A 576,716-nucleotide genomic window follows, 5' to 3' on the forward strand; every position below is an offset into this window, starting at 1 on the left:
AGTTCACTCACTCTTAGGAGAGTGAACTGGTCGCTTCAGGACCAGAATACAAGTCAGGAACCCCTGAAAAGCAGCAGAGTACAAAGAGCCAAAGGCTCACACAAAAATCTTTATCCAGTTAGGGAAAAAAAATTCCAGTGGTAAACGTATCCATTGTTAATCAATGGAGATCAACCTACAGAGGAGCATGCTCCCCCTAAAACACCTCACCGACAATTCTGGCTCTGTGAGAGTTCAGATCAGGAGGACACCTATAAGCTCTCTTAAAATATGAACTACTCTGTAGATGTGCCTTCAAACAAAGAAGATCGTGTTGTGAGTTCAGAATTTTCAGTACTTCACTGTACTATTCTTCACCAAGAAACAAATCTTAAATGTGTGTCTCAGCCACTGCAGTATTGACAGAGTGAAGATGGTAGAAATTAGTATTATCTGTGTATTTCTGGCACCTGAGCCTTACCATCTGCACTGTTTACCTGAAGAATACAAGTGCTTATTGAAAAGATTAAATTTAACTGGTTTAAAAGATTAAACCAGGATTCTAATATAAGTTATGGGTCTTGTTTCCCATCACTTCCTGGCTACTCTACTTTGCAGAATGAGTCACTTGACTCAGTCCTAGGCTCTTTCCATTTTTCTCAAATGTTAGAAAAGTATTTCATGGTCAGTGCTGCGGTGGTACTCAGGATCTATGAGTATCTGCCTACAGAATACTGAAAGGAAGAAATAATTCATCAATGCCACTAACTGCTATGTCTTGGTCTGTACCCAAATTTCTCATCCAAGTTTCTAAGAGTTCAGCCTAGGACTTGAGCAGAAACACCACTGATATGTTAAAAGAGAAAAAGAAATATTGGCTGCTGTAATTGTGTGTGTGAAAAATCAATACTGACTACAAGTAAGTATTTTGCAACATAAAATTCAGAATACATCTCTGGTTTAAAAAAAACCCAAAAGCTTGTAGTCAAACTGCAGAAATTCTCATGCTAAACATGTCCAGAGGCTTAAAAGTTGTACTGTTAAAATCCTCTGCATCTCACGGAATAAGTGTTTTTCCTAGGGTCCCAGATATACTAGCATAATGTGCAATCACAGATCACTGATTTGTTCTATTTATTGCCAACATTTGCCTCCCATGATGATGTTAAGAGCTGAAACACTATCCTACTTGTTATTTCAAATTATAAATTAGGATAGAAACAGGTTACAGCAAAGTCAGAAAGAGTTATTAGTTTTTCTATTTCTTTTTGTATAAACTTCTTCCTGTCTTGGATTTAAGCTTATCTCCATTTCTTACATTCTGTTGAAAGAGAAAAAACTTTAATAATAATTAATAATTTAATAATTAATGGAATATGAACGCCTATTATGAAAGCAGTGTAAGGTACACCATACTTTAGAGGAGTAGTAGACAATAGCTATCATAAATTAAGCTAGGTAAGGAACACTTTGTTTTGTTTTCTTATAATATACACAAAGATATTCAGCTAGAGATTTGTCATGAAAAATATTAAAAAGCCAAAATAGATTGCCTCTAGTTTTTAAAGGTCAGCTATGGGAACTATTGCCCACTAGGGAAAGGAACACAAACAAAGATGTTCTGAAGATCTGCTTTGGAGATTATTTTTTTTTACCTACTGAAATTAGCATAACACTGTGATAGAATTCTGAATCCTGCTGCTGAGATAAAATGAAATTTTCTACCTGCCTCAAGGGAAGAGATCTGTTCTTTGAAATGAACCTACCAATGCTAATAGCAGCCCATTATCCCAAACACAATAAAATGATTATGCAACTACTTCATTGAGGATTTCAGTCACTCACGATCCTTGAACATCCCACAAAAATTATTCCACCATATTGACTAGCCTGTATTAAGTTCCGTGGAGACTGAGACTAGATTCTATACATCATAGCTGATTTAGAAAATCATGAAACACTGGAATTGCAGGTAGATGATTTGAGCTGCATGTGTCCTACTAGATATTAGTTCTGTAAAATGTCTGCTGGTACCTCCAAGACCCGTAACTTCTTTAAAAAGCTGGTACTCAGTCTCATTGAAAACCAAGTTGAAATAATGCCAAAAGATAAACTATTAAAATCAAACTTTTTATTATAGTGGCCTGGTTTTACAAGGTCCAGAAAAAAATGAAAACTTCCTAGAAAAAAATAAAAATCAAGAAAAAAAAGAAAACAGTTTACTACAAATCACCATTCATCTCTATAGCCTAATGTGGAAAAAGTTTCTTTCAGATTGCTCTTTTTCAGGCATTGAAACCTCATGAAAATAAATGTCTAACTTCATAATTAAAATAAGGTTTTCCCTATGAGAAACAAGACACCCAACAACTATCTCACAAGCTGAAATCTGATCACTCTAATACAGCTTCCAAGAAGATGCTCAATGCATATAGTACAGTTAGTTATAACTCTCCACTGCTAAATTCATCTAAGGTTAATTCCAAAGGCTAATGCATTCTATTTGCCAAGAGCTAGCAGGGTGTTTAGTTATTGGAACAGTTGGAACAGTTATTGGTGAATAAGAAATTAAGGCTGGTGCAAAAATAGTACAGTTATATGAAAAGACTGTTTTGTCATCATCATTTTTCAGACTAATTCACTTTGAGAGCTGAATTCTTATACAAAATGTCCATATTAATTATAGAAGTTTTTCAACCTTCATCAGACTGTTACATTTTCTGTATTTAAAAGCAACTCTGACTTCAGTCACTGTAGTTCTCTCGGAATTTTAGATCTTACTAGAAACAGGATTATTGATCTACCATGACAACAAACTAGTCTATACTAAAAAACCTAAACAACCCACATTTCAAGTATATTTTCTTTTTTATTTATTTAGTCCATATATGTAATCTGCCTTTATCAGTAAAGAAAAAGGGATATATCACTAACTGCAGAACACCGAATTACTTTTTATTTGGTGCAGAAGGAATCATGGTCATGGGTGGAGAAGGAAGAAGGCAGGGCAAAAGAGTTCTCTTCTAGTCAGGGAGTTAGGGTGCTTCTGAGGAGCAGGCCAAGCAGCAAGATGGGGCTATGGCTCAAGGATGAAATGCAAAGAGTTTAATGCTGCCTCTTTGAAAATGCAGCCTTCCATAAAAAACATTCCCTCAAACCTGGGCAAGACCTGACTGAATCAGTTGCATCAAGAAGTTCATTCCTGGAGAACAAGTGCAGAGGCCTCTCTCCTGACAAGGAGAGAAGGTGATGACACCACACCAGGAATGCTCAAGATGTATCCAAAAGTGAATTTCATGCAAAGTGCATAAAATGCAACAGACCTATTCTTTCCTGGACAAATTGTAACTTACTTAAGAGTAGACTACAAGCATTTCAAAGCCAGGGACTATGGAGAGGATAGAAGAATATTTGCAATTTAATTCACCATTTGTATATGGGCACTAAAAATCATATCTCCACAGACTAAGAGCATGAATCTTGCTGGAGAAATGAAATTCCATTTAATATCCCAGAGATCTTAAAGGGTAATTACACAAAGAACCAAATGAAAGTATAGATATATGTATGGTGTCACTCTCCTGGAGGTGGTGAAATTGCTTTCACCCAAAATTCTTAACATGCTAAAGATTCTACTGCAGAGGTTTATCAACAAAAGGGGCATTTTGCATATATCTCCAAAGTCAGTGGACAACAACTCTATATGTCTTTCAGATTGTAATTGAACTGTCTAGAGTAATGAATGAAGCATAGAATAATGTGCATCCAGTTTGCCTTTGTTTATCCACACTGTCAGCCTGACTTTGGTTCACTTTTACAGACAGATTTCTCTGCTGATGTCCATATAGCTTCTTTCAAGTTTAACTTTCCAATGCTTAGCACTCCTTCAGGCACTAGACTCATTAGAGCTCTAGGCTAATAATTGAAGTGTTTTTCTTTCTGTCATTTTTCTGTGTAAATAAATAAATGGAAAAATTTAGAATGTCATGAATTACATTAATCATAATATACACAACTTTTCTCCTCACAGTAGCTTAATCTCCTCATTAAATTCAAACATGAAACATCAGCTAACAATTTTGCTTTGAACAACAATATTAACAAATTCTTAATACACAAGAAAAAGAGGGAAAACTGGCTTTTCTTTTCCATTCCAAAATACATCAAGCAAAATGTTTTTCATGCAATAAGTGATATACTACTGTGTGATTTATTCCACATAAGTACATAGTAAATTCAACCCTAAGTAAATATTTATTAACAATATTTTCAATTAACAAAGACATACAAATGTATGTTTACTCAGCATATTTCTGGAGCCCTAATTTGCCCTACATAAACAGAAATTCCAGTAAAACTGAAATATATGTCCATTTTATCCTTTGAATATGAACCAAATCTCAACAAAGTCAAGAGGAAGCATCTGTGGGTTTTCAGTAATTCTGCTCAAGTTTAATTGAGCTTGTAGAGATCTATTTGGGGCTTAGAGGGATAGAAGACTATCACTCCCACTCTAAAATGCATATGTTCCTAGAGCAATAAAAATTTTCTGCACATTCATAGTTCTAGTCTTCCAGACAAATATTATATTGTCTGGCAGGTTTTATGTACAAACATAAAGCAGCAGAGACAGTTTTATTGCATGAAAAACCTTACTGAGAAGACTAAGAATAGGCCAGGACTATTCTCTTCTCAGTAAATATCACCACTGGTGAACATCCAAGAGTTCTATTCTTGCAAACATTCATTTAAGGATTCTGCTTTGTAAGAATTTGAAAGATACATACCTAAAAGGGAAAAAACCCTAACCAGCCAAATAACACCTCCAAACCACAAACAACAGCAACAATAAAATCCCACAGTGTATCCTTTCCTTACAAAGCTTAGGTTATTGCCTAATTACTGATTTTGACAAACTTCAGTTGATAAAACTGAATGGGAAAATGTTTGCATGTGTCTATATATTTACATATCTATATTCATATCTATAAATTGGTTCTAGCTTGCACTTGATGACTGTCTGAGATCTAAATTCCCAATCTCTATTATTTCTTATTAAATATGGCATCTGAATGATTAAGTCATATTCTTTTTTTCTACAGAGCCAATCACATGGTTCTTCCTAACAGCATGGATTATAAAGTCAGTAAATAAAGTGTCTCTTTTGAATTTCTAAAGGAATCTGCCATCTCTCTAGATGTAAGCAGTCCTGTATCTCTCTGCATGTCCTGTATCAGCAGCCTCATTGATTAGGACAGGAATGCTTGGTGTTCATCAAATTCTGAGTGAGGTTCAGATTATTCACATTCTTCTGCAATTATATGATGAAGGGAAGGCAGCTCTAACAATGTTTTAACCTCTCACTGTCCCTAAGCAGAGCTACAGAATTTCAGACCGTTTTCCCTATTCATGCAGAAGTCCAAAAAAAGGAGTTCAACCCTAACACAGACATGTCATTAGATCAAAATTCCACAAGGAAAATTTTCCAGAGTGAATGGGCTGATTCCTAGGTGGCCTTATATAAAAAAATCTATAGTTTACACTATTGCTACAGGTCAAGGAGTCACTTTAACAATAAGGAGGTTGGGTGCCAAATTCACAGAAAATTGCCATGTACTTATCTGGCAGAAAAGGTCAGGGTGCATTTTAAAAGCATCTAACAAAGCAGCATAAGGTAACTCCTCTCTTAATCCTAGAACAAAAAAGGTATTTTATCTGACAAGTCACAGCCTGGTGTTACATGACCTATCTTAGACCATGCACTGAGTTCTATAATTTCTGAGTGCCTGTGGTTCATGATGACTGAAGAGCACACCTCGGATCTTGCCAGCTGCAGGAAAAACACAGAATCGAAGTAAGAACTTTTTAAAACAAAAATAAAAACAAGAACAACTTCCCACTTGAAGTAGACATCAATAAATAGAAAAATTCCCTAAATAAGAAATAATAGGACAAAACATGTAGAAAAGTATGCCATTGCCTGTGTAAAGGCACAGAAGAAATATTTAAAATTATCCAGAAGACTGAAAGGAGCTGGAGGATTTAGCTAGAGGATTTTAGCTGAACCCTGACATTTTATACCATGCATACTTAACAGGAAAGAAATAAAATATGAATAGGTGCCTGTAGGCACTACAAGGGCTAGAAATGAGACTGAATGCTTGTACACATATTCTACTAATGAGATAAATATAAACAACATTATCACTTCAACAAAGAAATGTCACACCTGATTAGGATGTTGAAAAAATAACTGGACTGGAAAGTGTTCATCTACTTTTGAGACACCTGTGATTGACAGGTGATGCTGAAATCTGGATGAAAAATCCCAAGAATGTTTCATGCTAATGATATGTTACATGACACTATTACCACTGACTACAAGCAAGCAGCAGGATTAGCAACTCAGCACAGTCCTAAGTATATTATGCTGCTAGAAATAACACCTTTGTGTAGTACAGTGACCTGATTCCTGGCTTTGCAGGAGCAGAAATACCACTCAAAATCAGCAAAAGGAAGTACAAAATGAAGGAGGGCAATAAGTGCAAAAGGAAACCTGAATGTGCCAGTGGGAAGGAGCTCAAAAATGTGCAACTGGAGTTGTTAAGAAGTTAGCAACCAACAGATATATTCTCTTATTCTCAACTCAATACAAAGTGTCCTTGGTCCTACAATTGGTCTCTGATAAAAATACTTGGGCAGCAGGTTCTTCTATAGCTGCCAACACATTAGATCCCTACCACATATTCCAAAGCAAGTTGTGGGTGAATCCGTGCATTCCTATCCTAGGATTCTTCAGTAAAATGGTCTGGTAACAATGTCCAGCAAGGTAAGAGTGTAAATTTAAATAGTTACAAAAGCAGCATTAATGGTTGCGACATGTGAACAAAATCAAAATTCAGTTTTGTGTCAGAAAAAAATCTATATTAGATCTCCACAAGAGTGTGGCACAACCACTGCCATTGGGTGCTCTGAGCAGCCTGTACTCAGCTAATAGACAGGCAATACAGAGTAAAAGTAGTAGAGACCCACATGCCGGGAGGATATAAGCACATCTGTGCTGTGCTTTTCACAAATGTGTGTGCCAAGGGATTGTGGAAAGTGGCTAAGGTTCACAGAAAGTTGGGATATCAACATCTCCAACAGTAGTCATCTGCAAACAGGGGAGACTGCACAATGGTGGGGTTGATGGTGGGGCAGGGATAGAACTTTCCAAGATTTAGTAGAGAAAGGTGTTTAGAAAATTGCACCTGTACTTAATTATTTGAAAATATCTATTGTTGTGGTTTACCTATTGCATTAGTAGTACTCATCCTGAAGATGCAGATTACTGACTTTTCATTAACTAGATGTCTAATAAAACACTAAACTGCCTCAGTCCTTATCTAAAATGTGTGTTGAGCAGTTTTTCTCACTGCAATGTGAGGCGCTCTCACTATCATTCTGACTCCATAGCACTTTTGAACGATTCTAAATGATTGCAAACAGGGACTCAGGCCAAGCTTTTTGGAGCAGCAGCAGAATCTTGTTCCAGACTTGCTGTTATCTTATTATGGGTCCTGAATTGCAAAGAACATAAGAGAATTTAAATAACTGTTTTCATTTCAGAGAACTGAGGAAAATGACTGAATCTTTACAAGCTGGCAAAATCAGTAAAAGCAAAAAGTTGGAAAAAACTGCAGCTCTTAATATACCTGACCCTGATATACCATCTTTGGCTATAAATGTCAAATCACAGTGCTATTAAATTTCATGGCTTTCTTTTAAGCATGGAACACTAAATAAATTGGGGATTGTTTAGTCTGCTATAAAACATCCTAATGCAATATCTAGGAGAATAGTTGTCATTATTTTTTGCTGTTTGCCTCAAAACCAAAGACCAGAAGACATAAATTCAGGAAATCAAGTGAATGAATAAATCAAGTCAGTCATTCTGCTCATTATTACAGAACTGGAATAAGTAATTTGCACTAGTCCTTCCCTTAATGCTCATATCTGCAACAGCATACAATTGGTATTTTTATAATTAGATAACTATGTTTTCTAAGAGCTGGTGAAAGTGTCAGAATGCAAAAAGTATGTTGACTAGCTGCTGTCAGCTCCAAGACTCAGCAGAGCGCTAATTATATATTGGAATATTAATTAAGTGCACTAAAGACAGTTATGGAACTTCTTATAACCTTCCGTAGACACATAAAAATAATTTTAATTGATAGCTTGAACTCTGTTATGAATTGACAATGGAACTTAAAGAAAAGTTTTGTCATTAACTTTATGTGCAACTGAGCTGTTCTGAGCTGTTTATTCAGACCAAGATTAATATTTAAAACAAAATGCATACTGGAGCAAAAACATCAGAGAAAAATAATATTTAATAAAGAAAAATCATCTGGGAATTTTTCTAGTGACTGAATTAAAAGGTGCACAATATTTTATCTATGGCTAATTGCTTGATACAACTCTAAAAAGTAGTTGAATGTAACAGATTTTTTGGAACAGAGCAAATACATTCCTTATCCTGAAGGACAGTGGACATAAAAAGAACAATTAAGAATAAAAAATGTTTAATTATATAAGGTTAAGTGTTTGTAAAACATTTGCATCATGACTAACTTAAACTTAAGGCTTCCTACAAAGCTATTTAAATCAGTGGGAAGATCCCTCTCAACTTCCACGAGCTCTGACTCAAGAGCTTTTACAGATTACATCATATTTTCTACAGCCTTGCTACTATACAAAACACACAAGAAGAGACAACAATAAACCACATCTTTTTTACTCACTACCATAACGTGAAGCAGTGATTTTCTGCTGCACCAACCTTTGGCTTATTCCATCTGTTCCATTATACCTGCAAATCTGGAACCAGCACAGGGATAAAGGCTTGCTTAGTCAAAAAACAGCAAGAGAAGAAGAAATATATGAAAGAGTTGGGCAAGAATAAAAAAATTAGTATACAGCCTAGATTCAAAATAGACCTGGACAGCAAGGGAATTTCCAGAAGACCTGACTGCACCTAATGATGGTGACAGCTTGAGCATGGGGAAAAGCTTACAAAATTCAGTCTGCTGATCCTTCTAAGACCTTTGTAACAGCAATCACTAACTTATGTTCCATTGTGCCCTACTTTTACACAACTACATTAAAAAATACAAATAATGTCATTTAATTGGTTTGGATTTGTTGCTGTTGTACTTTGGGGGTTAAATAACAAATTATCACTTCAGAGTACTAAAAGACCCCCTATTTTCTAACCAGATGATACTGAAAGTACCCTAATAGAAAAAAAGTCGTCTTATTCTCACAGTACCACATACAAAAAAAACCCACCAAACATTGTTTTGAGCAGGATTTAGAGATGACCAATTCTAACAGGCAGAATTGGAGCTGAAAGACAGGAAATGGCAAGGAATCTGTCTTTTCTTGTTCATATTCTTCCCTTATAACTCTAACATTGACTTCTAGAGACTGTCTAGAGCTATTTTCCCAAGAGATGATGTCACTAGGACAGAACAACATGATCAGATAAATGGTAGTGGCAAGTTGTTGGCATTGTTGTCAAAATCATTGTTTAAGTTTGTTTCCTCACACTCATCATTGCAGGAGCCTGTCCTGCAATCAATCAATCAGAATCAACAGGAACATACTTTTCCTGGAAGTTTTTAGTATGGAGTATCACACAGAAGGATTAAAGAGTATACTAAGTATTTTTGGATAATTTAGCTAAGGAGTAAGATGAAAAGAGAATGAGTAGGAAGGATGGTGAATTCCATCTCAACCTTTAGTACAGGCATGAACAGGCTGAGTTTGTATGACGAAACTGAATGCAACAGAAGGACTAGTTCTGTACATCACCTATTTTTTTCCTGAGTGTTAGGAAATCACCACTTGATCTGTCAAAGATCACAAGGCATTATCTAGAATTGAAAACAAACTGAAGCATAACATATCTTGGGAAGAGAAACACTGCTACACTAAGTTGTAAGTTGTTCTTACTCCGACATCCCCACAGAAGGAAAGTCAGAGCAGTTTCATAAGATGCTTTCAGATCATCATGTAGGTTCTCTTAAATCAATACAGAGGTTGTATATTTTGGACACTTCTCCCCATTTTTCTTTCCTTTTAGGAGATTATTGTTCTTTTGAGTCTACTCTTAGAATATTGATGTCAGAGGCACAAGGCTTATTCTCAAGGTGAAGAATCCCAGTTCTCTCTCTTGTTCCTCTCCTAGGGGAATAAATGAGGTCAGAGTCTCAGTGGAAATAGAACTCAGAGTTTGAAGAATATTCCTTCTGTTTAGCCAACATTATAGAAAATTATCTGACTGAGAGGGTAAATGAGACATGATTCCTTTTGACAATTTCCATTCTGACTCTCTCATGGTAAGCAAGCAATTAGTTTTCACAAATAAATTCACAACTTGCAATTTGTTGTCCTGATCATACAACCATTTCAGATGTCCGAAATTAATTTTCACCTGATGTAGTCCTCACAGTTAGTGAGACCATCCAAAGGGATAAAAATCTATCTTTAATACTTGATCTGCAGGTCTGGGATCTGTATCTGAAAGCACCCAAAACTGAAGAAAATTAAGTACTAAAGATTTGCTGCATTTGCTGCATATCTCTTAAACAACAGCATGGCAAATTGTGCTAACCACCTTCAAATTCTATTTGATAAAGAGAGAAATTCCAAATGAAATCTGTGAATATTCAGTTCAAAATTAGGGAGGATGTTAGAAAAGGATAACCCATAAGTGAGAGTCTAAAAAATAAAGTTTTCAAAAAACACCTTCAAATAGGAAAACCACAAACTGACCATCAGAGGGTTTATGATTAAATTTGCATAACAGACATCAGGGAATCCATTCTTTGTCTCATTCATACTGCAGGCTGACTAGCTGAGCAGCAGAGGTGGACAAATTCTGCTTATACACTTTCCTTACAAATCTTAACTTTCCTCCATTTCCTAACTTGAAAAAAAATACTGAAATATTCAGCTTTTTTGCTGATTTTGCTTCTTGATTGCAAGATATGTTGTTGAAGAAAAAATCTGATCATCCATTTCAAAGTCAGCCAAGAAATCAGGTCAGGAATGTACAAGTAGGGCTTGGGATGCTATAAATTTTCACAAGAAAAATGCATCTTCAACTATGCCTTGTTTAATATTATGGTTTATAATTGAATGTATCGTTGAACATTATTACTTCAAAGCACAGTGCTTTTAATGAAACTTTTTATTCTTTTAAGGATGAAGTGTTTTCTCAACAACAAAGGAAATGCTGCTGACAGATGTGTGTGCTAATTACAACAGACATCATCAACTGCAGAGACTCCACCTGACTGAGCAAGCAATATGCAAGTGTACAGAATTAATCACATCAAACAAAGAGGAATAATGGTGGACAGTAGATGCTGGAATATCAGTCCCATCAGCATGGCTCCTTAGACTACATTAATACTCTCAGCAAAACAAGAGAAAGTTTACAGGAGGTATCTGTGTATGACATCTGGAACAGATAGGTCCTTCAACTCTCACAATGAATTCAGAATCTACTTGCATTAAAAAAAAAAGCAGACAAGAAACAGACACACAGAAACAACAGTACAGAAAGAAGTCAGTCCTGGAGAAGGGAGTTTGCTGTTAATTTAGCAACGTTAAAGGGATAATAATAAAACGTCATTGGCAATGAGGTGACAGCAACATATATATTCCAAAGACAGTAAGATTAACAGATACAGTCAGCAAAGAAGAATTAAAGAAAAGGTTGGAACAAAATAAGTGAGATTCAGCTGAAACTCTCCTTGTAGTAAAAAAAACCTCTATGGCTAGCGGCTTTAGCCAACACTTACTGGTTTCCTCTATCCAGACACTTATTCTAATAAAATGCTAAAAAATGAAGTCACTTTAAAAAAACCTATTATATTTGGTATAAATTTTCCATAAATTTCAGAAGGTCTCAGATGAGGCCTGAAAGACTGACAAATGGAAAGCATGATATTTATATCTTGTTACTTTATAAAATTACTTTTGAAAAAGAAAAAAGATTTTTTTTTTTAATAAAAAGGCAATCCCATGTAAGCATAGCCAAGGAAAAAAAAAGTATATTTAATTATTTGCTCTGACTGTGTTCTGATGCTAGTTAAAGCAGTACAGCTGTTCTTTGTTCCTGCTAATCAGACTGTCTCTGACTGCAATCAGTTGTTCAATCTAATTTTACTCTTTTTATATCCAGGTCACACAGTTCAGTCTATCCAGACTCACAGAATCACAACTGCTGCACAGTTTTCCCACAAAGCAAAACTGGAGGATTAGCTAAATATTTCACCTTCAGAAAGAATGGGAATATCAATAGGTCTGTGTTTCCACATCTGGTTTAGCAGCAACAAACTTTCAAGTAACAGAAATTACTGAGATGGGATGAAAAATTCTGATTTTCACCTATGAAAACTCACTCTCCATCTTCTAACGGTGTGGCAGTGTCACTCTGTTGGTGTGGATTTTTCCTGCTATAATGGAACTCAATGAATGCAACCTTCAAACTTGTCCGTGAAAGTCTGGCAGGGATAAAGCAGATCTGTGCATCTGAGATTCACTGGGCTGCCCAGTGCAGAAGGACATCGCTGTGCCTAAAGCGGTTCAGACTGTCAATATGACATCACACTGCTGGACCAAACTACTATTGATTACCACCTGGTAGCAGAGCAATGTGCTCTGGGAACTCTTTGTGCAAGACACTGCCTTTTGCTAGTGAGGAATGCCTTCAAAAAGTGGGTTCACTTCTAGTTATTTGTTTGTAAAATAGTACATCTTATCTAGCCACAAAAAGTGAAAAATATTTTTTAGGAATCTTTCACACATATTGCACACTACAGAATGGTATGTACAGACTCATTTTTCTTAATTACTACCTGTGGCCCTTCTGTAAAATTAGTTTACAGAAACCTGCAAGCCCATAAATAAACTTACTTATCTGAAACTGGTTAAGTTTCAGATAACATGTGACAAAAGAATTACTTGCTGAGCTTAGGCAGCTGAATAGCAAACCTGGGAAGTGACACAAGCAGGATAACCCCTAAGAAAACAAAGAAAACCCTGATTCCTTATTTTTGGTAAGTGAAGGGAAACATCTGGACCTCAGAAGGTCATATGTAATAACCAGACTACACCAGGTTGACTAAGAATACTTCAAAGGAAGCAAATGTACACAATGTCTGTGTAGTATTTGATAATCATGTTTAATAGTTTATTTCAGCTGAGTATAAACTCATCAAAAATTCCAAGAAATACCACCCTTCCCATATGCTGGTGGCAGGGGGCACCTCATGATCTTGAAATAAATCTTTTGTAATTCTAACCTTGTGTCCTTTAGTTAAAAAACCATCCCAAACAGTTTTTTGCAACATGTATCAAACTTTTTTTTTAAAGTCTGTATTCTGCAACCTCTTCCCCTAGGTTGCCATGACTGTCATAACTTAAAGTGTAAGCAGTAATCACCATTTGCAAGTAGATGGCACATTATCACAGCATATTTATAAACAAAATGCACTTGAAACATATGTCTCAGTCACACAGTAAGACATCTGAGATAAGTCCTTACTGCAAATTAAATATAGCTTAGTTTTATGTAAGTTAGAGTACTAGTAGAGTAGATGTGCTTAGCATACTTAGTACACAAAGTGCTACTGCACATCTGTTACTGAGAAACTTACAAATGACACAATTCAAGCAATGAGCTAAAGGAATACAACTCTGCGTCCACTTTAAAGTAAAATCAAAATTAATTTCAGTAAAACAGAACATCCAGGAATGCATAATCAAAGAGATTACTTCCTATCACATTGCTTATCATCTTATCCAAAAGCTAGAAAACTTTGAAATTCTGTTGCTGCTTCTCCATAATGTGCATTCTGTTTCTGTTTCACCAAGCTTTTCCTACCTGGACACCCATGTGTACAAGAGTGATTACAAAGCTGATTTATCAATTATTTGAAGCAGAGGAAAGAAAGAGAAAGGTGAAAATATGTTGCAGCAGCCCTCTTGTTAGAGAGTAAAAATGAGCCGAGACACAGACTTCTTGTTTATCACAACGTGAAAGGGGTCCTGGTTTATTCCCCTTTACAGCTCAGCCATCCTGATTCCAGCTATTTACTGCCTCTGGCTGCAGCAAGCTCCTACTGTAGGTTTCCCTTGCAGCCTCTGACTGCTGGTTATTTCCTCCTAAACTATGACTGCAGGGTTTAGTTTGCAGACTCTGAATGCAGGTTTTTACCTGAGCAGATTCCAACAACAGGGCTCTAACTGCAGACCCAGACTGACCTCACAGCAGTGATTCTCTTCCCAGGATCCCTCTTCATGCTCATCACATCCATGATGATCCATTCCCCAGCTCACCTGCTCCCTTTGATCACACTTACCTTTATTGGATATAGCTGTCACTCATCAGGGGTGAGGCTGTATTGGGTAATTGGCACAGCTGTTACTTATCAGTGGCGAGGTCACCTGGATTCCCTTCTCCTACAATAATACATCAAAAATAACAAGAACCAATCTTATTTGCAGAATAGAATCACAGAGTTAAGGCTAGAAAAGGCCTTTAAGATTCTTGACTCCAATCATTAACCCAGCACTGCCTAGTCCACTACAATATAAAACAAAATTATTAATGTCAGAAGAGCCAAATACATGTGCTGGTGTCAAGGAACACCTCGGTACAAGAGTGAATGGTTTCACCTTTACAGCTTTCTTACAGCTTTCCTGGATACAGCCTTCTGTCTGATATTTTTTAAGCTTTGATTTAAACTGAATCTTGTAAGTTTAGGTTTATCTGACAGTGCATTAACTAATCACATAAGGCAAGAGTCTCTCCATCATCGCTAAAGATGACAATTATTGAACTTTTTTTTTCTCTATCCCTCCAAAAGAGGTTTTCATAAAACACCCAGAATAAGCAGGATTAGTCTGTCATTTGGCAGCTGTAATGAACACAGTCTCAGTGGTCCAGTTTGGACTATTTCCTATTTCAAATTTTTGCTTTAATAAGGGCTTTCAATGCAATATTAATGAAGGTGTAGAGAATAATTTCCTTGTTGAGCACCAATTAAGCCAGTGAAAGACCTTTACTGTCACCATATGTTTTGATAATTCCAGGATGGTGTGCATTCAAAACTGAAGTATCTGTGCCACAGATCACAGAGAGTTACTTATCATTGGATAAATAACATTTCAGATTTTTATTTAAATATTCTTCTGGATCTAGGATATTCTAGGCTAAAGGCATAAATTTCAGATCTGAAGTTATATAGATGATCCATCATAGAGATGGGATCCACAATCCTGTGAAAACACTGCACAATAAATATACCAGAAACATCTAATTAAGATGAAAAGTACTCAGACAATTCTGTAACTTGATGTAGAACACTTCAGTCATTGTATGGCAAGCTCATTACTCAGCTTGTGGTTTCCTGCATTCCACATAATTTGTTTTTTTATGACCTGGATCTTCAATATTTAATTATATTATTGTCATGTTCAGCTCCAGACACCAATCAAGCCGTAGGGAGCCACTCACAACCCCACTAGTGGGACTAGAGAGAGAATTGGAAGGGTAAAATCTGGAGATCTCATGGGTTGTGATGAAACAGTTTAACAGGAAAAGAAAAAGCCACACACACAAGCAAAGAAAAACAAGGAATTAATTCACCACTTTTCATGGACAGGCAGGTGTTCAGCCACCTCCAGGAGAGCAGGGCCCCATCACACACAAAAGTGACTAGGGAAGACAAACACCATCACTGTGAATGCCACCATCTTTCTTCTTCTTCCCCCAGCTTTACATATTGAGCAAGATGCCATATGTCATATATGTATATATACGTAAGCAGTAAAAACAGTAAAAGTTTGAAAGTGTGCTTTCTTCCTCTTCAGCTTATAATTTCCTTTTGAGGTTATATACATCCTAACATACAGAAGGATCACCATTAAATCTACCTAGCTGAAATGTACATTTATTTCCTGTTCAATCTAACTTCTAGCTATTTGCTTTGACATGGCTTTGGGCCATCTCCTTTGCACCTGTTATTTTCTCTCTGCACAACCTTCTTGCCCAGCCCAACTTCAGCAAATTTCTTTCTTTTGATAAATTAAGCAGCAAAAGCTACAAATTCCCCATTGTGAAACAATTTCTATGATCCTAAGAACATGTAATATTTATTATGGTATTCCATACTATTTTTAAAAAAATCCGTATTCAAATTTGGAAAAGAGAACCAGATAAAGTTTTCTATCACCAAAGCCATGCATAGAAGTAAGATCATTTCCCTCTTATTTTCTCTGCCTCTGTGTATCAGGTCTTTTTGACACTAGAGCATACGGGGGGAGGCTCAGACTTGTTTGTTCCTTTGGAATTCATAGATCCTTTCAGAATCATAGTTTCACGGTGTTTCATGCTTAGATACCAGAGCATTTCACATTGCAAAATTGTCTCTTTGAAGGAGATCTAGTTAAAAAGCTTCAGAGTGGTGTTTGTAACAAGAAATGAAGTATAGCAGAATAGATCATTGCCTCTCCTCTCTGTCATAATCAAAAACGTTATCCTGTCATCACTGGGTTTTGTGTTTCCTTTGCTCCTATTAAAGATAGCTCCACTGAAAAGGAGTGGATACAGCCAGGATGCTGACAAAGAAGGGATGCTTACCTTTTGTCTTGCACCATGTGGTGAAGAACACATGCAGTTCCAGATGGCACTAACAGAAAATGTGATTGGGCTACAGCTTACTAAATCCCTCTGCCCACTCCAATAAACATGCAACTGCTATAACAGTTGGTAAGCAAATAGTCTCCTTCTTCTGCAAATAAGCAACTGGGGAAACCTGAGTAACAGATTCAGTGAGCTATTTTATGATCACACATGCTGCTGGATCAAAGACTAAGCATGACCCTGCTGCACACCAATGAGCAAATAGTTACACCATAGAACCCTAACACCTTGCACCCTAAACATTTCTGTGATACTGTAAATCAGAACGAACATCACATAAAGACATCATGATCCTCACTCGGCCATTTGTACAGAAATATTGAGAAAGTGAAGATCATTTTTTCTGTTCTGCCAGAAGAGATTTCTTTTAACCTAACTCGCTTTGAATGGATGTGTATGTGTTCTAGAAAAGGTTAGTTCAGCAGTTTCCCTTGGGCTCTTGTTTCATTGCCTAACTGTCCTTAAAAGTTTAAGATACAAATGAACAACCTGTAATGAGCAGTTACTCTGCAGATGATAGAAGGTAGCACTGAAAGACAGAAATTTGTTATTTCCACTTGTAAATTTAACTGTAAAATTCTTTCAGTAAATCAGTTTTATTATAAAGGAAAATGACACACTACTGGTCTATTGCCTACAGCACTGATGATTAAAAAGAGTCTTCTGCCTGCTTCTACCTTATTCTGTAAAACAGAAAAGTGTAACCTCTTCATATATCAGTTTAGTCTGTCCTTAAAAGGGTGACACTGATGCTTACCACTTTTGCTCTTTCAGATCTCTTCAGATATTTATAAGAGCCTGCAGCATTGCAGCCTCCTCATGGGGTCCTGGCTGTCACGCAATGAAATTCCATAATTTCTGAAGTCCCCCTGGCTAGGACAAAAAGATTCCTGTGTTCAAAAGTGGCACTAAAACCCTGCCAAATCTGAAATGAGATTTAATAAGTGTATAGGCAGTGTTTGGTGAGGTACTAGAGAATGTGTTTAGTTCTAGAGAACATCTCCATGATGTGAAAAGTGTCTAATGAATCAAGAGCATTGCTAAAATATGTATTCACAAGAATAGAAGGGAAAAGACACAAGAAAATTTTTGCACATATTGTAATTTCTGCTTTTTTTGTACTGACATATGTTAAAGCCTCCTTAGTACTTGGTTGAAGTATGTGTTTGCTTGACCTCTGTCATCTCTTCCAATATTTAATAGGCTCTGGTTCCATCCCTCAGCAAAGTCTCCTGACTTCATCTGAAATTGTGGGCAAGCCACAGCCCCTTCATTTATGAGTAAATGAGTGTTTGGGGCACTGAGGCTGGACAAGGTCAGTTCTAGTACAGTTGGAAATAGAGCCCAGTTTTCCATTATGAAAAATGGTTTATTCTATTAGTTTTCCTACCTACTCCAAGGATGAACATCTTAGATTCTGTGTTTGGGATGAATAAAATAGAGCTATTACACTGAATTCAAAAAGGCAATAAAAAAAAGGAACAAATGAATGCACACGGTGGTCCAGATTCCTGATAGACTTTTAAATGTATTGTTTAAGAGAGATTTAGACCAAAAGTTTTGACAGTCTCATTTTCACCCTATATAATTTTCTTCACCAGGAAGAAAACAAAAAAGAAGGCAAAATCCAAAAATCCTGATATATGTTATAAGGAATATATGTAACCCAGGAAACCCAAAACTGTGCTTATTGATCTTTAAGCAGGCAGAAATGGAGCATTGAACTTCATAGAATGACTGTACAAAACAGGTTTAAATTCTGAAACTCCCAAATACTGGTTTTCTAATTTGGTTCATAAACTTGCAATTTAGGAATCCAAAACGTCTAGGAAGTGAACCAAGTTTAAAAAAAAAAAATCACAGTTAAGCAATCAATATATTAAAAATCCCAAACTTTCTTAAACAAGTCAAAATACTGCACTGGGAGCTGTAAGCATACTTACAGTTGGAAGTATGTCATACATGCAGGATCTCATAATTAGGGATTAATAAATACACCTGTCTTGAACTTGTTAGTCAGCAATGACAGCGAAGGAGAAAAATTTGGCTGTCATAGCCAAGCACGGCATGAGCTGAGCCACAAAAAAAGATGTTTAATGTGAACACAGGCTGTCTCTGGCAAGGTGTTTTCAGTAAAGATCTACAGTATTAATGGTATACAGTGTAAGGTATGGTCTAAAGCACATCTGTGCAAAATTCTCTTCACCCTTATTCAAAGTAGATGAAGTTCAAATAAAAGTGGCTCAGAGGAAATTCATTACTTAAAATCAAAGGAATTGTAATTCTACACTATAGAGCAGAACTGTTTGGGGAATTTGCTGTTGTATTATCTGTGTATACTCACAGAAATCAAACATCAATCAGGAAACTTTTAGGATGAAGTGTACAAAACACACTCAGTTGGGCATTAGTTAAGATCTAGACCACAAAGCAGCATGGTGCTAACAATCTCAGGAAAGAGAGGTGTAGATCAGAACACATCTGTTACCCAGGGTGTTCTAGGGAAATCAGAAAGGAACTTGGAAAGGGAAGATATAAGTGACCAGTTTCAACATGAAGGCAAATCCTTTTATGAAAGGGATTACATAATAAAATAATCTGCTGTGGAAGGTCGCATTGATACCCCAGATCCTTTCCAGTCTTATATTTTAAGAAAGGATGGTCTTGTGACTACTGCACTAGCCAGAAAGCTGTTTTATCCCAAATTTTCTGTATAACTTTGCTCAATACAAAAGATCTTATTTTTAAAACATCTGAACTCCTAAAACAGAACACTTTCTATAAGAAAGACGAGCAGGAGGTGCTCTAAAATTTCTTGGGTTACAGAAGTACAGCTGAAAATTCAGCATTTTTCCGTCTATGCTTTAAGTTCTTACTTGTACTGCAGAAATAATACCCTTGTTTCAGAGATGTAAAGCATCACCATGTGTTAGATATCACTGTGACCAGTTGAAATTGAAAATGCTGTCCTTTAGCAGTGCTAAAGCTTCTATGTGACCAAAAGAGAAATTTAAATCAATTATTGCTCCAGAGGAAAGAAAATCCAAAACAAAACACAGCTAAATGATAAATGAGAGTTTAGGTACCCTGACACAACCTTATAATCAGTGGAATGTCAAGACCTTCCCACACATCAAAACAAGCCTTGACCTGTGTGAATTAACTGGTAATTTAATCAAAGCAGTGCCCAAGCACATATTTAGGAGAGCCACTTGCTGTTTCTTCTTTGAGCCTCTGTGCCAAAACAGACAAAAAAATTAGGATTGCTATCCTAATTTCTCCACTGAGAGTTAAATCAGCAGATATTTCATAGAGGTTAAGAGAAAAATGTACCACAAAGAGTATTATTCTGCCTGTTCTCCATATTATTTATGTGAACATAAATAGCAGGCTTCCTAAAAAGCTCCCAAGGCTTAAAGAAATTAAATTTTGAGTGGTTCTGGTTCAGGTGATATCAGTATGCACTTGTTTTCTGACTTCCAAGGGGGTTGGTTAAGGAAGGAAAATAAAACTAATGACAACAACAAAAAAAGTCATGCTGGGATGTGGCTCAGTCATATAAAGCAGGTGTAACTGATTTCACACTGGACTCTTCCACCTAAGTGAGGGGGTGTTAAAGTAATATATTTAATGCTGTAACTTTGTAATACTAAAGATGCTTGTATTGTTAAACAGACTCTGGTGGTTAGAGAGGCATTTTGTAGCAGCTGTAGAAGAGAGAAAAATAAAACATTTTCTGGGTTTACTACCTGCTGTTGTCTATACTTCCTTTAGAATTTTTATCTAGTATAATATTAGCTAATGAAGAATATAATAATAATAAAGAATGTAATAATTTTCTGAAAAGATGTCTGAACCATAGAGATATAGACCAAGTCAAAGGTACACCCTATTAAGTACTATGCAGAGGCTTAATATATGCCTGGAGAAAAACAATTAAGCGATATGATTTGCCAAAGGAATTTTTTTTTGTTTTGTTTTGCTCCTAGAAGCAATTAAATGGATAGAAAAATGGGCAGAAAATCTAGCAGTATTAAAAATGTTTAGTTAGTTCAAATCAGACCTTACAGTAAAATAAGAAAAATACAAGTTTGTAACTATTTTAATCTTGCTTTTTATCCTCTTGGTTTTAGTCTGTTGGATTTTCCATAGAACTCCGATTCTGTGAGCTCTTTGTTTTCATTTTTTTGTCCTACCACTATAATGTCGACAGACATTTATGATTCCAGGAGAAAGGTGGACCATACTCTACTTTTACAGAGGAAAATAGGATCACAGGTCTCACATCACACAGCAGGCCAGTGGGAGAGCTAGAAATAGAATCCACATTCTGTAAGCCATAGTCTGCTACTTCATGTGGACTCTTAAAATACAATAGAGTATGGAAATGCTCACAAGCACAACTACAAGGAAAATAATTTGAGACCTTGACACAGACAGGGGAGGAAAAAACCCCATGCAGCAAGAATTAGGTAAAACAGCAGGAGTCTTCAGACAAAGCTGACAGCAAATTAGACACAAGCAGGCAAGAATATATGAGACTCTGATCTCATACTGAAACCAGTCTCAATAAGAAGTCTCTTGTTTTTTGTTATTATGGATCTCTTACAACTGCAGGTAGAAAAATGAGAGGAGGTTGGGAATGAAAAGAACATGACACTGTTAATAGAAGGAATTCAGCAACACACAGCTGAAATGATTGCTAATCTGAAGCCTAGATATGACAAAAATACTAAAAAACCAAGAATGTTTACATTAAATTAATAATTAAAAGCAAGCATAATGGCTATTTATAAAAATTAATATAAAGATTATATGAAAGAAGGAAATTATCAGTGTGATAATGAGGAAAAATGTGTCTAGGAGTAAAAGGATTAAATAAGATAAAGAATATTTAAGCATTTGTGTCAGAAACAGATTTCCAATGTTCAGCTCTCTTAGGCAGTGTAAGTCTCCCAAAGGAAGGAGTAGAGTTTCACTGCAGGAGTCTTTTAGCTAGAATATCAAATTAATTTTTAAATGGTCTTTCAAGATAACTAGAATATATACTCTATTTTTGCTGCCTCCTTAGGGTAATGACTGCTACAGTAGCATTTATATCTTTTTGCAGAACACATCCTGTAGATACAGCAAAATCATTTTCTCTCTTCACTGAGTAAGGGTATTAAATTACTCATAGATCCAAAGTGCAGAATCTCTTACAGTGAAAGACAGCAAAATGATAGTGAATGGGAAGGAGAACCAAACCTCTCAAACTGGGATATTCTACCTTAGCCACAGCTCCTTAGTATGTCTGTTCCTAGACACTGAGGTGCCATAGGGTTATAGCAGCGTTTTTCTCACTAGCTTTCAGCAATGGAGAATCGCAAATATTACAGGATCTCTCTCAGCATTTTCCCTATGGCTTCACTAAAAGCACTCAGATTGTTGTCAGGTGGGCTTTTAGCACAAAAGCAGCAAGGGCACACCAGCTAAATGCTCAGCTCTGCATTTCTGGTTCTGATCTGTGAGTAGAGGGTAGAGTGCCTCAAAAAGAAAACAACAAATGCAAAGTAGGTGACACTATATTCTGTGTGCATTTCAGGCACTCAGATTTTAAGAATAATTTATGCTCCATTCTCCTCCTAATCATTGAATAAATATGCTCATGTGTGGCTTTCTAACTCACCAGTCTTTCATTGGACCAGCTATGTAGATCACTTGTTATCACAGGTTGTAATAAAGTAACTCTGCTTGAATCACTGGCTTGTGGTAACTTTAAGCTCTGGAGATGCAGTTCCACAGTTGATACTCTTTGTGAAAAAACCAAAAAAACACTCCACAGTTTTAAGAAGGAATGCAGTAGATTTTGACATGATACCAAATTTTCCAGTGTGAGACCTTAGCCAGGGTTAGTGGGCTAGCCACATGCTTAAGTTATTTTTCTACTTAGGGAGTCTGAAGGTCCATAAAGCAACTTCAGGAAGAAAAACTCAAGTTCCCTACAGTACCAAGAGTTGCTATGGGCTGTCTTTTCTAGTCTTACCCAAGTTCACTTCAGAAAATATTACATCAGTTAAATGGAGTGATTCAAGGTTCTATTTACTTCATTTCTTTAAATCCTAACTAGACTTGCACTGCTATGATAGCTGCATTTTGGTATCCCCTGTGCATTCACATGTCATTCAGCTTTGCAAAACTAGGCACAGACAGCCCCGCATCACTCCTTTGGAAAACTTTCCAGTGAATTTCATTCTGATCATTAAATTAAAAGAAAAATTTATGCCCTCATACTCATGTAGTGAAAGATTAATAACAACTGCACCCCTGGATTACAGTTAATTTTAATATAATGAGCCATTTAAATTTTCCCCTTAATTGCCCCATATTTATACATCTATTGAAAGAAACAATCACTACAATAATTATTTTATGCATTCCATTACTCATAAATTTTATTATTCAGGAGTCATGAGATAGACTCACTTACAGAAGGCTAATTAACTAAAATGTTCCTTTTACAAAACTGTTTCTGACTTGTGGGCAGCTACCCAGAATGGAAATATTTACTGTAAGATTTCATTTAATTATATAATACAGTTAAGGCAGATATGGATGGCAGCTTGCCATGGACCACTATTATTCCATTACTTGTTTAGCTAACACACTTAAAGAGAATTAGGAGTGTAACTCAAGATACATGCATAGCTTCCCATTACTAACTGGTGGTGTTCCAAATCCTAAATTCCCATATCATTCTAGGCAGAGCAAACTGAATTTCTGCTACATCTTGCATTAGTTCTATCTTAAGCAGGACCAGAGGAGTTTGATTTTACTTCCAGGTATTCATAGAAAAATCTAATGATTTGCCAACACTTTTTCCATAGTAGCCTCTCTTTACCTGTAGCAAGATCACATATGCTTCTGTTACTATTAATATTACCTATTCTGATCTCCAGCTGTTTTGTGTTCTGGCTGCTGTCAGGAGGTAAACTCAGGATGGCTAAGAAGATTAGTCATGAGATATGGAGACTTTTAACAGGAGGCCACTGGGTTCTCCCCCTCCAATGACCTACAGAAAATAAGTTTTTCTCAGTTCAGACACCAGAGTACAAGCATTCTCATTGAGAAAAATAAATCAAAGTGCAACTCTTTGATTAGCCTCCATACTTGTAGGTTTCAGAAAGCAGAAGTTTTAGAAGCATAAATGCAATAATCTAATTTCCTCAAGTACTGATTTTGTCATTAAATGTTTAAGAATGTAAAAATGTTATTTTCAAAAAGATATTGTAGATATTTGCATGAATAGTGTACAAGAACTGACTACAAACTTGGCTGACAATCCATACAATCAAATGATTAATCCTTGTACAGATCAAGAGATCAATTTATAGGTATGGAACAGTGACTCTAAATGATGATGAGCAGACAGCTTCCTCTCAGACTCTCATTTTAAACAGACCAACAAATCTCACTCAGGTTTGGATTTTTTTCCCTCTCCTTTTTTTTTCAAGTTAATTATTCAAACCAAGGTAGTAATGAGAAAGTTGTACAATCTTTTTGGTATATAAGCAATCCACTTGATCATACATTTCTCTGAATGCTGAAACAAAGAAGCAAATAAGTTCTTTGATGGGCTCATGTTTTATACTGAAGGGGTAAATAGTGCCTGATAACTCAGAAAGGGAAAAACAGTTATTAAGGAAATTGTTTATATTCTGCTTTGAAAAAACTCTGAGCCAGTCACTGTTTATTATGCTGCTGAAAACATGCAATTCATCTCTGCTTACACTAACACTTGTCAAGACTGTGAAGGGTTAATATGTTATTTTTGTAGACAAGATATTTCTCTTCCATTTGATTGAGTTTTTCTAGCAAATATTTAGTAACAGGAAGATACAAGAAATAACTTTAAAGAACACTCCTAAAATATGAGACAGAGTATTCCTAGCTTATTTAAGGTAAGGATTCTTGTACTTCTGAATATCTTTTCTTCCTACATCCAGCAGAATCAAGGAGGTGGGAAATCAGAAAGAATGAGCCACCTAATTACAGGCTCTGGTTCTGAATCACTGCTAAACATCATGGGATGCTGTTTTTTTCCTCACTGCAATTTAAAATATTTTCCTTTTATACAAGAAACAATAGAAAAAACATGGGTTTTAAAATCAAGTAGCTGCCTTTTGTTCATTTTTGAATGTCAGCTGAAGCCAAGCATGGTCTAACAGCTCTAACACAGAAGAGAGGTCACATTTGTGACCTGCAACCAGATGGATAAAACAAGTGGTGAAGCAAGGCCAGTCCATATGACTGCACAGGATGATATCTGCAGTGTCTCATATCCCTTCCAAAACAGATTAAACAATGTGTTTGAAATCCTTTAAAATGTGTCTGCAAAGTGATACAGTTTTAGGTAAATGCAGTTAAAGAAGTTGGCAGCACCAATTCTACTCTGCAAGTAAACAGAGGAGGAAATGGAACCAGGGAGTCATTGGATCTGAAAAGAGATGATACCCTGACAGATTAAAGCTACTGCTCACCAAGCTAAGGGTTACATCATGCTTGCCTGATAGTCTTATCAGTTTCCTTGCTGGTGTTAAATCTACTACTCATGCTTGGGGCTTTGTTTGGTGATTGATTTAGGATTTTTTCTTCATATATGTTGGATACCCCTTTCTTTTACACTGACAGTCTTACTGCTGCATCACTAAGTTGAATGTTCACATAGTAGGAGCCTGCCTACATGTGGAATAATTTGACAAAACATCAGCATTTCCTTTCCCCTGCTGGAAAGTTCTCTTAATTTTACAATATCTCTTAATAAGTGCACTTGATATTCCTTAATAAGAGCATTCTTTCTTTTCTGGGTGGCATATTGATACACAGCAGGTTTCCCTTTTTTTTCCACTTTTTCTCAGTATGGTAACTTATATTATCTTAATGCATAATTGTTTTTCAGCTACTTCAAGCACATCCAAGACTCTTGAATATGTTTTGCAGTGACCCTCCCAATAAGCTTTCCATGTAGAAATCTGCTGCTAAACAGGAGACATTTTCCAAGGACTGAGAGAAGGGCAGCGATGAAAGAGTAATTCTCAGAGGGAAAACGATGACTGTATATAACTACTTTTCTAAAAAATAGATTAGGGTGGCAAGACGTGCAAAGAATATTCAGAGCAGAAGTAGTCTTATACTCTTCTTGCATCTCAGATGACAGCAGACAAATCTGTGCCTTCAGTCATCATTGAACAAGTACTCTGAATCTGTTTTGGATATAAAATCCCCAGAGAAGATTGCTGTTTCCCTTCACTGACTGGAGACATTGTACTGGAAGCAAACAAACAGCCTGCAATTCATAGCCAGCTGCAAAACCAGTTGGTAAAATTCCACATAGTCATATTCTTTTGAAGGTGAAGGCTCTGTTGTTTCAAGATTTTGATTTTTTTTTTTCCTGCTCTGCACTGTGTGCTCTCTTGAGGCAAATGAGTAGTGATCATCTCTGATCTAAAAAAACCAAGGTTACCCGAAGTATTTGTAACTATCTATCCAACACTGAAAATTGAAATAGGCAGAGATAGTTTAAATTCTTTACAGCTTTCAAACTCTTCTGTATGCCATTATTTCAGAATTCTTAAATATCAGCATACTTGAAAATTGACTGCTGACATGGTCTGTAAATCTCTTGCAGTGAGCAAAGAATATTTGTGCAGTGGAAACTGACAGTAAGAACAAAGGTCTGGTAAGGTCCTGTACAAAGAGTCTCCTAAGAAATGGGAAGAAAATTGTTTCAAGGCCCTGAAGGGAAACTGAGCTTGTACAGCAATCTACAGGGCTGTCTCATGAGAAGGACTAAGTCTGCCATGTAAACTGCCAGGTTTTACTTTATATTTCTAAATCTGAAGTCCCCAGCCCTGTTAAGCCATTCTTTGAAGCTAGAAGGGTACCAATTTAAACATGTTAACATGGGAACTCCAGGCTGCTAAGACAATCTATGAGCTGAAACTGTTTTGGTTTTGATCAGGTGCATATAAAAAATTACAGCTAAATATGTTGTTACATCAACTACTAGGAGGCGTCTACCACCAGAATAAAAAGCCTTTACAGTTACTGAAATTTTAAACACTTGGAAGTTTTCCACAAGGGAGTAACTTCCATGTTCACAGAACAAGTTACTTCATTTAAAAAGGCTGGTATCCACAGGAACCCTGTGTTCAACCATTGAATGCAATTTTTTAAACCCTCTCTCAAATCTGCACTCTATGAGAGGTAATAGAGTCAAAGCATATAGTTGTAGACACAGTGTTCACTGTCTCAGAAATATGACGAAGCCAAACATTCAACAACCATACAAGGGACAGCTGAGGGTACTTGGTCTGTTCAGCCTGGAGGAGGCTTAAGGAAGTGTCCTGGGTTGTAGTGTAGGATGTACACAAAGTATTTATTCTATCACCATCTTCATGAACTGTTGAAACCAGGTGGGGCAGTGTTTTCCCAAGCCCCTGCCTTTGGGGTGTCTTCTGTAATGGCCCATCAATGCCTTGCCCATGACTCACAGGTAACTCCCTCCAGGAGTTATCTCTGTTTAATGGGCCATCAAGGACCCACTTCACACTCATCATCCCATTGTGAGATGCTCTGCCCAGGGGAAGGAGCCAAGCATTCTCACCTGGATATAAGCTGGCATTTGGAACAGTACAAGCAGCCCTTACCTACTGGATTCCCAGAGGACCAGAGCTACCAGACCTTTCTACAGGATCACTGCTTCAGGAAGAGCACCTCACCTGGACTGCTTCCACCATCCTGCTCAGGTTGTATTCTGACTCTGTCAGTGATCCTTTGTGTTATTGCATTTATTTTATTTTTTTTTTAACCTTTTTACCTTTCTTCTTATTAAATTATATCTCTGACTTGGAGCCTCTCATTCGTTTTGCTTTCAAACCACAACAGGAAGACCTCACAATCTCCAGCTTCCTTGGAGAAGGGGAAGTGGAGCAGCAGGCACTGAGCTTTTCTCTCTGGTGACCAGTGACAGGACTCAAGGGAATGCCATGAAGCTGAGTCAGGGGAGGTTTAGCTTGGATATCAGGAGAAGATTCTTCATTCAGAGGATGGTTGGGCACTGGAACAGGCTCCCCAGGGATGCAGTCACAGCCCCAAACTCAGCAGACTTCAAGAAGCATTTGGACAACTCTCTCAGGCACAGGCTGTGACTCTTGGGGTATGCTGTGCAGGGGCAGGAGTTGGACTTGCATCCTTATAGGTCTCTTCCAGCGCAGGATATTCTGTGATTATTCTCTAATTTTCAGATAGCCCAGCATTTATAATAAAAGCTTTTTTTATATATATAATTTAAACCAAAAAGCAGAAATATTTTCATTTCTCAACTTGAAACTGCACACATACAACATCTGTTATATCTTGTAAAGATAAAAATTTCTGCTACAGATTTCAGCTGTTCAATTGTATTACCTATTGCAAAGTAATCACTACAACTAGTAGATTTAAAATTAAATAAAGCTGAGAAAAACAGTTGATTTAATACTTAGTGAGCTGAACAATTGAAGCTACCATTAAAATAGCCCTTCTTTTTGTTTATAGAAGTACAAAAGGTTCTTAAAACCTATTACATTTTTATGCATGTTGAAAGTAAGCTCTGTCAGTTGTGCAGAAAAACTTCTCTACAGACTTAGAAGCATGGAAATATGTGGATGTGTGGAAATGTGCAATGGTATGAGTAACTAATGTAGTGAAGAATCCATGTGAGTATCTTTCCCTTTGACAGGAGCAGAAATACCTATTTCTCTTTGTTATCAGCTTTAAATGAGTTTAAAATCTGCAGGCTTAAACAACTGTAAACAAAGACTCCCTCCATAACCTCCATAAGCTGAATCAAACTGTAACACATTCTAGGAATTAAAAGAAACTGTTCAAGTGAAAAACAGGTCAATCAGGGACCCTACAGGAACCAGCCTGAAGCAGGATTCTCAGGCTAGATATGACTGCCTTTAGGTTTCACTGATCCAGTTCTAGCCTGTACTTCTTTTCTTGACAGTATATCCATTACATTCATATCCCAACAATCCTCACTTTTGTTCCACATCCGTATCAGTCTCCCCATCCTCTCATTCACAAAGCTGCAGTAACAAAAGGCTGCCCGTTTTACCTATTCTGTTTATGTCCCCTGTGCCTTTTAGCCTAAGCAGTTGGTAGCTCCTTCACAATAGGAACCTCCCCCCAATTCTCTGCTTTGCCAAACACTCAGGTACTGGAGGGATTTGGCTGGAGGAGGAAGAAGCCCTATCACAGCTTTTGTTTCTTAAAAGAAGACATGGTGTGGATTCCTGTCTCATGTTCTGGCAACACAGCTGCTGCATCCTTCCATTTGTATTAGGGCTTTATCTCACATGGATGACTAATAGTGGACAGCTAATAGTGACAGCTAATAGTGACAACTGATCATCCCTCAAGTACTATGATAAAAAACACAGTTATGATTCCATATTAAATGACACTTTGACTCTGTGTTGTCAAATTTCACACAGGTGAAAGAAAGGAAGATTGCTGAAGCATGTCTAGAAAATGCTTCCTTCCCTACTGATGCCTATTCTCAGGCTACCATAAATATTGATTTGACCTAAGCTCATGTGAAGTATTGACTTTTTAAAATTGAAGTAACATCATCACTAAGATCATACAAATACCCTGACACTAAGCTTTCACTCAGAAATCCCAGAATGAGGATTGCATGAGAACCCAAATGAAAATTAACTGGAATGAGACATGTTCTTCTATAACTTGTTCTCTTATGGAAGAATACTACCTTGCTGTGTGGTTTGCTCTACTTGTTGCCTTCCAGCAACTCATTAAACTTTAGCTGACTAGTCTTCTGTAATCTGGGAAAAGAATTCTGCCCACAACAGCTTTCATGATTTCTACCCTCTGCCAATGCTCAGCTTTCCTTTCCCTGCTGACCACAATGGAGGGCAAAGTCTGCTCCCAGAAAAGCTTGGATGTAATTGGAGAAGTTCCCATCTGTGGCTTACACTTTCTTCACAGGCTTTCTTGCATATTACTATGACTGTACACACACAGACACATCTGTAGTACAGATACAGGGCATTACTACTCAACGAGTCCCCAAGGAGTACCTACAGACTAGATAAATAGGACTAGGAACCTTGTTAATTGCTGGAAAAAATAGGGACAAAGAGGTTTTGAGTTCACAATGATCCAAAGCCAAAGGCAAAACTGCCCTTTCTCTCAAGTGTCCTCCCTCCTCCAGGTTGCACTAACTACAAAAGAGGTGCTAATAAAGGAGTCTCAAAGCCTACCCTACACTTAAGAATAACACAAAAAATTCCACCACATCTAAAAGAATTATGAAATCTAAAAAAACATTTTTTGAATTCGGCTGTAGTCTTCACGACTTTGTTTTTCAAATTTTAAGTAAAAATAGCTATGTAAAATATCTTTCAGGAATTTGGAAGAAAATGGGGATTTGACACAATTTGAAATCTTTGTTCCTAACATAATTTTTTTTTTGCAATTTTGGCAGCAGCTTTCAGCACAGTAAATATTATAGGCTATTTTACCAATGACTTGAATTACTTTATCATCCAGAAGACACAGCAATATTGAAAATCCCATAGTATTGTATACTGTAGCAGCAAGAAAATTCCAACACTAGAAGGGGGTAGAATGGCAGAACAGGATTCTGGTCCAACGTACAAGATCAAGAATACAGCAGAATCTGTTCACTGACTCAAAACTTGCAGGTGCTGCTTCTGTGCCTGTTTCTAAGCTAAGCTCCTCCAAAGGCCCATTATTTAATTAACACACATGGCTTTGTAAGAATAAAAATCAGTGTGTGGCAGCTTGGAAGAAGAAGCTGGCTGAGATTTCAGGTTCTTTACAGCACATCCTGTTTGTATATATTATATCCAGAACCAGCACCTGATTTCACTTTAACAATCACAACAAAACCTCCACTTTAACTGAGGTCTAGCACATTTAATGAGAAATTTTATCAGTTTATGACTGAGATATATTCTTTCATGAGCTGCAGGACTGCACATTTTTCCAACACTTCCTAGAACAAATATACTGTAAAATCTAATCCTTCTGCAAAAACCACATAAGGTCTATGACACCCTCAAAGGTTGTACCCCGTTGTGATTATTTTATCACTTAAGAATATGAAACAAGTTTGTATTCAGGAGAGACTGTCTAGTTAAAAACAACATTGACAAGATCTCAAAAACAATGCCAAATATGAAATCAGTTTGCAGGTGTCATCCTTGTACAAAGATCCTTTCAAATTTTAGCTCATCCACAAATCATGGAACCAACGCAGATATACAGATTTTTCAGAACTGAAAAATGGCTTAGATACCTAAAGCAGGGGAAAAAAGAGAGACAGCAATGAAAATTAAGAATACACATATAAATATGCTTACTTGGTTTTTCACCAGACAATAGAAAAAATGCTGGAACTACCAGTAACAGATGGTTTTGGCTAATAAAATGTGATTGGGTTGCAGCTGCTTTGGTGATACTGAATTTGTTCACTCAAATTTTATTTGCAGATATAGTAGAAGTTTTATGTAGTACTGCCACCCTATTTCCGGCACATAAGATCATTACATAAAAATATTTTTTAAATTAGAAGCAAATATTTATAATTTGAGTCTATTTAACTCATTTCAATCTGGACTGGTGTTTAGTGGCTTCTCTGTAGCAAGGGGTCAATTGTACAGTATGTTTCTATGCTCCTGTTTCTTCATGATTACTACCACTGGTTTTCTTCAAGATTTAATTTGATTTCAGGAAATGTAGTCCCATTCCATTGTTAAAGAAATTCCTTACAAATTCACTTTCTGAATCAATTTGGCTCATGCAGCAAGAAACACATGATGTCAACATCAACCTATGGTTTTGAATCTGCCTCAAAGATAATTTTGATTTCTGATATTTTGCACTCCAACATATTCATGTGGTATTCATGGAAATACCAATAAACTGCTTAATAAAGAGCCATCTGAGGATTTGATTGAAACAGGTCATGAAATGTGAGTTTAATTTCATAAAAGGAATTGAACTGATTAACTTTTTATTATTTCTGAGGTCTTTTGTGTTCCATTTCTGTATTATGGCAATTGTCTCTTTTCATTCTCATTGTTTTATTAAGCACTGAGATATATGTGTGAGATACTGGCAGACATGAGAAAAAAAAAAAGCAATATATGAAATAATATATGCTAACACGCCATGATGCAGGAAACAATGCAATGCAGTTTCAGACTCAAAGCCAGCCTTTGGGTGAGAGGAGGTATAACATGTTTTGAGAAACACCTGGACTCACTGCAGGAAAAGTCTATTTCAAGGACATGTAGAAGCAATTCTGGAAAATTAAAGAAGCCCTAATCTGCACAAGGAAACTAATGCACTCAGCATACCAAAGCCCCACAATTAACCAGTATTTTAACATAAATTCTCAGACTATTTTAAGAAAGCTCTGATAATAATTCAATCCAGAGATGTATTTTGAAATACAGAAATATAATTTGACACCTAAACATGGTAATATGCAAACCACATCAAAAGCTTTCAATCCTCAGAGTAGGCCAGCAGAATGGAAAAAAAGAGGCACAGGAGCTCATACAAATTCTTACCTTTGTCTTCTTGAAATATGTACCTAAGATACATTTAAGACAACTGCTCTGCAGGAGCCTGAATTTTTGATAAAATGCAATGGAAAGAGTTAAGTATCTTGAAAGTCAGATTATGTTAGTAAGTTATAATGTTAGAGCTAAACAGTATTTCCTCACAGAACACTAGAAGTGGGGAGAAAAAAGCTTCCTTATATATGAAAGCTGTAAGGAGAAAGCAAGTTGATCACTTGGAGTTGCCATTTTATATTCTCCTTGCGTTTGAACAGAACTCCATTCTGAAGTTGGAATTGTCTGCAGAAACGCACCAGATAGCACAGCTGAGAAAAAGGCAGCAGGGTGAGAAGAAAAAACAGAGATCCCATCTGGATTATAGCTCAGAATTCAGCTCAATCAATCAGGGCTGCAAGGGATCTGCCAGGTGGAAATGAAGAGTAAATCCACAAGGGAAAACATCAAGAGAAATCTGATTTTGATTAAAATCTCTTCACATAAAGCAATTCCAGAGTTTCAGAGCTGAGCTCTGAAACAGAACTCTAAATTTCCTGGCTCAAACTACATTTTGTTCTTTTTTCCACATTCTTTTCTTCTACATTCAATATAAAGTGGCTGTATATTGGATTTAAAATAGTTTTGCAAGGAACCACAGTGGTCTGTGTAAGCCCTTTTCACCAATAAAAAAAAATAATCTCTATATTATCAATCCTGTTTTCAGCACAAATCCAAAACATATCCCCATACTAGCCACTGCGAAGAAAATTAAGTTTACCCAGCCAGAACCAGCATGGAGTTTAAAAAATGAAGAAAAGAAAAGTGAGAATGTTATGACCTAATGTGCAAATAATAAATTCTGAAATGGCTGAGGAAGCAAATGGTATTTCAGTGTGTTTAAAATCTATACACTATAAAAAGTAAATGCTAGAAGATGCTTCATAGTTGAAACACTTCAGATTATATGCATCTGGAAGAAAAACTGGAGACTTAAGTTTAGCTTAATTTTACAGCTAAATTAACTTATTTTAATGATATAAACAGCCAGCAAAATAATCATTTGTTTCAGGAGGATGTTAAATGCATGAACTAACTCATCACAAGTTCAAGCAAGAGCCATCATAAGTAACAAAGAAATTGTAAGAGCAGACGGGAGTGACAGAGGTGTAGGACTATGTTAGCAGCAAAGACCAACCTTGTCAAGATATCGAGCAGTGCTTTTGGGGACACTGATACAGATGTGCAGTATTCAAAAGAATGATTTTATCACCTTTGCGAGTTGTTTCCCTCACTCTACCACATACACAAAAAGTACTTGTATTAGCATGAATTTGTCCCAATGACAGCAACTTGCAAGTATCTCCTTGTGTTTTTCACCATCCAAGACAAGTAGTTCACTTTCACTACAGCCATGACTTTCTGTAATGGTTGGTGAAACACTGGAGTGGTCAGAAGTGGCAGCAAATGCATTTACACCGTGCTCAGCAGGAAATCAGAAAATTATTAGAAAAGTCAACAGACTTCGTAACTATTTTGTCCTATAATCACCAATATAGGCATTACAATGGAGCATTTTTCTACTTCTGTACTTGGAGGCCAAGTAGTCTCAGTAGTAGGAAACATTGAAGAACGATTATGCAAAGCTATTTTAAAAATTTGATTACATGTCTACAAAATAATTCTAGTTTGTCTGAATGGAATTTTGCAATAGAAATCGTTAAAGGAACGGTTTTCCAATTAAAAACAAATCTTTCCTGATCCCACTGAAACTAGGACTTCCAAATACAAGTCTGAAGTGGAAGTTATGCCATTGGGCAGGGCTAGCACAGAGTTAGCCTGAACAAACCCCTGAAAGACACTCTGAATATCAAGTCATCAACATCAACCCTTTCGGTCTATTTCTACTTCACAGCAATACTCGTTTATTAAGTAATTGCTGGAAACTCAACTTATATCTCCTATAAAATAAAATTTAAAAATCTTTCAAAGTTGCTCAATTATCTGACTAGTTCCTGAACATTAACTAGGAGTTCTGGTATAGAAAACAGTGATGTTTAGTAACATAGCATGGAGATAGGTCCAGCAAAAGCCCTTACAGGCTGGATGGAAAAGTTGCGCAGCTGCCTCTCTGTCATGCCTACATGCAACATTCCAGGGTGTTAATGAGAGAGGGAACAGCAGATTTCAGTTCTTTTATTACTCATCTGTCCTATTAGAAAGGAATCTGCCCCCAAAGGAGATTTCTGGGGATACAAGTTCATGGTACCATTTGAAGAAAACATAAATCAGATATTCTGCTTTTGAAATTGTCAAGAGTGCAGAGCACCTTAAGGGATCATTGACATATATTATTTACTATTTTAAAAGTATTATTTCCAGTTACCAAATACCAGTTAAAAACCTGTCGATTATACCTTCAGCAGCTTCACAATAGGTAAGTAACAAAGTAAATGGGTGGTCTGAACTGAGAAGAGAAAAATCTGTATTAGGACATGTATCTTTCTTTGGTGTTTAGAATACATTTCCTCTGTGACTGCAAATTTACTTGGATTCCCAAGCAGCTGACCTTTCTTTCTTCTGCAGTCTCACTAAATTGATTTCATATATCCTACCTTTTTAAATGAGTTAGCTGACCATTTTTCTCAAAGCAGTGCTATCATATTGTTTCTTCTTTGCCAAAGTCCTTTCAAAAATAAAATAGAACCAAAGAGAAGACAATATGTTCAGTATTGTGCCTTTCCATTTCCAGATATCCCTGGGGCAATGAGAAACCACTTAACAATGCAAGCTCTGCACGTAACTGTGGTGGTGATTAAACACTGCACAATACCTCACTCACAAATTTGGGTAAGGCATTACAGTATATATTAGAAGGAAATAAAGTCAGTTGAGATACAAGTTCTCAAATAATTATTCTGAGTTTAACTGGTGATCCTGAGCACCCTTTTTGTTTGTAGAATAAAGGACATAATCAGATATGGAAGGCATGATTGTAAAGCTTGACAAAACCTAGTGGAACAGGGTTAAAACCTCACAAAGAAAAGTAGTTCCCAAAATTATCTTAGGTAGGCTGTAACAAAACCCAAGGAAATTTCTCTCTACTTTTTTTGAAAAAGATAGTGCATTCTTTAGATTGTCACTTCCTCATGCAACAGCTGCATGTTTAGAGGATGACAGATCAAATCCTGCAGCTGGTGCCTAGCAGTGCACCAACACAGCAGCAAGGTAGAAGACTACTGTGTGAATTCTGAATTGCAAAACACCTTGATCAGTTCACTAATTCTGACTCAGACACGGTCAAAGTAGTCATTTGGGAAAAGTTAATAAGGTTGAATTGTAACTTTCACATTTGTGCAAGCAAGCAAGCAAGCGTCATTGTAAGTCTTGTCTAAAATGGAGGGAGAAAATGAAGACAGAAAGAAGTAAATGACATCTACACACCTTTGAATAGTTAATGCTAAGACACAATCATATCTAGGTACAAGAAAAATCAAACAATTTATAAAACCAATTAAATATTCCCTGACATCTCAAATTTATCTATGGCATACTGCAGCCTTTTGGGTAGTGTTTAGTGTCTGCACCAGCTCAGGCATAAAGAGCTGCAGCTGACAATAGTACAATACTGATCTCTTAGCAGTCATAGGATGAGGAGAGAGCTCCTTTCAGAATAATTTTTTTACCCTGAGAACATGTCCAAGGATTCCACATTACACACAGCCATACTTCCACAGCATACGCCATTTGTCTATCAGAGTAACCTGCAGCATCATCACTTTCATTTGGTCTCCTAAAAAATTCCACCTATTAAGCTCCACTGCTCTTGCACAGATGTTTGGCTGCTGTCTCATGCTGAGAAATGCTCTCCAAACACACTAACGCTGCATTGGCACATTACATAAATCAGGCTTCTCCTATCTATAGATACAACAGTGTTGTGCCTAGCTCACTGCACATAAACTACATCATTTACCATCTGTAATCTCCCAGCTATTTTGCATTGAATGTAGTCTAAGCAGGAAATTACCAGCAGGGACAGGTGCTTGTTTCACTCTCATAAGCCCTGCCCAGTACAGCGCTTGCCCCTGTTTTAAGACAGCTGCACTGTGCCTCTTTTATCCCTGCTCCTTACATTATGGATGAAACCCTCATTTATCCATATATTTCATGTTCAGACCAACTGTGGCTCAATTCCTTAAATTTAAAATAAACAGTATTATATTCTTCAGATTCAGGGGGGCTGTAATACAATTCACCTTCCCTTTAGTGTGCCATGTACCACCCATGCATGCTCTGATGTTAAAGCTTCTGGAGTGCCACTCCCAAACCTCAGTGATGCACAAAGCATTCCTCTGAGACAGAGCCCTTTGTTTCACATCACCTGCTCTCTCCTGCTGCTTTGTTTGCAATCTGCTACCAGGTCTCATACACAATTTCTTATAGATATTCGTGCCTAAAAGCTATTTGCAGTCTTTTCCTCATTTTGGAGGATAAAAATTTGCAGGATATTTTACAAAAGCAGATAGCATGGAAGATCATTTTTTTTTTTCAAGTGAAAAACAACCAAGCAAAGATAATAACTTTTTTCTAGTACCATAAAGAGAAAAAAAAAAACAACCCCAGAAACAGTAGTAAAGCTAAGAAATGTGAATGCAAGCAGTCAATTTGACTGCTCCGTGACCTGTGCAATGTTAAGCAAAGAATGGCTCTGGTTTTCAAAAGATGTTTGCTTTCTTATGCTAATAATTATACTAGTATCTAGTAGTATTTACTATAATTATGGGTAAATTACAGCTCAATATGAAGGTTCACAGCTATAAATAGTTTAGACTCAGCATGCCACAGAAATGTTAATACCAGTCTTTAGAACTAAGTTTTATTTTTACTAATATGGAGAAAGAAGTTAATTCCTTCTTGAAAGAATATATGGATGAACTTCACTGAACTCCAGTTCAGCATTCAGGCTTACAGTATAAATATGAAATACATTTATGAAGCACCCTGTGATGCTTCATAACTTGTTGGGAATTTTCTATTTCTGTTACAGATAAGAAAACTCAAATTCCATTGAAATTGTGCGTTTATGTCAGCTTTCACTGCCAACAAATAAACAAAATTACTCTAGAATATTTATATTGGGCAAAAATATTTTACAAAAAGGCATTTCAAATAAAGGTTTTGCTCAAGAACTGATGAGACTTCGCAGAGATATCCAACACTAGCATGCCTATTGACATGCCTGCCAGTGAGTACAGGGACAGGTAGATTTTTTCAGTTCTAATAAAAGATATGGTGAAAGAGCTTAATAAGGCAGGATCTATATGTTTGGGTATTATTTTGAGTTTTTCTGTAGTTATGCTTGTTAATAGAGATACAGAAGCACAAATCTGAGCAAGGATAGAGGTCTCCTGTCTAAAGTTGCTAATCTAGTTCAGATAATATAAACACTTAACTGGGCCAACAGTGTGACCTCTGTGGACAGAGATACAAACACATTTTTTTGTGAATATAAGATGCTTCTTTCCTTGCCTAATTTAGCCACCAGGTCTCTCCCTCCTGACTTCTACATTGCTGAGCTAGGAAAAGACTTCAGAAACTTAAGAAGATGCAGGACATCTGAGGCCTCTATATCTAACTCTGCCTTCTGGTAAACTACCCAATATGGCTCATTTTTTCACTTGATATCTAGTTAACATTGTTCTTGTTCATATCAAGCAAAAATTTTTGAGGCTTGTGATGGCAGCAGCCCTCTCGTTAGAGAGTAGAAATGAACCGAGACACAGACTTTTTATCTGAAAAGGGTCCTAGTTTATTCTTCTTTGCAGCTCAGCCATCCTGACTTCAACCATTCACTGACTCTGGCTGCAGCAAGCTCCTACTGTAGGTTTCCCTTGCAGCCTCTGACTACTGGTTATTTCCTGCTAAATCTTAGTTTGCATTATTAGTTTGCAGACTCTGAATGCAGACTTCCATCTAGCTAGACTATGACTGCAGGTTCCAGCAACAGGCTCTAACTGCAGACCCAGACTGACCTCACATCAGTGATTCTCTCTTCCCAGGATCCTTCTTCTTCATGTTCCTCATATTCATGATCCTCTATGGTGATCCCTTCACAAGCTCACCCACTCCCTTTTATCACACTTATCTTTTTTGGGTAAAACTGTCACTGATCAGGGGTGAGGCTGTATTGGGTAATTGACACAACTGTTACTTATCAGGGGCAAGGTCACCTGGATTCCCTTCTCCTAAAATGGCCAATAGATTACCTTGAGTTTAACACTGCTACATGAAGACTCTTCTCACTGCAGAACTAAAATTGCCATGAGTGAGAGAGGCAGGGGGAGAACTCAGACATCATTTCAATCTTCCTGTACCAAATGCTCAGCAACTGTATTTAAAATATGTTCTCAAGAGGGAATAAATACTTAGGATACAAATGAACAAAAGACTGAAAACACATGTTTAGTTAGGGGCACTTTTTAGTATCACAGAATCACATGCTTAAAACCCAACAAAGCACACACTGGAGAGTTTCACCTATAGATGTTCTCTACAGACAAAAGAAATAAAATCTGTCGCTCAGTGAGCCAGGGAAGGAGGGCTCAAGCTACGCTATACAACTCTTGAGAAACAAGCAGAGTCAAATGACTCTTTAAATGGTGATCTCATTCAATATCCCCACTTTCCAGATTTTTATAATGGTAAAAAAATCAATGTTCTGATTGATTTTCAACCATTTTTTCATTTTCATCTGTAAGCAAGTGGCATTAATAATGAACTGCTCTTGAGAAAGGCTTTGATTTATTAGTGGGCTATGTTGTTGTACAATTAAAGGCTTCACTTTTTCCCATACTTCCTAATCTATTATATTCTGGACAGTTCAAAATGTTTAATTTTCTAGATATGTAATTAACCCTTTTTTTTCTTTTTTTATTTAGGGGAATGCACATTTCATGTAATTCAAATAATCATGTAATTTTTATATTGCTATCTAGTTGCACTTAAGAAAAAGTTCCAGTTCAGAGCTGAATCTAAAGTAAGTAAGAAAACTATCAATGACCTCTTTTTCTGATCTCTCTAATTTTTTTCTTCCATGTGTTCCATGAGTTAGATTTACCTTTGCATTAGAAACATGGAAATAAAACAAGATTGTGGCTTGATGAAGCTGACAGGCACTGTTTCATTCCTTTACTCCATGAGCACCAGGCAGAAGTAAAGATATTGCAAAAGGGAAGTATCCATAACTATTCTCTCTCAAATAGGTTCATGCTGCTTTTGTCCCCAGTGGAACTTAAGCAATCTCACAGCAGCCTAAATTATGCTGCTGATCCTGAAAGTGATCTCAGCAGCGAGATACCTTTTTTACTGTGCCATAAAAGGAGGGTGGAGAGAAATACATTCAAAAACATGAGACAGCCTGGGGATTCTCTGTGCTGAAGAGATGTCTTACTGAACTGCTATTTTTAAATATTCTATTAGAAAAATTGGCACAAATTTGGAGGCTTAATGACTCAGTTGAAACTACTTATTGATAAGCAATGTGCATCTCTTAGCTCTCTGAGAATTATACTATACTTCTCATAGAGGATTCTTTAAACTGCACTTTAAACTGGTTTATTAATACCTCATTAGAATCTTATTAACCTCTTTAAAAAAAGTGTAAGAAACCAAAGAGCTCTTTTTTCATTTAATTTGAAACCATACTTGCATGACTGTGAGTAAAAGGAGAGAAAAGCAAAACAGGAAAAGCACTAACTAAGCCTTATGCCCAGCATCTCATCTCAGGAAGTACAAGTAAGAACAAGGCTGGTTACGATTGATTTCTTTAAAGGCTGTTTGGTACAAGCCACGTGCAGATACTGCTGATAATGTCACAAATTAATATGATGGGCTGTTATTTTTATGAAACCTGTAATGAAAATATTAACATACACACCAATGCTGTATGTCCTCTTCTCTACAAAAGAAGAAATAAAATAAAATTTAAAAGAATGTATGAAAGATCAACACAAAAAAAGAGGACAGCCTTACCATGTTTTGCGTTGAGGTCATCAATGGATTTTCTCTTTGGGTATCTATATTCTTTGGAAGCAAACAAAATCTTTGACAATGCATTTGCATTTAATATGTTTACTGAGTCTTTTCAGCAGCAGAACATAGTGTCACTTCTTACTTTTTAGAATCTTACTTTTTATACAAATGCAGGTCTCCTGGAAATCATAGAGGTGTTATCAATTTTTTTATGGGTCTTTATGTACACATGAATTTTATAAAGTGCTCCTTCAACTAAGGACTAACTTACTGATGTCAGTATTTAAAAAGAAATCTACATTTTTTTCCCTGAAATACGGTGCTGAATCTAGTTTTGGTCTACTCATTTCTTAAATGAGATTTTTTTGGTTGTTTTTCCCTTGCAGGTAACTTTTTAATCTGTGAGCTAAATTTTCAACAGAAGGTATTCAGAAAAAGTTCTGAGAAACTCTAGGAAAATTGTTAATTGATTGAAGAAAAAGTAACTGATGAGAAAGCACTATTCTGAATGAAAGATATAAGCTTTTTTTATTTCAACCCCTTGGCAGCAGAAAGCTGGTCTTGGTGCCTGTAGGATTTGACTTGGCTTTTAAGCACATAATCAAATTTTGACAGAGTCTTGTACATGTTCTTTTTTACCTCATGAACAAATCCTCACACAAAAAGCAATAGGGAGCATTGGAACAATTTTGCATTACTGTAGGTGTTGGAGGAAAAGGTTATAGAGGATATGAATGGGACAGAAATAATAAATACTTGTTATAAGCCCAGGGTAGCAAAGTTTCTTTACTCTAGCAAAGAATGTATCAGCACTCAGTTCATTAGAGTGCCTATCTCTATCCACATGGTTTGACTGGAAGCAATGGCAATAACCCAAGCCTGGTTTAAACCCGTGACTCTGTTTTTTAACAGACCTGTTACGTCATGGGTTAAGTTGGAAAAAAATTACTTGCATGGCCAGTGTTGTTCATTACCATGGACTACTGGTACTGTTTTTCTCAGTTTCAAAATAAAGGTTCTAGTGTTTCCAAATGACTCATTTATTTTCTTCTCTGAGTTTCTTGGCCACCCAAATTCAAACTTTAAAAGGACTAGATGTTAAGAGACTGTCTAACTCTCTGAGCATCTAGCTTATTTATAGATGATCAAGTTAGATTCCTAAATGCTGAACATAAAAAGCAGAGGAAATAACTTTTCATGTCATTTTCTCCTTAGACAAAAGATCTTATTAATCATTTCCCAGTTATTTTTGTTTTCTGTCCTCTCTCCTTTGGTCTGCTACTTCTGTATTTTTCTCCCATTCTTCCTTCTGTTACTCCTTAGACCATCAATTTATGCTTGGAATAACTTCCATTAAAACATAAAACATCCCACTTATATTCCTCCTACAGTATGTCTTAACAAAGCATAAATATTTCAAATTGTTTCAGTTCTAAAGTCCATATACAATAGAAGACTTCTTGGGAACTAGGAAATGGAATTTAGTTTATAACATTACAGGGAGAACAGTTGCTCCAATAGTTAATAAAACCCCCAGTTAAAGCAAGGGAATCTGGACGAAATGTGACCAATAGCAACAATTATCCAAGCTAAAGTAAGGAAGAGTGTTAATGCTGGACAGAAGTCATACTCATTCCTCACATGATGAGCACAAGGTGATGTGTAACACCAGGCATACAGAGAAAAAAAGGCAGAAAATAGGACAGAAAATAGAAGGCAGAAATAGGTGAAGCGACAAAAGAAGAAAAATGACAGAGGAAGGAGAACAGAAAAGCAGATAAAGCTGACAGATTACTTTCAGCATCAAAATAATGGATCGTGACACTTAAATTTATTTGCATTTGGTGGAGCATGTGCTCTCCAAGTATCTGATACTCAGAATATATCCTTGCAGTAACCTGGCCCTGTGCCCCACCTGCAACACCAGAGCACCTAGTGTACCCTTAGACTGCTGAAAGCCACACCTTCAGTCCCTTACAAATACAGATTCCTTTTCAGATTAAGCACAAATAATGCATCATTCAATTCTTCCTTTTTCCTTTCTGCATTTTTATTGCCACTAGAAGTGACAAACCTGAAGGGTCAATAGATAGGTAAAAATATATTTCTATTCAGTTCTTGACCTGACAATACCAAACACCAACATAGTTTATTTTTTAGCTGAACAATGAAAAAAAAATTTAAGAGAACAGTAACATAAAAAAAGTCCCACTTCTGAAATAATAAATCATTAAAATTGTTAAAGGAGTTGTTGGGGAAAAATTACTGTAATGATGTTTCTTTAAAATTTAGGTCCTCTTTCTGTAATAAACATGAGCATGCACTTACATAAAAAAAAGTCTGACTTGTAAATCCTTGAAAAGCAAATTTTCTTCAGTTTTTTAGCCAGCTTAATTTACCAATATATTTAAATATATTTTGTTGGGCAACAGTTAGTTGTACTGCTTATCTGTCTCTGTTCACATTGTTCTTTCCCGTTCCTTTTTCTTTTTAGGTAAACAAAAAGTGGTCCTTCAATGAATGCATTTTTATATTTTTTACACCAGTTGTGACTTTGTACCAGAAAAAAAAACCAAAAACAACCGTTTTTGTACACTCAGTGAACCATAACTCTCTATATGATAATTCAGAGTTAGTATAAGCATACTTTTTTTTTCTCCCACTGTGCCAAGAGCAAATGTTTGGAGCAATCAAGTTGAAGTCCGCATTTTCATATCAATCATGTCTAAACTTACCAAACACTTTGCTTTTAAACTTTTATTTAGCTGTTTGGCTTTGTACTTTGTACAAAAATTTACCAAAAAAATTTTAATACTCGATGGTACATGACAATGCACCATTGAGTATTACAATGGTACACATTTAATACACTGTGGTACCAGACCATCTTAATGTTTTTAATGGTACCATTTTACCATCTTAATGTTCTCTTCAGGGCATGGGACATTGTATGTATGGACACTACAATGGATGAGGTAATTTATTTAAATTAGCTCTATGTTTGCTATTAAACAAATTTGCAGGTCACAAATACGTTATTGGCTGGCAGGCCTTACTGTATTTTAGGATTAAATAACAGGTGAGGTCATATATCAGAATGTACTTACATATTTCAGTATTCTTGACAGTCTTTCTACTCATCCAACAGCTGTAGATTGACTTTGTGGTTATTGTTTTTCTTCATGGTGTGGTCATTTTCATGCTACTTTAGACAAAGATTTGGTTTAAATGAAGTTGGTAGGAATTTATTTAAAATATACTGATGTTCAACTTTCTCAAAGCAATTTATGCCAAATGTATTAGTCTTTTATATTTTTTAATCAAGACTTGTCAATGTTTTTAACATGCACTTTCCCTTCCCCACACAGTTCACAGGAAGCCAAACCAACTTCAAACTAAGCTTTTGTCCTTAAGCACAATTGGCATGTCCAGTCACAAAACTTCCCCTCTGGATGAGGCAGGCATTAACACACCATTATGTTTTCAGCTTATCAGACATCAGACTTCTAACAATGGCTCTGAATGTGTATTAGCACTGACAGAAAGCTCAGCCTTCCTCAGGCTGCCCATTTACCTCATGTCCTGTCCCATGGTAGAGGGAACACTTCTGCAGAGGCATTTGTGGCCCTCGATCTCACTCACTGCTCCTTCCATCCCAAACAAACCATAGGAATGAGTGGCTGGAAAGCAGAGGAGGAGCCCAAAAGAGCAGCTGGAACAGCATCTTTAGTGGCTGCCATTCCCCATTTATTTAGGGGTATTTAGGTGGTCCTGGGACTCGCGGCTCTCAGGGCACAAGGGGAAACTGTGGTCCTTCCTCCAAGTTGCATCCAGCTTTACATGGAATGTTGTAGTTTGATGCCTCAAAGCTCCTCCATCATAGGATCTCATATCCACTGTGCAGCCCACAGAGTGCAGATAATTCCAAGTCTCTCTAAGGGGGTTTAAAATTATCAACTTCCTGTGGGAAGTAGCTGTGAGAGTAAGACTGAATAGAAGTCAGGAAGGGGATGGCGATGGAAAATATCTGCAACAATAATAACAAAATTTCTGTGACTATTGCTCTCTGCCTTGCAACTTCCTGTGCTAGGTCATTAGCCCAAAGGAGAAGTTCAGATCACCTTGAAACTGGGATCAATTTTTTGCAGGTATGTGCAGCTGAGGGAAGACAAGCTCACCTGCAAGGTCTACAAAACCCCCACAATATGACCTATGCCATTTCTCTCTGGAAACATGAAAATTCATCCATGCTTCTAAGTTGTGAATCCATGTCTCTAACTCCAGGCAATGGAGGATAAAGATGTACCTTGGAGATCTGCAGATATCACATGATGGTACTCACTCGCCCCAGAAGGTTGTTGACAGGTTATGTTCATTAGTTTTCATATGAGTCACACTGTTACTAAATTGATAGAGCTACAGAAAAGCCTACCAGTGAACAAAAATAAATAAGAACATTTCTTTTCCCTAACTCACCATCTGCCACAAGCTTATGATACCTTCAAATCACTTCAGGTAGTGAAGGCATGTTTTCTGTAGACTAAACTCACTATTTGCTTGATTTTTCCTCAGAAAGTGCAAGCAATTACAAATCCATTAATAATCCAGTCCTGAAGAACCATCCTGTATTTGGTCCAGCTAACCACTTCTGTGATGTTCTCTAAAGACACTTAAAATCATTAATTCAACAGCTCCACGGAGTTGCTAAAAGAATATATACTTAGATATGAATACTACTGGTAGGTATTTTCTGAGTAGATTCTGAGAATGAATAGCATAACTACGTAAAGTCAAACCAAACCCAGGACAAACTCCAGCAGAGACCAAGAGCAGGGGACTCAGGAGCAGCAGAAGAAAAAAGCAACCCAAAACTTTATATCTCAACAGTGTTTCTACACTCTCCAGACACTTTCACCACAGGGATTACATATATCCTTGTAGTAACCATTAATAAATGCGCTTGCCCAATCCTGCTATGGAGGATTCCTCCACACAAACCTTTAAACCCAAAATAACTTCTACCTCAACAGCTCAGATACCCACTGCACTAAAGGTCACCTTTCATGTTTGGAAACATGTTTCTTTCCATGCCCTTAGTTTTTGTACACAAGTGATACATAATTACATAATGTTGACACACTGGTCATAATTTTTTACCATTGTTTTATTTAGCAATTTCCATGTGTTTTTCCTGATGCCCTTCCTCAAATCTTGCTATTGCATTGTTTCTGAGATGGGGGAAAGAGGGAAATGCCTTACAGGATTAGAGATGCATGCATACCATGGATGTGCATAATGTCAGAGACAGATTACTAAAAATTCCTAGTTTTCAATTTCCTCTTTTGACTGATAAGAGCATTAATCTGACATTGTCTTACAACTCTCAATCATAATTCCTAGATTTAATTCAGAACAAAAGTTAGCTCAGAGGCCATCTGAGCCATATGTGAAATTAGAAATTTTTGAATCACTTAGTATTCCCACTGGATTTTATCTGATGGGCCTACAAGGACTAGTTCAAGCAGGTGAAAACAAATAAAGGTGACCATAGTTCTAAAATCTAGATACCTAAGTTAAAAGAAACATAATTTGCAGCAATAGCAATGAAAATGGTGGTACTGTTGTATTCTGACATTGCAAATGCAGTTAATAACCCCACCACTGACATGCTTTCATAGGCTAACTGTTCTTCCTGACACAAAAGGGATCTAGAGTGTTCTGACTGATACAAGTTTCCCCTAAATAAGCTAATTTTTTTGCAATTACAGGGGAAAATAATGTGTCTTCCATGTATTTGATGTAAAACAAGAGATTTTATGCAACAGCAAGTTCTGGATTTACACTTGGAATGCATGGATTTATTTTAATTTTTTTTTTAAAATAACTCCACAAACCCACTATAGGTAAAGCATAAGAATAAAAGCAAAACATTTGCGGATTTTCATTTAATTTAAATGCAAATAAAATGTGTCTGGCCTTTCATTTCCAAGTTTGTTAAGCTGGAGCATGTGTGAAAAAATATTACAAGAGGTAAGTCTCAACAAGTCTGGTGTTTGGGCAATGAGCTGTTAATGATTTGACCAGTAAAAAACTAAATTAAACAAATTACAAACTGAAAAAGAAATGTGAATTTCCAGCTGCCTGTAAGCTGGATTTCATTGATTAGATTTGTTCTGACATAAATAAACAGGTTGAATCACTTTGCTGTAATATTAATCAAGATTTTATATTGGTTTTATTTAAATATTTAATCAGTAGGACGTAAGTAGATTTTCTTAGAATTATGTGAGTTACCATGAATCAGGAACTTAGTACTTTCACATTTGAGCTTTTATTCCTTCTTCATATGCAAGAAATTCATAATATATTTGCCCATATCTATCTACTTTATTGAACCTTTTTCATTAGTTTTTTTAGCTGTGATGTTCCTCATTCTCTTGAGTTTCAGCATGGGCAGTCAATTTTGCAGCAGCTTCTCCTTTTAGAAGTGTCAGTAATAGAAAATAAGGAAGTTAAAATTCTAGAATTATAGTCATTTTAAGCCAAACGTTTTCTTCCATTATACAAGCAGTAAATTTGGACCCAGAAAGTACCAAGATTGCCACTGCATTAAGGATTCCCACACTAGATAAATGATGGAAGTTTTTTCAGGTTTTTTCTGATTCCTGTGTCTGGACTTGTCTCAGCAGAACTTGACAGAGTCTGTCCTACCTTTACAGTAATATTACCCACAGTGGTAAATTGAATTGCTGGTAAATTGAATGTAACATTCACAGCCTGGGATGCTATGGGGTCGTAGTTTTGGCATGAACTTTATAAGTAGCAATTGCACTGTTGCTAGTTGCTGAGTTATCTCTGAGGTAGTTCATGGGCTCAAAAGTTAGCAGGTTTGGGGGTTTGGCTTTTTTGTTGGCCTTCAAGAGCAGGAAGAAGAATTATGTGACATGAACAAACTGCTTTCGATTGCCCGCAGGCTGTTACAGTTCACTGCATGTTGGCCAAATCTAGAACTAGGTACAGGACTGCAAATAATAAAATTTACAGGACCCAAAACATAACAGGTCAAGGATCTTGCATTAGTTCTGGTTCCTGAAAGGCCTGAAATAGCATGACAGTGTCTGTTATCAAAAGAATTAAGGCTAGTTCCCAAATAGTTACAAAGCTTTTAGTGGGAAATTTTAGGATTTGGGTCCTGCAACAGAAGGTTAAACTGAGGGGCAATACTGGCATGGGCATATGCTGGCAGCAATAATTCATAGGAATTCATAGGATTCCTTCATTCCATAGGATGCCCTGAAGAAACAAAGAGTTTAGCCCTTTTTACCACACCTAACACTCTCATCCTAAGAACAGCTCAAATGAACAGTATGGAAATCTGGACATCTACGTAACTTGTTGCTGTTTCTGAGCTGCCATTCAAGTCAAGTTTAGATTGCACTTGGAATTAGTAGAAAGATGATAAAGATTCAGTTTATTATTAGGTGAACAAAGACAACAAAGATGAGGGCTGACGCCAGCTGGGCAACTTCTCATGGATATTTCTGGAGAAGATACAAGATACTAGGCTAAGATGGATGGTAGGTTAACAGCTAGAATTTGAGTAACCAGTAGTGAGGGGCAAATCTGTTGTTATATTTTGACACAAGCTGTAGACTGCAGAAGTACGGTGATGTCAATCACAATTTGTTAGAAGTGGGTTCATTTAGGCCATGGTTTTAATGGATGCATGTATTCACAGACCCACTGATAGAACCACTTTTTACTTATTCTAGAACCTACTGCCTCATTGCAGCATGTGAATGTTTTTCAGATTCCACCAGAAGAGCAATCCTTTTGGTCCCTATGGTTGTGAATATCCACCCTACACCACAGCTAAACCTATATGCTGATCCAGCCTGCAACAAAACAGAAAAACTCTTGGCCAATTTTTTGCCAATTGTTATCTTACTGCTGGGGATTTTGCATGAACTGTGAATCAAACTAAAGCTTTCTTACCTCCTACTTCCATCCATAACTGAACTCTTAATACTCAACTCTAAACACAGTTTTCAGATTTGGTTTGTACCTTTGCTTTGGAGGATCTGGTAGGTTCTCCAGCCTAACCTTTACCTTATTCCCTTCTGTCTTGTCTTAGGCAAAGTCTTACCTCAAAACAAATAGTTTTATCGCATGAAATCACAGTAGCATTTCTCATTGTTTTCCTATCTATCTTGCAGGATTTAATGACTAGCCTTAACCTTATTCTCAGAATAAATCAGGAAGGAATTGTCTTGCTGGCTTCAGCATCTTTGTATCTTGCAGTATGCAGCCATAATCATAAATTCTTCAGATCCCACTGTTCTAACCCCCAGTCCTCGTCCCTGGACATAACCTACCATATACCTGCACCTGCAGACACAGAATTACCACTGCTGGAGAACCAACATTCTTTCAAAATACATTTACCCTTCAACTACTTGTTCAGCTCATGCTATCAGAACCACTTTGCGTTGTCTTACAGATGGAATTCAGGTTAAAAAAAAGTGCTGTCCTCAAACTGAAATGCTATCATCCTGAATACTACAGCATCTAACTAGGATATATTTATGCTCTGTACAGAAGAGTTCAAGGCAGTATCATGTAGAAATACTAGGTCTTGGCAAACTTAGATTTTCACTCTTAAAGACTGCAATTTCAGGCCATAAAAAGGTTATTTCTACATTATTGGGATACCTAAATCTAAGGTACATGACAGTACCTCTGAGCACATGAGTGTGAAGCCATTATCTTGCTTCCAGTCTTATGTACTGCCAGATCTTTTGTGCAGAAATGGGTCTCCTGAACACAGCAACAAAATAAGGCTGTGGTAACACTCAGATTTTATAGTAGCTTAGCAGCAGGAATGAAATTCTTTTCTGGCTTCCTGGCAAATCTTTTCCAAAGCACTTCATCTATCATGGTATGTGGATTTCTGCAGTGGAGACAACCAATACCCACTCATTAACTGCTCTGGTTTTTAAAACTAATTGAAGTACAGCTTGGAAAACACGGTGGATATGGCTTTGCTAGTGAGGTTTTAGGATTAGAAGAATTGATCAAAGGAGGGAGGCCTCAGCTTCTGTCTCTTCTTTGAAGAATATTCATGCATTGCATCCTGCAGCTTTTTCATATGTAAGCTGTTGGGACAAATGCCAGGACTCATATCTTCCCCTCATCAAGAGAAGTGTGAAGTTAGAGGACATGCACAAAATACTCCCTCCTACTCTTAAAAGAAGCCAGTGCACATCTTTCTTTACTAACAGCACTGGTAGTGGTATTTCTCAAAAATATTAGTAGATTTTCAATGAAATGCACCATGGAAAATTGATTAAACAGGGTGATGTTTGTAAGTTATCCTGTAAAATTCTAGCAAGACTGGGGAAGAGGAGAGTTATGGTTTGGGATCTAAAGTGAATTACAAGCTTCACTGAGGCTGGTGGTTGCTGTTAGCACTATCTGGCTCAGCTGGAGTAATCCAGTTCCATTCTCTAGTAAGAATAACAAGTTTAGTTTTGACACCTTCATTATCACTTTGACAGAACATGTTTTGACCAAGCACAATTTTTGAAGACAATCTTCTAGATTCATAACCAGTATGGCTTATATTAACCCTGGGGAGCTACAGCCCAAGTACCTTTGGCTGCATAACCAGTGCAGGGAAGAGCCTCCTATGTCTGTCAGGGGTGTAGTGATTACTTTTGCAAGGGTTCTGGGTCACTAATTGCAGCCTCTGCAGCTTGAAGGAAAAAGCCAGAAGCAACAATTGCAATGGTGACTAATTGAGAGCACAGACACGAGTTGTAGAGAGTAAGATACAAGAGATATGTCGATTTTAAAATAAAGCAGTTTCACACTGTGCGTGGAGAAACATGACTTTCTGCAAGTAAACAAGATTAGGCCAGGGACTACACCAGACATTAGAGTCTGCTTTTTAATTCTAGCAGAACAATTGAAGTTAATAGGTTTGAATTGTATGCTAAAATCAGGTACCATAGTCAAATATTTTCCAGATATATGATTTCTGCTTTTTAAACAAGTCAAATTAATCAAAACACTGAAAGAACAGAGGGGGAAAAAAACACCCAAATTAATGGCTGTCTGCATGTCTATTTCTTTTCCATCAATAAGAGCTCTGAAACTTGTGGCCTAGATACTATAAACATTATACTCAAGCTTAGGTCTGTCCACATGAACCACATTGAAGATGACATTTAAGAGAACAATATGGAAAATGACTGCAATACCAAAGTCAGGGAAACCCATTTATTTTCATACTTGTGTTTCTCCTCATGCAAAGAAAAGGAAAATACATGACACATTAGAATTTAATTGAGACAAACAGGCTTCCCAATCTTAGCAACGAAATATTTGAAATTATTATGGCAAGTTCCAGTTTGCTAATGGAGACATTTAAAAGCAGAAGATACGATTGTGTCCCCGATGTCAGGTCAAAAAAATCTGGTATAAACTTTGAGTGAACACAAGTGAGTTTCTCTCAAAAAGGGTTTTCCAGAAGATTAATTTCCAGACTTTGATGCTACAAATATCTGTATTTTTTTTTCACTTATGAGAATAAGCAGTTGAAGTTAATCTACTGAAATGAGATGCAATATGTGCTTAGAACTTTGCCTTGTTTGATAGGAGACTTGATATAATAATCCTAAGGAGTTTTTAATTAAAGGAATGGGAAGATACACTTTAACTGTGAAATAAAGAGATCATGTATTTCCTATCAGTGATTGAGGTTATGTGAGTAATGAATATAAAAATGGTTTATCAGCAACCGACAGTAAGAATTTGATCATTATATCTTAATGTATTGCAACAGAACAGGCAACTTATTAGATCTGTTTATATATATTATTCTTCCATTAGCAGAATAAGTGACTTAAATTGGATTTCTTTTATTTCAGAATTGAAAGGATAAAGAATAAGTCTGTCTAGCTTTTAGAATATTGTATTTGACCAAAAAAAAAAAAAAAAAAAAAAAAAAAAAAAAAAAAAAAAAAAAGAGAGATGTGCATAGCAGGAAAGGCAAATAAAAGCCATAGTGTTTATGAATCTAGAAGATTGTCTTCAAACATTGTGCTCAGTCAAAACATGTTCCACCTAAGTCATGACAAAGGCATAAGGAATAAGACCACTCTACAGGGCAATGGAAAACAACAATGTTCTAAGCAACAGGATTCTTCCAGTTAATTTAGGCATGAGACTAGAAAAAGATCCATATCCTACTAGAGATTTCTAGTCCATTTCCATTATTAAGTTGAAATAAAAAGAATAATGGATACACTGCCTTGGGCAAATGGAATTTATGTGTTTGACACAGAGTAATATCCACTGAGATCATGGTAAAAAGTCAAAACTTTCTCCTCCCATTTTTTGGCTTATGTTGAGAGACATGTATCCAGAGGATAGAGAACAAAACAGGGGCAATGCAAAACTGAATTCTGTTCCAAGCTCTCACACACATCTCCTATATGACTTTGGAGAACCCACACCATGTGCCTTTCATTCCCTTAAAAACATTGTGCTGGTTGTATGAGGTTAGATAGCAGTCCTTGAGAGACAAGGGCTTTTACTGTGTGTTTGTACAGCATAAGCGTGACAATGTCAGGGCTTAAATTAAAGTCTCTTGGTACAGCGAATAAATATGAGCACATTCAGCAAAAATAAGATAAACAACAAAAGATATTGCACATGACAGTAAAAAAAAAAACAAGGAAAATTGACTGGTTGGATTTGACACCATCTCAGTGTTAAAGGTAACACTGAGTAGAGGAACATAGTTTTTTTTTTGATTCTTGCAATTGAAACCAAAATAAAGCTAGAGGGCAAGTTTAGGATTTTTGTAAGACAAGTTCTGCCTTGCAAAACATAATTGGATCTGTTGCAGCAATTACTCTTAAGTGGAGACTCACAATTTTCCCTTTGATAATTATGTTGCAAGAGAAAGAGATTTGAATATCAATGCACCTAATTGTCCTTTCCCAGAAGTGAAAGTTCCCAGTAAGGCTGATTGAGGTATGAGTGAAAGCTGAAAACTCAGGGCAGGTGAGATATGGCAGTTCCAGCAGTTAGTAATGAGCTCCTCATCTTAGGTTTATTGCCTGGTTTATTGCAATGTCCTTTTAAAAACAATAGGAAAGTCACTCCTCAGAGAGCACAAAAAAAAAAGTTTTAGCTTCTTGAAGACAGCTGCATTGCATCAGAGGAGTAAACTTAGTCTTGTTTATGTCATTGGTAGTTGATGTCTCAGATTTCCTGTGCTCTAGTTAGCAAACACTTGAAGATATGAATCTGACCTTGGGTTTTCCGCTTGGAAAAAAATCTGTGAAATGAACAACAGATCTGAAGAGTTTGTGGCAAGCTGTACTGCTGAAGAGAAATAGCACATCATGCTGCAAAAGATAAATTTTCCAGAGTACTTAAGGTTTCTTGCTCATTTATAATCTCATTAGACTTCAGAAGATCTACCAAAGACATGAAAAACTGAAGTCAGGTTATTACTTCAGGGTGAAGTAAGTCTCCTAGCCCACAAGAATTGCCAGGGAGTGTTACTCACCACTGCTCAGAGTTCTAGGTGCCTGCTGGGACTCTCTAAGTAAAAAACCTAAATTACTAAAGCGTGGATGTAGATTTTTAACCATAGCAGCCTACATTGCAGCTTCTCCCAAATGGATCCCTAAAAGGTTCATTATCACCTCTCTTTTGCTCAGATTTGCAATAAGATGTTTGCAATATTTATCCTACAAAGACCGATCTTTTTCAAACAATGAACCATCCCAATAAAGGCAACATGTATATATCTGCTTTAAAACAAAACAGCAGAGGGACCTTTGCTTGTTGAAGATGTTCAAGGTCATGTTATCCATGCATCTATTTCCTTTACTGGAAGCACATAGATGTTGCCTAGGACCAATAGATGAGTGATCCCTGTGAGATTTAATAATGAAAATATGAGTTAGTAAAGAAGCACTTTCTCATTACTATATTCTTCAGATGTGTCTGTCTATTCAGATGTGTCTATTCAAATATTTTATAGGCACCACATATTTTTAGCTATTCTGATTACTGAGTGTATAGAATAACAGAACCAATATTCTGACCATACTGACATTCTGACCAACTGACTCCTCTTGTGAGGAGTGGCTGAGGGAGCTGGGATTGTTTAATCTAGAGAAAAGGACAATCAGAGGAGATCTTACTGTTCTCTACAGCTACCTGAGATTGTGGCAAGGTGGGTGTTTATCTCCCAGTTAGTAAGTGTCAGGAGGAGAGGAAATGGCCTCAAGTTGTGTAAGGGGAGTTTGAGATTGAAAAAAATTTTAGATTAGGAAAAATTTCTTCACTGAAAGAGTGGTCAAGCATTGGAACAGGCTGTCCAGGATGTGACTGAGTCGCCATCCTGAAAGTATTTTAAATGAGGTCAAGATGTGGTCCTTAGAGACATGCTTTAGTGATATTTAAACTTAAATATAAGTATATTTTAAACTATAACTAAATAATTTTAATTCCATCAGTAAGTAACCCAGAAAAATAGTCAACTGAAGGTACTGAAGCTAGGGGATCTTTTTTCTCTTATCTGGTTGATGGCCAGCTGAGAATTCTGTGAGTTCTAGAAGAGTCAGCAAAGGGAAGTTGCTTTACAGAAAAAGACCTGCAGGTGCTGGTGAACACCAAGTGGAACGTGAGCCAGCAATATGTCCTTGTGGCAAAGAAGGCTTGTCCTGGGCTACTTTAGAAGGAGGTCTGCCAGCAGGTTGATGAGCCTTCCCTCTGCACTGGTGAGGCCACAGCTGCAGTGCTGTGTCTGAGTCTGTGCTTCCTGGTACAACAGAAGTATGGAGTTACTCAATGAAAATCAAGCAGAGGGCAATAAAGATGGCTAAGAGACTGGAGAATCTCTCCTACAAGGAAAGGCTGAGTGAGCTGGAGCTCTTCAGCCTGGGAAGAGAAAGTTCAGGAAGGAACTCATCAGTACACACAAATACCTGAAGGGAGGATATAGAGAATATGGATCCAGGCTCTTCTCAGTACCATCCAGTGACAGAGCAAGAGTCAATGGAACAGAGGAGGTTTTTTCTGAACATCAGGAAACTCTTTACTATGCAGTTGACTGAGCACTGGCACAGGTTGCCCAAAGAGGTGGTAGAGTCTCCATCTTGGAGATATTCAAAAGCTGTCTATACACTGTCCTGGACAGACTTCTTTTGGTGTCTTTGCAGGGAGATTAAACAGTCCAGAGGTTCCTTCCAACTCAGCCCTTCTGTGATTTTGTGATCTGATTATGAGTGCTCTGAATCATTAATGCTGATGCTTGGTAATTCTTGGAACGCTGGTAAAATTCTATATAATAGAAGAAAATTTATACTATGACAATATTAAAAACATCTATTAGAAAATATCAGTCCTGACCAAATGTCTTTGTTTAGATAGATAGATATCTGCCAGGGAAGATTGGAGTCTCCCTTGGAATGTAAGCCCTCCCCTCCCCCTTTTCCAAATTATTATAAATTTGCAATTAAAAGGCTGTCAGGCAAAGATTTTGGGAATAGGTATAGCAGTTCTTTACTAGGGATATTAAAAAATACAAATGTTGTATTACAAAAGAATAAGCAAGAATAAGCAAACAAACAAACAAGAAAATCCTAGAAAACCCTGACAAAGTCAGAAATACAACCTGACTCCTTGTTGGTCAGGGCATTGGAAACAGTCCAAAGTCAGCCCTCCTGGAGTGGCAGATGTGGTCCTGTTGGAAGCCAGGGGTCCAGAGATGGGTCCAGCCTTCCTTTGGGAGTCCCGTGGGAACACTGGAGTGCCTGGTGACACTTGTGGCTCCTTTTTATCTTGGTGGAAATGGTTTGGCTCCTTCTCCCTGGGTGGAGCATCTCACAATAGGATGATGAATTGTATCCTGTCACTGGTGAGCTTTAATGGTCCATTAACAGAAGATATTCCCATGGGGGTAGTGGAAGAGTGAACAGAGATAAACACTACTCCATCTAGTTTTAACAGCTGGCTTGGGAGGCAGTGGAAGACTGAGCAGAGATAAGAAACAATGTCCCACCCAGTTTTTAACAACTGGCTTGTAATCAGAGAAGGCAGTTACCCCCCCACCCCGCCCCCTTCTGGAGTTACAACAGACAAAGAAAAATCTCCCCAACCAAGCTTTGGCCACCTCTTTGTTTTGGTCAAGGACTCTTAAGTATCCAACACTGAGTCTCCTTGGTAACTTATGGGGAAATTTTTTTTTAAAGTAAAAAAAGGAACAAACCTAACCCCAACACCAAGATACTAGAATAGCTAGAAATGAGTTGAAAAGTGAGGAATTAAATATGAGAGTGTAGTAACAGCTAAACATTATGCGTGCAAGCAGTGGATATTTTCATTGCCTTGTTTAATAACATTATATTTTGGGATGGAAACACACTCCACCCTAAAAAAAATTGATATCATAAATTGCTTTGTGACATTTCAATAATAATTAGAAAACCCAAACAACTTTGACAGAATTTCAATTACAGTTACATAATCTTTATGTTTAAGCCAGGATACATCAGTAGCATTTATAATTAATTTATTCAGGTTTTCATCCCTCAATCTGAATGGAAAAAAATAACCTATAAAATGACATATAAGATATAAGACTGGAGAGCTGGACACTAATGATTAGGACAGATTACTGACAAAAGTCATACCAGGTTAGTGGTAAAAAGTCAATAAGTGAGGGGGAAAAAAGGTAAGTAATCAAATCAACAACCCACACTCAGCAAGAGAGTATGGGACATTTTACTTACCAGACAGGAGATTGTGTGTTATGTCTTAAGATGACTTTATCCTACACTGTATGGTTAGATCAATATAAGCACACCATGAAACTCTTCCAGGCCAATATGGAAACAATCCCTGTAACAGCCTGGAGCTCAAGGCTGTGCAGGTTAAAACATTACTACTTTTTGTATCAATGCTAATGCCACTGAGACCATGTGTCTAGTTCTGCTAGCTAGAAGACTAGGAGAGAAATCACAGAAGATTTAGAGAAAATAAATCACAAGGATAACCAAGACGGGGAAAATGTTCCTTAAAATGGAGAGCTTTCAACTTCTGCCAAAAAAAGAGAGGAACTCTCTGCTTTACATGAGGGTGAAAATGTCACCATGTCTCTGAGATAATTGTATCTTTCAATCCAGTAAAGTCTAGTTGAACACTGGAACTTGCCTAAGTATAGCATCAACTACATTTAATTAGGTTTTATGTTTCTCTAATTCTCCAGCCCATTCTCTCAAGAAAAAAACTGCTTCTTAAGACCTCCCAGTGGCTGATGACTCACACAGCAAAAGAACTTTGTGCAGCAGAAACATAATATATGCAGATAGCTTTTTCAGTTATCTCAGAGAGCCCCTTTGGCTCATCTTACTAATTCAATGCACATATTTCAGACTGTATGCTTTGAATTACAACTTTATTTTCCCCTTCAGAATGAAACTATTCCTAATTATACAGTTAAAGTCCTAACATTTAGTGTCTCTAAATTGTTCATAGCTTTAAACTTCAGCAACCCCTCATGAATTTGTCTCAAACTACCACTTACCTATATTTTTTTGTGTTTCTGTTTCAATTGTTGTAGCAATGCTCAGGTTATGACTTCAGACAGAAAATATTCATGAGGATTTGCTGAATGCTAATAAGAGGATCTCTTTGACAGTAAATTTCTCTAGTATAACAAATGGGGAAGAAGATGCAGATAATAAAGAATGGTACTGCAGAAGAACCAGGCAAGTTTATGTCTTTTGCAATGTTCTTTAAAGCATCAGGCATTCAAACTGTAGATGACAGAAGCAGAGTAAGTTCTTTTGAGCAGAAAACAGTGAACAGCCCCATTAACAATGCTACAGTAATCCAACATTATACCTTTGAAATTAACAAAAGAAAGGACTACAGAGATTAAACAATTAGCCAAAATCAGTATACGATAAATGAGTAAAGCAAATATCACCCTGATTTAAAGTTGTTCAGCTAAATCCACCTAATATGAAGAGTCTCAGTAAGAATTAGATTCCTGATTTAGCCTTTGGCTCTATATCTGAATAAAGCTAGAGAGAAAGGTAAAAGGTCAACACCCTATCTCAAAAACTCAGAGTAAATTTGGTCACCATTTAATAAAGTCAAGTAAAATCTTTTAAAGTAAAATATTTATCCTAGGAATCCTGAAACTATAACCACACAAAAAGGATAATCCAAGTGTTTGAATCCATGGTCAGTAAACAAAAAACTCTAATTCATAACTGCAATCTCTCTTGATTAATATTCTTTAACAAAACCAGACACTGTTTTGACAGTTCCTCCAAATTCTTGCCATTTTGTCATCTCATTTTCTTCCTTCAGCATCCATCATGCATGGCTGGGTCTGACAGACAGGCTGGTGATAAATCCACAAATTTATTATGTCATCAGGGAAGTGGTTGAGTCACTGTCTCTGGAGGCATTTAAAAGATATGTAGATGTGGCACATAGGGACACGGTGTAGTGGTGGACTTGGCAGTGTTAGGTTTATAGTTTCACTCAATGATCTTAAAGGTCTTTTCCAACCTAAATGATTCTATCATCTTTCAAAAGTTGTACTTATCTACCTCAATGCAAAGCAAAGTAGATGACAATGTTCTTGTTGCATCGCACTTTTTAAATTTGCCTGCCATAGATATGCGAATATAGGCTTATGTAAATTTTCAAGTTACTATAGAAAATATATCAGTATGTATTCTTACTTAAAATATATCTGTTTGCTATCATCTTGTAAACAGAAATATGTCATTTGCGTGTGTCTCGAGCTATGAATGCATCTAATTTCTTCCTACCAGTGCTGTATATCACAGACAACTTCCAAGCTCATAAAGACCAACAAATTCATGTCAGTCCTTCATGTCAATCGTATTTGTAGGTTAACCATGAGTTTAATTTCTTTTCTATACAGATACTAAAACGCTGCTTTTAGCTGTTTGTATAGAGCCATTCAAAGGAAGATACTCATCCATAGTATATTCAGTCACTGGGAAATCTTATCAGCATTAGAAAGTCTGTATCTTGGAAAATTGGTATTTATAACTCTTACCGGGAAATCTGAGAAAAAAAAAAGTGCTGTATCATTTTATTTCAAATTATGGTACTGCTCTAGCATGATTTACTTTAACCATTATATGAGATATATGGTTTTCAAAAACCAAACAAGAAATAGAAGAAAGTTGAATATTTTGCATTTTGAAATCTTTTTATGATTTGGTGATATTTAATGCTTCCCATGTGGAGGTATAAACAGTTTTTAAAATATTGGTTCACTGTACGGTGAACACAAGTCCCTCAGTCTGGGGAAAATAATTGAACTCTATCATTTGAAATATCTGATATCTCTAAAATTTAAATATTTTCTCTGTATATACTGTCTTATAGAATTAGGTCAAATTCCAACAAAATTTTTGAAGTATAAGTCTGAGTAACTTTGTTGACTTCAGTCTGGAGACGTGGAAAGTTCTAGCACTTATACCTTTTTAAATGTTTTCTACTGTCATCAACATGGCAGCCTTCCCAACATTTGTATGGATGACAAAATTATAACCCCAGTTGCTTCCCCCAAAATGATATTGATCCACTTAATAGATTTTGGCACTGTGCCCAGAATTTTCTTTAATAAATAATTTTCCTACTCTCTAAAGATTTTTTGTCTTGAGTTTACAGTTTTTATAACAAGCCTCTTTGATTAAAAGCACTATTAAGTATGGTTAAGAATGAATGGAACCAAATTTAAGCAATTCATCATTTTCAATTCCACAAGCCAATATTGGTAAGTATAGAATAGCTCTGAATGTCTCTTGCTGAGATATGGGTAATTTTTCAAAGCATAATACCTGTCCAACCTGGAAAACAGCCACAGGATATGTAACAAAATTCCATTCCCTGGCATTTTTGTAGCTATCATACTTTATGAGTCTGCAGAGATTGTTGACTGTTCTCTGTGGAGTTTACTTCTTGCAGACTGTGAGTGGTAAGTTTACCCTGTCTTTCTCTGAATGACCTTGTTGTACTTGCATTCTTTTCACTAATACAGACTGGGGTTTTTGGGGTTTTTTTGCAGGTAGGTATTTCTGAACTCAAACACCAAATGGAGTCATAACTTTTAGGAACAAGTATTTGCATATTTAGGTGTGTGGTCTGCAAACTCATACAAGGAGAATTGCTATTCTTTCATCCTTGCTGTCTTGTGTAGAGTACCCAAGCCAAAAACATCTGTTCCATTCTGTGCCTGTGGGTATTGTCTGGTGTCAGGATTCAAACCTGAAGGATTCCTAAGAGATGGATAGACTAACAGACAGATAATTGTGTCTGTGGTGGGTTGATCCCCACTGACCATAACCCCAACCCTGTCACTTGCTCATTTCTCCCAGAGGACCAGGGGAGACAATCAAAAAAGACAGAAGTAAGATTAAAAACCCCAAAGGTCGAGATAAGGACAATGTAATAAGTGAAGGGAAAAAAAAAAAAAAACAAAACAAAACAAAACAAAACAAAACAAAAAAAAAAAAAAAAAAAAAAAAAAAAAAAAAAAAACAAAAAAAAAAAAAAAAAAAAAAAACCACCCAACAACAACAAAAAAACCCACAAAACAAACCAACAAGAAAACAAACACGAAAAATACTAAAACAGAAAACTACCCAAGTGATGCAAAAGCAATCACTCACCATTAGCACACTAATGCCCAGATAGTCACTAAGAAAAAGTTTTTCCAAAATAACTCCTCTCTATTTTGCTGCTTAGCATGATACTATATGGTCTAGAACATCCCTTTGGTCAGTTCAGGTTGGCTGCTCTGGAGCTGTGTCCCTTCCCAACCTCTTGTTCACCCTCAGCCTTCTCCACTGGGATCACAAAGTGAGAAAGAGAGAAGACTTCAGCACTGTAAAAAAAATCAGCAATAGCTAAACCACTGTTTTATTCAACCTTTTAAAATACAGTACCAAATAGGCTGGTGTGAAAAAAAAATTATCTCCTTCTCAGAAAAACCCAGAATTTCTTTTCAAGAAATGAGCAAGCACAGTCTTTCCTGAACAACCCTGAGGGCAGAATTTGTTTCATTCCACCTTCTACTGTGTATAGATTTTTTGGCTTTATACACTGAGGATATTTCACCGGCCAAAACCAGATGTGTTTTGGTGATATCCTGCTTAAGCACAGTCTTAATATCTCAATTTGTGAGAGTAATCAGTCAGAAAAATAAAGTAAGAATCTATAATATTAGAAAATAGAAAAAAAATGGAAAGAGTGGTCATTGAAAGGCTTGGCTGAAAAACATGATGTGCTACTCCCTGTACTGTCAATCTTTCTTTCCACTGAAGAACTGCAGCATAGTAGAGTCACACTCATCTGTAGACAGAACATGGCTAAGAGCAGCTGCTTCTTCCAAGAAAGTAGATGGGCAGGTTATCTTCTATTCTTGTAAATAAAACAAAGACAGTGAATGATTCATTGGCCCAGAATTCTAGCAGCTGGGGCTACAATCACTCTGACTAGCATCTCATCACTATTCACCTCTGGCTTCTACAAGGAGTTCAATTTTCAGTTCTTAGAGGCCGTGCTGCCACATGTCAGAGAGGTGTTTTTGTAGGACGAGACAAAATATGTCTTTTCCTGTTTCTCTGAGGTAGGAGCATCCGACAAAGCTTGCTGGACTGTGCTGACAGATAGTGAAGGGACAAAGGAAGTAAACCTAAAGCAGTGTTGTTCACACAATGTATTGAAAATGGCCTCTGGCACATGCTTTTCCTTGGACTCTTCCTAGGCATTGTCTCAGAGAGTGCTAGTTGTCACAAATCAAAATTATGTCAGGAGCTAAGCAGTGGGAAGGATAAACGATACCTTAATCTCATGTCTTAACCCAGATTGGTTTTGCACCAGAGACAAAGTCACAGGGTCTGAAAAAGACCTTTGGCACCCCAGCACACAAATGTGGGTTTCTCTTGCCACCTGAGATGCAGCTTTCCCAAACCACAGCTGCATGGCTAACAAACCACTGGCAAGAAAGTTTTTTATTGCTAGGGATGAAGAGTTACATTGCTACTGGCAACTCTTATTTTAGGAATGGACCTGAAATTAATTGTGGTTTTCAGATAAAGTAGCTTTCCCACTGTAGCATAAGTCAGATGGATGTAGTTTATGCTCAAACAAAAGCCAAGAGGCTTGTTAATCAAGAGAAGTACTGTGTCATGGATTTGGGAAACCACATGAACATCACTGTAAAGCACTGCCAAGTTGTGGCACAGGGTTGTCAGAACATCTGGCATTTATATTCTTTGATTTTGTCAGTGATGAAGCAATCATGAAGGTGCTATTGACAACCTCTGTTTTGCGACTTTCTCTCTTTCCCAGCTGTTAGCAAAAGCCTGTCTACAAACCATACAACTGCAAAGAAATTCAAATATGCTTTAAGCATTTGGTGCTCTTTGTAAGGCTGAAGGAAAAATTGGCACTTGATTCAGAAACACAATTCAAACATTGCAAATATTTTACAGAAGTGCAAGTTCACACCAAGATACCGTGTCTCCAAAAGTTATGGCATGCTAAAGTTCTCTACTGAAGTTATTTTTTCCCAGTTCACATAACGGGCCTCTCCTGAGCAACAGGGATCTAGGGTCAACGAAAATTAAGATGCTGTGTAAGATAACATCTAGGCCATGTGGTGGTTATAATGAGCAATTGATTGCTAATGCTTGTACTGTTTATGGGTTGTGAAATGCCTTGGGACATGTTTTAATGATATGTTAGAGGGTACTGAAACGCCTGTTGTGCTTATTTTAGACTCCTGGTGTGAAAGGACTGCCAATCTGCAAGGGTTAGAGTATGCTAAATTGATTTCAGAGATTGTGTTGGTAAAGGTCAATTCATTTAGCAAATATAATATCATTTAATTTTATCTTCAACCTTGCTTGTTAGGTTGTTTAATTAGTTCATGTAAATTGTGAGAGCTTTTGTGTGCATCTGCACATTTTAATAAAAACTTTTTCAGATCAGGGGTTTCCTCTTTCTTGCATTTAAAGCACTGAGAACATGTGCTTGAACATGGCAACTTAGGAAAATCTTGATGACAAGTAAATGCACTTCAATCACTAAACAAGCTTCAACTTGTAATTAAAAAATAAACGTGAAGGCATCTTTGGTAGAAAGAGAGGCAGATTTCCTGGTAGACAAGTACTGAATTCAGTAGAAGGGGAAATTCTGTGTTTTGCCAGGTGTGTTTAGCTATATTATTCTGCATCTCTTTCCCAGAACTGTATTTCTAGCATCACCCACCCCAAGGTGGTCACTCCCCATGATAAAAGAAGCTGGAAAAAACACAATCCAAGCACTAAATGTACTGGTACTTCAAAAATGCAGCAACAGGCTTAATGCATCATTGTCCAGTTGGGAATTGTTGCTGAACATCAGATGCTAGGAGCATTGTCAATCACATCTTCAAATTGCACAAATAGGAGGCTTTGTTGGACTGCTGGCTAATGTCTTTTGTCTTTCATGATTGTTCATTTGGCACTGTTACCCAAACCTATGAAAGCCCAGCTTAGTGAGATTGTATTATGAAGACTGATTGTTTTGTTACTGAAGCCAAAATTATGGTGCTTGGCCTATTCTCATCATCTGTTCACCAGAGATAAAGTATCCCTTTCTGAGCAATTATCTGCATAGGAACACATCCTTAGCTTTCTACAGTGGGTGTTACCTGGACATCAGAAATCAACAGGTCCCTGCTGGTACTCTGTAGGAAAGGCTTTCTAAAATGGCATCCATCATCCAGTAAGAAGAGGGACAGACACACAACCAAGAATCTGTAGGGATAATAAGGACTGAGGTTGTCTGTCCTTGAGGCAGTTACTTTCATCTTCTTGACAGTCTTACTGGAAGCTGAATGTGTACAGAAGTGAAAGTAAGAGACTGGCATATCTTGAGGAAAAAGCCTTGGTACAGAGCCTGAAACATCATTGCTACGTTATTGGCATATTTTAAGTGAAACTGAGGCTGTTCCTTAGAAAGTGACTTTGAGGAGAAAAATCACCTTATACAATTTTACAGATAAATTCTGCAGAGGGGTAACTAGTGGCTCCCAGGTCTCTGGCCCCCTTAGCTTGAATGGCTGAAGAGATGCGTGCAGTGAAAATCATTGTTTTTATAGAGAAAAACACTAACTCCTTTGATATGTAAATATTCATGGCTCTCTTTGCATTAAAGAATTTGAATTCCCTTCTGATTTGGTGAATTTTATTTTATCCACAGTTCCAATGTACAATGTGTACAGTTGGAATCAATTCACTTTATTTAAAAGCAAGGCATCTCTCCATCCTGCACCTCAGTCTAGTGTCAGTCTAGGCTCAGTCTAGGAGCCAATTCTGTACAGAAAGACCATCAGACCCCCAATATGCATTTGTGAGATTAACTTGTTGGTTTGGAACCAAGGAGAGGTAAAATGTCAATGGGGTTGCACTGCTACATAACTACTGTGAGGAAGAGCACAATGAGTACAGGTGTTGCTCTGTGTCTCACACTGTCGAGAGTACCTCAACTCAGATTTGATCCTCAGTTGCCTCATAGCTGCCTCTGTATTTAGCTTTGCAACTGTTTAATATCCCAGAGACAGAAAGGGGATGACTAATTCAAGAACCTTCTTTTATTAATGACCTCAGTATTTAATCAGCAGATGTTTATTTCATCCATCTTTCAGCTATTTAGAGACGTTCCTCTTGCTTATCTTTGAAGTTCCTTGTTTACTCATCATTGTGTGTGACAAGTTTAGACACACTATGCTAATTTAATTTTTTTTCAAGTCTATGGCATGAGAAGAGATCTGAAAGCTAATTTTCATTGTATTTTTATATTCTCATAGCTGAGAGATAATCAGCCAGATTCTTCCAGAAGCTCTGAAGCTTGTAGTACTCTCAGGATAAAAAAGATGAGCATGGTTACATCCCAGAGTATTCAGAGTCAGCAAATGGGCTACACCATGCACTCTGTACAGAGGTGCTGCAGGAGGCAGCCTGACAGCCCCTCCACTGCGATCTCCTGATGTGAATTGCCTTGTTAGAGGCTTCAAACTTGTCATGATATCACCAAACAGCACTGCACGCACACCAAGGCATCCTAATAAAGCTTATATTAAAGTGTCCCTGGGGGAATGAGAGCCTGCAGCTGATGGCTGAACTGCATTTATTTGGTGAGGAGTAATGAATTATTGCTGCTATGAAGCATAAATATTTTACAGGTGGTGATATTTGTTAAAAACAAGTGTTTGGAAGTTTTCAGGTAGCAAGGAGAGAGTTAATGTCAGGCTCTACAGTGTTGAAACACAAATCAGGTATTTCTTGATATAAATGGTAGAAAAACCTTAACTTTCCCCAGTGGAATGAATCTTATTGACAGTATGACTCTTCTGGGGTATCCATTATGCTCTAGGATGAAAATAGATCTGTTTTGTTTTTTAAATCTGGTTATCTGAAAACCAGGTATTTTTGCTTAGTGTAACAGATTACCCATTATGCAGATCACAGACAGATTTTAATAATGCTGACATCTGGAGTACGTTAATTAGACATATATCAGCAGTACCCTTATATCAGAACCACAACATTTGTTTAATTCTGTCTTGCACAGCAGTGGAATATGCATCAACACAGAAATATTTTTAAATTTTAGAAGAATGCATTCAAGCATTTATCTTCAGGGTATCAATCATTATCTGTGATTAATGACCAACTTGTAATAAACAGCTCAACGTAAAGACAAAATTAATGTTGCAGCCAAACATCAGCAGATAAAATTTGTCTGAACAGCTGTGTTTCTAAATCGACTGCCACATAATCCATGTGATACTATGAAGTAGATGTTTTGCTCAGAAGAGGACCAAGCGATACGTATGCTCTATTGTTAAACTGGAACTGGCCATCTGAGGTTTTCTTTTTCATGTTGACATCTAGCTGGTCTGCTGGTGAACCTATGCTGAAGTGTTTTCTCTGTAGATGACAGCTCAGACACTGGGCATTCCTCAAAGACAAAAAGAAACTCAAAATACAAAGTCTTCATTGCTTATATGACAGTTTAAATGGGATAAGCATGTTGATACAGAATATTGCCGTGGGGCTTTTTCCTAAGTAAACAGGGAGCAGATTACATGTGATTTCACAGTTATAGTTTCCCCAAGAATCAGACTAAGGAGAAAATAGCTAATGCAACTGAAGAACATGCATGATTTCTAAAACCCTACATTTGCCACTATTTCACTTTCCTTCTTCTCTGAACTTCAGCTAACATATTTGAACTCATTTTTGTTGGAAACAAAATTTTTTTAGGTATAAAAATGGAAATAAATTGGGTGATGTGATTGATACTAAGATTTTGGAAAACCATCTTCCAAATCTAAGAAATGTAAGTTTGTTCCCAGAGCTCCTAATTTATACAAATGCTACCATCAAGGAATAAACACAATAAAACACAGCAGACTCACATGATGGGAAATTTAGTAAGCTGGGCTACTGCCTAGAAATAAATTCTAGCAGCGCCTTGTTACAAGCTACTGCCCAAGCCACACAGAGCTTCTGTGAGTTGTTGACAGCAATGAAAATGAGGAAAAGTGTTGCATCAAGTAAGTCTGACATCAGAATAAGCCATCTTTTTCTCTCCAGTCTGAACCTTCTTTGAAGCATTTGGGTCACAGTTTCAGCACAGATGGTTTCCTCATATTAAATAGTCCATACCAGTGACATAATTTCATGGATTGCAAATTAAATAAGGAACGTTGTCAACAAAGCCTACACTGTAGAATGACAGAGTGTGTGAAAGATACTGCTGTGGCTGTGTTACCTGAAATAGGAAATGTCCATTTATTTCCTCACAGGTAGTAAAACTCTGTATGCTACTGTTGCACAAAGTTAATTTGTATGGCTTCAACTGCCAATCAATAATTTTTCCATTAACTTTGCAGTAATGAAAGGTACTGGAGTGAAACTATTGATATATTTGATCGCTAATTACAAAATAATAGTTTTGGAAAGGATTTTGGCTGACATTATTTATCACCTATGAGGAAGGTTTAGGTTGCCTGTATTTTAAGTTGCCTATAGAGGCAAAAGAAGCCTCTTAGCCTTTAGAGTTTTTCTTCATTGTGATTTTCATCTGTCTGGGTGTTCTCTTTATCCTCTATGATTTTTCTTTACTGATAAAGGTGTAGAATTTTATTATTTCACCAGAGTGAAAACATCTATTACCAACAAGTAATCAGAGCAAAATCATAAGTAGGTAATTTTTCAGATTCCTGAAAAGGGATCAGATGAATGTCTCTTAGAAGGGATCTAAGATTTGATCCTAAATTTCTTGACCAAATCTTCCACTGGCTTCAGAGAAATTTTGAGGAATATAAGAAAAATGGATGAACAGCCCAAAAAGACAGATTACCTTCATGTTGCCAGGGTTCCTCGTAGGCTAATCACAATTGACTTTTCTTTCTGGCTAATTTTGTCACACCAAACAGAACAAGAAGTGCCATCTAACTAAGACATACGTGTTCTTCATCCCAAGTAGAAGCAGTCTGTAAAACACAAACAAATCTTGACTCCTTCTCATGCTCAGATAGAGATGACAAGCAAGATTCACCTTAGGTTTCTTTTCCAGACGACAAAGGATAAACTCTCCATAGATCCAAAAAATATTGACACATGCCTCTGTTTACCCCTACCTGCACCATGAGGGCACCTCCATGTGATTTCCTTTTCTCATGAGTATATAAAATGAGAGAATCAGCCTCGGCAAGATTTAGCCCATCTTTAAAAAATCTCTGGTAAAAAGCCACTACCAATGGTGGCTGGTCCTACAGCTTTTCCTTGTTTCAAGAACTAGGACAGTCCTTTTAGCTCCTACCCAAAGATCACAGCAGAACATAGCTAATTCCTGAAGGTTAAAAATTCAAGACTATCCCAGACTTGGTAAAATCAAGTCATATTTCAGAATTAAGGAGAAGAATGAATCCAACTGCACCAACTGTAAAGGTCTTTTACCAAAATCAATTTCTGCAATGTGAAAGAAAAAGAATAGTTGTTGAATTAATAACCTTTTTTCCCCTGGATTTTATCTGAATTTCCACTTAATATATGCTATTGTAAATGCCCTGCATATTGTAAATGTCCTGCATCTCAGGACAAAAATACATAATACATAAAGGATAAAAGTAATGAGGGAATGGAAAGCCACTTAATTCATCTAAGATCAAGATCAGTTTTACTGCACAGTAGAATTCAAAATGAATCTGATGTGCTGAGCCTCCTGTGATTTTCCTGCTTCAGTACAGAACAGCTTTACCAAGAACAAAAATTATTTCTATACATTAGTAAGCTTCTCAACATGCCTGGCTTTTTCCAGTGAGCTGAGAAATTAGAATAAGTTGAGTGCTTATACTATTAATAAAAGAAATGCAACACGTTCTCCATAGATAGAAGGAGATCCTGTCCTCAATCCTATGTTTTTAATATGTATTTGCCCTCTGCTTTCTTTTGAGAATTCAGAATAGGAAATTACTTCTGATAATCAAAGCTCGCAGCAGTTTCAAATCCCCAAACCAAGCACTTTCTCAGTATACAAATACCAGACTCATGGGGTAAACAACAGCAGAAAATAGGTAAAGAGAAAAACAGTTATGAGCAAAAGAGAACATATAAGGTAATCTCTGCATGAAGGCAAAAAATCTTGGAAAAGAAAGCAACTGTACTGGAAATTGTTGAAAGAGAAGATGCTTCCCACAAACAAGAAAACAGATATCTGAAATGTGTTGCTAGTCACAGTGCTTTGCAGAAATTCATGTGCAATGTACCTATTTCTCTAAGCTGCAGAGGGTTTCTCAGCCAGCAAATGGTTTATTCATAAAAAATGGCAGGAGAAGGGACAGGGCAGGGGAAACGGCAGTAGTCAGGAATATGAGGCACTTATGGCTTAAAATACAGACAAATAAACACACAACAGAGCACACAAAAGAGTGCTCTGGGCTCTGACTCATTGCCTTTTCCAAATTTCAGAAAAAGACATCTAAAATAGCATCTGAAAGCACTTTATTGAGACACTGGAGGAAGCCTACCTTTCTCTACCTGCAAACTAAACCCCTTGTTTTCTGTTCTGTACAGATCACTTTTTTAGTCATTTAAGACTAGTGTTCCTAAGGTACCTTGCACGTACTTTTAAATATGAGGTCCTAGAAAACAAAAACTGCTTCAAAGAGGCACTGAAATGCACAGTCTGGCCTGACCTTCACCTGCTTCAAGCACAAAAGAGGTAAGAACATACAGATGGCAGTCAGACACACATCTTGATGTTTTTCTGTCCTCATCCCTGCCTTGAATACCAGTACATAAAAATCAAGTGTCTATATCTAATGTAACTGTATTATGCACAGAGAAAGATCCTCAGAAAAAGCATCCACACAACTCTAATCCTGTATGTCAGGACTTGTATACACTGGCATGTGTACATACACACATGCACACACAGGGCAATTAACTATGTCATTACTAGCTGGTTCCCATCTATAACTTGCTGTTTGTCCGTACATTTGCTCTAACTACAATCTGAAACTTTAGACCAATGTGCCATCTAGTGACAATGCAGATGATCCTGAAAACCAAACTCAGATTCTACCATTTTATCAGGCAGTGAAATAGAAATCACTGCCTTCTATCCCAGGAGCCCAATTCTCCTTGGAAGAGATTTGTGTTTGCTGGATTTTACTTGGTGCTGCAGGAGAATCTGCGGACTCTGTAATCATGAATTTCCATACAAACTTGCTTGTTTTGAAATAATGCTTAGCCTGCAACGGACAACTCTGCAACTCCTATTTCCAGCATTTCAACTTCTGTTAAATACTCATATTCTTAGGAAATCCTGCTTTATAGTCATCCATGAATCTCACAAGTATTCATGAGGGCATGCCAGATGTGCAGCCATGAAAGTTGTGTGCTTGCATCCCAGAAAGCAAATCATATCCTGGGCTGCATTCAAAGCAGTGTGGCCAGCAGGTTGAGGAAGAGGATTCTGCCACTCTGCTTTGGTGAGACCCCAGCTCTGGGGTTTTCAGCATAGCAAGAACATGGACCTGTTGGAGCAAGTCCAGAGGAGGACCAGCAAAATAATTAGAGAGATGGAGTACCTCTTAGATACAGGAAAGGCTGAGAGAATTAGTGTTTTCCAGCCTGAAGAAAAGAAGGCTCCAGGGAGACCTTATAGCAGCCTTTCAGTCTCTAAAAGTGTCTTAAAAGACAATAGGAGAGAGTTTTACATTGGCATGTAGTGACAGGACAAGGGGAGAATGGCCTTAAGATGAAGGAGAGTAAATTTAGGTTAGGTATTAGGAAGAAAATCTTCATTATGAGAGAGATAAGGCACTGGAACAGGTTGCCTAAAGAATTTGTGGGTGTCCCATCCCTGGAAGTGTTCAAGGCCAGGCCAGATGGGGCTTTGAGCAACCTGGTTTAGTAAATGTCCTTGGTGTCCCATGGCAGAAGCATTGGAACAAGATGATCTTTAAGGTCCCTTCCAACCTTAGCCATTCTACAATTCTGTGATTTTATGATTTTATATTAGAGTCCTTTCCTTTTCTTCTCCTTTTCCTGTCTGCAGTTAGAACAGCTTGATTAGTTTATAATGATGTTCATTTATATTTGAAAATGTCCAATTGCCAGGAAATCGGTGCAGGGAAAGCAGATGATGAAAGAGATTAAAATTTTATTCTGAAAAATACCTTTCATTTAAACATTAGCAAGAGGTGATCATTCAGCAGAGCAATACCATCATCTGCACTGCAACCATATCTGAAGGACAGTGAAAAGATACCAAAAAGTTGACAGAAGTCCATGAGTTTAGTTTAGCTGCTTTTTTTTTATTTTTTGCTTGCATAGGGACTTGTTTTACATATAATATTTATCAATATAGTTATATATGGGTTCTGCATATGTTCAACTTAAATACATGTCAATATATACATATGTATGTGTGTAACATGTGTACGTGTGTAAAAGTAATGTCTAAACAAAGATTAACGACTCACATGAATTCTTGAGTGGAGGTTGTTAATTGGTGAATGCAAGAGAGAGAGGCAGAACATAGCAGTGCCAGGTATGTATCAGTACAAGAGAGTTCATGTGGGTCAGAACTGGGATGACACCATACTGAACATTCTACCAACAGAGGAATTGACTAAAAGTCACTTCAGTCAAGAAAAGAAATTAACTGTTCTTGATCATAAGATAATCACTATTCAAACTTTTTAAAATTGAAGTTGCTCACTCAGCTACTACTAAAGCAGAACAAGATCAGAAGAGAAGCTGATCCAAGCTGGAAAGTACCTGAGAAGCTCAAAAAAGAAACAATTAACATGAGAAACAATTAACAGAGAAACAATTACCAGTCTGCTCTGGTAATAGAAGTGGCTGCTATCTCAGCAATGCAGTTGTCATTCTAGATGCTGTTTTGCCTAAAGAATAAATTCATTCATCTCAGTTAATGTCAAAGTCAGGATCAAGAGTGAAGATGTATAAAGAAATGACCATTATAATTGTTTCTACTGCTACAAAGGTTTTGAAGTGACCACTGAGTTTGGTTACCTCTAATTTTGGCATCCAAAGACTGGAGTTCACAGGACGTGCTTAGCCTTGTCATTTTTTGAAAATTTAATCATAGATCTACATAGCATGTTGGTTTTGGGGTTTTTTTTGTTACAGAGGGCAATGTACTGATCCACTCCACTTAATATGCTAGTTTTTGCCACAACCCAAATTTTGAATACACAAAAAAATTATCACATTTTTAAACACATTATCCTTTTACTAATATGTCCAGTACAACCAGCAAGATAATTTGCAGATCCACAAGTACTTCTAAAACAAAACTAAACAGTATCTTTTAAAAGTGAACCTGATGAATTGATGCATATCTAAGACAAACTTCATGGGCCAGACTAGGTGGGTTTGTTTGCTGTCTTTTGCTATCATTTCTCAGTTGATACCATCAAACTTAAACCCAAGGAGCAGAGCCCTGTTTGGGGTGACAAGTGATACCAGTTCCAAGCCTGCAGTCAAAAAGCAGTGGAGCAGAAGCAAAACTGCTCACTCGCAAGCTTTCATGAGTATAACATTCATAAAAGAAAAAAATATTGTTTCATCTTCTGAGCTGATGTTTCTAGATGGGGGATGTTTAGCAGTGAAGATACAGAAAGATATTTATAGTCTACAGAGGCCCAGTTTTCCCTTCCAAGGATGACTTGGAGCACTAAAAGGACACTGTATTTAGTCAGTCTCTAGCATGACTACTTAAGAATGCATACTTCAGTCACGGAATGCTGAGCTTTACAGACAGGGGCAGAAAAATAGGCAGAAATGGTCATGATAGCACAATCTTTGACAAATATGTGGTATACCATGATTTCCTGCAGGGCTGTGAAAGTCCAGGTCAGCATGAAATCCTCTGTCCCTGCTCTGGGACAATCTAGAGCAGACAGTCATAGCTCATGGTCTCAGCCAGACCTTTTGCCAGGACTCAGACACAAGGATGAACCAACCCCCTCCTCTCATCTGCTTCACCTCCTCTCAAGGTGTAATAGCATGGGACTGAGTGATAGCAGCAAGTTATTAAACCTGACAGGAGCAGCATGCAGGTGGAAATACCTCATCATACTTGGTATCTCTCCTGGAAAGGAATTAGACCTGTGAAAATGGGCAGCTGCAGGGGAACTTCAGACACCTCTGCAGCAAAGAGCAGTGAAAGAGCTGTACAACCTGCCATGCATCTTTATGTAGACAGACAATAGAGAAGGTCAGATTTGCATCTATCATTTCTGTTTCCCTTTGGGGAAACACCTTTTTTGACAGCACAGGTTCAAGCAGGAACATTATGTTAATATAATTGTAACATTTGCATTCCCAGTAAAGCTGTGGCTTGATTTGCAGTTTTTCAGTTTACAATGCTGCACAAGCTGAAGTAACGTGCTCCAAGAAGTGTCCCAAGACACCAAGGGACTCCTGAATCAGACTACAGGAGGTTAGTCAGATCCCACTCAGGTTCTCTCTCATGCTCTTACCCAAACCTGTGAAAATACCAGTGCTGTAAAGAAGGACAAGTAGACACCTTACTGAGTCCAGCTGGAGTCTAATGAAAAAAATTTGGAGTTATTGGCATGTCTGATGGACTTGGGGTAACTCTCTAATAGCAGCAAAAGGTAATAATAATGGCTACAGATTGAGCCAGGGCAAGTGCATTAGTAAGGATGAGGAAACATACGTGGAGGAGCCTAGATCCACTAGATCCCAGGATTTAGAAGAAGACAACATTGCATTCTGTGCATGTTGCTACATGAGCAGCAGCTTCAATGGCTTTTAAATCTAAGACCTGTTTTTAAGAATTTTGATGTCAATTTGAGCCAAGCAAGGCAATTTTGCAGTTTTAAAAAGCCCAGAACTATCCATATACCAATTACAAAACCAGGCTGAGTTGCTAACTGTATCAGGTTTGGTATTTATAAATAATTCTGCATTGATGGATATAGGACAAAGCACAGTTCAGCCATCTGCCACACAGCTGGATGGCTTGTGTCACATCCTGGCTGACAGGTGTAGCTTTCGTGAAATAAAGAAGAAGAAAAAAGGAGAGATGGGGAGTAGAGAAGAAACTAGTGTGGGGTCTTTCCTAGTTTATGTTGGCTTTTCTATCTTCCTCAACAATGTGAGATTTTAGCACCTCCCAGGTACTCACTTAGCTCATATTAGAGCTAGTATATCTAATATGTGTAAGACAGGTGTTGGGTTTTTTTGGAGTTCTTTGGTGATAAATAAGAGTCTGTACTGGAGAGATGCACACAGTGGAGGGGACAGAGACCTGACAGCAAACACCACAGTCTGCTGACTCCCTCATTTTAGTTAGAATTAGTGCTTAAGTTCTGGACATGTTTGTGTTGCAAGATAAGTGTAGAAATTCTGCCATCAGTGTACACATGTTGCCTATCTGATATTCTTACCCAAGACAACAGCACCTCAGTCTGCTACTTGGTGACGTGTGGAGGGTGAGCAGAAGAACTACTTATTTGGAATGGAGACAAAGAACTTTCTAGAAGAAATATTTGCTGAATATTCATAATAAATGGCATAGAAAGGGAAAACCAGAGCATCTTCACTTTGTTTCTGAGGCTTCTCTCTTGCTGAGCTGGGCATTATGGAGAAAGAAGAGAAGCAAAGTATCTGTGCCAGGAATCCCAACAACCTCTGTTTCAGAGTCCATCTGTGGTAAATAGCCACGATAACTTTACAAATGTTTGGAAAAGCCTCCGTGTGGCTGTGGGCTGACAGAGGTAACATTTTGACTTGACAGAGCATAGTGCAGGCACTCATTCTAGAATAATTGAGTTGATTTTCAGCAGTTCTCATTACCTGTATGCCTGGTAATGGAGTAAGTGTCACACAGATAAATGCAGCAGTGTGGACACTTGGTTTAAGTAGAGGAATGTAAATCAATATAAGACAAATCTTCCTAATCACTTTGCACTTCAGCTTTGAGCCACAACATACTCTCCAGAGATACACAGGAGTTAAAGCAAAAACAAAAAAATGAAGTTAGGAAATAGAAAAATTTCAAGTATTTAGATTTCAAAAATCTAAAATTATTATTTCATTTCACATATGAAAAATTACTTTATACATGACATCACATGTTTCCTTTTAACCACATATGCTATATTTAAAATGTCTCTCTTGAATAAAAATCTAAAGCTTTGAATCAAACAAGTGTGCTCAGCAGAAATGTGGTGAAACCATTTATTTTCCTGATGACAGTCATGTGTGAAATGAGTTTGATATGTTAAGTTTTTTCACAGCTAGCACAAGACTTCTTTCCTTCCTTAGTACCAAAAATACATATGTAGGCAAGGTTTGCAATCCCATTGCCCATTTAAAATTCTCATCAAAGCACATTGCAAAGATGCAGAGAATTACTTACAGGAAGTTTCTTCCAAAGATTACCTACTGGTGCCAAGCATTTCACAGTGAATTCCACCTATGACTAAAAAAACCCACAGAGAGAATTCATGGTTAAACCAAAATATTTCAAAAAAGATACATTGGAATAAAAGAGAAAAAGATAAAAATGACAGATATTCTGAAATCCAGAAAAAGAGAACAAAATCTTGAAATCTGAGAACTAAGTCTAACAAACGCTCTGGAAAGGAGATAGGATCAAAAGAAACATTTTTCAAAAAAACCACAGAAAAATTGGAAATGGAGCGATTACAACCAAATGGGCAGAAAAGAAATGAGGGGCAGCGGAAGGGACCAAAACCTGCCAATGTTACTCCCACTCAAATCCTGAAATCAGGGAAGAAATGTAAGTAAAGAGAGAGGAGAAGAATTTCAAGAAATGACATGTCAAAAAAAAAAAAAAAAAAAAAAATTCCGAAAAGAAGTGAAAACCATAAAAGTGAATGGGATGACAAGAAGTGCAGGGAAAGGGACCAAAACTTGCCTAATTAACCCTCATTGAAATCGCAAGATTTTGTCCTCTTTTTTGAAACTTACAATACATCAAACATTCTTTACAACATCTCTCATAATTTGTATGATCTCAAGGTCCTGGCACTAACTTAGTGTATATCATCATTGAATTAAATAAATAATAGTTATTGTGGAGCTGGCCATGACACTGAGAGTTTTTCAGTAAACTTCAGAGGCCTTCATTCATCAGCACCTTTTTATCCAGAAGTCTTTCATACCATTTTCATGGTGCTTCTCATGGTCGTCTCCACACAGCTCTCACTTTTTCCCTCCTTCTCTCTTCCTTCTGAACTGAACTCTCTATCAACCAACTCACTCTTTTATCACACCCACAGCTGTGAGGGCAAGGCTGTTCCCACTCTTTGGTAATTAACACAGCTGCAACATATTGGAGGCAAGATTGCCTTTAGCACTCTCTCTCTTCCCACACAAAACCAAGTAATGTTTTTGTCAATTCACCTTGCATGCCAAAATTTGCAGTCAGACACCAGTGATTTTTTAAAGTCAGCCAGTTGCACAGCTTCCCTCAATTACCTGTGTCTGAACTGCTCTATTTGGTCGTGCAGTTGAGACAGGAGAGCTGAAATTTAGGAGGAGCTATTACATATTGCACTGCAAATCAGAAGGTGGTTTAATGTCACTTGAGAAAAGCCATGCTGTAGTTTGAACTTTAATTTGATATCATTAACTGTGCACCATGACTAATGCTGAAATACTAAGGGCTGTTTCTCATGGACTCAAGTTTTCCCCCCAATGACCACTTTGGACACTGCACCATTCTTCAGATGAACATGAGAAATGCAAATGTTACAAAGGCAGATTTAATCCTTCAGTTATGTGATGGAAATATCTCAGGAGTTATAACGAAAAATCCCCATAGCTTTCTTACAAACCACTTTAATCACATTCTTTTCTCCAAGTTCAAGAAAATGTTATGAGATAGATGAGACAACGAGAAAGGTACCCTGTAGGGGATGACAGCACAGCACTCAAAACCAGAAACTTCCTTGTGTCACACTGTTCTGAAGTGTAAATGTGAATATCAGAAATCAAAGGCCACTACTATCAAGATTATTACATTAAATAGGAGAAAGATGTAACTGTCTTGGTTTCATTTCTATAAAGGCAAGGGGTTTCCCTTCAAGGTGAAGAAAAGCCCAACTGGGAGACTGACCAGATACTCTCTTCTCATATAAAAGGGTCTCTCATTCTTAAACCATTAGACCAGATAGTCCTGCTGACTAACCACCACATATTTAGGACCATTCTAGATGAGTTGAAAGGTGAAAGAAAAACCAGAACTTACATTTCAAAAGAAAATGGTGGAGGCAGAGCCAAAACACCAATAGCAAATGCTGGTGCTTCTTTCAGTGTCAAGGTAGGAGACGTTGCTTTACATGTTTTCCCTTCTCATTTCATTGACAATAAATATCCTACCTGCAGAGGACTTTTTTCAAGACTTTCAAGTTCAAATCCCCCCTTCTCCACCACTCTGAAGTGCACAGAAGCATGGAAACCTGCAGCACCAGGAGTTTTGCTATTGGACCTGGCTAGTGTTAGCCTGCCTTCCTCCTGCCCGTGGCAAAACCTGACCTTTGCTACAGCTATTCTTCCCTGAGTGAGCCAGACTTGCTTTAGCTCTCACTAGCTGGTTGTTTACAGGATCTGGCTGTCCACAGCTGCACTTAAACCAAGAAGAGTTGTTGCTCAGCCCTTGTAAGCATCTGGCAGTAGCAATAACAATAACATCATTATTTAAGCAGTTGATGCACAATCTCTTGCTGTGTTTCACTGCTGAGATTACATAGCACAAATCACTTATTTATAGCAGTTTATTAAAGCTATCTCAAGCTAATTTAAATTAATTTTGCTTGGTCACTTCTCATCTAATAGCTATTGTTCATCACTGTTCAGGTAACTCAAACTCCTAGAAGCAGTCAAATATGATGACTTATAATATTTTAAAGCTCAGTTATAGGTCACTGATGTAAATAATTATGCATGTTACTGAGAGCATGAAAAATCTGGAAACCATGATAAGTCCCAAATGCCATTTTGCAGCAAAGGGTTACCTTCTCAACATGCATTCAACTGCACTGCTCAGCACAGCTGCCATGTATTAATTCTTATTGATGGTGCCCTGGAAAACAGAGAGAATTAGGGAATAAGCACAGGCACAAAAATATCAAGCTGAAATACTGCTTTTGCTTCTTGTGCATTGTCTGTGGGATGGTGTTTCTCTGACTGCACCAATGTAATGGATGCTGTGAGAGAGGAAATGGTTTGAACAGCAGAAGCACTTCTCCTGAGGAGCTCTGTTGTGGGATTTCTTAAAAGTGACTGACTGGAGAAGCTCCCAACAACCAGAGAGACAGGGAGAAAAAAGGACAAATGTATCACATAGAGACAACCCACAAACAAATGAAATGTGTCAAATAAGTGAGGCTCATGGTGGCCAAATCTATAACAAGATTTGCTCACACACCAGATGACAAAAGGAAAACCCCTGAATGCTCATAATTGACTCAGACTCACAACAAAACAGTAAAAATTGGATATTTTTCGTCATGTCAAATGATAGAAAATGCACAAGGGGGTATCTAATGAACATGACACTCAAATGGCCTTTCCTGACCTTCTTCAGGACAAGGTGGCAGAAGCTGCTGCCTCACTGGGACAGACACTTTGTGGCTTCTGTTTGGTCTTCTGTGAATGGAATCAAGACCAGTGGATTTGTTCAACCTCTCAAGATGTCTCTGTCATTTGTTCATTTAATGTAGGAGAAAAAAACCTCAACTAATTCATTCAATTTTGCTTTAAACGTAGAGGCCAGCCTGGCAAGTGCACTCTGAGCTGTCATCATTTGACTGAAATTTGAGAGGCAGTGAACTTAGAGGATTTTTTGTACAGGATACAGGAATTCTTTGCTTGTTAAACAATTCCAAAATGCTTATTCTTGACAAGAGCTACTTTTCTGACTCCCCAGAAAAACTCAGGGATCACCATGGAGTTGGCAGACACACCCAGAATTTGAGGACTGCAGAATTAAGTTAAATCCATCTCTATTCTGCAGATAAGGATTTATTTATCTTCAACTTTGCTATTAGAAAGAACTCTTAGAAAACCCAGATGGAAATACATGATCCTGCTTTGCTCTTCAGAAAGCTGTTTGATAGTAAAACAAAAATAAATTAGTAATCTGTGTTAATCTAAGAAATGGTTTAAAACAACATAAAGAAAAACAGCCAAGAAAAGTTCTCATGAACCTTTTAAGACAGATTTTGCTTTTAGTCACAAGTTCCTCTCATTACAAAAGACAAGAATTACTAATTATGGTAGACCAAAGTAAAAATATAGGAGTCTGAGAAAGATACAGATTCAGCTATCAAATCTGGTCAAACTCTTTTAAATTCATTGTAATAAAGATGGGAAAATTTGCTGACGTACCTTGCAATGCAGCACTTCGCTGTGCACGCACCCTTCATCTGTTGTGCTGCCCTGGGTTGTAGTGTAGGATCTACACAAAATATTTATTCTATCACCATCTTCATGAACTGTTAAAACCAAGTGGGGCAGTGCTCTAGTGTTGGGCTCTCTTCTGTTAATGGCCCATCAACGCCTTGCCCATGACTCACAGGTAACTCCCTCCAGGAGTTATCTCTGTTTAATGGGCCATCAAGGACCCACTTCACACTCATCATCCCATTGTGAGATGCTCCACCCAGGGGGAGGAGCCAAGCAGTCTCACCTGGATATAATCTGGGATTTGGGACAGTACAAGCAGCTCTGACCCACTGGATTCCCAGAGGAGCAGAGCTACCAGACCTTTCTACAGGATCACTGCTTCAGGAAGAGCACCTCACCTGGACTGCTTCCACCATCCTGCTCAGGTTGTATTCTGACTGTCAGTGGTCCTTTGTGTTATTGCATTTATTTTATTTTATTTTTACCTTTTTACTTTTTTTCTTATTAAATTATATTTCTGACTTGGAGCCTCTCACTTGTTTTGCTTTCAAACCACGACATGTGCTTTGGCATAAAAAAGCAGCTGCTTGATATTCCTTCCAGCTTTACATCTGCCTCTTGAACGTATCTCTTCTACAGATAAACTGTGTCCACATCTGAACTGGCTCCTGGTGCTGTGCTCCATGCACCCAGCACATTGCTGTCCTACTCTTGCTGCCTTTATGGGTAATGTTGTGTACTCAGTGTGTGCTCCCTTCTTTGCTAAGGGTGCTAAGAGTGTTTGGAACTGAAGCAGCGGAGTGCAGAGTGTGGGAAGACGTGTCTCTGCCCACAGCAGGGGTTCTGGAACTTGCTAATTCTCTGATAAGCACGTGGATCTCCCTAGTGGGATGGACGCTGTGATGAGACTGTGAGAGCACTGAAAGGATCAAAAAGTCGTCTTCAAACAGGTCTCAATATGCTGAAAATCTTTTCAGTAAAGTGATATTCAGAGCTGGAATGACATAGTTAACCAGGCATGAGCCACAACTTTTTAAATAATTTTTGAGGGATAGAGATCAATCAATCTAATCCAGTTTTGTGTAGTCAGTGGAAACCTTTTTCTTTGCTCAGTTGTAATGTTAATATTAAGGATTTGATAGCCAGATTCTCAGCTTTATTTTGACTTGAATTCTCTGCAAAGCACAGGATCTTTTTGTAATCCTATTTTCTGGTGGAAATAAAAGAAGATTCTTTTTATTTTCTCTGTGTTAAATCTTGCTGGCCAAGTCAAGGGCAGCCAAAAACACAGGAGTTGATGAGAAACTATCAATCATGCAAGTAGTTCTAGAAACATGTTGCTCTTGAGGTGATCCCACTGGCTTTTAGCATAACACTGCAGTGCTGGTGGCTCTCCAAATCTCTTCACATCTGTTGTTACCTTCATAAACTCAGCTGGAGAATGAGGGGGACAGTCCAGAGAGCTACAACAGGAGCTTTAGTCCCTAAAAGCGCTGGGGCATGTTTGTCATGGCACTAACTGAGCAGGCAATTTTCAATCTGCATTAGTAATAGATTGTACAGCAGTCTTTCCATCTGGTAAAAGTTGGAAACTGTTCATTCATGCTTCACACAATTTTCTTCTGAATATCTGTCAGCAGGCCAAAAAAAAAAGGTACTCACAAAAAATAAGTGGTGGCCAAAGTTATTCTCTTTGCTATGCATGTGCTGACATATAAGGGATAAAAATAGTACAGTCATCCAGGTTCTCCAAAAGTCAAAGACAGATTCAGATACAGAAAGGTTTAAGCTTAGCCAGAATGATTCAAGTTAGAGTTCTGACATAAAAATGTCACTTAAAAAACAAGTTCAAAAAATGTGGAGAAACTTTGAAATGCAGAAGGATTTAAATTTGGGGAATAAAATTATTTTTGCCTGGACTACATATAAAGAGCAATCTCCATGAAGGGAATATTCAAGATACCTTTCCATTAATTTTTTCTCCAATTACTTCCCATAATTAAATTCTGACTGGTTGTTAGCACACTACTGGCTCAGTTAATAAGTCTTCTTGCCCAAAGTTCAGAGTCTGGCTTTTATTTAACAGTAAATGGTGGGGGGCATTGGGTTGAAAATCAAATATCAGCTTTCCAGTTCTCTTCCCTTTTTGACCCCAAGCAATTAATTGCATTTGGCTTCTCCATTTCTCAGTTTTGTTTGTGTATCTGGGCAAAAAACTGTTTGAGCCCATCCCCTGGTCTTCTTGATTTTCTGGATCAATTTACTAAACATTCGAGCTTCATCACACCTGACTGGTTCTGGCATCTCAGTGTAGCAATTGCCCTTTCCTCTCTTTCATGTTTTTGAAGCAGTTTGAGGGATTTCATAACCCCCCATAGGCATTTTCCTTCATTGCTTCAATCAACCCCATCTACATTTCACTTACCCTAAGAGGCAGCGTAAGCATTTACTGAAGCCTTCAAAGGCGTTTAAAATACAATGGACAAGATCAGCAGCCTCTTTTTATCTTATGTGGTAGACATAGAGGAAGTATTGCTTTCCAGACCCCTTGCTGACATTTCCCTCTCCTCCTGTGTCTCCTGGGAGCACTGGAAGGGCTGTCCCTGTCCCACAAGTGACACAGCCCAGCAGCTCTGGCTGCCCTGATGAGCGGCAGCGCTGACTTCTGCCAGCCTCCCTGCTCCAGAGTTAGGACATTAATGAGTTAGCAAAGCCCAACCAAAACCAGGACAGTGACCCCTGAGAGGCTGAAATGTTATGGTTAATGGCTCAGACATTGTTATGAAGTCTGCTACAAGAGACTGTATCAAACATGCATCCCGCTCTCTCCCCCAGGGAAGGGACCTTGGCATTCTCACCTGCCCTGAATGTAGATTAACCCACTGAACTCTATGTTTTGTGGAACCCTCAGCACCAAGAAGACCAGAAAAAGAGGATCAATGGGACACCATTGGGAGTCATGGAGTGGTGATATTCTCTACTTAATCTGTCTCTGCCACTCTCCTCTCCTCTCCTCTCCTCTCCTCTCCTCTCCTCTCCTCTCCTCTCCTCTCCTCTCCTCTCCTCTCCTCTCCTCTCCTCTCCTCTCCTCTCCTCTCCTCTCCTCTCCTCTCCTCTCCTCTCCTCTCCTCTCCTCTCCTCTCCTCTCCTCTCCTCTCCTCTCCTCTCCTCTCCTCTCCTCTCCTCTCCTCTCCTCTCCTCTCCTCTCCTCTCCTCTCCTCTCCTCTCCTCTCCTCTCCTCTCCTCTCCTCTCCTCTCCTCTCCTCTCCTCTCCTCTCCTCTCCTCTCCTCTCCTCTCCTCTCCTCCCCTCCCCTCCCCTCCCCTCCCCTCCCCTCCCCTCCCCTCCCCTCCCCTCCCCTCCCCTCCCCTCCCCTCCCCTCCCCTCCCCTCCCCTCCCCTCCCCTCCCCTCCCCTCCCCTCTCCTCTCCTCTCCTCTCCTCTCCTCTCCTCTCCTCTCCCTCGAGTCCTCCTGGGTAAGGAGAGTGTCTCCTCTGGACAGCCTGATTTTCCATACAGACAATCAACTTCTGAGAAGTCTCTGACACCTTGAATTTCTTTGCAGCATGACTCATTACTTGCTGAAACCCGGACTGGGAAAGTTGTTGCTGGATGTGCAGGTTTGCCTGAAAATTTGATAGAGGTTGGTCCAGTCAAAGCTTTACTTTCCTCCATTCTTTCTGTGAAACCTAAATTCTTTAAAAAATGTTTTATGGGAATTTTATTTCTCTTCATTTTATTTATTTGAGGAATTTCTGATCCTGATGGAAATGCATGTTGACGAGCTTTGAGTCCAGTGCATTATTTGTTGCAGCTTGGTTCAGCAGGAGTATCAGCTTTCCTTAGAAGCTCTGCTGCTACAAACAGCAGCACTGCTTGTTTTTATTATCCAGGCCAGTGCACTGGTTTCTATCAGAGAGAAAATCAGTAAGACAAATCTAGAATATCCCATGGTGAAATTATCTCACAGGATGCCAGAGTCAGAATGGGCCAGGGAGAACTTGACTCTCTTGAAATAACCACTCTCCCACCTCTGGTTTCTCCTTTGACAGCAATGCTAAACAAACTTGTACAGAATGCAGGATTAGCCACTTAGCTCTGTCCTTCCAGATCTCTGAGAAAATGAAAGCTTGCAATCCTTTAAGCACTAACTTTGTATAGCTTAATGGCAGCCATGATAAAGAAATTAGAAAATTTTTCAAAGGAAGGCAGATCTAATGGGCCATGTGGCCTTTCTCAAGAGCTAAAACTTAAATTCTTGGTAAAATGGCAGCTTAACTACAAAACTTTAGAGTCTTTAGATGTTTTTTTTTCTTCTTCCAGATGTATCCATGTGCTTGACAAGGTGTTTCATCATGTTTTCCTTTTTTTCTGATATGTTGATAGGACATTTAACATATACGAAGAAAACATGTCCAATCAATAACTGAGCCTCTAGACCACAATGTTTCTATAGAACCCTCTAGAAACACCTGGGGTCTGCAGCTGTGTCCTTCAGGGAAACTGCTTTATCACTATCTCTCAAATACTGCTGATACTTTTTGTACAACTGAACAAAAACCACTTGAGTAGATGCCTTTCACTCTGGGCTTCTGCAAACATTTAGAAATGTAATCCATACATTAGAAAACTAAAATAAATGGCTACATCAGTGCTTCTGCAGTGCTGCGAAAGTAGCAGCAAATCCAAGCCCCAGGTACCAGTGGCTGAATATGCCTATTGATACAATCTCTGTTAGTCCATTAAATCTTGAGAATAAAATAATTGGACTTTTTAAACATATGCACATAAACCAAGATAATTTGCATTGAGAATTAGAACACTTCAAGCACAGGCAGACCACATTAATTCAAATAAAACTGATATACATCATTGCATCCGGTGTAAAGAAACAGGGATTAACCTGAAAAAAAGGAACTTTCAGGACACATGGAAATTCTGAGATATGAGGGTTACAGCTCCATGGTTAACAGAAAGAAGATACTATCCCAAAATGCCAAGTTAGCTTCCTGCTGCAACCAGCTGCTGGGGAGGCTGCCAAGACCAGCTAATGCAGCTCACTGGGATAGGTACCCACATCTCAGCAGCTCCAAACACACCAGCAAGGGGCACTGGGGAAAGAGAAGAAGTGAGCAAAACTGACCTGGCTGGAAAGACACAGGGCTCTGGCTCTGTCACAGTGACTCAAAAGTTGGGGATAATTTTGATATTAAACATGGGCACCGTCAGATCAAGAGGCACATTTTTAGTACCACCAGGCTAGGCCAACACCAGTATGTTGTCACTTACTGAGATTTTGGTGATGCCAGAACCTTGTCTCACCAAGAGGGAGGAAACAAGATTTTTCTGAGTCCCTTTTCCCATCTGTAAGACCAGGATAAAATATTTCCTCATAGAAATTTCATAAGAGAATGAATGTTTGTGAAGTGCTTGAAAGGAGAAAAGCACCACTGGAAGGTAAAATCTTGTTACTGTTTCTTTGACTTCAATACTGCAGTGAAAGCCTGAAAGCAATATTGATGTTTGCAGAATTATCTGCACTAGTCCTCAGCACTGCCATCTGGGAGGCTCCAGAAAGTGCTAAGACCAGTTCATGGATCTGCAGTGGCTCTCCAAAACTCATTTAGTGTCAAGCTTTTCACTGTGTCTCCCTGGAGAAAATCCTTAATTAGAAATTCCATTCAGACATGCTTTTTAATCATACCTATTATTCTGTGGATTTTTTTCCTTCTATCCTATGCCTGCCGTTTTTTCACTTATTGCATTTTAAGCAGTAAGACAAGTTCCAGTGTGTTTCCTCATCTGGACAAATTTAAATATCAATGAAAAGAAATCATTGATGTCAGTCAGGATTAATTTTCCCTAGTAATTTTAAAATCATTGCTTTTGCAATGTCATGGTAAAGCTTATAACCAACTTATTTAAAAATACTTGTACTGGGGACAGCTTTTCTGAATTTTACATAACTGCATAGAAGTGAACACCAAAATGTAGTGATCTGGGTTTGCACTCAGATAAGCAAGTACAAAACTTTGGCTGCATGAACCTTTCCATTGTCTCCATGGAGACAGGCTCTGTCTGAATAAACTTGTAATTCACTGCTGGAGCTCTAAGGGACAAGTGCACAATTTAATTGACAGTTTTCTTCCAGTGACATAAAATCCATGTATTTTCCAAAGCAAATCACTTCATCATTAAAAGGGAAATGATGGATTTCTTTATTCATGTCACTTTTAACTTCGAAAATGCTTTTTACTCTCCTACAAGGAAAGGCTAAGAGAACTGGGATTGTTCATCCGGGAGAAGAGTATACTTCAGGATAACGTAACTGTAGCCTTTCAGTACCTGAAGTGAGCCTGCAGGAAAGATGGAGAGAGACTTTTTACAAGGACATATAGTGATAGGACTAAGGGAAGTGGCTTCAACCAGGAGAGAGTAGATTTAAAGAGAGTAGATTTTAGATTAAACAGGAAAATCATCTTTACTGTAAGTGTGGTGATGTACTATAACAAGTTGCACAGAGAAATTGTAAATGCCCCACCCCTGGAAGTGTTTAAGGTCAGGTTGGATGGGGCTTTGAGCAACCTGGTCTGGTTGCAGATTCCCTGCCCATTGAAACCAGGTCTTTAAGGTCCCTTCTATCCCAAGCCATTCTTTTATTCTCTGATTCCGTGGTAAAATACTTAAATTAGCCAAAGTTAGGAATATAAATACTCAAACACATTCTCAAAACTACAAGCAAAAAATGTTGCTTGCACCAAAGAGCAAACCCTGCTCATGCAGCTTGAAACACAGCTCTGAAGGTCTGTACGCCTGAGGCTCACGGTAGGGCTGAGATAAGCCACTGAGCTGTGTTTTCAATTTTGTGTTTGAACTTCTGCTGCCCCTGGAGTAATAACTTCAGTGAAGCCTCAGATGTGGCTTTCAATATGTTATATTGAAACATATTGTTTTTAAACCCGCAAAGGTGTTCAAGAGGATCTAAATTTGAGATGTGCACTTTATACACTTAGAAAATCAACTCAAGATATTACTAAAGCAACACTTTTACCTCAGACTTGTGATGGGAAGAAAGCAATTTATTAGGTGTTCAGAATAGTGCATAAATTGCATTTTAAAAAGTGGATTTTTCTTAACAACCATCTGCTCAGCTGCCCATCATACTGACAGCAGCAATCACATGAGGAGCCTGGTTTGTGTAAATTCCTTGCATGTAAGAAAACAAAAAGAAAGAATGGACATGATTGTGCAGCAAATTTTTTGTTAGCAGTTGAGTTCCTGAGTTTGCAGGTAACAAGATTACAATATTATACACCTGCACATCTTTAGTCAGTTACTGAAATTTTGTCTATGAAGTCCAAAAATTATTTCAGAAAAACATAAAACAAGCTACACTGGGGGATATGAATTTGTTTGGAGGGTTTTATTCCATTGTATGGAAAGTGCTGCCTATTGGTTCAGCCAGTTGGAGAACTATTCCAGCTATTCTGCAGAGTGAAAAATTACATGATTAGTGATGTGTGCAGTAACTCCCACATACTTCCAGCTGCCATCCCCTGCCAGGGAGCAGGGGGGCTGTAGGCTTTCTTGCACCTGAGACCCACCTTGGAGCAGGAAAAATATTTTCCTACACAGGTTCTTAACAGCTCTGGAAGTACGATTCTTGCAGACAAATTCTTATTTGCCTCCTGCATCTTACAATTCTCCTTTGTGCTAAAGCTGCCTTTAACCAACTGCATGGTTCTGTCACACCTACTGCCATGGGTGTGTTCCCTCCCCACTCCCCTTCACTTCTGTTCATCTCTGTCATTTGATTTCTTTCAAAAGCTCTTTTTAAAAGTTTGCTTAACTTTCTGCACTCCACTGAGTCTTCTAATCCAGTAACATCTGCTGAGAATATGGTATCCTTCCTGATAATTTATAAATCTTTTGCTATACTGGGAAATACCATTTATGACATTTTCTTCAATAGCTTTATTAGAGTATTTAATTTCTGAATACTTTTAAAACTTCCTGAATTATCGGCAGTCATTTCCCTCATCTCTCAACAAAATCAGTCATGGATAACCCAAACCACAACTCACGTCCACATCTGGTTTCTTTCCTCAATGAATTTTTCTCAACTTATAAATCACATTACCCCAGAAGTGATGCTGAAAATGAAATGTGAAGTCACCTGGTAACTTGTTAAGTTTATATATAATCCTCATTCTTTGTGCTTGGCTTCGTACAGGTCCATGTCTCCATACAGAGCTTAGAAATCTCATGTTGCCCATTTTTGTTTAAAACATTAATTTTAATAATAAAACTTTCTCTTAAGATCACAGTTTGGTTCAAAGATAATTCTGCTTCTGTTATTTCTTATAAAAATATTTATTTTAAAAAATCTTTAGATTTTTGATACTTCTAGCTATTCCATAGTAGCAGAAAGCCTCATCAACACATCTATTCATCTTCTGAAATAGGTCTAAAAATGCTAGTTCTAAGGAATTGATAGACAACAGCAGCAAACTTAGCAAGGACATGTTAATTGGCAAGTGGAAATGTAGGACTGCCCTTGAAAGGAACAAATCTCTTTATCCTCTCACTCCATCCCCAAGACCTTAGTGTTTGAATAATTTTGGCAAGTATTACTTGAAAATGTTGCCCTATATTGCCGTAAGAGTAATCAATAACTACCTGTTTTAATACAGCCTCCGCAGAGGGTGAATTTTCTAACACCCTCTCATTTTAAGAGCTCACCCCAGACATGAGGTAAAAACTGTTTCAAAAAATACTAACTGCTGGTGAAGCTGTCAGCGAGACAAGTTTTCACTGTTAACTGTGGTCTCATTGGAACAGGTAAAGATCTTTGACAACAGGCTTTCAGTTCTCTTATTCTGCTTTAAAGTATTTCCAGGGATGCATTATCCCATTTGTTTGCTAAATGCATTTTTCCTCCCAAAATATGTGACTATCGAGAAAAGAATCTAAAAAGGAAATGCCTTGCTCCCCCAGCCAGTGCTCTATTGGCTGTCATTGGCAGGAACAGCATTGACTGAGGCATACCAAGCTGAAAATAAAAATTGTTTTTACAAGTTACTGAGCTAGTGCAGCTGGAAATGCTCTTCAGCATTAGAGAGTTGTCCTTTGACAGTATTGCCAAGACAGATGTTGTCGGATGTATTTAAGATTTGGCAATCATGGCTGAACTACCAGGATTGTAACTCTGTCAGCATTTACGAATCTAGCTCTATTTCAAGTCATAGGTGACATTCTTATTCTCGAAAAACTCTGATTATTCACCAAGATGAAGTGAAACAACTTGTATGGTGAGTGGCCAAGTTTCTTCCTTGTAATTCTCTTCAGATACAAAAGACTCAGTGGTAAAAAATCTCCTTGGCAGGCAGCGAGTGGCCTCCTTTTACTGTACACACCATGTCATCGATGCTTCATGCACTCTTGCATGAAGGAACACCCTTGCTTTCATGGCTGCATGTCAAAGCAGTAATTGTAGATCCTTCCTATGCTTAAAATCTTCAATTTGAATTTAATTCAAACTAAAAATGCCTTCCAACAGGCATTGACTGGAAGTCAGTTTTTGGTATGAGGCAAAATGTTGTTCTCTTGTTCTCTTCTGAGATTGCAGTACCAGTTGCTTTGGTATAATGTACATGCTGTGGTGAAACACCAACTTACTGTTACCAGGTGAGGCACACAAATCATGCCCTTAGCTTTATTTGTCTGCTACAGCCAGATGTGAATGTCATTACAAGAAGCCGTTGGGTGTAGAATTCGAGCAGTGCATATAGCCAAGGGAGGAGCCACCAGTGCTGATGAGAAAAGGCTTGAATTCTGCTTTCCCTGTGTCCTGGCATGTCAGCACCACTTGGTGGTGTCTAAAGGGAGCACATGATTGGTGCCATCTGCCTGGATTTCCTAAATACTTCTGAATAACAACCCTGCATAACCTTGGCTACAAGTAGAGTAGTCCAATAAAAAAATCTATATGGGAAGAGTTACACTTCTGCTTAAACATCAGGGAGTCTGCAGATGAGAATACAAACCTGGAAGTGCATTCCTCTGTCCTCTGCAATGACAGAGGGATGCTGGCAACAAGTGAGGAAATGATAGCAGATAATGAAGCTGGAGGATATGAAGAAGTCCTGTGCAAGGGGAAAGCCCTTGTAACCTTCTCACAATTTTGACAGTACCAACCTGGCATCTCTGAAGAGCAGCCCCTGCAGAGCTGAGTGCTAGTGAGTGTTGTTACTGTGTGCCGTTAGTGCTGCCTTATTGCCAGCAGGCTGGGATATAAAGGAAAAATACATACACAGAAGCAAGATCAGAGCGGCTGATGCTGAGTCACAGCAAAGCTCAGCAACACCAAAATGCTTAACTTGGGAAGAAATTCTTGGAGCTTTTACTAAATTCAAGGTTTTGTTCCTGCATGAAGCCAGCTAAGAAAAAGCAATTTAGTGTCTTGCAGGAAAAGCATGCATAGAGTCAAACCTGGGACAAAAGAAAAAAAAGGCACCAGTCTGGAGCCAAATCAGCCATTTCAGTAAAGTTTTCCGATATGTGAAGCAGAGGGAAAACAGTCTGATAACCATCTACTGTTGCAGCTGGCAGGTGCATTAAAACTCACTTTCACTCTACAAAGGGAAACAGATCCACTGTTCGGTGACTGGAATGCTGGATTATTTTTGCCTCTAGCTTTGCACACAAAATCAATTGAAGTGTGGAAAAGAACCTGAGTATGGGAAAGTGAGCCAATACTGTCAGCACAGAATAAATGATACAGTGGTGGCAATGACAGAACTTCTTCTGGAGAGAAGATATTTATGAAAAAATGTAAGTTCCTATTTCAGTAAAAGTGAATTATTCTGCAGAAAGATTGTGTGAACTTCCCAGCTCTCAATTACATATTCACACATTTGTAAAGTTCCAGAAACACTTTATTTAAAAATGGAGTTGTAAATGCATATAACAAAATAACATACATAATAAATGTAACAAAAATAAATAAGGAGAACATGTCCATACAAAATAATAACATAGTAATGCAAAATGCTTATTTCACAACATAAAGGTAAAAACGCCTGAAATAACACAAACAGAATCTCGTATGAAGAGCCTGCACTTTTAATCCTTCCTAGCCATTTCCTACTTTCCACTTGAATCTGCAGAAAAATTATGTTCCCAAGCATTAAACAAAAGAAGGAATTATGGTGATGGTTTGGTACACTCAGTTTTCAACACCTAGCTCTAGTTTCCATTTATTTTTGCCCTTCTGCACCTTCAGAAAGTTTTCCTGTAGCCTCTGTAAACTAGTGTCATTCAGGCTCCCACAGTTAGCTGGAGTAGAGCATATTGAGTCATACATGAAGACTGTTTGCTTTTAATTTTTTTAAAGAAAATATGAAATCCATTATACAACAGATTAGTGGTTTTGTTTTTACATCTCTACAAAAAAAGTTTTTGCATCTTTATTAACTGGTCCAACTTTTACTGATTTCTGAAAGCCTGTACAATTTAAAAGTGTACAGAAAGTAGGTTTTTTAAAAACAAATCTCATATAGGATTATTGCTGAAATATTAAAGACCATTTCATAAAAGCTGCAAAACTGTATCTTTAACCTTAATATATAGAGACTGATGCAAACATAAGAAAATTCCAGTCTATTTGTTACATTTAACAGAAAAAACATTCCTCCAAATTACAGTGTTCTGGAAATACAAAGTAATTTACTTTATGTTTTTTATTATTTCCAAATGTTAAGTTACTGGGACAACTGATAAGGAAAATAGGCTTATATAGGAAACTTTAAATAGACTTGCTTTTCAGTGGTTTAAGCAAAATGTCCATGTTAGCAGTCGTCGTCCAGAATCCTTTTAAACATGTAAGACAGGGACAGTTTTACTAGCAAGACTACAGGAAAATATACAGAAGCAAATAAAATCATTTGCTTGGGAGTGCATCTATCGATAAGCAAATCATGACAACTCAATTTCCAAGTTCCCTAAAGAAAATTTTACATCTCATGATCATTCCAAATAAACAGTAATTTCTTCTGTAAGCTTATGTTGCATTTGGATTGGTGAGAGCCCATTTGCCTCAATATGCTTTAATATGTCCCACATTGCTATATGTTCAAATTTGTTTCCTAGTTAGTTTCAACAAAGATTTGGACAGAGATGAGATATGAAATACTTATACTTTCATTAACATCAGAAGGACTTTTAAAGAAGATCAAAAAGTGCCAAATAGTCTTTTCAGAAAGTGGATTTAAACACTGTAATGATAATACAAGGACAGTATTATCAGTTTTCTATGTACACCAAAACACTGCTTGCTGTCCAACGATATCGATATGTTCACCTACCACTCCCAGCAAATCTTAGTGCAAACATAATATGTGAACTTATTTGTAAACCCCAAGACAATTTACGCAGCAACAAGGTTACATAAACCACAGAACTGTTTGAGATTTTCCAGTATATGAGAATGAATGCTTTTTTCTGAAATCTGTCTTACTTTTGCAGTAATGTGTCATTGTAGTCAAAGATAATGTTTCCTATATAAATCATCTAATTCAGAATCAAACGTAACTGTTCAACAGTTCTATACAAGCTTTAGAGGAGGAAGTCTGTTCATCAGAGCAGCTTGGCAAAGAGATCTGGGGTTTTCAGTAAATGTTAGACTGCTTGCATGGCTTTTAAAAAGAAATAAATCTATTAAGGGAAAACTGCTGATATAATAATTTTTTTGCAAAGCACACAACCACAAAGGGCAAACCTGCCACAATCTGCTTTCCTACACTGGTATCTATGCATATCTTTATGATTTGAAAAGGATTTGTGTGACAATCAAAGCATCACAATTAAAGAAAAACTGGTTTAATAAAACAACCGCTGTTTGACCAAGACTTTTTTTTTTTTTTAATTATAAAAACAAACATTATAAGTTTTCCTTGATTTCTAAACATTCCACATGAAAGGTTTTTGTATCAAACACTGAGATGTCACTCACGCAGGGTGGCATCTTCTTCTTCCCCATCTGGGTTAAACCTGTTGAAATGTATGCTGAAATCTGCCTCGGATTCAGCATTTTCCAATTCAGCTGCCGCAGGGCCGGTGGTGGGACGGGCAGCCCGAGGCTCGGACTGGCAGTTTGCCTGTGCTGGCGCCCGGGGGCCTTGCGAAACAGGGCTGGACTTCGCCTTGGGCTGAGCTGGTAAGATGGGGCTGCCGAATCCCAAGTTGCTCAGAGCATCCAGGGTACCGTCAGGGTCAATCATGGCATTAATAGCTAAGCAATCAAGAAGAGATGAGGAGGATAGGGAAGAAGCCATAAAAAATATGATTTTTCTATTACTATAAAAATATGGAAATCCTTATCTCGCACTTTTATTTTTATGATGACAGATATGAATTTTTATGTATGCTGCCCATGAGAAAGAAATGGTGTATCCACCATAGATGTAAACTGATAAATATATTCAAAAGCAGTTACATATATTAAAACTTAAGATGAAATGAAACTGCACAAACTAAACATGAACTGATGTATGGACAGGAAACAGAGAAGATAAACCACCTGCGATTAGGTTATAGGGACTGAAGGATGGTTTTAATTTAAGTGACTTTTCCTCTTGTTGTTACCATTACATTATGCTTTGTTCCACACCCCGCCCCCCTCCAGAAAATAGCCATAGTTGCTGATTCCATGTTTGAATGAAATTTGTATAAAAGAGCAGTCATTTATCCACACAGAGAGGGAAAACTGAAGTACCTAGTACCATTTCATTTTATTATACTATTAACAGATTTGTCACATATATTTATATAATTATTTATATAATTATTTCCAAAATTGTACTAACATTCATTACTAATTTGTCTCTAAATGTGGTTAATGACTCTTCCTGAAACACTCTTTTAAAAAAAATTATTTGCTCTCAGATTAAATCTGAATACTATAGATAAAAAATATAGGAAATTTACAACTAACATAATGATGATAAGCATGGACCACTAATCTCATATAAAGAGGTATGATCACTCTTCTGCTTTTAAAAAAAACAGCCATGTTTGTTTATCAAATGTATCAGCAGTTATGTGATAATAAAGTACATAACTGATACTGTGAATAGATTTTAATAAATCACAGCAGCTTTGTTTCATTTTATATATACACACATATAGATATCCCATTTAAAACATTGAAGCAAGCAACCACAGAAGAGAAAAGTGAGAAAGGATTTGTACCTTGCAGCTGCTTCTCAACTCGTTTCAGTTCCTGTAAGATTGATGATATTTCCTAGAAAAGAAACAACCACGTTTCATTACCATAGAATTGGAAGAGGTCAGAAGAGCCCCTTAAGCTTTAAGTCCAGCTGTCCACCCAGCACTGCCACTGTACCTGTTATATCACTAAACCATCACCCAGTGCCAGATCCAGATACCTTCAGGGATGGTGACTCCACCACACCCCTGGGCAATCTGTTCCAATCTGACCGTTCCAATCTGACCATTCTAACAGTGAAAATCTGAATCTTCCCTATCCCATCTTAAGGCCATGATGGAAAAAATAAAGGAAATTTCCAGTATGGAAAAAGAGATTTAAATTACCTCTCAGGAGTGAACAATCCCCCTCCTAAACCTGTCCAACTGCATTATGCTATTTGGTGTCTCTCCTGGCACCAGGAACATCCCTGCTGGTGGTGGCCCAGCCATGGGCAGCAGTGCTGGAGTGCTATGTCCCACTCAGAAACCCAGAGCCCTCTGCACCGACTGCCTGCTACCATCCCCATGGCCTCATTCTGGCCCTTGCTCATCTGCCTGTCCACCTCTGCTCAAGCATAGACTCAGCACTCCTCTGCCTTATAGATTTTTCTCCACTGTGCTGCACCACTTGTTAACATAACCAGAGCCACAGTAATGCACTCAGAAACACAGCAATCATTAAATGTACCACATCTTCAGTTGCAGCATCACAGAATATCCTGAGCTGGAAGGAACCCAAAAGGATCACTGAGACCAACTCCTGCACAGGACACCCCGAGAATGTGCCTGAGAGCATTTTCCAAAGGGTTCTTGAACTCTGGCAGGCTTGCCAGAGTTGTGACCACTTCCCCGAGTAATTTCCCTGGTTACAGAATTAGCATATTTACATTAGTATAAATATGTAAATCCTGCAATTGAAGGATCCTACACAGAAGAATAGTGTTAACCCAGCTGCTGAGAAGAGCTGTCAGTGGTGTTCTAAAGCTGAGAATTTTCAAAGGCACTGATTTCAGAAAACCATTAATCCATTTCAGAAAGCTGTTCTGTACTAAGTAGTGTGATTTTCATGGGTGGCAAAGAGATTGATTATCTTTAAGAACTTATTGTCTTTAAGCAGATTTCACATCTGAGCTGGACATAAATGTTCCAAGGACAAACAAACATTACTTAAAACTGTCCTCTCAACTTTTACTGCTCTGTGGTAAAAAAAGGCATTGCATTTGAACAACATATTGCTCTGAAAACTAAGCAGAAACTTGAAAATCAGTGCATAGACGAGAAGCTCCCAAACAACCCATAAACTTTCAAGCAGTGTGAGATCCTTTAATAGATTGAAAAAAATTCAGTAAAATGGTGAACTTGGGAATAAATATACAGCTAACATTTTTCATTTTTAAAGAGTATCTTAAACCCCCATATTTAGGGGTTTTTAGACTATAAAACACTAAATTTGGATCTTATTCTGGACCGGGATAAGAGAAACTCCTTACATTATAGTATTTCTAAAGTTAGAAATTTCCCTGAGAAAATTGCTTAATTAGACTTTGAAAAACCTAACAAAAACTACCAGCAAATCTATTAAATTATAATACTGAGTTACTAATGATTGCTCTTGATAAATACACCATTCTGCAGAAATCACAGGCATGTCTTTTATATTTCCAGGAAAAATCAATCTGGAGTTTACTAACTGACGATGAGCTAACAGAGAAGTTCTAGCCTGTTCAATGCCAGAGGAAATGTATTCACATTTGAGCAGTTTTTGCTCCTACAAAAGAACCTGCCTCTGTAAACAGATATTTTTAACAGCAGACTCTGCAGATGGATAATGCAGCTCAGCTCTGCCTGCTGTCTCATGCAAGGATGTTTTGCAAACCCTAGCTCTGTGTTTAGAAGCAGAGGAGAAGTGTACTGAGACACAACCTGTGGTCTGTCCCCTCACACTGTCACACAGTCTGGTCTTGAAATGGCCTGAATACAGAATATGGTTTATGGTTTCTGAATGACAGAAACCATAAACCGTAGCTGATTTATGTAATTAGGCTATTACATAAAACAGCTGGAGTTCTAGTGGGCAACCTATGGTTACCACTTCCAGACAAAAGCAACATGATTATTTTTCACTGAAAAGTCCTTTTACTGCAATGTGTCTATGAATTATTTTCATCATATACATTAAAACACAACAATTCCTCTAAATATTAATAATCAGTATTAATACTGTTAGGTATTACATATTAAGTATTAACAATTAGTAGGTAAAGTAGTTTTAAAATTGTAAAACAACTTCATTCAAAAGTAATCTAACATTCAAACTAATGGTTGTTATCTTTTGTTAAATAAACATATGTATAAACAAACATATATGGTCTATGTATAGTTTGAATCTCTTTTACTGCATTTTTTATATGAAAATTCACCTGAATAATTACTTATTTCTTACTGAGACAGTAAGAATAAGTAATTACTGAAGATTAGGTTAATTCTTGAAACATACTTAGTGTCTAAATAAGGGCTTTTAAAGATCTTTGCCCTAACGTCACTGAAACCACCACTTTCCTCTACTGATTACTTAGCCATGGGATGAACAGCATAATCAGTCCCAGAAAAGGTAACTATTCTTACCATGCTTGATGTTTTCACAATAGGAACTTCACTTTCAGCTCGTAACTTGTTTTCAATTTCTTCCCAATTTCTGTCTTTGTCCTTAAATAATATTCTAGAAGAAAGAAATCCAACAGTATGTTTAAAATAAACTCACAAAATAAACTGAAAGATTAAATAACATAATAGGAGAAAACAGCATAAAGAGTACTAAATGAAAATAAAATATAAAATACTGAAACCTGGCAGAATCTACATAGTTTAAATTTCCAGGGAATCATACAGGCTTTCAGCAAAATCATTATTATTGACATTAAAATGGCAGTTTTGTAGCTAAATACTTGCTTATGGTATATATACCAGACACAGCTGGTTATTCCCTCCAGCACTTTTTTAATTTTTTAAAAAGCCAACACAATTTTTTAAAAGCCACAAAAGACACAATTTTTTAAAAGCCAACGATTTTACTGTAGTGAGAAAATTCCCCATTAATACTGCACTTTACAATAATTGCAAAACAAAAGATAAAGGAATTCAACTTTTATCTATAAGTTCTAGTAGTATGAGTATCACTCATATTACATGTTTAAAGAAGTCACTTCTAATTGTCAAACTCCAAAGCATACTGGGAGATTCCCATTTTTTCATGTTTTGCTTCCCTGCTTGATTTTTTTTTATTTTCATTGTCGTATAATAAACATATTTGAAATTTCTCCATTGGCGCAATCAGGAAAGAAAAGGAAAAAAACCTCAACAACGTGCAGACATTTAAGGTCTGTGAAGTGATACCATGATGACACAGAGGAGTCCAAATCCACTTTTTCTCTAATTGGTATTTCAGAGATAAAAGTTCAAAAATAGCTGCAGTAAAACTGCTAAGCAAACAAACAACACAATTTCAAATCATGGTCCAAGAGCAGTATTTTAAAAAAAAAAACCTATTCCTGTAACTAGGTCTCTAAGGAAATAATTTTTAAGTTGGAAGTTCATGACACAGTGAATGTCACAAAGACTAAGCATTTGAAAGAAAGCTGTGAGCCTTAGGACTGCATTTCTGTTCACCTTTCTTCAGTTATGTATATCCTATGGAGAATTTCATTCTCCATTATTATCCTGTTAAGAATATCTAATTTTGCAAAATATGTACCCTGTCTTATTTTATTAGTACACAGATGTCTGTAGTCAACTCATCCAGGAGCTGCTTTAACTCTTCTGTCTTTGAGGTCTTCATTCACTGCTGCTTTGGAACAAATTTATGTCAGAGGTTTCACTGTGAGGAAGTGATGCTTTGATGACACAATGTCATGGGATGGAGGCAAGTGACCACTTCTGCCAGACTTGTGTGTATTCATGTACAAACCATACAGGGAGTGAACATTAATACATACTTTTTTGGGGGGGAAGGAATAAATAAATTAAAAATAATCAGAACTGCAGTGAGGAAAGCATGAAACATTTTACAGCCTTAACTAGGGTCATCATCTTTTTCAAAAGTTCATCAGAGGTCTGGCAATTTTTTTTTATGTTCTGGAAGGGAGTAAAAAAGCTTGCAAAGCCATACAACCTGGATACCAGAAATTTCAAATACAATGGGAAATTTAGTATTTGCTTGTCATTGAGGAGTTCAAATATCCATTAAAAAAATGAAGAACATAAAGCAGAGACAATGAAGTCCTTTAGGGGATCATAATTTAAAGAAAAAAACCAACTTCTGGAAGTATTTGATTTAGCATACAATCTTATGCAGCTATACCTTCTTTAATATAATAGCATTTATATCACTCTGGAAATCAGCAGGAACATAGAAAATAAGGCTTTATTTAGCAGTAAACAGCACTAGAAAAAAAAAGCTATTGTGGTATTGTGTGATTTTTCATTTACCTTCTTGCCATGTTAAAATAGTTCTATCCTGATGTATGTGATTAGTGCCTTTGCTTCTCTATGTGGTGCTTTTAGAGCTAGAGTTCTTATTTCTAAAATTTAAAAGGTTCTCATTTCATTGGTCACTTTATTAAAAAAGAATGGAAAAAAATGAAAGCATTAATTAGAAATTTTGAAACTGTTATTATTTAAACTATAAAGTGGACAGCCAATTTGTTTTTACTATAAACTTAAGAAGCCTATTTCCTTTTTTACTTCATCTTTTTGAACACTTTGTTTAGCTGTTTTTTTTACTTCCTGGGGGGGTCATCATCTCTGTCTTCTTTGCTCTTCCTCTTTCTTTTCAAGTTAAAGGATATATTTATAAATGCCTGTTGCCTTCTTCTCTTGCTTCTTCCTACTTTCTGAGCCAAATCTTGATTGTGCTCAATCCTCAGTTTTCTTTTGGTGCACTTTGCAGGATGCACAGCAAACAGCAGAGGCCAGCAGGCAGTACCTCCACTGCTATGAGTGCTTTGCTGAGATTCTGCCTGACTGGAGAGGCACTTGCCTGCTACAGGCCAAGCCAATGACAATGCACTCACATTGCAGAGAACTGATAACACTGCAGATCTTCTCACCACAAAACCTGCTTACCTCTTCCCTTCACAACCTCTGAAAACTCCAGCAAGCTCATCGTAACACACAAAAGCACAAACACAGACTAGGTAGAGAATGGATGGAGAGCAGCCCTGGAGAGAAGGACTTGGGGGTACTGGTGGATGAGAGGCTGTACATGACCCAGCCATGGGCACTCACAGCCCAGAAACCAAATCCTATCCTGGGATGCATCAAACAGAGAGTGGCCAGCAGGGCAAGGGAGGGGATTCTGCCCCTCTGCTCTGCTTTGGTGAGACCCCGCCTGCGGTGCTGAATCCAGCTCTGGAGTTCAAAACAGAAGAAGGATATAGACCTGTTGGAGTGAGTCCAGAGAAGGGCCATGAAGATGATCAGAGGGCTGGAGCACCTCTCTTATGAAGACATTGTAACTATTCTGGGCAGAAATTTTAACTGGATTAATTCCAGAAAGAGGAATATCTGCTCACCAGTTGGCTGAACTCAGGAATTTCAAAGCAAAGCTAGGGTAAAAATCTGTAATAGTACTAGCTGCCTTGTATGTTCCCTAAAAAGGCAAAATTAAAGTGGCATTGTTTTTCTGATTCAAAATATTAATGAAATTATAAATAACATGGCATTATTCTAACCCATTCCGAGGAAAAGAAAGATTTGAACACAGCCCTGGGGAATATGCTAAATAATTCCTTATTAATGGAAGTTTCCTGCATTTTTATAGAAAAAAGCAATTCTCCTTTAAGTATGTATAAAGTATTTGTAGATATGCTTGTATTTATATCATACATGATCACAATATTACATTCATTAGCAGCTGACTTGCCTTTTAAGATCAGCAAATTAATCAGAAATGTATAAGACCTGAATCTAACATTACCCGTAAATCACACAAATATCCTTAGAATAGGATAATAGAAATGAGTTACAGGCTTTTACCGAACTCATTCTTCACTTGGTGATATTCTTCCTACTAGAAGTAGCAGGACTAGAAACGGAAGTTAGCCTACAGTTTTAACCAATTCATATAGATTATTATTTTTCTTCTTGATTTCTATGGTCAAATCTTTTTTGGTATTCCCATTAGAATACAATCATCAGATATGTTCATATTTTGCTGCTTTTACTGGTTACGTCACCCTATAGTGACATAAATTTATGTTGTTTAATCTGTCACTCATCTAATATTCCAGTATCTGACACTTCCAAAACAAACCAATCAATTACAGACCTAATATTTTTTTGCATTGAGAAAATTATGCATTGAATTTAGCCAAAAGACTTCCTGATTTTTAATGTTCTCTATTTTTAAGTTATTAACTGCACAAATACATGAAGAACGCATGAAATACACAATCCTGAATTGTATATCTGTATTAAAAATTTTCTTCTATTCTTGTCAACTAAAGTGGTCACCAACAGGTTGTACACTCACATATTCAAGTTAAATGGAACTGTCAGTAGAGTAACATGTTACTATTTCTAAAATGTCTACACTTTCTCTTAGCAACTATGGCATCTAATTAAGGAATCTAACTATTTAAGGAAAAATTTTCAATTAAAAATGACAGGTGGCTACATCTGTTGGTTTAGGAGTCAATAGGGATCACATCTCCAGAACAAGCCATTTTTCAGAAGGATTTACTGAAACAGCTCTCCTCTGTCCAATTTGTTTCTTTTTCCTAAAATTAAAAATCCCTACAACAGCTTGGCAAACCTACAGGACCAAATTTTACAGTTCAGCAACATTTTAACCTTATCTTTTAAGGAAGGGAGTTTCACAAGACTTGCATAGAGGTTGTGTAGATTTTGCAGAGTATTGCATATGTTGGAACAGCTCCTCTGCTGGATGTTGCTCTGTCCATGTAAAATTTCCTGATATTCCTCTTCATATAAAGTGAAATAAACAGAAGGAATAATGGAAAAAGTATTCATTCCAAATCTTTTGAATGCTAAAAAAATGCCATAGGTAAAGGTGCTTTTTTCAAAGACAAGTTTCTACTACGTACTTTTCCTCTGTGACTATTATCATAGTAAAAAAAGAGACATCTCTTTTTTACTGCTGGGAATGTTGTTGGGAACAGACATTTTCAGCAGTAACAACAATTTTTAACAACTCACCTGATTTTGCCAGCTGTTTTGTCTATGGATTGTCTTATCTTGCGAGAAAACTGGAAGACTGAGGACAACAGCAAACTGTCCCCCATAACCTGCAATAAGTTTTTAATAACAAGGATATTATTAGTTTAATAGTAACAGTTATAGTATCTTTAACTATAAAAAATCTTACATATGTTTTAGTTAGTATCATATACAATGATACTTGAAGATTTTGCCAATAAAATAATTCATAATTTTTTTCCAATACTCATGCCACCTGCTAGAGGTAGCAGAGACAGGACAATTTCTAGAATATTAAGTGGGGAGATAATTGTCAAAGCTTAAAATCGACACATTCTTAGAGAGAATCCTGTTGTGTGCTCACTTCATCTCTGCTCCAAGTCCTTCTGCGGGTAATTGTTGGGGGATCGAGGGCCTCTGTCAGCTGAGGTCTGGCATCACTAGGCCGACCATTCCCTTCCGGGGGTTTCGCATGCACTATTGGAGGGATTTTTCTAAAATTGAGACTTTCATCAAATACTCGGTCCACCAACTGCAGGATAAAAGAAAAATGAAGTTCATGAAATCTACTGGATACATCCAAAAGTCAGATTACTGGGGTTTTTTGTCCCGAAACAGTTTATAAGATGCCTATCAAATAATGATGATGATAATAATAATAATAATAATAATAATAGTAATAATAATAATTCTGTTGTCCTCTATAGTATAAAATGATTCATCTCTTAGGTAAGAGTATCTTGTACAAATGAACAAGATTTGTTTGTTTGTTTGTTTTTTTTAAATACTAGACATATATAGCAAATTTAGAGTACCCCACTGAAATTCTGCTTATGGGCAGGTAACATAATAGCTACCTATAAATTGGTACTGAATAATTTATTCCTTTGGATAATGGAACATATCTGTGGAATTAGGAGGATGACTACTCTGAGATTTAGGGTTTTTTTCCAAATTAGTCATAGCATTACAGAAGGACCTACACTACCTAAAGGAGATACTGCCACCTGCAGTCTGTACACAATGCACTGTATTTTTTGAAGAAGAAAATAATTATTTAATAATAATAAAAAAATGGAGTGATCTAATTGGATCCGAGAAAAAGAGCATTTTACTTCTTTAAAGTTTAGTCACAGTCTATGAGAATTAAACCTAAAATCTATGTGAGTGCATTTAAAATTTTTCTGAGTAGCCAGCTCACAGATTTCTTACTGCTGTTTATATCTTTTTTTCCACAGAAAAAGACAGTATTAAACTAAGTGTATTAACCAAAATTTATGCACACAGAAATGAATAAAACACATTTTGAGAGGAATACTATGAAGAAAAAAAATGCATTAAACACTTACAACACATTATTATGATGAATTGTAACAAGGCAGAAAGTGATGATTTAAATTCAGATTAACATGTTTACCAGCATTAGACCTGTGATGGTTACTAGAACACGTTAGTCAATATACTCATAGAATAGTACACCAGAGATAGGCAAAGAAAATAAGAATTATTAGAAGCATAAAGCAAACTTACTTCAAGGCAGTTTTTGACAATGTTATTAAGAAAGAAAATCTAAAGTTAATTGATGGTACTACCTAAGTATTTCAGTGTTCAGAAGATGAAAGCTTTACGTCACCTGTGGAAAGAGGGACTTTTTTGTTTTTAATAGCTAAGCAAAGTATTAAATGTATACATTTATATATAGTTGTGCATACACACTAGTATCTTTAAATGCACTTAGATACCATCCACTAGTATCTAAGGCTACAGACAAGCAAGAAACAAATTACTATCTTGTCCTATGTTTCGTGGAAAAAAAGAGACAGACAGATAGTATGCATCCTTTTGACAAGCTGTGTTCACAAAATAACTTCTGAGCAGTTTATTGAAATGTAAAGGAAATTTAAATCAAAAAAACCAATGTAGAGCTCATGCATACGGGTTGAGTGGAAGTAACTCAAAAGGCTATGCAAAATGCTAAAAGCAAAAGAAATAAAGAAAAGGAAGAACCTTATGCATTTCTCCATGAAGATCTCCTACCTCTTCTCTAGTGTCTATGGCAGAGCCAGGGGTGGTGGCAGCAGTGCTTACTGTGGTACTGGGGGCAGTGCCTGATGAAGTCACTGAATCTATCTCTCCTGCTACATCGTTGATTTCCCGTGCGATGAGAGCCAGATCTTGACTGATCCTAGTAATAAAGAGAGTGTTACATTCTCCCCTACAAATATTTTTGGGCCAGTAGAGCCCAATCTGCAGCCTTTGAGGTTGTAAGTTCTAGTTCCTGATAACCAAGCTATGAAAACATGCATGTCTTTCTAAAGAGAAAGATGATTTGTAGAACAATAAAAGTAAATTTTGAATGAAGCTTTTAATAGCATGCCTTTCTAGAGGAAGAAGGTGGAAGGTGATCTCAAAAGACAGAGTATCCTTGTTTTGTTCCTAGGATTCAGACAGATGTGTGCAATATGCAGTATCTCCAACACAGACGATGCATAGGAAATATGCTGAAAATACCACACAGATGAGCTGTGTAACATGGCAGTAAATCTGAAATGTTCAGAAAACAATTTGTACCTTATTTGTCTACTTGAAAAAACTGTTTTCAGGACTTCTGATTTTCTAGCAGCAGAGCACCTCAGATCAAGCTGCTTATGGGCCTGAAATTCCAGACCAATACCCTAAATCCTCAAATGTAGTCAAGACAAGTTTTTCAATGGCAAAAATAGAATATACCTTTAAAAAACCTGGATACGATAGTGTTACAAAAATACAGCTGAATTCTCAGCCAAAGATTCTTTTTCTTTTTTCTGATTCACTGCATCAAAAACAAAACTGTTTTGCTCTGGCTTGCTCTGCTTTTGCTACTCCTCCCCAGGACACCCAAAAAAAAGGAGGGAACAAGACAAAAAACCCCCACAAAGCAAAAGCTAAAAGCCCTTTCTAACTATGGAATCCTAATCTCCAGCTTGGATCACGGAGTTGGGAAGAGCAGACAGCCAAGTGATCCCCTTTCACACTTCTGCCTGACAGCACTGAAGGCACAGAAGCCGATGGTGACACCAAGGACTCGGAGAGGTGCAAGCCCTCGCCACTCAAGTGACACACCCTGGGCTCCACAGAGACTGATTGTTCAAGGCGAGCTTCCTTCTGCTCTTAATTTTCACTTTGTCTTGAAGTCAAAAACAATGGACACCACTGGCCCAGAGACAGCTTAAGACTAAGTGAACTGAATTTCAACTAGAAAGGCAAACATAACTAGAGAAATATCCAGCCAAATTCCAACACTGGATTTTATGGCTACTCATCAGCAATCTGCAGCGAAGTGCAACTCTGTGCAGCTTAGATACACCTATAATTGGAAGAAGGCTGTAGACAAATATTTGGCAATTTACAAATGCCATTGACGTCCAATATTCTTAGTAATAGAGATACTAAACCAGCTATTTCCTTTGTTTCATACAATCATCTAAATTTTTCCTTAAATAGAGAAGTTGCTACTATTCACATTTGATTTTCTGGGACAAATTCTGGTATTTAATGAGCAGTTGTGAAGAAAATAAAACCAGGAGATTTCAATTATCAGCAAATTTTCCAGAAGAGGAATGTCATAAACATCATAATCAAAAGTAGCATGAATTAACGAAAACTTAACTCTTCACAGAAATCAGCAATGCCTCAACACAACACAATCACCTCATTTGAGTTCTTACCACAAAATCAAAATTGCATTACGTGTCAGATTTCTATATAAAAATTAATTCAAATGAATCCTGGAAGTATCAGATTAAACAGTTCTAACATCAATGGCAAGCAACTTGGTTGATAATTGCCACAGTCAAATAGCATTTATGTGAACAAAATCTGGAATCATTTTCTATGTGACAGTAAGCTATAGTTCAGTATTCAATTATATTTCTGTATAAAAACAATATAGAGCACTAAACAAGAAGCATTGTGTAAAGATTATTAGAAACCAGCTGAGAGCTGACCCTGACTTATGAAGTTTTCAAGTAATTCTACATTAACTTTCAAAAGCAAAAAAATTTGCTTAAGTGTAAGGAGTATGTTTTGTGTAATCAGGGACAAGAGACTTAGGCTTTAGGTGCACACTATTTACTTCACTACAACTGTAGGCTGCCTTGCAGATCTCTACTGCTTCCTGCATCAGACCTAGCAATCATACAAAGCAAATCAATGCAGAGAGGCAAAAATAATAAACCTCAAATTCCCTAAATCCCTCAGCCCACTCCAGAAAATACTGCTTTAGGTTCACTCGGTGAGCAGACTTAAGCAGCAACACAGCTACATAGGGAACAGACTCAGTTTCCAACACATAGGAAAAGGTGAGAACACAGGGCTTGGTACAGAGAGAGCATGACCATCTTTTTCAAAATCCTAGAACTCTAGTTCTTATTTACCCGTAGTGAAAGAATGCCCACTGTTAGAAAAAAAAAAACACAAGGAAACAGGAATATGTCTAAGATATCTGTAATAGTGCTGAACTACTGGATTACTAAAAACATTTTTATGCTTAGTCTACTGTTACACTCCCTATACTGAGCCAGTGGATTTTGTACCAATACTTGAACATCCTTAAATAAAATATTGTGAAGCTCCTGTTGTTCCGAAGCTGCAAATTCCTTCCAGGTCAAAGTGGCTTTAAATCAAGTTTAGTTATTCCAGGAAATTTCTCTAAGCACCTCTTTCAAATTTTCACTTTTATTAACATCTGTAAATCGTGAAGTCTGTGAAAAGTGCAAACTGGGTCAGTCATGAAAGACCAGTTGGAACACAGTATGATGGTAACACTGATGCAATGACGTTTGCCATACAGTTTCTACACTATTTTCTGTTATGCATGTATTTTATCAAAGGCTTATCCTTACATCTGCCTAATCAGTTGTTCAACAGCAACAACAAAAATAAATCAACTAATTTTAATGAGAGCATATGACTATCTATTATTTTTTTAAAAACTCTGAAGAGAATTGAAGGGACCCTGAACATAGAGGCTGGATTGATGGCTGGGATGGAAAAAAAACCCAGGCAGGCAATAAAAGACCCCATGGTTAGCAAGGAAATAGGAGCAGAGACAAAAAGCATCTTATAGAGGACAGAAGTTAAAATTAAAGTTAGGGAGCAAAAATGTGAATCACTACAAAGATATGGAGACACAGAAAGGATGAACTAGTGACCTATAACAAATGCTCTCAGCAGAGGCTAAAATTGGTATTGGAAGCAGTGACAACACATGAAAGTAACCTGAAATTTCACAGATGCTGAATGCTACTTTTCTTTACCTTAAATAAGCTCATTTAATGCAGGTTGAGTGAAATCTCTACATAAACCTAAAAATTTGGCAGTACTGATCTGAGCCTCTCAACACTTCCACCGAAAATAAAGCTGGAGGTGTAGGAGAAGTACGCAGCCTTTAAAACCAATTTTAAAGCCAACACATCAATGTACAAAAGGGTAAGAATCCCAAGAGAAGAGAAAAACCTGCAAACCTAACCATCAAATGAGTTTTGACTGAATCATCAACTACTTTCAGTGTCAATCTCTCCTAAGTGAGCAAAACATACCAATAAGTTTCACTGAGGTAGAGGTTCAGCAGTACTATTTACCAGGAAGAACTAATATCCTATGGCTATCAATTCTTTTTCCCATATACACAGTCCTTCCTATAACCATCTCTAACTTTATACTTCTGAAACAAAAGAGATGTTCTGGGAAGATGATTTTGAAATGTTTGTTTCATTATTTATCGAGATACTATGAAACTCCCTGAGGTATTTTCTCTGTGCCTCTCAGGCCTCTACATCTTCCCTTTGCACAGATCACACTAGAAAAACAAATGTTGAAAAATATTACCAAGATCAGTAAAAAAAAAAAAAAATAATGAATCACACTAAGCCAAATACTTCCACAGTATTAAGAGAATACTCCACACTATCAAAATTACTCTTAAATGAAAACATATTTCTTGTTTAGGCTTCCCAATTAGAGTTCTGTGAAAATCTTTGGAACCTGAACACTGACATCTAAGTATTAAATAACATTTAGATGTTTTGTGCAAGCTCTCTGAAGTTTTCACTGCCTGGGTGTTGCATGATATGGGAATAACTGGTTACCAGAATGTGCAACTAACTTCTCCTTGGTTCACCTGAAGCAGAGTGGTACCAGCAATAAAAGAAGTATATGACATACTAATCTCACAGACTTGCAGCAAAAGAACTACTTTTTTGGTGAATACGCATGACTTAAATCAGAAAGTACCTAACATGAAACAATGTCTTGATAAATCAAAAGTTAAAATGAGAATATGGTTTCTCACATTCCAAAGTTTACTTTTTTTCTCTTTGTCACCTGGGATTGATCTGAAATTTTATCTCAATATCTAAAAGCCGTACAACATCACATACACTTCAGCTTCGGGAAATACACAAAGTACCCCTGCAAGTCCCAATAATGCAACTGAAAGTTCATCTTCTGGGATTTGGCTATCACAAATCAGAAGTTACTATCATTTTCCACTAAAAAGAGATGTGCTGCTAATGTGAGTGTTCTGTCTGCCAGTCTCTCATAAGAAGCTACCCATGCAGCGAGTGAAGAAAAGCAGTAAGTAGTGACACAGAAAATCCATCAGCTCTCTTTGCCCTCTGTGCGCACCTGTACAAGTGGTTAGATACAAACTCTGTTATTTTAGGGGCACTCCTTTCAAACCAACCTTGCTATCTCTTCCCGGTGGGCAGTCCAGTCACGAATGTAGTCTTCCTGCTCCTTTATCCTGTGCTTGAAAGTGTTGCTGCTTTGAGCTGCTGTCCCAGCGCTCTGCAGTCGCGTGGTTTTCAGGGCTGGAGAGGTACGTAGACGGGTATGTTTAGGGGAATTACGGTTTGATCCGAATTCATCTTCTGAGGTGGAAGCATAATCTGTAGGAAAGCGCCTCCATCTTGCACTTACTAAATTAGTTTAATTATTAAAAAAGAATTATTATGGCGTCTTTAATAAGAAAAAGCAGCATTATTTCAGTAACATCACAAAAATACACAGCTATTCATTATCCATCCCCAAGTACCTCACAAAAGGTTTATTTACTACATCTTTAAAAGAAAGCTACAGAATTTGTGTTAAATAAAAATATTGATTAATAAAAACATAAAACTAATGCTCTTTGTATAGTGATGAGTGAAGTTAAATGTAAAAGCCAGTGACCGTATATGAGCTCAGACAAACTGTATTACAAAACAAGGGCCCAATTCATTAACATTTAAGTATATAGTCAGAGTGCACTTTTTCTGCAGATTTTTTTCCCAAATTTCATTCAAGGTTTATGTGATACACACACACAAAAAAAGAAGAGATATGAAGGAAGGATGGAGCTGGCACCAAGCCTGGAATGCATGCTTACATAAGGAAACATGAAACTCCTAGGTGATGCATAGGTCTTTTCCAACCTTAATGCTTCTATGATTGTGTGTTTAGTACAGAAAAAGAATATGTAAAATGATTATTATGTTATGAAAACCTGCACCACATCCATAAGAAAAGCAGGCTCAGAGAAAGAAGTATATATTCTGACATGCAGCACATAATGCATTATACAGCCATGTTGCTGAGGACAGCCTGAATTACAGGAGAACTAAAACTAAGTAGGAGGCTCTTGTCCCCTTATGAGTTACTGAAGTCTAGAAAATGGATTTCAGATGTGCTGTCCTCAAACATTTCCAGCAGGCAGAGATATCACCAAGTGTAAAGAAATCCCCATCACCACAATCTGCTAAAATGTTGCAGGAGATTTAATACTCCAAATTCATTGACATTCATCAGGCTCTGTAAGCACTGCAGAAAATGAAATGTGTGTGATCACCTACTGGTGATTGAAAAATAATAGAACTGAATTATGCAAATTTTTTTTAGTATTAAAAAATGCAAGAACTAATAATGATTTCTCCTGACACATCAGAAAAACCAACATTACAAATGAAGTATACACCACTATGAATTTAAGTAACGAATAATGGAAGTAATTTTCGTGTTATGCAAAGATTATGGTATGTAGAATACGACATTGGTGCGTAAGCTTACATCCCTTCCCCCATATAAATAATGAAATTTCAATTGCTGAAAACAAAAATAAGCTTCTGTAATTTTTTCAGTTTAAATGTGGATTTCAAATTATGTCCAGTTCTACTTTTTAAAAAAATTTCTAACTGTATTGCATTGTATTGAATTGTCTCCTCAATCACTTTCTGATCTCTTTTTGGAGGTTTCGAAGTTTGATCTTAGGGAAGTAAAATATGAGCAGAAAAAGTACATTTTCCCACCAACAGCATGCAAGCAATGTGTGACCAAAGTCCAAAGAGATTTATGAGTTGGGCCCACATTTTTTCATCCATTTTTGTTTAAAATCTTTGTCCCAGTTCAAATTACATTCTTCAAAATAATCATAAAATTTATCTTAAAATCTCTGAAGTGAGATAGTTCAGCAACTCAGCACTGTACAATGAGCATATGTAATAATATATTTAAAAACTAAAAATTGAATGAGAAGTGAAATATCAGAAACAGATTTGATTTCTAGTACTCTACCACTGTAAGTTTCAACATCAGGGTCTGGGTCTGGGAGAAGCTTGGATTTCTCTGTGTACAAAATAGTGTTTTATCATGTTAATTCGATTTAAAACATTCAGATCAGAAGCATTTGCTTAAATGAAATATATTGATGAGATTAGTCTTAGGTCCTCGTTTCCACCCACACTTTTTTAGGAAAAGATTATACTTTCAATCAAAAATACTGAATTTTGTAAAGGCTTAAACATTTCAGAGATACTAACTGAAATGACATCAATAACAAACATTTGTAACATTACTTAGTATCATAAAAGACCTATTATTAACACCATTAAATTTCAAGGCCTTGAAATGTTGGGGTGTTACATATTATCAATGTGTTTCTCTTTAATATGAGGACAAAGTTATTGTAGCCCTAGCAGTAAAAATCTCAAAGTTGTGTAATTCATGACAAGCATATCCAAGCATGTTTCCCAGTTAGGTAGCTATACATATGCATATATATGCTTTTAATATTGTGTTTAAATTACGCAGGCCCAAAATGTCACTGTAGTTTATGTACATTTCTGAAAGCTGTTGTGCAGTTATCTCAGACACCAACGACTATGAATATCAGTATCACTACCTAGAAAAACCTCCAAAACCCTGACTAAAATAATCAGGATTCAAACCTAATTTAGTGACTACTCTGTGAGAAGTATAATAAGCTGGCAAGTTTGGTGATTTGGACAAAATACTCTCACTTCAAAGATCTGAGAATAAATTTTATTGAATATATTCCTTAAAAAAATTCTACTCTCATTGATGCATTTACTACTCAAGATGCATCCATTTCCAAGCTCCTACTACTAAAATGTACTTAGTAAGTGCTGTTTTTCCTCCATTATCAATTTCTTTTCTCCTCCAGTTACCTCAACATCTTTGATCAAACTATCTGCTGGCTATTTGCAGTGACAGCTAGGTCAGCAAGTCAGCAGAGCTGCCAAACACAACTGGCTGCTCAAGGTGTCTTCTGTTCTGACTCAATGCTTAATGTTACAGTTGCAGCTTAGCACTTTTGCAGGAGGTTTGATCCTGCTGTTTGTTGTGCGGAAGCACAGCTCCTTCTGTAACATCACCTTCAATTTTCCTCCATTTTTGTGAAAATAGGTCTTTGGTCTCCTCTGTTTTTATTGATCACACTCTACTGTTTGATGATGCAGTGCCTTGATCAGACCTTTCACTGCTCATCCTATTAAGTTACTAATTCTACTTCACTGTCTTCACAGTGGTTTTAGTTATCAAGCTTTCTACCACAGAAACACTCTGGTAATGACTTGAATCCTGACAGTTCTCACCCAAGATGTTCCATTTATCTCTTTGCCCCTTCATATAGAAGTAAGCAATACTTCACTGCATCAAGGATTAGATATGATTCTTGAAATTACAGACTTGCTGCTAGCTTTGACAATTTTAACCCTATCATGTTGCAATTAATCCACATGAAGTACAAAACAGTAAAAGAAGTCCAGAAACTATATCTTATTCTTGCTCTCTTTTTACAGGTATATATGTCTGAACACTGATTTGGAAAGTGCAGAAATAACTTTCTCTTTGTAGGCTGGATTTAAGAGGCTGCCAATGTTTACTGATCTGCAATGTGGTAGTGTTAACCGACCACTGATGAGATAACCCATGGGACATATTTAACATTTTGAGAGCAGCTAGTCCTCTGGTAAAGGAAACAAAACCCCAAACCCAATACTGGTATTAATCATTAATTTTCCAGTGTTTCTATATCCAGGGAGAGAAGAAAATCCATCCCTGTTACACCTTGATTAAATGTGCCTGAAGTAAAACATATTCAAACAGTTGAGGCACTTTAGGCAAGTACTTCATTAGTACTTTCCAAAAGTGCTAAAATTAATTGAATTATTGACTTTTCTAGAAACAAAATTAAATTGAGGAATTAAAAATGGCCTATATGTAGTTGGAGATGCATTTATACATGCACTCCTATATACACTATAAGATTATAACCCTTCCCATGCAATTCAGATTTTCCTAAAGTATAATCTAAATAAATCAGTAAAAAAATTTATAGCGTAATGTTACTGATACAGACAAAATTTAGAACTCTAAACCCTAAAAAGTAGTAATAATATTTTTTACTTATATAGTAACAAGACTTAATTGGTTTATTTAGCGATGATTTTGTTTTGAAAGTATCGGACTGCTTCAATAATTGCTTTCAGATTCTGGCCTTTACATTGACAGGTTTCTCTGTTGATATATATTAACTGATAAAGTTTTATAAGATAAAAGCTATTACTACTGTAGATTTTTCTAACAATGGTCTTTCAAAATAACCTAGAGTATTATCTTGGGGTATCCATGAGAAGATGACATCTTTTCTTTCTTGAAAACAAGTGTTTGAGACAAACTACAGTAAACTTTGACACGGGGAAATAAATATTTAGCAAAGACAACAAAGTGACAGACTAATAGAGTAAGAAGAGAAAGATACACTTGTTTCTCTTAACAGAAGCAGCAAATCACTTCAATGCAGAAACCTGGGAAAAGTTTAGGAAGCCTGTGGTACTTCACACAGACACAAACCTCAAAACTCTATATGAGTTTTGTGAAAAACAAAAGCAGTGAAGTGACAAACAACATCTGGGCTTTAACTTTTCAAAAATCTGTATTATCATAATGTGAACTAGTACCCATTATTAAAATAAAGTGTCTTAACTGACACTTCCCTTCCCTACTGTTGCCACCTTTCAGGCTGCATTGTCAATTCTAAATTTTGATTAAAATTGAAAACATGCTGCTTACAAGGAAAGATCAAGTTTTTATTGAAGTGTCACCTTTTTTGGGTACCTTTGTAGACACCTGTCACAGTATCAGAGTGAACTCTACAGTTCAGCAAACACCTCATTTGTACCTCAGCAAAAATTTCTATTAAGCTAATCAATGACACAGCCAAAAGTAACTCCCTGGGGAATACACAATGCTAAGAATCCTGACACAGTCCACTTATGATATACAAGCAACAGAAGGACAGCAGGAATGTGGGAAATTAAGTATCACAGCGGCTTAGATCAAGTCTGAATGGGATGTAGCAACATTTTGGTGCACTGCAACACTGGAAGCTACTCAATTTTATTCTGAGACTGTGGATTGACTGCAAATATGGTAAAGCTGGTAACGTGGCAATTCTAAAAGCAAGCAGACGTTTAGATACTCGTTTCACAAGGCAGTTCAGTTTTTTATAATTACCATGTTTTATTTTGATAGATTTAATACTGCTGTTGAAAAAACTAGCTTCCACACTGCTTGCACTAAGAATGTTAACTTCTAACAGAATAGTAGGTTAAAATTTGTAGATTGGAAGGGTTTTTCCTTCCAAATGTAAGACAAGGTAGAGTAACCACCACACCAAAGAAGATCAACATGACCTAGAAGTCATGATGAAATCATAAATTGCCACAATCTGGAACACAGAACGGGAAATAATCCAAGATAAGGCATACTCTTTAAAAGAAATTACTTTATGATATTTAGTTAGATAGTACATAGTTTTTCAATTCATTATTCAATGTTATTATTCTTATTTAAAAAATCCCTGCCTATTTACAAGCCAACCTTATAAATAAATACTATATCTTCTCTGTACTAAATAGTGTTGCTGACCTTCTGAACTTCAACTTCCATGGTTCAACTACCATGGAAGAGATCTTGGGTCCACTTTTGCACTAAAACAAATGATTGCTGATGCATTTGACTGTCCCGATTCAGTTCTGTTTTACTGGTTTCAAGATGAAAACATATCCAAAAAGTTAAAGGATTACAATTCCTTGTCTTTATAATTTTAAATGAGAAACCTCCACAAGATCTGCCATGGAAGCCTCTTACTCCAAAGAAAAAGACTGCATCAACTAAAACTCAATAGTTTCATAAGAGATCTTTCTTGAACAATTTCTTTAAAAAAGCCACATGTTAAAAACATTTAATATTGTACAAAATTATTTCAAATAATCTCACATACCTGAGGGAGAATTATGAGCCGAAGCCAAAGATTTGGATTTGGAATCCGAAAGTCGAGAAATGCTATTTGCTCGAGTTCTAGCAGAAACTTTAGCGCTGTCTCCTCCCGTGAGCAACCTTGAACCGCTTCTGATAATTGCCTCTGGGGTACGTGATGAGGCAGTGCTTCTGGTTATTGTTGCTTCAGAATCGCTGCGTGCTGACAAAGAGCCAAGTCGATTTCTGCGAGGCTGAGCGAGTAAGTCTATTCTGGAAATATTTCTCCTCCCTGATGGAGGTTTTGACGTAGAACTTGTAGTGGACACTTCAGATGCTACTGAAGCCTTATCGGCATCCGCGAGCTCGCTATCTGAGACTTCACCAAGGCGTGCTCTGCGCAGGAGAGAAGTCCTTGTGGGACGAGGTCTTGGAAGAGTGGTAGATTTACTAGACTGCCCAAGTCCAACTGGAGAGGCTTTTGATTTAGCGGACTTTCCTTCCATCTTGGAATGTACAAGGTCGTCTGCTGAGGCAAAAGGAACTCTTCCATGTGATTTGCCAGAGTAGGTTTCCTGGTCAGATGATAGGATATCAGAAATGGCAGAATGAGGTACGCTGGATGTTTGGTCATCATCTGTCAAATCTACTGATGGTTGTCTCATTCTTCCAGTGGATTGCACAGTTTTGCGAGCGTCAGCTCTAGACCCACCGTCTGAAGATCGACTCTTAGTTTTCTTTTCCATCTTTTCTCTGGCACTTGTAGAAGATTTTAAAACATCCTTTGAAGGCGAACCAGTGGAACATCTATCTTTATATAAGTTTGTAAAGCTCTTCCGCTTCTGTGTGGATTTTCTTTCAGTGTCACCAGTAACAAGACTGATTGTGCTGGCTGTATCAACATCTGATTCTGGTGATATGGAATTATCTCTGTTATAACTAGGAGTGTCAGGACCTTCATCGGTTTTATTTTCTTCACGCAATTTAGCTTCAAGGAACGCCATTACAGCTTCTGTATCTTTTAAAATGAGTGTTGTATCTATACTGGAATCAGTGTCCATGGAATCACTTCTGTCACGCAACCTGTTTGCAGATACTAAAGGCGCAGCAGAACCACTCTGCTTATTAATGTGAGGAATAAGTTCTATAGGTATATTTGTGCTAGGCTTATCTATAGTAAAGCTACCTTGCCTCACTAATGGTTTTGAAGATTCCTTTTTTTCTCCTCCAAGTACTTTAGGACTTTGTCCTCTAATGATTTCCTCATTTTTTCTTCTTTTTCCCTCAACATGTGCCAACTTAATTTCTGCTTTATCTGTAACATGTCCAGGAACATTGTCTTGATTATCCATAGTTTTGGGTGACATAATCTCCTCCCTACCTCTCTCAACCTGGTTTGCAGCAGATTTTGTAGAGGACAATTTTGATGGTGTCCAGTGTCCTTGCTCCTTTCTTTCTTGTTGTTGAATTTTTGCTAAAGCTTGTTTCACCACGGAAGTTTCTCTGCTGGTTTCAACTCTCTCTTTACTAGAAGAGCTGGGAAAAGAAAAAACTTTGTCTCCAGTAGCTTTGGGTGAAAGACCATTCATTGTTCTGCTTGACTTAGCATCCGAGGCACGAGCTGGAGTTTCTTTCTCCTGAAGTTCAGTGTCTTGCTTTTCACCTATTTCCGACCTCTGATGAGATACAGCTTTTGGTTTTGAGTTTTCATTCACTTTCTCCTCTATGGGAAGCTGTGGAAGTGTCCTCCTCTTTCGCTCACCTTGGCTTGTCATAGAAGCAGCTGAACCAGCACTTCTAACAGAAATACCAGACTCACTGATGTCTGTGTCTGAAAATGAAAGAGAAAAATATATTCAAGAAGACATTCAACAGCAAGGCAAGTGGAAAGTTTAAATGTTTAGAACTGCATAAGACTAATACAACATAAAACAGAACTGAAAATCATCAGTCCATCCAGCTGTTCTATGGCAAGATCAATTATATTTAGACAAGTAGAAAAACATTTAACAAACTCTTTTACCCAGCTGAGTCAAAGTTTTTGCAATCTCACAGTAGGTTAAAATAGGTAAGAAATTGCTGTTTTATCAATCAGCACACCATTATAACAGGAAGTGGAAAGCAAGTCTTACATTCTAAACACCTTTAGGATCAGACTTCAAAACTACAAAAACAGTAAGATCCTCCTTCTTCCTCCCTACTTGCCTGTTCCAAACTCAAGGTCTGTCTCATGGACAGACTACAGCCTCTCCCTGTGAGGCCTCGCCTCACTCAGCAAGAATCTGCAGTGCTGGGAGACACTTCTCAGCAATACTGAAAAGCCCCACTCGTGAACATAGAACTTACTATGGCTGAGAAAGAAGCAAAAAGATTGTTTTTATCTGAAACAAGACACTGCAGTATAAAAATGTATAGAAAACATATACAAAGCATCTAAAGAATGCTGTACTAGTGCTAAAGCACTTTCATTGAATTCACAGAATGAATGTGGCAGAAAAATTTCTTTGGCAGAAAAGCATGGTCATCCCATGGACTGCTGCAACTAATAACTGTTTTAGAAACCAAACTTTATTTTTCCACAGTGATAACGACCGTGCCCTCCTTGCCCATTTAACACACACAGTGCTGTCAGAAACAAGCCTTTTGTTACTCAAAGGTGATAGAAATTGCTCTATGAATTGCTCTGACTTTGAATATTTGGATAGAAAAATTCTTTCTGCAGTTCATTTGTCTGCTGTTGCAATATAATGTGACACTTAGTAACACACATCAGTCAATTCCCTTTTTGCCAGGAGAGATCTACAAACAACTGCTTTGCATACCCTGTTGGGACTTTCCTATCACAGCTTGCCACCAACACTGGTTGCTCCAGGAGTAAGAACTGGAATATAAGGTTTCTCTCTCTGCAAGAATTCTCTAAGCATTAAATTGAATATCAACAATCATGCTGTATGTATACCTGCTACTTTCTATCCATGCTCTTCAATATTTCTTTTCTCTTAGCAGTGTCAAAACTTTGATGAAGAATGCAAAAGGACTCACAGCTTTTTTTTTCCTATAATCTATGTTAAGACACTGATTTGAGAAACAGTAAGTACCTCTGAAATCTAAGCAAGGTTTTCTAATTCCAGGATTTTTTTTTTCTTGAAAATTATGAAACAAATTGAAGCTTTAATGAAAATCAATATGATTGTCATCTGTGGAGACTGACTTCTCTCAGACATGCCTACCAGATCAAATATTTTATACATATATAAGCACATAACTTGCTTCTTGGTGAATTTCAAACGAACTTTATTAAAAAAAACGCATGGAGTTGTTCAGCATCATATTTGGCTATATATGTGTTAAGAGTAGTTTAAATACTAAGATTTCTAAAGATGATACAGATATCTAAGTCAACAAAACACGTTGTGAATTGGTTTTTACACGTATATATTAAATTTTATTTTCATTACACTTTTGGTGCTTTGAATGCTTTATTTCCTCTTTAGTATTTTAGAACTCTTGCAGTATGGGTATGCACTATACCGTAGTTACTTCACTTTCTTACCTTAGTTCTTATGTTGGTAAAAAAAAGTCTTTACCTCCCCAAAGAAGATCCTAGTTAGTGCCTCATCTGAAAGTGACCATTTAAAACACTACAGAAATCAAAAGACCACCAAAGCTCCCAATTAGCCACCCAAAGGATCAGTCTCAATAGCAACGATTTTAAGTGTCCTGTATGTACACACCAATGCTTTCAAATGGTGCAAAATTTGCTCTTTATTTCCATTGTCCTGTGTGTATCAGATAATTTTATTTTTCCTCTTTGCATCTCTTTTGACTTTTAGTATCTTAGGCAAAGTTCAATGCTTATGAGAGGAGGAAAAGCTACAACAGAAGCCGTGGTCACTGGTAAGAATTGTTTCATGCAGTGGTACAGATATATGCATTATGCAACATCAAAAGCAAAACTTCTTTGTAAAACTTCTCTCAGTTATGATAAAAACCTCTAAAGTGAAATTGGCAGGAAGAAAAAAGCAGAAGACAAGTAACTTGTTTATAGTTAAGAGTGAAGATGTTAAAGAATAAATCATTTCAAAATCAGAAATGTGAAAAAATTAAACTATGGAGAGACATACCCTGAACATCTGGCACTCATAAGAAAGGAGATAAGGTTGTTCACTACTAAAGAGAAAGTTTCTGGGTTTTTCAAGAAATACAAAAGGTCTTCTGCATTTCCAAGATAAGGAAGGATGCTATGCTTCAGTAGAAGTGTCTCAGGTTGGACTGTTTAATAATCATTACACCAAAGTCCATTTAGACTAAGAAGGATGTAAGGGAAGAAACATACTATGCAGACCAACCCAAACTGTATTTAAGTGAAAGTTTCTTTAATATTAAACAGTTTATAAACCCTCCCATTTTAGTAACATGCAGTGTAATACTGGCACTCAACTGTCATGCAGACCCCACTACTGCTGAGCTTGTTTTTACACTGTTTCTGCTCAATGAAACAGAAGAATTTCATGTGAAAATGAGGCATTAAGAGTAAAAAGCTGATTAAGTACAGTACACAATCATTCTTTTCTCCCTTTCACCGGTTTTTCAGTATAAACTATGACAATAAGAGCAGTTTTTAATACCATTTTCTAATGGAGCAGGCACAGAGGACTCCAGTCTCATGTCATCTTGGTCATGACGTGTGTGATTAGCAGCCAAACTGGCCCACTGGGATACCCAACGTTTACTTCCAACGTTAGTAGAACCTTCCTAAGAAAAAAAAAAAAAAAAAAAAAAGGCAGAAGAAACATTATAATTGTTTGATAAAAAGCATGCCATCTTTCCAGATTTTTCCTGAATAGATATGTCAGACACTATTTTCCTGGAGGAAGTTGAAAAAAACCAGTTTACCTCAATAAATTTTAGAGTCTTCAGCTCTAGAAGGGCAAACAACAAACAAAATCTATGTAGCTGCTGAATCAGTACCAAATAAACAATAGTTTCTAGTACAGTGAACTTTTAAACATAAGAACCTATATAAAATATATCAAAATGTGCTAGTTCTAAGATCAGGTTATTTCAGTCCTCAGCTCAGAAGTGCAGGAAAAGTACATGGGGTGTGGGGGTGTGTTAAAAAATTAAAAATGTGCTTCAGGAAGACAAGGAAGTGACATTTTACCGGTTTAGAAGACCCTCTTGTCCAGATGAAATATTGTATTTACTTTATTACAGAAAGACTACCTTAAGGACTGAAAGAGTAAGATAACTTAAGATGGAAAGGAAAGGAAGCTCAGATTATTTGTTTGGCCTAAACAAAAAAAGAAACAAAGATTAGTTTTAAACCATCCTCCTGGGTAACAGTGAAGCCAATGTCATCAGTATTTTACAATTTTTTTGAACCTAAACCAAAAACGAAATTAATTTGGTTTCTTGATGGCAAGCTTTTTGAAATTTTGGAAGTTTTTAAAATGTAAGAAAAGCATAGAATTAAATAATGTGTTATTACAATATCTTTTTTCAAAACTTGATTTCTAAATATAGTGCAATGTTACTGTCTTATCAAATAGCTTAGACTCTCTCTTGCTTACATCTCCAAAAACACCACCAGCCTTGCTGCATCTTCAAATCTTCACACTCCTATTCAAAATGCTGATTTTTGCCTGATGCCTTGACTACTCTTGGATTCTAGTTTCTGACGAGGAAACAAAACTATATATTCTATAAAATTTATTTAGCAGAACTAGAATGGTGAACAATGTCACCTATTACATGACAACTTCTTTCAAATTAAAAGTCACTCAGACATTTGAAAAGTTTGAATTTATGATCTTGAATTTCTCTTGATTAATGTAAATGAGTGCAACATCATGAATCTCTTCCAGAATATCATGAATGTTATAAATCAGAGATGTAGCAGGTAATTTGCCTGAACTATTATACAAATATCCATATTTTGAATTAATTTTTTAGAATCAAAATGCTATAAAATTAAAGTCTAACAACACCAAAGGAAAGAAGTTTAATGTTTTTGTTATTTATGGGCATTTCTGAAGACAATGCCAGCTGCCAGTAGGAATACCCCAAAAAACACACAGTATTTTTTCAGTGACAGCTACCAAGCCCTCATTTTTCTTTTCTATCACTAATCTTTCTTTTCCTGTCTGTACTAGTGAACTTCTATCTAATAAAACTAATTATCGCCCAATCCAAACACGATAGATGTCCCAATCATCTTTGCAACAGAAAATTTCAACTAGTTCCTTCTGTACCACCTAACCAATTTCAGAGACACAGGTATGTGTCAGAAATCTAAATTCTACTTCACAATGGAGAAACACACTAAGATTTTGCAGATTAACTGTGGCAAAATGATATGATAAATTATTTTTCTCTGTATGTAATTACACTGCCAAAAATGGCTTCTACATAGCAGTGAATGTAAATGTGTGCTTTGCCAGCTCTCTGTGTATATAAGCACAAACAACAACAAAAATATGCAGTTTCTTTTCACAGAAGTTTAAGCACATCCAGAAGGTGTAAGGTTTATAAAAACATATCTAAAAAGGTCATGTTCAGTTATCCTAATGTTCTTCCTATAATCCATATCAATTTGGATCTTACAGGCTCGCAATTAAACAATCCTCCAAATCATCCCTTGAATACCAAAAGGAATTTTCCTGCCTTTCAGAAAAGCTGGGTTTACCTGTGAGATTTACCTGCTTTTTCTTATGCTTATCACACATAGCCATTAGGAGTAATAAATATTTGGAAAACGTACCAATGGATTTCCGTGGACTTATTTATTCAGCCTGAAGATTTAGGGCTTCAGGCTCCACATTTGAAAAAATCCACAGCGTACACACATTACACCTGAAAGCATCAGTTCTTGGTATTTCAGAGCAGAATAATAGGTGGGGTTTTAAAAATAAATTTCAACAAGGTGAATAAAATTAATATAAAAATTAAATGTGTTTTCAGACACATTACTCCAGTCAGTTCAAATTACAAGAAACATATTATTTCATCTTTTCATAAATTGCTCTCTTGAAAGCAGTTCTTCCCTCCTCTCTCTACCTGCTTCAGAACCATATGCCTCTGGGATGCTGATCATTTTACAGATTTTCATACATGATTTATTTACAGCCAATGTCTTCAAGTTATTCCTGGAACAACACTGACACCTATCTTACACAGTTCTTTTCCTCTTCTATTTTGGTTACTCTCTTTATAAATGAAAACGCAGCAATTGCATCCATCTCAGCTATTACTTTGCCAGACTAATTGAACAGCACCGATCTGTTCTTGTAAGATAAATCTCCATTCCTGTAACAATCTGAGTCGACTTTTTACCTTCCCTAGCCTTGGATCCACCCTTCTTGCCCAAGAAAGGTGACAGTTCTAGTGCTGTCATTACAGGGGAAGCTGCACAGTGGCAATAACATTTCCCTTTTCTGCTTTTCTGTACATTTCCTGCATGTTCAAGGGTCCTATTTGCCTATTCACAACCCTGTGATATTGATGATACATCAGCCTACATTTCAGTGTAGCATTTAAATTCAAAGAAAAAATAAGTATCAAACTTCAAGCTAAATGGATTGTTCTAAAGGGCAGGAAATTAAGAATAACTTAAGAGGACAAACAATAGGAAATATAGCCTCTAAATACTCCACTTTTAAGAAGCAATATAGCAAATATTTATATGAATGAAATTATTCAATATTCGGAATGTCAGTAGGATTATTTATGCAATCTTCAGAGGGAAAGACGTAAAAGTAGGCATTCAAAACAGCAAAAGAAACATTGTAGTCAATGGCATTGATGACCCTGCAGATGAAGAACCACGTTTCTAATTGATCTTTAGTCTTACAAAAAAAATCCCAAAAAATACCTCCAAACAACCCCCAAATCAACCAAAACCTGAAGCATATCAAACACAATGTTGATAAGTCATTATTTAAGAATGGTGTTTAGCACAGACAAATGACCACTGAAAATTAAATGGAAGTTGGATGGATAGATTATAGCCTAAATGCCTGCAGTATTTTTATTAACAAAACTCATAGGGTAAGAACAAATAATAACAACAATATTCTCTTTGTTCTCTATTTACTTAATTTTTGTTCTTTAATCACACTTACCTTGGTTGGCAAGTGGCAGCTTATAATATAGAAAATAAAAACATTTAAATATTTTAAATAGATGGATTTAGTATTTTCATTGCCTACATGTAATCATTGAAAAGGGCAAGAACCAGTGTATTCAGGCTCAGTCCAAGACACTCATTCTGCATTTTATTTTATTTATGACACAGACTATTCCAAAGTATTTAAAGATTATTGTATCAAAGAAAAAGCTGCGAACTTCTCTAACAAGAAAAGCATTTTCAAGCATTTTATTGATACTTCAAAAGCCTTGTAAAGCTAAGATATTTAAATTCAGAATAAGCTTTCAATCCCCAAAGTGATTCTACATGACCCTTTCCTGCCTTGGCAGTAGGGTTGGACTGCATGGTCTCCAGAGGTGTCTTCCAATCCTATCTATTCTGCGATTCTGTAAAAATGTTTTTATAAAATCTTTATTTTCCAGGCCATCTTTTCCATCTTCTTGAACAGAAATATCTTAGATTGTTATTCTTTGCTTTTTCTATGCCAATCATGTTCTGAATTCACCTCATTCTGCTAATCATGTACAGGAATAACTGTGATGGACAGCTGGATTAAGGCCCGCCCGCAATCTGAGTGGATGTAAAACTGGAACAGTGAGGTACCCTGACTTCACCTGACTATTTAGCCAAGATCTTCAGTAAAGTTTATAAACTTAGGATCTGCAGCTCAGTAATGCAATAAGTCTTCCAAACCCACAAGCACAAAAGTTTGTATATGAAAACAAGACCTCCATACATTTGCCTCTCCCTTTCTCCCCTGGTAATGAGACTTTAAATGGAACAATCTTCTCTCAGTGGTTATCTTCATGATTATTTTCCTATTATTTCCCTATAAAAGACACCTCTAATTTTCTGAATTAGTTTCCCTCTTACTTCTACATATCTATCAATCATTCAACTCCTACTTTAACTTTCTCTAGTAAGCTTTCTTTCACCTTCATCTTTCCTCAACTCTTCTTACATTAATCCTTGCTCTATCCGTGTAACTTATGTCAGTTTTGCTCCTTGACTTACCAAATAATTTTAATTTTTTCCCCCATCATCATGCCTTGTAATATTTTAAATTATGCTAATAACCTATTCTCTCCCACTATATAAAGACCTTTTAATGCAGCAAAGCAGTCATAGTAATAAAACAGCATAATTCTTGTAATTTCCACTGAAATCAAAGTGAGTTTTAGTATGTCATTGCTTGAAGGTTTCTTAAACCCGCTGATTGATTGCAGAAGTAGTCGCAGTCTTCTGGAAACAAAGCCTTTTATTTGCAAAGTTGACACCTGAAAAGCCCAATTATGTTCATAAAATAAATCATTATTATCAATAAATCAGTTCTTCTGCTTATGGAATTATAAAAGTGGAAAGATATCAATACTCTTGAAAACTGACAAGGCACAAAGGACCTGAGTGCTGCAAAAGGCATTAAAAAAAGAGAGAACATGGTTATAGATTTGTGCAAAGAAGCAAGGTGAAAAACCTTCCGTAGGATATGCCTATGCTGTGTGGCAATGTTTCTAAGCTGTAGCCTTAGAGAAACTAGTCAAAGGTACTAATCTAGACACAGTGACATACTTAGTGTCTCAAGGCTTCGCAGTGGCTAAAACACAACCATGAGAAAACACACCTCTAGGAGAAACAGATTCGTAGATACTAAAATCAATGTATTTGCATAGCAAACACACTAAATAATAGTTTAAGCTCTTGCTATCCTCCAAGAAAAATTGCTTATTTATAAAGTCTGCTAAATTATAGATACTTCAAAAACAGTTTGTCAAGGGAAATAGACATGTTAAGTTCTTCATTACTGTTACCAGTGGATTCTGCTCCATTGTGATCCTGTTCTGTTCCAGACACATCACAATGATATTAGAATGCCTCCCAAGATTTCAATATGAAATACGATCAATATCTTGCTTGTGTGAATATTCTAAGTCATATATGTAAAGCCAGGCATTTCCCTCTGTTTAATCTTTCACCAACTGATTAAGTTATACTGCATCTGAATCAACTAATGTAAGTGACTTGTCAAGAGCGACATCTCACTGGAGAACTTAAACCACAAATGTAAAAACCTAAAGTCCTCTGGCTTCAGAGAAAAAATCTGAGAAGTATTATCCACCATTTTTTTCCTAGATGACTTTGTATCATGCAAGTACACACGTTATTTCTGAATTTTAATACTGTTACTTGCTTTGGGCTATAAAACATAACCAGCTTTTCCTCAGTTCTGCTGAAGAGCTTACATGACAAACTTACATTATATACTGTGCTAAGTTATGTTGTTGCAATGAAACTTCTGCTACATTTCCAATACACTGGTGTCAGTGCACATAGAAAGGTAGCCAAGTTTTAAAACACCTCCACAAAGAATTATGCCTGTCCCTGACAGAGAAGCTTTGATAATGCAATAGGAGAAATAAAATACTTATAGATCTGAGTTAATCTTTTCCGCATAAGGTTTTGTTTCCTATATAACACTTACTGGTCAGTTCTTAGTGCTCTCTTTTTAGTGGAAGAAAAAAGAAGACCGTCAAAAATTAAATTCTACCTCTGTGTCAAGAAATCCAGTTGTACTCAGTGGTCTTTTTTCTTCCAGCACTACTGTAGCAGAATTTATAGCCCAATCTTTTACTAAATCTTTCTGGTTCTCGTTGATAACAGGCCTATTATAATCCTGGCTGTCATCCACTCCAAATACCTGAAAATGAAACAAACCATTACATTCATTAACCCAATACCATCCTGATACAATGTTCAATGTTAATGGATGGATGGTGGCATGCTGGATAGAGAGTGTAAATAGGTTTTAGTGTATTATGCTTATCTGTCATCTTAGTGCAATCTACAAATTAAATAGAAGAAAAATCTACAGCAATTAAAAAAAAAAGTGGAAGTCTATGTCAACATTGTGAAAATTCAAAGAACTGCTAGTTGGAATGATCAGATATGAAAAAATGACACTTTGATGAAAGGAACAGAAGATAAAAGCAAAATCATTGCAAAATGCATTTTACCAATTAAGGGAAAAACCCAATAACTAGAATCACCAAATTTTCAGATTTTTGCTATTATCTAATAAGAATAAGAAATACAAGTTCTTTCATTTGCTATTAATATGCTTATTGAACTATTTCTCTAATACAAACAAAATTTCAGTTTTTCAACAGAGACTTGGCACATGTTGAAAGTCCACCAGGTCTCATGAATCATGTAGACTCATCTCATCCAAGACGTGACTTGGCATAGTTCTTTTACTACTCTGTTTCCTAATGATGCTTATATTAATCTCTTCTGCTTATGCCAGAATAATTTTCCCATGACATTTTAAAAACATTGCTCAGAAAAAAATATTAGAAAAACATTATTACCAAGGCAATTTAGTAATAAGAACCTCAGCAGGAGAATCATCACACTGTTTGTCAAATTTCTCATGAGTCATAGAAAACAGGGAATATCAACTGCTTTCAGAATTGGTGTATAATCAAAGACATTTTAGAAAATATCTGTATCTTGGAAACATGTAATTTATAAAACTTGCAAATTTATGCCTAAGAAATAAATTCACTACTTTACTACTAGGGACTTAGACATTAAAAAATTACAGAATAAAATGAACCTCACACACACATTAAAACTAGTTGCCAAAAAATAACAGTTAACATCAAAAACTTTGTCATCTTCACAGATGTTATCCTCTTGTAACAAACACTACTAGCGCAGAATATGAAAAGTTGTACAGAATTCTTTTTTCTTCAAAAGTGTGCTGTAATTCAGTTTTGCACAGCAAATCTAGAGGAGTGGTTTATTACAATTCTGAACAAAGTTAGCGTCTTAATGGATTCACCACTAGATGGCCACAAACCATAATGTTGTCAGCTTCTGAGAAGCAGACAAAGGAAAAAAATAATAGTTAAGCACCCCGTCATTCAACTCCTTATGCTCTTCTAACTGTACAGGAAGACCTTGCTACAGCATTACTACATTTAGATCTGAGGAAATTTTCTCAAATGCACTGGATTTGTATTTTGCTTTCATGAGAAAAACCTGCTTTCCTGATGTCTTAAAATTCAGACAGTGCTCCCTGAATTTTCAATTTATACGTAAATCATATCTAGAGTCTCTAGATTAGAAGTTGCTTAACAGTATTTACAAAATTATTTTCTTTCTACAGAAATAGAGTGCTAAAACTTAATTTTTTGCTTTCATGGTATAATTTTTTTGTACAGCTGTAGCAATTTTTGAAGATAGAAACCAGTTACCATCCACTGACATCTTTCTTTGAATATATCATTATTCTGCAGAGACTTTCTTCTTTGTGTACCATAGATTCACTGATTACAGAATTTTACATGTTCCTTTAAATGAAACAAAACTCTGGTATTATCACATAGGCACCAGAAGGAAAATATGAATTCCACACTTCCATATCTAATTGGAACTACAGCAGCAAATTGCTGCCTGTAAATTGCTTCATTTTATCTGACAGTACATTAATTTACCATGTCAAATTTCTTTACTTGTACCAGAAATAACGCTTCTTTCAAGTCTTACCTTTCCTAGTACTGAACTCATGTTTAAGCAAATTTTATTCTTCTGCTATTAATAAAATTACTACAAAACCAAATTCGAATATTGCCTATTTCTTTCTTGAAAGGTATTATGGATATCACTAAGACTCAAGCAATAGCACTCTTAATGTTCCTTCTCTCTATCGAGTGGGGATATCAGAAGAGATAAGCAAAATATTTGGGGACAGTATTATTAGAAAGAAAATTAAAACATTTCTTCAATAAAAGTATATTTTTGTACTACAATGTCATTCTACATTTGATATGTGCATACCCCTGTCCTAAGTTCCATGGCTATACAACTGCAAAGCTCTTCTTCTCACAAGAAAGAAGAGATGTACGTAACTGTGATATAGCCCAAAGACTAAATTTCAGACTTGTGATATATAAAACCCTCTTGAAAAGACTGTTACTAACACATAATTAAGAATTCAAACACTAAAACTCTTCACAACATAAAACATCTCAAGTATTTGACAAATTGTAGATCATTACTTACATATCTGTCACACACTTGCAGAAAAGCAATACTATCAAAATTTCAGGATTAACCAATCCACATACTCCATATTTCTAATACTCTATATTTCAAATAATGAGTAGAAACAACCATGGAATAACCTGAATGTTTCTGCTGGAAACATTCTACCATCCAGAAAATGCAATTTGTACTTTCTGGACTGCTACAATATAGTATGTGTGCAAACAGTGGCCTGTTGTGACTGAAGCCTGAATGGAGAGAGACTTGTATCTTCCTACAAAGACTAGATGACGTTTTTCAAGGTTGCCAATTCTTTAGATATTTCTGTTCTTTAAATACCTTCATGACTGCACAGTCTTTTAAGGGAGGTCTAGGAGATAACTTAATCAAACCAAGAGAACTCTGAGGAAATGCTGATGACACAGCATTGCTGCATCTCTCATCTATTTAGACAAAAAACCTGAAGTTTCTTTCTGTAAAGCTTGGATTTGACAGAAGCAACTATGAAATGTATTTAGATTAACTGTGTTTTGGGGAAAAAAAAGATGAAGCTAAGTTCCACAATCAATACATATTTGGACATATTGAGCTGTCTGAAAAATGAGAAGCAAGCCTTTATTTTTGATAAAGGAGGTAAAATAATTCTGTGTATTCTGTGTGACTAAATATCACAATATCACAAATCACACATATCTACCACACAGCTGTCAGGTAAAAAAATGTTTCCTAAATCATTTACCCTTTTTTAATAGCACTGTAAACAACAAGGACTTTCACAATATTCTCATCTTGCATTTTTTGAGGGAATCTAGGGAATGAGGAGTAATATAAAAAGAATAAATAAAGAACAATTCCTAGAAATATAAAAAAACTCAAGAATACTAATGCATTTTTTTAAACAGGTGTAATTTAAAACTGAACTACCAGAGAAAAATATTTCCAAACTATCAGCTTCCTATAAGCAATCATTCCAGAAAGCTGTAAGTTTTTTGCCCTGCTTTGTCCTACTGTTTATTTTTCTGAAATTATATTTTAGCAGGAAGATTACATTGTTCCATCCTGACTGCTTCAAGTTTCATGGAGTTACAGAACAAAAGCCAGGATGAAAATTTTCACAGAAACCCTAAAAGTTGACTGACAGAGAAAAATCTAGACACCCCACCAATCTGCACCATTTCATGAGGTTCTTGCAGGCTCTATGCGACATGGCTGTAATGTTAGAACAGACACAAACATGGTGTAAACTGTGGTGAGTGGTGGTGTTTAAAAATAAATATTTTATTGTTATGAAGCCTGAAACAATTTCCATTGCAAATCAGGATATTTTAAGCGGCATAAGAATGACGACATGCTGTAGAAAGTCAAGACCCATGTACAAAATATTCTTGACATAATTTTGTTTAACCTGCATTCCAGCTGGCCTCTTAAACAAATGGATTAAGAGGTGATACAAGACAGACATTGCCTAACTGGGTAGCTCAGCAGGGGCCACCAAGATGGCCAAGACTAGAGCGTTTTACCTGTGGAGAGAGTCTGGGGAAGCTAGATTTGATCACTTTGGAGATGGGAAGGGTTTGGGATTGGGGTTGTCTAACAGCCCCCCTCCCAAGTACAATGGGGAGCATATCAAGATGACAGCAGGGCTCTTCACAGTGCTACACTGCAGGGGGACAAAGGACAACTCATGTAAGATGAGACAGGTTATGAAGAAAAGCTTTTTCACTCTGAGGACAGTCAAGCAAGCTTGCCTAGTCGCTGCCCATGTAGGGCATGCAGACCAAATGGATAAAGTCCTGGGCAACCTGGCTGACCTAAAAGCTTCTTTGAGCAGGGGGCTGGACTAGACACCTCCTTTCCAGGTCCTTTGCTGGGAAGGAGCTGTATGGTCCTTTCCATACAGCTTATGTGATTCTGTGTTCCATAATAATAGAGATCTTACATAGTAACAGCCTCTCAGGTCTCCTAGTGCAAAGAACTGAGAAAGCCCCAAGTATCTCAGAGCAGGGAAAAGGTGAGTTTCTGGCATGCATTTTTCAATTTCAAAGCAGTCCTCCAAAGATCTCCTATGATAATCCATTTACATTCTGCAGTTCACCCGGTAAAACAAAGGGATAAAACATCAGGCTAAAACTATAGCAAGTCTCAAAGCACTATCTTGTTACTTGCTGGAATGCAAACCTGCCCTGAAAAAATACAGAAGGAAAACACACAATAACTAATGGCGAAAATATTGTAGCTTAATGAGAATATTCACAAATATCATCACTTGATAGTAGCAGAAGTTTTTCCAATACTCTGAAAATATAACCTTATTTATATTAACCAGTAATTGTTAAAATTGTTTATCCAATCAAATCCAAGAATTAACAAAATCTATCTAACACAATAAAAGCAAGATGCAAATCTTGCAAAGGTTACTGGCATATTTTCGGAGACAGCCTGAGACCATGCCTTGGTCTCTTTGGCAAGGGCTAATTTTGTAGAAAGCAGAGCACTCCCTTTTGGCAGGTCATACACACTCCCCTGTGACAACAGCTCATGACTCAGAGTTCACCTGCTCGTCAGCACAGCTGCAACACAGCTCTAACACAAGCTAGCTTTAGTCATCAGGAATTGGTTTTGTTCACTCTCCTTTCTCCTGCCCCAAAGTAGATGAATTAATACTTTTTGTAGCACAGATGAACTGTACTAGAGGTGGACATAATGTCTTTAGAATTAACTATCTAGAAGATTCTTTAAAACCACAGAAGTCAATTTTATTTCTTGATATGTGCAATACTTTCAAGAAATTAAAATAAAAACTGGTCAGAGAAAAATAATGGCAACAGGAACCATTTTTTCTGAAGGAAGACAATAGTTTGCTAACGCCCTCCCCACACCCACAACCCTCACCTGATATTCTTATGTGCTTTTCATAAACTTTCACATAACTTACATGCTTTTTCCAGTTGTATGTCATTTAGATGCTTTTCAAAGTTCATAATATCTGGACTTTATACTTGCTTTACCTTTAGATTGTTTCATGAGGTAAGATCACAAAGCAGTTCTACAATATGATGATTATTCAGTACTTAATGACTACAGAGCTACTTCCTCATTCAAATCATTACTGAAGATACTGATATAAATGGAAAAAAGTATAACTTGAGGCTTCTAATAGACATGTTAACTCAGTTTTACAGCAGATTATGTATATTAGAATGAGAAAATCTGAAGAATCCTACCTAGTTTTAAAATTTTCAGTTTACAAAGTTTCCCCAGTAATCTTACTGCTGAAGTCTTAATGAAAGGGATATACAGAACTTACCAATATCATTAATACAATTAACAGAAAACCAACAAATAAATATTAAGTACTGTAGTTGCAATTCCTATTCATTAATGATGGTATTTGAAAAGTAAAATTATTTCAGCAACTCTTTTTCTATTCTTTCAGATCCTAACAACAGTCAGGGACATAATCTAGAAACATATTTTAAAAAGATCATGATTTGAATGCTATTAATTTCAGTGTAGGCAATCTATACAAAAGGAACAGAATAAAACCCAATGACAACAAAGACAAAAGGGAATTCAAAGATGAACAGTTAAAATAAAAACAAAGCAGAGCAATGGTAAGGAACAAGGGGCTACACTGTACAGGGCATTAAAGGAGGATCATAGCAAAATAAACCAGGAACAAATTATTTAATTTGAAATAAGGTATTTGACATTATGAAGTGATGGAAATTTAAACTATGATAGCAAGTGTGTTACATAACATTTTAGGGGAAAGGAAGATGATGAGCATATTTGTTTGCCATGGAAGTCAAAAGTAGATTTCAGAAACTGAGCTGTGAACTAAATGAGTCAGACCAGCAAAAATCAAATATGGGAAAAAAAAAAAGGGAAGAAGTACGGTTTTGGAAATACAAGCAGGATTTCAGGATTTGAGCACAGTTTGGGTGTACTAAAAAAGAAGAAATTGTAAATAAACCACAATCAGAGGATGATTGATTGATTGATGGCAAGAGAGGATTCCAGAGAGCAAGGAAATGGAAGACGCTTCAGATCATCTCGGCAGATCATCTTGGTAACACTGCATTTGGTGTTCAGACTGAGTTCCTGACAATTCTTCCACAGAAGGTAGTTCAGGCATTCATAATACACACTAAATTGATCTCTAAAAGTCAGTTATTGATCACAGAGGAAAGACAAAAGGCAAACATTTTTTCCCACCTTTCACAAAGGGAAATAAGAGTACAAGGCCTCAGCTCACTTCGTGTTTAGCTACTGCACAAACTGTGTTTAACCAAGCTGCTTCTGAGGAGTTTTACTTTAATAGTTTTTGCTTGTTCTTGGCAGTTATCCCGGCCATCCCAGGCAAACAGACTGTGCTCTGTGCAGGGCATGTCTCATGAATAGCCATGGATTTTCACAGAAGCTGTTTACGTCATTTTAACTCTGTATCAAAGATATAGGATCAGATGCAAGATGCTCTGGTATAAAAAAAAGCCTCATAAGCAAATGAAAAAGATCAACGTGCCAAGTCTAAGAGCTCACTAGACACCAGTTACATATTTACATGCATACATATTTTGTCCCTGTTCGCTACTGTGAATTCATTTTCTTTAGATTTCTAAATTAAAAAGGAAACAAGTTTAGAGGTTGTAAAGCTCGTTTCCTCAGAAGAAGAAAAGATTATAAACATCCTCTGAACTCTTGACAAAATTTATAAGCTCAGATGATTGGACAGGCTTCAAGTGGTCTATTACTGTTTCAGCACTGTACTCATAAAATAGTCATTCTGCAAACTGTAGGGCTCAAGGCATTTCTTTCAAAGGAACTGCTGAACCAATGGTAAAAGCAATTAAACCCAGAGAGTGTAAAAAGACAGGAGACCTGAAAGTGATTTTCTGAAAATAGATACATCTACGTCAGTTCCTGAAACAGTCATTGAAATATACTAATTTTTTTTTTCCTCTTAATTTACTACCTGCCCATCAATTCTTTCTAAGTAGTTTTTCCATTCATAATACTGAAAAAAATTGCCAAGAGCAGTTCCATAACATGTGTATTAATTCCACAACCAAAGGAATTATAACAATAATAATCTGTAAGATTATTGATAAATTTTTAACATTTGCAACATAGAAGACAAGATCTGGTATACAAATTTATGAACACTTAAAGCAACGACAATAAATCATTCAAAAGTAAACAGTCCTTCAAAAACACATTAGCCAATACAATAATGTGGCATGAACAGATATACCCTGGGAGTAAAAAGAATTAGGAGATTCCATTTTATAACAAACATCTTTCAGAACAGAGTCCCATTCATACCCATACTCAAAAAAAACCCCCAAAAAACAAACCCAAAAACACCCCAAACAAAAAAACCCACCCAAATATGTATCATCATGATTTAGAAAATAAAATCAGAAAATGCATTGTCTGCAGTGAATATCAATACAGTTTTCCTTCCAAAAAATTTAAAGAGGAAAGAAGAATCTCTCACAAGATTGTGTCAATAGAGTAAGATTTTATGTATACTCATTGCACAGTATATAATCAAATAAAATATAGGGTGATACACTGCACATTAAAAACAAGATCATTACCATTAGGGCCTGTCTATCTACGTAAATAAAAACTTTAAAACATCTAAATATGGCAATTGCATTGAAAAAAATATCATTACATGGCCACAGTAAGTCTTTCTGAAGGTGGCAGAAGGATGGATTGAGACTTGTTTTTGATACATTTTTTCAAGTCTTCTGTTTGGGAATCAGTATGAATCAGTTGAAAATTTACTCTGCTGATGAAAAAATCGATTATTTTTTAGGAAATTTAAATGAAAACAACATAGATCAAGTAAAAAATCCGGGGACCAAAGAAAATTATAAGCCAAATGTTTCCATATGCACGTGAACTGCTGTAACATTCCAGATTTCCTGGTTATCTCACGGGACTTGAAACACTCATAGAGCCTCAATTCCATTCCATCCCTTCCCTTCCCACACATGCATAGAAGAGCTTACATCTGCTATAGTAAGTTCTACAAAATCTTTCCATTTTTAAATATCCTAAAATGAAACTGGTTGAAGAAGAAAGACAGCAAAAAACTCTAGACAAAACAAACAGAAAAAGAGTCTTCAAGAAAATCCCCACAGAACTTGCAAAAAAACCCATTGAGTTGCTTTTTATTGACTGCAATATCCTCAATGTATTTAATATTCCAAACACATGCAGAATTATTTGCACATTCATTTATTAATATTTATTACTGGCAGTACATTGCTTTATTGAAAAAGGAAAGTTATTAGCATGATAATTTGGTCTCTTTATATCTACAAAAAAGGAAGATGAACTGCAGAACCATCGTTTTGAATTCTTTCATCCACTGGCAGACTTACCTTTTCTGTGGCCTATGAAGATTTCTAAAGTGATATGACTGCTGAGAACAACTTTCTTCTAATAAATTAGATTTATTTAAGAAACATAAAATGGATAGAAAATTTACAACTCAGAGATAAAAAGAAAGCAATTGCTAAGTGTCAACAGAAGAAAGCACTGAACCCATCTAAAGAGCATAAAGGCTGGACGTGAAGGAAAAACAAATCCTACAATAGTGCCCCATTTACTTGTGTATTTTATATGGTAAACTTAACACTGAAATTGTTCTAAGCTAAATCAAGATGCTAAATTTGTTTTATTTTGTATTTAGCTGTTAGTTACAACAACAAAACCATTATTCTGCTAGAAAAAGTTATGTCTTTCTAATGCTGTTTGTGTAGAGGATATTTTATGCCACATACGTTTAAGGTGGGTTTTGTGGTATATAAGAGCAGCTTGCTTTCTTGACACATTGACGAAATTGCTCTCAATGGCAACTTTAAAAAGAGCTCTACAAGTACAAAAAGAGATCCATCATCTATTTTTTCCTCATGTTATTAATATATTTATTTTCTAAACCTCAGCCTACTAACGAAGTCATACTTCTCTATGAATTTAATTGATATCTGAACACCTGGATGCAGAAATATCATTGGCTAATGAAGGGACTTTTAAGAAGCAAAGTTTACTGTTATTTTTCAAGTATTCTCTATAAATAAAGAACATTAAGACAAAATCATAAATTTCTACCTGCATCTTCTTTTAACGTTTACAACAGAAAACTATGTGCATATGTACTCATATTTCTTCATCTTAAAATAAAATCTTAAAAAAAAATCTTTGAAAGCAAATTTGAAAGTTGTATAAGACACAAGCCATAATGTATTTGAAAACTTGCACTTTAGGTAAGTAGCAGATATTCACCCCGAGAGAGTCACGACTGCCAGTATGTGATTATCTCTCTCTGTTAGGGAAAGAATCAAAATTAAAAAGCTTTTCTCTGTTACTTATGAAATGTTTTCCTCTTTCTTTCTGATAATGCATTTTTCTCACATTCTCTTCTCAAAAGTCAGGCTTTAAAATGGTTGAGAATAAAGGTTCTGTCATTTGCTATTCTACTCCTTTTCTGCTATAGTGACAATACGTTTTTCTTAGAGGCTGAAAGAGCGTCAGAGGAAGAACTGGATCCTCAGCAATTTAAATGAAATAAAGATGCTGAGTAAGCAGGACAGCATAGTTTCTGGCTTTTAAAAATCATTTCACACAAGCACTGATTCTTCTTGAGACTATTTTCTAGAATCTTTAGTAAAAGGCTACACTAACCAAAAATAGTACTTTTGAAGGAAGTAATATAGCTCAACATTAAGATTTTTACTCTTGTTTTCTCAGAATTACATAGAGGGATAGGTGTTTTCCTTTTTTTTTGTTCTGCGAATTATAATTTTGACTTCCTGCATGTTTCTCTTGGATTCGTAACGCAAAGAAGCATTAATAATCCCACATTGATTTTTTACAAGTTAATACTACTCCTGCATTTATGGTTTGCTCTCACATTCCTTTCCAGAGAAAAGAGAAGTAAGGCTAAGGCTGAGTCACACTTGGGAGTTATGTTTGGATATTTGGGCCATTCTCATTCTTTCCTCCAATAAAAGGGAAAAAATACCCAAACCCAAAGTACTTTATTTCATTGAAAATTCTTCAGGTAAACCACACACATATTTTAGCACCATTCTAATGTAAATTGCTACTGACAAGAATGCATTATTTGTGGAAATGTTTTAGAAAATGACCCTTGCTATTTGTAATGCATTTTATCCCAATCCTAGCAAATTAAACTCTTGAATTTCAATTACACTTTTGACCCAAGAGACACCCTTAAATTAAGAGTCAATTGAGCAGGCATAGTAACTACTCAGAAAAAGGACAGACTTGCCAACAATGAAAGAGTGGTTATACTGAAATAATTGATAAGACATATACCAATAATTCTCTTAAATCCTCAATAAAGAAGCACAGGAGTCCACAGGCTAACAAAAGTCCTCGTCTTATACTCCACATATCCCCTTTTGGCAAAGTAAGATTATTCAAAGCATTAGCAATTTAAAAGAGAAGAGGAGCAAAGTTGAGCTCAGCTGGAGGACAAAACTTTGGCTTCCATTTGGTTTAGATATTCTTTGTTGGCTGTTTTTCTGCACTTCATAAAAATATTATCAGACTACTTCATATTACCAAATGAAGTAAGACTTGCACAGCAGGGCTCTTTGAACTGGGTGTAAAATACAGGGTTCATAAGATTTCAACACAGATACTAAGTGAAATGATACAGAAGACCTTGAAGAAAAAACATCTCTGCTTTACTTCATAGTAAATCTTTAATACCTAGTGGTGACACCTTTAAAGTTAGCAGTAAGGGAAATTTATGATGCCCAAAAGCTTTTATATAACACTAAGATTATTAAGCACTACTTTACTATCATCCTTAAGGCTTCCATTCACTTTCTGTTCCTGAATCTCCTGTGTAGCAGGAGAGATTTGTTTCAAACAAAAAACTGACGTTAGATAATCTGAATGGGTACTGAAGGCCACAAAAATTTTGGAATTTTATCAAGACGCTCAGGCACATGGTGTGATTCTTGGAATGTCCCGTGTAGGGCCAAGGGTTTGACTCAATGATACTAATGGGTCCCTTCCAACTCAGCATATTCTATGATTATAAATATTAGACAGTACTAACATTTTTATCAAGTACATAAATTGTCTATTTTCAAATGTTATTACTTTGTGTTGTTTCTAAAAAAGCCCTGTTGAACTACTGTATTTAGCTAAAATTCAACTTACAAATTTTCTGATGCAATTTAGTTGAAGACTTATAATTTAAGAATAAAATGTAGAAATGTAGTTACTTAATATTTACTTGCTTCATTTGGAATGCTTTTAGTTCCCAGCTGTTTTCTGAATATTGATTCAAAGAAGTTAAAAACTTCCTTAACAGAATTCATAAGAGGTAAAACTATTATCTTTATTATCTTACTGAAGGTGACACCCTTTAATCCCTATCTCCAAATGCTCCATAAACATAATTTTTAAAATAAAAACATCTATAATAAAATGTCCCATTTCCCCACTACTTCAGAATTTTTTTTTCCAACATCAAACCAGTGAAGCTAGCTTGTCTTACAAAAAGCAGTTTTCAACACTAGCCAAAATTAATTCTAAATGTATTAATGCATTTGTTCAGCTCTGACAAGTTTTAGACATGCAAATGAATTCTTAGATAATTCTAAAACAAGTAAGAGATTAATTTCCTGTTAAATTAGGAAACCCTAGCCTAGAATTGGATGCAGGCATTCTACCATGACAGATTGTCTAGGAAAACACAACAAAACCAGAAAAAAATCCATTTTAAGTCATGTTAAGCAAAATGATTAAACATAGCTTCTGCTACCCGTATTTTCCTGTTGAATCCAAAGAACAGTTATTTAATAGTTTTTAAACTGCAAATAAAATTTGTATTGTTATTGATAGTTCTACTGCTACCAATAACCAAACTAGGAAATTTACACTGCTATCATATAAACACTTTTGGAAAATCAAAATATTTTTATACTTACACTTTGTAGCTGACACTGAAATTTAAGTTATTGTCAGTGAATAGACCTTTAAAATATTTATAGTAAACATTTGCAATCTATATCTAAATGATCATTTGGATGGAACCAATTTATCTAATGAAAACTAGAGATAATAGGCTTTCAAGAACTAATGAGTATTTCCACAGGGACGTAAACCACCCTTAATAAAATACCAGTTAAATGATTTTAAAAAAAAACTACCAAACTTTAAGTGAACAGCTGTATGAAACAAGAAGCAATGTTTAGCCAAATGCCTGCTGCTGCTCTAATGACATTCCATATTTCAACATTATAGACTGGTTTTTAAAACTTGTGTTATTGCAGCAGCTTTAAGCAGAACTGAAGTGGTAGACAGCTGCCCACACATCCCATAACAATTGTAACATCAGAATGCATTTCAGGTTTCTCACCTTGTCAATCATTTTGCGGGCTTCCACTTCTTCAGGATTGGGATTTTCCAACTCAATAGTGTAAGTACCTTTGTCACTCTGGTCATCCTCATTGTCCTTTTCAGTAGCAGCAGAAATATGTTGGCTCTTCAACTTTTTGTCTGTCTCCTGGTTCTGATTAGGCCTATGGCCAAGGCTTCCTGAACTCCTTAACAATGCAGCTTGTAAGGCAGGTATTGCAGCAGAGGCTTCTTCTGATTTCTGGCTTAGAAGTTTGGCATGTACTGCTCTGTGATGTGAAGAGCTAGCTTGCACAGGTGAAGTGACTTTCTCTCCTGATGCAGGTTTCACTCTTTCAGCTCGTGCATGAGATGTTGGAGATGGAGATTCTGGGCATAAAGCTCCTACATTCTGAGAAAATGAGTAAGAACGTCTCTTGCGAGGATGGTCTTCATCAAAAAACTCAATCATAAAGGCAGTCTGACTCAAACCAGCTTGCTCTTGCTGCTTTTCTGTGGAATGGACTTTCTGGTGTGACTTTTTCAGCTCTGTATGATGATGCCTTAAGTGCTCTTCAACTGCTGCCCGTTTACTGTAATGCCGGTGCGCACCAATGTTTTCTGAATCGCTTTGTGTGCCATCATCATGCTTATTCCCTACAAGCAAAGCAAAACAATATACATAGCACAGTGAAACAAAGAAAGACCCAAAAATAACAGACAAAAAAAAAAAAAAAAAAAAGACAAGTGGCAAACTAGGAAGGAAATTATTTCAGACTGGATTTCTGTTGAAACTCCAACAGCTTGCTGTACCTGGCTCTGCAAATTTGGTACAGTTCCTGGAAATGCAATCATCTTGCTACAAATCGAACAATAAAACATTTTAGAAGCTGATCAGTAACAGCAACGCATTTGAAGTATCCTTTCCCCAATATTCTCACCTGTGAATACTTATCAGTTACATACAAAAGCCAGCATTTTACCAGCTGTACTATAGTATGTTTTTGAATTATATTAATTCTGTTACAGAGCCAGTTGATTACAAATGACTACTGACACATTCCTGGCAGGGTTAAGGAGAAAAAGAAAATCTTCATAAAGTCCTTCCGACAGTGGAAAGAGAGCCATAGTTCATATTGCTGGATTCCGCTCTCATTTACAACAGTTTATCATGAGAAATGTCTACTAAAAATTGGATTGAATTCTTTATTACTCTTTCCAAGAAGAGCAATGAGTTTTTCCATAATTCACTCCACTCAGCATCTGATGTGTGCATGTGAAATGGCTGTTATTACTTATTCATTCCACAAACTACTCTGAGATCTATGAATAAGGATTACACATTTCATAAATCATACATACACCTACAAATCATACATACACCTACTTTGTAATGACACTTGAAAATGTACTGAAGGCTGGATATTTACACATAGTAAGTGTATTTACAGAGCAACCTCATGTACAAGGAAAGTGTCAATGTTCCAAAGTTCTAGCTGAGTACCTGGGAAGGAACAGTTTCATCCTCTTTGAACTCCTTTAGATCAAATTTTGCTCTTATATATATGTGTGTGTATATATATAATGTACTATTTCTGTATTTTTGATTCTCAAGAGGTTAGCTTCTTTAATGTTTTCTCATTTAAATAGTTAGGATATGCAGCTACTATTCAGTTAAATAGTAATTACATATTGGCTAATCTTACTTATCAGACTAATATCACTAAAAACACAGCTGAAATCCCAACTCACATTCCTGTTTTCTACTTGTTAGAATAGTGCTTACAAAAATGACATGATGATTCATATATTTCCAAATAATAATAAAGCAGTATCAACATCAAAATAAAAGTCATATAATCTAAGTTTAGCAGTGGGACTTTAGTACAGAATATTATAAGAAAAAGCTGAGGAGAAAAAAAAAGGTTTAAGTTTTGGGGTTTTTTTTAAATCAAACTTTCAAAGCACCTAGGTGTATTTACTACCTAAAAATACAACTAATGAATGAGAATACAAACAGGCCATAGAAGACTACAAAATTTGGATATTTATTATGGCCATATGCATCCTGTAACTTACACCTCTTTCAGATAAAAATTAATCAGACTTTGAGGAGTTTCTGCCAGAAAAAGTCTTATAAACAAAGTCTCTTCTATTTATCAAAGTGTCATGGCTAGTATCTTAAAGAAGATTCATGAATATAATACATTTACATGAAGGCCAAATAATGTGATTTACACCGGAAGATATAACATACTATTATTTTTATGCTAGCATATTAATCTAATTCTGCTTTCAGAATTTTATTTTTAGCTTAATTTGAAAGAGTCAGCCTTAGAAAGCAGACTTTTGATCAATAGAGCAAAGAAAGTTGTACTCGGTCCCAGCTGGTTTAGAACTAGATATGATATTGTTGCAGAGCCAAGGAAAATAAGAACTGTAGGGTTAACCTGCTGAAATTGAAAATGGAAAGTAAGAGAGACTTGAAAAAGTTCATCAGAAGTTTTCATTCTGAAAGTTTGAATGGTACTGGAATCTTCATCTGAACATTGAGACTATCTACTTCTTATTCTATTAAGTGACACTCAAGAGAAAGTACACTTATGTGTAACATTTGATTTAATTTCATTTGAAATGTCATTATCTGCAATAAATGAACATGTATGATCACCTGGAACTCCATTCAACAGCAGCACTCATATGAATACAATAGTCCACAAGCTGAATATAAAAATTGAAGATCTTCCTTTATTTATGATTTCTGACTCAAACTTGACTCCACCAAACATGAACCATTTAAAAAGAATGAGTGTATGACGTATTCTTTGCCATAAATGATTTTCTTAGAACACAAATATTCACATAAGATATGCTATTGAAAGGGTTGCTAAAAGCATAAACTGAATTTCAGAGCTTTGACTCTAAAATGCAATTCATGTTTTTAAAGCAATTCATGAGAAAAAGTGAGATATATAAAATTGAACTAAGGTTCAATTTTAAGGTTTCAGTATAAGGTTTGGGTTTTTTCATTTTCTTTTTCAAGATCAGTGTTTAAATATCTGATGTTTTCAGCCACACTAGAACATCTCCAATAAGCATATTGATTGTGAAATGATTCAGCATTTCATTTCTCATGCTCTTTGTAAGATTTAATTCAGCAATAAAATTTCCCAGCCCAAATTCTTGCACATGTGTGGAGTATCTGCCATTTCATCTAAACTCTGCAACAACTCAGGGATCCTCTGAGTGCATGCTGGTGAGGAATTGCTGCTTTCAGAATTAAGCATAGCTGGAATTATTCACTTTACCTTTCAGTCTCTTCAAGTACACTGGAACGTCGCTCTTAATACTTTTGGAATCCTCCTCCGTTGGTTCCCATATCATTCTCGGAGGATTGTTCTGTGCAAGCCAATCTGCTACTTTGCTCTCTGCAGCCATCATCACCGTCTGCAGCCCTGGCAGGTCCTGACCACTGGAGGATGAAGGTTTTTTCGACTTGTGACGCTGCTCCGATGTGAATTTTGTTACATGATCTTTGATCTTTACTTTTCCTGGAGTGTTGTCATCAAATTCAATGGTAAAGGAAGCGTGCCCCGAAGCTGCTGCGTGGGAGCTTTGGGTATCTTTTGTGGGAATTTCATGAATAGTGCTCTCTGCTACCTGTGAAGCTTGCTGGCATTCTTTAGTAGGGATTTCAAAATAACTGGGCTCCCTACAGAAAGGATAAAGTTCTTCAGTTGCAGATGCAGATCGCTCCTCAGATTGCTTGGCATCTGTGCTGCATCCTATTAGGAAAAATAAAAAAAAAACAGATTTCACAATACTTGGGAACTTCAGGCTCTTCAAGAAGTTTCTGAACTCCTGTAAATGCCACTTGAGTAATTTCTGGAATAAACAGTAAGACTGTGGAGTAGATTGAGCACCGTAGTTCTGGAGAAATACTTCCAGAATTACATATAAAAAGTATTAATGAAAAGGCAGTTTGAACTTCAGCTGTGGGAAGTGTAAAGTAGCAAAAAGCTCACTTAGAATTTGTCAAAGTGCATGCAAAATATTTTTAGAAGGTGTAAAGGTCAGATGAGTTATTTGAACATGGGAAATAGGTAAATCACAATGGCAAAATTGTTGAGATTATCATTATCGCAATTCCAAACTATTGGGAAAAACTTCAAATCAGGGTGCTCCCAAGACAAGTGTTAATAATCTTCCAACTCCTGCAGTGGATAGAAAACATAATTTTGTTTGGCCAAATTCTTCAGAGAAACAACTGACATATTAATGCAAGATAAACATTAATTCTGGCTTAAAACGTTAAACACCGCTATGCCCTGGAAAGTGTTTTGGAATGGAAATGAGATTCTGACTCAAAGAATCAAGCTAAATTCTACTGTCATGTCCTCTTATTTTACTTGTTGCCATAGTTCGTAGGTGAACAGAAAAAGTAACAATAGGTGGAAGCATGCAGAATGTTAGCCATGCTCTCACTGGCTAAAAAAAGCAGAAAGTAGAAAAAGCACAGGGTAGTAATTCCAGGTTCCACTGTATAGCCTAAATAAAGGCTAAAGCTTTCTGTGGTTGCAGCAAAGCTACCAATATGCCTTTAAGAAAATAAACCTTCTGATTGCATTTTATGAAAGACTCAGTCAGCCGAAATATCTGGTGCAGAGATGTGCTATAGAAGCTTGAGACCACAGCAGCAGAGGCAAACTACATTCCAGCAAAAGAATTCTGAATAGTTCCGAAGCAATTTATCATGGACCAGATTAAGATGTTTAAGATATCATTTCAGGTTGCCAAGTAAAGAATTAAGACTGCAACTAATTGATTTTAGGTACTGAAAAAAGCCACTCTATATCAGCTGAGGAAGTTAATATTTGTGTATGAAACTATTATGCAATAAGATAGCAATAGAGACATTTATACTGAAGTCAGGAATTTAAGGGGTAAAGGATGTAGGATGGAATAGTGCGCCTTTGCTGCTCCTCACAAACACATGCTTCTTGTGAGGATTTATGAAAAGGTTCAAAATTAAAAAAAAAGAAAAGATGGCAGTGTGATACAGAGAAATAAACTATTTAAGGGAAAGAATAATACCTGGAAAAGTATATAAAAAAAAAGGTGCTACTGAATGGAAACAAGAGCAATACACATACTTTATTATTGCCATGTTTGGTTATCCATTGGATATAATTATTCCAGCGCAGGTAACAAAGCAGTTTTAATTTATTTTTTTCTACCAGTAGCTGCTACAAACACAAAACATGTTCAAAATTCAGACAAGTTTTTCTATTGTGTTGTTGGATCCCAAGAATCCCCTAGCTAATGCTTTTCATTGCATTATCAGCTACCTTATGTCTAGTGGGGAGCTTTCTGGTACTAAAACAGCACCTCATTGCTCCCTTGCCTGGGAAATAGAATGCCTTTTTACAACCTTCCTGAAAACACTTGGCCAGCAGACATACAATACAGAATTAATTTATTTTACTGATGCAAATGTTATTAAAAATCTTCTCTGTTTATATAGAAAATGTACAGAAATGAAAAAAAAATCACATTTTGCAGTCCTAGATTTTAGGTAAACTACCAACACTCTCCATTTGTTTCATGCAGCTAACAAGCTGGAATGGATCAAGCTCTGGTTGGATCAAATCTAGAGCTTGGATCCTTACAATATGAAACACGGTCACCAAAAAGGAGAGCAATCCACCACACAGCCAATTTATAGACAACTTTCCCCACCCCCTCCACATGGTTCTACTCAGAATTTCAAGTCAACAACAACATGCAACTCCTGTAGCCAATAATTAAGCCAGTCAACACTTGTTAAAAGAAGATAACTGGCTAATACTCAGTTATGAGAAATATTTCTAATTTTGGTCAAGGCAGGAGCAATCTGCTGGCCAAATAACACACAGTATATTTCAGTAATTATGAAATAGCTGGTTTATTACCATCTTTTGAAAATAATAAGACTGTAGGCAAATTGCATCAGATGTACAGCAATGAGAGGATCTCTCACACTAGTTTTTCAGAATTGATGAAAGACTTCATAAAAAATATTTCTGTGTGAAACTTGTCTGCACCAAATTTAACATTTCAAATAAACTGTTTATACTATAATAATATGCACAGCATTTGATTCCAATATTTTTGATTAAACAGATGCTAGTATATAGTTTGAATCTAAATTAAGACAGAGTTTAATCAAAAGAAGCAAGAAACTGAACTACAACTAAATCCTAAATGTCACTAAACTGGAAAAAATTTTAACAATTATATAAATAAAATAATCCGAAGTAAAAGTTACTTTTAATTACTTAAAAATCCTATTTTCAGTCAGAAGTACTTGCATTTTTAGAAAAGTTAAATGCATCAGAATTGATTAGAGTAAGAAACAGAAAAATAGGAAGAAAAAATTAACAGATCCTGATGTGAACCATCCTTCAATATTTTTCTCACAGATTCTAAATGCAAGCCCTTACAGCTTTCTAAATATTACAAAGAGGGATCTATAAAACAGCCTTACCTTTGAAATCCTATTATAAAATGTCATCTGCCAAGATGAAGGAAATTACATATCAGACTAAGTACAACCACCTTTAAGAGAAAACCTTCAAGCAAATACTGAAGATAGCAGTTGTCACTGCTCTATAATTTTTAAAACAGAACAAGCACAGTCTATGTGTAGCAAAAAAGGCAATTGCAAGTGAGTTTTGGGAAAATAAAGGGACTAGGATGGGTAGGTTTGAATTTCAGTCTCTTCAGGGACTGAAGGGACTCCGTGACTGGCAAGACTAAAAGGAAAGAGGCAGAAAGAGTAACAGGATTGTCTGTAAAAAGGAAGATCTCTCTCTGTAAAGATCTGGAGCAACAAAAGACAACGGAGGAACTGTTTCTACAAGGCAAGCAAGGAAGCAATAATTGGCAGCTGCCACCCAGGTGTAGTGATACTATTACTGAAAGGATTCTAGGAGAGGCTAGGAGGGAAACTATGGGTTGTTTAAGAAACCACAGGCTTAACAAAAGATATCCTTACTAGGGTACATGTCTTGTGAGGAATGACTGGTGGAGCTGGGTTTGCTTAGTCTGGAGAAGAGGAAGCTTAAGTGGGATCTCATCACTCTCTACAATCACCTGGAAGAAGGCTGTAGTGAGGTGGGGCTGGTTTCCTCTACAGTGACAGGATCAGGGGAAATGGCCTTAAACTGAGATAAGGGAGATTCAGATTAGACACTAGAAAGATTTTTTTTTGATGGTCACCATCCCTGGAGGCATGCAAGAGGCATCTGGATGTGGCACTGGGTGATGTTTTAGTGGTTTACGGGTTACAGTGCTGGGTGGATAGTTCAACTGGATGATCTTAAAATATCTTCCAACCTCAGTTATTTCTTTTCTATCCTATCCTATCCTACCCAAATGTTGCATCAGAAATGCAACATTCACTTTGTGACATTAGCAGAATCGATTACACTTTCTAGAACTTTCTGGACTTTTAAAAGTCTTATTTCTCGAGTTACACACACAGGTAGTCAGAATCTCAACATTTTACTTGCTAACCTGGACGAGAAAAACCATAGGTGTCTGTGCCATTCAGATGTGCAAAAAACTGCCTCTGTATAATAATATACCATCATCTGCAATGACAGGAAATCTCAGAAAATATTTTGCACAATCTTCAGATTTTTAGTAATGCTCTTTTCTTTCCACCTTAAAAATACAATTTGAAGAATGAAACTTGTAAAAGAAAATTATCTGGAATTTACAAAGCACTTCCTGTAGAAAAATTCTGTAAACCTGAAACAATATATCTATTTGGAGTAGGTATAAGAAGCAGCCAAAATATCATATACAATACCCCCAAATATTTTTAATGTTAGCTCCATCTTTGGCACTGTGTAATGGTAAGCATAATAAAAGAAGCTGAATTTAGTGCTTTCAAATGCTTAATACAATTTTTAATTTTTCTTCCTGTTTCTTTTCATATTCCTATTTTTTATTTTCCACTTACAATTTAGGAGGTTTTTTTGCCTTTTTTTTAGCCGAAGTAAACTTTTCATTTTTTATTTAAAGATGAGATTTCAATAAATACATACAATGATTCATCTAGTATTGGATAGGAAGATCTTTGTCTTTTAATGCTTTCATAACCAGTCTTAAAAAAGAAATCAGATTTGCTCTTTCAAAATATAAGTACAAACCAGCACTGTATATAAATCCCCATCTCTCATAATAAATCATTTAACTACCTGAATTAAAGGAGTTTAAGTGAAAAAAGTACAAAACTAATCTTAAATATATTGCTGTGAAGGGTCTATAGAGTTCTGTAAGCTCCCCATGACATACTGTGCACATTTGCTGCAAGAGCTTTGCAAAGCAAGCCTTACAGAGCACTTGCACATATTTGATTAAAAAATTAATCAGAATTCTACAACAAACTTCTAGGAACTTAACTGCTGATACTGCTGATTAAGCATCACACATTACAATCTGTGTAAACTCCTGCACACACTGATTACACTTGTATTTTTCAACTGTCAGCCTGCTTTACCTGAAAATGACACTGTTTTCTAAGTGTAAGGAATGTTTAATCTGACATATTCTTACGCAATGTTGGAATTAAAATTCATGCCAAGTGGAAAGAATTACTTCAGATTTCTGAAGTCTTCCTAAAAACTTATTTCTGTCTTTTCTTAGGATTTCTGGTAAATGCATTAATGGCATAAAATTCTACAACTACTACTAAGATGAGCAGAGAATGCAGTTTTTGCTTTCCCAGGAAGCGAGAGTGTAACATATGGCAGTAATAATAATTACACACCCAATAAACCTGCCAATAACATGGACATTTAACAGCTGCAGCACAAAGTCACGCTGGAAGTGTACACACAACTGTTCATTTTAATAGAGACTAGTAGATCTATGGATCATTGAATTAGAGCATTACATATGTCTGAAAAACAAAAAAGGATCTTTCTTTTAAAAGTTTTTCAGGCTATTCTGCTCGGTTTGTAAATAATTTTTACTAGTGCATTTCTGTTGTGATAGAAATACAGTAACATTGAAATAATCTTATTAACTTGAGACTGTAAAGACTAATTGTCTATCGTTGGCTTAACAGAAATAAATCTCCCACTTCAATCTCCTCATTAAACCTTACCCCATCTCTTAGAATTCAAGTCTTCTTTTCTATTCAGTAAATAATCATGTAATAAATCATTAAAGCATGACACAGATTTTTAATAGGATTACTTTGGTAAAATGTTATCTGACTACTGATTTGAGTTAGTTTAAGAATTCACCTGTAATGTACTTACTTTTAGGCAGTTTATATTAAAAAGCATGTCCCAGATGAGTGTTTTAAACACTTAATACAATTTAACCCATGAAAGAATAATTAGCTGCACTAATCTTAAACATTTTTATTAGAGTTTGCTTATATTTGAAAAGTATCCAAATATGACAGTCTTCGGAAGTTTCCAATTTTCTTTCATACCAGTGTGTCTTTATATTGATTTCCTATTATTATATTCATCTATATTATAAAACCTAAGTGCTTGAGGAAAATACATAATAGCTTGTTGAAAAGAAGTTCACCTTTTCATAGAACATAACTGTAGGCCAAAGCAGCCCAAAAATCTTATGATTTTATAATTGCATGAAAACATTCAGAATGTCTTTTGCACAATTCTACACAGACACAGTGTTCTGAGACTGAGGAAGTGTCCATAGAAGCAAATATCAACTCTTATATGGTTTGTCTTCTCAGGCTCGCTGCCAACACTACCAAAAATTATCTACAAAGGTCAAAAACCAGACTAGTAGAATATACAATTAATGTCTACTCAGAGACAATGGGATCACGATAAATAAATCATTTGTCTAGACACAGGATTTTAATTCTACATCCTCACAAATTAAACGGTTTTGCAAAGAATGTCAGGTTTTGGATTTTTCTCAGCAGTGTCTTCCTTTCACATAAGCCTTTGTTAGTATGTGCTTTTTCAAACTGAATTCCTTTCCTGCAGATTTATGAGTCTTTCAGTTTGAGGAAATAAAAGCTATTCTTACACTCTTGTTAGATCAATACTATTCATAGGAGATACATTCATGGCTAAACAAAGCCAACAACATAAATAAAAGGGATTTGTAATATTAAAAAAAAAAAAAAAAGAAAAAAAGAAAAAAGGACAAAATGTTGTATTTGCAAAGAAGGCCTTGGCCCCAAATTTAGTTTTTGTATAGTATATATATGGGAAACAAACAAACTTAAATAATTTAGAAAATCTTAATCTATTTTCTCTATTCATCATTTACCTTATGATGACTTCACTAAAGCAAATCATGTAAAAAATATCCCCATTACTGAAGTTCAGCCTAGAACAAACTTTTTTTTGTCTACTACTGAAACAGATGGCATCTCCATGATTAGTTTGAGTGAAAGTTGAAATCTTATTTTTCCTGGAACTCAGGAACTAAGATAGAAGCTCTGATCACTTGCTGAAAAATCTGTTGATAAAATAAATACAAGAGCACATAAACCATTGGATGAAATTTGATGCTTCTGGAAAAGCAATTAAAAATAATAAAAAATAAGAACAAGCACAGTACTAGATATAAGCTGGCACCTTGTGTCACATCTTGTTAATGGCATGGCACTGCATCAAACCCACAGACTTTAGCATATTACTTTTCAATAATCCTATATTTAATGAGGGAAAACTAATTTAAATACTTTAATCTGGTTTCTTTATACTAGTCCAAATCTTAATAGACTTACTCTACTGTCAGAATGATGACAACTTTAGAATAATATGAAAAAGGTCATTAAAAAGACTATGGTAAAAAGTTTATTCCAAAGACCTAGTTTTCACTACACTGCAGTGTTCATTTAGTTTGATTTACAGATTTTTAGACTTCACTCCAGCTCCAGCAAAATATGATTCATGTTAACCAAGGCAGCGAATACTATGAAAGGAAAAGATAAACTCTGACCTCAATTAAAGTACTTTAAAAACCTGCAAACTTAAAACTGTTGGACCTTTAATGTGTGTCTAAAGGGCTAAACAAACATGGTTGAATTTTGTCCTAACTTGAATAAGTTTTAAGTTACTGTCTCTATTAGAATAGTAGTCACTTTATTTATATGCCTGACGACAGATATAAAAGCCTAATTATAGGTACTGAGATTGAAGTTCTGGCAATACATACTGTGTCTAGACAAGCTAACTAATAAAAAGGTCTGTATTACGGCGGAATAAACATTAGCAGTTTAACTTTAAACTACACAAATCTTTACTTCAAGAACTATGACGTCAATTCCCACTAATATGGAATTATTGAATTACAGAAGAGAATGTTAGTACAGATAACCTTTTATAGGTAAAAGTTAGACACTAATATAACACCACCATTTATTTTCAGAAACTATTTCAATAAAATATTCCTATGCATATAAAATGACAGATATGGATTGAACTGAAAAAAGACACATTGATTCAGATAATGTTATTTGTTATACTAACTGATAAAAAATTGTGCTATAAACTAGAAAACTGATACATTATATGTGAAACTGATCTCTGTAAATGCATAATTTCTCACAAGAATATATTCTTCAACTACCTTACCTTTTAATAGACTTTCATCTATGCAAACTGTGTACTTCCAAACAATATCTGTTTAGTTCCCTAGTTAAGAATACATGCAGTTCAGTAGAGAGAAAAAGAAACAAACAACCCAACAAAAATAAGACAATACACTTACCTGAAGCCCCCGTCTCAGGCATTTTTTCTTCATGCTTGCTATCTGGCTTACAACCACCTTTTTCATCAGCTTCATCTTCACCCCACCAGGCTGGCTGTCCATACAAAGGGGTCCCACGAGGCATGGCAGAAGTATCTATCAAGTCAGCCCAAAGCAGAGAAAATAACTTTTCTGTTTAGCTGTGATATTTAGGTTAAAATCACATGAAGATAAAGTAATTTGCTTGGATCATTTCTCCTGGAAGCTGAAGTGAAATGGTTGCATGCATTTGCCTAAATACAAAACAAACTTGGAGGCCAGACAACTGATCTGTGTTCTAAATATAAAAGCTTACTAATGACCTGATCAAAACTTCTGGCACAAATGCTTATGCAAATTCAGCTGGCATCTCTTATTGTTACCCTGATATATCTGTAAATATTATTTCTTCTTTCACTTTGAAGTCATCAAGATAGCTGTACATTCCTAAAAGCTGTTTGCTGCTATTTCTGTGAGCAGATTCTCATTCTTACCCACACTGACCTTTCAATGAAATCTGAACTCACTGCATGAAAAACTGATCAAATTTTGCAATGTTGCCAAGGTTCCAAATTGCTGACAGCTACTACAGAGTGCTGAAAGTTACCTTTTGTGTAAAACATTACTGGGCACAATCAATTTTAAAAGTTGGGGTTTTTTTAAAGGTATTAGTGCAACTAAAAGGGCTATACACATGGTTAAATATATTTAAATGCAAAAATTAAGTAAGAAAAAACCCCACTGATATAATTAAAATTTCTAACTTGATAAATTGGCTGGGTTTGATCTGACTTTCTGGAACAATACCTCACCCTACAGAGATTTAGCTACTCTAGTATCATACAGATGGTTCTAAATATATTTTAAAGAGTCTTTATATATTAAAAAAAATCTGTTAAAATCTATCTTAGGACCTTGTCTGTGACTTTACTCCTTAGGAGTATCAACATTTTTTTCAGTATTTTATACACTTGTATTTCAAAGACGATTTCATAGCCATGCCAAAAGTTTTAACATGATTTTGTGATATTAAGTACTTCCTTTTTACATAGCATTATGCCTTAGTCAATACTAAATTGTTTTTAAAAACTTGATGGTTACACAGAGAATTTGTGGATGCCCCATCCCTGAAGTGTTCCAGGACACGATGGATAAGGCTTTGAGCAACCTGGTCTGGTGAAAAGTGTCTCTGCTCATAGCAAGGGGGTGCAACCGAAGTGATGTTTAAGTTTTATTCCAACCCAAACCATTCTGTAATTCTCTTCCTGCGCACTGAATTAGCAATATGAACAGATAAGCATTTATATAGCAACAGTGAAAGAATCAATCCCCAAAAGCTTCTGAGAGTTGCACTCAAATATAAATCCCTATCCTTGACTGTTATTTTTGGAAGAGCGAGAAGAAAAATAGAAGATGAGGATAACCTCCCACTTTGTACCCCTCACATAAAGTACTTTGCTACTTTATGTACCCTTAACAAGATGCTGGATTAGACAACAAAACAAACAGGTTAATTAAGTACACCACAGAATCCTGTATGTGGGGAAGAGAATTCTTTGTAGTGAGTCTTCCAGAAGAATAGATGAAACCTAAACAAAACTGTAGAGCCTTGACCTAAGGAAATCAGACCTCAACAGTTCCATATTAAGGAAAGAACAATATTTGATCCCTTTTTCATTCCTTTATCCTTTCATTATCTCCACTACACTTCAGCAAGCCTCATGCTAAAGTTCATCACAGAATCACAGAACAGTTAGGGTTGGAAGGGACCTGCCATGAGCAGGAACACCTTTAGCCAGACCAGTTTGCTCAAAGCCTTGAACACTGCCAGGGGTGGGACATCCACGAACTCTCTGGACAACCTGTTCAAGTGGCTCATGACTCTCACAGTAAAAAAACTGCTTCCTAACTGCAATCAAACTCTCTCCTCCCTCAGTTTAAAACCATTCCACCTAGTCTTTTATCACTATCTGTCTGTGTAAAATATGCTGTCCCTCTTTTTACACCAGCTCCCTCTAGGTACTGAAAGGCTGCTATGAGGTCTCCCTGGAGCCTTTCCTTCTCTAGGCTGAACAGCTCCACCTCACAGCCTGTCTGCTCCAACCCTGTGCTCATTTTTTTGGCCCTTCTCTGGCCTCACTCCAATAGGTTCAAATCCCAGAGCTGGATGCAGTACAATCCACATGAATTTAAGACAACCACAGCAGAGCCACCATGACACATTAACTAAATGTGAACAATGGTGTAGAAACAAGCCTGAAACTACAGTATCCACAGAGCTTTAAACCACAATAGAACACTTAGGTTATATCCTGACACATCAAACAATGAATGCTAGGAACTACAAAACAAACAAATAAAACTCCCAGCCATTTAAGAAGGGAAAAAAAACCCAAACCAAGCAAAGGAAAAATAGTTCAGTTGGTAATGGTGATGGTAAAAAGTACAAACTGTTTCTGAAGAAATACTTTCACTTAAACTGCAAAAATAGAAATTTCCTGCCACAAATGCTGCAAGTTTGTGATTTGAGCAAAGAGACATGCAAAAAATCTTATAAATTCCGATTAAATCTCTCTTTAAAAGTTTTCTTAATGTGTGGATGTTACTATAAAAAAAGGTAGAAATAACCTGCCAAAAATATTATTTACACCTAAACTACTGTTAAATGCTCATATATGTGAAATTTTTACTATCTACAGAATTTCACAATCATCCTACTGAAGCAAATTAACATCCTTTCCAAGTTTTTGTGCTTCTGCAACAACAACAAAAAAAGAACCTTACCAACTGATCCAATTGATTTTTCTTCAGATTTCAGTGCTTCTGTAGTTTTGTGGTGCACTTCAGCTGTGGAGTCTGTTACTTTGGACTCTGAACTTTTGGAGCTGCTTTGTTTCGATCCTTCTGCCTCTGAAGATTTTTGGGATAACTGGAGTTGGCTTGTGAATTTTTCATGCTATATGACATTAAATAGAGAAAAAAATACAAACCCTCAAAGAGTGGGAAAAAAAGATTCTATGTGATAATAACTATACAATGATTTAAAAAATCCAGGAACTGCACATTGTTACCTTAAGTGCTTCTTCGGGGACTCTCATCTCCCCCCTGACCACAGTAAAAAGATTAGTATGTAGGAAATTATAAGGAAAATACTGAAAAACTCTCTGAATTCACAAGATTTTACAGAAAAGCAACAGTTTTGGAGCCTATTATGCCACTAGAATGGTGACAGCTTTCAAAATATGTCACTGTTAGGATATCATGCACTATCACACCCATCAAAGCAAATGAACTTGACTTTGTAAACAGAACATTGAGTGGATACCTTAGTGTTTTAATAATATAAGTAATTATTTTCATTCAGTACTTTACTATAATCTTATCTACTGGTATACAACTGCATATGACACAAATATTTATGTATTTGCGTCAAAGAAAAGTTGTACTTTTTAGCAACACAGAAGATACGCATTATGTTCTAAATCGTAATTGAAAGTTGAGGTTTCTTGCAGTGGGAGACAATGAAATGTACTTTACCAGTAGTTCACACCACAGCAGAATATCCTAAACTCTGAGATTTTTCTCTAATATAGGCATTTTTTGTAGCAATGAGAACACTTAACCAACCATACTTCTAACAAAACAAGTGTGTCCCAACACTGCATTTTTATGGCAAGGATATCATATCCAAATCTCAATTTATCTTCTAACTTCAGAGTGATGTATGTCTGTTCTGGAATCCTCACATCATTCACAAATGTCTGTAGAAACAAATGAGGGCAGAAAGAAATACCATTAAATTCCAAAACAATAAAATTAAACCATTTAAATAACTTTATAAGAAAGTCTTCAGCACCACAAATATTCTACTGGTGATTCACAATGAAACTGTAGGCTCAAATTGCCAGCTGTTTAACAAACTACGTCAAAAGCAAGATTAAACATCAGTTGATAAACAAGTTGCACACTGTAGGAAAAGGGTAAAAAAAGGAAGCCTGTCATTTCTTCTAAGTGCAGCTAACAAGCAATTTGTAAGTTCCCGTATGAAGCTATTTTGAGAATGAGGAGTTCCTTTAACACAACAATCTATTCTGAGGGTGAAAAATAAGTGCACCTGTAATAATAAGGGATTTATCCCATGACAATCAGTAAGGAAAATATGTAAACAATCTGTGAATAGACAGATTTGATGGACAAGTAAAATACCTTTTACTAACCAACAGAATAATTAACAAGAAAGCTACTAAACAATTAGAAGTTGCCCTCAAGGTTTGTGAAACTGTAGAAAAAAGAGCATGTAGCCATAATAAAGAGCCTTCTGAAGAGATTCTATCGTGTCATGTCTGCCCTAACGACAGTACACTGGCCTTGAAGAATTCCTTGCACGTTTAATCTTGTTAGCAATATTCATGGAAGTGTTGATTAATGTTCTCTTGAATTAGCACCTCCACTTACTACTTTTCTTGTGATTCTCTTTTTCAATCCCAATTAACTGCCAGAATTGATTAATCATCATATTTGTACAGCACTTAGCATTGGACATGAGAGTTCTGAGGCAACTTATTTCTAGTCATTGCCAAAGAACTTGAGGAAAACATGAACTAAGTTAGTGCATCTAAATAAAACCAAAAATCAGTGCTAAGAATTTAGTATATTGCAACCCTACAGGATCATCCTACTTCTAACTTAACACCTCTACAACCTCTATGTTTCTAAAGAAAGACAGTTGAAATATGACATTTTATAAGCACTCTGAAGTTGAAAAAGCTCGAAAATTAAATAAGTCAAAAATCTGAATATTTGAATGGTTGTGTTGCTCATGAGTCTAGTATTAAATGAACTGTGGTTAGAGAGAAACAATCTCCTTCCCCAGAATAGTAAGAAGATCTTCCATTTAATTTTCTTTTTCTAACAGAAAAGAATGTTTATTTCATTATTTAAATAATTGCTTACCTACTTCGCAGAAAATATCTTCCACAGGGAACAAGAATAAAAGGTACAACTATTTACCGATTTGTATACATGAAACTTTCAGAAATGTTTAAGGCATATTTATTTCACTTTAACACTTTGAGAGTCCCAGGAAAAACCTCTGTGAAGGCTGTCCTCAAGGCACTCTGAATTTTAGTGAACCACCAGAATTTAGGCCACTTTGCAGACATGTATGTATATATGTATGTACGCTTTGTTCCTCTCAGGTCTGAAATTCATGTGCATGCACAGTATACCCAATGCAGAGAACTTCAAAGGCTGTGTGTGCAGTCTACTGACAGCCTCATGTTCTTTACTGAAGTGATGGCACAAAATGACCAAGTCTTAGTTACTTTGCCACTGGAGCTTTAAAATTTCATCACATGCTTTTGGGATGCAAGACAAAGCTAGCTTGAAAAAACTAGTTACTATATAAATAAGGAATCCTTTGCCTCTTTAAATCATTCCATTCACATGATTTCTAAAGTTTATTCTTCAAATAGTGAGAGCCAACCGTCTTTAAGCCTTCATAAAGTTTGCTAAGCTTTTCACAATCCAGTCCTGAAACATCAGTGTGAAAGGACTTTGCTATCCTCTAAATACTCTTGAGAAGAATGTTATTCAACAGGGCTATGGACTGTTAATACTTCTGGTACGTTTTTGAGTTCACAAGTCAAAGGAGAAAGTACAGTTGAATTCTACTGATACTAGAAAAATAATAATTACATACTAGCAACTGCACACAGTTCCTTCAGAAAAGAGAAATTCCTTAATCTTTTTCATATAGAAAAAAATAGAAAAACAGGACTGTGCAGAATGAGTCACAACAGATTATCAGAAATAAAATTTTACTTCATGCAAAACTGATTAAAATTAACTTTTGCTTTTTTTCTCAAATCTGGATGTCCAGGATAAAAACTTCTAAACTTATTAAGTCCAGGAAAAAGACTCCTGTAACCTTTTCACTGAACTGAATGTGAATCAATCATACATATAAGAATACTCAGACATTAGGGAATCTGGTGTAATTACAGTTCAGCTTGTGAAATTATAACTCACCTAACACTCAAAACCAAAATACTGGTGTTAGCCACCTCCCCTAAACTCTGAACTATTGAGTGATTAAAATTACATCATAAATGGAGTAGTCCTTTATACTAAGAGAAGTATGTATCTGATCTCAAAAGAGATGAGACCAACTGGAGAGATGCAAAATAAATCTTTTGATGAACTATGGAAAATAAGAAAGAGTAGAAGCTGAAGGACTAGAAGAGGCACTTGGCTGCTGGGGAGGTGGTGTTCTCAGTGGAAACAGCAGCTAAACTAGAAGAATTATTACCTAGTTCACCATATGGTACTGAAGCATTGTTCTGCCACACAGAATTAAGTATGCTGTTACAAAAATCATGCGTTTTCTCCATTAACCTGAAACCAGGTAAGCAGAAGTATGAAAGAAAAGCACAGTGGGAAAGTGATAGTAAGAAAAACACCGTGAAGAAAAAGAGCAAGGACTGAACTCCTGAGACTTAATATTCCTTGTCCCAAAACACCGGGAAGAAAGAGTTCCTTTGATGTCTCTGAGTAAACAGCTCTAAAGTAACTGAAGCTTCACCTCAAACTTGAGAATGAATTAGACCAAGTGAAGCAAATCACTGAAAACTTTTTATCAGAGGCAAAAAGAAGGAGTTGAAAGCCTTTTAACATATATTTCTATTAAATTCCAGTTTTGTGACAAGGCAACAAAAATCTGAAGGCATGCCTACAGACTACAGGAGTTACAGAACTAGGGAATAAAATCAAATGTCTCAGCAAAAATATTCTATGTGCTGAACTTATTTTTCATCATTGCCTTGAAACAGCAGGCTGACTTTGAAAATACAGAGGTATATTAAATATTTAAGGACTAAAGTCCTTGTATGTCTAAAACAGTTCAAAGAATATAGCCCTTCAGTGGTTTCACGTGGGGTTGAGACTGACTCTTTGGAAGGCTGAGTTAGTTACCTTAAAATACAGAAAAGCTAATAGAGACAGTGACCGAGTTTTATTTTCAAGATCAAAAGGCAGTAACTTGAGAGTTCTTCTTCATCTTCTCTTTATTTAAGCACTTGACAAAACTATTCACTATCAGTAGCTTTCTAAGTATTATTCAAATACGCAGTCACAGATGAACTCATGATTTTATTTTGTACATATTCACAACAGAGCCAAACATTTAAAGTTATAAAATAACAACCGTAACTAGTGCAAATACACAGTTCATAAAGAACTACTATCTAAAAGGCTACAAAATTATGACAAAGTTACTAAGATTTTAATAATTTGCTGTAATATCCAAAGATTTATAAAAAGGGATGCAAATATGGTATTAAATAGATTTTCATATGACATGATTATTGCATAATTAATTTTTCTACATATGAAGCACAGTTTAACATTATTTTCTCTATGATAACAGGAGAAAAAGAAATAACATGTGAAATAAAATCCATACCATAATTGTACATTTTACAGACTGAAATACATTGGGGTTTTCAGACATTATATTCAAGTTCCTATTTTTTTTTTACAATCCTGAAATACATAAGTATAACATACTCCTTTTTATTGTTCTGAGCTTTTCCTACTGCCAAAGCCCTCTTACAACTGGAATTAACCACAACACTTTAAAAAACATGCAGTAGAAAACCCCTGCAAAAGCTACACTTTCCTTTTGAATGTTTCCCATTTCCAGTCTTGCATTAAAAAGGTATTATTAATGTACAATTAATAATGGCTCAAAGAAATCCTAAAACAAAGATACAGAACACTAAGTGGAGCTATCTGTATCTGATGTTAACTTACCCCATTCAAGCTGCCCAAATCCTTCACCAAGTGTTCATCTGTAGAGGCATCATAGTTGAGTACGGCATGTTGTTTGTCCACACTCCGTGACTAAAATGTATTAAAGAAAATAAAATAAGGTACTTGAAAACCACATGAAATTATTACGGCTATTTCTTAGAGCAGTGTGATTATTTTCTTTCTTATTTATTCAAATTATATAAAATATATAGTCCCACTTATGAAAAAGACAACCTGTAACCCAACTCCAGGTACCCATGGAGTACCTGGAGTACCCATATCAGAGTCCTAAAATTAATTCAAAATCATTATTTTCTTAATGTTTCCCTAAATATGATAGGTCAGATCCAGATATATCTTATCCCAAGAGTTTTTTTTTTTTTCAGTTCACTCTAGTATCACTGATGTTTAATCTAAGATAATCAACTTCACTTTATTTCTTACTCTCTCTCTCCTCCGTTAATTACATGCATCTTTCAAGACACGACGATGATCCCAGGGTGTTGCTGTTCTCTCTCAAACACACCATTTCCTGTCACGCATCTGGGATAATTACCAGTATACAAGCAGTCAAAGTGTTTCTCCTTGATCTCAGTTTCCTGAACCAATTAGCTATATCCTCTTCACTAAATGTCTGAGCAGCTCCTGAATTACTATTCCCATCAGTTCTGACTTTCTCAGTCCTTCCTTAAGCACTTCACTATGCATTTATTTATTTAATGAATTCTTTATTTCACATCCAAACATTACCACACATGAGAAACAATCCTTGCTACTATTTCATGCAAGAACAGCAGCTCCCAAGCAGCCAAGTCCCTCTTTCAGCACTCACTCCGGGCCAAGTGTTTGCAGCCTGAGGTGCTGATGGCAAGCAAGGGAGGTGGGGCTGGATGTCTCTCCTTCATGAACACATATGGTCAGCACCTGGACATCTCCAAGAGTTCCCAAGAGAATGGAGAGCTCATCTCTTCCATCAGCCCACACTCGATCTTATGTTTGCCAGTAATTCTGCTAGTGCACTGTCACAACACGACTGCATAGTAGCAAATTCCTTCCACCAGCATTCTACCTAATTTCAGGTTTGCATCTTCTATCCTTGCTACTCAACTCATTTTTTAGTATTGTATTGCACAGGGAACGGTACATTTCTGTCTGAGACTTTCATGACTTTGGTGTACCAGCATTTGTGGTCTGTCAGTTCTAGGAGTCCTGCAAGTGCACTGGCCAGTTCAAGGCATTAGTACATACAACTAGTACCCCTAAGGAAATGTTTTCTCCCATTGTAATCCCATAACTATCACCTCACTCGTTCTCCATTGCTTGAGACTTACTACTATTATTTCCCTCATTTTCAATTTTCTTTCTCATTCTTCCCTTCTATTTAATCTTACAACTGCTTTGCTTTCTCCTCAAAGAAGTGAGATCAGTGCTCTTCTGCTTATACTTACTATCTTAGACATTTTATTTTGCTCTGCTTTTTTGAGGGGTATAATGTGAGGGGGCAGGATATCAAAGTGGAGAATAAGGAAGAGACAGACAAATGAACAAGTTCCCTGTCAAAATAAGCTGCACTAATATATTACATCAGCTAAGTGCTTTTAATAGCAGATGAAGACACAGCAACATGGTTCATTTTCTACTAACCTAGTAACCTTTCAAGCGAAAAAAATCTCAATACAATGAAATTCATTGATGTGCATGTTCTGCTGAGCCTACAGTATCAAGGACAGATTACATTTTTCCACACTCAAGTGGAACCACTGCAGCAAGAATTACCCTATTTTTACCTAAGCTATTGAAAAAAAATGTTGAATTTCTCTCAATGTTGTTATTCAAATACATACCATATTACTAATAATTTATTTAATTATCTTTATGTGCTACATCCTATTAAAAAATAAGCTAAAACAGAAAGGACACAAAAAGATACTCAAAGCTTCATGATATGTGTCACATCACCTGAAATGCTAAGAATGATTACTCAAGTCTGTGGCTTTTACAGAAACACTTGAAATTCTGCAGAACATCACAGTTCTCAGATTCAGATTACTTGCATAGAAGTGGACTTTTAATTGAGTTCAGCTGATCTTTACAGGTGCAAAGACTGTGCAAATCTTTTGAATGCCTTTTTTCCTTTGGCTTTGTTATTGCAGCCTTCCATTCAAATTTAAAGGCGTTTAAAATTCCTTCTTGTAAGACTGTGGTGCCCTAGCTGGCAGCTAAAGGCCACACAGCTGCTCACTCACCCTCTGCTGCCTCAGCGGGATGTGGGATAGAACAGGAAGAGAAAAGGAAAGAACTCATGGGTCAAGTTTCAGCAGCAAAGAGGAAGAAGGAAGAAGAAGTAAAACAAATCAAGTTTTGAGAAGGCAATCACTTCCCACCTCCCACAAGCAGCCCAGTGCCCAGCCAGTCTTCAAGCAGTTGGGGATGTTCCCCAAAGCCCCTCCCTCAGTTTTGATTGCCAAGCACAACACGTTATTTGCTACAGAACATCCCTTTGGTCAGTTTGGGTCAGCTGTCCTGGTTGTGTTCCCTCTCCACATTTTGTGCAATCCCTCAGCCCAGTGTGTGTAGGAGGAGCTGAGCAGGAGAGAACGACTTGAAACTGCAGACACTGTCCAGCAACAGCCCAAAGAGTGGTGTGTTGTCAACAGGGTTTTGGTCACAAATCCAAAACATAGTACCATAATGGCTCCTATAAAAAAACCCCACCAACCAGCCAGGCCCAGTACAAAGATTTATAGATGACTGCAGAAATAAGAATCACACAATAACTGCAGTAAGAGCCATACAAACATAAAGAGGAAAGTTCCATCCTCGGTTAAAAAGAATTTGTAACTGGCATTATTTTAGATAGATACTCTTCAATTCAATCCAGACTACTAAGAAAATATTCAGAATGCAGAAAATAAATGCATTCTTCTCTGCAAATAATTCTGATATTGTGAATAATGTAGATTCTTTTTTTCTTGGAAACAATTTCTCCATCAACATTCAAAAAGATTTCTAACCATAAAGGTGAAAGAAGGGCAAAATGTAGTATCTATCCACAAGCAGGCTGATGCAATGGAGCAGTTATGAAAAAAAAAAGCAGATCAGTATTCCCAGATGTGAACAAAACCTCTTAGAACAACAGTGCTTACAGGTACAGATCTGAGGTCTATTAAGCATGAAACAGAGTCAAAATTCTTTTCATTAAAGCCTTTATAATATGTTTTCTGTCAAGCAATTATGAATAAAAGCATTAAATTCTGCTTTATTTCTCATGCATTGTCCACATGCGTTGCAATAAGAGAACAACCAAGTTGTCAAGAGTGGAAAGGAAGGTCTTGCACAAAGAGCTATACATACAGAACAAGAACACATTATTAGCTTCTCTTTTGGTGGGTTCCTCCCCCTGCAGCACTATGTGGTGTTACAGTCATGCTGGCAGCCAGACCTAACATAGCAGCAGGCTAAAAAGAACATTCTTGAAAATCACCAGGCCCTTTGATTTTTGTTCACTAACTCTGAAGTAAATATGCAACAAATAATGTTTGTAAATAACTCAAATCTATTCACAGTATTAATCAGAGGCAGCTACCTTTAAAGAAGAAGTTCTGTAATACAAAAGAATAAATGCTTCACTCTAAGGACTGATCTACTATGGATGGCATAGCAAAGAAAGGAGACACTCCCTTATTTACAGACAAGAATCCTCTAAAACAAGTTACTAGTAAAATAAAAGCATTTTTTGATTATAACCTACTGGGCAGGAACCAGTGGGGTGGGGCTTTTTGGTTGCTTTTTTGTTGTTGTTTCGTCTGTGTGCATGTTGTTTGTTTGGGATTTTTTAAACACTTCCCCCATAAATTACCAAGACGTCATCCTATCTGTTGTTAAAGAGAAATCAGGAGTATTTTCAAGTGCTTCCTAACATCACCAATCAATAAAATATTTGAGTGCCTTCTGAGACTGAGAGCCAAATGCAGTTTACTAGAGATACTACATTCTGAGTAATAAATGTAGGATTACATCTCTAAGCATTTCACTTGCATGTACGGTTCTAATTTGGCCAATAATGGCTGCATACACAACTTGTGGGAACAAAAACTCCACAACAAAATCTTTTACTTAACAGTAGGAAGGGTTGAGAATATTAGCTTTGAAGCTCAATCTTCTAAAGAGCTCTACAGTAAATGACAAAAATTTAAGAAACTCCCAAAATACTATCATTAGTCATTAAAAAAAAAAAAAATAGAAAAAGGCAGCCAAGAGGACTACAGCTTTGACAGGGCAAGATGCATGTAATATGGCTACATAACCACACAACTACACCCATCTAAGGGTTCCACAGAGTGATCCTCAAAGTTGAGGAAGTTACTGAAGGATCAAAGGAATCTGACTTGCATATTTTCAATTCTACTGAAACGGAGCCATTCAACTACCTTAGAGATAGAGAAATACTCTTCTCTACTAATTTCATTTTCCTTTGTACAACACAATCAGGGCACAATCAGGTGACAGAGTTACATCAAATCATGTGACTAAATTAGATTACAAGCTGCTGAAAAAAAAGGCTCCTTTCAAAACCATGCAGCTCTCCTAACATTATCACATTTTATGGAACACAGTCTACTTACTTTACTGCAAATCATATTGCAAAATTTATTTCATCTCCTATCCATGCATTCTGCATTTGACCTATATGAAGAAAATGTGGTTCTCTGTACTTAAGCAGTAACTGCATGATTGAGGGCCAATACATTTAAACTATTTTTTTCCTAAGGAGACAAAAGATTCTTCAAAACAGTTGCTCCCCTCCCCATCCGGGGAATTTATTTTTCAAAAGGAATGATTGAAGCTGGTGCATTAAGTTCACAATTTGAGCAGCTACACCTGGAAGGCTGAAGCAGTTACCTGTAACATCAGCTCACAGTCATCTCTCCCAACAAAAATCATTTCTCGTGGCAGCCTATGTCGGGTGCCTCCACTGCTCACCAAAAACCAGGATGTTAAGCTCATTTTCTGCTTAGCTGATAAATCCTTGGCAAAGCTACGTCATCCTGCAGCGAGAAAGAAAGAGAGACAGAGAAATTCATTTTAGTTATTTTTAGCTACAGTTTCTGCTCAGCGAACTCTGTGAGCAGAATATAAAAAGCCTCTGAAAATGCAGCATTCTCAATAGCATGTACTGAATCCAGCAATCACAGGAAACGACAGGCTTCAGATTTACATACTCTCAGGCTCTGTTCATGCAGCTAGGCAGATTTAATTGGAAACCTCCTGCTAAAGGAACAAGCAGCTAGCTAATGCCAAAGTTGTATGTCAAGTTGTCAGAAAGCTTTTAGCATTTGACCACGTAATACCAAGATAATTGCTACAATAATGCTTCATTATCACAACCAATAAACAATGTAGCAAACAGACACAAAAATACAGCAAGTAACTTGCATTTAGTGTGCATTTGGTTTTGCAAACAGAGCATAGCAAAATGAACAAATTAGAAGTTATCTGTAAGTATTAAATCCAAAAGTATTCCTACAAAACTTTACCTTTATTTATCAAAAAAAAAAAAGTCCAACTTCTTCCACAAAACAGAAGTAAAAACCCACAGCTATTTAAAATGTCATAAAACTGGATAAAATCTTTTACATAAAACTTCTTCACATAACATGATTTACTTCAAACTGGACAAAAATATGATTAAATTTCTCTTCAGAGTAATTCACTGGTTAACAGTTGAAAAAAGCTTTAGGAGTATTCCAAATGTCTCTTAAAGAAAATGCAAGCCAAAGCAATTATTTCACTCATTCATAACCACACTGTATTCATTAAAAGAGAAGCTAAAGAAAATCAAAAGCAACCAGCCAGCCTTTCTCTCAGTACCAAACAGCTGGCATTTCTCTTCTATTTATATGTCAATTAGTGAATTTCTGCAAGGTTAGCAAATATACTGAAAGTAGAAATAAGTCTGTAGTGGACTTGAGCATACTCTTGAATAATACCAAGAATTCAGTGAGGTCCTCAAAATGAGGGCTAACAAGGAAAAACTGAATAAAACGACAATGCAAGCACTATGGCATCAGACCAACTACCATCAAGGAGACACCACAAATTAGTAAAACATGCAAAGATAACTAAGTTCAAGTCAAAACTGAATGTGACATGGCAAAGCAGAGTTTTACAAAATAGTTAGTCAAAAGCATCCCTTGTCAGGTGGTAAAATGTACCAGCAGATCTGTCAATCCAGTTTAAAAAAAGTAATGCAATTCACATGGAAGAATTTAGAGTGACTTAATGTGCTAAAGAGTTACTGAATAAAGAAGTAAATATGTATTGCAATAGCATTGTATAGTAATACTTAGAATAAAATTATTTTTCCACAGCTGTATCACAACACATTCAAGTGAAACATATGTCCACTCAGTATCTGACTCAACAGAAGTAATACAGCATCTCTAACATATTTTATTCCTACAATCTAAAAAGATTAAAAATGACATCTGCGATAAGAACTCGCTAAAATAAAATTTAAAGTGATGGAGTTACTAAGTACATATTCTAATAATTAAAACAGATTATTCAGCACCTTTGAAGGAAATTAATGTTTGTATTTTAAATTTAATCTAGTTTAAAATGACAAGATAAACTGGGTCAATCAAATCAACATTTTTCCGTTCCCTTTAAGAGAGGAAAAGGAAGTATCATAAATGACCAGCCTATATTCCAGCTTTTAACAAGTAAATTAACTGGATGTTTGACAGCAAGCATGCTGTTCAATATCAAAGCTCCTCATTCTATTTATATTTTACTACCATTTACAATATCCCATCTGTTTATCATAATTACATTTGCACCATTTGGCCTTCCTGCTCTAATTGGAAATTCATATGAAAAACTCCAAGATGATACAGAAAAAAGTAAAAAAATTGTAAAAATTTCTTACTAAGAACTGTGTTGTAGTTTACACAGGTAGACTGACTGCAAAAGAAGAAAACTATTTTTATTTATAAGACAGACAAGTAGGTCAGCAACTAGAGTTAGGGGAAAAAAACCCAACACTCCAAACTTCCTACAAGTGATAAAGCCTGACAACAAACAGATTAAATTAAGCCATCTGAAATAATTTTAAAAAGTGTATTATACAAAGCAATCACTGCCACACAGCTTGGCGACACATTTGTAGTTAAAAGCCCATCACCAGTTCTATCAAACTTAATAATGTTGTTCTTCTGAAACAGTTGCTGTCTCAACTGCAAGAAACTATCAACCTAGATACATATTTTATTTTAAAGTATGCTTAAGAATAAACCAATGCCTTTGATCAGAGCTATGCTGGAATCTGCATAGCAAAACCGGCTGAAAACAGGATCCAGTAGCAACAGTTGTTTAATATCAGACCAAAAAAAGCGCATTCAAAATTGGATATGGAACTGCACTTATTAGTCACATAGACAGTATGTGAACAATTACACTGCACCCCAAAAACTTCATGAAAGTTTGCAATGTTTTGAATACACTGCTGTCTCAAGTACTCTGGCTGTAGTGTTCTGAACAATGCAAGGAGGAAAGGTGCTTCACTGCCTAGGAGATACCAAATTAAATTACTATATGACAGGTGCAAAATCATCACAAGAGGTGGCTCTTTACAGACTGTAAATTTAGGTCATGATAATTCTTGCATTGAAATGTCATGGATACTACAAGGTTACACAGGGTTCAAAAAGCAGGTTTTTTTCTTTCATGAATGCTTATAATCAATCCTGTTACATGCACTGATGCCACTTACAGCTCAGGAAGTACATGCACAGTGCATTTTGACAGGCTGGGAGGATGCACTAGTGAGGTTTCACTATCCTACACAAAACCCCCTCTTCCTTACCAGCCTTTCTTTATGAATGACAGGGTATTTTCTCAGGTGGACCTGTCTTATTCCAGTACAGACTACACTTTTCAGATGAAGTATTTACCAAAAATATTTCTGCCCTAGAAAAAAAGAATTTTAAATGCTTTAATGAAGCACTGGGTTTTATTAGCATTTCCTAAAATGGCAGTATTGTGTTGTAGTCTTTAACCAAACCAGCAAACATTTAATCAAGACTTGATCATTCAAAGCTTCATTCTAGATACCTGCAAACCAGAGGCTGAGACATCTATGGCAGCTGCAAAATATTTCCTTGTCTGCAGAAGAAATAGCATTTTATGGTGAAGGACTGCCTTTAAAAAGACAGTAACCAGTGTGTTGGAATGAACATGTGGGCAATAAGTCATTTGAAACAGATGATGCAGCAACAAGGAAATTGGCTGCATCATCCCTTTAAATATACTTCACTCCTAAGAAGATCCTGTATTATGCAGCCAAAAGATGGGTGTAACCAATTTTAAATGTCTAAAGAAACCCTGCCAAGATTAGTTTTGATAGTCATGTTATTGCAAATAAAAATCCTTAATAATCTGAAATTTGAGAATTTTGCAGTCTACATTTTTGTACTTGCCAGTAACTGAAAACAGCTCCAATTAAAGTTAGTGAACACTGAGCAAATCCTACAGAGAAAAAAAAGCTATGTTTAAAATTTAAATTAAATCTAATATATGTCTGAAATTCCAACTTTTAAGCACTGTAGTCCTCCACATTAAGACTGAAAACAATGCCATTTTAATGGTATACAATTATCCTATTACTGTGCAACAAATTCTACTTATAAATATTTTAAAATTACATTTAAAAAAGCCCTGCACCAAGTTGAGACACAGTACTGACAAGGCCAGAAGGCCTTTGTTGCCCATTATTTGCCCTTATAAGTTTTTGTAGAAAAAACTTATAAGGGCAAATAAAGTATTTAAAGTATTTGCTAGAACTAAGTTTACCTTCTCATACAGTTGCCTAGTAAATTTGGGAAAATTCCAGAAGAAATGACTGAAATATTTCTAAAACAAGGTTAGAGCAGAATATTCTATGCTACTACCTTTAAAAAATATTAGCTGTACCTTAAATATGGAAATTGGTATTGAAATGCGGCAGGAGGCACGAGTATCATTTGTACCTTGTATTATTGGCCTTGTACACATCCATCCAAATGGACAAAGACAAGCAAGAGGTTTTTGAAAATCTTCCTCGTGTATATCCATTCAACAAGGACAGAGATAAATTCTCTCAACACATATGTCTGCACAGAGGTAGTTAAATAAATTTGAGGAGCATGCTCTTTTAGTATTATAGTGCCAGTTAGAACCAAAAATAAGGCATGTTTTTCCCTTTCAACTCGTCCTACACTGAAATAAACATGAGGGGTAGAAGACACAGGAGAGAACATCACCACACAAGGACAAGACACCTGAAGCAGACCTAGACAGATTCTGGAAGCAGGACTCAAGAAAAGTAAATGTCAGAAGTAAGCCATGACAAGGGAGAAATCAGAAATGAGAGCAGTGATGGAGCCAGTAATGACTGGAGAAGACCGGAAGCTGAAGCTGGTAACCAAATCACAAAGAAATGCTGTCAGCAAACAACACCCACTGGAGAAGTGCCTCCCATGACTCCTTTATTGACTATTCAAGTAATAAAAATACCAGTGCCAGCAGTTCTAATTTTGACTGAAATGAAGAAATCTATGCCAAAGAAAGAAAAGACCGAACTAAAGGTAACTTTAACCCTGAGAAGATTACTGCATCCACATAATTGATACTAAAAAGTAATCTACAAAGAGAATTGATTTAAACCTAGGAAGGTATAAGTGATAAACAGCACAGTAATATTGTCTACTCTGTAAAACCTTCTGAAGTGGGGTAGTGTAACACACAAAGTGTTCTGTGGGTGATCATAATTAACCTACTTACATACATGCATTAGAAAACAACCTTTAACTACATCACCACATATTTTAATCAGGACTCCACCTTACTCAGGTTAAAATAAAGAGCTTAACAGTCAGTTAATCAGTGTTCTTTTTCTCCTCCTCATCATTTGATTAGCCTGTGCCTTATTTACTGCAGATCACAAAAAACCTTTCCTGAATTATTAACTTCGTCCTGACTTCATCTGCCACACTCAACACCACCACATAAGAAATTCATTAACACTTATGGTAAAACCTCCACAAGTGGTTGTAGAGAGGGTTTTGTGTAAATGGGGAGCTGTAGAGAGGTTTTTTTAATACTGAAATACCTTAGTCTTGAATATTTAAGTTCCAAACTCATCAGCATTTCATTTTAAAGTACCTAGGTTCACAGAATATACTGGTATTCAAATGGTCTCATTTATTTCTGTTACATCTCTGAATGCCTAATTCTTTAGCAAAGTAAACTTAAAGCCACACGTAAGGTGGCTAGAAAATTAAGATCACTTTTCCAAAGTAAAGCAAAGGGCTCATCTGCCATCATTGAGACTATAAAAACAAGAAAATAAGTCATGCTCTAGGATGGCTTCTAAATGTTCGGCCATGAAACTCATGAAACTATCCTTGGTGCTTTCGTAATTCTCTGCTGCCTTCACTGCATTGCTGTCATCCCAGAAAGGGAGACAGAGCCCTGCACAGACAACAGACTGAAACCATCATCATCAGTTCCTAGCGCTAGTACACCAAGGGCTTTTGGTAACAAAGAGGGTATCTTGTGCAGGAAAAAAACACAACGAAAACAGCAAACCCAAACGAAAAACAACAACAACAACAAAAAAACCCAACCCCCCACCCCACCCCCAAAAAAAATAAAAAAAGGAAAGTTGCAGGACTGAAGAACCTTCCATTGAGAGCTGGAATTCAATCTATAGAAGCTATATGTCATGTCACAGTAGTGTGTAATGTTGCTCCTCAAAACCCTTAAATAAAGAAATACCCATCTAAATTTAAATGGCTTAGGCTAATGATCAATAAAAATATGTTTTGAAGTATTTATGGACCTTTTGTTCACTCAAGTGTACTTGACAAGTGTTGTCCCTAAAGGTTAATCAAAATATTCCTTATAAAGGTTGTTAAATAAAAGGCAAAAGAAGCATAAATAAGGTAATTTATGCTTAAATCCATTGAAATTCTTCATCAAAATGAGAAGATGAACTCACATACTTAAGAAAAATGACCAAAATTTCCTAGATTTTCAGCAACTGAGCAAGCTGGTATTATTATTTTCAAATATTTCACGGTCTAGAAGATTCACCTGAACCATCCCTCTAGAAACATTCAAATGCAGCCCTCAACATGAAACTGTTGCCATTCTCAATGATATAAAGAAATATTGGTATTAGTTATAAAGTTCATTAAAATTTTATTGAATACTGGACAAGAGCGGAACAGGATGGTAAGCATAAAAATAGGTTAAGTGGAAGAAAACAGGTAACTCAAGTCAAAGAAAAGGGACTTATCCGTTCAACTTAACTTCCTTTCTTAAATGGGTAACAGAAGTGCAATTAGGACAACTGCCCTTATCACTAAACTAAAGTATCTCATAAAAATCTCAGTGCATCTTGGTCTGTTGGCTTCTCTCCTAAAATTACTAAGATGTAACTGACAGGGCCTGGAATGATACCCTTGAGTATTCTGCTTCTGAAGTATTTGACCTCAGCTCAAATATATGAATTTGGCCACAATTTCTTGAAAAACAGATTAAAAAATCATACTGAAGCCTTACACTATGTCTAAAAGATGTAATTTCCAGCATGGACTGAAAGATGTAGCCACGACAGAACTTTACAGTACAAAAGAAATACTGAGAGTAAAGAAACCTTCTTAATCGCTACTCTGAAATACATTCTCTTTTACCTTCTTTGCCCTCCATGCTTTCAGTCTTGTGGTTGATGTTCTTCCACAGAGAGATGGAGGAAAGAAGGCAAAATAAAAATATGTCAATCTCCTTGAATCTTATGTCTGAAAAATCCTCAGAATTTTTGTTTATAGACAGAGAATATCTGCTAGATCCACTATTATTAAAAAATATTTTTCTAAAGGCTATTTTAAGCTTCAAAATAAAAAAATAGTTAACTATAACTAACCGATGAGAAAAAAAATAAAAGAAGCAAGAAACTGCCTTTATAAAGCATCAGGACATCAAGCTCGGTCCTGTGCCTTACTTCTTTAATTAGAACAATCCTACATAGGTAGATATACACATTACCTGTACTGCCTACCATAAAAGACTAAAACAACAAGAGTTACAGAGTTGCACCAAATCTATAAGGCAACAGCAGTGTATTTCCCAGGCAGTATGTGACTAGGAGAGAAAGGAAAAAGGGATAGAGGAGAAGAAGAAGGAGGCAGGGAAGAAGAGACAGACAGCAACACCTTCAGCTTTAAAATGGTGCAACAGGAGGGTCAGGCTGGCCCCAGCACAGATGGGCTGCAGATTCCTCAGCAGCATTTGAGGGAAGAAGCATTTCTTCCTCATATTTCAACTAAAAGAAAAAAAGGCCTTCCAGCTGTGAATATTACTACGCTTACTTTATGCTTAAAGAGAGATTTTCCTCCTGTGTTCAAGGAGTTTGAGATCTCTACAGAAGGGATGCAGATACTCTTCTTGCCCTACAGGTCCCCCCATACACCTGATGGAATAAGGACAAGAAAGCAGCTCGGGAGGGTGTTGCCCTCAGTCCTGTAACACTGCTGCAGCTCTGGGACTGCACAAGCACCCTCTCCCTCTGGTCCAGGTCAGAATTAGATCCATGTCTGTTTTACTGCTGTGACACACAGGAATAGCTGTCAGAACAGCAACTGAAATAGACTTCTTTTGCTGCCAACAGTGCAGCTGCAGTCAAAGTTGCTTTGGGGTTTTGATTTTGAGGGACAGCGACTTAAAGATATTATCCTACTCTGTTTTTTACATAATAATGTAAAAAAAAAAAAAAAAATAAAAACATGAATCCTGAGATCATGCCCTTTGTTATTACACCAGTATCAACATACAAATACTGCAAAGGAATGTATGAAACATAAGGCTTACCTGATGGCTATCAGTCATTTGAGTGTCACAGTATACAAAAAGATCAGGACCAGTGACAACTACCTGCTGCTATTATTTCATGTGGGTACCAGTGATACAGCCAGGAGCAACCAGAGAAGTACCAAGGATTACAGAGCAGTGATGAAGCACTCTGGAACACAGGCAGTTTTCACATATATCTTCCCAGTCAAAAGGAATGGTTTGAAAGGCCCAGCTGAATCTGGAGAATCAATAAATGGCTACAGGAGTATGCCACACACAGAGGTTTGGCTACTTAGACCATGGGGCTCACTTTGAAAAACCTGGTCTGCTGGGGCACTGCTGGGGTTTATCCATCAGAGAAAGGGAAGAGTATCTTTGGACACAGGTTTGCCAAGCTGGTGAAGAGGCCTTTGAACTACTCTTGTCAGGAAGGCATCAGAGAGACATGGTAGGATGGCTCCTGTGACTGGAGTGGTGGAATGGAAAGATACAGGGTATTTAGGAATGACAGAAAAGGCAGAAAGGAAGGGGTATCACTCTTCATATCCGTAATCAGCTGGGGATGAATGAGGAGCTGACTGAGAGCTTATGGATCAGGATTAAAAGGAGGGCAGGGACAGGTGTCATTATAGTGGGTGTCTGCTTCACTTAACATGTAAGACTGAGCAGATAAGGCCCTTGATGACACTCCAGACAGGAGTGTCCTCACATTCACAAGTCCAGGTCCTCATGGAGGACTTCAACTGCCCCAGTTTCTGCTGGAGGGATAACACAGCAGGGTATAAGCACTGCAGGAAGTTCCTGGAAGGCGCTGATCACAACTTCATTCTGCAAGTGCTAGAGGAGCCAGCAAAGAGGGGACCTTGTTCTCACCAACAAGGAGGGTCTGGTGGAGAATATGAAGCTCAAGGACAACCTTGGCTGCAGTGACTCCATGGAGGAGTTTCAGTCCAAGCAAGGAGGATGGACAGAAAGCCCACTGTCCTGGACTTCAGGAAAGCAGACTTTCAGGGGTCTTCAGTCTTTTCCTTAGACTAGGATAGAGTCCTGAAGAGAAGAGAGGTTCAAGAAAGCTCATTAATATTCAAGGATCACATCTTCCAAGTTCAGAAGAGACACATCCCAACAGAGAGGAAGTTGGGCAGATTTGCCAGGAGGCCTGCAGAGATGAACAGTAGTTTCTGGACAAACTCAAACTTGCTCAAAAAAGAAGCCTACAGAGGACTGAAGCAAGGACAAGTAGCTTGGCAGAAATTCTGTATGAACAGTCACAGATTGGGCAAGAAAAGCTAGTGCACAAATAGAATAATCTGGCCAGTGATGCCCAGGGCAACAAGAAAAGTTTCTTTGGATATGTCAAGAAGAAAGAAATACTAGAGAAAATATGGGCCTGCTCCAGAAGGACAAGAGTGACCTAGTTACCTGGGATATGGAAAAGGCTGAGGCACTCAACCACTTTTTTGCCCTGCTCTTCACCAGCAAAAGCTCCAGCCACACTACCCAAGTCAAAGAATACAAAGGCAGAGACTGGGAGAAAGAAGAACCATCCAGGAGATCAGGGTCAAGACCACCTCAATAACCTGAAGATGCCCAAGTCTGTTGGACTGGATGAGACATATACGCGCAGAGAGAACTGCCTGGTGAAGGGGCTAAGCTACCCCCCTCCCCTCAAAAAAAAAAAAAAAAAGATTAAGAGATCAAATTGTATTAAGAACAGCAGACTGAAACAAAGTACTACTTGACAAAAAATAAAATACTGTGTTATCTTTACAGAGAATATTGGTAAACAAGCAATTCCTTAAAAGACTGACTAGAAAACTTTGCTTAGGACTGGTATTGTACATGAATACAGTTTTACACAACAATCATCAGCCTTTTTTTACATATATTGTTCTAATAGTAATGAGAAGGACCTAAAAATCTAACTTTTCCTTTTAAAACCTACTCTATTATTGGTCACTAGGATAAAGCTGTTAAGATTTAAAAGAATGATCCTGTTTTACTCTTTGATACCAGACAATAATGACATTTTGCATTTATTAAAGAAACAGCTCATTTCACATTGCTAATCTTTGCAATCAATAACAAAAAATCATTCTTGTGAATGTACTTCTCTGCAGCCTCCCCACACTGAACAGCAATACTTTTCAAAAGCTGCTTTCAATAAACAGCTAAAATAAGGCTAATAACTGCTTATAAGAGTAGCCTAATTTATGTTCAAACAATCAAGTGTTCATTTTTTGTCCATCTCTCTCACTCAGATCAAGGAATTGCATAAAAGAAATTATTTTAAAAATTCCCTATTTCACATGGTCAAAAGAGGTCATCTCTGGAGAGATTAGCATACTAAGTATGCTAATAAAATAGTACATCTGATAAGTAGCCTTTAGAAACGATTGTGGCAAGCTGGCCAGTGAAATCATAACCAAACCATCTTTGAGAAAAAGCTCCCTGTGATGAAAGCTACAGAAATTCTTCCTTTCCCTCTACTCCGTATCATACTACACTATTGCTGAGATAAGCAAACAGGAAAATAAAGAAAGAAACAAATACAAATCAGGCATTGCACTCAGGTAGAATGCAATCTTAAAAGAAGCAGTCAAGTCCTCCTCTTCTACTTCCTATTCTCAGTGCCTCCATCGTGGCATATTTCAAGTGATTCTCTGTGTGATGAGGTGGTTTTATTTGCACTGGCCAAGTGCTGACCACAGCCCTGAGCACTACTGAAAAAACAAACAGCATTTTGCAAATAAAACTGGACCTCTTCACTTCCCAAGGGTGGTGATTTCACTTTCCCCAAAATTGTGAAATATATGGGGTTTAGCTTGTGACTCAAGATACTTAGTAAGATTAAATTACATTCAAGACAATGCAAATTTTTTTCTTCCTTCATACTAGGAATTATTTATTTTGTGGGTATGAAGAAAAGTTTCTTTCCAAAGAAAAGCATGTATTGAAGTAGTTTTAATATCTGCTTTTCTCCTTTCAATTCCATTTTACTTCCTGACACAATGCATGAGCACACAGAACACGAAAGTGGAAGTGATGGAGGACAATTCTTGATATCAATGTTACTGATCTCCACATCCATCCATAGCAATATAGAAATATAACTTTAAAAAGGTATTCAATTATTATTCTTTGCTACATTGGCACTGTAACATGAAAACCATTTATCATGCTCCACACAAAATATTTGACACATTCTATCCTCTCCCTTAAGGAATGCTTTGGAGCTTTTTACAATTACCCTCAACAGCCAAGCCCACAGATGTATTTTTCTTGGAAATACACTGAGTTGTTTGTTCCAAAATCAGTAACACAAGCCCCACGTTAAAAAAAAAGAAAAGAAGTTGGATGAACTTATTTTACAAAGCAAGCAAAAGCTCAAACTTTTGCCTTAAAGTTGCAAGAGATGTTTCCTCTAGGCAATCTTCACTGTCTGAAGAGAGACAGAGTGTGTGTGCATGCACAAAGCATAAAAATAATTCTGTGCCGTAATTATGTTGAGGTACGTGGGTACTCTGTGAAGTAATTAACATCAGGACAAGCTTAAAATCAAAATGATTAAAAATTAGCATGGCAGCTCTGATGTAAAGAGATCAGATTTTTTTTCAGCATTTTTCAATATCAGACAAAAACATTAGACTCGATTTTTAGATATTTTCCTGATAGGAAGTCTTCTTCCTGGAGAGTCATATAAAAACTGAGAAGGACAAGGCTTAAAATGCCTTACATTTTAATTATTTGTTTGGTTCTTTAATCAGAAGCCAAATAGTCCAAAAGAAATCTAATCTTGCAGTTTGGAATATGGCATTTCTTTAATGTTTGTGTCCTCCTATGTCTCTCCTTCCCATGAAATGAAACTGAAAGGTACCAAATGTAACAAACACTTTCTCAATGTATGATCATATGAAAACAGCTCTCAAAACAACAATATTAGAAACTTAGCAAGACAGAACACAGGGTAAGACATTTGCACAAATGCTAAGAATACTCACTGTTTTAATGATCAACTCTACCCACTGCAAAGATTTTAAAGCAGCCTGTAATTAGTACCTGGTAAATGGCTTCCCCACAGAGAAGCTATTCCACATCTGCCTGTGGTGCCTACTCAGTCCTTTCTCATATGCAGGCAACAAACAGGAATACAGCTACTAGCACGATAAGTCTTAATTTCTTCTACTTTCTCTTATTTCCTAGATGTGATTAAAGTTATGAGTGAATTATGAAAATAAACTTTCAGAATTAACACATAGAGTGCATTTAGAGCTCTTTTTAGAATGTTTTTATGCAAGAACTTGTTTGAGCAGGTAGATTACAACCCCTCAACTAAATCACAATCAGAAGTCCTCACTGCTGAGTAAGCAGATTATTTTCATGTAGACTTTATAAGCTTTAACAATGACTGGGGAATTGATTCAGTACACTAGCATATATTTTGCAGAATGCTACAACAAAAATCTGATTAACTTCAGAACACTTGGAGATGATGGGAAAATGCTTTTACTAGTATCATGCTACAAATATTTTTAAAGGCTATTAAATAAATGCAAGTTTGTCTTTCAATGGACAGAAATCTGGAATTCAAGTCATTCTATGGGAGGAAATCTATACAGATTTTCCATTGTAAGTTCAGTGATTTTTTTGCCTTAAAAAAATTTAAAAAAAAAAAAAAAAAGAGGAAGAGATGTGAAAGGGAAGCTAAATGGGAAGAACTCCAAACTACACATACTTCTCCAGGCACCAAACCAAATAAGAGGAAGTGGTACTGTAACCCCATCCACAAAAAGGGATCGACTCATGCTTTTTGTATGTACTTTAGTGAACAAGTTTGAAGGCTTGAATGTTGATTACTTTAAGAACTACTCACAGTTACTATGGAAGTTACTAATTTTATGTCTCAAACGAAATGATTAGACTTCAAACTCAGTTAAGCTCAGATGCATAAAAAGCTATGTTAAGCAACACTGACCATGCTTCTTCAGTAGAGAAATAATCTACTGGTTTACCAAAAATTATTTTACAACATTTTAAGACGGAACTAAATATGGACAAGAGCATAAGAAGTTGATTAAGACAGATCATTATGATTTCCATTTTTAAAGGCTGGAACAATTCACATCCTGTGTTATTTAAATTATTCTGTGTTTCACAGAATCTTGGAACGGGTAAGGTTGGAAGGACTTAGAGTGGGTTGTGTGGTCAAACCAGCCGGCTCAAGCAGGGTCATCCTAGAGCACATTGCACAGGATTGTGCCCAGATAGTTCTTGAGTATCTCCAGTGATGGTGACTCCATAACCTCTCCAGGCAATCTGTTCCAGTGTGAGGTACCTGCACAGTGAAGAAGTTATTCCTCATGTTCAGGTAGAAGTTCCTCTGCATCAGGGTTTTTTAAAAATGTGTTCTCCTCCTACCACACAGTTAGCAATGAAAGCTCTTACTGAAACCATTTTTAGTTACCTGAGGAAATAAGGCTTAAGCAAACATTTTGTTTCCACCAATCGTTCCCTCCCAACAGGAAGCTTTAGAGAGCTGGAGATTTCAGAGCTACAAAGCTCCTAAAAGTTTGAGGAAAATAGAGAGCTGAGCAGAACAAGTTCAAAAGAACAAGTCCATTGTCCCACTAGAAACACTGTGCTACAAGTTTGACAATTCCAGCTCCTTACAGCCTGCTGGCTGACCTGTGCTCACATGGCTCCTTTGTGCTCTCACTGCCTTTGAAGGGCATTTGCCATTCTATTTATTTTCCCCACAGAATATTGTGGGGAACAGAACAAGTTGTTTTCCCCACACAACAAGAGTGAGCTCATGAGCATGTTGAGATTCAGTATAGTTCGGGATACAGGACACACCCCTAAGAAACCAGACATTACTTGTTCTCCTGCATATGTTTTTCTCTCTATTTTATCTTAAAAGGGTTGCTTTACTTCAAATCAAAGGCAAAGCACTTTCCCAATGATGCCAGAATTTCAGAAGGACTTTTTTTCCCTTTAGCCTTGAATGTACAAGCCATGTACTATTGCAAGCTAGAGGGAGGGAGAATAAAAATAAAAATGTTCCCTGTACCTGGTTCCCAAGATGAACAGGTTAAGGGCCACCCCATCCAGGCACAAAAGCATTTTTAATAAAATGAGTGCATTCTCATGGTGTTGCAAGATAAACACATAAGCACAATAATGGATTAAAGAGATGCTTCATTAATAATGGTCTAACTGTGTCCACCAATACATCTCTACAAGTTGAACTCTACAGTTAGAAAACAGCTGGTCTAGAATATACCAAGAACTATCAACTTGCAATCTTTTGTAGACAGAAAGGCAGCTGAAAAATAAAACAATACTAAATAATCATGACAAAACAATTATTCTTTATTATCTGTATTTTCATTCTAAGTAGTTTAAAAAAACCTCTATGAACAACAGAGCTCCAAAGACCAATTTTTATTCAAATTTTATCCTCAACTTCAAAGTGCTTTTCAGTTATTTTTGCAGGTTTGGTTAGAAAGAAAACACATTTTCAGATTCTGCACAGCTTTTAATATTTGGTAACGTTCCAGTGTATCCAGAATTTATGAGAGGGAAGCAGCCTGTGCCTAAGTTTTACCAGCTGAAATGGGGAAGATAGCTTAATTAAATTTAAAGATGTAAATACAGGAGCAGTAGGGGATGTGAAATTTATAGTGTGGCACCTCTTCCTTATTAGCAGCTCCTGCACACACACTTGCATTGCAGCAAATCTCAAGTAGCCTACTTTGTGTGCAGTCCCTTGTGCTCCCTGCATCTGCCATGGAATAGCAGTCACTATGCAAAATTAATATACACACTATGTAATTTAACAACACTAATACACAGATTAAGATACCCATCATAAGTTGTTTGCATGTCCAGAACTTCAATGTATTCACTTATTTTCAACCCTAGTGTTGAAGATTCAGTGGACAGGCAAAGGGGCAGCTTTAAGCTGCACCATAAAAATGTTAAAGTGAAGAAGTTGCAGTTCCATATTAGCTCAAGCCAGTTTCTCTGCTGTCAGGATCCCACCCCAGCCAAGTCAGGACTCCCCCTTTGCTGCAGCTGCTGGCCTCAGGTGCCTCTGCAGCTGAGCTGGGCTATTTCAATGTTCAACTTGCAGCAGAGTAACTCTTGTGCTCTTCTCCACCACCATAAACAAACGAGTGGTGCCCAGAAGCTACACACCACTGCTGGACCAAAGCAAAAGCAGTGAGGCTGTCCAGGTGGGGTGGGAGGAAAGGGAAGAACAGGACAAGGACAGCCAGTGACAAGCTCTGCTTAGGCTGCTCCGAGAACACAAGGCAATTATACCAAATCTCCCTAAACTTCACAGGACTCCTTATATTTAGACAAATCTATAGGAACTTGCTTACATCTCAAAGCTAGCTTTCATTTCTATTTCACTCACAGGTTTTGTATTTTCAGTATCTCTTGCCAGGCAATCATATTTGTAAGCTTTTCCTGTCTCATCTTTCCCAACAGTAAGGACTATAGTTCACAGAATGGCTTGGGTTGGAAGGGACCTCAAAGACCATCAATGGCCCTGTCATGGCCAGGGGCACATTCCACTACATCAGGTTGCTCAGGACCCCACCTGGCCTTGAACAGCTCCAGAGATGGGACATCCATCACTGCCCTGGGCAACCTGTTCAGTGTTTCACCATTATCCCTATTCAAATATAAAGTAGGTTTTCGTATTTATCCATTACAGATTAAAACTTTATACTTTGTAAAATGTTTCAGTGTGAAATTTTACTCTTTTTCACTTGCTCAACCATGTTTTATAATTCATCCATGGACTAAATCTTTAGTCTCTCACCTCATGATGCCCTAATGCAGTCAGTCTTCTAAATCTGTTTTAGATCAGTGACCCCTAATGTGAGTAAGTATACTGAGCAGAAAGAAGAATTCCTATGGAAATAACTATATAAATAAAACAATACATGGACATTATTGAATAAATTTTTTGAAGTCAATGGCATTGTCCCTCAAAAAACCACAATAGATAAAAATAGCAAGGCATAATGCTTTTCTTAGTTTAGGAATGAAACTGCACCAAGGGAAAGACTCACAAAATCCAAGAACTCAAGGATCTTAATCTCTTAAAATTAGTCTTGTCCCCCAGTGCTGTTTGAATTATTTCATTAACTATACTAACAAATAGTGGTAGGTTTTTTGATAATATTTATACTTTTTAATGAAATTAAAGGGTTCCATTTGCCTCAACTGGACAATGAATGGACTCATGACTTCCTGGTTCATTCCCATGTCTTGATGATTCAGCCTTTATTTTTATTGCCACATTTCAAAAGACTGCTACATTGTATAGTTTTCCAGACAACATCAAAAGGAATTCATCTTGTTAGACACTCAAGTAAATACCCAGCCATATTAACCAAAACAATTGAAAATGTTTTTTGTGTGGAGTACACAAATGAGGTAAGTAAAATTTGAGACCAAAAGCAACATCAGAAACTCTGGCAGAAAAAAATTCTCACTTCTCAACAAACTAGAACTCAAGGTCTGTTTTAAAACACTTCAGCTATGTGCAGGTATTGAAAGGTGACTGTTGCACAACTTAGCTCCTAGTTCCGTTACAAACAGTGACTCCTCAAAGCCAGTAACCAGGCAACATTTGAAACAAGCCACGGGCAATGACAATCCCCCAAGAGTTCAATACCAACCAGGCCCTGGAGTATCAGTCCGCCCTAAGGGGGAGGAAGGGGAGTGTTGCTATTTGCAGCTTCAACAACACCTAGCACACTTAACTTTGACAGCTGAAGTTGCCAATGAAGTGCACTGAAGCAAATGCTATCAGGCCACAAAAACGGAGAAAGGCAGGGTGTGTTTGTTTAGGGGATCCTAGAAAAAACACACATCCAGTATGCAAGACAAGTACATATTATTTAAAAGTTTCAAATGCTAGAGAAAGTAGTATTTATTTCAGGAAAATAGAAAAAGGCAATATTGGTTAATGACAAGCAATAAACTTCCGTTGTGTAGAAACAGATGCTGCCATACACAGACATCATCTGCAGCCCCTGAAGATGCATCTGCACCTAAGACCTGGGGTGGACAGAAACTTACCATGCTCAAGGAAGCCAAAAATAAAATTCAGAATGAGAAAAAGAGCCAACAAAACAAACAGAGTATAAAGATTCAGCACAAATGGTCAAACTATGATCATGAAAACAATGCAACATTTTCTGCAATGGCTACCTTATTTCAAATACTGTTATTGCCAAACTTAAAAAATAATTTAAAAAAGGTTTGTGATATATCTGAGCCTTCAACTGATTGATTCAATCTAAGTCCAAGCTTAAGTTCAATCTGGTATTTTTATTTTTTTTGTGTGAATGTATTTTTCCATTGCTCATTCTTGGTGGTTTTTTTTTTCTAGTTTTGTTTTGGTTTTGGGTAGGGTTTGTCTTTAAAATACTTACTCTTTTTCGTAATACTCCTGCTGACTATATCCCAACTATTCCTTTTCACTAATTCCAGTTCTGTGCCAGCAACATTATCTTTCTTACTGTTCTCCAACTAGGACAAAAACTGAAGAGAACAAAGCCACACAGTACTATCTACAGAACAAGAAGAAGAAAAAAAACCAAAAAACATAAGCATGTTCATCAGAAGCCTTGCTGCAGCTCCCCATAAAACAACTGGAGACAATTCTCTCCTCCAGGAATCTGTTTTCAGATGAAAAACACCCATATGCTTTCAATCTTTATTTCAGACCTTGAGGAGTTGGTGCTTCTTTCTGGAATGCCATGTAATATGTATCTGTAGGACTGACAGTGGGCATGCAATTGCACCTCTCAGAAGAGCACTCAGCAACAAAGAGCTGGGATAGGATTCCTTGAAATATATTAGGACTGGAGCTTGTCTAAAAAGAGATCACAAGGTGAATTTAAAAGCTGATTAATTAATATTTGATTAATTAAAAATATGCTAAAAAATGTGATGAAAATGCTTAAGAGTTGAAAGTAAAAACATTTATTTAAACCAACAGGCAGGAATTATGGCACACATAGAACTAAGTAATTCCACTAAGGCTGTGAAAGATTCAAGTCTACAATGACTTCATCAAAATAAAGGCTCTACCCAATTATCACTAATCTGGCCCAATAAAATAATCAGCATGATGTTTAAATTACTGTGAGAGCACGATGACTGAGCAACATGTAGAAGAAAAACAGTTTTTGAAAAAGGCCTTTTATTACGTTTATCAGCAAAAACTGTAATAGTAAAACAAACACAAAATGACCACCAAGGGCAATATTATCTGTAACATGAAAAAAATGTACAGGTTCCATAATTCTTATGTCAACAAGTTGCCATCATTCTTCAAAACTCTTTGCTAATGCAAAAGCTAAACAAGTAATTCTGGGTTCTCAGTGGCTCCTCAAAGGCTTCCTGACTAATTTCTGCTTAAAATTAAAGGAATATTTTTAATAGCCAGTGTCACAGTCAAAGCTAAAATTCAAGCTGTGTTTTTTGACTGGTGAATGACCTTAAGAAGTTGTTCCTACAAGAAGGGTTTCACCCTCATTTTACTTGACTAGACCCTCTGGAAACCAAGTACAATAAAAAGAAAACATGACCATTTAAAGGAAGAGAAGATGAATGACCAGAAGAGTAATCATCATTAATCTCACAAAACTGGGACAGCTTTTTGCAATTAAAAAAAATGTAGAAAACCAAGATTTTAATTATGTAACTAACTTCACATATTACTGAACATGAATAAAAAATGAGGTCATTTTTACTGAACTGCCTTTTCATGACTCAGTTGAAGAAATGAAGACCAAGTAGAAGGAACAATCCTTGAGAGAAACTACACCTGACTCAAAGTTTGAAGAAGAAAATAGATGGGAGGCTAGCAATCTTCAGCAGAAAGCAGGAAATATTACTTGCACCTTTTCCAACTCTCCCCTGCCACCAGGTTATATCTATACTTCAAGAAAAGATACTGGGTACAAGTCAGAAGAAAGGCCACCTATGTGGCCATTTTTAGGAAAATTACAAAGGAAAAAAAAACCAGAAGTAAAGCAATAGTATTATCATTAAATGTTTTCTTTTTAGTAAATAAAATTATGAAGTAGAGTAATTCCTGACATCAAGATTCCTGTGATGATACCGTTCCACAGGTCTAAATAATCAGGTAGGTCATAGTGTAGAGAGAAGAGAAGGTAGGATTAATGTGAGCAGGAAATGGGTATGTTCATAAGAAAACTGAAAAGGTATCATGACACTCTAACCTCCTGCATTTTTTTCCTAATTCTGAAATGCAATCCACTTTGGAAAGATGAATAAGACAAAATTGAAAAGGCTTTGGTTTTGAACACAGAACAGAATGCATATTTAGATGGCCAAGTGTTTGCAAATGAATAGAAAGATCATCAACAAAATTATTTGGGCATGTAATTTTGAAGGAAAAGTTGCAAGTACATCTGATTTAATGCACTGAGTTTATTACTACTTTCAGATCATAATGACTTGCTAATGGATTGATTACAAGTTTTTCATATACCACAGCTGAAGACTAACTAAATACCCCACGCACAAAGAAACATCTTGGAAATACCAGGGAGTGGCATCGCTTCTGTTATTATGTCTCTGAAAAGCTCAATAATTGCAGTTCTTCCTGGAAAGAAACAAAATGAGCAGAACCAGAATTTTATTTGTAATTAAGTCCAAAATGAGATCTGGAAAACGCATCACACAGACTTCAGAAGACTCAGCTATTTGAAAAGGACAACACCTTTTTAAGTTGCACTGACTAGATCAGAATATAAAACATTTTAGTTCAAAAGAATGGAAACAAGCAAACAGAGGACCCAATTACAAGAACACCAAACCTTGCAATAAAAGCAGCAGAACTAACCAAAAAAGCTAGACAGTAAGAGGGCTGCAGTTTTTGGATGTGAAGCAGCCCACTAGACCCACCAGTGAATGATGCTGAAGCTCTGAAAAGTGCCTAGCTAAGGAAAGGTCCAGTTTTTCAGTAACAGTTTTCCAGAGGAGAAAAAGAGAAGGAGAAACAAAGCTGACTGATTTGCTACATTCACGTGTGAAAAATGTATCACATTCTATTCAGGGAATAAAAAGGACAAACTATGTTTTAATCTGTTTTGAACTAAAACCCCACCATTTCTCTAAACCCTTACCTACTAGCATCTTCCTACAATTCACAAAACCCACACACTTCAAAACTAGTAAACAGGAGAGAAAAAACTATGAAAATACTTGAAAACTTACATCCCTAAATTCCATAAAGGAGAAGACACCAACATTAGCCTGGAACAAAAATCCTGCTTATCCTGGTACAAAGGCCACATTACTTAACAGAACTACTTGTCCTCCCTCTTTTTACATTTACTTTCCAGAGAAACTTTTTTTCCTTCCAGTGATAGGTTCTGACTGTTTAATCTGTGGTCATGAACATTTTACATATCAAAGACCTCAAATAAAGACTAACAGAACAAACACAGTATCTTAATTTTTTGTTTTCTTGCATTAATACATAACTCACCTCCTGTCTGACCACAGTAGCCTGCAGTGCAGGGGACAGGGTGACAGGGGACAGCCATATAGGATGGTAAAGTAGATGAAATGTATCTTTGCTACTGGAAAAATGAGTCTTCCTCTCTTCCTGGCTTGACACTGCTGTCCCTGTTCTGTGTACTTGCTCTGGCACTCATCTGACCACACAGTAAGATAATTCAATTTGCTAATCCAAGGGAGGAAGGGGAAAAAAAAAGAGTACAACAAAAAGAAAAGAAATAGTGTTCTCCTGGGTTAGTGGAGTGAATGAAGTCCTCACTACTTCGTAAACTACCAGAGTCACTGCAACAAAGCAGTGCAGCCATGCTGTACCAAACCCAAAGAAGAGGGAGTAACTGGGAACACTCCACACAGACCATTAAGACAGGAGAACGAGTAGTCATCCTCTTTAATATCCACCCTACTCCCTTACTTCTCCCCCACAATCTAAGAGCTGGCAGGATACACTTCAATTTTAGTGATGCACTGAGCACATTCCCAAACACAGGTCTCCCCATCTGAAATCTAATTACATCAACAATCTACTAACATATAATTGTGGCTTTTATTTGAAACCTCTAGGACAAGCTGGTTTTGACATATGATAAAAATTATACATACTAATTTAAAATATAAGGGTTTTTTGAAGGTCAAACACAATTTTAACTAAAAAGATCACTCTACCCACAAATACACCTGTAGAAAAAAAACAGCCTCCCAGATTTTTGGTGATAGAGTCAGAGGAACTAAACTACAAGACAGAACAAAGCATTTGCAATTTATTTTAGTATTTTAAAATATTTTTATGAATGTATAACTGTACAACAGACATACATGAAGTCGTTTAAACAACTCTCTTCCCACTCTTATTTGCCTGTATTATGTTACAGTTTAAATCACCTAATCACACACTACTTTTCCCCATGACACCTGCCCCATTCAATGCCCTAGCTGGACTGTGATCCAGAGAAACATCAGCATCGAGCACTGAAGGAAGCTGCTCTCAGTCGAGCTGTCCCTCGAAAAGGCATGGATACACACAAGGATCAATACTAGACCAGAGGACAGGCAGGTGTTTGGTGAGAGCATTACAAACCTAACAGACAATGAAAGGTCCCCCCAGAGGCTCAGTCAGTGCAGTGAGGATGTGCACCTTAGAGGAGATACACACACCTAACCCCAGCTCTTAGCTAGACAAAGCTCCCTCCCTCAGTCACAAACAACTTCCTGTTCTCAATTTGCAGTCCCTTGGTCACAACAGAATCAATTTTTACTACATTATGCATATTCTTCAAAGAGGGGGAAGTGCCATTGTGCCTTTTTACAATCTCACAAGTGCTAGAAACAGAGAATTTACTTGTAGAAAACCTCCTATCTGCATGGAGTCCATATCTGACGCCCCAGTTCTGAATTTTCTAAAGGAAAACCACAATTTCACAGCTTTTCTTTGCTTCCTAGCTAAAGTAAAAACAATCTGTTGTGTCACCGTTCCATTCTGCTTGCAAAGCTAAGAAAAGCAGTGCTAACATGGAAACTGTCCTGTTAGGAGACTCAAGGAGATACTATGGTATCAATCAATATACATTAAATACCTTCTCCCTGCAATGCCAAGAACTGGAAATGGTACCACAAAATCCATTTCTGCGACTACTCATGCCTTGGGTTTCATTCAGGCATTTGAGGAAGCTTACAAGCTCTCACCTACAACTGAACATAGACTCTTACAGTTCATTTTCATAACCTGAATCTTTTCTGGCTTGTATGTTATCACCAGAATTTTTAAGAAATTTTGCCTGTCAAGTCCATTACAGCAGATGAAACTCAATAGAGGAAGAACCCATTGTTTTTTTCAAAAGTCAGATTAGATATGGGAAATACCCATATGTCAAAACCACTCCCCAAACAATGCCCTGTCATGCCAAAATTTGGTAAAAACTCGTAAGTCAGAAGGCTTCTCCTCAAAAGAACTAAAGAAAGCATTTTAATCTGATCCATTACAAATAACTTCTAGATTCTTGAGATTTTGACAAAATTCTTTGGATCCCCAACTGCACTGCTCTCTCTATTCAGCCAGCCTTCCTAACCTCCATCAGACAAAGGAAAAAAATAAAGCCTACAAGAACAGAACATTTACATGAAGGTGAAAAAGTGTTTTAAAAAGTGATAATCAAAGAGCAAAGGGAGATTCTTTGCAGTGTTTATGCAAACAGAATTTAAAGTCGAGGAGCTTCCATATCAGCAGAGCTTAGCAAGACAGACTTCGCAGCATCTGGACATACAAGTAATTCCCAGAGGAAATTAATCATAGGAAATCACAGCATATGTAAACATGAATCCGTTCATTTTACAAAAACTGTCCCATTCCACATATCATTTTACAGGCACAAGCCCAGGGCCATGAGCGCTGTCACAACGCCTTGAATGGCATTCCAAAGGAGAAAAGATGATCATCGCAGTGCTAGAACAGGCTTTATTCTTTCAAAGTACCTAAATATTTTATGAGTACCTTTGCTTTCACAGGGAAGAAAATAATTTCCCCCAAGTGCAGATCAGTGGATGCTATCTAATCTCCTGTCACAAGAACGCAACCCTTATGTATCAGCATCCCATCTCCATCTCATTTTCCTGCATCGAGCCGGGAGCAGTGATGGGCTAATTGCGGGCTGGGGCTAAAGGATGGCAGGGAAGAGGCCCCGGCCCGGCCCGCCCCTCCCGCCGCTTCCTCCGCTCTCTGCGACGCCGCTCTCCGCTCCAAAATCGCCATCGGGTTTTTGTTACCGCAGTAACCCCTTCGTCCCCACGCCCGGCACACAAAGTGGGCCCGCGCTGCTCCTCCCCGCCGGCGACAAAAAACACCCCGATTTCATTTTTTTTTCTTTTTCCCAGGAGGCGCCTCGAAAAAAGGAAAAGCTCACAGGGACCTGAGTCCCTGTCGGGTGGAAATACGCAATATGAGAAAAGGCGAAACCCTCAGATTTTCTCGGTCACCCTCTCACGGAAGACATTATTTTAAGGGGGAAAACGCCGCATCCCAGACGAAGAGCGTCATTGATGTTTAAATCTGGAGAAACACGCCCCGGGGGCAGACAGTGAAAGAGGGTCACCCAAAAAAAAAAAAAAAAAAAAAAAAATTACACCTCTGGAAACGTCTCGGCTGGAATCGCGGAAATGCGCCCGGGGAGGGGAGGGGAGGCCGGGCAGCCCCGGGTTGGGTGGATGGATGGGTGGGAGGGTGGGAGGGTGTGTGTGCCGGGGCGGAGAGGGGCATCGAGGTGCAGCAGCACCAAAGGCCAGAGGCGGGATGCCCTCCGTGTCCCGCCCCAGGCGATGCCCGCTGGCACCGCCGATCCCCCCGCGCTGACCAGGGGAAAGGGAGGCGGGGGCGCCGAGGAAGCGACGGGCCCGACGGGGGAGGGGGAGCGGGCTGTGCCCGGACCGTGCTGCCGCCCCCTCCGCCGGCCGCCTCCTGACACAATAGGCGCCACCGCGGCCCCTCTCCCCGCCCGACCCGCTGCCCAGGGCGGCGGCGACGGCAGTAGCAGCATCCTCACTCACCCCTCCGAGGAGGCTCGCCGCGGCGGGGAGGGGCCGTGGCTGGCGGGCGCTCAGCGAGCCGGCATCCCGCGGGCTGCGGGGGCGAGGGCGGAGCGCGCGGTGTCCCTCCGGCAACGGCCCCGGCGTTATTCCCGGCACATAGCGGCGGGTAACGGCACCGCGCCACCGCGCCGCACTGCGCACGCGCCGGGGCCCGGCGGCGGCGGGGCCGCGCTGCGCCTGCGCCGCCCGGAGACAATAGCGCTGCCCGGGCTGCGGGCGCTCCCCGCGCGGGCGATGGCGGGAGGCGAACGGCGCTTCCCGCCCCGATCCGCCCCGGCCGTGACGGAACCGGCGCTGAGCCCGCTGCGGGCCCGAGGGCGTAGGCGGACGGGCCGTGCAGTGCGCAGGCGCGACTGCGGCCGCGATCCACAACAAAGGGGAGACGGGTTGCGGCGACCACCCTCCCTCCGTTGCCGGGGGTGGGCGGTGGGCGGGGACTGTGCCTCCGGCGGCGCCGTGCATGCCGGGACTTGTAGTCCCGGCGGCGGCATTCCCGCCCTCGGGAAGCGCGACGGACCCCTGCCGTTGCTAGTTTCAGCCACGGCGGCCGGCGACTACGGCTGGCCATCAGGAGCCGGAGGGATCACCGCAGGTGGCTCCTCCGAGACCCCAACGCGGGAGGGCAGAATTGGTGGAACTCCTATCCCCCAGTCTCCCCGCGGGGAGTCCCCGGGAGCCAGCGGCGTCCTGATGCGCGCGCCCCGCGGGGAGCGCGCCCTGGAGGAGTCCCTGGAGCGGTACCAGAGGCGCCTCCGAGGTGAGCGGGGTAAGGACGGGCCGCCCCCGGCTGTGCCCGCGCCCCGGCCGCAAACTGGGAAGGGTCGGCCGCAAACCGGGAAGTTGCCCCCAGTTCTCTCCACACCCGAGCGTGGGCGCCCTCCTTGCGCCTCCTCTCGGGCAGGGCCGCTGCCCCTTCGGGTGCGGTTTTGGTTCCTATGAGGGTTTTGGCCATCCTTGTACCATCGGATTCTAGTCGTGGTAAAGATCAGGGTACAAATGGGTTCTAATGAGAGTGGTTGTTTCCCATGTCATCGAGTGTTTTCATACTTGTCCATACTTTGTCCAAGGAGCGTGGAGTAGAGCCTGACAGCACCTCAGTCTGTCAGCCGTGACTGGGCTTTACCAGCCTTCACACTGCACTGGCCGGGCAAAGGCAATGGCCGGGTTCTGGAGAAAGCCATTGGATGGCTTGTAGGTATGCGAACCCCTTTTGGTTGGAAAACTTGTGTTCTGAGCACAGCACCCCCACACGGCCTGTTGGCATGTTTTGTTTCCTGTGCCATAGGAACCAACATTGGCAAAAAAACCCAACCAACCAACTAACCAAACAAACAAAAAAACCCGAAAGATTTTGAAATAGCTACTTGATACTCAGCAAGTTTTGGGGTTTTTTTTAACTCTCTTCTCAAAAGAGCATCGCTTCTTTACATTATCGATTGATTTCTTTTGTTCCAGAAGATAGAGGATTGATTTGAGGATTAATTTCTGTTTATTTTCCTGTAGAGGAGATGGACATGGTAATGCTACTTGACTCTTGCAGTTAACAGGTGTTGCAGAACAGTTCAGGTAACAGATATCAGAGCTGTGTGTAAGACTGTTAGAGCTGACCCTATCTAATGAATACACTGGGTGCATGTGTTCTCTTAATACAATTTACTTTCATTTTTTATCTTTTTATGACTAGTTCCCCTTACACTGGATCCATTATATTTATTAAATAATTTCATAACCTGAATTTCTGGTGAGCCTTTCCCTTTTACATCCTTGGAAACAAGAATTTTCTTTTCATACAATGCCAAGGTAGTTTTGATTTCATACATCCAGGCGTGCCTCTCAGTCAAGATAAATATGGTGATGCACAAACAGCCCAATACAGGGCAATAGAACCTAAGTTCCATTATATTTCTCAAAGAACTCTTTATTTCGCAGTGAGGTACAATTCTTAACTCCTTTGAGCTGTACAGAATTTTCCACATCATTACTACTAGTGTTAGGAATTCACTGTAGGACAAACAGGTTGTCATTACTCTCAAAGTTGTCAAATCCAATGCTTTACCTATTTCTCTCATATAGTTATACAGCTTGAGATTTTTATCCCCACTGAGATCATTCCTGTCATCAGGGTTCTGCAATTCTGGTGGCATGCTTTGGGCATTATTTGATGTTTTTGAAGTAACCTGCCTGTAATGCTTGATATTATCTGGATGCAGGCTGAGCTCATGGCAACAGGTTTTCACCACCCATGCTGGACACCAGAAGAATCACTTTACAGCCTTACTCAGTTTGATGGAAGGGTGGATACATTCTCAAAGAGTAACTGATTATTTCAGTGCAGCATCCTTTGTTGCAAAGGGAAATCCCTCAGAAAGACAGGGAGCCTGAGTGTTCAGTAAACTGAGTCTGGTGGCCAGAGGGCAGAAAGCTGGACCAAAAAAACCTGATTAAGACCTTACTGATCTTAGAGCCCAACAGAGAGGCTTTGATAAAATAACAAAGGTTCTATAATGTAGCTTTCCCTGACCTTGTATAGTGAAAGTTTTCTATGCTATATGTAGTACTAAGTTAAGAGAGTGGTATTTGTACAGTTGGGGTTATTAGGTTACTGTGTAAACTTTTGTATAATTGAGACCATATCAAATAAACCTTAAAAACTTGAGGAGATAATATTTCTAATAAAAAGTTCTTCTCAAGGGAGTAGAGGTATTTTGTAAAGGAGAATAAGTGGTTTGCTGCTGTATTCATATTAATAACTGAAAATTGACATGCATAATATGAATGTCTGATGGGCCTTCAATTACACCACTACCAAGAGCAGAACTTGATGTCTTCCTGTGACTTTCCCCTTTTCTCCTAACAGCAATAAATTGAGAGAACTATTTAGACTATTATTATTTTAGACCAATAGAAGACTATTTAGACTATTATTATTTTACTATCCAGTTCTTTGTTTCTAGCATATTTCTGGTTTCTTGAACAGAGAACTGTTAGCTTATTTTTTTATGTTGAATTTTCTGCCTCTTGAGTAAAGAGCACTGGCTCACTTGTTGGACCTGAGACAGTAAAGGAGCAGGAGCAAAGGAGGGACAAACCATCCTTTTTAGGAGCCTGATACACTTAGCTACCTCAAGTCTGTCTTAGGATATTGTGGAAATTACATTCTGTATTCCACTGCATTGCTGAGTGCAGTGTCCTACATAATTTCAGAGAATGGGGATGCAAACTCTAAGAGAAACAGATGAAAATATAAGACTTTTACAAAAAAAAGTTTCATTTTGAGGCTGTTTTATGTGGTTCCTAAAATAAAACAGGAGAGATGGTAATTCAAAGCCATCTTAGGAAAAATGAGTATGTGGCCTAGTTTCCATCACTACAAGTTAGCTGTGACACTGAAACAGATTAGAATTACACTCTAAGTGGTTTTTTTGCTTAGGCTTTTTATTTTTATTTGGCAGTTGTTTCTAGGTATTCTTCTGAACTTAAAATGTTCTTCTAAGGATGGAGAATCTGTCAAAAGGAACGGGGCAATGAGGTTTTCACACGTGAAGGTTTCTAGAACTTAGGAAAAGCTTTACGCTCTGCAGAAAGGGCTGGTTTAGGAACTCGTGACAGTGACTGCTGCAGCTCCAGAGAAGCCTGTGCTTTTAAAGATGATAGCATGGTTAAAGTTGTGCTGAAAACTACTTATTTCTCATATAATCCAAAGCAACAAAAGACACCAAGAAACCAAATCAGAACTATTTGTTATTTTGAAACAGCTGAGCATTTCACACATTTTGGGATGTTTTGAGGCCTGACTAATGAACATCCTGATACTGCTCATTGCTTCATGTAAAATCCTAGCAGCACAGATAGTGATAGATAGGATACCTTTAATCTGAAAACTGCCATATAGTGTGTTACTTCCACAGTAGTGTACCTGTGTTTGGCAGCCAATAAAGAACAGCTGAATGTCAGAATGGGAAGTAAAGTAAGTTCCAAGATGTGCTTAACACAAAAACCATATAACCAAAATCTCAGTTTCAGTATTTTTCAGCAGTTACTTGACTGAAGAGGTGTATTATATAATATTTTAGATTTGTAGCTGTAGATAGAAGCAAATGTTGATCCAATTTCCTTAATTGGACATAATCCTTCTGTTTTCACTAGTGTGTCTAACTGTTTTGCCAGTTACTGTTTCACAAAAATTCTACAGTGGTTTGGGTTTTTTAGGACCTAAAGAATCAGTTTAATTCCTTCTCTGATTTTTCTAAGGCTGTTTGCTGATTGGGAACCATGTGATATGAGAAAGTGATGCTGTTTGTTGAATTTATAGCCAGTAACTTCATGTTCTTGTAGACATTATTAGAACCGGACTGTCAGGTTTGGATGACAGACTTTGACAACTTTTTCATAGAGTTGCCATTTGTTTTCTTCAATTTATGCTGCTTAATGATTCTACCAACTGGAGTTATTTTCCATGTCTTTCAGGCAATTCTGTTGTTTTGGATGATTTGTTCTTTTGCTCCCAGAGTATTTTTTGTGGCATTTCCGAGTCCATGAATGAGGTAGCTTTGGTGCTTTCATTTAAAGGAGTACTCTTTAAAAAGAGTTCTGTGCAGTGCCTGAAAAAGCATCTCTGGTTTAGGCAATGCTTACTTGGTTCAATGCCTTCTGTGGTTTTTTCCTGTTTTGACTTCAATAGCAAATTGTTCTTACACTGATTTTATTTTTTTTAATGTATTGAGTTTGATCCATCAGATTTGTGTGTTAGCTTGTAGTTTTTCATAATCATCTCAGATCCTTTAAACACTGAAAACCAAAGAGCTTAGTAGTCCAATTTCAATTATATCCTCAGCTGTGGAAATAGCACTTCAGTGATGTTTTCTCATAGAACAGGAATACGTGTTTGGATTTTATTTGTGGAGTCTTGTTAAGATGTCAAAAAGAAAGATGCTGATTGATTTTGATATGCTAATCATAGTGCTGCATGTGAGCAGTTTTTTCAGTATGTTTTCACTGAGGCCATGTTTCTATGAAATGTACTATTACAGGAGTAGCTTAACTGAAAAAGTTAGATTGACTGGCGGAGCAAATTAAAATTTTTTTTTTTCTGAATTAATTAAAAATTAATTATGTTGTCTTTAAGCAAATGTTCTTTGTTGTCCTGTAGTTTGCGTCCACAGTGTTTTTCTAAATTTCTTTCATATTTAAAAATAATATTTTTACACTGTAAGAAGTAACAAACATAGTCTTTGCACTCACTGGCGCATTGTCTTTTATCCTAATGCCCCAAATTATGTTCCTTACTTTGGAAATACAAAATGCTGTAACGTACTTATTCCCTTTTAGGCATCCAGTTCAACTCCTGCTGAAGTGTTGGATCTTTTGTATCTGATGAATGTAAAGCCAACACCACTGGGACCTCCTAATTCCCAGTTTCCCAGTGGTGAGTGTTTTGCCTTATGACAGCAACATTAGTAATTTGGAAATAGGCAAGCTTTTAAGAAATTTGAGCAAATACTTGATGACGCTTTCCAGGATGTGGTAACGTTATTTCAGAGGCAGGAAAGCGTAGTAAAAAAAAAATTGGCATCAATATGCCATTGATAATGGTTTTAATGTGTTGCACTGCTACTGCCCTCTATGTTTATGGGAAAAGAGGACAGAGTGTAAGAAGATCTATGTTATCTTTGTGGATGAAATTTGAAGTTCAGTAGCTGTAATACTACAAAGAGAGAGAGAGAGAGAGAGAGAGAGAGAGAAATTCTGGGAAAACCATATATGTGGGCTTGGTTGTTTCTGGTTTGGTTTGTTTGGTTGATTGTCCCTTGGCTAGGGAGCGAATGCTGGTGCCCTGGGGTTCTCTGGCAGACATCTGCAGGGAATGGGGGAATGAAGGAACTTTACTGCTGTCAGATGACACACCACATGACAACTTAAATGACATTGAACACTTCTTGGCAACAAATGGTTGCAACATAGTTTGCTAAATGCCTAAACCATTGCATCAGTGAGATACTTCTGCCATTTCTCAATGAGCTCTTCTGCCCTCACAGCATCCTGGAATGCTCAAGAAAGGATGAAGAGCCTAAGTATGCCAAAAGTGAAACAGTTGACTTAAACCCTTCTTTTTGGAGTCATTGCCTTGTGAATGGTATTTGGGATTGTTTTACTAAATTATGAATGTTTAAAATATGCATTTTAGGTCTTCTTTTACATTAAATTCATTAAAGGATGGAGTAACCAGAAATGGCAGTGCGAGCCATAAGATGACCGGGCTTTAAAAATAAGTGCTGAGAGAAGATTAATAGATCAGAAATGGGTCAGGTTATTATTAAAAATTAGCATTGCTAAAAAGAGAGTGTCAATGGACTGAGGATATATTCTTAAAATAATGCTTTTTGGAGGTTATTTATATTTAATGAGCTGTTAGTAAATTACAACCAAGTAGAGAAGACTGAAAAAATGGTGAAAACTGTTAAAGTGGGGGAAAAAATCAATTTCCGAGGTTCAGTCAAGATGATGTGAACTTGAAAAACATAAAGTGAAGACAGAAATACTTATCTAGCTTTTGTTTTCTGACTTGAACTGCTATTTGCCTTTCTGTTTGGAAGAAAAGAGCTATTAAGGTTTTTACAGCAACCTATAATCTGGGGCATGTCTTCTGAATTCTACCTAGCAAATGCTGTGATTATTGTTTGAAGGATTTTTTTGCCACTGACAAGAAATGCATCGTATCAATTTAGAACTTACAAGCATGTAAAAATTAAGTAAGGACATCTGTTAGAAAGGTTACCATTTTTCTAATTGTAGCAGTTACTCCCATAGAAGATGTTTCCTTATAAACTTGGTTCACAAGAGTGAAATTGCTGCTCTGTGGGCATTTATACCTAAAAGAAGTAATAAGTGAGTTGTCTGAGGTCCAGTGGTGCAAACTAGATGTATCCTTATCTAAAACTAAGCCCATATTTTGTGATTTCCAATTCATATGTCATGTCTTAGCTGCAAATGTCTCAAATTTCTTTATTGGCATATTGGAAATGTTCAGCTTTATCACAGCAATGTGGCCTTTATGGTGGGTGTATATGATTTTTGTGAAGTCGGCTGAATCAAATAAAAAAAAAAAAAAAAAAAAGAAAGGAATATAAGGAAAAACTATATTGAACATTAGATAAGACCTTTACTGTAACACCTGTCAGTAAGTCAGTTCTTGAAAATATTTATATTTATCTGGATAGAGGTTTTCTGTTGTGTTTGTTTCATCTTTTTTCTAGAATAGTGTGTGTTGTTATTTATTTTTCACACTTAATCAGAAGTCATCAATCTTTATTAAATAACTGATTTATGGTGGCTTGGTTTGCTGAGTTATTACTTCATTTACTCAGGTATTGGTTTCATTGTGTGACAGCTTGCTTTCTAATAATGTGTGGTGGCATCACTAAAATGCAAAAATGTTTTTCTCGGTTTCCAGTCCTGCATATTGTAGAAAATGTAACATGAGCTTTAAGTTCATTGAACAGTATGGAAGGTGCATATGCTAGAAAATATTTTAGGGTCAAGTATATTAATACTTCTGCTCCTGCAGTATCGTAATGTATTGAGGGGCTAAGATGCTGTGTATAGCTCTGCTCAGAAAAATTAGGTTTTAGTAAATATTTTGCAAATATAATAGTTTTTTTTTGTCTGTTTGCATTAGATAATTGCTTCCAGTGCTGAGTTTAGGTCAAGCAGTCAAGCTAGACACATGCTGAATGCTTGTAGTACTCTCATGTTTTTTCCCATTAAAAATATCAGCCAGTAAATAATTTCTTTTACGTTGTTTATTGTGGCTAATGATGTGTTTGGGGTTTTTTTAGAACGTGCCAGTGAAAGCATCTCTGAACTGAAACATGCCTTGGCAAAAGGTGATGATGGCCCTGGATTTGACCAGTCCTCTGTGGATGAGGGCAGTGACAATGCAGACGGGGCCAGTGATGACTGTGGGAACGCAGCCAGTCAGGAACTGCAGCAGAGTCACGCAGGTAAGACTATTCTGAAAACAAATGGTTTAAACATTGTTAGAAATTATACTAATTTCAATGAAAAAAGTAATTATTTATTAGTTATAATGGTTTTATCTCTTTCTAGTTAACCAACTTAAAATTTTGTTGGAACACCAAGAAAGAATGGAAAGTGAAGAGTCTCCCTCAAGCAGGAAGAAGGCAAACCATGTATGTTTCTTCTGGTTTCAGTTGTGTTGTTTGAATAAATGCCATGCATGTTGATTTTATAGTATACAGAGAAAAAAAGAAACATTGAATAATTTTTACAGCCTTAAATACAGGAGTTTCTTGAGGCTATGACCAGAATTTGGTATCCTTATGACGATAATGGAAGAAAAAGGAATCTATAATACAGGGTTTAGACTACTCTCCTCTTTTTGTTGAGGGTGCAGCATGGTCATCCACCCTTTTTGTTTTGAAAACACTTGGGATAGACAATAAGGAAAAATTTCTGAAAAAGCAGCCTCTGTTTTCCTTTGACTGTACCTTAAGGATTCTCAATGTCCTTCTTATGCTTTATGCTTTTTCTTGAAAGAGTTAGAGGGGTTCATGCAAAAACAGGTTTTGTAGTTCTCTGCCAAAATGCAGTGGTCTCTGTCAAAGTTTGTTCATGCCTTTAAAAGGGCTTTTCAGATGCTGCTTCACTGAAGCAGAACTGCACCAAAGTATGTGCGTTGCACTGTTCAGTTACAGAACAGCTGCTGATTGCTCGAATCTCTACAGAAAAATATTTCAAAGGCATTGTTGCAGTTTTATCCTTTGATGGCCTACACTGAATATTTTTGGTTTATACTAAGCAAGACAAGCAGCTCTTTGCTGTCAAAGTTAACATCAGAGTAATCTGAAGCCTGTATTCCTACTGTGTCACTTTCAGCCTGCGTAATGAGCATAGTTCTGCTGTCCTGACGTTAAGGAATTTTATTTAAAAATGTGTTTGAGTGTTCTAAGATCCACGAGTTTAGTATGGTTGTCCTGCCAGGTATTTTGCCTCATAATGTCATGAGTTAGTGTTTTGTAGCTCAAGGGATTGATGCATCATTGGTTGACTTTGGCATGACATGAATCAGTATCAGTTTGTATTTAGCTTTGGAAGGGAGGGAAAGAATCTTTTATTCCATCTTTGGTGAAATTTTCTACTTACATTGGGAAGTTTTAGTACAGTGGAAAATTTAGAAAATGGAATGCTTTTATCTAAGATACTTGGGATAGTGCTTTCAGGGAGTGGGTCAAAGAATAGAGGAATGAACAGAGAAAAAATAGGAATTTCTGTATTGGTACAGCATTGTCCTGTTTCTTCCTCTTGAAGTTTCCAGTGAGAGACATTCTGTGAAGTGGTGGCTTTATTCTCTGCAGCTGTCCTCCATCTGCTTGAGGATATGAAAGTGTTTTGAAGGCAGACAATGTGTAAAGCTCAAAAAAATGCTGAACTGTGAAAGTGCACACACACCAAAAAAAAAAGCCCAAACCCTCATAAAACACAAACTTGTCTGTTGATTTACTGGACAGTGCAGAAATGCTTCTTGTATAAGAAGAAACCAATTTCCCAAAGGTTAAGGAAAGCATAGTTATATTATGAGTAACCTTAACCTTTTGCCTTCAGTGATGCTGAAATACCTGATGACTGCTGAATAGTAAATGACTGCAGGATCTATACCTAAGTATAACATTTCACAAAAACTATACTCTTCAGTAACCTTTGCCACATTTTATACATATAAGTAATATTATCACAACAAAATTCCCTTTTCTTGCCTATTGATTAAAATTGCAATAGACGTGGAATGAGTACATCCTTTCTTTGATTACACCCAGATGGTCGGGCAGAAATTTTCCTTTTCTCTACACTTCATCACCTGAGGTCAAGGCCCAGCAAGATTGCTTCATATAACAACTGCAGTTCTGCAGGCTGGGTTTTGGCTTACCTAGCTGCACCCAGCTCTGTTCCTGACGCTGCTGTTATAGCTGGAGATGTGATGGATTCCTGTTGTTTCCTGCCAGTTTATAGGGTAGCAAAGTTTCTCTAATTCCGTGGTTTAGATGCTTGAAATTTGAGGCATTCTGGAAAAGTACAAGGTGGGCCAGTTTTTTTATTATGTTGGCAAAACTGTTTGTCACCCTTTAGAATGCTGGTTTCTAAAGCTGCTACGCATTTATATGTTTAATTCTTTTCAGTTTTAAGTATTTGAATGTAAACAACATTTCTGAGACTCAGGCGTAATTGTTTGGTTATTCATACTGATCAGATGTGTCTTTCAGTTCTGATTTTAATATTTGGCCTAATTTAAATGCATGCTTCCCTGACCTCTGTTCTTTCACCCTGTTACATGTTATATTGTGAGAATGTTAATTAAAAAATCCCAAATCAATTTATAACAATTATGTTGTTAAGAAGGTAAAAAAAAATCAGAGGTCTTCTGTTCTTTTTGTGTTGGGAAAATACCTGCTACTTTCTTTTTAGTGAAAAATTCCTTAGCACTATTGTTTACATTACAATGGTGTTTCTCAGTTTTAACATTAGAACTGTTTTTCAGTTAAAAAATTTGAATAGAAATGGAGTTATTCCACATTTTCTAACACTGCTGTGGTATAATCTTGTCAGGGAGGCAGCTGGAGGTCTCAGCTACAAGGTGTTTATTATGCTTTCAGAGAAGAGGGGCAGATGAATAGGAGGCAGAGACACAGATGACTTACAAATATTATCAAGGCTATATTAGATATACTTTAACAAGTGTGGTTCATTTTTTCAAAAAAATTATGAAGTAATGAGGATTAAGAATTTAAATCAAGGTGAATTCTGAGTCAATAGAACATGGGCCTAATGTCTACTGAGCCAGGCAGAATGTGTTATAAATTTGGAATTCCTTTTCAGAATTCCTTCTCTAAAGGGATGTTTTTTCAGATGGTTCTGGATATCCTCCATTTGTCTCTGCAATCCTGGTTCCATGTATTTCAAGAGTGTCCATGCCTTTAAAACAGCCAATACTTATATTTGGTATAATTGGACTGTAAGTTATTTGTTGCTAGAAACTTTCACCTCATCCTAATTGAAGGATTTTACCTTTATAAGGATTGGACAAGGAATTTTAATGCATTATTGGCAGAACATGTAGATAAGATAACTAGTAGATGTAATAGCTAGCCATTAGTAGCTTGGTTTGCTTTTTTAAAATTTTGCTTTGTGGGTTGTTATTTTTTTTGTTGTTGTTGTTTGTTTGTTTGTTTGTGTTTGTTTTTCTTTTGGTTTGGTTTTTTGTTTTGGTTTGGGTTTTTTTGTTTTTGTTTTTTGTAATGGTGAATATTTCAAAAGTAATATTTAAAAACCAGGGTGTGGATTTCTAAATCGTCAATTTTTTTAGACTTCAGTTATATTTGAGAAGTATTTAATGGACTATTTTTGCACAAAAAGGTATGTTTCTGATCTAAAATCATAGGTGTTAGAATTACGTGACTTTCAAAAATAGGGATATGCATAAAGATCCTTGTTTTCCTTCAGACGTGTGAACTAGCGCTAGAAATGTATCTGTTGTTCCTCTGAGAAGACTCCACTGACAACTCTGTGTGCATTTTGAAGCCTTACCAGAAAACTGTAGGTTGTAGTCTGTGTGCAAACAACATCTTACTGCAATAATGGAAAATCAGAACATAACACATGCTGTTCTTTACTTCCTTCAGAAACCCCCAGAAGCTGTGCCTGCAGACTTACCAGCTCTTTCTGATCTCGTTCCTATAATCAATGATCAGTCACAGTACATTAACCATTTGGAAGCAGAAGTGAAGTTTTACAAGGTATCAGACAACATATTTAACCTACTCAAACCCTGTTCCCCCAGACGTGAAGAACTGCATTAAAAGCAGCTTACACTTAGACTTGAGATTCATTGCTTTAATGGCCAAAACGGAGCCAAGTGCAATTCCCTTACTCAGTAGATCCCTTACTCTGTGTCTTGGTATCTGGTTTTTAAGGGTCTTTAAAGACATTTTTATGTCCTAGCACAAATATAAATAAGCTTTTTTTAAAAGAAGATTTATGGAAATTTAAGCTGCAAAAATACAAAATCTGTCTTTTGAGTATTCTTAGTTTCTCTAAAAGGGTTGAAATATTTGAAAATATTAGTCTTGACTCTTGGTCTCAAGATGCGTTTCAAATACTGATGGCCATCTTATGGAGCCCTTTAAATACAATTCCTTTATCCTATAGGAGGAGTTGTGTGGGATGAAAGATCGAGAACAGACAGTTTTACTTGAAAATGAGGAACTCCATCAGAAGCTGAAATTCGTAACTGCAGAATACATGTTGAGAGAACAAACTCTTCTAGATGCCTCAGTAAGTTTTTATTTTTTGTTGCTTTAATCAGTGCTCAAGGATCTGGCCAGATTATTTTTATGGAAAGGTATACAAATGGTTGTCCGCAAATGGAATTTTAGTCAAAATTTAGTGAGAATTTGTAAACGTGGGTTTCCTTGGGTAGCATCATTATCGTAGGTTGCTAACCTAATTAACTTGTGTAGGGTTATTGTATTCCACAGAGAATTATAAGATTCAATAATTAAGTAAGTACATTTGTTTAAAAAGCCAGCCTACATAATCATAACCAAAACATTAATACTTTTATTTTAGGCAAATACTCAGAACTCCTGGCCTGTAGGTGGTAAAGACTGTAGCACACACCAGCCTGTCACCTCATCACCAGCACATAACAAAGATCAGGCTTTTGTTACAGCAGCTTCTGCACACGAAGTAAAATGGCCTGTAGAACTGGTTGGTATTACCTTTCTTCACAGAATTCTGTCTTTGCAAAACTGTTCAGTGTTGTTGTTGTTGTTGTTCCAGTTCTGATGATCAACTTGGTAACAGACAGAGGTAAAGTTTTAGTCGACTGAACCTTAATCTGAGCTCAAATTTTATTCTCTTAAAACTCATCTTCTCATTATACCCTAATTAATATTATTGTGCAGTTAGATACAGATGGCAGGTTGTATCTGCAGATGATGATTTCCTGGAGATAATTCTTGTTTAAACATGATGGCTTCACTGTACTTTGGAGACTCTTAGGAGTAACACAGTGCCCAAGCAGGTGGGAACTAGCTGGTGTAATTTATGTAGCCCTCCACACAAACGCTTTTCCTAATGAATTGTTCTGCTCCTAGAGCAGCACAGGCTCAGTAAGGTACAAAAGTAGCTTTGTACAATCTGCTTTTCCTTAGCTGAATTACACACCTTGTGCTTTTAAAGATACAGAGGAGTCCTAATAATTTAGAGCTGATGTCGCTTCCTGTACTTTTAGTTTCAGAAGATATTAATTTTCCTTTTGCTCTGGTAGTGTTAGGGGTAGTTTTGCTATCTTTTAGGAAAAAAAACTTGGCTAACTGAAAAGTTTTGGTATATTTTATCCATTTGCACTTTTGTACTCTGGAATTTATACGTTACTTTAGTTCTTTAATTATATGGGATTTGGGTTTTTTCAATAGAAAAATATAGTTTGAGGTTTTTTGTGCTATTATTTTAGAGCTGAAGACCTCAGTGGTCACTGATGCTTGCAGTTGTTTGGAAGCTATTTTTACAGGAATTACTCTTTTCTTCATCTGCCACATTTAAATTAGGAGAATCATGTTAATTGTAACTTCTTTCTAAGCGTCATAGTTAGCTAAATTTGTAGTGCTTTATCTGGTTTGTTATCACCATTGTATTTAACATGGATGTGGTTGATTCACATACCTAATTCTTGACCAGATAATCAGAGTAACTCACTGTATTATAAATAAATACCCTGTGTATTTGAAGTTCTTAATAATTATGTATTATTTGCAGTTTGTGGGTGAGCAAGAGCAAACTTGAGACATGATCATCAGTTTCTGTGAATCATTGTAGAGAACTGAGGAGTGAAGTTGGAATTGAAACAATTTACCATATGAGGATCTGGCAAAAAAACCTTATTTAGAAACAAAAAAAATGGGAGGGTTGTTCACTTTTTAGACTTCCAGAAATGTGAAATATTTAGGTTTCTCTGCCACTAGTATATCAACAGGCTTATGTCCTCAGGGGAAAAGAATGTGGGTAAAGTCTAGGTTTATTTGTAAAGACTGTTATGAAGAAAGCAAGACATATCTTTTCTCCCATCTTTTCTAAAGGAGAATCTAAAACTTCTTTATCAAGAAAAAGTCAATATCCTTGATGATCAAATACAGTCTCTAAGGTAAAGTGAATTTTTTGTCTTAAAATAATCCTTAATAAATTGTCACTGCATAACAGCAGGAACCACTCTTAATCTGAATTTAATGAAGAGAATGCCTGAATGTTGTGTCTCCTGATAGTGTCCCTGAAAACTGGTTTTCTATTAAGTTCTCTCAAATAAAAATGTAGTAAAATAGAATGTTAAAACATCTTATCTTTTTTACCCTCTTGCCCCTAAAAAAGGTCATGTAAATACACCTCTCAAAGAAAAAAGTTACAATTTCAACTTGTGTGACAGCTTCCATAATTAGCTACTTTCTGCCACTGTTTAATTATGTTTTTCCCTAAATAAATCATGGTTTCATATATTTGAAAATGCTAAACTGTTTTGTCTGTAAAAAAGAGTTATTGGTAGGGAGACAAGTTAAAAGAATGTTCTCTGCATTGGTGAAACCTGAAACGTGCAAAGCCAGTTGTCTTAGTGAATGTAAAGGAGGGTCTTTAATTTCAGCTGTATAATCCAATTTTTTCCCCCTTCTCCTCAAGTTTTATATTTACTCCAAAATAATTTTTGGAGGCTAAGCTTGTCTCAGAAGCTCTGCAAGTACATTATTCAGCCTCTTGATTTCTCCTAAGAGGCATGATCTTGCAAACAGGAAGTTCTGCAAAGCTAAATTTTATTTAAGTGAGAAATTATATCCCTTTCAGTGGAACTATCTTCCCTTTTAACTTCAAGGATGAATGTACACAGGACTTGCTGATTTCTGTCCAAGACTTTCCAACACTAGGTTTGCTGCACCAGGACTGTCTAAGCATCTATGCAGAGCAAATTCTGTTCAGGTTATAGTGGCTTTATATGTAATAGACCAAGTACTAAAATTGGAAAAAGTGCACAGAAGATTTTCCAGATGGAAATAAGAATGCATGCAGTGTATATATCATGTGCACAGTAAATCCGATGCAACCAGAATGTGTCAGACTTCCTATGTGTGTGCTGCCCAGATGGCCTGCATAACAAACCCAAAGCTTTGGATTCATTGCACAATTTGTCAAATTGATCTATATGTGCACAGTGTGCATTTGTCTGGAACTTCCTGATGAGAACATTCCTATTGCTTGCGATCTCCCCAGCCTGACACATGCTTGGAAATTCTGGCCGAGCACCTGGTAAAAATTTTGGAGACAAGTAAAAATCTTAGCCTGTTTTTCTGTACATGTGTTTGACCTCAAGTTGTGTATATTGCTGGATCTGAGTGAATGTGCTGATTACGTCTGGGTTCTTGTTTAGGGAGTAGAGAATAAATATGTAGTTAGTGATATTATTAATAAAAACAACAGAAAATTGTTAGGGTATTGAAATATTTATACAGCTGATAGTGGTTTTTGTTAATGAATATTATAATTTGTTCAGACAAAATGTAAGCCTACAGATTTTTTCTTTAATAATTTTCTGTTTAACTTCAATATTTTCTGATACTATGGAGGAAGAAACACAGTATTGTTTTGTCTATTAATAATTTTGATTGGGCAGTTCAACTGTTATTTCTCTGTTAAAGTCTTCCTTAGCCTATTGAAATGTGTAAAATAATGTTCATTACAGAGATTCTTACAGTTCTCTTTAGGTTACATTTGTAGTTATAAATTATACATGAATATGACTTGTAGATATATGTAATTTCACAAATAATATTTTTTTTATTTCTTCTTTCTAGAAAAGACCTTTCAGAATCTCAGAAGACATGCAAAGATTTGGAAGGAAGGCTGAAACACCAGAAGTCACTGTTTTCAGCCCGAAATTCCAGCCAGGTTGGTGGTCTGTGCCTGAACTGTGCCCAGCATGAGGCTGTTCTTGCACAGACTCACTGTAATGTTCATGTTCAGACCATTGAGAGGCTGATGAGGTAGGTTGTGGGGGTGTGTACTTTGTGAATGAAGTATGGCTGCTTCACTTTGTGAGGGAAGTGTGGCTGCTTGCATCAAACCATTTAAGTCTCAATGTCTCAGGTTACCTTCGTAGAGAGATGTGCATTTATGGAACAATATACTCCCAAGCTGGAGTCATAATGCTGAAGTCAGTGAATATAGGTCCCATCCACTTCAAAATCTACAATAGCTTTGCTACTTATTTCAAGTGGGAAAGAATTTTAGTTGTTATCATGTAATTATACCTTGGGCTGACCAGATAATGAGAATATTTACAGTCTGTCTCCTGCATTTTTTGTACAAACAAGTCTTTCACTCTGTCAGCACAGATATTGTGCAAGTCCCTGCATTTTGGTTGATTATTCCTTGCAAAAGTTCATTATACTTCCATAGCTGGAAGTTTTTTCTGGCTCTACTTTATTCTTCTTACATATAGGGAACTTTTCAGATGCATCAACAATAGGTTGTGTGCCTGGGGTAGGATATATTTCCTACCCCAAACACCTGTAGCAGTTCCTTCCTGACTACAATAAGACAGGGAAAAAAAGTTCCATTGGATAAAAACAAATTAAATTATTTGCTGCAGCCCTTTTTTTTAAATTCTTGCTTTTATTTCAATAATTCTAAAAATCACAGCTATACAGGCTGAATATATGTAATTCAGGGATCCCAACATTAAATTCTTTTTCTTAAGGAATTCTGCCAGTCAGTCATCTTCAAAAAAAATCTCCCTTTCTACTTGCTAGTAATAATGATAGGATACTCCAACTTTCTCAAAGTTTGTTTAACAGCCATCTATTTATTGTCAGATATCTGAACCTTAGAATTTCAGGCTATTAGAATGAGCCTGAGATGGAATCACTTAGAAGCAGGGAGACTGAAGGGACATAGAGCATATATGTACTCAGTCAAGTGGGCACTATTCCTCTGCCCTAGATGGTTAGTGCCAGGGTTTATGTATTTTTTTCTATTATCTAGTCCAAAAATTTTCTGGCAAAGCTCCCTTGCTGAGAAGTCATGTTTCAAAATCTGCTTTTATAACAAAAGTAATTATCTGTCACAGATGTTGGAGAATATGAACAAACTGTAAATCTTGTCCTCTTTGTAAATTCTTGTCCTCTTATATTACACTTAGCTTGAAATAAAAGATTTGAACTGGCCTCTTTATCTATCTTAAACCGTTATTTCATTTGGAGGTATAAAAAAATCTGAAAGCTGACCTCTCCTTGTGCAGTTTATTAAAAACAAGGGTAGGAATTTTCAAAGGAACTTTATCCAATTCAAAAACAAAATGAAATTTCAAAGTATGACTGCTAGGTCTCTGGCAAATACAAAAAAATGTGTTACCATTTCACACAACATTAAGAACACTGCAGTTTTCAGCCAGAATCTTGAGCTGCACCTAAACCACAGACAGTTAAACTTAATTTAAAAGCTTTTAACATTTGAAAATAATGAAAAGGTGAAGTTAAGTATTACAGTTCTGCCAACTCTGCTTTCCCATTTAGTACAGATTTTAGTGTCTTAGTTAACAGAAGTTGAGAAGAGTTGTAGAATCCAGGTGTCCTATTGTTTGACTTAGTTCCAGTTTGCAGTAAATGGATGTACATTATCATTTGATATACTTAGTGATTACTTTTGAACCTAACCTTTCCTTTTTATTATTTTTTCCCTCTTTTACATTTATTAATGATAGTGTAATTCTATATTGCCTTTTTTTTTTATTTGCATGGATGCCTGTTTTGTTACATCAACAGAATGTGCTTGGCTTCCATACATCAGTGACTTGAGATCTACAATCTTTACTGGCAGCTCCTCTAATGGTCCATCCTTCTGAAATGAAGGGGTGGTTGTCAAGCAAATAATATTTTCAGTATCTGCTAAGCTTGCAGCATGCTGTCTTTCCCTCATGAGTTTTAGTCTTGCTTTGCTTACCACCCTTAAGTCTTTCATCTGTTTATATTTTATATTTGGTATTCCTGGTGTTTGAGTGTTTTTTGTTTTTTTTTCTTACAAAAAGAAATAGAATAAGTATCTGAGTTGTTTTTTTTTTTTTTAATATGCAGAGAAAGAGATGACTTGATGGATGCACTTGTTTCAGTGAGACAAAGCATGAAAGAGATGCAGCAAAGAGAATCTAATGCTTGTAAGCAAGTTGAACATGCTGTGCAAATGGCAGAAGAGGCAAATTTTGAGAAAACAAAGGTAAATCCATCATGAGATTATAGCTTTTAGTGTTCAGATCTAATGCAAATCTTAATTAGTTTTCATGCTAATGAGAGAATACATGCATAAGATCTTTGTCATGTGTTGATATGATGTAGATTTAAACCAACTGCACCATGTGACTGTTTCTGAGCAGTAATATGAATTCTGTATTCAAGTTCTTAAATTCTCATCAATACTGTGAGGAGTGCTGCATTTCTTAATTGATGTAATTTCACAAGCTAGGTGATATAAATTGAGTTGTAGAATTTTCAAAGATATTCATTATATGTAAGAGGATAATTTTGACATCAAATTTCAGACCTCCTCTGGAAAGAATAGTTAAAATGGGTACAAACAATTCTTCTTTGCCTCATATGAGAGCAGTGCAAGAACTGATTGACTGTCAGAGCTCTTTGAAGATGAGAAGTCTTGTCTAATGCTACCTGCAGGAAGCTTCTGGTGTTATGTAAATAATAATGATAAAACCAGTTTTGATGTAATGCTTGTGTTAGCCCTAGTTCTGTAAACAATCAACCTATACTGACCTAAATTATTTCCTTGATAGTTAGTGACATCTACTGTACTATTAGTGAATTACTATGTAATTGAGAGAGGGATGCTTTGGTTTGGTTTTTGTAATTGAATGCAAACAAGATTGATATAATTGTTCTATTGATAAAATCGATCTTATTTATATAGTGCTCTAAGAGAAGTCTGTGCTTGTAGGCTTCTGTGAAGTGCTACCTGTTTGTCTACAAGGCTGAATAGTAGTCTGTGTTTTTTTCATGCTCCAAAACTGTTTTAATATGAAGGAACAGGATTTTTATTTTTTTTTTAACTTATACTGCATTAATTTTGCCTTTTTACAAGTACTGGTAAACCTCTGGTAAGTACAAACCATCCTTTTCTTTTTCCCAGACCTATTCTACTCTTAAGTGCTGTTTTTCTTGATAACAAGCATGGAATCCCATAGAACAGTCCACGTAACAAAAGTGAGAAGTTAATACATTAAGCTTTCAAATAATATAATTGCAATATCATCAGCCTGTTGACCTGAAGTCTAACCTCAGGTGCTCATCATTTAAAACCACCATTTCTTCTTGTCTTTTGGTTGTCTCTATAGTTTGTGGCCTCTTGCTTATTGCATGGAGCAGCAAAGAGATCTGTTATGTTTAAGTTCATATAGTTGAAGCAAAATCAGGAATACATTTTCAACACAAATGTCATAAAAGAATAATTGTTTGAACTGTGCATTGTGCAGTCAAAACAGTGAAGCTAACAAAATACACATTTCTTCTTGAAATGCAACTAATGCAACTACTTTCTTCTGGTGTAGCATTGATTTAGTTGTCTACCAAACTAGAGCAGTTTAATGCAGGCAGTTGTTTGCTGAAGTTGATGATTACTTCCTACAGAAAAGGATTCAATGCCATAACAGAGGGATGCTCTCACCATGACAGACTTGTCAGAAGGAAAGGGACCCTGAAGAGGGTCCCACAGAATTGCCATAAAATTAATGGAGACTGTTAAAACATTCTCTAAAAAAACATGGTTTAACTTGCTCCCCTTATGAACAGTCCAAAGACAAAAAAAAATGAATAAAAGAGATTGGCTTTAAGTGAAGGAAAAATAAGCAGTTAAAAAAAATTGAAAATAAAGGGTAAAAAGTTAGAATTCCTAATGGGAGGTTACTCTTGCTTCTTTGAAACAGAATATGCTGGACATCAGTGAAATGTTGAAGTTAAATCTAGTTTGCTTGTAGGCTAGCAAAGCTCCCTTTAGGGTGCTTTGAATACTTGGATTTACTTGTAATTGACTAGTGTATTTCTGATTTAAACTGATGTAACACTCAAATTCTACACTTTGGCAGAGATAACAGCAGCATTGTATAAATATCTTCTTTTTTCCCTAGCATTTTTAGAAGATAGTGAAGACAGTGTTTTGAGAGTGTTCTTGAACTTGTATTTCTTCATTTTTGATAGAGAACCCATCTATAACCCTGTGTTTTAGCACCTGAAATTAAGTAGTACTTTATGAGGTATTTAGTAGAATTAATTTTTGACAAACCTGAAACGTATTTGTCTAACTTTTTTTTGTATCTTTACTGACTGTTTTCAGGTTTTTTAGCATTCTGCGCTCAGTAATTCTCTTCAGGAGAAGACTAAGTGGAAGTGCATACATTTTATTAAATTTTCCTTCAGTTTTTTAGTTAGATAGTAACCAATGTATTTGCAAGGAGTCAAATACTGGAGGCTGATTCTAGCGATGTGTATTCAGGAATTTCAGATTTTAAATGTAAGGCAAATAATCTTAGTTTTAGAAGAGCAGCTATTTATTTGGAGAAATATGCAGAAAAATGCTTCCATCTTTGTCATGATTCCTAAAAGCAATTAAATTTCTCAGTTACAGTAGGGCATGTATATACCTACAAACATACACATCCATTTTCATTTTGTTAGCCCTACTCTAGATGCTAACACAATAGCATATGTATAAACATCATAATAACTGCATTTAAAAAAAAGATCCTTTCTAATAGCAAACTGGTTTCTTAGAAGGTGTTAGAAAAATACCATGTTTGTTTAAAAATGTTGCGTTTCTTTCACTTAAGCAAATTGGGGTTTTTTTAGGCTCTAGTCCACTGTGAGCAGCTGAAAAGCGAGATGGAACGACAGAAGAATTATCTTGAAAAGGAGTTGGCTGCCCAGTTAAATAAGAGGGCTGATGAGAAAGAAGCACTGCGGCAAGAAATGAAGAAGGAAAGGGAGAACATGGCAGCAATGGTATGAGTTGGGTCTTTTTCTGTGTATTACAATGAGTGTATCATCCTCTTTAAGCTTCTTTTGCTTGTCTTTTAGTTTTAGTTTTGGGTGTGAGAGCTCAGTCACTTGTACCATTTCTTTAAAGCAGTGGTAGATAAGTGATCCTTTGAGTTCGAACAACTGGGTTTTGTGCTACGTCACTAGATACATACTAGGTTGTTGATGTTATGCACTTTATTTTAGTTAGTATAATATTTTTAATGCACTGTGTCAGAGTAAAAAAGGGTTAAGTAATATGTGATGCAAGGTTTGTACCTGTCTCTTGTGTAAAAAGTATTATTTAGTTTGCCAAGGCAAGCATTCAGAAGTTAGCACATGCCAAATTTTGGATTCTTTGCTACTTTGATCTTATATATACATTAATGTTACAATATCATAATTTCAAAGTGATCTTATCATATGTTTAGTTTTCCCACCTGCAGAAATGTGTTGGAATCTCTTTTCTCACTTTTACTAATGTTTATAAACTCTCTGAGACAGAATCTGTCTCATCGTTTATGCCGTGACCATTGTGACAGTCCTAATAACCTTGATTTAGACTTCTAGATGCTGCTGTAACTTGAATACAAAACATGAGAGTTTTCTGGTCGAAGTTTGGAAACAATAGAATGAATTTCTCTCCTGATTGTAGACTTTTTCTTATTTTTGGGGACTTTTTTATAAGTTGTATGGCTTACTTCTAAAAATCTGGAGAGCACAGACTGAGCAAAATAAACCATTTAAGTGTGTATAAAAAAAACCTCTTTGACTCCAGATACAGAAACAGGTATTAAGCACAGTGATAGGGACTAAGTGATATTTAAGTACCTGAACTGGTACATAATCAATGATCTGTTGCTAGGAAAACTGAAATTAAAAAAATAACCTTTCACTGAAGACATCATTAAGCAATTCCTTGCTTGACTCCTTGCTCTCTATTAAGAAGTTATCCCTTTTATGACGTTAGTTGTTCTGTTACAGAGTTGCTTTAAAGCAGTGTATGCACTCCAAAATACAGCCTATTAGCATTTCATGCTTTTTTTTGGTAGAATATTTCACTCCATGTCATCACATCAGTTTGTATTTCATCACCCACTGAGATGTGTTTTACTGGAACCAATTCCCACTTTAAATTGTTGTAGTCTTTCTTTTTAAATCCTGCAACTACATTAAACAAAATATAATGACACTCTGATGATGTCATGCCTGATAATTAAAGATATGTGGAACGACTGTAGAAAATTATGATCTATGTTAATGATTTACATCTACATATGATTAACTACTTTTATGTTTTAGGATTATGAGGAGGTAGAAATGGTATACTGTGGATCAAGTCAAGATTCATCTGAATATTTTATTGTTTACTTTATGAAATAGTTTGTTTGAAGGGGAGAATTGGCATGATACATGAATCAGGTGGATATATAAGGAGCAAAAAATAGTTATGAATGTATTAATCCTGTGTAGATTTGGCTTTGAATTTCTGAAAGTTAACCTAGAACTGTCAGACACCATTATTTCCACTTATGTTAGTAAGCTTCAGGGCTAAATAGCTGAAGGTTCAGTGCCTCTGTTTTATTGTTACATTTTTTAATCATTCATCAAAATTTCATCTGAATTACATTAGAATTTTTAATATACTATTTCTGTATGAGTTTTGCGCTACAGTATGCTTTGATCTATAGTGTTGAAATATTTTCTGAACTTGAAAGTTAATATAAGATCTGTGGTTGCAACAACAGTTTTCTTTAGCTGGAGGAACATGATTTGGTTTAAATCAATCTATATAAGGATGGATAAGGTGGTGTTAAATAGTACTCTTATATTGCAAAACTAAGGTAGCCAACTGCTTCTGACATCTTGTGTCCATATAAACAAGTCCTGGACACTAGTGCAGTTGATGAAAAGTTTCAAATAAACTACTGTATGATAAATAAACCAAAAATAGTGAACCCATTAATAAAATGTTGTTGCTGTATTCTGTTATATTATTAATAATATAGCGTATATTTTTATTGTAGATTTTTGATTTTTTATTCCATTTTTAATGTTATGTATTTTGTCTTCATACTGTTGCTTTTGAGGAGAAAGTTCCATAAGAGTTTAATCTGTGGCTGATCAGATTGCATCATTACAGTGTTTTGGACTTTTTCAGGTGACAGCTTTGTCTAAGGATGTGGCTGCTTTGGAGGCTCAAGTAGAGAGAATTACAAGGGAAAAGAATTCTCTAGTAAACCAGTTAGAAGAATCACAGTGCCAGCTTGCATCTCATGAAATGGAGATGAATAAGGTAAGCACATTTATAAAGAAATTTTGAGCTTGATTTTCCTTATCACTGTAACCTGAAATAAGGAAATTTTTACCTTATCCATTTTCCTCTGTTTTGTTAAGGAATGTGTGGTAACTGTAGACTTCATCTCAATATCCCAGAGGCACTACAGCTATCCCAGTTGCTAGAGTAAAATAACAACTTTTCCCATTTCCAAGTCACCTTGTCATGCAGAAGCCAGGTTTTCTACTTTGCAGCCTATGAGGATTACTATTTAAAACACTATCCCAGTGTTTCAGTAAAGAAGTGAATTTGGACTGAGTGAGACAACATAAAATTCAACAGTGTCTTTAATTGCTACCTGTGGGACTTGCAGTGCTAAAATAAAGGCAGCTATATCAAATCACTGGTTGTCAAATTCTTTCCTTTAGACCTTTTATGTTCTATACTGCTTAATTCTCTAATAATAAGTAGAGCTCTTACAAAGACATCTAGTGAGGAATTACAGGTTGACATGCATCTTGTGTAGGTGTATCACTCTTGGGTGCTTTATTTTGCACGTTTCTCAGTCGATTAGAGCCTTAATGAGGGTCATAACATGAGAAAGAGAAAAAGTATTTATTACAGTCTCTTGAAATATCTATATTCCTTACCAATAATCCCAGGGCTCATCCTACCTCCCCAGTTGTTAACTGCAAGGATTTGAGGAGCAATTTATTCTTTGGGCCTCTAGAAATTTCAGGAGAGGTTTTCAACAGTTCCTATCTTCCCCTGCTGCCCTGGCTGATGGAAAGAGGCAAAAGTATTGCAGAAAATTCACAGCAAAAAGTCATCCCAACTTACTAGAAACTTTATTTTATTTTTAACTGAAAGACAAATGAGTGTTTTAAAAATGTCAGAATGGTTTGATTTACCAATTCTGAAACACACTTTCGGCTGGGTGCACAAATGACAAGCACCACTTACAGGGGTGAGGAGGTGGTGAAAGAGAAAGAGGCAGGAGGGACAAATATTCATTGGTCTGAAAAGAATAATTTTGTACCCTACCAGTCTGAAGGTACCTCTCTGGAGATGATACTGTGGAGCCAGTCTCTGCTTCAGTTCATGTTAATACAAAGATGAATAGGTGGTCACCTTGCAATAGTCTATTAATTGCACTCTCCTGAGAGATTGGAAAACTTCATTTGTGTCCCTGTAGTAAACCAAGAAGTCTTGAATATCCTGGAGGAACCACTGAGCTGACAGGATTATATGCATCACCCTGACATTTTCATTGACTATGTGACATCTTTGCTTGTGAATCTGACTGACTCCTTGTTTCCAGACTCAGTTTGCCATTATTAAAAACAGCAAATAGCAATACTTCTGTTTTGAGTTTTATCCAAAATATTGTTTTTCTTCATGCACCAGCAGTCAGGGAAAGAAAATATGGAGTGAGGATCTATTTCCTTCATTCTTGAGGAGACTGAAAAATCCATTATTAGGACAGCACCATCTGCTGATTCTTCTGTGTTATTCCCTTTGTACAGTGTGTGGAGGAGCTGAAGGCAAGGATTGCTGTATTTTTTTAATTTCACTTGGAGGAAGTGACATATTGCATTTTGTTACATCCTTCAGATAAAGGAAGGAGGAGGTAGAAATCCAGGGTTTGCAAGCTATGCAGTTGCATTTCAAGGTTTTTTTAGCTGCATATAATATTTTAGTGTTTAAAAAAATGCTTTAGAACTTTGCTGTTCTTCAGAGCATTTGCTGCTTTGCATTATTTGGAATGGCTGAATTCACAAGCTGTCCTTTGAATTTATAAGTAATGCTACTTCTTAAAAGTAGTTTAGGTTTTTTTAGTTAGTTTAGGTTTTTTTCCTAGAGTGATTTCATTGCAGTATGCATATTTACTTTTTCCCTACGTTTTTTTTAAGGAGAAGAAAAAAAAGTGAAAATGAGAAGAGGTATAAGACTGAAAAACAGAAATTAGTTTGGGTTGTAGAATATGTGAGAATGTTTTTGCGAAGTGCAGAGGATTGTAGCAGCAAATTAAAAGGGTGTACATTTAAGGAGCAAGTGCTGAAAGAATATAAGCAAGGCAGGGAAGTAGAGTGAGTTGGAAAGAAAGTTGACTAAGAAGAGCTGTGAGTAAATACATTTGCATTCTCACTAAGGAATGTGCATGTATTTGGTTGGTTAATTAAGGTGAAATGAACAGACACAAATTGGAGGTGATGGCACAGGATAAGGACAAAAAAGGGACAGCTTAGATTGAAAATTGGAAGAAAAACAACCCTGCACAGCAGTAAAGTTATGTGAAATGGATTAATGATCTTCTGGTTTTCTTTTGCTGGTTTTTGGTTTTTTTTATCTCTTTTACTTTCTCCTAACCCTTCACATTTCCCCTGAAGTTGAACTGCCAGATTGAAAGGATTGAGGGGGTAATATAAGAAACACTCCAAGAGCAGAGAATGATTGTCCTGTGTGAAGTGATTTCCTGAAATGTTGCTTTGATCCATTTCTTCTGGACTATGTATTAATTTAAATTAAAGTTTTTTAAAAAAGAATTTATCTTCAGTTTGCAATAAGTTTGTAATGCTCTGATCAAACTTTGAAAATTACTGTGTTAACATTTAAACAATTTCTTTCTCAACAGTGTAAATTTGGCAAGTTAAAATACACCTTTTTTTAGGAGTGTGATAGATGCTTTACTTCTACATTTTGGAAGTGTTGACATAGACTTTCTTGGGATTTTACAGAGAATGAGAGAAGAGTATCAAACCAGCAACTGTCATTTAACTGTAGTGATATGTATTTACAACATAAGCATTTATACTTAGCAAAATCTTGATCCAAATATATTTGAATCTAGAAGATACTGCATATGTCAAAGTTAATGACTATATATAGAATTCAGATCCACCTTTCTATGTAAAAACACGTAGCATTTGTAGACCTAAAATATGTGTAAATTAAAAGTCTGGTGCATTTCAATGACCTGTAGAGGGCACCAAAAGATCTAATTGCAAACCCTGGTCTATGGATCCTTGAAGCTAACAGATCATGTTGTCTGTGTAATCTAACAGGTGTGTGGAGAAATGCGCTATCAGTTGAATCAAACCAAAATGAAGAAGGATGAGGCAGAAAAGGAGCTCAGAGAGTACAGAACAAAAACTATAAGGGAGCTTGAAATTAAGGACCAGGTAAGAGATAATACTGCTATAACTTTGCAGTTATTAGTAGCCTAAGTAGGGTATTTTCAGAAGCTGGAATGATTCATTTTTCTAATAGTGGTCATTTATTACTGTTAAATGGTTTAAATTAATGGCAAAAAGCCAGCTTTTACTGCTAAATAAATACCTCTTGGTTATCTTAATCTTGTTTTCAGCCCTAGTATGTTCAGTTTTGCGCATCACTCATTCCATGATTTCATATAGGATTACTCTATCATATTGTTCATACCAGCTACTTAAATTCTATGTACTGTATAAATGTGTTTATACACTTTTTCTCACAAATAAATCCACACATAATTACCTATACATGCAGCCTAACAGAACATTAAAGACTCTAAGCATAACCTAATGATACCAAAAATGAAAATCATTTATCTTCCAATTTCTTTAAAGATTCAATGTTACTGAATGCTGGGATTCATAGAAAAGTTTAAAAATAGAAACAAAACCAAAACAAAAGTAACCTTCTAGAAAAAAAAACTATAGAAAAGAATTCACGTGGCATTAACTGTTGCTTATCTAAAACTGGGGTTTATATTAATACAAAAACCAGTATATGCCTTACAGATAGTCTGTGAGAAAACATCCCATGCAGTAAGAAAGATTATTAGAGTAACCTTCAACATACTTGGCAAACAGCTTGAACAGGTGTAATCTGCATCTTTTGAAGTGGCCTTTTTCTTGAGGGTCTATCATTTTTCTCTAGGACTTCAAACTTTCAAATTCCTTCTTCAGTTGTGATTTGCACATAAGAGTCGTCTGAATACAGAGATATATAAAATGCACATGAGGATGATTTTTAAAATATTTTTTTTGTTATTTGAGCAGCCTATCCAAGAGGTTTTGAACCATTCTTTTAAATAACTGAACAAATCATTCCCTGTATAAGAATAAATGTAGAGGGAAAATGAAGTATTTCAAAAATTAATTTTTTTAATTACCAGTTCCTCAAAAGCTGCATGTAGGACAGTAAGTTTATTACCTTAATAGTACAAGCTTAGTCTGGAAGCAATATTAATTCAAGTTATAATGAAAATATATGAAAAATCCAAGGGAGGAGCTTATTAGGTGAAATAACCCAGCACAGAATTATACAGCGCAGAAGAAGAGAGGTCTTAAAGCATTCTTTTTTTCAAGGTTTGCTTTTTTTTTTTCACTCCTACATCCTTTAGGCCTAAGGACACTGAAAAACAAAAAAACAGGCTTGTCGTCTGTGTCTTGACAGATATCACAGATAAAAGAGTTGGCATAATCTTGGCATACAAATAAAACAGGATGTGTTTAATAAGATACTTGAAGAAGTATCTTGGATTTTAAATCCTGTTCTCCAACTTGCTTGAGGATTGCCTTTTGAACAAATTACAAAATTTAACAAAATATTTTATCCTCATGTGATGACATACTGGTATTTTAATCAGTGTGGGGCTGAATACACTGAAATGTGGTGATTTATAATTTGATATAAAGTGAAATGATGTGAGGGAGGGTTCCTATCAGCAAAAATTATTAGATAATTATGTTATTATATTGTTCAAATATGATTGTTGGTTCCTCAAAAAAAAAAAAGGAAATCAAACAGTTTTGAAATTCTCAGACTCAGTATCTAGCAGTTGTTTTATAGCTATGGTTCCAGTAACCCAAAAAGTTCTGTGTAAGTCCTAGGATTATTTAACACATTAAAGGCAACCTAAGAAGAGTGTTAGAGTGCCTTGTTCTGTTGTTGCTTGTTGGCTGGGGATTTTTAAATGTTCTAACAAATGTTAATAAGTTATTTCAAATTATTTTCTTTTAAAGAAATGAAAACAGTTCAATTGCATCTATCTTTGTATTTAAAGAAAACCTGAAATATTTTATCTTATGTGGCACTGAAGAGCAAATAATAATTGTTCTTTGGTCTCTCAGCCATGACCTGACCTTCTGGCTAAGAGACAGAGCTGATACCTTCCTTGGTGACCATCTGTTCATAATAAATACATATTTATTTTTTTTAAAGTAGAGAGACAATAATGTATGAGTATCTTCATGCTATTCTGTATTAAATGATGGTTTTGTCTCTTTTAAAAGCAAAGGATCATGTTTTGAATTGCCTTTTAACATATTGAGAGCTAGTTTACTGTTTCTTGAGGTGTAATTGTATTTTTAATTCTGCTGTAGATAAATTTCAGTTTTGAAGATATTTTTTAGTTTACATGGAGTGACTTTAAAAAAACAATTAAAATTATTCACATATGTCAACATAGGCAGAAAGCCTCACATATACAATTTAGGATCACCAGATACATATATCTGTATATCAAGGAAATACAGGTTGGTATTTATCATATGCTGGTATTTATAAAACTTACTCAAAATTGAACTTATATTTTTTAGGAAACCTAAAGAGAGTATATATATATCTTTGGTCTTTCTCCCTTTTACCCTAATATCTTTTTCCCTGTATTTATTGTTTGATTAGGACTAATACCCACGTGTCAATATCTGTTATAACTCTCTGTTATTAACATTTTACATGAATATTTCTTAAAAATTAAGATGCAATGAGCAATGTTACAATTTAAATTGAATAACTGTTCTGTAATATCATCCATCATGATCCTGATTAACATCAGGATTACGGAGGGAGGTGGGGGGAAAGACATGTACCACACAGTTTTCTGTACACAAAACCCACATCTGTTCATCTGGCCAGATATGTTGTAAAGTAGCATAACCTACTGGCCTCTCTTTTTCTCCCTCAGCCAGCCCTCCCATTGTGGATGTAGCTGTGCTGAAATAACAGTGCATCACTTAATACTTCTACTGCTTAGGAACAAGCTTTATAAATTACATGGATATAATGCCTACGTGGCAGTAAACTGTGTCCACACTAGGGGTTGTACTAGCACAGCTATATCAGAGAGAAGTCACGCCCTAACCTAAATTGCTGTTATTAGAACAAAAATTGTGTGGCATATTTGACACAGCAGGGCTTCACTTTTATAATACTTTTTTTGTTAATTTGTAAGCTCTGCACGGCATAATTTATGCATTTTTAACAGAAATCATACTTCTGACACACTATGAAATTGTTCCTCAGATTAACATCACTTGCTCTTTTCTGCTCTGCCTTATAAAAATAAAAATAAAGTTCTCTGTTAATAATTTGCTTTCTGTTTGTCTGAAATAATTTATATTTGGCTTATAAAATCTTGCAAGCTTCAGCATGCAAAAGTGAAAACAGTTCTTAGTATTGGATTTTGCAGTCCAAGGCAATTTGGGCGTCCTCCTTATTAGATAGTTCTTACAGTAGCATGGCTCCACTGGGAGTTGCGGTGTCCTTGCAATAAAGTAATAGAACATGTTAAATTCAACGCCAGAAACTAACTGCAGCTTTTCAATTTTGTTTTATCATGCTTTGTGGAATCAGATAAAAACTTCATGTAGAAATAAATCCAAGCTAGTAATCTTAACCTATAAAAAAGTCTTTAAATTTGGGCAAATATAGTTTGAATGGGGGATTACACAATTCTGTTGCCTACCTTGTAGGCAACAGAATTAAAAGGTTCAGAAATACTGTTCTAAACCCCACAGATTTTTAAGAGTTGCCTGCATTGCAATTCATAAGTCCAATTAAAAGAAATTGAGACTAACTGACATGCATAACCTATACAAATAGGAAGAGCTACACACCAAAGTATTTTTGTGCAGTATGACAGAACCTAAATGATGCCTCTGTACATTATAGACTGACAATTTTGCAGACAAATAAAAATCTGGCAAAATTGCAGTCCAAAAGCATTTTGCCAAAGGGTATTTTGGGAATGTTTATCTCATTTGTCATAAATCCGTGATTTATAGTAACCTAATTTAGATGTTATAAGAGGAGAGATTACTGACTCTGTCTTCATCAAAAATAGTTCAGGCCAAGAATTTGGGTATATATCCTGGAAATGGTTCAGATTGTCCACAGCAAGACCAGTAACACCTTCTAAAGACCCTGATTCACTGAAATGTCTCTTTATGAACAGATATCAAGCTTTTATGAGTCAGGCTTTAAAATAGTAGTTTTCAACAGCTGTGACATATAGCATATCACCAGATGTTTGAAACTTGCAAGTTTTAATAAGTGGTGAAGATGGGTTAGGATTATGTGTTAAGTGTATTCTTGTAACAGTCTATATCTATATCTGATATTCTGTTTCCTTATTAGTTATGAAGGTGCTCCAGAAATTCTGTTTTGAAAAGAAATTCTATTAAATCAGTAAACTGATTTAATAGAATTATTACTCAAGTAAACTTGAGTAATATTTGGCATGGGGGAAAAAACCCAAAACTCAGAAGATAGCTTGAAAATTTTAGTATGAAATTTTCTCACCTGGTCTGACCTTGAGTATAATGGTCTTAAGTAGCAAACCCAAATTGCTGTTGGAAAAGAAAGTATTCAGGAAATGTGATAACTTTTACTGTAACTGAACTCTTCCTAATGAATCATTTTGTGTTTTGGGCATTCAATGCATTAATTTGAAAATGAGTAAATAAAGAGTAAAATGGCAGTACTTGAAGCCTTGCTTTGATAAGAATTTTCTGGCCTGCTCAGGAGAATATAATTCTTTTTTTTAATAGCTCAACCTACTAGCTTATCTTAAGATTTTTGAGGAAGACATTGACCTATAACCATGCATTATATATAAAATTATAATATGGCTGTTGCTGCTCTGCTGTGGCATAGCTTCTTTCCTCTGTCAGCCATCCATTCCTCAAGGATCAGTGGCATGAAGTTCTATCTATTTCCTTAAGAAAAATCCTTGGGACTGAGATTCCCAGTAGTAGACTTTTCTTTACCCACTTGTCTGCATTTTCTGTACAGGTCTGCTTCCCCATAGCATCTAGCCTGCTTCAAGGAGTAACACAGGATCAGGATTTTACTGTTGTAGTTTGGCCCAGGTAACCTTGATCTGTGTTCTGTCATCCATAGTGATGTCACCTCACAGTATATGGAAAGAAAAAAATTTTTATGTGCATTAAAATTTGTTCAAAGTAGGAAAGTAATTGCACATCTCTTGATATAGTGGGTTTGCATACTAAAATAAATACTTTGTTTCTGTTAGTTTTTTCTTCTTCTTCTCTGACTAGAAAAAAATGGTTGTTTTATCAATTTTTTCTGATTGTGTCAACAATCGGAAGAAAGAGTGCAAAAGTCCCTATCACTTGTCAATTGTTATTGCATAGGTTTTCTTTTCAGCTATTCCTTTATGCTGTCTAGAAAGTAAGAACCAATCTCACATCAGTAATCTTAAATAGTGTTTGAAAGGATAAAAGGAACAGGTTTTGTTCTCTCCTGTTTTTCAATAATGAAGTAGGTGTAATCTTCCCCTTCCTTCTTTATACATGCATCCTTCCTTTTCTGAAATTTTTATCAGCAAGTGAACCATATATTTTACACTATCTCATTGTCCCCCATCTCCCACCTGTGCAATCTATTAACAAAAAAATCATCTTGTTCCACTGTGAACAAAATCACTTTCTTATCTCTACTGGTGGCTGCTGAGCTAATCTGTAGTATAGCAATGTTCTCTGTTAAAATGTGACTGTAGTAATCTCTGTGGGATTGGAAGTTTTGTTCCTGAAATAGTATTGCAGGTCAGATATTCTGGCAAATTAAAAGCAAATATTTTCATGGAAATGATGAGGTAAAATCCTTGTATAGTATGTTTCAACTATTCACTGTTGCCATTTCCCAGGGTATTTATCCAAAGGGACCATGCTGCTCTTCAAGAGTTTGCACAAGAACAGACCTTAAAGATTATTTCTTAATTTAAAAATTGTGTCTGTGTACTCATATATCTATACTTTGCAACATAACTTTTTCCTTGCCCCAGCTAACAACCACAGGTTACAACTTTGCTTCAGTGAGATTCAAAGTTTGTTCCTCTAAACACATCCACCTTCCATGCTATTCTCATAAAGTTCTTCCAGCACCCCTGCTCTTCCTACAAAATTGCTTGGTCCTGTCTCTGTTAATTCTCCATCAGTTTGGAAGCAGAGAGTTTGTGGATGATGGCCTTTACTTAGGTGATGGCTCTTGTCTTGAGGCTCTGCCCTTTAGTGGAGCACACAAAGGTGTGTGGTACTGCCAAGTGCCATCACACTTTGCAGTACAAGGGACAAAGGGGTCACAAAACCACTTTGAGGAATTCAACAATCCCATCAGATCAGGTTAGGATAATAGCCATCCAAAAAAATCACAGCCTGCTTTGCTTATCTAGGCTGTATCTTTCTAGTCCATCTGGTCTTTACAGATCAATTGATTTGTGAGCCAGCCATACAGAAAAAAACTTTCTACAGGAACCATGTGTGATTCTGGGGCTACTTTTTGTGTTTCTGCTCAGGCTACTTGACCTTCCTGTCAGGAAAACTTTTCAGATTCCAGTTTTAGGCTAACTGATTTGAAGAATTTGCAGTAGTCCTGTGTGGTTTTGTGAATTAGCCTCGCAGAAAAAGGTGGTCTTTGTGAACTCCTTTAAGCCCTGTGTACATATTTCTATGTTCTCACAGTTTAAAATAAATCTGTTTCCAGAATGGAGGCTTCCCCTTTGAAACCACATGTACCTTTCATGAGTGTTTTGTATCCTCATTCAGATTTGAATGGGAAGCAGCAGTAATTCAAATAGAGTGCAAAAGGGAGAAAGCCATTATTGGGATGTAGTGGGGGTTAACCTTGTGATGGCCCTAACTCTTTACAAAGTTGGATAGTTCTTCAGGTGCAATATGCTATGTCAGATGGCCATGCCTGGGAGGTCTGAGGTTTAGAGACCACTCTGAACCTACAGTTACTTGATTGATATCAGGATTAGGATAGAAATGACTGCAAATGACCCCTGCTGCATATGGCCTGAAGTAATACAAATAAAACACTTGAAATTTTTCTGCAAAACCAGTCTTATTTTGTTGAGTTTTGTTAAATTAAAAAAAAAAATCAGTTAGTTCTGTCTCTGTATAATTAGTATATTATTAGGTATGGAAGGCAACATGATTTGAGATCAGTGTGAAAGAGTGGAAAAATTCCCTGTCAGTGGTACACATAGTATTTAAATGGATGTGCAAGGCCATAGTTGAGGCACCTCTTTGAAAGGCTTGGTCCTGAGCATTATCAGTGTTCTTTCTGCTTTGAAGGCTACTTTAGTAAATGAGGCTAAGCTTATGAACATCATGGCCTGTAAAAGTGTATTAATTTGAAGTGTGTATGTTTTTATAGATGTTGATTGCCCTTTGGGGATGTGCATTCAAATACCAACCATCACAGTGATTATATTTCACTTTTTATTACTCTATACTTTTTCTTCTATTTTTGGTTCTATTTTATGCCCCTTCAATCTTTTAGTAAGGGTGGCAAATGAAGTATGAAACAAACGACAAAAAAAAAGTAGTGTAAATTCACATTAATATTTTACTCTCCAGAATTATTTTACTGAAGAATTTGGGCGATATAGTCAGTGCAGAATTTCCTTTTAAGGTTATACTGTGTATTTTTTACCTGATGTGTGAACATACAGGGACAACATTGAATGTAATAAATTACTTAAGAGTTAATGTGGTTTTAGTTTATTTTTCATTTTGTTAAAATTATTCAAAAGTTTTTTACATTTTCTTCAGAGTGTAAGTTTTTTTATCACCACTTAATCATTCTCATTTGTTAAAAAAAGTCTTTCCTGTCAGTTTGCTCTTATGTAAAATTCTGTGAAAAACATCTGCTAGTTTGAAACTTAAAGTTGTATTTTTTGCATACAATAGAATCAGCATTAGTATGAAAAGAAATAATTATTTTAATCTTTAATTTGACTTGTTTTGAATAGAATTCTTATTTCATTTAATCAGATTTTAAGTGATAGAGATGTCTAGTTAATGAAAAAGCGCATTTTTACAACATGCATAAGTATAGTTAGGTGAAGATAATGTCAGATAGGTTATGAAAAGGATATTTGAGGATTCATTAAGTGTTTGAGAAATCATTTTTTATGTTTTCCAGAAAGTTGCATTTATGTCACTGAATGAGCACCTCTACTGTGGTCCCCTAAAAATGCAATGTAAAAATCTGAAGATAATTTTTGAATGCCTCACAAACTAATGAATGAGAAGGGAAACACTTAAGCTCTTCAAGAAAAAGGGTCTTGTGTGCTCTGAAGTGGAAAACTTAAAATATAAAAGGTGGTTGGTGGTAATACTGAAAAAAAGAATAATTGATTTAGAATAAAATTCTACTGCAGTGGTACTTCACCAAAGCTTCATTTTTGTTTAAGTAAAACTTCTTTTGCGTGACTGAGCTGAATATGGATGCAGGATGGTGTTAGTGTGTTTCAGATTACTAATAATGGTGTTTCTCATACTGAGGTTTAGCCTGCCATCTTTCCATGGCAAAGTGCCTATTGATATTCCTGGGAGTTTGGGCAACTGCAGAACAAGACATATTAAACAGTACTTTTGAAATTATGTGCAGAAGTAATAAGAACATTAAAGTTGCAGAGTTAAGCACCAGAAGTTGCTTGTTCTAACCTTAATGTAGTCTTGTTGTACGTATACATTATGATAATTCTGTTCCTTGTTATACTGAAAATCTGTTTCAGATTTTCTTAAATGCAAGATTGTCATCTGTCTTTTTGCAGTTCTGTGCTCCATCTCTTGTCTCTCACATACATTGAAAAGTTAAGTACCTTGAAGAAATAACTTTCTGATCATGTGGTAAAAAGCTGTATCACAGGTGATAGGCACTGAGGGATCAAATTCACACTGCATGAGAAACAGAGCTGTCAGCAAAATGCTTTAGTTGGTGGTTTGTTTCTGTTTCTGTCCCTACAATAACACTGTGGCCTGGATAGCAGTTACAGAACTACTTACAGCTTCCTGATAGAAGAAATGGTAACTGAAGTAACACAAATTATTCTGAGTAAAAGTTGGGAAAAATGCTGCTGATAAGATTCCCTGCAGGAACAGTGAAGAATATTCATTGATTCTGTAATTTCTCTGTAGAATAAATCACAATTACATTGTGATGACCTAATGATGGACTAGACTTGACATATTTCAGAATTCAGGATAGAGGGTATTTGTGAGACTATTATTGTTAACAGGCAAGAGAAGAGGGCTATTTTTTATTATATTAACACATCTCAGATTCTGAGGATTCATATTTCAAACTATTACCTGAGTTTTTAAACTGAAGTATCCCATAGTGTTGAGAGTATGATCTGTTTTCAGCCTATAAATGTGGTGTGGTATGTGGCTCCTACCAAATTACTTTGAATGAACATTTTTTGCTGCCTCAAAAAGAATAATTTAGTTGATAAACCTAAATATACCTGTTTCTGAGTTGCTGTTAACATTTTTTTGGGGTGGCATTTTTCTGCCATCTCTTTCTCATGAGGTTGTCTGCTGTTTCCATGGTCATTACCAGAATTCTAGAATATAGGTCATGCTGCAAGCACCTCCGAACATTGATATTTTAAGATGTTTATGTATATACCTACATACATGCACAAATGTATGTGTGCATGAGTGTAAAGGAGCTGATATTGGATTTTGAAATTACTGATCACAGTAGCACAAGTAAAATTCTTCTTTAAGCCACATTTTTGTTTTCTTGATACTTCTAATAGAAATTGTAAGACACCTGTGAGTGTTTAAAGATCCTGTCATGAAGTGACACTTCCCTATCTGAGAATTTCACCCTGCACTTTCATGACAACTAAAATCTATGGATGTGTTCTTGAGTTCAGCCCTGAAGGTTCAACATCTGGCTGATGGAAATGAAACATTTTCACCAGAGGTTCTTGCACTTGGAATTTGCTTCCTTCTGTGGGTCTGTGTCAAAACCTGACTGAGCCTGTTTAACTTGAGGCAATGGTGTAAAACCCATCTGTTCCTTGAAACTTTTCCCTGAAGGAGCGATCTAGAGTGTATTTATATTCTCAGCTGTGGTTGTGCTTTTTTTAAGTACTTAGCTGATGCTTTTGGACTAATTTGTGGTCTGGGTTTGTTTAAAGGTGTGCTGTATGGATGTACTTTTAAAGTAGATTTTAGGAATGTTGCAAAACTTCCCTATCTTTAATTTGTGAGGACAGTGAAGAGTTCATGTCCCTGTTTACTATGAATGGAGAGATAACACTTATGAACTGCTACTGTTAAGAATAGAGAACACACTAAGATTTCTATTTAAAATACACAAAAATCGAAAAGTAAAAGTGCAAAACATTTGTAACTGAATATCTTTGAGCACCTGATTTTAAAATGTTCTGTCAGTGTAATAGGTTGTTATATTCTTTAGAAGGGAAGAGTATTAATGATTTTGTAGATAGTTTTACTATCTTTGCATTTGAACTTGGAATTCCCAGTATAATTTGCTAGGAGGTGCATGTGATAAAACAAAGTGACATTTAAATTCTAATCAAAATTTCCTTCATGAACCTTTTTAAAGTGTTCTTTGTGGACAAAAAAGTGTACAGTTAAGTAAATGGCAAAATTAAAAAAAACACTTACATGATTGAAATGGTGTTTTTCTGGATGAAGAAATTGTATTTTTCTGACATCATAACCTACTGTAAGTAGTTTAAGTTAACACTTTTATGGGAGGAAAGGAGACAATGTTGTTATGAAGATGCTTCAAATTTTGTATTAGGGTGAGGTTATTTTCATTTATTCTTGTGAGATGTTTGAATAATTTCATTAATTAAAGAAGATATTGCTTCTTGTCTGCATGAGGAAGCTATCACAAATAAGGTATGGTATGAGTTTAAAGTTTAATAGCTATTCAGCACTAACTCCTTATACGAACAGTTTTATTCTGTACTACTAATGACCTTTCACAGTTTAGTTGACTGAAAAACATGCAAATTCCCTCCAGCCCCAATGGCAAATAAGTATTCGTGTAGGGAGTTAGTGCAGAACAGTTGCTACATGATAAAACTACATTGTCAGGTTATTCTATACTCTACTGGCCTTCTTGAAAGCATCCTTAGGACAGAGTATAATACTGGGTTACGATATATTCCTACAGGTACTTGTATGTTGTATATGGACTTGAAGAAAAATATATTGTTTCTGAGAACTTCCATGAAAAATGTTTAAATTGCTGACAATATGATTGGGATAACATAAGTCTAGCATGTAGAACTAGAAGATACTTGAAGGAACTTGAAGATGCTGGTCATGCAAACTTGACTATCGTTATTTGTAACATAAGTTAATAGACTCATCAACTTTAGTTACTATGTTGACGTATAAGGACTAATGATATTAATAAAATAATAGGATTAACAGCAGCTGGTATATTGAGGGTTCAGATAGAAGTCATAAATACTTCTTTTCAATAATGATAAAATCACAAAATTGCCTTTATTCTCTTGTGTAATATTAGGTGACAAAGCTAAATGCCCCCTTGTCACTGGTTATGTAATAGGCTTTAAAAATAAAAATAAATTATCACAAGACCTATCCTATGTCAAGCAGCTTTTGAAGATGGCCACTGTTCCACTGTCGTTAAGGCTCTCTAGCACAGTGAATTCAGGCCACCAATATGGAGCCATCACATAAGAAGAATGGAAAATATTTGAATGCCTGTAACTCTTAGACCCCATGAACACAATAACATTGTTTGTATATTAGAGTACTTAAATATGAAACACATTTTGGCTTTTCATAAGAATGTAATTTCAAATACTTTAATTGGTTTGTTTTGCAGTTTTTATCAAGTAAATACTTTTGTTCAAACCAGAAGTGTGCATTATTTTCAGGTACTTTGATCACTTTTTTTTTTTTTTGATCTTAAAATGTATCTTTTTGTATTTCCTAAATATACTTTCTTTGGTTCTATAATTTTCTAAGCAAATAGAAAAACTGGGATTAGAGCTGAATGGAAACAAACAGCGTTTGGAACAAGCCCAGCAGGATGTGACAGGAGCCAGAGAGGAGTGCCTAAAACTGACAGAACTGCTGAGTAAATCTGAGCACCAACTGCACCTCACCAGGTACCCCTTATCCTATTACATGCTGTAGTACCAATTTCATTCTGCTAATTTTTTGCCACAGGCTTCCCCACGGTTGTTGTAGATACTTGCAGTCATTGACTACATGGGCAGTCCTCAGTCATGTTAGAACTGGAGATTTGCATAAGTGAGTTATGACCTATAATTTATAAAAATGAATTAGTAGTGTGTAAAAGAGGCAATGTTCAGCTCTGGTGGTGAGGTGGGATGGTTTTGGGCAGGAAAAAAAGCAAGGGAGGCTGCAGCTACATTTTTTTTCTGTTGCTGTGCTTAGCAGGACAAATATATTTGAAATGTTGTTTGAGGCTGTAGTGTAGAGCAGCACCTTTGAGCATAGGAGTTCTCAAATTAGTAACCTGAAGTTTCTTTAGCAGAATGACCAGGAATATGTATATAGATGAACATAATTTTTTCTGTATGAGGTAAGCTCAAGTATGTAAGGAGGGTGTTTCAGTCTGTTGCTCAATGAAGATACAGTACAATGCATTGTGTGATGAGAGACTTCACTTCCCCTGAGCATATTCCATCCTTGGGTATAGTTCCCAATGTCTTCTGCTGCACTATTCATTACATGTTTCTAGAAAACTCCAGAAGGTTGACATGCCAATTATTCATTGCAACTTGACTTTGGGTAACTGCAGAACTTTTTTTCTTTTGCCTTGGAAAATGCTATTGTCCAACTGTTTGCAGGCTTTTGGTTGTGTGTGTGAGTTTTTTGTTCCATTGCCCTGCTCCCCCCAAGAATGAACATCCATAAACAAATCTGGCAGCTTTCACTTGGTACTTAAGGAAAAAAGTTAAGCTAGTTTAAATTTTTCATGGGGGGAAAAAAAAGCTCAGATTTTTATCACTTAACAGAAGTCTGTATGTTTATCCAAGTCTTGTACTTTTTGGGCTTTGTGAGAATTCTGCCATTGAGTAAATGGAAATAAAATAGAGCCTTGTCTAAACTATTAAATTCAATGAATCATTTTTTTATTCAGCTAAATTTCTGTGTAATTCAGAGCACGGTTGTTTAACAGATGGAAGAAAGTACCACTCTAACAGCCTGTATTTAGAGAAAAAAATATGCTAGAGGTTAATGAACTTGAAAAAAGTTTTGGGTGAGTTGTTAAGATATCTAAAGTTTGGATTTAGCAGAACTTTATTAATAATGATTTGTTGTGATAGTTAACCAAATGGCTTTACCACGCTCCTTTTAGCAAAGGCTGATTATATGCAATAAAGCTCTGGATATCTTGGAGGAAATCTGACTAGTGAATTTATAATTTTTATTTTTTTTTTTGTTGTGAAATACTCAAAATGTAAAAACGAGAACTATTGCCTGCTTTTACGTAGCAAAGTAATTAAAGCTGGATACCTAACGTACAGATGATGTAGGTAGCATCTTCTTGATGTCTGGTCTCTGACTCAGAAAGTTTCTGAGATGCAATCATTAGAGGCTGGGAACAGTATTTTGGGCAAGTAATGCTCTGTGCTGGCCCTGTTCTCATACAATTTCACAGATGCCTTTTTGAGACAGATACTGAACTGCCATGGCTCCTCTGACCCAGTGCAGACACTCTTCTGCAAGGTCCTGATCTCCTTGGGGTTTTTTGTGACTTTGGGGGATTTGGTTGGTCGGGTTTTGTTTTATTTTTCTGCATTGGGTTGGGGTTTTTTTTGTATTAACTGTCTGTTCGTGTTTGCAATCTCCTTACAAGAATTAAAATGTTTTCTATTCTGACATGTATTTATTGGAAAAATGTATATGTTGAGGCATGAGAAATAGGTTCAAATTTTTTTTTTTTTTTACACTCCCCAAATTCTATAATACTTAGTAGATTTTTGTGTCTGTCTATTTTCTAGGAATATATTAGGTGACATTGCTTGGAGAAGAAGGGGGAAAAAGAGATGAGCAATTCATTGCTCCTGATCTGTGACCTGTTTTCCCCTTGAACTTAAATTCCTAGGGCAGGATTTAAAATGTTCTTGTCATGTCACCTGTTTTCCCTGCCTTGCAGAGGAAAACGTCCCCTACTGAAATGACACTTGTCCTTAGCCTATACTCTTTCTTCCTCCCAGATCACCTCCTGGCAGAACAGGTTTTCTGTGCTAGTGAAGGTATAAAAGTTACATGTCTCTAGTGGCATTAATTTTGCATTTTGAACTCAGCATGTTTTTCATGGATTGGTACATCCATAGTTGTTGCATGTAAATTATATTCACTTACGGTTTGCCTTCTTTCATTTATTTCCTTCACCTCAAATGGCAACTGTGTCAGTGAAAATACTTGAAGGGTAGGGGTAATAGCAATCCTCTGGGGGTTGTAGACTCATTCACTGTGGTGCTTGCCAAGGAAAACAGATTTTAAGCTCTAGAGTCCTGCCTGTGGGAGGTTGCTGCAGAAATTGCACTGATTTAGTGCATCTCTTGGGTATTCTGGCCTTGGCCTCGTCTTGCTGATTCTCTTCTTTTCAGGAGAGGGCCAGCTGGTTCACTCCAAGTCTTCTCACAACACTGGAGTTGAGGAGGGCCTGTACTGCTGTTACACCATTGTGGATAGTCTTTCTGTTGCCTTGCATGACCTGTCTGTGCTGTTCTGGCAGAAATTAGAGGTAGCTGAGTAGATACAGAAAGAAATCTTTGTTTTGTATGAATTATTGTATTACTAAGGAAAAAAGCTTCACTAATCCACTGATTCTAAGTTTGAATTTTGTAAATAAATAGGATTATAAAATGAATACAAGAATATTGGATTTTAATGTACAAAAATGAGATAAATGTATATGAAAGGAATAAATGAGAAAAAATACGCAATCTGTGTCATAATGAGCAAAGAAAGTACTCTGCAGAACTGCAGAACAGCACTCTTCTCCAGGAGTCCCACTTCTTTGCTGTATCCTAGTTTTCAGACACTGTTGATTGATTACCAACTAAGCAGCTTCTAAGTTAACAAAATGTACTTGTTAAAAATGAAGAAAAAAAGGTTACAATTAGCTATTCTAAACCATTGCCACAGAGTTTAAAATTGCCTTTTCCTGTCACCTTTCTTCCTGGAGCAATATGTTGCTTAGAAATACTTGCTATTAACATGCACTTTCTGCTATTGAATCTAGTTAGTAATTCTAATTTGTATGTCTTCAAAAGACTGGGGAAATACAGAACTTCTACTGTGTAGTTTTGCTTGTCAGTCATGTAACTTTGCAGATGTCACCATGCTATGAGACTGACCATGATTGCTTAAAGTTTTCTTGGGGGTTTCTTTTACCCTAGTTTCAGCTTTGAGGTTACTGTAGTAGGAGAATCTTATTAAATTAGTTCTTAAGTCAGTGTTAAATTGCTCTTACTTTGGGAAGGTTAGGTCTTGCTAATTAAGCTTACATGAAACCCTTCTTCAGAGGGTAGAAAACATACAGGTCTATTGTTCTTAGTTAATGAGAAAATAGTCATTAAAATCATGTCAATATTCTCATGGAAAAGATCATATAAGAGATGCAAGATGTTAACAACTTGTCTGGATCTTAGTGTGCTGTCTAATGTAAAAAAAAAAAAATCACTATTTTTGTGTAACAGAATCATTATTAAAAAAATTCCTCTTTTTCTTTCAAACCAGATCTGGAGGTATTATTTGTTTCAGTTGCAGTCAGATGCAGTTCTTGTTCACATATGCCAAACAAGTTAAATAAATCCTAAGAAGCGAGGGAATCATTAAATTTCAAAATTTAAATTTTATTATGCCATCGTGCATTTTCTCAGGTATGGAGACAGACAGACAGATAGATAGATAGATCTGTAGATGGCTCAAGATATTTTTGACTGAAATTTGATAGGAAATATAATGGACTACAATAGAAGCAGATTTAATTTAGTTTAAATTTTATTATTCTTATTTGCTTATATGAAACACTGTGAGAACTTCTGAAAGGTCAGCTGGTGTGTAGGGAAAAATTACTAAATGAACATGTGCTTTCACGTTCAGGTGAGCCACCAAGCTGCCTTAGATCCCTGTGTCACTCTCTTGAAGGACTGAAGTTTATATTACAGTGAGTCAGTGGGTGTTGTTTTTCTTGATTATTGTTTTTCCCCTGTTATGTGATACTTCTTCCCTCTTTTTGACAATGATATGATCTCTAGAAAGCAGCATATCTAAGGACATGCCAGTTGGGTTTTAGCAGTTCTACGGTCATCCTACTGTGCATTGGTGCTTCTTGCTAGTTTCAGTGACTCCATTAAGGCTAATTTCTATTGCATGTATAATAAATAAAGCACATACCCTTCCAGGTTAATGTGGCATTATTTAATCTCTGAAGCTCTGGTGTTGAGCTGTATGTCACCATCAGTGTCCTTGTTAGAATTTGCAGCCTGCCTCGTTCATTGTTTTCCCTATATAAGCTATATTATTAAATGATAAAACATAAACTTCCTGGTTTATGTTTATATACAGCCTTCTAGGGAGTTGCACAATACTTAGTATTTATTGTTTGGGGTTTTTTTCTGGTTGTATCTATTAGCAACATGCTAATACCATGCCTTTACCAACAATTTTAGCACCTTTCCTAGCATCATCTATGCTAGGAAAGAGTTTTGGAGAAATGTTGTTACTAATATTAAATGACTGAGATATGCTTAATCTTCTCAGACTGACTGACTGATGAAAGGACCAATAACACTAGAATTGGGGGTGTGGGGGGAGGAAACAGAAATGAGGTGTAACCAGTGATTGATTTCTAATTTTTTTACAGTCTACTCATCACATGCAAAAGCATTCTTTTAAAATGCAGGGATGAGTGAGAACATGAAACAACTCTGATAACTAATAAACTTTTTAGATTCTGCTTCATATGTTTACTTTTCATTAAATTTAGGGACGGTTTCGACTGTCGTTGCGATTCAGTCAACATTTATTTCTATCTGGTTTTCATATACAAAGGCATCAGGATGCCAGAAAATAAACTGTTAACGGAGAATTAACTTCTTTGGCACACTTTCATACTTATCTTCCAAATTAAAGAAAATGAAATGGGCAGAAGCAGAGTGTAGATTACCTCCTTTTTGTCAAAAATGGTGGGAATTCGAAAATTAATAATAAAAAAGGGAACAGATGCAGTAACATGCCAGAGGGAGATTAATGTGGAGAGTAAAATCTGTGAGCAACAAAACTGAAGCAAACTGAATCAGTGGGAGGTGGTTGTACAATCAAAATCAGGATAAAAGAGAAATTACAAACAACCCTGCACTTGTCAAAGTAGTAGTAATGAAATCCTGACTCTGCCAGCAGCGAGAACCTGTGTTAGCACTTTGGGGTAAGGCCGGGAGCCGGGTGCCAGGTAGGAGGGCATGGCGAGGCTGCTGGGCGGCAGCCATCGCCTGCGGAACAGATGGCGGGGAAAGCTGGCCGGGGAGGGGCTCCTTCGCACAGCTAATCAGACAGTAACGGATAGGGCAGCTGGGAGGACTGACCACCGCCAGGCGAGCGGCGGGGCGGCCGCAGCCGTGCGCGATGTGTGCAGTGGTGTGCCCGCCGGCCGCACGCCGCACCTTCCAAGGCCTTTGCGCTGCCGAGGCGGGAGGCGGCGGGGACGGGCCCGGGCCTGGGCCGGCATCGCGCCCCCTCCTTCCCCAACAGCGCGGGGCTCGGCTCTCGGCCTGCCCTGGGACAAGGTTACGTGATTCCATGCTTTACCGTAGCGCTATAGCGAACGGAGGATGTGGCGAGTGACAGAAAGCACGTGGGTCCCGGGACTGATGCAGGAAAACGATAAGGAAAGTTTGCTCCCGTTGAAAGGCGGGAGAGCTGTAGGTCGCCACCTTCCCACAGGGCTGGGCCCCTCCAGTGAATGAATGGAACCAGTTTTCTGATGTTTTATTTTTGCGCTTCCCTACTCACAAGTGAGAGCTTGAGAGGGATGAATGGAGGTCCGAGCCTTCTGATCTCGAGTCACATGAATAATTTGACTCACGTCAGAAGTAAAGATCAATAGGTTTCTTGTGCAAGTAAGAGGTAGTCATGTGTGAGGGGATTACGAGGTCATGCCCCGTGTTGATGACTGTCAGCTTGAAAGAGAAGTGGAAACAAAATTTTATCGAGGAAAGGGCGAAATAAAATCCTGAAGTGTAGCAAGGGAGATTTGACCTATTACTACCTGGTTTTGTTTCATCGGGATAGGTGATACTTTCTTAGACAATTTTAACAAAAAACTCCTACGTGTCCTGCCTCTGCTTTTTGAACTTGTATGTATCTTGTCTGCAGAAGGTTTATAGCTTGGCTCAATTACCTATATTGAGCAGGGAGGGGAGGAAACATTACAGGGATTTGAAATAGGTAGTATAACATAACCATATGCTATTTATGCGGCAGTTTCTGTAATAAATCTAATTTGGTGCTGTCAAAAAAAATTAGACTTATTTGCTGTAGCAGCACATTAGTAAATGATTGTGGTAGCTTTGAAAGTTGTCATTCACTCTGCTTTGCCTGCAACTGAATCTTGCAGAGCTTTTTTTTTTGTTCCCCTTTCCTTTTCCCTGAGCAATTCTGTGAAAATCTGAGCACTTTGTCCTGCAGCTGTAGAAACTGCAAATATTTTCACTACTGAAAAGAAGGGCTTGCTTTAGGGTAATTGAAGGAGGAGGTGGAAGAAAGAATAGCCTGCATTGTTAACAATCATATGAATGTATATGGAAAAATCAATAAAGTGGTGGGGGATAAATTTCTCCCTTGCCTACAGGTTTTCATAGTGCAGCTGAAATTGTTTATCTGATTATACAGCATGTAGATAAATTAGCTGCTCTGCGTTATTATAGAAGGTAAAATATTTTACCTGCCACGATAAGACCATATGCTGCTTTATGAAGACTGATACTGAGTGATTTGAAATAAATCGGTTCTGTCGTCTTCTGGCAGTGCATTGTAAAATTTTCGAAGCTGATACACTTCGTGTCAAGATAACACACAATTATTTAAATATCATTCTATTTAATGTTTTAAACCTTTTTAAGTGATTGCTCAAACATATAAAGGCCACTGATAAATTTTATTAGGAAAGGAGTAAAGAACAAATATAAAATCATATGTTAATTTTGAACATTAAATGTTTATAAATTATTTTTAATTTTAAACAAATTTCAACATGGTTAACAATTGTATTTATTTTCGCACAATAAATATTTCTTAAGGAAAAGACAAAAATGCATTTTCAGATTTTAGTATTAGATTAATCTAAATTTTTCTTCATAGCATTTAAACTGCAACTGGTCACATCAATGATCACATCAGGTTGTTGAGGCAGCCAAATTGCTGCTGCATGTAGAGTGTGGTTCAGGAGCAGTGACAATACTTAAAGCGCTTTGGAGCGAGTGGTGAATTCAGATGAAACACTGAAGAGACTAACTGCTGTAGAAAACAAACATCTTTATAAGGTCTTTGTTTTCAGCAGTTATTATTCAGCACCAACAGTAATAAGTTTATGAGTGTGTATCAAATATTTACTTTAGTCTCATTCAAATTAGGTTTTTATTTGTGTGACAACAGGATAATGATTTATTTTTTTGAACCAAAGAAGTCTTTCAGATACATGTATTCAAGACTGCTGGATTTTTTGCTGAATTTGCTACTGGAAAAAATGGTTCTGATTTTTATCATTATTTCTGACTTGTTCTAAAGCTTTTCTCTCAAGTACATCGAAAGCTTGTTTTTACAATAAGCTAAAATATACTTTTTCTGTCAGCACTTGGTATTTGTGAACTTCAACAATTTAAAAAGCTGTCTTGTGCTTTCAGAAGTATATTCAAAGTTGTCTATTTTGTGCAGTCACAGCGGTTGTTGATTTGTGGGTATTTTTTCTTTGCTGTGCAAACTTCTGCTCCTGAAGTTCTTGCCTAGAAAAAAAATTGAACTGAGAACCCAAAAGGTCCTCAGCTGGAGACATCATCCAACTTCACTTTGAAGAGCATCATCAGCCTGTGGGTTGTTATTGCTGGAGAAAGTAGCTGTTGGATGGAGGAAGAAAAAAATAAAATAAATCACCTGAGCATGCCAGCCTTGGCCGCCTGGCTGCTCTCCTTCCTCAGCCCTTGTGCCGGGGATTGGTCAGGAGAGGCTGAGCTGGGAGATGCCCGTCCTGAGCGAGCAGACGAGCTGCTGTCGGCTACTTGACAGGGCTGACTCCTCACCCTGGCTGTGCTGGCAGCGTGGCAAGGTTAATAGTGTGCTGCTCTTGCTTGCCCCGTGGGTTTGGTGGTTTGCACGTCAAGCTATAGGTTTGTAGAAATAGGAGCAACTCTTCCTGATTGGCTCCTCCTTGTTGGTCAGTTGGCTTCTACCGGGCTTAAATCCCTGGGGAGTTTCTGTGTCTCTGTAGTCAGGTGGGACACTGCTGCCTGCTCTTTTTGTACCAGGGTTCCTCTTCTATTTCCAGTGCATTTGTTCACCTGCATCTGGGTTCCCATGGAAGATCATAGCATAAGAAAATACTTCCTTCCAAATGCAGGGACTAATCCCCATGTAAGGCATAGACCAGTATTAAGTTTTTATTCAGGTAAAATTATGCCGTATTTGTCAATGCAATTTTCATTAAAGTCAAATTCAGACCTAACATAAGTATAAATGCATTTCTGCTAATGAGATTGGATTACCTCCTGGACTTGATCCCAGAAAGCTTTACTTTAAATTCACTTTTGGTAAAATGGTAATAAAATGGGTGGTTCATTATAATTGCTTACAAAACTTCAAATTTTATGTATTTTATTTTTTGGTATTGTATTTAATCTTGGTGAAAGGTTATCTTTTTTTTAAAGGTTTGCAGTGAAATTGAAGATATTCCTTATTTTAGAAGAATAAGACTGTCAAGGAGGTTACTTAATAATTCAGGAACTTTTGGTTATCAGAGTGTATTCCTGAAAAGAAATATGGCCACAGGAATTGCTAAAAATAATGTATCCTGTTGACAATAAGAATTTAGTTTCAGCCCTGACAAAGAATCTTTACAATTTGCTTCAATGTGGAAGGCAGTATTCTAACAAAGAGTTGCGTATGTGTGTTTTACAAGGCTTGAAAACAAGAAAAAAATATTAAATTTTTGAATAGTGGTGCATTTGAAACATCAGTAGGTAAGGCAAAAAAAACACTGCAGAATAAATAATTTAAAATTAGTGCTGTGGGCCATTTCAAGGTTTTACTGTAAACTTACTCATTCAACTGTTCCCATTTTGTCTTTGCATTTTTAGTCAATAGCTCTTTACAAGTGTTAGAGTCAAAAGCCTTCATTTATTAATTTTTTTTGTAATATGTTTATGAGATTTTTCACTTCTTCACACAGCTCTGTAAAGCCCTTCTCAGACTGTGCTAGCCCTAGCAAGAAGGAGCAGATACATGTATTTGAAGAAAAACACGTTAGCTGTTGGAGTTAACAAATAATGATTAAAAGCTATTCTTTTGCTTCTTACTATTTCTCCTATACCTCAAACTGATCTTCACAAATACAGGACTGTAAAGAACTTCATCTGCTGCTGGTTAGCAGAAGTGGATTTAAATCTACACCGACAGTTCATTTGACAATGACCTTGAGGGGCTTTGCTTCTTGAAGAAGAAAGCAGAAGCTTGCGGTAAACAAAGTTCACTTCTGACAGATGGATTGAATGACAGAAAGGTTGCGAGTGCCAGAATAGCCCTGGCAGAGGAGGAAATGTTCAGTGGAATCCAACAGGAGAGGAGGTGTGAACAGGTGCAGGGTTGCTGACGGAAGGGGAACCAGATGGAAGGAGCCAGAGCCAGTTTATTTAAAGGAAAAGGCAGAAAACACTGAAAGGCTGTGCGATCAGTGGCTAAAAGTGTGCATGGAAGAAGGTAAAAATTCACAAAGCAAAACTGCACAGTGGGATATCTAGCACTTACCATAATGGTAGTAATTTGTGAGTTTCGTTTTAAAGTTGCTATTGAAATATGTTATTCCCTTACTCTTGACAGCATAAAGAAGAGATTTATAACCTGTCCAAAAAAAAAAAAAAAAAAAAAAAAACACCAAAACCAACAAATAACAAAACCACTACCAAAAACCTCAACTGTTATACTGTCTGTCCATTATTTCTAATATTGCAGGCAGTTACAATCAGGATAATACAAAAATTATGCCTCAGCTAAACAAATGAATAAAAGGCACATAAGGCTGGATTTTTATTGTTTTAGCTTACCTGTTTGTATCTAGCTCTTTTGACATGTGGGCAGATGAGCATGGTTTTCATTAGGATGTTTTTGTAAGATCTAGAGCAAATCAACAACAGTCAAGTACAGTGTAATGTTGGCACAGTATTTCTCATCTTTTTTTGCTTTTGGTCATAAGTCTGTCAGTTTGCTGGAACGTGTGGTATCTTGCTGTAGGATGGGGTAGAAATCTAGCTTACCCTAGATCAAATTCCCTGAAAATCAAATATTGTCTTTCAAATTGTCATCCTGAAGAATGCTTTGTTCTGTCAAATGGTTCTGTTTCTTCCCAAGCTGTTCCTGTGAGGCAGGAAAAAAACATTCCTCAACAACTTCTTGACTTCAACAATACTTGGGGATCATTATCAGCTTCCACATATAAGGCTTGTGACACCTTAAGTGCAGGTTGTGTGTCTGTACCTAAGGTGTGTGAAAAATGCAGGTAAGTGTTGAGCAGTCACTCACAGTGCATCTGTGATCTACTGGATCATTCAGCTGTGCTGAGCTGATCCGGATCAGGTGTGAGCACACAGGCACTTTCCTTTTTAATTAGCTAGAGCATGCAACGCCGTGTTTGTGCTGACTTGATGCCAGCTGCAGGAAGGACAGATGATACCTGATTCAGCATAAAGCTTGCTGGTACAAAGTTAACGTACCAAAAACATTGGGTTTTTGAACAAATTTAAATTGGCAGAGTGAGTTCATAGCAGATCAGGTCTCTGCATCATTTAGCTGCATCATTTTTTGATTCAATGGTAGGAGCCTGATGGTTGGATTTACTGTATTAACAAGCTGAGCCTTGAAGTATAGAGTCACAGTTATTTGAATCTGGTCTATGCTGTGCTGAAAAGGCAAGTCTCTAGAGTGGCAATATATGGCTATGTCTGGCCACATGTTGCCAGGCCCTTGCTTCTGCTGACACTGGAAGACAGGCACCTGTGTGATTAGGTTATTCAGGGAGTTATTCAGATAGAAAAAGAATAATGTCTTGAAGAATAGGTTGTGTGAGTGCTCATTGTAAGAGGATGAAAAGAAGGACCACACCTCTTATACTGACATTGTCTGCCTTAAATGTGTCCTGAAGCTCCATTGTAAGAGGCTGCTGGTGCCAAATTCAAGAATCACCATACATCAAGAAAATTACTCCTTTATTTTAAATATAGGGAAAATAACTTGAGTATACAAAACACATATCTGTAAAAATCTTCTGTGTTAAGTAATTATTTCAACATGCAGTTATTTGTAAAAGCAGTTTGTGGAACAAAGAATGATCTAGGGTAACGTGCAATATTGGAAGGGCTCAGGCTGCATACTAAGACTTCACAAAAATCACCATGCAGCTTCTACTCTGAATTTAACTGTGTGTTTCTATAGGAACTTAGGGGCCAAATAGTTCACAATCTGATGGTAATAGTCATGAGAGAATGGATGTTTACTTACAAGGTACATATCTTGATGGAAAAGCTTATAAATGTGCCAGAAAAATCAGATTTTAACTCCAAGTAAGTATATTTGACCTAATATGAGATGTTTATTACTGTTAGAGGCACTTTTTTCTTCTCTAACATCAAAATACAGGGAAGGTAATGATAACATTTGGCTATGACTTGATATGCAGAGGACTATCAAGATTGAAGTGAAGTTACTGAGGAGTTGGTTGTTTTTTGGATATATCTTGAAGTTTATAATGTAAAAAGAGTAAAATCATGTGGTAGGCTAGGTGTTTGCAAATTAAAATTGTTAAGCTCAATGTAAAGTAAGAAATCAGTCTTTTCATTTTGTTAACTGACCTCATGGATAGAGGCAGAGATGTAGAAGTTAACTGTGTTCAAGGTTCTTCATTTCATAGAAACTTCCATAGGAGTAACACTATGTGTCTGTTTATTCCTATACTCCTTCATTTTTTCATCTGTCTCATGCACATTAATACCTCTAGTTGAAATAACTTTTAAGTAGATTTCAAGTATGACAAGTAGGAGTAGAAATTTTTTTCACATGCAGCCATTAATGTATAGTTTCTCCTGATGCCTCATAGGGATTAAAGGGCAAAGTGGAAATTTTAGACTGAAGTGTTTCATTGTTTCTGTAGGCTTCTTGTTATTATATAAAGTGGAAATACGTATAGAAGTTATAAAGCAGTTCTGGTGGTGTGGCTGCATTCTAAATAGATACAGAAAAAAAATGAATGGGTACAAAAAGGTTATACTCACTGATTTCTGCTTGAGCAAAATTTAAATTCTTAGGAAAAATAGAAAGTAGTGTAACAAGTTGACATTATTTGAATTATGGGAATGGGGATAGAGGTGACAAGTTACCTACATTTTGGGGAAAATTGTTTCAAGCTAATTTTTCAACTAATTGTAGTTAGTCTCTTGATGAGGTTGGAAATCTTTACAGAGCTTAATCTTTTCTTTTTTTTTTTTCCCCCCAAAAGTGTTTCTTTTTATTTGACATGTTCTTATGAAATAGTAGTAGCAGCCTGGAAGAGTTGTTTTTTTTAGCCTTTCATCTCAAGTAAGGTAGTGAAGTTTCATTTAGTTTTATTAACTTACTTTAAATGTATTTCTACTTTCAAGTTAATTCTTTAGCACTTTCTGACTTCCTAGATCTATATTTAAAGAGCTGGACCAATTTGAATGCTGAATTTTTTACTTCCTGACCTTTATATAACTTTTCTAATTGCTTGTAATGCTTCTCATGGTTCTCATTGCTTCTCATGGTTATGAGGAGAAAGCTCTGACATTTCACTATTTTAGGAAACTCTGTATTTCTCAACTAATACAAGAAACAAGATTTAAGTTTGGTTTGTTTGTTTGTTAGGGTTTTTTTGAGCCTTAGGTCTCATGAATAGGCCCACGTATATCCTGAGAAATGCTGCAGTCCTTCAAATCCACCAATTAATTTAATAGTTGGGTTTCTTCAAAATTTGACCATGCAAATATAGATTTTACTGAAGCTCACCAAACACAGTGTGCTGGCTGGGGCAGTTTCCAGAAACTTGAGCTTTCTGCTGAGAAGACCTGGCAGCCGACTCCAGAATCAGCATCCAGTCAGCTCCCAGAAACTGACAAAAAGAGCAACTCAGTGGGTAATTCCCTCAATGGGATACAGGAAGGGCAATTTTTCAGCTCCTTGGAAAGGTTTAAAGAAATGACCTGATCATGATGCTTTTAAAAGATATTTCTACATAATTCTTGAGGAGGCATGCACTCCTATGTCCTTTTTTTATTTATTTTGTGCCGTAAGAACATTAATTCCATGCCTTTCTTTTGCCTTGCAAAAGCACCAAGAGCCATAAAATACAACCAATATTGATTTACACAAGCACCGAAGAAGTCAAAACCTCTATTCCAAAAAATTCAGATGGCAAAAATATCTAGCGTTTAATGAGAGGAAACCACTAAACACAGTCCATCTAACTCCTCATTCAGAGCAACTGTGGGTATTAACAAGGTCCTGTTAGATGAAAATTCAAAGGCCTTACAAAGGAAGATAACCAAAACAATCAGTGCTAAACAAAAGGTTGCTAGAAGCCTGATTTAAAGGAAAGGGAGAAATCTTGTGGCCCTGAGCCTTCTTATTGAGTTGATGCAAACATATGAGCAAGGCGCACGCTGTAGTGCTCTGTTGATTTAAAGGTTTGGAAAGCCATAATTTTGAATCGTAGCTACATTTAAAACCAGCGTGTACCTCTTTACCTGCAGAATTACAGGTCTTACTGTGTTGCATTTTGTTACTTAAATGTTTGAAAATACTAAGATTGGATAGCATATGATAAAACTCAGTAAACACGTTCTCCATTGTAAATAGCTGAATGGGGTACTGCAGTGCTGTTAAATTGAAAGGCTGGTCTGAAAGGAGTTATAGAAGTTTTACATTAATAGAGAGAATTATTTAGGACTATTCCTGGGGAGAATGACTCCTTGGTAAATTGGGGGTTTTTTCCATGTTTGTAGACCAACCTTTACACTTGTGTGCTAACCTGAAAAAATAAGAAAAATGAGCCCTTATTCTTCTGTGTATGACATACATACAAAGATACATAAAAAATACAGGGGGAAGAAGTTTGTGAAGTGATCTTATTCTGTATACCTTCTCTTACGACCTTTATCATTGTGAGTTTTGAATAGTGTCTGGTAATAAAGTTAGAGATAGCAAAAATTGTTCTAATGTTTCCCCTTAGAGAATAAGTCAGGTATTGTGTCATCTTGTTTCAGCTTTTATACTTTTTTTTCTTTTTATCATGAATATGTGCTTTGTTTGGTTGGGTTTTTCTCCTCCTATAGCCTGAGAAAAGAGGAAGGATATGTTCTGATTTTCCATTCTTTCTTTGACACTTGTAGCTGAATTAATAAGATAAAACAGCCTATGAGAAGGTGATTCAGAAAGCTGCTTGTAATGGACAGTCCACTAGACCTGTTTGTGGAAAGTTTGCAGAGCAGACTGTATAAAACACTGCTGAGCCTTTGTACCCAAAGTTACTTGGGTTTTAGGGCTCCTAGTACATGTAGTCTTTCAAGTCCTACTTTCAAGTGTTTTAATTGATTTGAGTCACTTAATGCTAGATTTTACTAAAGATATTGGGAATAAAATGCTTGGGTAACTCCTCAAAACTTTTCCAGTTTGATAGAGAATCTTCTGCAATATATTTGTTTTCAAAAATACTGGGAGAGAGAGCTCATTTCCTCTGAAGGAGCTAAGAGAGCCTTCAGCTGAGTCCTTTCTCTCTTCTGAGGTAATTTGTTGTGCAGTGGCTCACAGGGCTGGCCCACTTGGCTACGTGTTCTTTAGGAAAGAGGTCTGTTCTGGACCACTGAGGCATGTGATAAAAGCATCAGTGTTAGGCTTGACTGGTCCTCCTGCTGCCCAAGTCTGAGTGTGGGTGCAGAGTTCCAGGACTGGTCATCATTTAAACAAGTCTTGTTATTTTGGATAGCTCAAGCATTTGGAACACTAAACGCTGGCTACTCCTTAATGATTTATGAAGTTCAGGTTAAAGCAAGTATATATGAAGGCTAAAATGCTTTGTAGTTATATTTTTAACTATAATTAATTTTAAATGAAGATGTCAAAAATAGTGCTATGATAACCTCATTTGTATCACTGAACTGAGATAATTGCTAGTGTATTTTAATTTGTCCAATTAAGTTCATAGTCCTTACTAATGGATCCATTAGCTTTTTTAAAAATGCCACATGTTGATCTCATGGAAAAATCAAATAGTCAATATAGGAAGCATGGTTGCTTCAAATGGTAGTTGCTTTGCCAGAAGGTTTACTGACAGCCTCCAGTCAGAGACCTAATTCTACATTAAGAATCATCCTGGTTTTTATTTTATTTTATTTTATTTTATTTTATTTTATTTTATTTTTGGTTTTTGGGGCTTTTTTTGTATTTTTACTATTACCAAACTGAAAAGACTCCTTCAGAAATACATACTATTGAACTGTGTGGTGAAATTCAAAATTTTATCAATCTAAGTTCTGGGTTTTTTTTTAGTCAGAAATCGACAAGCTTTTAGTTACATCAAATATTACTTTTATGTCACTAATCCTTACATACCTCCTTTTTCTTAACTGCAAAACCCTTTGGCAGAGGGTGGACTTCTCTTGTGGATCTTCTAAGTGGATCTGTGACCCAGTTTTTGTAGTGGTGAGAAAGGTGTTTTGATGTGGAGGGTTATTTCGGTTTGGGGTTTTATTTGCTTTTTTAATTAAATTTGATGGCTCAAATTTAGTCAGCATACTTTTATGTTAGCTTTGAGATCAAAGTGAATTTTCCCTTCAGTTGCAGCAAGGATTTTTTTAAAGTTTGCCAGAGATAGCAATTTTCTTCTTCCTGTGCTATAAGCTACAGTTCATGGTGCCTTTTGTTTTGTCAAGAACATTTTAAAAGCATAACTTTCATGTGCTGCAAACCAATATTGAGTTCATTGAGATATGCAAACCAGTTCATTGAGTTAACAATGGCACTTGACAGCCACAATGCAGCCTTAAAACAGGCATTTAGAACTAAGATCATTGTGGAAAACCTGTACTTCAGAACAGGACTCAAAAAGAGCTTGAGCTTTCTCTGTGATTGAGTCTTTGGTTGCTTATGAGTTTATCGCACAGAAGTGAAAGTTTCCTTGGGTTCAATACATCTGCTTTAGTAAAACTGATGAGTGTTGTGAGCAAACAGATGTGCATTTTATTGTGTTTGGTGTTTTGCACTCAGTGGAGCTAGTGTTTGAATTTGAGTAGAGAACAGGCTAGTGCACTTTAACCAATCATGTCCTATCTTTGACCTCTATAGATGAAGTTTATAAAAGTTCTGGAACAATTAATCTTCGGCTGTCATTTCTGATTCAGAAATTACCTGTGTCATCACAGTCAGTCAGTTGTCGGTTTGCTTAAATTGTCTCTGTGCTTTCCATTAGTGAATATAAGAAATTCCAAAGTTTTTGTAGGAGGAGACCTCTGATATCTTCGCACTAATGCTGGAGGGACTAAGGACTGTTTCCTTCTGTCTACTTTCCATAGATTTTCTTTTACTCTGAATTGTGAAAAATTGCTGTAAGAAATTGCAATTGGACAGATAGTTTCAAAGCTTCTAGAACTCCTGCAGTATCTGTTGGTTGTAGCAGGAAAGTTACCAGTAGATCCTGAAATCTCTTGGGCTGCCTTTTGCACATTCTATACTTTCTATTTTTTTTCTCCATATATGTGTTGGGGAAATTTCTAGTAGGGAGATAGAACAGAGAGCAGGTTCAGCTTAAGGTGTGGATGAAGGACTTGCCACTCTGTTTAGACAGATTTGTTTCCAGGATATTTTTTTGCTCCTGAGCAGTTCTAAGCACCTCAGATGTTGCTCTGTGGGGTATTGGATGTGTTTTAATTCCAAAACCTTCTAAGTCCTAAGAAGCTGGTCTTTGGTGTAATACTTATCTGCATTTTCCTAGTTGTACAACTGAGTTTTTATCCACTCTATAAATTCATCTTCACCCACCCCATACACACTTCCGCCATAGGGCCACACATCCATGGTTTCTGAGCTCCTGCTAGCTTGCTCTGTGCAGTAAGTGACACAGGTGGGTGGCTCTTTTGGATGGGTCCCCTACACAGGAGAGTGTTTCTGCTGGCAGTAGATTCTGCATTTATTTTGAGCTTGCTGATTAGCATGAGTTCATTGGGAAGGGCCCTAGCAATGAGGAATGGACCTCCACAGGTTTGCCTTGGTAGCTTGAGCTGTGCAGCTTGCTGCATGCTGAAGGTTACCCCCAGCAGAAGGCCAGCCAGCCAGCTGTGTGCCAGATGACTGCACAGCACCCAACTGCACAAAGCCATCTCACATGAGAACTGTTAAATAAAATACTGTGCTACTGACACTTTCTTTAGCTGAAGGCGTCAGAGGAATGTGAGAGGTGCTGGTGGCTTGTTTTTCCTTTAGTTTTTTGAGCAATCCAGTGCTTATAATGACTTTCTGAAGATAAGAAACGTTTGTAAAATAAAGAGGTTTGCACAGACTGGTTCCCAGCAAATACAGCAAAAATATTCTTAGTAATGCTTTCCATATTTGAAGCTTACACTGAGAAAATGATGGAAGCATCACTCCTTAGGATAGCCCCAATATGATCACAAAGCAATTCTGAGAGTGATGTGATAAAGTGCTATTCAATATATGAAATTTTCTTTAAAAATGTGCTTTGTTTCCTTAACGCTCTAATATTTTTGCTATCTAAATGTATTTGCTGTCTTCCTCAGAAGAAACTGCCTGTGATTTCCAAGGGAGTTTTGCCTAAGGTAGGGCTTGAAACATCAGGACCAGGAATTAGTGTAATGTGACCCACCATTTGTATTGCTTTGGGGTAAATTTGAGAGAGAAGATTTAACATTGTGTGTGTCATGCTGAGATATTGCAATATCTCGGATGGGTTATTAGGCACCAATCCAAAGGTTAAGTGCAGCAACCACATGAGATGTGGCTTTATCCTTACATGATCTGTGCCCGTGTTCTGTTTTGTAGTCCTCTGAAATAGGTAAGATCCCTAGATTAAAACACGTTTATAAGACTTTTTTGAAGCCTATCCCAAGGTATTAAATTTTTAGTAGAAAGGTGTTTGCTTATGTCATTTGAAATCTAGAAATCAATCCTTGTATGTGTGAACTCACTGACGTTTTCAATGTGGATCCCAATGTGCACCAGATAAATATTCACGACCTTTGGGAAAGTTTAGATCTGAATGTGTAGTTCAAGATCTTTTCTAATTTATATGCATGTATCTTTTTGGGGTTTTATTTTCCATGCTCTTTTTGCTTGGCTTGCATTAAATAAAATGCTTCAATGGAGTGTGGTAGTCTAGCATTTGTTTTGCCTCAGGAGTGGATTGCCCCATCTTGCGTATCTGGTCAAGTAAATTGCTCTCTTGCCTGCATACTTCAATAATAGTACTGGGCTTTAGACCTTCCTGTACAACCCCCCACTGAGCAGAACCACAGGGGGTTGGGCCTGTGTGGTGCTAGCAGTCAACTCTATTGTAATGGATGCATTCATCTCCTATTTACATAAATTAATAGTTAAAACTTGTTTGATTGCTTAAGAAAACTCATTAAGCTTTCAGAGTAGCTGTATCACGAGCACTGTGCAATCGCTCCCATTGACTTATCTCCTGCTGGTTCACTGGGAACCAGTCCATCTCGGGGTCAGGTCCCTAAGCTTCATTGCAGAATTAAACAAATAGCATTTAAAAGAAAATGCAAATAATATGTTCAGTGCAAAGTGAATGTTAGTAAAGCTTCCTTATGAAAAAGAGCTCATGTTTAAAATTTTTAAAAATAAAACCCTATTTTTGTCTGCAGGGCCAATTTTTTCTCAGGAAATAGATCATACTTTCTAACCATTTTCTGCTAGTCACTGGAGAATGTTTGACATTGTAAGAGAAAGGTCAGTTTGTATAACCTGAAGTGGGAGGAGAATGTTTAATGTGAAAAGCTTTGCCAGATTTTTGTTATTATTACTATTTGAATGTTCTGCTTTACCCTTTTAATTTATCCTCTTTAGTGTATGATTTTTATTTTTCTTTATTTCCTATTTGGTTTTTTTTATAGATTGGAGAAAGAGAGCATTCAGCACAGCATTAGCAATGAAGCAAAGGCCCGAGCCCTTCAGGCCCAGCAAAGAGAGCAGGAGCTGACACAGAAGATGCAGCAAATGGAGGCCCAGCATGAGAAAACTGGTAGGTGGTAGGGAAAGATTAGAGCCTGGGCACTCACTCACAAGCCAGGCCCACGCCTTACTGTGAAATGACATCAGGAACACCTGTAACCTTTGGCTGGCCGAAGGGAGCAGATGCTAACTACACCGGAGATTCCGAATTACATATTAGTTAGCGTTTAAAAGAGAAAATGGAAAGTATTGCCCACTGTCTGTTGATTTCAGAGTGCTGCTCTCACATCTGCTGCACCATCTGGATTATGAGTTTATTTACCTGTGTTCAAGAAACGTAAAGCTGAGAGAGACCACAACAAAGTAGAAAAACAAAGGGCTTGTTTTTGGCTGGATTTTCAGGCACACATGTTATATAAAGAAAATAGCATCAGAAGCTCTGCGGGAAATGCTCTGAGCTTACAGTTAAAGTCTCCTGAATAGCATTGAACAGTTCCCACAGTACACACATTATAGCTACTCTAAAAGCTTAATGAGTTTGCTTCGGCATCCAAACTGGAGAAAAGCTTTAGCCATTAATCGGTTCTTAATTCACTGTCGCAGCTGGATGTAATTCACTGGCTCCAAATTGATATGTTCCTTTATTTAATCTTTGCAGCCTCAAACATTTTTAGCATTACCATGTGCCCCCCCACACATCCTGAATCTAGAAGAAGGATGTTTAATCCCTTGCATACTTCAGGTTCTCATAATAGGAGACTTCATTGCATTGACTGAGCCCATCAATAACATCAGCTTTAATCTGGAAGTAAAATGGGTTTTCCAAACAAACGAAAAAGAGATTTTTTTGTATTATGAAGTACTATGCCAACAACATTAATATAGGTGCATATTATAAATAAAATAAAATAAGAAAAAAAAGAAAGAATTTTTAAGAGATAAAATCCATAACCCATGAGCATGAAAAGGAGGAGGAGCTTCAGCTGTTAAAGAACATTCTATGCTTATGTGTTTAACAAAATACTGTATTTACCCACCAGCCATGCAATACTTTTAGGGAAAACTGTACAGCATATATTAATTATAAGGAGAGTTGTATAATATGTAAGTAGCAGGCATGTTTATATCTACTATTCAATTTTCCACCATTTTTTTAGTATTATCACAGTACTAGAGGACCTTTCCATGTGTTCAGGGAACGCAAACAGCTACATTATGGCTGCTGTCTACACTGTGGAGGGAAAGAAGCTCTCAGAATCATTTTTTTCCTCCTTTAGCCAGCACATCTGCCTATGACCATGTGTAATTTGCACAAGAGAAATGTAATTTACCCTCCTGGTGTATAAATTGTCCCAGCATACAAAAATGAAACAATATTATGTCTGGGTCTGTTTTTATACATCTCCAGTAAGATTAGAGGGAGTTGAAAATTATAGTAATTTATAATGTCTATATAAGCAAACCTTTTTATTATGACCCTACACACATACAAGGAATTTGGGTAAGAGTGGTCATGCTTTCACTGATTTTAAAAGCAGAAATCAAGAAACATCATTTTGCAGTATATTTCTTTTGAAATAATAAAGATACCTGGATTCTAGGTCATGAGTTTAGGTGCAGTCCAAACTGATAGTAACTGAAAATTACTTTATAAAATGGTTTCAACTGTCACTGGGCAGTAACTCTAAATCCTGTCATTTGAGAATAAAAAATTACATTAGTCCTCATAAGCTCAGGACACAGTAAATAAAAGAACTGCTGTTTTAAGGAGATACTGAAATGAGTCTACAGTGTGAGCATTTGGGTTGCTGGTGTCTCCTCTGCACCAGTTGAGCAAGCAAGAGTCTGCTAAAGCATGGCTTGCCAATTTTATTCCTCCTAGAAATGTCAGTGAACTTCTAGCTAAAAAGCAAGCCCACCAGATTAGATATCTATTCACAGCGATTCTTCTCTTACAAGAACCAGATTCAGTGGCAACATTGCTTTAACACTTTAGCTAATTCTGACACAGAGCCTTAATTTGGTAAGTGATGATGTCCAAGTAGATGAAGTTTAAAAAACATTTCAAAACTAGAATGAACTAGAAGAAAGAAATAAAGAATATATAAAATTGTTTCTATCATATCTATAAATTTATATAATTGTAATTTTATAGTATCATAATTTTATGGTTTCTAGTAGAAGAAATGGATTCATTGCTGACCTCCCAGAATACATTCATAGCAAAATTAAAGGAAGAATGTTTTCTGTTGGCAAGGAAGTTGGAACAAATATCAGAAAAATACAGGTTAGTGTGTTTTTCTAAACTTGACCTTTTTATTACTAGGACATGCTTCTTTTTTTTTTTTTTTTTTTTTTTTTTTTTTATATATATTTCTTATTTTTCTTTTTTTACCAGGTATTACATATGATATCAATGTAATTTATGCCCCTTGAGAATTCAGTATAATATATGCCCCTTAAGATTATGTTTCTGACTATTAATTTAAATTTCTTGGACAATTTGTAAAAATTGCATAGTATTTTCTTCCTTAGTATGAAGAGGAGAAATTTGTTTTAAAAGCTACAGTCAAGTTTATCTAAAGTTATATGAAAAATGCTAAAGATTCAGTAATGTCAAAACTGTTGTCATTTTATTTACTTAAGCTCTTTTCACAGTATTACACTGCACACTGAATATTGTCTATAAAATAATTGTCTTCTAAATTCTTCTCGTTGTTGCTCTGATTCTGTTGCTGCTTGTTATCAATCAATAAGATTGAATAGATCGAAGTTCAAAGCCATTAAAAACTGAGGAAGTGAGCAAAACCTGGAAGTAATAATAATATAAAGAAGTACAAAGCTATGGATGTATCTATTCAAAAGTTCTATAAGACAGAACTATCTTCTAAAGTAAAGAAAATTTTTGTAGTTCTTTAGCAGCAAATAATTTGATTTTACATTTTTATGTGTGAAAAGAGTATTTGTTGAAACTTTTTTTGGGTTCATATTTAGAGTGCTAAACTGGACTTCAGTGGAGACTTGGCATTCTGTAGGTTCTGTAAAGTACATGAAAAGTGGATTTGGTAATTAAGGCTAGTATTCATCTAGCCAGTGGGAAGTCAGGAAAACACTCAGCGAAGATAAAATTGGTTTTCAAGACAGGATTCTTCTTCTGCTGGGTGGATATTTAAATATCTGGAGGTAATGTAAAAGAGGCAACAATCACTTGGAGATTTACTCCAGTATCCTCTTCCTAGGAATGGTGAAAGGGGAATGATTTAAGTAGATACAGACATATATATATATCTGTAATAAATAAAATATATGATGCTTCCCACTGGTACTGCCTATCCTATTTCCCATGAATATGAAGTGTTGACTAGCTGTTAAGTGGCTGAAGTTGGGAGATGAATCCCATCCAGAATGTTTGGGGAAGAAATGAGAAACTTGAGGGACTGTAAGCAATCTTCCCATGCAGATGTTGGTGAGGGCTACTTCAGAGAAAAGCAAACAGAATTTTTCCTCTGAAAAATCAGAGCTCTTCTGCTACAGTAATGCAAAATCTAAATGGATTCAAATCATATTATTATTCCAGCAATAAAAAAGCACACAGACTTTGTTGCTAGAGCTCACAGTCACAAACTAGTAACTGTAAAGGATGAAGGAAAGACAGAAAACATACTGTGAAAACACATTATTCTCTGAAAATAAATAGTAGAGGTTGCCAAGTGTTTCTCCACCTAGCAGCATTAGCTGACTATGTCAAGGACCTGAAAATGGGAAAAGGAGCCCTCTTGCATCTCCAGGAAGTGATATTTTTTACAAAAGAAACTCTAAGGAAGAATGCATGAAAGTGGTTCTGAGAAGTGGTCCTAAAATAGCTTGAGCTATTGGAGTGGGAGCTGCTGCAGTCAGTAACAGGGATAGATAAATAGGTAGAGACAAAATAAAGAAGGTAAAAATGAGAACAGCAAGGTGGAACTGGAGATGGTGGAAAATGACACGCCACAAAGTTATGTGATCAGGAGATGAGATGCAGAAAATTATTTTAGCCAAGTTCTAAATGCATGATTGGCGTGTGTCTCTCAGTAGCACCTCTCCGAATGGCAATCTTCAGCTCATTGTCACTGAATGTACTGGAAAACCACATTCTGGGACAGAATAATGTAGTTTTGTCTTCTGGAAAAAAGCAATAATTTAGGGAAGATTTTATAACTTAGTTCTTATGTATGTTAATAAAAGCAGATCACAAAGCAGCAGTGTGCCCTATTTTCACAGAAAATATTTTTTCCATTTTTTTTCCATATTTTTGACCTTACTATAAACTGTACTTTGGACCTGGATTTGTATTTTCTTGCTGTACTTCCAGAATCTTTGTGCCTCAGTTTCCATGGGTTTAAGAAAAAACTGTATGCTACCAATACCATTATTTAATTTCAGGAACACTCAAGCTCTTTTAATAACAGATGCGGTAGTAAGTTTATTTAAATTTTATTTGGTTTGATAGGAAGTGCCCATTTGTAATAAGAGACATTTCAAATTTATCTGTGACAACTACATATTTGTACAATTTCTGTGGAATGCATCTGAATGGCACATATTTTTTTATATTTAATGCAGGTTTTCGAGAAATCTAAACTGAAGTTTTCATGTTTATATGTAAGCTGGAACCATTTTTTGAGCTAGTCCCTACACAGAAAGGCATCAGAAAGACAATGTCAGACAAATTATAAACCCCTCAAGCTGTGCAGAAGGAAGATAGTGTCTGTGAAGGTTTTTGTATGCATGGGCATGTTTAAAAATATAGTCCTTTGCTGATTTCTTCTCTGTTTCTCTCTTGTTTTGTTCTTTTTTTCCTCTGATTGTCACTGTCTGAGTTTCTAGGTTGTAGATTAATGCTTAACACTACCCACTGTGTATTTGTGATTTGCGTTTTGTAATTAAGGGGAACAATGGGAGTCCATTGGGTCTCGTTATATATAATGGTTGGTTTAATTTGTTTCACTTCTATCTTGTTAATTGTAAATTGATCATTAAGATTTGAATTCTAATCTGTCACCAGGGTTGTGAGTATTGAAGCTAGAGCAATGATCCTGGTTTTAATCACTGATGATGAGAAACAAATTTTATAATTTTGGTACATATTGCAGTTCATATATTTTAACACTGTATTTTATGGTGTTATAAATATTGTTAAATGACTTTTAGTGTAGTTTTACTGTTTGGACTATAATGTATAAATTATATTACTGGTTTGGCAACAGTAGGCATCCAACTGTGTGAGTTTAATTGAAGTAAAGAACACATACCCGGCTGAACTATTTTTCTGCATGTTTGGTTGACTGCAGTCATTGCACTCAATACTAGGAGTGAAATGTTTGTTGAAGGTGGCTGTATGAAGATGGGGAACAGTCTGTCTGAAGGTTCAGTTATTAAAATTAGATGCAACAATACTGTATCAGCAGAAGATATTTTAGAGCATGTATTTAATTTCTGTGCAAGCAAACAATTGGTTTTAAGAGCAGGAAAAGGCAATGTTTAAAAAAGCACTGAAATGCAAAACCTAGTTCAGAGGAGTAAAAGCAGCATTGCCACTTTAGTGTTCAAAAATCAGCTCATCCTAAAGATACGCTAAGATTGACTTTGAATTGTGATGATTTAACATTTCCTCATTTTTTGCCTGTAGTATTTAAGGGTTTTGGAGGCTAACCTCTTTGGGGTTTTTTCCAAGACTCTTCCAGCAAAGATAAAACCATAAAGTGATTCTTATATAGAAGTTGAGGTAGTTAAATGGATCCAGAAGTATAGAGGGGTTTTTGTTGCTGTTGTTCCTCCTGCCCCCCATCAATTAGTTTTGATATAGGGACAAGTAAATGAAATTTGGCAAAATCTATTATGCATCCAATTAGGAGCATACATTTTACATTTTCATGTGATGTAGCTTTGCTCTGTGCAATTTCAAAGTAACATTGATTTCGTACAGATCATTTGAGTGTATCAGATCTCAGAAGCACACACAGATCCGTGACTGCCTGACTTGTGGGGCCAGCCTGAGTCTGCAGAAGTGCCCCTTCCTGCTGAGTTCAACTCTGATGGCAGCACTCCAAATGCCTGCATGCTTCAGTTTCTACCGAGTCCACCGCAGCTTACCCCTCAGACTGTTGGACCCAGAGTAGCTCTGGTGGAACAACATCAGCACATCCATGCTGTGTCCTTTAGTTGGGCAGGATCTATCAGACACAGTGATTAGTGCATAGATTTCTCTAATTTGCCTCTGTCCTCGGCATTATGAGTGAGCTATCTCTGAAGTTCAGCACTGTGTGCTTTGACACTTAACCCTCCTCTCTTTTCCTGCTGTGATACCTTGGGAGCAGAGTCGTTCAGAAGCATTTACACAGGACTGGTCCTCCTCTGGCTGGGTGGAATTCCTACTCCTGTATACATGTGCTGTAGCATTCAGTACAGTTATCAGGCTTTTATTACAAATTACGGTGGCTTGGGAATATTTTTTAACCCAACAATGTGTGAAGTTACTTAAATATTAGTTAGAATTAGCTGTCTTATCTTAATTATTGGAAACTGAGGTGGATGAAAGGTGTGTTTAAAGATACAGAGGGAATCATTGACAAGTGATGATGAAAGACTCTTGGTATGCAGTATTGTATTGGACTGATGTTCTCTCTTTAGTGCCAATGCACATGAACTTTTTCACATGAACATAACCATTCTGTCCTTCATATGTGCTGTCCTTCAAAACTTCAGTGTCATTAAATATGTGAGTCTTGATGGTCAGAACTCTTAGACAGTTACATGGAAAGGACGTTGTGTAAATAATGTCATAATTAGAAAATTTTTTTCTGTGTTTAACTGTAATTACAAAAGATTATGTTTAACAAAAGATGTTTTAGGAGAAGACAACACCTGTAATATGCTTCAAAGCATCAGGTATTTAGAGCTCTATTTTAGAGATTGGAGATTATGATACTCATGCTTTTAATTAATTCATTACTTAATTTTGTTTCATTAATTGTAATTTTCAGTAGTGTTTTGGTTTTGGTTCATTTGAATTACTTGATCTTTCCAGGAAGACTTTGGGCACCTTCAAGTGTGATGGAGATGAATAAGTCCTTGTAAAACTTAGAGGCTTTTATCACCTTGAAAGTTGCTTCTACTGTTTCCATGAATTCGAGACAGTCATATATAAATACAGAAAAAGAAACAGGATCTCCCAGTTGGGAAACCCTACAAATGTGATAATGTACAGTATTACTGCATGGGAAATGCTGTTGCTGAATTTTTCTAGCAAAAAAGGAACGCAGAATTGACTTCAGTCGCGTGTCAGGTCTCTTTGAGCTGCTCTGCAGTGAACCTTTGCTTTCATCCACTGGTTGTCTGTCTTACAGCATCAGTTTCAAGTACAGACTGCATTCACATTGTGTGATAACAGTTGGTCCAGCTGGCAAGGCTTTGTTAATGCTGACATTTAAGTTACTAGTATTTCTGTAAAATGATCGGTGAAAAAATTCAGTTTCTGCTACCTTTGTATAACATCCTGCCCACTATTATGTACCCATCTAGGAAACTCCCGTGCACTGAAGCTTGGTGTACAAATCTATCAACACAATTCTGATGTATTTGTGTGTGATTTTCCTTAATAGAGCTGTAACTCTCAATCTAAATTCAATTACATACAGTCTTGGTCCAAAGTTTTCCTTGCTAAGTTCTTTTAGATTCACAGATGATACGATGCATTGTTCTCTATTTAAACATGAAAAGATCATGTTGTCATTTCTAGATTTGACTTGTCAACGTAACAACATGTTTTTGAAAGAGGAGTATTCCTTCCTCCCTGCACTTTGTTGTATTTTTCAGAATGTCAGTTGTTGTTGCATTCTGTAACAGCCAGGAAGGTAAAGTATCTTTCTGCTGTAATTGCAGCATATTTAAGTTTATGATTTAAAGATATATCTGAAGCTTTTTAACCTTGAGATATGGAGTGGCAGATGCCATAAATCAAATTTGCTTGCTTTTGATTCGTACTTTCTGATGGTATAGCAGATTCTGACATGTTCTCATTAACCTTTTCCAAAGAGTTAAAATTGTACAAGTGCATAATGTATATTTTATCACAATTTAATCTGAGGTCTTTTCCTGATATTAAGAAACAGCTCATGCCTGTTTCTCCATGGGCTGATGGTTAGAGATGTAGCAAGTAGCAGTCCCAGGTCATTCATGGATCTGGTGTCTCTGCTCACCCGTGAAGAATAAGAATTGCTTAGAAGTGACTAATATTCTTAAAGGCTGTGCTGAGTTTTGTATAGATTAATGTGTGCCTGTATGATTAGTCCCTTGTTTCTTAAAGTTTTGTTAATTTTCCTCTTAGTGAGGCTTTGGGTTTTTGGTTGGGCTTGGGTGTTTTTTGTGGGGGAGGGTTAATGTGAGTTTTGTTGGTTTTGTGGTTTTTTTGTTTTTTTTTTTTTTTTTTTTTTTTTTTTTTTTTTTTTTTTTGGTTTTTTTGTTTTTTTTTTTTTTTTTTAATCTGTGCAATGCTATTTTAGACATAGGAGGTTACTAAAGTTTCAAAACCAGTACCACTATTGGGATTTCAACCGGTGAACAGTTGAGAGTTCATCCTATAAAGCGGAGTAAAGGTTGAATAAGTAGCTGGGTTTTTTTTAAACTAAATGTTAGCTTTTTTAATAAAGAAGTTTAAATGTGTTTTCAAAATGCTAGCCAAATTCTTGCTTAACAAGTATGAATTTACATTTATTGATCTTATTTAACAGCAATGCATAATGCCAAATGACATGCCTGTTTAAATTAGGCTGAAATTAGCATAGCCAACCTATAACTGAGTGTTTGCCAGCGGCATATTTAGAAGATACCCAGCATATTCTTTTGTCTTAAGATTATCTGAAACAGCATTTTGTTTCTGTAAGTTCTAGTAATAGCTTGTTTATGCATTACATATAAATGTACGAAATTTTATAAATGCTGAAGCCACATATTGATGGCACACTGCAGGATGAAATCTGACAACATCCATCATCGCTTTGTTTTACTTCTGTAGATCTGAAGTCAACCAGCTTAGTCAGGAAAAAGAGTATCTCCATGGCAGATTGGAGAAGATGCAGAAACGGAATGATGAATTGGACCAACAATGTATCCAGCATGGGAGAATGCATGAGAGAATGAAGTCAAGGTAGGAGGTCCTGTTAATCTGTCAGTATGTGATACGCTCAACTCTACCAGTCGTGTTGTGTAAACATAAAAATGACATCGGGTTGTGCAAAAGCAATATTCTTTCCTTATGAAATGACCACTCTTTCCCCCTCCCCAACCATTCTGTCAAGTTCTTTTTTTTAACATCTTTTGCTTGTGCCATTTTAGATAAATAAAAGGAAAGCTTGAACAACATAGTCTTCCAAAGAATTTAAACCTAGTACATATGTGTGTGGGCTGCTTCGGCTGTTCTCTGCTCTAACTTGTATGAATAGTCTTACCATATTAAAAAAAAAGGGAGGGGGGAGCTGGGGAGGAAAGAGGGAAGAGGTAATTCAGTGATGTGAATTTAGAGTACAGATGTGGGTTCCATTATGCCATGTAATAGTTGTATTTTTGGGGTTTACCATCATTTAACTTGTATAAACAGTCAAATCTTACTGAAAATAGTAGTAACTAGAGAAATACTGACAATTTCCAGGCACCACTGGCCTTTCAGAGAAGCAGTGACTTCCTCAGGATGAGCTGGGAGCAGCTGCAGCAAGACTAGTATGAAATATTTCCACCAATATCAATTGACCGTTCTAGCCAGACTATCCAGACTGATGATAACTTGTGCTGTGATATGGATTAGACTTCCTCAAAGATCACTGTGGAGTCTTTTCCTTTTGGTTCCAGAAAGTTCATCTGTGCTTTCTTGTTCTGTTTTCCACTCCACATTAAGTGTAACAGGCACTGGAGGGAGTTTTGACAATCTTGTGGAGCTAGAGGATGAAGTAAAGAGGAGGCCGAGAGGCAACTCTGCAAATCCAATCACCCAGGCTCCCTCTTTTCAGTAGTCAAAGGCAAAATGCAGTTTAACTTTGTTTGGACTAGACAGCTGTTACTGGGAAAAATTCTCTTTGCTTTTTTTTCATCATTGACCACCTGAGAGGAGCAGAGCCTGCATGTATTAAAGCAGCCAGTCCTGTATGCCCATTTCTTTAAAGTGTTGATTTTTTTTTTTAAATTTTTCTGCCATCTCTTTACTCTTTGTCTATAATCTTCTTTCTTGCAAGCACTTCATGAGTTCATTTCGGTCATCCAGAACCACTTCTTTCCTCTTCCCTTTCAGATTTCTGTCTGTACCTCATCCTGTTTTTCTGTAACCTTGGATTGTCATCATTTATAGCTGAGAGAACAAAGAAATTCAAAATGCTGCAACTGCACCCCTAATCTGTGTAACCACACAATCTTTGGATTTATCTCGCCTCCCTTTTCATTTTTTTAGTTGTGGTGGATTCTTACCTTATGTAGGACTGAGGATTCGAGGTTACTTTCAGGAGAAAAAAAATTCCCCTCTTTTTCCTCCTAGTTGCTTTTCTGTAGAATTATGAGTATCTAGTAGAATTTAAAAGTGCTTTCCAAGTTTTTAGGGTAACCTTTCCCTATCTATTTTTTTAAATAAAATAGATCTACTGGAAAATGTTGCTCATTCTCTGCTGCAGCAGCAATGATTATACACTAGAAAAGACTGAAAGCATTAATCCAGAACACAAAAGTGGTTTGAAAGCAGAGTGGTCATGCTGCAGGCAATGCCTTACCTTCTGCTGCTGTTTTGCAGACAACAGAGAAAACAGGGCAGTAATAGCATTTGTCTTATTTAATATTTTAGAATATGTAAATATGGCAGAGATTATCAGGTGTTCTAAACGTAATCAGTATACTTTACCAGTATTTTAAGAGATGGCTCTTTTAACATGTTTTTAATTGTCATCTTGCACTCTATTAATGTAAAATCCAAATAATAAGTGATAAGACTGATATTCTAAACTGCTTTAAAAAAACAGTGTAATCTAATTTTAATTTCCATGTGAAAACTGTAGTAGATTTTCAGGATGAATTCTCAAATGCTGTAAATTGGTCATGAAGTTTACAAATCTAGGTAAAGAAAAGCAGAAGGAATAACTACTCCAACAAATAAATCTCCCTGTTCCATATATTTATGTTGAAGGATTTTCAATAAATAAAAATTGTAATTTTTCTCTTCTGATTTTGAAAATAGAGATCTAACTATACTATTTAGTAAAGGCAGAACAACAAATAATAATACTGTATTTTGCCTCAGATTTTCATCCATCACTTACATACTAATAATCGCAGCAAAATACCGTTTCTCATTTGTTTCTCCTTTGTATGCAGCTACAAATAGCAGTGGTCTTTTTGCAGCACAGTCCCACAAAGTGCATTCTGACCTAATTTTCTAGCTGCTGTCATTCTGGATCTTCAGAAAATGTATTAAAACGATTTTGGCTAAACTTGGAACCTAACATTTGCATTTTAATGATGAGGTATTGTGATACTTGTTTGACAAGAAATCTCTGTCCATACCTGTTTTATGCAAGGACAGTATGACAGGCCCTGATATAACTGTTTTGTGGAAGAAGCAATACCTAATTGATCAGTCAGAATTTCTTCTGGAGCAAAATTGTTTTGGCAATCATAATAGTTGCACTCCTGAAAGTGAATAAGTGTTTTAGTGTCATTCCTATCTCTCTGTGAATATGTGCTGCAAATGAATATAGTTAAAAATTAAATAAGCAGATTTCTGAGAAAGAGATTAATTTAGATTGCAGTCATTAAACAGGATATGGAATCAGCGTTTTAAGTGTAATGGAAATATCCTTTCAGTGTGTCTTTACTCAGTGAAGTATGGTGTTAAAAGAAGTAGATGTCCATCCTAAATGGTACAGTTGTCACATGCTGCTGAGGCAAATTGAATTGAAAGATGTACAGTTTGCAGGACTAAGGTGACATGTTAAGAGTCCAAGTCGAATTGGTCATCATATGTAACTTCTTGGATATGAATCTTCCAGAAATAAGTTCTTTTCTGTTATGTAGCAGAGTCCTTTTTTATAAATTTTCAACCTCAAAGCAAACTGTATTATTAAATTCTTCAAATTTCCATTCTGTAGATTTATGTTCATAGTAGAAATTAGTTGATAGCAGAAAGTACAGAATTTCTTATAAGGCAGCTGTAAAGGTAGAAACTAGCCAAGATTAAAAGAATATGCAGCAAAAGTAAAAGGTTTCTGTCTTTTAGGTGATTTTTTTTGGTGTTCCACTCTACATAATTTGGATAGATTCCAGATGAAGGAAAATTCAAAGCCAAATGAATTGGGTAACACTCTGCATAAAGTTGGTTCATTCCTTCCTTTTCTGTTTTCAAACTGAATTACCAGGTATGCATTTTCACCTCTGTAGTTAGACCAGTTCTGTAAATGCAGATCCACTTTCTCACAAGCTCTTTTCTCTTCCAATTCAAGAGTAAGGAGAAAAAGATAGAACTTGCCTAGATCTATTATTGTTTGAATATATTTATGAATAAGTATTATTTGCCCAAGTTGCCATGGGTCAGGATTTCATCAGGCTGTTTAAGCTTTCCCTGAACTTATCTAATAATTCTTATTCTTACAAGGTTCAAGTATGGCTTTACTTTTCTGCATCTGTTCTGCACATAAAACAAGCATTTGATTGTAAATCAGCTATTTAGAGGATTGCTTCTGTGGACAGCCAGTGCCTAAAATGGGAAGCATTTAATTGTATAGTTTAGCTCTTTTCTGTGCTTGTTTCCTGTTGAAGACCCAGGTGATATGTGGAAATACAGCAAACATGGAAAAGTATCTTCAAGCGGGAGAAGAAAGTCCTAGGCAATTTCTTTCTTTTTTTCAAGATGAGCCAGACATGCCTTTACTTTTTATCAAGCAATTAAAGAAAAAAAAACAGCACTTGGACAGTAGTTTATATGAAATATAAGGCTCTTTTATAATCTTTTTAATAAAACATAAATTTAGAATCTTCTAATGAATTTCTTTCCAAACATTTTTCCAAAGTTCAGCATATGGAATATAGGGCTGTGATTTTTTTATCAGATTTTGTGGTTACAGTTGATATTACTGTAATTTGTGCCATAATGTGTATGATCAATGTCCAAGCTGTATAACATGAACAATAATAATACATTTTATGCAAATTCGCGTGGGGCTTTTTGTTGTGGTAGCTTTTTGGAGGTGACACTGTTAGATGTATTTCGACTGTATTTTTGCTAGCTAAAGTTAAAAAGAAGAGCCTACAGGACTGGCAGTTTGGGGCAGATGTGTGTCTATTCCTTAGGCATCAGTGGTTGTAAGTTAACTATAAAAATGTTACAACCATCTGTGTAACAAGACGGCAGAGATCTGCTCTCGCCTGTTACTATAAATAAGAAGGAGATTTGTTTGACTTCATAGACATTGGATTTATAAAGACTCTATGTGTCAAATTGTAACTACGTGCCATGTTGCTGAGATGTGTCTGCAGCCAACTACCTGGGGTGTCTTCCCCTTCAGACATTCGAGTGTAGTGCAGCAACTGTGCAGAAATGTCTGTATAGCACAACATGTGACAAATTATATTTGTTTTCTACCTATGGCAAAATGTATGATTCTTATGGATAAGCTTATCTGGAAGGGTAGCTAAAATGGAGCATTTAACAGACCACTCGAGTGAAAATGTGATACTCCGTTTGACAAGCATTTGAAAGGCTTTTTTCCACCGTTAAATTTATTTTTTTGTTTCGTTTTGTTTTAAGTGATAGTGTATGCAAGATCATGTATGCTTGAGAGAACACATCTACGAGAATTGAGACATACCTAGAGAGAATACACCAGCATTTTCAAATATTTGCTATGTAAAATTACAATAGCAATTTTGCTGTCACTATTATACTGCTGAATAGAGATTTAGGATTTCTTGGCAAAGCTTTAGTAGAACAACTAACTAAAATTATTTTTTGATAAGTGGAGTAATCAAGTTGCATTTGAAATTTTACATTTTCTCTCTAAAACTCTAGTACTTTTTTGTATGTATATATGTTAGCAAAAAAATTATGATGGATGGAAGAAAGACCTTTATTTTTTTTCCAGTCCAGTACATTCTCAGTTAAATACATTATCTTCCTTATTCTACTGATAGATTAGTATATTTTTTTTAAGTGACAGTGAGGTAATTGTTTCTATATTTTATTAGACCAATCATCTGTTTTGCAATGCAGTCATAGATTAAAAATGCACTATATTGTGGCATTTTAGTTTAAAATGCATTAATTTTTAATTTTCAAATAGAGATTAACATGCATAGTGTCTGTAGAACTTTTGATATTAAAGATACTCACATTGTCTCAATGTCTGAAGAGCCATGTGCTGCGCTTTTTCCTGAGCATTTTTACTCGCACCCACGTATTTTTGGCAAGGTTTTGCTGTAATGGGATGGCTTTAACAATTGGAGATACATAATTGTTTTTGCAGCCCTTCATGCAAGGAGTTGGTAAAAAGCTTTGTGGTCACTGTGTCTCAGCACTGTGGTGCAGACAGATAAAACTCTCAGCTCTGTCCAGACCTTGGGATTCCCACTATTACTTAATTTTTTATTACTAGTTAATAGACTCATATTTTAGATAGAGAAATGTATACTCCAGAGATCTGATATTAGGAAATAATTAATGGCTAATGTGTAGACATGTACACACAGATCTCAGTTGCAAATCCTGCCAAAGTCTGAAAGTGTATTTGGCCTTTCTTTAATACTGGGGTGTTTGCTCACAGTTGAAATTCTGTGGAATAGAAATTGGATGTTCAGAATCTCTCCCTCCCTATTCCTCTGTTGACCATTTACTATATATCTTTTTACTGTTTTTCCCTTTCTCAGTTTAAATAGATGTCTATATATAGTGTGGTATAAATATATCTATTATTTATGCTTTTAAATGTATAATATTCCCATTCAAAATAGTTAATGAAGACCCCAAACACTGTTTTTAAAGATTTATTCCCCAACTACCCAAATGGTAGACGTACAAAGCAAAAATTTTCTAAGTTATTTGAAAAATTCACAAAGTATAGAAAGAGTGAAATACAAGATTTTTATAAAATGCTGCAAAATTGTGTGCAAATAATTTCTCAGCCTTAAAAAACAAATAAGAAGCAGAGGGGAATTTCCTACCCAATTTCCAGAGAGATATTTAGGAACTTAATAATGTTCTGTAAGAGGTATTCTAGGTCACAGAGTACCATGTTCATCTGTTTCCAAGTGTGTGTATCTAAAATATATGTACCTATATATATATATAGTTTATACACACAAATATTTCTTCAAGAGTGTATTGAGCTCCTCTATAGGCCTCGCTGTTCCAATTTGGACAACTGTTTCCACAATGTTTTCATTGGGATCCTTCTTATTTTTGGTCTGAATTAATTTCTGTTTGGTTTGTACCTACTTGTCGTCGAGCCAAGATTGGGACAAGTAGCTCTTCAAAGGAATGTTCTACTTCTGGTTATAAGCAAAGCCTTCTTCCTTTGTTCTTTTTGCAATAAGCTCTTCATCACCTTGGTGTTCTGATTGTTGGTCTTTTTTCAAGTATGGGCAGTCAAAACTGTCTTTGGTCTTGGATGGGGACTTTTGAATATATTTGCATATATAGAATTGATATATTTACTAGAAATTCCTTGACTGATGAATCCTGCAGTCATGTTTGCCTTTTTGACAGCTGCACTAAGTGCATTCAGGACCTCTTTCTCCCAAGTAAATTCAAGTTTTCAGCAGAGACTTTTGCTATGAACTGAGAATGCATTGAGTATGTAGTGTAAGACTTTCATCTTATGTCTGCTGTTTCAGTCTTCTGAGTCATCTATTTCTTTCTGTGCAGTATCCCAGACTTTGTAAGCTGATAACATCTCTTAAATTTATCAGCCCACTCCTCCTTTTTTTGTGCTGAGTCATAATTCAAAATATGCAAAAATCTGTTTAAATATGAAGAAATGCTCTGAGAATTCTTCTTCCCTTTCAATTGTTCTTGTAGGCTGTGCTCTTTGTTTTAGTCAGTTACTTGTCAACAACTTAATTACAATTGCTGATGGGCTAGATATTTAATGTTTTGCTAAAGTTAATGTTGGTAAGATTTATTGCATTTCCTAGATCAAAAAATGGGCTGTCAAAGAGTTTAGGGTTCATGTGACCATATCTGCTTGATCCAGCTTACGTTTCAGTTTCTCATGCTCCAATTACCTCTTCATGTCCTTATATATTCCTTTCATTTCTGAGTTTGTTGCAGCCTTTTTTTGCATTTGAGGTTATGTTAATGGACTGATAATTATTTGAATTACCTGCTTTAAGGATTAATGCTGCACTTGATTTAATTGCATAGCTATACAGTCAATATGAGGAAGAAGATGTAGAGGGAAAGTCACAGTGTCTGCGCTCACTTTGCACATCAAGACTGCTGGCTACCACAATTTTATTGTTTGAGGAACTGAAAGATGACATCTGGGAAAGTTATACTGGTCCATGTCTCAAAGAAAAGCTAGGTGGGAAAACAGCCATGTATGCTTATTTCTGTGTTCAACAGCTACCAACTCTCTGACTTACAGCCCCTCTGCTAAAATCTAATAAAAGTAAAAGTCTACTTCTGAGATCTACCCTACCACTTTAATGTATTCTGCTTTCTCCGAAACAGAAAGAGGGATAGTTCATATTCATGCCATCATGAACTGAGTCAAAGCCTACAGCTCACTAATAGTAAGCTTGTGTTCTTGTCTACCAGGAATGTAAAAAGCCTTGAAATATGTGTGATATAAAACAGCACAACATAAGGTTCCAGGCTGTTCTTGTTACTTTCTGTTGTCAGCACAGTTGTTGGTTTTCAAATTTAAATGTTAATTTAGCATTAACGAAGCATTCTTGATTCTTCTAAAATGGAGGTGGATAAAGGTGATGTCTTTGACAGCTCAGCCCAGACTCTCCTTGATTCGGCAAGATCTAGAAATTCTTGTCGCTATGCAGATCATAACTGACACTGAAAAAGATGTGCATAATTGGACAGAAGTGCACCCATTGTTTTCCATTTTATTCTCCTACATTTGCTACACACCTGAAAGAGTTTTAATTTTGAAGAGGAGTTGCTTCTGGTGGTTGGTGATACATGATTGTGTTAATCCACCAGTTTATCCCTTCACCACCACCATATCTTCTTTGAAACACTTTGCTTTCAGTGCCTGGTAGCAGCACCTCTGCTACAAGGTGGTAGTTATGGACCAGTCTTCCTCACCAGTTTCCCCAGAGATGTGAAATAAGAAGCAAGCAAGCTGGGTCAGTGGGCTCCTTTGCTGTATTGTGTGTAAAAATATAGCTGTTTAATGGCAAGAGAAAGCATCAAGAAGTAGATCTGTCTTGTTCATTCAAGTTAGCTTGAGTTTATTTAAGTTACCTGCTCAATGTACTCAGAACTACAGAATAAAGGTTTCCACCTTCCCTAAATGGTAATAGCCTTTCCAATGTAGTAAAAGCTCTGGAGGATAGCCCTAACTATCCATATTCCTCCGAAAACATTAAATAATCTTAAACAAGTTTTGGGTTTTTTACACCATCTAAAAACTTAAATTGTTCAAGTCCCTGACTGTTATACTCACCTTCTTTTCTTTCTTCCATATTGTTTTCCATCTACATTTTTAAAGTTCATTTTCTGTACTGTATTTCTGTGATATCCTTGTGATGTGTCAGAAAAATTATTAAAAAAACAACCAAACAAAAAAACCCACCCAAAGCCTTTTCAAGTAGTCTCTGTGAGGCTTCCACCATGCAGTCATTCAGCAGCAAATACCTAGCTGGGATATTTGACTGTATTTGGTATCTTCCTATTAAGCCTTCAGTAAACTCACAGTTGTAGTAAAATTTAACTATTAATCCATTTGGCAAATTACTTTAAGCAGTAGCATATTTCCTTCCAGTTCTGATTGCTGTGTACGATTGGGAGATTTTCAGACAAAGGCTATTTAAAACCCTCCGTTCCCATGTAGTGGAGAACTGAAAATGAAGACAGATGAGTAACATTTAAAGAGCTTTGCAAGTGTGTCATGAAAATTTACCAGCTCTGTAACAAAATCTATGCACCTGCCTGCTTTCAAGGTTATTGTAAGAGAAGGAGACACAAACTAATGATAATTTATGTTTTAATATCATAAGCGATGGAATTTTGCAAGGTTATTGGAAGACTGCATTTTCCCAATAACTTCAGTCTTTTGATTGCTTCTGCAGGATCCAATATTATTCCTCTGGAAGTTGATCTAACTGTGGATACTCTCATTTTCCATATATAAATCTAACCTGTTCTTAAATCTCTTTAGCCTTTAGTTCTTAAATCTCTTTAGCCTTGATGTGTCTTGTGCCACTAGTTGCATGCCAATGTTGCACTTGAAGGTGAGATATTTTCTTATCATGCTGTTTGTTTCCATCTTTCAGTAAGTGCTTAGTTTATGCATTATGAGACCAGGGACCAATTTTTCCCAGTGTTTTTTTCAGCTGAAACACAGATAGAACTTTATTTTACCTATTTCTTCTCTAACTTAAACTTCCAGAGCTCCAGTCATATTCATTTTCAGTTTCTGAGTGCTTTCTAAAAAAATTGCCATCCTAAAAGAAGGTAAATGCTAAAAAATAACTGTTTATTAATCCTTATGGTAGTGATAATTGGTAGCAGTCAGTAACAGGCACTGGGCTAGTTTCTAGAAATGTGGTCTTAAATGAGTTATCCCTCAACCGCTACTAGCAAAAGTTTTAGTGAAACGGAGATTATGGAAGTGTCTATAAGGAAGGACAGTATGATAAGACCTACTTAGCATCTGTATTTCTAGAGTACTCCAGGCAATGTTGTGTGTGCTTCTCAGCAGGGCTTCTCAATTTGGTTCTGGAATAAAGTAGTGATGATGGAAAATATGAAAGAAATGGAAAAGGATAATAAGATTATTCTGTGTTTGTTTAACTTGTTCTTTGTGAACTGTAAAGTCATGTAGGGAGTGGAAGAAAGGGGAAGAGGACATTTTAAACTTCTTAAAGTTCTTTTTAACCTCAGAGACCCACATTCTGTCTTTAGTTATACAGATGGAAGAGGATCCTTGTCCCAAATATATCTCATTACTTGGGGTCTGATCCTCAGTGGTCTTTAGAATTCTGATTCAATTCAAGTCAAGGTTGCTAAATAGTTTCAGGTCTCCAGTTTCAAAATGTTGTCTCAGTGGCATGGCTGAAATGACAGTAAACTTTTCTCAGCTTATGTAAAGTAGTGTAATTTTTTTTTTTGAGTGCTGCACTAGCACTTCCCACACTTCCCACATCAGGGATATAGCCTTAGCTTTAGCTGTGTGACTTGCATGTAGTCAAAAAGGGTTTTGGGGGGTTTTCAGGTTGTTTTGTTTGGCTTTTTTTCCCTAATGCTTTGATCATTTGAGTGGCTGACCTTTTACATGTATATTAAAAAATATGTGTGTGTGTGTATATATACACACACAATTTCAGAAATTAAAAAAAAATGATCTGTAAATTGATATCAAACATAGACAATTGCACAGAATAAATGTTTGGGAGCACACAGCTTAAAAGCACCTTAGCTTGTACCATTGTGGAGGCTGTTACAATCTTTTGTGCCTCGTCACTCATGTGTTAGATGATGCAAATACTTGTGCTTCTCAAATAAGTTTTTTGAATAAAATGCACAAACAAGCTGAGCAGAGGCATACATGTCCTTGGGAAAGGACTTTCATAGGCTAGGCAGAAATGGAGTTTCTGCATCGACTTCCTGTAATGTTAACCCGTGTCAATAAAATCCACAGGAAATGTGTCTAGCATTTTGTCCTTTTTAAATTTCCATTTTTAATAGCAAGAAGACACTCCAGGCAGTGCATTTCTGAGGGATTATTACATTTCTCGGGTGGCTGAAGTCACTCACCCTTCAGCCTTGTGCCTCACAACACACCCGAGGCGAGCAATAATCCCCAGCAAGGCACTGCCTGTCTTATCTTATTGCTTAATTATTATACCTATTTAATGGTGCTTAGAACATTGTCAGCTGTTGAGAAAAGGTAATTATCACTAGTCAAATGAAAAACACTTTTTTGGCTGCCTTACGGATACACATTTTACTGGTACCTTGATACATAATGAAGCCTGATAGCAAAACTTTTGCTTGTCTCTTCTTCAAGCCACAGCTGTTTCCCTGCTAAATTCATCCCATCTGTCTCCCCTTCCGTAAGGCTGTAGGCAGTATAGCATAAGTACAGAAGCAGTTCAGTGCTATTTTGGATAAACATAGCTGAAATTTGAATCTTTGCCATTTGCAATGCACACATTTTGTTTTACTGCTGTAAAGAGAGCTGTCAAAATAAAAACTACATGGATAATTTACTGAAATGCAGTCAAATAAAGGGATGATCAAAGGGAAAAAATGAAGATATAATACAGGGTCACTCTTACGTTCATGGTGTATTCTGAATTAATTTAATTATTGACCTCTTGACATTGCTGGATGCAGAGGAATTGGTAGTGAATAACAAAAGTAGAAGCCACTGAATTAGGACTTGCAGTCCAAACTTCATGTCAGAAAGGGTAATTGTAGCAGGCAATTATTTGTGATAGTGCCCTGTTGAACTCTCTAACCAAGGCATAGTTCTTTGCTCATTTTGTAAGGAGTAGATAATTACATGAGATAATACAACTTGGAAATTAAATCTATCATTTCGATATATGGCACTGTCTCTGAAAATAAAAGGACACCAAAACAATCACAATGAGGCAACAGTTATTGTACCTCTTATTCTTTGCGGTTGTGACTGACATGGAAAAATATATATTAAAGCTGAGTACAGATCTCCTCATTGATTTTGTTGTTCTTAAATGGATTGATGGTCAGCTATCCAAGGATTGTGTTTGAAATTCCAGGTTTCCTGGAAGAGAAGATCCAAGTGACAGTAAGTGCTTGACTTAGATAAAATGAGTACAGTGCAACCTACAATATTTGAGTCTTTCAGGCAAAACCCTTTTGGAAAATACCCTGTATTTACTGAAGTGTTAGAAGTCCCATGGCACCTCTAGTAGGAGAAGTGCTTTGACCACTACTTCTTGGACATATTTTCCTTTATCTAAGTTAGTACGTTCTACATGGTCCATCTCAGAGAAAGAATATGACTGATAAATGCTTGTAAGTCTGTTGTAGGAGAATCATGGAACCAGCTTCTAGGTTAGCCCTGAGATGTGTTTGGGACAGTTGCATGTTCTGTGGAAGTTAGTTCTTGGAGGCTTGTGCTTCCAAATCTGTATTGCCTTAGGCAAGGGTGAGCAAAGCCTAACCTAGAAGATGCTCTTTTTGACAAAGAAAGAAGCAGATGATGAACTTAATGTTAGTGGACAATGAAATTATCTCAATATAAAATAGATCTAAATTTTATGAGCATAAATTTCCTTGGGGGAAGAGCACTTTGTGGAATTCAGTACTACTAAAATACTGATTTCAGTGTTCTGTACCAAGGTAGAAAAAGGGAAAAAAAGGATGTTAAGTCACTAGCTGTTTCTGTATTTACAGAACTGTTTTTAAACTGTATCAAAAGAAATAGTGTCTTTTTTTATTGTTACTAAGAAACATACTGTGACATGAAAAGCTCACACAGTAGTTTTCATGTAAATATGTGTAAAATCAATAGTCTGTGGCAAGGATCAAGACAGCATTACTCCTCCATATTAACAGAAATGTCAGAATTTCTCTATAGACACTAAATTAAAGCATTAAAATATTTCAAAATACTAGTTTTAGTTTCGCTCTATAGTATGAACCTAAATAATGATGTTATTATAATCTGTGAGACTGAATGTTGATAATTACTCCCGTAACTAATCCAGGAGCGGATAACACACCTACTGCACCAGAACTGGTACTTTCATGTATCAGTTTAAATGAAGAAGGGCTCCATTATTTTTTAATAGAATCCCAGTTCTACAAGGACTCCATCAAATGTAAAGGCCCCTCACCCTCTGACTGACAAAGTAGTTGTATTGACTTCTCAGAGGTCACCAAAGTATTGCAGTAAACATCCACCTACTAGGCCTTAGAATAACTGCTTTTATGGTAAATAGATTGTGATAATTCCTCAAAGTCCTATTAATGTGTGAGCTGCTATTTGAAAAAAAAAGTCTATGGCATTTTGGTCATCCTTTGTCATCCAGTTTTTATCACATATGTCTGATGGAACATGGATATTTACCAACATAGTTTTTCTAGAAACTTCAGCTATTTTTTTCTTCACTCTCCAAAAGGAGAAATTTACATGTTACATGTTGGAAATGGTCAGTTCCTGTTAAAATCATTTAGGTAGCTGCTGTAAGTTGAAGTGGGAGGCCTGTACGCTCCTGCATAACAATTTTGACAGATTCACTGCATTTTTTCTGAGCATGATTTCAAAACTGCAAGTACGTGAAGAAAATCAGATTTTTACAAAGAGTTTCGCCCTCTTAGGGGGTTGCACAGTTGAGATTTGGGGATGGAGAAGTGAACAACATCAAGAGCAAAACAACTGTCTCATAGTGACTGTCTTTGCAATGTGCAAAGTATTAAGAAAGTTGTCAATATTATGCTTTTCTCATATTGGTTAAATTAAATTTTTGCATTCCAGAGTACCTTGCTGTAAGTACATGCATTTGTTTAAGATGTGATCAAAACCCCAAGATTATGTGAATTCCTGTTGATCTTTCATCTACAATGTTGAGTGTTCCCCCTCTGATGGGACTGTTTATGGTGATCTGTATCTAATAAGGGGTCTTTTTTTCAAACCTAGCACTGAAATACTCATTTAGCTTTTGTCTGCCCATCATCTTTTTACTTATGTCCGGGATTTTTTTTTCTGTCTGTGAGTTTTCAGATCAGACCGAAGGCCTTATATTTCCACTCATTCCTTCTGCAGGTTAGTCCAAGGACAAAAAGAAAAGAAAGAATGGGTTAGAGGGCTCACATACTACCAGACAAAAAAACATCAACTTGCATGGAAAAAGATAAAAACTTCAAAGACAAAATACAAAAAAATATTCTTACACTGCTGTTTTGTATTCTTTTCCCTTTACCATTTTATGTTTTTCTTATGTTTAAGATAATTTTAGATATTTCAACAGTACGTGTGGAGGGAATATTTTCTTGGAAAAGTTCTGAAGATTTCTGGATCTTCTGAAAAAAAATATTTTGATTGAACAGTGAACAAAAAACTCCTCTTGTTCAATTTTTTTCATGCAATTTACTTGTTTGCTTAGTTGTCTTGTGAGTTAAATGTTCAGAACTGATAGCCAGTACAATCTTTACAGTATATTACTTTTCTATCTTAGTGTCTCCTCCCACTTTCAACTGCCCGTGTTTTGGCAAACTTTAGACTTAGTTGTTGTTGTTATTAATGCTGATATTGTGATTAGATATAACCTGCAAATTCAACAATTCATAAGTATTTTTTTTAATAGCATCATGGCATAAAATCACCAGTATGTTCCATCTTTATGGTAAGTAGATGTTTTTTCATCTTTTAGCCTAGGTTCTCTTAAATGCACAATTGCAGCATGTATTAGAAGTGCTTTCAGGTCATTTATACAAAATTAAAATGCTTTCCATACAGCAATAGTGAGATCTGGATTTTTGGGTAGTGTGTTTTGGTTTGGGTTTTTGTTTTCTATTAACAGGGCAAGGGAAAAGCTTACCCTGTATTACTGTGTTCAAATGCTTCCTTCTGAGCTGTTCTTCACTGAATTCTCTCTGGACCCAGCACACCCTGTTTCACTTGAGCACATGACCCCCCCTCCCCCAACCACCACCGATGTACAGAAGCAGCCCCAAAGTTTTAAACAACAGGGACTATTTATGCAAAAACAGAGGTTAAATTAATTTTGGTAAAAAACAGAACTGATTAGCATCCTGATAGTTAAATTCATTAGCAGAGTCCCCCAGTTGCCCTTAGGTTAAAGCAGTGTTGCAAGATAAATGAGTGATCCTTCCTTCCCATGCTACTTTCTTTCCTTTTAATAATCAGTGGAACTTTGGTTGCTGGAAACATCTGAATTCATTTGGTCCCATAAACACAACAGATAACTGTAGAGCAGAATTAAAAATTAGAATTACTTGAGATGTTAGTGTTGCTTGTGTGAAAATATCATCCTAAAATTTCTGTTCCACTAAAATTTATTCTGTTCTATTTAGCTAATTTCTATTCGTATTTTCAAATAGCACAGTTGGGGATTCTTTCCTTTGTAATCTTTTCGGGAAGGAATTTTTTTCTAATACTTCAGTGACTTTCTGCATCAGATTGCAGGGTAATGTTACAGTCAGTAATGTTTACATCAACAAATGTAAATTCAAATTAAATCTATTATTTAAATGCCATAATGGAAACACATGGTGCTTTGTAGTCATGTAATTAAAGAAGATCTGTGCCTCCAGGAGTTTATGATCTGAAGATCAAAACCATTTCCACATGCAACAGACCTCTTCTAAATTATCGGTCTACAATTTGGGGATTTTGGCTTGCATCTATTTCAGCATAAATTTTACTCCTGAGCAGAGATTTCAAGCAGGCCAGTGCAGAACTGTCTGAGAGGCAATGCCTAAGTTTTAGACTGGATACTTTGTGTAAGGTCAATTTCCTCTCTAGCACAGAAAAGCTTGGCATTTTGATGTCAAGATTTATATCTCCCTGATTTAACAACAACACTGTGAACTAAACTTTGTGAATTATACTAGTATAGTTTGGAGAGGGGACTCAATTTTTTATGTTTAGCAAGGAGTCTGACTAGCCATATTTTTTTTTGCGGGGGGGGGGGTTTGTCCTTTTTTTTTTTTTTTTTTTTTTCCCTCCAATTGTGAAAGTAATTTTGTGCAAAATTGCATTTGAGTTAAATTATTCACTCATCCTGGGGCAATAGCCTGTATTCACTTTCCAGCTGAGCCAACTAAAAATATGGGAAACAGACCAGCCTAGTATTTCATTGTTACCTTATATAATATGGTGTTTTGGAAATGATGATGAAGGCAACCTGGATATTTCATGGATGAATTAGTAGATTCATAAACTGAAAGCTTTGCTTCCTATGTGTAATGGTGTTTTCTCCCTTCCTTTCTCAAAAAACTGTGCTCACAAATTGGAGATGTTGCTTTTATTTAAAAAGAGGAGGACAAAGAAAAGGGAAAAAACCTCAAGCTTCTTTCCTCCTTTGAAGAAATCTTTGCCTGAACTCCTGACGGAGTTCCCTCAAAAGGCTTGGACTCCTTCAAAACTTGGAATCAAGTGCAGAGCCCAGCTAGGTGAGGTTGAATACGTTGTTCAGTTTACTTAGTTTTCTCCTTATAATATGCTACAAAAGAGTCTGGGTGTAAACACATAGATTCTTATTGTCAAGTGTGATGGTTTGGGGTACCTTCCAATTGTCATCCTAATTAAGACCCTGAATTAAAAAAAAATTTTTTTCATTTCTTTTGGGCGTGGGGAACTAAATGAAGAATGGTCTGTGAACCCTGTGGCTTACAGATACCTGCAAAATTTCAAGCCCCTTTGTTGCTGTAATGACTTAACTGCAAAATAATTTCACAGCCTTAAGAGGCAACTTGTGCCTTTAACCTCCTTGTCTGAGGACTTTCCTTAAATTGAGGTAACCTTGTACAGTACCTCACACATTCATGTCCTATTCTGTGTTCCAGTGCTTTTTTTCTCAAAGTTGTTGTTTGGGATTGCACAGCTTGGAGGTGCTGCTGTGTTTGGTTTTACTCAGTTATTTAAATCCATTAAACATGAGTTCTGGTCATTTCCCCATCCTATGAATGCTTTGAGCTGTAGCAGATAGCACAGACTTCTCAGCACTTTGTTGGGAGCTGTGGCTGTTTTTCTTCAAGCATTGTGTTTCAATTTTACCCATGCTGTGCTACAGATCCTGACATTGCTGGATTCAGGGCATCTCTGTGCTGTGTGGATTTAGTACTGTACTGATCTTTTCTAACATCTTCTAAGATAAAGTTGTGACAGGATTGTTTGTTAAGAGTTGTAGGCATTAATGAATATTGGGATTTTTCTTCCAAACCTGTTTGAGCAAAGTTTTGTACCTCAGGTACCTCAGGTACAGCTGTATGTTGATCAGAATAAAGTAAAAGATTTCTCCACAATGAGCAATGGTCCACATCCTACCTTCTGCATATTTGCAATTGGATTTCCTTTGAGCTGTTCTTTTTTTTTAAACCTAGGTGTAGGTTTCTGAGCCTTTGGGTCATATGGCATGTGGCTTCACACAAACATTTGCTATGTGACAGGTTAACTTAGCAACCAAGATTTGTTTTCTTGTTCTTCCTACTCAGTGCTTTTGTCTTGTGCTGGCATACTGGATTCTGTGTGGTACAAAAGGAAGCCCTGGATGACAACTGTAGCATAGTGAAGCATAGTGCATTGGGACCTGTATTTTTGGATCTAGACTCAGATGAAGGACTTGTGCTTAAAAACATTTAGTACTTGGCAATACCAAATACCAGGTTTCTTGAATCAGGGGTGATCTCATAGTTCTAATACAATACTGAAAAAAAAACCCCAAAAATTAAAAAATCCTCTATCAGTTGAGGTACCTGAATTTCAGGGTGCTTGAGTCGAAAAATAACCAAGAAGAATAAGATTTCCTAAAAGGGTGTAGCGCTGGTAGTCTTAACCAACCCACCCTCCAAAATTCAGCAAAACAACAACCCCAAACTACAGAGGTTCTGTGAAAACACAGTAATTCTGACATCAGACAGTTAAATAACAGACTCTGATGCGGAAAACTGTCCCAGATTCCAACATTCCTTTCAGCTGAGATTAGAAAACAAGGTAGACTTAGCATGAGAAATAGTGTCTTTATATGAAGAGATTGCTCTTGTTAGGCCCATATGTGAACCATATATCCAGATTCTCTCTACATCCGCTCACTTGTCTCCCTGACAGCATCTGAAGAGAGATTCCCCAAATGATCAAATGTATCTTTCAGAGCAGAATTTAATTTTAGAAGACTATCTTGGTCTATTGATTTTGATTATAACAATGCTGTGGTGGCAGAAACATCAGATTGCAAGCAAAATTTCAGAAATCAAAACGCTACAAAGCTGTAGAAATAAATGCAAGTGCAACTTGCAGTAATAGGTCACAAATAGTTGTATATGGTAAAATACATGTCATTATTGAATAAGAAATAATTCATCAGGGCATGTATTGTTCATGTGCACTTGGTGTGTTACAAACTGCGGTGTGGAGGCTGAATAGTTCCAGGATCTGTGTGTGTCAGATGAGGAAGGCAAAGTTTAAGAGCCAGAAAATGGTTTCAGAGCTGATACTTGTAGAAGTTTGGAACTTAAGTACTGCAGAGCATCTTGGACATTTTTGTAATTTATTTGCTTTCTCATTTTCAAGGAGTTAAATTAATAAAATCTGATTACACTAGAGTAGTTTGCATACCATGAAACTTGTCAAAATGTTAATTGCAGTGTTTCAGAGGCCTAATTGAATACTCATTTTCCCTTTAAGGTACATTTTCTTATTTTATTCTTAAAATTAAGTATATGAAGTCACCATCAAGGACTAGAAATGCTACTAAACCAGGAGCCACAAAATTTAAAATGCCAGTCTGAAGTGATGTAATTTTTCAGTGTAGCAATTCTATGTTTTCTGTTTTGATAATGGATGTCTAAGGGTGTTCATGTGGTTATTTCATGAAGAAATCAATTCTCTTGCTAATACCCTCACTTGTCCTTTTCAAATTGAAGAGGTTCTGTATTCAATTCCCTGGTTCTTTTTGTCTCAAAAGAGGAAAAGCATCCTGTCATTTCTACAAATCACTGTAGAAATTCTGTTGCTTCTGCAGCTTACAAATGAGGTGCCCAATAAAACTTGGTAAATGACTTACAGTTATTATATCAAACATTTCAGGTATACCTAGAACATGAATACAGAAACCTTTAAACTTATTTTTATAATCATTATTATTCCATATAATAAGAACTGTCATTTCTTTACAAACTTTAAAAAACCTCACTCTACACCCCACATTGCAAAAAACCCCTCCCGGACAAATCCAAAAAGATCTGATCAAAATATGGTAGCGGAATCTTCATCAGACCCAGCCTGTTTCTTAAGTGTTCCAAACTGCAATCCAGTGAACATGTTGTCACTTTCTACTGGAAATCATTAATGGTGGCCATGGGTAAGCAGCAGTTCAATTATACTCCTCAGTCAGGGGAGAAGCTTTTGACATACATTGCACCTTCATAATTTTCCCTTGTTTGTCAAGAGAAAAAACGATATAAATTTTTTTTTTTTTTTTTTCTTCTTAGCCTGCAAGCAATAAGAAAGTGTGCAGCATTTTCATTGTTTCTACAGAAGTCAGTTTGCAGCAGGTCTTGGTGAAGACTTCACACATGGTTCCTTTATTCACCTGTTCTTGCACAAGAAGTCCAATAGCCCATATACAAAGTTAATTTTCTCTCTCATATATAAATATAAACCCATACTTTTTGCCTAAAAAGTAAATTGGAATTCCAGAGTGCCTAATCAAATACACATTTCACATGTGCAAAGGATTTCTGTTGGCCAGGTCTTCTATTTTTGAAATTCTGTTTCTGCTGTTTGTATGGAGTCCTATTAAAAGGAGGGCAGCACTGGATGTTGTTGGTGAGGGATTTGGGATGGGACAAGGGAGTCTGTGTGACAGCTCTCCAAGCACACCTGCCTCTGGAACTTCAGCCACAGCTGATGTGCTCAGACAAACCAAATGTGGTCACAGACCACATATTGGTTTTGATCTGATCAGTACAGGAGACATCCTGCTGGGTTGATTGTTGCTTTGCTATCCAAAGCAACACAGTGGATAAAACAGGCACCCTTCAACCCTGAGTGCTATAGAGTCACCAAGAATCTTTCAAGAAAATGCAAAGACACATGCTGACACTCCTCATCTAGGAAAACAAAGGAAGTGAATATGTGCAGTCAGATATTTGGAAATCATTTTCTCTCTCATCTCCCAGAGTCCTCTAGGATTGGAGCAAGTGGGCCAGGCCTGAGCATTAATACCTGAAATGAAAATTGGCTAATGATCAGAAGTATGGGTGAAATGTAGAAGGTCTGACGAGAGTAACTCAAGAGGCTGGGGAGTGGTTTTTTTTCATTTTATTATATATATTTTGGCATAATTTCATAGTTTGTAAATTTTGAATATTATGCATAGAACTAAGGGAAATCTTAATCTGTAGTTATAAATGTTTCTTTTTACTGTAAATACTCTTTATATAGTTCTTTATTATAACTGGAAAATCAAGCCCTATCAAATTTAAACTGAGCTAAATTGCTGCGTCATTGAATACATTGCCACATTTTAAATTTTGAAATACAAGTGTGTTTTGAACTTCTGTCATCTTTTTCTTCAGAAAAAGAGAGTAAAAAATGTAATTATTGGAGGAGAAAATGTTTTTTTAATTTTGGTTTTATATAAAACTATTCAAAGCAATGTTGATGAAATTTTCAATAGCCTTGGGACAGAGAGTAGTGAGGGAAAGGAAGGCACTAGCCTAAAGAAACAGCTTGGAAACCTAGTATTGTCCTCAAAAATGCTGGTTTCTACCAAGCTTTCAACATTGGTCTGCTCTTTCTGTGAGGATAGGACACAGTCTCCCCATCATTTGTGTAGGAACTCTAACTCCTAAATAGCTGAGGGGAAAAACAATTTGTTCACTGTGTAGTTGAACACAAGCATTCCCATATTGTAGGGAAAACTGTTTTTGTGAAGGCAAAGGAACGTTCTGTGCACATTGCAGTGGAGACTTGGTGCAGGGAGACTGTTTGGAGCAAATACATGTTTAGTTTCTGTTCTTCTGGAAAATTGCTAGAACAGACACATGTGCTGCATGTTCCTGTGCTCCACAGTGCTTCACAGATAATTGCACGAACCATACATGTGAGCAGCATTTGAGGTAGAAAGGGTATCTTTTATCTCTTTGATCTCTTATTTTAGTGATGCAGGAAAAGTTCCAGGAAATAGTGTTTCTGAACAAAAGGTGGTGCAAATTGTCAGCAGACAAAACTGCAAAATTGTGCAGTCTGTCCTTACATATTTCTATCTCTGCCTGTCCTTTGTTAACTAAGATGGTTATTTATCACAGAGTGGTCAGTGGGAGTTTTATAGGAACATTTATTTATAATTTCTAGGTTCCCTTTTTTTTTTTTTTTTTTTTTTTTTTTAATTTCAGGCTCCAAAGTGTATATTTTCTTTTCTGTTGCAGTCCATTATGTCATAAACGGAGAAGTGATAACTCATCACGAACAAAATTATTTTCACAGGCTGTCTTCCTTGGCGTCTGGATTCTAAAGAGATAACCTGGATGCCTGCATGCCAGTGCAACCAGGATTTTTATGGTGTCAATAATCTTTGCTCATCACACCAAAAAAATCAGTGTTTCAGTGTATTCCTGCAGAGTCATTAGCATACAGACTCACTCTGCTTGCTTAACAAAGCATGGTTTGGTGTATTATAGTTTCCTAGTCTGCTTGTCTGATTCACCTCTGACAAAAGCAGAGAGCAAATTCAGTCTCTTCTTCGGTGGCACACTAATGTGGGAAATAAATCTTCGGGCATAAGGTCTGAATGGCAGTCATTTAAATAATTCAAATGCAGCGATCATTTTGCCCATGTGCCTTTCATTTCTTTGTTTTGTTTCTCTGTATTTCCCAAATCACTGAGAGACAAATGATCTTCTGTGACAATCTATATTTTTAAAATATCTAGAGCTAAATAATCCCCGTCCTCTTTAAATGCAGTTTAATTGGCTACATGTAAAATAATTATTTGCTCTCTCTTTTGTGGTGTGGAGGGGGGAGTTGGAGGGGAGAAGTAACATACAAGCAGATGTGCTGCTAGATCTACAGGCTTCTGCCAACCATATGGCATCTTAAAGAAAGATGGTTGGAGCGTCTGGATTAGCAAAGAGTCGGGATGGAAAGCCATGTGTCGTGTTGGTACAGGCAGTTGTTTTAGCTCTCTGTAAAAGGCTTCAGGAGATTGTGTAATGGAACAAATGGTACTGCAAGCCTAGTAACAGCCTTACCGCTGCTGGAGAGGCAATTGGCCCCCAGGCGAGTACTGCTTCATCCTTGCTTGTTGGTTTTTTGTGAAGGATTTTTAGATCATTATTATGTGTTCTTCTTTTAACATACAGGAAACTTGGGAGATGTAATTCTGAACTTTATACTTGAAAGAGAGCTATTGTGTGCTTAGGGTTTTTTTACACTCTCATTTTTTATAATGAAAACATACAGTTCCCTTCTCTTTGAAATTAAAAGCTCGTGCCCCTCTGCAAATTTCCTGCATCTTTCGTGAACACCTTGAGACATCAGTTCACTGGATTTGTAGCTGATGCCCAGATTTTGGGGGGAAACTGCTCTCTAGGATTTGCTTAGTTAAAAAGAGTGGGGCTATTGTGCTTGTGGCTATGATGTACCAGCTTGGCATTTGTATTCTGTTTGACAAGGTGCTCTTTATGCAAACAAGGGGCCTGCTTCTATCAAAGGCGAAACTCCTTTAGTTTTTAGCAACACAGGACTGGGCGTTTCATGGGGTTTTGTGTGCCTTACATGAGTCTGTAGTTCACATTACAGCTCATAGGAGTTATTCTGGAGCAGGATGAAAGCTATTGTATCCAGATCTGTAACAGAAATAGATTTTAATCATTTCTCTACTGTCACAAAATAGAACTCTAAATTCATCTGTATGTTTCAATGAAATCAGGCCTCTTAGTTGACCTGTAAATGCAGGTTTTTCTCCCTGTTAGCATTTGTTTCAAAGGAAATTAAACCCTGATGCTCCAGTACAGAAGTTCAGTAATTAAGATTATTTTATTTGAAGAGATTTTAAGTACATTATGATCCCAATATCATGATTTTTATATAAGGAGATAACATAAGGGACACCCAGACCTTCATTTGTAGGTAAATACTTGCTGAGCAGGTAATGTTATGGTTTCAGAAACATTAGAAACAAACCATTAACTACAGAAACATCTTCCCTACTGAGAATCTTCGCTGAAAATACACTATCTTAAACTGGGACAAATGCTGCTCTAATATAGCCTAGATTCACAGTAATTTAAAAGTAAAATTACAATTACCACTCTTTTTTCTCTTTAATTTTTTCTTACTCTCCAGAAGGCTCCTTATCTGGAGCTTAGGAAACAGCAGTACTCAGCTTAATCTGCAGTTTAGTTACAGCAGAGCACGCTTTTTCCTGAGCTGCCTGCGTGCCCCCCTGCTCAAGCCTGCATATGTTGCTCAACACTGATCAAAAGTAGCCTCCCTCGGGAGCGAGGCTTGGGTTCATTTTGTCGGCCTGTTCATTACCTCGCCTCAGCCAAGGCTGAACCAGGTGTGAGGTGGACAGTTGTCCACCAGGAGTGGTGCCAAGACCACCAGCATCTCCCTGGAAGGCTCTTGCCATGGTTGCTGAGGAGGAGCAGTGAGCCCCAGCAGGAACCTTGGGCTCTCTTGGGGGACCTGCTGAGCTTCCGCTGCCTTTCAGAAACCCTGGCTGCTTTCTGCTCCATGTTCATGTGTGAGTTCACCAATAGAGAAATGTGCATTTTCTATGGGTTCCCTTACAAGAAATTTTCAGCAATGATGTATTTGTGCTGCAGCAGCAGTATCAGAGGTTGCCACGTCTACAGAGACAGTAATTGACTGATAGCAGGTGGATCTCTTGTTCTTATTTTGCATATGTGTTTGTCTTCTCTATCCCTACTTAAAAGAACAAACCCCACGATTTATTTTTTAACAAAGAGACACAGCTTTGTTTTCTTAATTTACTACTAGTGATTTAAGGCAGTTAATTTTCATTTATGTAAGTGAGAATGTTCAGTTTCCAAAAGCATATCAAGACTTCTCGGCTTGCTTATTTAAATGTTTGCTTCATAAAAATTACCACTGAAAGATGAGAACATGGGGAAGTAGTATGAGAAAAGCATAATTTACCTAGCAAAACTAAGCAAGACCTTTTGATGCAATCCAAGGGGAAAAGTATTCTTCTTGTATAGTTACATTGAACATGTGTCAAGAAAGCTATTAACACTTTCAACTTGTAGCAAAGAAAAAGCTGATAGTTTTGCTAGAGTTTTTCACTATAATTAAAATATGGTGGCAACAGAAGAGTCTGTGCATGTACACGCACACAGTTGTGGACAGAAGGAATCCTTCTGCTGGAAGGTGCTGGTGGTGTTACCAAGCTGGGGTGTCTGTGCAGGGTCCAGTGACCACTGACTGATGTGCTGAACTGTGACATGGGAGAGCTGGCCACTTTTGTGCTCATTTTGTGTGGTATTGCTGACAGCCCTGTGCTGCTATTGCAGGGACTCTAGAGCTCCTATTCTCATCCACAAGCTGGGCTGCTGTCACCAGAAAGGCATAATTGACCCTTTGTACTGGCTGTGATCTGGGTGTGTTGATACTCATCTCCAAACTGCCTGGTTACAGTCATATTCTTTATTGTAGAGGGTTAATGGTTTTCCTGAAGATAACTGTAATGATATTTGCCTCTAAAACAACAATAAAATTCCCTTATTTCATAACAATGAATAAGTTCACCTTGCAGTAAATTAAAGCACATTTAGACTAATACACATAAAAATTACAAAATAGCCACCCTCTTACAGAGAGTGTAATACTGTCTATAATGTACTAATACAGTTTTAAGATGTATTTCCTGTAAAATGCAGTGCTGCTAAGCAATTGCAGGTTTCACTAACTTCATGTGCAGTTTCACTGTTTAAAATATAGTCCAAAACAAAACACCAAGTGGGCTCTATTCACAAGAGCTGAGCTTCATGAAAGTGGGCTGACAATACTGCTCAGATTCTCTAGCTTTTGTCTCTTTTCTAAAAACTTAGAAATTAAGTTCTAAGGGATGAAACTTAGGGGTGAAACTGCTTTCCTCTCAGCCCTTTTCAATGCAAAATTACCTTACCATTTTCCCTACCTGTAGTCTTGTGTTACACCTGCCATGCTGTGAGTCCCTTCAGTCTCAGCAGAACTGGTTTATGGGTGTACTGGGTGGGGAGATTGGGGCTGGCCCCAAGAACTACAGCCCTACTCCAAAGTGCTGTGTTGCGTGCCAGCAGCAGCTCCCTGGGAGGTGGGAGCACGCTTGCTTGGCCAGCCAGCACAAACAGTGGCCCAGCCCTCCTCAGGTCCCTTGGGTGTATCCACTCATGTCTTGAGCACAGATCTTTCTTACCTCTCACGCACATCCTAGACTTCTCTGCCCACCTTGACCTCCTTCCCAGCCATTCCTTAGATCCTTATTCTGTATGTGCCCTAGGAAGAGTAAGTTAGAGCTGTAATAGAAGGGAATTAGGCCAGGTTTGGGCTAAGCTCTCGAATGGAAGCAATCTGCCCTGTGTAGATGGAGGGCAATGGGCCCTTATATGTAAGGCATCTATCTGAATATGCTGCACAGAAAAAATTGTCCAGCATCAATATAAGTAATATTCCTCCTTTTCTGTCACAAGCATAAAACTAAACTCTGTACAAATGCTACAACTGTGATTAGTTTGACTTTGATTTATGCAAACTACAATAACCTTTTGTGAACCTGGAAAAATAAGCAAATGTGTGTTGCCTGCCAGAACTTAAAGGAAAAATCATTTGTTTGAAATGAGCTGGAAGGAGGGGCACCTCTACAGTGGAAAATAAGGGAAATGGGGATTATGCAGCAAAACTAATAAGTGAAACCTCCATAGATATTTAACACTTTATGTTTGATATTTTTAGAGTTTATTTTCATAGTGGTCAAACTATGCACTACAGCAGCCTTGGGGTTTTGCTGCAGAACAGTTTTGAAGGACTGTGGTACGTAGTCCTTAAACTTGGAAAGACTCCCTTGCAGATAACCAAATGAGAAGGACTGTACCCAGCATTACTGGCCTCTCATCTCCAAGGTCACTAGTGAGAAACATTTTACCTTTCAAACACAGGTACTGATAGCTAGAGAGATAAACAGAAGCTTTATGCTTGGCACTTCAGTGCCTGCAGCCCTTGCTGGTTGCAGCCAGGATCTGGGCTCAGTGAGGACAGCAGGGCTGAACCCAAAGCTGTTCTGTTCTGCAATTGTGACTGTCGGAACAACTGAAGCAGTTGTAGCTCAGCTGCACTGCTCTTTCTAACGGTAGTGTTTTGTTTTTTGTTTTTTTTTTTTAATTAAGACAATATCTGACAAAGTAAATTAACAGAAGCTGATGCTTTTAGCAGGTTTTTTTGCTTCAAATGCCTGATGTCAGCTTGGGCCACATGTACATTCTGCACATGCCATGGGATAGAAAAAGTGAAGACTTCTTTTTCAATTCTCTGCTGCCTGCCCAGACACCACATGTACTGTCTGTTACATGTCGCTTCTGATGAGGTTCATGCTGGGAATTTCTTTTTAAAGGCAAAGTATTTGTGAAGGAAAGAGTTCAGATTGGGCAGATTGCATTAAAAATTCTCAGTGTCTCCAGCTTGAATACCATGACTGCTTTATATGGACAGCAGCTAGCTGTTTGTACAGGTTCAGGTTTGGCTGGTAATAAACGAAATAAGAGGAATTGGAATAAGCAGTAGGGGTAATTGAGAACACATTTATAAAAAGTAAACCAGTCACAGAAATTGTTTTAACTAGTGACAAAAGCACAGGAAAATTATTTCAGTAATGCAAATATATATCTTATAAACATGAGGGGACCACTTTTGAAACCTTAGTGGGATATGTGTCTCCTACCATTATGACTGAGAAATTGGGCAAAATCTGTTCTGTCCGGCACATAACAAAATCAGAGAGGTGAATATCTTTAAAAAAAAAAAAAAAAAAAGTAGAATCTGACTATACAATTCAATATATTTCTGTAACATTTTCTTCTTTGAGCCCTGCCTCCCTGTTTTTTGGTGGTTTTTTTTTTTTTTTTTTTCCTAAGGTATTTTAGCATTTTAAATTACTAGCCTGAATGATCTGGAGAATTGTTTTACTTCATACTTGTCAACTGAAAGCATGAAATAGTAAGCAGAACTATTTCTTCTCTAGAGCAAACCTGATCCAGAGTTCATATTCCTATCAAAGGTTATACTATTTTGTATTCCTTTAAAGGAGGAAAAGCCTCGTCTTCAGCCAGGGGATTTGAACACAAATAGACATTAGTGAAGCTTTCACCCATATCTTTTCCAGCCTGCTGTACACTCTCTTTCATTGTTTCCTTCCTGTCAAAACCCAGTGGGGCTAAAAGTGGCCGTCACAGCAGCAAAGCCCAGCTGCTACACCCCCCTACTGAAGAGCAGGCTGATAGTGTTCTTTTCAGTATGTTAGACATGAGCTGTTGGGAGCCCAGGAATAGATCCAGGCTCAGGTTTCTTACATGATCTATTTGTTTAACCTGGTGGGCCAGCTGTGGAAGTGAAGACATATTCCAATAGTCAGCAGTGACATCTGAAACAAAGGGGAAGCTCCTGTGTTAACTTTTAATTAAACCCTATTTGCAAGTGTTTTTGTGGATGCAAACATTGTTATCTTATTGGAGATGATATACTATAGGCACTTTAAAAGTATGTGGAAAAATTGAGTGTCTTTAGTAAAAGGGAATTTAGATGCTACCCAATAGATATAAATTAAAAAGACGAACAGTGAATGATAAAAAGCCACCTGGGTCAAGGGGTTCATGGTGAAATGTGGACATTTGCTTCTTAGGTGTCTGATTCCAAACTGTGTAAGGGATATTAACTTCTAGTTACCATCTGTTAACATCAGTTGGATGAGTTTGTTCTGCCTGTAGCGTGGGCAAGTGCTTACCTTCCTAAGCTAGAAATGGTGTATATCTACTCTGCCTGAGCAAATGACAGTCCTGGCCTTTCTGTGGCAACAGAAGTCTGATAGGGATTCCAGAGGGTGGGAAATTCCATGGAAACTTTTTTTAATATGCCCTGAACTGCCTCCCTGTGTCCTGTTAGAAGTCAGCACTTCCAGTGTGACAGAAATGAGGAGGCTTATTCACTGCCCTTAATTCCTACTCACTGGCTCCTACTCACTTACAGGGTGGCTTTTTGGTCTGTGTGTTTTTCCTCTTATGCTTTTTTTTTTAATTCATTAACATGAAAAAGGTGCATCATAGTGTTTTGCTTTTGAGGCCAGATGGGAGAATGCAGTTCAGTTAAAGAATAGGTTGTATGTATAGATATTCCTGTTTAAATTTTGGGAGCATGTGGGGGCTTCTCTGAGATGCGCATCACTTAAGGTTGTTTCCAGGCACTGTCTATAGGTCAATATTAAGTAAACAGTAATTTAGGACACTAGTGAAATGTTGGGGTTTCATTTACTATTTGTCTGCCTTTCTAAATTCATAGACTCTAATTTTTTTACCTCAAAATTTACTGTGTGAATTTATCAGTGCTGTAAACCACAGTGAAGATGCAAGTTTCTCACATGAGTACTAATTTTATTGCTGGTTTCAATGCCCTTGTTGTTCACAGAGCTAATTCAAGATACAAAGAGGTAGTGAACATAAATTTTTCTGCCTTAATGAAAACAACGTCACTTCTGCTGTGAAAAGGAAAGACAGAAACATAGCAGAGTTGAAGTGGAAAGAATGCAGAGGAGACCTGTCCTACCATGCCTATGAGAGGAGTGGGGAGTTGCAGCAGCTGGGGCAGTTGTGGCTGTGGAGACAAGCTCACCGTGAGCACAAGCCATACACCTTAACTCTTTGATGGCAGCAAGTCTGGCACCAAGATCATCATATAGGCAAAGCAAGCCTGATCATTGATTTGTAGTCAGCAATACCTTGGATAGTGCCTGATCTGTCTGTGTCAGGAACTAAGTGTGATCACCATAGTGATCACCCTTCAGCTGCACCTCTGCAGCATGGCAGAGGTCTCCAACATGGCCTTTGGTTTTCACACTCAGAACCAGGAGCCACCTCTGATCATTTGTATCCCTCACAGGCAAATGAGCAATGCAGGAGCAACCTTAGAAACTCATAGCTTGACACTCTTGCCCTGAGAGGACAAATGCATTTTAAAGGCAGTTTGCTGCACAGTGACCTCTGCTCATGGTGTTGGGTTTTGGTCATTTTGGGGGGCAGCGGGAGCCAGGCCCAGCACCCCATCACCCACAGAGATGTGGCCCTGGTGCTGGTGGCCCAGCCCTTGCCATGGGGTGCCTGAGGGTCACAGCACCCACTGCTGGGGTGATGGGCTGGCCTGTGTTGCCGTGGCAACTGGCAGATGGGGGGCTTCAGCAGGGGCAGCGGGGAGGCAGCCACGGCAGCACGCTGGCCGAGCTGCTCAACAACAGCCCTTTCAGCACTGACAGCTCTGCTCTGCCTGGCCAGAAGTAGTTATCAGATTACTTGTATTAAAACCTAATTAAGATGTGTGCCAGTAAATGCAGCATGATTATTGGATTTGGTGATTTAGCTGCTGCAGGTTGCTGCAATCCAATCACGCCATTTCAGCAAATCCAGCTCCGTGGAGTAAAGTGAAAACGTTTTACATCAGTAACCTGACTATGCTGAAAGAGTAAATAACCTTTTAATGCCTCTACTATGTCAAGGACTGACTGATACCCACTGCAGGGTGAATGGGTACTGCCCACAGATTCTTGCATATTAATTTCCTTCAAATCAACAGTAAAACCCAGAGGAGGGCTGACAGGTTATATCAGCTTTTACCTTCATTGCAGATTGCCTGTGGATTAATGGGCCTGAGTCCCCCAGGGCAGGGAGCTTGCAGCCAGAGTCCTGTGGGTGCCCCTGGTTTAGCAGTGTGTTGTTATAGAAAAGAAAGCAACTTCTGTTTTTATCTGTAGGTCACACATAAGAGGAAGTGTAACATGGTGGGTGCTAGTACAGTTTTGGGGTGTGGGATGCAATGGAAGTTTATTCTGCAAGTAGAATTCAGCTTGGTGCCAAAGCTCTGCTTTGTGTTTGATGTTTCATTCACCTCATTTCTGCAGGGCCTTGCAGTGATGGTCTAGCCATAGCTGTCAAAATGTAACAAAACCATATCTATCCCTCTACACTTCATTTCTGGACAGCCTGGGGTATAGCCTAGTCTCAGATCCAAATTTCACTGCCGTGTGTAGACTTCTGCATGTTGTAACTGCACAAAAAAGCGAGGTGAGTTGGAGCCATTCTTACATAAAGCTGCCTATGAGTTCCAAGCACTGAGAATCAGAGCAAAACATTTACCTTGAAGGTTTCACTGCAGCTTGTGATGCCTCAGTTGTGTTCTCCTTCTGTGAAACCCCTCATCTCATGAAGCTGTCTTTCTTGCCTCTATGTAGAAATGGGGATTTTGGTTTAAAGTGGTTAATGGGAAATTATTTGAAGGGTATTGTTATTACTGCTGACTGGGAGCTTTCTCCTTAGTGCCAGGTTGTGCTGTGGGTAGTCCAAACATAAGGTGGTTCAAGAGCGACATTTTCACCTTGTGCCTTGAAGTAACATGGCAGAGCATGGAGTCAGTCCCTGTCCTGCACCATGGCGAGGCCAAGGGGGAGCAGCTGCATGCCATCCCAACTGAACAGATCTTGCCACTTTGGTGAAAAATGATCTTGTTTAGACAGGAGGCTGAGGACACAGTGGTCACTCAGATGCTCAGGACACAGTACATTTTCCTGGTAGGAGGTGGTGTTGCCAAAGTGAACGTGGCGACCGTGCAACCTCCCTCACTCGTATTAGCAAAATGTGCAGAAGGTTCTGTCACCCAGTTGTAAAAATGATGGCAGGCATCGATGTGCAGTTGTAACATATGGGAAGTACAGTGAATGTGGGTGGAGCTGTTCATTTCTCATCTTGAATCATTTACGAGATCAGCAGGCAGGCCAGATACAATGCATATGGGAATGTGTGGCTGTGCTGCACATGTCACACGTAATAGCAGATACTGTGAGAGGGCCCAGAGCCTGTCCTCAGGAGCTAAAGGCACCAGAGCAGGCTGGGAGTCCCAGTGTGTGGACCAAGGGCCAGCTTGGCAGCAGTTTTGGGAGAGCAGACTGGCAGACAGAATTTGGGAATTCACAGATCCCAAATGTACACTGACTAGAACTGCACCCTTTTCATCCATTGTGGCCCAGAATTGTAGATTGGAATGTTATTAAATCTGTAGTCAAGCACTGGACGTACAGACGATAAAGGTAAAGTTGTGGCCTGCTGGTCAAACCCAGCTCAGTGCCTGTGTCATCTTTCTCCTTCTGATCAAGGAGACATTTTAGTCTAAATCTAACACTGGGCAGTGAAGTTACAAGCAGAAAAGTGTAATTGAATATTTCTGTAATTAAAGACTTTTCCATTTACAGCAGTTTATTTGAAAGGACATAGAGCTTCACAATAGAGCACACTAGGGCTTGTGTCCAGTAATATTTTTGAAATTTGCATGGGCTACCTGTGATTATCTACTAAAAAATATTGTTCTGATGTAAAATTCACATGAGTTGGAAATGACTTCTGACTGGATGCCAGGAGTAATAAACACCCACTGGAGAAATAACAACTGATACCTGCTTTCGTGATTAAAGAAATAAATATGCAGTTGACCTGTCTTACAGCACTGTTGTCCCAACTCAGGCATTTGTTCTCCAGTGTAAGCAGAAGGCCCCTGCATGTTTCTTCTGATACCTGCCAGCTTCTTCCCTCTGTTTTGCAGCCCCTGATGAGGGGGACCTTTGGAATGATGGGCTCTTTACATCTTTCCCCAGGAATCCCTGTTACACTGTTAAAGGATCTATGCTGACATGCTTAATTAACGCTAGGCTTACTTGAAATAAGTGCTATGTTCTGTAATGAGTTTTGGACATTGACCAGCTTGCAAAGAGCAATGGACAGAAAACAAAAGTTTTTGTCACTTCAGGTCCAGTTTGTCAGGGAATTTGGGTATTTGGTTTTATAATCTGGGCTGCTGTGTGTGTTTCAAGAAGACAGTTACTGAAGCAGCAATAGAGTGTGCAGCTTGTTTAGCTACAGATGCTGGGATGCAGTCCTGCAGTCTTAACTGATGTCACAGCAAAGCAGATTTGCTGTCACGTCCTCATAAAGCTTCTAAATTAAAAGTGCAAACCTTTAAAATTGCTAATTTAAAGTGTGAAAATACATATATTGCCCATATTAGGAAGTAATACTTTAGTCTCAGCCCAACCACCAGCCTGAACTCTGGGCTCTGGGCGCTGCCACCACCAGGGCAAACATCAAAGCTTTTTCCATGAACTCCAACTTCAGATGCTCTGCAACCCTTTTATCTATTTATTTTCCAGGTTACAGCAGCTTGACAAGCACTGCCAGGCCACTGCCCAGCAGTTAGTGGAGTTGCTCAACAAACAGAATCAGCTCTTCAAAGAGAAGCACCTGCTTACAGAAGAGGTGCAGTTTCTGCGAACACAGGTACTGTGCCAAAAGAAAAGAATGTCTGAGGGAAATATTCTGCAGCTTTTAGCAGAGAAATCTGCCAGCAGTCTGATTTCAACTGCTGGATTTTGTTGCTGTTGTTCTTTTAAATACAGCATTACCTTATGAAAAGTAAAATAAAAATTCATACAGTTGGAAAGAGACAGGTACCTGAACCTGACTCTCACTTAAATCTAAACTAAATGAAAAAAGTGTTTTGAAGTGACAACAAAAAAGCAGTTTATTCTCAGTGACAGTTCCTAGCTTTCTTATCTGAAGATTTTTGTGTTGCCTTTTCAGAGAAAAGGGAAATCTGTTTTTTAACATCATTAATGTTTAAACAGTAACTTGATGTTGGTAATTGCTTAAAGGTTTTGCTGCCATTTGTGAGACTAAAGTCCTTCTATTATTTGTGATTTTTTTGTCTTTATTTTTAAAAGTAATTTATCTTTTTTGCTGCCCAATGACCACTCACGGTGAAATTCTTGGGATTGTCCTGTGCAGAGCCACTAGTTGAGCTTTGATGATCCCAATGGGTCTCTTTCAACTCAAGATACTCTGTGATTCATGCACCCAAGTGTGAGCTGGTGAATGTACAATCAGTCTTGCCTGATAATTAATCATGGCACTGCTTCTCCAGCAGGTCTGATTGTTGCTCCCAGTGGTCCCTAGGAAGCTGTGGCTTCTTATAGACTGTTCTGGCTTTTTTTGTTTTGGCCACTGTTCTTCGGTCAGTAAGGAAATAAGGGAGAAGACTGCAGGGCTGGGGTTTTTTTTTCCTTCTTTCATTTTTGTTCAGAAAAAGGAAGAGAACTAACAAGCACAGAATGAGGTTTTCAGTAAAACTATTAGATAGTCAAACTCAAGGTTGAATTATTTACTCAGGCACAAAGCAAATCACAATGCTTTCTAACTTTCAAACTTGTGAGTTTGCCCAGGATAGCTGGAGTTCACTTAACATGGTAACAAAGGACATTCAGTGTAGAAAATTTAGTCTAGTAGCACACCTAGCAGTAAACACAACATGAATTGGCTTAGAACTTTCAAGTACTTAAATCATACTATTTTTGTAGGCTTTTTATCTGTAGAAATCAGTAAATGTTTAACCTAGGAGAATAAAATCCATACTTTGTTAAGCCCCTAATCATGTCCATGTGTTCGGTTTTACAGGACTTCCTGTTCTAGTAGCCAAACTCGGTGGCTTATGACAATGTAAGGTTATCAGCATGTAGTAACTACTGACAAATTTTAGGGCAACCATAGTGTTCCCTCTGTAAAAGAGGTTAAAGGAGGTGGTTGTTCCCAAAAGAAATTAAAATTTTTGCTTTAAGAAAAGCACTCTTGGTAATGTGAACAGCCTTTACATGGTCCACAGGGATTTTGTTATTGATAATCTGTTTAATCTGGAAGTGGTTGTATTTTTATGGAGTTGGGCAGAAGTACAAAAATCATACAAAAGGGGAAAAAAAGCATTCAAATATTACACTTCTGTCAAGACTTGACTTGTAAAAGCTGCCTTCTTTATGTTCATTACAAGTTAATTGTGCTCCAGAGGACACTTTTAAGTTGAGAACACTCAGAAAAGAAGCATGATATAAAAAATTATTACAAAATGAGCCCTAAAAATCTATTTGCAGCTATTTAAAGCAATAGTGGTTCTCTGGGAACTGGAATTCAACCCAAAAGAGCTGCTTGGAATATCAGACAATTGTTTTAAGGAAAGTGAAGAACATTTCACCTTAAACGGAAGCTCATTGCAGAAAGATGCCTGTAGTTGGTATAGAAATAAATACTAAAACCAAACAATTGCAGAGTCAGTGTTGATCAAAGGTTAAAGTGACCTCATATTCCACATTTTACTGTATTTTCCAACAGTTCTCCTTTATAATTAGCCAAATTTCTGAAGGTTCTTTTGCTGGGGGGGGAGGGAGGTGGAAGCAACCAACCACTACCTAATCTTTTAAAGATGATGTAAAATATGCTAACTTAAATGTGCTATTGTATCTTGGAACGTAAGCCTCCAGTAACTGCAGTGGCATATTTCAGGGGAAAAAAAGGGATGCAGATCTCAAACAGGACACAGATGGAATGAAGTAAAAACCTGGATGGATAAAGAGAAATGAGCAGAAGTAGGTAAATTTTTTTCTATATCCTATATATAGAGTGGGAGGGGGAGAGGAAAGGAGAGCACGACTAAAACTATTTGCAGATGTGAGTTGAATCTGGAAAACACTTAGAGACAAAAGGAAGAAGGAAGTGTTTGAAACATTTTTGAGTTTCAAACTGTTGAAGTTTTAGTGCTTTGATTTTTTTCTCTTCAAGCACTTAAAAATTTAAGAACAAGCACTCCATAGCGAAGACAAGTTTACCTAATAGAATTTTTAAAAAAATCTTAAATATGTAAGTTGAAGGGAAAGGGGGATGTACAATTTTTAGCTAGGTGGGAACTTCAGGATGATCTCAGATTTAACCCAGATGCTTTCTGTGTGGATAGTCACTAGGTGTTTGCCTTTTAATTTGGAATGCTTAATTTTGTTGCTTCCAGTATTTTCTATCTGAGGAAGCTTGAATCATCCCTCTCTCTCTTTAGAAAGGCTGCAACTGGTTTTGTAATAAATCATAGCAGTTAGTGTCACATTGAAAGAAACATTATCTAAATATTTGTCTTTAGAGCAGTGCTGTCCGAGTTACAGTAATGCAACATAGCTATAGCTGTTCCTACTGCCTTGTAAGAAGGCAGTAAGAAGAATTTAAAATTGCATCATTTACTTGACTCCAGCTGACCTAGTCAGCAAACCCTAACAAGCCCTGAGCTTTGATAGGATTTGTTTTCAAAAGTCAGATTACTTCCACTGTAGTTTTTCTTTCTAGTGTTACGTGTTTGTTGTATGGGGGGGAAGACAACAGAAAGAAAAAAAAAGTCTTTAATACAGCTACATTCTGGTGTGTTGAGAGCCTGCTTTTCTTGGAAAACTCATTTGACACTGTAAGGAGAATTCAGGGGTTTAAAGTGAAGGAAAAGAAATCATAAAAGAAGTACCTGATCCTGCTGTAATGCTGCATTCCTTTACAGGCCACATAAGCATATTCACGACCTTGTAAAGGTAATCAAATTTTAATTATGTGATTTACACCTCTCAATTTGAAAGTTTTTGGAACACTCAGGTTAGGAATTTCTACCTTGGAAAGTTTCTTGTATATTGGAACTCACTCTAAGGCAGGAGGATAAGAGATATTGCCCTACATAGGCATGAAATACAGAATATGAAATGTATGTGCACAGAAAGCAAACAAACATCTAAACAAAGATTGCTGGAAACCTCAGCACCCCCCACCAGGCACGAGTGTATCTGTGAGAGCTGGGATGCCTCTCTCTTGCAGGATCTGCCTTGGTGTCCATCACTTTGACAGAAATCAGTATTTGTCCCGGTGGATAATCCCCTCACAGACCCCGGCTGCCAGAAGGGGTTGCTGGCCAGCTGAGCCAGTGAGAGCAGACGGGCAGGATTTGGACCTTGAGGATTACTTCCAGCAAGGGCTGTCATCCTGTGCTGCTGCTCTGACTTCCCCATGAAGATCTCCTCCTGCAAGCCAGCCCCTCCCTGGCCAGGAACCCGCACTCTCCCCGTGCTCTCCGTATGGCTGAGCCACTAAAGCTCTCCCTCCCTCCTTACAGATGTCTTTGTCACAGTGAGCGTGCCTGTGAGCTGATCTCCCTTCTTCTAAAGGAAGTTAAAGGACACTCACCCGGGCCCATGTTCCCGTCCTCGCCCGTCGCTCAGCAGGAGGCACTGTCAGAATTACAGCTCTTCTGGAGCAGGGGTTTTCTTTCCTTTCCTGTGTCAGCACACATTTTCCATGAGGTCCCAGCAGTTAATGCAGCAGTGCTCCCACGTGCCCTGTTTGCTTTTTATTTTTTATTATATATCACAGAAGGGGAGCCTTATTTCCAGCAAACAGGTAGGTCATCCATCTCAGCTATCCAAAGTGATTCAAGCTGATCCTTACATGGCCCTCGACCTCAGGAGACCTGAAGATTGCTTTGATTATTGGGAGAGAGCTTTTGTTTTAGTGTAATCTTAATGCACAAAGATGATGCCTCTGCCAGGTGTTTGTAACAGCCAGTGACAGTCCACGGATGGGGGATGGTGAATTTTGTAGTGGGTTTTTTAAGCAGATGAAAATCTTTACTTCTGCTTGGATGGAGTTTAATCAGAAGTGATGCAAGTTAAACTATGGGAGGAAGGGATAAAGATAGACCTCTGTTTGATGTCTGACTGCCCTGACATGAGGCTTCAAGTATTCAGCTCCTTAGTGTTTGTGAATCTGCAGCTGTGGGAGTCCTGTACATCCCATCCAGTGTCTGGCTACTGGAAAAAGCTGGGCACCAGCTGAGGAGTTGAGCCTGGCCCTCCTGAGAGTTCCACCTTGGGTTTTACAACCATGCAATGAAGGATTGAGGCACTAAAGCCACCTGAGTGCGTTCTAATCAGTCAGGAAGTCAGTTGCTCTTCCCTCCTCCCAATATAGCTAGCAGCAGTAGAATAAACCAGTCAGGCATCTGTGGTTCTTCTCCTTCCAACTTCTGCATCTAATACCCAACCACCCTGTTAAACCAGATGCCACTAAGGTAAGGAGAGAGCGTCCAGAGGAAACTGGGCATTGTGTGCTGCAGAGTTTTATGCTCTGAAAACAAAATATTCTTGGGAGGAGGACAGACTAAGACTGGAAAGGCCCCTACCCCTGACTGTCCAGTAACCAACTTGTTTACCAATTACCTGAATGTGACAGTGACAGTTGTGCCCATTTTGTTAGAGAACAGCACACCTTAAATGACAGCTTTAATACTTGGGCCCTTGGACAATGGGGTACAGAGACTGACAGGATTGGTGTTTGCTTTGTGAAGAGGTCCAGGCCAGGCTGGAGTCAGGAGATTTGCCCACTTCATCAATCAGGCTGAGGTTCTGCATCTCACAGAACATTAATTAACATGGGGTAACTGGTGTGGAAAGACACCCACAACAGAAATTTCCAGGCAGCTTCTTCAGGAGTTGAGTGTTTGGGGTCCGTTTAAGCTTCTGCCCATACTCTGATGCTGAGGGTCAGCGTAGCACAGAGTAGGTTTCCTCTGGTTGTCACTACCCAGGCACTGACATGGAATTTAAGCCCCAAAGCTTTCTGTTGCCATAGATCCTTGCACTGGTTGCAGACACAACTGTAGCAGTTGGTGTTGGTGCATGTATTTCAGGGGGAAAAAATACCATGTTACTGTTTTTAATTCTTTAATGACCTGCAGCTTCATGAATTTTCTTTAATTCAGCCTAACTAACCAAGGGAGGAAGAAAAAAAACCAAAATCCTTCAGTCTTCTAATGCAAAACCAGCCAAAGTAGAAAGTTTATTTTTATTTCTGAGGTCATGTACATCTCTTAAATTCAATTTTTAGCACTGCAGTGGCTTAATTCGAGGTAGCTCCCCCAGCTCCAATAGTTTGATGTCTTGCTCAATTCAGTCCTTAAGTGCTATCGAGGAAGCACAAACAACAGCTATGCAAGAGCTTCAAAACTGCAAATTAGCCTTCCCACCAGAGGTTTTCCACGGGCACCAAGGCAACAGTTTCCTGTTTTGCTACAGCTGCCCACCCCAGACACAGGCTGAACACTGCACAGTAAACACCCTCTGGCAAAACCCTGCCATCTTCTTCTTGGAAGGGAGAAGGGGCAGGATCTTAGACGTGCCCCAAAACAAGAGCTCACTTATTTACTGCTAAACAGGCGCCATGTCAAAAGCTCGTGGAGATCCTGTCTTTCAGAAATCAGGTATCTCTTGTTCTTGCTACCTCTAAGACATCTTGATCTTAGAAAGAAGTGAGGACAGCAGACCCACAGGAAGTGCAGGCTTTGAAACTGTACTTGTTTACTCTGCCCTACTGCAGTCTTAACCAGTTTTTATTTCTCTTCTAAGAACTTGCCTGCAGGCTGACGTGACACAAATGAGAAACACAGGTACTGCCATACAGACTACCCATCTCTTCCTTTTATCTTTCAGGTCTGCTCAGCACCTGGCTGAAACTTGTCTGAGGCTCAACCAAAGACACCTCTGCAGAAAACAGGCACACTTGCTAGCTAATTTCAGCTGGTTTCTATTTGGTTTTAACTACAGAATCACAAATATTTTGAAGCCTTACCAGCCTACCAAACTTTCTAGGATGACAGCTGAGACTTTTCTGAAAAGACCAGGCTTGCAAGCCAGTTTTAATAGCTATTATGTGGTGTGGATGTCAATAATTTGTACAATTTTTATAAAATGTTTTTATCTATTTTCATAATTGAACATACATGTCTATATTATTTACAGACTGAAATATCAATAAACCTAATAGGATCTCTAGGTTCCTTGTTCCGTCCTTCTGAATTCAAGGAAAAGCATGTGCAGGGGAGGAGGGAGAAGGGGACTGTTTGCAAGTGCTGCACATGTACACTGCCCTCCTTTTTACAAACTCAGTACCAGAATATACCTGGGAACTTTATTCAACAGGTTATTTGTCACTTCTATATAAAAAATGAGAGCCCCGACAACTAGTTACTAACCAGAAAAGCATAAGAAGATTGAGAAATATTCCACGTAATGTGGAGGAATTTCCATGGGTCAGGTTCCCCTTTAAAACATTCATTGAACAAGGTCTTTAAGAGAAAGGAGCCCTTGCAGAGGAGCCATGACAAGAGGTGCTGGGCTCCAAGCTGAGGTGGTGAAACTGGACTTTTCCACCAGCACATATTCAGGGCACCAGCTGAACTTGACTTGAATTTATTGAATTCAGAACATTTGGAGGGTACATGTGGAGGGCTTTTCTTATGGTTAACTGTGCACTTATGTTTTTCAAAGTTATTTTTCAAATACCCAACTGTTTGAGAAAGAATTTATCTGAGTATTTTGCTGTCTAGTGTAGGATAAGCTACACACACAATAGAAAAGTTTCTACATCTATTTTTTTCAATGTAGTTGGTAAAGGGGGTGAAAAAAGCGCCAAGAACAGTTCCCCAGCAATAAAGCTACTTCAGCCAGCATGAACACGGAAAACATAACAAAAATAAGAGTAACAACACATGCAATAAATTACCATTGGGTGTGGAACACAATCCTTCCTTCTCTTATATTTTAAGAATTATTAGTGGTACAGCCCTAACATCAAAGTGATTTTTCCTCCCTATTTCAATTTCCTGCCATATAAAACTGCCAAAGACATCTGACTGCCTCCCTGAACAGCTTCACGGATATGACACTGAGCGTGCTGAGAAAGGCCTCAGGTCTTTAGGGAGAAGAAAGGCTGCTGAAAGAAAGCCCTCTCTAGTCAAACTCGGGATTTTTCACAGTAATCAGGCTGACAGCTTTTTAAGTGTCACTACCTTATCGATGGTTACACAGTTAAGAACACAGATTTATAAATGTAGGAAAATTCAAACTTCAACATTTATTTTTTATTATTCCACAGCATAAGTCTGTGTTTAAATAGGAGATAGTGTCTATAGGCTATGCTTGCAAAGGAACTCAGGCACCTATTCCTGACACTTAGGCTTCACTGAGACCCTGGAGCACAGTGGGACCCTCAACCTTTCTGGACTTGCCTCACCTACCAGGTGGCTTCTGGTGGCCACATGCAGGGCCCCACTGCCAGCCACCCACGTGCACGTACGAGTCTGATTTCAACAAAGGGTCCTGGGCTGCCAGTACAGATAGTTGGAAGTAGGTTTTTCATACTCATCCCAGGCATAGGTGCAACTATTGTGTTGCTGGGAGTCTACAAGGGAATAACTTCCCCTGCAGCAGTTACTCTACTTTGTAGCAATTAGTAAGTCATTACAGCACCAGGCCTACCTGTCTCATATCCCTCCCACCTTCCCCTGCTTCTACTTAAGCACTAAATGCTTGGTTTGACAGAGTTTACAAGTACCAGACCTGATGATAAAATCCAGGTCAGCACACAGAGCATGATTCCAGCCTGACCAGATAGTCCTGACACTGCTGCAGTTCTTTTGTCCTGGTCACTGATATCCTGATACCACTGAACTAATGGATGGCTGTGTCCATGATGTTCTTTCCTATTACAAGGTGGGAGAGGAAAAAAAAGGAGAAAAAAAAAAAAAGAAAGGAAAAAACCTGAGACCTGGATGAAGCACCTCTATTCCTGAGAAGCATTCATGTCAGAGAACAGAAAGCCATCAGAAAACCTGGATAACCCCACTGCTTTAGGGACACTCAGCCCTCCAGATCAGCTGGTTCAAACAGCCCTGGACCAGCCCCTGGGCTTCAAAGAGTCCCATTCTGCAGTGTCATGCAAATCCTACCTTCCCTTTTTTCCCCTCTCCTTGCTCAAACATCGCCTAGCTATGGGATATGAGGCCAAGAATTTCATCAGCTGAAAATCACTTAAATGGTGGATGTTCTGATAGGAGCGTATCTTCAGAAGTATAATCCAAATTTACTTTTTTAAGTGACATATATCTCATAGAGTTAACAGGAACCACCTGTATGGAAAGAGTCTGGGTCCAAAGCACAGATACATTTTGCTTAGTCATAAAAACTTTTTTCTTTTTTGACAATACTGTAACTTTATAATTTACAAGTTCAAACTGTTCACCCAGTATCTGCAATATGTCACAGCGAGTTACAGTTATCACTAAGACTTCACAGCAAATAAAACTTGTAACTAAACATGCACAGATCATTATATATACAGTGATAAAAAAATAATGATGTACATTTTCTTGTAAGAAGAAATTAAGTAAATTTTTGTGCATTTCAGGATTGAAACATCTAACCTATATAAAATTACTTTAAAATATGAAGTAAATATTTAACCCAAAACTTGAGAAATCTTTTTTAATCTGCAATATAGCCTTCTCATTTCCATTTTTCTTTCTCTGACACAGAACAACTTAAGAATTTTATCTTCTAAGATATTTAATAGTAATGTGCAGATATAAAAAAATACGTCCTCTGTGGCAAGCTTGAACATATATATATATATATTTACAATCCTCCAGAACAAATTAGCATTAAAAAACACAGAAGTAGCAGATTGACATAGTGCTTTATTTAAGCTGTCTGTACGAAGGAAAATAATGTGCATCCCTATCATATACGTGTAAAAATACTAAGGATGAACAGTGTACAAAAACAGTTTCTTGTAGTTATTTCACATCCTTGTGGGTCATATACTTAAGGAAATAAAGAGTTTAAGTATGACCAACAGTAATACGATTTCTTGGGTTTGTAGTCGTGTCTGCTTAATATCCTTAACCATATGACTAGATCTTGCATGGATCTAATGAAAGAACTAGCAAGGTCAAGAAATGTCACAAACTCTAAAGCTACAGGGAGGTAATTCAATTACCAATTTAGAGGTTTTTTATTTAAATAAATACTTTACATTTCATGCTTGCCTGTAATGCACTACCAGGAGCAAGATAAGGAAATTCTACTGTAGACAGTACAAACAGTAGCAGCAAAGTGTGTACATTGAGGTGTAATATATAGACCCTGCAGTTAGTAAGGAACGACCTTACTTTTGTACTCTAGGAGAAGCACATGGCCCCTGCAAGAACAGTCAGCTTTAAGAAGCCGCAAGTAAAGATGGAAAAAAAAGGTAAAACAATACTGGAATAAATGTTCTTTAAGCAACAGGAATGTACTGGAAGATGGATTAGTGTGGAAAGCGAAGCTGTGTGCAAAACTGCCAAAATCCAAACAGAAATGACCTATTTCCTCTGAGATGGCTGCAGTACAAGAGGGCATACTGTATGTCATGGAAGTCAGTACAAGCTGGAGTCAAGGTCTGAAATGTACTGTGCTCAAAAGGCTTACCAAGACAACCAGCCACCACCTGCGGTCCAAATCCAACCACAACTGCAGACAGCAAAAGAAGAGCTTCAAAAGTTTCTCTCAGCACTGCTTGTCCATTTCTCTGTCATCTGTTTCTAACACTGGTAAGACAGAATCCCCCAGGCCTGGGCAGCACAAGGTGGCTACCAGTTTATGCACCATAAACTGGATCACTGATATTTCAGAAGGCAGACGATGCAATGCAAAGTGATGTCTTTAAAGGTTTTCAAACAGTTCACTGCCAGGCCCTTCCTGCAAACCGCGCACTACCTGGCTATGCAACAGAGAGCAAAGCACAGAGCGTCACTGCCACCAGGAGCCTCTGGCCACAGCCAGTCAGCCACTGGCTGGAGATGCCCTGTGCCAAGAAACTTATTGCTATTACAAGCTGAAAACAAGGGAGAAAACACAGGCATGTAACACAGATTTTGAATCACCATAGTTTCAGTCTGTGAGTACAAGATCTTTGCAGAGAACAAATTAATGCCCGTCTGTTAAAGTACTTGGCTATTTCAGTCACTCACTCACTGTGTCAGTGTAGACACCTCTGCATCACCAATCCAGAACAGACCTGCAACACATGTGCTGCTCTCCTCTCTCCGCACAGGGACAACATCTACACGTCTTTAGTGTTACAGGGTGACATAATGAAATCCTATGCAGTTAGAATATACATCGTGATACATTTCTATCTGATTATCCATCCATTACTAAAGATAAAACACAAAATATGAAAAATTGTCTAAATTACTCTGCGTCTTTAGCTGCCTTGCTAAAATGCCCATCTACCCCTTGACCATCCCAGCACATGCACTGCCAGCAGTGGGCTTCATGCTTGGGCACTCAACTTTCCACATCAAGAGGCTAAGGCATCTGTGTAGGAACATCTCTCCTCTCAGACTCATCCACCCACTCACACCACACAACCAGGAATACTCTGCAATATCACAGTCTTTGTGGGAGCTAACAAGAGCTGAACACAGAGATACTTCCAATGATAATCCCACGGAGTCGGGGGTTCCCGATGTCGCCTGCAGGGTGTGCACGCTCTGTCGCTGCGTCACGCCCCGACTCCTAGCACCAAAGGGTTTATTATTAAGATTATCATTGCTGAAGATCAAAGCTAAAGTTTCTGCACATGTTCTGTTAGATACAGATCTTCGGAAATGGAAAGACGTTTCCCTATCAGTGGAGCATTTGTTGTGATGGTTGAAATTCAGTCAATCAGGTACCATGGTTACTCAATAACCTGCTGCGTTTCAGGACTCTTTTGGTTGAGGGCAAATCTTCCTTGAGAATGGCTGATTCCAGAAATTTACTATTTTAATTGTTAAAATAAAGTGCTTTTCTTGTAATCACTGTGATCTCGTTGTTCAAATGCAATTCCTTCATCTAGAACAGACATTTTCTCTTGCGCTGTCAGGCTCTTACATTATGTTTATCCTAAATGGAGCACAAGATGTAGCTTTTTTGTCTGTTCACTTTTAACCCTTTGGCACGTGAGGTTGGAAATCCCCACCTCCACTGCCAAACTGTTAAAAGACAGTATTTCATTCACAAAAATCTGGTTCTAAGCAGTATGTACAATTTCAGAGCCTTGTTAAAATTTCCACATGGGAGAAAAGTGCATTATTCCCTTCAGCTTGTACAGTCCTTCCATATATTACAAAATTAACTGCTATAAGCCTGTTCTAAGATGTAGCAGCATTTGCAAACATGACACATACAAACTTTATCTCTAAAAATAAATACTACCGCAGTATAACAAAAAAAAAAAAAAAAAAAAAAAAAAAAAAAAAAAAAAAAAAAAAAAAAAAAAAAAAAAAAAAAAAAAAAAAAAATTCGGAGTTAAACACCTGGAGAGGAAGCTAATTCACAAACTAAAAATAAAAACAAGTAAGGCAAACATCTGTTTACCTTGGTGCACACATTTTGGTGAAAAGCAATACCATTATGCCTGTCTACATTCTTCAGCCATCAGAGGTGATGCATATCATGAAAGAGAAAAGCATGAAAAGGATGTTATCTGGTGCAAATTATAAAACCCCTTGAACAACTTCAACTGCTGCTTTTATGCCTTCATTTCTTGCATGTATAATGTTCGATTCTCCATGATTGCACATGAACCTGGAAGTTCTAAGTGGCAGGCTGGGTGAGCCCAGCCGTTCTGCTTCTTCTGTAGTATCCAACAGTAATTAAAAAATAATATATATATATATATATATTTATATATATCAACAGTTTAAGTCCTTCTCTCAAACATTTCCCAAGCAAATTCCACCCAGATGTTAATGACAGAGACCTGCTTCAAGTAATGATATGCCTAACAGAAACCTTGCATATGTACATCACCACCTCTACATTTCCTCATTCTAACCAGCACAAACAGATGCAAGAAAATGTTATTACCTAGTCTGTTTAGACTAATTACAATTTTGATTCATCTTCTCCAAGAAGATAAGCTGGACCAACATGGCTTTTGTTTAGCCTCCACTGTGAGGAAAAATAGATGACTACTTGTTCACAAAGTTTACAATGCTGAAGTCAAGTCATCTACCTTCAAAGAAACTGTTAGTAACTTCTTGACGTTGCTATTATACCGAGACTGTGGGCAGCAGCAACAGCAGGAGAGCGGAGTAGAGAGAACCTCGTATGTCATGCAAAACCAGAACGGATTTTAGGTAGGTTTGGGAAAGAAACTTGTTCAATTTGGAATGGTCTCTGAAAGTGCCCCTGCTATCATAGTAGTATCTAGTACTGGTGGTGATGTTCAGGAATCATTTTCACTGATAAACCTAAGATGACAGTGAAGCAGCAGAACAAAAAAATTATTCTCGTCCACTTGCGGAGTAGGAAAACTGGGGGAAATGCGGCCGCCTCTCATTGTCCATGCAGTCCATACCATCCTCGTCATCTGTGTTAAGGAACAAGTTCAAAACATCAGTATATTTGCAATAAAATTTTATTATTCATCTGATATGCAGTACATCTTTCAGGGTACCATGCTGGGGTTAAAGGCTCAAGTTAAAGTAAGGCTTCAGTTAAGCACGTGAGCTTATGGTTACACAGCAGGATGACACTTACTGAAAGAACAGCATGCCCAAAAGTCACTATTTATTTCGGATTGATTGTTTGGTTCATTTTATTCTATGACCTGAGAACTTCAATCACAATTACCCCTTCTAGCCTAATCCAAACATGCCAGCACACCCAGCCTCTGGCAGCGCAGAAGCCAAGTGCCAACTGAGGCAGCCAGTTTCCATCACTTCTTGAGCTGAGCTCAGGAAATTATAGTCTTACAGTAGATATATGTAAATATTCCTCCATTTCAAAGGGAGTTAAAAGGAAAAACAGCTACAAAAAACGAACAATTCACACAGTTCTTTGTGTTTCAATTCCTAGGTATTATTTTTAGTAAAGTATTTATTTTTACAGTATTTGCTGGGATCAGAAGAAATATGGAATAAGCCAAATTCATAAATATTTTTATTTACGTAATTCCTCCAGTGCCAGATGTTACCTAACTGAGAATTTGGAAGTACATTCTCACATGGCTTTTTAACAGTGCTTATTCTTTAAGACTCCTGCTGAGGCCATTATTCTAACAATATATTTATATACAGCCTTTCAGAATTTTGTGTCTTTTGTATCTTCATGTATTCTACACATAAAAATTAGAGTTAATCCTGGTCCAATATCGGATCAACAGAACTCAAATTAATCCAAATTTTAGTAAAATTTCTTCAAGTTACAAAGATGAAGAAATTCTTATCAAGATAGGAGAAGAAAGGGTTCTTTTTTTTCACAGCAGAAAGACTTAAAATCACTTAAATTATGGACTTTGAGCAACACGGTCTAGTGGAACGTGTCCCTGCCCAAGGCAGAGGGATTGGAACCAGATGAACTTCAGGGTCCTTTCCAATCCAAACCACTCTATATTTCTATGATTGTGTTTAAACACCAGAAATGCAAAATCCAGAAAATACTCTACCTATATATGAACAGAAAACTGCAGCTAACCTGGGAGTCCTAAAACATCAGCAAATGAGCTTGCTTCATGAAAGGGTAAGCAACCATAACTAAGCCTTTATTGTCTATTTTTGTGATCCTTCTTTCTCAGCCTCCAAAATAAACAAACAAAACCCTCAAATTTCCCCATTTAGAAAGAAAATTCTGTAAGAACTCAGGAGCAAGATTTTAACTGCTTTGGCTTGGTGAGTAACTGCAAAGCCCTGGCTAGGCTGATCAGATCATGTGTGTAACACAACATGACAAAAACACATACTGTGGTAAAATCACATTCACCTCAATAAAGAAATTTTGCAAAGTCCAGTGCCATGGTTACATCCACATTAACACCTTCTTCAAAAGCCCTGCTGTTGCACAGGACTTGATAGAAAATTCAATTTTCAAGTAATTGATTTCTTTTTCCAAGAAAGTTGGAAATACATTGTCTTCAAAGTATTTCAAAATAGGCCCATCTTACTGAAGCTACACAGCCCACTGAAGCCACCAGCACTGTCCACATGCTTAAAGAAGGGTCTGTGTTCCAATTACTTTGCTGAACTGGGACCTTGGCTGCAAACCAGTAAACACTTGAAGCTGGTGTCTTCTCTTATTTGAAAACAAACAAACGAAACCCCAAATCAACAAACAAATGAAAAAACTCCAAACAAAATCGACACAAAAAAGCCTACACCAAAAATGCCCCCCAAACTCAACCCAGAGTTATCTAATATTCTAAGCTTTGTAACTACTGCATCTTAAAAATAAAGCTGTCATTGAGATTTACACACTAAGACTTTTACTAGTAGCATTGAGAACAGCTTTTCTATTCAAACAGAAAAAACCTTACACGCTGCTTTATTATAAACAATATTGTTCGATCATGCTTGTGCGTAATTTCTGACTTACATTTTTCAGGCGGTGTTATTGTAATAGTCTGAGCTGTAAATTCTTCATCAAAATACCTGGTGTCTGTCTCAGATGTCACTTGAGGTTTAAAAGGAGGTACAAGCTGAAAGGCACCAAGAAACAAAACAAAAAAATTACTAAATCTCAAATCTGGCAAATTACTATCAGGAAAACAAGTTCTCTTTCCCTACACCCCAGATCAAACAAGTAGGTCTGTGGAGAGGCAGCTGAGTCTCTAACTTCCAGTAAGAGAGAACATATTTGAGTCAAAAATACCACTTCAGTACAGCACAGTCATCAATAGCACAACAAAGCTGAATTCCAAGTATCACTCTCACGTGACTTGCAGATAAATTGAGCTGCATAAAGATAATTACCTAGAAACTCTTCAGGCCAATTTAATTACCTGCATAGCTGTCAGGCAAAGGCATCTCTAGATACTTCAACACAACTGGGTGATATAAACAGCTAAGAAGAAAAAGACTGCACAGAGAGCATAATAAGCACGGTCTGGGGTTTTTCTTTTCAGTGAGAAGGTTTGAACTTATCGTTGAAAGAAATTACGTGATATGAAAATAAATTTTACATTTAAAAAAAGGCCAGTTCAGGCTTAAGGGAGTTGCTGTATCTAAACCTGCCTACTGCTTTCACAGCACAGTGTGGGATTTCCCAACAGCAAATCACTGGTAGCCACTCACAGCCTGCAGGCAGGACTCCCTTGCCCCTTTTCTGAACCAGCTTCACAATCCACCTTCTCCACCAAAAGAACTGCCAATAGGTCTTTACTGGAAGGCACACTGAGTATGGAATATCACACTGCATATGCTGCCAACCCAAAAACAATACAGCAGTTTTGAATGTATGACACTGCATGTTGTGTGTGTGTGTGGTGTGATAATGTTCTTGTTTGTACCTAGGAGCCCTTTGGTGCTATCTCCTCATATGCAATGTAAAACACACCATGAGAATAATTGATTTTCCTTTCAATACAACAAGCTACATCCTGGCTCACTGATATTATCACCTTGTGTGGGGTTTTCACCAGTTTCACGATCTCTCTCTCCTCAACTCCAGAACACTAACACCAATTAACCTGGTCATTTGCCTCACAGCAAAGAAGGAAGAACTGCTGCTAACTCCCTCCTTTTCCCAGGTTCTGTGTGCTGGATGCACAGATGTACATGATCTGTACATAATAAGAGACCGATTTTGTCTCATCCAGATCTTCAGTAAGAGTGCAAGAAATTATTAAGCAAAGCCAAATCTATCACTTCATATACTTGACACAGTACAATAAATCTGATTTATACTTTTACAAAACTAAGTTCAGTTTTCCCTCACATTGTCCTGAATGGAAAACATAACAGCAGAGAGGTATTTTGAAGTAAAAGTTTGCGGCATTGTAGAATAAATGCTTAAGGAGCTAACATATATAAACATAACATCAGAAGAATCTTCCAGGTATAAATCAAGTTACATCTAATGCTTACAAACAAAGTGTTCTATTTTATTGCACAGATGCCTTCACTTTTTGAAAATTATTTTTACATGCATCCAGGCTATCCCAAACAATTCTGCACTATTAAAGCAGATTTCCAAAGTTGTACATCCCTCCAGTAATGCAGCCACACAATTCCTAAAAACAGACTTATTCCAGTGCAACATTCCATATTGCCATTTTATTCTCGTTTTTCTATGAGAAAAGAACATTCAAAAAAATCAAAATAACACCTGAAAATACCAACCAAAAAACACAGAACAAACAAACAAAACTTTACACCCACAAAAATAAAGTCTACATGAGATTACAAGAAGCCAAGTAATGTATTCTAGTCAAGGCCAAGTGTCCATCACATCCTTTTAAAAAGACACTTTCAAAGATCTCAGCAATAAATTCAGCATGAAAAAATATTGTAAGATAACAGGTTTATAACAATTTTACTACTTCTCTGGTTGGAATGCTTTCTACTGGTCAGAAACAGAAAATGCCATTTCATAAAAAAATAAAAGTTTTCATTTTAAAAGAATGAAAATACAAGCTTAGGAATGATTTTCTTTTTTCTCAAGTCAAGGACAAGAAGCAATGTCTTTTCAATGGTGCAGCACACATTTGCAGTAGAACCAACTACTCCTGTTGTCAAGTACACCTGAGATCTTTCATGCTACAACAGCTTTGCAAAGAGAAGGAGCAAACCCTCACCTCACTGCTTGTAACAACTGTGAGTCAGGTTGAAGTAGTTAATGAAATTTAAAAGGTATGGCAAGGTTAGATCATTACAGATAGCAGTGTACGGATGTGCTGCTGGAAAGGAAAAGTAAAATGCATTAGATGACAAGTTTTTTTCTCAAAAACTTACAGGCTAACTACTGGTTTATCTAGGAATTTGTTACTTCTTTGGTTTTAATCCACTAAGATGAACAAGCTTCACTACAACTTCAAACAACCCCTTTGTTCTCTCCATCTACCTGAAACAGTAATGGTTATGGAAAATACTTTGGAAACATTATTTTAGGGAGAGAAGCACAGTGCCAAGTGACTCTTAAAGAATAAATAATTACAATAATTTTAATCAGGTATGAAAAGCACCGTTAAAACAAAACTCATTAAGTTGTTGCTCTGATTGAAGGCTCAGCAGCTAGGCTTACTAGAAAACTCTTGATCAATCACATCCAGTAAGTCAGCTGATGAAAATTGCAGTGATGATGGAAGTTCAGCTATCTGGGGAAGTGAAACAAGTTGAAGACATGAAACTCCAGGCTGTACCTAAAAGGGCCTGATGCAAATTTATGTCAACAGTGTTTTAGGATTCATCTGTTTTACAGCAGTGTCTTTCATATCCTGGACATTAAAGGCATTTGGAAACTTCACTGACTGCAGAAACAAACTCTCCAGCCATGTGGCTCTCCACAATTGCATACACTGGTTTTTATCCAGGCTATGCTCTTATGTACACCAACCATCCCCTAAAACCTTTGGAAAAGTGGAAGCAGTAATTGAGCTTAAGCACAGAAACAGCTGAACAGAAGTAGCAGAAAGGTTTCTTCAATCTTTCCATACACTTTGCTTCCTTCCCTCACAGCATCACCTCCACCTCCCACACAGCCGTGTGGACAGAGAACTGGAGATTGCTCCTTTCCATGTGTTCTACCTCACCTATACCAAATCAACTAGGGCTAAAGTCTTGTGGACATCCCACTCCAGACTCCTGAGCTGACACCAAAGGCACACCTCCCCTTCCCCAAGTAAATTCTTAGCAATCATCTTTTTTTGTCCTTTGTTTGTCCTTTGTTTTGTCCAGGTGTTTGTCCTTTGTTTTGTCCAGGTGTTTGTCCTTTGTCCATTAGCTGTCAAAGTTCATTTAAAAGTAGAAATCAGAATGTCCACAAATCTCAGCTGTAATGAAACCATTAGGAAGAAAAATAAGGTACAAATGCTGCAGAGATAAACACTTAGAGTGACACTCCAGAAGCTTCCACATACATCCCAAGGAAGACTGACACCGAAGTTTAACGATAAAGATTAAAACACCCAACATCAACAACCGCTCTGATGATCACAACAGGAAGATGCCACTCCACAGCCAGCAATGTTTCACATTGGTGCACTAGGAAATAGTATCCACATGCTGCTGCCACAGCTATTCCTCACTTCTGGCATGAGAAACCAGAAGTCCAAGAGGGATGTGAGCACCAGAAGGCCCATCCAGTAACCTGTGTCCAAAAGGAGTAAGATAAGCTTTTGTTAAGCACAGGTTTTGCCAGTCTGCAAGAGAATTGCACTGCTTGGTCCTGGCTGCCAAACTTTAGTATGGGATAATTTTCTTTCTTTAGTGGCCTCAGTTCAGAAAAATGCTCCAACCAGACAGGGAACTGCACCTCCTGACAATTTACTCTATAGAGCAGAAATACAGATTTTCTGGGTTTATGCATTACACACACACATATGCATAGATATGCATGTGTCTGTACAAATAAAGAAGGAAAAGTCTAAACTCAGTGTAAGTTAAGTGACTTTAAGAGTTTGTGTTCAAGACAAAAATCCAATTTCATATCCATCTGTCAAGCTGAATCTGCCCTGGCCATTTCAAAGGCTTGATGTTAGAAATGACAGCAGAAGCAATATCAAATTCTTACTGTCTTCATTATCTCCAGTGAATGGCATTTCCATTTGGCAAACATCAAGAGCAGTGTGTGAGAAACACCACGGTTTTTCCACAGTTCAAGTCCTGGAAAATTTGACACCCATCTCCTAGAGGAAGGAAAGGGGCAGGCACAGTGTTTGTTATAGGTACACTGAGGCTTGATTCTACAGGCTTGATTCTATGCCTTGAACCTTCTTATACTTAGTGAACAACTACATAAATACTTCAGTATGAGAGAAAATATGTAACACTACTTGCTCAAAGATAATTTACCAGGAACCACTTGTCTTGGTGCTGTATAGAAACTGGCTGAAGCTATCTCAACGTAACCATGACACATACACTCAATCTGCCAAATGTATGATGCTTAAGAACATAAATCTGATCTTTCTTCTCCTTTTAATTTCAAGGGAATTTTCAGAGAATCATGGAATACACTGAGTTGAAAGAGACCCACAAAGATCATTGTGTACGAGTCCCACCCGCACAGCACCATTCCTAAGAATCACCCCATGTGCCTGAGAGCATTGTCCAAACAACTTGAACTCTGGAGGCTGGTGTTGTGGCCACTTCCCTGGGGAGCCTGTTCCAGTGTCTGACCACCCTCTGGGTGATGAACCTTTCCCTAATATCCATCCTAAACCTCCCCTGACACAACTTCAGGCCATTCCACTACCGTAAGAATCCCATTGACCAAGAGACTGCAGCTGAATTGTGCTGTCCAGGCCCCTCAGACTAGAGCTTCCCACCTGGGGGAAAGAGGGTAATTTGAGCTGAGCTTCAAGATGGTCAATAAACATTCCTGTAGGGACTGTCTTCTCCCCATACATGGCCCCAAAGGCAGCTTGCTGCACAGCCAGCACCCACAGCACAGCTGGGAATTGGGAATACCCCATGGACCCTGCATGTGGTGGTCCTAGGCAGGGGGAGGAGAAGGAACTGAAATTTCAGTGGTAGAAGGACATTAGGAAAACTGACTTCAGCAGGGAGGTTTACCCATGGATAAATTGTTTTCCAAGGGATACAATGCTGTTACCATGGACAGAGGGAAACCACAAACTCCCAGCAATGTAAGCTTCAGAATTAGACACACTTATGTATTCTTTCCTCCCTGTAAATTCAAGCAGCTGGGAGAAGGGTGGCAATCAACATCTACGTCTGCCCACACAGTTTAAGGTATCAGTGGAAACACAATGAAAGTATCAGACTGGTTAGATGTTGTCTGACATTTTACCATTTTGCAAGGCAAAAACACAAAAGCAACCAACGAGGGTCATTTCTGCAGGTTTCATGGCAGTGCAGATAAAGGTATGAAAATAGTATGATTCAAATAGCAACAACCTAAAACCAAATGGTGCTACTTTCCTATTTACGTCCTACTCTTTCCCTACAAAATCTGATACACAGAAGTATTTAAATGTGCCTTTAAGATCACAGTTATACTGCAGATTTTGCCAGGCCTGAACCCAGGACTTGGATCATTTGATTTCATAATTTGCTGGGTTTATGTCTTGAATAAACCAAGGTAGCCACAGCTGAAGGGTAAGGAACAGCTTCTTGCAGCTGTCAGGCTTCCCGCTGAAAGCTACTGCCTTCCAGTGGGTGGGTGCCTCCAAAAGTCCTGTCTGCACCAAAGCCAGTCCTCCCGCTTCAACCATTGCTGCTGCTTGTCCCTGCTCCCTTCCCAGCACTGACAGATTCACTTGTGAGCACTTCCTCATTTTCTTCAGGGACAATCAGAGGTATCACCACAAATCACAACATGTATCTCAGCCCAAATTTCCACATGGTTTCTCTCATCTTTTATCCATATTATATGCAGGAGGAAAACCAGGCCTCGCTAAAAGGTCTGGACCTCCACTGCCATGAGGCTACTGAGTGCTTCAAGCTGAAAGCCTGAAGACATACCCAAATTCCAACCTTTTAAGTAATGCCCATGTGCTTTTTGTTCAGTGAAAGACCCTAAACAGAACATCTGAACAACTTTAGTGTGTTTCTGCTACCCAAATAAAAATATGGTAAAGCAATTCTTACGTGAGAAACAGAGAAATTTCAAAAAGCTTCCTGATTCTACCTAAAAATAAAACAAGTATTTTATTTAGTACGTGGGCTTTTGAAGTCTTCAGAGTTTGCCAAACTATTCAATTTCTCATACTCAGGCAGAGAGATAAAAACTCATCAGGGCTGAGATGATCACAGGAAGAACCTGGCACAGGCTGCTCTCTTTCATATGCCCTCATGGTTTTTCTGCCAAAAATAAATACATCAGATCATAAATGCTAACTACTATACATTTTTCATTTAAAGGCAACGACCTTTTCTGCTTCAGTGTGCCATACAATATTTTTTTATCATTATGTAGTACCAAATTAGGTTAACTAGTTAGCAGTATCAGAAAGCTAATAATTCCATTTGACCATTTGGATCCATTTGACCTGACCGAGCTGTGGTCTGTCACATGAAATACATGAAATAGTTTACAGATATATAATTCTGCTTCTAATCACATCACTAAAGTGATAACCCAGCAAAATGATAAAATTAGAGGCATGGGAGCATAATATGCACATGTACAAAACTATCACCCAGCAACTACTCAGAATACACATGATTTTTTGGTTTTCGTTACTCTGAAAGTGAACTTCAGTTCTTTCATTTCTAACAGAAATAAACTCCTGAAATGCAGCCAGAAAATTACAGTGCCACGGTGCTTAAAACTCAGGCAAAATTAACTGTGAAATATTTTTACAATGCAAATAATTCTATCAATTTCATCAAATGACCCTACTGCTGAAGACTACATCCCAACAACAAACAGCAACAGAAGCAAGCATAGAATAAACCTACTTAAAAATCAAATTTATCTGATGCTCTGAGTTATTTTAGAATACCAAAATACCTCAAAAATATTCATATAAGCATTCTAATGAACATCCGTGATGAAAGTTCACTAACCTTATTATTATGTTTGAAGATTATATTTCAGAGCACAGCTCTGAAGTCTGCAGAGTGTAAGGCTGTGTGTGCAGAAGGAACAACTGGACATTTTAACCAGGCAAACAGCTTTGTAAGGAACAAATAGGAACAAAACTATTTTTAATTAAACAGAAAAGCACACTGTCAGAAGTCATCTTCATGACTTGTTTTTCCATAAAGGACATACTGTGTGCTAATACTGCACAAAAGCAATTCCTATGATCCTTGAAGTGAACTGTTCAGCTGAGGAACTTCAGTTGATATTTCACTGGCAAATTTAGTTTCACAAAGCAACAGTGTCCAGAGTAAACAAAAAATGACTAGAGTTTCTTTAGTTGTAATACTCCAATAAGCCATATCCACTTCCATGAACATAGAGGCAAAGTGTCAGCATTTATATATATTTTAATCTGCAAAATGCCTCCTTTTATTTTAATAGCTCAAAAAAAAAGATCTTGACTGAAACATATTTGCCATGCCCATTTGGAAAGAATCAAAGCACAAGCAATTAAGAGTATCTATGTATTCTTAACTAAACAAGATGCTGAACACAGTGTAGAATTGAAAGTTCTATTTCTAATATAAGATAACTAAGAAATGTTTTTCAAGAGAACAAGAATAATGTAACAGCTTTTTTTTCCTCACCCACTCCTAGCACATTGCAATCCTATTGATTTTAATGGACTTTTTTTACTCTAGAAAGGTCCTCAACTTTTATTTTTAGACTTTTATCCTCACAGTGCTTCTCTACAATGTCCTTACTTAACCAACCAGTGGTTGAGCTCATAAAATAACCTGATTAATATACTTGCTCTGATTATTTATTGTAGAATTTCTTGAAACCTTGTGATACTGCCAGGGAAAAATCACACTTATATCAAGTAATTTCAGAGTACCATATTTTGTATCATCATATACAGGCTTTTATTTCAATTCCGGTATTTGTCAGAGAAGCTACCACACCAACAACCACACATTTTTAAGATTCCAGTTCAACAACAACTGAAAAAACAGTTTGTATCATTGACATTGTAGCATAAACATATTCTGCTCAGTCGTATGTCTTCCATTTTCCTTTTATTTGAGCAAAGCAAAAAAAAGGAGAAAAAACTATCTTTTAAAATTACACAGCTCAACTGGCAGATTAACAATGTAAAACAGTTGGGGAAAAAAGAAAAGTCTTTATCAAAATAGAAAGGGTTTATAGCAACAAGTAAATTCTTACAGAAATACTGAGATAAAATCAGTTTCTGTATATAAAACAACTTAAGTTGAATTGAGTTTCACTCCCAAGTAAGATAAATTCATTTTCTAAAATCATTCCCAAAGTGTTGATCATTACAGGAACAGGACTGAGTTTGGAGAAAACTGCTCCAGTTGAATTCCCAGCACTTGCTTTCTCCACAAGCTGTTTTGGCTCAGTGTTTTAACACTATTTTAATTTTCATAGATATCTCTTTAAGTTTGAAAAGGGTCTGTACTTTAACATAAACAATCAGAAAGTAGATTTTTTGCTCCGAGCTCCTAATTTCTCTTTTTCATAGAACAACTTTTCACTAAAAGGGCAGAAATAAAATGACAATTCAGGAAAAACTATGCAACATTTTTCACATTATCTTGAGTCGTACAGGTACTTTTCTCTTGAAAACCCAGGAAGAAAAAAGAAAAGGAAAAAATTTGGACATTTACATAATAAAAGTTTTAGGTTTGTTTGCAAAATTTACTTCTGGTGAACTGGTAAATTATTACTGAAAACACAAAGATTAGATAAGTACACTCTTCTTCAGAATAAGTATTCATTTGTATTAACACAAGAAAGTTGCAAAGAGAAAATTACTAACTCCAGAAACAGCAGTCTACAACTATCATTGAAACAACCTTGCAGAAGCCAGATTATTCAAAGCCATATAAAGACATACCTTTTTATCATATACATCTTGCCAGTTTACTCCAGCAAAGAAACTATGACGCATGATTTCTTTTGCATCATCTGGGCCTCCACCAAGTCTAAAGAGAGTGGGGAAAAAAAAAAAAAATCACATATTAAACTTTTACAGTGAGATCAAGTTATAATTATGGTTGGAAGAGTGACCATTTTTGACTACCTGGGAACAATTTTCATCCAAGTAATATGAAATTTTCACTTGTTTAATATGAATTCTGGCAATCTCAAGAGAATTTGTGATAGTGGACGTACCCATGCCATGATCTATTCTTTTTGACTATCTCAACTACAGTGTTCGTTTCTGTCTGTGATGAGCTTTTTTAGTAATTCATTAATTTTAAAAACACACTTAAGTTTAGTTTGCTTGAAAGCCCAACTAATGTCCTGGCACTATTAAAAATCCAAACCAACCCAATAATGCTGATATAAAATTTTGCCAAGGACGTGCCGGGCACTGAATCAGTAATGACTTGTGCATGATTTTTATACAGTGTTCACTGCTGTTGCATCTGGGTGCTGTAACAATTAACCAATTACCATAAAATAGTCTCAATCTGAGTCAATTAGTATAAATTAATAAATTGTAGGCCTGCTGAGAAAAGTTATTTAAAGGCCATTGTAAAGAACCACACTACTCACTGTGGCCCACAACTTGCCAAAGCCAGATTCTCGTAAATCATCTTAGGGAGTGGATTTCACCTACTTTGGGTGAACTTTGCCCAAGGTGGTTTGAGTTCACAGAACTGGTCACCGCTGCCAAAAGAGGTGTGTCCTGTCCAAGTCTCCTCTGACTTGTATCTACAGCATCATCCCCACTTAATGATGTGAGCAGAATCAGCTCCTTAACCTGGAGAAAAAAACTAACCCTGACATGAGAATAGAAGATAGAACTGGCCAATTTTTGTTCCATTAGCAAGTCCACTTTGACTTGGCAAGCTGAGTGAGCTCCCTTGACCTGTTGTTGCTGGTTGAGAAATAACCTGACATGCAGGGATGAGAACCTCAGTCCTTCTCAACAGCACAGGGACTTTCAGGACTGCTCCACTCTCATCTAACTTCTCCCTGAGACTGGGGATCCTACTGCCCTAACAGATGGAAGCTGCAGCAGAAAAAAAGCTACTCTTAACTAAATAAGCAGACCATACGTGTTAAATGTTAACAAGAAAAGTGACAAAAACTCTGTGTTTCATTAAAAGGAACTGCTAAAGATATAAAGACAAATTCTAAAGGCAAGCATTTAAGTAAGATAAATTCCTTTCTAAAGCATTTATTGTAAGGAGGAATAATTTCCACAACCAAGAAAGAAGTCTGGTTTGGTATTACCCTGCTGCCAAATTTCAAAAATATTCTGGACTACTACGTCAGTCTTGCAATAACTGAGTGTAAAGTTATTCTAATTTTCAAGCTGTATTCCTCCTTGTTTCTCAACTACTCATTGTAAAATTCTCTACATCTTGGCAAAACACAGCAGTTAGCCTTCAGTCTCCAGACTTCTCTCAGGATCTTCTAGCTGCTCACAAAAAAGCTGAGTTGTGTGAATCTCTGTGTTCCTCCCCTGTTTAGCATTAGCTAGCACAAGAACTTGAATATAAATAAGTTTCTAAATATAAGTCTCTAATAAACACTACTGTCTGCAAAGATTAATTACAAGGAAGCATCTTTCCAATTCTAAAGGTTAATATATTTGATGGGTCAGATTGTTTGGAGGTTAAAAAGCATTAGGAGTTGCTACAGAAACACAGTTTTACTCTACTCTGCCTGTATTTGGCTGGATGGTCAGTTTGCTTTTCCTGCATACAGTAAGTTCAGCTGGAGCAGCCAAGCTGACCACTTGTGCTGTCCCACCTGCTGTACTTGGCTGCATCCAGGCAAATCCCTTGGAGAAATACAACCAACCCTGCTCTGAGTCCCTGCGGGCAATGCCCACCACTCAAAACTTCTTAAGAACAACCAGTGGCTGAAGGAGAACTAGAGAAGAGAGGCAGGTAATGTCTGCTGCCCTAAAACATGCCCAGAGACTCACAAGAATGACAAAGATATGGGGGGGAAAAAAGGTACCTACAGATGAATCCCACTGATTCACAAAGTCAGAGATTTCAGAGCGACGGAAGACTGGACACTGCTGGTCCAGTACTGGAGCCACTGGAAAAAGGCTCTCCTGGGCAACAATCCCAGAGGGAAAAGCCCACCACAAATGGGCACAGGCAGCAGCTGGGTGACACTTGCTTTCAAACCACTCTCTTCAAATTTCACTCCAGTTGTATTCTTTAAAAAATTACTAGTTTAATGGTCTAATATGTGATTTATTTGTGTGCACTAATAAAGGTAGCTGTGACTGTCTATGCATCTCTCCTGCCATGATCACCAAGAACAAGTGCTACAGTCCCCATGAGACAATGCAGTGAACTCAGGGTTAAGTTATATTGGGAAAAACAATTGAGATCTTTCCCTTGTTGCAGTACACATTCTGCAAACCTAAAGAGACCCCTGTGTTTGCTGTGCATGATTTTAAAAGTTTGTCTTCCACAAGCTTTCCTTTCTTTTGCTGGTTAAATTCATTTTGTAAATCACTGCTGGACTGAAAAAATGGAAATCTGAGACTGCAGGGCTGTATATGACCCTTTCCTGTGATTGACAGCTCCTGCAGCCAGGAAGACCAGGCACCACAGACCTATTTTACACTACCCAGCACAGTTAGAGCATTTATTATGCCTTTATAACTAATTAATTTCACTTACCGCTTATTTGGATCTTTTATCAGTAGGCCTGATAGTAATGATTTTGCATCTGCAGACAGAGTTCGAGGAAATTTTATATCCTCCATTAGTATCAGTTCAAATAGTTTCTCATGATCTTGGTTGTAGAAGGGTAATCTTCCACACATCATCTCATACATGACAACTCCTAATCCCCACCAGTCCACTGCACGACCATAGTCATTATCTTCTAACACCTGAGACAGAAACCAAAACCATCTTTAAGACATAAATTATTTTATTTCACCCTGTTTGATGCATCTCTATAAGAATGTGTTTCTGAGACTTTATTTTCACAGTATGCTAAAAGGACTCCTGGAACTAGACTCAAAAATGCAGCACTGACTCACACACCTGAGCTCACTGGAATTCCAGGCTTACCAGGCACTGCACTGCTAGAAGAAAAATTAAAAACTGACAACAAGCTGCTTGAAACAATCATGACTTCTTTTTACCCTTTCCTATGTTCTCTACCAGGCCTTTTACACCATCCACAGCTTTAGGAAGAGATACTTTATCTACAGGTACTACATGGGCACTAATGCCTCAGACAGAAGTGTGAAGCATCTGTTTGCTCAGTCACTGCCCTCTCTTTTACCCCAGCTGTCTGAAGTCTCCAATTTAGGACCACTTAAATCTCATTAAGACTAGTTTCTTTATGATTTTTGTTTCTATCAGAAGTCCTCAATGCCTTCCTCCCACCAGTTTCATTACATTTCATTAACTCGTCCTATCAGCTGAACTGCGCCAATCCAAAAAAAATGGCAGTGTTTATACAATACTATGGTTGCTACAAAACTATGATTAGGGCATTATATAAACACAGAAACTGGTAACATTTATACAATTTGTTAACATAATGTTACCAATGTTGTGTACCTAAAACCAACTTATTCCACAGCCCTTTTCCCAGCAGTGCCAGAGAACTGGAGTAAGAAATTTAAGCAGTGTGTCTTGACCTTAATACACCTTCATATTAAATTGCAGACATGGAGACAACATTAACAGCAGCATTCACCCCTAAAAATCATAAGCAATAAGGAAATTGAAGGTTACTGAATATATAATTCCAATTTCTATGAATTTCTAGTAAATCACGCCCCTTCATACAAAAACAATGAAACAGAAGTCAAGAAATCTTAAACAGAGGCATTACGACTGTGTGTCAAATAGCCAATATTTGCTGCAGAAGAGCTATCAAAAAACCTTAAAACAAGAAACAAAAAAACCTTAAGAGAATAATAAACAGAAAAATCAAAGAAATGCAACTAATAGAGTAGCAATACATTTGTAAAGAATGTAAGTAATTCTTTCTAGAGAATTGTTACTGTATCACAGAAGGCAGATTCTGAAAGGCAGCACACTACGACTGATTAAAAAAAAAAAAAAAAAAAAAAAGAACAAACCAACAACAACTTAATCTCCAGAAAACCAAAATACTTTTTACAACACACATGCAATCACCATCACAAAGAGCTCCTCCAGATTCAAACTGTAAACAGACATACAAGAAAAGTCATTTAGATATCTCATAGAGAAAAAAAATCTTTCAGTCTTTAAGGAATAAGGCAACCTCTACAAGATCAGAAATAACTTTATCCATAAGTAGATTATCTTGCAGTTGTCTAAAATGGGTAATAGAGGGGTATTGAGCTCATTTATCTGCCTCTGCTATTGCTCCTCCAGTAAACCAAGCCTGTTCTGAAGTATCTGGGATGTGCTGTTAGCAGAAGCAACAAGCAGTCTGATCCAGTATGGCAATTTTGGAAATCCCACAGTAATTAATGCATTCATACTCCTACTTTTCACTATCCTTAAGGATTAGTAGTGGAAACATGATGAAAAGAAGTATATTAAACACCCTTCTTGTGTATTTAAGATTAAAAAATCATAAATATTAACACATTAACACATATGATTTACAACTGTGCCAAAACAAACAGACTCATTACATCATTGATATTTCCAAATAGAGGATGAAATTTTGGAAAGTGTAAAATACAACAAATTATCTGAATAAGTACATATGACAAAACTAACTAAAATAACTCCTGCATTTTAAAATTAATTAAATGTTTTATGAGCTGGAGCATATTGCAAGCTATTTGCTGAAAAACCGTATATGAAATCTGTGACGCTTGTCTTTAAATCACCACTTCTTCTGCCACAGAATAAAAGCATTACGTATTTTTCTGCTGTGGCTGTAAGCACTGTTACTGTTTCTCTCATCTGTACAGTTAGTCTTTTCTTCTTAAGCTAGTAAAATACAAAAAATTGTGAGACAGATTCTTTTCACAAGTAAGCTGAGGTTTGGGTTGCATGTGTGGTTTATAAAAGAAGGCAACAGGAAAATAGAACATATCATTCTCTGAACAAGGCAAATCACATGGCCAATAGCTAAAGCAAATTGTATTTGCAGCTTTACGTAATTTATGCAGGACTTTACCTAATAATAATAAAAAGTATGAACAACCTTTTGCTGCATTCCCACAACAGCAACAAAACAGTGGTACAAAGAAAGAGCCAAATGTGATTTTTAACCTCTTTTTACATAAAATCATAAAAAAGCATAAAAGCTGGATTAACTGCCTCCCAAACCCACATATCACCAGCCGGGTTCTCATCCCCAGCTGGCAAAACTGGCAACTCTTTATTTTTGTTTAAATACCTGGTTTACAGCCAGCCAGACAAGCAAGAGCATCAAAATGGTTTCATTTAGGCAAAAGGAAAACAGCCTGAAAATAGTGCAAGATTTATCTCAAATTATTTTAACATAAATGTAATAAAATTGTGCAAAATGCATTCACATGAAGATAAACTATTATTTCCATTAAGTAATTTCTAATCTTCATGGTGTTTAGAAACTCCAGGATCTGTAGACTGTCAAATCAATGGAAGTGGAGTGCTGGAGTCCAGCAGCTCCTACAACCAAATCTATGCAGTTAGGGCAGGCATGAGAACATGTCTGTACACACTGCCCTAGCATTACAGAATCCTTTCCAAACAATCCTTGGATTTGAGGGATTTGGTTTTAATTACACTGAACATAGGTCAAGAAAGCTTCAACTCAGTGCTAAAATGAACATGGCATGCAGTTGCAGGCTTTGCACCTATAAATAATTCAATCTTTTGCCCACCATGAAGCAGATAGCTGCTTTTAGAAAAGTCTCCTTTGGTTGTGAGGAGTGATACTGCTGTCCCTCCAGTAGCTGTGGGATATCCCTGTATATGTGAAGTACAGCCTAAGCACTCAGCCAGACACTGTGGAGAGTTTCATCTCTTGCACTCTGTATGCTGCCCTTAAGAGCTGCCTCCACCAGCCAATTCTTGTTCCTTGCTATAAGGACCCACAGATCTATCTAAGCACATGTCCTGCACAAACAACCCAATCCCTTCATGCTCACAGCAGGACAGGCAGCAGGCCCACCAAAGCAATTGTAGAGGGCACAAGGTGAACCACTCTGTGTCTGCTGCAAAGCAATGTATTGATATTTCCTAGCAGTTACAACACAAGGATCACACAGAACTCATGAGCACAGAAAGACATACTGAAGTCACGTGTGTTTCCACACAGTAAAGATGGACTTACTTGTTTTCTTCCACCAAATTTATTTAAATAGTCAGATCATTCAGATTTATGATTTCCCTTCCTTTGTCCTCTTCACACACATAGGGTGCCAAAATCCAAACCACCTTGCCAAGATCTAGGTGAGGTTTTAGGAGACAAGAGCTCCAGCACAATGTGACGTCAGTGTGTGGATAACATTATTAGTCATCCACTCCTGACATAATCACTGTACCCAAGTGACTTCCCATCACAGAGCAAAGCAGGTGGAACAACTTCAGTTCAGTCTGGATGATACCACAGATCATGGGAAATAAAACTCAAAAAAAATTTCATCACTTTTACAACTTGGGGAAATCTTACTCCATTTGTTTTCAGGGCTCTAGTTCAACAACTGGTTCATTCAGAGGCAGTGCCAGCCTAATTCAGACTCTTGTTTCTGTTCTCTCACCACAGCTTCCCTTACCTTGTCAAAACTATGCAACATACTACATCAGACAGTTTAAAAAATAAAAAAAAAAAAAGTGTGGGGGGGAAAGTTTCCCCCTACATTATTTTTCACCTGAATCAAGTTTTCTGACCTAAGCTACTCCATTGCTATGTGAACAGTTGTAATAGCACAAGTGAGAACATGGGCAGCATCAGGTGTGGCATTGCTGCAGAAAGAAATGCTTGCCAATCTCTGCCCCAAAGTTACACTGACACAGAAGTTGCACTGACTCTGCCAGTTTTTCCTGCACACACAGACAGCTGTAACAGCTGTGCTCACTTAGGGTGAAGATTAAGGCCCTGCTTCTCTTCCCAACCTGCATTTCTCAAAGCACTCCAGCAATATAACTTAATAAGGGCTCTAAAGCCGGCATAAACTCATTGCTGCACTGAAACCACTACAGTTTTTACAAGCATTGTAGCTCCTCTAACTCACACCTACACCTGCAGGGCAAGGATATAGCCTGGGTTTATATGGGTGCTTTTAAAAACAGCTGCAGAGGTGCCACTGAAGTTTGTATTTTCCCTTCTTATATAAATATGCAAAAGGTTAAGTAACACACGCACTTTCTAACAAGCAAGAAACATTAGCCAGGCATCTGCTGCCAGGCATTTGCAGGTACTTTAGTGCTTTTATGGATCTTTTAGAGGCTTTGGACAACATTAGAGCTTCAGCTAAGGGAGAACTATTTAATTACCTTAAAATTTTCATTTGTTTTGTGGTCAAAAGGTCACAATACTTTTTTTTTTTAATTTACTGAGATAGCAGTAAACAACGGAAAATGAAGTATTATGTCGTGAATCCACTGTCTCTGCACACCTTGGGGTTTCTGGAGAGTATTACTGGGAGTGAGCAAGTATACAAGGGGATAGTGCTGTGTACACAGAGCAGACTGTAAAGGCCTACATACAAAATAAACATTTCAGTTCACAGACCAACCTTTGCCTTTGTGATGATTAAGACAACACAAACACACTGCAGGACTGCTAAGATCACAGTAATTCAATCATGTTTTTCCTTCACACATAATAATTCATTTTGTTGGCATGTAATTACAGATCAATGAAGAAAAATACTCTTGTAAATACATTTATTGACAGAGAAAGTATTCTCTTGTCTATCTTATCTATTCCCCAATGTTGAGAAGCCCACTGTCTTGCACTTGGAAAAAAAGATTGTTACTACCACCAGAAGTTTTTTCTTTCCCAGAAAATAAAAAACCACAGAAACAACTTCTTCCTTTATTTCAACAGTGGCTGTAGATTTTAATCTTTAGGTTTATTAGTCAATACATCTCCAGGTCCTTTGCTTTCTGCATGTCACTCCTTTAAGAGCCTAACATGCAGTGCATAGAATTTGATGTCCATTTAATTTTAAGGTGAAAACCAGTGAAAAATATATCTTTTATTATCATTATTGCTTCAGTAGCTAAGAGGTGAAAGGTTTTTTGGAGGCAACAGCTTGAGACACATCTGCAAACTCCTATTTAAAAGGACTTAGGGCATAGACATAGGAAGCAGACAATTGAATGCCAAAGAGAAGTTGATACATACACATGCAATGCTTTTACAAGTTTCTCTGAAAATATTTTTTTATGGAGGTGAGCCAGCAGTATAACAGGTGAAATCTGTGACCATCTTAAGTCAATCATGTACTTCTACTTGCCCTAGGTGGAAACTAGAATTCTCCTATACCTTACTTATCACAGAACACTGAACAAGATATGACTAACTTCAGTCAAACTGAGCTCAGCGTAGGAAATCCCTTAATCCTGTCTTCACTGCAATTTCTTGAAATACAACATCCCTGATGAGCAGCGTCTGGAAGGTTTTTGGTTGCACAGAAGAAATTGACACCATCAAGAGCTGTTATTTCCCACACACCTCTAAATGGTACTTAGCTGCTGAAACTTCTGGACTCTGCAAACACAGACAAATTAAGCAGTAACCTTGAGCATGAAAGGTTAAGCATGAAAAAAAATTCATTGTCAATCCTGTACAAAGGGTTGTCAGCATTGGGTTTTATCTTTAAAAGAAAAATATCAAAATATTGGACTCATTCTTCGTGCTGGATAATCAAGGCAACTTAGCAGAAATGCCATTACATTTTTGACCTAGTAATGATTCTCCTAATCCATTAGATATAGACCTTCAGATAGGACATTAGAAGTAGCTTGTTGCTCAATCAATAATTTTGACAGAACAGATGGGAAAATATTTAAACATCTAAACAAACTGTCTGCACACCTATGTTGTGAAAGAAAACTGAGAACTTGGATACACCAATGTACTGTTAATTTAAGAGAGAGAAGACTGTTTTCAATTAACCTTACAGTTCAGGTGGAGTGTATGATCCTTAAGCATTCCTGGTAACCCTTCACACATTTTTATTGCTATATTTGTTGGTCTGTTTACAAATATTCACCCACATATTCTTCAACAGAAATTAGAAAGTGTATTTGCTAGAACTTTCTATCATCTGTGGTAACAACTACAACAATGAGAAAGTTTATAATCTAACACTAACAAACAAAGGTAATACACACGTCTTTACAGACACAATCTTTTACCTGGATTTATGAAAATCCATCAATAACCAAGAGTTATATAATTCAGTTTCTATAACTGCATCTTGGTATGAAAAGTGAAGTGTTGCTGCATCAATAGTGAAAAAAAAAAAAAACACTTAAAGGAATGCTTACTGGTTTTACAAAATGTCAAGGTTATAAATATCTTGGGAAATACAGCTGAGATTTTCCACTGCTCTAATTTTTGCAGGTCGTTTTTCTCCATTTTGTATCTAGTTTGCACTTTTTATTTTACTTCTGGCCCTAATGTAAACTATCTTCCCATTACATTTTTATATTCAAGATTTTGCCCATCTCATCCAGCTTTTTGTTATGTACCCTTAAAAAATACATAGCAAAGCAATTTTTTTTTTCATTTGTTGGCACATGTGCTGTATCAGGAACAGTATATTCTGGTATAAATGTGAATTAAGCAAAGCTTCCTAGGGTAAAGAGCATGCAATCCTAATTAATGCATTTAACCTCCTAGAAGAGACAGACTTCAGTAGAATTCAAAATAGAAAAGGAGAAGAGAATATTGAATATTTGAATATTTACTGATGTTAAATGGCATTTGTTCAGCTTTTGTTTATGCTTCAATACTCTCAGAAAAAACTAAAGGCTTTTGCTGAGATGGAAATAATGTTTGTTGATTAAATGGAAATTAATGAAAAAGTTTCAAGCAATGTTATTGAGATGGTCTTTACAAGAATTGTCATAGTTGTTTTACAAAAAAAAAAGTGTTTTATTAGAAAATTGCTCTCTGCTTTAAAGTTCTGGTTTGAATACAAAAATTTGTTTATGGACAGTGCTGAGTTAACCTCTTTTCTAGTATTCTGTTTGTTTTATTATTTTTGCATATTTGTTACATCTTTTCCCTTGAGAAGTCTGATACTGTATGTATGTGGACAACCAATTTTTGTGACTGGGGAGATTACCCAGGTAGCATGAAAATACAAATTCTTATTACATTATTGGTTATCTGCTTCCAGGAGAAAGTCTAATTTTTGTGCTAATTTATCTGACGTTGCAGCAATTCATCTGTCTGTGTAACAAAGCAATGCTTTCCTACCCCTCATCCAAATGCTCCCCAGGTTTTGATCTTGGTACCAGTTACAGCCAATAAATGATGTTCTGCTCTGGATACCCTGCCTTGTCTACCTTTCATCATCTTCATCTCAGGGGCCCACTGGCAATACCAAGCTGACAAAAGTGCTCCAATTCAAGTCATCAGCATTTTTGAGGACTTAGGATCATAAGATGACAGAAAGTGGTACACTAAAACATGATAAATGATAATCAAACAGAAAAAAGAAAAATTTAAATTTTCATGAGATCTGAGCATTTCAAGGTAAAACAACTTCTCACATTTTCATTTCCTCACAATGTAAAAAAATAATCTGGGGCTTGGAACCCTAGTGTAAAGAGAAAATTCCATATTGTAAATCTCCCATAAATCAGAATGGAAAATATTTTCAGGCAAAGATGCTATTCCTCCTCAACCCCCCTTCACTGGTCCTCACCCAGAAACAAAATGTTGCCAAATATAAAACAGACAGCTGTTCAAGAGCACAAGCCAACACTAAACCACAGGTAAAATAAATTCTATTGTGCCTCTACTAAGATCAGATTATGCATGAAGCATCTAGGTAAACACAGAGAAAATAAATTTCAACTATCCTTCTGAAGCCAAAAGAAAAATCAGTTAAGCAAAACACGACAGCATAACGACACTGTTCAAGTACTGAGCAAACCAACTATTCTTTCAAGAAAATGAGAACAAGGTATCAGAAGTTGAGGCTTTTTGGTTTTTAAGCAAAGCATTCTGCCCCACCAGGGAACAGTAACACCTCATACTGTAAGTTAAGACAAACAACTACTGAAATACAAAGAGAAAAAATAATTATGGCATCAATGTTGGTGGAAGACTGGGCAATTCATATTCATCAGGTAAGATACTTTATTATTTTATAGAACAAAATAAATTTCATCATTGAAATTTTCTAAAAGGAACTTTAATTTTTTTATATAACTCAAGAGATACAAATGTTGAGATTTCATTAAATTGATGCAAATGAATAAGCACATCTTCAACCCTCATAGTAGGGCACATCCTTAGATGGGGTCCACACAAAAGATTTTTTGTTGTTGTTGATTAGACCTTCTCTATTTACTTAGCTTTACATTTGCCTGTATGAGAAAGAGATAATTCTGCCTGTTACAGATTAGCTCTGGTCCTACAGATATCCTCATTACACATGTAATTTATTTACCATTACAATAAGAGGGTTAAAAGCTTTTTGTGACATCAGAAGAAAAAGATTATCATAACCTGCAACACTGCCAATGTATTACTATAAAGAATGACCTTTTTGACAGCACTCTTTGAGCATGGAACACAATTTATTTGAATTTATTATTTGAAAAGAAAGAAAGAATAAAACTATTACCTTTCCAAGTCTCTGGCTGATAAAAATTAATGTTCTATCTTTTGACAAAACAACATTATACAACATACTTTGCTAAATATATATTAAACACTCATAGGTTTCATTTCTTTTTATCAGTAAAGTTTTGGATTGAGTTTTTTTCTCGGGGGGCGGGGTGGGGAGGGCACTCTATTTTGTTCATTCTAACTTGGCGATCAAAGAATTTTTATTTTTACACTATTACAGAAGTGCATTTTTCTAGGTTTCCAAAACCACCTTATTCAACCTTCCCCATCTGTCACCATCTGCTTCTTTTTAGCATGTACTTTTTGTGTGATCACATAAGCATGTGAAAAATAACTAACATTCAGATGATTGTCTGCTGGTACATTTGAGGACTGGGCATAATAAAAGTGAACTGCCAAAACGTACTTAACACTTCTAATTTTGTTGGGTCTTGCATGTAAGCTACATTTGATTTTCAAACTGTTTTACAGTTGGAAAGTTGATCAGGTACTCTAACTCAACAGTAAAACTGAGACTACATAATTAGCTCAGCACTAAAAAGCTTGTATTGAAAGGGAGGAACAAAACCCAGAAATATATCCACACGAGTTCACACATCCCTCTTGACTGAGTCTGTCTGCACAATGTTGCCTGAGGCACAGGATAAGATGCTGCAAGCAGCCTACTTCTGGACAGTCACAGCCTGTGTCTTCTCTCCAAGCCACCACAGGACAAGGATAAAGGACTCTCATATTTACAAGGATGTAAGAAATCTCATAGAAAATTCCAGGAAAAGCAAAGACACTAAGCCAAAGGTAGAATTAAATAGAAATACAATGCAATTTCTTAACTATACAGCAGATTCTGCTTCTAGCTTTAGATGAAAAGTAACTGGAAAATTCCATCATGGCACAAAAGCTGAATGATGGAGGTGCCTGTTTCCAGGACTCTATCATGCTATGACACAGCACTTCTGCTTGTAATTGCTCTTCTTAATACAGTTTTCACAGGACAAGAACAATACAAGACTAAAGCTGGAGAAACAAACTTACTTCTAATTCTGTAAAAATACATTAACCTCACTTTATGAGAATTTCATACAGAATTTTTTTTCCATCTTTTTAGAGCAGCACCACTACAGGCCTATCAGGTCTTCAGCAAAACCATACAAACCACACCACCAGTATAGTTTTATCAATGCAGACGATTTGGTAGAGTGTCTCACTATCCTTTCTCCAAAGAAAGAGTTAACATTAAAGAAAGTAACAAAATTAAAAGAAGTACAAAAAACCCAAGAACTGCCTCTTTCCCTAGATAAACCCTAACAATCAATCTTCTATTAGTGCATACCAGATGTAACAAAACATGAGAACTTGCCCTCTAGAGCACAACGGAAAACTGAGCTCTACATAAAGTTTCTTTTCCACCATCTCTTTTTTCCCAAGTCTTAGAAGTTCACACTGGTCTTAAAACCTTGTGAACTTATATCCATATTGCAACATCTTAGCAGCAGCCTTCCCTTAATTTATGCCATTTCCACAAATTCCCTTTTCCATCCAGTGGTTCTAGAAGTGGAAAGTAATGGCACATACCTATTATTTATAAAAAGCTGCACAGAATTTCAAAAAGCACATTACTTTGATGCCTCAATTATCTTCATATGAAATTTAAGAGAAAAGGAGATTAAAAGGAAATTGCATAAGTCATGACAAAATTATTCTGTCCTTCAGTTCCTCTATATTCCTAAGCAAACAACTCTTCAGCAAGCTTCTCTTCAGTTTTAAGTTACTCATGAATTCCTCCTGCCATTTGTGTCTCCTTGCAACACAGCTTCAGTTCGTACTTAGAAAAGATTAACAAAATAACATAATTGTCTTTAGTCCAAACTCTCTTTCCAGCCCAAAATCACGTTTTTTTCCCATAAGAAAAATCTTCTAATCTTTAATCTGTGTTTTCTGATCTATCAATCTACCTGTGACATCATTACATTCATTTTATTACTTTGCTTTCCTTCCTCTTAGCTTCCCTTACTATCTTCCTTCAGTGAACTCCAATTCTTCTCTCTACTCCATAAGAAAGGGGAAAAAGGGGAAGAGGGAGAAAAAGGGAAAAGAGAAAGAGGCTTAGCTGTACCACCCATGAGACTTCATTTTCTCTGCAGTAGAGTGAGCTGAAGTTTTAACATTCTCACCTTAGCTGATCTCTCTCAACTGGCCTGCCTCAGTTTACCCACAATGTTGACTGCTTTCATAAAGCTGTTTGTGAACAAGTGCCTTCCTACTTCTCCCAATATTTTAATGAGCTCTTCTTTAACACTGACATTGCAACTTCTATCTGCATTAAAATCCCTGTTAAGAACAATGCTTTGTCACAATGCCTGCAAAAGCTGGAAACACCCATTCCCGTTGTTAGCCTGTCTCAGTGCATTTCAGTAGTTCCCTCTCTGCCTACACATATAGCACTTAGTTTCAACTCCTATCAGACAGGTTACATGGTAGATCATCATAGTCTCACTCCAAAATATACCAGACTGCCTTTGGCAAATATCCTGATCCAATCCAAGTAGGTGTTGCTACAAGAATAAAATAAATGTATAGCTGCACAAGTGACAAAATGCTTTTTTTCTGACTCTATTGTTGGCTTTTCGAAATCTGTATATAACACAACACTCTTAGAAAATTCACTTTGATTCCTGAAAACTTAGAAAAAGTGTGGGTTTTCCTGTTACAAGCATGCCTGCCTTCACTTGATGAAATTCAGTCACTGAACTTTGATGGCCAGGTTCTAGACTATATCAAAGCCATATCCTTCCCAAGAGGAACAGCTGTAGGTAAGAAATTACATGAAGTGTGAGGAGAGACAGCAGCTGCCTCTTGATAAAGAGTTCTATCCTCCACTCCTCTGAGATAAAACTCAGGGAAATAACTGATTGCACATGATCACTCTCACTCCCATTTTAAAAAGAACAATCACTAAAAAATACTGGCCAAGTAAGTGTTGTATAACTGATCTTAACATTTCCTTAATCCTCACTGGTCTTATTTTAAAGCAAGTTACAGGACATGGACATCTTGTCCTGTCTAGGGGTAAAGGCTATGAATCTGCTCCTTTCTTGTTCATTGTCACATACCTCTGAGTGACTGTAACTGCACAAACTATATTGAAATAGTTTGCTTTTTTAAATAAAATGCAACTTTTCTTATAGGAATGCATCCATCTCATCTGTACATATGAACCATTTTTTTACATATTCATCCACCTAATCTTTAAGCCAATAAAACATAACTATATCCTTTCATTTTCCCTGTTATTAGAATAGACCTACACATCATTGATCATCTATATCTTTTAAGAGTCATTTGAATGACATCCATGAAGTCCCTTACTGACTTGTTCAGAGTCAAAACAACTTCTCTTATTAGAAAGATTTAAAACTTCAAAAGTAATTTCTGGTATTTAAAGCTTGTCTCTCCCATGACACCAAAACTTAGTACCACATTTGACTGCTCTCTTATAACAAAGGCTGTGCACTGAGTCCTACGAACTTGAGCTGAAATACAGAGATCCAGAAACTGTTATCTCATCCAAGCAAACATCCTTATAAATTACCAGACCTCAAAGAAATTTTACTTCTCTGCCCGAGTAGCTTAATTTCCTGAATGCTCTATTAGAGGAAGTCTGTACCATCCTGCATCTTTATTAGCAGGTCTCGTCCTTGACAGCCAACTGGAAACTATCAAAATCCAAACTGCTTTTAGAAAGACTCATAGGTATATTTACAAGTACTCAGTTTTATTCTTTTTTTTTTTAAGCAAGCAATACTGCCTGTAAAAGACATGTGGTCCTGTCCTGCCTTTGCCCTTCCAAAACTGCAAAAGAAGCATTTGCTGGGAAAAAAATCAAGTAAACATCTGTGTTACCTAAACGGGATCACAATTCATTTTTTTCTTGCTGGATCTATGAATATTTTCTGACACCACAATGATCCCTAATGTGACAGGTTACTTTGAAGAATAACAACGGAAACAGACTTCTAAGAAATAGTCTCTTTGTCCTGAAAAACTACTAAGTGAGAAGTTGTAACATATTTTATACCTTTCAAATGGGGAATGCCACAGATTCTTACAGCAGATGGAATTATTAACTATTACCACTACACTTAAGCACACACAAAAAATTAGGCTTGTGTTAGTTCTACTGCAGATGATAACGGTAATTTCACTATTATACAATGAAATTATTCTCAAAAAACTATATAATTTCACAAACAAAAAGTTACTTGCTCATTCTTCAATAAGTGTGACAAATGTACATCTGTACTGTTAACAAATATAAGCCCTGCTATTTGGCAGTGGCAACTATTTTCTTCCTAGAGGATGTGCTCATATCCTACTGCACATAGTGATGCAAGACAAACACAGTCAGTGCAATTTTAATTTTCTTTAGACCACAGAAAACTGGTGTTGGATAAGACAGAAGGGCTAGGAGAGGAGAATAGAAAGGGAATGCACCTATGGACCACTTAGCCAGAAACCCTGCATACCCTGAAAACCTCAGTGTGTGGTGAAGGTACATATTAACTTCCATATGGGTTTCACAAATAAGAAATCAGTGATGGTCAAAAATTCTATCTCCACAGATGAAAATTGACTTTCACCTGTCAAGTTTATTACAGTTTGGTTTTTTTTTCTGTGGCACATACACCATTTGATCTCTGCATGGACAGGGGCATTTTTCTGGATCTCCCTAATTATCTACAGAGTCAGTGTCAGGTCCTGTTCGAGAGGTCAGGCCCTATCAATGTGAGATTAAAGAGTCTTTTCAACAGAGGGTCAGAAGGACTATTTTTATCTCAGAAACATAAGGTCTGTGAGGAAAATGCAGCAACAGGTAGGCTTATTTACTGATCAAGAGTAATTCTGAAATTGCCTTGGGTAATAATTCTGTATCAATCCACAAAGATATCTTCACCTCAGAGACTGCCATGGAAGGAGGAAATACACCTTTACCTGTCTTAGCTACTTCTCTCTTTTACTGTTGGAAGCATCTGCAACCTAGTTTTTGTAAAAAGATGGAATAGTAAGCAGGACTCTATGCCTCAAACAATGGTGCAAAAGGCATTGGGAAATCCAAGTCTGGAACTGAAACCACAATTAATACAAAAGTAAATATTAACTCAGTTTTCAGGCTGGGTATAGATTCCCACCAGTGCAATGCTCCTGGTCAGCTGCCTCCTGGGGTGGTAGGCTGCAGTCTCAGAATGCCCCTGTGTGTTACACAGTACATTGTTGTAGTGTTCTCTATCACCAGCCAGAAAGTACATGGGAAACTGAACTAAAAAACCTGCAGAAGGGATGCATCCATCACATCTGACACAGATAAAAAAAAAAAAAAAAAAGGATGCAAGGATATTATTAAAAGGACAGGTGATGAACAGATTTCTCCATATAACTGGAGGATGAATATCTTGCTTCTAAAGAAAGGCTGAAAGGCATCTGCCTTTAAACTTACCATGACCAGACAAAACGTAAGTATATGCTGCCATTTATCTTGGGATAGACAGGCAGGAATTCAGTGTGGTAACAGGATTAAAGTCCAGTTGTAACATTAGGTTCTCATGTTCTGAAGTTTGTCTCAAGGTACTAAATCTTTGGCACCTGAAAATTATTTCTGTGGCCTGAACTGCAAAGAGAAGTGATTTTTGAGCATTCATTCCCTGAAACATGGGCACAAATAGACTGGAGGACCCAGGCTCTTGATGGTCCCTGTATCACTCAGCTACCTTGACAAAAACAGATACAATTGTCTCAGGTGAGCAGCCATCCAGCTGAAGCTTCATACCATATCAGTAACCTGCCTAGGTTGCTTGCTCAAAGCCCTTTATTCCTGAGGGAAAAGGGAATGAGTTCCCTTGTGCCCAAGGTTAATGAAGAATCAATTTCCTTCAAGACAGATTTTTACAGGGCAGGTCTCCAATAACACAAATAATGGGAGGTAGAGCAGAGAAGTGGGGCTTCTAGAGAATAGAAAAGCAAACTGGATCAAGTAACTTGTGCTGAGTGTCTAAAACCAAGTTTGATGAGAGAGTTAACAGGTTTTGAAAAGAGTCAAGGAAGATAGTACCAGATGGATGAAGAGAAAGTTAATGGCTCCTAAAAATACTGATGTTTCCCTCACTGTTGGAGAAAGAATGTATCAAAAGGTCTTGCTATTGTCCAAAATGGGTTCAGTAACTCTACTTACCATATTGACTTATAGCCAACTATTACCAGTTTCAATTTCCTATGTGATTGCAAACTGAAAGAGACTCTAAGAGATTTATAAAGACTCTTGAACCCACATACCTAGCCTGGCTAAAATCTTAATTTCCAGCCAGCACTATTCAGAAGGTGATGTGGTACCTGACTCTTTGGTATTCTTTAATTTCAAGGTTTAGAATAAAAAACAAAATGCAATCAAAATTGCTTGTTGTAACAGGCTTGTGGCTGCTACTCAGGATTCAGTGCTGCTGAAAATGAGAGAATACAGAACTCTGTCTAATCAGTGCCTCCTCCCTTCAAACTAAGGCATGTTGTTCTTCAAAGACAATATGAAGTAAAGAAGACTTTACTGTAGTGCAGCTTTATTGTGCTGCAAGAGGTGGGAAATCCCTCTGAAAACTCTTTAAAACTTTCTTCCATGAAATGGTAGGACTGAAGGGCCTTTTATAGCCCTTTAGGCTGACTAGAAAGTTATCTCAGTAGAAGGTGTGCACTATGTCAATTAGAAATCTTGAATGCTGACAAGAGGGGAAATAAGGGCTAATTCAGCATCCACAGAATCCTTAGTTTTAAGTTAAAAAATTAGGCTGTCTTTCATGTCAGTACTGAAGTTGTATTTGGCAGCCCCTGAGGAGAGCCAGTATGACATTTCTGAGCACCACGATCAGTACTGTTGACTCAAGCCAGACAGGGCAAAAACAGTCTTGATGCTGCTTCCCTTGCCTTTTTTCAGCAGGCATCAGTGGCAGAGCTGTCATCACTAGTAACACTGGAGCAGAACATCTGGATGACTTGAGCTTCCACTACAGATTCTCAAGTGGCCAAACCAGAGCTGCAAGGGGAACCAAAGCAATGTCTTGATGTCCATCTTTTTATCAATCCTTGAGGAGTGTGATGCTTGGCACTCTGAGTGCCTGCTAATGGGAAAGATGGGGTGGCTTACTCTGGGATGCCACTTCTGCTTACATACTAGCAAATAGACAGTTTTGGTGCCCACCTCAACCAGTTCTGAGGTTGATACACTCAACTGCTTTTAGCAGAAATATCTAAAATTTCAACTCCCTCTCCCTGCAACCAGGGAATTCGGATAAAACCCATCAAACTCAGTACCCTCCTATTCCCCCTCGCCTCCACTGAGGCTATATAAATGCTAGTTATACAGCTCAGTTAAGCAGGATCATATGTTCCAAGTGACAGACAGATGGAAGATTATTTTTGAAGAAATCATCGGAAGATAAAAACTTTACCAGAGGAAGGCAAACATGAGAAGGAAAATGCATGTTAGAGGCCTTTAAATACTAAGAAGCAGAGCATCAATATATATACAATCATCACAAAGAACAGCAGCACATTCCATTATGAATACCAGCTACAGACTATTAATCAGGCAGACTGTCAGTCTAAAATTAAATGGAAAAAAGCATTTTATACAGTATTATAAGAAAATATTCTAAATCATACCTCAGGTGCCAGGTATTCTGGAGTACCACAGAATGTTTTCATGGTTGCTGCATCTGTGATTCCTTCTTTGCAAAGTCCAAAATCTGTAATTTTTATGTGTCCATCTTTATCCAACATTAGATTTTCTAACTGTGTGTTGGGGAGAAAAACATTCCCTTAGTATTTCTTACCAGGACAGACTGATGAATTGCATCAAGTGTGCAAAAAAAGAGTTATTTCTTGCAACAGAAGAAATTCATTTGTAACAAGAAAAAAAAAAAAAAGAAAAAAGAAAAAAAAAATATAGCATCTACTATATTACAGCATTTAGCATTGTTTACTGCCACACAAGTTACATCATCAGTTATTACTTCAATACAGTTTACAATAGTAAATCTCAGGTCAATGACTTCAGACGTTTCCTTTGCTCTAACACAACAGCCACTGATCAAGACACTTGTTACTTTCTATACTGTCATGAAACACCCTGTATCCATAAATCCTTAAAATACCTCCAAGTTCCAGAACCTTTTCAATAATAGACAAAACTGGGGATAGGGCAGCTGGTGATAAAAAAAACCCTGATGTAAATTCCTCCTTGTCTACTTGCAAAGGACACTTCATAAATTGTGAATTTATACCTCTGCATGCTTTGCATTGGTCTTTAAATATATGATCCTTGTTTTTAAATGTAAAAACATTCAGAATAATGGCTAATATCACTTCCCCAAAAGGTTTTAGTTAGCTGTACTTATAATACAGATACAACTGAAACCAAGGAAAACATTCTGAACAACTTTTCTCAACAGAAAATGGTTTAATTTTTACAGATTATATGGTATGTAGTGAAAATACCAACACAGAGCAATCATAGCCCTGTCATTCTAAGTCTGCATAAAGCCTGAAGTACAATTCAAGGTATAAAATTCCTGTTGAGTCTAAGTGTGCTACAAAGAAAATGCAAAGTAGACAACATGAGAAATAGAAGATTAATGATGTCAAACTCCTCTTTGCTTATTATTTAGAATTTAAATAAAAAACTATCACCTATCATTCCTTGACTAGAAAATTCTATATTTTCCCAGGATTTCACAGCATTTCACACTATTACAACAGATTCTGCTACAAAGAGATAGCCCAGTGTTTTGTTTTCTGATTGCCTCCCTGAGCAGAAGTTGCCTACCATTGCCTCCTTCTCCTCAGTTCCTGTACAAAGGGTTGCATGAATGAATTCCACTACTGTGCACGAACAACAGGAAAGCACAATTTCCTGTACATGAAATTAAAGGCTTGACACAGAAGTAAAATTGTCTCATCATGGAATTTAGAGGTTCCTCCTCCACAAGTTAGAAAATGTTCCTGTTGAAAACACAGGTTATTTTTCCATAGAACACCGTCATAGTGTGTCTCAGACTACCTGGAGCAACAGAGTTCCAGGAAACGGTATACACTGCAAATATAAAACAAACTATAACCCAATAACAGGAATCTTTCCTGAGATACAAAAGACAAAATAATTTTGAAATCAATGCTGAAATAAATTCTTTTCCTGTTAAAGTATTCTGAATTCTTTTAAATGTTTCCAATGCATACAGAAAGACTTCTTTGCTGAGATAAAAAGAATGCAGTCACATTGTCCCGATTCACCACTTCCCTTGTTTGGGGACACTGAGAATTGTATTTGAGATTTGTGTTGAAATCTAAGTTAAGGTATATGAGTAACAGGGCAGGGAATAGGGAGGATGAGGATCAGAAGTTTTAATCTCCTTCAAGTGTTGCTACTACAGCACCCTGTTTCATTTTATACTCAAGTTAAAGCCAGGGAATGTATCCATCCAGAGATTACTATATCAAACAACTTCCTCCAGCACACACAGAACTTAAAACTGAACACAGATTTTTTTTTTCCCATTAACTCTGAATAGTGCAACTTTATAATTACTTTATGTTTGTCCCCATAGTCTCTGCAAAAACAAAAATTTGATTACTTTTTTTTCTTTCTTTTTTTACCTTGAGATCACGGTACACAATCTTCCCAGAATGCAGATAGTCCAGGGCAGAGACAATTTCTGCACCATAGAAGCGTGTGCGGTCCTCTGAGAACACCCGCTCTCTCGACAAATGGAAAAACAGCTGCAGGGTAAACAGCAGGGACAGGATTGTAATAATTACTGATTTAGTGGGGGAAATTAACACAAACATAAAACACCTCTCATCACCATATTGTGATGATAGATAGTGTACTCTCAGTGGACACTCAGCACTCTTAGACAGCAGCTGGCTTATCTTTTCCAGGTTTCCAAAGGGAGAAAGCGAGCTGTTAAATCAGCGTTTTAATCAATATACCAATCTTGTTTAAGGCATTCTGCTTGCTACTCATTTAACCTTCAGTTACCAGAGGAAAAAAAAAAAAGAGTATGCAACAGCATCATTCTGTACTTTTCCCTCTGCCACTTCCTCAGATTTTTGCTTTAAACCACTGAGAAATATCACTAAAATGTATAGATTTTTGGTTCTGCCTCATGTTTTTCAGTGCTTTAGTAACTTTTCTTTGAACTAAAAAAGGTCTAGTTCTTCAACAGACTTAGAGTGGGGAACTCTATCAAAGCACACATTCATACTGCTAGCAGTAGTAGTGACTAGAAAAAGCAAATCAACAATGTGCAGGGCTTATAAAAACAAATCTATGTATCTAGTGTGTTTCTTTACTACAATGTAAATATTGGTTTGGGTGTTTTGTCTCTTCTTTAATACTTTTTAAGTAACAGCACTTTGCAGACACTCTAAAGTCTTTCAGCAAAAAATAACAGTCATTATGTACTGCCAGTAATTTTAGCTGCAATGAAAAAGTGTGAGATGAAGCTCTGTAAGGTTGTCAGTATCTTAATGAAGAAAACATCACTCTCAGAATCTGGAACAACATCTAAAAAAGCACATTTTAGCTATTCAATTCAAATGTTTTCTAAAATGATGAGTTTTAATTACTGTTTAAAGCAAGTTTGGGTAATTCCTCAAAGATTAGTGATTTCTGTATTCTCCTTAAGACCAGATCAGCCATGTTACAATGTTTTTGGCTTCACCACAGGGGCTAACAATCAACAAAGCAGAAATAAAAAAATGTTAACATTTATAAATTAAATACGGACAGTGAAATCTGCAACAACTATGCATGCAGGTTTGGGGTTGGTTGTTTTTGCACTGTTTAAGGTATCAAGCAGATGAAAATTCTGAAATGGCAAGGCAGGTTAAAAAAATTCCAAAAGCTAACCAATAAAAAAAAAGCCAATGACGTGCTTAATCTGTCTTTATCACAACCTACTTTATGTCTTTAGAAAATCTACACTACTCACATGGCACAGAACAGTATAGGAATAACTGCAGCTATTTTCAGTGGATGGACTTCTGGATGTGGCACTTGGGGATAGGATTTAGGAGTGATTATGGTGCTGCTGAGCTGATGGTTGGACTAAATATAATCTTGAAGGTTGCTTCAAACCTTGATAATTCTGTGACTTTTTGAAATATAATTAGAAAGTCACAGCTATGAATTAGAAGTCAACTTCTTTCCTGAGAATTGTAATTCATAATAGGTGTATTGCTTTTGTCTTAGCCTAAACAAATTTCCCAGTAAACTGAGACTTTCAGCAGCAAATATAAGCACCTGCTTATACAGATAGGGAGAGGCTTCATAGAATACAGAAAATTCACTATGATTTGACTTCACAGAATACAGAAACTGCACTATGATTTAAAGAAAATATTTAAATTTTGTTCATTGTATCTGGATTCCCCTTTCAACTTCTTTTCCAGTGCTCAAGACACCCTCTAAAAAAGCAGCAAACCTGCATGATAAGGAGGATCTTTACTTTGCAGGTGTGTCTGTTGCTCCTGTTGCTCACCTGTTTAGGCACCAATCCCTGGTAGGACATGAGCCCCCTCTGAAGTGCTTTGCTCTCTGTACTGATGGCTGCCTTGTGGTCAGTGCAATCACAAGATCCATCTAAACTAATCAACCAAGTCTGACTTCATGAAATGCCTCATGCATTAGCAAACTGGGAAAAGGACAAGTACATTTCCCAATTTGTGTGGTCCTTTCCATACATTTCTGTAGTATTTAAATAAAAAGCAAATACCACTAAGTAGAATTTCATTCACATAAGGCAAAATACAAAATTTACATATTTACGCCTTTATGTCTGTTACGTGGTCTCTTTCATAAATAATGAGCTACTCATTATAAATAATAGTGCTACTCATTTTTAAGAGTGTTTTCTTGTTTTGATGGATTAAAAGTAATTTAAAATATAGGTCAACACACTCTGAGAACTGTAACTTCCAGTTAGCCCTACGTTTCATATCTGTGCTGAAGAACTATTGCAATTTTCTGTTTGAAAGAGACTAAAGTAGTAGCTGAACAGCAGCCTTAGAAAATTCTAAAACTTCAGGATACTTGCCACAAACACTTTTGTTTTAGTTTCCATTTAAAAAGTGTCCCAAATCTGAATCTGAAAGTTGAGAGCCTGACAAATTAACATATAAAAAAATTTACTTTCTTTAGCATTTATTTCCAACAAGATTGATATTAATTAAAAATACTTCAAAGTAAAATGACCAGCTAGAAATAATGAACAACAGTTGTGTTTGTCGAAGAAACTGTGAGCTTCTAAGTCAGCTTATTTTAATGTATATGTGACACTACAGTCACTCTTCTTCACATTATTATAGCACCTAACAGATTTGTCACCAAACCATGCTTGCTAGTTTTGAATGAAAAATGTACATTTAGATATGAAAATGCACATTAAAAGCCCATTCATACACTCAGATATACACTAAAGATATTAAGCAGATTCTAAAATTATAATAGGGAAAGCTGGGAGATTACAGGGGGATTACAGCATAATTTTCATCTAATTATATAGCTGGTTCACTATTTCAAAATAATTCTGCCACTGTGTTCTATTTACAATTGTCAGAACAGGAAGATTGTATTTATTAAGTCAAAGAAGGAAAAAGAGAAATGTGATGGAAGGTTATAAAAAGGTTCCCAACATTTTCACTATTTATTGATTTATGGTTATTACATGTGTGCTATAAAATCACTGGAATTGCAATAGAAATAGCCCTGGCACAAAGAAAGTCATTTTGCACATAACAGTTTTGATGGCATACACGAGGGTGCTATTGTTACAGTGAGGACCGGAGACACAAATTTCCTGGTATGCCTTTAAAAAATGCACAACAATGCTGTCATGGGGTTTTTCCTAATTAAAAAAAAATCATGGAAAAATTTAAACTAAGATCAAATATAGAATTATATTCAGCTGCAGATCCAAGCATGCCCAATATATGAAAGACACAACCTTGTATCAATTGATATGTTGAAGTTGTACACAGGTTAGTGACCTACTTAGCATGTTGTAAGTTGAATACCTGGCTCTTGCTGTTGTGTATTGGGTTTGCTCAGTTCTACATTTTATATCTGAGTGCTGATTTTGCAAAGCACTTTCACAGTCACCTTAAAATTTCAGATTATTTATTTCTTGTTTCAGACTTTGTACTGCTTCTTTCCATATTCTATACCCAAAGAAATACAGCACCCTCACCATGGACTGTCATAATTTCAAGCTAAGAAACATTCTCCTGTTTACTTATTTTTGAATAAGTAAGTAGGTTGTAAATCCTCTGTCGTTTTCTTTTTTCTAGACAGTAATAGCACTTGTTCAATTACAACAAGCCATTTAGTTCTCTCCTGCCTAATGAATTGAAGTAAGAGCTGTGGAACAAAAATGCCAAGAGGAACAGAGATTCAGAATCTTTATGTGGAGAATCATCTGAACAAATTTTGGGGTCTAATTTTATTATACACATAATTACCAATTAAGTTTGTTACCAAGTACGGAATCTGGAATTACCCTTAAATGTAGAGGGAGGAAGTTAATCAACTTATTAGTCAGTGTACTCTGCAGAGTAATGGATGCAGTAGATTTCGTTCCTAAAACATTTTCAACCTTTAAAGCAAAATACTGGAAATAAAAACTGGGAAACGTACACTCTAAAAGTTTCCCAAAAAACTAAGAGCCATTTGGTCAACCTAGCTAAGCCAGATGAGTATCTGTTTCCTTAAAACCAAATTTCAATTTCTTAACCCTACTTTAACATAATTCCTTCAATACAACAAAGGTATTAAGAAGTAATTCAAGTGGCAGACGTATCCTTCTACCTATAGACTGCAACACAGTTTATGATCAATAGACATTGGTAAACACTTCACCCATGGAGTCCAAAAGCAAAACCAAATGAAGGCAAAATTAAGCTTTTGGCCCACAACAATTATTTCAAGATTGCATGTTCGGCAGCAGGAAAAACCTTCTCAGTATAAGGAAAACATATTAAATATTTCCATCTGAATAATCTGTTTGGGGAAAAAAATCCTCTAATGGTTTGCTTTAGTATACTAAACTACATAATATGCTGGGGTTATTTTTAATGGAATCTAAAAGAGAATTCTTTACTGTAATGCTTTGTACACTGCAAAAGAGCACACACATAGACCAGTAAAACTGATGCAGTGACATTTTCGTTGTAACATGTTCTCTTATTAACTAAGCCCAACCAACTTCAAGTTACATAGGCAAGGTAAGGCAAAGATAAATTGGTACTATTGTAGAGGGATATTAACTTCACCATGGATTTAGATTTTTAACTGATACAAAAGATTCTTGCTTACAGTCATTTAACACAACTACTTCTCCAGAATGAATTCTCTGCCTCGTTCCTTGACTGTTTTCCTTTCTAGCCATAGAAAGAGGAAGCAAAGACTGCTACTATTGACCACAGCTTTCATTACTGTACTAGGGCAGAAGCCTAAATTGTGGCATTTCCTTTCTTTCACATGGGTAGGAGACAAGAATATGAATGTAAACTTCAAGAACTCCTTCATGAGGAGAACTGTTTCGGTAATAGTGCTCCTAAAAGACATAATCCATGACAATTCCCAACAAATTGTTCAGGCACAACTGTCTACCTAAAAAGAAATATGTAATCTAAAGGAATTTTAAATGGAAACACACTGAAGGTAGCACAGCACTGGAGAGAATCAAAAGCTACACAGTACATCTACAGTAATTTTCCCACTGGAAGGATATAATTAAAAGATGAGTTTTCAACACCTTCAACAGTCAGAATACCTAGGGAAATACAACTTCCTTGGAACACAGACAGAATAGTAGATAGAAGCAGCAAAAGAAAAAAGTCTGTGTACCATACAAGCTAAAATGCCGGCTAAACTTTGAGCAACTAACTTTCAGCAACTCTGAGTTAATAACAAGGCTATTTTTACAAATATGAAATTCTCTATTTTTTGGAAGGCACTAACTAAAGTCTGAAATTCACAAAAAATTTTGGTAAGATTAAAGATTTTCTTATTTTAAAAAAAACAGCTTGTCCAACTTATTATTCCAGACCTCCAGCCAAAGAGAAGCACATGGACAAATCAAGAGAGTTTCCTCAAAGAATACTACCTACTCTCAAAAGGCCATTTTTTCCTCACTGTGGCAAAACTTCAGTTAGCTTCATTGAATTAGAAACATCAGCAAAGTACATGAGCAACACTGACAAACAGCAGCATCGTACCTGGAAGAAAGTAACCCAATCCTGGCATGAGAGCATTGCAATTGCTCAGATCCCCAAAGCAAAAGCAGGCTGCCACCCACAAACTCATGACACACAACACTCGCAGTCATAGCCACAAAGTTGCACCACCCAACGCTGAGAAATGCATAGACCGAACTACAATTGACCAAAATACAGTCAGAGCATCCTCAATCATAAGAAAGGAGTTGAAAACATCCTCTGTGGGCTCTGCTCTGCATTCAAACAGGATGGAAAAGTACCTTTCAAAAAGACAAAGAGCTAAATTACAGGATGATGTTAAAAACATACTTTCAAACTGTCTCCCCAGAGATTATAGAAGTGCAGTAAGATCTTACAAACAGGAAAACCATGAAGAATTAGCTAGTTTATAAGACAATAACTAAAATCCATTGGAGACAGCATTGACTTAACATTGGTGATGTAAATTCAATGCAAATAAGCCAGCTGAGTGTCCAAGAGAAGCCTGTTATCCCTTTACTGCTGAGGGAGATTTTTGTTTCTGGTTCAACACCTGTGATGTGCAGAACTGAGTTTATACATTGAGTTCAACAAGCCATCCTCCCCTATGAGGACCCTACAGCACCTGTTTAGGCATGGCTGGTAGAGGATGGCCCAGGACAAGCTGGGATCTAATGGGCTGCAGGCAATGGGATTACAGCTAAGCCAGGTTTTATTGCAGAAGAAGACAGCTAAAATATAATGTAAACATTATGTATCATGTCACAGCAATTTCTGAATTAAGAAATGTTTTTTTAATAAAAAATCTCCTAGTGGAAACACTTAGTCCTTTAACATTATCATGAAGCATACAGTTGACAAAATAAGGAAAATCCCCTGGTTCGTGTTGTAACAAGACACAGTCTGAATAGCAAACAGCACCTAAAAAAGGTAGATAAAAGCCCTCTTCTTCAATTGCACTTCTCTAATTCCATTTGCTGGGTATCATTTTGGATATTTCATTCTTTACTGAGCAGCTGGAGGACAGCAATGGCTTCAAAGCTAACAACACTCTAAGAAGTTTAGTGCTTTAGTTGCAATTTCCAGAGTACGCAGCAAGTGAAGTGGAGACAAGCAATGAAAAATATGAATGCTCCACTCTTTTCCAATAGATATTTGTAATAGTTACAGCAAAGAGAGCACACATTTCATATTGGGACCAAAGCAACACTCGTCAACATTACTTCTGCTTCTTTACACTGGATTATGACTGTTTCATGCCAGAACGCGCTATAATATGCTTAAGTAAAAAGAACAATAAGCAAGTATATGCAATTATTTCTCTAGCATTAAATTATCTCTCACTATACTGAAGTCTAATTTTTTTGGAAGAGGAACTAGTTTTGAAAGAAAAGTTATAGAAACATGTCAACTTTTTTAAAAAATAAAACAGTTCAATTTTGTTTTTTTTAATAAAAGTCCTTTAATGATACTAGAAAGCAAAGAGGCAAGGGAAAAATAGAACCTTAAAAGTGCAATCCAATGACAGCCTTACTGTTACAAGTGCAGAACATTTTTCTTAAACTTACCTCTCCTCCGTTAACATACTCCATCACAAAACACAAACGATCCTTTGTCTGGAAGGAATATTTCAAGGACTTGCAAAGAAAACAGCAAAATCAAAGCAATTATCATCTTATTTTAACCCAGCCTCTTGCACTATAACTGTACAAAATTTCATCTTTTTAAATAGAAAATTCTGATTTTGGTAAGAACTTTAAGAGTAATTAAAAGTGTAACTTTTTATCTAGAGCTTGAGATGAATTAACACAAAAACTTTCAAGTGTTTCTTCATCTCTGCTACATGTCTACTGATAGGAAAAGATCATGCTTACTACAATAAAGTATTAAATGGCTACTAAAACACAATTTCATACTTCATTTCTTACTGCCACACACAGTACCATCTATTTCCACGCACTGTACTTTATGATGTCCACTTCCACAGTGCCCATGAAGAGAGAGATTATCATAATCTTTTTCATTTCTCCCAAATGAAATCTTAGAAGTCATCTTAACATCCATTTTGCTTTCATTTCCAAAGCAAGGACTCTCCAGTTTCATATTATGGAATGTTAAGAATGCTAAGTGCCAAATTAATATATTAATTTCCATATAATTTTGAAGTTGTAACAGATGTTGTGATCATAATTTAAAATTTTGATTTATCAACGTTGATTTATCAATGATACCACAAAAAATCTACAGATGAAGGCTTGGCCTAAAACAAATGAAATGGTGTGACGTGTGACTAAACTGCATGTCTCAATATAAAACTTGCTGAAAAATAACAGAAAGATAAGAAGATACAACTGCAGTACAGTTGTTGCATTTTTTGACGGGAGGTATCCCTACTCCTGCTTACCATTTCACTCTAATTCAAGAAACATTGCAGATCACTTTCATCTTTACTGAATTTCCTAGTTTTTCTAAATAAGAAAGCTTCCAGGTTCTACTTTGAAATTTTAATACAAAAAAAAAAAATCCCTGTCTCAAAAAGCACATTCACTGTATTTTCAAATAAAGAGAAGTTTTTTTTAATATATTCTCAAACAAGAGGAATCAGAACTACTTCTGCAGAAGTAAGTCACCTCTAAAGTTAAAACAATTAATCATAATTTGTCATGAGTCTCAAATTTTTTATCTTTTCAGTCTTTCCCTTCTACTAAATATTAACCATATGAAGACAAAGGTAGTGGGTTTTTTGTATTGGTTTTTGTGGCTCTGTGAGTTACTTGTTTTGAACAAATAATTATTTTTATTGGTTTACTGAATTCTTAATAAATTTTCTTGGTAAAAAATACACTTCTTAAATTAATACCTTTTATTTTAGAAGTGTTCATATACAAAAACTGAAAATAATTGCACAACAGTTACACAGTTCTACAATTAAATTTATTTTCAGTACAGTAAAGCCTTACAAATTTATTAGAAACTTCAATTCTGAATTCTTAATTACATATCCTGATAAAGGATTTAATAAGCACCAGATAGCTACTGATTGTTTACAAATCATCATGAGAAAGAATTCAAAATTTGTAAAATATGTTCATAATGGATGTTAAATATTACCTCCTAACGGACTTAAAACTAGTTCCCAATACTTACTGTTAAAAAAGGGTGTCTGGTGTTTTTCAATACTCTGCTTTCTGTAAGAGTATGAGCCACTTCATCCTGAGAAATAAACAGGAGAAGAAGTAGGTCTGAATTAGGATATAAAGTCATTATTTAATTAATTATAAGGAAAAGATCAGGACTTTCAAAAAGAGAAAGCTACTGTACAGTTTTGAAAAATGAATGAATCTTCACATTTTTTTAGGAAATATTTCACAAAAAACTGATTTTACATATTTTATTTGGTTTTCTTTCTTGCTTTAAAATGAAGTCTTTACATATAATTCAGAGATGAAAGAAATTATAATATTGGATTTGGTAGCTTAAAAACATAGTCATCACAACTTCACAGTTCTGGTATGAATCACCTGAACAATGTATCTACAGAGAGACTAAAGCGATGTGCGAGACATGTACACACGAGTAACTGACAGGCAAATATAAAACCCAGTCTCATCTAGCCAAGTGTTACGTAAAGTCAAGTTTTCTGTTTTTAAACTTTCACTTGGTTTGGTGTTGGTTTTGTTTTTATCCACCCAAGCTGTCCTTAGGAGCCCAGCGGGGAGCAGTGCTCCTCTGACCAGGCATCCCTAAGGACATTGGCCTCATCCCTGTAACTACTAGTTACACAGAACTGAAGACTACCCGAGTGTGACTCAAACTTCAACTGTAATCCTACAGAAGTAAATATATTTATATCAGAGTACACATTATTGCCACAAATAATACCAATATAACATTATTGTACTACACACATGCTTATCAGACTATGGTCTGAAGATAAGGTATTATTAAACTGGAAAGTAAACACAGATGTCAGGAGTTTTAAATTAGACTTTAAAGATTGTCAAAATAGGATGCAGAACAACAACAGATTCAGTGGTAATAAATTATGATGCCATTGAGCTGAATAGCAGTGCGACATGAGTATATACACTACAATGACATACAGGTGGAAACACAAACACAAACAAGCATAAAGGTTCATTTATTTATTTATTTTTAAACCTCTGTGGTTTACCAGATATATGGCATAAAAAGCTGCCAATGGCCAGTTTTTCTGGAATTACCTCAGGAGACTGTAATACTGGTAGTAATTTCCTTGTAAATGTAATATTATCTGTCACATAAGCAGGATAAACAGATTTAGTCTGAACTAGGCAGATGCTATAAAGCTGTCAATGCGCCTTTCTGCTTCATACTATACTTAGGAGTATAACCTTCTAATAGGGCTACTCTTTGCACAGGCAGGTAGCAACAAGAGGGATTGGTTTTAAATGAAAAGGAGAGAATTTCGAATGAAACGTTAGGAGGAGATTCTTTACTGAGAGAGTGGTGAGACACTGGGAACAGGTTGCCCAGAGAAACTGTGGATGTCCTGTCCCTGGAGGTGCTCAAGGCCAGGTTGGATGGGGTTTTCAGCAACCTGGTGCAGTGGAAGGTGTCCCTGCCCACACCAGCAAGATTAGAACAAGATGATCTTTTAGGTCCCTTCCAACCAAGTATGTTATTGATACAAAGGAAGAAGCCAAAATGCTCTGAAGGCTGGAAGGATAGAAACCAGCAGCTGCAGAGAAGGAGCTCATAAGATCTCCTGAGAATCCACAGATGCCAAGGGTGAGCAGAACACTGCTCACAGATGTCAGGCTGGAGACTGAGGCTCAGCACACAGCAACCAGACAGGCTCTGAGACCCACAGTGCAAATCACAGAGAGTGCTGCCTGGTCTTACAAGGAGGGCACTGGGGTGCTCCTTGCCATGCCGAATCAGGGGAGTACAGCAGCAAAGCCCTCTGTTCTTCCTGTATCTCCTGACTGTGAAGAAGAAAAGGGCACTCTCTGCCTCTGTTAGCCCAAACCATGCACATGCTGACCAGGCTGCCGCTGCACACAAGACAGCTGCTGGGGGCACACAGAACTCATAGGTCAGTCTCTTCACTGCTGAAGACATAAATTTAAGTCTCTCCCACTGTAACAGGTCTAGTTTTAATGATACTCAAGGAAATATAATTGTCTTTGACGCCTCCACTCTTCTGCCAAATTTAATTGCAACTAATCTACATATTCTAAAGCTATTAGAATGTGAATGACGGACAATGAACACAGACTGTAAAACTCTTGTAATCTCTGTTTTCATCAGTCAATATGAAGATCATACAAATCTGAAGGATATTTTCATATTTAATATATGTAAAACACCATTTACCCATTCACATTCAGATTTTATGGATACTGATATTGTTAGCCTCAAGCATTCAAAAAATATCAGTCAGACCCACATCCCTCAAAACATCCTCATTTAATAACTGGGATTATTTTCAATTCTGTCCCATCTTGATAATTGTAGGTAAGTTTCTTGCTTTCAACTTCTTCTGAAGAAGTGGGATTCAAAACTTCAGAATTGCCAGAAACAAAGGTCAGAGTAGATAATCTAAATTTAAGCTTGAGTTTATGATTTTTTTTGAACTTATGATCAAGCACAAGAGCCACTGACACTAATCAAGTTTCAGTGATTGGACAATGTCAGTTTAAACCACAAGTTCAGACATCAGCTTCAGACTTTCCCTATTTCTCAAAACCTGAAAAAATGGAATCATTAGTCCCATGCATAGCAATCTTATACAACATACGAGGAATAGAGCACAGGTCCATGAAATTAAATGTGTTTATCTGAATGAACCTGCAACTGACTTCGAAAAAAATGTGAAGTATCCAATATGCCCCAGAATGCACTTTTTGTTGTATAAACTCAGATTCCACTATCTTCCTGCCCGGTGAACTCTTTCAGTTTTAGCACATTCTAGATTATAAAATACCGGGAAAAGGCATGCAAAATAGTTATACTTTTTTTTTTTTTTTGCATTCTTGTTTTCTGTAGAAACACACATCCACACATCACATTTGTGAAGACACACTTCTATCAAACCAAGTTATCATCAAAAACCAGCGCATTTTATGTATTAAATATTGATTATTCCATTCTTTAAAATGACTCAATATTAAAAATATAACCTTTCTTACCTTTGCAATTATTACTTCTTTTTTCAAAATTTTCATAGCATAGTATTTGCCACTAGCCTTCTCTCGGACCAGGATAACTTTGCCAAACGTGCCTTTGCCCAGTAGTTTTAAGTAGTCAAAATCATTCATTGTCTGTACGGAACAAAGAACAAGGATTAGCAAGACTTAGGTTATCCAGTTCCAACATGTAACCAAACCCTGTTACCGATAAAAATAAGAACAGTTTACAAAAACAGGCCCACTTCTGTGATTAAGTTTATTATCACAGAATTGTTTAGGTTAAGAAAGACCTTTAAGATCATCAAGTCCTGCTGTTAATCCAACACTACCAAGTCTGCCAGTAAACCAGGTCCCTAAATGCCACATCTACATGTCTTCTAAATAGCTACAGGGATGTTGACTCTGCCACTTCCCTGGGCAGCCTGTTCCAATGCTTGACAACTCTTTCAACAATTTCAATGAAGAATTTTTTTCCTAATAGCCACTCTAAACCTCTCCTGGAGCAACTTGAGGCCACTTTCTTTCATTCCATCACTTCTTACTTGGGAAAAGAGATCAATCCCCCTCCCATGGCTATATCCTCCCTTCAGGCAGTTGTAGAGAACAATAAGGTCCCCTCTGAGACTCTTTCTCCAGGCTAAACATCCCCAGCTCCTTCAGCTGCTCCTCATAAGACTTTGCCCTGGACACTACACCAGCTCCATTGCCCCTCTCTGGACACACTACACTATGAATCAGATCACTGAACCTTTCCCCTTGGATTTATAGGCTTTTCATTCCACTTCCACTCCCTGTCTGTCAGTTCAGGGAGGGTCTGAGTGCCCAGACAACACTAGTCTTGCTGTTGTTGACCAAGACAAAGAAGGCAGCTAACTGCTGTCATTAAACTACCAGGACAAATCGTTCAGTATTATTATTATAATTCTCTAAAGCTAAGTACTGCACACACTTTTATTTTTATAAAGCATACACAGGACAAAGCCTAAAGCAGCATTTCAATAATGCACCATATTTAATAAAGCTCATCAATTCCTGCATTACCAGGGACTCACAAACATGATGTATCAGTAGATTTTTGCGTAACACCAACCACTGCACTGATGGCTTTCTTGAAACATACATGATCCTCACTGAAATGTTGTACCTCTAAGACTTTACAGCAGCCTTTGCATTAAAATTAGACTTTTTAATATTTCAGTACAGATTACAATTACATGGTATTTACACTAATCAATCTGGTTCTGAAAAGGAGGAGGTAGCAAGATTTCGTCTTTCCTGTGACTGCTACTGCCCTAGTTTTGCAGGCTAAACACAGTGCATCCAAGAGCTAGTTCCATCAACAGACAAACTGACATTTATCAGCTCAACTGGTGTGTCACACATGGTCCTGAGCCCAAAGTTTGAGTCAATAATCCTCCTAGTTTTACAAGTTCATTTCACAGCCAGTTCAGAAACATCAACTCCATGGTCCAGGAATCAGATGCAAAGATGAGGATGTAGAGAAAAAACAGAACAATACAGAGAGCAGAGTGACTGCTCAGGGCTGCTTTGAATTGACAGCAGAATCTACTTGGCCAATCACTGTGTGCTTCTACAGCACATCTTTCAGTGTGCTGTGTTACTGGCTTGGTTGCAGCACCACAAAACCATCAAGTTTTGCAACTGGAGAAAAGCAGTTACAAATTCTGAAAGGCGACACACTCATCTATTCTTGTTATAGCACTGTCCTGCAGTATCAATGGCCTTTCTTCTTTCGTGAAAAGCACACCTCAAAACATTTTTACTCCTCAGTCTCAGTATTGCTGAGTTAAACATACTTAATCTTGTTCTGTGAGAGAAAAGGATCATCCCTTATCTTTCATCTTCTCAGTGTCTCTTTCTATCACTACTTGTGGCCTCAGGCAGTTCTGTTGAATACTGCTGTTCTGGATAAACTTCTACTTGTATTTTCCACAAGAGAATTAGTACTTTCCTTATCTCTACCAGAAATACCTCTTAACACTGCCTACATATTTCACACACATTCCAGGTGTAGAGGCACTGGGCATATCCCTGGTGCGCAATCACAAATAGTGGCAGCAAAATATATTCACTTGTGGGAAAGAATAAAGGGCAAAATTACCTTCTGAAATTATTTATTCCTTTAAGCTCAAGTGCATGATACTATTACTGTGGATCTGAATTTGCTGTCGACAAACTCTGGAAGGAATTTATGCAGTTGTTCACTCAGAGTCAGTTCGCAATCTGCTCACATAAGAGGTAGAACTGAAGTTCCATCAACCACATTAATGCGCAATTCCTCAGCTTTTAAGTTTAACCTGCAGCTTCAAAGCTGCAAAAGGTCTTCAACACTCCATTTAACACCTGGATCCCTGGGTGTTTCAAAGCTTTATTATGGAGAAGATGCTTCCCATATATCAATTTTCTAGCTATATCAATAGGAATGAAATATTTTTCCCCATCTAGTCATTGATTGATAGCTTCTAAGCAAACTAACCTTGATGCTCACACAAACACTTTGCAGTGACAGATCTTGCTTTGCTGCCCAAACCACCTCACATGAGGAGGAACAAAATTGCCTTTATCCCAGCAAGAAATACAAGTAACAGAGATTTCCAAGGCTCAGTATAGTTTTTATTTAAAGCAAACTCACTTTACACAACTGAGTTAAAGTTTATTACTACAGACAAATCTTTGAAGAGTCAACCTTTCCAAAATCTACTCTAATGTGAGATAACTTGTAGTATGTAAAGCTGTGATCACAACACTGTGTGGCTCCTCCTATTCAATCAACTAAAGGTAAGACTTCTCAACGATTACTTTCAGTCCAGTACTTTGGAAAGTCAGGTTATCTACTCAATGGTTCTGTGACAACCACGAAGCAGAAAACAATTGCCTTTGAGCAAAAGCAGTGAATATTGACAAAAACATATGAAAAATTAAAAATCCATTCAAAACACAGTTCAGGCAGAAGATGAGTAATACAGGGCAGAACCCTTCAGTCAAAAGCTCCCTGACAAAGAAGGGCTGACAGCTTTATTGATAAATACTGAGCTAGTGACTGTAACAACTTATCTCTTTAACAGTCACAAATTAATGAGATCACAAGCAGTCTCAAAGGAGTAACTTCTCCAACATTTCTGATTTTCTCTAAGACACTGGAATTAGAGATTGACCATCAGAGTCTGAATAAAACCAGGTCAGAAAAGCTGCCCTTTGCCCATGCACAGAAGGAGGATCTTAGCTCAACTGATCACAGACATGGATCTGATGCTAAAGGCAGCAAGCCAGTCCAATTGAAAGACTGACTGGCCCAAAATTTGCTTACATAATGTTCAGCAAAGAAGCCATTAATCTAGATACAAGCTCAGTGAAAACAAGTTAAAAATATATGTATATTTATAAGAGAAAGGTAATAGGTTTGCAAGATTTTGAGCCATGGCTTAACAGCACATTATGGTGGTGGTGTTAGTTCTAAGAATAAAGACTCCTGATGCTCTCATTCCTCAGAAGCTTAGCAGAAGGCTTAGAGATGATACGCAGTGCAGGATAACTCAAAAAGTCTGCCAAAGAACACAAGACCTTGGGAGATAAAAACACAGATGCCATAGCTAGGGGTGTACTGAAAACTGGTGGAAAAATGGAAATACTTCCTAAACCTGAAGGAAGATGGTAACTTTGGAGGCTCCTGTAAGATTGGATTCTTTCTCCTTCGTGATTTTCCCTAGTTATTCATTCCTACTGTACTCCAAGTTTTGAATCTTTTTCTTCATTACACGACTTTTAAGCTTCCTCTGAAAAATTTGCTCTTTATTCATCCTGCATCCTGCGAATCAAATTTGTAAACAAAGAAAAACCAATGAAGCCACAGGAGATTACACTAACCAAAAAAACATTATGATGTTCAGCCTTCTATAAAATATTTTTACTCCCCTAAGGGAGGAAAATCTGTTGACCATCTAAGCACACCATCCCCTATGGATGATCTGTTAAAAAAAATACACCCTAATGTAGGTGTTGAAAATTTCTACCAAAGAAACTAACTTTTTTTTTTTTTTTTAATTCCTGATGTGTACCATGATTAGACCATGTGGAGTTTTCATCTTATTTCATCAGAGAAAAACTCTACTAAGAAGTAATAGTACAGTAAGAAATAAAAGTAGTTTGCTAAGAATTTTGAGTATTACAAATTTTAGTGATGTCTAAAACTTAAATTGCAAGTTGACACCATTTAAAAAAATTGGGAAAAAGAAGAGGTGCTTCTGGTTCTTCCAGCTAATCTAAACAGGGATGGAGCTGTCGTGTCTATTCAAATCAAGTTTCACATCCTAAAGGCTGTTTTCTTTTCGCTACCTTTTCAGAGAAGAACAGACCCAACTTCTCTCTGTCTTGTCTCCTAATCTGATTATGCTCTTCTACTCATATGTATACCATCTGGTGCATGCACAAGCAAAATTCACTGGGCTTAGATGTAAAACCAGGTGACAAAACAAGCTTTTGTCAAAAAAGGACACATTGTGTAAAAATCCCTGAAAGGAAAGAAATCCAATTCCGAAAAAAAAAAAAAAAAGAAAAGAAAAAAAAAATCAATAAAAATGCATTAAGTCATTATAACTGAAATGGTTCTGATTACATTAACAACTATGAAAGCTTAAACAACAGCTTTTCAGAGACATTTCTACAAAACAGAAACAGCTTTTTAAAGATCTATTTTTCACAATTTCAATTAAGATGGAGGCAGTGGCAATTCCCTGTCATATTGGTCAATTCATATTTTTTATTCCAAAAACTTCTGAGCATCTTTCACTAACATCTTCCAACAGTGAGAAATCTGCTGGACAATTTTGAGTTTTGACTCTATTGTTTTTATTTTTATTTTTTTTTAATCTTTATTATCTTTTAATTATCATTATTATTTTTTGTCGTTCTGTTATTTTGCTGTGTTATTAGATGCTGAACATCAACATTTTTCATTTCACCTTTGTTTTGTAGTTTGGTTTTGGCTTGTTGCCAAAGCCATTAAATATTCTGCAGTACTGCCCATACACTGTCCCAGCATATTATTTCAGCATTTCTTAAAGCACAAGTGGCAAGACAGAAACAAAACTGATCCTCCTACTTCTTTTGTTGTATGGGAAAACACACTGCACTGTGAACAAGGAAAGCACATTTCAGATAAACTACTTGTATGAGACAGCATTAATTTTGACACCAGAAAAATGAATGTTGTTATGCAGTGGGTTTGTATTCCACTAAGAGGATACATAGGCTTGGAACAGAGCTCAAATCTTTAACAGGGCAAACCCAAATCCCTTCCACATAATCACACTGCCTCTCACAAGGCTGACACATCTTAAACACTGCCTCTGTCTTGCTGTCACTTATCATATTTTACCCTGCAGCACAGTCATTAAATATCCATGCCACCAGGATAAAGGTTCAATGTCAGCCTGACAATATATGTTCAGAGTTTTGTTACCGCCCTATAGAATTGATTTTACCTTTTTCTATAGCAGACAAAGGTTAGGAATTTGCATACAACGAAACTGCATAAAAGAACTCTTTGGACTGCAGACTCAAGTTACCAAAAATTAGGACATGATAGAACTAAAGTTCCCTATGACACCTTTCTTATGTTCTTAAGGTACAGTTCTCAGTCCTGACTTTTCTGTGATTTTTATTTCATGTAGCACAACAAACAAAACATGCTTTATTAATAAATAGAGAAATGTTCACCATTTCTTATACTGTTCATCACTCAAAGGCATTAAAATATGTGAGCTATAAGCTGTTTTGCTCTGTCAGCTGACTTCTACTTAGTTTTCTACAGGCTTCACTCCTAGCTAGAAAAGGTAGTCAGTCCTATGTAAACTGGTTATTATTTTTCACGTAATTTCAGTGCATTTCTAGAGTCATGTCAACTCAGTATAGTAAATGAGAGGCGTGAGTTTGAGTAGCCCATAGAGGACAAAATGGAGACACATAAGCAAACTTTGAGTGGCATCGGATCTTTAAAACATGCTCTTGGTTGTGTGTTTAACCTGTGGACTCTGGAGATGCAACCACAAGTATGTTATAGCCAACAATGTACACATTCCTACTTACACCAAAAGCTGCAAAGGACTGTAAAGGACAGAAAAATGAAATGCTGCTTTCTCTTACTTCATTGAAAACTAAAGCAAAGTTATTTCCCAAGTTAGCAAAAACCAAGGCAAAAGTCAGATCCTGCCAGCCTTTCTCATGCAAATTACCTATTTTGTACTGGGTATTATTTGCATGAGAAAAGGGGCAAAAGTGCTTGTCCAAAGAAAGCATTTTATCACCATACTTCTAAAATAGTAAACAAATAAAAGGATGAAATAATAGTCAAACAATATGCAGAATGTTAGCATGTGCCTGAATGGCTGAACTTTGTTTTTCAGAAGTGCTATACCAGCTTAACAAATAAACAAAACTAGAGCAGTTCAGCTTTATTGAAATAAATACATACTTTGATCTTATAATACACTGAAATTTATGTTGAAATACTATTCCCTGCTTATTACTTCACCCAATTAGACCACTGTACAAAAGTTATTTACATATGAGCCCTGTCAGTTATTTTTTAAGGTCATTACCTTTCGTTTATGATGGGTTGTTGAAGCATCCATCTCTTCTTCTCCTATATTGTCTATCTGAGAAGTTGGACTACAGTTCATCCTCTCCTCTTCTTGTCTCTGAAGTCTGTCTGCTACAGCCTGGATTGCTTCTGTCCATTCTTCCCTATCATGAACAAGCCAATACCTCTATTAGAAACCATAAAATATGTATCATAGTTTATAAAGCTTCTCACAGGCTGTATTGTTTCAATATTCAATTCTCATATTACACTGCAGAAGACTTGTATTAATTAATCACTGCAATTTCCTTCCAAATCCTGCCTTTTGTTAAAGGGGGTGAAGTTGACCACAAAGGATCACTATATGGGTAACTTCAGGAATTAGCAGTTTCTGATTCTGTAAGCATTCTATTAGTGTAAACTTGAAAACATTTGTTCCAGGTATAATACAGCTGAGAGCACAGGGTGCCATTCTCTCATGCAATAGTATCTCATAATAATAACATGCTATTTTAAGAGACTTTCTGGTATTCCTCCTCCCTTCCAGACATTTTTACAACAACAACAACAACAAAGATTAAACCATAGCATGTGTTCAACTCTTTGTCTGTCCACTCTTAAAACTCAACTTAGAGGCACTTTTCACAAATTTCCCTCAAAAAAGGCACTTGAAGATAACTAAATTCCTACAAGCATCCAAAAACCCTTTGGCTGCACTGAGGGGCAGGCCCAGGTGACAGTTTCTGTGGAGGACAAGCAGGGCCACCAGGCAGCCCTTGTGATGGTCATAGCCCCACACCAAGCACGGTACCTGCTGCCTTTTGCTCAGCCAGCAAGGGATTCGGGACATTGTCATGGTATTTACTACAGAATGCAGTGTGAGCTACTGCACTGCACCGAAGAAAGACAGGGTGGAGACACACAACCAAGGTAGAATTAAAAAAACCTCTGAGTGAAACAATAGAAAAAGCAAAGTTGTTGGTTATCTACTGATGCAAAAAATAATAGCCAGATCATAGTGCTGGTCTCAAAAGGACAGATGTCCACAGTGGGAAGATTCAGTGCATCTAATCATAGACAGAGCACGGAAATTTTGAGTGTGTTATCCCATATTTCCTACATGCATTAAAAAAGTTTGCAGTGCATTTAAAAAGTTAATTCTTAAGAGTTTGTGAATGTTTACTGAAACAAGAAAAACTAATAAGCCAACATAAAATAAATTATAATAAGCATGCTGCTTTCTGTGCCAAAAGAAAGGAGCACATTAGGAGGAGTAAGACAGCAAGGCTGGAAATATTTCAATCCAGGCTTTGGATGTTCAAAATTTAACACTTCAGAGACATATCATGACATAGTTTTGGCTTATTTGAACACACTCATCCCACCTACTCGCAGGCAACTCTTAGACTAGTTATGAGCTCAGATAATATTTTACAGAAGCTGACTTAAAAATCTGTAACTAACTGCTCACATGTGCTCAGAATGTCACAGTTCCAAGTGCTGATTGCTGTGCAGGCCCAGCAGAGACTCTGCTGAGGCTTCTGCACGAGGATTGCGAAAAGGAAGGAAAGAATAAAACCCTCACCGTTCCTCTGGAGTGTCTACGTGGAACGTCCTCTCTATGACAGTGGTCCACTGGAGACATCTGATAATGAATGTGTTCGGCTTTGGTCGCTCTGTTTTCATTAGCTGACATTCTAGACAAACACATGACATTGCCTTTTTTATACATTGCCAGTTAATGGGTGAAGAGCAAATTAAATTACTTAGATGAAATTCATTCAGCTCATGTATCCCCCATTCAAGATCTATCCAGCACACAAGGAAATACAGAACAGCAATACAACCACAGCCTTGAACAAAGGGTAGCGGATAATAATAACAATAAAGCAGGTGAAGAAAGCAGTCAGAGGAATTGATGAAACTTGTATTGTTGTCCATATAAAGAGTGCCATCTCCATTTGTTAACTTGGTCTGTGTTATGACGCTAAGAAGAGTATTAGATCCTGGATTGCTATAGCATGCCAAGGAAACAGCAGTAGCCACTGGCATATTTTTCCATCTGTACCCAGCAGGAGGAATATGACATTTTCCCTTCAATGGTAACCATGTCACAATTACTGATAGTACTGTCACTTCAGGGGAAGATTTATTATAAAACAGCCTAACTAAGAAAATTCAGATGTTGAAATTAGTCTGATTATTAAATATAGATTAACCCCACACACACCACCAGTGGGGCTGCCCCAGGAAATCATCTAACTCTCTTTGTGCCCTATGGCAGGATCAGGTCCAACTATGCTATTTCTCATAAGTATTTCTCTACACTCTTTCTAAAATCCCCCAAATGTACTAATTTCAAAACTCCTGTAAGCAAACTATTTTATCCAACTATAAAGAAATTAACTATTTTTATCCCTGTAAGATTTTTCCTAGGATTTAATGCAACTGTTCCTATAACTTCAGCATACTGTTTCTTGTCGTTTTGACTAAATTACTTCATCTTTCCAGCAGCCATCCCTTTTAGTCATTTGAAAACTGCTTTATCTCTCTTCAGTCTTCTTTAAGTCAGTTCAATCTATCTGTCCCTCATCATTGCGCTTTCAGATGCAAGATCTTCCTTGTTCCACAATTCTAGGCATATTGCAGACTGCCTATTGCCCCTTTGTTGCAAGACCACAATGCTGGCGATTCAGGCAATGGTTTGGTGTTGCTGTGTATTAGTTCTACGATGTAGGATACTGCACCAAAGATTACAGTTGCAATACTCTGACAAACTGAAACTCCTTATTCATGCAAATATATTTAAACATTTCTGAGAAGCTAAGGTTATTCTGTCAAAAGTATTACTTGTTTTTCTGCAGCTACCACAATGTAGACAAACCATCACATCTCATGTCTGGAACATTATCACTTGTTCAAAGCTGATCTAGATCAAATATGTGTGTGTGATCTAAAATGATTCATCAGGTTCACAAATCAATCAATAATGATATGGTAAATGAATTCCTGTTCACCTACAATCTGCTGTAACTTCTTTTTGATATAGCTACCACCTACTGGTTGACCCACACCTTTTACTTATGTAGCTTACTATTCTTCATTCCAGCTAATGTCAACACTTTACTGAAGTCATATGACATGTACCACTTAACAAGGCATGCCTTCCTTTCACAAAAATAAATTATTTTGGCTTGGCATATTTTCTCTTCACAAATTCAGGATCCTGAAACCTCAAGTATCATCTACTGCAATTTTTTTTATTTGAAAAAACAAAGAAGAGTGGATATATCTATACATAGTATTTTTTTCTGCAGCTTAGCAGAACACCTCAGAAGCTTGACAGACACAGGTATGAGAAACAAAAGAGGAGTGAATATTGTCCTGTGCACATGTGCATTCCTTGATGAACAAACTGAACAAACTGTATATTCACCATACATCTATAAATTATTATGTAAGTCAGACTGCTCACTGTCAGGAACGGAGATGACATTCCATTTAACAAACATTTCATTAAAAAAGAGAAACAGAAATTCACCCCCCTTGCTTACACACACTCTGCTAGATCTTGGATGGAATGAGAGCCATCCTCAACGTGCAGAAGAAAGATCTACAGCAGGATGGACACAGGAAGTCCAGTTTAACACAAAAGCTGGAAGAGAAGCAAGGCAGACAGACACACAATGAAGTAGAGCTGCTTAGGCTACCTAATCAGGGTTGTATCTTGGTGCAATTACTCAGGAGATCAAAGAAATCCCTGTCTTCATGGGTATGGTTGAAGTCCAGCTATGATCATGGTGACAGTGAAGGTAGGGTTAACACACTTTTTTTTTTAACTTCCTCAGTTGAAGTTCCAAGGAATATGTGGGGCTACCTTCCTAGCAGAAGAGACTAGAAGCATTGTCTGCTCTAAGATTATCTCATCTTACTCCTGACAAAACCATCCTCTCATCTTTAATCCTATCACACTTCAATCATGTAGGCTGAAATTTTCTTTACTGGGTGTCTGCCTAAAGCTGCACACTGCTGGAAAATGCTGCTTTTTGGAGAAGAGACTTAAAACTTGGCAAATCAAGACCTTTGATATCCTTTTAGTATTCCTGTGAAAATGTAAGGCATCTGGCCACACTACATGTGGGAGGGATAAGAGTGCAGTGGGAGGAGGGTAAAAAATTACAATAACAATTACTAAAGCATAAAATCATTGAAAGTCTACGCACCGAGTATAATCCAGAGGCTACAGCTATCCCCTGCCTCTCCACATGCTAAATTGAAAGCATTTCACTTATATTCATAATGCCTTACCCTCTTCCTTAGACAAATTTGAAAAAGAAACTACCTCACTGAGGCAAAATCCAATGTAGAAAGATGGCATACAGCAAGTTATTTACAGGAGAGCTGTTAGAAACAAAAGACTAGGGAATAAAGGGAAGAAAGTGGTAATAGGACAGGAAAAAGACTGGAACCTACATGAGAAAGAAAAGCATGGGGATAGCTAGAGTATAGCCAAATTAGAGTACCTAGTTTAGAGGAAGGAATGTGAAAAAAGCTGCCAGGGAGAAAAGTGAGCTGACTGTGTTAGGACAGTCTGAAGAAAAAAAGGTACAGAGACAAAATTACAGAAAAGTCTGTACCAGTCAAAGAGCATATCCTCTCCAATGCCTATGACGGAACTGAAGATTTTTAATGCCACCATTTACTTTCTCTTTGCCAATACATACAAATATGCATACATTTAAATTCCATTGTTTAAGTTTTCCAACTCATGTATGAAAAGAATGGAACTAATGGAATTACACCTGCTTATGTCCAAATGTTAAGCATGATATAGTCTTCACCTATATAAATACAATATACTATATAAAGTATTTTATATATATAGGTATGTACTTTAAGTAAATCTGTATCTAATAGACTATTTATATTACATTTTTTCAGTCAGCCTTCAAAGTCACTATGCACATTATTAACAAGAACACAATATTTATTAATATTATAAATAATAAAACATTATTGACAAAAAAAATATTCTGAGTTTTTATTGCAGATGATTAATTAAACTAATGAAAGGTAATTACAAAAAAACTTAAGAATTGAAAATAGTACTGAAAACAAAAAAATCTCCAGATAAATAACCCCCCAAAATGCCATTTCACTATCACTGGAGGAAACTGTTGGAAAATAAAATTAAGCAAAATTTAATTAGCTTTGGTAATATTCTGTTACAAGTGCCTAAAGATTTGATTTCCTTGTGGAAGGTTAAAATTGAATACATTCATATCCATCCCTTATGAAGTGAAAGGGGTTTCAGAAGGAAGTGGAGGGCCAGTGTATGCCCAAAAGAGGTGTACTACCCATTCTTCTCAAGTAGATTAAAATAACTGAAGTCTGCTGATATTTAGGAGCCTCACATGTTTCATGTGCTGCTGTATATAAATGTATGGGATAAACAGTATTCCTGCCATGACTGAAACATGAATAAAAACTTCTCTGTGAATGCCTTTCACCTACTACGAGGGAAAAAAAATCTATTAAGATGAATAAGTGCTGTATACACAGCTACTGCTAATTACCAAAATATTTTTCTACTAATTAGTGGAAAAACCATAGTAGTTTAAGACTGAGTGAATAGTTTGGAAAATACAAAAGCACAGAAGAAAGAGTGAAACTGGCTACTGAGAGCTGGCTCTGAATGCTCGAGTGATAGTTGGGTCATTACCAAGAGGAGAGAACATTCTACCATAATGTCTTCAAGTTTGCTACTATACATAAACATATGTAATTAAAGGACTGAATCTCAACTCAAAACAGTTGGAAGTCTAAATTATCATTCAAAAAGATGAGTAAGCCAGTAAACAGACAGACTCAACTTTGTGTTCTTGTATGCTAGCCATCTCCAACTTGGAATTACACATTTTATTCCTAAAGCTTTCTGTCTTTCTGGGATGAAACATCGGTCACGAGAACTTATCCTTTAATATTAGAGGGGTGGAAAAACCTTGGGGGAGAACACTTGTTCAAAGAAGCAAAATACTAAACCAATAACAGAGAATAACAACTCTGTTCCAACAAGTGCATAGTACTCCTTTGACAATTTTTGGATGTATACAGAAAATGGAAAAAAATTAAATTAAAACAGTAAAAAAATGCAATGGATGTTTCTCAATGACTGAAATTATCCTTTTAAAAAACAAAACAAAGTCAGGTACATACCAGAGGTTAACTTTTGTCTTCATATCGACAACCAACCTGACAATACTAAAATGTTAGACCATCTTTTTCAAATAACTGCTACTGTCTAAATTAAGTAGTTATGCTAGTTAAACTCTCCTGAGCAACTCTGACTACAAACTGTATTTCAAAACGTTCTGTTTACTTTACACCATTCTGAACCACAGATGACAAAGTTTGCTTGAAGCTGTAATTACTCTGCAAAGCTGGGAAGCCAATTAGAGGGCCTGAAACCTGCCAGTTCCAAAAAAAAAAAAAAAAAAAAAAAAAAAAAAAAGCACAGATCATCTGTTCAGATTTTATTAAAAAGTTTAAAGTTTGAATTCTATAACTTTAACTATATAATCACCAGCATTCTTTTCCTAAATGCAGTCATTCAGCATAAAAAAAATCAATAGAAAGAATACTAATACCATTTTATTATTTCATATATGAAAGATTTCAACTTCAGCAGAATGTGTTGATATGGCTAGACAAGAATACTAAACATTCAAGCAGCCATAAAAAAATGTACTAAAAAATGAACAGAAGGTTGCATATCTGAGAAATTATTTCTAATACAGACAATGCAGACTGAGTTTTAGCACAGAGGATAACTTCCCGTGATTATCATATTATATATCAAAAAAACAGTATCAAGCCACTGCTTGCATTATTTCTAATGTTTGCACTTTTTATCATATAGGGAGTGTTGTCTTTGCACAGATCTATATCTCTCTATGTATCTATCTATTTGCATACTAATTTAACTTTGATTTCTTATTTTTTCCCTTGGTCATTCCTTTACAAGATAAACATTTTTGTCCCATCCTTTGCCTATTTAATTGCTGATCTGTTTTTTCTTATTCAAATCAAAATTTAATTAACATAGTCCCTACAAATACTTTGTTCTGTTGTTGTTACTCTGCACTCCAAGTCCACACTTCTCAGATGACCATTTTTGTTAGACAAACAGTAGACAACTGGCAGAACTAATACACCATTTTCATAACACAGAGATAGATACACATATTTTTGCTCATATACACAAGAAAATCCATTAATTTTACATAAAGGAACAAACATATGTGTGTACCCACACACACCCTCTTAGCTTGGTCCCCTTTTGATTGTCCCACTTGTTTACCCACACCCTAAGTGAAACCTACCTCTCTGAGGCTTTCCAAAAGGCTTTGTTCTTTCTTACTACATCTTATCTACAGGGACTATCACCCTAAACTTAAGTTTGGTCACACAGAGATTTATGTAAACAATTCAATATCTCTTCTTTGATCCAAACAAATACAGGTTTACCCTAAAAATGCTATTCCCAAAACTGTTCATAATCAATTGGTTTTGACCATTGCTCCCTTGATCACATCTCTCTTTTCTTGGCATTTCCCATTTCTTACTCAGCTCTATCAAATCAAATATAGGTGGCTTTTCAACACTGCCTGTCCCCACAGCCTATTCTCATCCTTGTTATCATTTTTATTCAGTATCAAAATGTCACCCATTGCTTTACTGTTGTAATTTCATCATCAGTTCTCTACAATATTTCTAATTTCTCTCTATTTGTCATACTAATTCTCTTTAAAATCCTCCTTAAAACTCTCCTTCACCATGCCTTAAAAAACAGGAGGGAGGGAAGGAGGGAGAAAGAAAAGAAGGGAGATGAGAGTAAAAATCTAACCTTGACAATGGATTAGTTGTTGATGTGCTGAGACCACTGCCTGTACTACAGGCTAATACTGTCTCATTGTTTTCTCATACTCCCCCCATCTGTTTGCATCCATCTGCTGTCACTTGTTTTATATTTGGAGTTTTAGTATTTTGGAGCAGGGACTGACTTTTTGTTCTCTATGGGTAAAAATCCCACTTCTGTGGGACTTGGCTCATGGCAAGCACCTGTATGTTCTTTGATAATAACAACATATATGACAAAAAAAACACCTTAATTATATTCCTTGAATCTGTAAAAGATCAAACTTTGTGCAGTTCATCATGCTGCAAAGTCATTTATTGCCAATGCTTCAAAAAGTACCAAAGCAGCATCTATGTCTTGCTGTCACTAGAACTAGTTTGTCATTTGCCCCTTCACACAAAGAGGGAGATTGGAAATAGGAGATTTCTGCATGGGTTTTGCATGGGCTTTGTTTTAATGGAAGAGAGTAAAATTATACATCCTTCTCTCTCTTTCATGCAAACATCCCAGTTTTATTTAAGCAGCTGGGTATATCACACTAGCATAAAAACTTTCAGGCCAGGCTATAAATTCCTAAGTTAAAGGAAAGGATTCCAACTATACCACCTAGAAACCATTCATGAAGTAATTTTAAACCCTCCCAAAATTTCTCCATCCAACACAGATGGACATATTTCCTATACACAATAGATATGAGTTTCAATTTCCACAGATGTATTTGCAAATGCAAATGCAAAGTATATGACATGTACATTGACTTTTTCACTCCACAAGTATTTTCAATATTGAATGAACATCACTTATTCAATTCTACTACTATTACTTTGGAATCAAATCCATACTGTAATTGTAAGTACAGTTATATCTTATCTCTGGGTTCATGTAATCCAGTATTGTAACAAATTTTTTTAAATGGACTTAAATCTCACTGAAAAGTTATTTCTGGAGTTGTACACAAGCTTGTGTCTAATGCTGAAGTATTTTGATACATAATTTAATCTCACTTAAAACAAACATATATATTTTCCTACCCATTTCTTTAAAGAATGTCTTCAGAATTCTTTAAGCCCTAACATTATTCCTCCAGAACTTTTAAATTTTCCTGTTTTGAAGATTTTTATGTACTAAAAATAATAAAGTCTTGTTTCTGGCCCACTGAAAAGTTATAAGTAGGAGAAAGTAGAACAAATTCTCCATTTAGAATGGCCAAGGGTCTTGATAATCGCTTCCACAGAGAAAATAAAAATCAAGTTTATAAAAGGTTACCTTTTAATAATAATAATAATAAATTGCTTTTTCTTTTTAAAGACAAGAAAAAGGGTAGCAATACCAGAGTGCTTAGAAAGCATTATCTTTCAAGATAGGAAAAAAGTTCCAGGTGACATCATTTTTGGCCAAAGCTCAAAGGATACTGTGAAGGGATACAGCTCTTCCCAATTATTCCCCATGTAAAGATCAAAATGAAGGCAAAGGGCCAATTCTTAGAGATACTTCATCCCAAATGTGCTGTGTGATTACCTACACACTCACTGTGCATGTGAGAAGTTGGGGTTTTTTTAAATCAGTGAAGTCACAAATCTTCCTTAAGTAGAACTGAAGCAGAATTCTCCCCCAATCTGCTTTCCCAAATAAGGATGACAATCAAAGACTAAAGTGGTTTACATAAAGCAGCGCTTATTCCACTTATACAGCAGTGGGCCAGTTGAAAACAGCATTATGAGGCCATGCTGGTTTTTTTGAGGGGGTGAGAGGGCATTGAGGAAATACATCCTGTTACCCAGAGTATTAGTTTTGCTCTCAAAGAAGCAAAATGGAGTTTTTAAAGACAGGACATTTTTATCAGGCCTTTGCCTGCACAGAGAAGTCATATCAACTGAATCCAAAATTATTTTTAAACTGGTTCTGACTGCATAAATGCCTAAGCAAAAGCAATTCAAATTAACATATTTTATTTTGCAGTTGAAGTGGGCTAGGAATGCACACCCACTCAGCTACCGTGACTCAGTCAATCAAGAGTATCTGTACAAGCTACAGCAGTTTGATTACTTGCAACTGCTTCTCTCTACCTGAAAAGAGCTGAACTGATTTTGAACCAGACAATTCCAGTAAGCTCACACCTCTGAATTTACCCCTGAAAACCAGTATCACCCGGTTTTAAGTTTTCACAATGAACTTCCCACCCATGTAATTACACCACCTTCATTTATCTTCAAGTGCATGGTAAGATACCACAGCAGAGCTTTTTGTGAGTCTCAGTGTCAGGGCATGAGCATTAAAGGACTAACAGCCTACTTCAAATACACAGCTCTTGCAACTCCCATTTAAAAGAAGGTGGTTCTGTTAGGTGTAAAATAAGCTGGCTCCACAGGAGAGGAACCAGTGATTCCTACACACTATTCAGTGTCACCCAGCCAACAAATCTGGCTGATTTGTTCACCCAGCAACCTCGCAGCAGCTCCAAGCTGCAGTGCAGGGTGCCCATGGCCGCCTTCCCTGTGCACCTAAAGTTGGGAGAGTAGTGGCCACAGGGGGGAAAAGTCCATTCAGGACACCAAAGGCCAGTTTGTGTCCTTCCCCAGGGCTCAGCTCCACCCAGCCCCACTCTGTCATACCCTTCACTCATCTGTGTTTCATCTTCAGTGCTCCAGGGAAGAGAGACCCCTCATCTCCATTTCAGGCCCACATGGTTCCCCTGCATTTTGAGGGGCTGGCAATGGACTGAAGCACATATGCGCTGCCTCAGTCTCTCCCTCTCTAAGTGAAGAGTCTACCTGTTTACACACACTCTTCCAAATGCCTTCCCCTCACACTTCCTCCCAGAACACCCCAAGGAAAAGGAATGGCCTCTGAACACACCATTCTATGACAAAACATACCCCAATGAGAAAGGCTCTATTAGCAAAGACATATTTATCACTGGAAGCACTTAGTAGTATATAAAATAACTTCATTCCCTCCAGCCATCTCGTCATTCCCAATGGAGTTCACAGATGACAAAAGACCAAAGAAAGACGAATGCTTAAGTGTGAAACTTTATCTTGGAAGGAATCAGGGAGCCACACTAGGGGAAGTGATACCATGCCTGGGAAAGAGCTTTACTTTTGCAGAGTAAGCTGATGTCACAGGAGTGGAAGGCAGAGGACACTGGTGGAAAAATATCTGTATGATGGAAGTAACTAGCTTGACAGAGCTGCTTCTGGAAGTTTTAAACTACACAACAAGTATCATACAAAGTAGAACTGTACAAACTTCCCTGTGTTTAACTCCAACAGTACTACGAAAATAATACCACAGCCTTGGCCTTTTCTGCTTAAATAACAAATTGCAAGCAAGAGCCAAAGATGTCTATCATTTGGAGAGCAAAAAGTAGACTGAGACCACACTCTCACTTTACAGATAGCTACAAAGATTACATGAAGATAGGACTGTAAAGACATATCTTTAAGTCCCTGCCAACCTAATCAAGATGGTATTAACAGTGATCTCACACTCCATCTGCCTGGCTAGTAATTTATGAAAAACGTACTTCACTATTACAGGAAAAATATGTTGCGCTGCTTGTGGCCACAAACCTCGTGCAGCAGCTCAGGAACTCTTGGATCAGAGGCCGTGAGACCAGTTCTTGACATTTACCAGGTACTTCCCATGAGATGTGATTCATTCATACAGCAATTTTGTTTGTTTATTTGCCCTACTGATGAGCTCATCTTCAGACAGATAAAATAGCTGATAAAAAACTTACAGTCCCTTGCAATTTAGAGTGTAATACCACTCTTGTTTGTTTTTCATCCTGTGAATTCTACACAGGCATTCCACTTAATTTCATGAGATTCTTCTGATGAGTGATATATCTCCCTATTCTTGTACTGTTCGGCCAAAATTTCTGACAAAATTACACCTTTTCCTGTGAGAAAAAGTCATCTTGCTTATCAAAACTGGATTTTTTCAATTAATATTACACACTTGTTCCTTTAGCTTACACAGCCTAAGAATCAAACCTATCAGACTTGCTAGTTGCAGAAAGGGTTTGGGTTTTTGTTGGGTTTTGGGTTTTTTGTGTGGGTTTTTTTGTCTTTTTTTTTTTTTTTTTTTTTTTTTTTTTTTTTTTTTTTTTTTTGAGGGGAGGTGGGGGGGTGCTGATGGTGTCATTTTGGAAAACAATGTGAAATCTTCCAATTTCCAGGCAAAGTTCAGGGACAGCATTCTAATATCAGAATTACATAACAGAACCTCTGGGTACCAAAGAATCCCAACCAAAACCAGTAGCAACACACTGGTAATTATGGTATAATAATTGCTAATTATGTATTTCTTTGCTTAGCAGAACTATCATTTGGATCACCCTTCTAGTTGCTGCAGCAAGGAAAGACAGAATAAGCAATGAAGAACATGGTAAAGCAAGACAAAAAAGCCCACTGTATTTCTAGAAATTGCCTTTCAGCTGCAAAGAGGGGAAAAAGTATCTAGAAAAATACTACCTGCTAAAAAAGAGTAGTTAGAATAATGCAGAGTAATAACTAAGGAATGAATAATGGCCTATGATTTAGTCAATTCCTACTCATATGAACAACTTAAAGACATCACTGCTTTTATGCTGAATACCAACAAGGCAAAATGAGCCTCTAATGCTATTAGAAGGTTTGCACAAGCAATATCATTTTCTATTGCAATCAGAACATGCTATGTTTTCCTCTTCTAGCTGGGAGATGAGACATGGGCTTGGAGCACAAGATTATTTTCTTACCAAATAAAACAGACAAATTACTTTGTATACACAAAGGCTGAGTCAGTCTCAAGTACAATTTTATCAAGAACAGAGGAAAATTCAGTCTCAGTAGCATTTGTTCCATCTTCAGCAGGGAAGATGAAGAGAACCCTTTCCCTAAGTACAAATACTCTTCTGGTGGCTGCATAAAACTAAACACTGCCCACTTGATACAATTTTAAAAGAAATTGAGTAAATTCTCTAGTGTTCCTTTGAAACTTTCTAGCTGTGCTATTTGCAACTCACAGAGATTTTTTGCCCCTTAATTTTCTCCTCAAATACTTATATTTCTGTTCAGAAACACCAATCTCACTCTGACAGATCAAAAACCCTACAAATTTGTCTTTTAGAAACATTCCTGGAAAACACACAATTTTCACTTTATCCAACAGATACACACTTCCTAGCTTTGTTAATATATGCAAATTGTCTGATTGCTTGAAATTACTCATTAACCAGGCTGGAGAGCTGATTACCTGATTATCCAAGAGAAAAATAACTTAGCATGATTTTCTGTCATTTGAAAGTCTAGATAATTTTCTAATTAATTTGAGTTTTCAAGTGAATTTAGAGATACTAATGAAAAACAGAGAAGAGGTCAGTGATCTAAATAAAGGTAAACTTTCCAGGAATTTTCTTCTTACAGCAATCATTTGTCAAATATCATTGTTACTTAGAGACACTTTAGACAAACACACAAAAAATAAGAACTCCGACTTCCAAAACACATTCAAAAACTAAAGCATGGTTCTTCCATGTTACTACAAATGTATCTTGTAGAGATGGATGTAAGATCAGTGGTGCATTAGTATGGCACATGGCATTAAACTTGCAGTGTTACCAATAAATTCTGAATTATACACGAAGTAATATGTAGCAGATAATCTGTCAATATGCTGAGAGAATAATAAATACTGGAAATACATACTTGCCACTGAAAAGTTGTTGAGTGGATATGGCAGATCCACATCCTGGGGCTTCTCCTTATAGCCTATGAAGGAGCCATCTGTCTTTAGCAGGAAGTATCTTGGCCGCCAGTTTTTTATATATTCTCCTAAGGGAGAAGGAAAAAAAAGTTCATTAACACTGGAGAAAATAACCCAAACTTGAATATTAAAAAACATATCACATTATCAGTATTGAACATTAATTACACCAAAATCTTTTCAGATGTTTTCAATTTACAGAGAAAACCTTAACTCTGTCCAAAAGAAGGGAAAATTGAATTGCAATGGTAAGCCTGGACTGTGCAAGAATGCCTCTGGAATAAGAGGCTATAGGCATGGTAAACTAATATTGTATAATTCTGAATTTTACCAGATTATACTTGCTTACACCATAAATAATTAAAACCTTTTTTCAGGGAAAAAAAAAAAAAAAAAAACAAAAAAAAAAAAACAAAAAAAAAAAAACAAAAAAAAAAAAAAAAAAAAAAAACAAACAAACAAACAAACACCACCAAAAAACTCCACATCTTGACTTTTAATAACCAAATGAAATCTAAACTGCTACAAGGTAGAACATTCACTCTGCTGAGCCAAACCAAAAGTCATTCAGTTTCTCCAAACATACACTAAACAAATACAAGGCAATTGGGGGGTAATGGAAAAACCTACACAAAATATACTTTAAAAATATAAGTGAAAGCAAAGAGGTATAAACAAGAAGAAGTAAAAGCCAATTACTTTCTACAAGGTAAGTCCACCAATAAACCTACCATGCCACCTTTCCCCTACCCCAGCCTAAGTGAAAAATTCTGCATCCTGAATCTATAAGGAATTTAGGATCAGAAACATACAGGACACACAACATCTTAATTAATGCCACTTATTCAGTATTAAGGGTAAAAAATTTCCTTAATACTTTTATACTTTACAATGGACACCAGAATTCAGCAACAATTTCATTTTTAGAGTGTAATTACTCAGTTCGGTACAAGTTAGTTTAGATTTGCCCAACTTCCCTCATCTTTGATTTCTACAAATTCTGGTGAGTAAATAATGACTATAACTAAAACTTTATTTAAAGTCACTGTTTCATCATTATACAAGTGAACATTTTCAGAAAAAAAGTGTACTAACAATGCAGATTTTCCAACAAGGAACCCAGGACTTCTCACCATTTGTGAGATGCTCAGAATGAACCATCCCAGGGGCTGCACTGCTCCTGGGCTATGCCCCAGCCTGGCAGTGCCCTTTACCACCTCAGCACCTTGTCAGCTATAGCTGCACAGCTTTTAGGCCATTCAAAAGTCAGAAAGAAGTTTACATCCATCTAACGTGGAGGTTACTTAATTAAAGGGTAATCTAAAAAATCATTAACTGCACCTTCACCTTTCCATAACAGCAATCAACTAATTGTCACTGAATTTCAACATGGGAATTGCTGATACGGCCTTGATGAACTTGAGCAAGGCTTGTAAGGATTTAGACAATACCCATGGCTTAACAAATCCAACTGCAGCCACTAACATGTCCAGTTTTCATGTATTTAAGCAGAGAAGGCAAGTGGGGAATACAAGATGGAGAAGAGAAAAGAACAATTAACACTGGGATATTCAGGCTATTATGCAGCAAAACTCTTCCTATTTAGTCCTGCTTCTAGATAGCAGGGTACTTGCTTCACTTTCCTATACAGACGTTTTCATACATGTAGAAAGAATTGAAAAAGTCCAAGTGTGACTTAATTTGACCACTAAATGAATAGAGCAGATATGGCACTAGTTACATTTGTATTGACACAGAGCTTTATCTCAGGCCTCTGGTTGTAGTTTGGCTGGGAACACTCCTACTGATACTCCCAGTCTGAGCTCATTTCACAGTAGGAAACCCCAGTTAACATGAAAGTATGCAAAAAACCCCAAAACAAACAGGTACAAGACACTTTGTAAGCTGAAGAAGAAACACAATCGCAGTGTGGGAAAATAAATGTGTAACTTTAGTATCAACAACAATGAAAAACGGTATCAGCATTACCTGAAAAGCAATAAATTAAGTTTGCTGAATACTTGAACATGAAATAATCACAGACCTAAGTAAAGGTATGAGTCATATTTTAAAAACATTTTAAATATGCCCTGCAACAAGTTTTCTGAAATCTGCATGGACTCACTAGTTGAAGTCGAAACAAAACCTTATGTATCAGATCACCCAATGTACGTTTTAAAAATATTAACATCTTAGTTGTTTCCTGAAAGAGATGAAAAGGAGAATCTTCTGCATTTTTCTAATAAATTATATCTCATTTCATTGTAAGAGTAAGTGAGATAAAGTGCCTGCTAGTGGGTTTGCAATCTCTCCAGATCTTAGTCTTACCTAGAAGGCAGGCACCTAAACCTGCTGAAGTATTGAAGGACAGCATGGGGACAGTATCAACATGCCTAAGGCAGGTCAGCCATCTAAGCTCAGATTTCAAAGAGAGTCCTCCTTTCTGCAAGGAATAAACTGGAAAGGGAGATAAGCAGACTCTGTCTATGGATCAGGGCTGATAGGGTAAGTACACTTAATAGTCAGTCAGGAAAGAATGGCAGCCTTTGTTTGCTTACATACACTCTCCAGAATGAAACCTGTTGGAAAAGGAGACCATTCTAACAGGTGGCCTTACAGACCCAGCACACACTTCTCTGGTCACTTACTCCCTCTTCACCCCTTAGGACAACACTTCAGGTTGAGTACCCAGCAGCAGACAAACACAGATTCTCTTAATCAGAAAACTGGATAGATTTTTAATCACCTACTGAGTTATGCAGCTGATGTTATGCCTGGAGACGAACCATTAGAAGAGCAGAATGGCACTTTCAAGCTCCTCTGAAGATAGATAACAACTCTGGATAAAAGCTAATCAGAGCACAGATAAGTACCAGTTTACCTATGAGTATAGCTGTACCTCTGTATTCGCTCTACAAACTATAGCCAGACACAGAAAAAGCAGTTTAAAAGCAATTGTAAAACACTATGGCTTCACATGGATCCATATATTTCTTTCGCAGACCAATTTCTTTGAAGAATGTTTCTCCCAAGTGGTTTCCCAACATGAATCATGGTCAGACTGCTTTTTCAAAACATCTCTACGAACACACACAAACCTTGGTTTTGTCTTGAAAATACCAATATTCCAATTCCTTTCCAAGGCCGCTATGTGAATATTTATCATCTGCCCTATATTTATTCTGTAATTTAATTAACAAATGGGTGAACACTTTTGAAGAATAAATGGTGGTATCAGCGAACAGTTCACTTAGCTGTTCAAGTGGGTTAAGGGCTCTCAAGATGCACTCTAGGTGCTCTCTTATAACTGCATTCCTTTTACATAATCTGCCTAAAGATAGGAACTTTTTAGTCCACACTTCTTAATACATGTGCTTATTGATTTGCCTTGAAAGAAATTCTCCGTGCAAAAAATGCCAAAGCAAAGCAGAGTACTTGAAAAAAAGACCACTTCCACATGTCTTCTAACTTAACAGCCCTGCATTAAAAAAAAAGAAATATTTCCCAGTATTACCAATATTAAATCATTTTAAAGATATTTGGAATGTATGTTTACTAAATACCTCAACACAAGCAAACAAGAGGAAATTCTCATGTGAAATTTCTTAAAGAAAGTGAGAAGTAATTCTATGAGAGATGAAAAGTCCAGGCAGGCTAATGAAACCACAAGATATCTTGACAATTTAATAAAATGGAGCTGCAGTATTTAAAAAAAGCACTGGATCTGCCATAGAGCAATAATTGGTTTGTGCCCTGCTTCCTGCTGAGTTAATGTAAGTTAAATTACTATTTTGCCTAAATTTACACCCTTCTAAGTTGAAAACCACATTCTCTTAGGATCTGTTTATTAGACAGTAAGAAGAGGTCTCTAATTGCAACTACTGCAGCAAAGAAAGCCAAGTAATTCCTACATAATTTTAATTCTAGGCAAAGTTTTTTAAGCTACTTGAGGAAAGTGGCTAGAATATGCATGTCGCTGATACATACAGACAATAAACACATACACACAAAATACAAATTTTACGCTGTCAGGGTCTGCTTTTTTAATAACTACTGAGAGAACACACACAAAAGATTAAGTAAGACAGCAATATATTCATGAAGCACATGAAAATTCAATCTGATATTCATGCAAAAAGCACCCTCGTAACATGCAACTCTTTAATTAATGTTTTATTTAATAATACACTGGCTAACAACAGTAACAAAGAGTGCTTAATGAAGGTTTGTTTAGAACATGACCCTCGTGGCTGCCTCTTTATTTGCCTCTGTACTGCAGCCTCAATGATTCTTCTTTTTTTGCCTTTGACAGCCAGTAACAAGAAACCTGCCTTCAGGACATTTCACAAAATATGCTTCTTTCCAGTGATGCAACGTTGCTGGTTTTCATACTGTTGAGAAGCTTCAGAAAGGAGAGCTTTCTAAGAAATCATATGAGTAGTAAAAAAAAAAAATCTATGTTCGACAAATGTATCACCCAAAATTCGTAATTTTTTTTTTATTTTAGCTCACAACTCAAACTCTTTCTTCAAACACGTATTTCAGCTCAGATTTGGCAGTTGCTGTTGTTAGTCTCACTATTTGTAATCCTTAAGCATATGGAAATTTAGGAATTATTGAAAAATTAATCAGTAATTTAAAATTAGTCCCATTATTTTTAAATGTATTTTTTTGAATAAACACTTTTGCAAAACATCTACATTTTTCAATATGTAAATGGTTTCAGAGGTGTGAAGGAAATGTCTTTAATATACAGTGCTGATAAGCAACAGAAACCTGAGTTCAAAAACTTGCTTCCTTAAAAGAAGCAACAGCTGCCACACAGACATAAGTGAGATTTAAGAAAAAAAACCCTCCAAAAAGAGAACACACCAAAATTCTGCCTCTTGTCTGTTTCATCAATTTACTCAAATGGATTTAATAGAAATAATACACAAACACTGTCTCCCTTTTTCTTTTTAAGGCATTTTTTTTTGTTAGATGAAACTCCCTACAATAACATTTAATAAATTGAGGGGAAAAAACAAAATTTATCAAAAAGCATTAAGCAACATTATATAGAAGTAAATCACACAATTCTATGTTTGTTTGTTTGTTTTTTTTTAAAGAAACAACTGTAATTAATGTCAGGTCCAATAAAATTATCAGAAATAATGCCAGTGGTTTTGAGATTGAATTTCCTTACCTTGGCCCTCTGAGGGCAGTGTTACCTAACACACGATTGGAAGCATCAGCAGACTATTTGATTAAGTCAGTAGATGCTAAGTAAATGCAAAGCACTTCTGCTAGACTATTTACTTATTTTTAATTTCATTATAATAAATTTTCAGCACAGCTCAAAGCTACTGAAAAAAAAATTTTTAAATAAATAAAAAATATACCTATCCTCATAATTTATGTCCTTCAATCTAATGTAAATATGTAATAATATATTATGCAAAGTATTTTACAAAATCTTATTGCATAGTAAAAATCTAAATGAAACTGTGATTTTGCCTAACGTGCCTTAGCATTTTAAAAGGTATTTTTATTAGATGCCCTCTCATAAGTATTTGTTGGCAGTTCAAAGAAAAGCAGAATTTGGAACTACCACTTTCTGATTCTCTCTTGCAGTGTGAGACGGTGATTATTTATTTATACTAACTGTTTTCCAACAGTTCCCAGTAATACTGAATGACATTTTGAGCACATCTGTACTTGCACTAGACATGATTTTTTCCAGTCCCAGATGAGAAATAGGAAACATTTCACGACACATGTGGGCATTGGCTTATACCACAGCCAGGTTTCTATTAGGTTCCCAGTTTGCAAGGGCAAATTGGGAAGTTTAGGTGAAAAAGTTCAAGTACCTCTCACTGTCCATATCTCAATAATCCAGCTCAGACAAAAGACTGCTCAATTTATGCCCAGCTATGTACAGGTATGTGGCCAGAAAACAGTGAAAACCCCACAGATGTTAATATTCTGCAGAAGGCAGCGAGCAGCCTCGGGTATGAGCTCCAGAAGTGCCTCAGCTGAGCAAGGGGGGAGGAAAGCAGGGACAACCCTCTGTCCTCCATGCCAGCCCAGATGCACTGAAGAGCTGGCAAACAGTAGATTCTTTGTTCCTGAAGCTAGTGACCAAAGAGAAGGGCTCCTAGTAGTAAGGCAGATTTCTCCAAGCAGAGGTGCAGTCGCGGGCAGGGAGAAGTCATGGAGCAGCACTCCCCATGGTTTCAGGGGCATGGCTGGAGCTAAAGTGATGAGGAGGACCAACCTCCCCAGTGGAAAGATTCTCCCTGCTCATACTGTGGGGTTTTCTTCCCCCCAGGCTGTGAATGCAATGTACAAACATATTCCAGGGTTCTAGGGTTCAAATCGCCAGCCACCATGGTTTTTTCATTATGACTGTAGACTGAGTCATTGTGCTATCTTGTACAAATGCAGCAGCACTTCAGCCCCTGCTATTTATTCAATGATTTCCTTTTGCATTAATAATCTTTTCTCTAAAACACGCAATAAAACCTAGAGGAAAGTTTTCAATAACAGAGAGACAGACACACCATTATTCATACATAAATGCAGTTTTGAAATTGGGCATCTACAATATCCACTCAAAATTACTGGTGTGTTTTGGCAACACATGGAAAATAAATGTTCATTTTCACATGCATGCAATTTTGTCCTTTCAAAAAATCATACCAGAAATACTGAGTGAGCTGACATCCTGACAAATTGAGAATTGACCTTTACCATGCCCGTTGTGAGCCAGCAGGAAGAAAAACTTGCCAGTTTCAACATCACTCTCACTTCCCCTTCATTCTTGAAGGATAAGAATTAGAACAATAAATAAATTAAATAGCAGTTGCTATTAGCACATGCTGTCTGGAACAACAGAATCCTGTATTGCATCAGCATCTCTGAGCAACAAAGGTGATCAATATTTTCTAAATATGCTTGCTATTCAGGAATGGAAAACCAAGGTCTGTATTCTGGAAACATTTAGGAGCGCTGCTCACATTTTCAAAATATCTCTCTTGAACAAGGCAATATAGTATAACAGCCAAAAACTATTTAGATGGTTTTCTGAGCAGTCTTTTTTATTTTTTAATAATGTTAAGCTGCATTTGTGTAAATGCAAGTGTTTTAAACATCGTGTCACATATTTTTTATAGCTAAAACCTTAATGTTCTCAGTACTTTTAAATATTCATATGTTTTTTATATAGCACCATCAGCATCAAGTGGTACTTTGTATAACAGAAAAAATACTACTTTCTTTTCTTCTGCTTTTATCAAGTGCCAGTAGACCAAAGGATCTTTTTCAGGTTTTGAAAATATTTTAAGAGTAGCACAAGTATAAAAATATTAATCTATAAATTTCAGTGAATAAGACAGTTAGTTACAGCAGCAAAAATTTAAATACATGTACTTGGTAAAAATGTATTAAGTCAGGTGATTAAATTCAATTGCTTTTTATATGTGGCCAAGTTGAGTTAAACATCTTAATATTATCTACTTAGAGCATTTTGCAAAACAGCTAACGCTGGTTTACACATGAGATTTCAAACTTTCCATTGATTGTAAAAGAATATGGTACATTTGACAAGAGCATTACCATTCAACTGAGTTTCTTTAACAGACACATGAGTTGTTGAAAATTATGTGACTTTTCCCCTCTTGAAACTGGTACACTTGCTAGCATGTTTTCACAAAGCAAACTGTCTCACTTTTAAAACCGACACATTGCAATAATTTTAAAATAGCTCCTCTGAACTTTCTCCTTGTCACTAGGTGTGCTCCTAGCCTCAAACCATACTAAGGTGCCAAAAAGCCGGCACCAACACCATTCACCTACGTTTCTTCCTCAAGGCACATCACTGAAGTCAACCTTTCTGCCTTGTCACTTAGCCTGCATCATTTGCAAAGAATCAATACGAGATAAGCCCAAGCATTTCTCAAAGTGCTTGAGCTGGAACAGCCCATTACTGCTGCACACATCAGGAGATCTCTTTGGTTGCATGAAGTGCTTCATGATATGCAGCACTGCAGCACTGCCCAGAGTAACTGAGCTTCGCACCAGCAGTGGTAGAACACATAAAACACAATTCTGGGAAGAAGAACAACCCAACTAACAGGCAAAAAGCAAATGTCCATTTGCAGTGCTGGTGACCTCTGTCTAGGCTCAGACGCAGAAATCGGTACTTGGGCAGGAGGCAGCCACACCTGAATTTTCAGTTAAAACTGACATAATCCAAAACTGACATCTCCCACTCTGGCACAGTGATGACAGAAGGGCACATCAAATGTTCCCATCAGCAGTTATTGTTATCAAGGACCTACAGATGCTTATTAGATTTACGATGGAAGAGACAATAAAAAGGAGTTCCTTGACTTTTGGTAAGGGCTTGGTGGGAAGCACTGGTATGGTTTATTCCATTAATATTTAAGTCATGCTGTAAATGACCAGAATGCCTTGATACATACTGATAACATGAAGATATGTCTGCAATCCACATTCACAATGCACCTCAACCACTGTTTCATTTTCCATTTTTCAGTTCAGTACAGATATCTGAATGCTGAATGTAATATTAGAGAAGAAAATGCATTCTTTTAAAGTTTCCATTTTTATCTTCAAAGTAAGAGATTACCTGTAAAACAATGCTTTCCTTTAGCCTTTCTGGGCTAGCTTAATTTCCCTCTATGCTTGTATCCTTCCTCTCATTTCTTTCACAGTATCCTGGAAACTCACCATAATCACTGAACAAGAAATAAGAAAGGATTTTAGTGAAAGAGAGAAAACTATATTCCTATGGAGCGATCCAAGTTTATTTTATGTGCCACTGGCAAACAGGAAAATGTAAGTTATGCCTGACCAGCTCCTTGCCTTCAGAGAAAGAACTGAAAAATAAGATCAAGCGAAAGAGAAAATTAGTTGCTAATCTCATTCTAACCCCTAGCACACTCTATAATACAAGACAATCACCACTTGGCACTTTCTGCATAAGAAAAGCTCTGGATGCAGAAGCAGGGGTATGCAACGTACCAGTCTTGCAGCAGACAGACAAAGCTATGTAAGAACTTGTAAAGCACCTGTCCCCAAAATGTCTGAGATTGAAATAAATACATTACTCCTTCTACATCCACAAATACCGAATCTGTTAAATTGTTGCTTTGAGTTTGTTTTTTATTTTTAAGCTCACCACATGGAGAAATCAAAAGTTTTCTTCCCTACCGCAAGAAAAGGCTCTTTTTAGGAATAAACAACGGAGGGAGGGAAGATATTAAACTCCTGAACTAATTAACAGAAGTAAAGGAGGCGGTGGGGGACAATGATAATTAATATGTACCCTCCTCCTAACCAAATCTCCACATACATTCATTCTGTATATGCACACACAACAGCAGCATCATAAACCGTCTCAAGTTCTTGCCATTATTCAGTTCGACATCTGCACATGTTTATGCGTCTCTCCAAACAACCTCTTGAACACCCTGCTGGAGCTGTCATTTTTTTCTTCTCCCTATCTGGCAGATGGCAAGTCAACAATCGGCATCAACAGCAGCCGAATATCTCCCCCCTCCATCCAACCCCCCTAAACAGACACAATAATAACTTCTTTGTGCTTCCCCACAATGCAGCTGCTTAAACCATTTCGCTACAAGGCTGCTTTGCCTTAATAAAAAAAAAAAAAAAATAGAAAAAAAATCCCTTCTGTCAAGTCTAAAAAGCAGCATAATGTTAAGCAAGCTAAAGCCACAGCACAGCTGCAAACGGGCAGACACATTGACAGCTCCTCCCTTAACAAAGCCCTGTGAATTGAAGGGGGTTCATCTGAGGCTCACACAGTAATTAGTATAAAAAAGTCCGACAGCCTCTATTATGCTAGGGAAAAAAAACTGGACAGAACTGGGCTGCTGTTTTGCGTCAAGAGTTCTGCTGCAGAGTAGATAAATCATGTTGGGTTTTTTTCCTCTCTTTTTAAAGACAGTAATAAGGAGGATGAGAGAAGCTAATTTGAAAACTTGGACACAGTAATTGTACCATATGGTGAGCATTTATCCCTTCTGAAATACACGCTAACAGTCACTTACATGCACAGTGCTTTGTTTTACAGTTGTTATTCTCCCTACCATATTCATAAAATGGATCTGAATATCCGATACTCCAGAGAAGTTGTGTGTAATTAGCAGCAAAACTGCCTGCGCTTAATATATTGGCCTACCATAGCAATCCAATTAATTGCAGAAAATCCCATGCCCCCAAATTTAAATAGTGTCCACTTCAAGGACTTTTTCTATTTCTTTTAAACTGGCTAAATATCCCACATAATAAAGTTCAGAGAAGTAATTTATTGACACTAACACTCATTGATGCTGTTGGCTCTAAAACACATGAGCAGGAAGTATCTCTCTTCTCATCCATGCAGCGTAGAGGAATTAAGTCAAGAACCATTTAAGAGTAACCACAAAATATTTCAGTTCCATTGTATTTGGGACAGGAGCTACTCAGTAAATTAAAGGTGAAACTGAACTTCATCACAGGGCACGGGAGGGAGACAAAGACTTCAAATCCACTCCCTCACCTCCACCCCTATTTTCTTCCTGGATCTTCCTTTGAAATATTTTTGTTAAAAAACCAAATATTAATTCATAAGGACCTGCAAAATTTGGAAAATATACCATCCAGCCCTTAGGATCTGCTTGTTCCTTAGCACATACTTCCAGCTTTTCACCCTGTTCTTACAACCAAATCATCATGGAAGATCATCATCACACAAGGTAAGGAACCGGCTGAGTGGAGCTGGGAAAACGTTAAGTTTCTTTACATAAAGAAACACTGTAGTGAAATGGGAAAATTAATAAATCTTAAAGTGCTGCTTTCAGAAAAGAAGATGTAGTAAGTTTCCACGCAAGGGAAATAAAAAAACTCGAACAGATTAGGAGATGAAAATTTGGGGAAAAATTAACCGGACATAAAATGAAGTCTGCAGCTGAGCATAATACACTTGCAAAAAAACAGAACACTTTGTTTCTGTTGGTTTTTGCCCCAGAAGACAAGAAGAGAATCTACTTCAGGTAACAGAAAAATAGATTCAGTCACTCTAGATCAAAAAGGAGGTATTGGAGCTGACTGTTAATTACTAAAAAGTCCCAGACAGAATACATCCATAGTTACTAAGAAATTTTAAGTGAGGTGAAAGCTACAGGCAGAAAACAGCTATCCCTCACTGATAACAGTTTGACTGAAGAATTTTAAATGGAGAATTGGACCTCACAGCCCCACGGGAAAAAATAAAAAAAAATAAAATTTAAAAAAAAAAAAAAAAAAAAAAAAAAAAACCACCTTGAAATTTTCAAGTCACTTGGCTTGATGGCAATCAAAGAAAACTGCTTAAAATTCTGGTTTTAATCACACACTTTAAATAATACAAACTTACATAAGATAAACAAGGCAATACTGCTTTTGAGTAGAAAAATTATGCCCATCGTATGGGCTATCTTTCAGAATGTCATGAAAATAAAATGGATGGAGACTGACACAATTTATTTCATAGTTTAAGAAAAGCTTTAGTAAGTTTAAAGAAACTAATTGTGTGAATGAAAAAAAATGTGGTGGAAAAGAACAGAGAAAGGAAATTAGGTAAAAGGAGGAGATCAAAATAGGATTACATAGTCTAATGTTCAACTTCCAATCCATTAAGCTCGACAGTTTTCTGTTAGAAGCATTTTCAGTCGATATATACAATGATCTAGGGTTACCTGACAGTAAAACTATTCAAGTTTATTAAGAATGTGGAGAATTTCAGAGTGGCAACTCTATGCCAGTGAGCTGAGAAACACCAGACAAAATACAGTGAAGAACTACTTGAATTAATAAACAGTTACAGAAATAACCTGAAATGCTCACACACTGTTTAGTTTTAAATTAACCACTAAAGAACAATTAATATAACCTTTGCTTAAGTATGCGTCACTGAGAAGAAAGTATTCTCATTTGTAAAGTTACAGAATTTTACAAACACTCTAAATATTATTCCAAGGTAAGCAAATAAATTACAGCTCTGAGAATTACATTTTTAAAAAATGACAAGACAACAGAAGAGCTTCAGAGACAAAACACAGATACAGAGAAATAAGCAGTTAGAAGCAAGAGAAGCAGCATGAGGAAACACTGGATTAGGCTTCACTTTCAGAGGAAGGACTATGAGCCAAGGCTTTAACAACACAAATGGCCAATAACAGAGTATCAGGCATTTCACAGGAACACATTTTCAGAGGAGTTCAGGAAAAGACTTTCAAACATTCTGTATCCACAGTCCTAGCTGAATGCTATAAATTCACCACAAAACTTGTGGTTTGCACTATGGCAATGCAGCCACTCTTCCACCAATTCAGCACCCAATCCTACCAGGATCCTTAGGAAAAGGCAGCCTCTCCTTGTGACACATTTCCAAACTTGTGTGACCACTTTTTCTTAAAAAATAAAAATCTCACAATCAGGAAATTGGAGTAAACATTCAACATAGGCACGTACTTCCTTTAGTCTTTTGTTCTAGCACAAATCTGGTACTAGCCAGGAAGTACTGATGGTGAATGAAAGTCCCAGTCCTTGGCCACTTTGGTTCACCTCAAACACAGTAACAATAATAATACCAGGGCAGTCCATTTGGGACAGTGAGGACCAGCTGTGAAGGAAGCATGCACTGCATCCCATGGCCCACTCCACTGCATCAGCACTGGCATCCACACAGCTGAGACAGGTGTAAAAAATGCACAGCCCAAGAAAAAAGGTGTTGACCAGACCAAAACAATTTCAGGTTATTGTAGAGCTAGTATCAGCACAAAGGAAAGATGGGAGTAATTGGCTGTGGGCAAGAAAGATGCAAAGGAAAAGGGGCATCAGCATGAACTTAGGCAAGATTAACTACTAATTAATCAGACTGCTGCTCTGCCTTGTGAGTGCAATTCTTGTTTTCCAGTCAAGCTAGAAAATCAGGTTGAAGCGATTCAAGTTTCTAAGATCAACTACATCTCTAAGCAATGATGCCACAATGGTTCTGACAAACTATTGAACCAGGAACTTCCCTAATACAATTGCACATTCTATACAACCAAATTATACCCTGACATATGTGTCAGAATATACTGTCATTTACTCGACACATACACACAGAAATTATAAATTAAAAATATGTAAACTATACAAATCTCTGTACTCTGACAAATAACTGCAAAATCACTTAAAATGCACATTTTGAAAAGCTAGAAATACAATACTTTTATACATATTTGTAAAATAGTTATTATAATTTAATATTACAAAATCTTAGCAACTTAGAGATCCCAATATAAATTGGAATTTTGAATTAGTTGTGAAATATATCCTATCCTAACAGTAGTGCTAAGAAGAGAGAAACAACTTTGTCAGTATTTTCTTAAATTGATATATTAAAATTAAAGAAGCAAAAAAAAATGAAACACCAACTCATTTATAACCTCAGAATTAAAAGCTTTCACTGCCTTAAATTTAATAAAACAGCTCATAACCCCCAGATAAGAACCATAATACAGTTCAGTTCTAATATACACGTTTTATACTAATTTATTTTGTACTACTTTATTTACACCATTACACTATTTACAATTGCAATAAATATTAAGGCAAACGAGGTGTTAAAAGGTCTTTTGATTCAAGTTTTTCCAGCCTCTTCATTATAAGAAAGCTTGACTGAGAAGTAAAAATGCAAAATTTTCAGCCTGTCATTTCAGTAGCGCAAAATTTTGCATCCTTTTTAGTAATTTTAAGAATTTTTAAAACACAGATATAAAATATGACCTCCAAATTCCAGGCATAAGATGCAACTAAAAGATGACTGACCTGGATAAGACATAGAAATTAATCTCACCAAGTTTCGGATGAAGTTTGTTGCTCTTTTTTTCACTAAGACACACACATCTTGTGGTTTCTCTGCTATTAGCACACAGTTTCTTCCTAATCTAACTGCTAAAAAGTGCTTAATGACTTAGCCTCCAAAAGAGTCTCATAACTTATAGGATGACCTTACTCAGCAAACTCTACAATTAGTTTATTCAATGCAGAAGTGAAATTTCATACATGAGAAAACACTGATAATCTCCTCCTACATCTGGCTTTTCTGAAATTCTGATTACACATACAATAATTAACTGGCACCAAATATTTAACATTTGTGACACCAAAATAACAGGGACCAATAAGAAACTGTAATTTTCAAAAAAATATATTTGCATTTCTATTGAATTAAGTAAACAAATTTGTTACACTTTTAGTGACTTTTTTCCTCTAGAAAATAAACAACACAATTCTCTAATTAGCAAAAATGAAATGGAAACTTACAACACTGACTTGAAAATCCTTGTGAAAGTCTGTACTGGTGATGTCACAAATGCTGTCACATCTGAGCAGGTATTGTCTGTAGAAGGTTCAGAAATGTCCATTTTAATCAAAGCATTTACTGAAGGTAGTTGTGTGCTTTGCTTTTATTTTAATGGATTAGAGAATTCCTTAAGAATCATGGCAGAAGCTCTCTTTAAAAATAACAAACTAGGTAAAATCTAAACAGCAGAAATACAAGGATCTGATCTGTAATGGATATAGAAAACTATGTAAAAGTGAGAAGAAATCCATACTTTATGCTTCCTTCAGCCTTTAATAATGGTGTTTTCATTACACTGATGTAACATTCGTATTTTCTAATTTGCTTAAAATGAACTACAAATTATCTCCTCAGAGTACTGAAATGCCAGTGATAAAGTACTACAAGACAGAAAACACAACTTTTTCACACTTGCAGTTATTTTTAACTTCATGATACATCAAAGCCAGCCATACCTTCCATTTCTCCCCACTGCAAAATACTACTAAACCATTTTTTTTTTCTTATGTCAAATCCTCACATCACTGAAGAGATGGGGCTTCTTAATCACCTGGGTGAAAGTTTTAACTGTCTGAAAAAAACCCTGTCCTTCTTCTACATTCATCTTCCTATTTAGAGCCTAACTAGATGTCTACGCTTCTCATGATGCAAAGTCATCTACATTCGATAATATTTTCTGCATGCCCTTTCCAATAAAGACTTAAGAGTGATAAAAACTTGGGCTACAGAACTTCTTAAAGAATCTTTTAGAATTTTATATCTGTATAAGATATATATATATATCTTATACAGATATATATATCTGACATAAGAACTGGGACAAATGACAACTGAATAAAGCCATGCTTTTATTTCAAATTTCAAAAGGGAGGGGGGGGAAATCTCAAGCCAGAATGAGGTATGAGGACATATGGCCAGTCTATCACCTGACTACCAAACAGCCCTACCAAAGCTGCCACATGTTTGTTAATCCCGAGAGGTAAAATGCTGCTTTGTCTTCTGGTGGTCGTGCTGCAGATGAGCGCCCGTTATGACGCTGATGCATTTTTCCACGCTGACACTCACCAGAGAATACAGGTACCACATCAGGGAGAAGAGACACACATTTTTCATCTCCTCTAAGAGTCTTCCTCATATTCCTGCTTACTGAGTGCACACACAAGAACACACTAAGCATCAGCAGCACAGCTGAAATAGTTTTAACAAAAGCTTTTCTTCTGAATGTGTACAGTTTAATTCAGTTAATTTTTATATTTAGTTCAGGTACATTAGGCATATTCAGTCTTAATATTTAAGAATATTGAGTTTTCAGTAATAGCAGATAACAATTTGACAGGGAATGACTGAAAGTTAGTAATATGATTATTCATTTACAGACAGTAACCTCTCTTCAGACAATCCATGATTAAGAGGAGAAACACTTCCCAGAGATCTGGCCATTCTCTAATGTACTTATCATTTATGTAAGGGGCAGAAGAAGGGCGTCTGTCAAGGGATCAATGATCAGTAAGCTACAGAATCTCTACAAGATTCTGGAACAAACCTGTTTTTTCAGATTCCTAGTTCTAACAAAAGCCTCCAGTGTATTACAGGTGAAACTTTTCACTAAATCTCTATCAGGATGCTTTGCCTGGAATCTGCTTGGCCTGGAATCTGCTTGGCCTGGAATCTGTTCAGAAGACAAAGCAAGGCAAGCTCTCTGTCGGGAGTTACCGTGGCGCCATAGTGGTGTTTTTGGCGCTGAATATGCTAAAAGGCTGGCCTGGCTTACCAGCTTCAAACACACATCTGTCCCTTTGAAGTAAGACTTGACAGATAAGCTGCTAAACTGACCTGCAGGCCTATGACTGGCAGGTCAACCTCTTTATGCTATAAAAGTCCAGTCTACTTTCATACAAGTTTAATTCTTCCACATTCTTTTCTTTAAGTGTGTGGAGTATCTCCTGTGGAGTTTGGGATGCCTTTCTACAGTTATTTCCCAGGTATTGAGAGAAAGAGAGAGAAGTACTCATGCCTGGAGTGTGGTGAGATATATCAAAATCTCCACTTAATGTTTCTTTCACTAGTTTTAATTGCTTTAACATAATTTCTTTAATATAGTGCACTATATCATTTATGTTATACTATAGTTGACTGGTATTTTTTTAAGCTTTTACACTGTGTAGTAATTCCTTAAGATTAAGATCTTCTCTCTGCTCATTTGTTGTAATAAAGAACCCATCTTTTATAAATATACCTGATTTGCTATCATTAAAACCTGTCGGATAAAGCAATTTAATCACACCTCTGAAATTCCTTAAATTTAAACAGCTGACAATATCTGAGGCAAAGGAAGGATTTACCTTCATTTAAACCCCTTTCTGTGAACGAGTTTAAAAACACAAGGCAGTTCTGCCTGCACCTCAGAGTCAAAGAAACAGCTTCTCTAATGCATTTTGTCTAAGCCTTCAACTCCGCCCTGTGACAACACCTCAGCTGATCCAGCTGAAGAGAAACTCTTCCTTCTCCTCCTCCTTCCAATCCTGCAGCCCAGTGGTCTCCCTTGTCTGATTTGCCACTTGTGCAGCTCACTAGACCAACAGGCAAAAAGAAGAAAGATGGGGTGGAGCAAGTCAGAAATAGAACAGCTTCCTGCAAGATCAGATAAACTGATCCCATCAGCTGGCAAATCATGTTCTTTCTGAATTCATTACAAGCTATCAAGGGGTCTGTGTTCCAGGCAGGGTCTACCTGAACCTCCCCCTTCACTAGCAGTATACCATTTGATCTGCTCAGATATAAAAATTAAATCATCCTTTAGATACTGTTTTTTAAACTTCCCTCTCTCTGTGACGCAGTGGATGGACATTTGCCTAAAGGACCTGGTGATGTGACTAAAAAGTGGGAGGGCTGTATGTGCACCTATTGCTGATTGTACAAGCACCCAAGCAGACACCTACAGTTTCTTGTTGCCCCTCTCTGTAAAAGGATTGTCCTGTTGCCCAGTTTCATCTTTCATGCAAGTTTGTTCCTTAGGTGAAAGTGAAAAAATAGTAACATTCTTGCTTTCACTTAAGGAAGAAAACCAACAGCAATTTACACAACACCTTTAGCTCCCTACATCTGTAATTGTGCCACCACAAAGACAATATTTGTATTCTGAACTTAAGAACACAAAGCACACAAAAGGAAGTGACTTCAAAGAACTCCATTAATTTAATATGTCAAAACAATATTAAGAAATTACTTCATTACCATGAATCAGTACCTTCACTTAAAAAAATGTAAGGACCTATTGGGTTTAACAATACAATGAGAAAACAAAAAACCACAGCAACTGAGCTATGCAGACACTCCTCATTCAGTAAGAGAGCTCTAACTTTCCATGATACTCTGCAGTAAAAGTGCCAAACTGGTGGCAAAAGCAGTGCCCAGCTAAGAAAGACTATGAAACACACCAGAAACTACAATAATTTCATCTTTTAATACTGATGCAGTGTTTCTCAAACAGCATGTCAGGAGGGACTTCATCAAAGAGCAACTGGATTTTTACTGTTTCATTTAAATAACACTCTGAGCAAGTCTTGAACAAATTCTCACCAAATTTACATTTCAGTGCTAATCTGAGTATCTCATGTGCAAATCTGTATAGGACATTTTATGATTTTTATTCATGGCATCATATATTTTAAGATGAACAGGGACATCTCTCAGTTCAGTATGAGCTCTTCAAAAAAGACAGGTGACAGAATTTTCTCCCATTATGCAGGTAAAATGCTGGCAAAAAACTATTTGTTTTTTTAAACACTTGTCTTCCTAAATCCACTCTGGTGGATTTGATGGTATCAAAATATTCTCCTTAATATTTTTCAATCTTTCTCTTAATTATCCTCATCCTGGTTCTGAATACAACTGAATTCAGTCACAGAGCTCCATTACTCTTTAAGCTGCTACATTAAAGAGCTCCTTTACATTTCTGCCATAAGGTTCTTTCTTATGGCAAGGCAATCCCATATTCCACAATAACCACACAGGCTCTCAGAATCTCAAGTTCTAGAGGCATTCTCTCCAATGCTGAAAGCAGTACTATTTTTCTTCTCTATTTTCTTCTCTCTGGCATGTAAATATTCATTTAAATATTAAATATTAAAAGAGAAACTGGAATGGAACCATGAATTCTCATTCTCTATGCTAATTTACTTCTCTGCGTTCTTAGTATGCATCTTGAAAAGCTTCAAGGAAACCATTTTCTGCATTACTTGACTAGGAACTATCAAGAATTACAAGCATTTGAGAACTCAAATATTTTATTTCACACAATAGATTTCAAAATTTTTCAGTTCATGCAACTCTACCATTTTCCAGCAGAACCATAGTGTCCTAAATATCAAAAGAAATGCTATGTCCTACACCCTGGACAATCTGGTTAGTTTTTCTCAATAAGCTTTTCTCAAGCTTTTGTACACTCTTCCAAAGTAGTCCACAGATCCCTCTGAATCTGCAAACAGGATAAATACTACTTTATCATTACTTGTAGCTATTTTTAAATAGTTTTTAAAATAACATTACTTCTCATGTACAAGATTCTCCCTCTCCCAGCTTCAAGAGTGGGCTCAGCATTGTGGTGGAAGAAAGCTGCCCAATTAAATCTGATATGCAAGTATTCATCATTAACAGAAAAAATTAGGTAAAAATAAGAAAAACAGTTATTAGAAAGGCAAAGAACAAGCTCAAAAGAGGCAGAATATTAATGAAAATACAGAGGCCAGGAAAAATGGCTGCCATAACTAAGAAAGAAAATAAAGTATTTCTCCCTTCCTAGCTTGCTCCCCTTCCCACAGTCCACTTGAATGTCTTAATGGAAAAGTTAAAAGGTGATTATAGGGAAAACATCAGTATGAAGCATGAAAAGCTACCTAAATAGGGAGGAAAATGAAAGACAAAAAAATATGTCAGCATAAGAAAGAGTCAGGAGGTCCCCCAGCAATCAAGGTTGGCATGATTTTCGTATGACACCTTTTTCAATGACCTGGACAGAGGTGTGATCTGAGACATCTTACAGCTTACAGGTGATACTACACTGTAGCCAACAGTCAAATGTCATATCTACGGCATCGGAGAACAGAAGGATCTGATCTCACAAAACTGAGTGGGCAAAGATGAAAACTGAACACTGGGTACATAAACGTGAGGTTATTTATCTAGGAAAAAACAATACAAACTATGCCTAACAATGTTTACTTTAGAATCATAAATCATACTTTAGTTGAGTCCTGGATTCATCACTGACAGCTCCATGAAATAGTAAGTGCAGGTAAACAACAGCCAAAAAAACCTGACAAAACCTGGGCATGTCAGAAAGGATACTGAGAACAAGAGAAAGGATGTCGTTTTGCTGTTCCAGAAAACAGTGCTGTCCCCACATCTTCATTGCCTTGCACAGTCTTGTCTCCAAGTCTCAAGAAGAATGTAGTGGAATTATGAGAAATCACAGAGAAAAGAAACCAAAATGATCCAAGCATTGGAACAGCCATCTTTTCTAAGACAGGATGAAAAGACAGAAGCTCTTTAGTTTGGAGAGGAGAACGAGGAAGTTGACAAAATCATGAAGGCAGTAGGAAAGTGCAGAACTACATTACTAATGCAACAGAGTTCTGAAGACTAGGATCCTAAAGTGCAAGGGAAAGCAAGGAAAAGGGCCAAACTTGCAAGCTCTCTCTAAACAGCACATCCTCTGTCACCACAGCAGACAGAATGCTGAGCTAGATGGTCTGGCCATTGGTACAACTCACTTGGCTATTTCTCAATGGCAGGCTTACTTCAAAAAAGGTTTCCTGGTTTGTAATTCAAACTGCATTGCAACAATGTAAAACCACAATTTATTTTCTCAGCGCGCACGTGAAGAACACATCATATTATCACTTCTCTTTTCTTATTAAGCCTCAGTAGTTGCAATTCATTCAGCCTATACTCATAGGGTCCTAAGTTATTGATCTCTCTCACTGCCAACCTTGGTATAGTAGTCTTTATAATCTTAAACTGCAGCACCGAGAAATGGATGTATTTGTCCAGCTAAGACCTTAAGTGCCCAATGGAGCAGAAAGATGCATCTTACAAGTTCTATCCCTCATCATGCAAGCATGTGTTCACCTTCTTCACAACAGCAAGATATAACTAATGCCCAGTTTGTCATCCATGGTATCTACTGGACTTTCTTCTACGGGGCATCTTACCTAGGCACTCATTTTCCATTAACTTCTTTCTAAAGTAGATCATTCTAGAGTGCATGTCAAACTTGCTCCCCTGAACAGCTCCCAGCTCCTCACATAAACACGTCTCCACATCAGCAATACTATTCAGAATTCTAAACCCATCCTCCAGCACACCTGCAGTCCTTTTCATTTTGGAGACACCTCAAAATATTAATAACCATTTTCTTTGCCATTACGCACCACATCATTGAAAGTACTGCTTAGGCAGAAGTAGGGAAAGAGCCTAACAAATTCTGCTCTGTATTTGCTTCTAGTTTGATATGGAACCTCTAATAATTACTCAGCACTGTCTTCTAACAGTTTTGCTCTTAGAAACAAACCTCGGTTTTTTCATCTAACGCATGAATCCTTTTTCCTTATGAAAACATTATTCACAGAGTATCAGAAGTCTGAATAAATCCAAGATACAATATCCAAAGCCTTTAAGCTATACACTAAGACTGCTACCTTGTCAGTAAGAGGAAATTTGATGACTTTCATACAAAATAACCTTGCCAAATACAGAGTGACTCATCTGATTTTCTAGATGTTTACAGTCTACTTGTTGTAGTATTCTCCCTTTAGTTAAATTGATGTTAAGCATTTAGCCATATTAAAACACATTTTGTTTGAACATAACAAACATGAAAAGCAATCCAAATAATTTTACCAATGTTATTTATTAATTACTGTCTATGTTACCCATAAATTTTATCATCAATGATTTTGTGTTTGTTTTCCAAAGCACTGAACCTGTCAGAGAGCCAGCTGTAAAACTAATCACTGCTGAATACAAGAGTATCATTGCAAAGATTCATGTCCCAAATTTTTAGTCATACTTTCCAGTTTGACTTTGGGTTATATAAAACTCAGAAGGAAAAAAATTGAATCCATCTTAGTCTCATAAAATTTGAAGGGAGAAAAAAAGAATCCATCTTAGTCTCAAAAGAAGTAAAGGATTTACTAAAGGTCTTATTCCTTTGTGTACAACAGGCCACATGACTGATCTTTAACTCTGACATTAAAATAATATAGTAAGTGTGTTCCAGAATAATGGTGTAATTAACTCAAAATGCCTACTGCAAATATAAAAGAAAAACACCTTCAAATATTCAACAAATACCACCTTGCCACGACTATTGTTATCTGCTGCTGCCAATCAGTATTGCTGTGGCTGTACAAAGACTCCAGTGCACCAGACTGTCGCTAATTATGTATATTCAAGTGATTAGCAAGCACTTGTTGCCTTGTTCACACCACCCTCCAAACAGCAGCCTTTGAGAGGAGAATAGACTGTAAATTTATTGAGAGAACACTGTTAATCCTTTGGGGAGAATGTAAATGTAAACAGGACTACTCTACATCAAGGTGCTTTGACAACAAAAATCATCTGCATAAACACATGCTCAACAACAAACAGGTGTTCTATTTCACAACTAGCGCCCATTTGATGCTTTCAAGTAAGCATTATGCACAAACTGTTAGAAGTACTTTGAAACCAGCTGCAATTACTATAATTAGCTGTTTTCCTACACTTTGGTGGGTTTTTTTCCTTGTACCTGTTTAGTATTGTGTTGGTTGCAATCTATAAACCAAACTGAAGCTAAGGTCCTAGCCTGCTGCTTAAAGTTTGCTATTCTCTCAGTTCAGCAAACCCAAAGCTAAGTTCATATTTATTAAAGTGCCACCAGTTAAAAGATTATATTGGCATTAAATAACTTAACAGCTCTACAATTGTCAGGTCACTCATCCAACACTCATCATGAATAGGAAAACAAGGACAATTGCCAAAATAGCAATAAAAAAAAAATCGACATAAAAATAGTAAACCTTCAATGTTCAGGATTTCCCTTTACAGAAATGTCCCTAGGAACACACAAGATTTATTTTTAATAAGAAGAATTTTACTTCTAGTCCTATTAGACAATGGGTGGTGAAAATTCTTGCTTGCAGACAGCTATTCATTCTAATATGTTCCAAGTAAGTGTTTTAAAAAATTATTTGGTCAGGGTGCACATACTTCCTTCTGTTTAACGAATACAAAATATTTACAAAGCACCTCTACCTCTTTTTTTCTTTTATTGTGTGTTCAAGCATTCTTCTAGTCTATCTCAGCCTTTCATGGCATCTACACAGCTTAGTTTTCAGCAGTTCCAAATGCTTCACCACAGTGATGCATTTCTATGGGTGAGATCAAGACGAAAGGTCCAATGGCCTTCTCTAAAGTCAAACCATAATGGGATAATTTCATAAGCCTGGAAGTGCCACCTAGAGATAGCTAAAATCCAACTCTCCTACCTTACAGTTTGCCAGATTTTAACCACTAAACTGAATAATTTCATATTCAGCAGCTGCTGAGAGATTTTATTTTTTTTTTTTTTGCTTGCAAATTAAAAGCTCAACAAGTTAAGAGTAGGACTTCTCAGGAAGTAAGAATATTACTGAGAGGAAGGGCTAGAGATGATAAACACACAGTACTAAAAGAAGGACAGGCAGCAGAAAGAAAGAGGCTCCTTTACCTTTGGTGAAACAAGCAAGAAAACCTATGATCAGCATAAGAAAATCTACAACACAGCACCTTTCCAAGACCTGGAGACAGTCTACTGTTGACCAGTTTATTTCACATCCCCCACCAACATCGAAATGTACCTTAGGTCTTTACAATACTTTTGCCATCTGTAACAGAAGACTTACGGGTGGTAAGAGCACTCTATACATTTCTAACCACCACTACTTTCTTCTCACCAACTTCTGCTCAGCTGGAAATTATAAAAATCATTCAGTTGTGTTGGACCAGCCAAGCAATACACACTGTACTCATAGCAATTATTTCCTAAGAGGCCAAAAGAATGATCAAAAAGATTAATAAACAGTTGTGATATTACAAAATAAAATAAAATAAAATAAAATAAAATAAAATAAAAATTTAAAAGCAGGAAGCATTGTCTAGAAAATTCCAGGAAAAGCTAATTTTTGGGCTTGTTCCAGAGATACCATCCTTTGTGAAGCCCAGAGGATAGCAAACCAATAGGTACTCTTATTTACTCTATTAGCTCTTATGGCAAAGATGTGTATAGTGAACCAAACAATTTCCATTGTACAAGCAGCCCCCACAATGACACAAAACAATTTGTTTTCTCTGCTGCTTCTTTCTTAACAAGCAGAAAAATCTGATAAGTTATAAAAACAAAAAAAGGATGACTGTATCTACAGGCTGTATACTCAAATATGAAGAAACACAAGATTCAGTTACTTTACTGCTTTTCATGTACACTAACAGCTCTAACACTGTGTTGTATTGGCTATCTTTGTGATTTGTGTTCCTAACTCTCACTGTGTAATAATCCAAAATCAAATTTCACAATACAGTAGCACTCAGCCACTGAAAAAATGCAAACACTGCGTATCACCAACACCACTATTCATCCAACCTCAGTAATGTCAAAGCAGTTATGCATCTTTTTGGTAAGGGGTATCTTTTTTATGTCAGTTTAATTTTCTGAACCAACACCACTTGCTTAGATGAACACTGCTGCTACACCAGAAGACTTAGCTGAAATGCACATCCAAAGGTCACAGTTAGCAGGCCCTTCTTTGCCCTTCTAGGGAGAGACAGACATTAGCTTAGCTAATCTCAGTGTATCACAATCTGTCCATCTCATCACATGAATTGATACGTAATAGTTTAAGCTAAATCTTCTGATTTTGAAGTAAAACGTGGTAAGAGTTAGTTATTTGTTACAGAATTTCTGATGGGAACAGTAACTTCTACTGTCACCACATGAAGAGGTTGCATGGCATGGGGGGAACAAACAGCTGTGAAATGCTTCAACAGCTCCAAGCGGATACACAAATATGGTTCCGTTATTTTATTGTCAAGTAACTCAGCTATATGCTAAACAGAAAAGACAACTACAAGGGTGTTCACTACTCATTCATATCACCACACAAAGTTACATGCAGACACATCCGCTTTCTGTTTGTTTATGTAAGACTCTTTGTGAGACTCAAAGGCAACTAATTAGGAGAAATAGCGTATTGAATTCCAACATAAGGAGGAGGCCAGCCTGGTTTCCCATTTACATACACAAGTGTGTAGTGTTCCTGTGTTACAAGTAAAAGTTTTAAGACAGAGTTAAAGAGTATATAACAGAAGTCACTATCAGCATTTGCAAAGAAATTATTTGTTAAAAGTATTAACACTTTACAAACTATCAGCATCCTGTGATATATAAAGAAAAATCTGTGCTTATGTTTATATTTACTTTAATACACAACATAAATTTAAACATGTATCAATATAGTAACGTTCTAAATAAATGCCTTGACATTGCTAAGTTTAAGTGCATCAGCCAAAGAAAAAAATAAAAATAACAGTGAACCATGGGTTCCAAAGAAAGAAACATAATTTTAACAGGAGATCATTCTGAGCCTTATAGCACTCAAGTTATCTCTGGTTTAAGCTGAGATCATCTTAGAGTTGGGCAGATGAAAAGCACAGGTATTTTTGCATCAAGCTAAAGTTCTCAGCTAACATTTTTGACAAGTCTCATACCAGAGTAATGTTTCAAGATTATATTCTTCCTGAACAACAGTATATAGTGGTAACACATGCATTACACCTGAGAAGGTCATATCTGATTGCTGGATTTCCTCAGGAAGACTGAGGAACTTCAGGGAAGACCAGATGCAAAAGCTCAGGTAAGCAAGCAGGGTGAAATCTGAAGGGGACAATCAACCCTTCCTTTCAGGATTCCATGAGTAATTTGTTAGCTACCATCCATCAGGAATGAAAAGGTGACTAGCACGAGCCAACGTATCGCACCTACACAGCCCTTGTGTCTATTTCTCATACTATTTTGAAGTCTTCCTGTTTAAGAGAATTAACTTACAATGCCAGAGAAATTATGGTATTTATCAGTATGCTGAAGAAAGCATGAGGAATTTAACAGTGTTCAACATTCTCCAAGTGAAGTAGCCCACAGTCATAGCCTGTAAGTTTGGCTGCCTAAATTTTACCCAAAAGTTTTAATGAGGTAAAAATTTAATTGTTGGTAAGAAAAGGAAAGCATCTTTTCAGAAAGTCCCCCTTTTGTGGCAAGGGGTCTATACAGGCTGCGTACATGACTGTCCATTGCAAAAATTAAACATTTAGAGCTGCTATGATAGGAGATGCAAAAGCAACAGAGAAGTTGCAGCTCACAGACTGGGTGACAGAACAAGCTAAGAGGCCTGGCTAATGGGTGCAGTCAGACATCCCCCAGGATCAGAAATAACTAGCAGTGAACAAAGGAACAATAAAAAGGCTGCCAGAAATAACCTGGCAGTGTTATTTCAAACAGTTAAATCAAACACTCTAGAGCACCAAAGCCTGCATAAGGCTGACCACTAAAGCTGTGTTCATACAGCCCTCACAAATGGGACCAGTGAACGACCCTGTCCATGAGGCAGGGCACCAACCAACCACATGTAACACAACTAGAGGAACAGGAATAGTGGCAGGCTACTTTGTAATGGCCTCATAGCCATAGGAGATTTGAGTTATGGCTACTGCCAACATGTTTAAGGCCTGGTTATTGATATTATTAACTATATTATCAATGATTCAGCCTTCCCAAACTGATCTTTCCTTGTCTTTCACTCCTTTTAATTATTTGCTGCAATGGGAAAAGTGTTGTTTACAGACCAGCCAGAAAATGTAATTTAGTGTCTTGGTAAGAAATTAAGTCAGTGACATTTCTTTCTGTAAAGATCCCTCAAACGCCTAACAGCATCCTTCCTCACAGACCAAGCTTCTAGAAAGAATACATTCTCCCTACAAGAACATGTGCTGTAAGTTGTGTTCTCTAGCTGCCTCCATACTTGACGTTCCTCCTAATTTCCTGGAAAAAAATAATCCCCAAACCACACAAGATCATAAGCTTACAGAAAACATACATACTCTGTGAAATCCTTCTTCAGCAGATTGGGTGACAGTACTCCAACCACTCTGTTGTTTGACAAAGAAAGCACTGCTTGTACAAATATTTTAAATAAGTACACTTTCAAAAGCAGTTTGTTAAACAGGGCCATGTAATAAATAGAACACATTTACAACTCAGGTGGACAATACGAAATTTACTTGCACCAAAACACCCATGGCAGAGTAAGCATATTGTGATGGAGATCAGAGTCCCCTGCACCACTCTAACCACAGTACAGTAACTCTTTTTAAGCAGCTGTCTTTGTGGTGCTCACTGTCACAGCCCCAAGGCAGCGCAAAGCAGTTCCTCCTCCTCTCTCCCGTTCCCAGCACGGGCAGGGGCTGTTGTGAGTGGCTTTGGGAGCAATGCTTGGGGCTGATGTCATGCTGGAGGCTGCAGGGAGAAACAGTACCAGGGAGTGTCAAACCCTGGCACTGTGTAGGGGATCAGCACAGGGGGCAGGTTGGAAATCTGGCCTGGGACCAGCGAGACTTTAGATCACGATTTCACTCGAGAAGGCAGCTGTAGCAATAAACACAACGTTCGCTTCTGTTCCACGGGATGTCTCAAATGTAAACATTCACTCTATAGCTGAATTCCCAGTTTACATTACACTAAACACAAAGAAGAAGAAATGCAAATAGCTGACCTCTAGTAAGGCTAATAAATCTCTAAGTGTTGATTCCCAAATACTTTCAGATAATTCCCTTGCCCATTTCCAAAAAATACTTTTGGAGTGACATCACTACGGTTTTAAACAGCAAACTACATTTATGACCCTGAGAAGTTAAACAGAAAGAAGAAACAATGAATGAGATCATCCAAGGAGAGGGGGGATGTTTCTTTTCACAAATTACCGCCACTTTCTTTTTTCCCCCTTTTTTTTTTTAATTTTTACTTTAAAAAAAATTTGCATCCTAAAGCTTTTCTCAGTCTCTCCATTATGTAACAGTTCTTTAGGAAACAGCCAGCTACCCTGACAACTGGGATGTTTTGCCAGAGTGGCTTTGTCTAAATCCTAAAGCAGTACTTGGCTATGCACTGAGCCCAGCGCCTGCCTGTGATCTGAATGCCAATTAAGAGCGCTGCCCTTCTTGTCTGACAAGTCAGAGACTTAAAGGTCCATCTGAGGTCAGCAAACTGTCTGGGCTACTTTTGTGAGCTTAAGAGACTAAGAAACACAGCCAGAAACACAGTCCTTTCCTTTAAGTGTCATGCTGGACAAAGACCATTTCATGTACAATTGTTATTACATTTTATTTAAAGCAGAAAGAAAAACATTCATGTTTTACTTCAGTTTGCTCTCAAGTCTTACTTTCATTCCCTGTATCACCAGTAAAATTCAACCTCCTAGTGGACAGCTAGTGATGAAGACTAAACCACTTGTATTTTGAAGTCAATCAAATAAACATCCTGGTGTGCATCAGGTGGCCAGCAGGTCAAGGGAGATGATCCTGCCCCTCTACTCAGCCATTTTGAGGCCACATCTGGAATGCTGTGTTCAGTTCTGGGCTCCAGAGTTCAAGAAAGACAAGGAACTACTGGAGAGGGTCCAGTGGAGGCCACAAAGACAATGTGGGGTCTGGAGCATCTCTTATGAGGAGAGACTGAGGGAGCTGGGGCTGTTCAGTTTAGAGAAGAAAAGCCTGAGAAGGATCTCATTCATGTATATAAATACCTCAAAGATGAGTGTCAAGAGGATGGTGGCAGATGGTCTTTTCAGTGGTGCCCAGCAACAGGATGAGGAGCAATGGCCATAGACCGAAACACAAGAAATTCCATCTCAACATGAGGAAGAACTTGTTGCCACTGAGGGTGGCAGAGCACTACAACAGCCTGCCCAGGGAGGTGTTGAAACCTCCCTGTCTGGAGACATTCAAAACTCACCTGGGCATGTTCCTGTGAGACCTGCTCTAGGTGACACTGCCTTGGCTGGGAGGGTTGGACTGGATGATCTCTAGAGATCCCTTCCAGCCCTAACAATTCTGTGATTCTGTGATACCCAAAATTCAGTTAACAAGATTAACAAAAATTCATAGTGAAATACAAAATAATTCCAGTTTGGCATATGTATACTAACTGTACTGTACAGGCTCTAAATTATTTGACTCTCCAGCTTTCGTATGAGTCCCCATTCAAAGAAGTCCTATATCCTATACTCGTCGTTTTTTGTTGCAAATCATGAGAAACAGTGCAGCAGGCCAAAATGCACTCAAAATGCTGTTTGCCTAGATTTGTTACAAACACCTTAAAATACTCTTCTTTTGACATTTTAAAAAGATATTTTAATATAGAAGTGGATATCTAATTTATCACTATCAGAAGTTATAAGGAAGGAGTTAACTTCCTTTCCATTCTTTCACATAGTTTCTTCTTTTGGAGGAAGAGACAATTATCTGGTAGCTAACACAAAATGTCATTTTCCTTCTTACTACTGCTTTTCATGTAAACAGTGAAATCTTTGTCTTATGAGCTCTACTGTGAATGCCAGATTTTTTTGTAAGTATTAGCTAAAACTATGAGCTGAGACAATTTTTAATCTAATAAACTATCATTTACATTCCCTGTTTTACCACCTTTCCATTGTAATTGGCATTTTAAGCTTCAGTTCTTCTCGTGGGAAATTGCAGTTTAAACACTGAATTTTTTACACATGAGCATCTTTAATTAACCCCCAAAGGAAACGATACCTTGCTTTACAGGATGATGAAGACAACTAAATTTTGCACTCTATCGTTTCCATGAAGGCTTAGTGAGAACCCACATTACTGGATATTAACATACATTCCAGAGATAAGATGAAGAAGAATTGGAGTGTGGCTATTGATTTTTACAAGGCATTTTAATTTTAGACATTGCAGTTCAAAAATTAATTTAAAAATGCAAAATTGGTCATTAACTTGTCAGATAATACCACAAATTAAAGAGATATTTAAAGGAACAGTTTTGCTGAAACTAAAGCTAGATCTCCCACGGAGAAAGTCGGCTAATATATGTTTGAACTTGCAAAGGCTTCCTTGTACAGCTACATTAAAAACTTACTGTGATACATTTTTGGCATATTATCTTGAGGAGGAGGTTGCATTTTTCCATTATTTTACCTACAGTAATTCATTCATTCTGAATGTTACTGTGAGCAAGAGGGAGAACTGGTATGGAGTAACACTTACGTAATTGATAAAACAAAATTCTGTGTGGTATTTATAAATACATAGATGTATATTTAAAATTGCATAAAAATACTGAAATGAGAACTAGGTTACAGAGCTGTCTTTATAGAGAAAGAATTTAATCAAGCATATCTTGTATTTTTTTCACTCCATCTCCTTCATTATAATATCTTAATTTTCCTCGTATCTCAAAATGCACATCCCAATTCTTGACCAGAAAAGGAATTGCACAGATACATCCCTACATAAAACTTAGACAGAATATTCTTAAATCTTTCTCCTAACTTTTAACTCGGGATTCTAGTAGTTCTGCCACAGATTTCTACAGAACACTATGCAGGTATCAGTGAGATCCTCTCTGAAGCTTCTAGCTTTTAAATGACACATCTTAACTCGTGTTCACTCTTCCACATTCACAGGCTACTGAGGCCTTGCGGAAGTCTTCTCTCTTAATTAAGTGCTGAGCAAAATGCTTCTAAAGTCAGCGCTGTAAAAAAACTCTCAGATCTCACAGAACAGCAATTGAAATTGCATCAACATTAACATAAACAGTGCCTCAGGGCCAAAACATCAAATTTCCATTACATAAAATTGAGGCATTCTCTGCCCCAAGTAAGTATTATGACCTTCCAAAATAATCAAGGTGGCCTTGTATGACCATGGAAAAATAACCCTTTATCTGATGAGTTTCACAACCTCAAAAAAGTAGGAGCAAGTTTCTGAGGAAAATAAATAAATAAATGAACAAATCCTGCACCAATCTGTTACCCCCAGTATGCAAAGTCTTCAGCCATGCTTACAGTACTGCTGAAAGGCACATGCCTGACACCCCCTCCACAGCAACACACACCTCCAGGTTCACAGTCAATGGACAAATCACTGACTGAAAGTACTGGAAGACAAACTGCTTGAAGAAGAAATTCAAAGCTTCCTCCATAATTTCAAGGAATCGGTTACCCAGTGCTCTTGTCCTGGATGAATTCCCTGTGATTTTTTAAAAAGTGAATTTTCAAAGTTTTGCTGTTTTTGTGCTAGACCAGAACTGCAGTACTAATTTATCTTATCGGCCTCCTGATTATTGATAAGCATCAGGAAAAGCAATATACTGAGTGAAAACTATTAAGAAAAATAACATTATGAAACTAACTGCTTACTTTGATTTCCCTCTTTTGTCTTCTCTCCCAGTATCCATGCGGCATCACAGTAGTCACAGGAGAAACTATCCTACATACTGACATCACTTACAACCCTCTGAATACATGGCCACAACATCCATATCCGCTAACAGACAAAATCATTGTGCTCAGCACTACGCAGCAGCAGTTGAAACACGTAATTTCAAAAGGATGTCGACCAGCAGAGTATCAGCTGATGTCTGAAATACAAAGAGGCCATGCAGGTCTGACAAAGTCTCACTGTTAAAGCACATTTTACTTTAAAAAAAAAAAGAAAAAAAAAAAATTTTTATATATTTGCAATACCTATTGTGATTTACATATTGAGCACAGCAGAGTAACAGTTTGCTACGTGGAATATAAATCATTTAACTAAGCCACCTTATCTATGTAATTTCATCTGGATAAATCTTTTTAGGAACTAAGAAACAAAATATATTTTCTCCAACTCCTTTTCTTTCCTTCCTCAGTTCTTCTCCAGTCTTTGTCATTCTGTAATTTTATTTCTAGCCCTGATCTTATATTTCAATCTCCTTTTACTCATTTTGTGTAAATGCAAAGCTACTGTTCCTTCAACATTTAAGGAATTGCCTCTAAAACAAACCCCCAAGTCTCATTCAAGCCTACAAACATAAAGAGACTTAGTAGAACAATTTTCTGCAACATTAAAAGCCACTGTGCTACATTCTCTTCCGATGTAAAAGTGTCCACATCATACCTATGAGCACAAAAGTTGGGTTCACAACTGAATCACATTCCCTACCTTTTGCTAAAAACTCTGCATATGACAAGGGAAAAAAGGGAAAAGTTCTGAGAAAAAAAGATTGACCAAAGATGTGTTTCAGCATGCTGAACAAGTGCATGATTCTGAGATCAGGTGAGAATTTCTTACATGCCTTCACAAGAAATTCCATAAATGTCTGATGCTGATCATCACCGCTCCTCTGCGATAAGCCCTGACCTTTCCACAGCAGCCCATATGTGTACATTCAATGCCTCCTCTTCAGACAACTCTGACTTTAAAAGGATTTTAGTTACTACAGATATACAAGTTTGATCATGTTTTTGAGGATTTTCACCCAAGTGGCTCAGCCGGAAAATCCTGCCTTTATGCTAAACTTCTTTACACTTACATGTTCATACAAGAAATTGCATCAAGTGCTTTATCAAGTCTTTTCCTGCTAGAAAACAAATGAGTTAAGCAGTGTAAAAGGTAGCAGCTCTCCTTCAAAGCAAATACTCTGTTTTCTTGACTATCCTTTCTAATCTTTGATACTTCACAAAGGATGAAGAAATCTACCTTTGCATTTGTTTAGATGTGTTGGTAATTCAAGAAGTGTTACCTAGGCAAATTTTCTGAGCCATTCTGATTTCCTCTACGCTCTTCCAATATTAAGATGGCTTAAAGAAATTCTAATTTGTGTTCCAAATGAGATCCAGAAAAACTGGAAACCAAAACACTTGACATCTGAATTGAGCAAATTAGTATAAACTACTCTCAAGAAAAAAATTAGTGGGCAGACAAATAAGCTTGGAAAAACTGTCGAAACAACCTCTGTAAAAAGAAATCACAGAAATCCGAGGTTTCTAAGAATTAGTAAGCATTTAGATCAGAAAAAAATCCAATTTATATAGACTGCCTAGGTTTCCAAACAACACTCAACAATGTCCTTAACCTAAAAATCCTCTATCTCCACCGAACGGATGACCTTCACAATCAAAATAAATAAGTTTTAAACAGTCATAAAACAGGTATAAAAAGTCAGAGTAAGTGGTCAGTTTTCACAATAAAAATCAAGGTCATCACAGAAAACTTTCAGTGACCTACCCTTGAGCCCAGTATATCAGAGATGATCAGTAAACGAAGGTAAAGGATGGCCAACCAAGGCTAATGATGACACAAAATTGTCCTGGCTAGTAAAGAGGAACACCAGCTGTGAAGAACAGCAGAAGGGAAGGTCTAAACTTCTTTCCTATTTATTTTTTTTTTATTCTTCTCTAGCATCAAATATCAGAGACAAGACATCAGAGTAACCACTGGTGCTATTCTTAGTTTGTTGTTAACTTGCAGGAGACCAGGTCACTCGTGTAGAAAAAACCAAACCAAGTCAATAGTCAGCTGCTAGGTGAATGTTCCAGGACTTGCAGTGTCATGACATCTGCTTTGGAGATGGATATTGTTAAATGGGCTCTGTTTGCTTCTAATGGCTTCTCACAAATGATGGTTCCAGGCAGGGGTGTTCTAGTCAGTATCAAAAAGTTTCAGGAATTCTTTCTCAAATCCTGGTCTCTATCTACAGGTGGAACTATAAACCCTTGGAAACAGAGGCCAAGTCTCACAAAAAACAGAATCAGAGCATTTTAACTTTTGGACGCAAGTGCTGTAACCAGGAGTACTGTTTATTTCAAGTCTGGATGGAGAGAAGAAAAGTCATTTTCCTGCCCAATCTTAGCTTTTTCATACTGTTTCAGCAAGAGCTGGCCACACTTAAGCCACATTCACTTGAAAATGCATTTTCCAAATTACATCACACTCTTACAGACTTCTTACATTAAGAGAACCATTTGTGAAAAGGAAGTAACAACTCCGCCACCACATACCTAGAGAGCCTAGCTAGACATCAAAGATGAAGAGTACAAACTCTTTTCCTACTACCTGTGCAAAGAAAAAAACCAAGTGTCATCTACTGTCAACATCATTCTCTAGTCATCTGGACTCCAGACTTCCAGAGTGCTAACAGGATGCTGGACACACTCCTTCCGTGTGCTGGTTATCTTGGCTGTTACACCAGACATGTTACTGTGACAGACCAACAAGTCTGGAATTCTGAGGCCACCAAGAAATTACCACTACCCTTTTTCTTTGCACAATTAATATTAGAAAAAAATTTTCAAAAATTGCACCTGGTGCTAAACAATTTTAAGGTTATGATTTATCAAAATTCAGGCAATTTTATTCCAAACAAATAAATAATTGCATGTATGTCTGTACTTTACAGATTCTCTAAAACACATTTATAATTTAAAAGCTGTTTGAGCTCTGTACTGATTTACCTATGTTTTTGTGAAATAAATATTCATATTCAACTTAAGCTCATATGCACTTAAATTATAAGTCTGTATTTTGAAACCTTTCTTTACCACGTAAATCAATTCCTTTAAATTACCTTGTGCTTTTCAGAGAATATGTCAAGATTGTTCAACCTCCTTATCTTCCTCCTTCCTCCTTCACAGTGTAACAGTTATCAATCTCTGGAACAAAATCTGAGGTTGTTAAAGGGCAGCATCCCCATATTCAAAGCATGAAGGAGCACACAGAAGCATGGCTGACACCACCCACTTCAACAGTAACCTCAGCAGCCAGAGCCAATTCCCACATCACCTACAGGGACCCTGTCCACTGATTTATCTGAATCTGAATACAAGTTGAAACAAGTTAGTCAGTTATTTCTCAGGGAATTAGGGGAAGGTACACAGTAATGCTATTGTATGAAGACATTACAATAGATCTTCTGTCAAAAATCTACAATCCTTAGGCTTTGAAATTTGACTTGGAACTTGCTGTTTGGCAGAGAATTCACTGGATGTGAGAGATGTCTGTAGGTAAAGCCATTCAGACGTTATTAATGTTAATATTTATATACATATATATACTCTATATTTGCTAGGATAAGAGTAGGATAAGAACTAGCAGCCCAGTTCTCCAAAGGCATGTTACACAGGCCACTTTCCCTCCCCTGATGTAGAGACTGATTGTTATTTGCTGCAATTGTTCCTTTTGACAAACAGTTTTCTGCAATGGAATGAGAGCAGAGGGGCTCTTCCTTGCACTCCAAGTATTACCTTTAATGATGTCTGGGTAGTAGTGAGATGAAGGAAGCAGTCCACATGGAATAATTCACACCAGGACAAATGCACTGCAGAATTCTCAATGATGCAATGAGGCAGCAGGTGATAAAAAGAACAAGCTGGCCAGAGTGGCTGACTGGAACATTTAGAAGTTGAGAGAAATTCAAAACTGTTGCAGAAATGAGCTGAAAACATGGAGCAGGAGCAGGGACTCACAATGTTCTGAGAAGACCCAGAGAAAGAAGAGGCCCAGATTTGGATTGTATAGATGGAAATGAAGAGTAGCAGGAAAACCAAAACAAGAGAATAGGAATCTTGAAGGAAAGGGCAGACAAGGGCTTGTTACAGCCACCAGTTACATGTATCAAATGCAAATGTCAGTTCTAATCCAAAATGAGAGATAACTCCACATGACACAATTACTTTTCAGTTGTCTTTTAAACAGGAAGTCACATCCAAATCAAATTCCTTTAAAAGGCTGACCAGGTAGTTACCAAGCAAATTATTAAAAAAGTTTTTTTAAAAAAAGCCAGAACTAAAGCTGACTGCACAGGTTTAATTTAACATACATACCTATTAGCCTGGGAACTCTGCTCCTGTCACTACGCAAAAAACTACTTAGTACTTTCTTTATTCTTTTATTTAAGAGTTGGACTCAACTTTGCTTCATAATGTCAAATGTCCATTAAAATTCTCCAGCTGATACACTGAATTTAAGGACTTTGACACACAGTTGCCTATTAGAAAGTTTACTGTCTGCATATTAAATATAGTCATAATTCTATGTGTATTCATTTGACAATGAATTTTCCACGTTAGGTGATTGATTACTTACATTTTAATTCATCTTTTTATTTCAAAGAGTAACTGTTGGCATACTGTATTTTTTCTTCCATTTCTGTGTCTAAAGGTCTCCACAGAGAAAATAAAACCAAAACCACAAACACCACCTCATAAAAACCAAACAAACAAACAAACAAAAAATCCAACAACAACAACACAAGGAAAAGCCCCAAAATCAATGCCAACTGCAGTAACAGTATTCAAGCACAGTATCAAAAAAATGAGAACTGTAAAGTGAGAGAAACTGTTCCAGCTCATATAGAATAAAAAAATACATGAGGGCATCTTTCAGTGTTGGACTGCTAAGGGAAACCTAAAAAGAAAATGAGCAATTTCCCTTACATATTTTCTGCAATTGCTTCTTATTTCAATGGGTAACAAAGAGTTGGAATAAAAAAATTGCTATTTTCTTGAAAATGAAAAAAAAAGAAAACTTGCAAATGGTTCATATTTCACCTCCAGCCCCAAGAAAAACACCAAACCACAGAAAAATTACAAACACAGATCTGTTTCTCAATAAGAAATGTCATATGCCAAATGTGGTATTTTAACATTTGAATGCTTGGAATTATTTCAATACTCAAAGCTGAAAGACTGTTTTAAAGAGAAAACAAACAAACTAATAATAATGCCTTCTTCCTTTCTTCTCTTCTGAATTCCTTTTAAAAAATAACATTATAGGGCTCATATCAGGCAAATTAAGCTTATGCTGTTATCTAACACCTCTAACAAAGTGATCAGCAACAGAACAGGAATTTGTTCTATATCATTTCTGTCTCCCATATGAAACTATGAAGAACTGTCTTTCACATCTCTTCATAAACTAGTGCTCATTCCACATGTTATAGAATTTAACTGGTATGATGTACACTTTCTATAAAATACATTTTATCTTCCTAAACAAATGCAGAAGCCAAATTTGTCTACCATAACAAACAAATTTATAAACAATTTATACAATTATTTATATTTATACAATCTTTATACAATTATTAGTTTCATAACTTGAGACTAAATAATACTCAACTGAACATTCAAAGCTTTAAGTAGGAAAGTGGTTTGTCAATATTATTTTTTAGTCTTTCAACTCAGAAGAAAAGCTCACCAATAGTGAAGCGGGGAGGGGTGGTCTGATGGTGATTGATTTTAAATTTAATTCATCAATATTTTCCTTCCTCCTATGATTTATACAGCTATCAGTAACCACTATGAGAAACTCAGTCTTTCAGTGTAGCACATAATTGTGTTCTTTATACAGTATGCTTTTATTGCCATCCATTAAAAAAACTGCTTTTATTATTCGATCACCATACCATAGTATTTTGCAGTAAAATGATATCTGGTGAAGAAAGAAATGTATCAGAATGATCTCTTTTATCTGGCTGATGCATAATCAATGATCCTTCCTCCCCAGATGGCTACGAAAGCATCCAAAAATGCTTAGATATAAGAGTTCATCATGTGCCTCAAGATGCTTTTTTTTTTTTAATTAGATTTTTAATATACACCCTCTGCCCTGATCACTAGTCCGTACTGGGCTTCAGTGATTTTTAACAATAAATAATGAAATATGTGAATAGCTGAAGCCCTGATCTCATCACATCTGGCCCCACAATTCATGCACTAGAAGTATAATATTGATGATTTCAGATGTGAGCACCCCTTAATTAACCTGCAAGCGAACAGGCTAAAATAAAAACATACAAATGTCACCTGTAGGAAACAGCTAAAATGAAAACATACAATTGTCTCATGCACACAGCGCACTGGGCTTATCAAAATTGAACATTAAGTGTGAAATTAATGAACTCCTTCTCCTGCCTCCCCACCCCATCACTCTACCTGTACTGTCAACACGTACAAGTGTCAAGAGGAACTTATTCACAAACTTCATTTTAGTCAGTCAAAAACTCCACACACCAAGAAACATATTAACGCTTCCTTTTTACAAAAATCACCGAAAAGAGAAATGTAATCACTGTAGGAAAGAATGCCCAAACGACACGGTGCACGCTGCTGGATGTCTTGGCTGCGAGAACAGGACACTCCCGTGGCACTGAGCAAGTCTTGTCTTCCTCAGGCTCTTTTCCTCTCCACTTCTACCCCAGACACCAAGACACAACTCCCCTCTTGCTCCTTCCCAGCAGGAGGAGATTTTTCTCTAAGTATCAGCAGAGTTTATTCACTCTCCTGTAAGAAATAGATGGCCACATTCAAATAATAGCTGCTACCATGCTCCTAGTAATAGTTAAAATCCCTTGGATACTTTCTTTGCTCTGTAGCCACAGTAAAGGCTGTATGACAAAATTTCAAAACTGAAGCTGCAGCTACTATGAAGTCAGATGCTGTGATAATCCAGCATCCTCTCCAGCAAGGCAAAATTTATGAGCAATGGAGTTCCTTTAGAACCAAATTAACTGTCATTTTCATTTAAAAAAGAAAAAAATAAGCCAACCCACAGCTTGTATTTCAGTTGATACTGAAATACAGAAAAAAACATGACTTGCAAAACAATTCTTATTTAACTCAGAATACATTTCCCACTTAGCCTCCATCAACACACATCCTTTATCTTCTCCCACCACAAACAGCAGCTTTCTCATGCATCCGTTCTTCCTCCATCCCTACCCAAAACCCACTCCACCTCTCGCCTTCCATTCTGTTCCTCATTTTTGACCTGAAACATTTTTATTTCCTTCCTCATTCATGTGTCACCATCACTAAACTATTCCATCCTGAATTTCTCATTCTGCTTGTTGACACTGAAATAATGAAGCTTGAAATTTGCTCTAGATTATTATAATAGATAAATGAAACTTAAAACTAGGTAAAGCTTCTGATTAATTACAAAATACAACTTGTTTACTCTCTTACAATCTTTATTTACAGCCTCCTAAGGAACATCAGAACTGCCTCTCTAGAAACATAATACAGCTTATTAGGAGTATGTAGAGTGACTGGGAAAGTGTTCCAAAAATACCTCTGTCCTCCTTTTCATGACATAATAGATTACAACAGCTGATTTAAGTAAATTTCAATATATTACATATAGGGGGAATAACATGCATTTTCTACCAATCTCTTAAAAATATTTTATACTCCTACTTTGAGGACATACATCTAAACATCTTGTGGCAAATTTCACATTTTATAAAGTAGAGGTCAAAATGAACACAATCACAATTAATGCTACAAAAATCAAAAGGCTGTCCCAGATGAACTGTCCGCCTCAGTAAATTTCACCAAGGTGCAGCACTGTGGCAGCAATTTTTTTTTAATTTCTTACAAATATATAAAGAATCCTATTTTATGCACAACAGAAAATGAGTTTAAATTGTAGTAACAAAGAACCACTAATAGAAGAAGTGAAAAAATGGAAAGTCTATATTTAACTTGGTGCTCAGTCATTAGAAAGGTGCCCCATAACGACCATATGTTACTCAAATATGTTATCACACCTACAATTTCATCATATGTCTCCCAAGAAATTAATTAGCTCTAACTTTTTCAACTTTGACAAAAATGTCTGCAGTAAGTCAGATTACTAGCTGTTGCAAATGCTTCAAAATTCAAAGCTTGCCTCAGCTTTTATTTAACCTTTTAATTACAATCATTGAATAACATTTGGAAGGCAGATGTTCCTTTTTTTGCATATGTGATTATTAATAAATAAGACCATTTATTTTAAATTAATATTACTTTTTCAAGTACAAAAACGTTACGAAGACAATCTTTCTACAGCAAATAATGGATACATCAGCAACACTAAAATACCAGTTACCTTAATTAGGAGGAATAACCCGAAGAGAATTAATTCCGACAAAAAAATCACATGGTGTGATCCATTTACAATAAAGAATTAGAGCAGATCATGAATCTCTGCTGATCTGAAAATACTGAATCAACACAGAAGAGCTCACCTTTCATCTGTCACCTGAGGTCAGAAAAAACAGTGAGAATTATGTCTAAGTTTGACATGAGCACGATGAGAATTGAGTCATTCTATATTTGCCTTATATTCCATAAAATATAAGGGGAAATTTGAACAGATATGACATCAAAATCAATGTTATATAACCTAAACTAACAGTAACCACTAAAATGCCAGGTTTGGTGGGTAAACTACAAGGTCAAGCCTTGTAGTTCACAACAAACCCTAATGATGCCATTCACAAATCAGATTTATTTTGTTGTGATAGCTAGAGAAAACCTACAAAATTTATTCCAACTTCTTAAGTCTAAAAAATTACCCAATAAATCACTACCTATGGAAGAAACTATAAAGTTGTTTTAATACAAGCATACCAACATTCTAAATGTTTTTATCACAAAACAGTGATACAAGTTTCAGACTTGGTATCAACGAAAAATAATAAAAACCAAATTAATTTTACAATCTATACTTCCTCAATTCTTAAAAAGTATTAGGCACATCAGTATAGAGCTCCTTGAAGAAAATTTGTACTTCACTGTAAAATCATCAAACATCTGAAGAGAAAGAGGTTACATCACTGCTGAAGGCTTGTATTTAGAGTTCCTTGAGGAACAATACTATAAACCCATTCATTTTGCACAGAATTAACAACTAAAGGCTCAAGGAACAATCAACATTTTCAATGAAAACGGTGAAACAATAATGTTTTAACCAAGTTCTTCTTAAGGTAGCATGACATAATGTGTCACCATAAATAGTAAAACAAATAATTCAATAATGTATTATTTTCTCCTCAAAACTCAGAGGAAGGTTCCTAATGTTTCATCCACTGTCAAAACTACCCTTTATACATGTATGAACACACATAAGGAAACACTAAAATGGAATACATTTTCCAACAGTTCTGAAGATGGCTAAGTTATTCCTGTGATTGTCTCTAGGTTTTACTAACCAATTATAAAGGTTAAGCCAAAACTTAATATAAACCCACCCTTTTTAAATTACAGACAAGACATTTTAAAAAATTAATTGAATTTAACAAGCCCTAACTCTGTGTGTAATGATACCATGACTAATTTAAACTAATTGGAAGGAAGGAGGAAAGGGGAAAGTGAAAAGAAAGAAGAAAAATTCCTTGTTATTTTTATAAAAAAAAAAAATTGAGTGGGGAAAGGGGGGAAAGGATGCTGAACTTTAATTCTATCATCTGCTACTTTTCTCTATAAATGTTTATATTTTAAAGTACAATGTGTCACTATGCCTGTTTGGTATACAGAACATCATGGGCCAATTATGGTACAACACAATCATATCCAAACAATTTCTGTAGCATCAAACATTCAAGGGCAATATGAGAGTACAAAATTGATTTTAAAGTAAATATTGAAAATACTTTGAGGACAAAAATAAAAATTAATGCTTGAAAATTCATTACTACAGTTGTACTGTAAATAAAATTTCTTAAATCATACTTAAAAATTAAAAGAAAAAAAATACTGTCTAGACAAACTTGCTAAAAGCAACAAACCACTAATATCACACCCACCCCTTAGCTCACTCAATCCCACATTATAATTGCAAGTAGCTTTTCTATGTCTCATTTGAGGTGAGCTGTCCTCAACACTGAAAGCCAAACTAACTGGATCATCTTCAGGCAGCACTACTAATTTTTAAGTGCTCATCCTACATGTTTCACAGAGCAAATAAAGTTTCCCATATAGAAGAAAAAAGTCTCATATGAAAACCATGCACCTGTGTGTGTTTCTATCTGAAATATAAAATGGAGTTCACAATATTTTCTCCTAATAGTCAGACTCCAAACACTTGAGTACAGGTATAAAGACAGAAAGGTACTTCCTTGCCCCCAGCTGGGCAGGTGTTGATTCACATCTCTTTAGGAATGTTCTGAAGAATGAGATGACACTCAGATAGAAATTATACCCACCTTCAAAAGAAATCCTCACAAAGGCATGCATTATTTCCTTAAGAGTGCTTTGAAGATAACACAGAAATAGCTGTGCTCCATAAGAAAAAAATACATATCTTAACAAACTTATTTTTTAACTGAAATGGTGTGTGCTAGTAATATCTATGTATTTTCAAAAATCAGATTTTAATGTTTACCATCATCATCTAGTTCCCTTTTTTTGAGGTCAGTCAAACAAAGAGAAGCAATAAAAAGCCACAGAAAACCAACTGTGATTCAGACTGCTCTAATTCTGTGAATAAACAAACCAAAGTCATTATGCAAACCACGTTTTAAATGGTAGCACAAAATTTTATTTGGTATTCTTAAGCAACAACCTTCATACTTCTAAATCAGTGATCTTATGACAACCATTAATAAACATTGTCCAGATTTTTAGTGGCCAAAGATCTATTTCATAATTTTAATTAATCACTTTGTTAATATATGCAGCCCCCCCAAAGCCTTCACAATTCCCTGATTTTTTTTGGAAAAGAGAAAAACAAACAAAATCCAGCAAGCTCCTTCACTACCAATGCCCATGTATTCACTTTTCCCACCCTTCCACAAAACCCATGTGCCAGGGGTGGATGTATCTGACAGGAAACTGTCAGTCCATCCAAAGAAACAATTTTCACCTCACACTGGAAACTAAGATCTTTGAGATCAAGGATCAGGAGAAAATTTCTGTGTTTCTTTCAACTAGTATCTACCAAATTCAAGAAAACCCAAAGAAAAACCCCAAGGATACCATACTATCATCAGCATAGGAAAAGGATGCCTACAAAGGGAGGAAATAAACCCAGGAATGTCCACCCTGCTCATCAAGTACTGAGCACCTTACACGTGGATCCCTGCAACTATTCCCCTCTTCCAAGGGAAAGCCATCATTCTTCCAGTGTCCCTGAACACAGCAGAAACTAAAATCCAAACAAACTGAGAGCACTGAGGGGAAAGGATTCTGCTCTGCTTGCAGGCCAGGTGAATTATGTGTAAAACCAGGATTTTTGCCAAAGATAATCCAGACTTTTCCCAGCACAGGGGCAAAAAAAGACACATTCCACCAAAAAGTTTCTGAAAGTGCTCCAGTTAAACCCTCCAGATGTAATTTCTTTTGTAGCAATCAGACTTTATTTGTTAGTTCATATCCTAATCAAAACAAAACAGGCAAAAATAATTTGCTTACTGATGACACTTTTTTTTCTTAAAAAACTGTCTGCCTTTTTCACGCTCTTCCTCTCCCACTTTCGTGTCATTGAAATAGCGACTGACATCAGAAGGCAGCTGTGCTGCACACACCCCACCACCGTGCCACAACTGCACAAGAGCCTCCCAGCTTCCCTCTGAAAAGCTGAAACCTAATTAGGATGCTTAAGATAGCTTTATGGATATTGCAAATGATAAATAACTAACCCAAACATATAGGCTATCACAAATGCAATGGATAATTTTTCAATCTTTTTCATCTAAAAATATTCTGGTGTTCCTACATATTGCACAGAAAACAATCAATGCCACTTGAAAAACTGCTTGCTTTTCCATTTTGCACCTGCACTCTTCTGCTGTGAAAGTGTGTTTTGCATCAAGATTTTTATCACCAGTTCTCAAGGTGGGTTGAATTAGAGTAACAGTATTTCTGGAAAACATACCACAAATATCCTATGAGATTCCATCACAGATCTAAGTAACCAATAGATTGTCCTCTTCGTGTTTTTAAGAATATTTCATTATTTTGTCTGTATACTATGAGTTTGCAATTATGTGAACAGTAGACTTAAAAAATTCCATTTTTAACATTAAAGAAATTATGCACACAAAAAATTACATAACTTTGTAGTTTTGTGAGTAAGCTATGTAAGCATATTATATATTATTTGAGGGCATATTAGCATATTATTTGAGGGCAGACCCTAACTCTTTATTCAGGCATCTGAATTGTTAGACATTCCAAGGTGTAAACATCACAGACCACAAAAAGCTAATACATCCAGCAGGGAAGCAGTATCTTCAGAAAAACAGGGAGCCCTACCCTTAGGGATGTAAAATTCTGGTATTGATGTTTCAACATCCTGGTGACTGGAAAGAGAAGGAAGAAAAAGAGAGAGAACACAAAATGCATTACTAATGAAGATTTTACTCACTGGGGTAGGATAACAGCAGAAGACTGGTGAAAACTGTAGCTATGCCGGATCCATCACACTTATCTCACTTTAAAGCTCTCTGAGCAGCCACCTGCACAGATCACGAGGGCTGAATTCAAGTAAAACTCTGCTGAGATGCAGGGACCTATGTGGCTCTTCTGTCCATGAAAAGTATCAGTCACAGGCAGGAGGCTTCCATAAGAAGCCCCAAGGAACCCAGCATCAGTCAGAAGGCAGAGGATGTGCTCGTTTGTGAGGTCCAGGCCTTTGTTCAGTTTTCTGCCATTCTTGTTCACCCTCAAATTCCAAAAGTATGTGTATTCAAAATGCAGTGCCATATTATCTGGAAATGTATAATTTTAAGATGAAATTACCACTGTAAGGAGTAAGGCTGTAACACGGCAGAGAAATGCACTGGCAGTGATTCAAATCCATCTCACCAGGGCTCGGCACAGACATCAGAGACCCACGTAGCAAAACCTCCCGTGGAACATAAGCACTCAATTACACTGTAGAGTAACATCACAGAGTTTGATTCAACTACTACAGGCTTTGGTACTTTCATCTATGCGGTCTTTCACTGTACGTGCAAAATGTTAAAATATGCTCACATATAACAAATATGTTTCACATATAACAAATACTACAAATTTCTAGGGGAGCTTCAGGCATTTAAACATATTTCCTGTCTGGTCTCACTTCAATATCTGAAGCTCAATAATGAACTTTTTTAATGTATTCACTAGCAAATTTTTTATCATTACAGGTATGTTAAATATTTAATAGTTATTATCAGTTTCTCTTACACTCCCTTAATGCAATACAAGTCACAATTTGCACTTCTGATGTGAACTGAAATGATTTTACTCACAGGTCTTTTACCAGGTCTTTCCTCTCCACCCCAAATATTGACAACTAGAATAGTCAGCATTTTACCTCCTGTGTCTATCACCATATTTCCGTCAGGTTTCAAGTCGTTCAAATCTAATGGCAATGAAGCAAAAAATTAAGGTACTACAGTGTAATTATTGAAGTATTTCTCCATACATGGATCATATTCATAGTGCAGATATTTGTACCAAATCACAAAGAACCTTCCAGATACAATAAAACAAGTGAATATTTGAAAATATAATTAATTTCCAATTTGTACTTTGTGAAAGTGTACTAATTCACAAACACAATCCTCATATATCATTAAGCAAACATTACTTTAGGGAAGAAAAAATGCAACTCTTCCTGTATATGTTTTTTGAAGAAATTATGTCTATCAAAATGAGTTCTAAAAGCAGAAAAGGCAAAATTTGCTACTGTAAAGTTAAAGCACATTAGGTCAGGATTCAGAATTTCTCCAGTATCACCATTTTACACTACTTCAGTGGTGGCTTATATATCAGTGTGCTTATGTTCTGTAGAAAAAATCTACAATGTTAAACTGCAAAAACACTCTGCATGTAAGGTTTTTTCATCCAAGAAAGTCATTTACACAGCATGCAATCAAAATACACATTAAAGAGAAGTATCATCTAGATTGCTGAAAACAATGTCAACTGGGCCACTGGACACTCATATCCAATAAAAACAATTTGATTTCAAAAGAAGTTTATGGAAAAATACACTATCAGCAAAGTCTGCAGCCCTGTTTCTCCTATCCCTGTGTTTCATGCTTCTCAGATGAGTGACTTCAAAATTGAGAAGTAGGTCTCAGAGCTGATTCACACTCCCAAAACACTTGACTGATTTGAAAAAGCATTAGCTGATTATGGAGTCCTTATTGTGTCTGGCACTACAAACAAAGCATCCAGCTACATCCATAGGTAAGAATAAAACAGACAGAAACTTTTTTAGGCTACTTGCAGCAACTGAAAACAAATTTCTAAGCATTTAAGGGCTGTAAGAACAAAGAATGGAAAAGGAAATTACTACTTTACACAGAACAAATGAAATAAAATCTCTGCTGGCTAGCTTTCTCAAATTTTTTAAAAAAGGGGGGAAATTTAAAAAAATAAAAAAGGGAGAAATAATGATCAGCTGTTGGAAAAATAGCTTTAATGAGCACTTGTAGCACCACATTAAAACACCCAATTTGCTTAATAAGTAGGGAATGTGAGTCTAAAACTACAAAAGCAGTGTGAAATCCCATGCTACAACAAAAACTATATCAGAAGAAGACAGAGTGCACTGAATTTAAGTAGAAATTTACATGGAAGTACAGTAACTTCCTAGGAAAACCGTACCAAGTTTCATATCTCCAGTTTAGCATTACATGGCACTTGCCATCTCCAAAACAATCCAAGCCCTCAAAAGTACACGCTTACCAATGTATCCTTGTCTGAAGCCCCAGTTGATGTAGATCAGGCAAAGGTGGGGGCAGGGACTGGGAGGAGCAAGAAGGGAAATCAGAATGAACATCTATCAGAAACAGAGTTTACTGTTGGCTACACATTCCTAGGCACCCATATATTGGGCACCAGTGATCAGAAAGTTAAACCTGACTGACCTGGCCTGGGTTTTCTGTAGATGCCCAAAGGCTGAAGCTGTGAACCTAATGTTAAAAATTACCGCTTTACAGGGAAAACCATTTTTTTTTTAAGAAAAAAAAGAAACCCTCTCCACATGTCTACATTTAGGTTTCAACTGCTGTACAAATCCCTGCTAATGTAGGTGTCTTGTTGGAGCAAAGCCTACACCTTGCAGGAAATCCCCACCTTTTAATAGGGCAGAACCTGGAGGAATCCTCCTCCTCCGAGGGATTTGTTCTGAGTTGTAAGAAGATTATCTCCTTTTCGGCAGCCTCAGGTGCTGCGCTCGGTCTGTCGCTGGCTGCTAAATGGAGCAAGGTGAACTCCTGTGCTACAGCAGCTAGTCATGTGTGAGGCTCTCCCAGGAATTACCCTGCCTGAGCTCTAAAATCTCAGGTATCTGTCAGAGATATCAGCCAGAAGACTGCCTGCAAGCTTCCCAGAAAAACAAGGTGCACCTCCTGAGTGGCCAGGACACATGCAGGGAACTTTTCGCACACCACCACTTAGAAACAGAGGGTCTGTTTTGCTAGATGCAAGGGAAAGAGAATGGGGAAAACACTTCAGAAATTTATTTCCTATATAATCACACTTAAAACCTGTTGGAACAAAAGGAACAGCCTAGGAGACCACAGTAGCAGAAAGGTTCTCCTGGATCAACTCCACTCCCAAGCCTATTACAGCAGAGAGCCCCTGTTTGCAAACAAACGTGCGAATGTGGGAGGGAACCTCGAAGCAAGAGGGAGAAGAAAGAAAAACAAAACCAAAAAACCAACCAAACCAAAACAAACCAAAAAAACCACACACATCCCCCCATCAAAAAAACAAAAACCACCACACCACAGAATATATATTATATGTATTTTCTTTTTAAAATTAGCACTAACACAAGCCTGAAACATCTGCTTCTCAAACAGAAGCAAATGCACTGAAACAGCCACCCCACCTAAGTACAGACTCAATTTTAAAGAGACTTAGTAATTCTCCCACAACAGATAGTAGGGGTCACAAGTAAAGACCATCTAATCTTTTCTCATAGTAAGATTTCTGTGGTGATCACTGCTCAAAGACTTTGTAGATCATTGCTCAGGGTACCTTCACCACCTGTGACAGTTCAGAACATCATTTGCCAACAAAAAATAAAACCCTCACAGAAGAGATTAGTACATCGTAATAAAGCACCTTTGGAGTAAGGATGCTCTTAGCAAATCAGATACAGAATAATAAAGAGCAAGATAAACATTCTAAAAGTAAAAAAAATTATCAGCCAGTAGGTACAAGTCAGTCACATATGGAGATGCCGAGACAACAAGAGTTCTTTACAACAGTCCAGATTTAGAAATTTGATTGTCTTAGAAAAATCTGTCAAGAGCAAGTAATGCAATGATGTCACAAAAAAGACAAATAACATAAGAGGTAAATATCATTATGCTATGCAATAACAAAGATTTTGTATGCAAATCAAGAAAAAAAACTAAAATAAGAATTTATTCTTTTAATGCAGCAAAGATAAAAGCTCTGAAATATCAGCATTTACAAATTTTGAGCATTAACAAATCAAGAGAGGGGTGACTAAATTGGTAAAGGTCCTGAGAGAACCAGACTGTATAGGGGTGGTTTTTTTGTTTTTAAGAAAACACCAAGTTTGAAGTACACTAAAAATAACTAGGCGTATCCTAGAACAGAGAATATGGCAGGGAGTAAGAGGAAGATGGAATATTTTAATCCTAAAATATGCGAGTCTCATAAGGAGGACAGTGATTAATTGTGCTTCACATCTACAGATGGCAGTACAAAAAACGATCAGCAGGGAAATTTAGACTACATGTTGTTAGAAAGTTGGTCCAAATAAAGTTTGTTAAGTTCCAGAAGTACTTTGTATCCAATAGTCACTGCAGCTTTCAAGAACACCTAAGACAACAACATGCAAGGACTTATTTTGGTTTTGACTCCACATCAAAATGGGGGACACAAAATTTTAACACACAAAATTTCTTCAAATGTTACATTTTTAAGTCAAATTAAAAAATATCAATACATGATCTCAATTCAGCAGCCTTGTTGGAAATACAGACCAGTATTTTTGCACTTATCTAATTATTTTAGTAGGTAGTTTACAACATAAGGACAATTGTACTAATTCTCCCAGCATGATGAGGTTAATGAGAAAGTGATACATTTCTCCATTATCTTATTAAGAGTATCTACACTGAAACTCTCCATTTGTTCAATAACAAGTTTTTACACACAGAAAGCACTTTTCTGTCATCATAGGTACAACATTGATAAGAGTCACATTATCAAATATTATTAACATTGTAAAACTACAGATTACCTAGTTTTTAAGAAAAGTGTGCCTGGAGGGGAAATTTTATTTTGCTTTAAACAGTTTCTGGGAGAAACACGAGTGACTACACTCAGCAGCACATCCAAAGGGAAAGTGGAGGGAAATGCCAGTCCTCCTTCACAGGCAATTCCCAGAACAACATCTCAAACCAGCTATGAAAGGAATAAAGTTGAACCAGGGACAAGGACAAAACAACGCAGGCGTGCTGACCCTACACAGCAGAAAGACAAAGACTGAAACATTCCAATTTTATTACAGAACTAATTTAGTAAAAACCTGGCATAAACTCAGCAGAGCTGTACTGTGGGAACCCACATCCTCTCGTCTGTGCAAACCAGAGTTCAGTACCAGAGAACCACTCATTCAAGGCTATCAACCTGGCAAACCCTCTTAGTCAGAACTGTTAGATTGATTTTGACTGTGCCTCAAAATGGGGAAATGAAGTCTTCATACAGTCTTTGACAAAAATCCACCAAGGACTCCTCTCATCCTACCGGAGATCTTCTACATGGAGAGGTTTCCTATCTTTTGCAAAAGAGCAAGATCATGTTAAATTAGATGTTGTAGTATATTGTATCAAAACACTGCAATGACAATGCACAGAAATATACACAATTCCAACAAACAACCACTTCCTCAATAAGTGGAATTCAAATTAAGATTTAAACAATGTTTTCTTTTTGTTCCTACTTTGTTTAATGCAATCCAACTTAATACTTAAAAACCCTCTTTCTCAAAGGCGTGTTTTTAATCCTCTTCTCCTGAAAAATATGTCAATATTTTTAATTATCATCCTATAATTGTTCTCTTCAAACAAACCTTGAACAAACAATACAAGGCAACTCCTGCCAACTCTCTGACCACAGGTCAAAGAATAGAGTAATCTTGTATTTTTAGCTCTTGAAGATTTTTTATTGTTATGTACTCTTGGGCAAAAATCTTTAGCAGTGAGCACAGGACAACTGCATTTCAAACCACTAGGCAACACGTAACTTGAAATAGTATATTACACAATGTCTTTTCACTTCTTTTATTACCAGAGACATTATTTCTAAGTTTGCCTTCTATACTACTAAAAGTACATTATTACAATCTGGATACACAGAAATTTCAGCTGCCATGCACACAAAAGAGCAAATGGCCATGGAAACAAAGGGAGGAGATATATTCTGGAGCGTGCTGGATTAATTTTTTCATATAACATAACTGAAATCTGCTCTGAATGTGACGGAACGGACAATCTCTGACAAAATTTGTTAGTTTTAACTACAATCCTAACTGAATCTAAGTAAACAATAAATCAGATGCAGAATCTGTCAAAGTAGAAAATTGTGACTGTGTAGGCTCTGCAGGACAAACTAAAGCTACATGTCTTACCTCCAGTGCATGAGAGGAAGGCAGCTGAACTGAGATCTATCAACACCAAATATGTAAGTGGGATAAAAATACTATCTGTAAATATTTTAGACGAAAAACAAAACCAAATTTTCTTTCCCCAACATTGAGCCTGTAAGTACAGCTGAACTGCATTTGAAAGCTTTTCTCTCCTTTATGAGACATTAAGAAATAGTCACCGTAACACTCATCATACTGTAAGTGGAAGAAGCAGAAAATCTGCAGTTATCAATAAACTTCGGAAATGTTTGAAAAGTTATTAATTTTGCCTAAACTCATTATCCTGTTGAGTGGAACTAACACTCTTAGTTCACTACTTAGAATAAGACAGATCTAAAAGGTGAATGAGTTCCTCAGACTTCTCACAGGATACACTCATTCCCGTGTGTTAGGCTGGGAGTCAGTGAGATGATTCAATGAGGGAGAAAAAACCCAAACAACTCAAACTAACAAAAAAACCAAAAAACAAGGAAACCAAAAAACATCAACACCAAACAAAAGAACTCCCCAAGAAACCAAGGAAACAAACAAAAAAAGCTGTAACACACACCCACCCACACCCCTGTTTGGGAGATTTTTTTCCCCCCTTTGAATATCACAAGGGGAAAATAAAACACAAGTCAATTCCATTTACCAAGTCTAAGACATTATTGAATGCTTACTTTGGACAAATTTTGTTGAGATTGTTGTATTTTAATAAAATGTTTTGCATAACGCATGAGCAAGAGACAGATTGAGATAACAGATTTGAAAACTTCCATTTCAACTAAAAGTCTTTTATAAAATTTACATTCTGCTGTTTCCAACACAAACCTTTGTAACACTAGGCTCATAGCAGGGCAAGTTAAAATATATTGCAGAGAGATGCTGGTTCGGAAATTCCAGAACTCCTATGAAATGAAAAAAGTAGAAAAATGTAAAAGCAAGTGTCCTCAGAGAAAAGGTAATCCACAGTACTGTCATCAGTCGTATGTTACTTGGATAAATAAGCCTGGATTTTTATTGAAATAATTCTGAATCCTCCATTTTACATTAAGCTAATCAGTGGGAATGCATCTGAAGACCTATTTAATTACACAATCTTCTTTCGCTTTTCAGGGCTGAAATTATATACAAATTCTAAAATAAACTAAAATGCAGTATAATTAAATAGTATGCTTAGTAACCTGTACTTTTTACTTCTGACCATCAACTTTTAATCACTCCTTACTATCTGCAATATTAAGAGAAAACAACCCAAAACTCTTCAGTTTACAATGCTGAAAAAAGCCCACCAAGAGCCAAAAAGCCCTGTGCAGATTTTGTCTGCTCTGAACCACTCTTTGCACATACAGTGCAATGTCCCACAACCTTTTTACCTTTGGTGTTGTTCAATGCAGAGACTCTTTCAGTTGGTGCTTTTTGTGTGTTCCTCCAGCTGCCCAGTGGCATGCTTTCCATGACAGATGCTCTGGCTTCATTCTTAACATATGTTCCAGATGATAATTCCATCTTCTTTTCTGGATAACTTTAGAGCCAAGGGGTTTTTGAGCTGTCTAATGAATCTTGGCATCTGTTATAAATTCATTCCATTTAATACATAGTATTTTTCTAAGGCATTTGCTTTCAAAGGCATTTAGATGTCTGTACCTTTGTTGGATTTCCAGCTTTCACATCCATATGTTGTGATGGAAAGCAATATCTGAGTTGAAGTTTCACACCCTGGTCTTTATAACATGGATTTTTATGACCGTATCTTATTTAGTTGGTAAATGAAACTGTTGCCTTGCCAATTTGTAATGCTAGCTCTTACTGAAATCCCCAGATGACAGGCACCTTACTACTGAGATATATAAATTTATTCCTTTCTCGTATTCTTTTATTTTCCAGTGCAGACTTTGAGCTGGGGGTTTTCAGGGATACACTTTATTTGCCTATATTTTTTTCCTTATAATTATGTAGTAACATTGTAAACAACATATTTTAAAAAAAAAAAAAAAAAAAAAAAAAAAAACCACACAACACCTCCACACCAAAAAAGACCCACAAAAGTAATGTTTTAATGTTTTTAACTTTATCTTCTAAACACTGAAAGACAAGGATACATTGCAGCATTACAGAAGTTACTGCAATTACCATGGAATTCTTGTTTGTTTCAGAGAATTCTCATGCTTTCTTAAGTAATGAAAATTACCAGTCCCTGCAATGCAAGCTTTCAGTATTTTTTTCTGAAACTCCATCTCCACATTAAACTTTCTCCATTTTATAATTCCTTGATGTTGTATCTAGCAGCACAGGTACCTCATTTCCTCATACCCAACTTGCTCACTTTCCAAGCCTATCTAACCCATGTTTGAAATTTCTCCATTCTCTGTATCCTTCCCATTTTACCAACCACTCTCTCCTCTCAACAGGCTCATCAGATGCTTAGAGTCGTGCAAAAATAGTAGCATTTACCAGTGACTCTTTCAAACAAGACCAGAGAGCAACTGTGGCCAAGGGAACTGTGTAGCAAAGCTAATGACAGATTTTTACACCAGAAACATCCAGTAAGAGTTACAGTATGAATCAAAAGAAAAATATCTTGAAAACACTACCAATTCTTCCGTTTTTTACAATTTCAAACTAGGAACAAATTCTCTACAATAGAAGTTGAAATCACCAATGCATATTTTTCTTTCAGAAAAAAGAGTGCTGCTCAGTGCACCATGAGCATAAAAGGCTATTTCCTTGGAGATTAGCCTTAAAACAGACTCCGAGAAAGTTCTCCTGATCTTTACTGCTCCTGGTAGCTGCTTGATACCCCAGGCTCCACAGCAGCTCACACCATTCCAAAGTTAAGAAGAAACATCAATGCAGTTAAGATTTACAAGAAGACACCTCTCACAATGAAGACTTAAGGAAACTGCCAACTTCACATGCTTTATTGAGTTCTTTCTTTCTGATTCTAAATCTCCACAAGGCTTTATGTACACTCAAAGTTTCTGTGTTTCAGGTGGCGAATTTTGAAACACCATTTTCTTCCTATTGGGTGTTTTCTAAACAGCAATACTGCATTCCTCAGACACCGGTTAAACAATGATGCATGGAATTTCTCAGTAGAGAGTAATTCCTAATATTTGTCTATTCCAAGGAAAGATTAAAATAGCTTAATTTCTTGTTTGTTAAAAAAAATCACACTCCAAGTTAAGAAATACAAGCAGATTTTCAAGGAACTCTAAAGATGACAAGTTATTTAGAGCATTTTTAAATATATTAGTTGGCAAAAAAACGAGAGATCATGGTAAGTCACCCTTTTTTTAAACCATGCATGTAATCAATATAAAACTTTCCTCTATGCTAAACCTACAAATATATTGACATCAACAGCTCACAAGCCACAGATGGTGGCTTTTAGGGAATCTAGTGGATTGCAAGAAAGGAAAGGCTATTAATATGCTAAAGCTATAATGCAGGATTGTATTTACTAAAAAAATGCAAATGCTTACTGTGAGGTAATTTACCAGTGACAATTATTTCACTGAGTACAGCAACCTGTGGTTTTCTATCCACCAAAACTCACAGAGATACTTTCCTTCTGTAAGGAAAGGTCAGACACACTCTGGACGACTACACAATGATGCTTCTGCACTCATGCTGCCTTCTAGTAAAAAGAGCCTTTTTGTCCCTGTTTATTTTTTTCTGCTCTGGAGTAGCAACTTGTTACCTTTTTTTACAGGAAAATTCATCACAAGAAACCAACATGAATTTGGATTTTATATTCTTACGCAAGAATAAGTTAAATTACTGAAGTATGTTCCTCAAAAAGACACAAAAACCCTATTAATGTTGGATTCTTTTAGAATGTGACCTTATTTGAGTGGGTCAAGTTTTTATTGAAGGAGGGGGATAACTATAGTAATAAGAATAGTAATAATGTATTATTATTATTATTATTATTATCGGGTTTATTATTATTACTGCCTATCTACAGTAGATTCTTTAAAACCTCACTATCAATGCACTCAACATCTGTGTGATTATCTATTAATGACTATACGGATATGGAGGAAGCTGGCACAAAAACATCTCCCAGACAAATACATTAGTAAGCATTACACAGCTATTATATACCACAAATAACAAGCTGTAACTCGTTCTCCTGCTCTCCATTTGTAGAATAAATAATATCTGCAGTTAACTTCCTGTCTCTTCTTCTCTACCTTTGAGAGGAGGTAGGGGAACACAAAGTATTTGAAATAACCCCTAAAACCAGCTGGTTTGGTTTCATTTGGGGGTTTTGACTCTTTGTTTGTTTCATTTGCCAAGTAATTTTTCTATTTCATCTAATATCAGCATGTTTGTCCACAGAGCTGCAAGTAACAGCAATTCCCCATCTCCTCTGGTGCAAGGATAGTTGGAAAGGGAAATGTTTGTCATCTCTACATAAGCCTCTTTCTGCCAAGAGCAGTTCCACACAAAATCCCACGCACATGGTATAAATTAAAAGTGTAAGATCCTGAGATTGAAAACCATCCAAAGGGATCTTAAATACAATGTTTACAACAAAAATTAATTTAAAATATTCATGTGCAAGTTGAAATCAAAGAACATGATCTTTCTCCAAACTTTGTTATATAACCAAGCAAACCCAGAAGCAGTGAATTTATTGCAAAGGATGAAGTTCAGACAAAATCTACTCTACAAGAATTCTACCTAAAGTGGCAGAAAATCTAAAAGAAAACTCAAAACTTTCACAAATTAACATTACCTGAAGTTTCATTGATTGTCCACCAACACAGCATAAATATGCTGCACTCTGAAAACCATCAAGTGTCATTTTAATCTGGAATAATAGTAGAAGCCAACAACTCACTAGCATCAGAAGGGTACATGTCTATCATCAGCTTTGAGAGCTTTGGGGTTAAAATACTCTTTTTAAACACCTTTCAAGCTATAAACACAAGAGGATTACAAAGCTACTCTATTATTTAGATTAAGGAACCACTTAATGTTCCAGACATTAGCCAAGTCACTCTTCTGTGAAAAAATTCTGTTTGTTTAAAAACTATAAACACACAGGAATAGGAATTAGCTAAGCCTCCTGGTGGCAGCTTTTAATTCAATCACATTTAGGACTAGCACAGAATAAATCAATGGTCCTTTTCTAAACATGAATTTCAAAGAAAACCATCTTGAAATACAAACTACTTGTGCCACAGTCTGTGGTAGTCCTAAATGTGATTGAATTCATTCTTGCAAAGGTGGGGGCTGCCACTGGCAGGGAGCTGTCCTGCCCCTCCACGCGGCCACTCTCCTATTCCCATGTTTGCCAGCTCTACTTTGTTTGTGCAGCTACATGGTGAGTCAGGTCAGGGAAATGATCCATCTGAAAGTTAGCTAGGAAAATAAAAATAGATTCATTTTCAGCCAGATAAATTTCCTGGCATGATTCACCATGTCACCATTATGAGCACAAGTGCCAACACAACCTAGCTAGGGGAGGACATGACACTTCCCCCATTTCAGCAACAGCTTCCACTTAAGTTTCAAGTAAACATGGAAGAGCATCAGGGGCAAGTTCACAAGCTTTTAATTAAAATATAGTAGTTGCTGTTTCTTGAGATAAGAATAAAGTTGTTCAGAAAAGTTACCAATATATTAGTCAGCATGCATAAACTGGCATGATATTATAAAAGCCAACACAGTTCAAAACAGAGTGAATACCAGCCCCAAAGTAAAGCAAAAGAAGCTATCTAGAATCACACTACTTTGAAGGAACTTTTATGCGTGTTGTAGTTTTACCACTAATACACCTTCAGTCTCATGAGATCAAAAGTGTGCAACCATAGGGAGAGATGCTGTCCTCTCCCAAGGATCATTGTTCAAGGGTTTCCTCCAGTCCCTCTGGAAAATATCTAATCAAAGAACCAACCTTAAGATTTTTCCATTTTCTTTAACAAATCATCTCTTTGTATGACTTAACAGATTTTACCTCTTCCTCTGCAATGTGTCAGGATAAACAAAAAAAAAAAAAAATCCACCTCTTCTCATTCAGACTAAACTTCAACTACTAGATTCATTTTACTTCCTATACAAAAATTATACTTTAATTATATAAAATTATATTTTTAAAAGCCTGAATATTGTAATGTAAGGCATTTAGAAGTTTCACAAAGATAAACAAACACATTCAGGAAGTCTCTGAGGTGAAGTAACAATACTATTTCCATTTTTTCTGAGGGAAACTGTGACTTGGACATATTCAGGTTTCCACAACACTGAGTGCCAAATTTAAGGTACTATTGGCCCAATTCTTTATATAATGTACTGTCTTACATGTTTTCCTTCACTATGAACTAGGTTGTCCATAAATTTATCACAATCAAAATCACAGAGCATCAGTATCAAGTAGCCCTCAAATGTCTTGCTGGTGGTGTGGTTCTCAGTACCTCAGCCTAATTAGCAGCTATTTGTGAAGATTATTCTGGTTACAGTAGCTTTCTTATTGTGGCAATGTTGATTAAAGTCTATCAGAAAGCTATGCCCAGTAAACTTTTTCACATTTCAATGGTTCAAATGTGAATAACTGAGGATTACACAATTTGGTATTTCAATGTAAAAATGATAACTAATGAAACTGGGAGCTTGCTAATTTTACACAGTTAATATGCTACTATATTGTAATTCAATATTTTTGGAAAGAATACTATAACATCAAGACAATCATCAACTTGTAAGTGATCTTCTGAATCTATCTAGGAAAAGAGAATGTGTTTTCTTAGTGTTCTGGCATCTACACATTCATTTCCTATCTTTCTACCAGTTTTTAAGAAAGCACTTTGTCAGAAAGCAAACTATAAACTAAGAATTTGCAGTAAATAAGATGCCAGTTGCAATGATCTGATTACAAAGAAATTTACTTAGGTTTATATAAAGTAAGCTAACAATGGCCTGAGTTACAAGGGAAGGAAGGAATCAATAACAACGCAGACTGCCTGAGAGATAGAGCAAGAGTAACTTGCTCTATCAACTGCTCAGTAAGAGATGGTATTAAAGAGCACTGAAAAAAATGAGACTAGAGGTACACTAACATTACAGATAAGATACATTCAGATACATCTGAAGCAAATCTCCCAATTATCAACTATTACAAGCTTTGCCTTACACTGTGACCACCACTCACCCACAGCCAAAGGGCTCTCAAATCCATAGGAACAGACTTGGCAATGCATCCAAAGGAAAGCTCTGGAAACATTCATATGTAGCTTGAACCAAAATCTAAGCATGTCTCAACAGATTTGCCTCTATTATGCTGATGGAGTCCTACCCTGGGAAGCAGGAATCCCTCCCGGAGCAAGTTAAGGTCTGTGCTGTTGGAACTAAGCAACAATGTTTTGCCTGCAATTTAGATTAAACCACTCTCAAGAACTTGGAGATTGAACAAATCCCACTCAATACCAGCATCTTTCCATGTTCTGATGGAAAAAAGCCTCTCATTTTGTCTACAATTCATAGAGATGCTCATGAAGGGTCAACAGTTCCTCTTAGAAAATAAAAGACAACCAAGACATCACTGAGTGGTTATAAAACCTTCTTCCCTGGTCCTCTCCCTTAAGTTTCTTGATTGAAAAAAAAAAAGCTTATTTTCAGTATCTCAATCTACAGTCTCATTTGTCTCATGCCTTAAAACTCTGAGTTCTTAGTCCAGTCCTAAAACTCTTTCAGAACCTAGTTTCAAGTCACAGCTGTTGACCTCAATAATGTTTTTGATGATTACAGCAGGGGTAGTATTAAAGAAGTGGTTCTCATAGAGGCATAAGCTGATTGACCTAGCTGAGGTGAGAAGAACAGATACACAGACTGCTTCTGAAATAAAATAAATCACAAAGACTTGGGAGATTTGTTGGACTGGTATGTAGGTATATTGAGAGAGGATGATTTTTTACAAGGTATCAAAAGTTCTGGTATTGCAAGCATATTATCCTTACAAAAACAATGAAAGCAACGCAAACACAAAGGAATTTCAAGTGCAACCAATGTATTACAGCATGCCAAATCATTATACAGTGTGACTATTTAAACTTCAAGTAAAAAGTAGAGGTTTTAATAAACAGAAAACATGCATTTGCCAAATGGTTCTTCAAACTCCTCCACAACAGCATCCCTTGGACATTTTTTGGTCGTGCAGTACTGCCAGGCCAAAAGGGTTGTGAGCAGGAAAAGGGCAATGAATTGTTAACATCTTGCCTCCCTTATCCCTGCAACAGAAAATGTTCAACCTTGCTTCTTTAGAAGTATTGCTCTTAAGGGTAACTAAGCAGTGTGAATAAGAGAAACCAGCATGAATGGAGAAAACATTCAGAACGTGAGCAACCAGCCAGCATTCATTATACAGGAAATGGAACAGACATACAAGAACATGTAAGGCCACTGGGCCCAGAATGCTCCAAAACACTCATTGCCCAGGTATATTCCTGCGTAACAAGAAACCTGTTGCTGTCAGGAATAGCAAACGCACTTTTCTACCATAAAACTCAGGATATGCAAAAGCTTTAAGCCCAAAGCAATAAGCACTAGAAACATGCCTTACAAGCAACTGCAGGGAAAACAAAGAAAGATTTGATTTAGGTATTGAATTTGGTTAACATATTTTCAGAAATCTAAACATCAATAGTTTTAAGGTCAAATATATTGATATACCCATGAATGTTCCATGTTAATAATACACTATTATTATAGACATAGGAGAACACCTTCCTCCATTCAAAGATATTACTGTATCCTCTATCTGACATACTACTGGTAGGAACTAACACATTCAATCAAAGAACATGCACAGAATTTTAACCCCTATCATCTACAAAACAGCTCCATGTATGAGAGCTTCATTTTTATTGATGAGATTCAAAACTGTACAACCATTTCAAAACTGGTAGCAGTCTGCATTATAGCTACAAAAAAACAAAAACAATTTTTAAAAAATTTTAAAATTAATCAACCATGCACAATTATCTAAACTGGCATTCAGCAAGGACATTGCAGCAAGGATACTCTTGAGATTGTTTAAAATACTTCACATTTCATACTTCAATTTCTATTGCAAACTGCCTTTAAGAACAGAAACTGGTAATAGTACAAGGCAGAGAGTTACAAAAATTACACTCATCTATGCACCACCTAAGAAGTACCTGGAATAAAGTTATTTAGCAAAGAGAATGCCTCATTCTAGTTACACCAAGTTTAAGATTTTCATATGGTTGTGATCTTTCCTCTTCAAGGAAAAGTATGGATAAAAAGGTTATAATTATTCCAAAAGGAAGATCTTGGTAGTCAACTACAAAGTGAGTGGGACAGAGAAAGGGCTCAGAGGCCCTCCTCTCCCAGTGGGGTAGTTGCAGAAAAACAGCATCTAAATACATAAATCTCTGCTCATAGTGTACGTGGGGAAAAAAACCCACCCAAACAAACAAAAAAGCAAAGCAACAAAAAACCAACAATAACCACAAAAACATACAAACAAAGAAACCCCAAACATTGCTAACTGCAGGAAACTTTACAGATTTACCTAAATCCTTTCTACACTGAGTGCAAGATACAACAATCTCTTAACTATCCAGGAATTAAAAAAAAAAAAAAAAAAAAAAAAAATTAGCTACCATATAAGGATATAAGAAAGGTCACACTGCCATTTTTCCTCCCTTTGGTCCACATGGAACTGCCTCTTTTACATTCACATATTTTGCTGGAACTTCACATTTTGCATTAATTAGAATTAGAGTAGAACAACTACAATATGAAAGGCTTATTTAGTTTCATGTCATTTATCAATCAAGACTTTACCTTAAACTATTTGCTAAGACAATTAGAAAAAAAATCTTTAAATTTCTTCTACTTTGTGTAGCAGATGTTCAACACAGTCTATTTAAATTTGTCTTTGTTAGAGGTGTGTTAAATTGCTCAAATAATTCAGACAATCTGCAAACAAGATTTCTGACAGGTTGTGAAAAACACTCAATTAATACCATAACTTCTGAGATTAATTTTCCAATCAAGGCATTTATGTCTCCATTAAAAAAATACTGAAAAAGACCCCAAAACACAACAAATGACCAAAAAAAAAAAAAAAAAAAAACTAAAAAAGAAAGAAACTGCAAACATACCACATGAACTCAATCTCCAGTGTGCATATCCAAAATTAACATCTGTTTGGTCTTGATTCAACTGTAAAACCCAATGTCCACCACATTAAATAATAGAGTTCTTTTTCTGGATTTGAGCCAGAGGGAGGAAGGAGAAGACACGTTACCCTAAGACTATAAATAATTTGTACTTTAAACAACAATTCTATTACTATTTGGAACAATGGACTTATTCCACTACACTATTTATTTTTCTTGATAGAAGATACAACAGTAAATATTTTCCACATAGTTATTTCTCAAAATCCCATGATACCTGCATCATGTCCTGAATCTCAAAAATTAAAACAGAGTGGAGTTGAGTCAATCTCATCACAGTAAATCAAACACATTCTGTGAACTGTACAAGTTTAGAAATACCAGCACTACTTCAGTTTTAGATACTAAGAAGTTATAAAAGGTACTTAAAAAAAAAAGACAAACATTGAGTGAAAAATCATATTACATTATTTCAGTGATACACTACTTACAGGACAATCTCATTACAGGAAAGCTCATGACATCTGTTTTTTTTACCACCATCTCATTACATCTAACTTCTTAAGTTATTACAGTTAAGCCACAACAATTACAGACTTCGGTTCCTTCTCTACAAAATTGGAATGCTGGTACATGTGAGCCATGTGATGAGGTTCCCTCTCTACAAAACTGGAATGCTGGTACATGTGATGATGGCCATTGCCAACCGCGTTACCTGACACACCACACCAGAACCCCAAAGCCCAAACAGAGGTAAGGCAATCCAAGCGTGACAACACAAGTGCTGACTTAAACTGACAACATATCACTTTGTCTTTAAACTATGATTTAGCCGTCGTGTTGTGCCTTACACACTAGGTATATCCTCACCAAACTCAAAACCTTACTCTTTCAATTACAAAGTTAGCTGACACATTAAATTTAAAACTGGGTCCTTTAAAAAGTTAGCATCTGTGTCAATTCTTCCTTTGTCCCTAATGATCTTTCAATAACATGGTAACAGAAACTCTTAAATCTTTTCATACGTTTAAATTAATTGAAATTCTGTGCACAGGTTATATATAAAGAAATTAGGTTGCAATTAAGCATAGTTATGAAAGATTCTTAAATCTAATTGTTGTGACTATTATAGACCAAAGACAAGGTCAAGTCTACAACTCGGAAAACTCTGACTTTAAAGAAAAAAAATACCACATGAATTATATGCATAAAACTCACTTTTGTAATGATACAGCCCTAATCACACTCGGCATGTTCATCATGTAAAAAAAAAATCTGTTCCCAAACTGGTAAATTAAAAACATACCCTCTCTGCAAATCATTAAATTTTATTTAGTAAATACAGTGAAAGTATCTTAGGTAAAATTAAAAATTCTAACTTTTACATAAATTTAAAGAAACTCACTCTGCAAAACACTGTCCTCTGCAAATCCAAAATGTAAAAGTCATTTTGGCAATTACTTCAGAGTGCTTACATTAACTGCAGTAATGTCAAATATTTAATTTCTGCATATCAGCAACAAGGTTCAGGTCACTGTATTTAATGTTTTTAGTCAAAACTGCTTCCCTTTCATCTCATTCCTTGTATGTATTAGAAGGAAAAATGTTGGCGTCATCTAAAAAGTAAACTCATAAAGGAAGACAATGCATCTCTCTCCTAATCTGGCAACAGGTATAACTGAAGAACAGAAAGAAAGAAAAATTATCCTCACTGAGCCAGTGAATTGCAAAAATATCTTTGTAGCCTCACATGGACACAGGCCATGAGCTGCTTGGTTCTTGTCACTGGATCTAAGACAGCGAGTTACAATCATAAAGCCATCCTTACAAAATACATTCCCACTCCTCTCTTGCCTGAGCAGAGACCCTGCTCTAAGAAGACTGCTCTGTTGGCTCTCTACTTGTTCAAGTCCTGATGTCTCAGAGGGATCTGAATTAGTACTTTAGTTCAGATAAGGAAAGTGCTTTTGCAGCAAATCTCCCCACCATCCCAGTTGAATGCACTTTTATCTGCTCCTTGAAGCAGTCCCACAGTTCACAAACCTGGCTCCTTTCAGGTGAAAGTAAAAGCCACAGTATGTACTCCAGGAACACTACCACTGCCCAAGGGGCACAGAAGCAGACAGAAACCAGTCCAAATTAACGCCCACTTCACTTTACAAATGTAGTAAGTGTAGATAGATATTGAGTCCCCATCACCAATTATTTCATTCTCCGAAGCTGCTCTTGCTGAGCTGCATTACTTGCTCAGGCACACCCAGTTACTGTGTGTCAGGGTCTCCTTTCACCTGGGACCCCAGGTTCCCCAAGCCTCTCAGGAACTGCTTCTCCCTGGGTTTTGTGTCTTCTATTGTCCAAACTTCTCGCCTCCAGCCTGTCATCTCTGCTCCTTTGACCTTTTATATACAACTGCTTATTCTTCCACAGTATCATCTAGTCTCACCACACTGAAACTGCTTCTCCTAAAGACTACTCCCAGTCCAAGTATGATCAAAAAAACTTAATTCTGCCATTTCTTAACTTCAAGTAAAGCATTAATACTTTATTGGGTGCCTCATTTAGACACACACAGAAAAACAGGGCTTTGAACCCAACTGTGTAGGATCACATCTGATTCTTCAGTGCTCACCAGCAGGCTTACAACTTTACAAACATATAGCCTTCAGCCCTCTATTACTGATATGGATACAGCACTAAGAATAATAATAAAGCAAACATATTTTCACTGCATTTCACAGCCATTCACGGTGCCCTAACATACCCTGTCTTCCCTAGCGTCTCTCTAGCAGAGTCTCAATTCAGAGACAGATCTCCAGCTCTATTTTTAGTCCTCCCCTCTCATTTCTACATTGAGTTCACCTAACTCGCCTTTGTAATGGCCCATCTCATTAGACAGCTCCTCAAAACCATTTTTCATCCCAATACCTTCAAGTCATCTTCATACTCCTGACTGGGCTGTGAATCACAAAAAGAAGTTGGATTTTTTTCCCTTTCTTTGTATCACAAACCATACTGACTGCTAAGGAGGACAATTTTAAGAGGTTCAAGGCTATAGTCACATAACCATGTAATTCAGTATAGTAGAAACAGATCAGTCAAATGAAGCAGCCCAGGCCTCTGTGTTCCCAGCAGGAAGAGTTTACAAGTTTTATTTCTAGATAATTTCAGTCTGGAGCCTCAGAAATTCATGCTGCACCATACAGCATACACTCAGCTTGGAGCTGTCCAAGGGACCAGTCATTGGGGCTGGAATTCATTCAGTGCCTGCCTGGAGAAGAGATCCCACACTCACTCTTCCCTAGGTGGAACATGGTTTGTGCCTACCAAAACCAGCCTGTGAACTGAGCCAATGAGTATCAAGTGTTGATGATCAAAGAATTCACTTTAAAACTGTAACAGTGTGATCGCCTGTGGAAGCAAGACAGCTTTACCCAATCCCACGATGCCTCTTAGCACAGACAGAGAACATTTAGCTGCCAAAATAAGTGTTTACTGAGCGTATTCTCAGAATATAGATTGAAGTTGGATACTTTTTCTTGGCAACATTTAACAAATGCACTTAACAAGTTTGATTTTCTTACTCCAGAGCAAGGTCAGAGTAGAAGTTGTAATTACATGAAACGTATAACCATTGAATAAAATGCTTATGAATTCTTAGTGTTGTGAAACACAACCGTGCTTTTCCTTTTGTTTCCAGAAACAGAAGAAACACTTTAACCCACCAACAACCAGAAAAAGTCTGACAAAGAAAATTAAGGACAACATTAGATGCAATTAAAAAAACTTCCACTAAAATCTACACAGTTACATATAGCAAGAAGAAAAAAAAAAAAACACATAAATTTTAAGTTATTTATGATAAGGAAAAATGCAAGCCATGAAATGTCTTCAATTGGAAAAGAAAATAATTACTAACACAATTGACCTCCAAATGTCAACTTGGTGGGCTTTTCTTCAATTAATTGATAGTAAAACAGAGTGAGAAGAAAAACCTTTATTTAACATTTCAGAATTTCAAATATTAAGTAAGACATTGAATTTCTGTGTACATTGTCCATTTCTGGATCCCAGTAATTAATATACGCATATACAGTGCTCAGAAAGTTGACAGCAGTTGTAATAAGAATGAACAACATTACCTGAAGGAACTGAAACCATGTAAAAGAAAATTATTTGGAGCATCCTAACTATTCAAATACATTTGAAAGAAATTTATATGAAATAATCAAAAAAGGAAATCAGATTTCCAAACTGAGGAAACAATAACAAGGCACGAAGGAAAAATAATTTAAAATTTTAAATAGTTCCTGTCATGTAAAATATTATGTTATAAATACACGTATATACTGCAAAATAGGAAGCAGGCCTTAAGCTTAACATGGTTTAGCTTATTTTGATTTACAATACCCATAATGCATCCTGAAATATAATTTATGCAGGAATAATAAAAGAATAATAAAATTTTCTCTCATTATCTTGCCTTCCTCGACATTTAATGTCAATCTGCAATAACAAAGCTAATAATGATCTTTGTCTTCACACATTGCTATTGAAGCAAAGCATTTCTTTGTAAATTAAAGGGTAATTTTGTTCCCACTATTTCAGTCTAATCTTTCCAGGCTAGGATCACAGAAACTCATGGCATAAAACACTCTAAAACCTAGATCACCTCCTCTCTGTGAGAGAGGTTATATTCTTTTGAAAATAATCATGTGTGTAACCAGAACCTAAAGCAGAGCAGCATGAAGCATGGAAAATTTCATCCAAAGTTCATCACATGATATGAATCCCAGATATTTCTAGAGGTTTCACACTCAAAGCTGAGCATACAGCAATCTCCTTAAATCTGCAATCGTGAAACATTTTAAAGAGACATCTCAAGAATTCACAGGAATTCAAATATAACAGAAAATCATACTTTATATTGGCTTGTACTTAGGAACATATTCTTTAATCATATGGCTTCCAGGTCTGCTAAGTAATTAGGTATTTGCTGAGCTTTATGCAAGTATCATGTTGATTTTACTGGGACTACTTGCATCCGTAACACAAGCTGAACCACACTGAATGATTTTGGCATCTAGGAAATTTCACACAAAGTATCACATCTACAGCAGCTTCCAGGGAACCTCTGACTGCACACCTCTATTACTGCCTCTTCCAGCTGCCACAACAGCCAGCTCAGCATGACACACAGGTAACAGCAGCTGCAGCAACAAGTTTTAAGGTGAAGTGGGAATTATTGAACTTTCTCTGCACTGTCAGTTACCCCCACAAACAGGGGCAGTGCTGAGGGTTATGTATCAATCCCAACAAGGCCTTAACCTGAGCATATGTTCAGATTAGCTTGCCCCTGTCCAGAAGATAAATCAACATTCATCTGTGTAACCACGTAATACCATTGCACGCAGTGTAGGAAGACATCAGAAGCACTTTCCATTAAAAGGTACAACTTACCCCTCTTCTGTACCCAGCCTTCCTTCACAATGGTAACATCGCTCATGATGACTCCACTCTGAACCCCAAACTCAAAAGAGTATTTCTTTGAGTTACCAGCTTGTCTGTTTGGCTTCTCTTCTGCAGCTCTTCACAATTTCTACTGATGAGTCAGACTGGAAGGAAATATTAGAGAAAGAATTTGAGTCTTTTCTGGTTTTCTCACTTGACAGCCAACAAAAAAGTCTTTGTTGATGTATTTTACTGACTGAGCTCATATTAAAAATCTGCCTTTATTTTTAATTAACTGTATAACACAATCATGTTTCTAGTCTTACAGCACATTTTCCATGAACACTACAATACTAAAAAGCAGCAGAATGTGTTAAAATTTAAGTCATATGGCACTTTTTTATAAAAGGCACACAGCAGAATTCTCTTGTACTAATGCACAGGATGCTGTTTTAAATGAAAGGCTGCCGGCCCTGCTTCAAAGGCCCAACTCTGAACACACAGGAGTTTTCCCACAGTTGTCAGAACCCATGCAATGGACAAGTGCTTCCTCTATTAGGGCTACCTACAATCTTATTAACAGTGTGAGAAAATGGAATGAAAGGTTACATTCTTGCTACTTTCACTATAATTTTATTACAGTCAATACAAATCCTGAACTTAAAACAGTTTTCCAAAAACAGCGTCATCTCCAAGTACAGAAACAGAAAAACAATTTATTGAAAGTACATATTAACCAAAAACACCCCAAATGTTCAGTTTATGAAAAGAAGGAGTGCACATTCTCTCAAAGCTTTAAGCCAGGCAATGACAAGAGTGCTCTTTTCCCTACAAACCTCAGCCTGCAGGGCAGAGAAGGGAAGTTAGTCCTGGAACAGGACATACCACTCTCAGAAGCCACAACCCTCTCTTTTGACCACCTCACTCCCAGAGTACCTAACAGCTGTGAAGAAGAGATAAATAGCACTACAATTAAGTAGGAAGAGAGGCCAGGAGATGCTTCCTTTTGCCAGCAAACTGCCTTTCCTCTCTAACCTTCAAAATAAAAAGACGTGTTCAAATAATGCTCATCCAGAAAAGCGTGGGAAGCCGAGAAATGGGATTTCTCTGATGGTGGAGGAACACCCTTCCACAGCTCTGCACACAGGAGCACACATGTACACAGTGCTGGCACAGAACAGGAACCCTCACACAAGTTTAGTGGTATCAAATGCAACCCATACATATCCATTTAGTAGATTGACCCACAAATATAAACAGGAAAGAAACAAATATGACTGTGCTAGGAGCAATCTGTGCAACCAATGAATGAAGAAAGCACTGGGAAATCAATTAAGTACACAATTAAGTACAAACTAAAAACTGAACCATTATAGACATACAGGTTATTTCTTACTTATCATTTGAAATATGTGTATTTGCATGACACAGCAGCTAGATGGAAGGCTACTTCTGCATGGATGCTGTAACATGCAAAATAAAACTTGGCATGAGAATTTTTTCCAGTGGTATGCAACAAAAATACAGTACAACCCAATTTTACAGAAACACTCTGGAGAGCCCATTTATGTCTTGCTTTCACTAAACTATATTTTTGAAAACACTCGGTAATTTGGCTGCATTAAAGTAAAAATCACAACGTTAAACTCATTAATACTGTGAAGTTTAAGTAATATTGAGTACTGTGTCTCTGAAACATCCCCAAGGCACTGGCAGATATGGCAGCGAGACCTGCGCAGGTGACACACAACCTTTGGCTTTGGCATCACACCCTGTCGTGTCCAGCAGGACACCACACACCTGCATCTATAGAAACACACCCTCTTTAAGCTTTCATAAGAGTTGAAAGAAAATGTTATGTACATTTTGGAAGGACATGAGAATGCTTGACTGATGTTAATTGATCTAACTTTAGCTGCTTAGGCATCATTTTATATGCAAGCAAGTACAGCAGAAATAACCAAAGCATGCATTTCCACATTCTGCACCTCACTAATGTAAGAGCTAATTTCTGGGTCAGACATTATCAGAACTTTTGTTTGCATGCTTCAAACAAGATAAGCAAGTCTATCAGCTGTGCATGAAAAGAGATCTGACAGATTAAGACACGTGCCTGAAAGCAGGCTGCTGTTCTGCCGTTCTGGATCACTGCAGCACAGCATCAGCTCTTATTACAAACCCATAAATCTTTACAAAGCCCAGAGGTGGGTGTCAAACAACTGTGACCTAAGAGCAGCTGTTCTGAGAATCAAGTGTAAGCACATCAATTTCCAAATACCCAACTTAAGTTCAGTTTTCTACAAGACTTTCATTGCATTCTTTGAAAAGTAATCACAATTGAATTTTTTTTTCAGCTATAAAGACACAAGAAGCAATGTAACACTCAGTATTTACCTTGGGTTGGTGTATGCTGCAATATATTTAAATTGGTAAATTTAATGTACTTTCCATTTTTGATGTGCAGTGCAATGATTTATTCTTACTGGTAAAGACACAGCTGTAAGAAATTAACTTCTGTACTAAGTAGCAATAATCTTGTCTGCCCACAGACTGATCAATCAGTCCATGATTTATGAATGAATTTCATAAAGCTCCCTATTTACCCACTGATTACAATTAAGTTCGTGTTACGCAATCAAAATCTGATCTATGACCGACTTTCATGTCAGACAGCGCCTGAAACAATCTGTAGTGTGTGTCTGTAGGCTTCCATCCCACCCATCACATGTACTGCTTTGCTGAATTTTGAACAAAATCCCCAAAATACAAAAATCACATCAATATGGTGATAAAATTAGCTGCACTATCCCCAGTTTAGCTTCACAGTATTACCAGAACCAACTTTAGAATTACCAACAGTTCTATGGATGTATCGATTGCTCCATTAATGGGTAATTAAAAGTCAAGCTGAATTACACAGGAAGCTGAAGGAGACAAATCAAAGCATTAAAAAGCTAATGAAAATAAAGGTTATATGTGCACACTACACTTTCAAGAAGTCATTTGTAAGCATCTGTAATATTATCCCTTATTAAATGCCTTTGAGCCTTTCTAAAAGCTGTACTCCTTTACTCCAGAAGTCATTCAGCAATGCTCCAGAAGAGCAGAATTTTGAGAATCACTTCTTATTGTGACCAAAACTGGCCTTTGTAGTGAAAAACAGTCACACAAAAGCCTTCTTCCCTGAAGATGTGATAAAGAATTGTGCATAGTTGTAAAGGATTTGTCTGAAACACACAGAACAAAAACTCTAACATGAAAACAGCATTTCATCTATAGTTCAACTACTTCAAGAAAAGCTACAGAAATGTTTATTCTGCACATCTGGCACAGAACTTAAATACTTGTTAGCAATCAACTCTGCTCTCCCAATGCACTTGAAGTTTCAGCAGCTGGTATGCAGTAATTTTTACAGTTTACCTTACTGCTATATAGAAGGAAGCCACAGAAATAGGAGAAAAATATGTTAGAACTAGATTTGACAATGTTTTGCATTACAGCTGCTTCCTACAGGGAATAACTTGACTTGGTTTTATATATTTTCCAGCAACTAAAGAACACATCAGATTGCTTCCCCCCACCACCATTTTTTTTGTATCTTATCAAACTTGGAAGCTATTTTTCCAACAGTATATTGTGCATATCCTGCAGACAGTATCAGATAGTCATGTATATGCACAATACATACAAGAGGCCACTCTCAGCATACTTTACAATGCAGGTGTAAAAATTTACTCCATTACAATCAGTGATGTGAAGAATTTAGGGACACAGTTTAGTGGTGGACTCGGCAGTATTAGGTTAGTGGTTGGAAAGATCCTTTCCAGCCTAAATGATTCTATGATTCTATGTAAACACCTGCTGGGGGGTTTTATCTCACAAAAAATGCACAACTTTTCCTTTTTTCTTCAGAAAGTTATTAAGCCACTTTTGTAGTGTGAGATAAAAGAATTCAGCACAATTCTAAAGAGCTAGTATTATACTTTTAAGTTCCTAGCTGTAAAGGTTACAAAGGCAACTTTCTGACCAAAGATTAAGCAGAGACTACTACAAGCAACAGAGTTCTGGATCCCTGTGCCAAGACTCATAGTTTCCCTGAGCCATGGGAAAAACCAGCCAACACCTTCTCAGTTTTCATCTTGAACTTTAAGAATTCCAGCAATATAGAGAAAAACCATCTTGCTTCATGATGCTACGACATGGGAACTATAAGTTCGACAATTAAAATGAGCAATGGACCATTCAGTAGGAAGACAGCTTTTCCCCAGCTTCTCTTTTGAAATTAAAGGATGTCCATCACAGCAGTCAGCCTCCTACAGAGAGTTGGTGAATAGTGAGAAGGAAAGAAATCCCTACCAAGAATAAAGAACTAAAAACTGTGTTTCAGGTCTACATTTAACAACCACTATGTGCAAGTGAATTATCATTGAGATTCATAACAACAGACAAGACTCCTTTGAAATCTGGGCATCTTCCCATTCTCCCCATGACAAGAGACAGCTGAGTAAAGAAGACAGCACCCATAAATTCAGTGTAAATTGTATGATTCAGTTCTCTGTTGTAAGAACTTTCACAAACACAGGCTTCTACTTTCAACAATTTTGGAGCTGAGAAAAAAACAGAAACTCTCACATTTACCAAGTGAAGTTGCCAGAGAGAATACCAGGAGAATCAATTTCAGTGCTTCCAGAGATGATCCCCATAACTTCTTGTACCATTATCAACTCAATCAATCATCCAACCTTGTTCTCTTAATATATGAGTACTACCATCTTCCTCTTTTACAAGTAATCATTTGTTTAGTAAAATGTTTGGGGAGAAAAGAATAGTAAGTGAACCTTTCTGATTCCTTTTGCCTGACTCACTGAGATTCTTTGGTACCCCATGGAAGCAGAGCCAAATCTCATCATCTCTAGCTTCTTATTTTTCAGAAAAGTAACTGAATCATTTTGCACATGCAAACAATACCCACATCACCAAAAAAGCAGTTCTCCATGGCTTCCATCACACACGTCTGCTTCCTTGCTTTGGGGGCTTTTTTTTGTAGCAGATCAAGCTATTAAAAAGTTCTTCTCAAATTTGAGTTTGACTCCTCCCAAACAGCTGAGCTGGCTGTAACTCCTTCCAATGCAGGTTTCACTCCCAGAGCAAGGAATTCAAAATGTCAAAGCTCTAAACTAAAACCAGAGTTATCTTTAGGAATGGAAGCTGAAATCCAGGGTTTACTTATATGAAAAACACATGCATATCCTCCTCCCCTAGCAAAGCTGGCCAAACAAATAGAGGATATATTGCACATCACCAAAAACTACACAAAAGACTATGTGACAGAACAGAGATTGCTACAAAACTTGCTAAATCAAATTAGACTATATTGTTAATGGAAGAATCACACTCAGGTAAGTGCCTTATCCAAAAAATTTGAAATATTTATACAGGCTTTTATAAACTACCTATTCTGGAATTCTGGTTATACTGACTGATTTAAATACTATCACAATCAGACTGAGGAAAAAGGAACCTCTAGGCACATAGTGTTTGTCCAACTTATTAAGTCAATTAAAGATTGAAAAAAGAAATACAAAAAGCCCACAATACCAAACCACCACAAAATATGAACTGTTTTGACAAGACAAAGAAATTAACAAAAAAGGATTAAAGAAAATAGATCCTAAATTTATAAAACAGTAAATTTCATGTACATATGATTAAAATTCTGAAAGATACCTTAAACACTTTCTAAGTAGACATATTTACAGTTTTCAAAACAAATATTAAAAAAAACCCAAGATATCTCCATGACAGTCATCGCAAATATTTATTAAACTAAATTTCATACTAAAAGACTCAGTGAACCTTAAGAAAAATAGTATTAGAAATTTACTTGTAACAGTTTTACTTTGTAAGTTTTGATTTGGAATAATGAGGGACATGATAGGAAAATGGCACTGCCCACACCTTGTGGTAAGGAAAACTAAAATACTTTGGAAAACATAAATAGCTCTTTCCAATGCATGCTTACGTGTATGCTTAATATTTGCAGTGCTCTATTTTCACTTTCAGTATGTCAAAAAGCTTCACATAACTAATGTACGCTCAGATAAGCCTAGTTAGGAGAATGCAGGCACACTGAAATATTAATATACAAGTTAGATGTTTTATTTAGATTCTGCAACTGAATAAGTTTATCAGGAAAGAAATCATCATTCTGTATTTTATTTCCTATCACAATGACAAAGCAAGTTATTTTAAAGGACAAAGGTATAATTAAAGAAAGGTGAACAAAGCCACCCTTGCCTTTGTTTACCAAGGTATAAAGGAAGTTTCTAAATGTAACTAAATTGTTTCTTTAGAATCCCACGTGAAACATTAACAACCCATTGTTTTGCCTTGTGTTTATTGACAAAAATGCTTTAAATCCTTTTCGTCTCCCTCAAATCACATAAAACAATAACTGAAAAGCAGACAGAAGCAGAGATAAAACTTATTAGAGTGGATGTCTGAAATGTAACCAAAAGATACATTTCAAGTAGAAAAGATGAAGGGAGGGCTAAAATTATGTATTAAAAAAAGTTACTGAGGCAATGATCTTGAGAGAGTTTTGAGACTCAGTGGAAGTCAAATCAAGGATTAGCTGAGCTGAGTATCACAACTATGGTAATATTACTTCACTCAACCCTTCAAAACACATGTAATAGGTTTAATTTGCCATAGATTAATGTAGGAATACTAATCCTTGTCTTTCAGAGACAAAGTTCCTTTGCTCTTTAAAAATATAGTTTAGAAAATACTCAAACAATGAAGAAAAAATAAACATAAGTTCCATATTTTTAGAACAAACTAAAATTACTTTTAGACGTCTAAAAGACTCAGGAAAAAAAACTAACCTAATTTTCAAAAGTTCAAAGAATCTGGAAATTCCTAGTTATTCTAGGAGACATTTTAAAAGATACCTTTCAAGAGACACAAATCAAAGTTTCATTAATCTCATGTATTTAATTATTTCTGTGATGGCAACTTTTCTGCAGCAAAACTCAGTACTGTGCATAAAAGACCAAGCACACCACTGAATAAAAACCAGAAACACATGAACTACTCATGAAAAACGAGAAAGTACTGAGGGAAAAAAATACTAATATAAAAGATGAGAAAAGTTCAGTGACACACCTACCAAATAGCTACTCCTACATAGTAGGTTTTATTTATACTTTCTAAGCAGTTTTTAAAACAAATATTTTAAAAATCCCAAGATATCTCCATGATAGGCATTGCAAATACTTTTTAAACTACATTTCATATTAAAATTCTCAATGAACTTTAAGAAAACTGGTATTAGAAATTTACTTGTAACAACTTTATAAAACTCCTTATACAAACTCTTACATAGCAGGTTTTATTTATTATGTCTACATTGAACTAATCAAATTCTGAATTGTCTTGTAATAGGAATGAACTTTGTGATTCCTTTCTAAAGAGCAACCAAACACTGCTGAACCTACTGTCAAATCCTGACACTGCAACATGCCTAGAACATAATCAACTTCTAACTTACAATCTTTGGATCTCCTTGTTCACACCCAAAATGCATTATTTTCATAAACCTGAGATCTGGATTTCCTAAGGACAGAAGGAATTCTCTACCACCTTAACTTACACACGGGTGCAGAGCTCACTAAGTGAAGGTCTTTGGCAAATATTATGCAAAAAGTCAGATTACACAAAACTCACATGTACAACCTTAATTCCCTGTATCAAAGTGCATCAATACCTTCAGAAAAGGATATAATAATTCCAATAAAAGCTCAAGAGACGAGCTGCAACAATTACATATCTCAAGAAACACACTGCATGCTGAGAGAAAAAAAAATAAATGTGTGTTGGTAGAAACTGTTTTGCAAGATTGCTGAGACTGAGAACCACTGCATTAATTCTGTGGTGCTAAACCAGCTGTACAAGAAGCTGTCAATTGTTGGGCACTGACATTCCACACCTACAAAAAGGCAGTGGTGAGATCTTCATCGATCTAAAGCTGAAGCAGAGCCCTCATCCCTGCTCCTGCTATAGGAGACATTCAAACAACTTTGCCATGTGGACAATGCAGGGAAGTTTGGCAAACCATGCTGTCAAGTCATTCAGACATGCACACAAAATACTGAGGACCAAGCTACATTCTTAAGAGAATTTAAAAATCACTACTGTTATTTAGTAAGGATATTACAGAGAAAAAAAAATCACAGGGCAACAATGTGTTCTTAATGCTATTTTTGATCAATATGACTCACACTTAGACACTCACATGGGAATATGTGGAAGACGAAGATTGGTCAAGATGGGTTCAACATATATTATTTATCCTAAACATAATAAGTGTTGACACAAATAGTATCAAAAATCAAAGAAACATTTAAATCGAGCAAAAGTAAGCACCTCCACATACAAAAGCCAAATGTTCTTACTCTCCTTCACTGTAACATTTAATGTTATTAAATCTTGGGGGATTTTTTTTTTTTTTTGGAAGTATTAACTTTGATATATCTTCCTACTACCACCTGAACAACATCTTTAAATAATAAAGAAAAAAATAACCTGTTTAAAATCCTTGGCATGCATCATAAATGCCCATACTTACTGATCTAGAGTCATGGAACAAGGATAAAATGCCAAATAATCACCTACTATACCCTTGCATTTTTTGCAGTTTTTATATTAGTACAAACTAGTGATTTGCCTAAATAAGTTTCACTTACAAACTCTTATAAGGAGTTACGAATGTTGTTCATACAATTACCCAAGATAAATGTATAAACCAAAATTTTAAAGATTAATTTTTATGCTAAGAAAAATACTAAAAAGTTAACTTTCACATTCATTGTTTCAGTACTTGCTGGTAGGTTTTGAGTTGGGTTGAGATTTTGGGGGGGCTTTTGGTGTTTGTATTGGGAGATTTTGTTGTTGTTGCTCAGTCTTTAACCTTAATTTTTAAACACCTTGAATTAGCTTTTCCAGCTATTGTGTAACTTATCTTTAGAAAGTAATCTTTTCTATACCACAACAACTTGTTGCAAAGAAGAGTAACTTGTGAACACCCTTATTTACCAAGGAGACCCTGTGATCCTGGGGAAGTCTCTTCCTTACAGCAGAAAGAAAACGCATTGGTCAACGAGCAAATGTCTCACTGAAACCACACCTTTCCTCACAAGCAATGCAAAACTTCCTGAACTACATGTTGTGCTAGAAAGCATCCCCTGCCTCTTCCATGGTATTCTTATTAGGCCTATCCTGACAGAATGAGAATCCCAGATAAAACAAATTCATCTGATATTCTAGAATAATTTGAAAGGGCACCAAAGTTGGCAATCTTTTCACAAGAAGTGTTCACAAAAAGTGAACAACTTCAACAAGAAGTGGGTTGTAAAGTTCATACAAATACTGAAAAAGCTGCCTTTTAACTTAAACAAAACTCATAGATGTACACATTTAACTATTCCCTCTTTTTGAATTGCTACAGTAGTTCTCAAGGAGAGTACTGCACATTTTGAACAGAATGTTTATTTTATTAGTTGGAAAAACTCAAACAGAAAACTTTTGTTATATACACAACCAAACATGAAGTTATGGTATGGTGTGTTACTTTCATAGGAAATCAATTTGTTTATGCATTATCCATGTCAAAATGAAAGTATGATACCACACAAGGAAGTTTATAGTCACTATACATCCACACCCTTCCACTCTCCAATGTGGACTAAAATAAGAAGCATGTCCAAGCCACAAAAACTGCCAAAAAATATTTGGTCTCTGCTTCAAAACTGAAGGAAAGCCAGGCTACCATGTTGCAAAGTCCATATCACCTGTTGCATTAACAGCACAAAATGAAACTGCAAGCAAATAGTTACAAGAAACTGTATCATCTTCATCCTCAAAACAGCATGAAAATTTCAAATGCATTTTAACACAAACCACTTTAGCAATGGTTCATAACTTCCAAAACAATTGAGTATTTCAAAGTTATTTAGCAAATAATACTTCTTGGGCATAGAAATTATTATTCGGTAGGTCTCTTCAAACTGGGAAAAAGTGCACCCAGAAAGTGAAAGAATACACAACCACTTGGTGTTAGGCTAATTCCAAGTGGTCTGAAGGATCTTTGGGTTATAGTAGAAACTTCAGATACATGCTGTTGCAAAATGCAGTAGGAAGTCAAGATACGGTTTCTGGTTAGCATCTTGCAAACAGAAGCTTGGGTTACAAACATCTGCAGAGCTCTAGTAAGTGGTTTTGAGTCAAACTTAAAAAAAACACACCACAGTATCTTCCCTTCAACAAAGCATTAGTTCCAGTGTCAAACAGTCAACAATTTCTAGAGCACATCAATGCTATCCAATCCTTATAACTGTATCTACTTCAACTGGAGAAAAGTTAAAACTAGTACCTGGCTGAATTCTCACCTACTTCCCCTAAAATAGCAGCATTTTGCTCAAAACCACATCATCAACCCCCAAAATGCGGAATAAATGAGGGAGCAAAGACTGAAATACTACTTTCTGTAGATGTACTTATGAAACTAAGGAGACTACTGAATCCATTCAAACCATAGAATAAACTGTCTAAAACAAGACAGTCTTGTTAATATTATCTGTGTTTACACACACGCCATGCACTCACATCAGACTAAAAAAAAAATTGAGTTATTCAAACAATACACGTAGCCTTCTAGGAAACAGGGACGTCTTATCTCTCAAGTTTTTCTTTGGCCCTTATTTGAACTTGACTTACTGGCTGCATCCAACCAAAATATATCCACATGGACTGTAATTAGTAACCCAATCCAATTAAAGACATTGGGGTCGATTTATAGGCTCCTACCAAAGTAAAAAAAATTAAAAAATTAAAAAACCAAAACCCAACAGTCCTACAAACTTAAGTAGTACATTTACTTTAAAAGCCAAAACAAGCTTCCTTCTCTACCTCATGTACTCTCTTTCCATATTCCTGTAAACAAACAGATCTTGCCTGTAGTGCAGCTGACAGAAACAGGAGATCATGCTTAAAATGTTACTTGTCATAAGTTAAGGTCTACTTATCTTCATGTTTCTTGCCTTGAGATATAAAACCCTCTGTGCAAAATGAGGGGAACCATGTTTAGCAAAGTTTTAGCAATACCTAAACAAACATTAGCAGAAGAGAGTGCTCTATGTTTCTTCAGTATTGAAACAAGTTGTCAATGCAGGTATGAGCCACGTCACAATTCTTGTAATAAAACCCTTTACAGACACTGGGACATGTTTTCATAAAAATTATGAGATGATGTAGATATATACAAGTAGCCAGTCAACCAGTAACTACATTAAAGGGGAAAAAAAAAAAAAAAAAAAAAAAAAAAAAAAAAAAAAAAACAAAACTAGAATAAAGGTCGAGAGAGATTAAACTGTTTATCCTTTCCACCCGCAGGAAAATAAGATTTGGTTTTTTTGTTGGGTTTTTTTTTTACATTTAATCAACATATCATGGGAGAACGTGAAACAGCCCTGGCGATTTCACACCTCTTGGATTCCCCATCCAGAAGTAAAATAAGAAGCGGTGCCCATACAAAGCAACCCCGCAGCCTATGAGCCCGGTAGCGCCGGTTACATCACGATCATTTGCATTTAAACTACAATATATAGCGCTGCCATCTCGCTGCGAGGGGCGCCGGGCCGAGCCCCCGCCGGGGCCGCGGGGACAGCGGAGCTCGGGCACACCCGGCCTGGCCTGGCCTGGCCTTCCCCGCCCCGCCCGGCACCTGCGGGACCCCGCCCGGCCAGACCCCGCCTCAGGCCCGGCCCGGCCCGGGGGAGCGCCGGTCACCGGGGGCCGCCGGCTGCGCATCAACTTCTGCATGTGGGCCGCGGCCTCCATGATGGCGGGGGCGGGCGGGGGGGCCGGTTTGTTTACTTGCAGCCGGAGCCGGCGGCAGCGGCAGCAGCATCACCATCCCCATCCCTGGTGCGCGGCGCTGCCCGCGGGGCTGTTCTGGGCGCGGGGCCGCGCGGGCACGGGCGCGCACAGGCGCGGGCACGCCGCGCACACGCACACACACAAGTTCCCAGCGGATAAAATCCCGCGCCGGGGACACGGAGAGGAGAGGGGAGGGGAGGCGGGGAGGGGCCGCCGCCGCGTGGGAACCGCGGGCCCCGCGCATCCAGCGCCCCCGGGGCGCCCGCCCCGCCCTGCCCTGCCCTGCCCCTGCCGCCCCCCGCCCCCCGCCGTTACATAACTCTCCTCGCCGAAACGCCCCCGCCCCGCCCTTCCCCACCCCGGCCCCGCACCCCGGCGGGGCGACCCCCGCCCCTCCGCCCCGCTCCCGCCGCCGGCGCTAGGCCACGGGCGCCCCCGCTCCCCGCCGCCCCGGGCCCGCCGCGCCGCCGCCCCGGGCCCGCCGCGCCGCCGCCCCGCATCCCCTCCCCGAGCGCCCCCGCCGCCGCCCCAGCGCCCCCGCCGCCGCCCGGCCCCTCCCGCCCCGTACCTGCAGAGGCGGCGGCGCCGCGGGCGCTGCTGCGGAGCCCGAGGGCGGCGGCGGCGGCTTCGGGGGGGAGAAGGGGAGGGAGGGCGCCGCTGCCTCCTCCCCTGTCCCCCCGCCGGGCTCGGCGGTCCCTGGCGGCCGGTGTCTCCGCGGGGGCGGGAGGAGGCGGCTCCGGCCCCAGGGCGCTGGCGGCGGCGGCTACATGGAGAGCTGCGCGCCCCGCTACGCAGGGAGGCGCCCGGGCGGGCAGCGCGGCCGCAACATCGATGCGCGGGGTCAGGAGGGCGGCGGCGGCGGCGGCTCCCCCCCGGCGCACTCACCCCGGAGCCGCCCGGGCCCCGCTCTCGGCTCCTCCCGCCGCCTCCGCCGGGCTCGTTATTGACTTTCAGGAAAACTCCCGACGTCACCGGCTCCCCCCGAGTGTCTCCCCCTCCGCGGCGGCGGCGGCGGCGGCGGCATCCCCGGCTCTCGCGAGAAGCGCGCGGGGACGGGGGGGCCGCCAGACAGCGCGGGGGGAGCCAGACAGAGGGGGGCGGCTGAGGTGAGGGCGGGGGGGCGGCGGGCACTGAGGGAGAGGGAGGAGGAGGAGGAGGAGGGAGCGGCGGAGGGAGGAGGAGGGAGAGAGGACGAGGGAGGCGAGGCAGCCCGCCCGCCCGGCAGGCAGGCAGGCGAGGGGCGGGAGCCGAGCGAAGCCGCGTGTCCCGTCCCGCCGCCGGGCCGCGGGTGGCAGCGGGAGGATGGATACATGGATGGATGGATAGATGGATGGATGGATGGATAGATGGATGGATGCAGGCAGCGGCGTTCGCCAGCGCTGCGCCGCACCGCGCCTGGGTCTTCCCTTTCGGCATCGCGGCCCTTGGTGTGCGTGTCCCGGGGTCAGTTCCCTTTGTTCCCGCACCCTGCGCTCACACAGCCCCTCACCCCGGGCCTGCCCCTCACCCCGAGCGGCCCATTCGGCTCCGCAAACTCCTCAGGGGCAGAACCACCAGTTACGCCGCAGGAAGCCGCAATTCACCTCACGCTGAAGTGTTCAGTGGATGCGCCAGCCTCAGCGCTGCTAAATTATCTGCGGGCTTCGCCTTATCCCGGCGGGTAAACAAACGCCTCGGGAAGGCGGACACGGGCGCTGCCGAGCCTCTGGCTCTTCCTGAGGCCACCAAGCGCTGTCGGAGCGGAGCTGGTGTCCGCAGAGAGCCCTGCTGCTGGGCCCCCTGCAGCACGGCGCTCTCCGGGCTCGGCGGGGCTGCCTCGGGGCTAAGCAGGCCGGGGATGCCCTGCCCGCCGTGCCCGGCCCGGTGTCCCCTGTGCCCTGTGCCCGGCCCGGTGTGCCCTGTCCCCTGTTCCCGGCCCGCCCAGCCCCGAGCACTGCCTGAGGGTCACAGGTACCGTGCTCTCCACGCTTTGTGCTGAGTGCCTGTGTATATGGGGCCGCTTACAGGAGCTTAGTGCACACAGAGATGTCTTCTGCCGTTTATGGTTTCAATAATATGCACAGATTAATTTTCTGTGGAAATGCGTCTATGATACGGGCAGTTCATGCTGACCTGTGTAGGAAACTGCTGCTGCAAAGGAGAAATAGATGTTTTGGATTGTGTGAAATGCAACTATTTGCTCTGTTTCATCAGTGCAGATTTTTATATTTTTTTGTAAAAATGCACCTTCATCAAAATTACATTTAAAAAAAAAAAAACCAAACAGAAAATGTTTCTCTAACATGAACTTCGCCTTTAATTTCTAAGTTTTCCTTCCTCTCATAACCCATTTTCTACAACTCTTTGAATCATCCGGCTTCCTATTCTCTGTACCACTACAGGGCTTCAGAGAGACTTTTTGCGAATCTAAATAATCATATGAGTTGGCACAGGACTGGAAATTTGCCTCCGGGGGCACTGAATCCTTTCCCTGCCGCGGCAAGCAACCGCACCAATAATCCCATTCATAAATATGCTGTTTCCTCTTAGAACTATGAAGTTTGTTTGCCTCACTGTTCTCGCTAGCAGGCTACAACCTGAGCTCACTGTCTCCTTAACCCTGCAGAAAACCAAAATTTATACTGTGTTTGATTAATCCATCTTTTTGAAAAGTAAGTTTAAAAAGGACCTTGCCAAGCATTACTTCCTTTCCCAGAATTTACCGTTCAGTCTTCCTCTTTCTCAGAAACCCTTTAGTGAAGTGAGCATCTTATTAGCCATCAATATTCACAGAGAAGAACCATAGTATCAATTATTAAAATATGTTTATTCACTAATGTCTCCTTTGATCGCTGCTACTATGCTGCTCCTGAGAAACTGAAGGTGTAGTTCTTGGAACGCGCCTTCTGTTTGCTGCAATTCCTCTGAAGGGCTCAGAACCTAAGGCAGCATGAAATCTGCATGGGCAGTAGCTGATAGACTGCCAATCAACTGTTCAGGTGCCAAATGCTGAGTGTGAAATCCGGGCCCACTGAAAGTCCTGGTATTTGATATCACTCAGGTCGTTCATTCCTGCTCTATGTTAATCCCTGCCACTCACAGTTGCGAATTTCTTATTAATAAAGTATTTGTGTGTATGGTTGGTCACCCTAATTGATGTCTCCAAATCTTCAAAAGCCAGCTATTAAATACTTCCCTTATGGTGACAGTAAGTTTCTTTACATTTATAAATAGGTACTTGGTGTAAATCACCTTGGAAAAATCAAACCTAAAAGCACATTTATATACTTTTTAAAAGAAAAAAAAAAAAGCCCTTGCACATGCTAAGAAATAAAAAAACATATCAGATAACATTTACCTACAAGGAGAGATAGTCTTCTACACTTTTATTTTGTTACTAATTGCTGAAAATGAAACAGTGGGGTGAAATCTGTCGTGTTGATCTCGAGCTTAAACATGTAATCTTCAGCAACACCTGATTAGGATAATTTTGTTCTATCTATATGATACAGATAACTATTCACAGGTAATTTTTTTCAGTATGACTTTGAAATCAGATTTGCTATCATCTTATTCCTTATAAATCAAGTATCAGCGCTCTGTTTTGAAATTCATAGTTTCTAGCTACTCCTGCTCAGCCTTATATTGACCTCAGTGTGCTGAATCTAAGCTGATACTTCTTTATATGGATTATTAAATGCACTACCTAAATAAGTGCTGCTATGCAATGATTTTTTCTTTGTATAGAATATTTAATAATTTTTTCCTTAGTATCATACTTAAAGGCTTCAAAATGATTTCTTGTAAAGAGTTAATCACTGTAAATTGGGCAGAAATGACCCCTTGATTAATAACCAAACAGAGGTATACCTCTTTCAGAAATAAAATGGCTGTGATGTACATACTGCGAACCTAATGAGGTTGTAGGTTCTGCAGAAATGACATAATTTTCAGATTAATTACAATGTGACATGAATTTAATGAACATATTAACAGCATATGCTAATGAAGAACGTATTGCAGTTCACGTGAGAAGGAGAATAGGGCTGCATGTAATTTCAGGAAAAAAATGGGAGCCTCTGATGTTACATATCCCAATTACAGTCATGAAACCAAACAAATAAAACCCATTTATTGTCATTGATCTGGCACCATCAAGAGAAGCTTGATAAACTTTTATATGATCACTTGTAATCATTATTTCCACAGAAACCAAAGGAAAAACCCGTTGATAATCTCAATATAAACCTGTCCATTCCAAGGCAAAAAAGGGTGTATCTCTTGCTTCACTTATCATGTTCCTGTTAACTATTATCACTACCAGAGTGATAAGATCTAAGTTTAGAGAAATTTACATCTTGAAAACAAATAGTTAAATAGGAGAGAAGATTTTGCCTGCAGAATCAGTTCTCTTCTGCCTCTACGGGTAACATCGCCTTCAGTTTAATTTCGTTCGTTGTTTCTCATGCCAGCTAATAAGCTTGCTTCCATGTAAGAATGAATAAAGAAAAACAAAACAAAACAACAAATAAAGACAAATGAAACAACTTGAAGTGTAGAAGATTCATAAAAAAAAAAAAAAAAAAAAAAAAAAAAAAAAAAAAAAAAAAAAAAAAGAAGAAAAAGGGCAATGGGTCAGATGACAATCTCTGGTATTAAACTCCCTATTACCGTCTGCCTTGTTATTTGGAAAGCACACACAAATATCAGTGGAAACTAACTGACAGGAGAGCAATGAAATTTGTTCTACATAAAATGATGCTTAAAATATATGTTATGCATTTTTTTTATAGTGATATTAAGGTGTTGCCTGCAGGAGTTGTGGCTTATTTTTCACTTACGTGTGTAGCTCTTAAAAACCTGAAACACCTCTATTAGTGAATTTAAGTTCAGCTGCTACAAGGGGTGAACCTGTTCAGCTTATGTTGAGCTCTGACTATGAATTCTCTGTACTGCTGTGTGTGCACAGACACTTCAGGACTTTAACCACTGCTCTCTACATTGTATTGTAGTCATCTTGTGACAATTGGATTTCTCAGAACAAGAAAGAACTCATAGTAAAGCTGTCGAATTCAGATAAGATGTGTAGGAAAAAGTGTAGGCAGGGGTTGTTGGAATCCGCTGGATACTAGGAGGAAACAGAACTTGTGGTCAGTTGAATTTTACAGTTCATATCATTTCCCTTTCTTGGCATTCACTTCTGAGTAACTTTATTGCTTTAATCTCTTGCTTCTTTGTATGTAGTCTCTTTGCCTTTATTTATTTATTTATTTAATGTTGGTATTTCTGCTTTGTGGCTGCCTCAGAGGGCAATATTTCACTCCATGTCCCCAGATATCTGTGACATGTTTAGATTCAGAAATTAGAGAACTGTTTATTTATTTTAATATAAAAACACTTGAGAAAAAAAACCTTCACGACTCTAGATTTTGCATCTGCAAAATAGATTTTGCATCTATTTTGCTACACATGTCACCAGTTCCATGAAACCGCTTCAGCTCCACCCTCAGCGGATGGCTGGGCTGGCTTTTGTTGCTGTCTGACTCCTACACAAAATTGTCTGGGTACAGAAAGTTCGCCTTTGCTCAGATGGTCACAGTTCATGAGTGGTTAAAAAAGTTAAGCCTTTATGAACTTCTGTAGACATATACTGTAATTATTAATTGTATACTCATCCTATTATTATTAATTTAGACCTGCAGGTTGTAGGCTATCTGTGAATACACAGTATTCAGGACAGCAATAAAGCAATCATTCTGTCCTCCTATAAATGGCTGAGCAGTACTATAATTATGCCGAACACAGTAGAGACTGGATATAAGACTGTGTAAATATCAGTTGATTGCATTTATTTTACAGCATGTTGTTATTGCTTTATTATTTATCCTCTGAAGATTTTAAAAAGTGCTTTCCTTCCCCTTCTTTCCCATTCTCCCACGTACTGGAGGTCTACAAACAGTGTGAAAGTCACATGCCCTACCCCAGTGACCTTAACCTGCTTTGAAACCAGATATGACAGTAAGAATAACAAACAACGGGAGAGAAGGATGGGAAGAGGGCAGTAAGATTACACAGTTGCAGTTTAGCTATATGCTTAACTTGATGTATAGGCCTTCAGCTGAACTTGGAAATTTTTCCTCAGTGAGAAAATAGTTTCCATGGTGCACAGATTTATCTGAGGGAGGTCAATCTACTACAGAAGCAACCCGAAAAAATTAAAATGCCAGCCCTTCCGCCTGAGCTTTTTTTTCCTTCTTTCCTATCCTATTTTAATTTCATCAACAGAGATAAAATATGTCTTTGAATAAAATTTTGCAATTACTACCATACCACACAGAACCTTCTCTGTGTCCTGGTCTCACCTAATTGAAGTCAATGAGAAAATGCCAGTTGAAGCTAGTTAGGAGGATCAAGTCTGTAATGCATGAGCAGAATCAAGGAGCACAAAGCTTAATGGAGAGAGGAACAGAATTTTAAACAAATGTCTCCTTTTAAAAGGTTTTGTGACTAGCACCACTTTCCCCATGTGGTCCTGAGAAGATCACAGCATCATGTCTGCCCAAAGAGTCAGGAAGAAACAACTGCAGAGAAAGCTGGCTGTTGATGGAGAGGAAGCCATCTATTGCCAGGCTTAGTCCAGATCTTTGCCTTTATTTGGAACATTGTTCTGTCTTTGGCAAATTGATTAGTAGTGGTACAGAGCACCTTCTTCTTTTAATGTGCTCCATGGAGCACCTTTCTCTGCCCCTTGCTACGGTGCAGACGTCACTGTGATTTGCTGGATATCTTCCCTACTGTATCAATCACCTTGTTTGTAGCTGACAGCCCTCCATCTTTTCAATCTGTAAGAGAGTGGCTGAAGTACAAGAAAATAATTTCAGTGTCAACAAAAAAGTATTCCATTAGACTAGATTGTTGGCTAGCCTCCTTCCCAAACACCACCCTTGATCCCTTTTGTGTCAGAATGTACCTGCACTTTCTGGAAACAAAGCTGTGACACAAAAGTTTAGAAAATGAAGACAGATTGGGGTTGCAATAACAAGGACCTCCACAGATCTGATAAATATGTTCTTGTTAATAATGAAAAAGAATGAGGCATTAAAATATTAATGGAGCATTCATTAATAGTCTTCAGAAATGAAGGACGGATTGCCTTGAAGACTTCACTTACTTTACATTATTTTGCCTGGTTTAACTGGATATAGGCCTGCTTTGTATTAGGCAAAGAAAACAAAAGATAATGCTGAATCTGTCCCTTCATACATACCTATTGAATACAGGAATCTGGTATGAAATAAGAGGGATGGATGGCTACAGTAAGGTTTTTCTGCCAAATTTGTTAGCAATCTGTTACACAAAATTCATGGTAACAGAAATCTGATCAATTACTGACCTCTTTATAACTTTATTTACCATGAGCTAAAGGAAAAAAAAATGTGCATAAGCAAAGAATGGCAAGTTGTGACTAAGTGCAAGAGACAAAAGTATTCATCCATCCTCTCCTAATGCCAAGATTTGAACAGGGTGCTCCTGAGCAGATGGTTTAACAGACTAAAGCATTAGTTTGCTGATCCTCCGTGCTTGCTAATTAATTCTTCAGTTTACTGGGATTTAAGATGATTGTTAAAAACAAAGCTTCTCTTAAGATAAACTTTAGGTAAATGTTACAAAATGTTGGTTAATATTCTAATTTCTGTAACAAGAATGTTGTGTGTTTTCTAGAAAAGATGCTAATTATCTAAATGTCCTGAGTGCTATCCTTAACATTTCTGTCTCTGAAATTTTCTTCACATAAGAATTTGCTTTTGTTTTCCCACTTAATTAATCCTCTGACTTCCTGTTGACATTCCTGGGTCAAGATTATGTCCTTGACTTCTGTGAGAATGGCATATGCACAATCATGGAAGGGTTTAATTTTTTGTAGCAAAATTGTCCTCTCCCCCTGAATCGTTTTAGCCCATTATTATTTTACATAAATGTAAAAACTGTAATATCTCCTTTGTTGTTTTTATAGTCATTGTTATTCTAAACAGTCAGGATTTCATGTAGTAATTTATTTCAGTTTAAAATTAAAATGATGAATTCTTATTCAATTTATTAAAATGCAGTGTTGTAGAGTAGCTTGCTTTCTATTAGATTTAGACAGTGGGTAAATAATTTATTTTAGATTTCATTTTTATAGTGGTTTTATAAATCGATGCCAATTTGATAACAGAGGAACTCCTCTCAATAGAAATTATGGAACTCATAGCACAGAAATGGAAAAAAATAATCAAGGAAAAATATTAGGATAAAATAACGTTTTACAAAGTAGGAAATAGGAAAAAAAAATAGCACTGGTAAAAAAAAAATCTCCACTTACTAAAGCTAAGGCATGAATTTTGAAGACACATCTGTTGCTTGCAAAGGGTAACCCATGCCAGTATTAATGGACTTCAAAATTTGTGAGTGGACTCAGAGAAGGTCTCTCCAGACAGTTCATGATGGCTTAAAAGAAGCTCCTCGGCCATGATCTTGCTTTGGCACAGGAGATGCTGTGAAATTCTGCACCTGATTGTTGTGTCCTGTTCTGTTACCTGTGAGTTTGTATGTCTTTTGTGATATCTTCCTTCAGGTAGGGGTTTGGATTTACTGGTGAGAATTCAGATATTTATGTTATCTTTGTAACTCTTCCTTCTGTCAGAAACATTATTGGTTGTTTGTAATGTTAAAAACTCTTGGCAATTCTCCTTTCAGAACAGCAGATAAGAATTCTTATTACTATTGTGAGGAATTCATAGCTTGCCTCGTTCTATAATCTATCCATCTTGTAAACCAAGAAAAAGCTATTATTATAGATGATTCAAGGCTGAACTTTTTAGTAAGCTGTCAGTATGCCATCTTCATAAAATCAGTTTTCAGCTCTTTTCAAAAAGTACATTTTCATCCAGAATAACTGCAAGGAATTTTGAAATAGTTTTAATATAGCCTTAACAGGGAATCTACACTGAGGCTGCTGAGAATACAACGTATTTGTTTACATGACATATGAATTGAAATGAAAGTAACACAATAAGCTGCTCAGGGTGAATTAATGCTAGTAAAATTGTATTTTTAATTTCAATAATTTTAGATAGGTGGTTTATTACCATGTCAGCCAAACAAGTACCAGAATACCATGTTCAGCCAAAACTCAGTTTTTAAATAACTGCTAAGAAAATTTAAAAGAATTTAAAAATTAATGACATGTTGTTGTAACCTTACTTTGTATTAGAAGATTAACTTGACAGAGTCTGATCTCTTTAAGAAAGAATGAGTTAATATTTTTACCTTGTAATGTGGTAATTCAACATGTAAAGGTAAATGCCTTTTGGAAGATCTGATGAGTGAAAACAGAGCCAACAAACTAAAAATGTAAGTGTAGTTTCAGCAGTAAGGAATATTAAATTCTGTGATAATATTAAATTGGAATAATTTAAGCAACAAGTGCTAGATTCTCTGCTACTTTAGATCACAATTAAATATTCTTGTTCAGCTCACCTGCTTAAGAAATGAGTAAAATGCTGAGGTCTGCATTAACTTGCTAGTCCAGACTGATGATCACAGTAAGATTTTCTGGTCATAAAACCCAAGCTTGCAAACAGTTTCAGTTTTTGCCTTTGAACCCCACTATTGTGATCTGTAGACAAATGTTGGCTGTTAAGCATAGACAAGTATATATAAAAAAAATAAGGTGTCCCATGGGTAGTGGAACTGAAGAAGAGGGATTCTTTATAGATTAATTCATTTTTATTTGCCACATCATTACACTTCTTGACACCAGCTGCCTTGCAGATCCCTAAAATCTCACCTTTTCAAGACTATATCAAGTCCTCCTTATTTGCCCAAGACCACAGCGATTCCTCCAGTTAATATTTTAGACTTTGCCTCATGGTAAATCCTAACAAGAGAGCTCTTTCACTCAGTTATGAGTTTTAATGAGAATTTTATTAATTTACTCTCTCTGAGATCATCTCTCCATGAAACTTTTTTGGAAGAGGATGTATGGACAAAAAGTTAGTGGAAGAGAAAGGACAGACAGAAAGGGAGATGGGCATAATGAAAATGCAGGAATTCACTTAGTTACCATGCCGGAAATAATCAGAAGAATTGTCCTTATGTATCTACTTGACTTACCATAAATTTTAATGAAAATTTTGAGAGGCTGAGAGTGCTTCAATATATATTGAGTCCAGAAAAGGTCCTATGCTTCTACCCTTTGCTTCACACTAGTACAGGACAGCACCCAAGGAATAAGTGTCATTTTACGCACAAAACAAATCCAGCCTTCTCCAAGTCGTACAAGACAGGTCGCTTTACTGCACATAGAAATGCTACACAACAGTTTGGGAGGGAAGGGGGGAGAGAAGAACAGAAGAAAGATTATATTTAGAACTCTGAGAATATTTAGGGAGTCGAAATCTGATTGCCAACCTTGTAACTCGATCTACAAATCTGAAATGCACATATGGTTGATATTTTTCTATTACATAGCATTTATTTCTGGAAGTCTTTTCACTTTTGTCCCTTTTTGATCTGTAAAAAACCAAAACATTTTTGGCATGGCCTTAAGCTGAAATTTCAAATTAACATGAAACATTTAATTCCTTTTACTAACCAATATGGATGGCTATCAGTAGGCACTCCAAATATAATATCTCCTTATGAATCATTGGTGCAGGATTGTAATTATAGTAAAATCTTTTTACTTTTTAACACACAAAAAAGAAAGATAATGTGAATTCAGACAGCACTCTGTACCATGTATTTCATTGGGGTTATCTATTTATCAGTGACTTTTTAATCATAGTTAATTATAAATGATTCATCAGAATGTTTAAAATGCTACAGAAATGTTTAAATAACTCATGTTTTTTACTGTATAGTACTGCTTTAGAATATTATGCTTGTCTTAAATCAGAAGAATAATGACACTTAGTGCTGTCGTATCTTCATATAATTGTTATCTTTTTTGTTGTTTTCAGTTTACTTTTTCCTCACTACCCTTTATTTGTGCAAATGAATTCTAGGCAAGTGAGCCTGCCACTCCACCAGCTTCCTATTTCCTACTTTCCAGTTGTGACAAAGTCAGAAAACTTTCCAAATTCTACAAAAGTCCTGGACTTAGTTTTGTAAAGGATACAGGTGAAAATTCATATTGTTTTTTTTTCACTGTTCCTGTCCTTGCAGGTTTATTTTTTTTTCAAAAGGGTTGTAACTAAGTATTACTGTAAAAAAGTCTTGAGCCTGGATGTAGGCTTACAGATAATCATGGGAATAAGATGAAAATGGATTTCAGATCTCCACTTTCGATTCAACTACTAACTGCACATTTAGAAGTCAAAGCTGTGATACTAGTTAGAAGGTGAATTCCCTGAGAGTTTCTGTGTTGTTAATGGCATCTTGCCTTGAATCACCTTCTAGGAGAACCTGCCTGTCTTCATTCATTTTGTGGCACTTTCAGCAGATTTGCTTTTTAATTTGAAAATGAAGTTTGGGTGTCCAAGTTTACTCAAGGTGAATATCCTCTTACTCGTACTTGCCAATTCCACTGAAATTTCTTTAATTTTTATGGAGTAATTTGATCTTTCTGCTGATATAGAAGAAAAGAATGTTTTAGTGCTATGCTAATTACCATCTTGATTTTTTTCTTAGATTACATCAAGCCAAAAGAAATGTCCTTTGTTTCTTTTAGGGTGGAGAAAAGAAGTCGATTTTTAGAGAAGTATGCTATCCTGACAATAAAAGCACTGTCACTCTTGGTTAGAAAAAATTATAAATCCTCTATTCTTAATCCCTACCAGTTTTTTCCCACTGTGTGTGAGATGATTCACAAATATTTGATAAACAGGCTCTAAAGAAATTCAAATCTTGCAGCAATTGAATGGAAATAAGTCAGAAAACTGGAGAGAATGGTGAACAATGTTTGAACAGGTCCACAAGAAAATGGAAGTTTTCATAAAACTTGAACTAAATGGATCTTTAGATAAGGTTGTGCAAACTGTAAAGTTGGTATTTCCAGCTCAGAAACAGAATGGGACAGATAATTAGTGAATTCAATACTGAAGTATTTGTTGTTGTTTTTCCCTTGGAGAGGATGCAGAAGCATTTAGTTGTGTTTCTCCCCGCTACCTAACTATGTATTTTCACAATATTTGTAGAAACAATACTTTTGAGATTTCTACATGCTTGTAATATTTGACAGGGATTGGATAATGGATTCAAAAGCTATTAGGAAGGACTGGAAGGTGGAGATATACTGATATGCTGGAGATATACTGACAACATAAGGCAACTTTATACTCTAATGAAACCTGGCTAAAACCTGAGAAATTTTGTTGCCCTCAACTTTAGAGGCCAGTGGAGCAGCAGAGCTCTTTAGAGTGCCACTCTATACTTATAAATAACAGTGTCTTCTCTGCATCTTGCTTCTCACAATAAATTAAATGTAAACATAAGTTCCCCCAGCTTCAGCACAGGGGACCACACAGAACATCTGGTAACATTATTTTTAATTTCTTAGAAGTGGAGCAGCACAAGCTTTATGAGTAACATTCAGAGTCTTTTTATTTTCTAATAGAAATCCATTTTATTTTATAAACAAGAAAGTACATCATAACCTAAGAGATTTCTTCAGGAAATAACAAAACAAGTAGATCCAGGTATAGCTGTTGCTGGTGGCATTAAAAAGATACAAACACCTGAGCTTTGTCCTATTAATCTCAAATAATATTGACTTAAATCTTTTCCCTGCTACTCAAGGGACTGAATTGTATCATATCAGCATAATCTGTGCACAGCATTTCTCAACCCTCAAACAGAAAGTCCAAGTCTTAATTTAAGTCCATCAGCAGGAATAGGAGATTCCTTGACATATCAAAAGAATAAATCTTCTATAGGATTTCAACACCTCTGTGGTGATTTTGCGGTTTTTTTATTGCTTATTTCCCTTTCACAGTTAAGTGGTTGATGAACTTGCTGATTGCCAGTCTCCCTTTCTAAATTTTCCTAAAATACTGGGAAAGTAGTCCCTGGCTGAGAGAGACCAATCTTTGGTGGATTCATTTCTGCTCCCTTATGTATGTTCCTGAAGCTACAGAAAAGTATGCTAGGGTTTTATTTTCTTCACATTTTTGAAGCTCACTGTGTTTTTTAAACCTCTACCAATTCATAAAGAAAGATCTTTGTAAAGATCACCAACATACACATAGAGAGAGTGATCCGAGAACTACTCACAAGGGCAGTAAAATTCTTTGGAACTGCTAAAATCAACAAGAAGAATATTCTTAAGGTTCAGTTTCATGATCCTGTGCTTGCTTTAGGCATTCCTGCAAGTAGTCTTTGTTGGTATTTTAATTTAAATTCTATATTTAGGAAGTCTTTCTTTAAATAGATGGTATAAGTTTGTTTCACTGCATTTTAAAAACCTTGTAATTCTTGCTTTCTGTGTTTCCAATTATAATGAATGTTCTTTTAATTGCACTTTGGCCTGATTATGCTTACTCTCGTAATGAACTCTTGTGTCTTCCAGTCCAGAAATGTCTTTCTACTTTGTTAACTGCTCTTCTTGATGAAGCACCTACAGAATTTCTTGTTGGCTAAATTAATTCCTCCTTTATACAGTCTTTTGAATCAGGTGTCCAAAACAGTAATTAAATGAGAAAGACCTGAAGAAATAATTTTTGTAATTTTTTTTTCTCCTATAAAAGAATTTGTTTTTATGACAACTCTATCACCAGTTTGGGAGTTTTGTGTTTGCTGGTTTGTTTGTTATATTATCCTTAAACTATAATTCCAGTAGAAGTATCTTCATATTATTTTTTTATTTAAAATATTTTCCGACATTTTTATGCTGACATACTGCACTGTCTTCAGTAATGTTGATTTTCACTGGTTCAAGAACAATTCTTTCTCTGTACATGCATGACCTTAATATAATTTAGAAAACACAATAAAAATTGAAGAAGACATTCTAAATAAATTACCTCTCAGAGTTTATGGTAGGAAGACTTTACTAATAAATTCTCTCTGAAATTTGAGGTAGTGGAGCAGTATAGTACAAGTTTAATTTATACCATGTTGTTCATTTTAATTAGGTTAGTGGACAAGAAAATTCGAATTAAAGGTAGGTTTAAAATAATGCCATTTATTTATCCATGAAAAAGACATCAATGGACCAGCAGAGTAAGCTTTTCTGAGCAACACAGACATTTTTCTTCTGAGCTGTGATACAGTGACTGGCATGGAATTGCAGACAGCTCAGTCAAGGTTAACATTCAGTTCTTAGACTCTTTATTAAGACTGCAAGATTGCAAGCTGGTTTAGATGCATATTTCCATAACAATATCACCATAATTTACAGAAAAGGTTCATTATATGTTGAGTAACTGGGACTTTTTTTCAAAGCTTGAACTAGTTTTTCATATTATCAGTTTGGCAGCTCAGAACTGTTTTACAGAAATATATGAGTAATCTCTGATATCCTGAACCTATGTCATGCAACAACTTCAGACAATGAATACAAAAAGAAAATAGTTTACCACATCATTCTTTCTTATAAATAGCTGGTACTACAGGGGAATGGAACATAAGTGCAGTGCCTCTTTTCAGAACAAATGCTCATGACATTTCTTCTGTTACAGTTTTTCTGAGTAAAAAAAGGCCACTACCAAGATAAAAAATATTGAAGCATATTTGTAAAGAAAGAACAACAATATTTATTAATAATGAGCGTACTGATAACAGAGCTCAGCAAGAAGTTTACATTATTCAGCTTGCCTGGCAAATCTCAGCAACTTTGTCTTCCAGGAATTCAACATTCATGAAAAATTCTTCCCAAGTATTTTAAATGACGAGGATGATATTTTACATTTCCAAGGTTGCCTAACCCCAATTTGCTTGCTTTCTCATTTGTACTCTGTAGCATCTAAATGTGATCTAAATACAAGTATGTATTTAAACCTAAGTTCTCTTTTCCAAGACTGATTCTATTAGTCTTAAATTTAAATAAATAAATTTAAATAAATGTCTTTCTCACCCACAGTTAATTGAAGATGTTGATTTAAAATATTAATACTTCTAATTAGTAACAAAATGTTCCAAAGTCCAGTCCCATGTTTCAGGACCTTGGAGAGCGCCTGTGGTTCCACCATGTGCTTGCAAGGACATGCACCAAAGAAAACCCAAGCCTAAAGCAAGAAGACAGCAACAAAGTGATTGTGCTTTAATGAGATTGGTAATAATGCCTGGAGTCTTGAAACACTATAAGATCCATCTTTTGAAAGAAAAGCTATTAAATTATGTTGAGAATATCATACGTGAAATCATGTTCTGCATGTTTTGGATAGTATGCTGGCTCTGTCTGTTTGGTCAGTTGAAAGAAATCCAAAATAATTTTATCTTAGTAAGAATTTATTGATATTTCTCAGTTTGGTTTGGTTTTGGCTGTGATTTGGTCCAATTACAAAGGTAATATGTATCAAACCTTATTTTGATCAAATCACATAGAATTTACAGGAATGTTGTTTTAATAAAGAAAATAGATTCAGCAGAAATGAAGCAATAGCTTTGCCTGTTGAGGCAGATCTGGACTAATTTGGCCTTCATTTCAAAAATGGCCAAGAAGACATCTGTATTTTTATATGCACGTTATATTACATCCATAGCAGTCTGTCTTTTCATTCTTGTGCAACAACCCCTTTTCTAAATGAACAACAGGAGAATTTTCAGAAAACATTAGCTGTAGTCTAGACTTTTTTGCTTGTTTCTACTATTGAAAAGCTTGTTTCAGACTGAAAATAGGCTGACAGAGGGGGAATAGCAGCATTCATTCTGTGGCAGAAAGGTAAAGCAGCTTGATTTGATAGTAAGCTGAATGAAGGATGTCTCTGCTTATAGTCTCTAGCTATCTAGCACTCTAGCACCATTTAAGATCCATGATATTTCTAAAGTAGATATGGAACCTGTAGAAGATTTCTACTTTTCTAGAGTGGCCGGGGCACTTAAAATGGCATCAGGGACACTTAAAATGGTATCAGTACCCGTGGTACCTGAACACCATCCTTCAAGGTTTATGGCAAATAGATGCTCTTCTGCAGAAATAAAAGGGGGAGCAGAGTAAGCAATCACAGTCAGGATTAATAAGCAATTGTACACAATCAGGAATTGGTGTTACTCTGAAGATGTGGTATTCAGAACTCTTTTATGGCTTGTGAACATTGTACTTTGTTATAAGCCAGAGTGTTTATTTAAATAATTGTAGCTATAGCAGATAAATCACACATGACCCACATCTCAGAATGAGTTCCTATTTTTTTCTCTTGATTTCTGTTTCCTTAGAATATTCCAATCCCAAAACACCTTTTCTTTTTGTTTGCTTGTTTGTTCATTGGTTGGTTGGTTGTTTTTTTGCTTTTTGTGTTCTTTATTGAGGTAAAATTAATTTAACCATAATGCCTTTACTGATGACAGATTTACACATGGATCCCTAGTTTTTTTGTTTTTTCCTGAGATAGTGGGAAATGTTGTCCAGCTTTTGTCCAATACCTGGATGACAAACTCATGGTCATGGGCAGATCCGATTTAGAGATCAATCTAAGTTCAAACAGCTCTATCAGAAAGCTTGAGATCCAAGCTGAACCAAGGCCATGAAGCAAAGATCAGCAAGTGTAGTGGTTTGAAAGCAAGACCAGTGAGAGACTCCAAGTCAGAAATACAATAGGAAGGAAAAAAAAAAAAGTAAAATAAAATAAATGCAATAATACAAAAAAACCACTGACAGGGTCAGAATACAACTTGAGCAGGATGGTGGAAGCAGTCCAGGTGAGGTGCTCTTCCTGAAGCAGTGATCCTGTAGAAAGGTCTGGTAGCTCTGCTCCTCTGGGAATCCAGTGGGTAAGGGCTGTTTGTCCTGTCCCAAATCCCAGATTATATCCAGGTGAGAATGATTGGCTCCTCCCCCTGGGTGGAGCATCTCACAATGGGATGATGAGTGTGAAGTGGGTCCTTGATGGCCCATTAAACAGAGATAACTCCTGGAGTTACCTGTGAGTCATGGGCAAGGCGTTGATGGGCCATTAGCAGAAGATAGCCCAGAGGGAGGGCTGATACTATAGTCAGAGAGAAACCAATATCAATGTCCAAAGTAGGTTGTAAGTAAAAAAGCTGATGTTCTGAAATACAGCTCTGGATACTCTCTGACTTAGAGGGAACTTGCACAGAATAGATCCTGTAAACAACATTTGCACCTCCCAAATGAAATTGGTGGCAAAATTTTCAGGAGTGTTAGGGACATGTCCTCCAAGGACACGAGAACGTCCGAAGGACAGAGACAGTGGGTTGTAAGACTTTCAGGCTGAAAATTATCTTTTTTAGCAATCTTTTTTCTGTTCAATTAATGGTTGAAGTAACAAGCCAAGCAAAATCCTAAGGCAGACAACTGCTATCTATGAGACAGTGTTTGTGTCTGTAAAGGCAGTAGCCAATAGCTGCCTGCTGGAAGGATGAATCAGTCCCAGGTGCTGAGGGGATGATTCATCATCAGTTGGCCAATGACTCACTACAACTTTCTGCACTGGTTTGAGCCCAGCCTTTAAACATGTATATGTAGATGTTTGACATCATGCACTGACAGTACGTGTAAGAAAATTTTCTAAGGATGATAAATGTAATCAAATTTAAAGATTCTCAGGCTATTTCTCTCAACTTTAATCCAAAGAAGAATGCTTCAGAAAAACATGGAACTACAGAACTATGGTGAAAGAACTATTACAAATAAGAAAGAAAAAGAGAGACAAAATTCTGCTTGCTTTCAACCAAACTTAGGGGATTTTCACAACAACTTCCACCTTTAATTAAAATTACATAAGGCTCAGCTTAAAATAGTAAGCTGAGGAAAGAATGTATTTATAAAAGCACTGTTGCTGTTCTTCACGAAGCACAAAATTCAAGTCAGTTACATCCATGGAAAAGAAATAAAAGTATATTTGTTGGAGTCCAATATTTATCCAACTTAGAAGCTCTGAGGGCCTTTTGGTTCTCTGAAACTACACTTGGAATTGGTTCTTGTGTGATGATTTTTCTATCTGTTAATTATTATTGTTCTGCCCAAAGTAATGAGATGGGTCTCTTAGTCAGTTCTCACTGGTATGAAATATCACCCCTCCCATTTCCCTGTAACCCAAGGGAACATAGTCAAAAGTAAGTACACAGATTTTGTTTCATGTTTCTCTTCATGTTTAGATATCAGTCTTTCTTTCACAGACAGTGTAATATGTTTTGATTTCTCTTGTGGGCTTCCTGTTATGCATTTCTTTTCTTTACCTTTTATGTTAATTCAATGTGCACTAGTTATTTGCACACATTTTCTTTGACTGTATATACTTCTCTGTTTGGAACAAAAAACCCCCTCCCATTTATTAATATGAGCAGCTTCACAACTAATGTATACTTTATACATTTATATGGTTTTAAAAGCATCCTTAAAATCTTACACAAAAGTGAACCAGGGTATAAAGGAGTGTGTAAAACTATGTGCGTGTATGTACATCAAATATGCTGATACATTTGAGTTATCAGGGAATAGAACAGGGCAGCTGAAATCTTCCTAAAGTCCCACACCTACAGTTATTGACAAAAATAAGGTATGTTTTATGACAGTCCTATCATGGAATTATAGCAGAAAGCAGAGGAGGAACTGACACATACAGCTTCAGTTAACACAAAACCAGGTTGAGGGAGAAACCTTTAAAACTAATCTGGAAAAGGAAGCCTTTTATTCCCTACAACTTGCCTTTGGACTGGCATCCTTTAATGTAACTGAATTTCAGTATAAACTCTGTGAACATTTGTGAATTTCAAATGGATCTCATAACTCATACGTATCTGTTTAGAGTTTCTTTAAACTCACCTGTGTGAATATAAGGTTGGTGGAAAATGCCCATATTCCCTGCTTTTTTCATGTCTGAAGACTCACAGTTCTTAGCATTACTCAAATAAAGCTCAGCCCTTCCAATTCACTTGTGTACAGATGTGCATTGAAAGCACCATCCTTCATTCACAAACCTTACCTGGAGAATGTTTATCTGGCAGTAGAGGCACAGCCCTGCAGAGGATTACTGCTGATGTTCACTTCCCTGCACCCCTGAGCTGGAGGCAGTCCTCTGGCCCTGCACCCCACTGATCCAGAGAGACCCAGAGCAAGAAGCTGACTCTCCTCTGGCTTCACTCATCCTGCCCCAGTGCCCAGGGCTTGCCTGGCAGTCACTGGCCCCAGCCTGAATTTGGTCATTGTCTCTGGACTCGCTCCAACCTTGCTGAACAGCAAAAGCGGGTTGGTGAGGGGTGACCAGCTCTGTGCCTCAGCCATTCACTCTCCTCCTCCTCCTCATCCTCCTCCTTTTACCCTAAATGACCCTTCTGCTGTTATACCCAACCCCCTGAATTGTGTCAACCCTTTCTTATCCAGACACATGTAAATCATTATCCTTAAGAAAATAATTTGTATTACTCTGATTTATCGACTATCTGGACTATTTGCCTCTCAAATATTCCATTATTCAGGGGAGAATATTCCATTCTATTATGGATATTCAAACCCTAATCATTCAAAGCAACAACCCTAACACATCTATAGGGTTTTCCACAGCTTCCATCAAGAGAGGGATGTGCTTGGTTTGCTTGGTGGTCCTGGCATATCTTTAGGAGTCAGTCATGGCATGACATGACCTAGAAATCCCCTAGATAATTTTTTTTGCTGTTTTTTTCCCTGGTATAATGACTTTTTCAATATTTTGTTTCCAGCGAGACTCTTGAGCCAAGCTCAGAGGATACATAAACAGGCTGAAGCAGCCCACCTAGGCATACATACTTCATATTACTTAGAAATTCCTCCACATTACCTCTAGAAGTTCTACAGCCTTGGCCAAGGTAGGAACTTGCTGGTAAAAGAAATACTCCTTCAAAATAACCATGACAAGTTGTAAATAACTGTCATAAAAGGTAAGCAAAAAGCATCCTTGGATTAACAAATTTAAACTTCTAAATATTGATACACTGAAGTCCTCATAATCTGTTACTTGTTCACTCTGGTATTAACCCTTCCTCAGATGGAAAATCTGAGAAATCTTATCAAACATTGTAAAAGTCATGCAGTGACAAACAAAAATGCCTTCTAGCAGGTAAAAACTGGAAAGCAAGTTAAGCCTAGGTGCTGTGTGAGGAAAAGTTGGTACCTACACTCTCTTTTATTTCCTAGTTATGCTTTCCCTCAAGATGCAAAAGAAATGTTTACATCTTGTAAGTTTACCATCTAGGAGGAGGTCTGCTCAAGACACTTGATCCAAATCCTGTTTTGAGACTGCTGCAGCACAGCCTGAGCAGCAACAGTAAGCATGCATTACTGTTGGCCAATCACAACTTTCAGAAATGTGAAGGAATGTTTATTTGGACTAAACCTGGTCTGTTCCTGTGGATTTCGGGGGCTAACTTGCAGCAGTGCAAAATGCACAGGTGCTCAAATACACATCTAAGCATTTTTAGCTATTTTGTCCTTAATGAATAGTCCCACTTGGAAATAAAGTGATTGTACACCTTTTAAATAGGAAAGGCTTTCATTATGCTTTGATGATGTGTGTTTTAAACACTGATTTTTTTTCCCCTTCACTTCTCTTGGGCTTCTCATTGGCTTTTAAATCTGTATGGGAATATGACTATTTCCATGTTTTTCACTGTCTTAACTACTTAATGCTCCTATACTGTTTATTTTCACTACAGCTGAATAAATAGAAAAAATAACTTTACAAACAGAAAAATAGCTTTAAGAATACTACAGTTTGATAGAGGAAAAATACTAATGAAGAAATAAAAGCTGTAAAAGAAAGATTGTTATGGGAAATAGATTATAAATATCCAAAAAACGAACTTATAAAAATTATTTAGTAGGCCACTGCATTTTTTTGCCATTTTTTAGGGATCCTGCTTCCATTGGAAGTTAAAAAAATAGACTGTCTATTATCTAACTGTAAAAAATCAACATGGCCTTTTGGGATCAGTATAAGCTCCTTCTCACCCCACATTTTGAAATGTAAAATTCTGGCTCCAAGAAATATCTGTGCAACTACAATCTTCACGAGTCTGAGCCAAATCACACAAAGTGGATGAAAAGAAGGTATTTCAGCAGGACTGAGGTCAAATCACGAAACGAAGAATTCTGAAGGTCTGGCACATATATGATCCATTAAAACTGAGGAAACTGATCTATTGATGGGACACCACCTTGCTGTAATTCGAACATAAGCAAACAATACTGAAGTCATTGTATTTTAAGCAAACAGTTGTGTGAGACTAAGAACTGCTGAGCAAAAGGCTACTATTTTGCATCATTGATTTCCATTGTACTTTCATACTTAGAAATAATTTTTTTCCAGGCTCTCCTCATTGGCTTAAAATTTCTTGAGGATTGCTGATTTTTACACTGACTTTAAAATGTGCTCTTTTTCTTTATAAGAAACTTCCGAACAAGAATTTTAAAAAGGGGAGGGAGAAAGTTGTCCTAATATAGGTTAACTTGCAAGATTTTCATCTGGAAGCCAAACTATTTAGTAATTCAGCTGATTGCATCCTTGTCAGCAGAAAGGCCCACCTCACCATTCAGGATGACACTTTTCAAGGTGATGTTAATGGGAGTGACTTCCAGGCCAGTCTCAGAGGGGACTCCTTCTACAGCCCTGTGCACAGAGCTCAGGTGATTCTTAATCTGTGTCCATGGCAGGAGCCTGATGCCAAGATACCCTTATTAAAAATTCACAAGTGCTATAGAAGTCTCTGTGTATCTGCAGTGAATATGTTTATATTTACAGGCTCATATTAACGCCCTCCTTTTAATATCTCAGAGATTTTATTTTTCTTTTCCATTTACTCCTCATTCTTATTTATTTCCCATTCACAATTTTTTCTTCATTTCCTTTGTCAAAAATGTTTTCTTTGTTTCTCCTTTTATAAGATCAGTACTTACTACCTTTATAAAATACAACCCTTAGGATCTTTTGTTCCCATGCTGGTAGTTATGGAAGCACTGTGGGAGAAATGCTAGCAAGGTCACTGCAATTCCTCTATGCCCTACTTACTCTGGCTTACAACAAGAGGAAGAAGTTTAATCCATTCTTATTAAATACTTTGGGATCTATGAATAAAATGTGCCATGTATGTCCCAAATAGTAATAACTTGCACCTTTTTGCTTGCAATTTCTGCTATTTAATATTTGAAGTCAGCCTGCTTTTTATCCCTGTCAGTACTGATTTACAACTCATGTCCACTGGTGCTGGTTTATTCTCTCTGGGACAACAGTGTCTGTCCTCTTACCTTTGGAAGTGCAATGACTCTTTTGGCCTTGTTTGGATTATATAACACTTACTTCTAATAATTTGTGGTTTTAAGAAGGACATGGATCCATGTGGAAGGTTCCATTATCCTGGGTAGGGCCTTTTGATTTATTTTGGATTGTGTGGATGCAAATATCCACACATGTTTCTACCTGCAGATGTTAGCCTTAATCTGGCTACAGTTATTTGCTGATACTGATTTTGATATCCTGATTTTATAGCCAAGTTCTGTAATTCTGCATAGACTATATTCATAACCCATTCATAATTCTGTGCCAGTACATTGGGGAGATGGGGTTTTGCTTGCCACTACAATAAACGACTGATTTTTTAATTTTACTGACAGATACCTTGTTAGTCTCAGGGTTGTGGGTTTGTTTCACATTATATCAGTCGGGAGATGCTTGACACCAGACATCGACATAGCATTGTGAGAGATGCACAAGCAGTGAGTTAGCTCTGATGCAACTTACATTATCCATTTCAAATTCTGAAAAACATACAGTACTAGGTTTTTTTTTCTTATTTTCTGTTTTGTGTTGGACCAAACCTAATTTAACTATTGATAGAGTAACTGAGATTACAGGGAGTTAAAGTGAGAGAAGTTGAGCCAGATTCTCCAAGGCATTTGCAGAAAATTATTCCACTGACTCTTTTTTATTCTATATGTCCCTAATATAAAATGTATATTGTTTCATGTGTTTTGCAGTATGGATTTTCATGGAAGAGGGAGTCTCTACAAGAGCAAACCGCCTAAACAGACCTTTGAGGGTCTAGGCCTTTGCTCTGTACCCCCTTCACTAAACCTTTTATTGCTCTGCTGTAAAGTTCAAGAGTTTACTGGGACTGAGGTAATAATTTTTGGCTGGGAATCTTTTGTGAAGACAGATGGCCATTGCTCATCATGTTAGCAAGAAGGCTAATATTTCTGGTCTTCAGCTGTTAATGGTAGTGTATTTGGAGTAATTCTAACTTCAGGTATCAACTGTGTTTCTCCTGTTCCTTCAATCCAACAATTTTTAATAATGTACTGAATTTAAGAATATAAGACACTAGAGATCATCAGACCTTATGGAGGTGAAAAATCAAGAATATTGTCTATTCCAAAAAAATTATATCTCCAAAATAATTTTATGAGACTAGCAGTAGGTTTTTAATTAATTTTTTCAAAATTTCCTCAAGGTTTTAAAAATAATTAGTTCCTTGTTTCAGGTTACTTGTTAACACATTCATAAAACCATTGTTGTTTCTTACTTTCACTTTCTCATCAAAAGACTAAAGAAATTGCTGCTCCTTTGCTTTCTGGTACAAGCTTTCCAATTTGTGCATAATTGTTCATAATTTTGACAAGCTCAAAAAACTTCTGCCCAAGTAGCTTGAAGCTATAAGCCTCACCTTCTTCAAATTGTTCTTCAAGGGGGTCTCAGCAAACTGTAATATTTTACATTTAGCCCAAGAAAATGCAGCATGGTTACCTCTGGTGACAGCTCATGGATGCCATTTTAATATGCTAAAACAAAGTTTTGGGAAGAAAGAAGTAGTAGGATCTATTAACAAGTAAGAAACTTATGCAATGCCATGAGACTGTCGTGAGCTCACTGAGCAAAGTTCAGGCTTTACAATGTTTTTTAGTGCAATCTTGCTCATTTCTGCTTGTTTTACACATAAGCAAATGGCTTGCCAAGTTATTTTGGGTATCGTTTGTGTTTTTCTGTTGCGGATTGTGCAGAAGTGAAAGAAAATTATGAACCACTTTGTGCATGCTGGCTTCAGATTACTGGTGCTCACAAAGAGAGGATTATTACTTTAAGTGGAGAATGGGGGTTATTCTGTTGATAATGCACTACAGTAACCTCTGTTCATTCCTTTCATTCCTTTGAAGAAGCTCAAAATATGATCGCACACCATCACAACCCCTGCCAGGCAACATTGACTACAGCAGCCACAGGCATCCCACACCTGCTCCCTGCTAAGCCTCCCACTGAACAGCAGCATGGAGTGGCCCTTGCAAGCAAAGGCTCAGACAATCCCTCTCCTGGCTCAACCACCTTCTGGAAGTTCACCAAATCTCTCTTGGTTTTGGGCCTTTAAGACCCTTCTGCCATGTGAGGCAATGTCTGCAGCCTACCAATGTGCTGAGGACTCTACTCTGGGAGTTTTCTGCTTGCAACACTCAGGCTGAAGCGGTAAGCATTCACATAATTTCCTTGATTAAGGGAGAGGAGATAAATCTCTGAAGTTTAAAGAGACATTGTTGAATATACAGGAAAAGTACAACGACAGCTCTTTCTCTTATGGTGGACGGCGCTTATTTTAATTACTGGCATAATGAGTCACAGTGTTCGTATTTCTTTGATAAATTATTATTTGACCTTACAGATAATAGATGTCTCAGTATGATAACTTGCCATCACTCTGAGTTCTATTTACAGCTCTATTTACTCACACAAAACTCTCAGTGATCCATCTTGGATGTTTGTTTTCCCTTTAGGATTTCTACTTAAGTTCCCAGCAAAGAGAAAGGAAGTGGAGTTTTTGAGACCTTGATGGTGAAGCCCCTGTGATAAGAAATCACCTCTGTTCAAGAGACTATAATGGGGTAAATCTTCAGCATACACAGGTCAGTGCCACTCTGCTGAAACAATGGTGTCATTTTCTAACCATTGGGTAAGTTGCTCAGGCAGGTAGTGGAGTCACTTCCTGGAAGCATTCAAGAGAAATCTGGATATGGCACTTGGGGATATGTTTAGGAGTGATTATGTTGGTGCTGGGTTGATAGCTGGCCTACGTAGTCTTGAAGGTCTCTTCCAACCTCAACAATTCTGTGATTCTGTGAAAGTTTGATTCTCCTCATTGTAGTGTGAATCGAACTCTGAATATCAAGTTGTTAATGTCACCATTTTCTCTGCAGGACTCCAGCTGTGGATTCTGCTTGTGCTTTACAACACTCATGACCATAAGCAGCTGTATTGGAATGTTATAGGGAGGGACCCAAGACAAGGCAATTCAGGCCAACATCTTTTACTGATCATCTGTTTAGGGCTCTCTGTGTAAAAATTCAGCTCTTGTTTCCAAAGGTAGAGAGAGCATTCTTGGAATTCCCCCAATTTTTGCCATCCATCCTGTGTGTTCAAAGACAGAAGTTGCTTAGGGGCAATCTGGAACCTGGAATGCCAGTTGCCCTGAACTACCTGAGCACCCTGTACCCTGAGGAAATCCCTGATGGCCAATGCAATGCCATCCAATGCTCACCAGCTTCACAAGCCACTGAAATATTAGTGCAGGTCATGGATTTGCAGGATGTAGGATTTATGACTTATATAACACACAAAATACTGGATGCATCTACACTGTGCCTGAAGTGCTGGACTAAGGATCCTCTGAAAAATAAAGTCACTCTCAGGATCAGCACCTGACACTGCTGTGGGCTGAAGGCCCCTGAACCCAATTCTGCCTCCAACAGACCTCATCTGCCTTCCAGGTTAGCTGATGGAACTTGGTTGTGCCCGGGGAACCATGGCAGAGCAAGGCATGAGGTTTTCCTCAGCATAAGGTGGGCAGAGCCTGGGAGCTGCTGAGGCATTTTCAATTTGCATGTGGTCAGTCTATCTTGCCTCCAGGCAGCATCACAGAAACTAGACAGAAGAAAAATCATGGTCTAGTCTCCTTGCTGCAAACTTTCCTCAAAACCATACAGACAGTAAGGGAAGTGATCAATACCAAGAGCAAGAAATGGCTGCACTTTACAAAAACCTATTGTTTTCATGGATGTAATTTTGATAGTATTTTTCCTCCAGCAGAGCTATGCAAAGACAGATTAGGCGTATGGTAAATTTCTAGTGAATTGGTTCTGAACTTGGAGCTACTGAAAAAGAAGGGTTTGTGTCATTACCCCTTCCTCTGCACTTGTGTTTCCATAATACCTTCTGCTACAGACAACCCATCCTTGTACCAGAGGGGCAGTCTTCACCACAACAAGCAGTGTGGGAGCAGTATCTCAGCAAAGTCAAGTCGAATGATAAACCAGCTGTCCTGTATATAAATACTACAGTGGTACCTATGATCATGTCATTCAATATAAGACCCTTTCTGTGGAGAAATGGGAATATCTCTCCAATTCATTGATACAGTCAGTCCTGTCAAACTCAATTTGTTATCTCTCCTCCTTGACTGCTTCATATTCTCTTTACCCTCTCATCAGATGACAAGCTGTGAACTTTCCTGGTCATATTTTGAGCCTCTAAAGGTCCAAGCCTCCTACCAGCATTTCTCCATATCACACTTTCACTTTATTTTCTTTCTTGCCATCACAAATAACTCAGGCCATCATTTTCTTAAAGGCAATTGATTAGATATCACTCCTGATTTGAAGTTTTTAGCAGTTCTTCTTCTCTATGAGGGAAGAAGAAGTATTCAACGGAATTACAGGATATGTCTTATGTTAGCAAACATTTATGTTCAGGTTCAAAGGGGATCATGATTATTTATAAATGGCAATTTCATTGTCACCTCATAGTAAGCAGAATGATGCATTTCAAGGAACATTTCAAGGAAACACTTATTTATGAAAATCAGATGGCACAGCCTGGCTTCCAAAGAGTTGTTGCAATTTTTTTTCTGTAATGGCTGTTCATGTTACAAGTTCTATTAAAGTCGGTGCTTGCATATTAAAACCATTTTTAAAACCAGTGGAAAACTGAAGAACAGAATAGTCTTTTAAAACTTATGAGAGAATAGAACAAAAATCTATGTATTTTTTGAAACCATCATATTAAATATAGTCATAAATATGTACTTCTGACCCAATATTTCTTTCATTTAGGACAAAAAATCATCCCTGTATAAGACGAACAGCATGAGTCCTATGTACCATGACAACCCCACTGATAAAATGATTAAGGACTTTAAACTCCATTTGACTTGTGCAGGTCTTCTGCATGGGGATAGCTTTCTGTGACAGTGCATAATTATACACAGCTTCAATGTTTCAGCCTTCAGAAATTTCTTTGGTGATGAATAGTTTTGATGTCAGAATCTTTCTTGATGTTTCACGAGTTTTGTCATTACAAAGATGACATTTAAATCAGGAGATAAAATCTCTTCTCTAGATCTGTACAAAAGCATGTCTTTGAATGGATTAAGGAATTCAGTAAATGCCTCTGGTTATGCCCTTATTAAGCAATCATGCCTTTAATTCTCTGCCTAAATGGAGAAGGCCCAATACTAGTACTGAATATGTGCTGCCATGTACCTTACCTTACTTATATCTGAGTGAAGGATTTAAACTCATTTCAGATTTCTGCCCTTAGAGATGCCCATCCCTACAGATTAAATATGTTAGAAGGAGCAATTTAGATGTGGTTGCAAATTTGTGCTTTAAAAGTTGGCAGGCTTCTCCTCTCACCATCACACTTGCTCCTCTATTATCACCTTCTCTCATGCTTTGACTTCAGTGGATGTCTAAATAATGTCACTGCATCAGTGACAGCACAAGTCTAGAGATATTAAGCGTCTCAAGTAGGACAGCAAATCCAACGTGCAAATAGTTTCTTTCTTCTTTGTCACTGTATTCAGCCGAGTGCACTAAGTGCTGCACCACCCTCTCATTTAAGTCCCATCAAGTCAGTAAATCATTGCTTGCCCTGACTACCAGCCTAGGTGTTTACCTGGGAATAACTGGAAACAGAGCAGAGCAATGTGCTCTCACTGCAAAAGGGCTTCCTTCCAAAGACACCTTGGCTCTCCACCCTGGCAGCTCACCAGGAGCAATGGCAAGAGAGAAGGGTCTTCACCAAACACCAGATCATGTACCAGAGCCCCGCAGTGTATCTATCAGACAGTGGGTTAAAGAGCAAAACACAAGGATCAACATTACTCAAGTTGGACAGGAGCTTCTAATAACCTGCTTAGTGCTGACAGGCGCTATACAGAAACAAATTTGAGTGAAAAAACACTGGGTGAAAACAAATACAGGAACTTTAATTTTCATACTTCTGGCTTATTATATAACTTCTAAAATAATGATCTTTGAGAAGAACATTCTCCAAGCCACTTTTTATTTCATTATGAAGTGAATCCGTACTTCTGATTTTACATGACTTGCTGAGATGATAGCATAGAAGAGTCACTGGTCCATCAGTATGATTCTTTATTGTAAAGTTAGACAGAAAGAAAAGTCAGCTGGGGGGACACAAGTCCTTATTTTCACACAAAACAGCTGTAGTGCTTTGCAAGGAAGAGGAATAACCAGGCAAGGCAGATTAATAAACTGGCAAAGAAAGTAAAATTTTTCTCACCAATTTATAAAAGTACAGACTCAAAGCCATGTCAGAAAAGATCTGTGAATTCAATACACCTGTGATCATGCTTCACAGAGCTTTAAATAATGAAAACCTGCAGCTATTATGTTTCAAAGAGAACCGTTGGTTTTACACTTACCTATTGTTTTTTTATTTCAGTTTATAGCAGCTTCAAGAAATGAAAAGTATAGAAAAATAAATAAATGTTTATGAATTTAAACAGACATGTCATGCCCTTGATTTGAGTTGTGCTCATAAATTGAGTTATACTAGCATTTAAAAGAAGCTTGGGATTTAAAATAAATTTGATGTCCAAAGAGAGCTGGTTAGTCTTGAGGGGGACTATATCTTACACATCTTAGAAAATCCAAGCCCTCATAAGTGTATATTAAATTTTAAAAAGCTATTGGATTAGCGTTTATTGAGTACTAAAAAAGATAAACAAAACCAGATTTGTACATGTTCTATATTTAAGCCAAATTATAACTATCCACCGTGAAAAGCTTTAAAACAGTTTTAAAATTTTCTACAAATTGCAAATACCAAAGTCTAACATCAGAAAATAGAGCATCTGGAAAAGCCTACTTGGAGGTGGTCACAATCTACAAGTAAATATATATACACATGAAAAAATAAATAAGACATGCACAGATAAATACAACATGAAATATTTAAAATATAACGTATATAGGTTTAATTTTATTTTTCTGTGTAGTTTAAACTGGAAGTTACAATGCCTATAGGCAAAATGAACAAAAAGTCATATCATTATATATTTTCTACCTCTTGAAATCCAAGAAGCCATGTCTGAGAATGCTTTAAGTTTACAGATACATGTGAAGAGCACAAAGAGACTTTTGCTTGGCTTGTGTCTATTGGGAGAATGCAAAGGAAAATAATAAATTACCACTATATTATATTGAAGTATTGGCAAAAGGGGTGGAATTAAATGAATAGAGTTAGAGGGATATTTTTGTTCCCCATGACATCAAATAAGACAATTAGAGTAAAAAGACAAATCTTTCATTTGAAATACTGAGCAGATGCTTGCAGAGATGAGCGTCCTTGTACAATATTTTTGTTTTTTCATTACTGAGGGGCTACAAATAAAGTAAGAATGAAATACATTTACTTGATTTTAATCACGTAAATTAACCTCTGCCATGGTGTCCAACCTGGCTTTGAAGGATTTTTACCAGTGTGAAAATTTTTTAGGGATAAAGGTGCATTTTGAAACATGTAAGAAGCTAGCAGAAGCCACAACTTGGCTGTAGGAGGAATGAGAGATCCAACCAGTATTTGTGATTTTACCACCTCATTAAACAGGGGATTCAGTTAAGATAAAGGATCCTCAAGTGGCTCTATACAAAACACAGGCAACCCTGCCTGACCCTTGGCCTGAAAGAGGGAAGACTCATCGCTCAAGGCTCCACTTCTTTCCAGTGACCTCCCAACAACAGTTCTGTCCTGAAATCATTTCTATCTCTTGCGATTTTGTGCTTTAGCTGTATTTGACATAAAATGCCAAGTACTGTGGCTGAGATTTACTCATGCTTGCAAACATTGCTTTTATTTGCATTGACTGAATCCCCTTGGGCTTCTCTTATTTTGTCTGTAACAAGACAAAGTAGAGTCATAAATATTCATGCTGCTGAAAGGTATACCAAGAGGGAAAATGCAGTGCATGAGACCCCAAAGAGCCCCATGCACATTTTTCAATTACTTTTGGTTGCACCATGTCTTGGGTTGAAAAGGTAATTCAATCTTTTGCTCCTTGGTTCCTGCCAACAGGAGCCTGCCAGTGATGGTGATTTGCTTTAGCACGTGGACACTCGTCCAATGGAAATGCTGTGAAATCACCAGCACATTTTACATAAGCCACTTAACAGTCATCAGCGAGTAGGAAAAGGATGCTGCGACATGATCAGTAAATAAGTAGGTGAAATTCTGTCTTGTCTGTAGAGATGTTGGAAGTGAAATCTGCTGCACAGCTTGCGGGTTTATATGAACAGTTTGCTAATTAGAGTTGTATAAAATGACAATTTTTCAAGAAAATTTCCACCCTTCATAGCATCCCAGTGTGAAATTTGATTTTTTTTTTAAACCCAACAAATGGGCTATTCTCATATTTTTAAAAAAGTTTCTACAGGCAGCCCAATACCACTGCTCAGTGCCGCAAATTTTTCGGTACCACCTCAATGTTTTTTGCTGCATAGATTTCACTGGGTTTTGGCATCCTTCAGCTGCTTCACTCCTCTCTCCCCTGCCTATTTCTGTTGCCCACCAGGATAATGCAAAAAAGTATCAGGAGAGCTCACACAAGCTCGCTGTCATTTTATAAGCTGCAAGTAATGACATTCGTTAAATGAACGCAATAAAACCTAAAAATACTGAAGTGGGTTCATTCTTTTTGAAAGCCTGGGTGTTTGCTGCTGCAAGAAAAAGATCCTTTTCAGTCACACCCTTTGGGCTGTTCATGTGCAGAGTTTGCTGTGGAATTTTTTTTTTTTTTTTTAGAAATTCTTCTGGAAGATTTTAAAGAGGGTGTCTCTGTCTTCGTTGCCATCATCCAGATGAAACCAGAAAGATGCAAAAAAGCTGAGAAAGAACAGGAGCCCTATAAAATTCTTCTACACAATTCCTTTTCCATTACTCTGTTGAGCTTTGCTAACTGAATCTTTTCCCTGTAGGGACAGCCAGCATAGGAGAGTGTCCTATGAAGCATCATTCCATAGAGTGAGCTGCCAAGGATGGATGTGGGATAAGAAGTTTGACCTTTGGCCAGTCCCAAGATCAGGCCAGCCAGAGAAGCTAATTGAGATAGAGCACACTGCTTTTGCCATGTGTGCAACCCTCTTTCTAAGTCAAGCTGTCCCTCTCTTGAAAGAATGGAAAATAAAATGTTTTCAATTCTTCATACTTTTAACTCTTTAAAAAAATATTAAATGCTATTAAAAATATGTATCCTGAATGTACTTTATGCCCCATGAATTCAAGACTTTAATGGGAACTGGCCTGTGCTACCTACAAACATGGCAGTAAAGACAAAATCATCTGGGGGTGTGTGAACGTGTGCACATTCATGTCTGTGTTATTGGTAGTGGTGGCAAGAGTCAAAGTAAATATTTCTAATTAGCTAGTGCTCCCCAATGCCAGGTTTTAACATATAGCCTTCTCAGCTACATTCTTTTTCTGTTTTAAGCATACAAACTGAACAGGGAGTTGCTTTGTATTCCCAGTCTTGTGTTTTGTTTTGTTTTGTTTTGTTTTGTTTTGTTTTGTTTTGTTTTGTTTTATTTTATTTTATTTTATATAAATAAAAGTGACCTACATTTGCTAGCTAGGTGACAAACAGAGTGATTAAAGGGTCAGCTGTGTTTCTCGGGACAAGGAGGAGGAGATCCATGTAATTCAAGAAAACTTGAAAGGGGAGGAAGCAATGGCCTTTAGGAAAAAAAAAAAAATAAATCTCTTCAGGACAAAACTGAAGGTTGAGAATATCCCCAGAACTCAGCCACAATGCCTTCTCTTAAAGGAAAGACGGGTTCTCCATCTCCCTGGCCTCCAAAATTACTTCTTTTTTACAGTGAAATAGGAAAAGAATTCTGTACACATCAGTATTCTTGAAACAATGGGGGGGCTGACAAGTTGTCTTCATTGCCCTTCCCTGTTCTCACAGGCCTCAGGGACCAGTGAAGGTGTCTCAGACAGCTGGTGGGATGGTCCTGCTGGCTGGGACTACCTGTGTTGCTGGTTCCAGCCACAGGAACCAGTAAGGAATTACGCGGCTCCTGCCACCACACCACAGTGACCAGGACCTGCAATAAAAAAATCCAAAAAATCCTGCACCAAAAATCCAGCAGCAGGCCAACACAGCAGGAGATAAACTCTTCTAACTTCTGGGCTACAAGCAAATCTCCTGGACTGTTACAGAAGCAGAAGGCATGACAGAAAGAGGTAAAATAATGCCCAAATTTCCTAGTCAACCTGCCTTGGAGGAATAAAGCCTTTTTAGTCCTTTTTAGCCCAGGACTAAATTTTTTCAGTTCAGCTGTTGAGGAAGACAGCCTCAGAAATGCTTTCCAAGGGCACCTCCATAAGCCCTGCTGAGGAGGGAGGGATGAGCTGTAGCCCATCCATTGCTTCACAGCAGTGAAGGGATGGGATGGCCCATGCAGGGGACTGTGAAGCAGAGAAAGGATCACTTGGTTATTACTTTCAGGCCCTGTTTTCAGCAGAGTGAAGACCAGGGACCTTACTGTTGCAAACACCACAGGAATAAATAGTTCCCAACTTAAGGCATTTGCCATATGAGTAAAGACAATGGCTGGCAGGTGGTGGCTGACCACAGTGGCAGAGCTCACAGGCTGGGGCATGGGGTGTCCTCCAGCTGCACAGTTTGGAAATCCAAGGAATGTTTAAAGTAATGAATCACAGATTTCAGCCAGAGTTTTGCCTGAGAAACTACAGGAGCTATTTCTTAATTAGAAATCTGTCCCTCTCATTGACTGCCAATTCAGTTACACAAGCCAGACACAAAAAAACATTTCTTTTTTTCTCCCTCAGTTTTCTCCCTAATTCTAAATCCTGTGGAAGAAAGGGACAAACATATCAAATGGTACTGCACTTTGGAACATTTACATACAGCAAACTCTTCAAGGTCAAGGATTTTTTTAAGGTTAAATACGTTGTGACAGCTGCAGGACAGGATCAAAGTGGCCTGCAGCCTCACTGGAATCCTTTCCCTCATGAGTTCCCCCTGCCAGAGGAGAGGTCCCCATCAGGCGCATCCCCGTGGCAGTGTCTCAGGTTGGTTTTCTCACCCGAGATTCAAGTTGTTTAAAGTCCTTGCCCTCTAAAAGACCCGAGTCACGTTGATACAAAGAAGTGGAGACTTCAAGGCTTTGTTTTCTGGTTTCTTGAGTTGTTTATTATTTGATATCTCAGAGTTTTTCTCTGCTTCCAGCCGAGGTCGGGACAGTGGCTGAGACATGAGGCGACTGCCCCCGGATGGGACGTCACCTTACATTTATACAGATAGTTACGTGTAGGTTATTTACTATTTTGTACCAATGCCTAGTGCTTACACTAAGAGGGTCACTTCTGCTTTGACCCAATCCATTCTAACTATCTTGTTTCATCACCACCCCAGAAGATGGAGAACGAGGAAGAAGGAGAGGGACACGAGGTACCACCCAAATTCCACCATCTTGTCCCCCATTTACCTCTATTCTAAGAATCCTAAAACTACTGAATTTTGCATCTTCTACTGTGCTAAACTACTATTTTCATTTCCTGGTGATTTGCAATTCCTCTCCTAATGCTGGAAGTTTCTCCCATGGTCTAAGATCAAACTCAGTGTCTTCCTGGGCTCTGTGCCAAGGTCTCCAACTCCCTGGACAGGCTCCACACCCCCCTGTCCAGGGCTCAAATTCTCTTTCCCAGGTCCCAGGTCATCCAAAGGGATGTCCTAGACTCCAACAGCAGTACTGATCTTCCAGCTCCTTCTGCACCTACAGCCTTCCTCTCCATTCAATCCCTCTTTTCCCTCTGCCTCAGTCCCTTTCCTAAATTAACTCACTTGCTCTTTTTTAAATCTATACCTTCCTGTGATGGGGAGCTGTCATCTCTGCGCATCCCGGTACCTCGGAGTGGCAGACTGAGTTTATGCGACCCTGTTTTGTGGCTCCCCGCACGGCAGAGCCACGTCTCCCTGGTGCCACCACACTGCTGTCTGTGGTGGGGATGAGTAATTCTGCCATGGGGGGGACACGGGTGGGACCAGAGGCGACACCTCCGGCACAGCGGGTCCAGAGCGCTGGGATGCGCATGTGGCTCCAGAGCTGTGGAGCATCCACACGGGGCTGGAGGTGATGACACACGGCGACTTGCAGGTTGGGCCACGGTGCCAAGAGCTCCTGTCACAGCCGTGGGGTCAGAGTGGAACCCCACAGGGATGGAGTCCGGGGTGTTGTCACTCATGCTGAGGACAGTCAGCTGCAGACCCTGGGCCGGCACAGCACACTGGCCGTGTCCTACATATGTTTTATTGGGAAAGCTATTTTGAGCAGTGCTAGACAGGGATGCAAAACCTGGGCTTGTTCTCTTATGCAGGAATTAACTCTATTCTGAGGTACTTGGCAGCAGCAAATTTTGACTTTCTTTACCGACCCAGAGCGTTAAATTCCAGAGGTGGTGACACAGCCTAAAGTCCCACCAATTCAATGGATACAGTGTGATCTTTCTGGATGTGGCCAACGAGGTAAACTGGGATAGTCCTGTGAGCAAATGATGAATCAAAAAAAGCAGTGACTCACGAATTTGGCTTTCCAATATCATGTCAGTAGTGAAGCACAGACAAGGCAGAACTTGTCACCCAAATCAATAGAAGTCACAATTTCCAATACAAAAGCTATTGAGACTGGGTGCAGCCACAGGGTAGCTGTGGGGGGGCACTGGCAGCACAGTGGCTCCCTCTCTCCTGAGCAGGACAGTAATGAAGAGAACAGAGCTTCAGCACAGCCCTTGTTAAACCTGCCCATGGTCAGCACAAACGCAGCTTCATTTTTCTCTGTCTCTCACAGCTTAAGGTACTCAGCGCAAATAAACTGGCATTGGATGGTCTTCTTCTCATGTGCAGTGGTGGAATAAGGGATCAGGACCAGGGACTTCTCAGTCAGTACATCAGTGTGTGGACAATTTTTACTGCAGCCAGGGGGATTATTTACAGCCTGGACACCATGACCCTTATCTTTTTCTATTCAAATCTCTGCAGCTACATCCTCTACAAGAAAAAAAAACCCCTTGCCATTAAGAGAGAACTCAAATCATCATGTGCAACTTAATAAGGTTAAAATAATTTTGACCAAACAAGGGATGACAAACAAAGTTCTGTTTATGGCGAGATAGATGTAAAGCAGTTGTAGTGGTGATTTAGAATTGATTTGATCTAAGTGCATCTCAAAAAATTGTGAAATAGAATCTACCAGCTAAAACTAATGAGCACAAAACTACATTGATTTGGCCCAGGGTGGACAAATAGAACATCTGGCATATTTGGCACCAATGACACAGCTGGCATTGTTGGACCCGTTTCTGCAGAAGGTACAGATGCAGAAATGGGAGAATTGGTACAAACAGTGCAGATGGAACAGTTGGAACAGATGACAGTGGGCAGAGCTGGCGATGCTGGCACAGGTGTCATAACCTCAACAGCTGGCACAAGTTGTGACAATCCTGGGATTTCTTAGTGCAAGGCACATGTTCATTTTGGCTTTGGCTGCAGAGAGATAAGAGCATTTTATAATTAGTAAATGTGCCATTTAAAAAAGAACTTTTTTTCCATCCTTAAGGACATCCACCTCCAACTGTTACAGCCTGGAATGTGGAGCATTTCTGCAAATTATAATTTCCCAGAGAAAACCACAATTGATAAATACAGATTTAATATAAGGTAATTAGACATTTTTATTCTCATATAGATAATAATCATGAATAGGATTTCTTCATAAGAGATTTGTTAAAAAACATGGTCAGATCTGTAGCCTGATCATGGAGATTAAAACAAGCTTTGTCTTAAAGCCAAGGCTTGTTTACCACCAAATTGGTGGCTGTATTTTCCAAAAGTGCAATGCTTCACAATGAAACAGAGTTTGACAGAAGCCACTGGGAAGAGCAGGGCGCCGGGTGAGCACAGTGGAAATAGTTAATTCTTTGGCTGAAAAATGAACCATACTTAGGGGCAAGTATGAAAAAATGGAGAGGCCACAATATTGTCTATTCTTTAGCAGTGCAGCTTTGTTAAACATTATTGAAAATACCACCAGTTAGAGTCTGATTTTCATCTGAGAAAGCAAATACCTTGTTCTCCCTTGAGCCTCTGCTCTGCAAGTAGCTGTAACAAGGCAGTATCCTTTGATTCCCGTGAAAAGATAAGCAACAAGATGAAGTTGCTTGCCAAGAATTTAAATCAGAAATTAATTCCTTCTTTTATTTCAGCTGTTAAATGCTATAGAGAGCAGGCAGGAAGTAAATTTTGCTGAACTCTGGGGCCTGATCCTGCAAAACCTTATTCACGGCTGTCTTCAATAGCAACACAAGCCTGCAGTGGAAGGGCTTGGAGGATTCAGTTTCCCTTTTCAGAAGACTTACACCCTGCAGAGCTTACTTGTTGGATATATTTCTGAATGCACCTTTTATCATGCTGCTTGCACAAAACCAGTTTTCACCAACCTGATTTCACTGCACAAAGAGACTGTTGGTCGGTATTTTTAGTAAAGAGAATTTACAGGAAAGAGGATTTAGGAAAAAAAAAAAAAGGAAAGGACAAGACCCAGGACAAACCAATAAAAATACTGAATTGAAAAATATTTAACAGCTTGAAAAACCTCAAATGAGTACATACTGTCACGGCTGGAGAGGTTTTTAGTACTCAGCCATTTTGAGCAATTCTTTGTCCTCTGTTTAGTCATGTGCTCCCCTACCTTGTGCTGTACAGTACAAAACCACTAGTTAGTCAGACACACTTTATATCAAGGGATAACAATCTAAACAATCTCATGAAACAAAAAATGACTAGTTTGGAGCAGAGAAAGTTAAAGCAGTGTTGTTCAGTTGTATTCCCAGCTATACCATAAGGAACAGTGATATTGAAAGCAAGACCCAAATTTCCTGTCACTTTATTTTAAGCACAGACAGATATTGGTCTAAGCAGACTGCTACAAAACTCAGCCTATAAATGTTCATAAAATCAGGAGTAGGTCCTTTATATTGGCACAGCTGCAGTAAATTTTCTTTTCTTAGAAAAAGCCAAGCTGATGAGCTGACCCTGGCAGCTTAAACCAGGTCTGTTTCCTTCAAGCCTTCAAGTAATAGCCATAGCTCTCTTGGTTTCCTGGACATGGCCATGCAGCCATGCACTACCACCAGCTCCCAATGGAGACCAGGAGCAACTCCCCCAGCTGGTCACAGAGCCATCCATTCAAAGCTGTCAGCCACCACTGTTTTGTCATTATGTGTCACCCAGGAATGGTAGACCTGCACCAGAAACCAACCTGGATGTTTGATGTGAGGGAAAGGAGATGTGAAATTCACCTAGGCTGCTGCCTCACTGCTCACTGGGCTTATCAAGAAGAAATAAACTTGGTTTCCTGTATTTTGTGAGTGCTTCTCTCTCTGCCTTTTATTTAATAGCTGCCTGCACACCCAGTGTGCATAACCTATGGATGTCTCATGAAAACATTCCTCTCTTGCTTCTGGCTGCAAAGTTTTATGATGTGCTTTAATCCCCCCTTCAAACAGTTGCTGCACATGCTGGCTCACTGCTGTCCCTGGAGAACTACTGCCAGGCTGTGATATCCCAGCTGGGGTGGCAACTGGGGGGAGGGTGGGGGGACAGCAGCTATTCCTGCCTCTGTACACCAGCAGATGCACCCTGAAGAAAATTTCTATCCACCTTGGGATGAGCTTCCTGCTCCTAGCAAGACCACAGTAAAATGCAGCTATTTGTTAATGGAAAAAAATAATGATGGTTGTCTTTTCTTCCCTCTACTCTGTATATGCAGTAAGTGTCCCTTTATGATACAGAAAGACCTTCCACTTTTGCAATAGGTGTTTCATTTTTATTTAGTATTTACACATTTATGGTTTGAGACCATCTTGTTCTAAACATACCAAATCTTACTCATAAAATTAACTTCTATGCACCATTTTTTATTCCATTTAAATCTTCAAAATAAAGGTCACATGGGATTTAATTGCTGTCTATGACAGATGCCACCTCTCTGTACAGAGACCATATCTCACCCAACTCCTCAGAAAATAAGCTTGTTAATCATGGTCAAGATGCTGCTCAGTCATCACAGCTCAACGTTTTCTCTTGTCTCAACATTCCGTGATTGAGGATCAGCTCCCCAGAAAATATGAATCATTGCATCTTCTCCAAAGTCAACACAACTCTGCTGATTACCTTATTGAGGATCTAGCCCTGTATATTATGTAGGCAACATCTCCATGAAATTGATTCTGGAAGCAGAAGTGCAATTTTTCTAATGTGATTAAAGCACACGCTGTTGCGACAGCATTTACAGGTTGGAAATTGAGTTAGTAAATGGCCCTTTGTCTGCTTAGCATCGATGGTTGCTTCCTTCACCCAATCCAGATGCTGCCCTCTGTGCCTGGCATTCTCTCCCAACATCATGCAAAGCTGGTTATCTGGGTACTGGTTTAGGATCAAGAAGTCTGTTTTACCACAGACTCATTGTGTAAACTGGAGCAAGAGTTTTGTCTCCCTGTGGAGACAACTTGGAGAAACTTCCAAATTTCTGTATCTGTCTGGCTATCCCAACTCGCTTGTACAGGATACCAATACCCACTCATCCTCTTATCTTTGCTGCACCTCTGCAAAGCAGAAATCTGGGCATAGCAGCCGCAAGAAGCCATGGTATGCCCTGTCTAAGTGGTTGACCCTGCTTGCCCCAACAGCCAAGGAGACAGGCTTTCCAATTTATGAAAAAAACCCACTCATAGTTTTTATTAAACCATTGAAATAGCCCTGTGCCCCCACTGTCATCTTACTACTTCTGTCTCTTCCCCAGACCTTTTCTACACTAAGCCCAAACCCCAGAATAAAATAGACTGTGTTCATTTACCACCCATAAAGTGCCCAGAGCCTAGGAGCCACTTCAGTCACTGTAACTGTCACTGACTGATCATTTATAAACAGAGTAGCACAAGTTTTGCTGCAATTCCATACCTTACCTTCAATCGATTCCTATGTTGATGGAGTTAATCCAACTTTCTGAATGATTTTTTAACCTGATTTCACTGAAATGATGTGCACTCTTTCATATAGCAGTATAACTTCTTTGCTATATCATAAAACTGCCCAAGGTTTGGGGGGTTTTCTGCAGTATTTTATGTAGATCTTAAATTCAGATCTGGACCATGCTCTTGCAGCCTCTGATCCAAACTTCAGTTAGGTCAATGGAAGTCTCTCATTGGGCTCTGAATCAGGACATTTTCAACATTACCTTCTCCCCAAGTCATTTCCCCAGGACTCATCTAGGTGTTTCAGCTGCATACAGGGGAACTTCTCAGGAGCCTGGAAAGAAGAGATGACTCACTTTTCTTGGTCCAAAATTAATGCAGATTATTTGAACTTTCATCCAGAGGTACTTCTGGATTCTTCTATGAAGAGTTTGTGGAATTAAATAGTCGGGAATTAATAGCCTGTGCCACAAAGCTCATTCTTTTGACCCACAGGGCAAGTGTGTTTTTGCAGAAAATTCCCAGATTGTGGAGGCCCTTACAGACTGTTTTCTTCAAGGGGGAATCAGAGACAGCTCTGCCTCCTCTTTCCTGGCCCTGGTCAGGTGTATTAGCAGAGTACCTGCCCAGGTGAAGAACCTACAGCAGAGAATTGCAGCACTGAAGTCAGCACTACGCAAATGCCCAGGAAACCAATGCTGCTGCCTTTGCACTGCACAAATTTAACGCCATAATTTGCCTCAAAGTCTTCACTGGTGCTGTTTGCTGAGCAAAGAACTGTTCTTCTGCATGCTATCAGAATACAGCCCTAAGTGCTTTCCTGGACCAGGTCCCAATACCTGTACATTTGCCTTGGAAGATAAAATAAGTAATGATATATAGGGCTGGGTGAGAGTCATCTCACTACATTGTCTGCTTTTTTCTTGGCTACTGCACGTTTTCTGATGCATTTGTGGCTGAAAGAGTACAAATGTCCCTGCAGGTTCTGTCTTAGGGATTTACTGGGCTTTGCACACTCAAGAAGCATACAGTGTCTTTTCCAGACTAGACTGAACCTTCTTTTCCCAGCCAAATATGAAATTTCAGTATTGGATCTATCCATGTACCCAGAGGAACTGTTTGTCCAGGCTCTTCAGAGGTTTAACTGTGTCTCTACAGTAGCTGTAATCACTTTGGGAAAAATAACCTCATTTTTGTCTTAGCTTTGGATCATCTTTGTCATCTTAAGCCTATGCGACCAGCCTCCACCTTCATTCTAGGTGGCCCTTTTCAATTGTAGCCAAAGAATACAAACTTGTGAAGTTGCAAAGCCATCTACATTACTCTCTCACTCTTTTCAGATATCAAGCACAGCTCTGTATTTCATCTCAGCTGATGAGCCTGGGCAGGGTTTACACAGCCTCTCTTCCCTGGACCCTGAAGAAGAACCTTTTCCAATGAAAAAATGGTTTTGCTGTTATAAATGGCAATGCAGACCATGATAAAAACTGATGATGCCTGTTTTGTCTCACTGGGATATTGTTTCTGGTACCCAGCACACCAGGATTTTGGATGAAGCACAATTTATTGAGATTTCTGGCACGGGTATCACTGAATTATGTTTGATTCAGCTCTTCAGCCACAAAACCTCAGTCCCGAAGCACTACACATCAGGCTTCACTGCCTTCCAGTAGGTTTCTCTATTCTTTGTTGTTTCATCTGCGATGCTTCTTTAAAAGCAGCTGTTGTTCAGTCAGTCTCTAAATTCTTAGAATCAGCTCCTTGAAGCATTTTTGTAGCCATCCTGCTGCAGAGTTGCTTCTAACTTATGTTTTCAAGTGTTCATGCATTTTTAAGCAATTCAAGCTTAAAAGTGGGGTCCTGATTCTGGATCAAATATTTCTGCAACGTGTGTTTCACAATTACTATTAACTATACTAATTGCCATACTGAAAGAATGCTGCTGAAGGGGAAAAGAGTTCCACACTCTGTAAGCATTAGAAAATGGTACCACTCATTTCCTGTAGACATGATGATTTTGTGACCAGCATTAAATGGTAGATTTTCTGGAAGGCAAAGGTTAAAAAAGAAGCCAGTGGAGCACTGAGGTGATCTCAAATCTAACAAGAGAGTCTAGGGGGAAGCCTTCCCTGCTCTAAGAGAAAACAGCTGGAAATCACCCCTGTTTTGAGGGAGAGGGAGAACAAGTGGAAGGAGGGGTAAAAGGAAGGAGGGAAAAGAAAGGAGGGGGAAAGTAAAAGTGAAAGGGGAAAATCAGAGCAGCTTGCTAACAAAAATGTGTTTTACACCAGTTTTTGCAGGGTTGCCCTTTGAAGTCAATGAGATTGCCCAATCAAGGAGACAGCTATCTACATCACAGGACCATGACCCAGAAGCTGGCAGCTTAAGAAACCAGAGGTTTAAGGGAAGCAAGCATTTGGATAAGAAGGAGAAGGAACAGCTGTCTCCTACGTGGGAGGCGATCAGCACATAAAAATGTTTGGTTAAGGAGCAGGACACCCGCACCTGGCAGGGGCAGATCCTCCTAATCCCCGCCAGCAGCTGGCTGCCCGCATTGCCCCGGCCCCGGGGATGCCTTGCTGCACTCAGGGCTTCCTGTTACTGCTGACCAGGAAATTTAAAAGGCATTTGTGACCCTTACAGTGGGCCCAAGGAAAAATTTGCCCCTGCAGTCTGAGGCCCTGCAAACTTCCCCTGTCCAGCTGAGCTATTCAAGCAGAGACAGTAGGGTTCGATTTTGTCATACCTTTTGGTAATTATGTAAATAGACCATCTAACTTACTTCTGTCATAGCCACCCACTCTGTATGCCTGTCTTGGAGACACAATTTGTGAGACTGGGAGGACAAGGCTGCACTCATCATGCAAATGTCTCATTCTTCTGGTCATGCTGTGGTGCATCAATTGCTTGCAATGCACTTACATCCACTGTCTAGGCAGCGGTCTTGATTTGCACCACCATAAGGAAGGACCCACTGAATTTGCATGCAAAAATGCATAATCGTGTGATTTTATATCTTCAGATACCTTATCAGCTAAAATTTCTACTGTGTTCTTGTATACTTAGACACCAGGAAGCAAGGATGGCACCAAAGAGGCACTTGGCATTAAATAACACTTGTGCCCTCCTGTTGTCCCTGCCTGCTTTCACAGAACAGGAGCTTCCTTCCCAGCTTCTGCAGGTGATCACATCCACTGCTGTACCCTGGCTCTCTGTCCAGCAAACCTGACAAAAACCTGTGCACTGATCCCAGATTTTCATTGCAGTCTGTGTACATTCCACAGATGCACACACAGGATCTCCAGAGCTCTCACTGAGTTTATGTAATGCTTTCCTTCATCACATGCTGAAACCACAAAAGATGTCTCCCATGAGATATCTGCCCTCATGGAGGAAAACGTCAGTGAGATTTCATAGAAAAAAAAAAAGATTCTCCTCTGAACCAGCTGAAGTATCCAGGCATCAGTAAAAAAAAATTAACAAACTAGTGTCTGGTTTCTGTTACTTGTAATATATAAGAAGAACCATAATCAAACTTTAATCTCTTTTAGACCTGGTCAAGCTTAGAGTGTACTAAGTAGCTAGAGAAAAGCTCAGCAAGTCTGATATGGTTGTTACCGAAGAAAAGCCAGTACAGAAGCCCATGAATTGTCAAGGGAATTCAGTATCCACAACCAATGCTATCATGCTGGCAGGCAAGTTTTTATTAGGCTGTCACATCTACGTCAGTTCAGAAGTGGTGTCAGATATTGCCACAACAAATTCTCTTGTTATAAAAAATTGGGGTGCATATTTTTATAACATTAATATATAATACATAAAATGGTTGGAATTCATACCATTTGGCACTTGGTATAGGAGTCTTGTTTTGGCTGATATATACAGCATATTGGGAGAGGAGGAAATTTGCTTTCTCTGCAAACATGATGACTTTCCACAGATCAGAATTCTTCCCCTCCTGTTGAATATTGCGGGGGCTTTTCACAATTGAGCGGAACGAATTTAGGGCTGTAAGTAATTGAGAGTTGGCTGCTTGCATACAGGAAAAAAGGAAGACAAACAAAATGTCACAGTGATTATTTTTATCTCTGTAAAGTGTGTGAAATTAATTTATGAAAGCAACATTTTTGCCCTTTTGAAAGTATACGTACACAAGTTAGGAGTCTGGGTGGTTCTCTCCAGGCTACTAGGAAAGCAAAACATCTACTGTATATCTGCCCTTTAATCTAGCAGATCTTTATTTGCAGATCTGGCTGAGCATCATGTTTCTGTATCTGTGCTTCTGCCAAGTGCAGAACCAGATTTGGTTCTTAGATATAGTGGTTCAAAGCTGGAGGAATCTCACTGGCTTCAGCACACACTGATGAAGAAGAAGAGGAGCAGAGAAGTAGGCATCTTCTTCATTCCGCCCCAACCTTTTCTGTCAGTAGGGATGCCCCTGCCTACACAGAATTTTGCTACTTAGGAATTATTTTTTAGGTGTTATTAGGTATTCTGTCTGTGGTTGGACAGATGGGAAGAAGTGAGGTAATGCTCACAGGAGCTGAACCCTGTCACCTTGAACTGAGGCTCATCCCTCGTAAAAGGCAGTTCACTCTACTCAGTCACCCCACTTTGATAAAGCTGTGAAAGCAGAGTTGTTGCACAATACTGTGTCAACCCTGCATGTTACCAGTCATCATTAAACCATCCTAGCCAGGGTCAGTAGGAAGACCTGAAATCCAGGCATCAAACAAAGTAAAATGAACCTAAGTGGAAGATCAGCCAGTCTATATGAGATTGGTTTATGCAAAGGTAAACTGATATTTGTTATATAGGTAAGGAAGTGTCATGAAAGCCAGTTTTCACAGCATGAAATCCAGAAAAGGTCACAATGGACAGCAGTGAGAAGGCAAGGAATCTGCTTATTGGGAATGCTGAGGTTCCTTCTGTCTTCCTTGCAGACTGCCCCAAGCTGCTGCTGTTTTAAATACTCCTCCAGAGAACACCCTTAGAATAATGTAGACTTTTAAGGTCAAACAGAAGCAGAACTGTTAGGGGAATGATTTTAGTTTGGCTGTTTAAATGGCAGATTCTCTGACATTAGGAAGGGGTGGGAGAAAGGGTTACATTCTAAGGTGACACTCAAGAAGTTCAGATCACAGAGAATACAAGATGTGCTCCTCTTGGGAAGAAAAAGTAAATTACAGTGCAGTATTATACCCCTCTTCTTCCTTTTTCCCCCATCCCATCTGCTCCTCAGCTTTGTTTATTTCCTTTTGTCCTTAAAATTTGCTGTAGTTACTCATCTTTCTCTAGACTTATATGGTTCTTCAACCTTCCCTTGACACTAGAAAATAACTTTTTTTTTAATTACACCTACCCTACCCCTAATACTGTGAGCTACTCCTTCACATCACTTATGAAGGGGTGCTCCAAACGCTGTAGTAATCTCATTGTGCGTTTTGATTCATTAGTACAGTTGGTGGTGGCTCTAACATTTTTAGCTGATGGGGAATCTTAGCAGAAACTCTTGTAAGAGACAGATATGTGTGTGTGTGTACGTACATTACCAAAGGTTTAAGGGAGCAATGTCATTAAAAACAAGCATGAGATTGATTATTCATTATCAGTGTAACACTATCAAGGTGAGAATGTCAATTGTTGTATGATAAAAACCAAAACAACTGGACATTATTTCGTACAGGGTCTTGTAGCTTTCTCCTGACTGCTCTGTGAGCTCAAGGACAGGCAGGGAAACTTCCTCCACGGAGGGTCACTACACAGGTACCCTGTGTCTCCCCTGTCACAGTGTATGGCCTTTTCTGGTGTGTCACCACGATGGGTTTGACTTTAGCAGGGCCAATATCTGCACTTTGTGCATAAGGGAATTAAAGGCTGTGAAGTTCTGGTAGGGATGGGCCAACTGTCTCTGAGGTAAGAGGACAGATGCTTCTCTGTTTAAAAAGTGAGGTAAGGAGCATAAATTGGGCCAAAAAGTAGAATCAGCTGCAGGCAAAGGGAGGAAATTGTTGTCACCAAGGTGGTAGGGAGCAGCCTTAATACCTTGCTAGATCCATGAGCTTCAATTTCAAGCAGTTAGAAACTCAAGAGGGATGGGGATGGGGATGCAGTGGAGACAGATAAGAACTGCTAAATCTGAATAATCTAGGTGGCAAAACCACATTGCTCACACAGCAACCTTCAGATCCCCTCTCTCCTTCCTGTTAGTGCTCTCTCTCTGAACAACTCCACTGAGACCAATTCACTGACCACACTCTTATCCTGAGTGATTCAGGGTACCAGAAAACAGCACACCAGGAGGTCAGCATTACCATTTATTCATTCCTATGTCAGAGTGCTTTCTTGCCCTTAACATTTTAAGAAGGCATGAGGGCAGCTTTACAAGAGTACTCTTCATCTTTGGGAGCTGCAGTTTGAAGAATTGTTCCTGTACCAGCGTTGTAACAGATTTGCACCCTGAGTTTAGTTACATTTTCTAAACCTTTTCCATACTCATTCCACCACCAGTAGAGTCAAAACACCAATACTGGGCCATCTGCTCTATCTATAGGCACAAGATGCAGTAAACACATGAAGACTATAATGTAAATCCAAGTCCTCATGTGAAAGCTCTGTAAATATTAATTATTACTGTCTTAAAAGATTAACCAAGGAAATGTAATCCAAATGCTACAGGGACAAATCTGTCAAGGTGTGGAGATCATGCAAAGGTTCCTGAGATTTTCTAAATATGGTTGAAATGTGTAGCTTCAGTTTGCTGTCTTAATTAACAAGACTATTGAGCAGTAATATGCAGGAAGGCCTTGCCAGGAACAACCACCAGTTATGGAAGGACATGTTTCTTTAGGGAACCAGATGAGGAAGTTGGGTACTCTGGAAGCACTCCTGCATGTCATGGCATTTGATCAAAGCAGGTTGTAAATGTTCTGCTTCATCAAATTATAGCTTCAACAGAAAGGAATCAACACAGCAGGAGACACAGCCAGCATATATTTCTCTGTTTGTTATTTGTTTTATATATATATATATATTATTTCTTTCATGTTTATTCTTAAGAGCAAGGGGTCGAGAAAGACTTTAAAACGAAATGGACTTTGTGGTATGATTTCTGAACCACAATTTAGATTTTGGCTACTTGTTTTCCAAGTGTATCAGCCAATTCTCCCCTCTTTCAGCCAGAGGTATCTCCAAAAGTTACCAGGGGAGGAGGTGCTGCTTAGACAATGTAACCTATTTTTAGCAACATTTCCAAATATAACACCCCTATTGTCTTAACTATATTATCACAGTGGCCAATTTGGAATGGTTTGAAAAAGCTTTTGGAGCTTTTCCATGCCAGATTCTCTGCCTTGAGCATGGAGCAAGTTTGATTTGCTAATTATGACCGTGGATTTATCCAGACACCATGCCCCTTCCAGCCAGAATGGGTACAATGTCACAGTTTCCATGGGCATGACCTCATCTTGGCTGATGGCACACATTTCTCTCAAGGTGAACCTTCCTGAATGTGAGCAGTGTATAAAAGCTAGTTAATGCCAATGACATGGAAGTCCTAACTGGGGAAATGTATCAATGCAATCATTATGAGTCATCTCATTCTTAAAAATAATAGCTGAAGCTGGAATATTGTACTCACATAGACAAGGTGAACCTATGTATGATTTTGAGTGTCTTTGTTTGGTTGGGGCTTTTATACTCAAAAAGTGTTTAATTTATCCCTCATGAATGATGGAAGCAACCAGCAAGGACTGGTGATACTTCCTACCCTTGGCAAGGGGAATGTGTGACTGTCATATCCCCACTTTGGTGAGCTCAGCTTGAGATGAGGCACACAGCTTTCCACAAAGAGAAGGTTAGTTCCCTTCTGAAAACTGTAGGAAAGGTGTTAGTGCTAGTGTTTGGTTCAATACATGCAAATTATCACCATTATTAAGACCTCTCTCAAAATAAGCTGGAGAGTTTTGTCCAAAGGTAAAAAATCCTACCAGAGGGACTTAGAAATATTCATCATCACTGAAAGTACATTTAACTGAAACACAGAATGTTTTTTGTTGTGGAAAGTGAAGATGATTTTATCAAAGCTGTGACAGAATACACACAATTTATGAAGGGGGTGGGTTTTTTTTCTCTGCTTTTCTTTTTGTTTGGTTAGGATTTTTTAAGTGGTGTTTGTCTACCTACAGTGGCAACTATGTCCTTTGCAATACATAATGTAATGTGCCGCTGTTGGAGCCCTGGTACTTCAGTTATTTTAGGGCAGTTATGTCAGAATGAAAGGGAAAAAAAACGCCTCAGTGCTTTACATTTAAAAACTACTGGCATGACAAGTGCTAATTCATTAAAAAAAATCTCATTCATCAAAACAATTCATTTTTTGTTTGAACAGGCTGAATAAACAATTTCTTACTGATTTAATCCTGGCAGCCTTTCTAGTGACAAGTGGCTCCAGTTCATGTACAAGCACCACAGTGTCCTTAAGTATCAAGAACAAATTGGGTACATAAAGGACATTTAGTGATCACCTCTGCATGACTGCCCAGCATTCCCACTCGCCGTTTTCTCCCCCTCTTTTAATTATTTTTCTATTGTAGCAAATGTCATTAAAATCTTGAGTTTATCAGAACATTCTGAGAAACATCTGGGTTGGATCCTTTCTTTTCTTTCTCCTGCCAATGATGGGCTGACATGGCACGAAATGTTGTCCTGAATCAGCACTAGATTGTGTACTTTCAAAAAAGGTCACAGAATAATGCTGGAACAGTGAACAGCCACATGGAAATGTGCTTACCGTAGAGCTAATTCTTGTGAAAATAGAGAAAAAGTTACAATATTTTCAATTCTTGGAAATGCATACTTTCATTTTGATTATCTCCTTCTTCAATCAGACAGTGAGCATAAAGGCAAAATCTTTGTGCCATGATAAAGAAACTGTGCCAATACCTAACAGCTACATAGGTGTGTGACAAAAAAAATGTATATATATTAAAAATACATCAACAACTAATTGACTTCACCTGAATTGACCAGGGGGTTGGACTGGATGATTGTTGTAGATCCTTTCCAACTGAAATATTCTATTCTATTCTATTCTATTCTATTCTATTCTATTCTATTCTATTCTATTCTATTCTACTCTACTCTACTCTACTCTACTCTACTCTATTCTATTACTTCGTTCTTCTGTGACTCAGGTCCAGTCAATCTGAGATGAACCTCCTCTCAGACTGTCTCCTCTGAACTTCAGAATAAGTCCCTCAGTTCAGCACTATTTGGCTGCTCTCCATACCATCTTTTAGGACATCTTTGCCTTGAAACTGCTAGAAAAAAAATGGCATCCTCCTGTATTTGAGTTCTGTTTCTTTTGCTGATATTGTTGTGCTACCATTTTAGCAACAAACATATTTTTTCATGGTTTTTGTAGAATCAAGTTCTGAAGAGTGACAGCTTTCATGAACCCAGGTGGTTTTCCCTTTTGTGCACCAGCCATACCACCACTAACCCTCAAACTCTACATACAATGCCCAGTTCTGACTGAAATACACACAGCCTGTTCCACAGTGACTGGAAGCCAACACAGGGAGAAGCAAGGAGATTTGGTCTGCCTCATTGGTGGTATCCACAAAGAAATGGGAGCCAGAAGAGGCCAAAATAGAAAGTCAGCTTATTTCATCTAGTGAGAGGCAGGGGAAAAAATGATCTTTCATATTCTAGGCTATTTTTCAGACTGCTAACAATATGAACACATTCTTTAATCTTAAGAGGTATGCTTTACCAGTATGGATGAATACAAGATTTTTTATATATATCCATGCTATTAGTCATGTTCCATCAGAAGATGCCATGTAGCAGCTTACAAGGACAAAGACAGGGAGAGATGTAAACCTCTCAGTGGTATTCAGCCCTTAATGTTCCTCTCAGACTAGGAATCAGAACTTTCCCAACTAGGAATGTGTCCACCTAAAGATGGGTTGCCAACAACTGCAAAAATTAGCTTACAATTTCAAGAATTAAAATAATTTCTCTTCAAAATCGTGTGCAAAAGTAATATTTTTTCTAAACCTTCTCCATGTCTCCTTACTACATGTCACCTAAAAACTACCTGACCTTGAGCTGAGCAGTTAGTACTCATATTAGTCAGTACTTCCAACTATAACTTGCATCTTTATAAAGAATTCTTTATTTGAATTTATTATTCTAAATTTATTTATTAATAAAATTTGTTCTTTATGAATAAATGGAACAAATTGAAAAACTAAGTAACAAAAACCCCCAAACCTTTTAAAAAGCTCAGCTCTGCCACTCCTGGGCATACTGTAAACTTAGATCTCCTCTTCTTCTCCTCATCCAAGTGCTCACTAGGAAAGAAGGGACCTGGAAGTAACTGAGTAATTTAGAGAAAAACAAATCACACATGAGAATTTCCAGAGCCTTTTAGGTGCATATATTCAAAAGAAAGCCCATGCTTTGGCTGATTGGTTTTTCCATGAAAAACTAATCATCTAAAGCTAGTGGTTTGAGCCACTTTTATTTTTTAATTAAAGCTTCATGATGTTGGAAGGCAGGGAGGACTCAGCCAGCCTGATAAAAGTGGTGTGGATGAGTCTGTCTGGGAGACAGTCATCGCAGCACACAAACTGCGTGGGCTGGGCACACACAAGGGGGTTGTCACCACTATGTGAACATTAATCTCACATGGGGAAAAACTCCAGGACTCCTTTTGACCTTACAGTCTTGAGTGGCCCCCAAGGAGGAATGCAGCCAGGGGAGAACAGAACAGCAAAGTGGCTAAGGCAGGGGGGAAATGGAGCCAAGCAGTCCAAGTTTGTACACCAAAGAAGGAAACACATAAGGTTCAGATCTCAACACCTTGCAGATTCATGGAAAAACCCCTATATTTTCAGGGAATATTTATTAATGGAGGACTGGCTGCAGAACTGTAAAAGCTGAATGTTCGGGGAGAGATTTGATCAGTCTGATCCCAGATACTTCTCTCTTTAGTGTCCCCAGCAAGAGGATGAACACATTACACCTTCCAGAGGATCTGTGAGAAAAGGTAAGCAAAGCTTTGGAGTATTGTTTTCATTGAGTTTTTAAAAGGATATTTCTACTGCATCCAAAGTGCTTCCACCATTTCAGAACTGAAAAGTGTCTCCCCCAATTGGGTGGGATAATGTTCACATTCCTGTGTTTCCCCATCTCTTTCCTCTCTTACTCTCCTCCTCAGAAAAAGCTCAGTTCCCTCTTACTGACAGCCAGCTTTGCACACATTTTTCTTCCTGTTTGCATCTTTTTGTCCTCCTCTTCTTTTACTCTCAAACTTTCCCTTCAGCTCCAGCTTGCTTCCTGTCCCACATCACTTTCTCCCATCTGCCACATCCTCCACACAGTCCCCAGCTCCTTCTGCTGCTGCGGGACCAAGCACTGCCGGAAAATGTCCTCCTCTGCCTTGAGAGGAAGTGGCAGGTTTGGGAGGGCTAGTGAGCCCTGGAGAAATTTACAGCAGCAACTCCTGCCTGCCTGTGGGTGCAGAGACACCCAGTATCATAAATCTGTACTCCCTCTGGATTTGGAAGATTTTGTTAGGGTAATCTCAGGAGAAATTATTTGCTCAGAAAACATCTGTTGCCATACAATATCAGAACAGAGCAGGAAAAAGGGAAGCTCCTCACCTCAAATTGTGTCACTTTAAAAGCCACCACTCCCAGTTTTTGCAGCAAAACAAAGAAAGTCTTGTTGGGGCAGTGGGCACCACTTCCCCTGCAGCTGGTGCTGGAGGTGGAATAGCTTTCCTTGCCAGTTGTGGGCTACTTCACAGATGTCCTTTTGTTCCCCTTTCACACTAGCCACAATTTCCTCTTAAACTTTAATCCTCTCTCCGTTTCTAATGTATGCAAATATATGCCAAAAATAAAGTCAGAGTTACAAGACAGAGCAAGTTATTGGGGTGGGGGTGGGAGGGAGGGAGACAAGGAGGCAGTGGAATTCCTTTGTTAGTATAAATGTTTTGAGGATCAAAATAGTTTAGAAAAATATCTGAAAGCAAAGAGTGAAGTGTCTTTATTATCCATGCTAACCTGTGGGAAAAGGGAACAGCTGAATTTTCTATTCTGTACAGTTTACATGAAAAGGGCTCGCAGAGCAAAGAAGAAAACGTCTGCCTGTCCTGCCCATATGCCAGGTTTCAGCCAATGTGCTGATGGAGGAGACATTTTCCCTCTCCTGGGATTGCTCAGGATTCCCATTTTGGCTTCTCCTAAGTCTAAACCAGCAGCAAGCTGCAATTCCCATGGCTGCTCAAGTTCCATGAGCAACTGCTTGGAGGACTAATTCTCAAAAAAGGCAGATACACATGATCATCTCCAGCAATAGATGAAGATCACAGAGAAATACCTGAAACATAAGAAAAAAAAAAAATCCAAAGCAAAAAAAACCCAACACATAACAAAAAATCGAAACCAAATCGAACCAAAAATCCCAAGCAAACAAAACAAAAACCAACCAAACCAAACAAAAACCAACCAAACCAAACAAAAACAAACAAACAAACAAAATTTAGAAGTATTAATTGCTACTTAAGTGGGTAAATTTCTTTCTGGTGGCATGTCCAAGGGTCAGGCCAGTGATGGGGAAGCAGGTGAGGAGAAAAGAAACTGGTTTTGTTGCTGACTGCCATTACTTCAGCTAATATTGTGCCTTCCCATTTCTCAGCATGTAAAAAAAGGCTTTGGATGCAGGAAATTGTGAATTACTTGAAGATCTATTAAAAAAACAGAAGATATTAATTATATCAGCCATGAGAGAAAATTTATATTGGGTGTCTACAACATTTATTTTTCCACTTTCTGAATGGAAACTGTTTCCTAATGACCCAAACTCAATGCCACCATAAGTGGGTACAAAGCAGTTACATTCTATTAATTTCTGTCCCCTCATCTTTGTGTAGTGTCAGTTTTCCTCACAAAACAAAAAAACTAAAATAGCTGCTGAGATCTGAGCTCTTGGAAAGGAAGCTTACTGTGCAGTTCACACGCGTCTACCCTTTTCTTTGTCTCCTCATTTCCTTTTGATGACACCTACTTCTCTCTGTCCTCTACACCTCCCTCTCACCTCCTTCTGTTCAACATCCTCATCTCCACTTCTGCCATCAATCATGTTCTACTGTCTACCAATCTTTCTCTTTCCCTTAATCCCCTGAGTCCTCCATAGTTGTGAATATCATGTCTAAAAGAAGCCCAGAACAAACCAGTGCCACCTAACTTGTAATTTGGAAAACCTCACTTGTAACTTTTTGATAGAAAGGGAAATTTTGGTTACAGAAGTGTTGAGTTCTACTAGAGAATAGGGAAAAAGAGGGGGAGATGAAAAGCATAATTTAGCTGGTTGATTGAAAAACATACACCAGGAGATCTTCTCTTTGGGCTCTTTGTGCAGAGCTCAGACAGGAGCTTTCTTTATGAAACAGTGCACACTTTTATGGAGAAAGCCAAGCCATTGTGCTACTGGGGCCTCACTGTCTGCTAGGTGTCCCCCTTAGCTCCATCACATGGAGGTCTGCTATGGTCCCCTCTTGTTCCTCTCCTATTAGTCCCTCGGGCTGTCAGGGCTGGAGCACAAACACCCAGGGCCAGCAGTCTGGGAGCATGGGCTGACACAGCAGCTGTCACTGGCATGGGATCATCTGGTATTTAAAGGGCTGTGGGCCTCAGGCACTGAGCACGTGTCCTTGCTGGCCAAAGGAAACCTGAAGCCTGCTGGCCAGGACGTATCTTACTGATCTCCTTTAAACAAATTTATGGATAGCAATCTTATGAAGGCTTTCACTAGATTCATCTATTAACTTGAACAGCTATCCATTTTAATGCAAGAATTACATTAAGATTTTTATGTAGGTGCATCAGATGATATCGGAATGATTCAGCATCTTTTAACACAGTCATTCATCATGAATCCCTCGATGACATAACTGGTGCTCTCATTTCTCCTATTCAGAAATGGAGAATTGAGTGTGGAAGGTTAAACTTGTTGCCTGATTTAATCACCCATAGGAAGTTTTTTGACAGGGTCTGAAGTAAGAGACAGCTCTCTGAATTGCTCTGTCACATCTTTCATGAATCCATTCTGATTTCTTAGAAAAAAGGCACAGCCAAACTTCATGGAAGCAAAACTAAAACGATACTCGTTTTTAAAAAAGTACAGAGATGAAAAGTGTTTCAGATAATGATAACAAAGGGGAAAAGGTTTGAGCCTGACTGTGACTGCCATATTTGGGGTAAAAACCAATATTAAAAAAAAAAAAAATAACAAGACTGATAATCCTTTTCAAGTATGTGTCCCTTCTGTCTATAGGTAACAATGTGCTGGTATATATGACCTCCCCAATGTCACACACTGTAACTTCTGATTTGGGTCACTCACTTGTTCTGAGTGACCTGAACTTGTAAGACTTTTTGTTTGTAGGCCAGGGTAGGCAGACAGGCAGGGTTGTTGTTTTGGGTGTTCCTGACTCCTGCTCTGATGTTCACTTAACCTTGTTATGGGCTAATGCCTTTCAGAACAATTGTGTTCTTGTAAAAACCATCCTTGCTCTATTTTGGAAGGAAACCATGTATCCAAGGCTTCCGTTTAAATAAACCCATACGTGACTTCACTGAAGGCTTGGTACCTGTGAGGTCCACCTTGAATTATATTTGCATATAAAGGCCACACATAAAGCCAATACCCAGCAAAAAATGTTCTCAACTTGAAACTCAGTCCTGACAAACTTCAAACTCATGAGTGAGATTTCTAATGCTGGTACAAAAAGCTCATGAGCTCAGTTCTTTGTTGGAAGACCAACTCCAGAGCCTTGCCTAAACTTCAGTAAGCATCTCTGAAGAGACAAAGGTGGTGGAATAGATCTTGATGCCATTCTTGAAGGGCACATGAGCAGTTTCTAAGGTAGCTGTTGCATGACATTTAAGATCCGTTACCTGCATCCAGTAGTGGCATTCCTTGTTATCCATGGATACGTTCTGCAGTTCAGAAAGAAGTTACTATAGATGGACTTATGCATACACATGGAGCAAGGTACAGAGTTCAAACTATAGGCACAGTATACATGCATGCCTGCTGTTCCAAAAGTTCTGTCACTTGACCCCCACAGAATATTTTTAAACTTTAGTTTTTGGCTGATAAGTATTTCAATTTTGGTTTTTTGCTGAGAAAACCTCTTTTTTTATTTTATTTTTCAGCAGGAAGGCAAATCATCTTTGAATACTGCCAAATATAACAAACATCTACAGATGGGTTGGTCTGCAGCTGGAGGCTTTAACTTCGTAGTATTTATTTGAAATATCAAAGCCAGCAGAGCAAGGCTAAAACATAGTGGGCACAATTCACAGTGTTTTGGCTCTTGAGCAAATAGCAGTTGAACTTAGAGGTTGGGGTTTTTTTCTTGCTGAAATGGAATTTATGCAGATGTGCTTTGCACTAAATTCATTAACAATTACATCCTGGTGCGGTTTTCACATTTTTGTAAGGGATCTGCATAAGCACTAATTAGATCTAAAACAATGTTACTGTGCAAATTACAGTGCTGATTGTTCAAGTCGCCTTACATTCTGCATCTGCTTTGCAACGATGATAACATAGGTGCATGCAGTACAAATGCCAGCTTTTTACATTTAGAAGGACTATTTATTTAAAAGACAGCATTGAACAGATAATGCTGCAGCTTAAATATCTCGGAGATGCTTTTAGGTAGCATTGTAAAGTAAAAGAAATACTGATGCTAATAAGTTGCATAAACTAATTGCCATTTCATTAGTCACGAATGATCTTTTCTGAGGCAAATCCACATGCCGTTTGGCAACAAGTACCAACTGGGTATAACCAAATGAAAGCAGTGCTTTGCAAAGACTGCATTGGCACTTGAATGGGAGGAGGACGAGAAAGAACGTCTCAGTTCTACTGCTTCAAACGGTGGAAATGAAATCTCTGACTCGCTTATTCAACTTCAGTTCCAGATAACACGTGGCAGTGAAAGGTCACCAGGAATGCAATCTATTTTCAAGGAAACACTAGCACTAGCACTTCAGTATGTTGGTCCCCACTCTACCTGTACTGCCCCCGAAGTTTGGTAAGGCAGCATTAAGCTTTAAAGCCACTTTAAGGACAAATCTTTAAGTTCAGTCATTATGCTGCTGTCTTTATTAATTTTAGTGCAAGTTGGAAAATCAGTACGACAGGATGGGGTTCGAGATGTCATGATGACATTCATGTATGCAATGGTTGGGATACTGTCTAGCCAAAATCACTCTCAGGAGGAGTCCTCTAGTGGGGTCATGCATTGGAAGGGGCTGCTCAGGGAAGTGGTTGGATCACCATCCTTGGAGGTATTTAAAAGATGTGTAGCTGTGGCACTTAGGGACATGGTTTAGTGGTGGAGCTGGCAGTGTTGGGCTGATGTTTCGTCTCATTCATCTTAAGGCTCTTTTTCCAATCTCAGTGATTCTGTGATTCTGTCATACAGATCTGGCCTCCCAGCCAGCTATACCTTCCTTGAGAGTACTAACCAAGCTAACAGACATGCCAGCAGTGTCCTGGTATGCCTGTCTCTCCCAGTCTTCCTTGCAGGTGGAAGCAGTGCCACAAAACCAGCACACGTGTGTGAATTCAAAGGCGCTACACTCACATTCACCACCCTAATCATAATTTTCTCTAAGAGCAAGAGTTCTTCCCTGATCAGTTGAAGCCTTTGGGAAGGGCAGGTTAATCTGCAAGAAATTTCCCAGTTTATGTCCCATACAAAAGAAGCCAGGAAGAAGCCATGGTTTAGGAGAAGCAAGGGTTTTCCATTACAGCTACTAGAGCAGGAAGGATATCTCTCCTCATCAAGTTTTCTACAGCTCTGATGGGAAAACAGGGTGAGTGGAAAACATGAGGGTTTACCTTTTACAGTAAGTTCCCTACTTGTACTTAAGCATTTCAGTCCATCTACCCATTCTAGCACTTCTTGAACAAAAAAATTAACTTTCATCTAACTTGTAGATTTATGCACATCATATCAGGAATGACAATGTAGAATAGGACACTTCTGCCTGGAAAAGAAAGGAAGATTACAAGAGTAAAAAAAAAAAGGTATGAACAGGGTGAATATGGATGGATTGTTTATTATCTCATTTGAAACAAGACTATGCTGTTACAAAAATATATGAAAGAAGATTCTCCACCTTGACACATAGCATGTGGTTTAGCTAGAGATGGTCTGCCACAGGAAGCTGGAAGTTTATGCAGGCTTAAGAAGAAATTGGACAAAATCACAGAGGAAAAAAAATCCTTGAGGACTTCAAGACACCACGTTTGGCTCAGAAGATCACTGAGCTGCAAATTGCTGGAGGTGACTGTTACAGGAGGAGTTTCACTACCTGCTTCTCTTGCTCTTATAATCTTCCCACAACAAATATTGGTCACTACTCAGTGCAGAATATTTATCGAGACAGAAATTTGATCTGACACAGCATGGCTCTTCTCGTGTCCATCCTCTGTCAACCACAAAACTTGCACTACTGAGCTTCAAATATTTACTGCATGTGGTGACTGCTGTCTCACCTCCCCAGACACGTACTTTAGGCATAAAAACCAGGCATTGTTTTGGACACACTGTGGAGAGGATTCATGCTAGCCTATTCCAAATACTTCTGCAAGATCTATATTGCTCAGCAGCTATTCTCTGCTTCGTTTCCCTTATGGAAATGGCAAGATGGGATGTCCTATCCCGGCCCTCGAGCTGGGCAGGGCTGTGGACCACAGGTCTAATGAAGAGGCTTAAGGGGAGTACCTTACTCTTCACTGATTAGAAAGAGAGCTTGAGGAGATATTTTTATAAGATTAAAATTAGTATTAATGGATAGCCCTATGTCTTATATTTAGAACTGTCTTAAATGCCTGGATCCTGCAGACTTCCATGAGCTGGGCTATCAACATGCCTAATCTCTTTGGGTTTAGGCTCTGCAATCACTTACATCCAAATCTTACATGTATTTTTGAAACAAAAAAAGTTGGAGTAATATTAAAAATAAAATTATATAGGACTGTGCTTAAATGGCAGGCACATTTCTGCTTATTTTATGAAAATGAAGTAGTCTCCTAAATTTAATTAAGCCAGTCTGATGACACGATGAAAGGGTTCTTTAACATAAAAGACTTTGAAGTTTCTAGAAAAGAGTGAGGTATATAACTCTGAATAAGGGAATCCCATAAGATTTCTCTGTGCTGAAATTAAAGTGCAAGCTCTTACCTCAAGGATGCTATTTCCATCATCTCCAGGGTATTATTAGCTTTCGCAGCACATGCCGCTGTGAGTTACACTGCATTTCCCACACAGGCCGAAAGGACAGAGAAAGAAAGAAAGAAAGAGGATGCAAATAATCCATAGGAATATGTTGATGCAATGGCTGGGGTTATGTGCATCATGGTCTCTCTCTACCCAGGCACTGGAAGACATTTTTACTGTGTGGTCTCACCTCCTACCTTAAACACAAGCCAGCTATTCTTTCCTTCGTTTCACAATTCACACTAGGTCAGCTCTAGCAGGGAGACCAATTCTGGTTTCTCACATGTCACATTTAGCCACTTTTTCAAGTCCTGAGAATCCAGCAGCTGCTTTTCTTTAATCAAGAAGAGACTCAGGAGTCTGAGTTCTCCAGTACATTATTGATGCACTGCCAAATACTTGCGGAATCTATCACTTAATTCTCTGTCAGATCCTCTTCAGTAGCCGCCCTACATAGAACACATTAGTTGCTTCCCTAAGTAGTATTTATCTGATAAGGTAACTGAAAGTTTGTGGTTTAAATCTGCATGATGACATGTGCTCTTGTCTTCTTTTTGGTTTTCCTATTTTAAATCCTCCTGCTTACATAATGAAATTGCATCCTTCACACAGTTTTTGGTACTAACCCCATGCAAATCTACGGGTTTGGCTCGCTGGGGAGGAGAACTGAAGCTGGTGGCAGTTTGGTCCTTTGTTGTATGTTCTGATTGCTGGTATCACACCTTGACAAACCTGGAAGGTGAGAAGCAGATTCTCTCCTGCTGCATTGGGGCACATTTATGCTTCAAGGCTCCCGCAGTCGCTCCTGACTTGCCTTATGTAAAACTTACTGATTTCTGGGGGATTATCCTAGCTCAAGGAATCCTGAGACCTAATTATCGTAATGGCATTGGGGCACTTTCACCGACTCCCTGGAAAAATCCAGTTATTACCATCAAAGCAGCAACAGTGCGCACATATTGCAAGGTGGCAGAACTCTTGTGTCATGAATGTAATACGGAAACATTTGCCTCCAGCTCAGACACATTCTGTCAGAGCATCCTCGACGCATCTCTCCCGAGGAGTCAGATCTGACACTTGGGATGGCTGGCTGTCTACTCATCCACCCACTTCTTCTCAGGGTTTCTCTTTGCCTAGCAGGAGTGGGTACAGGGTTCATCGAGAACCCTGAAAGTAGGCTATTAAGTGACCTAGATTATTGCGGGGGGGGGGTGCTATTTCTGTGCTTCCTGGCCTATGCGCTTATGTTAGTCCCTTTGTCTCCAGGGCGGTCTCTACCTAGCAGGAAATCTGGTAGGGCAGTGGAAGATGTATTAGGGAGAGCAGTCTGTCTGGAGAGAGGGGAGAAGATAATGGTGAATAAAAATAATGGACCTGAGGAATAACTGAAATACAAAAAATGCAGTTGAAATCCAATCCTTTCTTATGTTTGTGGCTTAACATGTGTCAGTTGGCACATTAACAGTAGCATATGGGTTGCTCTGATGTGAGTTACTGCATACAGTATGTTATGTTCAGGTCTAAAATGTGTAATTCTTTTGGATTAGTGTTGGCAGATTTCAGTGTGCAGAGTACAGTAAATGTTCATAAATTTAATATATTTATAAGCTTTTCTGTGGAGCTCATTGCTGTCTGATTTGAGAACCTCCCGAGCAGCTCTGCAGAGCAGAGCACTGGTAACTGGAGCCTCCTTTACCAAGGTAGGGGATGCCACAGGGTGTCTGCTGAGGGCAGAGCCTAGAATAGATCCCCAGCCCTAGCCCAGTGACCTCCACGCAGTCACGGATCTTTCCTCTTGAGGTTCCTATAGGGAAATGCCCATGTTACTGAAGAACACACGGGTTTGTCAGTGAGCTGGTGGCAGACTTAATTAATTACTACTATTAATGTGGACTTAATGCTTTCCAGCATGCCCTTCCTCTTTGCATGGCAATTGAAGCAGAGTACCTGCCAGGTCATTTCCTTACAACTCATCTCACCATTCCCACAAAACCCAAGTCTGAACACAGAGGATGCTGTCTGAGACTGCCAACTTTTATGGAGCATATCAACGAATTATCCCATTGCACATGAGCTCTGTCCAGCAGGACAGGAATCATTGTTTCTCCAGAAGTGAGGTGCCTGGGTTAGATCTTACCTCCTGGCTCCCATCCCAGCAAGGGTTGGCAGGGGGCAGGGTGAGGGTGCAGTCACCCAACCTGGCTGAGTAAGGTCTTGAAGAGAGAAACAGCAATGTTCCAGCATCCAATGCTTTTAAAATAAAGGAACAGAGGTAAATTCTGTATTTCTTTAGAGCTGATTTCAGTAGAATCTCTTTGCTCATTCCTTTCCCTGAAATTATTAGTACCCCTATGTTCTAAGTTAAGTGGGAAAGTTTTGGCTGAAGCAAGTTCCCAGAGGTCTTTGTCCATCATCAGGAGAACAAAATCCTTGGCAGAGAATATCTTGAAAGCACAATACTATTGTTCAGCCTTGAGAAATGCTTGTTCATTTGGTTGGGGCAAGGAATACTTTTTAGAGATGTGCACAATGTTTTCTCAGCCTCTTGTTAAAATCGGTCAATTTGACTTTTGTGCTTGGAAAAAGCATGATGTGACTTCTTGTAAAGCTGGTTGTTAGTAAGGACTGACACACAAGAAACCTCTGCATCATGGTATTTCTAGCTTTTTATGATGACTAGAGACCAACCAGTGGAAAAAAAAGGCTGAAAAATCTTTCTTTTTTAGCAAGAAAATGCAATCTAATAGTGAAAAGCAACCTCACAAATCTGCACAAAGTACTAAAATCAAGCATTTTGTCCTGCTCTGGGCCACAGTCCAGCCTCTCCACTAAGAGCTGCCATGATGGACATGAACCCCCTGGTCACACAGGAGAGCTGGAAGATGACCCCACCTGTCCTGGAGTCAGGTGCCTACACCCAGGACAGTGCCAGTGTCTAAGGAGAGTAAGCAAAGAGAAAAAATGGTAAATCTCCAGAGGTAGCTCCCACTTGGACTGCTGGGCACTGCTGTACTCAGGGGCTGCAACTGGCCCCACCTCCTGAGGGTGGCCCAGGTGAGGTTGTGTTTGATCAGGCATATGCCCATTTCCAGGATCCCCAGGACTTAGAGCAGTGTAGCATTCAGCCATCCTCAGCTGCATCTCTGGAGCAAGGACAGCCCTCTGGCAGTTGTGGTAAACATACAAGACAAAAAGGAGGAAAAAAAACCCCACCAAATAAATTAGTTTCTGAAAATGAGCTGTGTAACAAATATGTTCAGTACTGATTTAAATCCTGTGCATCAGGTATGAAGATGGCAGTGGATAAGGTTATGCAGCTTGATAGTCTGCTTGCTTTCCTCCAGTACTCTGGGTTTTGGCAGAGTTTGTTTATATTTTTACAGTGATGAAATGCATATTTTTTCTTCTGAATCCCACCTGTACCTATTCATCCTCAAAGCCTCACTGTGACTGTCTTAACAGCTTTGAAAACAGATTTCGCACTTTGGGTACTTCTCTTTAACTTAAAGAAAAAAAAAAAAAAGAAAAAAAGGGAAAAAACAAACTCAAGCTCCCCCCCAACCCAGCAATGAGTTTTAAACAATGAAACGTGGGTTGTCTTGAGAATTTTTAAGAAGGAAAAAGAAGATCCCTTTTGTTAATATTAGCAGTCAGTAACTAAAACCTACTTATCCATACAAAATCAGACAATTATGCAGTCAATGACTGACATAAATAGTGTTTACAGGGCTAGTTTTTAAACCTGTGGCCCACGACCTGGGTTTCAATCCTGTTTAAACAGGAACCAAGCTATAGTATCTCAGAAAAAGTGGGTGTGATTGAAGGGGAAAAGAATTATTACCCCAAAAGAGCCAAGTGAAAGAATAAGGTGTACCTGCAGAGCATGTACTGCATTGCATGGCATAAGATGGCTTTGTTAAACAGGGAGTGAACTCCAGCTTTTCTTCTTCCTCAAACGGATGGAGAGGGAGGGTGAAGTGAAAGCTACTGGGAAGATGTGGGAAGCACATCTAGGGGGCAGCTTGGCTCTCTGCCTGGACACAGGGACAATGCCAAACCCCCTGGGCTGAGGAAGCTTTTGTTTGGTATAGGTTTTGCTTGTTTTACCTAGTTTTAATTGCAAAAGGTCTCCCCAAGCAAACATACCTTCCTGTCTGCTGATGTGGTTTGTTCCTGCTTGGTTATCTCCTCATCCAACACCTGCTGTATCCTCAGGAGTGGGTGGAAGCCAGTCAGCACAGAGGAAGCAGCTCCGGCACCTCCTTCAGAGCCAGGATGCACAAAGTTGTCTGGAAACAGGCAGCCTCTGCTTTTTGATAGTTATTCTTGCTACCACTCATTGCTGTGTGGACTTAGGTAACACTGACCAGCTCCTGAGAGACACCCAAACCAGCAAGGAGTCTTTGTAGAGGAATGCAAGGGCAGTGAGTGGGCATCTCCTCTCACTTTCTGGTTTTCTCCTTATCTCCAACTGAGGCTTCACTTTCCCCTCTCTGTTGACATTCACAAAGTTCACCTTTTCTCCCCTAAGTGGGAGCCTTCAAGGCCAAGTTGGATGGTCTAGTGGAAGGTGTCCTTGTCCATGGCAGAGTGACTGGAACTGGGTGATCTTTAAGGCCCATTCCAACCCAAGCCATTCTGTGATTTGGTGATGATCACTTCTCACTGGATGTGAACGGATTGGCTCACAAGACATAGGGCTAGCATGACAGTCATATAAACTGGATTTGGGTGAATCTCACCTGCCTACTGGGAGTCTGGTGACTACAGCACTAGATACCCTTGCACTTCACCACTTAGCTCTGGGGGGGAGCTGCAAAAACAGCACCCAAAAGCCTCTACACCTCTACAAACACGGTTTTGAACTGGTGTTGTGTAAAAGGGTGATATGCAATGCCCACAACCACAGCTTGCTCCCACATTCTCCTGAGAACACTCATTTCTTGCAGTTGCATCACTTTTTCAGTGTTAGATATGACTTTATATTGTGACATAGGAGCAAAACATCCCAGTGACACCAAGCCCAGAACAGACCAGATAAACTGCTGGTGGCTCTGCAGTAAGTTCCTGTAACTCCACATACATAACTGATGCTAAACAGCAAAGAGCTCATAAACCAGAGAAGAAATTACAACCACTAACAGGCTTGGAAAGCCTAATTTTGGAGGAAACACTAAAGAGAAAAGTAGAAAACTTCTATCAGTCAATGAAATTTAGGGCATAAACCTGCTAATGTTTGAAAATATATATGGGCAAGAGAAAAAAGAAAAGGGACTCTTGATTCAGCAAGCTCCAGATCAGTGTTATGACACTAACAGAAAGCAGTATTTTCACAGAAAAAATTGGCAAGCCACTTCTTATTTTTACTTATGAAATCACTCAACAAAGATCCAGCAAGTTAGAGTGGACAAAACACTCAAAATGGAGTAGTCCTCCATCTGCAATAAGAGGGTTGGGAGGATTGAATACAACTCTATTTCATTACTCAATCAGCAGAAAAACAAATTAAGTTATTGCTAAGTTATTTTAACTATAATACTCCATTTCCACTACTTTTGACTTCTCAGAAATTTCTTCTCTTGATTGAAACCTGTGTGATGATTGTTAAACCAAAACAACTCGTTTGTCTGAAACCTGAGCAAACCAACCTTTTTGTCGGTCAAGAGAACTGGAGGAAAATAGACACTTTTGCTGGTACACATATAACCGCACCCACACCAAGAGTGGTCAAAATGACAAGCAAAGAGGTCTTCTCATGTGCAAGCATAGGAGCATTTTTGGTGGAGTGTCTTAGAGAGAACAAAGTGCTGAGTGCCTGTTTAAAGATCACAGATGTTTCATCAGGTGTACTTGCAAGACATTAAAGCAGAGTCAAGAGATTTGTGTGGATATACTATGGGAAAAAAAAAGAATGACCATTTTCAGGGGATGATTTCTCATATATGAGAGAGTGGGTAGCACTGACATAGAAGACTGGAGTATCAGCAAAGCTCATGAGGCACATATGTATGTGTTCACAGGCAAATTTACAGGGCAGAATAAGCATTTGTGGATAAGGATGCAAAATATACAGTTATTGCTTATGGTATTGTGGTTTCAGGATTTTAGCCTCAAAGAAAGACCTTAGGTATGGTTGCATTTTTCCCCCTTCTCTTGAAAGAAGGAAAGAAACTTGGGTCAATTCGTGATGAGGTAAAGGAACAGATTAAGTCTGCAGTGGGTTTTCTTTCCCCTCCTTTTCTCCTGAGTGGCATAAAAAGGAGCCTCCATATTCCTCTCCCACATGCTGTCCTGAATTTCTCTCCTTTCCTCAACACTTAACTTTTTCTTGGAATGCCTTTACGTGCCAGATGACAGCAAGTTACTGTGCTAATTGCTTTATTCTTCAATAAGGACATTTACTATACCAAACTCCTACAATACTTATGTGTAAATTAGAATTTGGCCTTGGAACAGCCCTCTTTCAACAATTAAAAAGCTTTCTTGAATGGATAGCTTTATAGATTAAAAAGGCTTTGTCTTGGATAGATTTTTTTTCCTTTTTCTTTCTTTTTTCAGCATTAATGGTGCCTATTTTCACCCTTACCAGCCAAGAGAAGGCTAATAAGTCTCACAAAATTGCTCTTATTTATGAATAAATCTGAATTGAGATCTATTCCATAGATGTGGAATTACGGAGCCTGACTATAAATTCCCTTCTTTAAATCACAGATTTAAATCTTTAAATTTTCAAATACATAAGCTGAAGATTTGGACAAATATTTATCACCCTGTCAGCTGTTGTGAACAGGGTTGCAGCTGTATGGGAGCACTGAGAGCCATGGGGAATAAAAGAGGAACTTACCACTTAGTTCTTTTTGCCCAGAGAAGAAATGATAATTTTAGTTATACTTTGCTCGCTTACAACAATAAAAACAAAATGAAGCCACAGAAGAAAACTGTCATGTTACACCCCTTCCATCTGGCCTGTGCTACACACCCACATATCCCGTCATTCTACAAATTAATCTTTCACACATTTTTAACAAAAAAAAGTGTTAATGTTATAGAAGAGAAAATAAGGTAAACACAGAGCTGTGTAAAAATACATTAACATTAAAATATGGTGGCAGTTATGGATTTTCTTAATTGAATAGGAGAGTAAATATTCACATCAAATCAATGCCAATGGCATGCAAATTAAAGCTACATTAGGGCAGCCTTGATATAGGCATTACCATTTTTGACACTTCTGTGATTTAAAATAATGTGAAGACTTTATTCGTTAATTTTTTTCCTCCCTTTTTTATGTTATTTCTGAGTGGGTAATTTGCCATTACAGAGCAAAATCCTTCTCCTGTGCCCTCTTATGTTACACTATCTTATTTTCTTCTCCTGCCTGGATGGTCCTGTGAACACTGGCACAATTTTATTTCAAGTTAATATTGAAGCCTCCCCATGGCAGGACATTCCTCTTGGAGCAGCTGCCCTCAGGCCACATCTGACCCCCCAAACCCCAGCCAATAACCTGTTGAAACAGTCTGAGGAAAAATCCCCCTTTCCTAGCTCTGCACCTACCTCTCCCTCAAGATCTTTCTTGTGGTCTGATTAAAAATTGCTTAAAAAGAAGAAGGACCACAGAAGTGAGGCCCCTAGCACCTCAAAAAGGAGCAACCTCTCAGGGGCTCTTAGAAGCTGTATGGCTCCAGAGGTGAAAGTAGGAGATATGAAGCTTGCTGCCTGGCACAAAAATAAACTCCAGTGTGCAGGAAAGTGGGACCGACGGATCTATGTGGGACAGAGATGAAGGAGTACACGGTGGACGTGATGGCAGCAGCTGGTGAGTAGAAGCTGTGCTGTGCTGTGGACTCTGCAGATATTTCCTCCTGCATGACCAGAGGGAACGCCCCTGCCCCGTGAGGCAGCAGCAGTGTCAGACATGTGCAGCCTGCACTCCTTTAGCACTTCGCTTTATTTGGAAGCTTCTCTCTTCCCTGGCACTTTTTCAGTCCTCGTCAATCACTAATGTTTCTGCATGCTGTCTCCAGATTTTATGAAGATGGGTCCCCAATCACACCACCGTGCCCCCAGAAGAAGTTATGTGCACAGGCCAGCTCACACAGCAAGAGCCAGCATAAAGTGCTCTCCTCCTCCTCAGCAGGGCAGGAGAGGGGTCTGATGGACTGCAGGAGAAGAGTGCAGGAGGAAAATAAAGAGCAGTGCTATGTCCCCAGTTTGACTGTCCACCCTCAATCCATATTGACTCAGGAGGAGACTAATATGTTTTACAGCACACACACCCAGCAAAAAGCCCTAAAGCTTAGAAAAAACTCAATGGCAAGAAAACATTGAATGCTTCTTACACAAAGTCCCAATAAAAAGGGTCTGTGCTGGAACTCATGTTACTCAATCCTATACAAAGCTAAGAGCCAACATTCAGATTCTCTTTCTGGTCTTCATATCCCAGGAAAAGCAGGTACAAGTAATTTGCAGGGGCACACTACCAGTGTTACCTCTATGTCTCTGAAGTTGCTCATCAGACTCCACACAAAAGTGGTTGCAGTAAGGATAAAACTGCCACAGCTTGGGAGGTTTTAGCACAAAGGAGTCTGTGAACCTTTGCTTCAGAGAGCATCCGCTAAATTGACCAGCAAGATTAGGACGGAGGAGTCTATGAGCACCCTTTTCTGCTCTGTTCTTGTGAGCCTTATCTCATTCAACAATGCCAATGTGACTGGAGAGCAGGGGCACAGGGGCTGTAAGGGCATAAGATTTCAGTTTCAGTGAGCATCTCGTATCAAAGCAGAGAGCTCTGAAGGTTATCTTAAAGTTTCTCACAGGCACTGAAGACTGTATTTTATACATAAACCAGTTTTCTCCCCTTTACTGCCTAATTTCTTCTAATCTTAGGTTTACCTCTGACTCTCATTTTCCTTTTCTTTCTTCTCAACTCTTCCTTTATCTTACATTTTTTTCTTACCATGTATTCCCAGGCAGCTATGGAGGGGCACGCTGTTTTGGGGGTTTTCTTTTTTGCAACAGGGAAAGAGGAGGTCTTCAGAGTTAGGACACCAGGTTGTTGAGTTCTTATAGCAGCCTGACTCTTATTCACTGCCTGAAAAAAACATTCACCTCATGGTCCCATTTCTGTTTTTTAATCTGAAGAGCTGAGGGGATAAGTGCCAATTTCAAAGACAGTTGGCTGCAATAGTTAATGTTTGTGCAACACTTCACATGTCTAACCATTGTATCCAATCTTCACCACCAGAAAGATGCAGAGCTGCTGCCACTGCCTCCCAGACTGTCTGTGAGCGTGATGATTAATGAGCTCACAGCCCTATTTTGCTGTTGAAGTTAATGTTGCTTCCTGAGGGCAACACGCCTGATGAGAGAATTTGCAGCAGTCCATACGCTATATTGATTCAAAATGCCACTGTATGTTTTAATTAGCTTTTAACCATTAAAAAGTAGGGTTGAAAATTAAAATGGCACATATGCTTATGCAGCACATGTCTGTACCTAAAAGGTGAGCATTAGGTCAAGTTATCAAGCCGTGGGCTGAACCACCACTGGCAGTTAAACCCTATTTTTGAAGCAATTAATACATTTCCATGGCTTTTCTTTTTGTTAGCTTTATGCCAAATATCCACTTACATCTATTTTCAAGCCTTGAGGAATGCATTTTTCACCCACCCACGCTATCTTTTGAGAGTTATAACACGCTAGGAAAGTTTAATTTTGCAGAGCTGAGGTTTAAGAGCTAACGTGAGGGAGTGGGCTCTGCTCAGGCTGGTGAGAAAGTGATGTGTCGGGATAAAAGGCTGCACTGCAACCCCTCCTTTGCACCACCAAAGAGTTTCTATTCAGTCATTGATAAGGCACTCATAATTTCCTTGTTTGTATTGTACTTATCCTTCATCCTCTTGATGGCAAAGGGCTGGTTGAAATAATATCCTGATCAGTAGGAGCCATTTTTGACAACTTATGGAGGGCAAATGAGGTATTTTTTCCTTAAAAGAGGATGAAAAGAGAATTATGGGCCAATTACCAAACTTAATAATTAAACATATTAAAACCATCTAGAAGACAACAAGGAGATGAGCGCTGGTTCACACCGATTAATCATGAATGAGGCATGTTAAACAAAAGCAGTTCCTCTCTGAAATTGGTTAACAGGTCTTGAAAGAAGGGGAGGTAATCAACATTGTGTCTTGCCTTCAGCCAGGCTGTCTGCCTTGCCCTGCTTGGTGACTAAACCAGGGAACATGTTCAAGCCAGAACTAATCAGTGGTGACAAGAGTGGCTGAAAAGCCACACAGAGCAGATCATTACCAAAAATTCACTGCCAAACTGAAGGGCTATATTGAGTCCAGTTCTCTACATAGCTGACCTAGATTTGATACCACTCTTTTTTTTTTCATTAATGATACAGATAAACAGCTTAAAAATACAACTCTTAAATTTGCAGATGAACCATGTTGGAATGAGATGTAAGTACACTGGAGGAAAGAAGGGCTCAAAACGGTCCCGGCATACTGGAAAATGGACCAAAAGAGCTGGGTGCATGTCAATTAGGATGAAAGCAAAATGTTCTGCTTTGGAAGGAATAATAAATTGTGTAAATGCAGGATCCATAGCTAGGACATGGCCATGAAGGATGTGGACCAACTAGAAGCTGAAAAATACTAAATACAATGTGAGAAACATGACCTACAAGGAACATGTAGGGCTGTTTAACCTAAAGAAGATAAGGCAGGACAAGGTACGATGGCTGGCCTCCAGCACACAAGCTTTTAATGTGCAAAGGAAACAAACTTTTCTGCATGATCACTCTGGGTTGGATGGAAGTAAGAAGCTTCTTAGAACAATACTTGCAAGGAGACACCAGAAAAAATATTATCTCTGGAAAGGCTAATGGAGAAGTGGGAACAATTGCCTGGTTGGATGGTGGGGTTTCCTCCACTGGAGATTTCCAAAAACAGGATGAACCAGCATTAGCAAGAAACATCCTAAATACAGATGATTCTGACAGTGATCTAGGCAGGGAGATTAACTATATGAGCTATTAAAATTCATTCAATCCTATTTTTTAGATTTTATTTCTATGTTACCCTTGGAAGGTACAGAACTACTTTGTGCCTCAACTCCACACCAGCGAAACCGGAGCATTAGTGGCCAAATTAAACAAATCAGCGACAATCATTTGCCTTGAGTTTGGCTGTCTGATTAATCACTTGGAGTTTGCAGCTTATACAATGTGTCATCTGTGCCTGCTTTATCATCAAAAGCAGATATTTGCCACAGTGGGGGGAGAAAATCCGATGTTATTGTCATGACTGAATGCTCTTAAATGCATTTAAAGCTTTATGGACTAGTTGGCTGTAATGTATATTTAAAATCCTTGAAACCAGCAAAAGATCAGATTGAAGAAGGAGAGAAAGACAGCAGAACAGTGACACTGTGCAAGTTAGTTTAAATAAAGAATCTTATCAAATCTACTGACTACTTGTTCACATCTGTCCAAATATAACTTATGCCATATGTCCTACTATATAAGTCAGCTTGGAGGCAGGACACTTCCCTAAGCAGCAATTCACTTCCTGAGTCTGCTCTATCTTCAGGAGAATAAAGAAGAGAGGGAAATGATACATCACAGAAAAATCTGAGAAACAAACAAAATAACCTTCTAAAAGCTTCTGAGAAGTAAAAATCCTTTTTCTACCCTAACAGTATGGTTAGCTGAATCTTTTGTCTTCTCATGTGTTGGGAAAGGCATCATACTTGATATTACCATAAGCTGCCTTTGAGGAAATCAGATACCTCCTTTTTCTTTGCCTTTACACTTTGTCAAGGTGGTAAATACTGTCTTGCCAGTCGCCTCAATGATCGTCCTCCCATTGTGGAAACACAACTTACATTGCCACATCTCGGGTCAGACTCCCAGGTACAGTCAGTCAATCCCTCCAACTTGGGTCTCCAAGGGCCTTAGTGCTGCACCAAGAGCAGCCTGTGGAGGGGAGACCCAGCCATGCCCAGCCATGGGGCTTCCCAGCAAAATGCTTCCTGATGGGAGCTTTCAGCTGGTAGTGTCAGATAAAAATATCATCATGGAAATTCCGTTTCAGATACCAGAAGCCTCCTTATGGCTCTAAGAGTTTAATTTTCATTTAAAAGTCAATAAATAGAGGCATAAGGGTTTAAGATGAATTATGCAAGCCCTTTAGCCATAGCTATTACATTCTGCCACAAAAATGAGCTGCTGTTCTCACTTTGTTTTATGGGCTCACTGTAGCCTGTTGTTATTGTAGCTGCCAAATAAAAACCAGCAAACCATGGAAATGAAAATATAATCTTTTATGCTTTCATAGTCTTAGGATAAACTGGCATGTGCAGTTTTAGAGAAGAGGTTTCTTTTGAAGTCTGTGGTGTTATGCCCCTGTCCTGTGAGTCTTTACAAGTGGAGTGGCGTTTTGATCAGCTGCTCTCCCATCTCCAACTGCAGCACTGTCACAAGCTCAAAGGCAAAGGAAAACATAATAGCTTCCTGTAGATATGAAGAAAGTGTGCATTACAGGTCATTTCATAAAACTGAAAGTCTCTTTGCTTTAAAAATAAAATATTTACTACCTCCAATTTCTCTCAAGCCTCCTCTTTCCCTAACAGGAGCACATACCCCACAACTTGCTCCAAGTCATGTGTTTCCTAAGGGTCTGTCACCCAGTAAATGTGCCAAGAGAGAAAGGCATGGAAAGTAATCGTGACAATGAACAGCAGCTGAATCCAAGTGGTAAAAGCACAAGACTCCACACAAAAATACCTGGGACAAAATGTGCACCAGTACAGAGAGAGAGAGAAGAAGAAGATGGAACCAGGTCAGGGTCTTACTCATGCAATGAGGAAAATGGGACTGTAAGTATGAGTTAATGTGCTCTCAAGTTAATTACAGCAGAGCATTATATTAATGGCAGAATATTGAGAATAAGAGCACGTGGATTAACATGCAATGTTTAGTCCGTAACTTTTCCACCCAGAATTGATATTCAAAGCTTGTCTTTTTCACCTTTGCAATGGCTTGTCTCTTTCTTTTGTCTGTCTCGGTTTATTTTCATAGTCGCATTCACTGGTGATAACATTTTATATTTTGTGCTTCCTAGTGGGAGCTATGCTGGATGCTGACACCCACTCTTGTGCAGAGATTTTTGCATATTTTTTTTTCTCTTCCACCCGTTTTACACAAGATGGTAACATATGGCCTTGGGTGATTAAATGATTTAGTGAATGAACTGAGCAGAAAGAGCAGGCTGATTGGAAGAAGACAGCTTCTGTTTAGGCATAAATGTCTTTGTAATCTGTAATGATAGGAAAGAAATTACAGAAAAAGCATAAGAAAATTTAACAGAGTTTTGGCTAAACATTGTATTTTTCAGGTCTGCTTTAAATATAGCGAAACAATAGTATAGCGGCTATTACTTGTCTTGTTTCTACAGCATGTGCTTATAGAAGGGGCACCCCACAAATACACACAGCAGCTTACACCTACACTCAGCATATAAAGAGACAAAAATTAAACCAATGGTTTTGTAAAACCAAGGTGTCGTTTTAATTCTTAACTTCTCAACAAGGCAGACCCACAGAATTGGTGTGGGCCACCACACTAGCTGAAATGGCTTCACACCTTCTAACTTTCTCAGAATTACTCCAACTATAATAATCAGTCACACCCACATGACCTCAGCAGGAACCACAGGAGGTTTTGTGAAAGGAAGACATCTGGATGCTTTCTGAACAGTCCCACCCAGTACACCTCTGTCACTGCAGGGGCTCAGGGCATAAATAAACCATCACTCCCATCCTCTTCCTTCCGGGGCATCATGACTTGTATCTCTCTTCTGTTTTAACTTGAGGTTTTGCGTTTGTTATGCATCTTTGGGATAATACCTACGTGTTCTTGTGAGCATGCAGCGGCTCCTGGCATAGTTCTGTCCTAAACTAAGCATCTGTTTGTGGTTGGCTGAGGTTGTGAGAGACTGGACTCCAGCAGCCAGGCTGTTCCTAGGCTGGAAATTTGAAGCCTTTGTATCCAAAAGAAGAGGTTTTTAGAGAGAAAACATTTCAGTTCTGCTTCCAGTGATGGTGTGCATATCATTAACAGTCAACAAACAAATCCAACGGAATTCTAGTTCACATCTCCACCCACAAGACCAATTCCATCGTTTATGAGCAAATTTTTATGCAGAGCCTTGAAATTGATTTGGGACATCACAAAGAAATCCTTGCCCTCGTTAATAATCCCCACGTGAAGCTGTAGCTTAAAATTAGACAAACCTATGCTCCAGAAAAGGACATCTGGACATAAAGGAAGTTTATCAGTGGTGTCTGTCCTCAGCTTGTAGTGTGAATGTTAGAAGCCACCTTGGTGATAAACCTCAGTGCAGGGCACTCCTCCTACATATGAGAGCATTTGAGATGAGAGAGGAGGTTTTGGCCCACATGGTAAGAAAAGCTCTTAGATGAGTACATCCTGATCCTTGTCCAGCATAGTTAGGGCAGATAAGAATTACAGATCCAGCCAGCCTCTGGCACAATAACATGTACATTTAGCCAATTCATGCAAAGGCTGTATTATATTATCTTGGCACTTCCTCAGCACTGGTTCCCCAGAGAGAAAACTCTGTTCCATGGTGACATCAGCTGAACCTCAAGTGTGATGGCAGCTTCAAAAACTACTTAATTTTTAATTTTTCTGAAAACCAGACTGCAATCAATTAAGTTACACTACAATAAAAACAAAACAAAACAAGACTGCCATGATCATAAATCCTAATTTTCACTTCTCTGGGATACATAATACTGTAGATATTTTTTTCTGCTTTACCTCCAGTCCTATTCATCAAAAATTTTCAAATTTGCCAAGAGGGTACCCACTTTCCATTGTCCTATCAATGAAAACAGTAGCAATGCATATGGGTGACATATATACAATTTGAAATAACCTGTAGGGCATAAACCTGGGATATTTGGTGGCAGACAAGCAGTTTCCATTGTCAATTTCTTTTTTGCCGTGGAAAACAAAACTAATGGGATGTACAGTAATTAGCACAGCACTACCCTACAATTTGAAGAAAATGTAGAAAGCTGCATTACAGTAGGTATAAGTATCAAGGACCAGATTTTCATCTGGTTCTGCTGTATAACTGTGTTGTGTTAGCATCTAAATCTATTGCTCTGGACCCAAATGTCACACAGGCACTTTGACCCTTGTCAGCTTCTGCTGGATTTCCTCAAGAAGAGTTTCCAAGAGCACACAGCTCCATTCAAGCTCCAGAAACAAACACAACGAGCACTTTTAAGGATAGCAGGCAAACCTGGCATCTGCAAAGCAGCTCACTACGTATTAATGACTCTTGAGCAGCAACAAACAACACTGGGAGATTCACCACACAAACCGTGTTAGAAAAGATGCCAGGAAACCTCGATGTTCTCAGATCAGAGGCAGAAGCCAGGAGGCTCTACCCGAGCTGCAGGTGCTCCTGTAGCTCCACACTGCAACGTCAGCATTGGTTATGAGCCAAAGGCCTTCAGGCCTCCTTGTTGCCTGGAGGATATAAATGAAAGTCAGCAAGTGAAAAGGTGCAAGAAGTGCAAAATTGCATCATGTCTTTCCAAACTGCGTTAGTGAAGTAAATGAGATTCATTTCTTCCCATGCTATATTGAGATCATTTTTATTTTCCTTGGCTTCTGAATGTTCTTAGTCCAATTTTCTTGTGTGTGTTCTTTACAGTATCTTGGGATGCCTGAGGTGATTTATAAATATGTGTAGAGACCAGGTGTACTGCCAGATGTTTATGTCCCTTTACAACAAGACTTCACCATCCCTTCCAATGGAAAGCCTGTCTTGTATTATTTTTTCTAACAGAGGATCAACTGGACTATTGGGTATTTGTGAGTTTTCCCTCTGAAGTTTTTTTCCTTAATTCACTCTCTATCATCTTGTTTCTACATCTATTATAATGCTAAGTCTTTAAACCTCTCTAAGTACTTTTTAAAAAATTAGAGTGCCTTTCACATTAAAAAAAAAATCCCAGACAAATGTCAACAGTTCCAGGTTTAAATCAATAAAGTCTTACTCACTGCCAAAAAAGATTTTTAATCTTAAAGTATTACCTACACTCACTTCTTCTCTGTTTCTCACCATCTCTTATGTAGAAATAGTAAAAAAAGAGTGTTTTATTATAACAGCTGTATAAATGGTAATTGCAGATCACTCTCTTAAATACAACTGCAGTAAGAAATAACCTGTAGCTCCAGGGTGAACTAGTATACACAAAACAGACAAAGCGATTTGCTGGAGGTCATGTAGCCAAATGATAGAATGGAAAAGAAAACACAACCTGATTTAATTAGGAGCCAGCATTGCAAATACTAGATGAGGGACAGCAAATTTTTTCTCAGTACATTTTAAAACGTAAGGAGGCAAGTTCTTGTATATGAGGAGGAAATAATAAATTAACAGAATGTACAAACAGTAATTAAGTTAAATTTTATTTAACATTTATTTTAAAATTTCAGGTCCTCTAAAAGTCTGTTAGGATCTGAGAAAGTCCTTTTGCTAAATGTCCTCTTTATCAAATGAATTCTTTGGGTTTTTTTCACATTAAGCAGATTTATTTTTTAAAGAGTTTTGTATTACGAAAACGCCTAAATTGCCTCCCTCAGTAAAGCTGAACTTGCATAAGTAAATATTCACAAACTGAGGTCTTACTAACCAACCCAGAGCAGCTGGTGAGATGGCTTACTTGAGGAAGCAAGAGGCAGCATGAAGTGTAGAGATCTAGGACAACATAGTTAATGTAATCACTTCAGGCACAATCACTCACAGTTCAAATATATGTAACTGCGTAAGTTATTTGTATATTTAACATTAAAAAAGTCAAGCAAACTAAACTTTAGAACTATTTTCCCAAGTATTTCCTGTTAAAGTACTTTCAACATTTATTTTTTGCAATTCAAAGAAAAAGCAGTTTAGTAGCTATAGGGAAGATGTTCAAGAAATGACAGGCAGCAGGGAATACAGTACTGATTTTTCTCAGATGAAGTGATTATTAGCACTGAGGAAACAATCAGGAAACATGAAGAGTCAGCATCTTGGCTGCTGTATCCTGAAGACAAGGACAAAATCCTATCAAGTTCCAGCTATAATGAAATATGGGACAGGGTGCCAATGGAAAAAATACCCAAACCCTTAATGATGGAATTGTATCAGTATCTAAGAGGGACTGAAAGTTAAAAATTAAAAAAAATCCACACCTAGTGCAAGCAATTAGTACACTGGAGGATGGAGTGAAAAGTGTTTTCTTTTGCATATATATATATATTATATTTTCATATATGTATGTAATGCTTGAAGCATATGGACACCTAGATGCTGGCTGCTGTGTTATATACATAGCAGCGCTGTCAAAGCAATTAGGCACAGCTAGAATTCAGTCTGTTTCCTTATAACAGTTTCATATTACTGAAGAGACAAAGTACATGATTTTCAGCTTTTATGTCTACTCAATCAATTCTGGTTATTAATACATAACTGAGTTCTATCTCTTCAAACTCCAAGTCTCTGCTGGTGATCCCTGTTTTCTTTAAAATACTTCCCTATATTACCTCTTTACCTGAAACCCAAGGGGAGGTGGGGAAACACCAAATCTCCTTGGATTAGCCCTTTGCTAAGGAAGACCTCAGCCCTCCCAACCTGGCCTCCCCTGCCCTATCCTAACCTGGCATTAAGCCATGGTATTCTCCAAAGCCGCTGACCTCAATCTGCCCGTGAGCCACGGTGAGGTCTGGAGAGCCCCTTGTCCCCCTGGCACCCCCAGCGCTGCCCGGGGTGTGCACACCTGGGCACACACACCTGGGCACACACATGTCACCCCTGACTTTCTTGCTTTCAAGTGTTTGAGTCTTTGCAGCAGCTTCTCACGCTGCTTCACGTAAACAATATTGCATTCATAGAATTTATCCATATGTTTTGCATTCTTGTTCTCTGAGAGAGAACTTGACTGATGTTCATAGTGACCAATGGAGTCAGGAGGTTGTAACCTCCTTGGGCCAATCTCAGCCCTCTGTACAAAATGTATATAAGCTATTGGAGTCAGATAATAAGGAGCCTTCCATGTTTGACCCTGCTGCTGCTGCTGTCCTCTGTGAGGGTGCACATCCACGTCACAACGTGTTGCCCCTCTAAGGCCAGGGGTAACACAGACACCCCAATTGATGCCAGCCCCCTGGCACTGCTCCCCATCATCCGCCCCGCCAGGCAGGAAGCACAAAAATTACCCCCAAGTAACTCAATGCTTGAGGTGGAAGCTGAGGGCAGAGCACTTCCTTGGAAGAGAGAAGCGAAGCACTTGCACTCTTGTTACGGATTCACAGCTGGCTGGTGCCAATCAAGGAGAGAGGCTAGGACACAAACCACAGAACCACAAACATAAATATTTATTCTTGCATCTTAAGTGCCCCAGCCAAACTGGGCACACCCCTGAGATTTTGCTTTAGGAGTTTTACACAATGGTATGAGATGATTCACCTAATTACCCGCTGGTGCTTAATTCTAATTATCCAATCATAAATGTGGCAGGGCAAAACTACTCTATTTCTGTACATCTTCCAGCAGCATCCATTAGCATCCTTGTGATTTATGCTAATCCAGATGTTCCCGCATTCAACATCTGCGAAGTTACCAAGCATCAGCAACTTGAGGTTCCCTTAGATACGGATCCTTTGTTGTATTCTAGCAAAAAGTTTCCTTATCTTAGTCCACTGGGCGCTCTTAGGGGCAGACGATGCCTCTTGAGTATTGAGATAACACTGCAATACGCACAGCACGTATATACCTACCTAGAGCACATGCAACCACCCACAACACACTAATAATAATGCTATGGCCGCTAATGACTGCACGCTCTCCACGCCGCCCGGCCCCGCAGCAGCTCGGCAGCGGCAAGCGGCCGGAGGAGGCGGCGGGAGCGCAAGGAGGAGCAGGAGAGCACCGAGGAGCAGGAGAGCACCGAGGAGCGGGAGAGCACCAAGGAGCAGGGAAGGAGGAGCAGGGAAGGAGGAGCAGGGAAGCGGGAGCGCACCCCGGCCCAACTCCCGCCGCTCCCGCCCGGGCCGCGCCGCACCTGCCGCCGTCCCGCCATGCACCGCGCCGCCGCCGCCGCCCCGCCCCGCCCCGCTCGCCCCGCCCCGGGCCCCGCGCGGCCCCGCCCCCTTCCGCCTCGGCTCCCCGCCGGGTCACGCCCCCTCAGCCCGTCCGCGCTCCGCGATTGGCCGCGCCGCCGGCCTTCCCGGGCCGCCCTCCTCCAATCGGCGCCCGCCTCGGCCCGTCAGTCAGCGGCGGGGCGCCGCGGCGGTTGGCGGCGGCGGCGGCGCGGGCGGGCCGCGCTGTCAGTCAGGGAGCGGAGTCCGAAGTGGGGAGCGGGGAGGGAGGGGGCGAACATCTGTCTGCCGCAGCCGGGCCCGGCTGTGCCGCCGCCGCCGCCGCCGAGCGAGCGCCCCGCGCCCCCGCCCGCCCCCGGCCCCCGCCCGCCCCCGCGCCCCGCCGGTGCCATGGGGAGCCGCTGAGCGCGGGGCCCGCTTCGCTCCGCTCCGCTCCGCCGGCTGCCCCGCTCGCTCCTCAGCCGCCGGCAGGGGGGAGCCCGGGGGGGGCGGCGGCCAGCGGGCGCGGGGGGCGGGCGGGGGGCGAGGCGCGATCCCGGAGCGGCAAGTGAACGAAGAGGAGCCGGCGGGCGGCGGCGGGAGCGCGGGGACTTCGGGCCGCCGCGCAGTGTGAGTCCCGCTGCCCCCATCCCCACACGGCCGGGCCGGGGCCGGGCCCGCGGGGCGGGCGGAGTTGGCGGCGGGTCCGGCCGGGGGTGGGCGGAGGGGCGGGGGCGGCGCTCCCCGGGCGGCGGGACCGGCCGCCCCGCCGACGCTCCCGGTTACTTTTCTTTTGTTGCCGCCGTGACCCGGGGGCGGCTTTTCCTGCGCGCCGGGCAGCCGCTTCCTTCCCCCCGGGGCGGCTGGCGGCACGGCCCGGCCCTGAGCAGGGGCGGCGCTGCCCGGGGACCGGGGCCCCGCACGGGAGTGTCGGGCCGGGGGGGGACACGCACAGCCCCGGCCAAAAGTTGCCGCCGCCTGGCGGGGATGGCGGGGCCGGGCCCGCCGGGAACTTGCTGCGCGCCGCCGCCGCCTCCCCGCCCGTCCCGTCCCGTCCCGGGGGGCGGCGGGCTGTCCCCGCCCGGCCGCGGGCAGGTGACCCGCCCCGCCGGGCACACGCGTGAGTGTCACCGGGGAGAGGAGAGGAGAGGAGAGGGGGGCGGCTCGGGGCTCCCCTCGGGCGGGGGGGCCGCTGGCAGCCCGCGGGGCCGGTCAGAGAGCCGGGCAGCCCCATTCCCCGCGGGAAAGAGCGGGGTAGAGCCGAGCCCAGCGCTGGCAGCAGCGCCCGGCCAGGGGAGCCGCTCCGCCGCTCCAAAGGAGCCGGAGTTGGTGCTCGGTGTCACTTGCGCTGCCTTAAACGCTGGAACTGAAAGGACCGGCGGCGGAGCGGGGAGCTGTGAGGTGGTAAATAGGTCCGGGTAATCTCTGCTTCTAAATGAACCCCTGGGCTCAGTAAAAGCGAGCCGGTGTGGCTTTCTGGGGTAACCCCGTGGCTGGGGTAAGCTGTCAGCACATAAAGCGGTCCTCCAAGTTAAGGCAGAAGTGTTGCTATGCTGCACATACAGTAGAGCCCCATATGTTTAGGATTTTCTTTTTTTTTTTTTTTTTTCTCTCCCTGTTAGAAAGTTTGAAAAAAAGAGACTTTGAAGTATTTTGTTTATACTAACAGAAGAGAAAAGTTCTCCTAAGAAAAAGCTGGTGGCAGGAGTGTAGAGGAGTAGCATATGGCATTAAAAGGAGCACAGCTGGAGGTAGCATTTCCATCTGAACATGATGTCAGAGCAGCTGACAGCCTGCCATCCCTCAGCCTTTTATTCTAACACACAGACAGGGAGTTAGTGTGTGCAGATCTGTGTGTGGAGAAGGTATCTCATTCCTCTCTAACATCATCTCCACTTTGCATCTGTCTCTCCTAGTCTGCTTTTTTTCCACCGATCTAACAGACCTGGAGCCAGCAAGACTCAGAGGAAAGGACTTAATCAGGTTTATGTGTACTAAAGGTAGGAGTAGCAATAGATTAGATACAGCATATTTCTGTTTTGGTGTGTTGTTTATTGAATTTTAGAAAAAAAATCACATTACTTTTCTAACCAAGTTTAGAGGTAATATATGAAATTGACTATTAAATAGATAAGTGGACTTAGTCAAAAGGCTTGGGCTACAGTTGGAGAGTATCAGTTCTTGGGCACATTGTTAGCATTAACTTTAATGCATATTGTGGGAATGTCTTGCTTTGGAAGAAGGAGAGAGCAAGTTCATCCTTAATTTCTGGGACCAAAACTGCAGTGGATTTAGTGGCAAGCCTAAAGAGAGTTTTGCTTTATGTTCTTGTCTTGCATCTTTTAAATTACTTTACAGGGGTTTTAGTGAAAAATACAAGACTGTGCGTTTTTACAAAAGGACCTTCCTGGCTAAAACGTGTTTGTGGGGAAGTCTTTCGTTACATGGTTAAATGTCCAGCAGCTCAGAAATGAAGTAGCATACAGCTGTAGTGCTTCTGAAAGATAGAAATCAGTTACGTGTTTAAAAACTTTTGTACCCGGGAGAATGGCTTGACTGGTTTCCTCTTTTCTTCCTTGCATGTAGCATTTGAAATCTTTTATTTAGAGTAACAATAATTATTTGAAGGAGTTTTTGTATTTGCGACTAATTTAGAACTTGTAGATTTGAGCTGCCTGAATTGGCCAGACAGCTGTAATCGCACTCCTCTATTCTTAATCTCTTTATCTGGGCAGCAGCTGCCATATGGCCACAGTCAGCTGGATCAGATGTTTATAAGCTTCCTTCTTCGTCCCTCTCTGTCCTTTCAGCCTCCTAATTTGATCACAGCTACCTTGTGAGCTGCCCTCCAATCTTTATTTTTAGCCCTCTTAAGGATTAGGATTGATGTTGGCTGTGGGGCACTTAAAGTGATTGTATTGTAAATCTTCATGCTTTACTCCAGCAATGGTATTTTACAGAATATAGTAGGGGTTGTGTTGTAAGTTTTAGTACATCTTGGTTTGCGAGGGATGAGGGTTTTTCAATAATATCTGCCAGCCTGGAGAGTCACGATCTGCTTGGATGGTTTGGGAACCATTGCTATCAATCACAGAAGAATAGATTAATATAGGTTTTTAAAAAATTTTACTTTCCATTTGATTTTTGACTTCTTTACTTCTTTTTAAAGTTTATTTTGTCTTTATCATCAAGGAAGGCAAATAAACACTTGGGTAAGAACAGTACTTGGGATACTCTTGTTAAACGTGGACACATGCTCACGTTGAATGGTTGAATGACTTTTTTTTTTTTTTTTTTTTAAAGCTTAGTACTGCAAACTCTGCCTGGTGTGGGAGGGGAGGGAAATTTCTGTCCTTCTGCACTGGGGAAGTGGTGCTTGTTGGCGTTTTGGTTGTTAGCTTTCTTTTGTATATTCTGCATGTTGGCAAAAAATGTTCATGTTCTATTGTACAGTATAGAAAAGGTTTAAAACCTTAAAAAACCCTGTACTTACTACAAGAAGAAAACCACATGAACTAAATTTGTAAAAATGTCCATTTTTGCTGTTGATATAAATTGACACATGTTAATAATTTTTGTAGTTTATGAATGCTAGACCGTCAGATTTTGGTATATTAACATTTCTCCATGAGAGAACCTTCCCTCTTACTATAATTTGACTTTTTTAAAAAGGTAGATAATCTGGTATATTTTTTCTGCCGCTTCTGTGATCTCTTAAACTTAGTGTTTAAAAAAAAAAATTTTTTTTTTTGAATGGGGGCGAGTTCTGCCCTCCTAGGGACTCAAGCTGGAGGAAGTTCTCTAAAAAAAAGAAAAAAACCTAACTGTTGAACAGATTTTATGAACAGCAGTGATACTTCAAAAAAAATTTGCAGATGTACCTATGCGCTCACTAGACCAGCTCATTTACCACAGAAAGGAAATCATAACTGTAGTGGTCAGCCGGGGAAAGAGTTGCCATTGTACATTTGTGTTAAATAATCTTTGTGTGGTATCAGTACCAGAATCCCGCAATATAAATACCAGGCTTTTAGAGTGGAATTACTTGGATTTATAAGTTCTGAAATTCTGACCTACATTTAATTTTTAAAAATTTTGTTACTTATAGGTTATGAAGACAGTATGGAGTTTCCTGACCACAGTAGACATTTGCTACAGTGTCTGAGTGAGCAGAGACATCAGGGTTTTCTTTGTGATTGCACTGTTCTGGTAGGAGATGCCCAGTTCCGAGCGCACAGAGCTGTACTGGCTTCATGCAGCATGTATTTCCACCTCTTTTACAAGGACCAGCTGGACAAAAGGGACATTGTTCATCTGAACAGCGACATTGTTACAGCCCCAGCTTTCGCTCTCCTGCTTGAATTCATGTACGAAGGAAAGCTCCAGTTCAAAGACTTGCCCATTGAAGACGTGCTAGCAGCTGCCAGTTATCTCCACATGTATGACATTGTCAAAGTCTGCAAAAAGAAGCTGAAAGAGAAAGCAACCACGGAGGCAGACAGTACAAAAAAGGAGGAAGACGCCTCAAGTTGTTCAGACAAAGTGGAGAGCCTCTCCGACGGCAGCAGCCACATGCCAGGAGACTTGCCCAGCGATGAAGATGACGGAGAAGATGAAAAATTGAACATCCTGCCTAGCAAAAGGGACTTGGCGGCTGAGCCTGGGAACATGTGGATGAGATTGCCCTCAGACTCAGCAGGCATTCCCCAGACTGGCGGAGAGGCAGAGACGCACACAGCAGCAGCTGGAAAAACAGTAGCCAGCCCCTGCAGCTCAACAGAGTCTTTGTCCCAGAGGTCTGTCACCTCCGTGAGGGATTCAGCAGATGTTGACTGCGTGCTGGACCTGTCTGTCAAGTCCAGCCTTTCAGGAGTTGAAAATTTGAACAGTTCTTATTTCTCTTCGCAGGACATGCTTAGAAACAGCCTGGTTCAGGTGAAGGTGGAGAAAGAGGCTTCCTGTGATGAGAGTGATGTTGGCACTAATGACTATGATATGGAACATAGCACTGTGAAAGAAAGTGTGAGCACTAATAACAGGGTACAGTACGAGCCGGCCCACCTGGCTCCGATGAGGGAAGATTCGGTCTTGAGGGAGCTAGATAGAGAGGACAAGGCGAGCGATGATGAAATGATAACTCCAGAGAATGAGAGAGTCCAGGTGGAAGGAAACATGGACAGCAGCTTGCTCCCTTACGTGTCAAACATACTTAGCCCCGCTGGCCAAATTTTCATGTGTCCTCTCTGCAACAAGGTCTTTCCTAGCCCCCACATCCTGCAAATTCATTTAAGCACGCACTTTCGAGAGCAGGACGGGATCCGCAGCAAGCCTGCTACCGATGTCAATGTCCCAACCTGCTCGTTGTGTGGTAAGACTTTTTCTTGCATGTACACCTTGAAACGTCATGAGAGGACTCATTCAGGTGAAAAGCCCTACACTTGCACCCAGTGTGGGAAGAGCTTCCAGTACTCCCACAACCTGAGCCGCCACGCAGTGGTTCACACGCGGGAGAAGCCTCACGCTTGTAAGTGGTGTGAACGCAGGTTCACACAGTCCGGAGACCTTTACAGACACATTCGGAAGTTTCACTGTGAGTTGGTGAACTCATTGTCTGTCAAAAGCGAAGCACTGAGCTTACCTACTGTCAGAGACTGGACCTTAGAAGATAGCTCACAAGAACTTTGGAAATAAAATTTTTATATATATAAATAATATATATATAAATCTATATAGTTGTGGTACAGTCTAAAAGCAATCTTGTTTCCTTGAACTGAAAGTTTGGCTATTAGCTTGTTTTTGCACTTTAAGGCAGCATGAATATTTCACTAATTTAGCACTCCAATAAAAATGAACTGTAGAGGTAATCCGACAAAGTAACTAATTGCGGAGCGTATTTTTTCCCCCTTTTTGGAATAGAAGCCAGCGGATACTTTACTTCTAAGGAATCTCCAATTCAAAAAAAATTTGGACGTGGCTTTATTCACCCCAAAACACTGCGTTCTTTTAAACTCTTGATCTTTTTTCCCTCTTAAAATCTGAATGTAGAAATCCTCTCCCAATTTTATCAGTTCCTTTACATTTCTATAATTGCATGAGTCCTTTCTAGCTGTTGGAAACCTGAATGCTTTTAGACCCAAATGGAAAATTTCTGAAATGCTGGATTATCTATTTTTAAACAAGCGGTTGACTTAAAACTTATTATGGCAACTTCTGGATTTCTGACAGTTCCCACTGGAAAAAAAAACCACAAAAAAACCAACACAAAAACATAAAACAAAAACCCTGAGAGTACACTGGGATCACTGGGACTCTGTCTTACGTGAAGGTTTGCTTGGGATGAAAAAGGATATTGCAGCTTCAGCAGTGATGAACTGTGTGTTTAAAAAATGTGAATTACTGTTATTGTATACTGTAATTGATTACATGGGCCGGGGGGAGGTATCAAAGAACTTGGCAGGTTGTGTTGATGCTCTTAGTTGAGTCTTGAAAAGTAAATATTAACGCTACAGAAATGCATGATTTTCAGTATATTTTTGTCTTTGTTTGCATTGTATAACTTTAACGAGTGAGTTGAAAATTATTTAATTTCCTTAGGAAAAAAACCTGACACCGTTGAAAATGCCAGTGTTATGAAGACGAGAAATGCACTGTTTTTATTTTATCTAATTTAAATTTACTTTCCCACTGTCTTTAAGTTGAGAAGAACTTAAGCTACGAGTTGCCGATTTAGCTACGTTAACAAGGAGAAAAAAAATTGAATGTTTACAACCAGGCTTCGAGATTTGCATGTGCGGTGTGCATTTACTAACCCCAGACCCCTTCTAATTGCACAGACCCCACGCCAGCTCCAACTGAGGTGCGTCCATTTCCCCAGATGAGCATTTGTAGGATTCCTGCTGCACCACTCCACCACAATAGGTCGTTCTTTTTTTTTTTTTTTTCCCCCGTTGAAAAGAGGCTGTGGACTGAAAAAAAAAAAAAAAAAAAAAAAAGGCAAAAAAAGCCCCGGGCTGAAAGGCCTGGGCAGGCCTGAGTGACAGGGGGGGCCGGGGGGGGCCGGGGAAGGACTATGCGTATCCAAGCAGCAGAGACTGCAGCCTGACGTGTGGTTTTAATGACCAACACGCAGGTCAAAAGCATTTTGCACAGTGTTTGTTTTCCTGTCTTGCACTTACAAATAAGGTCTATGGGAGTAGCATGGAAAACGTTTGCTGTTTTTTCCTTTTTTTTTTTTTTCCTTTTTTTTTTTCTCTGCTTTTGTTTAAAATTTGATCGCCTTAACTACTGTAAACATAGCCTATTTTTGTGCTTAAGATACTGAATGGAAAACTCCATTGTGTATTGCTGGACTGTTTTGGAAATATTTGGTCAAATGTGTGTTAATTTGGCTGTAATGGCATTTAAAACAAAAAAAAAAAAAGCTGTGAAAATGGCCTTGGAGCGTTATCTTTAGTTACTTGAATAGTTTCTAGGTTTAAAACTACATTCTTTTCTTAAGTTAGAAAAGACAATCAGTGTCTGAGGAAAATGGACTTTCTCTTGGATTTTTTTGTGGTCCTCGTGAGTGATTGCTTTTTTCCTTTCCTTAGTTTCACATTCTTCTTTTGTTCTAAAACTTAGACTGACATCTAGCTTTGACAATCATAGTATGTTTTATTTTCCTGAGGAGGGAATAACTTATAATGCTGTTTAGTTTTGTACTATTGGTGTGTTGGTGAATTTTTAAACTGTGTGCTAACTGCAATAAATTATATGAACTGAGAAATCAATTCCCTTGTCTTTTTTCCCTCTTTTAAATTATAGTTATGGAGTATTTTTTATATTGTGTAACTTTATTACTTTTGTACAGACTTCTATTGCTAACTGTGTATGGAATATGTTTTCAGTATGCTTTTGGGCACTTTGTTGCTACCATACATATTTACATCTCACTTAACATTTAAAAAAAAATTAAATGCTTGTGTTTTGAAAGCATTTCTCTGTGTGTAGCTCTCGATCATTCTGTAGAGGTATTTTTTAATAATTACTATTTTTTACTTTCCCAAAGACTTTTACAGAGCAATCAATTGAATTCTAGATATTTTGCTGCCATGCAAATATCTATGCAGGCACACAATTCCCTTTGTAGGCTTAGGCACTCCAAGGAGAAGGAGCTCTCTTGGGCTCACTCTCTTGATATATCAGTCTCTATGAGAACAGTAGAGCAGAAGGCAACAACTTAATCTGAAGCATTGGCCGGGTACTGACTGGCTGTCAGTGTTATAGTAGGCAGTCAAAATGCCCAAACTACTGGTAACACATCAAAGCTGTCTGGACTACAGAGGAAAATTGAAATAATTCTAAATCTTTTGGGTATTTCTCTTACAGACTAAATGTTTCTCTCAAAAAAAAAAAAAAAAAAAAAAAAAAAAAAAAAAAAAAAAAAAAAAAAGAAAGAAAGAATAAGCTTAGCTAAACCTTTGAAAAAAACCTGGTTTGGATGCTTGTTGCAGGATATACCCAGAATTCTTGTTTGAGGCTGCTCTATCCTAGGAATGAGACCAGCACTGTGGAGCCCAATGGGAATACGAAAGGAGAGCTAAATTAGAAGGCTGGAACAGAGACAGCAGGGCCAGTTTGATGGAGGGAAAAATACCTTAATTTAAACATTTCATTACACTTATCATCTGCCTAGGTACAACTCAGGTTGCGCAGTGACCAAGTGGATCTCGGTGCCTAAGCTATTCTGGTTATCTTCCTACATCGGCGGTAATTTATATGTAGCCAAAATGATCTTTTTCACTGTTTTATTCTTTATAACAATTTTCAATCATCCTTTGCTGTGTTTGCAGTGTGGGGTTTTTTGTGTTATTAGAGATATTTATTTTGAAAACATTTCCTTCTGTCAATGTTAGCATCTCCGGTCCGGTCGCATGGAATTCTCTGTTTTCTAGCAGCAGACTTTTTCTGTAGGCTTTCATGCAGTAGAATATTATGTGTAGTTAAGATGGTTTTAAGTATCGTCAAGACTGAAAGACGGCTAATATTGCAGTGCTGAAATCTGTGCAGCTGATGAGCTTTGGCTGTGGCTCCAGGCAGATTCACCATTTGTTCTCCAACATTAAGATTTTCAAGGATTGTAGATTCCCAAATAAAACTAGACTTAGAAGGAAACAGAAGTATGTTGTTCAGAAGGGAACGGAAAACAAAACTTAGCTGTTAGTGACAAAATAATTGAAAATATTCTTTTTACTTTGTGGTTTATCTAGAGATGGTTTGTATGTGTGCAGCACACACTTGTGGCCGTCAAAGTGTTTCTTCAATGAAAAGATGTAACATACCCCGTGTGTTGCTTCTCTCCGCAACATTTAATGTACTGACTTACCTAAATAGCTGTAGCATTTTTCATCTTTCTCCTTTTCTTTTTTAAATACATTCCCTAGATAATGAAGCATGAATAAGCATTTTATTTGGCTTGAGGATATTGTGGTAACAAAATCCTCACCGTTCGTGTTGCCATGATGGTTGAAGGCCAGGCGCGGGAATGGAAGCTGCGCTCTAAACTTCACGGGTTCAGACTACTTTCTCTGACCAGTGATAGTCATCACTTTTTAACTGTGAGTACTTCAAGACTGACTCACAGGGAAAATACTAAATATATAATTTGGCTTTTTTTTTTTTTTTTTAATCACTGCCTATAACAGCTTAATATTCTTTTAGTTACAAGTGTTTTCTCTAAACTGAAGCTTAGGGGTTTGGTGGGACAGAGACTTTAGAACCAGGCACAGCATTCTACAGACCATCTACTTACTGAGATCTGTGTGTATTAGGTGCAATTTGAAAAGCTTGGTAGGAGTTTAAAACAAAACTTTCTAGCCAAAGAAGGGAAGGGCTCCTCATTGTTTTTTCTGCTCTCCTGCCTTGGGGTAAAAATGAGCGCCAAACAATCGCATGTACTATTGTTGACCCTAAATGAAGCCAGTATATTCCCTCAAAACTTGCATTGCCTTGTTGGAAGCCCCAATAAAATTTTAAAATTAATTTGCAAAGCTACAGATTCCCTTTTGCCCCGTGCTGGCTCACCTGCTCGGGCAGGGCACTGCCGTTCTCTCTCCCTGCGACAGCGTAACTCTGCTTTCCTTCTACAGATAATGGAGCAAGTGATCTGTTGGCGGTGGACTGACTGCCTCCCACTTCCCCTGGCTGAATCTGCAGTAATCAAAATTTTAATTGCTCTAACTTTTTAATTGATTCCTAATAAGCAACTTCAAAAATACATTTTTCCAGCCTATTCAAAAATGAAACGCTGAGCCCCCTGTTTTATGATCAGCGATGCTGCAGCAATTTGTAGCTGAGGCAAACTTGGAAGGGGAGAAAATTTCTACCTGCTCCCTCCACTTACTTTGAAGCAATGAAAATTCCTTCAGAATTAAGGTGAAATTCATTTCAATCCTGCAGAAAATACCTCAAAATTAGAAAACTAATGATAAAATGTTGTCCTATAATTCTCCGTGGCCAGGTTCTCAAACTTACACATTATTAACACTCTTTCTTCATGAGATTTCCAAACTAAAATATATCCAGATTATGGGCTTTTATTAAAGAAACCTAACCAAAGCATTAAGGTTTTCTTATTGGCACGGAAAATGTGAATTTTAACAGAATTGTCTTATATTTTTAAAGGGAGGATAAAACAATGCATGAATCTTTTGAGCTCTTCCAAAATATTCTACTTCAGGAGTCCTGTGAAAATTTTGTAACTCTTCATTCTGATTTTAATCATGTCTTTAAATGTAGTGATTTCAGCATAAAAAATGTTTTCTAGATGGTAAGAAAGGAGTTGGTCCTTTATTTGTACGCGCGTTTTTGAACTGAAAATGGAAAGGTTCGCTTTTGCTGGCAGATGTGGACAGACAGAAGAGTCCTGCTTCTTGAAATCTAGTCAGCAGCTCCTGCTAGTGTGATAAAATTCAGCTAAACCTGTGAACGGGTCTTAGCAAAGAAAAATGGTCCTTTTTGGAAAGGTTATCCATTTTCTTCTGATAGGCTAAAAAGGAAGTATTCCTTTCAACCAGTTGTCAAACTGAAATGCTGTTGGTGCAAATAATCTGCAGCTTACCCAGCGCTGCTGGAGGAGGAGAGGGGTGAGCCTTCTGCACAGCCAGGCAGCAGGAAAGGCAAAGGTGCTACAGGCTGAACTCTGGCAGGGACAACAGACGTTTCCAGTAACAGAGATGTTTGCAAAAAAAATAAAACCCAAACATATTTCTTGTTTTCAAAAATAATCCATGTTTGAGCTGGAGTATTTCTCTTACATTGGACCTTCTTGGGTTAGTCAATTTTTCCAACTAACTGAACTCGTTTAAGTTGCCTGCTTATTATCCCTAGGTTCATTTTGCTTTAATCCGGTTCCTTGCTTTCAGGCTTGTTTTCCTTAGAAGACAGTCACTCACTAATACACCATCGTCTTTGTGCAGAATGGACACAGTTTTCATTCTTGATAACACCTTAGCATCAACCATTTGTGGCAGGGAGACACAAGTGCTCAATCCTGTGTAAAAAGGTCCCCTCACTGGGACAGACTTCATGCCTCTCCTGTACCGCAGCTGTTACCGGGGGTCCAAACTTTCTTTTCTTTCTGAGACATTACAGGCTTTAGCAAGATTTTGCTTAGGGCTGCAAAGAAGAAGCAAGGTATGCAGTCTAGCCTCCAAACTGAAATGATTGTGTGATTGGGTATTTTAGGGATTGCAGGGAACAAGTAAATGTTTGAATGCAAAATACAGCAGGTGAATATTTTTAAGGACATTTTAATGTGCAGTGTTCTTAAACTCAGTGTTGTGCTTTAAAATGCATACTGTGTATGAACATATGTGTGTGCATGTGAGGAAGTAGTTAAAAATAACTTGCTAATTTTTATTTAGGTGTGCATCAAAATCACAGCCGGAGTAATTCCTTAAAGATATTTAGAAGACGTGTTTAGTGTTCACTTGTAGCAGCCAATACGACGTGGTCTTGTGCAACCTTGCTTGTGATTCCTGCACTTATCAGTCTAATGTAAGCACCAAGAGGGATTTTTTTATGCCACGTCCAGAACATGCCAGATAGGGATTTACACAGCACATCCCCAGCCATAACAACCTAGTGCATGAAACCCAGCTTTAAATTAGTAAAATATTTAAAGAGCAAGTTACATGTACATCATGACTTCCGAAAGGATTTAACTGGTACAGCAATATGTTACTGCCTCAGTACTACAGGAGGTATATTAAAAGGCTTAACTGTCTCAAAACAGCTCCACGGCATGGTATACGCTGTATCTGGATGTAAATCTAGATGGGGATTTAAATATTTCTTTCACAACCTTCCCAAAATACAGTTTGGTTAAGTCTTATTTATATCTATTAAGAAAATAAAAACTAGTCTCGATGCTGTATTTTATGCTTTTGTCAAATAGTCTTCAATTTTAGCATTAAAGCTACTTTTTTTAAACTTTTGGATGTGTTCCCAATATACATTTTGCAATTTTTTTTACAATTTTAAAAATGTACTTTATCTATAAATAAAACTCCTTGAAACTGATAGAGGTTTATCATACAAGATAAAATTTATTTTCAACTACATTTGCCATGTATTCACACTTAGTGAGGATTCATGTTGAGATAATTTTGGAAATTCGTACCAAGATAAAAAATATAGTTAAAATCTTAATGAAACATATTCTGTCTTCATAGGCTATAGCTACCAGGTCTTAATTTTCTGTAGCTTATTCTCTCTGTTTTAAAGTAGTTTGACTGGCACCATGTATCCAGAATATGATTTCTGTTCGTAGATTATTTTCAGGCTTAAATACATGACAGCTTGAAAACACTGTAAATACCAGTATTTCATTATTTTCAAATGACTGGGTGACTTTTAAGGAAAATCTGTGGTTTAACGAGCTGAGACTAACTGGGCAATTCTTATTTTTTGGAGAACTAAAGAGTTGGACATCTCTGTATTAATTATGAGGATATAATTTAATGAACCCAGGAACACTGGGCTCCCTGTTGACAGACAGACCAACATACCTCTGTGAGTGTTGGATAACTCATTGCAACATACTTCCAAGGTGTTCTCAAGACTGCTCCTCAATACTTAAAAGAAAAGGCTCCTGAAGCATAAGATGAACCCAAAGTTGTGTTTTGCCCAATTTATTGCGATGAACATAAATTATTTTTCGTTAATGATTGGAAAAGCCTTGCAAAAACAAAGCTTTTTTAAAAGTGAGGAAACAAATGGTATATAGCAGTATTTCACTCTGGAAATTTGTTATTCTTAGGCTAAATTTGGATCAAGAAACCCATGCATTTTAAAATCTCAGTGAAGAAACCTTTTATGCCCATAGCCAGTAGTTAAAATGAGAGTAGATCAAGCTTTTTTCTTTTTTTTTTTTCTTTTTTTTTTTTAGGACTGCTAATTTTAATGTGCTCTGTTATTCTCTCTAATCTATAACATGAAGTTTGCAGTGTGAAAGAAAAGGTGGGATTCCTGCCGAGCAGAGAAAATACAGCAGAGCCGTGTTCACCTTGCAGCCTGAGGGTGTTGTGTCGGGGTGAGGGCATGAGGCAGACACTGGGGTCGTTTGGGGGGTTCCCTGCTCCCACCAGCAAGAGGGCCAGGGGTCAGCATCTTGTGGCAAACGGCACCTTCATCCCCTAACGCCGGCAGGTTTGTGGGCACGCTTCTGCCAGAGGGATTGAAAATGCCTGAAGCGTTGCTTCTGGGAAGACGCTGGATAACTGTGGATTCAAACAAGGCATTAAAACAACTGTGCTCACACTTTCTCAGCAGAGAATGGAGATGGGAGCGCTCCCTGCCCAGCCTGGGCCAATGCATGTGCAATTCTCAGAAGTACTTGATGCTATAATCTGATTTTAAACTGCACTCTGAACTAGGAATGCTGCTGGATAGTCTGGAGCTGGACACCTGAGTGCTGTACTGCAATGCTATTTAAAAAGAAGTATGACAAATGTAAGGGTCTGGTCTCTCAACCCTTCTCCGTGGAATGTGAGCCTGAGGGTGAGTGGAGGTGTTAAGATTTGGGACCTACCTGATGTGAGCTACATATGAGTCACCTTCAAGACAGTGAGTAGATGACTAGCACTCGTCCTAATGTTAGCCTTCTATTTTAGGTTGATGCTCTTCAGATTCAGGGCTCTCCCACATGGAAGCACAACCATTTAGTGTTTTAGGATTTTTTTATCAAGAACCTTTGATAGGTCCTACAGTTGTTCATAGCTGAGCCAAATCCTTTCAGTGCAAAACTGCCTGCATTAATGGCAGGCAAAATTTTGCTTTAGGAAATACCCTGCTACTTTGGGTAGCTATTGTTACTTCCAGAATAGGGTAAGAATGTGTCTGGGGCAGAAAAAAATTATTTACAAAGACATCAGTTTACCATGTATTGCTAAAATTTAATATTGATGTTCACCTTTTGAAACTATCTTATCTCCTTTTATTTAGAAGAAGGAGGATGAGGCTGTGCTTTGGACTGTGGTGAGAAGAGAGGCAACATCTGTAAAGAATGGCTTTTTCTTTTTTTTTTTTTTTTTAGAAGAGGGATAAGCACATTGTTAAAAGAATGAAGGAAATTACAGAAAAATGAGTTTTAAGGGAAAGCACATGTTGAAAGACAGAGCACATTAATCAGGCTATGGGAATGGGAGGTATAAAGCCTGTTTCTACACCACTTTGATTCTTATTAAGGACAAAAGCATTATGAGGTTTTTTTTTGTTTGTTTGTTTGTTTTTTTTTTTTTTTTTTTAAATTCTGGCCCTTAGGAAGGAAGCAATATACCACGGCAAGGTTGGGAGCCTCACTCCTGGTCAGTCCTGGAGGATGAAACATTTTTAATTCATCTCAAAGGCTTTTTTTTTTTTTTTTTTTTTTTAATTTATTATTTTATTTTATTTTATTTTATTTTATTTTATTTTATTTTGAACAAAGAAAGGCAAATCTCTTCCTCATAACTTTACAGATGTCACAATCACAGTTTTGAAGCCCACGCTTCACGTCTCATTGTTGGGGCACTGCAAGACCCCATCCCTGGAGCAGAGGTCCCTGGCTTTCTCCTGCTCTCCTGCTGAATGAGGCACTGGGAGTGGGAAGTCCGTGGCCAGTGTTGCATGGTAAAATAATGTGGCTAATTCAAAGCCACTGAACGCATTGAAGAAGGATGGAAAAAAAAAAAAACAAAACAAAACAGAGAATGAAAGTCATGAGTGCAAGTCATGTTTTTCCTGAGGCTGGATGCAGGGTTTGATATTTCAGAGTGTTTTCATCACATCTTCTGTGCTACCTCTCCAGCCCCTTTGTGCACCATGTTTGAAGCCTGATGTTAGGTTTGGCTCCGCGCCTTTCTGCTGTCGGCGGATCCGATTTGAACGCGTTCTCCCAGAATTATTTGTTGCTAAGAGAAAACAATTTTCAGGTCCTCTGGAGAACACCGGAGGAGTATGGTTAAATAAAAGTTCATCCCTGGGTTCTGGGCAGAAATTAAGTTAATTATGGAAGTGTTTGTTCCATCACAGATCCTTCTGAGATACTTGCTGGTCTTCAGTGGACACTTGCTGCAACCCCTGGTTTGTGTCTACGCTATTTATTTAGAAAATAAGGAAGGGCTAATGACTTCAGCTGTAGCATTTTTCCAGGTTATGTGCACACTCCTGCGACTGCCCCATTTCCTTTCCACCTCTCCAGCCTCATTTTCCCTGGGAGACCGTTTTGCCATCCCGGGTACATGCTGCGCAGGAGGCTTTCTCCCGTTGTGCCGTGTGGAAGCGGGCTGTGAATTTCGGCAGTCGGCAGCGTGGCTGTGAGCGCGCAGCCTGGTGCCTGTCAAGCATCTTGTTAGCACAGCATCCACAAGAAAACTACTCTGAGAAATACAGCTGGGGGGTTGGAAATCACTGCAAAATCCCCCCCTCCCCATTTTTAAACACAGCTCTTGTGCATGACTGGTGGGGGGTGGTGAGGAGAAGGAGGGAACAGGGAGGGGAGTTTGCTCCTAAAATTGGGGTTTTTTTTCCATCGCAGTCCCTTGGAAAGTGCTGCAGCAGCCGCACAGGGCAGTGAGGTCAGCAGGGCCAGGCAAGTCAGTACAGAGGCTGGTGGCAGGTTCATGGCTCTACTGCTCTCTTCATGGGGAAGGAGAGGAAAGCTCTCCTGGCCCCATGGGGTGGCAGCAACGCAGGGAGGTCCCTTCATCACCCCTTCCCCAGCCTTTTGGTGAAGGGTGAGGATGCTGCAGCACCGGTGCAGAGTGGCCTGACCCCTCAGTGCAGCTGGGCTTTGCCATATCACAGCTGCATTTCTCCGGGCCGGGTGCTGCTCCTGGATGAAGGCTCCCCCTCCACAGCCAGCTTTGAATGACAAGTCCTACCCTACACTTTGGTCAGAGTGAGGGACACAGTGGCCCTCATCTCTTTTTTTTAATTGTTTTTTTGGGGCATACTCTAATATTTTGGAGACTCTTGCCTGATGATGGTCTCAGAGCAATTTCAGTCCCCAGCCGTCCATCCTCCTGGGGCCTCGGCTTGGGCACATTTGCGAGCCAACCAATGACACAAAAACATCCGAGTGAGATCTATTTTTTCCTTCTCCTTTGTTGCTTAATGGATGACTCAACTTTCTTTTGTGACTGGATAGCTTTAATTTATAGTTTTTAGGCGAGCGATCGTTCCTCTCATTATTTTGGGTTAAATATTCTTATTTGTTGATTATTTAATAGTTTGTTTGGATAAAGATGGAAAAAAAAAAAAGCAGCTTGGTGCCATAGACTGAGTCCAAAAGAAATTAACTGCTCTGCTGCACATATTGGAGCAGGGAGTTTGCGGAGAATGCAGCCCCGCTAATGGACTGGCAAACTGATAAAGGCTTTAAAGATTCCATATAACCCCACGCTGCCTCATTTTATTAATTAACTCTCCTTGCTTTGTACCAAGGTTGTCCTGGCTATGGAATAAATGAGTGAAAGGAATGGCCAGTATACATTAAACATCATTTTACGCTTAGCCTTCTGGAGAATTAGGGTTTGTGAGGGGTTTGGGGTGGGATTTTCGTTTTCCAAATATCCTTCATCTGCTGAGGTTTTTCTCTGGGTTGAAGCGATGAATAAGGTGAGGGATTGCACCTGTGTCCCCTTGATGGCATCCCACAATGATGCCAAAGGCGTGGCCTGGGGGCACTGGGACATAGAGCTCCCACGCCCGGGGGTCCACACATAACCCACGGGCAGAGGGAAAAAGAGGGGCTGGGGTGCCTGGGAGGTGATTGCAGTTTTTCTCGTGAGGGGAGGACAAGGAGCCACCAAAAACAAGGTGCCGCTCGCAGCAGCGGTGAGCGATCGCTCGCGAGCAGCGATTGACTTCTCAGTTCTGCGTCCTGGAGAACAGGCGCTGTTTTGATGGACTGCTTTATTTAATCACTGTTTATCTGCAGAACGGCTTCGCTAAGGCATTAAATATTTCCGTTAAATAAAGGTCATTGTGAATTAAGTTTTTTAATGATTCACTAAATATTAAAGCTGGTTTTTCTTCTGCTGCATTAATTTTCTAATATTCCCTCTGTGTGTTTTCTTTTACAGGACATTCGGATTATTGTAAAGCCTGTTAGCCAAAAAGGGGCAATAGATGAGACAAAAAATATTTATTTATTTCTTCATTTAAACCACTGTGATTCGTGGGACAAAGTTCATTGATGCATCACACCATCCACTCTCTGTCTGGACCAACGCAGGGGTTTTTTGTGTGGTTTTTTTATGGTGTGGGTTTTTTTTCTAAAACATTACTTCTTGGCAAACTAGATATGCAAATGCCAGAATACACTAAAACCACATTTAATTGGACCCACTTGCCAACTTCTTGAACACAGCTTGGATTATTTCACTGGAGGCTGCTTCTGTTAAAAGATGGGGGAGGAGGAAGTGGCATATTGACAGGGCTTCAGATAATTTTTTTTCCACTAGAAGTACAACGATGCCATGAGCCAAGTTTGGAAGTATTTTACTATGTTTAATAATTATTATTATTAAAGGATATTGTAAACATATGCATTTAAGTGGAATGCAATGGGAATACAATCATGCCACTGATTTAGTTTTGGATTAATTTTCAACTTTTTTTTTTGAGGGATAACTGAGTCCTGCAGTAACTGGAACCTGTGTGGCGCTGTGAAATGCTGGTTTAGAGAGCGGACGTGTATCCTTTTCCCTTGCTAAATGAGCTGATTAACAATATTCATTCCTTTAGGAGATCTGTGAAATTTTCATCCCTCACTAGCAACCAATTAAATATAAACCATATAATAGGATTAAAATGACAAGGTTTACAGAGTTCCCAGCAATTTCAAGTGTACATATGGATGCATATGTTATACTTTGGTATTTCAAAGAGAAACAGAAACCTTAATAAATTATTGTCCCAATAACACAGATTCTCTGAAAGCTGATACGAGGGGATTACAGCCGCTTTCCACAGCCCCTTTGTATGCTGAGGGCCACTTGCAAATGTGGGGGAGTTGTGGGGCACCAAAGAGCCGGTGATGGCAGCCGGGAGCCAGAGTAAGGGCAGGCACAAGCGCTATCAGTGCGAACTGCCTGTGCTGTGCATTGCCCCGCGGAGATGGGAGCGCCCTGGGGTGCTGCGGCCACCTTGCTCACAGCCATTTGATGGGCGCCCTTTTGGCCCAGGGAATAATTTCTGCCCGCACCCTAACGCACCCGGGCATGAAAGACGCTTTGTCTCCACCTTTATCCCTCCAGGGAAAAAAGCCTCGGTGCAGGCAGGCTGCCTACCGAGGTGGCTGGGCAGGGATGCTGTTCAGCCTCCCTTGTGCCCAGCTCCTCACGGTGACGGCAAAGCTCCCAGTTTTTCCCAGTCCATGACCTATGGCAGCGCCTGGCTGGCGGCGAGCAGGAGCCGCGGCTGCTCCCCTCCGGCGGCCTGCCCTGTCCCACCGGGATGGGACATGTGGCCAGGCCCGGGCACCACACCAGGGGCTAAACGAACAGGAGGAGCAAACAAACAAATATTTCTTGGTGTGCGCAAGTTGTCGGAGATGTTGGTTTTCAGTGTCAGCCTCAGCTTTTTTTCTGCGACCGCCTCCCCAGTCGAGGGTTTTGCACTTCTTTTTATTCCCATTTGCGATTTGGGGCAGCAGATTGGATGTGACGGGGTGAGGTGAGGACAGGAACAGAGCGGTCCTCACAGCACAGCACAGCACAGGCAGCCGTCAGGGGGGACCCACACCTGCCCCCATCTCCGTTAGCAAGCACTACCTCTCCAAGCAAGGCTCACTCCTGAGGCTAAAACATGGTTTTACTGTCTAGGAGGGTTTGGGGAAAAAAAAAAAATAATGTCACATAATAGTGGCATTGCAATTAGGGAAGAGGCGTCACTTTAGATAATGAACATCTTTTTAAGGTACTTATGCAATCTGAAAAATCATAGCTGGGCTGGTTGTTCTTTAATCTTGCCATCTACCCAAAGCAAATTTGCAAAAGAGAGGGTTTATTGTCATTAGAGGAATTCTCTCAGCTATCAGAGGAGAGAACAATTTCTTTGTCATTAGCAAAATCCCTGGCTTTCTTTCAGCACATAAACAGTTTACACGATGCAGTTTTAAAATGTGCTTGTCTGTAAGCCTTCGCAGGAGCCTGAATTGTGAACATTTCGGCGTTTGGATGTAAAATCTGGGATCTCAATTTAGCCTTCTGTAAATGCAAGGATGAAGGGCAAAGCACAGATCTGGGCATGAATTTTTAAATTAAGGGTATTCAGTTTCACAGTTTTAGGATGGCACCTATATGCAGTCGACAACCAAGATGTCTGAGCAGCTCACAGTCTGGAGTTTATTCTTAAATAGTCTGTGAGGCCTGGATTGCCTATTGTCCCCCGTACATAAGGTTCGGAGATGCATTGGCCCAGGCTACGCCAGCAAAACTTCTCCATGCAAACCTGGCAAGCCACAGCAGTAGAAAAGGTTTGAAATAGCTTGTGTCCCTTGTCACGGCACCTCTGCTGATCACAGCATAATGGGGGCTGCATTTAGAGGGATACAACATTCCTCCCTTGGGTTAGATCATTACACTTGGAGAGCAGGGGTTTTTTTAAGGATGTCCGAGAAAAAGCCGTCACCTGCTGCAGTGGGCTGTAACTGTGCTTGGGTGGTGGAACTGTGTTGGCAAGCCCTTGCTGGGGCACTCAGAGCCAAAGAGATCAAGTGATCATTCCAAGCCTTGCGGGAAGCCGGTGCCAGAAAAGAGATTGCAGCACAGTCTCTTGCATTGCCTCTCGGTGTCCCAAGCACTGAACCGTCCCATCTCTAGTCCTAGCTCTGTTTAAAAACAGTAAAGGCACGGTGTTGATCCAGAGCTTTGTGTTAGAGCTCAATGATCAGCCTCCCCAGAAAAGAGATCAAAACCTTTCAATACCATACAAATCAGCTGCCTGAACATAAAGATGAACCTAAGCCAATGACTGTGGCAATCTGTGGCCAGTAAAAGCAAAAGCAATTTATTTCAGTTAATAGAGAATTCTTTTTTTCTAAAAGAGCGACTGGGTTTCCATGATGGGGTTAGAGAACCGGTATGTGAGGAAAATTGAAATAATTGGTATGAGTAGGATGTTGGGCCAAGACAAGCAGGAAATAAATCTATAGGTATGCAAAATGTAAAAAGACCCAACAGGTAGAGAGTCTCAATGACAGAATGATCCGAGGCACTTTTTACATCAAAGCAGCATGGAAGTCAAGGTGGGCTGCACTGTAGAATAGCTGGCAGATTAGCTCATAGGAACCCTCCTAGGTTTGGATAGTTTTTGTCATATGCTGATCTGAACACTGGGGTCACAGGGAAATAACAAAAGGTGATGAATGTGCAGGGAGCTCAGTGCACAGAAAGAACAACCCCTTGCAGTTAATGTTACAAGCAAAGGTCATGAGATGAAACATTTTTCAATGAATCGCAGGTTGAAAAAGACAGGAGTGGCCTGTGAGTCAGTGCCCTCTACAACTCCAACATCCTGAATGAGATGGGGACACTCAGTATTGTGAGCAGGAATGTGTCACTGAAAAGCCTCTGTGGCCCCAGTACAACCAATGTCTGACCATGGCACCACATTCATTATGTGTGGATACAGGCAAAGCTACATTTACAGCAGTTCAACTTTGTCACCTGTGCGTAACTCTGAAATGCATCAGGTTCAGCAACAGTTGATTTTCAGCTGAGGATGTGACAGATGTGTTGTTTCTGGCCCAGACATGCTGACCTGTGGTAAATCCTGAAGGGTCTGAGGTGCCCCAACTGGGGCAGAGCCTTAGCCCACAGCAGGACCCAGGCCACAGCTCTCCTCCCTGCAGGGGACCTGTGCTGCAGACCCACACTGGCTCTGCAGCATCCATGGCTCTACAGTGCTGGTTGATTAAGTCGCTGTGAGCAGCCAAGGAGGGGAGGCTGATGTGTTACCACAGAGATCACAGGAGGGTTGAGGTTGGAAGGGGCCTCTGGAGGCCAGCTGATCCAACCCCCTGCTCAAGCATGGCTCCCCAGAGCAGTCTGCCCAGAACCAGATCCAGACAGCTTTTGAGTATCTCCAGCTGCAAACACCAAGCAAGACAGACAACATGTGGCTTGGACAGTTTTCCAGAGAGCTGTGTTTGCGCATGGGAGCAGAAATTCCTTACCTGCAACTGCAATGGACATGGAGTTAGTGGACCCAGTACCAGTAGGGACACCACAGCTGTCCACCCCAGCATCTCCTATGCTTCCATGTGAGGGGCTACCAACAGCTCTTCTAACACCACAAGGCAACTACTTTGCACTGCAGAAGTGTGACATCCATGAGGCTGAAGCAGCTTTGGAAACATTTGACGGCAAAGCAGCTCTTGGATATGAAGGTGGTATTTTGGAAGGGGCAGTGGCCAGTTTGCCTGCTTTTAAATGAGATGTGATCAAGGGAAATGGCAAGACATTTCCAAGCTGCAAGCACGTCAATGTTTATCTTCCTTTTAAAGAGCTGAACAATTTTGCTGGTTTTAATAAACTGGAGTTTGAATCAAACGACAAAGCTTGAGGTCAAATCTTACTTGAAAGCAATCCTAGCAATCTCTGATTAAGAGGTGGTCAGATAGAATTTGATAAGTCAAAATCTGATCCAGATTTTTTTAAATGCAGGCAGATTTCAAAGGCTGGGTCATTACAGAACGTGAGATTTCTGTGAATCAGCATGTTACATGGTCTGATGTATTGAGACTCAAACAAATGTTAGACATATGGAAAGACCTCTATATATAATGAGAGATGTAAAAAACAGAATGACTGTTTAATTTAGAAATAGGATAAGGAAGAGGGGCACATTAGAGGTGTATAAGGCAGTGAATAGCACAGCAGAGATAAGCCAGTGCTTCTGTTCACTGTCTATGAGACTGTAATTTCTATTTACTGACACATAAGCACTAGAAAATTTTCTCCAAGCACGGGTAATATACTACTGTGCCACAAGGTACCTGTTCTTGGAAGAGCATATAAAGGTTACAGAATCTAGAAAAAAACGTATTTATATGGATAATAAGCTATAAATCATGCTTTAGTGAGTAAGCCAACTAAAGCTTGGGAAAAAACGTCCCCTGTGAGCCACATATTTCCCAAAAATGCCCCAAATGGAATTCTTCTACCTTGCTCTCAAGGACCTGTGGCTGTCAGCATGAGCAGCAGGTGAGACAGGTCATTGATCTGCCCTGTGATCTGAAAAAATTATTCTATTTTTTTCAGTAGTAACTGCATCCCAGATGTCCTTCTGCACTTGGAAAGAGCCACTCCAAATGTGGCCCAAGGGAACGGGATAAGCGAATCCCAGGGCCCCAGCAAACACAAAGTAATCAGTGGCTGGAAGAACCCTCCTGCCCTGGAGGTTGCATTTGGTGTGGCTTGAAAAGGGACTCAGGGCAGCCCGTGCCAAGTGTATGCTGGCACTCAAACCAGTGGCCACTTGACTACGCTTCCCATGTCTGGTTTGGCTGGGGACCCGTGTGACTGTGGCATGGTGGCACCGGCTGAGGGGCTGGCTGAGGGCTGGGGCTCACCCACAAGCTCTGCATTTCTGTGGGGTTTGGTCAATGTTACAGTAATTCTTCACATCCTTCGCCAGGCTGGTAAGGAACAGCACTCTCACTCACAACCGAGAATGCAATCAGCCTCCTCCTTGCTGGATGGGAACTGTGTTAGGAGCCAGGCTGGCTCCATGAGACTGCTTTTCTGGGAGAAAAAGCAACGTGGCAAGACATGTACATGCCCAGACCAAATGGCAGCAAACTTATGGTAAAGCCCCTGCATATAATCTATATTCTAATTAATACTCTGCATCATCTAATCAACAGAAATCTTCTGGCACGCACGGTCCGGTTTGCACACTATTCAGCAGAGAGGCTTTTCTAGCCTCTCCATAGATCAGAGTAATTAAGCAAAGCTGCTGGAGGGGCTTCCCCCTGTAGCTTCTTGAATACTGGGAAGGGGGAATGGCACTGAAAAAACCCAGGCAACCTCTGGCAACCTCCCTCAGCCCTGGAAGGCTCTCTGGAACAGAAAGAGGAAAAAAAATTGCTTTCCTTTGCTGCTGCTGTTGAGCTGGTCTCGCTCCCGTTGTCGCGGTGCCAGTGCCGAAAGCCCATCCTGCCTCCCTCGCACTGAGCGTACTGTCCGTCCTAGAGCAGATGCAAAGGCGGCACTGGGACCGCTCAACTTCAGAGCCTCTCCAGCAGCCTCCCAAGTAGAAGAGCACAGCTCTCCTCACAATATGCTGTGGGGGAGGAGGAAGGAAGGACTTTGGCCCTGTTTGCTTGTGCTAATTGATGGCTTCTGTTGCAGCTATTCACACTTTTAAGAGATGGTAACAAGTCTACTGATTTAAAAGCAAAGAATAAAAACCCAACAGCCTCAGCAGTGCGTTGGGTGCAGACAAAGCTGCGTTGAAGAGCACTCAGCAGAGGCACAGCAAGGAGCTGGGCAGAAGAAATGACCCACCTGCAAACACTGAGTTCTGCCAGTTTTTCTGCCAGATGCACAAAAATCCTAAAACACACCATTCGTTGGGATATACTGGGACACTCTCCTCTGCAGCGGTAGGCTTGCAAGTCAGGGCTCAGTCCCGGCACTGGCCTGCTCCCTGCTCAATCTCCGTGCCTCACCTTGCTTGGCTGTGGTGGCTTCTGCCTTCTTTATAAAACATATTCTAGGCCTCTGGCTTTAGTGCTCTCCAGGTGAGAAACATATTTCTTCATGTAGCTTCCTCTCCGTGTACTGGGTCTCCTGTGCTGGTGTGGACAGGTGCCCTGGAGCTGTTTGGCAAAGGGCTCTGCACCCTTGCTTCTCCCACCCTCTTCCTTGCAGGCAGACATTGTCTTCTCCTGCTGGGAGAGCACTGTACCTTGCTTAGCAGTTTACATGGTAAATCTATATTGCAAGTTGGAGGTGTGATCACAACATGCCTGGGTGAAACCCTGCTTGCTTTAATTTAGCGAGCTGAGATATTAATTTCAGAGGAAGAGGCAGCAGGATGCACTTTGGAGCCTGTGGTCTGGGTGGGCTTGCAGAGCCTATGGTGTTTCAGCTTCCCTGGCATCGGTACCCAGGCAGCTAGACGGAGCGAGCTGGGATGTGTGAATAAGCAGCACAGCAAGAGACAACTGCGCTGAGCAGAGGGAGCTGGGCTGCAGCCACACGCCAGGGACGCCACGGGCTCAGCGGGGCGAAGCCTGGGCATTTAACAAAGCCCTGCTGCCCACAGCTACCCGCCTTCCTGGGGACCCACTCAATGCACCTACCCATGCAGCAACTCAATAATTCTGCTTTAAGGCAGACCCGGTTCTCACAGGGAATTTATCTCTGCCAGAGAGACCCCTGGCAGCCGCCGAGGTGAGTCAGCTGCTGCTGGCTGCTCCTCGGGTGCCTCTGAAGCGGCCGTGGAGCGGGGGAGGCTGTGTCCTCCCACCCTGCCTCCCTCCCTGCAGCCCTCAGCAGCATCTGCACACTGGCCTTTGCTTATTCTTGCAGCCCTCCACATACTCATTGTGATTCACATCTGGGTGCATTCAGCCTGGTAATTTCTTATTCTGAGAAGGTCACCCGAAATGTGTGTTTAACAGAAGCACTCTCTATTTTGAATATAGAGAAACCTCATAAAAAGTCAGAAGACTAATGCAAAATAATAAACGAGGTATTTAGTCATAGGTCTCCATCACATTCACATTATAAACAGCTCAGAAATTATTTCCACTTGTGAGGCAAGATTTAATTGTAAATCATGGGAAATTGTGAGATATATATCGTCTGGAGCAGGGTGGTAAACATATTTCTGGGTCTGAAGGGAAAAAATGAAGCAGAATGTGTGTTTTAGTCTGTGTGGACCCTGAGCACATTTAAGCCAAAGTGCATGTCACCCAAGCAGCAGCTGCTGTTCTCTAGAGCAGGACCACCAGCTTTCTGTTGAAGGCTCTTTGGTTTTAGCTACACTGAGGAACGCTTTTCTGCTGTGATTTTGTGGTACCAAGGCTTTGTTACTGCTTTCTTCCCATGAAGCTGCTTTTATTCCAACTTAAGCTGTTCCTTAAGCAGCACGAAACCAGCTCACAACTTAAATGGCAAATGCACGGCAGCAACTTTCCTAGCTGCAGAAGGTGATATAGACAAATCTGTTGCTGATACCAGCAAGTACTGAGCTGAGTCCCTGCTTCTCATTTGGAGTGCATTGCCGTGTCTCCTCTGACATGTTTCTTCATAGCACTGAAAAAGAAGCACTTGGAGAAACAGCTTTTCTACTTGGAGAAAGCTTTGACTCCAGGGTTGTAACTCAAGTGCTGTAGTAGGTAATCAGCAGAAATCAAAGCACTTACAGTTTTTTCCAATGTAGAAAGAGAAAAAACCAATTTATTTTAAGTAGTGGAAGCTGATTTTTCAGTTGGTTAACCTGTTGGTAGAGACCTATGTGGGGTGAACACTTGGATTTCTCATTTATTTGTGGGTTTCAACCATTCAGTGGAGTTGGTACTGCTGGTGGAGCAGCCGCTGGTCCTTGTGTGTGTGCTTGTCGACTGCCCACCCTGAGACTGAGCCACCGTCCTTCAGCAAACAGTACTGCGTCTGTGTCTCCTCTTCTGGCTGTGTGATTGCCAGAGACAGGGAACAGTCTGCTTCAGTTGGTGCCCTGCTTACCCAGTGAGTAAAACAAGGAGGAAACAGCAACAGCTTTGAAAGGGGGGCAGCCTCAGCCTGGGAGCAAAGCAGCTCTCCTGGTGCTGAAAACAAATAGAATGTGGAGAAGAGAAAGGAGCTGTCGGATTGTACCTAGCCAGGGAGGCTCGAGGGTCTGCCTGGTTGAAAGCCCAAAATTTGATAAGAAATAGACACTTCTCAGACCTTTTACCCTGCTTTTCCAGGGTAGTTTGCTGGTCTCCACACACTGGTTCATGCTGCAGTTTTCTTGCAAATTCATGTATATTATATAATACTTCACAACTGAAATATTATATTGAAATCCAAAGCAATTTTAAACCCAGTGTTTGCAATACAATACAGCTGGTTTCCAGCATTAGGGAAATTTTAAGACTGGAGTGACTCTAACCTTACCATGTCCATCTGAACACCCAAGCAATGCTACAGAACTGTATCCCCTGTCACCGCCCCCCTGCCTCCCCTCTCCTGGGCTTACCCGGCTCCAGAAAACATTGCCTTGTGATGCACATAATTTTTTCACTAACTGGAAATAGGAATCTTGCTCTATCCATTAGTTAGTGTATATGCAGTTTGTATATATAATATTTATATTTTTCCCCAAAGTTGTGAAATATATAAAATATAATTCCTCTAGCTGAGAGCTCATCATTCCCATGACAAGGTGCAATCAATAAATTATGCACCACTTGTGGTTATTCTGCATGTCAACTCATATTTCCATGTCGCTGTCCTGACTGTTACTGAGTGTTTGTGTTGTTGTACCTTTCCACCTCCTCAGTGTTGATTTAGGAGTTATTATTCTGGGCTCATAGTAACTGCAAGAAAATCAAGTTCCAAGTGTTTCTGCCAAAAGAAGGAAATGAAATGAGCAAGTCAACAGAAAATTCCACTTGTCAAACACCATTTGCTTACGACTACGGCTTTGTTAAGGAAACTTGCATTCGGACAAGTTACCCAAAGAAACAATTCGCCTTGGCGGTGGGATAACCCTCGTGCCCGGCAAGGACTCTTGGTCGCGACAGCTGTGGTCCTCAAATGAGCGAACAGGAAAAAAAACCAAAGCCACTTCTGACACTTACAAATTATATCTCCTGAATAATGCATGACTCATCCAGATTGGCTACAGGAGGGGGGTACGGGGGGGATGCTTTTTCAATGGACAACCAGACGGATGAGGATTGTATTATAAGAAGAGTTTGACATACCAAGAAGGGAAAAAAAAAAAGAAAGGAAAAAAAAAGCCCAAGTACTCACACACACTTTGAGATTGACTGTCAAATCATTTCACATCTGTACCTAAAGCAAACAGACATAATGCTAACAGCTTGCTGGAGCTCAGAAATGCCACCCACTAATCAGTCCACCTGTGGAATTCTCAGTCCATCTTGCAAGTCGTGTACCCGATTGCCAAGACGCCTGACAAGAAAATGTATATTAAAATGTTGAGTAAGACTAGAAATACAATGTGGTGTAGTATAAACAGAATGCACTTGCTGGGCGGGAAAACAGAGATGCCTTCTAATTCCTCCCGCCATGACCCAGTGCCGCTTGCTCCTGCCTTTGCCGGCACCGGATGGCAGAGACTGCTTGCCGCCCGAAAGGCACGTTCACCTCCCGTTCATGATTGTGTCTCCCTCTGCTTTTGTGCAAAAATAATAAACAAATAACAAAATAACTATCCACTCTCCGAAGCCTCTATCCATCTTAATTACTTTTTTTTTTTTTTTGTGTGTGCATGGATATCATTAACAATTGCTTAAATATAGGCGTTGGCAAGATAAGTCTCAGCAAAAAAAATTAGTGAGAAATAATCTCTCCTGCGTGATGAATGCACCCTTCGGGGTAAAACAAAGAGGTAATTCAAAGGAATGGTTTGCTGAGATGGTGCGTTGCGGGAGCACAATTCTTCCAGGCTAAATTACATTGAGGATTACAGCACCGGATTGCCAGTCGCTGTTTAATGTGCTGGCAAAATGATCATTTTGCTCTTTTTATCTCCAAAAGAAATATAAAAGAATAAAAGGAGGAAGTTTACTGAGATTGTAAGAGGAGGCAAGAAGGGATGCGGAATGCCCCAGGGAGGATAATTATTCTGTGCAAGGCACCATCAGAAGGTTACAGGGTTTGTGGTGTAGCGGGAGGCGGCGTGGCACAATTAGATGCTTGAGCTTCTCTTTTCTACACATCCTGAGCTTTTCCATTTGCACGGTAGCCGTTTTCTCTCTCTGAGTACAAAATGCTATTTTAACATCTGTTCTTTTAAGGCTATTTGCTCTGGGAAGGCAGTGTGTTTTGCCATAAATTTAGGTCATTAATTTGTATCTGTTCTTTGTTTATTTAAGAAACAGGACAAAAGGGCAGCTGCTGAAACATTTGGCTGTGCCGAGGGGTAGTGGGCTCGGCATGCTGGAGTTGTGTGCACGACCAGCTTGAGTTTGCATCCGCAGCTAGAGGACAGATCTTTATGGGAAACCTTTGCCAAGGCGTGTGGCGCTCCCCTCTCCAGCACAGCCCTGCCTTCCTCATTACCTGCGCGTGGAGGGGCTGCCATGCACACGGACAGGGCAATGGGGACAGGGATGGGGGCCACGTGCTGGTGGCAAAGCAAAAATTTAGAAAGTTGTATGGGTACTCTGGTCTTGCTGTTGTTTCTGGGAGAAGTTTATAAAATAATTGTTTTTCACTGTGCTGAGTCAGAGATCTGCAGTTAGCTACCAAAGGTAACAGGCTACAAGCAAGTCTGACCTATATAATTAGACATTTATAAACAGAAGCACAATAATACCCAGCAAATTGATTGTTCACAGCATTTAATGCTCTCAAATTGCTCATTAAGTGCAGAATGATTTCAGGGGTATTATCGATATTATGAAGCAATAAGAGAGGTTATATTATTCTTGTAAGGCAAATGGACTCAAAGAAATTGAATGTGCTTGAAAAGGCCATTTTTTGCTTGTAACATCTAATATGTTTGATCAGATCAAACAGAAAAAATCACTCGGGTATCTTGGAGCATCTTTTGTTTCCACCTTCCCATTTGATATAGATAAATGGGTGTATCTCAGAGAGCCTGGCATTACCATCTAGGCATGAGAAGCTCAACTTCCCAGTTAGAGCCAAAATCTGAAGAAGTGCTGGTGAGCACACTGACTGGCACACAGTGCCTGCAGCCCAGCTGCAATCCAGCTCTCTGCTGCTCTGTGAGCATGAGGTTTCACTTCTCCCCTGAGCCCACGGAAACCAGAGAAGATAAGTGTCAAGTAAGTCACTGCAGTGTGTCACTGAGTAAGTTGTTTAGATCTGGTCTGGCTTCTGCTGGGGACAACAGTCGGTCTCATGGCACCAGCATCAGGCCCAATTTGCAGAACTGGCCCCCAAACCGAGACTTAGTATCTTCTTCATTGACACTGATCTTTAGAGAAGAAAGTTAAAGGCAGTACTGATGGTTCAAAGTATGTCTCATTGCCATTTGTGTTTGGCAAAGAATTTCTCTGATCTTCCCTGGGTCTTTATATGCCGTAAATCTTAAAGTGCTCTGGGTGCCCAGACACACATGGCAGCTCTCAAGGGCAGATTTTTAAACCAATTTAGGCTTTTACTTCCTTAATCAGTGGGAAGGAGCACCTAAATGTCTTTATAAATCTGGCTCTGAATCAGACTCTACTGAGGAGCATACTATTCAGCAAAATCCTAGTGTAACTATTATAAAAGGGATGAAACCAAAAGTGTTTTACAGAAATATTTGGAGTTAGTCCAGCATTTGTTGCACATCTACCACCTTAAATACTGAGAGTGAGCATTATTAAAACCTTAGTCTTGCCACAGTTTGACTCACGACTCCAGTACTGAGGTCCTGATTGCCACCAGATTTGAGGTAAAGTTCATACCTCTTTTCTGTTCCCCTGACCCCACTACCACCCAGCCCTTGGAAGATTTTTTTTCCCACTTACCCATAAGATAGGACCCTCTAGCTGTTCATTATTTCCAAGGCTCCAACCACGTTCATCTCAGATGTGGACATGGCTCAAGATAGGTGGGCTGGGAGCCAGAAGGAAGCAGGACTGACTGGGAGAAGGAGTCTGGAAAGCAAGAATGGGCAGCGGTGAAGAAAAAGTGGTGGAGAACTGGGGTTAACCGGAGGTTATGGGGTGAGCAGCCCAGGTTGAAGCCCCTAGAAGCAAACACCTGAGAGAGGATCAGGGTTGAGGGCTATAGGTGTCAGGCTCAGGGGAACTGAGATTTTAGTTTGCTCCTCAGTGGACCCTGAGGTCCACCACAGACCTTAGCGTGCACCTCTGCTCTGGCCCAGCCTCCCTAATGGGAGGTAAGTGAAGCTGAACTGCAGTGAGCAGCAGATTGTCCAGCACAGAAATCTGTAGCAGTGTTTGCTTTACAATGTGGTGAAGAAACAGTTAAAATTAAATTTCTCCAAGAGCATTTTTGGTGTGAAAGAGGAAGAAGGAGTAAGGAGCTGGAGGGGTCTGCCAGGGTTTCATGTTCTACAGCAAAGGCAGCCCATATGGGTAGTGGAGAGATTTTCCTTTATTGCTGTTCCCCAGACACTGCTGGCAGAGAATGTGCAAACCTATGTCTTAAAATTGGACTCCTTGGTGGACCACTGAGAAGATCAATGTAAAAGCTCTGTAGCCCTGGGATTTTGGAGGGCTTCTTGCTACATGTGTGCTGCAGAACTGGCCATCTATGGGGGACAGTTCATTTTTATCTCTCCAGGTGATTTGATAAAAGAGAGCAAGAGGCAGAACAAATCAGAAAGAGAAGAGTAAATGAACAGTTCAGGGAATAAAGCTAAAATTGTCCAATCTTCATGAAATAAGGATCTTCAGGAATACACAATGTTTTGTGAAAGATGTGCATGATCGTTGACATATGTTTTAAATTTAATTTTCACTGAAAAATATTATTTCCCTGTTTCAAATAATACAACATATTGTGAGTATAAACTATTTCATCTCTGTAACTCAAAGGCTAAAGCCTACAGCTCTTGCTCATTCCTTACTCAAATAACACTCCTACTTACTTATGGATAAAGAAGAGATTTAGAAAGGGAATTAAATGCTGCATGGGTGCGAAGCAGGACTTGGGGCCAGATCTGGGAAATTAATGGTGTGTACTACATAAGGTTAGGCTTGTGTTTTTTTAAGAATGGGCTACTCTGATTGGAACATGTCAAAACTTCTTTGTGGCTTTTGCTTTCTTCATGTAGAGTGAAAACTAGCAGCTGGAATGGGAAGATGAAATGCTTGAACCAAAATGGCTAATTCTCCATTCAAAAGCAACAGGTGGCTTGCTGAAGGTGGCAGAGGCAGTTCCTCTGCTAGCTGGGAACTCATTTACTGGTTATTACATCCAAGAAAGCAATGTGCTTTGCACATGTAACCTCTCTGCACTTTAACATCCCCATCTGTAAAAGGAGAGCAGCTAAGCACAATATTCAGCTTTCTGAAGCGTTTTGGAGTCTTCAAATGAAAGCGTTGCATAGATACATCAGTGTGTGTATGTGTGCAGCAAAATACACACACATATATGTGCAAACACACAGATGAGGGTTTTTTTAATTACATGTATTGCATATTTATATTATATTTACATTTATATTTATATTTTATATTTATGTTAATGTTTATGTTTATATATATCTTTACAATTATATTTAATACAATTGCATTTATATTCAATTCCAGTTTCACTCAGGTCAGCTCTGTGTAACTGCTCCTTTCAACTTACGTCTCACCATCTTTTCTAGATCATTCAAAGGTACTGAAATGTCTGAGCAGATTATTCATTTCATGCAAAAGTCATCTCTTTGAGTACAAAACTTAAAAATGTCTAGTTGGAAAATGTTTAAAAGAATAAGAATTTTAATAGCAATAAAGACTGATTTCACCAAATTCTGTGTTGTTTTGATTACAGAAGAGATACGCTTTCAAACAGTACCATGCCCTTTCTTTTCTCTGCTAACACTTTGAACTTCCTTGCAGAAGCATCAGGAGATTATTCTGTAGGAGATATTTCATGTTTTCTTACTATTTTAAACCAACTTGATTGTATTTGAAGAAGTGTCCCCTACTCTATTTACATATGCAGCTGCCTCTGAAACATGAGTGAATTTGGCTAGCTGCTTTGGGAATAGGTCATGCTCCTACATAATTTTTTTTCCTTCAAACTAGTGTATTTTTCATCAACGACACTTCACAACAGGGAAGAACGGGTGTCAGGTTTCAGTCTCATATGTTCTGTAATTTTACATTCTGTGGCAATGCCCACGGTGCTGGAATAATTTGAAACAGAACTACAATCTTTCCAAGTTTTGTAGAATAAATGTTTAGAATTGGTAAGAGTTTTGAAATGCAAATGTCAATTTTTTTTTTCAAACAGTATGTGATTAATTCTTACAGTACTAACAATGCTTGTCTGTGCATGGAATCAGTGATGGAGATAAGATAACTGCAGGTAAAAGAAATGGGGGTACAGTTTTGGACAGTGAACCTGCAGTGTTCATTACTTAAAAGCTGAGACCCAGCCCCTAAGGAAGTGATGCCAAGCTTGGCAATTAAAAAACATACCCACACCCCTGAGCTCCCAGTAAAAAATGCTCCCCAGGACTGTCACCATAAACCCAGCTCCACCTAATCTCTGTGGAGTAACTCTGTGGAGCAGACAGGGAGCCCACAGAAACCAGCCTGGCAAGTTTGCCCAAGAGGACACCCAGGGACAACCTTAACATTAAATTGCCAGTTATGTGGGGTCATTGGCACCAGAACCACCGTGGTTCCATCTTCAGTCAGGGCTGTGGAAGCTTTGACTCATCCCATTGCAGACAATTACAGTGATGTGTGAATTGTCACTTGCAGTCTTGATCCACATGAAGAGTAGAGAGGCAAACGGCCTCCTCCCCTTCCTCAATTAGAGGTGCTGCTTGTACCTGCAAGCTGCCTCCAATTCTCTGGCAGCAATGGAATGGGCCAAGAGCATCCAGCACTGAACTGATGTCTTTCCTACCTGGTAATCTTGTTGAGAATTACCACATAGGTGGGGAGCTTGATAGCCCTCACCCTACCTGCAACAGCTGGGCTTCACTCCCCTGCACCACCTGGCTTTGCTTACCAAGACTCCAGGAAAAGGAGGAGTCCCCTGGCTCCAGCTGCCACGTGGGTGGCCGGGGAATCAAGCTGTGTGTTAAGGACAGGTGATGCACAGGCTGCACACAGTAAAAAGACAGGACATGAAACAGGAAGGGCAATAAGACTTCCTGGACATGAAGCATTGGGAGTGGAGTCCCTGCTGTCCATGTGCTGTCACAGGTTCAACCACAAGACTGGAAGGGCCCAGTTCTAACACAGATGATGTCCAGAAAGTTCAGAGCTGTAAGCCTGAGGAGCAATCACAGATGGCACTGGGGGGGGTGGGGGGGGGTGTCACAAAAGGCTTCAAACTCTTTTTTAGCTGGACTGCTGCCATCAGTTTTTATAGGGAACAAGGAGTCTCCTTTTAACCTTCCTTCCTTCTCCTCCTTCCTTCAACTGCAACAGAAGAAAGCCTCTCCCACTGTTGTTCAAATACTCCCACTCCCATGGTTTTGGTAGCAGCTGCCACTCCAAAAAGCCCCCTGTTGTATCTGCTTGGGAAGAGTGTGCAGCCTCCAAAAGCCATTAGCTCACAACATCTAAGCATCCTGAGTGCTTGTGCTCTCTGGAGACACTGCTGGGACACCTTCTTCTCCTGAGTGAACACAAGCAGCAGGCTATTACACAGGAAGAGCGAGGAACCAGTTCCTCTTCCACTGTGCCAAATCTTCCCATTCCTCTCCCTTTTTCCATCCTTCACATTTGGGGGTTACGCTTAAAACAGGGACAGAAGCAAGTATGAAATTTGCCCCTGGCTCTCCCATTTGGGTTTGTCAGTTCAAAAAAAAAAGTGAGGGTGGGCGTCAGAAACATACAATTTTCCACCAAATTTCTCTGGATTTCAGAATTTGTTTTAATGCTAATTGTATTTTAGCCTGACAGCTTCTCCATTTAATACCTACTATGGCTATAAAAACAAAAAGGCTGTGTGGCAGGCAGAAATGACCTTTTAGGCTTTCTTCCACAATGTTTGAATAAAAATATCCAATCATATCTATGCAGACTGCGAGCCAGTGATGGGTCTTGCTGTGTCTGCTCCAAGTAGTGACTCCCAGAGGCCAGGGCTGGAGTCCCCTCTTTGTAACCGAGCTGCTACATAGCACTAAGCTTGGCTCTACCGGAATATTTCCCCTTGGAGATGATGCCAGTTAACGCAGCTTTCAAACACAGAGATCGTAATCTGCAAATATTACATTTGTCATCTAAAGACTTCAAAAGCTCTTTTTCTTCTTGTAAAGGATGTTCAGTGTAAGAATCAAGAGAGATAAATTAAAGATAAGTTGATATTATTATCTACAAACATTAGCTTAAATGAATAATCTTGTAAATTGCTAGCAGTTTACTTTATTGAAATCCACTGCAAATGTGTCCCAAACCATGCTATCTATATGCAGAAGATTATAAATTGTTTTTTTCATGTTTAAGCTGTAAACAGTAAATTTTGTATTTTAAAGTCCTTCAATGTGTTATTTGGGGATTTATCTTGATGACTTTCTTGATACTTGCAAGGAGTAAAGAATCTGTCTCTGCTTATAAAGAGAAAACAGCTCATGTGACATGAAGCTTTGTCAAATGCATGAAAAAGCTGCCTGGATTAATTACTCTACTTTTGCTAACACTGAATGCAAAATTAGTGATTTCAACTGTTCCTTTAAAATACAAAGAGGGTGAAAAAAAAGGTTCAAATATAATACTGCTGTAAATCTATATCTACATGACTAGTGTCATAGAACAGGATTTAACTGAAAAAAGGAGGAGTTCTAAGTATAACTACAGAGATTGAAATGTCTTCAATAAAGACATTGTAGCAGTATAGGTTATTTCAAACCATAAAATAAGTGCAGGATAATTTAAATTAATATAAAAGATCCTTTGGGGGTTGTATTTTTAAATTGCAATTACACAATGAATATTTGATATCCGTGTTTGGTATATAATGAGGATTAAAGCTATATTCCCCAAACAGAGGTTTAATAACAATGTAAACTACTGAGAACTTCATTAGAGTGGCTAAGGTGTTAGAAATTAGATTTAAAGGTGGCTGAGAGGAAAATCAGAAACTTCAAACACCTCTCCTAACATAAATTGCAATATCTAAAATAAAACATGAAGAATAGATGTCAGCCTCAATCAAAGTGCTAAAAAGCTGCCTTTGAAACCAAACCACCCCCGAATGAAACCCCTGTTGCTAGAGACCCTGCCCTCACCCCAAGGATTAGCGTGTGAAAGCCCAGCTCCGGGGGGAGCTCTGCACAGGGATCTATGGCCGGCCCCCTGGCCGGGCTCCCGCCTGCAGCTGCGGAGCGCTCGGAGCGGCTCAGGGTGGTGTCGGTGCTGCCAAGCGTCCCCGCCAAGGCCGGGGATTGCACCGCAGACCTTCTCAGCATAAGCCTCCACAGCTTTCGCTAAAGAGCAAGTCTCTTGGGCTGAGAACAAGAGCAGACTCCTACTTTGCAGCGCAGCCGTAGAGCAGGATGTGCGATGCTCACTGACCTGTGGGTATATTATGTATTATGCAGAGTGTTTGCATTTGCTCCTTCTCCCCAAGTCAGCTGTGAGCCAAAAACCTGCCCTGATCCAACAGCAGCGCCACTTGCCCAGGATAGAAAGCTCAGCCACTGCCACTGTCTCTCTGGGAGGGTCCTATGTACACTGCATTGTGCTGAGGTACCAAACACACTCTCTGTGGTGGGAAAGCACAATCCATCCTCCGCCTCATCCCATTTTACAGAGGCAGCTGCAATGCCTATGGCACTGGTGCAGAGCTGAAGCAGAGTTGAAGAGCTGTGAGGTTCTAGACTTTTATTCTATGGTTTCAGTCATTCAAAATGAAGGGTCGTAATTTTCAGAAAAGGACCTTCACACAAGGTTCCTAAGTCAGCCTTTGGGCTCTAGACAGGTATTAGAAAACACAAAGTAATTAACAACTCCCTTAAGGTTCAGTGGCCTTTTCAAACTCAGGTTACATATTTTCATAAATATGCCTGGATGCCAGCATACAGTGTCCAGTGCCTTCTTCTGCCCATCTCAGGTTAAACAGAGCAGCAACCAACCAGAAAAGTGTTCCCCACCACACACTGGGGACTCCTGTGCATCACAGTGAGGCCATAGGGCACACACTCCCTCCTGCTGGAGTCCCATCCTGCAGCAGGAGGTCCTGCTCCAGGTATTTCATGTTGGGATCAGTCTTACAGTAAATAATTATTCCCAGATGCAAATGCATCCAAGGTGTCTCACAGGTTGCTCCCCTCTCCCCTGACAAAGGCTTTGAGGCAGCTTACATCCTTCAAACACATTTTCTACCACATAAATAAGTCTAAGTACACGCCTGTCTTTTCATGAGCAGACAGTGTTATTTCCAGCTGCAGCAGTTTGCGTCACTTGACTAAAAAGCTAAATATACTTATCTATACATCTATACGTATGGATGTGTGCATGCGAGTATATACATACAATATATACGGATGCATGCAGACCTACATGTATGCAACTGTGTGCATTTATGCATGTATTTATCTGTCTGCCTTCACCTGTGTGCTGGCCAGGACAGGTGGTCCAGAGCATGCATCCTGTGCTACCATAGCAAACGGAATCATCTGGGCACTGCCCGTCATGTGTCACATCCAGAAATGAAGTATATACCTGCAAAGTGAAAAGCAGTGCCTTCTCTCAGCTCCAGTTGCTTTTGTTTTTACTTCTTTATTAATCATCTTCCGCTTATATGTGGGAGAAGATTCTGATGATGAATATGTGCTAAATAATTTGCAAGCATTCATTTTTTTGTCCTGGTTTTCTGATGTACCAAACTGGCATAAATATTGGCAAAATTTCCTTTAATCCTCCAAGGGATCCATGCCTTGCTCTCCATCCTGAGTCCTAATCTCTCTAATATGTTGTTGGGTCAGTTATCCAAGATGGAGTGTGCATATCCTTTCCTGATTAATTTTCCTTCTCTTTCTCTTTTGCCAACATTGCCTTTGATGGGAGAATTGCCCCCTCCCTCTCCACTCATTAGATAAATCTGTGTCCCACCCTAGACAGAGGGGAGAATGGATGGAGTAGCTAGAATTTTTAGACATGAAGTGGTACCTTTGCGGGTCCCTAATTCACCCTTCCAAGTCTCGTAATTGCCAACAGAGGTCTTTTTTCCTTCTCGTAATGTACAAAATGATCTGCCCTTTTATGATTGCCTTGAGAATATCCCACAAAGCTGACGGTGAGGGAGCAGATGCCTCATTCAATTCCAAATAGAAGGAAATCTGTTGTCTCAAATAATCCCTAAATTCAGACACTTTCAGCCAGCTATTATCAAGAGACCACATTTTAAGAGCAGATGTGTTATTAAGGCTGAGAAATGTTATGAGTACTTCGTGATCTGACAAATGAATTCAGGCTATCCAGCATTCCAACATTTGATCTTTTAATAATTCAAAAAATGAAATGGAAACTGCTGAGCTGGGGGGGTTGGGGGATGGGGGGGAGAGGAAGGCAGGGGGGGGTCCCTTCCACAAGATACTGACCTGAAATTTTAGGGCTCATATTTTCCAGACAACATTGCCAGTGGATATTTGGGGTGCCTGATGCCTATACCAATAACATAATTTCTTCCCTGTGGTGGCTTGACCTCTGCCTTATGAGTCAATCCAGTATGTTTGCCACCCGGATTTGTTCTGCACACCCATCCAATGAAAGGGTTCATTTGGATACAGCGGCATTTAAAGGCTACTAAAAAGGCGAGCCTGGTTCTCATCTCACTTCGGCGTGTGTGACTGTGCCGCCTGCTATAGCACTTCTGCTTCCCACATGTGTGAGAGAGCTTAGACACAGGGCCGGGGTCGTGCCCAAAGGGCGTGAACAGTCCATAAAAGTTTCCCTTGCCAACCTAACAGCTAACTTGCATTTCACCAGGCGGCACATAAAAACTGCTGAAACCATCTTTAAGGGGTGTCTGGAGAAACTGCTCATTTTCTCTCCTGATGTCGAGTTCCTCCCTCCAGCTGATGTTTGAGCTGGTGTCCTCAGGGGCAAACGAAGCCTGGCTGCCCACATGGGCAGCAGGCAAGGAGTGAGCGGCACTGCAGTCCTGTGCAATGGGGAAGCCCACAGGCAAATGTGTGCAAGAAGGGCAGGAAGGCACAGGGTAGGAGGGGCCGGGGCACTACTGTCTAGACAGGAACCAAATGAGCAGTCTGGGTCTGTGGAGAAGCGTGCGTGGCTGTTTACCTGGCTGCAGTGCTTCAGCTCACTCTTTGCTGGCACTGCCCACAGAACAGCTTGCTGTGGGTTACTTGGCTCCAGGCTGGCACCAGGAATGTTTTGTCCTACTCACAGACACAAAAGTGAGGAAGTCTCTCCCTCACCACTTAGTTGCTGGGTTTGGTAGCATTGACTTCACAGGTTCCCCTTCCCCTTCTGAGTCATTTGAGCTTCCAGTACTCTATAGCTGCTATCTGGGGAGAAAAGCAAGCTGTGACAGACATACTGAGCCTTTTCAGCACCCACAAACTCTCTGCTCCTCTTTGTGCAGCTCCAAGATGATGAAAAAGTTTGCTGATTTTGAAACTCACTCCAACTCTGCTGGGGTCCCTTTACAGGGTACCACAAGTACATACCACCACTGTCAGTGTGCAGACCAAAAAACCATGGGTTTGGGAAGGTTAGTGGCTTCTCCAAGAAAGAAGTACCAGAGCTGGAAATCAGAGGCACTCTTGCATCACCTGGGTTGCAGTGCTACTCAACAAAACCACAAAATATGCAGAGTTCTTTCTGTTCACATGTCCTGGGCTAGGCACACCTCTAGATATTTGCAGTGAGAAATCCTCAACAGAGGAAGGCATAGAAATCCCTCAAAAAAAAAAAAAAAAAAAAAAAAAAAAAAAAAAAAAAAAAAAAAAAAATCAGCTGGCAATTGCATTGCCAGGGACCATCCCTTGATCATGAAAGCTGCACATAAAGCTTTCAGTGGTGCCTAAGCGACACAGGTGATCAGACTAAAAAATCTTTTGTGCACTTCTGGGATTCCTGCTCAGCATTCCCACAGAAAGCATTTCAGATTTTCTTCAATTCCCCCTTCAGTGGTTTTTATTAACTTTGACACTTGCAGATTTGAAGACGGAGAAAGGGACCGAGGACCACAAGAGAGGCAGGGGTGCAATGATCTTGGGGAGCCTTTAGGAATGTCTTGCAGCACCCACATCTCTAGTAGACTGGATTTACCAACAGCAAGAACATGCTGCATTAGTCCAGGAACAAAAGCCAAATGCTGCTCAGACATGCCATCTGCAAAAAATAATGATACACTCCTCCACACCATTCTGGGATTTTGACTTCAGTTTGGTCACTCTGAGCTTTTCTGATCAAGAGAGAAAGCTTTCTGCCTCTAAGCAGGTTCGTTCAAAAAGCATATTTTGACATCTTTTACTTCTGAGCTGAAAAAGAGGCAGCCTGCATAGAAACCTAGTTTTCTTCACTCAGATGTACCACATTTTAAATTCAGAAACAAAGAGATGCACATGGATAAGTGAAAGCACATCTTGCAGAGATCATCCAAGAGCTCCTACATTTTTCAGACTACCACCATAAGCACAACTTGCCGACCACTTCATTTAAGGAAAGAAATGAGAAATTATGAGGGTCACCAAGCACTCCATGTGTCTCCACTGCTGCAGTTATTTAACAAGGTGTTTATTGTCGTGGTGACCCCAGGAGAAGGGACGTGCTCCTCCGTGGGCTCCACACGCTACACTGCCTGTGCACTGAGGTGGCTTGGACACCACAGAGAGGACGAGTTAGCAACCCCCCCTAAACAGAGACTGTTTCCCAACAGCCGGGACTGGGGTGTTATCCTCATGTTTGTGATTCTTTTTCACAGGAAGATTGCAATGTGTGGGGTTTTTTTTTCCTTTCTTTTTAAATGCACATTTAGTCTGAGCAGTAATGCAGGAGATCTGAGGTGCTAATATATGATGTGAGGAAGGACTGAAGTCTCCTGGGGGGTGGGGGGGGCGGTCTTTTTGGCAATGACTTGCCTCAGTGAGGGATTTGAATGAGGAATGCTACGTGCACCAAATATCACTCACAGGACACATGCACACAAAGGTGAAATCTTGGTTGGTGCACAGAGGGAGCTTCCCCTCTTCACAGTGACCCTTTTTCCCCATCCCTGGGATGCCTGTCCCATCCTGGTCTCTCCATTTCTCTCCTCTCAGCAGCCACTCAATGCTTCCCCAGCAAATTCTTCTGCAGGTCAGAACTGCTGGTACACATGGTGCTGCAGGGGCAGGACTGGCACACATCCAGGTCGTATCTCAAATGAATAGGACTTAACGTGCACGAGGCTGGATTTGTGGGTGGGGGTTAGAAAAGCTATGGTTTTCAAACTGGATTCCTTACTCCTCAGGACAAGCAATGATGCCAGGTTTTCTGCTGCAGACGCAACCGTCGTGCCGTTGGCACAAGCAGCCCCGCCAGGTTGTACCAGTTCTAAATCAGTTGCTAAAATAAATAGCAGTACTAGTTAAATTAGTTATTTCTGGTCAGAAAACGAAGACAAATTAGCAAAACCAAATCAAATACAGAAAAAAAAAATCCTGACATTTTAAATTAGGACTTTTTTTTTCAAGTTGAGATTCTGAAATGGAAAGTAAAGGTTTTTAAAAAGCAAGCAGTAGACATTTTTAAAAATGGATGAGCCTACACACACCAACTTTTCCCCTATATTCTACTACAATAAAAGATGCCTCTGTGATCAAAGCTGATTCCATCAAGGGTGTTACGACAGGTGTCCTTGTAGCCTGCACATACACTCTTTACAGTATGAATGCCCAAAATCTTTTAAATTGCTTTGGGTGTTTACAAATGCCAGGCTGCTTGGTCAGTACTTATTTAAAGGTTAAAATCAGGGCTATGTTTTGATTGCAAGGTAACATATTTGACAGACAAATTGCTTTTGGTTGCCCAGGTGTTTCTGGATAGACCTGAGGAGGGCATGTGTGGAAAGGACACCTCTAGTCGGTAGGCTAGATTTGCTGCTTAGCATGTTCAGTAGTATCATAGAATTGCCATATGGGTGAGGTTGAAAGGACCTCGGGAGACCATCTTGTCCAATCCCCTTTTTCAAGCAGGGTCATCTAGAGCAAGTTTCCCAGGACCATGTCCAGTTGGCTTTTGAGTATCTCCAAGGGTGGAGACTCTACCACCTCTTTGGGCAACCTGTGCCAGTCCTCAGTCAACTGCACAGTAAAGTATTTCCTGATGTTAAGACAAAACCTATTGTGTTCCAGTTTGTGGCCATTGCTCATGGTCTTGTAACTAAACACCACTGGAAATAGCCTGGCTCCATCTTCTTTACACCCTCCCCTCACGTATTTGTATGTATTGATGAGAACTCCCTCTGAGCATTCTCTTCTCTGGATTGAACTGTCACAGCTTTTTCAGCCTTTTCTCCAGACCCTCAATCATCTTTAAGGTCCTTAACTTGATCATCTTTGGTAACTCCATCTTTCTATTACACTGGGGAGCCCAGACCTGGACACACAACTCCAGCTGTGGTCTCACCAGTGCTGAAGAGAGGAAGGATCACTTCCCCCAACCTTATGGCAACACTCCTCCCAGTGCAGCCCAAGATATTGCCATCCACCTCTGCCTCAGGGACCTGCTACTGTTGAACTGGGAATCCATCAGGTGCCCCAGGTCCTTTCCTGCAAAGCTGCCATCCAGCCAGTGGGCCCATGTATGAAACATATGGAATGTTAGAGAGTGCAACTCTAGGAGGAAGTTTGCTGTGTTTAGAAGGGTTTTCTCAATCATAACGTGCTGTGACACCTTGAATAGGTAATGCCCTCAGCAGCAGATATGCAGGGTACACTGCTCTCTGTAATGATATGTAGGGCACTCTGCCATCAGTAGAGGTCAGAGCTAAGGTTCACAGAGCTCTAAGACTGAATTTTTCAAGTATATTTTGAAATATCTTGAAAACTTTGTCTTAGTTTAGAATTTCCAAACTGAATATGAAATAGACTCAACATAGGAGACTATTTTTTTCCTTGTAGTACATATCTGCATTTACAGCCTAAGAGTGTTAATTAAGCCTTTGATACACAATTTTTTAGGGATTCCTTCCGCTACATTTTCTTCAAGATGGTCCTGGGTAAATTTTGCTTGTGAAGGGAGATCATCTTTATTCTAAGCAAAAAAATAAGGGGGAAAAAGTCTGTTCTGTGAAAAGCTTATGTGCTCTGCAGGAGTTTATTTGTGGCAGTAACAATCACAGAAGGAGTTCTGGGTGATAAATATGTCCAAGCCTTCAGCGGCAGATCTTTATCAGTGCTGTAATGCTACACGGTAATAATGCTCTATTGTCAAAGCATCTGGATTTTCCCATGGGCGGTGTTTCTTCATCTGTGAACTCCAAATTACACAAACCCTGTGGCCACTTGTTTCAATATGTAATAGAATTTGGTGACTTTAAGGCATATTTAAGGTATACACTTCCCTGATATTTAAAATTTCAATGTCACTACAGCACCACCCAAAAGTCAGAGTGCTAAGACCAGTATAAGTATGAACACTTCTAACTCTTAGGGCAAGAAAAACTTACATAAGTATCAGGAAAAAAAAATCTTTACTTTTTAAAGCTCCATGCTGTCCGTAAGGCAGGTCTTTCCAACATATTTTCTAAAAATAAAGCAAAATATCTATCAAAAGAGTAAATCTCTACATTCATAAACCTATGATTATTAAGGTCAGTCATTTAAGGTTAGATGACGGTATGATAATAGAAATTGCTTTTTTTTCCAGCAATCTAAGTCCACTGTTATCTACAGAGACTTTACCAGCTCCCCATTATAATGTCCCATCTCTAGAAGTACACTTATTTCTTAAAAACAATCAGTTGCAAATTTGAATATAACCAAATGCTGTAGGGAAACATATTATCTATGCATATTTCCCAGGATTGCTCCCTTCTCTCTTTCTCTTCTTTCCTGATGATGGAAGACTTGGTGTAAAACCACACCAGGCAGCAGGACCTTTCTGCACTCTACCACAGACTCCGTATTACACTGGGTTTGCACCTTTTTTGTGTGAAGAGGAGAACTTGCCTTCACAGCTTTGCATGCAGAAAGGCCTGTCTACAGCAAATCAAGTTACAATTTTGAGCCACATTCTGCTTTCCATGTTTGCATAAAACTCCCACTGACATGAATAAGAGTGCTGTGTATATCATGCTGTGTAATAAATAGCATTCAAAACAGAACCTATGCAAAGCTTTCTCACTGTTTTGGGCTACCAATTTATCCTTGTATTTACAGAATATTGATGTAAGCAGATGCCCAAACTGCCTGTCATTTTTAAAATATGCAGAGATGACTGGTGCAGTGGCTACTGACTACAAAACCAGCACAAAGTTTCTGGGGCTGCAGTCTTGCTGGTCTCTCTCCTCTGCTCCCCCAGGACCTGGCAGAAGATGCCCTCACCCTGACTCAGCCCCATGCAAACACACACTCTCACGCGTTTGGCAAATGATGCACAACTCAGCTCACCCTTGCCTTCACTGGCACATCAATGTCCTCACAGCTATCGTGTCTCTAAATTGGGGACGGGGGAGGAGAACGAAGCGCAACTCCCGATCCACCCAGTTTTATGTGGAGGGGTTTAATACAGCTCTATCTGCCTATTGAAAGGAGCAGATCCTTGCTGTTCCCTCGGGCTGTGAACCCAAAAGCAGAGCAGCAGTTTCCACAGTGATCAGACACAACAGAGCAGTTCCCTCTTCCCACAACATGTAGACCTCTGACTCTTCCATATTTCTAGCATCAGAGGGATGACTTTCCTTTCTCCCATCTACAAAGTTCTCGCAAAGTTTCTAGGTCTTAATAAGGCAATTGATGAATAGCATCAACACAGCATAAATCAAATGCTAAATATTTATGTGCTATATGAGTCTCAGGAAGTGCTGTCATCTTTTGTCTACTCGTTTCAGAGCCTCAGCATGCTCATTACTTGTGCTAAGGGGGACAAGAGAAAATGAGTTAACTAAGCTGGTTACAACAGCAACCTTCCTCATGAAGGTCTAATATGCTTAAGGAGAGGCAAGCAGGGCACACCAGACTTATGTATGGAGATTGTCATCAGTAAGCACTGTGCTTCAAAATGTAGGGATAGCTGTGCTAGGTATTATACCTACCTTTCTGAATTTTTGTGAATATTATCCTTTGATTAAAGTTCTCCCCAGCCAGTTTTGGCCTGGGGCATGAGTTCATGCCAGCTGTCCTCCTCCCCTCCTGGAGGCCAGCACAACCCCCAGTGCACTGCTGGCACCTTCTTGTGCATTGTCCTCCACTGGGGATGCCTGTCCTGCCCAGTCTTGCCTTGTTGGGGAGTGGTAGGGGAGCAGAGGGCAGGGCAGGACTGCTCCTCCCAGTCGTGGTGCACCCCCAGGAAAACACAGAAACCTTATTCAGCACTGCCTAGTGTCCTCCAACACTTGACTTCTTCCCAGCCAGCAAAATAGAATAGCTTTGTGCCTGCAGTCCATGTGTGTGTGTGCTTGCATCCCTGGGTGCATGCAAATAAGCTTTCCAGAAGCACCCTGTCCTCTCTGAGTGTGCTTTGGAGGTGTGCCACTCCACAAATATTGGAAAAGCCCTGTGGAGCTATTTATTTTATTTTTGAGCATTGCTAATATATGATGACATCGTTTCCACACTTTGCAATTTTCCACAGATGACTTCTACATTATTTCATGTTGATTATAAAACCATTTAATAATGGTTTTAGTAAGTTCCATTAATAAATGGAACTCAGATGTCTTACGAAGGGAAATAAGTGGTTCTGCTGTCTTGGGGAAACCAGAGGAGACAACTCTCAAAAGATATCTGAATCCACACTTTGTATTGAGGAAACAAGGTCGCTGAGACAAGAGCAAAAAAAACTGCAGCTGGTAAATCCGAAATTAAAATTCAGCTCTCTGCACAGAAAAAGGCACTTTCAAGTCAATGAAGTTTTGGCTAAACAATATCTGCAGCAAGACACCAAGAAATAGCACAGTGTATCACGAAAGGAAGGATACTGCCACACAGTTGTAATGCTGTCATTGGTGATACTTAAAATTTTAGCAACTGGACACCTTCAGTTAGTGACTTTTGAGTGATAACGGGCCCTCAGTTGTCTGCAAAGAACTGGTTCCCATAGAATGTTTTTATATTCAAATGTTTACAATTTTAGCTGGTGTGGATGTGGGAAACAATTTTGGAGCCAAAGAGACATTCCCATGCATTTCCATGAAAATAAGTCACTTTTTGTATGTTTACTCAAACCAGGATGAAAAATATTTAGTGATTTTCTACACCTCACTTATTGATTGTACACCTAAGAAATCTGACATTTGTGAGGTGTGTTTGTGGAATTAAACCCCAGCAAATTCCCAGTCTTATTTTTTGATTTGTAATTTTGATTTTTGGTTTTGAAAGCAAAAGCAGGGTTTCTAATTTTTTTTTTTTTTTTGCATATTTTAATGTGAAGTGTTGACCTTAAAAGATCTTTTAGGATGCATGAAAATCTGCTTTAACTTGTAAACAACAGGGGAAGACAGAAGCATACTAAAAATTAAAGAGGGGATAATAACGATTACAAGTGATTTTGGCCTGGTTTTTGTTATAAAAATTGCCCACAGCTTTGTATTACAAAATCATGGGTTTGGCATCTTACGGCTATGCCAAACATTAACAATTTGAAGTTAAATTTGCCATACTGTTCAGGTTGATTGATTTATTTTTTGGGGAAAATTTCTGATCCATCAGCTTTGGCTTTTTCCAAGAACAAGGTTTGGGAAAATATGTTGTTTTGCCCAAATTTAAATGTTCTGGCAACTTTTTCTTGGAACCATTGCATCATTCCCATGCTTCGAAGCAGGGCTTGAAATCTGGCAGGCGTTTGGCCTTGACTTCAGGGATATTGCCTTGTATCACATTTCTGAAAAATCCACCTAATTTGGCCAACATGTGCTTTTGAGGGAAAACCAAAAATCTCACTTCATAGCTGCTGAGTGGAGACTCTCTGGATGTCAAACAGATAAAGAACCCAAGAACGCCACTCTCATGGTGCATGTTCCATCTCATCATTATCTCCAAGAGACAACAGAGGCTGAACATGTACCTCTCCATGAAATAGCAGAGCATGTCTGAGGCCAGTAGTACTGGAAGAGAGGCCAGTTTTTTCCTGTAATAACTCTTCTAGGCTGAGTTAGAGCCAGAACTGAGAAGAGGGGCCATATCTATAGTGTACAGAATTTTATCCATATAACAGCTTAAGCTGGTGGACTTAAAAATATGTCCAACTTCTTGTAGGTGGACGGGTATTCATCAGGTTACCACTCCACTGGCTTCCAGAGGGGTGGGCAGAGGCTCTGCCAAGGTCTTTGATGCTGTTAACTGGGGAATTTGGACTGCAAATGGCAAAACTTGGAGCACTTTCTGCTTACTTAACTTATTGCCTCAGTGACACTCGGTAGGTTTTGTTTAAGTAGGAGGCTTCAAATGCAGAGGAGACAGCAACTGAAATGAAAACGGCAAAAGGGATGGAAAAAACTGAAACAAGATATCTGTTGATCTAGAGAGCCAGGAGAGCAAGAACAACTAGGGTTGGGATTAGCTGCACAACTAAGCTGGGAACAAGAGCCAGGGGCAGGAAGGAACAGAGCATTGAAGTGAACAAGCACTGGAGACAAACTGGGGACAGACAATGGAATCACCTGTGTTGCTGAGGCACAAGGAAGACTGGGTCTTAGGAAATGGTGAAACTAGTGGAAGTGGAGAACACAAGCAGAGAAGGAAGACAAATTTGGTAAAGTGACTACAGAGGATGGTCTGGGAACAAGAACTAAAAGTTCTGAAGTGGAGGTGGATAGGAGCACCATAACTGGACAGAAAGCTCAGGAATGCTTAACTAGGCCTGTTGGTCAACATGAGAAAAAAGGTGTAGACCATAAAACACAGAGCAAGCTGTTAGGGAGAGACTAGATCTAGTGAGGTAAGGAGCTAAATAAACTTAAAGCCTAGAAGGCAAGAATAGGGAGCAGAGAGGCTAGGCATAAATCATTTGGAGGGCAGGAGACCGAACAGGCCAAAGCATGAAGAGAAATGTGCAGACCAACCAACAAGCAGCAAAGGGCACCTCTTACTGACTTTCTCACAGCATCTGAAAAGAACTGTATTGCTATGGGGGATCCCAATGGATTTCCATTTTGAAGAAGTATGTTCTCAGGAGAGCACTGTCAAGAGACTTTCTTGACATGAGAGACACGACAGTCAGCATGAGGGAATTCCAGTTTGGACTTCCTTAAGGTGTGTGCAGATCAATGGACTGGAAGTTGGCGGTTGCTTAGGGACACTTTTCATGACCTGAATGCACTCACTACACCAGAGACAGTATCTCCAGTAGTACGTGCACTTGACATTTGAGAAGGGCTAATACTTCAGGGTGATGAGAGCTGTGAGGAAAGCTAGGAGTAAAAATTTGCAAAGACACCAAGAAGGGTGTGTAAGAATACCGAGGTCATTATATGGTCAAGTGGTCAAGCTTTCACAATTAAGAAAAAGAAGTCAGATTTGCCTGACAACTCACTCTGTGTGCAAGGCAGAGAGGAGGCATCTCTTAGGGGAAAAGATGCAAATGGAAGCGCAAGAGACACCAAACAAGCAGCATTATAACCTAACAAATGAAAAAAAAAACTAACAACAACAAAGTAGGTTCAAAGAGCAGGGAAAACAGCAGATTGAGATCAAGAACATTTTATTTAATATAATAGAAGTAAATGAAATTTGCATTAGCCTACTATTGGGGAAGAGAGGGGGATGCCAGCCTCGTTAATAATGCAGAAACAATGCATATTTTCATTCTGCTTGGAAAAGAATATGGCAACATATCAGTATCAAATGAAGATATGAAAGTCCTTTTCAATCTACAAATAACTGAAGGGTATATTCAATGACTCCTATAGAAATTAATATTTTAAAATTAGCTGTTCTGGAAACTATCATGCAAGAGTTGTAAAAAAAAATTGCTGAGAGAATCTCTTCATTATTACTATTTTTGGCAAATATTTGTATATGAAGGAAATCCCAGAAAGCTCCAGAACATCCTACATTATATAAGGCAAATCACTGAAAGCAAAATTTCCACAGTGAATAGATGATAAAAGTGCCTACTACAGTCTATTGTGTAGAAGTACCAAGCTTTCACATGCAGGTGGGAGCCTGTGTGTGAAGCACAGAAAGCCCAGGAACCCCACAGGGGTCACCTTGAAGAACTGGAACTCTCTAATCCTCCTGTATAATATACCATCTATAATGGGAAGAATTCCACCTTCTCATCTCCAAAAGGTGTTATGGAAATGAAGCCCACTGACACAACTAGAACTAGATTCTAGTACACTAGAGTCACAGAATGGTTTGGGTTGGAAAAGACCTTAAAGATCACTTCGTTCCAGACCCTCTGCCTCCCTGCCATGGGCAGGGCCACCTTCCACTGGACCACGTTCCTCAAAGCCCTGTCCAACCTGGCCTTGAACACTTCAGGGTGGGACATTCACAAGCACTCTGGGCAACTTGTTTCAGTACCTCATCACCCTCAGAGTAAAGATGTCCTTTCTAATATCTGATCTAAACCTACTCTCTTTCAGTTTAAAGCCATTCTCCTTTGTCCTATCACTACATGTCCTTGCAAAAAAGTTCCGCTCCAACTTTCTTGTAGGTACTGTAAGGATGTTACAAGGTCTCCTGGACCTTTTCTTCTCCAGGCTGAGCAGACCCAACTCTCTCTGCAGAGAGAGTTGTCTTCATAGGACAGCAGAGCCTCCAGGAAAGTGAATCACTCCATTTTCTCACTGGGATTTGAGCAGTGTTCAGTGAACAAGGCATGGGGTCTTGTACTGAGCACAGACCCGGTATAAACAGCTGGTTGTTAACCCAGCACTGCCTGCTCCATGAGCTGGATGAGGCAGGGCTTCTGTGGGACAAACGGCACAGGATTATGCTCATGTAATTGAAGACTGCTGCAACGTGTGTATGCACAGAGGGGCCAAACTGCAACTCTACAAGCCAGCTTGGCAGTGGCTTTTTCTAGTTTCTCAGCGCTTGATTTTGTCACTCAGTAATGATCCTTCACTGTGGTTTGTATAATGTCATTACATGCTCTTTGGTAAAGGACTGAAGCTGATGTGGCATTGTGGAACTCAGTGGAACTGCTTTTAATTGCTTCTGAGACATCACTGGTGTGAAGAAAGACAAAGGGTGGTAGCAGGAGTAGACAAAAGGAAATACGAGACCTCTCATACTCCAGAACACATTCAGTGAGAAAGTGGGAAGGAAAAAAGAGAGAAGAAATTCCAGATGCAATGCTTGCGTGTTAATGCAAACAAACCCATTTGTCTCCCTAAGACCCCAAACTTTGGGGAATTTTGCCTTCTGATCACGGTTCCAGCTTTGTGACTCAAGCATCATTCTCCAGATCTGCAGTGTATCTTCCCATTTATCTCTAAGACAATTTCTGAGTCCTATATGAGTCATAAGTGTGTTTTATATAGAAACCAAAGAAGGTTCTTCCAGTCTCTCAGTAAGATATGCCGTGCTGCCAGGGAAGCACTTTTGGTTGTTCTGACAAGCAATTGTGACTGCTCTGAATTGCCAGAAATACTGTCTGAAGAGCAAAAGGATCATTTGCCACCTAAATCCAAAAGGGTTTATAATGCAATCTTTGTGTTGCCTGAATGTGTTGATCCCACCTTGCAATCACTGATATTAGGCTTTGCAAACTGGCCAGATCCCAGTGGGTATAATTTTCAGGCTGGCTAACTCGCAGGGTTCGAGTGATGCCACTCAGGGGCTCAGAGCCAGCGGAGCAGAGGGGGCGGCATGCAGCACACGGGAAGGGGTCTGAGTCAGGGCTCCCCAGAGCAAGGAGACCTGCCTCCTCTCTCCTTCCTGCTTCTGGAAACCACTCCTTGCAAGCCGGGTCCGCTCACTGACAGCCACCTACCCTGCAGTTAGGTCCTGTCCTTTCTCAGCTGAGACAGGAGGGACAGGTGGCCCATGCCGGAAGCAGTGGCTGCGGCACAGGAGCAAAGGAGGGTTCCTGGTCCAGAGCCCAGAGCTGCCATGTGACAAACAGGAGGCCAGGTATTAACAGGTGGGTGAGAAGACAGGGGCTGGCTGCCTGCTCAGGGAAGCGGCCGTTTTAAAACCAAGGCAGCAAGGATCACAGGGAGAGCATGCACGGTGGGGAGGGCATATTTTGAAGAGGAGGAGGAAGGAGCTGTTTTGGAATTGGTGTAAAGCCATTTGTTTGGAGGGATGCCAGGGTAACAGTAGGTGCCCAGAACAAACGCGCGCAGCCATCCCAGCACTCAGAGCCTGCATGCTCGTCCTTCGCAGTACCTAAGTAGGTCAGCCCGTTTCTTCAACCTTTCCTCTTCCCTTTCTCACTTGCTCTCTTTGTGGGAGGTGGTGGTGGCGGTAGCAGAGGGGCTACACCCGTTTTCACTGATTTCCAACACTGTCTACGTGTGAACAAGAGAAGCGGAGAGAAGCTAAAGCTGCTTTCTTATTAACAGCTGGTGACAGTCCCTTTACACAGTGCGTGTCGCATTTCTAAGCTGAGGTAGAAAGGAATGAAAGAGGAAGACAGTTATTTAAAGTTTAGCATTACAGATGAATTACAAGGATATTCTGAGGCTCACAGTCCCCCTCAGCAATTCTGCGAGCCCTAAGGCTGGCCCCGCCACACCTTTGCAAGCGCCTATTTTAAGCAAGTGTGCTCATCGGGTTCGGGAGGACAACTGCTCCAAGTAATTCTGGGATGCAGGTTTCGCACCACAGGATGCCAGCGGGATCCAGTGAAGGTTATGGACTGTCTAGCCTGAACTCCATCTGTGCCCTGAAGTTTCCTCTTGGCTGGGCACCGCTGAAGGACCAGAAGCAGCCAGTAGGAAGCAGTAGGCACGGGGGCTCTTGGGGAATTTAAGCCATCTGAACGTGGCACTCAGTTTTTTAAGACAGCGTTTTTTTAAGCACTGTGAACATATTGCACCCAATTATAATTGCATTATGTACTCTGTGCCGTGCTATGAGTGCATGCCTTCTCCTAGCTATGGAGGGGCAAATCTGACATACATACAACAAGTGCCCTGTTTTCTCCTATGTAGCTTATCTCAGCCTGGGTATCAGGACAGTATTTGCATGCCTCCCAGTAGGGCACTGAACTGTGTGGCTAACATCTGCCACGTGTTGTTTGTTCTGTCCTCCTCTCCCAAGGAAGGAGGTGAGTGTAGTGGAGCATCTTGTTTTTGCAGCACATTTGTCTGGCTTTTGCTTTCCACACATGCAGAGCTATGTATTTGCATTAGTAAAAGTAAGGGCACAGAAATGTGTCCTGCAATTGAAAATGCCTTTATTTCAATAAGGGGAATTATGGCTAATTAAGTCAAATTAAAAAGGGAAGACAGACTTGATTTTCCTTATTCTCAGCATACTCTGTTTGACAAATGGGTCTTAACCACAGATGACAGTATTAGCTTCAGCCTTTCAGACAAGGAAATCTTGGCTGCTATTCCCTCTGCCCATTTATCTATGATAAATCTATGTTAAAGACACATGTTACCCCTTCCTGGACAAATACTTTTCAACTGTTTGGGGTTTTTTTTTAATCTAACAATAAAATCTCTTTACATATGTTTTTTTCTCCTTTGAATGGGCAGCATTCTACGTAATACACTCTGTGGATCTTGCCATACAGTAACAGTGGCTCTGGACACAGCTCTATTTCATGGCACTTTGGGTCTGCATCTGGTTTAGTGGCAGGGGCACTTCTGAAGCCCAGGAGCCTGGCTTATATGTGCTTCTATCTCTTGGGCTTTACTTTAAGTATTTTTCACCTTTCCATTATGCTGGATTTTATTAATAATCCTTACCCAAGCAAATAACTAGTATTAGTCAAACAACAGTTCTGGTATTCTAGGGGACACAGAAACATAGGACAGACTGACTTTTTGGAAAGAGAGGGAAAATCTGTATTTTGCCAGAAACTGAAACACTGTCTTCAGCCCAGAGGTAAAGTCCTACATACGTGGGTTGTATGTATCCATGTTGCTGTTAACACTTTACGTGTTTTCCATGTGTACTTTAAGATTACTTTATTTTAAAGGGTCCGAGTGGGAATTTCATTTCTTTAAGTTCCTGTAAAACGCTCAGTTTCTCATAATCCTTACCACTGCCTTCAAGGGTGCTCTGTCTCATCTTGCACTTGCTGGCTTGGCGTTATGACCAAAAGCAAATGCAGGTTCACGAAAGCATTATAGGAAGCAAATAGTACCTCGAATCCTGGAGATGTGCCAGCCCAGCAGTATCAGAGTTGAGCCTTCCCTGGCCGGTGTTCAGGGGCCCTGGGGGGTCAAGAGCCAGGCTGCAGTGACAGGACTGGAGTGCCCAGGGCTGTGCCACCTCCCGGGAGCCCAGCATGGCATGGCAGGTTCTGTGTGTGCATCCAGCGCCCATGAAAAAACTGAGTCCTGGGCTTTGCGTGAACACGAGGCGGCCGTCTCCTCTCTGCGGGTGATGTTTGAACGATAAAGTGACTTTTAGAGGAGGCGAAAGGCAGCAGTAACAGTGAACGCACTGAACACCGGGGCAGGGCAGTAGGAAGCCCACTATTGAGTTTACTGGGGCCGGTAAGGGAGTGGGCGCTGAGCCCGCCCCGAGCAGGGTGCGACACGGCCTCCTGCGCTAGCCCTGTGCCTCTGGGACAGCCTTCCCAACTGGACACCGCTCTGGGCACAGCCCCGGCCCAAACACTGCCCGGGCTGTCTCTGGCCGCCCGGCCCAGCTCCCGGCCCAGGGCAGGCCTCAGCACCGCGCTCCGGAGGGCTGGATGCCGTCCGCTCCTGGCCGCCTCCCCCACAAACACTTGTTTGTCTTAAGTTGAGACTTTTTTTCCCCAGGGCTGCCACAGATTTTCCAGCTCCGGGGCCAACCAAGGGCCAGGGAGGGAGGCTCGTTAGTGGCCGTGAGGGCGGCCGTCCCCCCCGGTGCCAGGCCCGTCTGCTGAGGGAGGCGGGCGGCAGCCTCGCCTAAAATGCCAAACGACCGTCCTTGTTTTCCTCGGTTGCCAGGGTAGGAATCGACATTGTCCCCAGCGGAGCACAAGGACTCCCCGTGACATGGCGGGGACAATGGGAAGGTATGTTTTCTTGACCCGCGGCAGGAAATCCTGTGCGTCTTGCCGGGGAAGGCAGCATTTTCCTGCCCCGTCCGTGGCCGGGCCGTGGCGCCGGGGCCCCGTAGCCTGCCCCAACCTGCCGTGCTCCGAGCCCTCCTGCGTGCCGGGCAGGGCAGGGCAGGGCAGGGCAGGGCAGGGCAGGGCAGGGCAGGGCAGGGCAGGGCAGACCCTCCCTTCGCGGCTGCAACAGCTGGAAACAGCCCTGAGCTTCGCAGCTCCTACCTGCGGCCATTCCCGGGGCCGTGCTGTGCCTCCCGGCTGGAACAGAGCCCGCCGCTCCCAGCCGGCAGCACTGCTGCTGTTGATTAACTGATTGGGGTTGTTGTTTTTTTCTTTAAAGAAACAATTCAGAAAGTGACGCATTACTTCTGCCTGTGGACAGAGGGAACAGCTGAAACGTGGGAGACCAGACTACAGCTGTGTGACTACAGCTTTTTTTTTTTTTTTTCCCCTTTCTTTTTTTTTAACAACACATATTTTAGTGAATAAAAACTACTGATTCCCTCTGCTGGTGTTTTGGACCTTATTTACTTCCCAAGGTGGTGGTGGTAGTTGTAGTCACCAGACTGTGAAAGGAAGAGTGAGACAAGAGGAGAAGCCATAACCTCTTCAGTACTTGGTGGGTGTTTAAACCACAGCAGTCTCCCTCCTTGGCTTGGCTTCCCTGCCTCACTCCACTCATGTATCCTTATGTTCTCCTCTCTTCTTGGTCATCACTTAGGGTCCTGTCCTGCAAAGCAGCCCAACTGCACAGATGATTGCATCCATCAGGAGGATGGTGACATTTATAGGAAGTAAATATTTACATGGATAAATTAGCCTCAGAAGGGCTTCTGACCCATCAAATATTTAGGGAATATGTATGAAACAGGAAAAAATAGAACAAAACATTTTTTTTCTATACTGTGGCACGGACAGAGGCAATGCCATTAAGACTGGGTGACATCCATCACAGAAACTGATTAGCCAAAACTCCAAATAACGCATTTATTGGCAAGTCCAGGGTAGCATTTTCACCTTTCTCTTTTTTTCCCAAATTTCTTGCCAGGCAGCTATGAACAGGGGCATGCCCAACAACTTGGTGTAACCTGTGTGCAAAATTCATGCTGTGAAGCTTCATTTGTTAAGAGAAATCATCTGCAAAAGCTAGTGGGGCTGGCTGGAAGTCTCCTTCTACTTTTTTTTTTTTTTTTTCCCTTTGGAAGAGATGTGGGAAGAGCAACATCTCCTGGAGACATTTGTTCTGGAATTGTGATCCCTTGCACTTCCAAAATTACCTCCCTTGCAGAAGTCCCTGCGACGGGTACATGCAGTTGGAGCAAGGAGGACACCTCCTTGCCTACACGCTGTCTCCCGGCATTGCAAACTGGCAGCTACCACAAGCATAATGTTACCATTAATCTGTGGATCAGGGACACACACAGGCACAGGCTGCTCAAGAATGACAGTGCACGTTAGCAGGACCTCATGCAAACAGCTCCACAGAAATTACGTGCAATGTGCCAGTGGACCTCAACATGGGAAGGTTTTATTGTGCCTCAGGTGGGGCTGGCTTCTGGTTCCAGGGTCAGAGGACAAGGAAGTGTGTGCTGCCTTTCTTTAAACCTAGCAGGCAGAGAGTGAGCACAGGAGCTGGGCCTTTCCTCAAGAATTTCTACTGATGTGGTGTACCAGAGATCATCTTTTGACATACCAGTGTCAAATCATTTACTTCTCCAGCTGTCCTTCCTACTGACTCTGCATCCATCCCCATGCCCAGAAGATGAAGCACCTGTGGGAAGAAGTGTTTGCACAAGGATCATACACATACATTGGGGAAGAGTTAGAAATCCTGAGAGATTTTCTTTTGTCCTCCATCTGGTGGTTCTTCCCCTCTCTGCATCTCTTCACTTGCTCTCATTCCTCATCTGTGCTTTGTCTCCCTCCTCACTGTGTGCCTTTGTTCATAACTCCTGCCCTTGCTCTCTTTCTCAGCTTTTCTGCCTATTTCTCTAGTCCCGTAGCCTTTTCCTAGTGTTTGGAAAATGAATATAAAACCTGCTATCTTAACAGGAAATGAAATCAAACAGTTGCAATAAGCAACTCTTCTTCTTGGGAGCAGTCTGACCAGTGAGTCATTCCCAGGGCTTTTGAAATGACAACAGGCATCTCCTGTCTTTGCTGTTGCTGCCGTTGTGTTCCTCACAGCAATGCTTACCAGCCAGTGGAGAATAGGGCCCCCTTATGCTTGGTGCTGCATAAATCATTTTCTTTAGCCTGGGGGAAAAAGAAAAAAAAAACACCAAAAACCTAAAGAAGATGAATGCATGATTCAAGGATTTACTGCTCAGATTGCTTTGGGGGTCTTTTATTCCTCAACCTTTCCAGTGTTTCTCTCCCAGGCTGCCTCTCCTGCTGGCCTAGCTCTTAACCTCATCCCATCAGTCTCTCTTATGTCTGGCTGCCCTCGTCTGATTTACCTTCCACTTCACTTTGTCCCCTCCTTTGTCCATGTGCATGCTTCTCCTGCTGTCACTTACTCCCTCTCCCTTGTGGCCAGATCCCCTGATTGCCTTCTCCATTCTGCAGTACTGGGTAGCTTTTCATCACCTTGCTGGTGGAATCAAGAGATGCAAAATATTCAGTGTGAGGTAGACACTGAATGGTTAAAACTTGGCAAAGTTATAGAAAACTGAAAACAGGCTCTCATAGCAGAAAGTGTCAGGTACCACCAGCTCCAGCTAAATTAAATTCTGTCCCTGTAGTGTATATGCACAGAGACATTTATATTCATATTTTTAACAGCCTTCTAAACTCTGCAGTTCACTGACAAACCCTTCATGAAGCTATCATTCCTTTTTTAACACCTGAACTTTAAAATGTCACATATAGCATTTAAAAGGACAGGCAAATAACCAAGGAAACATCCTAGCATGCATTTTGCTTTCCCTCCTTCTGGTTGATCTAAAGTCCATGGAAATCAATGGCAGTCTTTCCATCTAGTTCAGCAGAGTTCACAGTCGGTAGGTTGTTTCCTCCTAAAATTTCAGACGAAAAAGACCCCACACAAGTGTGGGGTTTTTGAGTTTCCTTTTACTCATGTATCTGGCAAGACTGATGTGCTGTCAAATGATCTTTTCAGTGCTAAATATACACCATTAACTACTAATAAAAAAACCCCAGGCTTTAAACATTCAGCTTCTTTTGGCATCTGTACAGAGCATTCCACTTGATCTCACAAGATGTATGGTTTGCACTAGGATGCAGTCACAGTTTTCTTGTTAAAGCTGTCAACCGTTCCAGTGTCTATCTTTACAATGAAATTCAAACCTTAGTTAGGAAAATAGGCAGTTCTGCTTGAACTATGATATTAAGATCCTTTAGAAGTCCTTTTCTGTATCCATTTGCAGGCTACAGCTCCTGTTAAAACTAGGTTGCAATGTGAAAACAAGGGAGAGAAGAGCTGATCCCTTCTGTTTGAGACACTTCTCTTGAGTGGCAGAGATACCACTGTGGACATTAAGTGCTTCCTTAAACATGCTATTTTTTGGAAAAAACACGTTTTGTTAGAACCACTTACAAGGCAAAACTTCACTGTCTCATCTTGTTAAAGTTACAGAGGTAACGCCAGGACAGAACAGTGCCTTTTGCCTGTCTTAAAATCAGCAGAGAAATTCTCTTGAACTTTAGATGATTTGCCATAGGATTGCATTGGTATCAGGCTAGACTCATTAGCAGATATTAGTTAACGACATGGGAGAGGTGGAATCAAGTCGATAGTTGTTTTCTCGTGAAAACTGATCATTTTCTAAAGGTGAACGCCCAGAGCATTTCTGACAAGCCAGTAAAAATCGTCAGTCAATATTGCATGAAGTAACTTAAAAGTAATGACATAAAGCAAAGAGAGAATACAGGTATGGGATAAACATATGTCTTCTAATGCTTAGGCTCCATGGGGAGCCCCCTTATCTGCTTCCATAAGGCGCCTTATTGTGCTTAAGTAATGGGTATTAGAAGCCAAGCAGTATGTTACATCTCCTCCTACATGGTACATTCCCATACTGCCTAGATACATATGAATCCTGCATGTCACATGTCATTACATTTTTCTGAGACTATATCTCCATCCATGCTAAAAATACACAGAGAGAAAGAGAGAGAGAACTTCAGTGTAAGCAACAGATACTTCTGCACAGACCCTTGGCAATACCAAAGACTGAGAAATTTACACATGTGTTTATTATTCGTCATTGTTTGAGGAAGAGCATTTGTGAAGATAACCAGCCCTAGGGGTTTTCATAGCAAGCACCTGCTAGGGGCTTACACCCATCCCAAGTTGGTGTATCCAAGCTGGATACACTCAAGTGAAGCCCCCTCCACCTGCCTTTTCATCTACATAGTGGCCTGATTTTTTTTCTGAAGTGCTTAGTTACAGAGCCATTCCCGTAAAAATAACTGCAGAGCTATCCATAAATACTCTCACTCAGAAATTCCAAGCAGTGAACAGATCTGTGAAACTCGTGACCTGCTGATGTCCTGCTCCTCTGCTATCGACACACTGGGGCCGCAGAGTCCTGAGCCAGCTGTGGAGATGAGCCACCTTCCACTAGCCTCTGCACTTCCACCTCTCTCCTCTCCCATCACACAGAGAGGGTTTCCAGTGCTCAGCCACCCACCAGCAACGTGTGGGGGCCTCCAGGAGTCTGCGTTGTGATAAGGATGTGAGGCAGACCTCTTGGACCAAACTCCATTCCCCTCCCCCCAAAACCCAGGAAAATCATTAGTGGCCTAAAACCTCGCTCTAGCGGCTTCATTGCTGGCACTCTGGAGTTGGATTTGGTCTCCATATGAGAGACAGGGGAGGAGCAGTGGTCCCCTGGTGACATGTGTCAGGCAGGAACATGGCACATGCTCGGAGTACCCCCAGTGTCCCGGGCTTTTGCACTTGTGCGTGAACAGCCGAATGGGCAGACCCCTCCTGCTCGGCTGCAGCAGATGGAGTGGTGAGGCAGGCTGCGTGTCTGCAGGGCTGGGCAGCAGAGCTGTGCTCTCCAGCTCCAACTAATGAAGCTGATTTGATGAGCTGATTATTCTTGTGTATTAGTGCATCGCTGACATGGTGCTCCATGCTGTACCAGACACAGAAGGAAGGGTACAACATGGGCTCCCTACCGAGTTTTCCACCTAGGCAAATGGACCAGACGATCCAGAAAGACAGGGTTCTGGATGACGAGGAGGAAACGGAGCCCCTCTTTGTAACAGAGCACTGCAGCTCTCTGAGCTAGAATGTAGCAGCATTCCTAATTTAGATACTCCGGTTGAATTTTAAGTGGAAGTGAACAAAACATTTGAAAAGCTGTCCCTGTTCTCTCAGCAGGGAGATTTCGAGAATTTTCTGGGTTTGGGGGAGAAATACTGGCACAAAAGCAGCCAGTTCTCCCAGGTAGAGATGTGGTTCCTGGAAGCAAGTGCAGGCTTTCTAGATGTGATGAATGTAAACAAAGAGGGCTTGGTTATCAGTAGGTGATTCATGATGGGAGGGATAATGATGAATAGGTGTTATGACAACAACTGCTCTGCAGCTGTAGCTCTCTCTTCTGCCACAAACTGCCAAAAATGCACCAGCTTTCTCCTGGGACCTTCTAATGGCAGTAAACAAGGCTTGACAGTGTCCAACACAGAGGGTACATGACTGTTGACCTCCTCATGGCAGGGAAAAATTGGCTAAACAATATTAGGTCTCTGGGTTTTTGCAGACAGCAAAACATCCCCCAGAAAACATTCTTCCTGGTTTACATAAGCCATTAATTATGTTAATAATGTTTCTACCTGTGCCGTTTCTCTAATTTTAGCCCAATATTCCCTCCTCAAAATGCAAAAAATTATCCTCTGGGAATCAAGGATGGCTTTTTACGTATTTTTTTTTCATTTCGTCTCCAAAATGAACAAGAACCAGCCCCAGCAGATTTTTTTTTTCAGGCAAAGTGGCAGTTCTGCTCTTGCTGAATCATCTGTGACAATGATTAGGCAAGAACACAAGAATAAACATTTCTTGGCAGCCAGGCATCAATCTCCCCTACAAAGTACCAAACTCTCAGTTTAAAAAGAGACAGAGTTTGAAAAATGCTGCTCTAGGTGACTTGGTCTGTGTTTGGCACAGCGAACAAGCTGTGCTGGACTCGGGGAAGCTCAGCTCAGTCCAGACAAGGGAGCAGCTATACACTCAGGATTAGGTGCTTCAACAGAGCAATCGTGTAGTCTCCACTACGGTATCTGAACACAGACAGAATAAACAGGAGAGATTTGCTAGAGAGTCCAGTGTGGGGCTGGATGAATACAGAGGTCTGTTGGAAAGCAAAACTGACATAATGGCAGTGTTGCTCGTAGTATTTAGGGGTTTGGGTATATTTGAGTATCTTTTCCAGATTCCTTTGCTTCAAGTACCTTATTCGTGTGAGTCCCATGCTTCAGTCAGTCCAGGAGGTTTCTGCTTGTCAGGTCCCCATCTCTGTCATTCCTCATTACAACAGTCACCTATGAGAATAGGTAGAGAAACAAGAGGCCAGATGCACAGCTGCACAGATGAGTGAAGCACACTGCAACAAAGGAGAGCAACTCTCTTTGGACATAACTAACATGTGTGAACTTGCTTGACTGTTTGTAATCCTATTTCTTGTTGCCTGTTCTCACAGCTATGCTGAATTTAAATATATAGCATTTTCCAACCACATGTCCTCTTCTTCATGAGGCCTATTTAATCTCTGTGTTGAGGCATTGAGAAGAATGAGGATTCAGGGAGCAGGGATGAAGGGGAAGGAGTGAGGGTTATGGCAGAGAACTTCAAGCTGAAGTTAATGACTTCTTTTCTCAGTTCTACCAGAAATTTTCCTACACAATGTTGGATATACTGCTTCACCAACATGTGCCTCAACTGGGAAATCTGTCAAATGATGAAACCTGACAGCCCACACCGCGAGGTCTTGCTGGGTGTCTCGATGCATATTTGAGAGTCTCTGAGATCCCAC

The 576,716-nt window shown here is 38.2% G+C and overlaps 4 protein-coding genes across 19 annotated transcripts; 2 read left to right on the top strand and 2 right to left on the bottom strand.

Moving 5' to 3' along the window:
• Positions 1 to 59,954: 59,954 nt before the first annotated feature.
• AKT3 (AKT serine/threonine kinase 3) lies at positions 59,955 to 440,109 on the bottom strand. The gene is made up of 15 exons (XM_083857259.1): positions 440,009 to 440,109; positions 427,196 to 427,350; positions 361,606 to 361,731; positions 349,580 to 349,691; positions 348,014 to 348,158; positions 341,397 to 341,528; positions 338,371 to 338,436; positions 336,792 to 336,860; positions 329,620 to 329,742; positions 327,631 to 327,759; positions 310,836 to 311,050; positions 308,072 to 308,159; positions 299,035 to 299,137; positions 295,887 to 297,034; positions 59,955 to 60,117 (listed from the first exon to the last, which is right to left on the bottom strand). Exons 2-14 carry the CDS (start codon positions 427,239 to 427,241, stop codon positions 296,949 to 296,951), a joined length of 1,440 nt encoding a protein of 479 aa, XP_083713385.1. The 5' UTR covers positions 427,242 to 427,350; positions 440,009 to 440,109; the 3' UTR covers positions 59,955 to 60,117; positions 295,887 to 296,948.
• CEP170 (centrosomal protein 170) lies at positions 89,423 to 184,784 on the bottom strand. Of its 6 annotated transcripts, none has more exons than XM_083856850.1 (19): positions 184,745 to 184,784; positions 160,637 to 160,782; positions 155,735 to 155,824; positions 151,602 to 151,683; positions 150,994 to 151,049; positions 150,707 to 150,878; positions 147,905 to 148,039; positions 139,450 to 139,926; positions 136,164 to 136,798; positions 123,243 to 123,392; positions 117,177 to 117,303; positions 112,574 to 114,379; positions 106,697 to 106,823; positions 101,980 to 102,157; positions 100,337 to 100,504; positions 99,973 to 100,061; positions 95,383 to 95,476; positions 92,740 to 92,791; positions 89,423 to 91,780 (listed from the first exon to the last, which is right to left on the bottom strand). In XM_083856850.1, the coding sequence occupies exons 2-19, from the start codon at positions 160,739 to 160,741 to the stop codon at positions 91,494 to 91,496; spliced, it is 4,830 nt and encodes a 1,609-aa protein (XP_083712976.1). In that variant the 5' UTR covers positions 160,742 to 160,782; positions 184,745 to 184,784; the 3' UTR covers positions 89,423 to 91,493. The 6 variants fall into 6 exon arrangements, with proteins under 6 accessions (XP_083712976.1, XP_083712975.1, XP_083712974.1 ...); XM_083856849.1 differs by having other exon boundaries at positions 102,061 to 102,157; positions 106,697 to 106,931; XM_083856848.1 differs by having other exon boundaries at positions 102,010 to 102,157; positions 106,697 to 106,931.
• SDCCAG8 (SHH signaling and ciliogenesis regulator SDCCAG8) lies at positions 185,454 to 292,422 on the top strand. Of its 8 annotated transcripts, XM_083857256.1 has the most exons (20): positions 185,454 to 185,543; positions 190,115 to 190,211; positions 192,622 to 192,786; positions 192,893 to 192,975; positions 196,480 to 196,593; positions 197,006 to 197,131; positions 197,426 to 197,566; positions 198,937 to 199,001; positions 200,692 to 200,880; positions 202,969 to 203,107; positions 205,741 to 205,893; positions 208,070 to 208,204; positions 211,252 to 211,368; positions 223,255 to 223,397; positions 242,679 to 242,806; positions 244,915 to 245,023; positions 251,789 to 251,920; positions 284,110 to 284,236; positions 286,286 to 286,368; positions 290,287 to 292,422. In XM_083857256.1, exons 2-19 carry the CDS (start codon positions 190,160 to 190,162, stop codon positions 286,334 to 286,336), a joined length of 2,169 nt encoding a protein of 722 aa, XP_083713382.1. In that variant the 5' UTR covers positions 185,454 to 185,543; positions 190,115 to 190,159; the 3' UTR covers positions 286,337 to 286,368; positions 290,287 to 292,422. The 8 variants fall into 8 exon arrangements, with proteins under 8 accessions (XP_083713382.1, XP_083713378.1, XP_083713377.1 ...); XM_083857252.1 differs by lacking the exon at positions 190,115 to 190,211 and having other exon boundaries at positions 185,462 to 185,543; positions 286,286 to 286,372; XM_083857251.1 differs by lacking the exon at positions 190,115 to 190,211 and having other exon boundaries at positions 185,462 to 185,543.
• Positions 440,110 to 516,610: 76,501 nt separating the features above from the next.
• Positions 516,611 to 522,333, top strand: ZBTB18 (zinc finger and BTB domain containing 18). Of its 4 annotated transcripts, XM_083856252.1 has the most exons (4): positions 516,618 to 516,683; positions 517,970 to 518,053; positions 520,162 to 520,849; positions 520,962 to 521,099. In XM_083856252.1, exons 2-4 carry the CDS (start codon positions 518,041 to 518,043, stop codon positions 520,990 to 520,992), a joined length of 732 nt encoding a protein of 243 aa, XP_083712378.1. In that variant the 5' UTR covers positions 516,618 to 516,683; positions 517,970 to 518,040; the 3' UTR covers positions 520,993 to 521,099. The 4 variants fall into 4 exon arrangements, with proteins under 4 accessions (XP_083712377.1, XP_083712378.1, XP_083712375.1 ...); XM_083856249.1 differs by having other exon boundaries at positions 520,162 to 522,333; XM_083856251.1 differs by lacking the exon at positions 517,970 to 518,053 and having other exon boundaries at positions 516,611 to 516,683; positions 520,162 to 522,333.
• The last annotated feature ends 54,383 nt before the right edge of the window (positions 522,334 to 576,716 follow it).

The sequence above is a fragment of the Zosterops lateralis genome, assembly GCF_965231275.1.
Source record: "Zosterops lateralis genome assembly, chromosome: 3".
Lineage (NCBI taxonomy): Eukaryota > Metazoa > Chordata > Aves > Passeriformes > Zosteropidae > Zosterops > Zosterops lateralis.

What these genes read in the sequence shown, in the direction of transcription:
- CEP170 (XM_083856847.1), bottom strand. Translation starts at nt 160,741, where the DNA reads ATGAGCTTAACATCCTGGTTTTTGGTGAGCAGTGGAGGCACCCGACAT. An exon ending in CTGGATTTCTTGACACAGAG is followed by an intron (nt 117,304 to 123,242) that starts GTAGAATTTAAT and finishes TTTTTTTCTTAG; the next exon opens with GAAGGTTCTACTAACGTTGG. An exon ending in GGCTCATAATTCTCCCTCAG is followed by an intron (nt 106,932 to 112,573) that starts GTATGTGAGATT and finishes AAACTAATTTAG; the next exon opens with TAAGTGCAAGATGGAGGCGC.
- SDCCAG8 (XM_083857252.1), top strand. Translation starts at nt 185,477, where the DNA reads ATGCGCGCGCCCCGCGGGGAGCGCGCCCTGGAGGAGTCCCTGGAGCGG. An exon ending in CAAATTTTGAGAAAACAAAG is followed by an intron (nt 203,108 to 205,740) that starts GTAAATCCATCA and finishes GGGTTTTTTTAG; the next exon opens with GCTCTAGTCCACTGTGAGCA. An exon ending in AGCTTGAAATTAAGGACCAG is followed by an intron (nt 211,369 to 223,254) that starts GTAAGAGATAAT and finishes TAATTTTCTAAG; the next exon opens with CAAATAGAAAAACTGGGATT.
- AKT3 (XM_083857259.1), bottom strand. Translation starts at nt 427,241, where the DNA reads ATGAGCGATGTTACCATTGTGAAGGAAGGCTGGGTACAGAAGAGGG. An exon ending in CAACCCATCATAAACGAAAG is followed by an intron (nt 341,529 to 348,013) that starts GTAATGACCTTA and finishes TGTTCCGTACAG; the next exon opens with ACAATGAATGATTTTGACTA. An exon ending in CAGAATACCTGGCACCTGAG is followed by an intron (nt 311,051 to 327,630) that starts GTATGATTTAGA and finishes TTTCTGTCTCAG; the next exon opens with GTGTTAGAAGATAATGACTA.